This window comes from Eurosta solidaginis, chromosome 2 (assembly GCF_040869045.1).
Source record: "Eurosta solidaginis isolate ZX-2024a chromosome 2, ASM4086904v1, whole genome shotgun sequence".
In the NCBI taxonomy this organism is placed as follows: Eukaryota; Metazoa; Arthropoda; class Insecta; order Diptera; family Tephritidae; genus Eurosta; species Eurosta solidaginis.
Genome location: NC_090320.1, coordinates 69,441,596 through 69,903,820, shown reverse-complemented (window position 1 = coordinate 69,903,820; position 462,225 = coordinate 69,441,596). Strand labels below are relative to the sequence as shown.

Sequence of the window (462,225 nt, the reverse complement as noted above, 5' to 3'; positions counted from 1 at the left end):
GGCTGGCTAATATGTCGCTTCGGCAGAAAGAATTTTCCAGCTTCGGAGCGGAAGTCAGGCCATATGTGTAGTTGTTGTTTTCGCAGGCGGAACCATTGAAGGGCTTTGCCACGCAGTATCTCTGGAAGGGTTGATCTGGCTTAATCAGATAGCATTTTGCCAGATCCTCAATCCTTTCCAGGAATTCGTATAATGTGTCGCCTCCAGCGTAATGTACATCCCAGCGGCGGACTGTATTCATGACCCCCGTGTTACTTATGCCGCTCTGCTCGCGCTGGGGGGATATTGCTTTGATTGTGACGGCCGGCGTGGTGTTTTGCGTAGATGTGACTGGCCTTGCTTCTTCGGCGGCGATCTCCATCTCTACCTCTCTCAAAAGATTTTCCGTTGACTTACGCTTGCGTTGGTCTCAGACGTATGCGCTGAGTGTGTTGCGTAATTCGGCGACGGTCTGTCGTTCGGTGTAGATTCGGTAGCGTTTGCATTCTTCGATTAGCCTCTCTTTCTTCAGCAGGTAAATCCAGCCTAGATAGTTGATGTTGAGCGTGGTGGTGGTGTTTTCGCTTATCTTGTTGTCAATTGTTGGTTGTGTGTTCGGTGAAACCGTTCCTGCAGTGTTGGTGCTCTCGCTTGTTTTGGCACAGTCGCCGGCTGAGGTATGCTCAAGTCAATCCAGAGTCGGATGGAGGTCCCACTTCCCCCACCTAAATAAATACGCAGTAAATTAGTGTTTTGATTTCGAACACACACACACCCGGCGCTCAGGCTAAAATATCCACAACCTCGAATCCAGGAGAGAGAGAGAGAGAGCGATGTTCACTAGGTAGTGTTGCTGACAATATATTATAATCAACGGTGGGCACCACTACATTTACACAGTTACGAAATTAAGAATGTGTTAGTAAACACGAACGCGTAGCGAGCACGAAAGCAAAATCAATTATTTATTTAGTTTGATTTCAATGCTTGAACGCTGAGCACGTGTCACACGTATTCTTTGGTACTCTGTTTTAAGCGCGCGTGCGACACTTCCTTACTGTTGGACCATCGAAATCAAACTAAAAGAGCTGTCGTTGACGAAGTGACCGTTGTGCTCTCGCTTATCGTATACATATATGGTCGCTTAGCAAGTGCTAAGTTCACGCCCACCCCGGATTATAATCCAAGGACGACGGCTCTCCACAGAAAGAGAGAGATGGAGTGCTAGCTAGCGATGGCCGAGATGGCGGAGACGACGGTGGCTTTCGCTAAGGGGTGCTAACGGCGGTAGTAATGACGGCAGTAGTTAGGATCACGCCCGAAGAGAGAGTCCTGAATGACGGTGGCTCTCAGCTATGAGGACGGTGGTGGCTAGACTTCGGGGGGGGGGGGGGGGGGGGGGGAAGTACCATCGGCAGAACTGACCTTGTAACTTTACCCCCCGTCGACCCAAAGGGAGTCCCTGGAATGTATTTATATTGGCTCGGGCAGTCTGACAGGGTAGTGGGGAAATACGCCCCGCCACTGGCGTTGGGACGGGTTTCCTTCCTCCCCGAGAAGGCTGCTCGTTTATTACCTTTCCAGTGAGTAATAAGGGGTGTAAATCCCGTCTTACTCACCGGAAATGTGGGTAAACCGGCAGGGCGTCCGATAAGCAGGGGGGCGTACCATCGGTGGAACCGACCTTGTAACGCACCCTCCTAACCCAAAGATTGTGAAAGGAGTGGACCGCCGATGGCGGCCGACACGCACTTCACTTAAGCGGCAATTACCCACCGACGTGTGCCGTACGTACGAACGTTTGTCGTACGAAACACGTTTGACCGAACTCTCAAGCCCGTAGGAATCAATGTGTGCGTCTGTGTTCATGTACATAACATATTTGTGTGTGTATTGTTTACAGATAAGCACTGTTGCCATTGACCATTTTGCATGCATGCTTATGGAAACATCAACTTTTTCCAATTTAATTTTTGATATTGTAAAAGGCTGGAATTAATATTAAATAAATACAAATATATTACATATTTATAATCTGCACTTTTACATAATTATTTCGAATTATTTTCACAATTTTTCAAACTTTAATTAGGTGTTTTTCATAAAACTGCAAACGGTCAAAAACTAGCGCACAAAAGCTTACTACGCAACTCTGTCTAGTGAGAGAGCGATCAGCTGACACGTTCTTACGGAAAAATTCAAAATTGTTTTGGTTTCTACGTTCCGGGCTACGTACGTACGGCCGTTGCACGGTGGTGAGTTTTCGTTTACATTGCACACTCATAAGATAGGTCGTGTCAGCTGACACGTTTTTGGTACGTACGTTCGTGAGTAACTGCCGCATTACCTACGGCGAAGTGTGCCTGGTGTATTCCGGCCAATCATTTTATTCATCTGTAACTATGAACACATTGGGAATTAAGCTCGCATTGTCGCGCACAGCGCGCCACGAACGAAAATTCCCAAGCATTGAGCGTTCACCATCGCTGGCTTGCCTAGTGCTTACGCGATGGTTGCTGGGCCAGTATGTATGTATATGTATGTCGGTACATACAATACTAGGGGTGGGCAGTAAATGGAAAATATAACGTTAGGGGTGGGCGCTAAATGGGAAATAGATATTGTGGGGTAGCATTTGCTACGTTACACATTATCTAAGTGAGGATAAGCGTTTTTTTTATCCGCAAACGTAGACTTTGTAAAAACACGGCTATTATTTGTAAGATGCAAGAAATCTAAGATAACAAAAATGTATTCACTTCTACTTTTAGAAGTTCTTGCAAAAACTTCTATAGGTAAAGTATTCGAAGTAAGCATTTATTCATGTCTTCGTAAACACCCACTTTTAGTACAATTTCTGGGCTTTAGGTCAAACCCGCATGAAATTTTTACCACAGGTGTCCACTTTTTAAAGAGATCTAGCATTTTAAAGTCAAGCTTTTAGGTAACTCTGCGATAAAAATGTCCTCCGCTGTACTTTGGTAGCAAATTTCTATGGTAGCTCTCATATGTCCGAAAATGTGGCTGATGCAATTTCAAATGAAATATCGCAATCAATTAAATAAACCAAGGTCGAAAATAACATTTTTACATAAGTATTGTTTATTATTGATAATTATTTAACAAGGGCATTCGACAAAACTAGTTAGTGACATGGGAGTGTGCCTAGTGAAACTAGTATGGATATGACAGTTGGAAATACCAAAACAAAAATATTTGAAATCAACTAAAAATAATACAAAACGGTAAAGTGCATTCGCAGAAACTTTCGCGGTTTTAGTATAGATAAGATAGTTTTGAGTAACTAGAGCTACACATTTCTGATTCAGAACTAGACCTCAAGTATTATATAGCCACTAGTATGATAGTAACTAGATGTTCTCTAGTTCAAAAAACGACAGTGAGGGCCTTTATATATATACTTATATTTGATAAATATGCTATTTAAAAAAAGCTAAACCTTAAAGTACTTCCTTAACGTAAACTCCATAGCATATATGAAGGTGAGCAAATTGGCCGGAAAGATGTTTCACCAATGGAATTTTTTGCCATAGATTACATTTATATAACAGTACCTTTCGACAATGACAAGTAACTTATGTTTGTGTCAATTGGTATTAAAACCCCTGAGTCTTTCCGAGCACAATTTTGAGGAATCCAAAACACACACTTGTGAAAGGCTTTCTACGCGGTAATATTTTGTATCGCGTCGCCGATGTTAGACCGAACCAATGCAGATATTTATGGAGTGGCGGAGGAGATAAGATCGTATTAAAACAAATATGTAGAATTTTGGTCTGATTAGGAACCAACGAAATAGTACAAACAAAAGGAATAGATCTGAACTGTAATTTTTTACAATAAAAAATAACTAGTTCTAAAGTGGTAATTTATATCTAGTTCGGAACTACAGTAAAGGTAATGCAGCGGGAACAATTTCCACCGCCTAGGACATCGCCATACTAAATTCGCCAGTTGAAAGCATGTAAAGCAGATAGAGGCAGCGCCGCGGAGTGGGGGAGGGGGGGGGTCAGCCAGGGAAATTGCCCTGAGGCCCGGAAGGTTTTTGGGGGCCCGGCAAGGCAAAGCAGTATTGACAGTACCCTATCTAGGATTTCATAGATAGATACATATTTTGTTGCTACAAAAAATTGTTTTAAAATTGAAAATCACTTAACTAAAATCATAAGCATCCGATCAAATACTGTGGGGCATAGTCATAGTCTAAATAAAATGTGATTTTAAGTTAGATAAACGTTTTTGACACAATTTTATAAGCGCTATCTGTCAAAAATGCTTCAACTAACTTAAAATCACATTTTATTTCAACTTCCCAACGACTTAAGTGGTCGCCATTTCCTTCAAATCATACTCCACTCTACTCTAAAAAAACGGAGAAAAAGTAAACAGTTATTGGCTCGTTTGGAGTGCAACAAAAGAAGCGCTTTTTGTTTTCCATGCCGGCTTTTCAACAAAATTTCCGAAAATACCCGATCAGCTTTGACAAAGTCTTCAGGTTATTCTAAAGGAAAAGGTTGAAAGAGGTTACACGACAAAATTCCTGAACATGAAAATAGTCAAAATCATAAAACTTGCTATATACAGTGGCGCCACTATGAAATGAGAGTTCGAAATGCAAGTTCAGTAGATTTTCTCTTAGCGGAAACCCTTAAAAATGAAGCAGCTCACTGGAGAGAGATACTTCGCAGAATTTTTGATGTTGTTTTATTTCTTGAAGAAAAAGGATTGGCATTTAGAGGGGATAATTCATTGATCGGAAATGCAAAAAATGGAAACTTTCTTGGTATTTTGGAAATTTTTCTGATGGAATACAAAATGAGTTCATAGAAATCTGTCAAATAATTAGAAAGATAGAAGGCGAGAGAAAGTCCGTCAAGTATTACACAGTAATAGTGGATGTAACCCCTGATTCGGCGCATATTGAGTAGACTGTTTTTATATTGCGTTATGTTTTATTAGACAGGGACTCGGCAAAAGGGAAATTCCAAGAACCCTTCTTAAAGTTTGTCGATGTTAACGCAAAAATAGGAGAAGCTATCGCTAAGCTGATTCGCAGCACTCTAAAAAAGCACAATATTCCACTGGATGACTGCCGTGGGCAAGGGTATGGTAATGGCAGTAATATGAGCGGTCACTACAACGGAGCGCAGAGTCATATCCCGAGAGATAACTCCACGGCCATATTTGCCCATTGTGCTTTTCATAGTTTAAATTTATGTGGAGTGCAAGCTGCTGAATGTTGGGCAGAAGTCATCACATTTTTCGGTATTATGCAGAAATTTTATAATATCTTTAGCGCAAACCCTCAGAGATGACAAATTCTCAAGGAAAAAACTGATTTCTCCTTGCACAGCATGTCACAAACACGATGGTCTGCTCGTGTGGATAGTGTGAAACATTTAGCAACTCACATTCCCCAAATATTGAAAGCTATTGATGAACTCAAGCTTTTGAATCTGAGTTCAGAAACAGTAACGGATTTGAAAGGTATTGAAACATATATGTATGGGGAAATTTGAGTGTATCCTCTTAGCCTCCATTTGGCTCAAAGTGTTGACTGAAATTCTGGCAGGGAGTATAGGAGTTGTACCTCGCAGAGAAAAGAAGAAAGACAAGAAAGCGCCAGTTCGATGAATTACCTGGCGAACCACCTGAGTGTGATTCCGAAACTCAATTCAAACAGCAAGTTTTTTACGTTCTTTTGGACTGCTTGATTGGTAACATGACAAGAAGTTTCGAAGTCGTAAATGACATTGCGACTAAATTTAGTTTTTTGTGGAAGTATCATGATCTGACGGAAGAAGAGCTCAGAGAAAAGGCAGCGGCATTCTGCACTTTTTATGGTATCGATATTTCTACGGATACAATAGATGAAATCATCCATCCACTTAGCAAATTTGGGATGTGATTCGGTGCTACCATTTCAACTTCTGAACAAATTTTATGACTTGAAGATAGAAGTATTAGTTCCGAACATCTGCATAGCATTAAGAATATTTTGCACACTTCCAGTCAGTGTGGCTGAAGGGGAGTGTTCTTTTAGTCTATTGTCTTGCGTGAAAAATTTTTTACGTTCTACTATGAGCCAAAATCGCTTGACAAGCCTTGGAACATTGGCGTTGGAGTCCAGCCTTGCTCGCAGCATTAGTTTTGAATCGGTAATTTTCATATTTGCAGACCAAAAAGCACGGAAGGTTTTCCTTGGCTGATTCAAGCTCTTAAAATGTACATATTTAGAAAAAGTTAATGTAAGCAAATCAAACAATTAAATATAACATTTCATTTATGTAAGTGCTCCAGTAAATCTTATTTTATATGAAATAAAACTGACAATGTGAATTGGAAAATTTATTTATGTTATGTTATTTTTTTTACTGGATTGAGTTTATTTTTTAGGGGGGCCCGTAGACGCGAACTATCCCAGGGGCCCGGCTCGGGTCTCTGCGGCCCTGGATAGAGGGCGAACAAGTAGGGGTCCCGAATGCACCAGAAAAAAATCAGTTTTGAACTAGAGATTTTCCCTACAGGGTTGTTACAGGGTTTCGCTTTATCTTGCCAGGTGCACGGATTGCTTATGTATATCCTATGCAACTACGAGAGCACCCTACTGCGGAGTTATAGCATGCATCAGGGACGTGCGTCAAAATATTGGCATAGAAAATATAAATTTTACAGAGGTTAGGCATAACGAGAATTACACGGATTGCATACAATATTTGCGTATATTTCTGTTGTGGCTTTACAATACGTGCAATCCATACATTCCGTGCACCGTTTGCAAGAAAAAGCGAATTTCCCTATTGAAAGTCAATTATAAAAGAATGTTCCGTAAGAGCGGTTCATGGTATAGGAATTAAATATGGGCAGTGTCAGTACGATGTGTTTCAGGAGGCTGTGGCTAACCTGAATTGTGCTAAGGCCCCAAGGCCTATCAGTCATTGTACAAAGGAACTTTATGTGCTTCTTTCAAATGTGTTGGCCTAATGGTCGTGTCACAATGAATCAATGAAGATGTTGCGTTTGTAAATATAAAATGACTTCAGACTTAACAGTTGAAACTTATTTCGGCTTGCCCATTCACATAAAAAATTGTTGGGTAGTAGGAATTCTTTGTTTTTAATTTTGAAAAATGTTAGAAAGTACCAACGAGTGGAAAATAATTTCACTTGCAAGGTCTGAAAGAACTTATAGGCAAAATATATATCAATTCCTTCTCCTTATACTTTGTTTGCGACGAAAGTTGAAAGTTGGCTACTTTTTCATGTCAGATGGCGCTGTTGATAAGCTATTTGTCGCTCCACATGCAAATGCATGCAACCTACTCAACTCTTAGCTGATGCTGCATCAAAAATCTTATATGACGGACCTTTAGAAGTATCCTTACTACAAGTTCATAAAAAACAACTCATAAATGGATGAAAATTATGCTAAAATTGATACGCATTTCCGTGATGTGCTGAGGGATATTAAATTCGAAATATTTTTTTTAGTTTGTAACGTAGCGTACAATTGCATTTTTGCAATTCAGTACTCGCAGGTGAGCCAGCAGGAGTGGTTGTCTTTTTAAAGACAAAATAACCACTTCGGCTAGCTGGCTGAGTGGAAGGGGCGCTGTCATGGCGCGGGTCACCCTCCGCCAGGGTTGGACGACGCGAGTGGTGTCTTCGGACTACTTTTCCCTCCGTCGCCCACCTTGGTGCTTGAGCGGCCCGCTGCCTCAATGACCAAATACCCCCTTCCCCCCTCAACTCGGGCTGCGTGGCAGGGTCGCCGTCATGGCGCGGGTCACCCTCCACCAGGGCTGCACGACGCGAGTGGTGTCTTCGGACTACTTTTCCCTCCGTCGCCCACCTTGGTGCTTGAGCGGCCCGCTGCCTCAATGACCCAAAGCACCCCTCCCCCTCAGCTCTGGTTTAATAGGCTGGCCGGAGCGGTGGGACCACTCCCACTAGTTAGCTAGGGAGAAGAGGGTGCGGCCGTGGCGCGAGTCACCCCTCGCTGCACAGGACGACGAGAGCGGTGTCTTCGGGCTACTTTTCCCTCCGTCGCCCTGGTCCGGTAAGGAATGTCCTGCTGCCCGAACGACCGCACGACCCCTCTCCATAGCTCTGGTTTCAGCCGTGAGCCGATGCGTGCGCACAGGGGCTACCGCTGTGCCGTTAAGGTGCACTTCCCCTCCGCCCACGGGTCGACCCACGGTGTCCCGGCTGGTACAACTCCGCCCCCCTTACGCACCTTCTACTAGTGTGCAAGTAGGGAGGCGGAGGTGTCCAGCGGTGAAACCAGCACAAACGAGTCCTCGCAGTCTCTTCCCCAGGTGACCAACCGGCCTACTATCGATTCTGTCGAAGACTGCCGATCCCGCCGATACCGTCAACCGACCCCGCCCGGAACGAGCCGCCGCTGCCCAGGCAAACACCATCCCCTCTCTCCCCGGCCCAGGTACACGCTCCGTCGCCCACCGCCGCTGCCGTCTCGTCGTCGCCCCTCTGGTGCCGCCGCTGCTTCCATCCCGCCGGTGCTACGCCGACCGTTGGTCCTACCGCCGTTAAGCTGCTGCATCCGTCACGCCGCTGCCGTTACGACAACTGTTGGCCGTCTGCCATCCTACCGCCGTTAAGCCGCTGCTACGACGACCGTTGGTCGTTCGCCGTCCTACCGCCGTTAAGCTGCTACATCCGTCACGGCGCTGCCACGACGACCGATGGCCGTCTGCCATCCTACCGCCGTTAAGCCGCTGCATCCGTCCCGCCGCTGCTACGATGACCGTTGGCCGTTCGGCGTCCTACCGCTGTTAAGCCGCGGCATCCGTCCCGCCGCTGCTACACTAGTCACTGGCCGCTTGCCATCCTACCGCCGTTAAGCCGCTGCTTCCGTACCGCCGTACGAGTCCATCCGTTATCTGACCGTTCAACCGCCCTACCGAACCTCCTCTACTCCAACGACCGTTAGCCGCCGCTCCGCCCTCTCGCCATCGCGCGACGGAAAGCTGCTGTCCGCCTAATATCTCCAGCCGTGTGTGCGTGTGTTCGTAACACCTAAATATCGTGTATTTATTCAATAGGGGTTTGTGGGACCTTTACTCGACTCTGGATTGACTGAGCGTTACCCCAGCCTTAGACAAAACCCACCTTATAGGTAGGTAGGTAGGTTGAACTGGCCGGTCCATGAGGACCTCACATAGACTGATTGAGTCCGTAGTGTTACCAGAAGTTTGTTTTAACGACCAAACTGAAAAACCCTATCAAAAACCAGGACCTATGTTATAAAATAACTCCGTCCTCTTGGCAAATACTAGAAGCTTCCTAGGACTTAAGCCACTTGCTGCTTCTAGATCTGACAGCTGTATCACTCCTAATATCTGGAGTCTTAGCCTGGCAAGTGCAGGGCACGAGCACAGAACGTGCTCGATCGTTTCCTCCTCCAACCCGCACTTCCTACACCTGCTATCACTGACCAAGCCTAATTTAAAGGCATGTGACGCCAGAAGGCAGTGTCCAGTCAGAATACCCGTCATGAGTCTACAGTCCTCTCTTTTTAATGATAGAAGCAACTGTGTTAGTCTAAGGTTGTAAGACCTACACATAATCTTCGACACTTTACAGCCCCGCGCTTGAACCCACGCCTTTTGTGCTTGGTCGATCATGTGCACCTCTCGCATTCGCTTAATATCGCCCAATCTAATTGGGACGTCTACGGAGCAAGCTTCAAGGGATGCGCCCTTTTTAGCTAATTCGTCCGCTTTTTCATTCCCATCTATTCCCATATGCCCTGGGACCCAATATAGATGTATGCTTCTCCCTGTCCCGATTCTCTCCAGAGACTGCTTACACTCTAACACGCATTTAGATGCTGTGCTATGCGAGATTATTGCCTTAATTGCTGCTTGACTGTCAATATAAAAGTTAACACGGTTTCAGCTTAAGCTATTCTCTTCCAGGGTTTCTACTGCTTTGGTTACGGCTAATATTTCCGCTTGGAAAATGCTACAGTAATCCGGCAGCCTGTAGGATCTGCTTAATTCCGGATCAGCGCAGTATACCGCAGACCCTACTCCTTCCACTATTTTGGTACCATCGGTGTACACATGTATCGCCTCGTCCGCCATTTGCGCACCCTTGCGCCAACCGTCCACCTCTATTGTGGCCTTAAGATCTCCCTCAAAGTGCAGGTAGGGAATCATGTAGTCTGTTCGTCTTGTGACTGAGGACGCTATACTACTATGGCCATATGGTCGGCGCTCAAGCTGCCCCGAAGCATCGAGCCTGGTTGCGGTCGTTAACGCTTTGTTCTTTGCTACCAGGTCTACAGGTGGAATGTGCAGAATGGCATACAGTGCAGCCGTCGGGGTTGTTTTCAGCAGGGCTCCCGTAATGCAAAGCATCGATAGTCTGCATACCCCCTCTAATTTTTTGAGGTATGTTGTTTTTTGTGTGGCTTTCCACCAAACAAGAACTCCATAGTATAGAATAGGGCTTACAATCGCTGTAAAAACCCAATGAGAAAGAGAGGGCGATAGGCCCCACGTACACCCCAGCATTCTTTTACATGCATAGGCCTCAACGGCACTTCTTGACCCTCTCCTCCAAGTTGAGCTTCCATGACAGCTTACTGTCTAGGATGATTCCTAGATATTTTGTGCAAGGTTTCTCCTGTAAGGTCACCGCTCCTAACTTAGGCCTGGTCCAATTTGGGACCTTGTACCTCTTTGTAAACAAGACCATATCCGTCTTCTCCGCATTGACTTTCAGCCCGACATTAGATGCCCAGGTATGAATATCCCGAAGCGCCCGATCCATCAAAGAACTAATCGTTGGAAGGCATTTTCCACTCATGACAATTGCAACGTCATCTGCGTAAGCCGTAAGTTTTACGGGTCCCTCATCGAATTGCCTGAGCAGTTGGTTGATGACCAGTGTCCACAGCAGAGGTGATAGCACCCCTCCCTGCGGCGTGCCCCTGTCCACTGATTTCGTGGCCTCGTACAATCCCCATTGTGATGTAATCTTTCTGCAATTTAACATGCAGCCGATCCATCTGATTAAGGCAGGATGTACTTTAATGTAATTAAGACCATCCATAATCGCCCATTTTGCAACATTATTGAAAGCCCCGGCAATGTCCAAGAAGACTCCTAGAGCATACTCCTTATATTCCAGGGATTTCTCTATGCTTATTACCACCCTATGCAATGCGGTGTCTACCGACTTGCCTTTGGTGTACGCATGCTGTGTTGTGGAGAGCAGCTTTTCATCCACGTTGGACTTTATGTACACATCTATCAGCCTCTCAAAGGTTTTGAGCAGAAATGATGTTAAGCTAATGGGTCTATAGTCTTTGGGATACACGTGACCGATCTTCCCCGCCTTTGGTAGAAAAGCTACACGAGCAGTTCTCCAAGAGTGCGGTACATGATTCAGTCTTATGCACCCATCGAATATTATTTTAAGCCATTCCACGACCGCCCTACTTGAGACTTGTAGCATGGCCGGGAATATACCATCTGGGCCCGGCGATTTAAACTTAGAAAACGTCTTCACTGCCCACTCGATCTTGGTATCGGTCACCAAGCCCGGCACCACTAGCTCCGTGATCGAAGTGTGAGTGATGTCTGCTGGTTCTTCTAAACCGTCTCCCGATGGGAAATGTGTATCGAGAAGCACCTCAAGGGATTCCTCACTATCACGTGACCATTCCCCGTTCTCTTTCTTTATTAGTCCCTGGACTATGTTTCCCTTTGCTAGGACTTTTTTCAACCGTGCTGTTTCACTGGAGCACTCTATGTCCGTACAGAAACTTTTCCATGAGTTTCTCTTCGCCCTGGTAATTTCACGCTTGTAGATCCTCAGTAGATCCCTGTACTCGTCCCGACACGCTTCGCTTTCCGCGGTCTTTGCGAGTTTAAACATTTCTTTTACCTGTCTTCTCAGAAGACTCAGCTCATTGCTCCACCATGGCGGCTTTGCTTTTCCTCTGAATCTTCTTAGAGGGCAAGCTTTGTTATACGCAGTCATAAGCGTCCTTGTTAGGAATTCATTCGACTCCTCCAGTTCCTCTACATTAGCAACCTCTTTGGGTTGTCCCAGTTTCGTTTCTACATGTTTCTGGAATTTAGTCCAATTCGTTGCCCTAGGGTTTCTAAAGGTTCCTCCCTTCTCTACCCTCTTTAGTGGGATGCTGAAGCTTATATACGCATGGTCGGAGAAGGATGGTCTATCGAGAACCATCCAATCATACCTTGATATATCACGCTCGGAGCTCAATGTAATATCCAGAATATTGCTGGATGTTGGACCAATGTATGTAGGAACATTTCCCCTGTTGGCTATCTGCAAATTGGTTTGCAGGATGTAACAAAATAGAGATTCGCCTCTCTCGTTCGTATCTGCTCCTCCCCACGCATTGTGGTGCGCATTTGCATCTGCGCCTATGACCAACCGCCCTTTGCGCCCTTCCTCCTGTACTAGCCTTTTGCACTCCATCGGTGGAACCTCCGCAGCATGGGCCATGTAGCAGGACGCCAGGATAAATGCCTGCTTATTCTTTTGCTCAACGGCCACCGCTACGAGATCCTCGGTGGTGTAATTAGGCAGCATATATGAATGCAGCTGTTTCCTTACCATTACTACAGCTCGCACCCGTCCTTCCGTTTGTGCGTAGTAAACGCCAAGCCCGCGCGCGCTAAGTCCAGAAACCTTTCCTCCCGATGAGAGCCACGGCTCCTGGATCAGCGCCACGTCAAACGAACCCTCCTCAAGGGTTAGGAGGAGTTCGATCGACGCCACTTTACTGTGTTGGAGGTTTATCTGTAGGACTCGCAGCACCATTGGGCTGTTTGTCCCCCTCCAGCACCTTCGTCATGACGTCGTCGTCCTCCTCTTGCCCTTTTGGTTTAGAGTATTCGAGGCCCCCTTCAGCCCCTCGTGAATGTTGTGCCGTGTGATCCTCTGTGCGAGTCACAGCACCATTTAGCGGTTGGTCCTCTTCTAGCACGTTCGTGGTGACGTCGGGGACCTCCACCTGTCTTTTTTCCCTTAGGCTTCTGAGGTCCTTTTCGACTTCGCCCACTTCCAGCGTGTTAGGATTTTTATCCTCGGGACTTCTTTTCCTGAGTCGCATGTAAATTTTGCCAGTGCCAAAGGACATTTTGCCAAGCTGCGTGTACAAAATATCCTCCGCCTGCTTGTTTATTTGGAAGATGTAGAACTGACCATCCTCGGTAGGCCGAGATACAGTAAGTACCTTCCAATCCTGTGTCGGTATGTTCGGATTCTGATTCTGCAGAAGTCGCAGTGTATCCTCCGACTTCATCACGCATGGTATCCATACCTTAACTTTTGGTACCGTGGGGATTTGCGCTTTATCCACCACCTCAAACCGCGCGTTCGTGCCTTGCCTTTGGAGGTTTGGAACGACTTCCTCCAGCCACCGCAAGCTCGCGATGTTGTCGCACGCTATCATCTTCACACCATTATACCATCCCCCCGAATCAAAGGTTGGAAGGGGCTTACTTGGTTGTTCCCGCATCATCTTAAGCATTAAGCTAATAAGCTCCCTTTACACAGATCTCCACCTTTCAGTAGTCATTTGTCCGAACGGACTGCTACGATCAACCAGCGCCACAGTCAGTGACTGCTTTGCCACATCACTCATCTTCTCATGAAAAGCAGGAGTCTTAGTGTTATCTCCCTTTGGAACCTCCGAGAACACCGGAGTCTTCGCGTTAACTCCCTTTAGCGCCTCCGAGAAAGCCGGAGTCTTAGCGTTATCTCCCTTTGGCTTATCTCCTACTTCCGTAGTTGGAACTTCCCTCTGACTGGCAGCTTTCGAGGTAGTTGCTACCTCGCTATTGGAACCCATCTGTCTTACAGCTTTGGGCCTACTTGTCTTGTCTATGCGACTGCCCTGCCTCGCGGCTCTAGGACTGGGTCCTTTCTGCCTCTTGAAAGCAGGCTTGTCGCCTTCTGCCGAACGTTGCCTCTTCATTCTGCCATTCGACGCTTCTTCCTCCTCGTACCGGTTGCAGAACCGAGGGTTTCTCGCAGCAAACCTTTATAAGTTTTATACAAAAATTCATCGTTTACCGCCATACATTCATACATATATGGACATACATATATCAGAATCTACGTAATGCTGCATTTCACTTCTAATCTTAATAGAATGTATAAATTATATTCAATTCCAATAAGTATGAACCTACATTGTATGTTTATATTAAAATATTATCATGTTCCGGATCAGTCACGTTAATGATTTTTATTTTATAACATTGTGTTTAACAGCGCTTGACCTCACTTTTATAAATACATAATGAATATAAGGCACGATAACCGCCGAAGAGATTTTAGGCCGATCTTCCCTTCCAATTTGCGTAGTGCTTCTTTTGATTTTTCCTCAGAAATGGCGGGACGGGACCTGCATGGCAGATGAGTTTTCACTGAGAGGCTTTTTGTGGCCAAAACACACACAAATGCCAAATCACTCCTGAAGGGCGACCATGCTTAGAAAAACTTTCATCTTATTGAAAAAACAGGGTCTTCGGTGTGGTTGTCGGAGTACGCTACAACCACGCCACGATGGCCTCACTTTTAGGTGCATAAAATAGCAGCGTATTTTTCTTTATTTTCGAAGAGTCAGGTTTTGGAATTTATCTTATGGCAATTGCACATATGAAATAATTAGTCAAGTTTTCTACATTAAAGCCCTAATCTATATACAAAATACAAATTCTAATTTATTTTGATTGTACTTATAGTTAAGAAGGAAGCGACTGCTTTCCGTTTTAACATTTTTTTGTAAAAACGGAATATTTTTTGGGACAAATGTTGGCTTAATGAAGCAAAAGGTCCTGTATGAAAAGGGAGACTTAATTATTTCATTAAATAGAATTGTGGTTCGATTAAGTTTCTGTGTGAAAACGGTATTACATAAATGATGCCGTGTTTAATAGTGCGCTAATATCAAAATACAAACGTGCAGTGGTATGTAGTATGTGGTTGTTGTTCTTAGTTAACTTTGGGAAGAAAGGGATCCGTCAAGACAGAAAGAAGGGGAGTGTATTAGTGCCGCCTCCTCCTTTTAAGAGAAAGTGGCCTTTGGTCCTACAGTCGGAAAATTTAGATTTACCGTCGCTGCTGACACCATAGGTTTTGGTTAGTGAGCCCGTAAATACAACTGGAGCGATGAAATAGGTGATACCGAAATCCTCGCTAATCAGCCTTTTTAATGTGGCGTATATTCTATCAACGTACTGTGCGAAAGATTGAATGCCAAATTCGAAGAACTCATTGGATCTTATCAGTGCGGCTTCAGATCTGATAAATTTACTACCGACCAGACATTCAGGATGCGGAAATCCAGGAGAAGCCTCAAAATAAAAGAATACGAGCAGAATTTGACCGTGACGACACAATTTATCAAAAGAGCGTACAATTGCTGGCGTATGTAGAAAATATTGATATTGTTAGCCTTAAAAAGCGCGTCGTTAGCTCCGCCTTCTGCAGATCGTTGAAGGATATATATAAACTCGACACTGTGCAGGAGTTCGTCTATATGGAGATCAGCATTAATAGCGTAAGCAATGTCAAAGGGAGAAAACCTCTTGCTTAAAAGTGCTACTTTGGACTGAGTAGGCAGATGAACACTAAAGACCTCTATCGACGAATAGAAATCACGCTCCACAAGTTGCTCATCATACATGTCCTAATCTATGGCTTGGAATCATGGGCGGAGTTGAGAGAAGATGAAATGGCTCTTGGAGTGTTGGAGAAATGGTCGCAGTATGGCCTACAGGTTTAGTCATGTTAATAGTTCCAGAAAAGGTCGGGCTAAGACCCTAATGATGTTACTAGAACGTACCGGATCTATATCCCGCAAAGGACCATCAACATCGATAACACTCACAACACAGTAGATGGAAGAAAATAAAGACGCATATAGTTACTCCCAAATGTGATCGTTTGTAGTACCTGGTTCTAACGCAAATATAAACACCACAATATCTGGTAGCCTAGTGACGTAAAATCACTTTTGATAATGTCGTGTTATATTCGCTCACGCACCAATAGAACGACAAAGATAAGACTCTCTCTATGAGAAACTAGAAAATACATACGATGACTGCCCACGCCCACTTTAACGCCAGGGTGGGCAAGAAGGTGGCCTTTGGTCTTGCAGTCGGAAATTTTAGCATTTACGGTGTAAGATCTCACAACGGGTTGAGACTGACTCACTTCGTGGCGGCTCGAAATAGATATAAACTACCTGGCTGCCTCCTGATGAAAGTATACGAAATCAAATCGATCACCCTATAATCCAACTCAGGCATAGTTCCAGTGTTCTTAAAGTGCGCACTCTACGAGGTATTCCGCCTGTGCACGCTTCCCTAGGTATCAATATCAATTCGGACCACCATTGCCTTAGGTTGCACTGGCCGGTCAATAAAGACCACACATAGACTGAATGTGTCCATAGTGTTACCAGAATTTGTTGGCGACTAACAGAAGAACCCCAATCAGGTACCAGAACTTATTTATATATTATAGAATAACTCCGTCCTATTGGCAAATACTAGAAGTTTTCTAGGACATAGCTTAGTTGCTGACTCGAGATCTGCAACTCTGTCGCCTCTAATAACTGAAGTATTGACCTGGCCAACATAGAACGTGCTCCACCATTTCTTCCTGCAGCTCGCACTTCCTACACCTGCTATTACTGACGAGACCTGGGACCACCTTATAATTATAATAATAATATCTATTCAGCCTAGGATCTTACTCACTAAATATGTACATAGCCAAGTAGCACACATCGTGAAAACACAACATGCACAGGATCAGAAGGTACGTTGTTACAGACAGCTAATAGATATACTTCGATCGCGCACTTGCTCGCTGAGTCCAAATGATTTGAACGGGCTCTAGGTGTACATTTTTAACTCACTTCGCTCTGCCGCTGAGCACACTATAGGGTTCTAGCGAGCACGAAAGAACAGCTTGCACGACGATAATTGTCGTAGCACCTCGGAAAGATACTGACTAAGAAGTAAAGAGAGGGCGGGAGGCGTCAGTGTAAGGAGCTTGCGATGATGACAGGTAAAACCCCGAAAAACTTGACCAGAAAAGCCATTGGATGACATTCGTCTAATTCTTACCACAACCCTTAAGATGGCTGACTTTTGGAGTGTAATGAAATACATAAAAATATGTACGTATTGCAAAGAATTTAAGAAAAGCCCTTGATTTTTCTGCACCTGCTGTTATAGTTCGAATCGCCGAACTGTCGAATAAATAACCCAAATATTAACAAAATGTTCTTTATTTGCAACTCAAGTGTAGTAGTAGTACCTTACAAACACGAACAGTCGCGTACTTCACTTATAGCGTGTTAAAATCAAACTGATTGATTCTCCCTCAGATTGCGCTGCTTTTATACTCTCTGTTGCCTCGTTCGTCTATTTCTCAAAGGGTCTAAACTTTTCACGAACAGCCTTCTCGCAAAGTTGCTTATTTAACGTTTGAGCTCTTATGGGCTCCACTGTTGCCTTCTGTGCACATATGTGTATGTGCACACTCAGAAGGGTGAGTAGTATGCGTCGTTCATTGCTGTATCTGTTATCTCTTTCTTCTTCGCTTTTAGCTTTGGTGTTTACATGTATGTGTGGCTGCGTACGGCGCTGTTGTGGATTTATGTATTTACTTGCAGCATATTGACTTATAGAAACTGCCTATATTCGCCACAATATTTTCAACACCTCATTATGACGAAGTGACAATGGAAATACATATGAATATATAACGGGGCTTCGTAAAAATCGACTCCTTATCGTGCAATATTTTTAGCCTAAAAGAATTTATATCGATACCCAAACTTGTCAGCGCAAAAAGGGGGATACTATTAAGTTGTTTTTCATGTACCTACAAATCAGTTTCCAGTATAACCAACGGAATGATTATAAACAGTCAGGAAGGAAGTCGAAATAGTGAGTGAATTCGGACCATTTGTTATTGGAATTGAAACTTCGTAACATCCCTAATTTGCTTATGTATATAGTACTACATGTACAATATGAATATATAAACAAGTAATACACTACATAGAAAAACGTTCTTAACCCTCAATGTCAATTTTAATCAAAACTGTTTTGTATTGATAAGCGATAACACCCACGACACGCTTAATGTGAGCCTAGAGCATAGGACATACCTCTCAAGGTATATACATATAATCTATATGAAATAAAATATGCAACGCGCAATTAAAATGTGTAAGAAATCAATTAAAACGAACAGTAAAATTGAAAGCAAATATGTGAATGTAAAGCAAAGCAAATAACCATAAAAATATTCATTTTAATTTTTTAATCAAAAGCTAAAGTAAAAACGGGGGTATTGTAATATATCTTATGTATGGACATTTTTCAAAACGGCTAAACTGACTAGGCCATGTTATGCGAGCAGAAAAATTATGTTTCCCCACTCCATTGAAAATACCAAATGAAGAACGATTTAAGTTCTCCTTTCGTTTCCGGTTGGCATATTTCCCTATCTAAATTTTTACACAAGCAATCGTGACTAAAGAAGGACGATAGATGTTCAATGTTTTAACGTTGTTGTTGTTTCTGGTAGGGTAAACATCTCATCACGGAAGTGAATTGTGACGAATCAAACCACCAAGTTATACGAAACAACAGCCCTTTTGTAAACCTTTCGCAGTCGTGGATGTTCCAATCTACCGGCCGGCAAGCAAGTTTGTTACTTATAGTCTGTATTTGAGGCAAAACCAGGGGTGGAAATGACCAGTGCATAGAAATTAATACACTGAAAGATAGAAACTGGTAATATCAACCGAGGTCCGTCAATTTTTATCCATAGCAAATAGCTGTTGAACCAACTTCGCACAAATTATTGATTCTGAATCAGACGTTTTAACTGTTTAATCAACAAATCTAAGGTTGGTCAAATGTAAGACACAGCTTTATGTTGTTTTCCCAGGCCTTGATCCCAGAATTTTCGGTGTGGTTGGCGTAGTACGCTTCCATCACACCACGCTTAACTAATAATTATTAATATCACTTTAGGCTGGGTTTTTCAGTGCGAGTTTAAACTCCAGTTAAAGTTGACTAGAGTTTAACCTTGTCACTTTGTTCGATAACATCAAATTTTGCTGCTCATCTCTTCCTAAGCGGCCGAAGTGGCAGGGTTAAATTCTAGTCAACTTTAACTAGAGTTTAAACTCGCACTAAAAAACCGGGCCTAAAAATACCAATCAAATCTGTTAAAATATAACAGTGGCTGTTGAATTTTATAGAGAAAGGGTAATGGCTTAGGAAAACATGAAAAAGGTGCCAACACAACAAATAACATAAGTATAAGATTACGAGTAATAGTGAGAGCTAGACTTAGTTTAGCAGGAAGAATAAGAGGGTAGAGGAAGAAGGATAAGACAGAGGAGAGGCAGGTGAATAGATAGAACAGGTGAGAACAACACCTGTTGGATTCGATCCTAGGGTTAGGAGTATTTCAAGTTTATCTTAACGTTTCGACAATTAGCCAGAACTCTTTGGATCAAAGATCTGATAAGACACGGTCTTCTTTACTGCCATCAGAAAAATCTGATTTTTTGAATCGCATCGTTCCTGTAAAACCACTACCATTACATATTTTAACACCATCCACCTCTTTCTGCTCAATGAACCTACTTCTTATGGATTGGTTTACATACTATCAATCCCGAGATTTCGTATAACAAGCCTGCCAGATACTCAACCGCAACTTCATGATATCGCCCACAAAAGAAAATACACTTAAAGTTAGGAGGACGAATTCACTTGTCTGGTATTATTGCATTAAACCACATCGAAGATCCTGGGTACAAGTTCCAGGCAAAGAAACATCAAAAACTTAGAAACAAGCTTTTTCAAGGCAAACACTGCGAAAATATTTCTGCTATCAAAAGCTTATCAGTGAAAACTCATTAACTTTGCAGATGCTGTTCGAAGTGTGAAAGCATGTAGGTTTCGTCCCGTCAATTTGTATGAAAAATTAAATTGAGCACAACGCAGATTAGAAGAGAAGCTTGTTCTAAACCTCTTCGGTGTAATATCACGCCTTGTATTTATTATTTATTTATGCACACAAGGTATGTACCGTTGACAAAAAAAATAATTGGCTCGGTAGGCCTCCCAGGAAATAAGACCGGGCTTCTTGTCCAATTTGCGTCGTTCTTATTTTTAATTTTTCCTACAAATTGGGAGGACTGGATCTACTCCGAACGGCATCTGCAAGGCAGATGAATTTTCGTCGAGGAGCTTTTTATGGCAAAGATGCAGTCGGAGTGGTCGCTCCTACTCAAATTAAGCTCGTAAACAACGCTTAAAATAAAATTTTGTATAGGTATTCAGTCAAACTAATATGTTTATTTAAAAAATGTTTACAAATTTAAAGGTCAAAGACTCGTTGCATTTCATTCAGATATTTTCACAGCAAATTGTAATAAAGTTATACATAATTAATGCTTCGATGAAGATGATGATGTTGTGGGTCCCCCATATATATTTGTATGTAGTTCATACAAATATGCAAATACCCTGCAGGTGCTAAAAAGCATATCGGCGATTGATTTCATTATTTATACGGTTCAACAAAAAAATGTTACGGTTTTGTGTTGAGGGTTCCGTCCGAAGAAATAGATACATAAATCTTTAGTTAAACTTTGCACGAGCAGTTTTTTTTTTAATTATGTAGCGGTCACTGTTTCTATTTAATTTCATCTAGGTTAATAAGTGTTGCTTACCCGAGAGGGGAATCAAGCACCTCTCTTAACTGAGTAGAGGCCGCATCTTTTCTCTACTGCCAAGCAGGGGTCGGATGTTTTGGCTTTTATTCGTTGCACCTCCATAAAACTCATACGGCTAATACTTCAACTTCCTTCGTAATACCGAGAAGGAACATACGATTTCCGGGGAACTTTCCTTTCGAATACCCCAAGGGCCAATCCATCTTGTGTGGACACCGTGTATGATTTTAGCTCACTGCTCAGGACAGGTAGAGAAAGACTTGAACGTTGTGATTTTTGTTCATTGAGCGAAGACCTTAGCACTTATTGGCAAGCGTAACTCTACGTTGAACGGTGGTTCCAAGATATACAAAGTCCTTTAATGTTTTAAACTTATATGTGGCTTACGGAGCGGTTGCTAAGGTCATTTATATCGATATAATCAGCATACGGCAGCATTTGCATTCCTTTACTATAGCTTGTACCACTGCAGTTCAATGCTGCTGCGGCAATTACCTTCTGCTGCAGCAGACGACAGGTAGTCGTCTTGTTTAAAGCCTCGTTTGCTTTCCAAGGTGGGCCTTAGTGGATTCACTGAGAGCTTGGCATCACAAACATACTGTGGCGAATATTAGCAACACTAAGGGATACTATCATCTCTAAGCAGATACTAAGCAGTCACTTGTATCTACATAAACAAATCAATCAGTATGTCTACACATATGTACATACAAGCAGCGGAGAGATACGCACAAACACATGCATATATCTGAGATACTCACAAAAGTATGCAATCATAGGTGGAAGTATTACTCACATATACACGCGCATATGGCTATACGAGAGCCTATAAACGTGCATCTGTAGTTTATAGCTAGTAAGTTTATAGCTAGTAACTAAGTAGTAAATTCTAGAAGAAGAAACGCCTAGAAGTATGCGAACGAGACAGCAGAGAGTATAAAAGGAGCGAAAGCTGAGTAAGCAGAATATGTTTTATTTAAGCACGCTATTGGTTGCGAACTATAAGTGTTATTGTGAAGTATTTTCAAAGTAGTCCAATAAAGACCATTTTGCATTATTGAATATTGGAGTCATTTTATTCAACAGTTTAGCGATACGAACGTTAGCAGAAGGTTTGGAATAAGGGGAATTTTCACTAAATTCGTTACAATACCAAAATGATATCATTACCTGGAGAATAATAAGAGGTGACACTATTCTTATAAAATGGTAATTTTCGCAATTGACACAGCCCAGGTGTTTCCTACTAGGTTTTATATGCATTACAGTTGTATATAAACATACAAATATAAACACAAGTGAAATAGTGTGAGGCTGCCGTACGCGCGCAATGGAAATTCGTTTAGCGGGCAATTCTCTTGCGGCTGTGTATTTTCCCAGCAAAAAATAGCGTGAACAATAAAAAAATAAGGACCACGACAGAAACTTTGTAAATATGTATGTATTTATATTCCGTATAGAGTTGTTGTTGCTGTTGTTGTCTTAACAATAAAGACCCTCACTCCCCGAAGGTTTTGAGTCTTACTCTAAATCGTCATATGAGCTAGAGAAATTTGTTTGAAACTGAGGGTAGTTATGAGGAGTGGAGGAGGGGGGGGGGGGGGAGTTGAGGGGGTGTATAAAACCGTAATACAAAATCACAAAACAAAAAACCCGACACGACCAAACCCCGACAGGTTATAGTCCGTCGGGATTATGACATACATAATCGCAACAGAACCAAATCCCGAGCATTCATAGTCACGACATGACCAAATCCCGACAACATGTAAATTGGGTAATCACACATGATGTCATATTTCTCATCTTCGGTATTGTTTTACTATTTTACACATCTCTGCACAACAACATTTACCCGATCCAACACATACCAACCTTATGTGATTATGACTGTCGAATACGGGGCGCCAGTCGCTTCTTCGCGGGGTTAACTGGCGCCAGGTGGTCAGACCAAAGAAATTTTAATCATTTTCCAGCTGGTCCTTCTATCGGAGTGAGGGCCGCCCCTTCCTCTGTTTCCATAGACGGGTTCAGACAAAAATACTTTAACAGCCGGAGGTTGATATTTCATTGACATAAGATGGCCTAGCGAGTGTGTCCGCTGCGGTTTAATTCGCTGGACTATGTTGATGTCTGCGCAAAGCTCGCACAACTCATTATTAAATCTTCTTCGGTACGCGCCATCGCGTAGAGATCCGCAAATCCTTCGAAGAACCTTTCGGACAATCGCAGAGCCGCTTTTTCTGGTGTTGTCATGGTCCATGCTTCTACACCATATAGCAGGACGGGTACGATAAGTAACTTGTAGAGTATGATTTTCGTTTGCCGAGAGTGGTTTACTTTTCAATTGGCTACATAATCCAAAGAAGCTTTTATTGGCAATAGTGGTTCTTCGCTAGGTTTCAAAGCTGATGTTGTTGCTTGTATTAAAGCTCCAACAGTGCCGTGGGCGCAAATATGCTGAGTTTTGCTTGATGACAGCAGGTACTTAAGTTTATCCTTATTCACCATCAAACCCATCTTTTCTGCCACCAAATTTTACTTTGAACTAAGTAGGCTATGAGAAGTGATGCTTCCTATCTGCGAATAAAAACTAAGTTACCGTTCAAATCACTTATCATATCCGTCCTGCTAAATCACCCAAAAGCATGGATATTGAAAAAACAAGATAAATGGATTGACTCTGAGAGTATTTGAGAGAAAAGTTCTGCCAAAGATTAAGGGATGGACCCTTACGAGTTGGCGACGGCGAGTGCCGAATAAGATTCAATGATGAGTTTTATCAATAACTAAGAAAAATCAATTAGCGGCACCCGGAGGAAGAACAGAAAGGACCCCTCGCTTGGAAGGACCTGGGTTAAAAAAATATTGGTAAGTAAGAATTGAGGGGATGTGTGGAATAACGGTATAACTCAAGAATCAACCTTTTGAGAAAAGTGAAAAAAACTTAACAATGCATGTAAAAATAAATTTATAATAATCCTACTTGGTAGGATTTTAGATAGTATGATTCTTTGATAAGAAAAAGTAACAAATTTTATATATACATAATTTTATTAGAAAACTAGCAGACCCGGCAGACGTTGTTCTGCCCTAAATTTGGCATATCTGCATACATTTTAATAAGCTTTTTCCGTCTAACTCTGCCCTACCCCTCTACACTTTTTCCTAATCTTTTTATTCACTCCTCCCTCCGTCTTTTTCGCTTCATCTCCATCTTCGTCTCATTCTATCTCTTTCTCAGTCTACTTCTCTTTTTCTCTTCTCTCAAGTTTTTCTCCTTCTTCTTCATCTCTTATTGCCAGTCCCAGAGGGTGGTATGTATTTTGTTCCAGTCCCAGTCCCACTCCGAGTCTCAGTCTCAGCCCCAGTTCTAGTCCTAATCCCAGTCCGTCTCTGGTATACTTCCCGGAAAAAAGCATCGTAAATACTAATTTAGGCAAATTTATATTCGAAATTTCAGGCAAATCGAATAGGACGTATGTAAATAGGTTTGTGGGTATTATTAATTCTTGTCTTTCAGTTTTGCCAAGTTAATGCGACTAACTCGAATATCACAATGAACTTTAGAGCTCTCAGCAACAGCTTTCATTTGATATCCATAATACACACACATTCTAGGGGTATCCGGGTCCATGTTTTGGCCTATATCTCGAGACCCTAGCCTCCCAGTTGTATGAAAATTATCCTGTACTATAGCACTCATCAACAGTTTTCATTTGATATCCATATTGTATAAACACATTCTAGGGGTACCCGGGTCCACGTTTTGGGCTATATCTCGAGACCCTAGCCTCCCAGTTGTAAGAAAATTATCCAGTACTATAGCACTCATCAACAGCTTTCATTTGATATCCATATTGTATAAACACATTCTAGGGGTACCCGGGTCCACGTTTTGGGCTATATCTCGAGACCCTAGCCTCCCAGTTTTATGAAAATTATCCTGTACTACAGCACTCATCAACAGCTTTCATTTGATATCCATATTGTATAAACACATTCTAGGGGTACCCGGGTCCACGTTTTGGGCTATATCGCGAGACCCTAGCCTCCCAGTTTTATGAAAATTATCCTGTACTACAGCACTCATCAACAGCTTTAATTTGATATCCATATTGTATAAACACATTCTAGGGGTACCCGGGTCCACGTTTTGGGCTATATCTCGAGACCCTAGCCTCCCAGTTTTATGAAAATTATCCTGTACTACAGCACTCATCAACAGCTTTCATTTGATATCCATATTGTATAAACACATTCTAGGGGTACCCGGGTCCACGTTTTGGGCTATATCGCGAGACCCTAGCCTCCCAGTTTTATGAAAATTATCCTGTACTACAGCACTCATCAACAGCTTTAATTTGATATCCATATTGTATAAACACATTCTAGGGGTACCCGGGTCTACGTTTTGATCTCAAGATCCTAGGCACGTAGGGCTGAGCTCAGGCCAAGGGGGTCACTGCTGGCGGAAAGTGAACGGCCTATTAATTAGGTTAGCTGCGAATATCAAATAAGCAGCCCTCGACCAAGAGCGGCTGGTGAGGAGGGTTTGGCTTAAAAGGCCTAAAGCACCCTGATAACCTCCAGTGGCAGGGAAACTAGATGCCGCCCTGAATTAAGCATCCACAGCCTAGTACGGGGTTGCTTCGAGGGAATACCTACCCAAGATAGGGAGGCAACTATACGACATGGGATACACACTCAGGAAGGTAAAGAAGTAAATTATTTGTAAATTTAAGGTGATTGTCACATTAAGACTGAGCCCAGTAAGGTCTTAATTAAGGTATACTGGAATCAACGACTCGGATATGTTTGTTAAGGGCTGGCGAATGTGGCATTCGGAAATCTCAGTACACGGCTTGACACACTGTCGAAATGACTTTCCGGTTAATGTCCCATTCGTCTCCGTCCCGTTAAAACCTTGGCAGGCCTTGCAAAAAGAGCTCCGACAGCAAGGCTCAAACGGGCACACCATTATTAAGTGAGCTAATTAAGCAGGCGCCAGCTGCGTTAAATCAGCAAAACCCCCCTGGAGAAAAAAAGATGACCAAGCTAGGCAAGGCGATTGAGGACTTGATGCAGTTCTTCATAGGGCGTAATAGTATACACGCGGAAATCAAGCGCTTGGCCTCCGTAATAAAAGTGCTGTACATCGAGTCGGCCCTAGAGGTAAAGAATTTAGAACATAAATTGCGTGCAAGCGAATGCGCCAAGGATCCATTACCCCCAGGAAAGCGACCGAGGAATAATTCGTACTCGACCAAGGAGAACAACGTGGTAAAACCCACTACTACACTAAAAGATGTCTTACCAGGGCACGTGGGTGGTCACAAACGACGGCAAGAAACGCAAGAGAAGACGGAGCGGAAAGAGAAAACTGCAGCCCAAAAGACGGGAGAGTGGCAGTTAGCCAAAAAGAAGAGCAAGAAAAAATCACTTAAGGCTAGGCCGGATGCAATCATCATTTCCAAGGCGGGGGATGCGACGTACGCCGACATATTGCGTAGAGTGAGAAGATGCGACGAATTAAAATCCCTGGGTGATGACGTCAAAACGATTAGAAGAACGGCGAAAGGAGAGCTGTTACTAGAGCTGAAAAAATCGTAAGATGGGAAAAGAAGCGCGTGCCAAGCAGAAATTGAAGCGTTACTAAAGGACTCGGCTAAAGTTATAACAAAGTCCCAAATGGTCACGCTACAGTGCAGAGATCTCGATGAGATTACTACGCCCGAGGAGATTTGCAACGCCCTCCACCAGCAATGCAACATCAAACTTCCAGATGTGGCTGCCATAAAAAGCATACGCACAGGGTACAGTGGCACGAAGTCGGCACTTATAAGCCTTACAGCGGATGATGCCAAGGCGGTTATTAATACGCAAAGAATCCGGGTAGGATGGGTTTCCTGCCGAATTAGAGAGCTCAAGCAAGAAAAACGCTGTTATAGGTGCTGGGGCTACGGGTATATAGCTCAGAAATGTAAGGAGACTGTAGAGAGGTCTAGCCTATGCAGGAAATGCGGCCAGGAAGGTCATAAGGCTGCAAGTTGCGAAAATGCACCGAAATGCGCGCTATGTGGGGGACAACATTCAGCAGGCAGTTTTAAATGCCCACAACGAGAGGGCAGCAAAATGACTGTCTCATGAGGGTCTTTCAGCTCAATTTAAACCATTGCGAGGCAGCCCAAGAGCTATTATCCCAAACAGTCTATGAAGGAGGATATGACATGGTGGTACTCTCTGAACAATACAAAAATCGCCAGGAGCAGGGTTGGCTCTCAGATTCAGCAGGGAAAGCCTCAATTTGGGCACCAGGGAAATTTCTCCCACAGGAAATTATGACGCCAACGGTAGCAGGATTCACGTGGGCAAAAATCAACGGTATATACGTCTTCAGTTGCTATGCCCCTCCGAGCATGACCATCGCCGAGTTCGAAGACATGATATACGGGATCACCATTGAAGCACGAGGTAAACACCCGCTTTTAGTGTGTGGAGACTTCAATGCATGGTCATCTGTGTGGGGAAGTAGACGAACCAACGAAAGAGGGAGAGTTCTCCTCGAAAGCCTTACTTCTTTGAGGCTAGAACTCCTAAATAAACCAGGGATATATACCTTCGATACAGGTACCAGACGATCCATTATAGATCTCACCTTCGCTAGCAGCGAAATAGCAAGACGAGCAAAATGGTCCAAAAGCAACGTCTACACACACAGCGAACATAAAGCTATTAGCGTAGAGCTGCTCGAAACTCCACGAACGGTAGCAGCAAGACATCGACAAGGTAGGAAATGGAAACAGCACCTTTTCGACCCACAAATATTTGACATTATCTGGAAGGACGCCATAGTACGAGAATCGCATGCGGAAGACCAGTCGGTTCAAATCACTAAGTTGCTATGTATGGCATGTGATGCTGCCATTCCCAGAAGTCGCGGAAAAGCACAGCGCACTCCGGTATATTGGTGGAATGACGAAATTGCGGAAGAGCGTAGAAAATGCCACAAAGCACGAAGAATAGCGCAGAGGGCACGCTCATCACCACGATACATTATAAATTCTATCACACATTCGACACTATTAGCATGTCCATATTTCATATTTCATATATTTCATATTTGATATCTTTATTAAGTCAAATGGTAACAACCTTACTGACTAGATTACAGGTTAACTTAGTACTAGTTTAACAATTTTAAAGTTAGATTTACTGAGATAAGTAATAGGACTCAATGCGTGCCTTAAACAGATGGATATATATTTCAAACTCAAGTTAGTTTCCATAAGTGCTTTGTAAGGGTCTTTTTGATATTTTTGAAGTTTTTTAATAATGCATTTAAATCGTTTAAATCGTAAGAATGCTTCTTGTTCCAAAGATAACTCATATAACATGATTCGTATTTTAAGCAAACAAAGACAAGGGCTTAAAGTTTGCCATATTAATGCGCAAAGCCTCCGTAATAAAATCGACGAATTCAGATATATTTTCGAAGACTCTAACGTAGACATAATATGTGTGCTGAAAGCAATGATGAATTATTCAACGCAAGCGGGTATAAACTTTTTCGTTTGGATAAAATGGGGTATGGTGGGGGGGTGTGGCAATTTATGTTAGGAGTGGGCTGTCATGCAAGCTCAACTGTGTGTCATCGCCATCAAGTTCGATTGAGTACATTTTTCTAGAGATATTTACCAGGTTTGACAGGCTACTCATTGGCTGCGTTTACAGGCCGCACAAACAAATCGAATACATGGAATTTGTTGATTTCCTTGAAAATTTAATGATAGATTATAACAATATAATTATAGCCGGGGACTTCAACTGTAATATACTTAATGACGTAAGATTTCCACTACTTGTGGGAAATCTAGGCCTTTCCCTTGTCAATTACACCGCACCAACGCACTTTACACGTACTTCGAGCACCCTATTAGATATCTTTCTTGTAAGCGATAAATCGGAAGTACTATTATATGACCAACTACTTTCTCCCAACTTCTCCAAACACGATTTAATTTTTATAGCGTATGATTTTCATTTTGTTTCTGATACCTCAAGTTTTTCATATCGCGATTTCAATCGTATAGACTACGGTAAACTCTGTGCAGGTGTTAATGCTGTAAATTGGAGCTCTATACATAGTATGACTTCTGCCGATGATCAGATAAGTTTTATTCAAAAGAACATAAGTACCCTCTTTGACCAATTTGTTCCGCTTGTAACAAGGTCAGCTGAGACCAAGAGGCATCCATGGTTTAACAATTTTATAAAGCAGCTAATAAGAAAACGCAACAAAGCTTATCTGAGTTGGAAACAAAATCGATCAGATAGAGCTTATAATGGTTACAAGAAACTGAGAAGAGACGTGACTAAAACAATCAAGAGGCAAAAAAGAAAATATTATGAATATCAGTTCAGTACAGCCATTGGCTCACAGAAGACGTGGAAGCAGATCCGCGAAATTGGCATTGGCATTGGGAAAAAAACTACACATATTTCCGAATCGGTTAATGTAGATGAGTTAAACGCAACCTTTGCAAATTCCCCACCTTCTCTGCATAATATCAACTATAATCGTTATAGTTCTGGTCCAAGTGTTACCTTAGCCGGTTTTGCCTTTAAATGCGTCGATGAATGCGATGTGGTCGAGTCCATTCTCTCAATCAAGTCAAACGCCGTTGGCCTTGATGGTGTCCATCCTAAGCTCGTAAAATGCATCCTGCCAAAAATTCTTTCATATATCGTTTACGCTTTCAACTCCATTTTTACTACATCAGTTTATCCTAAATGCTGGAAAAAAGCTAAAATTATTCCTGTCCAGAAACCAAATGGTGACTTTCGACCTATTGCTATTCTGCCTTTTCTTTCTAAGGTTTTCGAACGCGTGATGCATCGACAGATAAATATTTTTGTCCATAACAACTCCCTGATAAGCCCACATCAGTCGGGTTTCAGAACAAGCAGGAGCTGTATCACAACGATATTAAGCGTTTCAGATGACATTAGAAGAAATATGGATATGGACCAAGTAACGTTTCTCACACTTTTGGACCACTCGAAGGCATTTGACTCAGTTGACCATACTTTACTATGCTTAAAACTTAAAACGCTTTTCAACTTCTCAGCTCCAGCCTTGGAGCTAGTAAATACGTATCTTCTTGAAAGATATCAAGCAGTAAGCGTCGGTAGCTCCATGTCAAACTTTCTAAGTGTAGCCAAGGGTGTCCCCCAAGGATCTATACTTGGACCCTTGTTATTCGTTCTATATATAAATGACCTGCCAGAAATTCTTAAATATAGTAAAGTGCACGTTTATGCAGATGACGTTCAAGTATATTTAGGCGGGCCCTCAGCCTCCATTAATAACTGCGTACGAAATTTAAATTCCGATCTATGTCTCATAAATAAATGGGCTAGTGATAACGGGCTAGTCTTAAACCCAAGTAAGTCTAAATGAATCGCTATTTATAAAAAAACTATTAACATAGATCAGTGCCCCAAAATAACACTTAACAATGCTCCGATAAACTTTGTCGACACGGCAAAACATCTTGGTGTCATTTTTAACAGAACATTAACTTGGAATAATCATATCCTTCCTACAATAGGCAAAGTATATGGCAGGTTACGAACACTATGGACCACACAGCACTTCACACCAATTAAAATCAGATTGCTTCTGGCAAAGTCTTACTTGATACCATCATTGCTGTATGGCTGCGAAGTTTTTGCCTATTGTGACAGTGAGTGTATTAAAAAACTTGATGTAATTTACAATAACATAGCCCGCTATATTTATGGTATACGTCCTTATGAACATATTTCCGAATATGCTCATAAGATATACAATATAACTTTCGACAATCTGCTTAAATTTAGATGCATTTCACTCCTTCATAGAATAGTGTTGTTTAAGGAGCCTGCCTATCTATACGAAAGACTTCAGCTAGCACGGTCCGTGCGATCATCTCAACTACTGCACACAAGATTTGGCTCACGAATTTCTTAGCGTCAATTTTTTGTTATAACAGTACGTCTCTGGAATGTTTTGCCTTTGGAGATCAGAAGCATTTCTAACATAATGCACTTCAGAAGGAAACTATTGAGTCATCTTGCTTAGCATGCTGAAATACTTTTCTCTCCTTTCAAATCTTAAATCTTATATTTTTCTCTCTACAATTTTTACATAAACACATTTAATATTATGTTACTTTAACACCAAACACTGTAAATAAAACTTATGGTTGTTGTGTTTGGAATTTATAAAATAAATAAATAAAATAAATATGCAGAGCTGCACAGCACCTATGTCGCACAAAGAAAGGCGCTTAAAAATGCCATAAAAAAGAGCAAGAAGTTATGCTTTAGGGAACTGCTGGATAATGTCGACCTAGATCCTTGGGGATCAGCCTACAGAATTGTGATGGCCAAAGTTAAAGGACCGATATCACAGCAACCTACGTGCCCGATACTGATGAATATTATTGTTGAAACACTTTTCCCGGCGCAAGATCGCTGGACTTATCCAAGCGAGGATCTAGAAAGTACGGAAATTCCGCAAATTACAGAGCAAGAGGTGCTGGACGCTGCAAAAAGAGTTGCTGATAACAAATCCCCAGGACCCGACGAAGTACCAAACATAGCCCTTAAAGCCACGATTACAACTAGGGCTACATTATTTACTGATCTTTTTAATGCCTGTATGCAAGAAGGCGTGTTCCCTCGCCTGTGGAAACGACAAAGACTTGTCCTATTGCTGAAACGTGGTAAACATCCGGACAAACCATCCTCATATAGGCCACTTTGTATGCTGGATTCCCTAGGGAAGATTTTCGAGCGTATAATTAGTGAGCGCCTGCAGCTGACTCTAGAAAGACCAGGTGGCTTATCGAATAGTCAATATGGATTTCGCAAATCAAGATCCACCGTAGATGCAATACAAACAGTCGTCAATATAGCTAGAGAAGTTATCTCTGGAGGCCAAAATAAAAGGAGGTTCTGTGCACTGATTATAACATCGATTCGGACATGTTGGACATCAAGAATGCTTTTAACACTGCGAACTGGATGCAGATAATGGCAGCGCTGCAAAGCTTCGGCACTCCAGCTTACTTACGCAGAATTATAGGTAGCTACCTTAAAGACAGAGTACTTCTTTTTGACACGGATCAAGGAGCAAAAGAGTACAAAATCACAGGAGGCGTCCCACAGGGATCTGTTCTCGGTCCAACGCTTTGGAATGTAATGTATGACGGGGTGCTAAAGATTGATCTACCAGAAAACACGCAAATTGTGGGATATGCTGATGATATTGCAGTGGTAGTAGTGGCCAAGAAACTGGACCTGCTTCAAGCATTATGTAATGACGCCGTAGCAAGAATAAAGGAATGGCTGACCAATACAGGACTGGAGTTGACTAGCCAAAAGACGGAAGTGGTATTAGTAAGCTCCAAACGGTCGGCGAACGAGTTAGTCTTAACTGTCGGGGATCATCAAATCACCTCAAAGGATTCCTTAAAATACTTAGGAGTGCACATTGACTCTAAGTTTACTTTCATAGAGCACTTCAGAGCGGTGGGGGAGAAACTTACCAAAGTTAATGGATCACTTATGCGAATAATGCCTAACATTGGTGGTCCGAGCGAAGCTATACGTCAGCTATTGTCCACAGTAACCAGCTCAATAATACTATACGCAGCACCAGTGTGGTATGGATCTAAACAGACCCATCAAAAATATATATTAGCAGCGTACCGACTTGCTTCTTTAAGAATAGCAAGTGCTTATCGGACGGTGTCCGACGACGCGATCCTGGTTCTATCCCGGAAAATCCCAGTGGACTTACTGGCAAGCGAAATGGCCGATCTGTATAACACTAATATCGAGCGACCATCTGAAGAAGACAAGAAAAGAGCAAGTACACAAACAATAGCTAAGTGGCAAGAACGGTGGGAGGCCTCGAGTAAAGGGCGTTGGACTTTCACACTAGTTTGGAACGTAGCTCAATGGAATGAGCGGAAGCACGGCGAACTGAACTACCATCTCACGCAGATAATGAGTGGACATGGCGGTTTCAAAGAGTATTTATGGAAGCGTAGGATAGAGGAAGATCCTCATTGCCCAATGTGTACCACAGAGTTAGAAAACGCAGAACACGTCATGTTCTACTGCCCCCATTTCCACGAAGAAAGACTCACCTTGCATGGAGTCTTTGGGGAGGAACCTACCACGAGAAATTTAGTTTCATATATGTGCAACAGGAAAGAGTGCTGGGCTGCAGTGAGCAAAATGGCATTTATAGTAATGACACGCCTGATGGATGCTGAGAGGGAGCGCAGAGAAATGCGCATGCGAAGCAGTGGCGATTAAATGGACACTCAGAGCAAATAGCGGGAACCTGGACGCAGGGACAACAGTAGGCTCTTAAAAAATGAGAAATATGGAACGCCACCCTGAAGTAATGCGAAAGTGGTGCCGGGGTGGGCGACGGTTCCAGAACGGGGCTGTTTTTTAGTCTACGGACACACGGTTGCTGCGACGGCAGCAATTATGGTGCATTAGGCATTTTTCAGCCTCCCCGCAAAAAAAAAAAAAAGATCCTAGGCACGTAGCGAAACAAAGGTAGACGTTGGCCGATTCTCAGACCTAGCCAATATGGTCACAAAATTTCATGAGAATCGGTTCAGTAGTTTCGGATGTATGATTTCTGTTTTTTTTTTAGTTATACCGTTATTCCATAGATCGAATATCAATTATTTTGATTGAGATACTTTATTAAACAAAATAGTAGATACATTAATAACCATTGTTAAATACATTATATTCTATTATTTAGATGTGCTTATAACTATTTGTTATTTCCTTTTGATATTTTTAGCAATCTTTTTTTTTACTGTTTTTATCATTTTTAAACTTTTTCTACTTTTAACAATGGAGTTCTCTGTCTGCTTAGTCGTTTTTGAAACCACTTCAATTCTTTTATTTTTCATTATTTTCTGGTCTACGACATTGAATATATTTTCATACCATTTCGATGCTTCACTACTGCAAAATATTATAAGAGAGTTATACCGTTTTTCCATAAATGAAGCTAATATCTTTGTTAAATATCACTATTTATTTCTAAGATTAATATGGTTTGTGTATGTAATCGTGCTCTTTTTATTTAGTTGATTTATGGAAAAACGGTGTAATCCCAGCAACACACAGTTTCTAACGTTAGAGAAATATTATAATTTTATATTAGAATTCTAATGTAGTTCTCTAATGCAATTCGAATCGAAAACTAGGTTAGAGAACTAGGTTAGAATTCGACTGTGAAACGATTCGAATACCACTAGAAATGCGATGTTATGATTATTGTCACAGTTATCGATTATTCGCACGACATGATCACTCATTCTTAGTGTTATACAAACAAAATAAAAATAGTGGAAATATTACAATTTGCGAAATAAGTTTTTTTATTTATAATAATAAATACCCTGCAAAAATTGTTGGATTACGTGTTCCATTTTCTTTATGTTGGAGTACTCTAACAATACTCCTTTGCAATGCGTTTGCGGACCACCATCAGCCGATCATTGCTCGTTTTTTAACGACAGTGATCACGACACGATGACGATCGAACAGAGTTGCCAAAAGTAAAATATTGCATGCAAATAACTAACAATAAAATTTTACTATGGCAATTCTGATAAAATGCAACCGCGTACTGGTTTTATGTATACATACTATAGTATAGAGAAATATTAGTTTCTTTATTCACGCAAATGCTAAATAACATAAGAATATTCGTAGTATAAAATATAAAAGTTGTATTGCCCCTCTTCATTTATTTTCATTTTAAATTGAATTCACTCCGATAATTTTTTCCGATCCAATTCCTCTTTAGTACTTTGGCATATGATCCTCTATGGGTGCTCCATGGAGTACTACGGTGAAAGTACTTTGGAAAGTACTCTCACGTATGTACTCTATGGAATACTCACAAACAAAGCGAGAGTGGGATCACCTACTCCTCTCCTAGGACATCGCAATGTTAATTGGAGCACATTTTTTGTATGAATACAGATTAGATTTGGAGCAGTCCTATAATCCCAAAGGAGTATTCCTTACATTATTTATAGAGTACTCGCGTTTTTTGAAGGGTACTAGTAAGGGAAAATGAATCAAAAAAGGTTAAAAAAGGAAAGCGAGCAGATTATTGAAGTGCTATTTGAATGGCATGAAGAAAACGCTTCCTCATCCGTACCTCAAACCAACGCTGACCTCAATCTTTAGGTACGGTTTTAATTTATTATAATAGAAAAAGCTTTTGAAATATGTTCATAAAATTATAACCAAATAAACGTATTTGATATAATGAAACAATGAAAATTTCGCTGATTTTAAATAATTGAACTTAATTGCGCATCACTTCAAAATTCTCATTAGAAACTCATTAGAATTTGACGTTAGAATTCGATTAGAATTCTAACCCTTTTCCCGATATCGAGAACGAAGTCCCCTTTTTGTCGAGAATGCTATAATTCGCGACAGTTTCGCAAATCGTCCTCTAACCTTCTACCTTAGAGAAATACATTAGAATTCGATTCGTCTTCTAATCGTTTTCTAACCTAAATGTTTGTTGGGACTCGACTTATACCATTATTCCACACATCCCCTCAATTAATACTTCTTTCAATGTTACCTACAGCTTTCAGATCTTGTCTTATAAAGCTTTCGACCAAACTAAATAAGCCTTATATAAGTTGCATATTGTTTTATGGAAGTTTCACTTATACTCATTCACACTTATAGATGCATTTATGTGTATACATTACATTACCGGATATTTATATATGTAAGAATGGACGCACGTATGTGGAACAGAGAACGAAAAGCACACATTGTGTGCATGACTCGTCATTGGACTTTGGAATCAAAAGGCTGGGAATTGCCTAATAATAAAAAAGAAATACTTAAATACGTATGTAAATGAAATAAATAAAGCATGAAGACATGGCAGTGTGAGTGCAGCATAGTCAACGCGTAAACTTACTCGTTAGACAAAAATGCAAATAAAATAAATCAAAAGCATTGCGCAGCGTGTAAAGCACAAACGAAAGTAACACGTAAAATATTTACGTGAACATATCAACATTAGATCGTTTGAGAAAAGGTTTTGAAGATTGAATCTACGATATTGTGTGGTGGAAGTCGTAAGTCGGAAAATGGGAGAGCCTCATATATGTAGGGGGACATATATGAGGCTCATTGTCAACCTCACCTACCCGAGGGGTATCTTGTTAGAAATATGAATATACCCTTCACATATTTAGTAGGCAGGCTCGGGCTAGCCCAAGCTCCTCATAGAACTAGGGCGGAATGGCCAAAAAGAGATAGTGGGCTACTACATTAATAATGCTTTTTACCGGAACGTAGCAAATCAATATCCGGCAAAGGACCATCAACATCGAAAACACTCCTAAAAAACTTCGGAGAGTGTTTTATCGCAACAACAAGCTCATATGTATATATATATGTACATGCGACTTGCCAACTACGAGCGTGGTTCTCGAAAATTAGATAGCACATCTACCGAGCTAAACGCCACCAACACACAAATAAACAAGAACCCCACTGCATAACAGTACTCGCTGCGTTGGAATTATCACAAGCTTTTGATACAGTCAATCACAGCATCTTATTGCATGCCATAGAAGAGTCTTTTAAGCTGGAGACATTGGTGCTTTATCGGTAACCGTATCGGTAACCTTATAACAGCTGATTCGACCAACCTTATGAGAATCAATGCAATCGTTTATTGGTGCCGCTAAGGTCGTAACCGTATCGCAGCCAACTAATTGGGTTTTGGTTTACCGTCGTTACGATAAACAGCTGATTACGTTAGTGATACGACTACAGCGATACTATAAACGGCACCATCCCTGCAAAAATCGTTGGACCATGTGGTCCACTGGAGTACTTACCATTCTACTCCACTGTAATGCAGCGATGGACCAACTCATGTTTCTACACGAACATGTTGTAAGCCGATCATTGCTCGTTTTTAACGATTGTAATCACTACACAATGTTTATTGGACTGTGGGTACTCCATGGATTACTCTGATGTAATGCGGAGCTGGAGTATATGGTCCGGTCCTAGGACATCGTAATGTTAATTTTGGAGCACTCGCTTGGTCCATAGCGAGTACTCCATACATGCATGCATGGAGTACTCGCGATTTTTGCAGGGATTGACCACAGCTTTAGTCATAGTCAGAGCAAAGAGGATAAATATAATAACAGCCGTCACTCGATATTTTTTAGGCATTTACTCGATGTAAACTATGGGGTAGTCGCTACTTTTTTTTTGGGCGAGATGTTTATAAATGTCTTCGATACATTTTCATGGGGTATTTGTGTTTATTTTTCCGACTGTATTTAATTAATTATTTAATTCTCTTTCCAAAAAACACGTTTGCATAAAGTGACAACACCGCATGGATAAATGGAAAGCAATTCAAAAATGTCCATCATAAAATAAAAGTAGCGACTACCTCACAGTTTACATCGAGTAAATGCCTAAAAAATAACGAGTGACGGCTCTTATTATATTTATCCTCTTTGGTCAGAGCTCAAAAGGTGGACCACAAATTATCTATGTTGTCGGCAGGCATCGGTCCAGTTCAGTTAAACTATGATCAAAGAGGTGTTTGGAAAACTTCTAACACAAATCCTACTCTACTTGATGGGGGCTAAAATAAAAATAACTCATATAAACGAGCACAAACTTCACTGCCGACTCTAATCAAGATAGTAAGTATGAGTTGAATGAATTAACATTTGAAAACAAAAATATTTACCTTTTATCTACACTCAACTATTTGCTCGCGCACGTTGAATCTCGGAAGTTACAGGTAATGATAGAACGATACGAGTACTGAGGGAGTTGTATAGATTAATTAAGTAATACGTGGCGCGATTCACCTCCCAGGGGACTTATGCCGATTATCTTTTCCATTTTGCGTCGTGCTATTTGCAGCTACAAAGCATATGAATTTTTACTTAACTTTTCATGGCGGCAATACACTCAGAGTGGTTGCCACACAACTGCCGAGGTCCAACCGCGCATAAAAAACTTTTTCTAATTTAAAAGACATTTTTCTAAATTTCTTATATTGCCTTGCCTGGGACTTGAAGACAGGACTTTCAGTGTGGTAGGCGGAACATGCTTCCACACACCTCAACAGCTAGTATATATACTTTTTCAAAAAATACTCGAGTATTTTGTACTCGATGCCTTTTACGAAGTACATACATACTTTTCCCCGATATCTCTCCAAGTGTTAATGGCGTAGACTCTACCAGCCCATTAACACGTTAGTCTGAGGAACAACTGAGATATCTTCACCAAATTTGGTACACGGGCTTTTCTGAACTCAAGTTTTCGTCGACGATACGGTAAAAGCTGCTTACTCCACTTTTCACTCAAAATGACTTCCACAATTGTGAAATGGGTAAAGACTTCTGCGCATGGTTGTAAACGAAAAGTTCATACATACATATAGATGTAGTATGCCAGTATGCCAAAAATTTTTGAAAACAAAACCTGCCAGCTTCTAAAAATTACGAAAAGCTGCTTACTCCACCACTTTTCAATAAATGTAAATATCTAGAAATGTAGAATTGGCGTTCTCATTCAGTTGAGTTTTTTGTTCTAAGGTGAAATTTGGTTGGCTTTTAGAACATCGTCGACGATATATTGGTATTAATAAATAATAGTTTAAAAAAACTAAAAACACACGCTTTGATAGCAAACCGAACTAAAAAATAGAAAATAATTTTCAATTAAAAAGAGTTTATATAACAGTAGTAGAAGGTCAAACAATCGTTTATAGTTAATCACCTCAAAATAAAATTATAATAAAATTTAAGTTATTAACAGAATAATTTAATTCACAGTAAAAAGCGTGGGGTGCATTTGACTACATTTCATATCTTTCCTCTCAGATAGTTGCCAATAGAATGATTGTAACATTGTTGCGGTCACCCTGTGCGACGGATCGGGACATAAGTCTGGCAACCTCATGTCCGTGTCATGTCAGCAAATGACAAACGTCAGTTGCACGCTTATCGGCGCAATTTCCGCGGCCAACTTCCCTTTTAATCGACAGCAGCGGAGGCGAACACACACGCTCAATACAAGAACGAACAAAACCAGGAAAATTTCTTCCCACCAAAGTTTATCGGGTCACCACTTACGGTTTGGAAGCGACCTAGTGATCGCAAAATAAGTATCACATCGCCCGACTGGCCACTGAGTTTGGCAATTGCTTGGGGGCAGAATCCACCGTCTTCAGCACGGCCTATACGTGTCGGCACTGCAATTTTTTTTGTGCCATCCTGCATAAACACTTACATTTTTGTAGAGTGTGCGACATTCGTCAGCGGCGTTGGAAAGAGCTGCAGTCTGTCCCAGCCGCGCGAAACAGCCGCCGCGTCGCCAGGACGATCGGGCCACGCGGTTGGTGAATCAACCACGGCACCTACGAGTACATTGTTGGGCGAAAAGGCGGGAGGCAAAGGGTCGCCTATTCGGACCGAAATAAGAGCGTAACACCACCGGGCATCTAGGACCATACACAAAAGCGGCACAACCACTTAAGGAAGCCTCAGTAGCATTCGTCTGAGCACAATATAGATGCAGGACTACATCCAATTAATGAAGCAGTACTCTGGTCGGACGGGCTACAGGTTTTCCTAGTTTAAGCATATATTTAGTAACGGGTAGAAACACATATACGTTTGTAGATAGCCATATATTTGGTGGTGAATTTCGGGGAGTGTTTGGTAGCACCGCAAATAACGTAGGTTTGTCCTCGAAATACCCATTCATAATTCAAGTCTGAGTGAATAACCATTATAGGAAGGGGTCCGAGAGAGAGTAATAATTCGCCACCGCGGGGTTATCCAATTACCCTGAGAGTATTCCCTGATACAAGACGTCTTGTAGGACTGGGTGGGAATTTGATCTATTCGTCGGATGTTCTCCTAGAGGAACCTAACCCGTTCCGGTTTCTTCTGCGTTGTGGTTTTTTCTTGGGGAGGGCGAACCGACGTTCGCATGTATTCCTGACAATGTGTGGATATAGCAGTGACTGCACTCAGCAGAAGATCCCTATAACGCCAAATGTTGGTATCACATATATACGTTTGTAAGTTTGTGGATAACCCATATAACCAGAAATGAAAATTGAATTGAATCAAATATAAACAATCGAGAATAAGTACAGGAGCCAGGAATCAAACGTTTATATACTCTTAGGTCGAAGTAGTTGATATGTTAAGCATTTATGTACACCTAAGCTAAACCCGGTTGAACCGGTCGAAGATTTATATAAGCCGAGTAGCTCATAGAATATAATAACAGACTGAACTGAATTAGACCTCAGATTAAATTTATATTGTAGAACGTAAGATTCCGACGAAATAGAGGTGGTGCCTGATGGTAAGGCACCCAAGTGCATGACCTATGTATAAGGTGGAGGGCGTGGGGAATATGTGTCGGTTGCACCAGTTAAGGTGCGTATCAAGACTCGTATAAAGAGCGGCTAGTATTGCCATAGATCCCACATCATACATACCCCAAGTATATATATATATGCACGCATGCATGGTCATGGGCAAGGGATGGGATATTTAGGTACATAATTTTTAAGGTTAATTAGTTGTGAATTTTTGTCTCGCAATCATGGCTACATATGATTGCCTACGTATTTATATAACATATTAATATAATAAACATGAATTGTTAATTTTGCAGATTTGGTGACGATATTCTTTTAGATGTGGGGGAGACGGACGGACATGTGGACAGTAAGGGGGGGTGAATTTTAAGGGGGCAGATACGGGCATTCATATTGGGGTCGGCAGCAATATCATTAGCCATTGCCGACCATGGAAGGGCGGGTTGTGAATGGCTGGCCAATCGCCATCTCTGGCCAAGAGGGGTTGCCCCGGGCAGCGTGGTATCCCTAGAGTGAACATGGAGAGTATCAGGTATGTATTTTTTTTCTTGTATGGTGCGGTTGGTATGGCTCAGAGTCGCAAGAACCACCCCGTAGTCCGGCGAGCTAGCTCGAGCTTAAAGCAAGCATACCTGCGCGACGACTGGGGCATGCAACATGATGGTGAGGCAATCGGGAGAGCATGCGTCCGCCTGGCAAAAATACCGCACGTAACAGAAAATGGCGCCCGAACGTGGGGCCCACAGCCTTGTGGGCTTTAAATAGAGTTTTTTTTGTCGGACACACTCTGGGGGTATACAGGTTTGCCCAAGGGATTTGAATGGGTTTCGCCCCAGGATTTCAGGAATATTTTGGGGGAATTAATAACTACAATTGGTTCAATTTAGATTTTTTTTTATAATGCGATGCATTGGGATCTTGATCAGGCTTGGGTATAGCCGGTCAATAGTGCCAATGTCGGGGGGTATGATGAATGGTGTTCTGTTATCGGGCAGCTTGTCTTGGGCGTTGTAGGTACTGGGCAATAGGGTCAGAGGACAAATACCACTCACCAGGAGTCCCATTCCAGGCAGCTCGTTTTGCCAATCGAGAAGTAGTAGACGAAAGTGTTCGGGCGGGATTTTAATTGGTTTGGGGTGAGCTGATTAGGTATCTCAGTTGGTCATTTAGAAGCCATCTGATTGTGCTAGCAGCCGAGAAAGGGGTTGACAGAGTCACTTTAGGGGGGGACAGACATCAACGGACGACATTAGGGTGGACAGACCCCACATCTACTAGATGAGTCACGATGTTTATTATTATTATTTTTATTTAATCAGTTGCGTTTGATTCATCTAATCGTATGTAGGTGTTACATTTAACCACTTCTATAAACCACGTCTATTTCAATTTTTTTCATATTTTCGACAAGGCCTAACGTCTCGGAAGCAGGAAATTATTTTGAGATTCTGGATTTTTTTTTGTTTTTTAGATTATCCGATTTGATGCCGCGCTAGGCTGAACGCCATTGGGTATACATTTTTTTATCACTCTCGGAAGTGAAGCTTGGCGAATCGTAAACGAATAACGAATTTTTTTGTTACCTTTTTATAAGACATATTTTGACTTACCCGACTGCGAGTCGGTTTGATTAGCATTGGCGTACGCATCGTCAGTATTATCCCTCGACTATCCGAGGATAAGACAGCTAGGAACATAACACCAGTTCACACATTTCATCTAGTGCTTACGCAGCTTACGGGGTGTAGTGATACCTTGGAACGCGCTAGAACCGCGGGTTAATAGAATCGGGTGCGGACGCTCGGAGTTGAGGGTCAGGGATCTTCGAGCGTCAAAGGTTGCGGTCGCAGTTGGATCAACTACGGTCTTCGGTGACACGTTAAGAAGCAATTTCTAACACAGCGCTCGATAGCTAGACGCGCGCGCATCTTCGATAATCAGTTGTAGCAAAACTTGATTTATTCCGGAATCTGTGTAACGCGGTAGATGTCTGAACCACCCAAAAGGCACGGACTTAGAAGCGGAAAGAAGACCGCGGACGGCGAAGACAACGATTCCAATATGTCACCAGGAGAAGGCCACGTTGGCCAGCAGAACGCGGAGTAACAAGCCGCCGACAATGACGACAGACACATTCGCGATGGTGAACGCAACGAAGAGGGAAACGCGAACCTGCACGAACCGCGTAACCATGACCGCGGGAACCATGGCGACGAGAACGACGATAGCGATGACAAAGAGGCGGACGCGCCCCAATCAGGATCGCAGTCACCAGAGGCCGGAACAATTGACGCGCACATTCCCAAAGTAGCGGCAACCAGCGGTCTAAGCGACGATTTCATGGAAAAGTTCGAATTGATGTTTGTGCAACATCAATTAGAGGTAAGCCGCTCCACCACGGAGGCGGTCAAAGGTTTGGTGCGTACGCTGAAAAAGGAAATGAGCAGCCTGGCGGGAAGACTCTCGGTGTTGGAAGACACAGACGCGCACGCGCGCTCAGGGATGCAGCGCGGGGACTGGTTGCTGGACGCGACGCCTGGCGAGAGGAGGCGGAATACGAGCGCAAACGAAATGGATCAGACAAGGAGCGAGCGCAGAGGAAGCGCGAATCACAAATTAGTGTTAGGAGCAGCAGAGCGACGGGGGGAATCGGGCGGCGCGCGGTATGAAAGGGGCGCGACAAAAGCGATACGCGACTGGCATATAAAGTTCGACGGTGGGTCCAAGGCGATTCCAATCGAGCGATTCTTATTCCGTGTGGACACCCTGCGGAGAAAGCATTGTATATCGTCGCAAGATTTGTATGCCAATTTCCACTTACTGCCCGAGGGTCAAGCGCAGGAGTGGTATTGGTTGTATACCGAGGAGCACCCAGACGACTGCGTGGTCGATTTTCAAGCGTTTCGAGCAGCGATGGTAGAGCACTTCCGCCGGGCGGACTGCGACGAAGAGATCCGCCAAGCTATGAACGAACGTAAGCAAGGATATAATGAAAAGTTCGAGGAGTACTACGCTGAAGTCCGAGGTCTAGAGCTTACCATGAGGACGCGGCTTCCGGAGTTGAGTTTAGTGAACCTCATGCGCAGGAATTTAAGACCCCGAATCAAAAATCTAATATTTGGCTGCCAAATTACGTCACTGGAAGAGCTGCGAAAAGAGTGTCGCAGAGCGGAAAAACATCTAGCCGAATTCGAAGTCAAGCCAGGAAGGCGGTGGATGAACTGGAGGGCGATCAAAGTGAAGATCCGCAGGAAACATTAGAGGCTTTCCACCGACCAGCGAGGGATAAGCCGGCGCGAAGGGAATCCATGGGAGACGGGGGCACGAAGCGGGAAGGCCCGACGGTAAGGAAGGGCGACGCGGTTAGCTGTGATGGGCGATTACACAGCATGATATGCTATAAATGTAATCAACCCAGTAGGCAGTTATGTGCAGAATGCCAACCGAAAAACTTAGAGGGTGGCGGGAAAACCGGGGAGCCCTGCCAACGTCAACAGACCCCGGAGAACTAACCAATTTTGACATACCGGATCTAACCAACCAAGACGAACGACATTCTGGCAATCAGTCAAGCCAATTTTTGACAAATAGACAAACGAAGCCAGTGCGCGGACCGATACCACACCTAACGCTGCAGGAGCGGCAAGCCCGATATGACGCGGCGCGGAAAAGAATTTTTGGAGACTCAAAGGATATGGAAGCCAAGAATAGGGAGCTAAGCGCGGCGAAGGCGAATACGGAACGAGGGCCATGTAGGAAGTGGCGGAAGATTGCGGAGTTACGCCGGCGTGCACGGAAGCGGCGAAGTGAAACGCGGTCAATAGAGGAATCGGTTATTCGCGACTCGGTTGATAATCGGCCATACACTCAAGTGGACATCGAGGGAATCCGAATGCAAGGGTTGCTGGATAGCGGCGCGTCGATAAGCTGTCTGGGGTCAGTGGCGCGCGTTTGGGAGGAAAAAATGGGGAATAAGATGCACAAGTTGAATGAGCGATTGAAAACAGCGGATGGGAAAACACAAGCAGTCGTGGGCAAGATTGACGTGACCGTAACGTGGAGAGGCAAAACTAAGGCAATTACGCTCTATTTGGTCCCGAGTCTGAAGCAAGAACTGTATCTGGGTATCGACTTCTGGGACGCCTTCGGAGTGGCACCGATGGTGATCTCAGAACTGGATACCCAGGGACAACTTGAGTTGTCAGTCGACCAATGCCGAGAACTGGAGCGCATCAAAAAGCTTTTCCCATCATTCGCTGAATTAGGACTTGGGAGAACGCACCTCATTGAGCACACGATCGAAGTATCAGATGAAACAATACCGATTAAACAACGCCACTACCCCATGTCGCCAGTTAAACAAAAGTACGCATACGAAGAAATCGACCGTATGCTGGAACTAGATGTAATCGAAGAGAGCAACAGTGCTTGGAGTTCGCCGATTGTTTTAGTGGAAAAGCCTGGGAAAAAGCGCCTGTGCGTGGATATGAGGAAGCTTAATGAACGCACCAAGAAAGACGCATACCCAACTCCACATGTGGAAGGGATCCTAGCACGGCTGCGAGAAACACATTTTATATCGGGGATTGATCTCAAAGACGCCTTCTGGCAGATTCCGCTAGAGCAATCCTCTAGAGAAAAGACCGCGTTCACAGTTCCAGGACGGCCGCTTTACCAATTTAAGGTAATGCCATTCGGCTTGTGCAATGCACCGCAGCGACTATGCAGACTGATGGACAAAGTTATACCGGCGCGCCTAAGGGAAAATGTTTTCGTGTATATCGACGACCTGTTGGTTTGCTCTCCGGATTTTCAGTCTCACATAGTTCACCTGGCGGAAGTGGCAGAGTGTCTCGCTAACGCTGGCTTAACCATAAATCTAAAGAAGTCAAAGTTTTGCCAGAAAGAATTAAAATATCTAGGGTTTGTTGTTGGACAAGGTGAGCTGAAGACCGACCCCGAAAAAGTTCGGTCCATAGTCGAATTCCCAGTACCAGTAACCATAAAACAGCTTCGGAGATTTCTGGGCATGTGCGGGTGGTATAGGCGTTTTATACCAAACTTTTCTACAATTGCGGCACCCATGACTGAGTGCCTACGTAAATCGAAGACGTTCGTCATGTCTGAAGAAGCAACTGCAGCGTTCGACAAGCTGAAAGAAGCCCTCACATCCACCGACGTGCTAGTGAACCCAGATTTTTCTAAGCACTTTTATATACAGTGTGATGCGTCGAGTTAGGGTATCGGGAGCGTCCTATTCCAGCGGGACAACGAAGGAAATGAGCGACCCATTGCATTCATGTCGCAAAAATTAAATTCGGCTCAGCGAAACTATACTATAACGGAATTGGAATGCCTTGCCGCAGTGGTGAGTGTGAAAAAGTATGTAGAAGGGTTACCATTTACCATCATCACAGATCACATGAGTCTAAAGTGGCTCATGGGTCAGAAAGACCTTTCCGGACGTTTGGCCAGATGGAGTTTGAAACTTCAAGCATTCAATTTTGAGGTGGAGCATAGGAAGGGGGCGCAGAATGTCGTTCCCGATACCTTGAGCCGAATGCACATGGCGCAGATTGACGAGCCGGACCGCACAATGGAGGTCAATGTCGCGTCACCAGAGTTTTCAAGCGAACCGTATGAAGCGCTGAAACGACACGTGGAGCAGAATGCTGAACGACTACCTGATTTACGGATGGTGGACGGCGTGGTGTATAAGAGAATCCGCCCGAGGTGCGCAGAAGAGATAGAGGAGTCTGCAGGGAGGATATGGATACCGGAGGGACTTACGTTAGGACTCATCGAAAAGGCACACGACGATCGGTCGGCCGGTCACGGCGGTATAGCAAAAACGTTGCATAGGCTACGCTCCAAATATTTCTGGCCTGGCATGGTGGGGGCAGTCCGTAACTTTGTAGCGCGCTGTGAGGTCTGCAAATGCTCGAAAGCCCCGAATCTATCTCAAAGACCACCTATGGTAAATCGATTTTAGTCCGAAAGACCCTTTCAACGGCTTTACGTGGACTTTTGTGGACCTTATCCACGATCTCAGACTGGAAACACGGTGGTGTTCGTAGTACTCGATCATTTAACTAAGTTTATATTTATTAAGCCAATGCGACAGGCCACGGCGTCGGAGGTGATCAAATATTTAGAAGAAGAGGTTTTTCATGTGTTCGGAGTGCCTGAGACCCTGCATTCCGATAATGGGAGGCAATTTGTCGCCGACTCGTTCGCAGGGTTCCTCAAAACCTACGGTGTAAACCATGTCAAGACGGCCGCATATGCCCCACAGTCGAACGCGTCCGAAAGAGTTAATCGGTCGTTACTGGCCATGATAAGATCATACATCGCGGGAGGCAGTCAGTCCAGATGGGACCAGCACGTTTCCCATGCAGCCTTCGCATTACGAAGCGCCGTACACGAGGCCATCGGTATCGAGCCATACAAGGCGGTTTTTGGCCAGACAATGGTCCAACACGGCCGCACCTACGAAATTCTTCGGCGATTGGGGGCCTTGAGAGAGAGCGATATGGAGATCCTACACAGAGATGATCGTTCATGGCTCATGCGGGAGAGACTGATCCGCAATTTGGAGAAGGCATACAGAAAAGGACAACAGACGTACAACACACGAGCTAGGCCAGTTAAATATCGGGAAGGGGACATTGTGTATAGGAGGAACTTCAAGCTCAGCAACGCGGCGGATGGATTTAATGCTAAGCTGGCTCCAAAGTATCTTCGATCCACGGTGCTAGCAGTCAGGGGGAACGCATTATATGAGCTGGGCGACGTAGCAGGTCATTCCGTAGGGGTTTACCACGCCAAAGACATACGGCGATAAGAGAACGGAGATAAGGCGACCAGCCCTTCGAACGCTTAGCCAAGCGGAGCCGGCAGCAGCGCTCGCCCTGTTGCGGTCACCCTGTGCGACGGATCGGGACATAAGTCTGGCAACCTCATGTCCGTGTCATGTCAGCAAATGACAAACGTCAGTTGCACGCTTATCGGCGCAATTTCCGCGGCCAACTTCCCTTTTAATCGACAGCAGCGGAGGCGAACACACACGCTCAATACAAGAACGAACAAAACCAGGAAAATTTCTTCCCACCAAAGTTTATCGGGTCACCACTTACGGTTTGGAAGCGACCTAGTGATCGCAAAATAAGTATCACATCGCCCGACTGGCCACTGAGTTTGGCAATTGCTTGGGGGCAGAATCCACCGTCTTCAGCACGGCCTATACGTGTCGGCACTGCAATTTTTTTTGTGCCATCCTGCATAAACACTTACATTTTTGTAGAGTGTGCGACATTCGTCAGCGGCGTTGGAAAGAGCTGCAGTCTGTCCCAGCCGCGCGAAACAGCCGCCGTGTCGCCAGGACGATCGGGCCACGCCGTTGGTGAATCAACCACGGCACCTACGAGTACATTGTTGGGCGAAAAGGCGGGAGGCAAAGGGTCGCCTATTCGGACCGAAATAAGAGCGTAACACCACCGGGCATCTAGGGCCATACACAAAAGCGGCACAACCACTTAAGGAAGCCTCAGTAGCATTCGTCTGAGCACAATATAGATGCAGGACTACATCCAATTAATGAAGCAGTACTCTGGTCGGACGGGCTACAGGTTTTCCTAGTTTAAGCATATATTTAGTAACGGGTAGAAACACATATACGTTTGTACATAGCCATATATTTGGTGGTGAATTTCGGGGAGTGTTTGGTAGCACCGCAAATAACGTAGGTTTGTCCTCGAAATACCCATTCATAATTCAAGTCTGAGTGAATAACCATTATAGGAAGGGGTCCAAGAGAGAGTAATAATTCGCCACCGCGGGGTTATCCAATTACCCTGAGAGTATTCCCTGATACAAGACGTCTTGTAGGACTGGGTGGGAATTTGATCTATTCGTCGGATGTTCTCCTAGAGGAACCTAACCCGTTCCTGTTTCTTTTGCGTTGTGGTTTTTTCTTGGGGAGGGCGAACCGACGTTCGCATGTATTCCTGACAATGTGTGGATATAGCAGTGACTGCACTCAGCAGAAGATCCCGATAACGCCAAATGTTGGTATCACATATATACGTTTGTAAGTTTGTGGATAACCCATATAACCAGAAATGAAAATTGAATTGAATCAAATATAAACAATCGAGAATAAGTACAGGAGCCAGGAATCAAACGTTTATATACTCTTAGGTCAAAGTAGTTGATATGTTAAGCATTTATGTACACCTAAGCTAAACCCGGTTGAACCGGTCGAAGATTTATATAAGCCGAGTAGCTCATAGAATATAATAACAGACTGAACTGAATTAGACCTCAGATTAAATTTATATTGTAGAACGTAAGATTCCGACGAAATAGAGGTGGTGCCTGATGGTAAGGCACCCAAGTGCATGACCTATGTATAAGGTGGAGAGCGTGGGGAATATGTGTCGGTTGCACCAGTTAAGGTGCGTATCAAGACTCGTATAAAGAGCGGCTAGTATTGCCATAGATCCCACATCATACATACCCCAAGTATATATATATATGCACGCATGCATGGTCATGGGCAAGGGATGGGATATTTAGGTACATAATTTTTAAGGTTAATTAGTTGTGAATTTTTGTCTCGCAATCATGGCTACATATGATTGCCTACGTATTTATATAACATATTAATATAATAAACATGAATTGTTAATTTTGCAGATTTGGTGACGATATTCTTTTAGATGTGGGGGAGACGGACGGACATGTGGACAGTAAGGGGGGGGGGTGAATTTTAAGGGGGCAGATACGGGCATTCATATTGGGGTCGGCAGCAATATCATTAGCCATTGCCGACCATGGAAGGGCGGGTTGTGAATGGCTGGCCAATCGCCATCTCTGGCCAAGAGGGGTTGCCCCGGGCAGCGTGGTATCCCTAGAGTGAACATGGAGAGTATCAGGTATGTATTTTTTTTCTTGTATGGTGCGGTTGGTATGGCTCAGAGTCGCAAGAACCACCCCGTAGTCCGGCGAGCTAGCTCGAGCTTAAAGCAAGCATACCTGCGCGACGACTGGGGCATGTAACATGATGGTGAGGCAATCGGGAGAGCATGCGTCCGCCTGGCAAAAATACCGCACGTAACAACATTCAATATCAAGCACCCCACGCTTTTTACTGTGAATTAAATTATTCTGTTAATAACTTAATTTTATTATAATTTTATTTTGAGGTGATTAACTATAAACGATTGTTTGACCTTCTACTACTGTTATATAAACTCTTTTTAATTGAAAATTATTTTCTATTTTTTAGTTCGGGTTGCTATAAAAGCGTGTTTTTTTTAGTTTTTTAAACTATTATTTATTTTTAATTTTTTAGTTCAAGTAATTTGAAAAGTTTTAGTCGAGAGTGATGAAACCTCGAAACGCCAGCGGTCCATAGATGAATCCAACCCCACGGCACCGAAAAGGGCCAAGACTCAGGGAGGATGGACGCGGTCTTTCGCCGAAATTTCCAAGGGTCGGCAGATCATTGGCATTATAGATGAGAGCAGCGAAGATGGCAGGATGCCGAAACAACAGTGGAAGTGGATCGAGGCCGCGCTCGCTACGGTGGCCGTTAAGGTTAAAAAGACAACCCTGGTCCGCTGCCATCTTACACCGATGCAGGGTGGTTCCAGGGCAATGTCAAGCTTATTGCCTGTGCCGACGCAAAGTCGGTCAACCTCTATAGGGCTGCCGTCACGCTAATATGGGTGGTATATCCGGGCGCGCGCCTCAAGGTAGTGGAGGCGCGTGATATCCCCTCACGATTAAGGGCTAGAGCCAGGGTTCCAGTGACGCCAACGGACCCAGCTGCTCCAGGAGTACAACCCGCCACAGGTTTGGAAGTCAACCCGGATAAAACCGAGCTTGTTCTTTTCACGAGGAGGTACAAAGTACCAAATCTTACATCGCCAAGAATTGGGGATCCGTTCTTAGCGTTTAGCGATCAAGTCAAGTATTTGGGAGTCATTCTGGATCTATTATGGAGTGACCATATAGTGGAGCAATCCAAGAAGGCAGCAGCAGAGCTGTTCACCTGCAAGAGGGCAAATGGCACCTCCTGGGGATTCTCCCCTAAGGTGACCTACTGTATTTACACAGCAATTGTGCACCCGATTCTTCTTTATGGTGCCTTGGTCTGGTGGCCTGCACTAGCTAAAAGTACCTATCTTAAAATGCTTCAAAAGGTGCAACGGAGTTCCGAGCTCTGCATTACCGGGGCTCTCGGCTCCACTCCAGGTTCCGTTACATACATACATGGATACATAGATACATAGATAGATACAGGCCAAGCTAATAAAAGCGTGTTAAAAAGGGCTCCAGTATGCTCTTTCGCAGATGTGCCATGCATCCACTTCTATCATTAATAAAGGAATGCGTTTTTCGAATTATGTCCAAGGTTTCAATTCTATGGCCATATGTGGTGGTCATAAGTTGAATTGACCTTATGTCCCTTTACTTTATGTCACCCCACCATCACATTATTGCATTGTCATCGAGCCTTGATACGTGTGCGAAGTTTCATTCAAACTTATGGCCATTCAAAGTGGTAATAAGGCCAATTGACCTTATGACCGTTGACCTTATGTCACCACACCATCACATTAATGCATTGTAATCAAGCCTTGATATGTGTGCAAAGTTGCAATCAAACTTATGGCCATTCAAAGTGGTAATAAGGCCAATTGACCTTATGGCCGTTGACCTTATGTCACCACACCATCACATTAATGCATTTTCATCGAGCCTTGATACGTGTGCAAAGTTTTAATCAAACTTATGGCCATTCAAAGTGGTAATAAGACCAATTGGCCTTATGGCATTTGACGTTATGTCACAACACAATCACATTAATGCATTGTCATCGAGCCTTGAGACGTGTGCAAAGTTTTAATCAAACTTATGGCCATTCAAAGTGGTAATAAGGCCAATTGGCCTTATGGCCGTTGACCTTATGTCACCACACCATCACATTAATGCAATGTCATCGAGCCTTGATATGTGTGCAAAGCTTTAATCAAACTTATGGCCATTCAAGGTGGTAATAATGCCAATTGACCCTATGGCCGTTGACCTTATGACACGAAACCATTACATTAATGCATTGTCAGCGGTCCTTGATACGTGTGCAAAGTTTTAATCAAACTTATGGCCATTCAAAGTAGTAATAAGGCCAATTGGCCTTATGGCCTTTGACGTTATGTCACCACACCATCACATTAATGCATTGTCATCGAGCCTTGAGACGTGTGCAAAGTTTTAATCAAACTTATGGCCACTCAAAGTGGTAATAAGGCCAATTGACCTTATGGCCGTTGACCTTATGTCACCACACCATCACATTAATGCAATGTCATCGATCCTTGATATGTGTGCAAAGCTTTAATCAAACTTATGGCCATTCAAAGTGGTAATAATGCCAATTGACCTTATGGCCGTTGACCTTATGACACGAAACCATCACATTAATGCATTGTCAGCGGTCCCTGATTCGTGTGAAAAGTTTCAAATTAATCAGACTTCTAGAAACCGGTGAAAATTAAGCTCAAAGATTCCGTTACATACAGGCCAAGCTAATAAAAGCGTGTTAAAAATGATCGAAATCAGATTATAACCACGACCTCTTTTAAAAATTTCAGAACATAGAAAATGAGGGAGATTACATTAAAAAATACTGATAACACTTGACGAGTGGATACATTTTATCACCGAAAATAGACATTTTCTACGATTCTCATAGTACTATACTTAAAATTTTCAATAGTAAACTTGCATCTGTTGCACCGCGCCATAAAGTTTTCTCCAATTGAGATATTGCCTTGGATTAGCCGTCCTTTCAACCTGGTCCTTCCAAGGGAGTGTGGGCCGCCCTTTTCCTCTGTCATGTTTTATTCGCATAACATGGCATAGCCAGCGTATCCGCTGCGTTTAAATTCACTGGACTATGTTGATGTCTGCGTAAAATTCTAACAGCTCATCATCAGAGCCGCTTCATCTGATGTTATCATGGTCCATACCATATAGCAGGTCAGGTACGATAAGTGACTTATAGAGTGTGATTTTCGTTTGCCGAGAGAAGACTTTACTTTTCAATTGCCTACCTCAAAAGTAGCACTTATTGGCAAGAGGTGCTTCTTCGCTGGATTTCAGAGCTGATGTTGTTGTTAGTGTTAATGCTGGCTCCCAAATAAATGAAGCCTTCTACAATTTTGAAGCTATAGCTCCCAACAGTAGCGTGGTTTCCCAGGCGCATATGCGCTGACTCTTTGCTCGGTGACAGCAGGTACTGCGTTTTGTCCTCATTCACTATCAAACCCATCTTTTCCGCTTCTTTTTTAATAAGCAGATCTTACGGCGCGGGTGTTCAGGCTGATAATATCAGCATACGCTACTAATTGCATGCTTTTATAGAATATTGTTCCATAGCGGTTAAGTTCGACAGCTAGTACAATTTTCTCCAGCATCAAATTAAAGAAATCGCACGATAGAATTCACGACGAGTTCAGACATACCGGCATAAAGCTTCCTCCTTTTGGTGCTGTCGAAGGTGGCTTTAAAATCGACGAAGAGTTGACGCGTGCCAATTTATTTCCCGAGTTTTTTCCAAGATATGGCGCATTGTGAAAATCTGGTCGATGGTTGTCGCAGTTTACACACTTAGATGCCAATCGTTGGGCATGTACTCATCCGACCATATTTTGAAATGGAGGAGATGCATGCGCCTTACCAACTTCTCGCCACCGTATTTGAATAGCTCCGCAGGCAATCCATTCGCGCCTGCGGCCTTGTTGTTTTTTAATCTGGTAATTATCATTTTGACTTCGTCATTAACTTCGGACATTGATTATATCATCATCGATTGCAGAATCGGGTTCATCATCCCTGTACGGACATCGCTGTCTCCATTTAGGAGAGCAGAGAAGTGTTCCCTCCATAATCTAAGTACTCTCTGGGCATCGGTTGCAAGATCGTTCATACAGGAGGTCAACCCCCTCAATCTAAGGAAAGATTGCTTGATTGAAAGAAACCGTTTTTAGGAAGTGATCAGCTCGTCATCAACTTATCTGCTTAAAAATTATTTGTCTCCAGTGTATTAAAAAAATAACCGCATTAGCAGATAAGCTGATAATTGGGATCACGTGAACAATTGTGGAGCAAAAAGTGCAACTTTTTTTGTGGCAATACTCTAGTACAGATATAATATTCGGCTCGTTGTTGTTGTTGTAGCGATAAGGTTGCTCCCCGAAGGCTTTCGGGAGTATTATCGATGTGATGGTCCTTTGCCGGATACATATCCGGTACGCTCCGGTACCACAGCACCATTAAGGTGCTAGCCCGACCCTCTCGGGAATGATTTATGTGGCCACATTAAACCTTCAGGCCATTACCTCCCTCCCCACCCCCAAATTCCATGAAGAGCTTGGGGTCGCCAGAGGCTCGTCTGTTAGTGAAACAGGATTCGCCGCGGATAGGTGAGGTTGACAATTGGGTTTGGAGAAGCTATATATTGCGCTGGCAACCTGAAGGGTTGCACTACACAGCCCCTTGAATCTGGTATTTTAGTCGCATCTTACGACAGGCATACCTACCGTGGGTATATTCTGATCCCCTAACCCGCTGGGGGTATATTCGGCTCGTCCGAAGCTTCCTTTCCACGTATTAGTTCTAGTAAGCCATGATCAGTGAGGTGGGTGGAGCAATAATTTCGATTTGGTTAGGTTATCACAAGTACATAATAAATAATTTTGGTCTTCTGATTAAGATGACGTACAAAAGTGAGCAGGGTGTATACATGCTGGTCATGACTGTCCCTATTAATGATTTGTAACTTAGCGTGTGCACCAATAACACAGATTGTAAATATTAAAATCATGATACTCTCACATGATCATATTCACATCTATAAATATTTCGCGGAAACGTTCATAGTGATTTAAAAATATTTTTAATGGCTTATCTTAACTTAAAACACTTGTGGGCATGCTCTTAATTTTGGGCAAAAATCGCTAACATCAGTTTTTTTCATTGATTTTTAAGTCCCTATTATTCGCAGTGATTGAAATTGTGGAGCCATTCGTCGAGAAGCAATTTCTATCATAAGTGTATGGTCAATGCTAGTACTTAATCAGGGGACAGAGGCGCAGACGGCAATGTCAACTGGCAAATAACATGACATACTGTATTGCTTTTTTTAATAGTACTGGAGGTGTGATGGAGGCAGGTTTAAATTTCTATTACTGACGCCATAGGGCAGTCCCCATTCAGTCATGAGTCTACAGTCCTGTCTTTTTATTGATAGGAGTAACTTTGTACACATGATCTTCGACATTCCAGCTCCACTCCTGCGTCCACGCTTGGTCGATCATGTGCAACTCTCTCCTTCTCTAAATCTCGCCCAATCTATTGGAGACATCTATGGAGCAAGCCTAGAGTTAGCTTCATCGGCTTCTTATCGGTATTAACCGATACCGATAGTTTATTGTTTTACTATCGGGTTTTTATTATTAGCGAATTTTTTTCTTTTCTTATTGGCTTGTTGCCGAATGTGTTTCATCGATTTTCTGTTGTAGTTTTATATGTTTCTGTTTCATAATAAACCGATGAGTTTTCGTTAACAAATCGATATCAATTGGTAACACTCCGATAAGAAATTAGTAAACATCCGATGGCAAATCGATCACACATTTATTCTATATCGATAATTTTTCTATAATAAATCCAAAACCTTTCGATAACCAACGCATAACTCTGCGATTAAATATCGATTTAATTTAATTTAATATAATTGTATTTTATTATATTTATCATAATATTTTTTATTTTATTTCATTATATTCAATTTAATTTTATTTCCTTTTTTATTTTATTTAATACATTTTGTTCATTTAACTAAATTTTATTTTATTTTATTGTATTTAATTAAATGCAATTTTATTTTTTTATTATATTTATTTGATTTTATTAAATTTTTTATTTAATTTAATATATTTTGTTTATTTAATTTAATTTATTTAATTTTTTTCTTTCTTTTGTTTGCACTTAATTGTTTCATATAAATCTGAGCACATAATGTACAAATAAGTTACAACCAACAACTCATTTGCCCATGTTTGCCATTATATCTCTGTATACATCTCTATATACAGTTGCATGCATAAAAACTGTGTATATTCTCAGAGACTTTACTTTATATATAGCAGGTGTGTTCCTTGAGTTGCTTTGCGATTTCGCTCATATCGAATCTGCCACTTACTTTGTTCCCACATTACCCTACAGTGTAATGACAACACTTACGCTTACATTTTCTCTCTCTGTAACGCTGCATACGGTATACTAATACCACACATTACGCCTACGCTTATACATTCTCTACTACTCCATACAGTAGATATACCAATACCCCACACTAAGCCTCCATTGACATTCTACATATATCTCCTATGCATCATATAATTTACAAATGGTAGGCTTATGCTTTCGCTCACCTTTACGCTTACGCCTTTGCATACAATCAGAATTCCCCATGAGCAAAGATGTGTACACATTAAAAATATTATAAAGGCGGCAGAATTTGGCTAAAACGTATTAGATCTATAACGGTTGTGGTTAAGTGGCCTACACTATAAACAACACTCGTGTTAGCTGATGCAAATTGACTCAACGGTGTGAAGTGTCTATTTTTACTTTTATCATGCGAGTTAATGAATCATAATCTATTGTTTTCTGAGACTAAAATATTTATAAATGTTTCGCACATGCAGATAAAGTTATCTCAAAATATCATGGGATGCTGAATTCCAAAATTTGTCCGTCTAGAACATGTGGATGTTAGATATACAATCGTAAGTACCATATACATAATATGTACTTCGATATCGGTAGTAGCCTATCTAGCAGCAGTACTTTTCTCTGACGATAGGGATTTAGAGTATAATCGCGGTAGGCGTGTCGAACGTAAAAGGCGTCCCAAAATCGACGGGTACCCAATCCAGACTAGGATAAGATTACTCAAAGGAAGCAAGCTGCGACGTATTGTAGCCAATGAGTGTTTTTAAGACCAGGCTACCAAACTGGTGACACGCAACACATGAGCGGCCTGCCAAATGCGTGTCGCGTGTTGTGAACAAACCAGAAATATATAGTTATTTATTTCATAAGCCTATTCGTCTACTGAAGGGTCTGTACCTGTTGCCATTATCGGCATAGGAAATGATAGTAACGAAAATGAAGTGGGGATAGGATACCACACTGTCGCAACATCTTTAAAGTCTCTTAAGCTTTGAAGTTTCGGTCCTAAATTGAGCCGACGCTTGACGACCATTTGCGATCCATGTTTTTAGACAGGGGAGAAGGGCGGAAGCTTCTATGTCTTGGAGTAGTGTGCCGTAGTTGACTGCATCAAAATCTTTTGACAAGTCAAGTATGATGGGATTTTTTCTGGTTTAGGCCCAAATTTATTTCGGTGCTTATGGCGTTTAGTTCCATGCATTTTGCGGATGAAATGCTGATGGATGGCTGAGAGAGGATTTGCTTTGAAATGAGGGAGCAGGACGGTTTCCAACGTTGTTGTTGTTGTTTTTGTTGCGATAAAGACCCTTCCCAAAGGTTTTTATTTTTCATTGTTCTGGAATGATAAAGAACTTCCACGACAAGTTGAAAACGTGTGTCAGGTAGCTTACTCCCTCATCACCAAAGTGTTTCAACAATGGCATGGCTATACCGTCTGGGCATATTAAAAAGGGGGGGGGGGGGGTGCTGTCTCTTTAGCCTCTGTGGGGCTGAAGATAATGGCAGATGCTAAGGTGTTGCTGCCATTCAACGCCGTTTTCTAAGCCCTGCGCTGACGATGGAAATATCTTGCGAGCAAAGAGTTGTAATGTCTATTTGCTGTGGTAGCTCCAAGCCTTTGGTGTCGGCTAACAAGCTGAATGCCTGAGATCGTGGTGTGCGTTAAAATCGTCAAGAATAAGATGGTTTTCGTCACTAAGTAGAGCAATGATATCGGGCCGATTGCTGGGTTCAATACTTTCCCGGACCTGGAGGGAATGACGCGGTCCACCCGCAAGATCTGCTTCCAGGATGACAATTGTGGAGGGATGCAACAAATTAAATAAAGCTAAACTGAGATGGCTGCCCTTGGTGGGGAAAAAATCGCAAATTGCTCCGGTGCATAGAACCGGCTTCGCAGGGCTAACTGGTGCTAATTGGTAACACCAAGGAAATTTTAAGCGTTTTCTAGCTGGTTCTTTCAGGCGGTTGGCTTCCCCTGATTTTGGAGGAGTATTTTGGTAGGAATACCTTCCTGGTAGGAACATCATATTTCTTTCGCATAACGTGACCTACCCAGTGTAGTTCCTGTATTTTATATCGCCGTTGACGACGCTAAAAGGACCGTAAACTTTGCGAAGAACTTTTCTTTCGTATACTGCCACAGCCGTTTTCTCTGAAGTTGCCATGATCCATGCTTCTGCACCATATAGCAGGACGGGTACGATAAGTCACTTTTAGAGCACGATTTTCGATCGGGAGAGGACTTAAATTCCTTAAAGAGTACTTAGTCCAAAATAGCATTTGTTGGCAAGAAAGGTTCTTTGCTGGATTTCTGCACTGACGTTGTTTGTTGTGTTAATGATGGTTCTCAAAATAAATGTAGCCATTGGCCATTTCGAAATGATGGCTACAAACATTGAGATGGTTGCCATGATGCAAATGAGCTGAGTCTTTTCTTAATGACAGCAGCCACTTCGTTTGGTCCACACTCACTCATACATCTTTCCGTTTCTCTTTTTTTGTTAAGAGTAAGCAGAACAATGCAGGTGTTCCGGCCGATGATGTCAATGATCTCTGCATACGCCAGTAAATACACGGTCTTATAAAATACTGTTGCAGTTTAAGTTTTGCACTAGAGTAAAATCCGTTTTAAATTTATTTGGTGAGAAATATATTTACTAAAATACAAATGAATACTTTGCCGTTTTACTTCCGAGAAGATTAGGCCGATTCTATGCGACTCCGAACGGCATCTGCAAAGCAGATACATTTTCACTGAAAATCTTTTCATGAGAGAAATACACTCGGTGTGGTTGCTGAAGCGTGACCCAGCTTAGAAAATTTTTTTATAACTGAAAAAACTTTTCTAAATTTTTTAAGGGACTTGCGCCCAGGACCTCGGGTTTGGTGGTGGGAGCACGCTGCAACCACACCACGGCGACCACCGCAAGAATTTATGGCAAGGTAGCTTTCCAGCGATTTAAAAAGGCCCTTAGTATTTATAAATTGTAAACTTATTTTGAACTTTATAAAGACTAATTTAGCAGGGAGCAATTGAAAATCCCAGGGAACTCGCTTTGTTATATTGGCTAGTTGAGGGCACACAAAAGCAGTACAAACATGAGATTTTTCCCACAGGGTATGCTGATTTTACAAATCACAGCACACATACGACATTCACAAATCACACACAGGTGATTTTTGGACGACATTAAAATGTCTCAATACTAAGAACACCGTGTGAAAGTTATGACGTCATAAAATTTTATATTTCGCACAAACATGGCCAAGGCGAATCTATACAAGGTGATGGCAAACGAGTTCAACCGATTCGCCGGGCAGAAGAATGTCAAGTCAAACAAAAATTTCATTGATTTATTCAGGAAGAAGCAATCAGCTGTTCGGATAACAGATGACATAGCGAAATAAGCGCTGATCTTGGAATACGGAATTCAGAAAAATAATGCTAGTTTGATCGATTAAGGCAAAGCAGAAGTAAACATTCACGTCGGGTTAAGTTAAATTGGTCTTTATGTATATATAGTGTTACCATAAGCTAACCAAAAACCATAATTTATGTTATAAAATATCATTGTCCTCTTGGAAATTACTAGACATTTTTTTTTTCAAACTACTTTCCCTGCTGCCTCTAGATCCGAAAGCTGTGCCACTGTGCCACTCTTAATATCTGAAGCCTTAATCTGGCGACCGTTGGACACGAACACAATGTATGCTCAACCGTGTCTCCCTGCAGACCGGACTTCCAAGACCCAATATCTCTCTTTAGGATTATCAATCACTTTCTTAGACTTATACCGTAAAACTTTCCTTGACATGAAGACTCTTGTCTTGACTCTTAGAAAGTTACAATTAAAGTTCAGAATTTTATATTGATGTTCCAAGAATTACGGTCCGCCTGCTGAGTGGAATATCAATCTATATCGGCTGTCGTTTCGAAAACGTCTTATCTGAAAAAACGTTTAAAAAATGTTCTATTTCAGAGTATGTTTGAAAAATATCCTGTCTCAGAATTCGTTTGAAGAACGCTCTATCTCAGATTTTGTTTCCAAAGCACCGTATCTGGGCTCAAATTCAATACATTCCGATTTTAACTGTGGTGTTTATGAACAATATTCTGCGATGAGGCGTTCTACGACCGAATTCTGACATAGTGTGTTTTTGAAACAAATTTTGAAGTAGGGCGTTTTTAAAACGTTTTTTTCTCAGATAGGGCGGTTTCGAAACAGCAGTCAGTTGTAGAATATTTATTTGTAGTTAAGAAAATTTAATTTTCAGTTCCAAAGCTTTCAACGAAAAGTAACTCATACGCCCTATACGGCTTAGGTTATATTAAACAGGGCGGTCAATAAATACCCCACATAGACTGAAGGTGTCCATGGTGTTATTTGAATTTGTTTGACGACCGAACTTTGCAAATTGCTACCTGGAGATTTGGAAACTCTACCATTTGTACATAGTAGCGCGAAGGACACAAACACAACACGTGCTCAAACGTTTCTTCCTGCAGCCCGCACTTCGAACAGCTGCAGTTACTGACGATGCCTAATTTATAAGCATACGACGCCAGAAGAAAGTGTCCAGTTAGTATACACATTTAAGTGTTCTCTGTTTACAGATATATGCAACTTTGTAAATCTATTGTCGTAGGATGATCATAGAAACTTTGCAGCTCCACCCTTCTATCCACGCCTTTCTTGCTTGATGGACTATATGCAACTCCTTTTTGCTTTTGATTTCTCTCAAGCGAATTGAGACGTCTACAGTTCATCGTTTGCAAACTGTCATCGTTATTTTCGTTACCTTCTATTCCTTTATGACAGTTAGAAACATAAAAATATTCTGGGTACTACCTGTTTTACTGAAGTAACATGTATTATTCGTGCGATAGGCGTCATTACGTTACGATCTTGTAAATTGCTGTGTCAGCGCCATAGAACAACGCAAGGCAGTGGCACACGGGACTACACACCTATTGTAGCATATCTCTAAATCATTCCAAGTCTTTATATTCTGACCTTAGCAAAGAGTTGTATATCAAATTGAATATTTTGAGTTTAGATATGGAATTTTGCACCGGCCTAATGTATACTTACATTCGTATGCATTGCAAGCGCTATGTCCTCCGATGATCAATTCATACTACTACTACGTGATAACATGGGTCCAAAGATCGTTTCAATTTCATTTTCTTAAGAGCTGTAACACTAAATGGCGCTAACTAAACGCCAGTGTTTATCTTTGCCGTCAATAATCTGTGTCAGCTGCATGTTGGTCGATGGCGTAGTGCGAGCTGTAGCTTAACCGGAATTAATCATTTAATCAACGCCCATTTGCACGATCTTGTGCCAAGCACACTTGGCGTGTGGTTCGCCTTCCATTCATACAAGATGATCATGTTCATAATCATTCATCGTTAACTGAATGTTGCTTTGCGTTTAATAAAATTCGTTTGAAAATATAAAAGCAAATCAAATGTGTACTTCTAACTTATCAATGGGTTTGTGTTAGTAGGTATAAGTGAGTGTCATTTCTGCTAATTAATTTAAACTTTTTTTTCAGGCATTTGAGCAATTTACTTATTCCTTGAAGTAATTGAATGGCGCGATTCATTTCATATAAAAGGCATTTGCATAGCGTCAAGTATGATGAGAACAATCATAGTTCATCTCTGCCACCCATCGTTATTGTAAGAGATCAATGCAATACACACATATGTACATAGGGGTACACATATACTAAATTATCAGCATCCCTACGAGCATTCCCAGCAAACACAAACAATACTATTCTCTAAAATTTGATAAACGCCCCATTATCGCGTTGAATTTTTAACATTCGTTATCATTTTAGTTATACCGGGCTTCACCAGCTACATGGGATTCAAGGGGTTTATAAGCCCAATACAAAGCTTTATAGCTTCAATGCTTCCCAATTGTCAACCTCACCTAGGCGAGTGGAATCCTGTTACAAATATGAAAGTATCATACACATATCTCGCAGGCGAGGCTCTGGCGACCCCAAGTCCCTCATGGAACTATGGGGGGGGCGCTTTGTTACCGGAACGTACCGGATCTATATCCGGCAAAGGATCATCAACATCGATTACACTCCCCAAATCCTTCGGATAGTGTCTTTATCGTTAATACAACAACAAAAACAGGAGATCTACATTTTTTATGCCGACTTCGAGTGGCAAACGCAGGCAGATAAGTTTTCACTGAGAAGCACTGGTAACTAAAATGGTCCAAAACATATAGATTTAAGTGCTCGTTTGAAAATAAATAAGGGTATTTCTTTCACAATTAAATTTCTACGCAGTTTTCGTACGCGTCTACTACACTGTTTTTGTACCTATGAAATACAACAGTGCCAAATCATTCCAAATAGCATCCACAAGAACCGAACAAGAACAAGCATGTTTATCAGGTGAGCGTGGCTGTGTGTCTGCGTGCTGCTACATATCCTACTTGTAAACCTTTTAGGGCCCATTACTGATACTTAGCATAGACTTGACTTCACTAGAGAACTGTCACTTACAGTTCTGTTAAATGAACATTGCATGTTACTGATTACTCAAAACTTAGCAACACTTAAGGCTCCATTACTGATACTTAGCATAGACTTGACTTGACTCGGCGTAAACTTAGCAACTTAGCCACGATTATACCCCACTTAGCGCATACAATCTGGCATCATAATCAATAAATGTCAATTTGTATGACAAAATGTCAAAATGAAATGGAAACAAACAAATGTCATCTCAAAATATAAAGGTCGTTTAGAACTTACATAGAAAATCAAAATTCAACAGACTTCTAATTATTGATTACTACAGACCCGTCAGACGTTGTTCTGTCCTAAATTTGGTATATCTGCATACATTTTAATAAGCTTTTTCCGTCTAACTCTGCCCTCGCCCCTCTACACTTTTTCTTAATCTTTGTATTCACTCCACCCTCCGTATTTTTCGCTTCATCTATCTCCATCTTCGTCTCATTCTATCTCTTTCTCAGACTCCTTCTCCTTCTCTCTTTTATCTTCTCTCAAATTTTTCTAATTCTTCTTCATATCTTATTGCCAGTCCCAGAGGGGGGTATGTATTTTGTTCCAGTCCCAATCCGAGTCTCAGTATTTGGGAGTCATTCTGGATCTATTATGGAGTGACCATATAGTGGAGCAATCCAAGAAGGCAGCAGCAGAGCTGTTCACCTGCAAGAGGGCAAATGGCACCTCCTGGGGATTCTCCCCTAAGGTGACCTACTGTATTTACACAGCAATTGTGCACCCGATTCTTCTTTATGGTGCCTTGGTCTGGTGGCCTGCACTAGCTAAAAGTACCTATCTTAAAATGCTTCAAAAGGTGCAACGGAGTTCCGAGCTCTGCATTACCGGGGCTCTCGGCTCCACTCCAGGTTCCGTTACATACATACATGGATACATAGATACATAGATAGATACAGGCCAAGCTAATAAAAGCGTGTTAAAAAGGGCTCCAGTATGCTCTTTCGCAGATGTGCCATGCATCCACTTCTATCATTAATAAAGGAATGCGTTTTTCGAATTATGTCCAAGGTTTCAATTCTATGGCCATATGTGGTGGTCATAAGTTGAATTGACCTTATGTCCCTTTACTTTATGTCACCCCACCATCACATTATTGCATTGTCATCGAGCCTTGATACGTGTGCGAAGTTTCATTCAAACTTATGGCCATTCAAAGTGGTAATAAGGCCAATTGACCTTATGACCGTTGACCTTATGTCACCACACCATCACATTAATGCATTGTAATCAAGCCTTGATATGTGTGCAAAGTTGCAATCAAACTTATGGCCATTCAAAGTGGTAATAAGGCCAATTGACCTTATGGCCGTTGACCTTATGTCACCACACCATCACATTAATGCATTTTCATCGAGCCTTGATACGTGTGCAAAGTTTTAATCAAACTTATGGCCATTCAAAGTGGTAATAAGACCAATTGGCCTTATGGCATTTGACGTTATGTCACAACACAATCACATTAATGCATTGTCATCGAGCCTTGAGACGTGTGCAAAGTTTTAATCAAACTTATGGCCATTCAAAGTGGTAATAAGGCCAATTGGCCTTATGGCCGTTGACCTTATGTCACCACACCATCACATTAATTCAATGTCATCGAGCCTTGATATGTGTGCAAAGCTTTAATCAAACTTATGGCCATTCAAGGTGGTAATAATGCCAATTGACCCTATGGCCGTTGACCTTATGACACGAAACCATTACATTAATGCATTGTCAGCGGTCCTTGATACGTGTGCAAAGTTTTAATCAAACTTATGGCCATTCAAAGTAGTAATAAGGCCAATTGGCCTTATGGCCTTTGACGTTATGTCACCACACCATCACATTAATGCATTGTCATCGAGCCTTGAGACGTGTGCAAAGTTTTAATCAAACTTATGGCCACTCAAAGTGGTAATAAGGCCAATTGACCTTATGGCCGTTGACCTTATGTCACCACACCATCACATTAATGCAATGTCATCGATCCTTGATATGTGTGCAAAGCTTTAATCAAACTTATGGCCATTCAAAGTGGTAATAATGCCAATTGACCTTATGGCCGTTGACCTTATGACACGAAACCATCACATTAATGCATTGTCAGCGGTCCCTGATTCGTGTGAAAAGTTTCAAATTAATCAGACTTCTAGAAACCGGTGAAAATTAAGCTCAAAGATTCCGTTACATACAGGCCAAGCTAATAAAAGCGTGTTAAAAATGATCGAAATCAGATTATAACCACGACCTCTTTTAAAAATTTCAGAACATAGAAAATGAGGGAGATTACATTAAAAAATACTGATAACACTTGACGAGTGGATACATTTTATCACCGAAAATAGACATTTTCTACGATTCTCATAGTACTATACTTAAAATTTTCAATAGTAAACTTGCATCTGTTGCACCGCGCCATAAAGTTTTCTCCAATTGAGATATTGCCTTGGATTAGCCGTCCTTTCAACCTGGTCCTTCCAAGGGAGTGTGGGCCGCCCTTTTCCTCTGTCATGTTTTATTCGCATAACATGGCATAGCCAGCGTATCCGCTGCGTTTAAATTCACTGGACTATGTTGATGTCTGCGTAAAATTCTAACAGCTCATCATCAGAGCCGCTTCATCTGATGTTATCATGGTCCATACCATATAGCAGGTCAGGTACGATAAGTGACTTATAGAGTGTGATTTTCGTTTGCCGAGAGAAGACTTTACTTTTCAATTGCCTACCTCAAAAGTAGCACTTATTGGCAAGAGGTGCTTCTTCGCTGGATTTCAGAGCTGATGTTGTTGTTAGTGTTAATGCTGGCTCCCAAATAAATGAAGCCTTCTACAATTTTGAAGCTATAGCTCCCAACAGTAGCGTGGTTTCCCAGGCGCATATGCGCTGACTCTTTGCTCGGTGACAGCAGGTACTGCGTTTTGTCCTCATTCACTATCAAACCCATCTTTTCCGCTTCTTTTTTAATAAGCAGATCTTACGGCGCGGGTGTTCAGGCTGATAATATCAGCATACGCTACTAATTGCATGCTTTTATAGAATATTGTTCCATAGCGGTTAAGTTCGACAGCTAGTACAATTTTCTCCAGCATCAAATTAAAGAAATCGCACGATAGAATTCACGACGAGTTCAGACATACCGGCATAAAGCTTCCTCCTTTTGGTGCTGTCGAAGGTGGCTTTAAAATCGACGAAGAGTTGACGCGTGCCAATTTATTTCCCGAGTTTTTTCCAAGATATGGCGCATTGTGAAAATCTGGTCGATGGTTGTCGCAGTTTACACACTTAGATGCCAATCGTTGGGCATGTACTCATCCGACCATATTTTGAAATGGAGGAGATGCATGCGCCTTACCAACTTCTCGCCACCGTATTTGAATAGCTCCGCAGGCAATCCATTCGCGCCTGCGGCCTTGTTGTTTTTTAATCTGGTAATTATCATTTTGACTTCGTCATTAACTTCGGACATTGATTATATCATCATCGATTGCAGAATCGGGTTCATCATCCCTGTACGGACATCGCTGTCTCCATTTAGGAGAGCAGAGAAGTGTTCCCTCCATAATCTAAGTACTCTCTGGGCATCGGTTGCAAGATCGTTCATACAGGAGGTCAACCCCCTCAATCTAAGGAAAGATTGCTTGATTGAAAGAAACCGTTTTTAGGAAGTGATCAGCTCGTCATCAACTTATCTGCTTAAAAATTATTTGTCTCCAGTGTATTAAAAAAATAACCGCATTAGCAGATAAGCTGATAATTGGGATCACGTGAACAATTGTGGAGCAAAAAGTGCAACTTTTTTTGTGGCAATACTCTAGTACAGATATAATATTCGGCTCGTTGTTGTTGTTGTAGCGATAAGGTTGCTCCCCGAAGGCTTTCGGGAGTATTATCGATGTGATGGTCCTTTGCCGGATACATATCCGGTACGCTCCGGTACCACAGCACCATTAAGGTGCTAGCCCGACCCTCTCGGGAATGATTTATGTGGCCACATTAAACCTTCAGGCCATTACCTCCCTCCCCACCCCCAAATTCCATGAAGAGCTTGGGGTCGCCAGAGGCTCGTCTGTTAGTGAAACAGGATTCGCCGCGGATAGGTGAGGTTGACAATTGGGTTTGGAGAAGCTATATATTGCGCTGGCAACCTGAAGGGTTGCACTACACAGCCCCTTGAATCTGGTATTTTAGTCGCATCTTACGACAGGCATACCTACCGTGGGTATATTCTGATCCCCTAACCCGCTGGGGGTATATTCGGCTCGTCCGAAGCTTCCTTTCCACGTATTAGTTCTAGTAAGCCATGATCAGTGAGGTGGGTGGAGCAATAATTTCGATTTGGTTAGGTTATCACAAGTACATAATAAATAATTTTGGTCTTCTGATTAATATGACGTACAAAAGTGAGCAGGGTGTATACATGCTGGTCATGACTGTCCCTATTAATGATTTGTAACTTAGCGTGTGCACCAATAACACAGATTGTAAATATTAAAATCATGATACTCTCACATGATCATATTCACATCTATAAATATTTCGCGGAAACGTTCATAGTGATTTAAAAATATTTTTAATGGCTTATCTTAACTTAAAACACTTGTGGGCATGCTCTTAATTTTGGGCAAAAATCGCTAACATCAGTTTTTTTCATTGATTTTTAAGTCCCTATTATTCGCAGTGATTGAAATTGTGGAGCCATTCGTCGAGAAGCAATTTCTATCATAAGTGTATGGTCAATGCTAGTACTTAATCAGGGGACAGAGGCGCAGACGGCAATGTCAACTGGCAAATAATATGACATACTGTATTGCTTTTTTTAATAGTACTGGAGGTGTGATGGAGGCAGGTTTAAATTTCTATTACTGACGCCATAGGGCAGTCCCCATTCAGTCATGAGTCTACAGTCCTGTCTTTTTATTGATAGGAGTAACTTTGTACACATGATCTTCGACATTCCAGCTCCACTCCTGCGTCCACGCTTGGTCGATCATGTGCAACTCTCTCCTTCTCTAAATCTCGCCCAATCTATTGGAGACATCTATGGAGCAAGCCTAGAGTTAGCTTCATCGGCTTCTTATCGGTATTAACCGATACCGATAGTTTATTGTTTTACTATCGGGTTTTTATTATTAGCGAATTTTTTTCTTTTCTTATTGGCTTGTTGCCGAATGTGTTTCATCGATTTTCTGTTGTAGTTTTATATGTTTCTGTTTCATAATAAACCGATGAGTTTTCGTTAACAAATCGATATCAATTGGTAACACTCCGATAAGAAATTAGTAAACATCCGATGGCAAATCGATCACACATTTATTCTATATCGATAATTTTTCTATAATAAATCCAAAACCTTTCGATAACCAACGCATAACTCTGCGATTAAATATCGATTTAATTTAATTTAATATAATTGTATTTTATTATATTTATCATAATATTTTTTATTTTATTTCATTATATTCAATTTAATTTTATTTCCTTTTTTATTTTATTTAATACATTTTGTTCATTTAACTAAATTTTATTTTATTTTATTGTATTTAATTAAATGCAATTTTATTTTTTTATTATATTTATTTGATTTTATTAAATTTTTTATTTAATTTAATATATTTTGTTTATTTAATTTAATTTATTTAATTTTTTTCTTTCTTTTGTTTGCACTTAATTGTTTCATATAAATCTGAGCACATAATGTACAAATAAGTTACAACCAACAACTCATTTGCCCATGTTTGCCATTATATCTCTGTATACATCTCTATATACAGTTGCATGCATAAAAACTGTGTATATTCTCAGAGACTTTACTTTATATATAGCAGGTGTGTTCCTTGAGTTGCTTTGCGATTTCGCTCATATCGAATCTGCCACTTACTTTGTTCCCACATTACCCTACAGTGTAATGACAACACTTACGCTTACATTTTCTCTCTCTGTAACGCTGCATACGGTATACTAATACCACACATTACGCCTACGCTTATACATTCTCTACTACTCCATACAGTAGATATACCAATACCCCACACTAAGCCTCCATTGACATTCTACATATATCTCCTATGCATCATATAATTTACAAATGGTAGGCTTATGCTTTCGCTCACCTTTACGCTTACGCCTTTGCATACAATCAGAATTCCCCATGAGCAAAGATGTGTACACATTAAAAATATTATAAAGGCGGCAGAATTTGGCTAAAACGTATTAGATCTATAACGGTTGTGGTTAAGTGGCCTACACTATAAACAACACTCGTGTTAGCTGATGCAAATTGACTCAACGGTGTGAAGTGTCTATTTTTACTTTTATCATGCGAGTTAATGAATCATAATCTATTGTTTTCTGAGACTAAAATATTTATAAATGTTTCGCACATGCAGATAAAGTTATCTCAAAATATCATGGGATGCTGAATTCCAAAATTTGTCCGTCTAGAACATGTGGATGTTAGATATACAATCGTAAGTACCATATACATAATATGTACTTCGATATCGGTAGTAGCCTATCTAGCAGCAGTACTTTTCTCTGACGATAGGGATTTAGAGTATAATCGCGGTAGGCGTGTCGAACGTAAAAGGCGTCCCAAAATCGACGGGTACCCAATCCAGACTAGGATAAGATTACTCAAAGGAAGCAAGCTGCGACGTATTGTAGCCAATGAGTGTTTTTAAGACCAGGCTACCAAACTGGTGACACGCAACACATGAGCGGCCTGCCAAATGCGTGTCGCGTGTTGTGAACAAACCAGAAATATATAGTTATTTATTTCATAAGCCTATTCGTCTACTGAAGGGTCTGTACCTGTTGCCATTATCGGCATAGGAAATGATAGTAACGAAAATGAAGTGGGGATAGGATACCACACTGTCGCAACATCTTTAAAGTCTCTTAAGCTTTGAAGTTTCGGTCCTAAATTGAGCCGACGCTTGACGACCATTTGCGATCCATGTTTTTAGACAGGGGAGAAGGGCGGAAGCTTCTATGTCTTGGAGTAGTGTGCCGTAGTTGACTGCATCAAAATCTTTTGACAAGTCAAGTATGATGGGATTTTTTCTGGTTTAGGCCCAAATTTATTTCGGTGCTTATGGCGTTTAGTTCCATGCATTTTGCGGATGAAATGCTGATGGATGGCTGAGAGAGGATTTGCTTTGAAATGAGGGAGCAGGACGGTTTCCAACGTTGTTGTTGTTGTTTTTGTTGCGATAAAGACCCTTCCCAAAGGTTTTTATTTTTCATTGTTCTGGAATGATAAAGAACTTCCACGACAAGTTGAAAACGTGTGTCAGGTAGCTTACTCCCTCATCACCAAAGTGTTTCAACAATGGCATGGCTATACCGTCTGGGCATATTAAAAAGGGGGGGGGGTGCTGTCTCTTTAGCCTCTGTGGGGCTGAAGATAATGGCAGATGCTAAGGTGTTGCTGCCATTCAACGCCGTTTTCTAAGCCCTGCGCTGACGATGGAAATATCTTGCGAGCAAAGAGTTGTAATGTCTATTTGCTGTGGTAGCTCCAAGCCTTTGGTGTCGGCTAACAAGCTGAATGCCTGAGATCGTGGTGTGCGTTAAAATCGTCAAGAATAAGATGGTTTTCGTCACTAAGTAGAGCAATGATATCGGGCCGATTGCTGGGTTCAATACTTTCCCGGACCTGGAGGGAATGACGCGGTCCACCCGCAAGATCTGCTTCCAGGATGACAATTGTGGAGGGATGCAACAAATTAAATAAAGCTAAACTGAGATGGCTGCCCTTGGTGGGGAAAAAATCGCAAATTGCTCCGGTGCATAGAACCGGCTTCGCAGGGCTAACTGGTGCTAATTGGTAACACCAAGGAAATTTTAAGCGTTTTCTAGCTGGTTCTTTCAGGCGGTTGGCTTCCCCTGATTTTGGAGGAGTATTTTGGTAGGAATACCTTCCTGGTAGGAACATCATATTTCTTTCGCATAACGTGACCTACCCAGTGTAGTTCCTGTATTTTATATCGCCGTTGACGACGCTAAAAGGACCGTAAACTTTGCGAAGAACTTTTCTTTCGTATACTGCCACAGCCGTTTTCTCTGAAGTTGCCATGATCCATGCTTCTGCACCATATAGCAGGACGGGTACGATAAGTCACTTTTAGAGCACGATTTTCGATCGGGAGAGGACTTAAATTCCTTAAAGAGTACTTAGTCCAAAATAGCATTTGTTGGCAAGAAAGGTTCTTTGCTGGATTTCTACACTGACGTTGTTTGTTGTGTTAATGATGGTTCTCAAAATAAATGTAGCCATTGGCCATTTCGAAATGATGGCTACAAACATTGAGATGGTTGCCATGATGCAAATGAGCTGAGTCTTTTCTTAATGACAGCAGCCACTTCGTTTGGTCCACACTCACTCATACATCTTTCCGTTTCTCTTTTTTTGTTAAGAGTAAGCAGAACAATGCAGGTGTTCCGGCCGATGATGTCAATGATCTCTGCATACGCCAGTAAATACACGGTCTTATAAAATACTGTTGCAGTTTAAGTTTTGCACTAGAGTAAAATCCGTTTTAAATTTATTTGGTGAGAAATATATTTACTAAAATACAAATGAATACTTTGCCGTTTTACTTCCGAGAAGATTAGGCCGATTCTATGCGACTCCGAACGGCATCTGCAAAGCAGATACATTTTCACTGAAAATCTTTTCATGAGAGAAATACACTCGGTGTGGTTGCTGAAGCGTGACCCAGCTTAGAAAATTTTTTTATAACTGAAAAAACTTTTCTAAATTTTTTAAGGGACTTGCGCCCAGGACCTCGGGTTTGGTGGTGGGAGCACGCTGCAACCACACCACGGCGACCACCGCAAGAATTTATGGCAAGGTAGCTTTCCAGCGATTTAAAAAGGCCCTTAGTATTTATAAATTGTAAACTTATTTTGAACTTTATAAAGACTAATTTAGCAGGGAGCAATTGAAAATCCCAGGGAACTCGCTTTGTTATATTGGCTAGTTGAGGGCACACAAAAGCAGTACAAACATGAGATTTTTCCCACAGGGTATGCTGATTTTACAAATCACAGCACACATACGACATTCACAAATCACACACAGGTGATTTTTGGACGACATTAAAATGTCTCAATACTAAGAACACCGTGTGAAAGTTATGACGTCATAAAATTTTATATTTCGCACAAACATGGCCAAGGCGAATCTATACAAGGTGATGGCAAACGAGTTCAACCGATTCGCCGGGCAGAAGAATGTCAAGTCAAACAAAAATTTCATTGATTTATTCAGGAAGAAGCAATCAGCTGTTCGGATAACAGATGACATAGCGAAATAAGCGCTGATCTTGGAATACGGAATTCAGAAAAATAATGCTAGTTTGATCGATTAAGGCAAAGCAGAAGTAAACATTCACGTCGGGTTAAGTTAAATTGGTCTTTATGTATATATAGTGTTACCATAAGCTAACCAAAAACCATAATTTATGTTATAAAATATCATTGTCCTCTTGGAAATTACTAGACATTTTTTTTTTCAAACTACTTTCCCTGCTGCCTCTAGATCCGAAAGCTGTGCCACTGTGCCACTCTTAATATCTGAAGCCTTAATCTGGCGACCGTTGGACACGAACACAATGTATGCTCAACCGTGTCTCCCTGCAGACCGGACTTCCAAGACCCAATATCTCTCTTTAGGATTATCAATCACTTTCTTAGACTTATACCGTAAAACTTTCCTTGACATGAAGACTCTTGTCTTGACTCTTAGAAAGTTACAATTAAAGTTCAGAATTTTATATTGATGTTCCAAGAATTACGGTCCGCCTGCTGAGTGGAATATCAATCTATATCGGCTGTCGTTTCGAAAACGTCTTATCTGAAAAAACGTTTAAAAAATGTTCTATTTCAGAGTATGTTTGAAAAATATCCTGTCTCAGAATTCGTTTGAAGAACGCTCTATCTCAGATTTTGTTTCCAAAGCACCGTATCTGGGCTCAAATTCAATACATTCCGATTTTAACTGTGGTGTTTATGAACAATATTCTGCGATGAGGCGTTCTACGACCGAATTCTGACATAGTGTGTTTTTGAAACAAATTTTGAAGTAGGGCGTTTTTAAAACGTTTTTTTCTCAGATAGGGCGGTTTCGAAACAGCAGTCAGTTGTAGAATATTTATTTGTAGTTAAGAAAATTTAATTTTCAGTTCCAAAGCTTTCAACGAAAAGTAACTCATACGCCCTATACGGCTTAGGTTATATTAAACAGGGCGGTCAATAAATACCCCACATAGACTGAAGGTGTCCATGGTGTTATTTGAATTTGTTTGACGACCGAACTTTGCAAATTGCTACCTGGAGATTTGGAAACTCTACCATTTGTACATAGTAGCGCGAAGGGCACAAACACAACACGTGCTCAAACGTTTCTTCCTGCAGCCCGCACTTCGAACAGCTGCAGTTACTGACGATGCCTAATTTATAAGCATACGACGCCAGAAGAAAGTGTCCAGTTAGTATACACATTTAAGTGTTCTCTGTTTACAGATATATGCAACTTTGTAAATCTATTGTCGTAGGATGATCATAGAAACTTTGCAGCTCCACCCTTCTATCCACGCCTTTCTTGCTTGATGGACTATATGCAACTCCTTTTTGCTTTTGATTTCTCTCAAGCGAATTGAGACGTCTACAGTTCATCGTTTGCAAACTGTCATCGTTATTTTCGTTACCTTCTATTCCTTTATGACAGTTAGAAACATAAAAATATTCTGGGTACTACCTGTTTTACTGAAGTAACATGTATTATTCGTGCGATAGGCGTCATTACGTTACGATCTTGTAAATTGCTGTGTCAGCGCCATAGAACAACGCAAGGCAGTGGCACACGGGACTACACACCTATTGTAGCATATCTCTAAATCATTCCAAGTCTTTATATTCTGACCTTAGCAAAGAGTTGTATATCAAATTGAATATTTTGAGTTTAGATATGGAATTTTGCACCGGCCTAATGTATACTTACATTCGTATGCATTGCACGCGCTATGTCCTCCGATGATCAATTCATACTACTACTACGTGATAACATGGGTCCAAAGATCGTTTCAATTTCATTTTCTTAAGAGCTGTAACACTAAATGGCGCTAACTAAACGCCAGTGTTTATCTTTGCCGTCAATAATCTGTGTCAGCTGCATGTTGGTCGATGGCGTAGTGCGAGCTGTAGCTTAACCGGAATTAATCATTTAATCAACGCCCATTTGCACGATCTTGTGCCAAGCACACTTGGCGTGTGGTTCGCCTTCCATTCATACAAGATGATCATGTTCATAATCATTCATCGTTAACTGAATGTTGCTTTGCGTTTAATAAAATTCGTTTGAAAATATAAAAGCAAATCAAATGTGTACTTCTAACTTATCAATGGGTTTGTGTTAGTAGGTATAAGTGAGTGTCATTTCTGCTAATTAATTTAAACTTTTTTTTCAGGCATTTGAGCAATTTACTTATTCCTTGAAGTAATTGAATGGCGCGATTCATTTCATATAAAAGGCATTTGCATAGCGTCAAGTATGATGAGAACAATCATAGTTCATCTCTGCCACCCATCGTTATTGTAAGAGATCAATGCAATACACACATATGTACATAGGGGTACACATATACTAAATTATCAGCATCCCTACGAGCATTCCCAGCAAACACAAACAATACTATTCTCTAAAATTTGATAAACGCCCCATTATCGCGTTGAATTTTTAACATTCGTTATCATTTTAGTTATACCGGGCTTCACCAGCTACATGGGATTCAAGGGGTTTATAAGCCCAATACAAAGCTTTATAGCTTCAATGCTTCCCAATTGTCAACCTCACCTAGGCGAGTGGAATCCTGTTACAAATATGAAAGTATCATACACATATCTCGCAGGCGAGGCTCTGGCGACCCCAAGTCCCTCATGGAACTATGGGGGGGGCGCTTTGTTACCGGAACGTACCGGATCTATATCCGGCAAAGGATCATCAACATCGATTACACTCCCCAAATCCTTCGGATAGTGTCTTTATCGTTAATACAACAACAAAAACAGGAGATCTACATTTTTTATGCCGACTTCGAGTGGCAAACGCAGGCAGATAAGTTTTCACTGAGAAGCACTGGTAACTAAAATGGTCCAAAACATATAGATTTAAGTGCTCGTTTGAAAATAAATAAGGGTATTTCTTTCACAATTAAATTTCTACGCAGTTTTCGTACGCGTCTACTACACTGTTTTTGTACCTATGAAATACAACAGTGCCAAATCATTCCAAATAGCATCCACAAGAACCGAACAAGAACAAGCATGTTTATCAGGTGAGCGTGGCTGTGTGTCTGCGTGCTGCTACATATCCTACTTGTAAACCTTTTAGGGCCCATTACTGATACTTAGCATAGACTTGACTTCACTAGAGAACTGTCACTTACAGTTCTGTTAAATGAACATTGCATGTTACTGATTACTCAAAACTTAGCAACACTTAAGGCTCCATTACTGATACTTAGCATAGACTTGACTTGACTCGGCGTAAACTTAGCAACTTAGCCACGATTATACCCCACTTAGCGCATACAATCTGGCATCATAATCAATAAATGTCAATTTGTATGACAAAATGTCAAAATGAAATGGAAACAAACAAATGTCATCTCAAAATATAAAGGTCGTTTAGAACTTACATAGAAAATCAAAATTCAACAGACTTCTAATTATTGATTACTACAGACCCGTCAGACGTTGTTCTGTCCTAAATTTGGTATATCTGCATACATTTTAATAAGCTTTTTCCGTCTAACTCTGCCCTCGCCCCTCTACACTTTTTCTTAATCTTTGTATTCACTCCACCCTCCGTATTTTTCGCTTCATCTATCTCCATCTTCGTCTCATTCTATCTCTTTCTCAGACTCCTTCTCCTTCTCTCTTTTATCTTCTCTCAAATTTTTCTAATTCTTCTTCATATCTTATTGCCAGTCCCAGAGGGGGGTATGTATTTTGTTCCAGTCCCAATCCGAGTCTCAGTCCCAGTTTTGACAGTTTGATGCGACTAAATCGAATATCACAATGAAAATTACTTGAACACACATATTCTAGGGGTATCCGAGTCCATGTTTTGGCCTATATCTCAAAACCCAAGACACCCAGCGGTATAAAAAATTATCTGCAGTTAAGCACAGATCAACAGCTTCAATTTGATGTAAAAACGCATCCTAGTGTTACCCTGATCCACGTTTTGGCTTATATCTCGAGGCTCTAGTCACCAATAGGTATGAAAACTACCCCGTATAAAAGCACTCAAAACTACCCTGTACTAAAGCACTAATCAGCAGCTTTCATTTGATATCCATATTGTATAAACACATTCTAGGGGTGCCCGGGTCCACGTTTTGGCCTATGTATATCTCGAGACCCTAGTCACTAATATGTATGAAAACTACCCTGTACTAAAGCACTCATCAACAGCTTTCATTTGATATCCATATTGTGTAAACACATTCTAGGGGTGCCCGGGTCCACGTTTTGGTCTGTATCTCGGGACCCTAGTCACCCAGGGGTACGAAAAATACCCAGTGTCGAAGTACTCATAAACAGCTTCCATTTGATACCCATATTGTACAAACACTTCCTGGAGTTACCCGGGTCTATGTTTTGGCATATATCTCGAGACCCTAGTCACCCGGTATCAAAGTACTCATTATACAAACCTTCCCCGTGGAAAAATACATATATACACCAATTTTCATAATAATCGGTCCAGTAGTTTTTGAGTTAATCGATGACATACATACAAACATTCATTTTTATACTCAGTTGAGCAGAGCGGAATCGAGATAGATATAGACTTCCATATATCAAAATTATCAGTATCGAAAAAAAATTTGATTGAGCCATGTCCGTCCGTCTGTCCGTTAACACGATTACTTGAGTAAATTTTGAGGTATCTTGATGAAATTTGGCATGTAGGTTTCTGAGCACTCATCTCAGATCGCTATTTAAAATGAACAATATCGGACTATAACCACGCCCACTTTTTCGATATCGAAAATTTCGAAAAACCGAAAAAGTGCGATAATTCATTACCAAAGACGAATAAAGCTATGAAACCTCGTAGGTGAGTTGAACTTATGACGCAGAATAGAAAATTAGTAAAATTTTGGACAATGGGCGTGGCACCGCCCACTTTTAAAAGAAGGTAATTAAAAAGTTTTACAAGCTGTAATTTGGCAGTCGTTGAAGATATCATGATGAAATTTGGCAGGAACGTTACTCCTTTTACTATATGTATGCTTAATAAAAATTAGCAAAATCAGAGAACGACCACGGCCACTTTTAAAAAAAAATTTTTTTAAAGTCAAATTTTAACAAAAAATTTTATATCTTTACAGTATATAAGTAAATTATGTCAACATTCAACTCCAGTAATGATATGATGAAACAAAATGCAAAAATAAAAGAAAATTTCAAAATGGGCGTGGCTCCGCCCTTTTTCATTTAATTGGTATAGGATACTTTTAATGCCATAAGTCGAACAAAAATTTACCAATTCTTGTGAAATTTGATAGGGGCTTAGATTCTGGGACGATAACTTATTTCTGTGAAAAAGGGCGAAATCGGTTTGAAGCCACGCCCAGTTTTTATACACAGTCGGCCGTCTGTCCTTCCGCTCGGCCTTTAACACGATAACTTGAGCAAAAATCGATATATCTTTACTAAACTCAGTTCACGTACTTATCTGAACTCACTTTGTATTGGTATAAAAATGTCCGAAATCGGACTATGACCACTCCCACTTTTTCGATATCGAAAATTACGAAAAACGAAAAAATGCCATAATTCTATACCAAATACGAAAAAAGGGATGAAACATGGTATTTGGATTTGTTTATTGACACAAAATATAACTTTAGAAAAAGCTTTGTAAAATGGGTGTGACCCTACCATATTAAGTAGAATGAAATGAAAAAGTCCTGCAGGGCGAAATAAAAAACCCTTGAAATCTTGGCAGAAATACTGTTCGTGGTATTATATATGTATATAAATAAATTAGCGGCATCCAACTCCAAAATTCGTTACAATTGGTGTCAGAAGAGGAATTGTTGAATAAATTCCAGAGGACAACAAGGACATGGCAAAGTTCAGTGAATTGAAGATCCAGCAACTAAAGAAGGAGTTGGAGAGCCGTGGATTGAATACAAGCGGCGTTAAACTCGAACTTCAGGCACGGCTACGAGAGGCAATGGAATTAGAAGGAATTGACGTGGAAGAGTATGACTTTCATCTTGATGGCGATGAAACAACAAAAATGGAAGAGACAGTTACGCAGACAGTTACGAGCACAGACTTGAACATGATATTGGCTGTAATAACTGCTCAAACATCGACAGTGACATCCAAGATAGAAGCACAAGAAACGCGTATGTCAGAAATGTCGACACAGATTACATCGCAGATGGAATCCCAAGAGACACGAATAACATCGAAGATTGAAGCACAGGAAACACAAATTTCTACACAGCTCGAAGAACAGAAGACATATATGGCATCCCAACTGGAGTCGCAAGAGACACGTATAACTTCTAAGATGGAAGCACAAGAGGAGCGCTTATCATTGCAGGTGGCGAAAATGTCTTCGCAGTTGGAAGCACAGGATACAAAAATTGTGCAGCTCGAGTACAAAATTGATGCTGAGATAGAAGCTTTGAGACGTCGTATACAGGAGTTGCAATTAAATCGCCCAACAGTTTCAGCGAGTAATCCAAAGGTAAAAACACCATCCTTTGACGGTTCTGTTCCTTTCCAGGTCTTTAAGCTACAATTTGAGAAGACCGCAACAGTGAACAACTGGAATGCTGAAGATAAAGTTGCAGCTCTGTTCGTGGCATTGAAAGGGCCAGCAGCGGAAATCCTACAGACGATTCCCGAAGGAGAGCGGAACAATTATGAAGCATTGATGGCTGCTGTAGAACGACGTTATGGAAGCGAGCATAGAAAATAGATATTCCAAATTGAGTTGCAAAACCGCTACCAAAAAGTAAATGAGACAGGAGTTTGCTTCAGATGTTGAAAGGTTGGCTCATCTCGCAAATGCGGACGCACCCGTGGAATACACCGAGAGGGTAAAAATCCAGAGTTTTATAAATGGCATACGGGACATAGAAACGAAGCGAGCGACATATGCAAACCCAAAACCTACATTCGCAGAAACGGTGTCACAAGCTCTGACTCAAGAAACAGCGTCGCTATTGAGTAGACGAGCATACAAAGCTCATCGTGTGGAAGTGGAAAGACCAGATTGGGTAGACACAATTTTGGAAGCACTGAAGGGATCTCAACAGAAGAATGCCGGAGTTATTAAATGTTTCAAGTGCGGCAACCCAGGTCACATTGCACATCATTGCGATCTTGGTCCTAATAGTTCCAACAATGTGGGTGGCCGTAAACGCAAAGCTGGCAGAAATGAGCAAGAGCGTGTCGAATGTAAAGAACGAAAACTTGTCCCGGCTATTGAATGTGCTGTGATATCTGTGTCGCAAATTGGTAGAAAATCGAGTAGTCTTAACGTCAGAGGGAATGTGGATGGCAAAGAACGTGTACTGACTGTAGATACGGGCGCATCTCATTCCTTGATTCGATCTGATTTGGTCTACAGGAGAGTAAAGTCATTACCTGGAGCAAGGTTGCGTACGGTCACAGGCAAGTATAATCAAGTCCAAGGCGAAGTGGTATGTGAGGTATTAATTGGAAAAGTAATGGTTCTACACAAATTCGTTGTGGCGGAGATCGTTGATGAAGTCATATTGGGAGTGGACTTCTTGGTTGACCATGACATCAGGATCGATATGCGGAGAAAAATTATGCGCTATAAGAACCAGGACATACCACTTAACTTTAGTTTGGAAAAAGGGTTCAGCTGTAATCGGGTACTGGTGTAAAAGACTCGACAAAGACCACGAAAGTCAAAGGCAAAGGTTGATAGATCGAATGGGCCAAATAAATCAAAATCAAAAGTACCTGCGAGAGAAACACTGGCATGGACAAAACCAGCAAAAAAGCAACGAATTTCCGAGAAAGAATGCGAGGGTAGTTTCAAGCCAGAGCGCACTACTGTGGGGAAACGTGGGAACGATACTGATTATGCAAAGCAAATCCGTCCAGCGCATGCTCTACGAAGTAGTTCATCGCCCAAACAACAGAGTGTGAAGGAACGAACCAGGGTATTGAGTGGTACGATGAAACACAGGTACCATGAGAACAATAATTCGAAAGGTTTATTGGCGGGAGATTTGGTACTGTTATACAACCCTCACTGGCGGAAAGGTGTTCCATCCAAATTTCGGTGCAGTTGGGAAGGCCCGTACAAGGTTGTGAAGAAGATCAGTGATACCATCTACCGCATACAAAGCATTGAGAAACCACGGAGTAGAAGAGTGGTACATTTGGCGATGCTAGCAGCGTTTAGATCGAGAGATTTGTCTGATCGGGACGATCAGACTTAGGTGGAGGGCAGTGTTGCGAATATTAACAAAACATAAGGAGTGCTGCCGTCTCTAAGCCGATGCTAAGCAGTGACGTGAATGCACATCAATAATTCAATCATTATGTATCTACATAAACGAAACAATAACTGCGTCTTCATATATGTACCATGTACGTATACGAGCAGCGGAGAGTCAATGCACTAACACATGCATATATCTGAGATACTCCTATAAGTATGCAATGAGAAAAACTATAAAATTGTCCAATTGTAGTTACAGCTGAGAAGTTTGGGAGCTCATGGACAATGCTAGTAAATTCTAGAAAATGCGAACGAGGAAACCAAAGAGTATAAAAGGCGACAGATGTAGAGGCGCTGGAATTCAGTTTGATTTGAGTTGTCAAGCAGTTACGACTAAGACGATATCTAGCGAGAAATAGCAGTATTATTTTGAAAGTCAGTTTCCTTTAAGCTAGCAGTTTGGTTATTAAGCTATTCGTTGCACAGTTTGAGTGTTATTGTGAAGTATTTTAATAAAGGCCATTTTTCCATTATTCAATATTGGGGTTATTTATTCAACAGTTTAGCGATACGAACCTAGCAAAAGGGCAAATAAGAGGGTTTGCAGAAATTTCGTTACAATATTATTATATTTTATATATATTATAATCAATATCAATTTATGATGCCAGATTGTATGCGCTTAGTGGAGTATAGTCGTGGCTAAGTTGCCAAGTTTACGCCAAGTCAAGTCAAGTCTATGCTAAATATCAGTAATGGGCCATTAACAATGGCCCGAGTGTCCACTGTACAGGTTTACAAGTATGATATGTATGAGAAGGAAAGAATTCCTTTCTCTTTCTAACACACTGCCATTTGACACTTCGGTCAGTGTCGAACTAGCGTGGAACCCAGTGGAACATGCGTTTGACACTGAACGAAGTGTCAAAATTACCGGGGTTGCTGTCGTGGAAAGCGACGCAGGGAAACAAAAAAAGGAGCGGAATATCAGATATGGGTTGCTGTGATGGTAAATTTTTTTGAACGAATTTAGTATGAAAATATAGTGCACCTATATGGGTCCAACGGAAAATTATACAAAAGTCTTGAATTGGGGTATCTGAGGACGCGTAGTTATTCCAGCATTAAGAACAAAAAACACGGGTGCTAAGTTTTTCTACCCGTTCAAAAGTTCTCCGCGAAAAACAGTTTGAAACCGAGGTCGACTGCAATAACCCGTCCAAAAATGTGGAAAGAGAAATGAAAAGACGCGTTTTGTCCTTTTATCAATAGTCCAAAGAGAAAAAGCATTCGAATCATTGGAAGCGAGGCAAAAACACGTCTATTAATACCTCACCCGACGGTTTTGGTAGTGTTTTAGCAATCGTCCCCGTTAATAAAGTATCACAATTTGTTAATTAAAATTGTCTAAAAATATGGATTTTAAAAAGAGATGTAATTAAGTGCTCGTTTGAAAGTAAATAAGGATATTTCTTTGTAATATAACAATAAAAATGTTACGCAGTTTTCGTTAGCAGCTACTACAATTTTTTTGGACCTATGCAGCACAACAGTGCCAAATAGCATCCACAAGAAAACGAACAGAACAAGCATTTTATCAGGTGAGCGCAGTGCACGGACTTTACCACTTTATTGGTAGATCTACCAACTTTTTAGCCATTTTCATTTTCTACCACTTCTACCACCAAAGCCCAAAAATCTACCAACATTTGCCTTTGTAAGGAAATTAAGAAACGATTCAATTTCGAAGACGAAAAGTTACACCTTTGGAAAATATTGATAAAAAAAAAAATATTAATTATAGTCAAATGACAATGATTGTTCCCTTACTTAAAGCTTTTCCATTTCACATGGAAATTCTTAACAACGAATGGCGATCATTAATGTTATATGAAAAGGAATTAATACAAAAGATATTTCCCGACGATATTCTTAAAGGATGGATGAAATTGGGAACTGAAAAGAGTATTCTAAAAGAAAATTTGAGTGAATAAATACTCTCCTTAGCAATATTACCTCACAGTAGTGCAGCCCCAGAAAGGTAGTTACTATAATGAACAGCATAAAAACCAAGCGTAATGGATTAAAAATTTCAAGCATTTCCAGTCAAATATTAATAAAAGAGTATTGTATCGGACGGACTTTATTTCAGCCTCCAATTAAATTAATAAGATTTTATAAAAAATTTTACTTTGTAGGGTGATTTTGTTCCTTGTATTTAATAACACCCATATGGAACTAGATTTTTCTTTTGTTTATTTTCTGACAATTTCTTTTTCTTGAAATTCGGTTCTTATTTTGAAAAATTTGTGCACAAATTCAAACAAGAAATAAATTTGTTTATGAAAGAAATGTAGTAAATGAGCTCGCAAATATTTTCCTGCTATATTTTCATCAGTTTTTTTATGAATAATTTTGAACGAAAATAAAAAAAGTTTTAAGTAAACGATAAGATGCCAAAGTCGGTTATTTTGTGGCAGAAAAATACTGGTACATTGGAAAATTGTTGTTGTAATGAGACGTATCGGTAAAGTTTCGTCATTATTTCAAGGTCAAAATACAGGAAAAAAACAAGTATGATATAGGCATTAGCTATATATGTACAAATTTACATGCATTTTTTTGATTTGTTTACATTTTTTTTAAGTGTTATTTCCGTGAAATGTGCTTTATTTGTTTTGTAATAAAATCTGAATTGTTTTGTGCAAATATAAAATGTAGTTATTCTTTTCTTGAAAAAAAAAAAATATACCAACTTCTTCCACTATTTTAATTTTTCGTCTACCAAAATTCTCATTTTAAAAGTCCGTGCACTGGGTGAGCGTGGCTGTGTATGTGCGTGCTGCTACATATCCCACTTGTAGACCTTTACAATGCGAGTAGGGCTGATTATGTTCACGACGGCAGTGTAGCCGCCACATCTGTCATATTATTTTTACACATGTTCTTATGAGTGTCGTTATTTCATTCTTTTGGGCGTCTTTTAAACATAATTAATATTTTTCTCTAAATTTTTTGCTACTGTTCGCTGTAATTTATATTGGTGGCCGCCGCTTTCAAAGTAATCAAGAAGCCAATGCTTGGGTACGGTTGTCGTCAAGCTTTAATTTATTGTGGTTGTGGTCTGTAGCCGCCGTGTTGAATCTAATAAGCCCTAGTGTCGTACTTTAGTAGTCTCTTTATAAATGCATATCAAAGTAATATTGCTCACAATTGTTTTTTGGGTTACCTCATATGCATTGCTTAAACGCTTACGCGATGAACATAGCTTAAAACCAATAAGTAGTGGATTCTGCACATGGTTGCCATTTTGGCCCACATGAGCCAAAAATGGCCATATCTATTTAGGTGAAATCCTTGTTACTATTTCTCCGAAATAGAAAACAATGCAAACAATTTAAAATTTAAACAAAAACAAATTTTCCGCAAATTACAGAAACATTTTTTACTTAATTTTAAAAAAATTTAATATGTGGCTACTTTGTAAAAGCCACCTTATTGGCAACATCTGCCCTGGAAGTTTGGGAATACTGATACTGTACTTATGTACAACTCTTTTAACTACACTCCCACTCCTACAAATAAAAATTTCCAAAGAAACAGAACGTCATAATCCTATTGACCACTAGTGGGCACTGTGAAAAGTAATTTTCTTTTTCCGACGCCAAAGTAAATCCGGCGTTTACAGTTATTATTTTCACATCTTACTCCCAATTAAATAACAATGATCATCATTAATTGGCTTTTAACCAGTTCAAGCCAGCACCAAGGGAGATCTAGTCTCTCTCCTCCGGCCTCGTCCATTCCTACAACATGACCTTGACAATAACGATTTCAAAATAGTCGCGACAAATTCCCGAAATTATCCAACAAGTTTCGAAATAGTACCTAAAACCATCCCGAAAAACTCAGTAATATTTCCGAAATGATTTCAAAATAGTCCCGGAGTGATACCAGCATTACTTTTTATAGCTTTGAAATGGTCGTAAAACTATCTCCGAATAGTCCAGCAATGATTTCAAAATGGTTCTGGAAATAGTCGATACCTGAACCTAAAAATATATTATCAGGAATGAGTATGATTTTTATACTCAGCATGCTTTGCACACAGAGTATATCAACTTTGTATAACGGTTGCTTGTACAGGTATAAAGGAATCGAGATAGATATAGACTTCCATATATCAAAATCATCAGTATCGAAAGAAAATTTAATTGAGCCATGTCCGTCAGTCCGTTAACACGATAACTTGTGTAAATTTTGAGGAATCTTGATGAAATTTGGTACGTAGTTTCCTGGGCACTCATCTCAGATCGCTATTTAAAATGAACGATATCGGAAAAGTGGGATAATTCATTACCAAATACGGATAAAGCGATGAAACTTGATGGGCGGGTCGACCTTATGACGCAAAATGGAAAATTAGTAAAATTTTGGACAATGGGCGTGGCACCGCCCACTTTTAAAAGAAGGTAATTTAAAAGTTTTGCAAGCTGTAATTTGGCAGTCGTTGAAGATATGATAATGAAATTTGGCAGGAACGTTACTCCTATTACTATATATGTGATAAATAAAAAATAGCAAAGTCGGATGAAGAATTTTTTAAATGTCAAATTTTAACAAACAATTTAATCTGTTTTCAGTATATAAGTAAATTATGTCAACATTCAACTCCAGCAATGATATGGTGTAATAAAATACAAAAATAAAAGAAAGTTTCAAAATGGGCATGGCTCCGCCCTTTTTCATTTAATTTGTCTAGAATACTTTTAATGCCATAAGTTGAACAAAAATTTACCAATCCTTGTGAAATTTGGTAGGGGCATAGATTTTATGACGATCAGGCCCAACGGGAGGGGAGGGGGGATTCTCCCCGGGCCCGGGTTGGGGGTCCGCGATTTAGATGTACTAAGATATTTTTTTTTTAATTCAGGAGATCGCCTCTGATCTGGAACCTATGCAAATTATAAAAGTTTGTTTTAATTACATTTAAAATTTTAAAATTTATAGCTTTTATGTATGTATAATGTACAAGATAGTCCTAATCACATTACTAAACGGGGTCGCCCTCGACAGTGGTTTGGAAAACACTCCGAAAAGTTTCTGCCATTAAAAACCTTCTCAGTGAAAATTCATCTGCCTTCCAGGTGCCGTCCCGTATATTTGTAGGAAAAACTAGAAAGGGGCGAAGAGGCAAAATTGAAGAGAAGCTCAGCCTAAATATTTTCTGAGATAAATCGCGCCAAGTATATATTTGTTTTTATTTCTTTTTTATCACGGTTCAGACCTGCTTATTCAGTCGTTTATTTGCCAATTTAGCAATGTCTGGCTCCGTCTTAAAATGCTGTGATAATTATTTCTTGGTGCTAAAAAATCTGAAAACGTGTGTTAAGAGATTGCCCTACTATGAAAAAAGATATACACACATAAAAATAAATATTTGAAATAGTTTTCAAAGGAGCAAAATGTTCTAAAAAGGATGAAATCTCCGCAAAGCGACACAAGGGCAACACTGTATGTATGTACATATGTATTCCAAAAAAGCTCTCTTTGATTACCCGCAAAATAAATAAATATTTTATTTGAAATAGTTTTCAAAGCAGCAAAATGTTCTAAAAAGGAAGAAATCTCCGCAAAGCGACACAAGGGCGACACTGTATGTATGTACATATGTATTCCAAAAAATCTCTCTTTGATTGCCCGCAAACGTTCATGCAAAACCCCATCTGAGAGATAAATTCTAAAAATTCTTACTGAGAGCTAAAAATTTGCATGATAAATCGCGGAATTTTCCCGAATTTTCTAAAAAGTCTTAAGTGTATATTTGGATTGTTGGTGTTATATAATAATACATATTTTTATAAAATATCGAAAATAATGAAGGTCGAAGCAAAACTTAGTAAAAACTGGAAAAATCTGAGTGATGATGACTTTTCTAGATGAGTGTAGATATGTATGTGTGTTTGTATGAAAAATTTTAAGGTTACTTTATCTTACTTAAAAAGTTGACTTAAAACTTTCCCCCAGATATTCAGAACGAGTTTATTGAAATTTGTGCAATGCACGTGAGGGAAACTATATTAGATCAACGCAAAAAAGCCAATTTTTTTGCTATTATCGTGGATGTTTACGTCTGATGCTAGTCACCTTAAACAGACTACGTTCATTTTGCGCTACCTCAATTTCAATTCGAGAGCAACAAATTTTACAATTCAAGAACGGTTTTTGGCTTTCATGGATTGTAACCAAAAAACTGGTAAGGAAATATCTGATTTAATTTGCCATACTCTAGGTAAACATGAAATCCCATTAAAAGATTGTCGTACACAAGGGTACAATAACGACGCGAATATACGCCATCTATTTTCAAAATCTGTATACAATTTTCCCCAAAATTTGTGTTGTTTTATGTATCTTTTGCACTATACCTGTCACTGTAGCTAGTGCAGAACGTTTTTTCAGCGTCCTTGTAAGAATCAAGAACTTTCATAGATCGTGTTCACCTCAAGAGCGACTTACAGGACTTTCCACGCTTTGTGTTGAATCCGTTTTGGCAAGAAAGTTAAATTTTGATATTATTATAAAAAATTTTGCAGCGAAAAAAAGAAGAAAAGCCGCGTTTTGATATCCGAACCTTCTATATTGAATAATTAAAATTTATAATCATCATTATATTTAACAGAAATGTACTATAATGTTACCAAATAACTAGAAAGGATTATTTAAAACAGTACGTGGCTGTTAAAAGAGAAATTTATTTCTACGTTACAATAAAAAATATAAATAGTAAATATTCTGTGTTAATTTTATTTTCAGCTCTTAGTCGAAAAATCATATATGTAGTTGGTGTTGCGAATTTCATATAGTTGGTGTTGCGAATTTGTTTTTTGATGTAATCCATTAATAATTGACGTCATTGATTCAAATTAATCAAATGTATTAGTGGATTTTTTATAGGGGGCCTGTAAATTGTTTAGCCCCGGGCCCGGATTTTCTCTTTACGGCCCTGATGACTATAACTGTTTTCTGTAAAAATGGGCGAAATCAGTTGAAGCCACGCCCAGTTTTTATACACAGTCGACCGTCTGTTCTTTAGCTCGGCCGTTAACACGATAACTTGAGCAAAAATCGATATATCTTTACTAAACTTAGTTGACGTACTTATCTAAACTCACTTTATCTTGGTATAAAAAATGGCCGAAATCCGACTATGACCACGCCCACTTTTTCGATATCGAAAATTGAGAAAAATTAAAAAAATGCCATAGTTCTATGCCAAATACGAAAAAAGGGATGAAACATGGTAATTGGATTGGTTTATTGACGCAAAATATAACTTTAGAGAATACTTTGTAAAATGTGTGTGACACCTACCATATTAAGTAGAAGAAAATGAAAAAAGTTCTGCAGGACCAAATCAAAAGCCCTTGGAATTATGGCAGGAATACTGTTCTTGGTATTACATATATAAATAAATTAGCGGTACCCGACAGATGAATCTGGGTCACCCTGGTCCACATTTTGGTCGATATCTCGAAAACGCCTTCACATATACAACTACCACCACTCCCTTTTAAAACCCTCATTAATACCTTTAATTTGATACCCATATCGTACAAACACATTATATAGTCACCCCTGGTCTACCTTTATGGCGCTATCTGGAAAAGGCGTCCACCTATAGAACTAAGGCCCACTCCCTTTTAAAATACTCATTAATACCTTTCATTTGATACCCATATCGTACAAAAAAATTCTAGAGTCACCCATGGTCCACCTTTATGGCGATATCTCGAAAAGGCGTCCACCTATAGAACTAAGGCCCACTCCCTTTTAAAATACTCATTAACACCTTTCATTTGATACCCATATCGTACAAACAAATTCTAGAGTCACCTTTATGGCGATATCTCGAAAAGGCGTTCACCCATAGAACTAAGGCCCACTCCTTTTTAAAATACTCATTAGCACCTTTCGTTTGATACCCATATTGTACAAACGCATTCTAGAGTCACCCCTGGTCCACCTTTATGGCGATATCTCGAAAAGGCATCCACCCATAGAACTATGGCCCACTCCCTTTTAAAATACTCATTATCACCTTTCGTTTGATACCCATATTGTACAAACGTATTCTAGAGTCACCCCTAGTCCACCCTTATGGCAATATCTCGAAAAGGCGTCCACCTATAGAACTAAGGCCCACTTTCTTTTAAAATACTCTTTAATACATTCCATTGGGTATCAACCATGTCATACAATCACATTCCAGGGTTACCCTAAGTTCATTTTCCTACATAGTGATTTTCCCTTATTTTGTCTCCAAAGCTCTCAGCTGAGTATGTAATGTTCGGTTACACCCGAACTTAGCCTTCCTTACTTGTTCTGCCTAAATTGGAGGAAGAACAACTATTTGTAGTCCCTAATAATAGCTAATGTTAAGTTAACATTAAGTTAATTCTAACAGATCGGACGAGAGATTAACCATTTCCGACCTATTTCGATCACAAAAAAGGCAATAAATCACAATAAACGATCACAATGAGAGTGAGGAAACATTTGAAAATAAAAATGTCAAATGGTCAAAAATAAATATATATCACAAGGAAATCCCTTCTTTGTTCTTGGATATCGATTGTTATCCCTTATAAACCAAACATTTTTTTTTTGGTTAACCATTAAATGGAATCTCTGAATGCATGTACTCAATTATTTTTTCTGATTATGTTAATAGCACTGGTACACAAAAACGAGTGGCCTGTACATGGGACTAAACCCATGGGCCTATATATATTTCGGGGTGTTTAATATAAATAATGGCGAATATTAGCATTTCGAAACATCACTATGCTGCTACTTAAGAAATGCACAACATCAGTAAAGCAAGCAGCTACACATCCATGTAAACAGCCAAGCTAACAGCCAAGAGATGATTTCACATACATTCACGTATGCATCAGCCAAGAGCAGAGTTGTTACTCACACGTACACGCATATAACTATAAGAAAAACGTGAATATCAGATAAATAAAGGAGAAATAAATACAAAGCTGTCCGCGAAAACTCTAGACCTTAGGAGAAATGGGCGAACGAGACAACAGAGAGTATAAAAGCAGCGCGAGCTGAGGAATAATGAATCAGTGAGGTACGCTTGTATTGCAATTGTGAAGTACTACTACTACAGTAGAGTTGTAAATAAAGGAGATATTGCTATCCTGAATATTTGATATATTTAATCGACAGTTCAGGAGTTTCCCTAAATTCGTTACAATTGTTGTCATAAGAGGAATTATTGAATAAATTCCAGATTTTTAGAGGACAGCAAGGACATGGCTAAGTTTTAGTGAATTGAAGATCCAGCAACTTAGAAAGGAATTGGAGAACAAGCACGGCTATAAAATGTTATGGAGTGGGAAGGAATTAAGAGTATGTCTTTCTTCTAGATAGCGACGAAATAACAACAAAAATGGGAGAAAAAATTGAAACACCGTAAACATTGGCGAACAGAGACTTGATATTGGCTGCAATAACTGTAAAAACATCTACAATCGCATCTTAGATGGAAGCAGAGCAGGCACGCATTTCAGATAGAAGCATTAAAGGGCCGAATGCAGGAGTTGCAGCTAAATACCTGTTCCAGCGAGCAATCCGACATTTTCTGACAAAAGTGTAACGCTTTTTGTACGCCGCGAATGTGTTGTAAAAATTTGTGTTCTATTCTAAAAAGCAGGTAACCCCTTTACGGGGTATTTCGTTCTTTTGTGAAAATTGTTGCCTGCTCGCAACGCAAAAGCGTTACACTTTTAACCTGCAGATTATTTAATAGCGTTTTCTTTTCTGGCAAAAGTGTAACGCTTTTTGTACGCCGCGCAAGGGTTTTAAATATTTTTTGTTCTATTCTCAAAAGCAGGTAACGCCTTTACGGGTATTTCGTTCTTTAGGCAACAATTTATTTCAGAAAGGAAACGCTATTATACTTCACAACCAATAGCGTGCTGCTTTTAAACTCTCTGTTGCCTTGTCCGCATATTTCTCCAAATATCTAGAAGTTTCTCCTTCTAGAATCTACAACTTGGTTACCAGCTATATGCATGTGTATTTGTAGTTTATAGCCTCTCGCATAGCCATATGCGTGTGTATATGTGAGTACTATTTCGGCTGATGACTACATGTGTTTGTGCGTATCTCTCCGTTGCCTTGCATGTTTGTGAGGGGATTGATTTGATGTACACAAGAGTGGCAGCTTGCTTTATTGTTGTTGTGCCTTTATTTAATAACCTAAGGGATGTGAGTATCAATTAGTAATGCTAATATTCGTCACACTGCTTTCCATCTAAGTCTGATCGTCCCTATCAGAGAAATTTCTCGCTCTAACCGCTGCCAGTCTCTCCAAATGAACCACCCTTCTATTTCGTGGTTTCCCAATTGTTTGTATGCGGTAGATGACATCACTGATCCTCTTCACAACTCTGTACGGGCCTTTCCAACTGCACCATAATTTGGATGAAAGACCTTTCCGCCGGTGAGAGTTATATAGCAGTACCAAATCTCCCTCGAGGAAACCTTCCAAATTATTGTTCTTGTCGTACCTGTTTTTCATCTGACTACTCATTATCCTGGACCGTTCCCTCACACTCTGTTGTTTGGCCAATGAACTACTTCGCAGAGCTTTATCTTGACGGATTGACTTTGCGTCATCAGTATTGTCTTGACGGTTCACAACAGTAGTGCGCCCTGGCTTGAAATCATCCTTGCATTCTTTCTGCGAAATCCTGTCCTACACTTTAGTTCGTCTATTTCGGTTTGACAAGGCAAGTGGTCTTCTCGTAGGTACCTCGGGTATTGATTTGCGTGTTCCATTCATTCCACTAATCTTTGCCCGGCTTCTGGCTTTGACTTTCGTGGTCTATGTCGAGTCTCCTCCACCAGCACTCGCTTACTGCTGAGCCCTTTATCCAAACTGAAGTTGAGTGGTATATCCTGCTTCTTATAGCGCATATTCCTTCTATACATGTCGATATTTATGTCATGATCAACTAAGAAGTCCACTCCCAATATGACTTCATCAACGATCTCCGCCATAACGAATTTGTGTAGAATCGTGACCTTTCCAATTAAGACCTCACATACCACCTCTCCTTGGACTTGGTTATACTCGCCAGTAACCGTACGCAATCTTGCTCCAGGTAATGGCTTTACTCTCCTTTTGACCAAATCAGATCGGATTAAAGAATGAGATGCGCCCGTATCTACAGTCACTACACGCTGCTTGCCATCCACGTTTTCTCTGACGGTAAGACTGCTCGATTTTCTTCCGATGTGTGATACAGATATCACAGACATTCAATAGTTGGAGCAAGTTCTCGATCTTTACATCTGACTCGCTCTTGCTCATCTCCAGCTTTGCACTTAAGACCACCCATGCTGTTAGAACCACTAGGGTCAAGACCGCAATGACGTGCAATGTGAGCTGGCTTCCCGATATTTGAAGCATTTGATTACTCTATCACTCCGGTTTTGCAATCCTTTCAGCGCCTTCAATATTGCGTTCACCCAGTCTGGCCTTCTAATTCCACACGGCGTGCTTTGAAAACTGGCTTACACAGAAGCAAGCGATGCTGTCTCCTGAGTCAGCGCATGGGATACTGTTTCAGCAAATGTTGGCTTTGGATTTCCGTATGTCGCTCGCTTCGTTTCAACGTCCCGTAGTCCATTAATAAAGCTATGGATTTTTACCCTCTCGGTGTATTCCACGGGTGCGTCTGCAATTGCGAAATGAGCCAATCTTTCAACATCCGACGCAAATTCCTGCAAAGTCTCATTCGCCTTTTGGTAACGGTTTTGCAACTCAATTTGGTATATCTATTTCCTATGCTCGCTTCCGTAACGTCTCTCGGCAGCGGCCATGAATGCTTCATAACTGTTCCGCTCGTACTATGGAATAGTCTGTAAGATTTCCGCTGCAGTGCAGCAACGTTGTCTTCCGCATTCCAGTGGTTCACTGCTGACGTCTTCTCAAATTGAAGCTTGAAAGCCTGGAAAGGAACAGAACCGCCAAAGGATGGTGTTTTTACCTTTGGATTACTCGCTGAAGCTGCTGGGCGATTTAGTTGCAACAGCTCCATACGACCTTTTAAATCATCGACTTCTACCTGAAATTGAGCGATTTTTGCATCCTGCGCTTCCAGCTTTGATGTTACCCTAGCTTCCTGTGCTTCCAACTGCGAAGACATTTGTGCCACCTGCAATGATAAGCGCTCCTCTTTTTCTTCCATCTTGGATATTATACGAGTATCCTGCGATTCCAATTGAGATTTTATACGTGTCTCCTGTGATTCCAGTTGGGATGCCATATATGGGGATATTTGTTATGAAATTTCTGTTATACGTGTTTCTTGTTCTTTCAGTTGAGATGTTTGAGCAGATATTGCAGCCAAATTCATGTTCAAGTCTGTGCTCGTAACTGTCTGCGATGTTTAGTTTTTCTCTTAAATTTTTGTTGTTGTCTCGTCCCCATCAGGATGAAAGACATCATCGTCCACATTAATTCCTTCCGACTTCATTACCTCTGACGTGCTTGAACTTCGATCTTATTGCCGGTTGTATTCAATCCACGGTTCTTCTTTTTCAGTTGACTTGACTTTTTTCAGTCACTTAACTTTGTCATGTCCAAGTTGTATTCGTAATCTTCGGAATTTATTCAACAATTGCTTTTGTAATACCAATTGTAACGAGTTTAGTGAAATTCCCCTTATTCCAAACTTTCTGATAACGTTCGAATCGCTAAACTGTTGAATAAATAACTCCAATATTCAATAATGCAAAATGGTCTTTATTAGACTACTTTGAGGTACTTCACAGTAACACTTAAAGCGTTTTCTTTTCTGGCAAAAGTGTTACGCTTTTTGTACGCCGCGCAGGGGTTGTAAATATATTTTGTTCTGTTCTAAAAATCAAGTACCGCCACTACGAGGTATTTCGCTCTTTTTTGAAAATTGTTGCCTGCTCGCAACGCAAAAGCGTTTTTTTTACCCTGCATAAAATGGCGGTGTGGCAGTGCAACTCTGCTAAACCAGCTGATCTTGACAATTTATTTTCGTAACTTCACATATTTTTAGGCGAAGAAAATTGAAATGAAGGAAATAATTGCTAATGAATTTTTATTATCATTGACAGCGTGTTTGTGAAAATCAGTTAATACACGGGGTAGCCATTTACGTTCTTTGCATGCACTATAAATGTTGAAAATTTTCTCGGGTAGGAGTAACTCTATTAAGGCTTTACCATTTACTTAGGCAACAATTTATTTCAGAAAAGAAAACGCTATTATATCTCACAACCAATAGCGTGCTTAAATCAAACTGATTACTGATTACTCAGCTTGTGTTGCTTTTATACTCTCGGTTGCCTTTCTCCAAATGTCTAGACGGTTCTCCTTTTACAATCTACAACTTGGTTACCATCTATGTGCATGTGTATTTGTAGTTTATAGCCTCTCGAATAGCCATATGCATGTGTATATATATGTGAAGACTATTTCGGCTGATGACTACATGTATTTGTGCGTATCTCTCCGTTGCCTTGCATGCATGTGAGGAAATGATGATTGATTTGATGTACACAAGAGTGGCAGCTTGCTTTATTGTTGTTGGGCCTTTATTTAATAACCTTAGGGATGTGAGTATCAATTAGTTATGCTAATATTCGTCAAAATATTATATCTTTAAATGGACCCACCAATAAGTAAACCGAAATGATCAGGATAACGAGTTGAGTTGATGTGACCCTGTTCGACTGTCTGTCGTACGTATGTTGAACGTAAACTGGTCCTTAAATTTTTGAGATATCTTCATACAATTTGGTGAGCGGTAAACTTTGCAAATTTTCTCCACATCACTTATGATGTAGTAATTGTTTCGTTTTGGTGTGAACATCCACCTATCATGCGTAAAACTTAGATGTTGTTTAGCTGATATAATGAGCTTATACGACTTTTGTTTGAATCAAATTATCAAAAATAGCTCCTATACCTAGCAGCATAAAACTTAAATCTCATAATGATTATTTAATAGGCTTTTACCGTTTGAGCTTCAAATAAATTTCGCCATCACTATGGACCAATTTGGTGTGTGCCCATTCCATTCTGGTGACTTTGGTAATTTTTCTAAAAAGTTTTGGACCAAAATTTTTGTTTTTATTGGCAACCCTGTTGTCGATGATGCTGCGCATCAAGTAACAAACACACAAATTTAAATTAAGCTGTGGGGCACTAATGTCCAACAACTACAAGGGCAACAATCTGAAATATTATTCACTCATAAGAGATCCTAGAGTTTGGACGTGTTTTGTTATAATTTCGAAAAAATATATATACATATAATCGCGAATCCGCTCAAGCAATAAGTGTATAATTCCGTAAACGGCAATAGTGTGCCCAAAATATTATGCATATTGCATATTGATAAAAACATACATAAAATAAAATTGTTATTTTGTTATATTTTAACAAGGTATAAAAGTTATAAAAAAAAACAATTTATGTAAACAAAAAAAAAATTAAAAACAAACAACAACATTTGATTGTGTTGCTTGATGAGAATTCGTGTCTATATTACATTTGTGAATTTTGCAAAAAAAAAGAATAATAATAATTTTTCTACTGAAAATAATTGTAGGTATATACCTACTAACATAAAATTGTGCATGTGATATTCCATTTTGTGCGCGTGCTGAATTTTTTATAACAAAACCACTTTATTTGGTGAGTGGCAGTGTTTTTGGAAAAAATGCCCAAACATTTATTTGAAAATTCCTCATTTCTTACTATTTTATTTCGAGCTAGCTATTAACCGTTACTTCGTATATATGTGTGGAACTTAAAATAAAGTACCTCCTAACTTTAATTTTAATAGAAAATTTGGGATTGTGTTGTTACCACCCTTTTTTGTATTCAACATGAAATCAACAAAAATTTAGACTAATATTACATTTTTTCTGGCCTAAAATGCGTACTTCCAAATGAGTCATTTGAAAGCGTTTCCACTGGCCTCATTCGGATCTCGCTTATGCTGCAGTTACCCATGAACGTACGTACAAAGAACGTGTCAGCTGACACGTCCTATCTTATGAATGTGCAGTGCAATAAGTTGGTTACAAGGTATATGGTGAATTTTAATTTTTGTTCTATCTTTCGCGGCACCCTCCTAAAATATGCCAATAGATCAGAAAGTGATTATTGCGAAGTTCCAGGCCAATCCGATAATGTTAGCACGTGCCTCATTGAGGTCAAAGTTAGGAAAAACAGCGATTTTTCAGAAAAAATTTTAGTGTTTCGTCAGTATATGCCAGGAACTTCACTCGTATACCATTCGATAGGTAATTTTATTTGTATTAATTTTGATATCGATAATATTTTTATAAAATGGTTATTTTTAGCAGTATTTGGCATTTATCCTATCATCTTAATCTTAATGCGGCCACCTTGATCGGATAAATGCCAAAAACTGCTAAAAAACCCGTTTTATAAAAATATTATTAAGATAAAAATTAATACCAATAATTTGTTTACACTAATTTGCTTTCTGAAAAATCGGTGTTTTTCCTAACGTTGACTTCAATGAGACACGTGTTAACATTATCGGATTGTCCTGAAACTTTGCAATAATCATTTTCTGATCTATTGGCATATTTTAGGAGTGTGAACCGAAAGATAGAACAAAAATTAAAATTCACCATATACCTCATATAACTCACCGACGTGCAACGCACGTACGTACGTAGCCCGGAACGTAGAAATGAAAACAATTTTGATTTTTTCCGTAAGAACGTATCAGCTGATCGCTCTCTCACTAGACAGAGTTGCCTAGTAAACTTTTGTGCGCTAATTTTTGACCGTTTGCAGTTTTATGCAAAAACACCTAATTAAAGTTTGAAAAATTGTTAAAATAATTCGAAATAATTATGTAAAAGTGCAGATTATAAATATATAATCTATTTATATTTATTTAATAGTAATTCGGCGGCGGCCGTCAAACAGTGTATTACTTTCATGTTGTAGAAAATACACTGGTTTACAGCCAAAATGCACCAGATACGCCATTATGAAATGCCTATGTAAAATCACCCCCTGATTCCGAAAATCAAGGTTATTTTTAATTCTATGGTAACGTTTTTGAGATATTTACGAATAACCGTTTACAAAAAAAAAAAAAAATAAAAATTGGGTCCACTTAATGATATATATCTCAAGAACGAATTGAGCAATAATAATTAATAAAATTTGCTATAAACTGTGCATACAATACTTCTTGCTAGGCCCTGCAGATTCAAAGATAACGAACAATCATTACGGATTTTTATTATTTTTTTTTTGTAAACATATAAAAAAATTTGTACTTTGCGAGGAAGGATGTCGAAAACTTTTTATTTTTTTGCAGATTTTTTTCTCTCTAAGCTCTGTTTTATTACAAAAAAATTAGCTTTCTTTCATTGATTGGGATCAGGGGGTGATTTTACATAGGAATTTAATAATGGCGTCTCTGGTGCAGAAAAAAATTTGGGATTTGTGATCCAGTGATATTAATTAAAAAAAGTATATCATTGAATTTCAAAAATTCTTTTGAAATTCTATTTAGAAATACGTAATTAAGCGAAAAAGTAAAAAACTAGGAAATTTGAACTAAGTTGAATCGACTAACGGAGTTTTATTTGGAAGCATATCAATTGAGAAAAAGTTTTAACTTGAATTTTTGCCATTGAATGTGCTGGCCTTCTGTGAGTTATACTTCAATTGCTAAAATATAATATTGTTTTTATTTTCTGAGGTATGCTAATTTTAGTAAATATACATTTTTGTGATTTCAATTGAACAGGAATTAGTTTTTCATGTTATAGTGGGATAACGTTAAATTAAGTAAAATTTTTTAAATGTTTTGAATTCATAAGACCAGAGATCTCGTTATCCGCATTTATCCGCTTCAGTTTTTATCTAAACTTGTTTGCTACTCTTCGTATAACTAAAATAGTACAACTTTAGCTGCATGAAAATGCAGGTTTTCATGTAATATTTTGTTTTCGGGAAATTTGGCAATTTCAAAGGACGAACTTTTCGAGATTCGGTTTAAGCAAAATAAGGCAAACGGAAAAAATTACAGCTCAAAGTTATGCAATAAAAAAAAGCCGTTTCAAAATTTGTGAGTGGAAAAGTTGCAGATATATTTTAAAGATGAAGGGATGAACAGTGATATCTTTTTCGGAAGCTAGTCATCAGTCGAAAAGGAAAAAGTTATCACATTTGATAAGAAACTATTAAAAAAAAGAGTTGGCTTTTGCAACTGCTTCTAGCTTGAGGTTATCAGGTCAGCGAGATGCAGCATTAATGGTAGAAGCTATCACCAAAAATGCAGACGTAACTAAAATATAACATGCCCTTACTCGTCCAGGATCAGTGATAGTTAAATATACTCCAGAAGAGGCAGTAGCTCTATACATAAATCGAAACTTTACAGTTAAAACTGATTTAGAAATACGATCTGGAGATAAATAAAGTTATGCTGACATTTACCCAGCATATGAATTCATCAGAAAAGAAAAAATTGCATGCTATCCTCAAAAAGAATCCATGCTTATAACTAATCTGTCAGCGGCAGTCCACCTGCAAGCGTTGGTGGACAAAACCCTTGAAGGAACGGAAAAAAAGATTGTTGAAGAGAAACAAAAAAATATTTAAAGAAGACATGGGGTTATTAGTAGATGTTCCAAAACAAGGCTTTGGGACGACCAATGATGGCAATACAACCAGACGTTTTTCCAACGCCCTTCAAATGTTGCGGAAGTAACGGGAGTTGACGAAAATCTAATTAAGCGATTTGATGTCATACTTCAAACAATGTCATGTGGATTCGCCGTTGACTACAAAAATATTTTTAGATTTATACCCATAGTATTACATGCCATCGAGCATTCACAAAATATTGATTCATGAGGCAGACATTATTAAAGCATTACTCAGAGGAAGTGCTGGAAAAAAGAAATAAAGATTTTAAGAGCTACAGGCAAAACATTATAACAAAGAAGTCTCGTAAATATACAATGGAAGATTTATTCAATATTTGTTTTTTGTCGTCGATCCCCTAATATACCCTACTTGAGAAAAGAACTCGAATAAATTTAAGGCAAATTAGACAAACATACGCACATACGAGCGCTGCCCCCGTCATGATATAAAAGTCGTGCTTGGCGACTTTAACGCCAGGGTGGGCAAAGAAGGTGTTTTTGGCCCTACAGTCGGAAAGTTCAGCCTACACAATGAAACTTCTCCTAACGGACTGAGGCTGATTGACTTTGCCGGTGCTCGAAACATGGTCATATCAAGCACGAGGTTCATGCATAAAAAGATGCATCAAACTACATGGCTGTCTCCTGATCGAAATACTCGCAATCAGATCGATCACGTTGTGATAGACGGACGGCATGCCTCGAGTGTTTTAGATGTGCGAACGATCCGAGGACCTAACATCGATTCGGACCATTATCTCGTTGCAGCCAAAATACGCACCCGCCTCAACGCGGCTAAAAACAAGGAACAAAAAACACAAGGAAAGCTAGACGTCGAAAAGCTTCAATCACAACAGACTGCCAATGATTTCGCAACTCGACTCTCACACCTGCTCTCTGAGGGCACAACTCATCCTGAAGGAATACAGGAGCAGTGGGAGCATATCTCCAAAGCACTTCATACTGCCGCCGAGGAAAAAATTGGTTACCGGCGGCCACGAAAAAACAACTGGTATGATGAAGAATGCCGCGTTGCAACCGAACGAAAAGACGCTGCCTACAGGGCTACGTTAAAAGCGAGCGCGACAAGAGGAGTGTGTGAACGCTATCGTGAGTTGAAAAGGGAAGCGAGACGCCTTTTCAGGAAGAAAAAAGCAGAAGCAGAAAGGCGTGAGTGCGAGGAGCTTGAGCTGCTAGCCACCAGGAATAACGCCCGAAAATTCTACCAAGAAATACGGCGACAGACGGAAGGTTTTAAGACCGGGGCAAACTCCTGTAGGAATGAAAACGGCGACCTTGTAACTGATGTGCAGAGAGTGCTTAGATTACACTTCTCTGCTCTCCTAAATGGAGGCAGCAATTCACCGCGCAGAGATGAAGAACCCGATCCCGCAATCGATGATGATGGAATATATGTCCCCCCGCCCGATTATGACGAAGTTAGAATAGCAATAACCAGATTGAAAAACAACAAGGCCGTGGGCGCTGATGGATTGCCTGCGGAGCTATTCAAGTTCGGCGGCGAGGAGTTGGTAAGGCGCATGCAGCAGCTTCTTAGCAAAATATGGGCGGACGAAAGCATGCCCGACGGTTGGAATCTAAGTGTTCTTTGCCCAGTCCACAAGAAGGGGGATACTGCAAAATGCACCAACTATCGTGGAATCAGCCTTCTTAATATCGCATATAAGGTTCTTTCAAGTGTATTGTGCGAAAGATTGAAGCCCACCGTGAACCGGCTGATTGGACCTTATCAGTGCGGCTTCAGACCTGGTAAATCTACCATCGACCAGATTTTCACAATGCGCCAAATCTTGGAAAAAACCCGTGAAAAGAGAATCGACACACATCACCTCTTCATCGACTTTAAAGCCGCCTTCGACAGCATGAAAAGGAGCTGCCTATATGCCGCTATGTCTGAATTTGGTTTCCCCGCAAAACTTATACGGCTGTGCAAAATGACGCTGAGCAACACCATCAGCTCAGTCAGAATTGGGAAGGACCTCTCCGAGCCGTTCGAAACTAAACGAGGTTTCAGACAGGGTGACCCCCTATCGTGCGATTTCTTTAATTTGATGCTGGAGAAAATTATACTAGCTGCAGAACTTAACCGCACTGGAACAATATACTATAAAAGCGTGCAATTACTGGCATATGCTGATGACATTGATATCATCGGCCTAAACACCCGCGCTGTTAGTTCTGCTTACTCCAAGCTGGAAAAAGAAGCGGTAAAGATGGGTTTGATGGTGAATGAGGACAAAACGAAGTACCTGCTGTCATCGAGCAAAGAGTCAGCGCATATGCGCCTTGGCAACCACGCTACTGTTGGCAGCCATAATTTCGAAATAGTAAAAGACTTCGTTTATTTGGGAACCAGCATCAACATTAGCAACAACATCAACACTGAAATCCAGCGAAGAATCAATCTTGCCAATAAATGCTACTTTGGACTAGGTCGGCAATTGAAAAGTAAAGTCCTCTCTCGGCGAACGAAAATCATACTCTACAAGTCACTTATCGTACCCGTCCTGCTATATGGGGCAGAAGCATGGACCATGACAACAGCAGATGAAGCGGCTTTGGGAGTGTTCGAGAGAAAAGTTCTTCGAAAGATTTATGGACCTCTACGCGTTGGCGATGGCGAGTACCGAAGAAGATTTAATGATGAGCTGTACGAGCTATACGCAGACATCAACATAGTCCAGCGAATTAAAACGCAGCGGCTGCGCTGGCTAGGCCATGTTATGCGAATGAAAGATGATGCTCCGGCCAAGAAAGTGTTTCTATCGGAACCCGCCTATGGAAGCAGAGGTAGAGGGCGGCCCCCACTCCGTTGGAAGGACCAGGTGGAAAACGATTTAAACTCCCTTGGTGTGACCAATTGGCGCCGGTTGGCGGAGCGAAGGAGCGACTGGCGCGCCTTGTTGGACGGCCATAACCGTTTAGACGGTTAAGCGCCAATTAAGTAAGTAAGTAAATTAGACAAAGAAGTACTTTAGCTATTGTCAAACCCAGAAGCAAATTTTGATCAAGGCTCCGACATCTCGGACCTATATGAAGAGTTCGACTTAAGTTTCAGCGATTAACATAACGTTATCGACTTAGATTTTTTTGATTTTGATTACATTTATTTAAGTTTCTTGCAATTACTTATTACTACATACAAAAATATGCTTTTCTTCACCATAATACGTTTTCTCTAATGAATTTTTTTAACTTTGATATAAAGCCTTTTACAGCATCAAAAATTAAAATAGAAAAAGTTGATGGTTCCATAAGCATGCATTCAAACAGGTCAATGGCAAAATTTTTTTCGTTGCCACTACGGGCATACATTTCACTCAAATGTGTGTACGGACTGCATACGTATACGTTCAAAAAATTAAGCAATCAAAATTTAATACTTTTTTAATACAAGTAAATACTGTAAAATAGAGCTACCGTGAAAGTGAGGTTGTGTTGTTGACATCACCTTTATTATTACATCATGGGTAGCGCAATTTGTATGAGGAAATACGCCACATTTGCAATTTTTCATCCAAAATGACGCATTTGGTGCCATGTAAGTGTGACATAAAGTGATTTTGACTTTAAAACTTCATGCTCTAAAAGTTTCCTAAAATTCTAAATAAAAATTTTGATATTTTCATGAAGATTTTTGATAACTTCACATGCTTGAAATTCCATACATCTTTTTCGTTATACAATTCGTTAAAGTTTTTATTTTAATTAACAAAAACAAAATTTTTTTTTGAAATTTGCAAATCGTTTTTGTTGCAATTTTCTTATTTGTTTTATGCATTTGGGTATATATTGTACCATTTCTTCATACACCTGTTTTAGGAATCAAAACGCAGCGATATCGGTGCTTGTACTTACGTAAAATAATGCTTTTTTACATTCCTTATTTATTGGTGATGATCACGCACTGATATCATGCTGAATATTTGGGAGCTGCATGATAACAACGTGATTTCTCAACCCGATACTAAAAACGAAAAAATTGTTGTTCTTCGGTATTTTTCGTTGTTTGTGCTCTATCTAAGCTTATTTCAAGAGTATTAACATTTTATACTCATGTATATATATTTTTATAAGTTAAGTACCAACTGATAATGTGATATATGCAATGTTTTTGAGAGACGCATATGCGAACGAGGTTATACATATATAAATTCGTCAAATACAGCACACGAAGTCCTTGCGCCGATACAAATAATAGATGTTGTTGCAATTTAATGTTGAAATTTTATATTTTATTTTATAAAAAGAGCAGGGTTCGTATTTTAACACACTCACTGAACTCAGTGCTCATACACATGAGCTGTACTTAATTGAAAAAATATTGAGCACACAACTCGTGTGTGTGTGTTAAACGGAATAAAGCGCATGAGCACGAGTGTGCTCTTTGATTCTGAATTTTTATGCACAAGCTAGTGATACATTGGCGCATATAAATGTGACGAGAGCAGTTCAACGGATGCATATGATGAGTATGCTCTGATTGCACCATATATCAAAAAAAGAGTGGCCTGGACATATTTGATTAATATGCTGATCGTGAATACCTTAAGAATGAACCTTGACAAGAGTTGTGATTTTTGCGTTGCACCAATGAAAATACCACGGGATTATTAATTCTACAGAAGTTCAAATTCTGATGAAAAAATGCCAATGAGAAGCTGACTTTAGCACTTTTGGTGCTTCCCCTTCTTTTACCTGGAGTCTAGCCTATTGCCAGGTAAAATTTGTGTGCGTTTTAAATAGAAACTTACGCTCACGGCGTTCACTTTTATGTTTTTATGACTACTGTGTGACAGAAATCTCTGTAATATTGTAACGAACTTTGGGAAATTCTGATTATTTTATACCTTCTGATATCGTCTGAAGTTGTAGTACTTCACAATTACAATACTCTTGTACTTCACTCACGAGTTAAAATCAAACTGATTCCTTATTCCTGAACTCGCACTGCTTTGAAAATCTCGGTTACCTCGGTCACTCATTTCACCTAAGGTTTAGACTTTTCACGAACAGCTGCTTATATATTTCTCCTTTATGTATCTAATGTTTATGTTTCTCTTCTAGTTATATGCGTGTGTATGTGTGAGTAACAACTTCTGCTCTTAGCTGCCGGCAAAAAATGCGATTGGTCTAGCATGAATCCGCGAGTCACAAAGGAGTATGCGACTAATGGCAGTTTTGATCTCTTTGTATGCGTTAGGTTAGGTTGAACTGGCCGGCCCATGAGGACCTCACATAGACCGAGTGAGTCCGTAGTGTTACCAGAAGTTTGTTTTAACGACCAAACTGAAAAACCCTATCAAAACCAGGCCCTATGCTATAAAATAGCTCCGTCCTCTTGGCAAATACTAAAAGCTTCCTAGGACTTAAGCTTGCTGCTTCTAGATCTGACAGCTGTATCACTCCTAATAGCTGGATTCTTAGCTCGGCAAGCGCAGGCCACGAGCACAGAACGTGCTCGATTATTTCCTCCTTCAACCCCCACTTTCTACATTTGCTATCGCTCACCAAGCCCAATTTTAAGGCATGTGACGCCAGAAGGCAGTGTCCAGTCAGAATGCCCGTCATGAGTATACAGTCCTCTGTTTTTAATGATGGAAGCAACTTTGTTAGTCTAAGGCTGTAAGACCTACACATAATCGTTGACAGTTTACAGCCCTGCGCTTGAACCCACACCTTTTCCGCTTGGTCGATCATGTGCACCTCTCGCCTTCGCTTAATCTCGCCTAGTCTAATTGGGACGTCAACGGAGGAAGCTTCAAGTGATTAGCCATTTTTAGCTAGTTCATCTGCTTTTTCATTCCCATCTATTCCCATATGCCCTGGGAGCCGATATACATAGATGTATGCTTCTCCCTATCTCTATTTTCTCCAGAGATTGCTTACACTCTAAAGCGTGTGCATTATATTCGTTGAACTGTTCCCTTTTGTTTAATCATGTCCTATAAAGAGACTAATTGTACCCATTTATACCCGAACCTGAACGATAGGATCATTTTCCTTTTTACCCAAATGGGAACAAATGAAGACTTATCCCTTTTATAACCAAATATTGTTCGTTTTCATATGGTACGGTGTTATGTACATTTTAAATGCAATATTAAAACTTTCAAAATATTGTTAAATACTGTAACGAATTTAGTGTAACTCCGCTTATTTTACACCTTCTGCAAACGCTCGAATCGCTAAATTGTCGAATAAATAACTCCAATATTCAGTAATGCAAAATAGGCTTTATTAAATGACTTTGGGAGTAGTACAATTAAACTTCACTTCGCAACTGTTAGCGCGTTTAAACCAAACTGACTGATTCCTCAGCTTAATATGCTCTTATACTCTCCGTTTTCTTGTTCATCCACATGTCCTAAGGTCTAGTCGTTTCGCCAAACTGTATTCCAGAACAATTGTATCATTTGCTTGGCTATAAGTATTATTGGTTATTAGTTATATACTTGTATGTATACCAATTTGTAGTATATGTGTTTCTCATGGTCATATGCGTGTGAGCACTACTTCGGCTGATGACCACAAGTGTGTGCCCGTAATATCTCTATATCTCTTCGTTGCCTTGTATGTATGTACCTGTACATGTGTGGCTCGCTTCGATGTTTTTTTCTGTTGTTGCGCGATTATTTACTTATTACTTAGTAACAGCTTAGAGATGGTAATATTCGTCACACTGCCCTCCACCTAAGTCTGATGGTCCCGAACAGACAAATTTTCTGATCTAAACGCTGCCAGTCTTTCCAAATGTACCACTTTCATTTTGTTTCGCGGTTTGCAAATGGTTTGTATGCGGTAAACTACATCGTTGATCCGTTTTACAACTTTGTAAGGGCCTTCCCAATTACACTGCAATTTCGGGGACAATCCTTTTTTTCGTTGTGGGTTGCATAGCAGCATCAAATCTCCTTCCCGAAACCCTTTCGAATTAATAGCTTTATCATATCTGGCTTTCAACTTGTCACTCATAATCTTGCTTCGTTGTCTTACAAGATCATATATTTCCCCTATCTCTTCCTCCAAGACAACAGTGGATTTCTTGGCATTTCTCTCCGCATCGGCATTTATCCAAAGCTCCAAATCAGCTGGCAGTCGAAGGTCATTGCCAAAAATTACTTTTGTGGGGGTTTGTCTCATGCACTGCCGATCGGTAAGAATAATGGTATGCGTGTATCCCACTCTTTATGGAACTTGTCCACTACTTTCCTTAACTGCTCCTCCAATTTTCTATTGAATCGTGCCACCATACCATCGGACTGAGGATGCAATGCAGTTGTCCGTGTTTTTCGAATGCCCAATGTTTTACACATTTCTTGGAACACAGCTGATTCAAAATTTCTCCTTTGGTCAAAATGTAACTCCATTCGTACACCATACCTTGCAACCCAATTGTTTATGAACACTTCTGCTACTGTTTCCGCTTCTTGATGTGGGATTGCGTATACCTCTGGCCATTTGCTGAAATAATCCATAACCACCAGTACATATTTGTTTCCACAGTTGCTAGTAGGAAATGGACCTGCGAAATCCATAGCGATCCTTTCAAATGACGTACCTGAGTTATATTGATCCATGTGGCCATGACTTCGGGTTTTGGGCCCTTTCGCTCTGCTGCAAACCTCGCAGTTCGCAATCCACTCAGTGACCGACTGACGGCAACCAACCCAATAGAATCTCCGGTTAATCCTCTCGAACGTCTTCGTGATTCCCAGATGACTTCCACTTGGACCATTATGTAGCTCGTTGAGACCGTCAGGAATCCTTTTCCTGGGGACAACTATCATTTTCCTCTTACATTGACCATCTTCACTCTCCCATACTCGATGCAAGCACCCGGATATCAACTCTAAACTGTTCCACTGTGCCCAATATGACTTCCCAATAGGACTCTCTGCTGTCATCTCCTCTCTATTTGGTCTTTCGTTTCGTTCGAGCCCTTGCATAATATGTATCTTTTAGCTGACACTTCTTTAGTTGTTCCTTGTCCCATTCATCCTTATACTGTTTTCACACAGACGGCTTATTGAATAATAAAGGCAGTTTTCTACATTAAGACGCTTATTGAGCTCAATCTTCCCTACAAAATTCGAATCTATTATTATTTCATTAGTAGCTAATCGAATGCCTAATGAAGTCAAAAGCACAATGCAACTCTGTTGGCAGCGTTCCGCTTCCGTTTCCGCTTCTTAGTTTTCAAAGCAAATGTCATTGTCTGCATGGCGGAACCATACAAGGTAGCCGCATCGAACAGCTGATTATAACCTTTTTTATTTGATTTGATACATCAACTACCGGCGCAGTACGATTTTGACATTTGTCCATCGAATTTACAAGTACGTGGAATTTTTTTTGTTTGTAGGTATGTCACCATGCTCCCACGCTGTATCGTTCCGCCATGATTGTCTGTCTCATCCTTCATACTAATCGAGCAGTTACTTCTGTGTGAAAGCAAAAAATTTACGATTTCATTAGCAGGTGAAATGAGATCATTAAGTTTCTGTGTGAAAACAGTATTACACGTTATATTCATTAGCCGGATCTATAATGTCTTCTTTAGCCTCAGCCTTTGAACAGTGTTTGCATTCCAGATTACATGGTCTTCGTGACATTTCATCAGCATTTCCATGGGTACTACCTTTTCGATGCTCAATGGAAAAATCGTAGCTTTGTAGTCGCTCGATCCACCGTGCCATTTGTCCTTCTGGATTACGGAACTGCAGAAGCCATTTCAACGCTGCGTGATCGATCCTGACGTGGAATCGCTAGCCGTAGAGGTGCTTGTGAAAATGTTTAATGCACTCTACCAATGCCAACAGCTCCCTCCGTGTAACGCAATGGTTCCTCTCTGTTTTTCCAATGGATCGGCTGTAATATGCAACTACCTTCTCCTGTCCATCGACCAGTTGTGATAAAACGGCTCCTATAGCATATCTACTCGCATCTGTATCTAGAATAAATATTGCTCCTGGAATCGGATATGCCAACATTGGGGCAGTGCACAAACGCTATTTCAATGTGTGAAAAGCTACTTCTTGCTCCTTCTTCCATTCAAAAGCTTTATTTTTTCTTGTAAGCTCTTGGAGGCTATGGGCTACACTGGAAAAGTTTGGTACAAATCGGCGGTAATATTTGCATATCCTAAGAAAACTTCTCAATTCATGTAGATTCTGTGGTCTTGGCCAATCCTTTACAGCATCTATCTTTTGATTCGCAGTTCAGATGCCCTATTTCGTTACCTTGTGACCCAAATAACTTACTTCCTTTTTAAACAGCGAACACTTTTTGGGACTTTGTTTAAGACGAGCGCCAGCTATTCTCTGGAAAACTTCCTCTAATTTCTTAAGATGCTCTTCAAAGTTCTTTCCCAATACGCTGATGTCGTCTAGGTACACCAAGTACGTTTTCCAATATAGTCTTTCAGTATCTGATCCATGAGTCTTTCAAAAGTAGCTGGTGTATTACATAGTCCAAAGGGCATTACTGTAAACTGCCAAAGACCATCTCCGACATTGAAGGCTGTTTTCTCCCTGTCTTCCTCCTTCACCTCCACTTGCCAGTATCCACTTTTTAAGTCCAGTGTGGAAAACCATTTTGTACCAGATGGCGAGTCCAGAGTATCGTCAATTCTTGGCAATGGGTAGCTATCCTTTTTCGTAACGTCGCTCAACTGGCGATAATCCACGCAACACCTAATTTTTCCAACCTTCTTTACAAGTACTTCCGGTGAGCTCCATGGACTAGCTGATGGTTCGATGACGCCGCTGTAACTCATTTATTGTATGATTTGACTCACAACTTCCCGCTTCGCCAGTGCAACACTACGTGGAGCTTGACGGATCGGCCTCGCCTCTCCAGTGTCAATTTGATGTTTCATAACGTTGGTGCGGCCTGGTTTGGAGCCATTTTAGTCAAATATGTTCGCGTACTTTAGGATCAGTTGTTTTGCCTTACTCTGATAGTCTTTCTCTAGCCCCTCCGTCTATGCCGTGATGTCATTTGAAAGAGCAGTATTACTAGTTGAAACGTGTTCCTGGAGCTTTTCACAGTTAATAACTACTTCAGCCTCTTGGCATCTTCCCAATATAGCTCCTTTGGTCAGTTTGAGTGTTGACTTGAACTCATTGAGTACTCTTACCGGAATACGTCCATCTTGTTTTGTGATAGCCAAGGTTTTTCCTACAAGTACGCTCGGTGTTGATCTGTTTACTGCTTCGACAACCCACAATTTGTTTGTCCCACAATCTCCATCAACCTTTGCCTAGATGTCTGCTTCTGATTTTGATGGTATTTGGTGACTCTCTTCCACCAGCACTCGTTTACCGCTGTAGCCTCCTTCGTAGCCGAAATTAAGTGGCACATCCATGTTCTTATATCGCATCGTCTTGCTTTGCATATCGATCTTGATGCCTTGGTCGATTAAGAAGTCCACTCCAATTATACTTCTCCAATTACCTGGGTGTCCTCTCCCGTGGCTGTACGTAATATTGCTCCAAGCAATGGTCTTATCTTCTTGTTGACTAAATCTGATCGAATGATGGAATGAGATGCACCCGTACTACAGTCAGTAAACGTTCCTTTCGTTTTTCTGCTGCGTTCCTTTTAATGCTTCCAAAATTGTGTCTACCCAGTCTGACCTTTCCACTTCCACGCGATGAGCATCTTTATGCGGGCTTACTCAAAAGTGACGCTGTTTCCTGAGTCAATGCATGGGATGCCGTTTCAGCAAATGTTAGCTTTGGATTAGTGTATGTCGCTCGCTTCGTTTCAACATCCCGTATTCCATTAATAAAACTCTGAATCTTTACCCTTTCGGTGTATTCCACGGGTGCGTCCGCATTTGCTAGATGGGCCAGCCTTTCGACATCCGACGCAAACTCCTGCAAAGTAGAGCTGCAAAAGTATCGATATTCGGCTTACTCGATATTTTCGATATTTAAGAGGAAGGGTATCGATATATCGGGATATATATCGAATTTTTTTATAGTGAAAAGCGCTTACTCAATTTAAGAGTAATATCAGGTATATATCAGACATTTATGTAAATACAATATGTACATGTATATATATGTAATATTGTCTTCATAACTTCGAAACGATCATAAAACACATTCTGCAAAGCTGTCTGCTATGGCAGCTTATACAGCGAAACGAGGGTATATACAAAGTTACAACACCCTTTGTCATCCACTATGGGGAAAGGTCGAACGTATGCGGTGACTAAACCCTAGTAGGGTGCTGTCAAAAGCATTTTTATGTGATGATGGATCTTCATGTGTTTTCTTCATATAAAAATCAATCTTATTTGGCGAGCTATGTGAATCTAAATTTGCAGTTGTGTGCGATCGTTCTATATGGTGAAACAAATTGGACGTATTACCACTAGTTTTATAACATTTTTTGTAATAGTGGCATATTGCAAAAGTATTACTGATTTTGTCAAAATGGATCCAAATGCTTGGCTTTTTACTTCGTAGCTTTTTGGCAATACAATTTTCGTCTTCCAACTCAATGATGTCTTCTGTTGCGTGCAGGGGCGTAGCCAGAAAAGTGCCTTGGGGCGGGAAGGGGGAACTTCAAAAAAAATTTTTTTTTTTTTTTTTTCAGTTAAATAAATAAAAAAAATGTTGTCTTTAGCTTTAACATTAAAGTACATGTATTTAGAATATGATATGAAAAAGGTTACATTAAAAACTCAAGCGCATGCGTCGGCTTTTCTTTGCCATTTCATCTAAAACTTCATCAACGGTAACAATTTGATCACGGTGGATGCTTAGTGATGCACAGCCATTCAATCGATTTTCACTCATCGTGTTTTTCAAATAGTTTTTAATCAGCCTAAGAGTTGAAAAAGATCTCTCGTTCGTTGCCGTTGTTACTGGAAGCGTACACAAGATTTTCAACAACATGTGAACATTAGGAAAAGCCACAGAATCGCATTCCTGTAATATTAATCATAGACAAATTGATAAAAAAAAACCGAAGTACCTCCTTCAAGAATAAGTAGAATTCATGCTTTTTGAGCCTATGCATGAGATCTAAAGTATACGTATATAAAATTCAAAAGAAAGAAACTGATCGAATAGAAAAAAATTTTATTTAAAAAAGTCATATCTACACGTAAAAAACACTAATGTGTTTTTTACATTTTAAAATGTTGAATAGTAATTCCAAATTCTGAATTGCTGAGTCTAGAAATGGGATAAAAATTTGTATACGGTAGTGATCCTCCGCGTTTTATTGAGCACTTTTTCTAGGCAAAATAAGGGGTTTCATTAGAAGAGCATACTGCTTCAACTGTCTGGTACATATTCTTTTATATGTAGCTTGTCGCCGTGACGTAAGTGCAGAAGAATCATGCAAATATTCAGACGCATGGAGTTTTCATATTTGCCTTTTCATTCCGATGAATGTAATCGCTGTTGAGGCAAACGAGCAAACGAATGAATTGATTATATTCACGCATGCAATAAGTTGGTTGATTATAAATCAATGTCGATTATGTTCATTTAAGGAAGTTGGAGGGGGTGGTTTAAACCCCCAGTACCCCATTGCCGTCGCTACGCCCCTGGTTGCGTGCATATCTACATATACGAATACATGTATATATGTAAAAAATAACGTACCTTTCACATTGAACTTTTGTAAGAATTTATCAATATTCAGAGCCACCAACTTGTTAGGTATTCATATAAAATAAACACAAATCTGACATAATGTATGTAATTTTATTTATTCATGTTTTATTTGTCTTACCAAGGTTTTAGACGCTGGTAATTCTGCCGCTAGAAAAAGGAATAAGAAATGGGAATAAAGTACTCGATATTTAGAAAGAAAAACATCGATAATCGCACCATGAACCTAGTACTCGATGTATCGATATTTATATCGATACTTTTGCAGCTCTACTGCAAAGTCTCATTAGCTTTTTGGCAACGGTTTTGCAATTCTATTTGGTAGATCTTATTCCTGTGTTCGCTTCCGTATCGTCGCACTATGGCGCCTTTTGAGTTTTTTCTTTGCAGAAATCATAACTTTTGAACTAGTGCAGATGTTTTAAAGATTTATACTGCACCTTAATGCTAATTATTTAGACTTTGGGCAATTTATAATTCCTAAAAGTTGAAAAATTGTAGAAAAAAACCGAAAAAAATAAAAAATTTGTTAAAAACTGAGGGACAAACTTTGAAATTCTTTTTACGCGTATGTATTTGAACATGAAATCGGATAAACTTATGATTTGTATGAAGGAGTGTGGCTCTACCCACTTATAATTAAGAGTTTTGTCTTAGTCGCAAGGTTATCAATCTCCACCAAACTTGATGGACGCATTACTTCTTTTAAGATGTTATACTCTTATAATAGTGAAATGTGTACGCTAGGGGATAAGTATATAAACATTGCTTGAAAATTCATTGTATAAATTTACTTACATATTTTTGAAAAATTCAAAAACCAAATATTTTAATTATACTTAACTAAGAAAAATTATTAAAAGCTGTTCAATATTATTGTATTTGAGCCAAAGATGTACACCTAGCACTGCCCACTTATGATAAACAGTCTTATATTAATAACCGCTTTACCAATTTTGTTGATTTCTGTAAAAGTTTATTACTCTTCTGATAGCCAAAGCCTAAACTTTAAAATATGATTATAATTGCTAAATGAAATAACTGTATTACTTATAATAAATAATAAACTTGTATTTATTGATTTCTTTTTTTTTTCAATAAAACAACAAAACTAAGTACTAAATAATTTGTTTGCTGTGATAGAAAAAGGTGGATCATTTATTTAGTTTTAACGTAGTCTTCGTCACTTGAAAATATATCTAACAAGGAAACCATTTCTGAGCTATAGGTGTCTGTAAGATCTTTTTGTGATCTTACATGCCTCATGGATGATATGACCGGGTCAGAAGAGATGGTCCTCGCTTTGTCTAACTCGTGAGATTTTGCAAGCGTTAGTACTTCTATATCTTTTGTAATTTATTTATATTTATTAAAATAATATCGGCCGGCACAATTTAACTGATGACGGCCATGGATTTTTCCAATATTCTGAAGCTTCATCTTTTAAACGGAGGGAACAATAGAAGCCATAAACATATTACCATCTGTAATTGTTCCATCGTCTACATTTATGCTATGTTTATACGCGCTTTGTCCTGATGATCCATCACAGCCCCATTTATTTATCAATGTTAGGCTTTTTGGCAGTGATTTCAACTTTTCTTAAGAAAAACTTTTCAAGAGTCGCATAGACGTATGATCCATTAGGTTTTGGAGCTCAACTTCAGCTGATACTTCTGTTATTTTAGCTCTTGGAGGAACTGCTTCTTTCTTGGTTTGAGTGATTTGTTTGTATCAATAATGACTCACGCAATATATTATATGTATCCTTCGATAACCCGAGATCTATAAACAGCGCCAAAGACTCTTCAGGAGTGTATCCCCTAGGTAGCGCATTTGGGGGTGTGCGAATGCTGTTTTTAATCCCTCTCAGTCGCACTGGACTTGCTAACGCAACTGCTCCCATGATATGAGGCTTGGTGTTTTCTTCGTTCTTTTTATATTTAATAGCCAATGCTTCTGAAAGATGAGTCGTGGCGATAGTTCTAGTATAATCTGAGAGCTTCCTTTTTCTTGTGCAGGTCGAATATTTTTCTATGGGGTTTGTTGGTCTTCCTCTAGTTCGATTGGTAGATGTGCTAGGCATTTCTTCGTCCAAAAATTTTTTACCAGCTAGTCAGCTTTCATGCTTACTTATAAACCTTGAAGTAGAACGGCCGACTGCTTGCCATTTTCTTTGTATTGGAATGTAGAGGAAGCCATTTTTTTCTTTCAAGTCTTCGTTGTTGCATGCTTCATTTGGTAAACCTGTCATAATAGCCTTAACGAACTCCGCTTTTGTCTTTAAAGCTTTGAACACTTCAAACAGTTTCGAGTTTTCTAGAGACATATTAAAATTTGCCATACTCGATGGCATACTAAAAAAATAGAGCTATATTTATGTTTATTTAAATAAACAGAATACTTTATTCTATAGACTCCGAAAAACGACTAATTTTGGGCGTTCTATTAAACATTGCTTTATATACTCAAATTATGGAAATGAGTTCCAGGTTTGTATATTATGCAGCTTGTAATCGAAAAATTGGTTTTATTAACAAGTTCCAACAACAAAAGTGACCGTACTAAATTCGCCTCATTCTTACCTATACCTGCTCAGGCGCGTATTTATACCCAAGGTTGCTTCACTTAATTTGATGTAAAAAGTGAAATCGCAGCTGGACGCAGGTAGACCTTATGAATTCAGGTAACTTAATGTTTAGCAAATAGCTACTGTAAATTTCACGGAGAAGTTTTTTGTCTTTTTTTATTTTGCATCAAATTTCGAAAAAGCTCCTAAAAATAGGCTTTTCCAAAACAAGGTAGATCTGAGAACTTTTATAAAAAAAAGACATTTTATGTTTTGCTTCAACCTAGAATTAATTATCTTTTCGTTGTAATACAAGAAAGCAGTAGCAGGCCGCTTTATTTAGAGACAAAACAATTTTTAATACAACAAAAAAAGAACAAAAGCCACAAATTTTTCTAAGTGTTAAAAATTAATTAACTTTGAGCGGCTCAACCTCCTAAAATATCATTTTCTCTTTAATGAGATTTATATATTCGCAATCCCTGGAAAATTCTCTATTAAATACATGTATTAGGTTTATCGAACGTTTTCATGAAATTTTCGATTTTTGCAGATATGGCAGAGGCGCCATAGTGCGTCGTTCTACAGCAACCATCAATGCTTCATAACTGTTACGTTCGTACTCTGGGATGGTCTGTAAGATCCCAGCAGCTGGTCATCTTAAAGCCACGAACAATGCAGCAACTTTATTTTCGGCATTCCAGTTGTTCGCTGCTGACGTCTTCTCAAATTGGAGCATAAATACGTGGAAAGGAACATAACCATCAAACGTTGGGGATTTTACTTTCCGAGTAGACGTTGAAGTGATTGGATGGTTCAATTGTAACTCGTGAATCCGATCTTTATCTTGTCCTTCACTAAAAAGCTTCAGCTGCTATGAAAATTTTGTTTCCTGGGCCTCCAGCTGTGTTAAGATTCGCTCTTCTTGTGATTCGAGCTGTAATGTTATGCTTGCCTCTTGCTCCTTTAATTGTTCTGCAATTTGTGACGCCTTGTGCGTTTTCTGTTCATCCAATTGGGATGCCACATTGAATGTTAAACGTGCATCGTGTGATTCCAGTTGGGATGATATTTCCAACGACATATCTGAAATGCGTGCCTCCTGTGCTTCCATCTGCGATGACATATTTGTGGATATTTGAAATGAGATTTCGAATATTTGTGACGATATTGCAGCCAATATCATGTTCAGATCTGCGTTCGCCATTGTCTGAGGTGTTTCATTTTTCTCCCCCAATTTTGTTGTCGCATCGCCATCAAGATAAAAGACATACTCTTCCACCTTAATTCCTTTTGATTTCATTGCCTCTCGTATTCGTGCCTCAAGTTCGAGCTTATTGCCGGTTGTATTCAATCCACGGCTCTCCAATTCCTTCAGTTGCTGGATCTTCAATTCACTCAAAAATTATTTTTTTGGGTATGCGTAGTGGAACTTTTTTTCCTGAGCCCAAATCCTATCGAAAAATTGATGGCGCGATTTAGGTTAATAAATCGACCCAGTCTAATGTACATACTTAAATGTTTAAATGTATGTATAAATACAATATTTATTGCCAGTCTCTGATTGGCCATATTGAGCTCAACAAATTTATGAGTGGGCGTTGTTTAATTTATTTCATATTTCTTTCTGTGTTTTGTCTATGCATTAGTATTAATAAGCCGACACTCATGAACAATTATATTGGTACACAGTTCGTAATAAAATTGTTTCCATGTACCCTTGTTTCTTATACTGTTTTCACACAGAAACTTAATGATCTCATTTCACCTGCTAATGAAATCGTAAATTTTTTGCTTTCACACAGAAGTAACTGCTCGATTAGCATGAAGGATGAGACAGACAATCATGGCGGAACGATACAAGGTGGGAGCATGGTGACATACCTACAAACAAAAAAAAATCCATGTACTTGTAAATTCGATGGACAAATGTCAAAATCGTACTGCGCCGGTAGTTGATGTATCAAATCAAATAAAAAAGGGTATAATCAGCTGTTCGATGCGGCCACCTTGTATCGTTCCGCCATGCAGACAATGACATTTGCTTTGACAAATGACATTTTTAAGCACTGAACACACCAAAAACTAAGAAGCGGAAACGGAGGTGGAACGCTGCCAACAGAGTTGCATTGTGCTTTTGACTTCATTAGGCATTCGATTAGCTACTAATGAAATAATAATAGATTCTAATTTTGTAGGGAAGATTGAGCTCAATAAGCGTCTTAATGTAGAAAATTGCCTTTATTATTCAATAAGCCGTCTGTGTGAAAATAGTATTAGGCTGACGGCACGGTGCTCGCAATAAGCTATGGCGAGAAGCAATTTTTATTTTCATATACTTTACAAGCTTGAAACGTTTCTGGCACTATGACAACTTTAACAATTTTCCATAAGAAATCATAACGCTTCTAGTTTCCTCTTTGTCGTGAGCCTTAGGCCGACTTGAAAGCGGAAAATTAAATATCTTTTATACAATTAAATCCGTATTAAAAAGATTTTAAATATTTTGTCGATCAGTAATGCTTGGTTTTCATTTGAGCACAAACTTGGCAGTATCAATGAAAACGGTCTGCCACACAACTTTAAATGCCGTGTTTTGACTACAAAGTGACAATTAAATTGACCAATAAGTGACGTTGCCAACGGTATGGCAAATATGACTCCGAAATTTCATTAGCTTACATGTTGGCAAATTATTTCTATTTTCCAAATGGCGTCCCATCAATGAACAACGCCATAGTGTGTGAAACAACGACTTCGATTCAGTAATGTGGCATAATGGCAATAATGCTTTTGACCCCAACTAACCAGCGCGTCAGCTTTAAATACAGTCGCTTGGCTAAATGAAAACGAAGCATAACTATGCCTAAAGCTTGGTTTTCTTTAGGTCAAAATTACTGATTTCAAAAACTGCCTTTAGCTGACCCGCTGGTTAGTTGGGGTCAAAGGCGTTTCCATTAAGTCATATTACTAACTCGAAGTCGATAAAGCAGTACGTGGCCGAAACCCAAGCTATATTTTTGTGTTTATTTATGTCATTACTTTCCGTTGCTTCACACGCTGTGGCGTTTTTCATTGATGGGACGCCAGCTGGCAAACTTTTTAACTCAGAGTTGACCTGACACCTGACATGAAGGGTAAAACTCTGCAAGTAGGCCTTAGACATGTAAAAATTAAGAACTTCAACGTGTGCACACCCTAATTTATTATCCAATCGCTATTATAAGAAATTGTGGAGAGAAAAATTCAGCCCATAAACAAACTACACAATCAATTACTTTATTTTTGAACAAATAGTACCGCTGCGAGACAAAAATTCCCGATATATTTTCCTATTCATTCTCAAAAATTGAGGGACTAGTTTGCGTTCAAACAGACAGAAAGCAAACGCACATGGCTAAATCAGCTCAGATCGTCATCCTTATCAATTCGGTACCCTAATTGGTGGGTCTGACTCTTCTCTTTCAATTTTGAGACAATTTTGAGAGTGAGGGTGGGAGTGGATGTGAGAATAGGAGTGAGGGCGGGGACTAGAGCAATGGTCACCATTTAGTTGAATAATTATTGGCGCCACTTCACACGTATTATTAGGGGGACTCATGATAGCATATAAACTTATAAGGTGTAAAATTATATCCATTTACACACGCGGTTATATGAACGCACCTAGTAATACTCTTGATAAACTTGATTGTTTTTCAGCTGTATTATTTCCAAAAAAATTTTTTTGATTGTTATACAAATTAAAAAATACCAAGATTAAGTGAAAAATCAAAACTAAAACGCCTTTACTTGCTGATGTTTGATACTTTTGATGAAAATGCCGTCTGTAATGTCTGCAAGGTTGCATTCCTTTGAGTTTATCGCGTTTACACAATGAAATGTGCGCGTAAATTTATACAAATTGTGTAAATGATTTTTCATACAAAATTTGACAGCTCGTGCGTAAACTAGATAAATTTATACGTTTACACACTTTATAAGGCATTTATACGGTTACATGAGTCCCCCTATTATTCTCTTTCGTCTTTATTCGGATTTAGTTGTCGCTGAACAAGCAGAGTAGCAAGGGGGGGTAAAACTATTGTTTATTTGCGCATATATTTACGAATTTAACAAACATGCGTGCATACATCCTACCTCATCAACAACTAAACCACCACCAAAAAGATGATTTTAGTTTTACAATCACAGTTTAAACTTTGGTTATCCCTGGAATAGAGTGAGAGAGGACTTGGAGTGGGAGTGAAAGTGGAAGTGGGAAAGTGACTGGGAGTGGAAATGAGAGTGGGATGGCAATTTTTAGTAGGAATGGGAGTGCGAGTGCGAATGGGAGTTGGAGTGCGAGTGGGAGAGGGAGTAGAAGTGGGAATGCGAGCGGGAGCGAAAGTTGGAGTGGGGGTGAACGTATAAGTGGGAGTGGAAGTTGGAGTAGGAATGGGAGTAAGAGCGCGACTGAGAGTTTGGAAGTGGAACAATCGCGCCAATTTTTTTTATTTTGTTATATGCGTAAAGCTCCTAGTTGGTATACCACCATCTATACTAGCTCTTGACATCACGGACAAGACCATAAATCTTAAACACTCCAATAGCCATCTCAACTTCTCTCGACACCTTTCATGATTCCGAGTCATACATCAGGACAGGTATGATGAGCCCCTTGTAGAGCGTGGTTTTCATTCTTCGAGAAATTCCTACTCAGTCCAAAGCAGCACTTGGTGGGAAGAGTTATTCTCCTACTTTTATGGAAACGGGTGTAGAACTTGCCGCAATCGCTTGTTATCAGATTTAATATATCCCACGACGGGGGATACTCTTGTATGCGCATAAGTCCAAAGTCATGCTCCATATAACTGAGCGAACTGCTGCTTCCTATAAAATATTATTTATACATACATATGTACATAAACGTGCTTCTAAAAAATTCACTCATATTAGTGTCACATAAAGGAATGATAACCGTTAAAATTGTGAATATACAAATGTATACTAGGGTAAGCCATATCCATAAATTTCTTTCTTCTTTTTGGTATAGTGAAAATCGACTACTGAGTGAAATATCACCGCATCTCGGCGTTTTATATTTTTGTTAAAGTTGTAGAAGTGCTCTAACAAAAAGTACCGCAAATGACATGCTCTTATGAGAAATTGAAGGATATGCAAAAAAGTTATATAGGTCTACAAAAAAAGCCTAAGATGATATGCTGCTTAGTTGATTAAGTCTTTTAAAGTTATTCATGGTTACTGTTCAACCTCACATTGTAGGTGACGATTTTCGCAATAATTTCATCTACCTACATACCAAAATAATTGTTCAAAAATCGAAAACATATTTGGGAATAAATTTATCTTATTACTTTAAAAGAGTAAAAATTGTTTGTATATCCGGACCGATCTCGGAAACGGCTTTGCCGATTGGAACGAAATTTGGCAAAGGGGTAGTGTATAATATTCTAAGACTTTCTACCAAAGGTGTTGCCACCGATGGTGTTTTCACAAGCTTGCAAGGCCGCATTTCAATAGAGAAAGTTTTTAATAGGGTTGCCACCTCACCTTATTATTTATATTTCTTTGTATAGCAATTACTTTCGCCGAAACTGCTTAACCCATTTGAATGAAATTTTGACATATATAGTGTATCACATTCTAAGACTTCATTTCTAGACGTTGCCACTGAAGATGGTTTCACAAGGTTGCCAACTATTTTGAATTTAAAAAAATTACATGAGATATGCCAATATGGGTATAAAGCGAAAGTATTTCACTCCGCATAGTAATAGCGAAATAATACTACGTTCTACATTCAAATATTCTATTCAAGCTTTTAACGAGTATATTAAAGGTAAAGATCCAAAAATATAGCTTGTAATTACGCGGTTAATGATCGATATGTTTTTCACATCTATTTTAAAAGAACTCAACACTAATTTAAAATATATGTACCTTAGGGTGGCTCAAATATATTGTTGAAAAGGCACATCTTGTTTCAAATCTATGGGTCATTCTGAGTAATATTGTCCATGGGACCATAGGTCTGAAATAAATTTCGAGCCTCCCTAATTTTGTTAGAAAATGTTATATACCAATCGGAATAGCGGCTCTCACAAATAAAATACATGAAAATAAATGTCAAATTCGGATTCGGATTGGGATATAAAGTTTTCTAACAAAATTAGGGAGGCTCGAAATTCATTTCAGACCTATGGTCCCATGGACAATATTACTCAGTATCATCCATAGATTCAGAAACTGGATGTGCACCTGAAGTTTTTTCCCCATACAATTTGACCCGCCCTAATGTACATATAAAAAAAGTTGACTATTTATAAGGACGACATATAGAACAAAGTATATTATGCGGATACTTGAAGAATACCGAGCAAAGCTCGATCGCCCAGGTGCTAGTTATTACTCTTCGAATTCATAAACTTCATCACGTAGAATAAGAAAGACAAAACTAATTCAAAATAAGTAAGGAAGGCTAAGTTCGGGTGTAACCGAACATTACATACTCAGCTGAGAGCTTTGGAGACAAAATAAGGGAAAATCACCATTTAGCAAAATGAAACTAGGGTAACCCTGGAATGTGTTTGTATGACATGGGTTTCAATTGGAAGGTATTAAAGAATATTTTAAAAGGGAGTGGGACATAGTTCTACAGGTGGACGTCATTTCGTGATATCGCCATAAAGGTGGACCAGGGGTGACTCTAGAGTGTGTTTGTACGATATGAGTATCAAATGAAAAGTGTTAATGAGTATTTTAAAAGGGATTATGCCTTAGTTCTATAGGTGGACGCCTTTTCGAGATATCGCCATAAAGGTGGACCAGGGGTGACTAAAATGCGTTTGTACGATATGGGTATTAAATGAAAGGTGTTAATGAGTATTTTAAAAGGCTAAGTTCTATAGGCATAGTTCTATAGATGGAAGCCTTTTCGAGATATCGCCATAAGGGTGGACCAGGGGTGACTAATGTGTTTGTACGATATGGGTACAAAATAAAGGTATTAATGAGGGTTTTAAAAGGGAGTGACCCTTAGTTGTATATGCGAAGGCGTTTTCGAGATACCGAATAAAATGGGGACCAGCGTGACCAGAACATCGTCTGTCGGGTACCGCTAATTTATTTATATATGTAATACCACGAACAGTATTCCTGCCAAGATTCCAAGGGCTTTTGATTTCGCCCTGCAGAACTTTTTCATTTGCTTCTACTTAATATGGTAGGTGTCACACCCATTTTACAAAGTTTTTTCTAACGTTATATTTTGCGTTAATAAACTAATCCAATTACCATGTTTCATCTCTTTTTTCATATTTGATATAGAATTATGGAATTTTTTTAATTTTTCGTAATTTTCGATATCGAAAAAGTGGGCGTGTCATAGTCGGATTTCGGACATTTTTTATACCAAGATAAAGTGAGTTCAGATAAGTAAGTGCACTAAGTTTAGTAAAGATATATAGGGTTTTACTCAAGTTATCGTGTTAACGGCCGAGCGTGGCTTCAACCGATTTTGTCCATTTTCACAGAAAACGGTTATCGTCATAGAATCTATGCCCCTACCAAATGTCACAAGGATTGGTAAATTTTTGTTCGACTTATGGCATTAAAAGTATTCTAGACGAATTAAATGAAAAAGGGCGGAGCAACGCCCATTTTGAAATTTTCTTTTATTTTTATATTTTGTTGCACCATATCATTACTGGAGTGGAATGTTGACATAATTTACTTATATACTGTAAAGATATTAAATTTTTTGTGAAAATTTGACTTTAAAAAAAATTTTGTTTTAAAGTGAGCGTGTTCGTCATCCGATTTTGCTAATAATTATTTAGCACACATATAGTAGTAGGAGTAACGTTCCTGCCAAATTTCATTACGATATCTTCAACGACTTCCAAATTATAGCTTGCCAAACTTTTAAATTACCTTCTTTTAAAAGTGGGCGGTGCCACGCCCATTGTCCAAAGTTTTACTAGTTTTCTATTTTACGTCATAACCAGGTTTCATCGCTTTATCCGTCTTTGGTAATGAATTATCGCACTTTTTCGGATTTTCGATATCGAAAAATTGGGCGTGGTTGTAGTCTTATTTCGTTCATTTTAAATAGTGATCTGAGATAAGCGCCCAGGAACCTACATACCAAATTTCATCAAGATACCTCAAAATTTACTCAAGTCATCGTGTTTACGGACGGACGGACGGACGGACATGGCTAAATGATCTTTTATCGCCCAGATCATTTCGATATATAGCAGGCTATATCTATCTCGATTAGTTTATGCCGTTACGGATTACCGTTATGCCAACAAAGTTAATATACTCTGTGAGCTCTGCTCAGCTGAGTAAAAAATATTATATTGGATGATTGCGAGTGACTATTTCGTGATAAATGAATATGAATGAAGTATGAGTTCGATCCTTAATCTCGAATAACTTTTAAGAAAATCAACTTAGTAAAAAATTATATAGAATATCTTCACTACACCAAAAAGAATTTTATTCATTACGGCAACCCTAATGTATAGTATATGGTAATTATTTGACTTTCACATTAAACTGTTAATGACATGAAAATTTCACGTCTTATCATTAAAATATTTTCAACTATGAAACAAATTTTTTTGAAATGATAAAGCTGATGAAATACGTTTGTAAATTTCAATGATCTTGCGCGCTTTATCAATTTTGTTACATTCATGTAGCTATTGATCAAAATGTAGCTTTTTTCAACTACTATTATATTTATATTTCGAAAATAAATTAAAATTGCGGGAATAATATTATGAATCGCATTTCTACACTTTTTCATTATACACTAAAGGAAAGAACTGGTAAAATCAACCGAATTGCTTAACAACTATTTCTATAAATTTTCGCACCGAATTAACCGCTTTGCTGCGTTAAAAGCATCTGTATGAAAAACTGCTTATGTGACGGAGCTTTTAGATCGATTGATGATTGAGCAGCAAGCAAAAAGCGTATGAGATTTCTTGGGCGACCAAACTCATCTACTGATCAAAATTAGCGCACGTATGTATAAGTGCGCTACAGACTTCCATTATCGTAGGTCACGCCTCCGATGATCTATCAAATACAAACTATAACCAAGTATGAGTCGTTATAAACAGTTGAAGAAGTATGCGTACTAGCGGTTAGGCGATCGAATGAAATGCGTGCAAGTGATTACTTGCATTTTGTCTGTGCATTCTCATTCGCTCAGTGATCGGTGTACCAATTTGGCCGCCTTTAGTGGTAACTATATGAATGTGGGTTGGAGATGGTATCGAATAATTGTGATGCTAGTGAAAGCGGCTTTACAAGCTCACTGGTGAACAGTCGAAGTGTAAGTATGAAATGTACAGCTTTTTATAAGGAACAGTATTTTCTTCGACACAAGGTTGTAGCTTTTCCATCATATACGAGTTGACCAAACATCTTTTATGACTTCTTAATCTTTAAGTGTAAATAAACGACGATCTCAGACAGCATTGTATAGATATGGTGTATGTTTTTGTGTTCCAAATGCCGTCTAATATTCAAACAAACGGAATTTTTGTGCCTATAGCCATTTAAAATATACAATGTGTATTCTTTTAATATTAACCGTTAAATGAAAACAAATTGTAAACATATGAAATATAAACCGCATTTAAGTGTCTAAACGTGATCTACGAGAGATCAGTGATCAGATAGATCAACTGATAATTTAAATAATGACCGAGCTCATATTTGTGTGGAAGTGTGTACAAAAAAAAATAATATTATCTGTGAGTAAATCAGACGTCGGCAATTAGTGGAACAATTGTGCACACTCAATTCACACGTATTCTTATTCTCGTTAGTTTAGTAGTCGCTGAGCATTTGGCGCAGCAACATCCATTGTGTGCGTGGCTCGCAATGTTGACGAATGTTGTCCATATGTATATTAGGAGTACATAATTTGTAAACAAACAAACGAACAAAATATATATTAGGTCGTTTATTGTGCAAAAAACTGTATCTTAGGATAAACCTTTATTTTACTGAGTAGAATTGGCAAAATCGAAAAAAATCATAACAAACGATTTTGTCTTGTTGCTTGCTACTTAATACGCGAATGAACAATGCAAAACGATGCATCAAGTGATGTGCGCGATCAACCCGCTCTCACTGACACATATGCATTTTCATTTTGCCGACGTCTGGGTTAAATATATTTCCCTTATGCACTGATCTTAAATGAATTTCCATGCCGAAGTTTAGGTAAAGCCCCTTCAAAAAACGCGAGTACTCCATAAATAATGTAAGGAATACTCCTTTGGGAGTATAGGAGTATTCCAAAACTAATCTGTATTCATACAAAAAATGTGCTCCAATTAACATTGCGATGTCCTAGGAGAGGAGTAGGTGATCCCACTCTAAAGAGAAATTGTGTCGGAAAAAAATATCGGAGTGAATTTAATTTAAAATGAAGGTAAATGAAGAGGGGCAATACAACTTTTATATTTTTTACTACGAATATTCTTATGTTATTTAGCATTTGCGTGAATAAAGAAACTAATATTTCTCTATACTATAGTATGTATACATAAAACCAGTTCGCGGTTGCATTTTATCAGAGTTGCCATAGTAAAATTTTATTATCAGTTATTTGTATGCAATATTTTACTTTTGGCAACTCTGTTCGATCGTCATCGTGTCGTGATCACGGTCGTTAAAAAACGAACAATGATCGGCTGATGGTGGTCGGCAAACGCATTGCAAAGGAGTATTATTAGAGTACTCCAACATGAAAAAATTGGAACACGTAATCCAACAATTTTTGCAGGGGCGCTTACTCTTTATATACCAGGCATCGGCAAATTGGAAATGCAGATGTGTTAGTGAGAGCGCAATAATCGCACACATCATTTGATTTCATTCACTTATTAGCAAGCAACAAGACAAGATAGTTTGTTATTATATTTTTAATGCGCAAAATGGGAAGCAAAATGTTTATACAATTAAATACATTGTATTTGCGCAAAAGGGTTGGTTAACATTAAATATGTTTCGCTTGTGCGCATTGAAAAAATTAACAAACGATCTTTGCTTGTTGCTTGCTAATAACATTCGTTAACATTGCGAGCGACGCACACAATCCCTGTTTCTGCGCCAAATGATCAGTGACTACTAAACTAAAGAGAATAAGAATACGAGTGAATCGAGTGTGCACAATTCTGCCACTAAATGCCGATGCCTGTTATATACTTACATACGTATGTACATACTTATATACATATGTATATACCTCCGCTATTTAACAATTGCTTTGGGGTGATAAAAATAGCACAAAAACGTGCGCGGGTATTATTAACGCCACGAATTGCAAATTCTTTCGGGCGATGCAATTAAAACGATTAAGTTTTCCCCCCGTTATACAGTTCAACTGGTAATTTTGCTGACGTATGCATGCATTTTTTTCGTTATACTTTAAATGAGGCATGGAAATCCATTCAACAGGTTGGTTGGCGATTCAAAATTGTCTGCGATCGAGTGGCTGAGGATCGATATACGATTTATTGCATGTAGATATCTACAGTGGCAACGTTTTGTTTTACATGGATACATTCATATCTCTATACCACCAAAAAAAGGTTTGATGTGGTGTGTGTAGAAACCTTGTAAAAAGGTTGTAAGTTTTAGTGTAAAATTAAGTCGTTTGAAGCCTTTAAAAGGTAATAAAATTTACTAAAAACTGTGCATACGACACTTTTTGCTAGGCCCTGCAGATTCAAAGATAACGAACAACCATTACGGATTTTTTAAATTTTTTTGTAAAAATATAAAAAAAATTTTATTTTGCGAGGAAGGATCTCGAAAACTTTTTATTTTTTTTTTCCAGATTTTTTTTTCTCTCTAAGCTCTGTTTTATTACAAAAAAAATAAGCTTTCATTCAAAATCGATGGACTAATACAAAAGTTATAAGAATTCAAGTAAATATATTGTTACGAATATTAGCAACACTAAGGGGTACTGCCATCTCTAGGCCGATACTGGGAGTGATTTGTATGCACATCCATAAATCAATCATTATGTATGTACATAAACGAATCAATCATTATGTCTACACATATATACGTACACGCAGCGGAGAAGAGATGCACAAACACATGCAGATATCTTATCTGAGATGCTCCCAAAAGTATGCAATTGTAATTGCGGAAGTGTCGCTCACAAATTCACGCGCATATGAGAAGCTATACACGTGCATCTGTAGTTATAATTATATGGCAGTAACTAAGTAAATTCTGGAAGCGCCTAGAAGATGCAACGAGGAAATCACAGAGTATAAAAGCACCAACGGTAGAGGCGCGAGAGTCAGTTTTGATTAAGACGCTATCTGGCGAGCAATAGTAGTGTTATTTATTGTGAAGTACTTTAATAAAGGCCATTTTTCCATTTTTCAATATTGGAGTTATTCATTCAACAGTTTAGTGATTCGAACCTTAGCAGAAGATTGCAAATAAGGGGAATTGCAGTAAATTCGTTACAATATCCATTTAATCAGTTAGTTAGCGAATACTAACACATTGTATGTACCAGTAGGGTACTTAAGTATTAAATGGATATATTTACTTGACTGCTTATAACTTTTGTAGTAGTCCATCGATTTTGTTGAATGAAAGCTTATTTTGTTTGTAATAAAACAGAGCTTAGAGAGAGAAAACAAAAATCTGCAAAAAAATAAAAAGTTTTCGAGATCCTTCCTCGCAAATTACAAATTTTTTATATTTTCACAGGAAAAGTTGAAAAAATCCGTAATGATTGTTCGTTATCTTTGAATCTGCAGGGTCTAGAAAAAAGTGTTGTATGCACAGTTTATAGCAAATTTTAAAGGCTTCAAACGACTTAGTTTTACACTAAAACTTACAACCTTTTTACAAGGTTTCTACACACACCACATCAAACCTTTTTTTTACATATCCATGTAAAACAAAACGTTGCCACTGTAGATATCTACATGTAATAAATCGTATATCGATCCACAGCCACACGATCGCAAACAATCTTGAAACGCCAACCAACCTGTTGAATGGATTGCATTTCCATGCCTCATTTAAAGTTTTATTACCTTTTAAAAGATTCAAACCGTTTTGGAATTGCTCAATTCGTTCTTGAGATATATATGATTAAGTGGAGAAAATTTTTTTTTTTGAAAAAACGGTTATTCGTGAATATCTCAAAAACGTTAGCATAGAATTATAAATAACCTTGATTTTCGGAATCAGGGGGTGATTTTACATAGGAATTTCATAATGGCGTCACTGGTGCATTTTGGCTGTAAACCAGTGTTATCATTAGAAAAAAAATTATTGTTCTGGCCTTGAGTTCGAATCGAACCTTGAATCATTTATCAATAGGCCGATAAAAACAAAAACAGTTGTTTATTTTTTTTAATTTTAATCTTTTTGCTTAGAATTTTTTTTTATACTGGGGCGAATGTTGACATGAATAGGCTGTTAGTAAATAATCACACAACAACAAAAACATTAAAGCTAGCAACTCATATGTACAAGGCAACGAAGAGATATCTCACACACACAGATATAGTCATCAGCCGAAGTAGTTACTCACACCCACATACGCACATAGCTATAAGAAATACATAAATTACAAATATACATGCATTTAACTCAACTACCAAGCAGGAGATACAACAGTTCTGGAAGGTGAAACGTGTAGACCTTTGGGAAATATGCGGACTAGGCAAGAAAGAGTATAAAAGCAGCGCAAGCTGAGTAATAATTACTCAGTTTTGATTTAAACACGCTATTGGTTGTGAAGTACTACTCCCAAAGTTAACTAAATAAAGACTAGTTTGGAAAACTGAATATTGGGATGATTTATACAACAGTTTAGCGATTCGAACGTTAGCAGAAGGTGCATAAATATCAGAAATCGCCAGAATTCGTTACAATACGTTAACCTCTTCGTTTTAGAGATATGTAATATAGAACATAATTTATATGGGGCTTTGTTCTTCAAAAGAAAACTTAAAAAAATCGATATACATAAATTTACATTACCCCACGAAGTGTTCTATACACTTTTTGTAGGGATATAAAAGAGCTTTATTTCTAGCAAAAGTAAAAAAAATCGAAACCGGTCTGTAACTCGCGGTTTTGGGTCTCGCACCCGGGGTTTTTTAAAAAATTCTAAAGGTATATTTAAACAGATGTCGCCTTTCCGTCCCGATGTCGCGCTGTTTAAATATTTCCCAAAAAACGTTAGCTAAACTTATTTTATAAATGAGGAGCAAATTTTTTAGTTGGTATCTACATACATTTAGATATACCAATGAGGTTATTTGTCTCTTCCATCTGTCTGTCTGTCAGCACAATTCATTCTGTAAATGTTTGTGGCCAAGACGCTCGCTCGCGTTTGTCGCACTTTCAAGCTGATGCAATTTCATTTATAATTTCATAACGAAAGGTAATCGCTCTCTGCCTGCATGCTTACGTTAAGTTACCATATTATGCATTTTTTATATTTTTTTAAATATACACGTGCAAATACATGAATAAACAAGTAAGGAAGGCTAAGTTCGGGTGTAACCGAACATTACATACTCAGTTGAGAGCTATGGAGACAAAATAAGGAAAATCACCATGTAGGAAATGAACTTAGGGTAACCCTGGAATGTGGTTGTATGGCATGTGTATCAAATGGAAGGTATTAAAGAGTATTTTAAGAGAGAGTAGGCCATAGTTCTATGGATGGACGCCATTTAGGGATATCGCCATAAAGGTGGACCAGGGCTGACTCTAGAATGTGCCTGTACGATATGGGTATCAAATGAAAGGTGATAATGAGTATTTTAAAAGGGAATGGGCTTTAGTTCTATAGGTGAACGCCTTTTCGAGAAATCGCCATAAAGGTGGACCAGGGGTGACTCTAGAATATGTTTGTACGATATGGGTATCAAATGAAAGCTGTTAATGAATATTTTGAAAGGGAGTGATCCTTAGTTCCATAGGTGGACGCCGTTTCGAGATATCGCCATAAAGGTGGACCAGGGGTGTCTCTAGTTGTACGATATGGGAATCAAATGAAAGGTGTTACTGAGCATTTTAAGAGGGAGTGGGCATTAGGTCTATAGGTGGACGCCTTTTCGAAATGTCGCCATTAGGGTGGGCCAGGGGTGACTCTAGAATGTGTTTGTATGATATGGGTATCAAATGAAAGATGGTAATGAGTATTTTAAAAGGGAGTAATCCTTAGTTCTATAGGTGGACGCCTTTTCGAGATATCGCCATAAAGGTGGACCAGGGGTGACTCTAGAATGTTTGTACGATATGGGTAGCAAACGAAAGGTGCTACTGAGCATTTTAAGAGGGAGTGGGCATGATGTCTATAGGTGGACGCCTTTTCGAGATATCGTCATTAGGGTGGGCCAGGGGTGACTCTAGAATGTGTTTGTACGATATGGGTATCAAACGAAAGGTGTTACTGAGCATTTTAAGAGGGAGTGGGCATTAGGTCTATAGGTGGACGCCTTTTCGAGATATCGCCATTAGGGTGGGCCAGGGGTGACTCTAGAATGTTTGTACGATATGGGTATCAAACGAAAGGTGTTACTGAGCATTTTAAGAGGGAGTGGGCATTAGGTCTATAGGTGGACGCCTTTTCGAGATATCGCCATTAGGGTGGGCCAGGGGTGACTCTAGAATGTTTTTGTACGATATGGGTATGAAATGAAAGGTGGTAATGAGTATTTTAAAAGGGAGTAATCCTTAGTTCTATAGGTGGACGCCTTTTCGAGATATCGCCATAAAGGTGGACCAAGGGTGACTCTAGAATGTTTGTACGATATGGGTATCAAACGAAAGGTGTTACTGAGCATTTTAAGAGGGAGTGGGCATTAGGTCTATAGGTGGACGCCTTTTCGAGATATCGCCATTAGGGTGGGCCAGGGCTGACTCTAGAATGTTTGTACGATATGGGTATCAAACGAAAGGTATTACTGAGCATTTTAAGAGGGAGTGGGCATTAGGTCTATAGGTGGACGCCTTTTCGAGATATCGCCATTAGGGTGGGCCAGGGTGACTCTAGAATGTGTTTGTATGATATGGGTATCAAATGAAAGGTGGTAATGAGTATTTTAAAAGGGAGTAATCCTTAGTTCTATAGGTGGACGCCTTTTCGAGATATCGCTATAAAGGTGGACCAAGGGTGACTCTAGAATGTTTGTACGATATGGGTATCAAACGAAAGGTGTTACTGAGCATTTTAAGAGGGAGTGGGCATTAGGTCTATAGGTGGACGCCTTTTCGAGATATCGCCATTAGGGTGGGCCAGGGGTGACTCTAGAATGTTTGTACGATATGGGTAGCAAACGAAAGGTGTTACTGAGCATTTTAAGAGGGAGTGGGCATTAGGTCTATAGGTGGACGCCTTTTCGAGATATCGCCATTAGGGTGGGCCAGGGGTGACTCTAGAATGTTTGTACGATATGGGTATCAAACGAAAGGTGTTACTGAGCATTTTAAGAGGGAGTGTACATTAGGTATATATGTGGACGCCTTTTCGAGATATCGCCATTAGGGTGGACCAGGGGTGACTCTAGAATGTTTGTACGATATGGGTATCAAACGAAAGGTGTTACTGAGCATTTTAAGAGGGAGTGGGCATTAGGTCTATAGGTGGACGCCTTTTCGAGATATCGCCATTAGGGTGGGCCAGGGTGACTCTAGAATGTGTTTGTACGATATGGATATCAAATTAAAAGTATTAATGAGGGTTTTAAAAGCGAGTGACCCTTAGACGTATATGTGAAGGCTTTCTCGCGATATCGACCAAAATGTGGACCAGGTGATCCAGAAAATCATCTGTCGGGTACTGCTAATTTATTTATATATGCAATACCACTAACAGTATTCCTGCCAAGATTCCAAGGGCTGTTGATTTCGCCTTGTAGAACTTTTTCATTTTCTTCTACTTAATATGGTAGGTGTCACACCCATTTTACAAAGTTTTTTCCAAAGTTATATTTTGCGTCAATAAACCAATCCAGTTACCATGTTTCATCCCTTTTTTCGTAGTTGGTATAGAATTATGGCATTTTTTTCATTTTTCGTAATTTTCGATATCGATAAAGTGGGCGTGGTTATGGTCGGATTTCGGCCATTTTTTATACCAAGATAAAGTGAGTTCAGATAAGTACGTGGGCTAAGTTTAGTAAAGATATATCGGTTTTTGTTCAAGTTATTGTGTTAAGGGCCGAGAGGAAGGACAGACGGTGGACTGTGTATAAAAACTGGGCGTGGCTTCCACCTATTTCGCCCATTTTCACAGAGAACAGTTACCGTCACAGAATCTATGCTCCTACCAAATTTGAGAAGGATTGGTAAATTTTTGTTCGACTTATGGCATTATAAGTATTCTAGACAAACTAAATGAAAATGGGCGGAGCCACGCCCATTTTGAAATTTTCTTTTATTTTTGTATTTTGTTGCATGATATCATTACTAGAGTTGAATTTTGACTTAATTTACTTATATACAGTAAAGATATTAAATTTTTTGTTAAAATTTGAATTAAAAAAATTTTTTTTTTAAAAAGTGGGCGTGTTCTTCATCCAATTTTGCTAATTTTTATTTAGCACATATATAGTAATAGTAGTAACGTTCCTGCCAAATTTCATAATGATATCTTCAACGACTGCCAAATTACAGCTTGCAAAACTTTTAAATTACCTTCTTGTAAAAGTGGGCGGTGCCACGCCCATTGTCCAAAATCTTCCTAATTTTCTATTCTGCGTCATAACGTCAACCCATCTACCAAGTTTCATCGCTTTAACCGCCTTAGGCAATGAGATATCGCATTTTTTCTGTTTTTCGAAATTTTCGATATCGAAAAAGTGGGCGTGGTTATAGTCCGATATCGTTCATTTTAAATAGCGATCTGAGATGAGTGCTCAGGAACCTACATACCAAATTTCATCAAGATATCTCAAAATTTACTCAAGTTATCGTGTTAACGGACGGACGGACGGACGGACGGACGGACGGACGGACGGACGGACGGACGGACGGACGGACATGGCTCAATCAAATTTTTTTTCGATCCTGAATATTTTGATATATGGAAGTCTATATCTATCTCGATTCCTTTATATATGTACAACCAACCGTTATCCAATCAAACTTAATATACTCTGTGAGCTCTGCTCAACTGAGTATAAAAATTGTCGGGGAATGTAATGTCTGTTGGAAAAAGTTCCTTTAACGTGATACGGTTTTCAGCACTTCTGTCTGAATTTTAGAAAGATGGTACTTTTTTTTAAGATTTGCCTGTAGCTGTCCCTGAAAAAGGGTTGGAGTTAGCCAAACATGTTGGTGATATTCCTTATCACGTCGTACAATTACGCGATACACCTGAAACAAAATATATTAGCCGCAGTCTTATTCCATTGCATTGGATGAAAGTACATACCGACATGAGCGACACCTCTCAATTTATGGTATGTTTAAGGACTGTTGACGTAACTTTAACATTTCGGAGAATATGTTTTGTTTGTGAGGACTCGAATTAAATGTAACGGGAAGCACAATAAAAACTAAAAGTAAACTATCGTCAGTTTGCACTGATGGTGCTCCCGTAATGATTGGAGCAAAAAACGGCTAGAAGGTCAGTTTATTCGCAATCACCTAAACGTGCCTCACTGCATTTTGCATCAAAAGCAATTAATTGCTAAAAGTTTCATGGTGGAATATGCTATGGAAATCACCGTCAAAATTATTAAAAAAAAAAAATACGTGGTGGACATAATGCACTTACGCACCGAAAGTTCCACCTATTTCTGGAAGCAATTGAGGCAGAATGCGGTGATGTCTTATTTCACACTGAAGTAAGATGGCTAAGCAGAGGTAAATGTTTAGAGCGCCGCTTAAATTTGAGGGAAGAAGTTATATGCTTCTGCGCTGAGGATCCGTCTACTGAAACACAGGAATTGATAGGCAAATTAAAAGATCCACATTTTTTTGCTAAGCCTTGCCCTTTTGGGTGATGTGTCAATTTTATTTTCGCAATTAAATATAAATACTCAAGGAAATAACAAATTTATTTTTGACTATATCGCAGCTCTAGAAATATTCGAAAAGCGACTTGTAATACTAGAATATCAGCTCCGTGAAGGAATTTTAAAATTATTAGGGATGTATGCGACCGATTTCAAATACAAGACAAGATCTCTCAATATTTAACGTCATTTGAAGATCTCAAAAATTGTTACCAACAAAGATTTCATGATTTTAATAAAATTTAACCATTGCTACATTTATACGAAAACCAATGAAGACATGATATGAAACTTCTCGCTCTCTGAGAGCGCGTGAAAATGTGCATTTTTTATAACATTGACCATAGATGCCATCATCCTCAAAATCAAATTTGGGCATTTCGGAATAACTTTGGGGTATTTTACTTGGTAAAGGTTTAATTTATGATTTTCACCGAAAACTTACTCAAGATTGTCAAATGGGATATCAAAAAACTCGAATTTTTTCAGGATCACAAATACAAAAAAAAGCTTATTTTACCCGTTAAAAATTTTTCCGTGACAACATGTGAAATTTAATTTTTTGATAGCTAAGATAAAATGTACTTATCTCTTTTCGTGCGTTAATATAACAGCTCATTTAATTCTGTTATTTCTTGTACCTTTTTTACAAATTTTTGATCCGCTTATGTAGTTGAATACACTTGAAATGAAAAATAATGAAAACGCACCGATTTTCTTGGAATTTTTTTTGCGCGGTTTACGCAACTCTGCTCTTCAAGACCCATTCTTGGAAACGAATGAAGTTTGTTTACAATCGAATGAACCAATGTTTACAATTGAATGAACTTTAAGACCCATTCCTGGAAACGAATTGAGAGAGAATGAATGTTTCGTATCATGTCATCATTGACGAAAACCTTCTGCTGTGTGCAATAGAAGATATGGAACTGCGGCTGCAAGAAGAGATAAAATTACTTCATAATGATTTCACCTTGCCTATCCCTTTGTTGAAAGCTGAAATTTTTAAGTTGTGCTCGATGTTTGGAGCAACTCATATATGTGAATCAGTGCTTTCATCTATGGCTTTTATTAAAAAACTCGTACAGAAGCAAACTCACTGATGAGCATTAGGAAGATCTGCTCAGAATTAAAGTTTCGAATTTCGTTTTAAATTACGATGATTTAATTAAATACATTTCTTCGTAGTTTTTCTATTTTAAGTTATAAAATGAAGTTGAGCTTTAATTAACTTTTTTATAATTTTGTTATTCATTATTATTTTATAAAGAATTGTCTCCCTATGTTTTCTGTTTTTAACAAAAATAACTTCTATGGCGGAATCACATGGTGAAGTAAATAAAAAAAGACGTATTTTCAACGGTCAGAAGAGGGAAAATGTATACCCTATTTGAAAAATAGGAGTACAAAAATGAGTACCTTGCCACGAAAGCCATTAGAGAAACTGGTTTTTTCAGTATATCAGTACCATCTAACGCCAATGGAAAAGGGGATACAGGACAATTGCGCGCTTATAATACTTTTGGTATCGAATAAAAATAAAAAACTTAAACTCTAATCAGCAGTAAAATACCGTCGATATTCTCCTACTGGTGAATGTGATAAAAAATTAAACTACCATATTTTACTCCTGAAAAATGTAAAAAACCAACACTTTTTCGGGGACAACATTGGTGAAAAGTTTTCAGATGGCCGAATGACAGAACAAAGAAGAATTTAGAGAGATAAAATTGACGGCTTACTTCACCTGTAGTGGAATTCACTAACTTATAACGATGCGATTTGTCGAGATTTTAATTAACGGTTTTGTCGATTGCCTTATCGATTGTACTATTCACTAACTTAGTTTTAACGACTCGAATTAATTAACATTTAAATTTCGTTTTAATAGTAGAAACGTGGCAGCACAGCTTAAACAAACCTTAAAAAATGCGAAAAGAACAAAGGAATGCCAAAAACAATTAAAAAAATTCCTTATACTAACTGCTTTTAAAAGTCATTATTGTGCAACATTTTACCTATTTTAACAAAAGGTAAGCAAGTGCGGTATCAATTTCATATTTCTCGACATAGCCAATTTCTCATATTAAAATTGGATCAACAAGTAATAGCACTCAAAGGAGAAGCCGTACCACAGCAGAGCAGCTAATTCAGATGGTGGACTATTTGATGGAAACTCGAGGATTAGCGGGTTTTTAAAGCTGCGTGGAAAAGCCGAATGCGACAAAAGCGAAATGTTCATCTTGTGATAAAACGTACGCCAAGTACTCAAATGCCATTTGATTTATAAATAAAGGAGCTTTTCGTGTTTGAAAGTATTTAATTAAAGTTCCGATTTCCTTTTTTAACTAAAATTGCTAGAAATATTAATTTCGTAATTTTTAACGCAGCCAATTTACTTTCCGCTTATTTAACAACACAGCTGATTGTCGATAAACAAATATCGATACAAAATAGTTACTGAATAACGAAATCGTTATAGGTATGATATGAACTTCAACCCAAGCTGAAAATTTTTCATTCATATGAACGTATTTTTCGACCGATCTGTGTGGTAACAGTACGCGCGTCACTTCCTTATTATACGGACGTCGAAATCAAACTAAATGTGTTTGGTCGTTGATTTTGACGAAGCAGTAATTTTTCTTTCGCTCGTCGTATACGTATATGGCCGCTTAGCAGGTGCTAAGCTCATTCCCACCCATGACTCATAATCTTTTCATTTTTGTTCGAGATCGGTTGTAAACTTTCCTGCGGGGATTGTGTATGAAGGTAGCTTACAGCCAAATTGTTATCATATTAAGTTAGTTTGTGCCTTTGAATACTTTGCCGGCATTGACGAAGAAAAGGTACGTAGCAGGGGTGAGGTGATGTGCTTACAATATAGTGCTTTAGCTATTGCAGTAACGCCGCTGCTCTTGGTGCTACTGTCACTCATGCATTCTGGAGTTTATTAATAAAACCAGTGCGTTCGCTATTTTAACACATTCATAAAATGTGTAGTAAGGTGACAACACGCATGACGCGGTGTCTATTCATATAAAACTGCATTCTATACGAATTAAGAAGTCAATTTATATATAAAAAAAAGTACAGAGTGATTTAAACGGCCATAAGCATTTGCATTTGAAAAATGTATTAACAGCTATACAAATTACATCGATGTGTATTATTGAAATTTAAAAAAGGTATTAATTATAATAAAAAAAACGTACATAAGAAAAAAATAATTTTTTTTGTTTGAGCAAACGTATGCAAAAAAAAAGTGTTGAGTACTTGCAAAGCAAAAAAAAAAAAAAATAACTAGCCAATTTCTTCCATATTCAAATTGAATGCTCCAAATAATTTATAGAAACGATTAAATAAATGAGCACTACTTGCTTAAACTTTAAACTTACACTAAAATTGATTCGCATTGGACTTATTCGTTTCGAATCGATCAAACCAATGTCAAAAAGTACAAAAAGAGTTTGATAAAATCAAGTGCGTCATTAAAAACTCTTTAAAGAAAATACGGCAAAGAATGGCAAACTTAAGTAAAATTGCAACAGTTGGTTATACTCTGTATGTTGACGGGATCTCGTCAGCAGGTATAAAAACAGCCAAATTAGTTCTACATATTAGCAAAAGTATTTATAAATTTAGGATTTTCAAAATTCTTTTTTGCTATAAATGTACACTTAGTCCGATTGAATAAAGGAAAGAAAAAATACTGGAATCAGCCAAACAGTTTTTGTATACTATTAGCTATCAATATAAAAAACTCTTTTCAACTGAAGCGCAACTTAAATGATATCACAATTGCCGCAGATGAAATCCTAGTATCTTTTGACTTGGTATCCCTCTTTACTAATATACCAATTCATCTAGCGATAAATACGATCATGAAACAGTGGGGTAACCTAGAAATGCGGACAACATTATCGAAGAAACAATTTCAAGCCTGTCTCGAATTCTGCTTGAGGGATAACAACTATTTCACCTATGATGGTACGTTCTACCAACAGGTGTATGGCATGCCTATGGGGAATCCTCTATCGCCCACTGTATCTGATGTAGTCTTAGACAAAATAATTGACGACAGCATTGCTGAGCTTAAATTAAAAGACATATATATCAAACACATAAACAAATATGTAGATGATATATTCGCTATAATTAAAACTAAGGACGTGGAAGAAATACTTAAAACACTTAATAACTAACATACCAAAATAAAATTTTCAGCAGAGAAAGAGAAAAACGACAAGTTGCCCTTCCTAGATATCAAAGTTATAAAATCGAACCAAACCCTAAAAACTAATTGGTATGCTCAAGCCGTATCATCATCTAGAATAATAAACTACCATTCAAATCACCTATGGATGCAAAAAAAGAACACGGCCATAAGCTTTATAAAGAAAATCTACAATTGAAGTGAACAGGAGTTCATGACCACAAATTAAAAAAAAATTAAAAATATTTTTTATAAGAATGGCTACCCTAATACATTAATAGACGCATGGATAAAAACAACAATTAGTCAAACCAACTGCGCGCAAAGAATCACTGAACAAAAGAATATAAAAGAAAAGCAAATATATGCAGGCGTCAATTACATACCAGGATTAACGGACAACAAAACATTGTATAGCATCACACGCAACAAAAATATAAAATTTGCGCATAAACCAAATCGAACTTTGAACACAATCTTTACACAAACAAAAGACAAAATCGACAAAGACCAACAACATAATGTCGTATACGAAATAAAATGTAATGGGAGCGCAGGAGAAACTTGCAATCAAATATATATTGGAACGACGAAGCGATTGCTAAGTGTACGAATAAACGAATATAGACTAGACGCCAAAAATAGAAAAACAGCAACAGCACTATGCGAACATTTGACCAGGCATGCTTAACCAACGAACCGATATCATTTATTAACGTTAAGAACGTCAAATTAACGTTAATCGGTTCGTTGGTTAAGCATGCCTGCATTTGACCAACAAAGGACACACAGCGGACTTCGAAAACGCGAAAATATTAGATGTTGAGGGGAAAGAACGAACACGAATGACGCTGGAAGCTCTACGAATACAACAAAAAATCAATACTGCAATGAATTTCAAAGACGTCAACAATATAAACTGCGCTTATATGACGGCATTATCAGCCAATGGACGAAGCAGGAAACATGAATGGAGGCAGTAAATTAAATTTAAAGTTTTGTTTATTTATGTGTTAGATGTTGAAAGTTTCAATGTTATAAATTGAATGCAAGTATTATGTTAACAACAGAGTGATGTAAATTGTGTAATTCTAACTAATGTGTTAATGTTTGTTTTGTTTTATGTCATATTTTATGATAAATATACAGTCTCCCTAATGAAGATGAAAAAATTTCATCGAAACGCGTAGGAGGAAAAGAGAAACCTTGTGTTTTGTCTTTATTTTATCGGCCGAAAATCTCCAAATAATTACAATTGTAACAAAAAATTGTTTTTTAAACAAATTAAATTATCCCTGAATCAGATCGAAAATAACAGAGAACAAATTAATAAAATCGGTATAGCCGTTTTTCAGCTTTGAACGTACTAACACACACAAATTCTTCTTTATGTATATAGATTCTTTAAAAAATTAAGAAACCAAGCATGTTTTATAAATCATGTAGGTGTTCTTGAGATTTTTTGTTAAATCTCCGAGCCATGTTTGATATAACATAAGCAAATGATAGAGAATAAAATTGCTAGACGAAATCGTTTTGAGGCGAATCATTCGTCTGAGCTATCGTTCGTAATACAAAATAAAGTCCATATTTTTGTTACCAAATCGAAACAATGCAAATTAGTATTAATAGTTCTTAATTTTTTCTTCTTTCTTTTCAGTTTTAAACCAGTAACACATAACAACTTCTAAAAACGCAGTGATTTAAGCGAAAAAGTGGTAGTCTTAAGTGCATTTGAAAGTTTTTTAATGAGATTGCTCTAAAAGAACTTATCAACTTTAAACGAGAGAAAAGCTAACTAAAAATCTCAAAAGAAAAATTTGAATCTATGTTTTTAAAACAACTACGGACTAACGTTGGCTTTTTAATGCTACCAAAAAGATAGTAGAAATAAAGTGAAAAATAAGCAAAAATTAAAAGTTAAAAAAAAAAAAACAAACAGTAATTTATTTTAAATAATAAATTTTAATCCTTTAAAACTTCAAAATGGCCAAATACGCCATATACCTCATTTTGATTGCCATTGTGGCGCTCAATCATTGTATAATCTATGGCCGCCAACACAGTCACGCGCAGCAAACGGCAAGTCATGTCATACAAAACACCAGGCATTACGTACGTCCACAATATAACAATCAAAGATTTCTTCATGCGCAAACATCGATGCATTCAAACAAACGTACGCAACAAAATAAAAGTTATCGACAGAGCGCGGATAAGACACGTCATATACGACAAACCTCGTGGCAAGAGAATGTACCACCCGACGCTATGACTCATGCCGAAGAAAAAAGAGAACGTGAAGAGGCTGCAGCGGCTTTACGTCGCTATATTCATATGGAACGTCATATAGCACGACAACAAGAGCATTTGCTTCATCACCCAGAAGAATATCACCGAACTGTTGAGCAGACAGAAATCGGAGCGGTAGAAGAGATACAAGCACAAAAGCAAGTGCAATCGATGCACAACACACCGCTCGATATGCGCATGCCAAGAATTTGGCAGCATCTCGGCGGTGGCACTGATGATTTGATGCTCGCAGATGCACCGTTAGATGGAAGCGCTGAGTCAAAGCATATATCGATACCGCTAGAACAACAAGAAATTAACGAAACTGATGAGCTTGACGATTTATTGCCACACGCACAAGAGGCTGATAGTAATTTACTGGAAGATGAAGTTAAGGAGCATAAGACAGCCACATCTGGTTGCCCGAAATGTGAAAGTAGTAGAAGTGTACAGCATATAAGTGAGGAAGAGTTGACGCAATTACGTATTGAGTATGTGAAACAACAAATTTTAGAGAAACTACGACTGAAAGCGCCACCGAATGTTTCAGCGGTAGCCTTGCCTAAGCCCATCTATGAAGGCACAACTATTGAAGAGGAGCGAGATGATAGTGCGAAAAATAAAGATCTAGATGATTATTATGCTCGTACAAGCAAAAAATTTATCTTTCTACAAAGAGGTAGGTAGGTCTCTAATAAAAGCTCTCTATCATTAACTGCTTTTCTATTATGACTATCCGAACATTTCTTATAACAGCAAAATTTAATAACGCCATTTTTTTTTTTTAGAAAAACTTGAGTGTCAGCGTCTGGGCACGAATTCCTCCATGTGTTTCTCATTTAAAATTGATGATGCTGATGCGGATGGTTTTGATGTGAGTACTGCTGTTCTGTGGCTTTACAAAAGCAGGACAAAGCGATGGCATAGATATAATAGTACAAGAGAGGTTCCACAGACAATTGTTGTGTCAGAAGTACAGGAGAATACGGACCCAGAATACATGCCCATCGTGAAAACGATTGCGATACAGTCTATTGATGCAGAAGGTAAGCTGAAACATATTTTTTACAATGTATCTAAACTTACACCATTCCGTTTTCGCGCCCTTTCGTGCCCCATAAAAGTGGAATGTTTAAGAGATAAGGACCGACTGTTTCTAAAATAGTTTCTTATATATATCACTATTGAGTCAAAGATACGATATTGTAACGAATTTACTGCAAATCCTCTTATTTGCAACTTTCTGCTAAGTTCGAATCACTAAACTGTTGAATAAATAACTCCAATATGTAATAATGCAAAATGGCCTTTATTAAAGTACTTACTATAAATAACTCTACTATTGCCCGACAGATTGCGTGTTTAATCAAAACTGTATGTAGATACATAATGATTGATTTATGGATGTGCAAACAAGGCGCTGCTTAGCATCGTCTGAGAGATGGCAGTACCCCTTAATGTTGCTAATATTCGTAACAATATTTTAGCAGATGTTCCTCAAAGTGTATTTAAATCCCAAGAAATGTCCGGCCAATATGTAGGAAACATTAAGAGGAGCACGACACAAATCGGAATAGAAGCTCGACTTCAAATTTCTTCAGAGGTTATCGCACCTTTTTTGTTTTTATGTATAAATATACCTTGTATTCAGATAAAATCGTTGGTCTCAGGGAGAACGTCGTGGCGGACTATCAGCTCGTTATTTCGGGGAAGACAAACACATTTCGCTTGTCATTTAAGCGAATTATGAATAAAAGATCAAAGCAATAAAAAAATAACCGAATTTATGAAATCGTTAATTTGCACAATACAATAAAATATGTTTTGATTGGAGAACAAGTAATAACGAACCGTGATTACCGGAAATACTACATATTTATTAGCAAAAAAAAAAAAAATGATATGATATGAGACTTGATGCTTCTGAAAGAATTGCGTTCCTACTTTTTAATTCAATTTAATTAAATGAGTTTAGCATCCGTTGAACTAATTAAAAATTACGCATTTAAATATACATTATATTAAAAATGTGTATGTATGTATGTGAACAAACTATTGGTGGGTTGAAGGGAGAATGAGAGCTGATGTGGCATTTCGAGGTAGGTTTAGCTATAGCTAATCTCAAATTCCTAAGCTTTTGACCATAAATTCTTTAATAAATGCTTTTGCTAGAGCGCTTCCGAACTAACCAAATGATTTAAGGGTTTTCCAGCGCAATTTAAAGCTCTCCAATACAATTGTCAACATTACCTACCCGTGACGAATCCTGTTTCTTTAGCAGCCGAGGATCTGGCGACGTCATTTCATGGAACTAGGGGATGGGAAGAGGGATGGCCTAGAAGGTTCATTGTGGTCATATTAAATCGTTTCCGAGATGGTGGGGCTTGTAACTTAATGGTGCTTGTTACCGGAAGGTACCGGATCTATATCCAGAAAAGGACCATCAAACAACGATAACACTCGCCAAAATTTCGGACAGTGTCTTTATCGCTACAACATGTTCTTTTGAGAATACTTCCTAAACTCTGTTGTTCTATATTTATACTAATACATAGCTGATTTAAGCGATTCTGATCTCAAATCACGTGCCAACTTTTTTTTAAATTTCGATTATAAATAAAATACGTAAATATATTTCTCGCATCAATTATATAAATAGGCAAGATTACATTTTCGCGCTCCTTTTGCACCCAAACTATAATTCTAAGGTATAAACAAGGAAAAGTACAAGCTTAAAAAAAAACAAAAAGGCTAAATAATGTAATTTAGGGCGCGAGACGGGCCCTTCCTGTTTTATGCCGAATCCGAACGACATGTAAGGCAGACGAGTTTTCACTGAGAGCTTTTCATTGCAGGAATACACTCAGAGTGCTTGCCAAACACTGCCGAGGGGCGACCCCGCTTAGAAAAATTTCCTTCTAATTGAAAAACCTTATTTCTAAAATTTTGATGTTGCTTTGCTCAGGGTGTGAACCCAGGATCTTCGGTGTGGTAGGCGGAGCACGCTACCATCACACCACGGCGGCCGCCAAGCTAAATAAAGCGCTAAATAAGCGATAAATATCAGTCTAAAAATCAAACTTACGCATAAGCAAAACACGTGTTTAATCTATGACGCTGTTGTCACGCGCACTACAGACGCTGCGTGTGTTGAGAAAACCAGCAGCCCTCATGCAAAAGACCTCAGATTTGATCACGCGAGTTAATATGTGAGTAGTGTGTACATAGTAGTTTTTTTGGAAGTATAGCTGGAGAGTCAGCAAATATGTGTAAAAGTGATGCTGATAATCAAAGTATTTATAAAAACAAAAAAGAATATTTGTTGTAATAGTTACTCGTTTTGCTGGTTGCAACAATGTTGTGTACTACTTGTTAATATGTAATAAAATATAAAATGGTTGGTGGGTTTGTTGGAGTGGCGAGTCCCAATTGACTCCAATTAGCGCTCGTACGCCGTTTTGATACCACAACTCGTGAGTTAACCAATGAAAGGTTGTTGTAAGAAGACTTATAAGAGTTTTCAAGCGCCTCAGGGATACCCGTCCGCCTATATCCATCCCCTGGAGTTTATAAATTTGAGAAGCTCTCCCGGCCAAACTTCCTTGAGTTCTGGGAGGCTTTCGAAGAAGGGATTTCCAAGAAACCTTATTCTGCTTCGAGAGCGTGCTGCGTATTCGTACAGCAGATGCTCAACCGTTTCCTCCGCCTCCGGACGCTTGCAGCTGCGCCAAGAGGTATTGTGTTCCAGTCCCATCCCTGCCGCATGTACCCCAATTATCCAATGCCCGGTGAGCACCGCAACTACTCTGGATATATCCCTTCTGTTCATCTTAAGGACAGCTATATATCGTTTTTCGTTATATAATGGCTACATGCTGTTGGAAACTCTACAGGACCGCAACCTCTTCCACCTATTTTTGGCCTCGCTCAATCATCGACTTGATGAGTCCCAGCTATGCAAGGACCTCCTTCGCTCCTGAGACATCAAGAGCCGCTCCACGCCATGCCAGCTCATCCGCCATCTCATTACTCTGTATGTTTCGATGCCCCGGCACCCATATCAGAGTAACGATCTGCCGGCTCGCCAGAATCATGGCGCTCTCCCTACACTGCCCAACCAGGTTTGATGTTATTGTCGCTGACTCGAATAAAACAAAGGATAGAAATAAAATAAAATTTAATAAAATATTATGAAAAAAATTAAGTAAAATAAAAAAAATAATAATAACAAATTAAATAAAGTATAATAATAAAAAATATGTATAAACATATGTAGTAAAGTAAAACTATATACAAAAGGGCAAGTTAAAAATTGTGTGCTCCATTTACGGCAAAACTATAATTCTATGCTTTAAAAAAATTTAAATATGTAAATATATTTTCAAAAAATAAAATAAAATAAAAAATAGAATAATAAAAAATTAAATTAAATTAAGTAAAAAAATGTCAAATAAAGTAAAAAAAATAATAAACTAACATGAAATAAAGTTAACTTAAATAATAAAAATTAAATACAATAAAACAAAATTAGCCGATATAAAATTAAATGAAATAAAATGAATTAAAATAATATTAACGAAAGGAAAGAAAAATTAAAGGAAAGGGAAGAGAAGAAATAGAAAAGCAGGAATGAAATGGAATGAAAAAAGAATGCGGGTTTGAATCGAGCTCAAGGCCTAACAATAATTATTTTAAAATTATTATTGTTATGATAAATTTTTTCTTAATTGTAAAAATTATTAAATTAGAATAGAAGAAAGAAACAATTTAGACAACTGCCAAAGCTCGTTGTATGAATCCATTTCGGGAACTGCTAAATTCCTTCATCGGCAACGTTTAGGCGCCGCTGCTATAACCATTCAGCCATCACAGCGGTTTTTTGTTTGTCTTCATTAATCCTTCTATTCTGGTTCTTGCCAATTGATATTCACAACACTGCGACATCTGTTGCAGAATGAATGTGAAAATTGGACTTGTTTGATGGCAATGCTGCCATAGTGTCATATTTTATTAACATTTTTTTCCCCGTGCTCTGGGATGTATTAACAATTTTTGTTGTTATATCGGCCTACTGATTTGTAAGATCGCGGGTTCGATTCGAGCTCAAGGCCTATGAATAATTGTTTTATCATTATTATTGTTATGATAAATTTTTTCTTAATTGAAAAAATTATTAAATTAGAATAGAAGAAAGAAACAATTTAGACAACTGCCAAAGCTCGTTGTATGGATCTATTTCGGGAACTGCTAAATTCCTTCATCGGCAACGTTTAGGCGCCGCTGCTATAACCATTCAGCCATCACAGCGGTTTTATGTTTGTCTTCATTAATCCTACTTCTACTATCAATTGATATTCACAACACTGCGACATCTGTTGCAGAAATTAAAGGGAATGAGAAGAAAGTAAGGGAAATTAAGAGAAAGGAAAGGAAATCATAGAAAAGAAAAGAGAAAAACTCAAGTGCTAGTTAAAAGGCTCAAAATAGATTCTATATATGCTGACTCACAAAGCGTTTTTTAAAACTACAACACCGGCAGTCCGAATCTAAACGTCGCTAAAGATAAATCGCCGTTGCCATGAATCGCTTAATGCATTTTAGCGAATTTTTCGATTCTAGTGAAAGACAATCTCCCAAAATCTCCATTTTTGGTTAATTTTTTTGGCACATTGAGCGATGAATAAATGAATGAACGATGAGTTAGAAAAGAATTAGATAACGCAATCAGATGTTTTTCAAAAGAGTAATGTAGGTATACAACTATTTTGGTATACAAATATTTTGTGGAGTATAAATGAGTAAAATTAAGAAACAAGGTAGACATTTGAAACAGAACACCGCTATGACTACGATATAATTTGATAAACTTTTCTTTCCGAAAAGTTAACCAACAGCTATCCTATTCTAAAATAAAAATAAAATAAAAAAAATTTAAGGAACTTCCTTTATATAAAGACATATTCTTGCTAAACTTTGATTTTTAAATTTTGACATAGAAATTGCAAAAATATTTATGAGAAGTAAAAATATAAAAGTGGAGCGCACATTACTTGGATTGGAAAGTTGGTAGGAACGAAGATATTATTAGTCAATCAATTGCACTCCACCTTTATATTTTTACTTCACATAAATATTTTTGCAATTTCTATGTCAAAATTTAAAAATCAAAATTTAGCAAGAATATGTCTTTAAATAAGGAAACATTTTTCGCTGATTTTTGTCCATTTATATAAAGGAAGTGCTTAAAATGTTTTTATTTTATTTTTATTTTCTCCTTTTTTTACATTTTCTCGGTGTCTTAACCTATCTGTTAAGTTTTGCGCTTGTAGCTCAATGAGAACTTACATAAAAATCAATCCCAAAATTCCCTCCGTTTTGATTTTTCTAAATATCTCGATCCGTGCGCCCCCTAGCGAAACTTTTTGTATTGTGTCATCGGCTGTCGTCGACCTCTGAATTAAGCTCTAAATTTTTAGCCTCTAGCTCATTGAGAAGTTACTTAAAACCTGGTTTCAAATTTCCAAATTATTATCTAATTTTTTCGATTCGAGCGCCACCTAACGGAATTTTTTTCTCCTTTTGTTGCTTTGTCACGGTGTCTTAACCAGTTTTGGGGGTTTCATGTTTGTAGCTCAATGATAAGTTACTTTAAAATCGATCTCAAAACACCAAATTTCCAAATTCTTATCTAAATATTTCGATCCGTGCGCCACCAAATGGAATTTTTTTCTCCGTTTCTTAAATTTTCTCGACGTCTTATCCTATCTGTGAAGTTTTACAGTTGTAGCTCAATGAGAACTTACAAAAATCAATTCCAAAATTCCCCCGGTTTGTACGATTTTTTCTAAATATCTCGTCCCGTGCGCCCCCTAGCGAATCTGTTTGTATCGTGTCATTGACCTATGAATTAAGTTTGAAATTTCAAGTCTCTAGCTCATCGAAAAGTTACTTAAAAGCTGGTTAGAAAATTATCAAATTCTTATCTTATTACTTAGCTCCGTGCACTACCTAACGGATTTTTTTCCTTTTGTTGCATTGTCACGGTGTTCTAACCTATGTGTAAAGTTTCACGTTTGTAGCTCAATGAGAAATTACTTAAAAATCGATTGCAAGATTTGTATGAAAAGCGGACAAACATTCAACCGACTTAATATAAACGAAGTAAAATGTGATTGATGATGGAATTTGCTTGAAATTAGGCTAGTATTTGATTAACTTTTCTTTCCGGGATCGACACAAGATAATAAGCTTTTATATTCGGAAAGTGAACCCTGTCCTATTCTAAAATATCTTATTTATGGTGTGATTTGTTTGAAATTTGGTAATTAGGTAGCCTTCCGAATAGGTAAATATTTGTCATACTTTTTGTTCAGCACAGTCGAACAGGAACCGGCCTACTCAAAAAATTGTATACGAAAAATAATAGGAGAGGGGGAGATGAGGTAGACGGTGAATGGAGAGAGCGAAATCGATCGGTAGAGGAAGAGGTACAAGAATAAAGTGAGAAAGAGATATGAAGTGGAAGTAGTCGCGTTTCGATATAAATAAACCAAAGACAGAAATAAAAAAAATAGCCCAGGATCGATTGGGGTGGGATACATAATATTTCCACGCGGAACTTCATGCTGTATTTGCATATTTTAAGGGGCTCTGTGAAAAATATATCCGGACACGGAACACTTTTCTGCTTAGGTGTGTGTCTGTACAACAAATTCATGAAAAGTCCAAGAACTACATGAAAATTTGCCACTGCTTTTTACAAATATCTATTGACAGAAGTAAAATTTTAATTTTTCGCTTAGGGGTTATTGATACCGAGGCCATGACGAATCTTTTGCTACTCCTCCCCACATTTGTGGATGTGCTGTAGCAGTCGACCTCTTATATAAATTTTTACCCTTTGGTAACATAACACTCGTAATTTAAAAATTGATAATCTTTAAATTCGTGAGCATAATATTTAATAATAATTAAAATTCATTAAGTAATGGGCTATTTGTTTTACTAGTTATCACTTTTACTTATTTCGCGTATTTTAAGTTTTATAAATTCAAATATTGTGCGCTGAAAAACTGCCAAATCCAGCAATAACTCGCACAATCTGGAAATTTGTGATTTTGCCAATAAATCCAATTTTGACAGCTTTTTATGGTCCGCTAGCGCCCCACTTGTTAACAGATAACGTAATTAAAAAATCGCAAATTGGCGAAGCCTCCCAAAATTTTGAAAGGTCATTTGCTTTGCATATTTTAGTATTAAGGCGATGGCGATTACCGGAGTCCGACTGCGGATGTCTTAATTTCTGAAAACTGAAACTAGTTCCCTGACGCTGATAACTAAAAAATGTATGAATGGAAAACTTTAGTTTGCATAACAACACAAACAGTGATAGCTCTTTATTTTGGCGGGTTGAAGAAATGGTATATGTACGAGGTGTGTTCATAAAATAAATGGAATTTTCGTTTTTTGAAAAGGATATTTATTTATTCATCTATATTAAGGTTGTCGCCTTCAAAATAGTCTGCATTAGATATTATGCACTTGTGCCAGCGCTTCTTCTAATCCTCGAAACACTTCTCAAACTCAATGAAGTGTGAGCAGGTGCATTATCGTGGTGCAAAAACCATGAAAAGCCGCACTTGTCGAGCCCCTTCCGGTCTTGGCGATCCCGAATGTCTCCACTGTTTTACTCACTCACCGTAGGCCTTTTTTAACATTTCGCACACCTTGTTACACTTTATTTCATTCTTTACGCAAAATTTGATACAAATCCTCTGAACCATTTTTTTTAACAAACGAAAATCGCCGACCTCATAAAAACACGTCTAACCTTAGCAGCTGTCACTGACAAAGTAAACAATGAATTCAGCTGATTATTTTATCATACTTCAGAGACAAGTGTATCAACATTATAAAAAAAATTAATGAAAAATAAATGACAACCGGACACTCCAAACCCGCGAAATTAAAAAGTTTCTGTTATTTTCTGAACACACCTCGTACACATATGAAGGTCACATGGTTGGAAGCTTCGCTCTTTTTTTATTATTTCTTCTATAAGGACTGTTCCGAAAAGAAGGTGCACAGTTTTATTAAACTTTTTCTTCAAATGTAGTTGTCGGATCCTTTTTTGTAAAGCAATGTTAAAGAGTGAGATCCATTCTGATGGTGTAAAATAAGCGGAGTTTCCCTAAATTTGTTACAGTATAATAAACCTTTCTAGATGAAAATTATCGGCTTAACCTTTCGGTGCACCAACGTACACAGGTCAAAGAACGTTTGAGCTGCGCCCAGGAATCGCTTTCCTTGGTACCATTTGATGATATGAGTAGACTCACCAGCATGTTGGAGAGGTTGAAAGCCAATCTAAGGGTCATGGCAGCCAGTTGCAATGCAACTCCAAAAAGCAAGTGAGCAGAAATGGAGAAAGCTCCGTGGGCTATCTGATTTCCGCGGTACCAACTTTAAAGTCATTGATCAGACTTTCATAGCCGAAGCTACTACCGGTTGAGAATCCACCTGATCCGGACCGGTGGCCTAGAAATAAATAAATTTTAAAAAAGTTAAGTAGAAAAATGAGTTGGGGTTAGAAACCCCCAAGCGCCCTTAACAATTTGAGCACTAATTACCACCCTCTGTCTTCTCCGTCTGAACACGACCAAATCATACTTGTTTAATAAAGAGAGAGTAAAGAGAACCCCACCAACTTCGAACCAATTTACGCCAACAATTATTATTAAATCCCTAATGTACGAGTACTCCGTACACGCACACAACACATGAACCCAACTTTACCCAACACCCCCCACACAGACCTCCTGCAAAAGGCATTAAAAGAACCATGAGCTGTTAGCAGAAAACGTATACTCCGATTATCTAAATCTGAAGTCAAGATTTTCTGCTGAAAGGTCACCCCACCCTTACTTCAAATTTCCCAACGTTTTTGCTAAAAATAAAAAACAAAACCCTCCGATTTCCTCTTACTAACGAAATCTCTCCATATCATTGTCTACAAACCGAGGTGAATGAGGCAGGCACGGCATACACAAACACCGTCTCAGCCTGAAGCAGATAGCAAGCTGTACCACCACCAAGTCAAGAGGGCGTTCGCCCATTAATACTTTTATCGCATCTAGCGATACAGTACAAGATACCGGCAAACATGCCAACAACATACATCTTTTTCTATTGAGTACATAACTGTGATTCTGAGCAATCGTAACCGTTCGATAACATGAGAGAGGGATCAAGATATGTATTTAGAGAAGCCATGCAGAGCATGTAGAATCTTGTGATTGATTGCGAAGGCCCACTTGCAGGTGTACGGCTTAAAGTAGCGCACAAAATTGGAGATTGGGGCCATAATTTTTCGTTTACAACATAGCAATTTTTGGGCTGGTGGTAAAATATCGAAAATGCTCACTTTAATTAGAACGTTGACATAGATATTCATTTGCTGGATAATTGAACTAATGGTCTAACCTTTCAAATATCCGCTACCGCATTTTTGTTCTCTAAGAGATTCCAATGTTTAAAACCCATATACTGCTTCTGATTTCATTTTGTTTTAAAAAATAATTTATGTTTTTATTTTTTATTTCATTGCAGATGAATGGATGAAAATTGATATTGAATGGCCGATTAAGCGTTGGTTCGGCAATCACGATCTCAGTCATCTTATACAAGTAACTTGTCGCACATGTGATATGGCTAAAATGGAGAGAATGATATCCTTAAATAAGGACTATCGTCCATTCATTATGGTCGATACGCAAAATCGACGACGTGCATCACGCCGTAAACGTAGCATCAATTGTACTGATGGTGTTACGGAATGTTGCCGCGAGAAGCTATACATCTCATTCGATGACATTGGTTGGGGTGATTGGATAATACAACCACGCGGCTATGATGCGTACTTTTGTCGTGGCTCGTGTGGTAGTGTGGCGAGTGTAACACAATCAGCGACACATCATAGTGCTTTCTTACAGAAAGTCGCTTTGTCACGCCGAAATCATGGCAGCAAGCCACTGGAGCTGATACCTTGCTGTACCGCCAAACAGTATTCTTCACTGCAGCTCGTCTTTATGGATAGTAATAATACGGCGACGCAAAAGACCTTTCCGAATATGGTTATAGAATCGTGCGGTTGTAGATAGTCGCGTTGCTAACGTAGGCTTTAAGGCGTTTCTGGTGCCGAAAGTACAACATATGTATGTAATATGTACATATGTAGTAGTGCACCTCAATGTATTATCAAGATCGTAGTTATTAAGCTCTTCCGTCTCAAATATCTCGCAAATAATGAAAATCAACTGACATATCATGCCGCGTATAGACTGCTTAATTTTTGGGCGATGTTTTTTTCTCTGCGCTAATCAAAAAGTAACTTCTGCATATATGAAATACTCTCCTATATTGCTACAAAAGGCTAGGTACATTCCCAAACATCAGAGTGCCGATATATTGCTGTTTACACGTTTTTGTTCTTGTATTCAATAATCGAATGTACCTAAATTTAAATTTTTTCTTGTCACACTTATGCTGCTACAATCACACAAATTTTGTAGGCTGTCTTCTTTTGATTTCGAATTCAAAACTCATTACGGGCATTTTGTATTAGCAATATAGGAGTATTACATATATGAACTTCTGCATAAATTTTAAAGGTTTGTCGTACCGCGAAAAATAATATATAGGTTATTCAATTAAAAAAAGGTTTTCCCAAATCAATAACACGGCTTCTGGTATAAAATATGCTAGTATGAAATATGAGTGCTTAAGATCTCGAGTTCAATACTCAGCTCCCGAGAAGCTAGCTGATGACGAAGTGAAATTCAGAAACATGTCTTAGTAACCATCGCCGTTTGTAACGCAATTCTATCAGTTTTTACCTAGCTTTTGTTAGCTTGGGCAATACATATGTATAAAACAGAATATTTCAGCATAATTTTCCTAATTTCCAGAAGTTTCATTAATCACCGATGACAATGCAATAATTTCCTGGTCAAGTGACATGAAGTCCACGGTCATAAGGTTAACTGAAACTTTGCACACGTATCAGGGGCCGATCAAAATGCAATACCTCAGCGGTTTAGGGGACTTAGAATATACCCGCGGCAGGTAAGCCTGAGGCAACTAAAATACCAATTGAATCAAGGGGTTTCCAGCGCAATATACAGTTTCTCCAACCCAATTGTCAACCTCACCTACCCGTGGTGTAACATCCGAGGCTTTGGCGACCTCAAGTTCCTCATGGATCTAGGGGGTGGGAGGGTGATATGGCCTTGAATGTTTCATGTGGTTATACTAAATCGTTCCCGAGATGGTCGGGCTAGTACCTTAATGGTGCTTGTTACCGGAACGTGGAGCATCTGCATGTGGCAAAGGACCATCAACATCGATAACACCCCCCAAGGCCTTAGGGGAATGTCCTTATTGCTACAACAACAACAACAACATGAAAATGAAATAATTTGATGGTAAGGTGACATAATGTCAACGGGCATAAGTTCAAATGATCTTATGACCACTTCAAATGGTCATAAGTTTAACAGGAACTTTGAACACCTATCAAGGACCGATGATAATGCAATAGTTTGATGGTGAGGTGATATTATGTTAAGGGATATAAAGTCAGTTAACTTTACGACGGCCGCCGTGGTGTGATGGTAGCGTGCTCCGCCTACCACACCGAAGATCCTGGGTTCACGCAACATCAAAATTTTATAACCAAGGGTTTTCAATTAGAATAAAATTTGTCTAAGCGGGGTCGCCACATGGCAGTGTTTGGCAAGCAATCTGAGTGTATTTCTGCCATGAAAAGCTCTCAGTGAAAAATCATCTGCCTTGCAGATTCCGTTCGGAATCGGCATAAAACAAGTAGGTCCCGTCCCGCCAAGTTGTTGGAAAAATTAAAAAGAGCACGACGTAAATCGGCCTAAATCTCTTCGAAACTAAATACTTGTTCTTAAGGGGTGTCTTATGACGTCTTTAGTTTTTCATACAAGTCATATGGGGAATCACATACAATTTTAAGTTGAATTTTAACCTCGAGTAATTACTAAACACAATTTGGCAAAAAATCTCGATTGACCTTTTCTGTAGGTCGTTCAATTTACTGGAAGAATATGCATAGCTAGTGAAGCGTTAAAGTTTTTGCACACATTTTTTTAAAAACTGAAAAATCTTACGATTCGTATAGAAAAACTTAAGTAACGATGAGTCACCTTTTTTCGGTTCACCCCTTACATATTTAGCTTAACCTAACCTTCGTAGGATCAAAAACAAATTCATAATAAATACCTTTCGAAAATTTAAAAATAACTATGTTTTTATGTGCAAAAAGTTAAAAGAACAAAAAGAAAATAATATTTTTATTTAATTAGGTCCATCAGTCAGTATACAGAAGTCATCAGAATTAGAGCAGAGTTGATTTAGGCATGATTGTCTGTTTCAAAGCCAAATAGTCCTTCAGCTATAGAGTTATCTGTCGTAGCATTTGTGGGAGAGGTAGAAGTAGTGTAGGGAAAAGATACAGCTAGAGGAAGAGATGGATGCAGAAGTAGAAGTGGAAGTAGGGGTGGACCTAGAAGTAGAGATGGAGATGGAGGTTGAAATGGAGACGAATGTTGAAGGAAGAGGAAAGGCAGATATAGATTTACAGGTAGACGTAGCTGTGGAGGTAGAGGTGTGGGGGTTTATGCAGTAGAAGAATGCGAGATTGAATAGATATTAACTTTGGGAGGGATGAAGGTAGAGGTAGAGGTTTAGAAGGAGGTAAAAGTAGAGGCAGAAAATTAGTGGAGGAAGGTGCAAAGATATAGCTAGATATAGATCCATATTTTATCTCGGAAAATCCCAGTAGATCTACTGTCAAGTTAAATGGCCGATCTGTATGGCATTTGAATTGGCCGATCATCTGAAGATGCCAAGAAAACGCAAGGTCACGAATAATAGTTAGGTGGAAAGAACTGTGGGAAGGATCGAGGAAAGGCTGTTTGACCTTCATGTTAGTTCGGAATATAGTAGAATGGTATGAGCGAAAACATGGACAACTAAATTACCACCTCACGCAGATATTGAGTGTGCCTGGTGGTTTAAAAGAGTATCTACATAGCCCCAGGATAGAGGAGGAGCCTTTATGTCGACAATATCCCAAGTGGAAATGCAAAACACGAATGGTTTCATTGTCCTCGTTTCCGCGGCGAAAGACTCTCTGTACACAGAGTTTTTGGAGAAGAGCCTTCCATTAGGGATTTAGTTCCTCTAATGTGCAGAGACATACATACATTATAGGACTGCTGTGAGTAAAATGGCAATTCTAGTGATGTCGCGATTTATGCATGCCGAAAGGGAGCACAATGAAATACGCATGCGAAGCAGTGGCGACTAATCGTGAAGTCAGCAGTACAACAACAAAAATTTTACGGCCCTTATAATCCGTTCATGAATTTTAAAGAAGGGGGGGGGGGGGAGGGAGGGAAAATGTTTGCTACTTTTTTACTACCTTGGTAACGTTTTTTGCGGAAAACGCCAAACTCGAAATATCTCCACATTGGAACAGGAACATTAAAGAAAAGGGAAGAAAAAAGGGCGGAAGTTGGAGGAAGTAATGAGATCGAGAGGAAGGGGATAATGAGAGTCAAAGTAAGAATAAGGGTAATGGTTTGAGACTAATAGTAAAAAGAGATTAACAGGAAGAGTAAGAATGACATAAATATAAGATTAAGAGTAAAAGTGAAAGTTAGACTTGGACAAGAGCGAGTGCGAGAAGAGTATGAAAAAAATGGGGAAGATTCACGGGCGAATGAAAAAGATAGGGGAATTGAAAGAGCCGGTTCGGATAAACTAGAAAATGCAGAGGGGAGATGAATTAAAGAAAAAAAATAGGGCTAGCCAGAGATGAGGCAGTTGGATAGATTGAGAAATAGAGAACAATGTCGGATATGATCATTGGGCTGGGAGTATTTCATGTTTGTCTAAACGTTTCCAGGGTTAGTCAGAGCTGTTTAAAATTAAGTACTGATAAACCACCAATTTATTTTTTTTCATCAGGCGAATCCGGTTTTTTTTTGGCATCGTCGCTATATATTTTTACACCAACCACCTCGTTCTGCACAATGGGCCTACCTCTTAACGCATGGTTTACATAGATAAATCTTGGGTATTGGCACTGTATACCGTCAATACCGAGTCTGCCAGATACTCATCCGCAAGTTCATGATATTGTCCAGATAGTCAATCATCTATCTCATCCGCAAGTTCATGATATTGTACCAGATATCTTATTAAGGTCGCACATTCTTTAGTTGTGGACAATGTGATACTCTGAAGATCCAGGCACTGAGTTCCGTTCACTAAGGCTTTTCCATTGCGTCTCAAGAAAAGGATATAACACCCTCACATAAAAGGAAATACAGAACACGGGCGTTATTTCGCTGCACGTTACTTCATATTTCAGAAAGACATTAACGTAGTACTGAAGAAGTTAATGCTGCGGATAAGTCAATAAGGGCGAGTATTGTCAAATGCAATGCCATCTTCTAATATTGACTTCACCTGTCTGCTTTATTGCATCATGGCTTTCGGTGAGCACGAAAGAAAGCATCGCCAAAAAATCAAGCACCCTAATATACAGTTAGATATATTCATCAAATGTAAATAAGTACGTCATTAACCAATTGCGAACTCATTGGTTTGTCATCGTATTTCCTGTTAAATAAATTAGTTTTTGCATATGCTTGTACAATTAAAAAATAAAACGCTGCCATAAAATATTTATTTTTTAAATATATGTAAATATCTATTTATGTTAAGTTAGATTTTCCTAAATATTTTGCAACGGTTCTTTTGTAATCAAGCTGAGAAACAACTTTCTAAAGAATCGATAAATTAAGAGGCATTGAACCAAGCCGATATGGAAAGGGATTCGAGGCAGTTAATGGGAAATCAGTAAATACGAACTCCTTAAAGTTTATAAATACAATACAGCAAAGGAAAAATATCGCATGTAGGACTACCATTTTTTCGCGCCTCGTCTACAAAAGAATACAGCTTATGTATAACAATTAAATACTACTCAGTACTTAAGCTCTCTCTAAGAGAAATTAGTTACTATTAGCTTATAGTTTTTGTTTCTTTATAGTTGATTACCAAAAATAATTTAAGTATTTAGTCAATCTGGAATTGTAAATATATACAGTTTTAGGTCAATTTATGTATGAATACATAAATAATAGATTATTTACGTTTTATATATATCTAAGTTTTTCCTTATACATGAACGTTTTGCTATATTAAAGTTATTTAAAAACACAAAAGCAATAATAAAAATATAATATAAAATGGTAAAAATAAGAATGGAAAAACTAAATAGAACCAGAAGAAAACTATAAGTTAATGAAATGAATGCTATTTTGTATTTAATATTGCAACAAATTTTGGGAAATTGTGATTGTTTTGCACCCTCTGTTATCGTTCGAATCGCTGAACTGTCGCATAAATAATATTCAATATAGCAATATCTCCTTTATTTCCAACTTCACTGTATTATTAGTACTTTATAATTACAATACTCGCGTACTTCACTAATAGCGTGCTAAAATCAAACTGATCTATTATCGGTTGCACCGCGCTGCTTTTATACTTACTGTCGTTGTGTTTATTTACTAACAGCATAGCGATGTTAATAATGCTAATATTCGTCACAATATTGTATGGGTTTGGGTCTGCAATATAAAATTCGACACCGCCGCGTTTAGGGTGTTAAACTTTCTAGTCTTCTTCGGCGCTGACCCGTTTACGCATATAGTGTAGTTTAAGAATCCTGCCAAGCTATTGCCAATGCAGGTTGCTTTGAACCTTACACAGTCTTAACTGGGGTTAATATAACTCCGCCCTTTTGGCAAATACTAGAAGCTTCTAGAATCTGCCCTTATTGTTGCTGGAAGCATTCACATATATGTGTTGCACCTATCCGAAAACTAAATTTGGCGAGGGCGAGGACCGAACACAGAACTTGCTTAACCATTTCTCTTTCAGTGACGAGGCTGAATTCATAGGAATGTGACAGAGACCCAGTGGCGGGTTTACCATATAGGCAATATAGGCTAGAGCCTAGGGCGGAAAAACTGGGGCGGCAAAATTCGACTCAATTAATTTTTGAAAAAACAAAAAAAAATTGCATTCGGATTAAAATAGTACTTTGTATTATAATAAATAATGCATTCTTTTTTATGAATTTCGAAATTTCAATGGAGCTGTAAATTATTTTTCCGCATAGCAGTCGCAAAAATTTGCATAAAACTTCTAACTCACTTCAACTGGAACTTTTGGAGACTGCATTCATGCAAGGTTTATGGAGCTCCTTAACTATTAACGTCATTTAATGTGGTGAGCAAAAAATAACAAAATGTGAATACGACTATTTCCGAAGTGATCATTTTGTTCAACGGACTCATCAAAGTTGTTTCTGATACTCGTGAAGAATTCGATCTGTATGAAGAGAAAGCTCGATTCAGGACTACAAAACACTGAGGATGCGTAGAAGAAATCCAAATGGTGAAGATGGGAACATGGGTGACATGGTGAAAATGGGCATCTGGTATTCAATTGAGTGGCCGTGAAAACTTTCGTGTTAACACGTTCAACGCTATCTTGGATCGTTCTTTGGCAGAATTGACACGAAGACGTGAGGAATATCAAAAAACATATTCTAAATTTTCTCTTATCACTGATATGAAACACCTAAACAACGAAGAATTACGTAAGAAATCCACTATATTGAACAACTACTACACCCAAGATCTTGAGGAAACTTTGGAAAATTAAATGGTCTTTTCCAAGGCGTCCTACATCGAAAAGAATATTTCAAATTATTCTCCGATGGACCTGTTGAAAGTGCTAAGACGGGATAAATTGCAGGACTCTTACTCTAATGTTGACATTGCGTTGCGAATGTTTGTTTCAATTCCTATTGCAAATTGTAGCGCAAAAGATCTTTTTATACTCAGTTGAGCAGAGCTCACAGAGTATATTAAGTTTGATTGGATAACGGTTGGTTGTACAGGTATAAAGGAATCGAGATAGATATAGACTTCCATATATCAAAATCTTCAGGATCGAAAAAAAATTTGATTGAGCCATGTCCGTCCGTCCGTCCGTCCGTCCGTTAACACGATAACTTGATGAAATTTGGTATGTAGGTTTCTGAGCACTCATCTCAGATCGCGTTTTAAAATGAACGATATCGGACTATAACCACGCCCACTTTTTCGATATCGAAAATTTCGAAAAACCGAAAAAGTGCAATAATTCATTACCAAAGACAGAAAAAGCGATGAAACTTGGTAGGTGAGTTGAACTTATGACGCAGAATAGAAAATTAGTAAAATTTTGGACAATGGGCGTGGCACCGCCCACTTTTAAAAGAAGGTAATTTAAAATTTTGCAAGCTGTAATTTGGCAGTCGTTGAAGATATCATGATGAAATTTGGCAGGAACGTTACTCCTATTACTCCTATATTAATAAAAATTAGCAAAATCGGAGTAGGATCACGCGCACTTTTAAAAAAAAATTTTTTTTAAGTAAAATTTTAACAAAAAATTTAATATCTTTACAGTATATAAGTAAATTATGTCAACATTCAACTCCAGTAATGATATGGTGCAACAAAATACAAAAATAAAAGAAAATTTCAAAATGGGCGTGGCTCCGCCTTTTTTCATTTAATTTGTCTAGATACTTTTAATGCCATAAGTCGAACAAAAATTTACCAATCCTTTTGAAATTTGGTAGGGGCATAGATTTTATGACGCTAACTGTTTTCTGTGAAAATGGGCAAAATCGGTTGAAGCCGCGCCCAGTTTTTATACACGGTTGTCCGTCTGTCCTTCCGCATGGCCGTTAACACGATAACTTGAGCAGAAATCGACATATATTTACTGAACTTAGTTCACGTACTTATCTGAACGCACTTTATCTTGGTATAAAAAATGAACGAAATCCGACTATGACCACGCCCACTTTTTCGATATCGAAAATTACGAAAAATGAAAAAATGCCATAATTCTATACCAAATACGAAAAAAGGGATGAAACATGGTAATTGGATTGGTTTATTGACGCGAAATATAACTTTAGAAAAAACTCTGTAAAATGGTTGTGACACCTACCATATTAAGTAGAAGAAAATGAAAATGTTCTGCAGGGCGAAAAAAAACCCTTGAAATCTTGGCAGGTATTACATATATAAATAAATTAGCGGTATCCAACAGATGATGTTCTGGGTCACCCTAGTCCATATTTTGGTCGATATCTGGAACACACCTTCACATATACCTCTACCACCACTCCCTTTTAAAACTCTCATTAATACCTTTAATTTTATACTAATATCGTACAAACAGGTTCTAGAGTCACCCCTGTATTTTTTCCGAAAAGTACATTTAAAAACAAATTTAACAAGTAAGGAAGGTTAAGTTCGGGTGTAACCGAACATTACATACTCAGTTGAGAGCTATGGTGACAACATAAGGGAAAATAACCATGTAGGAAAATGAACCGAAGGAAACCGTGGAATGTGTTTGGATGACATATGTATCAAATGAAAGACATTAAAGAGTATTTTATGAGGGAGTGGGCCATAGTTCTATAGGTGGACGCCATTTAGGGATATCGCCATAAAGGTGGACCAGGGGTGATCCTAGAATTTGTTTGTACAATATGGGTATCAAAAGAAAGATGTTAATGATTATTTTAAAAGGGAGTAATCCTTAGTTCCATAGGTGGACGCCGTTTCGAGATATGGCCATAAAGGTGGACCAGGGGTGACCCTAGAATTTGTTTGTACAATATGGGTATCAAAAGAAAGGTGTTAATGAGTATTTTAAAAGGGAGTAATCCTTAGTTCCATAGGTGGACGCCGTTTCGAGATATCGCCATAAAGGTGGACCAGGGGTGACCCTAGAATTTGTTTGTACAATATGGGTATCAAAAGAAAGGTGTTAATGAGTATTTTAAAAGGGAGTAATCCTTAGTTCCATAGGTGGACGCCGTTTCGAGATATCGCCATAAAGGTGGACCAGGGGTGACCCTAGAATTTGTTTGTACAATATGGGTATCAAAAGAAAGGTGTTAATGAGTATTTTAAAAGGGAGTAATCCTTAGTTCCATAGGTGGACGCCGTTTCGAGATATCGCCATAAAGGTGGACCAGGGGTGACCCTAGAATTTGTTTGTACAATATGGGTATCAAAAGAAAGGTGTTAATGAGTATTTTAAAAGGGAGTAATCCTTAGTTCCATAGGTGGACGCCGTTTCGAGATATCGCCATAAAGGTGGACCAGGGGTGACCCTAGAATTTGTTTGTACAATATGGGTATCAAAAGAAAGGTGTTAATGAGTATTTTAAAAGGGAGTAATCCTTAGTTCCATAGGTGGACGCCGTTTCGAGATATCGCCATAAAGGTGGACCAGGGGTGACCCTAGAATTTGTTTGTACAATATGGGTATCAAAAGAAAGGTGTTAATGAGTATTTTAAAAGGGAGTAATCCTTAGTTCCATAGGTGGACGCCGTTTCGAGATATCGCCATAAAGGTGGACCAGGGGTGACCCTAGAATTTGTTTGTACAATATGGGTATCAAAAGAAAGGTGTTAATGAGTATTTTAAAAGGGAGTAATCCTTAGTTCCATAGGTGGACGCCGTTTCGAGATATCGCCATAAAGGTGGACCAGGGGTGACCCTAGAATTTGTTTGTACAATATGGGTATCAAAAGAAAGGTGTTAATGAGTATTTTAAAAGGGAGTAATCCTTAGTTCCATAGGTGGACGCCGTTTCGAGATATCGCCATAAAGGTGGACCAGGGGTGATCCTAGAATTTGTTTGTACAATATGGGTATCAAAAGAAAGATGTTAATGATTATTTTAAAAGGGAGTAATCCTTAGTTCCATAGGTGGACGCCGTTTCGAGATATGGCCATAAAGGTGGACCAGGGGTGACCCTAGAATTTGTTTGTACAATATGGGTATCAAAAGAAAGGTGTTAATGAGTATTTTAAAAGGGAGTAATCCTTAGTTCCATAGGTGGACGCCGTTTCGAGATATCGCCATAAAGGTGGACCAGGGGTGACCCTAGAATTTGTTTGTACAATATGGGTATCAAAAGAAAGGTGCTAATGAGTATTTTAAAAGGGAGTAATCCTTAGTTCCATAGGTGGACGCCGTTTCGAGATATCGCCATAAAGGTGGACCAGGGGTGACCCTAGAATTTGTTTGTACAATATGGGTATCAAAAGAAAGGTGTTAATGAGTATTTTAAAAGGGAGTAATCCTTAGTTCCATAGGTGGATGCCGTTTCGAGATATCGCCATAAAGGTGGACCAGGGGTGACCCTAGAATTTGTTTGTACAATATGGGTATCAAAAGAAAGGTGTTAATGAGTATTTTAAAAGGGAGTAATCCTTAGTTCCATAGGTGGACGCCGTTTCGAGATATCGCCATAAAGGTGGACCAGGGGTGACCCTAGAATTTGTTTGTACAATATGGGTATCAAAAGAAAGGTGTTAATGAGTATTTTAAAAGGGAGTAATCCTTAGTTCCATAGGTGGACGCCGTTTCGAGATATCGCCATAAAGGTGGACCAGGGGTGACCCTAGAATTTGTTTGTACAATATGGGTATCAAAAGAAAGGTGTTAATGAGTATTTTAAAAGGGAGTAATCCTTAGTTCCATATGTGGACGCCGTTTCGAGATATCGCCATAAAGGTGGACCAGGGGTGACCCTAGAATTTGTTTGTACAATATGGGTATCAAAAGAAAGGTGTTAATGAGTATTTTAAAAGGGAGTAATCCTTAGTTCCATAGGTGGACGCCGTTTCGAGATATCGCCATAAAGGTGGACCAGGGGTGACTCTAGAATGTGTTTGTACGATATGGGTATCAAAAGAAAGGTGTTAATGAGTATTTTAAAAGGGAGTAATCCTTAGTTCCATAGGTGGACGCCGTTTCGAGATATCGCCATAAAGGTGGACCAGGGGTGACCCTAGAATTTGTTTGTACAATATGGGTATCAAAAGAAAGGGGTTAATGATTATTTTAAAAGGGAGTAATCCTTAGTTCCATAGGTGGACGCCGTTTCGAGATATCGCCATAAAGGTGGACCAGGGGTGACCCTAGAATTTGTTTGTACAATATGGGTATCAAAAGAAAGGTGTTAATGAGTATTTTAAAAGGGAGTAATCCTTAGTTCCATAGGTGGACGCCGTTTCGAGATATCGCCATAAAGGTGGACCAGGGGTGACCCTAGAATTTGTTTGTACAATATGGGTATCAAAAGAAAGGTGTTAATGAGTATTTTAAAAGGTAGTAATCCTTAGTTCCATAGGTGGACGCCGTTTCGAGATATCGCCATAAAGGTGGACCAGGGGTGACCCTAGAATTTGTTTGTACAATAAGGGTATCAAAAGAAAGGTGTTAATGAGTATTTTAAAAGGGAGTAATCCTTAGTTCCATAGGTGGACGCCGTTTCGAGATATCGCCATAAAGGTGGACCAGGGGTGACCCTAGAATTTGTTTGTACAATATGGGTATCAAAAGAAAGGTGTTAATGAGTATTTTAAAAGGGAGTAATCCTTAGTTCAATAGGTGGACGCCGTTTCGAGATATCGCCATAAAGGTGGACCAGGGGTGACCCTAGAATTTGTTTGTACAATATGGGTATCAAAAAAAAGGTGTTAATGATTATTTTAAAAGGGAGTAATCCTTAGTTCCATAGGTAGACGCCGTTTCGAGATATCGCCATAAAGGTGGACCAGGGGTGACCCTAGAATTTGGTTGTACAATATGGGCATCAAACGAAAGGTGTTAATGAGTATTTTAAAAGGGAGTGGGCCTTAGTTCTATAGGTGGACGCCGTTTCGAAATATAGCCATAAAGGTGGATCAGGGGTGACTCTAGAATGTGTTTGTATGATATGGGTATCAAATTAAATGTATTAATTAGGGTTTTAAAAGGGAGTGGTGGTTGTTGTATAGGTGGTCGCATTTTCGAGATATCGCCATAAAGGTGGACCAGGGGTGACCCTAGAATTTCTTTGTACAATATGGGTACCAAAAGAAAGGTGTTAATGAGTATTTTAAAAGGGAGTAATCCTTAGTTCCATAGGTGGACGCCGTTTCGAGATATCGCCATAAAGGTGGAGCAGGGGTGACCCTAGAATTTGTTTGTACAATATGGGTATCAAAAGAAAGGTGTTAATGAGTGTTTTAAAAGGGAGTAATCCTTAGTTCCATAGGTGGACGCCGTTTCGAGATACCGCCATAAAGGTGGACCAGGGGTGCTCTAGACTTTGTTTGTACGATATGGGTATCAAATGAAAGGTGTTAATGAGTATTTTTAAGAGGGAGTGGCCTTCGTTCTATAGGTGTTCGCCTTTTCGAGATATCGCCATAAAGGTGGACCAGGGGTGACTCTAGGCTTTGTTTGTACGATATGGGTATCAAATGAAAGGTGCTAATGAGTATTTTTAAAAGGGAGGGGGCCTTAGTTCTATAGGTGTTCGCCTTTTCGAGATATCGCCATAAAGGTGGACCAGGGGTGACTCTAGACTTTGTTTGTACGATATGGGTATCAAATGAAAGGTGTTAATGAGTATTTTTAAGAGGGAGTGGCCTTCGTTCTATAGGTGTTCGCCTTTTCGAGATACCGCCATAAAGGTGGACCAGGGGTGACTCTAGAATTCGTTTGTGCAATATGGGTATCAAAAGAAAGGTGTTAATGAGTATTTTTAAAAGGGAGGGGGCCTTAGTTCTATAGGTGTTCGCCTTTTCGAGATATCGCCATAAAGGTGGACCAGGGGTGACTTTAGACTTTGTTTGTACGATATGGGTATCAAATGAAAGGTGTTAATGAGTATTTTTAAGAGGGAGTGGCCTTCGTTCTATAGGTGTTCGCCTTTTCGAGATATCGCCATAAAGGTGGACCAGGGGTGACTCTAAACTTTGTTTGTACGATATGGGTATCAAATGAAAGGTGCTAATGAGTATTTTTAAAAGGGAGTGGGCCTTCGTTCTATAGGTGTTCGCCTTTTCGAGATATCGCCATAAAGGTGGACCAGGGGTGACTCTAGAATGTGTTTGTACGATATGGGTATCAAATTAAAGGTATTAATGAGAGTTTTAAAAGGGAGTGGTGGTAGTTGTTTATGTGAAGGCGTTTTCCAGATATCGACCAAAATGTGGACCAGGGTGACCCAGAATATCATCTGTTGGATACCGCTAATTTATTTATATATATAATACCTGCCACGATTTTATGGGTTTTTTATTTCGCCCTGCAGAACTTTTTCATTTTCTTCTACTTAATATGGTAGGTGTCACAACCATTTTATAAAGTTTTTTCTAAAGTTATATTTCGCGTCAATAAACCAATCCAATTACCTCACTATGTTTCATCCCTTTTTTCGTATTTGGTAAAGAATTATGGAATTTTTTAATTTTTCGTAATTTTCGATATCGAAAAAGTGGGCGTGGTCATTGTCGGATTTCGTTCATTTTTCATACCAAGATAAAGTGAGTTCAAGTAAGTACGTGAACAAAGTTCATTAAAGATATGTCGATTTTTGCTCAAGTTATCGTGTTAACGGCCATGCGGAAGGACAGACAAACGACTGTGTATAAAAACTGGGCGTGGCATCAACCGATTTCGCCCGTTTTCACAGAAAACAGTTAACATCATAAAATCTATGCACCTACCAAATTTCAAATGGATTGGTTAATTTTTGTTCGACTTATGGCGTTAAAAGTATCCTAGACAAATTAAATGAAAAAGGGCGGAGCCACGCCCATTTTGAAATTTTCTTTTATTTTTGTATTTTGTTGCCCCATATCATTACTGGAGTTGAATGTTGACATAATTTACTTATATACTGTGAAGATACTAAATTTTTTGTTAAAATTTTACTTTAAAAAAATTTTTTTTTTTAAAGTAGGCGTGGTCCTTCTCCGATTTTGCTAATTTTTATTAGGCGTACATATAGTAATAGGAGTAACGTCCCTGCCAAATTTCATCATGATATCTTCAACGACTGACAAATTACAGCTTGCAAAACTTCTAAATTACCTTCTTTTAAAAGTGGGCGGTGCCATGCCCATTGTCCAAAATTTTACTAGTTTTCTATTCTGCGTCATAAATTCAACTCATCTGCTAAGTTTCGTCGCTTTATCTGTCTTTGGTAATGAATTATCGCACTTTTTCGGTTTTTCGAAATTTTCGATATCGAAAAAGTGGGCGTGGTTATAGTCCGATATCGTTCATTTTAAATAGCGATCTGAGATGAGTACTCAGGAACCTACATACCAAATGTCATCAAGATACCTCAAAATTTACTCAAGTTATCGAGTTAACGGACGGACGGACATGGCTCAATCAAATTTTTTTTCGATCCTGATTATTTTGATATATGGAAGTCTATATCTATCTCGATTCCTTTATATATGTACAACCAACCGTTATCCAATCAAACTTAATATACTCTGTGAGCTCTGCTCAACTGAGTAAAAAAAAAAAGAGATCCCAAACGGTCAATTTTTGAGAAAGTTATAGCATTTTGAAAACAAAAACGGTGTCCAACTCAAAATAAGTTATGAATTTAAAAAAAAACGGTGTTTTTTGGGTCGGATGAAAAAATTTGAAAAAATTCTGAAAAACGTCTTTCGTAAGCTAGAAAAAGAAGAAAAACTTTCAGCCAATTCTAAAGGGGTCGGGTTCAAAATTGGTCGAAATGGGATGGAATACCCCATATATATGGATATTTTTCCTACAGAGTGATCTCTAGAAGCGCAAAAATTTAGTTTGCCGCTTAAAGTGTGCATCCCTTATAAATGATGCCAATTTGGGGCGACGTTTGACCGTACGGACTAACTACGGTGAAATATGTAAACTTCCTTTCGAATGAATAAACAAAAAACTGTTTTTTTTTAATATTTTTTAAATATTTAATCAATTTATTTATTTTATTAATCATCTTCACCCTTATCATTCAACGACATTTTCACCTGTGTGTTTATTCATTGTTTATGGTTTTGTAATATCTTTATCGCCCCCTTCTCTTGTGTATGACTTAATTGTATACATGTATTTGTAATAATTACGTTAAATAATCAATAATTTTTTAATGATTTTTTTTTTACTTTTTTGATGTTTGTTGTGTTTCTTTTTCAGTTTCAAAAATTGTATTTAGTTGTAATTAGCTTGAACTTTTTATTACTATAATTATGTATAAATAATTATTTGTTTTATGCTAATAGTTAAATTTAAATGAACTTTTTTTTATCAGTTAATAATGAACTTTATGAGTTTTTTCTGTTTTTTGTTTTTTTGTAGGTTTTTTATAGATATTAACACTTTTTTTATTTTCTGATTTTCTATAAAGTGGGGATTTCCTATAACCTCGTTTTATATATGTAAGAATAAAGATCGGCTGAAGTATGGTATTTGTGTGTGTGTGTGTTGTTTTTATTTTGTTGTAAATGTTTTAGAATGTGGGTTAGTTTTTGTAAAATTGTGGGTTAGTGTAAAATTTTGTGGTACTGTGTATGTTTGCTCCCCTGCAAAATTTGCTAACGGCATCTGAGTGGGGATTTCGGGTGGTGTTATGTGTTTTTGTTTCTTTATGAGTTATCATAAATACATAGGTAGGAGTTTTTTAATTTGACTACACATAATTTCTGTGTGGGATTTTGTTTTATTTGCTACATTAATTTTAATGCAGCGATGCTTTGTTTTGCGTGTTTTACTCAAATGCGACAGGAAATTTAATTTGGCATTTTGGCATATTTATATTCCATAATTTTTGAATGCCTTGAAATTGGTTTCCTATTAAAAGAATATATTAAAAAAACAAATACTTAGTGCAGATAACAGTCGTTTGGTTTGGAAAACTCCATCATTTGCCAATAAAACATGCCATAAAAAAAACCAAATTTTGGTTGAATATTTGCATTTTCTATACTTCTATACTCAGCTTTGAATATACACAGAGTGCCTGAAAATGCTCTGGATGAGAAGAGATTACATGAAATGTACGTATCTGTTTGTAAAAATGATAAACTCGGGCGTGTTCGAGCCGCCAAATAAAACAGCAGCATTGTTCCGCTTCCCACGACAGCCGGTTCTATGTACGGGAGCGCCTCGGAATATTTTTTTCCCGGCCAACCATCTCTTCAATTGCAATGTGGAGCCTATAACAGCAAAAACCCTATGGCCCAACCCTGTTGAAACTGTTAGTTTCATTGGACTCTCTTTAGAGGACTTTGATGACAATGTATGAGTGATCGGCTAAATACCAGGATTAACAGTGACTGTTTTTCTGAGTTTTTATCTTGTTAAAAGTATTCTCTTTAACTTAAGTGCATTGCAATTCTAACATATTGTTTTTAAAAAATTTTCTTCTGAGGCATTGCTGAATCTGACTATCGTGTCTTGCAGGGAAGTGACGGTAATTCCTACGGAACGAAATTACTTGCTGCTACTATTTTTCATACAGGAAATATATACGAAATTTTTCTTGAGCGTTTTTTATTAAGATGTGGAAACCGCGCTTTACGATCTTTGTATTAGGATGGGTCGATATATAGGTAGAATAAAATCATAGCGTAAGATTTTTTTTTTTTGGCAAAATTAAATATGCTTGTACTTTTTTTATTCAAATATCCGATTGAGTTTACTTCTTATGAATGCATATTTCATTTCATTTATTAAGAGAATATACATTAGTACAGTAAGACAAATTGTCTTTTGAAGTTCAACAAACATAATTCATAACGAATAAAGGGAATCATATTACAAAAACTTAATTTAACGTAAAGTAAATCAGAATATTTAGGTACATGTTACTGATATGGAAAAAATAAATAAATATATGAATTAAAGTATGTATGATTAAATAAATATGTATGTTTGTATATAAATAAATAAATAAAAGATGCTAGATAACAAGCATATCAAAACAATACTACAAAACTTTAAATTTTTAATTTTTAAAATTTTAAATTTTGGTTAAATTAGATTAAGATAAAATAAAAATAAAATAAATGCCAGTTTAAGTTTGTTGACTAGAAAAATATCTGAAAAAAATATGTTTGTAGTTGCTTTGGTTTACATTATTCCTAATTGCAGCTGGGATAGAGTTCCAAATACGTACGGTGTTAACGAAAAAGAGCCTTGTCGAGGCAACGAAGTTAAAGTTAGGCATAACTAGATTACTTGTCCTGGGAGACCTGGTGAATGTCAATTTATCGAAAAGATATGCTGGTGATTTTGTGACAATCAAGCGGTACAAAAAATCACACTTCTAGCTTTTGGGTAGTCAAATATGTTACATCCTCCTAGTTTGGACCTCCAAGCTGAAATATGATCGAACTTTCGTAACCCGAAAACGTAACAAGTTACGTAATTAAAGGCGCCCTCAACTTTGTGTGCAGAATATGAGTCCAACTTGTTATAAACGAGCTCTGAATAGTTTATTATTGGCAAAAGAAGCTGTAGGGCCAGTTTCCTTCTAACATGCGGAAGTCTGAAAGGTGCAGATTGCCTAAGATTGCGCAAAGTGGTATACACTTTGCCCATGACTGTATTGATATGGTCTTCACAAGTTAGATTAGAGTTGATAACGAAACCCAAATTTGTAATTCTAGAAACAATTTAAAAAGCCGTTTTACCAATGCATATTGGTGAGGCAAGGGCATCAACGGACCTATTCTTCGGACGATTTAGTTGCATTAAGGCAGAGACCATTATTATTGGCCCAGCTCTGTACTGACAATAAATCATTATTTACTTTAAGACGGAGGTTGACTACGTCCGTGAAATTACCAGACAAATATAATTGTATGTCATCTGCATATGCGTGCATTTTCACAAACCCAAAAAATATCGTTTACGAAAATACTGAAAAACAAAGGCCCAAGAATGGAACCCTGCGGAACACCTCGGGGAAGGTGCTTGATCTCCGATATTTCGCAACCAGTATTAACAAATTGTGATCTTCCTGTTAAGTAACTCTCCATTACGATCAAAGCACTGTTAGCATATCCAAAATATGTTTTAAGTTTATAAGAAAGTAACGCATGGTCAACAGAATCAAAAGCTTTAGAAAAATCTAATAGACAAAGCAGAGTTAGTTGGTTTTTATCAAAAGGTGTGCGTATGTCATCAAGAATTTTAAGTAGTGCCGTTGTACAACTATGCTTGGCTCTAAAGCCCGATTGGTACGGTGATAAGAGGTTATATCTAGAAATGTGCAAAATTATTTGTTCTGCTAGCAGCCTTTCAAAAACTTTCGACAGCGCGGGCAATATGCTAATGGGTCAATAATCACAGGCCGAACAAAATCTAAACGTGTTATTTCCTTTTCCTGGTTTGGGGTTACATTTTTGGATTTTACATTTGTTTGACATAATTTAACAGCAAAATAAATTATTATTAGTGGAAAGATAATGCAGTAGATGCATGCACGCTTAATATAAAGTTTTGTTTACATTATTTTTTATTTATTTAATAATTTTTCGAGTAGATGAAGCTTAAAATTTCTCATTTAATAGATAGCGGAGAGTGCCAATTTTTGTATTTCTTAAATATTTTTTGGTTTTTTGATTTAAGAGTAATATACTAGCGATGAATTTCTATGTTTGTATGTATAACTGTACTATGATGTATGATGATGCAGCTTTATATGAAACGCATGAAAGGTGTGTCATTTGGAGGATGTATATTTTTTGTTTGCTACAATTTCAAAAAGTTGCATTTATTTTTAATTTCGTATTAATCCATTTCAATAAAAACAACTCTGTATCAAACATTTGCACAAAATCCTTAAAAAACTTTTTTTTTTGTGTTTATAACTTTGCAAAATTCTATCTCGCATACATACATACATTTTTTTTTTTTGTTTTTTACAACTTTTTTAGGGCCTCTGAACAATAATTGCTCCATTTTTGTATTCCGCTTAATTATTTTACATATTTCAAAACTTTCTATAGTTCATAAGATATTCCTCAACTAATTATGAGTATATGAATTTCGTCATTTGCTTGTGACACATGTTATGACAAATGCTCGACTATGTATGTATGTTTGCATGTAAATTTCCACACAATTATCTATGTATGTACGTATGTCTAGTATTTACCAGGTATATGATTTTGTTTTTTTGTCTTGTATATAAGAAATTGCTTAATTTAAAAATTCGCTTTACATCCTTTAACCAGAAAACTGCATTCATTGAAAATTGTTTAACATTTTTTTATTTATAGGTACCACATACAAACTTTTTCACAAAAAAGTAATTCAAACAATTGGGATCGCCTCATTCATTTGTTTATTTACTTATTTTTAATAATCACTCAAATCAAACTCATTCACATTCATACATACTAATTACATAATTGAAGGTAATCACGCAACATTCATTTTTAAGCTTTTACGCATTTCAGTTAAATCCTCCCCGGACTCTTTCACCTGTTGTAAGAAACAACTTTTTACCGTTTATTTGCTATCATTTGTAATAAACGAGCGCTCCAACATTTTCATTGATTAGAAGTATTCCCTTAGACCTTGTACCTGTTGTTGTTGTTCAAAGTCGTAAAAACATGTCAAGTCCTTCTTGTCAAACGGACAATTTGATTCGAGCTATTTAATAAATCAGTTTTATGAATATTTCGATTACCAAACCCAAACTGGGGCCGAAGGTAAACTGAAATAATTTTAAAGAGCAAAACCAGAAACGAGACCAAAACACTTTACGATACCGAAACCGCGACCGAGGAGAAATCAGAGTCATTTTGCAAAACCAAAATCGACATAGATTAATATAACGAGGCCAAACCCGAAACACTTTGCAAAAGCGAAACAGTGGCCGGAGAAAATCCGAAATAACCTTAGAGCCATTTTCACCATCTTCGGTTAACGAAGAATGGCACTTTATTTGACAGAAATTCTTCGGTGTTCTGCTAAATAAACTACCAATAAGCATTAAGCGAGGAGGGAAAAAGGGCCCTTAAAAAGCAAGGTCAACAACCAGACCAAACACAAAACAATAAAGGAACAAAAGCAACAAATACACAAAAAAGGTTAAACGAGCAAAATTACTGCATTTTACCTGCCGCAGCTAACCACTCAAACTGATAAGTGAACAACGAAACTTAAACCGCTACCGAAATAAACTCGGAGACCAATACCAAATCCGAAACCTAAATAATTTGAAGAAACGAAAGCCGAAACCCTATATAATGGCGAAACAGAAAGAACTTTGAAGAACGAAACCAAAAAATTTTGCAAAACCGAAACAAAAGAAAGTTTTAAGGATGAAAACAAAACCGAAATTGAAATAATTATGCTGTATGAACTCAGAACCGGTACCGAAAAACTTTAAAAAATCGAAATCGATATAGTTTTGAAGAACAAAACCAAAAACGATTGAAATACAAAACTCAAGCCGAAACATTTGCACAACAGAACCGAAAAAAATTTGGCGAACGGAACCAAAACCAAACCCAAGCGCTACGGTTAATCGATTTTATGAACTGCTTTAAGTCTTCTTCATTTTTGCAACAAGGGGAGTTTGTCTGCAATACTGCGACACAATACTTCTCTAAAGCAAAATCCTAGCAACTACAAACAAATGTGAAAATTGAGAATATTTTTTAAATTATGCTCATAACAGAGGAGTGGAATAATACCTTTTCTCGGCCGCGACATGTAGCGACACGTTCCGACAAAATATTCGCGGCATTTTTGCTTAGTTGGTCAACTTGGTCGTGTCGTGTCGTGCGACTGTCGCTAAATATGCATGGCTCCTTAAGAATACATGCAAAGCTCCCCACGGGGCTACTTTTAAAACAAACGCAACAAGAAAAATGTGTGAAGGCTACCGCGAGTTGAAACGCGTAGCGAGACGCCTTTACAGGAAGAAACAAGCAGAAGCAGAAAGCGTGACAAAAAACCCGGGGACAGACAGAAAGTTTTAGGTTCGGGGCAAAACCCTGTTAAAACGAAAACGGCGACCTTGTAACCGATGTCCAGAGGTTGCTTAGATTATGGAGGAAACACTTCTTTGTGCTCCTAAATGGACAGATAAAGCGAAGAAAAGCCCAGGGAAGATGATGAGCTCGACATCGAAACGATGGAATAAATGTCGCCTAACCGACTCTGACGAAGTAAGAATAAATATAACCGGATTAAAAAACAAAAATGCCGCCGGCACAGATGGATTGGTCGAACGAAAGTATTCCCGAATCTAAGTGTTCTTTTCCCAGTCCACAAGGAGGGGGACATCGCGACTTCGCCAACGGTAGCGGGATTAGCCTTTTAAATATCGCAGATAAGGTCCTGTCAAGCGTATTGTGCGAAAGACTGAAGCCCGTCGTACTGGAAATATATTGTGGCGAAAGTTGACATCACTATGTTGTTAGTAATTTATGTAATCACAACAACAAAAACCGCAAGCAGTCCCACTTATGTATACGGAAACGAAGAATATTCCACACACATAACCAGCAGCTCGAAGTGAAGAGATATCTCACATACATATATGTAGTCATCAGCTAAGAGCAGAAGTTGTTACTCACACTTACACACGCATATAACTAAATAACCAAGTATGCCATAAAACTGTTCCATGTTCGTCAAAAGCTTAGACCTTAGAAGAAATATGGAACGATGCAGCAGAGAGTATAAAAGCTGCGCAAGCTGAGGAATAACTAATCAGTTTGATTTAAAAACGCTATTAGTTGTGAAGTATAATTGTGAAGTACTACTCCCAAAGCAGTCTAAATAAACAACATTTTACAATACTGAATATTGGAGTTATTTATTCGACAGTTCAGCGATTCGAATATTAGCAGAAGGTTTAAAATAGCGGAATTTCCCAAAATTCGTTACAATATCCTATAATATTGTGCAATTATTGGCGTTTGCTGACGACATTGACATCATCGGCCTAAACACCTGCCACGTAAGTTCTGCTTACCCCAAACTGGAAAAAGAAAGAGTAAAGGTGCGTTTGATGGTGAATGAGGACAAACCGAAGCACATGTAATCATCACGGAAAGATTAAGTGTATTTTCACATTGGCAACTATGTTACTGTTGGCAGCCATAATTTCAAAATTGTAAAGGACTTATTTTATTTGAAAACCAGCATTAACACCAAACCAACGTCAGTCTACAAATCCAGCGAAGAGTGCCAACAAATTCTACTTTGGACTTAATAGGCAACTGAAAATTAAAGTTCTCTTTTGGCAAACGAAGATCATGCTCTACAAGTCCCTCATCGTACTCGACCTGCTATATGGTAGAGAATCATGGACCCTGACAACATCAGATGAGGCGGCTGTGGGAGATTTCGATAGAAAAGTTCTTCGAAAGGTTTATGGACCTCTACGCGTCGGCAACGTCGACTACCGAATAAGATTTAATGATGAGCTGTACGAGCTTTATGCAGACACCAACGTAGTCAAGGGAATTAAAATGCAACTGCTATGCTGGCTACGCCATATTATGCGAATGAAAGATGACGCTCCGGCTAAGGATGCGCTTATGGAAGCAGGGGAAGAGGGCGGTCCCCATTCCGCTGGAAGGACCGGGTGGAAAACGATTTAAATTCCCTTGGTTTGATCAATTGCCGCCAGTTTGCCCAATAAAGAAGAAGTGCCGTTTAAACGGTTAAACGCCAATTGAGTAAGTAAAATATTTTTACTTGAAATCGTGTGTTTGCGAAAATAATTCCGAGATAGAGTGTATTCCCACCGAATACTGAAATAAGAAAATAAGAGGGTTGTCCTTAGATACATTTTTAATCTAGCGGCCAGTTTTCGTGACTAAGAGTATACAAGAGTTTAGTTGGATTTGAGTTATACTTGTCATACTGCCATTACGGGTATCGGCCGCCAGCAAAGGAATCAGCGGCGTATTGCTTATAATGGCAGCTGGCTCCGGATACAGTACAAATGTTGCATTTTTTTTGTTATTTATGTATATATCTTTTTGTTTATGAGTATGAATGCCTAGTTTATAGTTTCACATAAATACATGCGCACTTTTTAACGTACCTATAATTCCAGCTTAATTATAAACTTAAGTAATTTTTATTTATGTACAACAATACAATACATTCAAAAGTGTTTACAAATGCCTTGCATAGTATTCAGAATTTTCTTAATAATTGTATTTTTTATTATTATTAACTGTTAATAAGTATTTGTTTGTTGTAATATATTTTTGTGAGTGTGTGTGTTAATGTTGAAGCAAGACTTGTTTGTATGAGTTTGAATGCTTATGCAAGTATTTTTTTTAATAACTGATAGTTAATTAATGCGTTTCTTAATTTGGTAATTAGTTTTAATTTTTTTGTTTAGTATTAATTAATGGAAGACATTCTTTTATACAAGTTTAAGACACAGAAAATGTTTTGTGTGTTTATCTTTATTTTTAACGCCTCAATGTTGCTTCTCAACCTTCTCATATGTACTTAATACGAGGGTGCGACTTTTTATTAATTTCTCAACCAATATTTTTTGCTTACTATTTTTACATTTTTCGTCACAAGTATAGCGTAGTATTTTGTTTTTTTGTTGATTTTCGTTTTTTTTCATATTTGATTTGAAACAAATTAAAAACGTATATGAAAGTGTTAAGTGAAAAAAGATAAAAGTTTTAAATTTGGAATATTATTGTACAATATAAATGCCCAAAAACACAATTTGATTATGAAATAGACGATATGTATAATTTTTATTATTATCTTAAATTTTTTTATTTTTTCAAATTGAATTTTTGCCAAAATTTATGTTGCACTTTTTTAGTGAATGGTATTCCATTGTAGTTAAGAATTATGATTTTGATATTTTTGCCAATTTTAATAGTAGTCGAAAAGTTGTTTAAGATTAAGCTTTTGTGTGTCTATTTTGATGGTTATTTTTTTTTTAATTACTACTATTTTACTATTATACTCCACTAATTACAAATAAAAAAGGACATTAAATTTATGTATTGTTTACATTTTTTTTAAATATTGAATTTAATTTTTTTTTGTTTTTTTTGGCCATTTGTAAAAAGTTCTTATATAAAATAAATCGTTTGAGTAAAAATATCAACAAAACAAATGTCTTTTATTTTCTCATGTCCTAAAAATTTTTATTATTTTTTAGTATAATTCGTTTATTATTGCTATACCGTTTTGTTTACCTTACATTGTGGGCGCTCACTTTTTATTGCGTCAATTTCCTACTAGTTTTATTTTTAGGTTTTTCATGTTGATATTATTATTATTTTTTCTTTTTTTGTTGCTAAGAAAATCATCAATAATGCATTGTATATTCAATATTTGCACACACACATTCAGATTTATATATTAAACTGATATGGCTTCAAGTAATTGCATTAAGTCTTTTTTTATGTAAATTTGCTCAAACTCCTTCTCATATGTAGTTTTTTTTTTGTTTTTTTAAATTTCTTATGCTAAATTATTTAGTGACATAATATGCGCATTTTGCATGCTTGGAAAAAGGAAATGGAAAATTGCAGTGAATATTTGTGCGCTTTTGTAGTTAGTGCAGGAATTTTTCTTATTATATTGTTGGAAGCTGTGATAATAAAAAAAAAATTTATTTTATATGTAAAACCAGTTTTAGTTTTTGCTAAAAATATATATGTTTAAAAAATGACTCCTTCACACCAAAAATACATGTTAAGTTCATAATTTCAAGTGGTTGCTAGGTGCAATGCATATCTTTGTAGTTAAAAAAAAATACTGCTCGCGATACACCTCCGAGGAGTCGTAAGCTGATCCTCTCTTCCAATTTGCGTCGTGCTACTCTTAAAGTTTTTCTACAAATTACGTTAGGAGTGTCCGTCAAACCCCTATAGAGGGGTGGCAACGATAGAAAATCGTTTTTCTTATTAAAAAAAACGTTTATTCATCCGTGACTTTAAGCTGTTATAAATATTGTGACGAATCCCTGCAAAAAATGCGATTTGTCTAGGATGAATTCGGGGTGAGTCGCAAAGGAGTATGCGACCAATGCCAGTTTTGATCTCCTTGTATGAGTTGAACTGTTCCCTTTTGTTTGAGCATGTACTATGAAGAGACTAATTGTACCCATTTATACACGAAGGGATCAATAGGACCGATTCCCTTTGTACCCATATGGAGACATAAGAAGACTAGCCCCTTTTCGTTTCTATAAGGTCTCGAATAGGGCCCAGTCGCATTTTTTATGGCAGAAACACAATCGAAGGGTTTGCCAAGCCACAAAATCTATTGTTTGTTTTGGATAGGAGATTCTCAAAAACAGCATCAAAACGAATTAAGCTAGGAGGTCACCTCAAGAAATTCAATTTTTAACAACCAACATGAACTTCAGGAAACAAATTTAATGAACCTTTCCGTAAATTTTCCAAAAAGAGGATTGCACTGCGATCGTTTAACCAGTATGCTTTATTTTCTTTGCATTAATTGCAATACTTTCTCAGGAACAAGAATATTCAATATGTGGAGCTGCTGCCCTTCCTGCTCATTACCTATTCCGTTTTTATGGCCAGGTACACCTGAGCGCAGACAATCAATGGCTGTTATAGTTTGAAAAGCGACAGCCTTACCAAAAACAGAAAATAACTCCAAAGTATTTTACTTCAAGTGCAGTGCTCAGCATACTTTCCAGGCTAATGGTCTCATTACTGTAAGGTTCCTGTTACTGTAAGTAATGGTAGTAATGTTGGCCGATTCCGTGATTTTTGAGGAACAACGTTATACGTGATTGTGACCTCTCAGTCACAGCGGTTTTTAGTCGTGACTGTGACTGAAACAAAACAAAAACAACAAAGGAAAATGAATTTATATTTTTCCCTACGGATTGTGTTGCGAATAAGTAGCAGATGTAGCAGATGTCGCAGAAAAACTCTAAGGAACAGCCTAAACTAATGCACTCACTAGTAGCATATATATACATACATAACATTACTATTACTGCGACCATCGATTTAACTGTGGGTATATTCTGGTGGTGTTTCCTTATCATTTTCTGGGGCATGTACTGTTATTCAGTCGCAGCTTAAATAATACGCTCATTGTATTGGTTCATAGCATATAGCATAGAAGCGATTTGTTCCTGTGATCATATCATTATTTTAGTCTATGATTGAGTTTGTTGGTAAGCGATAACGGGAAATAAATGCTGTCACAGGCAATCTGTCACGGTTATTCCTTCTATGCTATCGCTGAAATGTACTGTGATATTTCAGTAGCTGTGATAAAATCACAGGTACAATGATATTTGCCAACTCTAAATGGTAGTAGTATTGGTTAGGCTTATGCTTAGTCTCACATTTATTTATTTATTTATTCTTACAGCTTATACTAAGCCTAGCTTATATCTGTTATGTATTTATACATTACATAAATTCTTATTTATATTATACTTCATACATATATCATAGTACCGAAATATCTAACTATACAACACTAATGTAATACGCATCACTAAGTAGCATAATATGTACTTTAACGTTATGTATGTACTTGGTATGCATAAAAAGAGTGTTACTTAAATATTTGCATAGATGTAACTTCTCACTTCGAATAGAGCGACATAAGAATAAAGAGCTAAATTAAAACGCGCGTTCGTCTTGCATTTCGACTCAAGGTCATATTATTTTTGGCGACGAAAAAAATTGGAAGTGAAAAAAAATTTTTTAACAAATTAAAACAGTGAAAGTTAAGTACTTAAAGTACATTAATAATTTTTAATAAAAGAAATTAAAAATCGTAATAGTAAATGTCGGAAGACGAAGTCGCAAATAATACGCAAGTCAAACCTGTTATAATAAGAACAACAGAAATGATTGGCCACATGGATCCTTACGTAATGGGAAACGACTTTGCAGAGTACGAGATGAGGCTTCAACAATTTTTCATCGTAAATGACGTGGAAAGTACAAAGAAACTGGCGTTTTTCATCACTTACATCGGAGAAGATGCTTATTCCGTACTAAGAAAATTGTTTTCCCAGGAAGATCCCAGCAGTAAAACATATGAGCAGCTCGTGTATGCGCTAAAAAAGTACTTGGAGCCTCCTGTAAATGAAATAGCGGAATCGTACAAGTTTTACAAAGCGGAACAAGGGTCAAAAGCTATAAGAGAATTCATAGTAGAACTGAAACATATGGCGGAAAAATGTAAGTTTGAAGGCTTCCTCGATAGGGCATTACGTGACAAATTTGTATGTGGTATAAAAGACAATCAACTACGATCAAGGCTTCTGAAGGGATCTGGCTTAACATTTAAAAAAGCCTGCGAAATTTCTTTAAATTGGGAAATAGCTGAAGGGAAGACCAAGCAAATGAGCACCAAAGAAGGGCAGTTTAATAAGACGTGTGCAGTACGTCAAGGTCGTAGTAGGTCACGCGGTCGTAGCGAAGGGCATTCAGCAGAAAATTCAAACACGAAAAGCAAGGTATGTAGTCGATGCGGTAAAACAGGACACAATGCCGAAAAATGTATTTGCAAAAATTGGGTGTGTTTTAAGTGCAACAAAGAAGGGCACATTGCAAATCGCTGCTTATCAAAGCGGACGGGCGGAAAGAAGAAAAATACTCACCTAAAAAGTGTGAATGAAATTGTAGAAGCTGCAAGTATTATAAGCATTTCCAATGAGGAAAATGGCCCAGAGTGCGTAAAGCTGATAGTTGGTGGTAAAAATATGGAATTGGAAGTCGACACTGGCGCTTGTGTTACTATTATATCGGAAGCTAAGTATTTAGAAAATTATAATAAATTCGAGTGTAAAGTAGTGTCAAATAGATTTGTCTCAGTAACAGGTAGCTATCTCAAATGTTCTGGAAAAATTGAAGTAAATGTAAGCAAGCCACACTGTAGTGAACAGAAATTGGTAGAAATTGGTTAAATATTTTATACCCAAAATGGAGACATAGTTTCAATTCTATTAATGTCATTGTGAATAGAAGCGAGTCTTATGTTTTAAAAGAAATAAAACAAAAATTTCCTCGTGTATTTAATAATATGCCTAATGAATGCATTGATCATTTTAGTACGGAAATTGTTCTTAAACCCGAATCAAAACCTATATTCAGGAAAGCGTATGATGTGCCGTATAAACTTAGGGACCAAGTGAAAGAGGAATTATCTTGATTATGTAGTGAAGGCATATTAATTCCCGTAACTTTTAGTGAATATGCCTCACCAATAGTAATTGCCTCGAAGCCAGGGAAGAATATAAGAATTTGTATTGACTGTAAAGTAACGATTAATAGGTTTGTTGAGACCCAACATTATCCTCTACCGAGAATCGATGATATTTTTGCTAAGTTGGCAAATTGTAAATATTTTTGCGTCATTGATTTATCAGGAGCATATCAACAGTTAAAAGCTCGGAAAGTTCAAAGAAATATGTAGGGTTTGTATCAATATACAAGATTACCTTTTGGCGTGGCGAGTGCGCCATCAATTTTTCAATCCGTAATGGATCAAGTTCTTTTATGTATACCGGGAACTTCGTGTTATTTAGACGATATTCAAATCAGAGGATCTACGTTTGAAGAATGCTAAATTCGGCTTTTGCAAGTACTTGAAAAACTTAATCAATTCAATATAAAGATAAATTTGGAAAAATGTTCATTTTTTAAGAAAGAAATTAATTATTTGGGTCACACAATTTCTGAAAATGGATTGGAGCCTAATAACGAGAAAGTGGAAGCAAAAGTTCAAGCGCCAAGTCCAAAAAATTTAACAGAGCTGCAATCGTATTTAGGAATGTTAAATTATTATAGCAGTTTTATTCCAAACTTATCAAGCGAATTGAAGGAGCTTTATGGTCTGTTACGCAAAGACGTAAAGTTTAGTTGGAGTAAAAATATAGAAAACTGTTTTATAAGGTCAAAAAAATTACTTTTGAGCAATAAGCTGTTGGAATTATATGATCCTCAAAAACCAATTATTGTATCGTGTGATGCTAGTCCATATGGCGTAGGGGCAGTATTGGCTCATCTTGTAAATGGTGTAGAAAACCCTGTTTTATTTGCTTCAAGTACCTTAAGTCCGTCTGAGCGTAATTATTCACAAATACATAGAGTGGCTCTTGCTGTTATGTTTGGATTAAGAAAATTTGATAAATATATATATGGGCACAGATTCACGTTGTGTAGTGACAACGAAGCTTTAAAACAAATTTTTAATCCAAATAAAGACACGTCAAGTATTACGGCATCTAGACTTCAACGATGGGCGGTTATGTTTATCAATATATGATTATGAATTTAAGTACCGTCCTGCTAAACATAATACACCAGCAGATGCTATGTCACGTCTACCATTGAATCAGTGCATAATTTGTCAGACGCAATAGATTTGCCCATTAGTGTAGATAAGATACAAAATTACACTAATTACGACAAAGTTTTATCAAAAGTTATAAGTTATGTAAAAGGTAATTGGCCGGTAAATATTACGCCAGATCTCAAAAGATGGTTCAATATACGCAAAAGTTTATCTAGTGATAATTATTGTTTATATACCGGGATAGAGTAGTAATACCTGAAAAATTACAAAACGAGGTACTTAAGATTCTACATGAAAGTCATGATGGAATCGTTAGAATGAAAATGTATGCAAGAAGTTCAGTTTGGTGGCCAAAAATATATAGTAGCATAGAAAGCCACGTAAAAAGTTGTTTTGTTTGCCAGTCTACGCAATAAATTCCAAAAGAAATTGTCAAAAGTAAATGGCCCGAATGTAACGAAACTTTTGAAAGAGTTCATTTAGATTTTTTTTATTTGCAATTTAAAACATTTTACATTTTTATTGATTCTTTTAGCAAACATATTGCTGTAAAATACTTGCCAAAAACAGATGCAATTAGTTTATCTAACAGTTTGCAATCAGTTTTTAGAATTTTCGGTTACCCAAAAGTTTTAGTTACGGACAATGGTCCACCATTCTCTTCTTATCAATTTGAACAGTTTGCCACAAAATTAAACATTAAATTAATGAAATCGCCGGCATATCATCCGCAAAGTAATGGGTTAGCGGAACGAGGTGTTCAAACAGTTAAAAATAGTTCACAAAAGTACTTAACCGACGGAAGTTTAAAGTCTTTATCGATTCAAGCAAAAATAAGCGTACAACAACAAATAAAAGTCCATCAAGCCTTGTTTTTTCATATGTACCTAGGACATTATTAAATTCCTTACAAAAGAAAGTTACATTTAACACAAAAGAAAATAAAGTTATAACTTATCAAAATAAGGATCACTCTAGCAAATCTAAATTATGTGAAATCAAATTTAAAAAAGGGGAAAAAAATACTATATAAAAACCATTTTAAAAGTTTTGTTAAATGGATTCCAGCCACTATACATAAGCAAATAAGCTACAATACTTATAAAATTAATGTTGAAAATTCTATAAGATTTGTACACAAAAATCAGTTACGATATTCTACATTAAAATACAAATATTACCCCTTGTTACCGGACAAATTAACCTCAAGAGGTTGAGTCTGAAAAATATGATTCTGTAATATAAAAAAAGGAAAAATATATAAATATACGTCGTAGAGCTACTAACCTTCGCAGATCTACGCGTAAAAGACAAAAACCCAACAAACTTTGTTATGATAGAAAATAGAAACTAAATTTAACTGAAATGTATAATAAGTTTAAGTGAATCAAATTGGAAAATATTAAATTAGCATATCTATGAAATATCTTAACAATATACATTGTAAAATTACTGAGCATTGAAATTAATGAAATTACAATTTGTATATTAATGAAAACATAAAAAAGGGGAAAATGTTATGTATTTATACATTACATAAATTCTTATTTATATTATACTTCATACATATATCATAGTACCGAAATATCTAACTATACAACACTAATGTACTATGCATCACTAAGTAGCATAATATGTACTTTAACGTTATGTATGTACTTGGTATGCATAAAAATAGTGTTACTTAAATATTTGCAAAGATGTAACTTCTCACTTCGAATAGAGCGACATAAGAATAAAGAGCTAAATTAAAACGCGGGTTCGACTCATTGTATGATATATTAGTATCTGCTTAATGCTTAGACAATGTAGAGCGGCGAGCATATCTCTGATAGGCGTTTTCTAAGAACAAATCGCATAGCTCGGTTCTGTTGCTTTTGCAGTTCGTAAATTCGGCTATCTCTCATAATGAAGAATAATGTTGGACAATATATGAAGTGAGGTTCGATTATCGATCTGTAAACCATTACCTTGTACCGTGTACTTAAATACTTGCAGGTTCTTTGCATGAAATATATCTTTTTGGTTATTTTCCCAACCGTGTAATCGATGTGCTCACTAAAGTTGGGTTTATCGATTTGTGATTCCTAAATACTTGAAAGTACTGACTTTGTCAATAGTTTATATTTAGAAGTGGTAACTCATTGTTTTGAAAATTCCTTCTTGATATAACCATAAATTTTGTTTTGCTTATATTCAGTTTGATTCTATACGAGCATAACCAATCATACTCTGTTTAAATCTTCTTGTAATTTTATATATATTCCAGTGATATTGTCTCCACTAAGCTACAACAATGTATCGTCAGCAAAGAGTTTAATATCACAGTACTTTAGAGAATTGGTTATATCATTAATATAAATATTAAACAGTATAGGTGCCAGGACAGACCCATGCGGAAGTCCAACAAGCACCTCTCGTTTTTCTGACATGGATGATACAATTACAGTTCGTCGACTTCTCTTCATAATAAAGTCTTGGAACCATTTTAGCTCCGTTTCAGTAACACCTATGCTATAAAGTTTTTTTAGCAACAAATTTTGATCGATAGTCTCAAAAGCACGTTTTAAGCCTAGGAATACAGCTATTATATGTTTATTTCTGCTCAGATCTTCTTTCCAGTTAGCTAAAACAAGGTTCAAGGCACTTTCAAAAGAATGTTTTTTCCGAAAACCTGATTGCTGCGGTGTAATAATTTTATTATCATCTAGGTACTTCACTAGCTGGTTTTTAACTACAGTTTCCAGTATCATTTTATCACACGCTAGCGTATTATTGGCCTTATCTCATCAGCTCTCACAGTATTCTTAACTTTCTCTATTGGTACCACAATTGAAGTTTTCCATAGGTTAGGAACTACCCCTTTGTCTAGACTTTCATTTACAATTTGAGTATAAAAGTATCCCGTGTATGTTATAGAGTCCCTTATGACTCCTTCAGTTATAAGTTTTTTACCTCCCATTTTATTTTTGAAATTACTAACTATTTCTAGTATATCGCTTGTAGATACGTTCTGAAATTTTAAAGTAAGAGTGCGATTTTGAACAGCCGAAAATGCTACGCTATTGTATTTAACTGGAATATCCGAGCTGATTTCGACTATACTGTCGATGAAGCGACTGGGCTATTTCATTTTCATGAGTATAAAGTTGGTCGTTCATCAATATTTTATTTATTCTATTATTTTCTTTGGACATACATATGCTTTTCTTCAAATGCTTCCACATTGCTTTAATATCCCCAACATTATGTGTGATTCTTTGTTCGAAATACTTGGCCTTTTTAACAGGGGCTGAAGCTGTTATTCTTTTTATAATATAATTCCTTGAAAAACTATTAATTTTGGACTTTAAATATATTTGGATCAAGATAAAAGTTAAATCCGGACTTTTATTTTTTAAAGCCAAAATAAAAGTCCCGCTTATCCGAATAAAAAAATTTTTTACTTTTATTTCATAAATAGTTCTATCGGACCCAAAAAATAAAAATACAGATTTTACTTTTATATATGGACTTTTATGCAAAAAGTTCGAAAAATAAAAAAGATGCATGATTCGACATGATATTGCTATAGGGATACCTGGGAACTCAAACAATTTCAACTAGGACAATTTTTTGACCACGACTTTTTCGACTCCGAAAAAAAAAATTATTATTTTCCGTCCCTGCGTTTTAATCTTTATTAGACGTTTATACCTGCGCTTAGAAAGGTTGTATTCGTTCCATTCACCTGTTCTTTGTTATACATAATCCTTTCGTCCAACAGATTTCTCCTTAATATCATTTGCTAAGCGCTGAAATTAGATTGCTCTATACGAGACCTCAGGCGTTAGATTATATCCACTTGGGGATGGGCTTATCAATTCCTCTTCTCCTTCAGGTTTTTAGTTTCTTAACGATACCAAATCTACCAACATTGTTAAAATTATTCCAGTGGTAACTCTGTGAAAAGCCTATGAACTATGAAACGATGCATTGTTGCAGAAAAACTATTACCTAGCAAATGCAGACCTGGAAAATGTTGTATAGACTAATCGAAAACTTCCTGACTAACATAGCAGTAGAACCATGAGTTGTCATCCTTGATACCTTAGATGTAAGAAACTCTTTCGGGAGAGCAGACATTTGATCAACTTAAATCAGCTATTACGCAGTCCATCTACTACTCATTATCAAAAGTTTTGTTAGAGCTCCATCCTTATATACTCAACCTAATCGGGCCCACAGACAATTAAAGCCACATACGGATAGGTACAGTGATACGATGAGATTTTCAATCTTGAAATACTTGATAATTATTCTTAGGGTACGTTAGGTTTGTAGCGTCGATGCTGGCTGTAAGTGGAGCTTCGAAAATTATACAGTTAGAGCCCGCATATTATATTTTGTAGTCCATCTGAATGTAAATAATGGTCCAGATAGAACCAAATTTGTGTAAGCACGGATCACTAGAAGCTTCGCCAAGGTAAGCGTCTATATTATACAAATGCTGTATGAGCACTGTATAGAGAATAAAATTAAAGAAAAAAAACTTTTTTAAAAATAAGCTTTTATTATTGGTTAATAAAATTAACTAAAAAGTAAACAATAAATTGACTCTAAAGAAATATAACACTTTATAAGTTCATTGTAAGCTTTAACGATAATTAGGCTTTTTCGTCTGCGACAAAAGAATTCTATATTGTACATAATTATATATTTTTAACATTAAAACTTTACACCTAAATTATTAAACCGTATAGTTTATATCACAGTTCTAATTGTTCTAATAAAAAACGTGTTGAATTTTGATGGTATAATTAAGAACATTTAGGATCTCCTTTTCGTGCTATCGCAATGTAACACGCTTTTATTAGAACAATTAGGACTGTGATATAAACTGTAAGGTTTAATAACTCAGGTGTAAAGTTTTAATGTTAAAAATATATAATTACTAGCCTTTACCCGCGGCCCTGTCCGCAAGGAGACATTTAAATATATGGGCTATTCGCGTTAGCCTGCTTATCAAGTTATCTGTTTAAAATTTTGTTTTCTGTCTAATGCATTTTATTTTTGTAATTGAGTAAAAAAAAGAACTAAATGAGCTGATAACCTGATAGGATCCCATTTGATCCCGAAATTATCCAGAAAAAGCTACGAAATGACCCCCAGGCTATCGCGGACTGATCCCGAAAACCATCCAGAAATGCCCCGAAAGGGTCTCCAAAAGTTCCCGGAATAGTCCCAAAAAAACCCGAAATGACAAGGACACGATTCCAGACGTATCCAGAGAACAACACAGAAATGATCCCTGAAGGTGTTCCAAAATGATCCCGAAAAGGTTCCGAAATGACCCTGACGGGCTCCCGGGCGGATATCAAAAACCATCCAGAAAATATTCAGGAAGGGTCCCTAAATTATCCCGACATACTCCAGAAAAAGTTCCGAAATGGCTCCGAGGGGATCCACGAAGGATCGCGAAAACCATACAGAAATGGTTCCGGAAGGGTCCCAAAATGATCCCGAAATAGTCCGGAAATGACCCAGATGGGATCCCGCACAGATCCAGAAATGATCCCGGCAGGGTCCAAAAACTATCCCGGAAAAGTAACAAAAAATCCCGAAATGGCTCCTACGGCATCCCGGACGGATCCAGAAATGATCTCGGAAGGGTCCCGAAATGATCCCAAAATGGTCCCGAAATGACCCTGATGGATCCGGCAAACCATCAAGAAATTATGCCGGAAGGGTCCCCAAATGATCCCGAAATGCAACAGAAAAAGTCACGAAACGACCGCTAGAGGATCCCCAAATGATCCCGTATTAGCCCCGAAAAGGTCCCGAAATAACCCCGACGGGATCCCGGACAAATCCCGAAAACCATCAAGAAATCATGCCGGAAGGGATCCCAAATGATTCCGAAAAAGTCCCGCAATGATTCCGACGGGATCTTGAACGGATACCGAAAACCATCCAGAAGTGATGCCGGAAAGGTCCTCAAATGATCACCTAATAGTACCGAAATGACCCTTAAGGGATCCTGGACGGATCCCGTAAACCATCCAGAAATGATCCGGATATAGTCCCGAAATGACCCTGACGGGATCTCGAACTCATCCCTAAATGACCCTGACGGGATCCCGGACGAATCCCAAAAACCATCCAGAAATGATGCCGGAGGGGTCCCCAAATGATCCTGAGTCCCGCAATTATTCTGACGGGATCCTGAACGGATACCGAAAACCATGCAGGAGTGATGCCGGAAAGGTCCTGAAATGATCACCAATAGTCCCAAAATGACCCTGACGGCATCCCGGACAGATCCCGATATCCATCCAGAAATGATCTTGGGAGGGTCCCAAAATGATCCCGAAATAGTCTCGGAAAAGTCCAGAAATTACTCTGACGGGATCCCGGACGAATCCTGAAGACCAATCTTAAATTTTGCCGAAAAAGTGCCGAATTGACCCTGATGAGACCCCGAAAGGATCCCCAAAAATATCCAGAAATGATGCCGGAAAGGTCCTCAAATGATCTCCTAATAGTTCCGAAAAGACCCTGACGGGATCCCGAACGGATCCCGACAACTATCCAGAAATGATGCCGAAAGGGTCCGCAAATGATCCCGTATTAGTCGAGAAAAAGTCACGAAAAGACCCCGACGGGATGCCGGACGAATCCCAAAAACCATCCAGAAATGATGCCGGAAGGGACCCCAAATGATCCCGAAAAATATCCAGAAATGATGCCGGAAAGGTCTTCAAATGATCTCCTAATAGTCCCAAAATGACCCTGACGGGATACCGAACGGATCCCGACAACTACCTAGAAATGATGCCGAAAGGGCCCGCAAATGATCGCGTATTAGTCGAGAAAAAGTCCCGAAATGACCCCGACGGGATGCCGGACGAATCCCAAAAACCATCCAGAAATGATGCCGGAAGGTCCCAAAATGATCCCGAAATAGTCTCGGAAAAGTCCAAAAATTACCCTGACGGGTTCCCGGACGAATCCTGAAAGCCATCCTTAAATGACCCCGAGAGCCATCCAGAAATGATGCCGGAAGGGATCCCAAATGATTCCGAAAAAGTCCCGCAACGATTTCGACGGGATCCTGAACGGATACCGAAAACCATCCAGAAGTGATGCCGGAAAGGTCCTCAAATGATCACCTAATAGTCCCAAAATGACCCTGACGGCATCCCGGACAAATCCCGAAATCCATCCAGAAATGATCTTGGGAAGGTCCCAAAATGATCCCGAAATAGTCTCGGAAAAGGCCAGACGAATCCTGAAAGCCATCCTTAAATGATCCCGAAAAAGCCCCGAAATGACCCTGACGGGATCCCGAAAGGATTCCGAAAACTATCCAGAAATGATGCCGGAAAGGTCCTCAAATGATCCCTTAATAGTCCCGAAATGATCGTGACAGGATCCCGAACGGATCCCGAAAACCATACAGAAATGATGCCGGAAGAGCCCCCAAATGATCCCGAAAAAGTCCCCAAATGACCCCGACATAATCCAGAAAAAGTTCCGAAATGGCTCCGAGGGAATCAACGACGGATCGCGAAAACCATACACAAATCATTCCGGAAGGATCCCATAATGATCCCGAAATAGTCCGGAAATGACCCAGATGGGATCCCGCACAGATCCAGAAATGATCCCGGAAGGGTCCAAAAACTATCCCGGAAAAGTAACAAAAAATCCCGAAATGGTTCCTACGGCATCCCGGACGGATCCAGAAATGATCTCGGAAGGGTCCCCAAATGATCCCAAAATGGTCCCGAAATGACCCTGGTGGATCCGGCAAACCATCAAGAAATTATAAAACAGAAAAAGTCACGAAACGACCCCTAGAGGATCCCCAAATGATCCCGTATTAGCCCCGAAAAAGTCCCAAAATGACCCTGACGTGATCCCGAAAGGATTCCGAAAACAATCCAGAAATGATGCCGGAAAGGTCCTCAAAGGATCCCCTAATAGTCCCGAAATTACCGTGACGGGATCCCGACAACTATCCAGAAATGATGCCGAAAGGGTTCCCAAATGATCCCGTATTAGTCGCGAAAAAGTCCCGAAATGACCCCGACGGGATCCCGGACGGATAAAGAAAACCATCCAGAAATGATGCCGAGAGGGTTCCCAAATGATCCCGTATTAGTCGCGAAAAAGTCCCGAAATGACCCCGACGGGATCCCGGACGGATCCCGAAAACCATCCAGAAATAATGCCGGAAGAGCCCCAAAATGATCCCGAAAAAGACCCCAAGTGACCCCGACGAGATCCCGGACGGATCCCGAAAACCATCCAGAAATGATGCCGGAAGAGCCCCCAGATGATCCCGAAAAAGTCCCCAAATGACCCCGACGAGATCCCGGACGGATCCCGAAAACCATCCAGAAATGATGCGGGAAGAGCCCCCAAATGATCCCGAAAAAGTCCCCAAATGGCCCCGACGAGATCAAGGACGGATCCCGAAAACCATCCAGAAATGATGCCGGAAGAGCCCCCAAATGATCCCGAAAAAGTCCCCAAATGACCCCGACGAGATCCTGGACGGATCCCGAAAACCATCCAGAAATGATGCCGAATGATCCCGTATTAGTCGCGAAAAAGTCCCGAAATGACCCCGACGGGATGCCGGACAAATCCCGAGGACCATCCAGAAATAATGCCGGAAGAGCCCCAAAATGATCCCGAAAAAGTCCCCAGGTGACCCCGACGAGATCCCGGACGGATCCCGAAAACCATCCAGAAATGATGCCGGAAGAGCCCCCAGATGATCCCGAAAAAGTCCCCAAATGACCCCGACGAGATCCCGGACGGATCCCGAAAACCATCCAGAAATGATGCGGGAAGAGCCCCCAAATGATCCCGAAAAAGTCCCCAAATGGCCCCGACGAGATCAAGGACGGATCCCGAAAACCATCCAGAAATAATGCCGGAAGAGCCCCAAAATGATCCCGAAAAAGTCGCCAAGTGACCCCGACGAGATCCCGGACGGATCCCGAAAACCATCCAGAAATGATGCCGGAAGAGCCCCCAAATGACCCAGACGAGATCCCGGACGGATCCCGAAAACCATCCAGAAATGATGCCGGAAGAGCCCCCAGATGATCCCGAAAAAGTCCCCAAATGACCCCGACGAGATCCCGAAAACCATCCAGAAATGATGCGGGAAGAGCCCCCAAATGATCCCGAAAAAGTCCCCAAATGGCCCCGACGAGATCAAGGACGGATCCCGAAAACCATCCAGAAATGATGCCGGAAGAGCCCCCAAATGATCCCGAAAAAGTCCCCAAATGACCCCGACGAGATCCCGGACGGATCCCGAAAACCATCCAGAAATGATGCCGAATGATCCCGTATTAGTCGCGAAAAAGTCCCGAAATGACCCCGACGGGATGCCGGACGAATCCCGAGGACCATCCAGAAATGATGCCCAAAATAACCCCGAAAAAGTCCCGTAATGATCCCGGAAACCATCAAGAATTTATCTCTCGAAGGTATGCAAATGATCCCGAAAGTACCCCGACGGGATCCCGAAAACCATCCAGAAATGATGCCGGAAGGATCCCCAAATGATCGCGAAATAGTCCCGAAATGATTCCGGAATAGTCCCGAAAATGTCCCAAAATAACCCCGACGGGATCCCGGACGGATCCCGAAAACTATACAGAAATGATCCCGAAAGGGTCCCAAAATGATCCCGAAATACTCCTGAAAAAGTCCCGAAATTACCCCGGCGTAATCCCGGACCGATCCCGAAAACCATCCAGAAATGATCCCGGAAGGGTCTCGATATGACCCTTACGGGATTACAAATAAGGTTAAGCTAATTATAAAACCATGTTAATAAGGCAGCAGGCGCATTGGAGCGAATAAAAAGTTACATAGAAACATACAGGTAAAGCTAATAAAAGCGTGCTAATAAAAACAATTGTTGGATGGCGGATGGCGGGAGTAGAGGAGAGGACCACTGATCGTTCCTCCAAAATTGTCTAGATCTCGTTCTGTATGTACCAGATACCAAAAACTATTGATTTAGGAGAAAATTTAGATTGAGTTATAACAATTTATGGATTTTACACCAGAGGGGGAGATAAAGGGGGGCGGGCGGAGGGTGTCACTGCTTACTTTGTAAGCCCTCGACTTATTTGACCCCTTGAGTCTGTGATATTGGTGAAGGCCAGTATACGTAAAGTTATAATGTGTAAAAATTATGAAAAATAATTTCTCGAAGGGGTCGTGGGACCCCCACCCCTCTTTCCATGTTCGAAAAAAATTTCGCTAGTAGACTACTGTCTGTGTCCCAAATTTCATCAAAATCCGTGTAGCCATTCTGGCGTGATTCAGTCGCAAAGACGAAAAAATATAATAATTAAATATAACTGTTCCTAGGGGGCGGGGACCACGCCCCTTTTGAAAAATATATAGCTAGTAGATCCTTCTAGACTATTGGCTATATGTGTGCAAAATTTCATCCAAATCGGTCCAGCCGTTCTTGCGTTATTGAGTCACAAAGACAAACGTCTGGACAAACATCCAAACATCCAAACATCCAAACATCTAAACATCCAAACATCCAAACATCTTAACATCCAAACTTTCCCATTTATAATATATATTAGATTAGATTAGATTAGATTAGATGTACAATATAGAATTCTTTTGTCGCAGACGAAAAAGCCTAATTATCGTTAAAGCTTACAATGAACTTATAAAGTGTTATATTTCTTTAGAGTCAATTTATTGTTTACTTTTTAGTTAATTTTATTAACCAATAATAAAAGCTTATTTTTAAAAAAGTTTTTTTTTTCTTTAATTTTATTTTTTACTTTTTAGTTCGTTTTATTAACAAGTAATAGAAGCTTGTTCTTAGAAAAGCCTTTTTCTTAAATTTAATTTAAATAGGAATTTTTTAAAATTTTTAGTAGGGTAAAATATTGTTTAAATTAGTTACGTAATCTTTACTTAGTTATTTGTAACGTTTCTCATTCTATCCATTTCTTTTAATGCATCAACTTACTTTTTAGTTAATTTTATTAACCAATAATAAAAGCTTATTTTTAAAAAAGTTTTTTTTCTTTAATTTTATTTTTTTCTTTAATTTTATTATATCATAATCCGAATATATTGGGGCATATTCATAATCGAAATAAAATGTGACTAAGTTAGTTAATTTTTTTTTTTTTTTTTGTTTAAGTTAGTTGAGGCATTTTGGACAGAGAGCACATATAAAATTGTGTCAAACAGGGTTAAATAACTTAACTTTGCCTATGCCGCGTTCTGTTTACAACTACTTATTGCAGATCTCTCATCTGTGGGTTAAATCTGTTTTAAAATAAAATTCCTACTTTCGCTTAGCTAAAATTCCATCGCCAAAAATCTGTAAAACAAAATCAAATGCGCACAAAAGTATGCAACATTTACCGATAACAGCCTAACGGCGTTAGCGTTCGTTGTATCACAGAATTTTTACACTTTGAAAATGACGGCTGTTGTTTGCAAGGTTGCATTCCTTTGAGTCTTCGTTTTCACCATCTGGATTAACAAAGTCATGAGCCTGGACATTCGTGCAATTTTAGTGATGTAAATTGCATGGCGCCAGCGCCAATGCGGTGCCAGCTCAATGGTAGCTCATTGACGAAATGACTCCAATCGAATTTTTGACGCTACTTAGTAGTGAGTGCGTAGTACATTTCACTTGCACTATTGAGTGAAACGAATTTTGTGTGTCAGGCACGAGTTTGGTGTATTGGCGCTACTGACAATGATGACACTGAGCTGATGGCAGTAGCGCTGGTAGTTCAGCTTTTGAATCAGAGAAAGAATTGATGACCCGTGCAAATTATTATGGCTTTAGCCGTGCAAATTATTATGTTGTATTTGCACCAAATAAATGCTGCGGACATAACAACCGGAGTCATTTTTGAGTTGTATATTCTTAATTTAATGCAAATTAATATGGGTATGTTTGAGCGGCCAAATAATAACAGTAGTATTGCTAAAGTGCTGCTAAGTTGATGGAATGTCGCTAATTTCCTAGCGATGATCAATAGATTGTCAATATTTCGTTCAACGGACACGCGAAATTGCCACATCTGCTCAAATTTTCCAAGTTTTTCCGTTCTTGATTTAACTTAAGCTGTTATGCCAATATTTTTCAGCCAGCTTTTTTCAAATAGGTAATTTTTCCAAAAGCAAAATAAATTACAGAAAAGATTACAGAGTTAAACAGCCTTAAAATTTCAGCTATGTTGGTTATACACAGAAATACAACAGAGGGTTGTGTCTCCGCTTTTCACAAGCGTTGAGATTCACCACGCGTGATTCACCACGTCCAAATATCACAATCCACGAATAGGTACCGGCGGGTTTTTATGGGACTTAGGCTGTTATTCCAAAGTAAATACAAATCTTTACCGATAACTGTGTTATCGATTAATTTATCGAATTCTAACAAAGTAATATTGCATTGTCATCGGAGTTATACATGTGTGCAAAATTTCAGCTCAATCGGACACCGGGAAGTGTATCAAATTTAACTTGCAAGATTCCATTACAGACAAAAAAAGTGAAACTAAATAAAAGCTTATAAAAAGATTAAAAGGGTTGATGAGCGCAATACAAAGCATTATAACTTCATAGATTCCGCAAACCAACTGTAAACCTCCGCTACCCTAGGGGAATATTTTTGTTACAAATATGGGAGGGCAATTTGGCCTACAAGGTTCAATGTGGTCACTTAAATTGGTCCGGACATGGTTCATGGTAGGGTTTGTCCCTTTAAGATGCTTGTTATCCTAACGTATCGGATCTATATAGGCAAAGAACCATCAACATCGATAACACTCCACAAGAAGTTCGGGGAGTATCGCTGCAGCAACAACACCAACAACAATGAAATGTTTTAACGGCGAAACAGATGATGAAGAGGTTGAACATGCTGGAGATGGAACCAGAACTGAGAAACGTTCGAGCAAATGGTTGGCCAAATCAAACGATGATGGTGAAGCCAGTTACGCAGAAACTTAAAAAGCGGGATTTGTATGCAGGGACAACAGATAGCTATTAAAAAATAAGAAATATGAAACACCACCGTGAAGCAAAGTGAAAGCGGCCCATAGAAGGAAGGTTGCAAAAACAGTGATTTTTTAGTTCAAGGACAAAGGGTTGCAGCAAGTTTGATGCATAAAGATAGGAGTGGCAATTATTTATGCCTACTAACTAAAATCATCCGGCCACCGTGGTGTGGTGTGATGGTAGCGTGCTCCGCCTACCACACCGTATCCCCTGGGTTCACACCCCGGGCAAGCAACATAAAATTTTAGAAATAAGGTTTTTCAATTAGGCAGGGTCGCCCCTCGGCAGTGTTTGGCAAGCGCTCCGGGTGTATTTCTGCCATGAAAAGCTGTCAGTGAAAACTCATCTGCCTTGCAGATGCCGTTCGGAGTCGGCATAAAACACGTAGGTCCCATCCGGTCAATTTGTAGGGAAAACCAAGAGGAGCACGACGCAAATTGGAAGAGAAGCTCGGCCTTAGATCTCTTCGGAGGTTATCGCGCCTTACATTTATTTTCTTTTTTTTAACTAAAATCATCAACTTTCCATGTACTTCCGGGTTTAAGGGATAATATATACGTAAGTCATAAGAACTGAAGTTGTTTCCCCAATGTACGATGTAATACTTTTGCAACTTTAGTTTTTTGTTTGTAGGGAATGACACACTTAGATTTTAAAAATTAAAAAAGTATTTTGCATGGCATTACTATTTCTTTGCATTAAAAACATCAAAATTTTTTAATTGCATTATTTTTGTAATCGAATTTTCACTCCAAAACAATACTTTTAACACACAACAGTTTTGCCATTCTGATATTTGTATTATTTTTTTCAGTTATAATTTTTAATATTTTTTACGTCAATAAGTAATTTAATTACATACACATCAAATTTATGTACATATATATGATATTGGTAATTGTAATGAAAATATATTTTTAAATACTTTTTAGCAATCTAAACTTTATAAATTTGCCTTTTCGTTTTACATACTTACATACCATACAAAATGTATAGGAAATTTGTTCAGCCACATACCCGAGACCTTCAATTACATGCATTACTTAATTAGTTTCAGATCTGCTGCCCTCGGCATGAATGCACATGCAATTTAATACATTTCATGCATACTTAGAAAAAAAATTAACTAATAAAATTTATATTCTATAAAATTTACTTTATATTCATTTCTAAATTTTATACCAACAATTCAATATTTATATGAAAACGATTATTTTATCTTTATATATCAACTACTTTACCGTTATTCCATTCATATGTGTATGAACAAGTACATACATTACGGGTCAATAGGTAATTGTTTACAGTTTACAATTTGAATTGTATGTCTTACTGTACTAATAAATATATTTTTACTACTCTTTATACTAATTTATATTTACGTTTAATCATCGTTAATTAATTTTTTATTTTTGCGCTAATTTACATAAATTACTAAAAGTGATTACTTCGCATTAAGTGAATTTTACTTAAGAGTTTTAATGTAACTAATTGGAATTAAATTTGTTTGGAATTTAGAAGTTAGTTAACTTAAACATTTATTGTCTACAAAATGATCGTTTTTGTTTTTTTAATTTTGAATTTAAGTACTACTTATCGCTTATAGGAGGCATCTAAAGACCTAATTTCATTTCGTATTTAGTAAAACTTTATTTGACAAAAATTCATGTTAATTAAATTTGAATACTTATAAACTTTCACTATATTTTCATTTCGAAAACAAATAATAATAAAAGTTTAAATTTGTAGTCCAAGCTATGAAATGAAATGCATGCTTACTAGAAGAGCCGTCTAGAAGAATGTTTGCCTTGCTTACATCGGAAGAAATGAAGCTAGTAAAATCAACAAATAAGGTTTGTTGTTCTGGAATTGACAGATATTCCGTAAAATGGCCAATTGGAAGTAGAAAAAGTGTTGGTCTCAAGTTAACTACGTACTACGCCTACCCTACCAAAAATCCTTTTCAAGGCAGGTAAAAAGCAACGTTAAAATCTTTAAAAACAAGTTGTTTTAACTATACAATATGAAAAAATTCCTAAGTAGGTCGCCCCGAAAATATTGTGTATATTATTTTTTTTTAACAGAGCAATGGACCAAATTTGAAGAACTTTTATTTTTGTTGATTTGGCAGTGGAAGCACTCAATTCAAAATCTACAATTTCTGCGAAGTTGATTTAACAGCTATTTGCATTGGATAAAATAAGATATAAATATCGGTTCAATAGACCAAGCAATATCAGTTCATTTGATCTGTTTTTGCTTGACGCTTGACATTTTTCGCCTCTGCAGTTAAGTTTTCAACATTGTACGATATACAATGTATACATAATTAAAGGGTATATTCCAAAGGTAGCAGCCGGGCACCATGGTCTCAGACCTGCAAAATGTGATTCCCAGGGTTTTTATAGCGCAACCCTTTCAACGGCTTAGCGAATTCTCTTTACTTATCAGGCAGGGCATGGGCCGACCCCAAACTCTTCAGGGAGAATTGATGATCTAGAAGGTTCAAAGTGGTCAGTGGTGTTATTTTCTCGAACGTACCGAACAAAAATTCGGCAAATGATCATCAATATCGATAAAATTCCTCGAAAACCTTTTGGAGTCTCCTTTTAGCTTTAAAAACAAAAACCTGTATAATCAAAAATTGAAGACGTCCTTAACAGCATAAAAGTGACACAGTAAGGTAACACCAAATCCAGTGGAGTTATTCTCCCTGCAACCATAAATGTGAGAAACGTTTTTTAGAGCATGGTACGAGCACGATTCTAAAGCCCTAAAATTAAATGCAATAAATCGCTTAACTTAACTTTATTTTATTTTATATAATTATTTTGATAAATTTAATATTCCTGAATTTCATTCGTGATAAAGCCTTAATTAAGCGAGCTATAACAAGCAGTCAAAGATCTCGCATCCCGAATACTCAACCTTAGTCTTGATAACTGCTCCTATATCGCTTAATTTATTCAAATTTGTTATACAATCTTCAGGTGATCAGAATTGGAAATATTCAGTTTACTAACAAGAATTAATCTTATGTTCGATATTTTGGCGTGTAAGAAGATCTTAAACATTCCGGACAAGGACCAATAAGAGTAGCAATAATTGAAGTCTGCAAAAAGACCCTGGGCTATTGCTAAAAATATGGGATTCTGACGTCCACACTTCATGACAGGATTACCAGAAAAGTTTTTGAAGCTACTGTAAAATAAGGGAATGAAAAAAATTTGTCATATTATAAGTTGTGTGCAAATGTGGTTATCCATTAAAAACAAAAAGCCTTTTGAAAACAGTCAAAAATTGTATCGAATGACACTAAGGCTACGTTAACACATACTCTAATCTACAACAAATCATCAATAGATAATCTACGCGTTTACATATGTTCCATCCCTAGGAACTAGATTATTTTCTGTCAAATTTTAACGTTTCTTTTTTAATTGTGCTTCCAAATAGAGATTACACCCTAGAGGTGAAACCTTTTCTATGAAAAATAATCCCCATCTCTAATATTTGATCACTAGCTAACCCGTGCGCATCTTGCGCAACAAAATACAAAAGTCTCATATCAAATATCAAAGGAAATGTGCTGTTCTATCAATCAATAATCTATCAATAAAAACTTATATGCGCTTGCCCTGCCATCTGGTGAATGTTAGCAACTGCCGGTAATGCAGTGTTATTTCTAATCAAATATTCACAATAGTGCGATAGTACAAATGGATTTCTTTGTGTGCTCACAATCGTTTATTTTTAACAAATTATTTTAATAAAATGTAGCTAAACAAAATCACTACCACCAATAATACCCAAAGCTCGCTAATAGCACGAATCTCCACCTTTACAACCAAAACTTTATTTATAGATTTGGATTCCAAATAAGAGCCAAAAAGGGACCTTCACATAAAAACAGCAATTAGAAATAATACATAAGATAATTACCGATTATCAAAGGGAAAATTTATATGCCAAATCTAGTTATATAATTAACGATTAGGAGTACGATAATGAAGATAAACTCGTTATATGTAAACTAGGTCTAAGATCAAATCATGTATGTTGAAGTTGATGGTAACCGACTGGTTAGAGGCGTTTGCAATTAAAAATGGCTATCATGTTGTTACATAGGATCGAATCCCAGTAGCCTAAAAGGATCTGAATAGAGATCATCGGTTAGTCCAGGAACATATATGTAAATCTCGTGTCGCTGTGTTTGAGAGTTTGCAACTTTATCTAAAATTTCAATAAAAATCAACTTTGGCATAAAAAAGCTGCACTAATCTAATAATGAAAAGTATTGCTTATACGAGAATTTTGCATTTTCGCGGGTTACGTATTGTTACGAATTTACTGCAAATCCTCTTATTTGCAACCCTCTGCTAAGTTCGTATCGCTAAACTGTTGAATAAATAACTCCAATATTGAATAATTGAAAAATGGCCTTTATTACAGTACTTCACAATAACACTTATACTTTGCAACGAATAGCAAGCTTAATAACCAAACTGATTGATAGCTCAAATGAAACTCTACTATTCAAAATAATTCTGCTATAGCTCGCTAGATAGCGCTTAATCGAAACCTCAAATCAAACTGAATTACTTCTTACTCGCCTGCCCCGCTTTTATAGTTTACGCTGCATACTTCTAGGCTCTTCGATTTCCAGAAGTTACTAGTTAGTTTCGGCTACAAAATCGCCAGCCACAACTACGTGCACAAATTATTGCTCTCTTTTGTGACAACTCAGATAAGATATATGCAGGTGCCTGCGCATCGCCGCTCCGCCGCTCGCACACGTACACATGTGTAGACGCAACTATTCATTCGTTTATGTAAATACATAATGATTGAATCACCGATGTGAACGTCTGCAGTTTACAGTCTCTCGCGCATACATAGGCGTATAAGTAAATGCATCTGTGTGTGACATCTTTCGGCTGCCTTATATATGTGTATACATGATTTGATTATTGACGTAAATACTGCTTATCGTGGCCTTGGAATCGCCCTAGTGATGGTATAACTTAGTGATGTTAATATCCGTGACAGTATATTCGAATTCCGATTTTTTTGTGACGTTATGTTGGTACTCATGTCTCTCACTTATGCAGACAAGCTCCGTCATTTTGAATGTTCACTTAACTGTTGACAGCTGCTTTGCTTGCACGTGTTTTGGCTCGTCTTCGATTAAAAAAAAAAATTGATCAAAGAACCTGTATCAAATTTTGTGTGAAAAACGAAATTAAGTGCGCGGGTGCATTCCGAATGTTGACTGTGGCATACGGATAAGCTACCTTGGACCGAAGCAACGTTTATCGGTGGTAAAAAATGTTCTCAGAAGGCCGAGAAGATATGAACTGACGCCCGAGCACTTCAACAACAGACGAAAAATTGATGAAGTGAAGAAAATGGTATTGGCCAATCCTCGAATCACCGCTAAAGAAGTTGCTGAGGACCTAGACATACCGATTGGATCGTGCCATTCGATTTTTATCAATGATTTGGACATGAGACGGGTAACCGGGAAATTAATACCAAAATTGCTCAATTTCGACGCGACTTTTTGGCCAAAAACAACACACTAATGATTCCGCATCCACCGTCTTCTCCAGATCTGGACCCCTGTGACTTTTCCTTGTTCCCTAAACTGAAGAGGCCCATGAAAGGATGACGCTACGCTACGATTGACGAGATAAAGACGGCATCGAAGGAGGAACTGAACAAGATAAAAAAAATGATTTTGAAGTGCTTCGTAGATTGGAAAAACCGTTGGCACAAGTGTATAGTATCTCATGGGGATTACTTTGAAGGGGACAAAATAGATATTCATGAATAAATAAATAATTTTTGAAAAAACACAAAATTAGAGCTTACGATTTCTTCTCGAACACAAGCGAGATTTTCGAGACCCTAGAAATCGAGAACTCGAATTCTCGCGAGATTCTCGTGTCTCGAAGTACTCGTAAATCTCGCCTGCTTTTCGATATTCTTATTTAATCGCTGTATAGACAGTATTTATACACTTGGTTCCTTTTTACTTGTGACTTTTTTGTTGATTATATTGCTTCAATGACATTTAACTCAAAACATATTTATTATACATATAATTTTGTTCGCAATATTTTATTTTTCAACGAGACATCAAGAACACGTCTTCTCGCGAGATTCTCGAATTACTCATAAGGCTCGCGAGACTCTCGAATCTCGTAATACTCGCGATCTTCTCGACTTTCAATTCAGTCACTGCATTGGCTATATTCTATACATTTCGGGGGTTTTTACTTGTGGTTTTGGGGACATTTTGGCTTGTGCTCCAGAAGAAATCGTAAGCTCTATATAAAACAGCCAATGAATCGATTAAGTGGAATGTCGAGAAGCTCGCGAGCCTTACGAGTAATTCGAGATTCGAGAATCTCGCGAGTCTTACGAGGAATTCGAAACTCGATCTCTTCTCGAACATGTTCGAGAAATCGAAAGCTCTACACAAAATTCGCGATACTTTTTGAACACAACCCGTTTGATTTGAGAAACTGGTTACTTATTTTAAAACTGGCATCTGTCCAACAACTCGAAAATAGGTTTTAGAAAAAAACCGTTATCCAGTGCAAGTTTATACAGCATCTAATGGTGACTGGTGTTTAACTGCCGCTTTTGATGTTTACGCAAGCTCCGAGCTCATTTTATCATTTCATAGGGTTTTACTGTTCATTTTTGTTTCAGAGTCCAAAGGCGGGGTTAAGCTCTAGTCAACTTAGGCCCGCCCACTTGCAGAATGGCAAGTTATATTTAGTTTTAAAATTTGTTAAAAATGTAACCCCTCCTTAGAAGCTAACTCTGAGTTGAAAAGATAAGTTGCCGTTCTGCAGGTGCGCTTTGACGCCTATGTATTGATTGGCCTGTCAAGTATAAATTAATAACGCAGATGACGAAAAGTGAAAATGCCTTTCTCGAAAAAGCGTATTACAAGTAAATTTACATATCTTTCTTTCATAGCAATAACAAACACAAAAACAACAAAAAGTAAAAAACAGCACTTAAGTGAATCTCTTAATTAACTAAGCTACATACATAAGTAATTATCTTCTTTAAAAGGATATTTCTTAAATATACTTCTGTATAATAACTAATTATGCTGCATTTTTAGTGGGTTTGTTGTTGTAGATTTTATTGGCATTACTATTGTTGGTTGTTTGTTGCGTTGTTTTATGTTGTTGTTCTATCTTGTTGTCTTGTATAATTAAAAGTTAGCTCCACTATTCGCTGCTCCAGTTTGATGTTTGCTTTTGTGTTTTTTGTTTGCTGCGTTTTGGTTTGCTTTTCTAATCCATAACTTATAATTTGACATTTTTACTGAATCTAGTATCACGCATTTGTCAGAGAGAATGTTACGACCAACATTAACAGGTGCGCTATAATATGCGATATGGGCGTCTGCAATAGTGATGTGGCACGTCCACATTGTTGTATTTCTATTTCTTCAGGATGATAGTTGATGCATTTTTTAGGTCGCCGGCGTTTTGCACTTTCCTGCGATTGACGGCGCGCGCTACATGCTCCTATAATTTTTATAAAAAATATCATTAAAAGTTTAAGAAAATATACTTAAAAAAACATCTGTTTATACCTACCGATAGTCCCCGACTCCTCAAGCGGCTCTATATCCAACTGTTTTGAGCCGCAAGGGCATAGTGTATCCACCACCAACAATATAAGATTACTGTGCGGTATTTTCTGTACACTAAAGGGTCGTTCACATCCTGACACATGACAATTCGTCAGTTTGCCCTGAAAAAAAGTTTATCGCCGCATGACGTTTTGAAATTTTAATATTATTTTTGCATTTACATACCTTGAGTGGATTATTTTGACCGCCTTGAATTAGACGTTCTGGTTGTAGCATATAAAGATCTGTGCGCATATCACAACGGCGTGCATGTTGTGGGTCTGGCGATGCGCGTGGGCCGGTATGTGGTTTATGTTGCTTTGGCGGTGGTGTTGTGTATTCCTTGTTATGAAAAAGTAAAAAATCTATATACATATATAAAAATTAATGCCAAAATAGGCCAAAACGTGGACCCGGGTAACCTAGGATGTGTTTGTACAATAACCCGTTTGAAAAAAACCCGTGAAAAGAGAATCGACACACATCACCTCTTCGTCGACTTTAAAGCCGCCTTCGACAGCACGAAAAGGAGCTGCCTATATGCCGCTATGTCTGAATTTGGTTTCCCCGCAAAACTTATACGGCTGTGCAAAATGACGTTGAGCAACACCATCAGCTCAGTCAGAATTGGGAAGGACCTCTCCGAGCCGTTCGAAACTAAACGAGGTTTCAGACAGGGTGACCCCCTATCATGCGATTTCTTTAATTTGATGCTGGAGAAAATTATACTAGCTGCAGAACTTAACCGCACTGGAACAATATACTATAAAAGCGTGCAATTACTGGCATATGCTGATGACATTGATATCATCGGCCTAAACACCCGAGCTGTTAGTTCTGCTTACTCCAAGCTGGAAAAAGAAGCGGTAAAGATGGGTTTGATGGTGAATGAGGACAAAACGAAGTACCTGCTGTCATCGAGCAAAGAGTCAGCGCATATGCGCCTTGGAAACCACGCTACTGTTGGCAGCCATAATTTCGAAATAGTAAAAGACTTCGTTTATTTGGGAGCCAGCATCAACACTAGCAACAACATCAGCACTGAAATCCAGCGAAGACTCAATCTTGCCAATAAATGCTACTTTGGACTAGGTAGGCAATTGAAAAGTAAAGTCCTCTCTCGGCGAACGAAAATCATACTCTACAAGTCACTTATCGTACCCGTCCTGCTATATGGGGCAGAAGCATGGACCATGACAACAGCAGATGAAGCGGCTTTGGGAGTGTTCGAGAGAAAAGTTCTTCGAAAGATTTATGGACCTCTACGCGTTGGCGATGGCGAGTACCGAAGAAGATTTAATGATGAGCTGTACGAGCTATACGCAGACATCAACGCAGCGGCTGCGCTGGCTAGGCCATGTTATGCGAATGAAAGATGATGCTCCGGCCAAGAAAGTGTTTCTATCGGAACCCGCCTATGGAAGCAGAGGTAGAGGGCGGCCCCCACTCCGTTGGAAGGACCAGGTGGAAAACGATTTAAACTCCCTTGGTGTGACCAATTGGCGCCGGTTGGCGGAGCGAAGGAGCGACTGGCGCGCCTTGTTGGACGGCCATAACCGTTTAGACGGTTAAGCGCCAATTAAGTAAGTAAGTAAGTTTGTACAATATGGGTATCAAATGGAAGCTGTTGATGAATGCTATAGTATAGATTATTTTTCATGCCGCTCCGTGACTAGGGTCTCGAGATATAGATCAAAACGTGGACCCGGATAACTTTAGGATGTGTTTGTACAATATGGGTAGCAAATGGGAGCTGTTGATGATTGCTATAGTATAGATTATTTTTCATGGCCCTCCCTGACTAGGGTATCGAGATGTAGACAAAATCGTGGACCGGATAACTTTAGGATGTGTTTGTACAATATGGGTCGCAAATGGGAGCTGTTGATGATTGCTATAGTATAGATTATTTTTCGTGCCCCTCCGTGACTAGGGTCTCGAGATATAGACCAAAACGTGGACCCGTATATCTTTAGGATGTGTTTGTACAATATGGGTAGCAAATGGGAGCTGTTGATGATTGCTATAGTATAGATTATTTTCCATGCCCCTCCGTGACTAGGGTCTCGAGATACAGACCAAAACGAGGACCCGGATAACCAAGGATGTGTTTGAACCACATGGGTATTCATTGTAAATTGTTGGTAAATGCTAATGAAAGAGGGCTTTTCTTTTCGCTGGGTAACTAAGGACTCGAGATATAGACCAATTGGGAACTCGCCTTCAGGTTAAGAGATTGCATTCTTATGTACTACAACCAGTTAAAATGGTATATTGAATCACATAACAATATAATATTTTTACCTGAAGGCGCTGAAAAGCGCTCAATGTATGGTGAAATTATTTTGAAAAACACACCAAAAACCCATTTGTTTGGTCAGATTCATCCCACTTAGCCAGCAGATTATACGTTTTCATATTAACATGCATACATCTTGAGATGTGGTAAACTATATCATCAGTACATCGTTGATAGGTATGCCAAAATAGAAACAGAACGTCTTAATTTTATTCGTTTCAACTAAGCAAAATTAAGATCTGAACAATACATTCATTTGCAAGATGCGATAGCGAATGATGCTAATATTAATGACATCGGACGTTTAACTATATTGCCATCTTCGTATATTGGTAGCTCACGGAATATGAACGAATATGAACGAATATGCACAAGACGCAATGTGTTATGTATGAAAATACGGTCGACCGGATCTGTTCCTTACGTTAACATGTAATCCGCAGTGGGATGATATCAAAAGCAATTTATTTGCAGGACAGTCGACAGTCGACAACCGGTCGTAATATCATGACGCGTTTTTCGGCAAAAATGTAAAGCACTTATGGATTTAATTGTGAAATTATATGTATTTGGGGAGGTGCGTTGCCATATGTACTCCATCGAATGGCAGAAAAGGGGATTGCCGCACGCACATATACTAATTTGGCTGGTACATAAAATAACTCCGGATTAAATCGATAACCTTATATCAGCTGAAATTCCTGATAACACTGCTGATCCTGAGTTATTTCAAGTTGTCGTTCAAAATATGATACATGGACCGTGCGGTGAACTAAATGTGAATTCACCATGTATGATTGATGAAAAGTGTTCGGAACGATACCCAAGGCAAATTACTACAGACACAATAACGGGAAATGACGGATATTCGTTATATCGACGTAGATCACCTAATGATAATGGCAAAGCGGCAACCATTAGAATGCATAACCAGGAAGTTGAAGTTGATAATCGTTGGGTGGTTCCAGTGGTTCCATATTGTCCATTATTATCGAAAATATTCAATGCTCATATAAATGTGGAATATTGTAATTCTGCCAAATCCATTAAATATATTTGCAAGTATGTAAACAAACGGATCGATATGGCAATTTTCGGTGTTGCTGGTGATAATACAAATGATGAAATTACTCAGTATCAAATGGGTGCTATATTAGTAGCAGGCGCGGATCTACGGGGGAGAGGGGGGGGGGGGGATATGGGACATTGACGCATGCCAACTTTTGAATTTGTTGGAGGATGATGCACATTGGGATTCAACACTTCATGATGCATCTAGTTCGGCTCATCCTCAACAAATACGAATGCTATTTGCCATTATATTATCAACATGTATGCCATCAAATCCACTTGAATTATGGAACAAATATAAACATTATATTGCAGAAGATATTTTAATTCGTATGCGTCATCATGCAAGAAATCCTGATTTGTTGGTAACTTTGGAAATGTACAACGAAACTTTGTTAATAATTGAAAATATTAGTACAATTGGGTATGATCGCACCAAATCGTGAGATGCATGATCTGTTTGATCGTGAATTGCAACGTGAGCAGGAATTCAATTGTAATGATTTGCGTTTATTTGTACAATCGAATATAACCAAAATGAATATTCAGCAAAAACATATATATGACACAATCATGCAAGCCATTTTCAATAATGCAGGTGGATTACATTTCTTGGATGCACCTGGTGGTACAGCTAAAATGTTCGTTATATCACTGATTTTAGCGACTATTCGATCGGAACGGAAAATTGCACTGGCACTTGCATCTTCGGGAATTGCTGCTACATTATTAGAAGGTGGTCGGACAGCACACTCTGCATTAAAATTGCCATTGTATGTACTGGTGATTGAAACTCCAACTTGCAATATTTCAAGAAATTCTGTTATGGCAAAAGATCTGCGATTAACGTCAATTATTTTATGGGATGAGTGTACAAAGGAGAATAAAAAATTACTAGAAGTATTTAATAGAACAATGCAATATTTACGTGGTAATCAACAGCCTTTTATTACTGTCAGGGGATTTTCAACAAACATTGCCTGTCATTCCTCGATCAAATCCTGCTGATGAAATAAATGCCTGTTTGAAGTCATCAGTTCTTTGGAGATATGTACAAAAATTGACACTGAACATTAACATGCATATTCACCTACAAAATGATCCAGCTGCCCATTAGTTTCAAGACAATTGTTAGAAATTGGTGATGGCAAAATGAAAATCGACAGAACCAACGGATTGATCACTGTACCGAACAATTTTTGTACAATTACGAAATCGATAGATGAATTGATTGAATGTGTTTTTCCAAATATTCTTCAGAATTACAGAAATCATGATTGGTTGAGAGAACGGGCCATTTTAGCACCGAAGAACAGTCATATCAATGCCATTAATTTTCAAATTCAAGCAAAACTCCCAGGTGTAGTCACCACATATAAATCAATTGCCAGTGCTATGAGTCAAGATGAGGCAATGAATTATCCAATTGAATTTTTAAATTCATTAGAACCGGCTGGTATGCCACCGCATTGTTTGAATCTGAAAGTGGGTTCTTTGATTATATTATTGCGAAATATTAATCCACCAAAACTGTGTAATGGCACCAGATTGGCAGTGAAAAATTTATTGCCAAATTTGATTGAAGCTACGATCTTAACTGGTAAATCAAAAGGAGAAGTTTGTTTAATACCGCGTGTCCCTATGATTCCAACTGATATGCCATTTGAATTCAAACGATTACAATATCCTGCGCGTTTATCATTTGCGATGTCCATCAACAAAGCCCAAGGGCAAACACTTAACGTTTGTGGTGTGAGTTTGGAGGAACCATGTTTTTCACATAGCCAACTTTATGTTGCCTGTTCCAGAATCGGTACCCCAGCCGTTTGTTTATTCATGCTCCTCAAAATGGAAAAACAAAAAATATTGTTTATCCAAATGTCTTGGATTAAGTTTTAAAATAGCTAGCAAATAATAAAATACCTTTGTTTTTGTAATAAATGAGTTTGATTTAATATTTCACTTTATACGTAACGCAGCACGTACCGGGCCGCTAGTACAGTATATAATATTACGTGTTTGAAAATTCTTCGGAATTTGGAACTTCGCTACAATTTGTCGCCGATCCCTTGGAAGACCAAATGGCCAATTATACTTGCATAGTATAGCAGGAAAAAGCAACATTGCTTTCCAAACAATAATTTTAATTGAATTTTGAGTAGATATAATTAATTTCGTTGTTTTATAGCTTTTAAACGTTTAAACGGCCATAAAAGGTTAAGCGCCTATTAAGTAAGTAAGTAAGTAAGTAGTAGCGAACCGCGGAGGCATTGTTAAATAAAATTGGGGCAGAAATTACGAAAATTACCAAAATGTACCCTGTTTAATTAGACTACGAAGTGCATTGCATGGAAATCTGCTGAGTGGGGAACGTCGTGTTAGCCTTCCATGGGAATTTAAAGCGTGGTAGTCTTCCATGCGATCGACGACATTGAGTTCAGAAGCTAATATATAAACGTGAAGTCGACATTAAGTTAAAAACAGATTGATATCGGACTGATACCAGCAACCTGTTTTGAGTTTAATTTAGTTTATACAGTGCCACTCGCAAGCACCCCACATTCAATATAGTGAAGTGCAGTCCCCTCAAGAGGTTACCAGCGCAAGTCATAACTTCTCCAGCCCAATTTTAAACCTCACCTACACGTGACGAATGCTGTTTGAATAGCAGGTAAAGCCCAAGTTCCTCAAAGAAGGATAGGGTTGGATGACCTGAAAGGTTCAATGTGGTCATATAAAATGGTTCCCCAGAAAGTCGGGCTACACCTTAATGCTGGTATTTTCCGGAACCTAAGGACTAATAGCATTATCATTACAAGAAGAAGATCACCCATTTCAGCAGCCAATACTGTTCTTTAGAGCCTTAGCATAACGAAGTTCCATGGGCAAAGCTAGCATTACGGAACGTATGCTTGGTAGGTATCGTAGGTCAAACACCGCAGAAAGAGTCCTTATATACATTAAGAAATAATATGTAATTCTGTTTTGATTCGCTCGTTTCAGAGCGCAGAAGAGTTCTGACTGGTCTTATACTATCCCTTAATAAGTAGCCCTAATGAATAGCAATAGGCAAAACAACAAATCGATCATCGGAAGAGTGCGGGTTCAAATTCCACTCCCGGCACAAACCGGTTTGAAGTGATTTACAAAGTGTAATCGAAACAGCTGTCGAGGTTTCATTGTCATATATTCATCCAAGAATACTAAATTGGTAATATTTCTAAAAAACGAGAATATTTTACTATCGAAAAGAACCCATTTTCAGTGTCACGAGCCCAAGCAACGAGCGTAAAATGTTTTTGACTTTTTAAAGTTTAATGTAGAGGATAAATCTCAAAACGCCACAGTCGAATTGTACTGCTGTGAGGGCCTTTGTTATACCTCGTACTTTATTCATTACTAGGGCACTAGCTGCGTTTTAATGGTCAAGGCGATTACCTTCTTAAACGCATCTGTTCTGGTGCAGCGACTAGCCACTGCTTTCACTATTAGTAAGGAGAAAACAGTGCTACGATTGGCTTAAGCTGGAGTTAGCGGGTTCCTAAGTACAATGCCTAGCTTGCATTACCAAGCTTTTGATATGCTAATGCTTAGCTTGCATGTAACCGAGTCTTTGGAAGGTTTATCTAGGATCGACGTCTATCGTAATTATGGTTATATACCAAATCAGAATGAATATTTTTTTATAACGATAGCCTAACGTACTTTGCTCGGAGTCGACAAAAAATTCGTCAGTTGGACTAAAAAATTTAAGTAACTCATCTAAGGTTGGAGTGCAGAGCTTTTAATGTGGCCAACACCTGACCAATTTGAACTTTTTATCAACTTTTGACTCACCACATCAGTTGTTGTGAAAAACTCATCCATTTCCTCATCAATTGGTGAGTTGTAATCCTCGAACGGTTCATAATCGTCAGTGTAGGAAGGTTCCTCAAATACATCCTCATTATAAGTGTAATCATCTTGTGGCCAAGCATGCAATGGTGCCGGTAGAAAAGCTAACCACGTAGCACTCAACGATATAAAATACTTCATTAACCAAGCAGAAGCACGATTAGGACGCAATGATGTACTCGCAGCTGTGTAGGGATTATCCGAATCGGAACAAACGCCTTGGTAATCATTAACAGTGACTCGTTTATAAATACGATCTTGCACCAACGAATCCATTATAGTGCCATCAATTTGTCCGAAAAATTTGCCAGAATGTTCAACCTGCTCGGAGATAATGACAAATCCATTATTGTCCAGAACATAACAATCGAGATCATCTGAGGCGCATGTTCGGCGACAACCCGTCATTCCGGTGCACTAGAAATACAAATTTTATTTTTGGTCAAATAGACTGTGTTGAAACAAAATTGCATAACTTACAGTAGAGGTTATGTTTATGAAATGCTTTGATAAAGAGTCCAATTGAAACTGTAAGCCCACGACAGCGGCAATTGCCTTGTGGCCACGATGTTCGACGAATATTGCATGCGATGCTGTTACAAGCGTTGTATTCATTTTTGGCGCATAACCCGTGGCGAAGGGTACGCTATAGACAAAGCTATCCTGTTCGACTGTATGCTGGTCTACGGCACGTTTGTACCAGGTCATATCCATCGCGCGGGCGTTATCCTCACTAAAATGGCTATTGGAAAATTTTAAGGGGTTTTGTAGGTAATTTGTAATCGGAACTACATCTCGAATTTGCAGAACTTACGGTTCCGGTGAGTCCTCAGGCCTTTTGATGTGGTCAATCCAACGTAGAAGACCAGAACGTGTGGCGACAAAAGATGTGGCAACTAAGAATTTTTGATAGCCTTGTCTGAAAATATAGGCAAACGTTACATTAATAACGTGGATATATAAAAAATCAACACGCCACTCATTTATGTAATTTTGAGCAATTTTTTTCAGCTCTTGCATATCTGGCCACAGCCGAAGACAGTCTAGTAACGCAAATCAATGCTAATTTTCTTCGGCAATCTACGACGCTAGCTGTGTACGAGCCGTATATGTAGTTTTCGTTTATAGGTGGATTCCAGAAAAACGTACATGGACTAAACGATTTCGGTACAAAACTTATTTAAACAAAGGGAAGCTTTCAACTTAGAATAAATCCCAAATGAAAGGCGGTACGAGAGGATTTAATATATGGTGACTTTCTTATTGGATAAATACTTGGATCTATCCTGTAGATCGGTATGTGGGCCAAACTTTTTTAAGGAAAAGGGAGGTAGAAAGTGTGGCAGAGAGAAGGAGAAGCAGAGGAGGGATTTAAAGGTGAAGGTAAACGTGGAAGATGACATCAAAAAAGAGGTAGAGGTAGATGGGACAAGATGAGACAAGATGAAGGCGAAAGGAAAGAAGAAAGAATGGGAAAAAGGAGAAGCAATAGAGGAGCTAGTGGTAGATATGTGGGTAGAGGTAAAGGTGGATGTGGATGAGGCAAACAGAAGAGGTAAAGGTGGAGAGGGAGATTTAAAGATAATAAGAGGAGTGTAGGAAGTGTAATAGTAGAGATATATTTAAAAACGAAGGACGACGTAGAGGAAGGAATCAAAGAAGAGGTAGGAGCAGATAGGAGTGGGATATATAGTGATAGTGAAAGGGAGAAGACGGAAGGGTGGTGCTAAGCATGAGAGAGCCAAGAGAAGAAGTAAAAGAGGAGATCGTGGTATAGATATATTTAACGGTGAAGAAGGACGTGGAGGAAATCAGAGAAGATATAGAGGCAGATGAGAGTAATAGAGATAGTGAGAGGGAGAAGGCGAAAGTGAGATAGAGATGGAAAAGGATAGCGGGACAAAGGGGGAGGTTCTATCGGAAAGGGGGAAGAGGCCGATGAAGCGATAGAAGCCGAGGGATAGGGACAGCTATGGGGATAGTTAGAGCGGGGGATGAGTGTGAGAAAAATGGAAGATAGGGGGGAACAAGAAAGGAAGTGGAGAGGGGAGTGGAGGAGGGATAGAAAGAAAAATCTTGAAATTTTTTTAAGTTGATACGGTTGGTACAAAACAACGCCTGCTGGGGCTGAAGGCGCAAATATAAAAAAGAATGAGAAATGAACCTCTTCCAAAGATGCGAAAACAATACGAGTGTTTTAACTATATTATAAGGGGATGGAAAAATAGCAGCCAAAAACTGCATTCTCATTTTGTTAATGTCTTTGCGAAACTTCCTATTGACCCATGGAAGTCCATGCGATTTTATACTCGATATTTAAACTGGCCCATTGTTTTTAAAAATGTTAATAAATAAATATGAGATAAATCAATATCACATTTTCTTTGTTTGAGAGTCCAGCAACTGTAGGTGGTTTCGTAAAAGCATTGAGGACATAAACACAAAAGCGTCTGCAATCTGACCAAAACCTAAAGAATTTAGCTTGCATAGCTTACAAATCGAAAGCAGTTAGGCAGTTTAGCAATAAAATCGTTGATTTTTTGAAAACTTTTTTTAATCAAATTTACCTCTTTAAGATTGCCATTAATGTGGCGATTGGACTAAAGTTATTTTGTTAATATTTATATTGTATATATTGATTGGGTGAATATTATGATTGCATAGTAAAATTATTGTTATTGAACAAAAAAATTGTATGTGATAGGCATATAAACAATTCAGAGAGTAAACGAAAAACATTCATAAGGAAAAAGAGTTGGAATATAAAAAAATAAAAGAAATGTGTGCTTTAGTGCTTAGAACTTTTTTTTAAATATGTTTAAATTAAAATATATGTAAGATGAAGTTTTTTTTTACGTAATAAAAGAAGATTTTTAGTGCATACAAATGTGCTTTAATATAATAAAATAAAAAATTATAAATAAATGAACTAAGATTACTTAAAATGTACTCTGCACAAATCAGCAACATCTAAATCAACTATCTTGCGGCATTAGACAGCGTCGGTTACTGTACAGAAAAAACTTTTTTGTGAAAGTCAGCCTCTAAATTTGAAGGTTATGTTGAGTGGGTTTTGGAAACATTTTTAAATCAATTTTTATCCTGCAAAATGTAGCCGAAATAGTTATTTTTATTGTCACTTTCTTATTTGACGTCCGATTTTTATAATGGATACATCATTATTTTGCCTTCGAAAGCTGCATACTTGGCTTTAATGTCCTTTTTCCTACACTTACGGTCCAAAAAAAAAAAAAAGCCGACACTAAATCTGTTCCCTGTTACGTTCATTCCTTCTCCCATATTTGATCCCTGTCTCACCTCTTCTCCCTTATACAATCTCAATTTTTCTCTCTTCTACTCCCACAAGTATTCTTTGCCAAAGATGTACCCCTGTACAGAATTTCAGGCGAATCTCTCTATTAATAAAATTTTTTGGAATAGTTCGGTCCCTGATTCACTTCCCGGTCGGCCCCTCGTTCTCTTCCGGTATGAAAAGTTTCCCAAATATTATCTCTGTTAAAGAGGTACTCCCGTGCCGAATTTCAAGCGAATAGCACTAGAAATAATAGTATTTGGAACGGCCCCTGATCAATTTCCCAACCCTTTTGTGAATCTAAAGCATTCTGAATCCCCCTTGAACTCGATGAAATTTTTTGTAAAATCTTCTTGAAAAAAAAAATCGACTATCACTAGTTTTTTTCTTTTCTTATTACAATCTTTCCCTGCCTCAAACTTTCCGTGAATTAATAAAACCTCGTCCTTCAACTATCTCATTGTCGGAGGCTACTTTGTGCACAGTGCATAAACAAAAACCATAAAACAGAAAATGTAATATAGTTCATGCTTGCGGAAATTGTGTCCTTGAGAGACACATACTGTTTATCCTCTTTGCCATTTGAAGTTACAGTTGAATTTCGATCTAAGCCATCTGTTACCATAGCATCGCGCACTAAACTCTGTACCAAGGTTCGATCGCAATAATATGGTTCAGCCTTGCGAGATCCTTGCACGTTATTCAAATGTTGACCGAAATGGCCGACAGGTGTCGCACCGTGCATGGCATGGTGTGGTTGCGGTGGTTTAGGACGCACCTATAGAGAAAATAAATGAAAAAGTGTTGAAAATATTGATCTAGTAAAAACTACTTAATATGTCAATTGATTAGCTTGCTTACCGACATCCACTTCCAGCCTGGACGACCTGCACGTCCCAAGAAATGTATTACCTGCTCTTCTGGAGAGCTGAAACTTAATTCTTGTTCACGTGAGGCTGAGAGATATTCGCCAGAGCTTTCACGCTCTTTCTCTAAATCACTAACGCTGTTGTACTCACAATACACCCAATCGGGATGTACGCGCCAATTATCTCCCTTGAAATACTCGGTCACTGTGCGATAGTGAAGAATAGAGTAGAAAGATATGAAAATTTATCTATTAAAAGGATTTTTTTTCGTATTTACCATTTCTGCGCGAGTGTCGTATTTCCTGTTGGGAGACGAGTTCATGGCTGCCATATTTTTCAGGCAGTACAACAGCTAAGGTGAAGGGCGTATCTTCAATAGGTCCATAAAAATACCTTAAAAAGAACAGTTTGTTGAGATAAGTTGACAGTCGGCGTACTAAAAAAAGTCTTACCTGTGCGTACGCGCCGTTACACGCTTCATGCCATCAAAGTGATTGAATACCGTGAATTCAGTTTCACCCTCCTTGGGCATAAGCATATCATTGCGCATCTGTTGAAATAATAAATTTATCAACAAAATTTCACTAACTATTATATCTTCCTTTCTATACTCACATCATACATAAGATTCTTATTCATTTCCACAATTTCATGTTCGTTAACCACTTCGGTTTCCGGCAGTTCCAACTCCGTTATGTCGACTGACGTGTACCGTGGTCTTAATTGATCTATGTATTGATTACCATCACTCAACGGCCGCAAGTCTGGATGATACAGTACACGCCCATTATTATCAACGATAAACGAATATCCATTCGGTCCCAATTTATGTTGCGGTATCATTTTACGTATCTCCTCGATGGGCACATCGGTGCCAACAACACCGAGTAAATTAGCCACACGCACCGAATGGTTTCGTCTATCGAAGACCGGAGTTGAAACTGTCGTCACCAGACGACGCTGATAATCGGAATCACGCGCCAATCCACTTGATTTGCCTGCAACAAAAACTGGACTCCAGTGCACAGGATGATCGGCTTGATACATAATCATGGGGCGTGCCATTACCAAAGCGTAATCGATAACTTTTTTACGTGCATCATCCATATCATTTATTTGTACAAAAAATCCTTTATTGGAACAAGCCATTTCATGCAGATTACTACGACTACTCGAATCTGAGCCGATAAGATATGTAAAGATTCTTACAGGCATATGAGGCCAATTGTATTGTTTGATGACGTCACTATGAGTTTCGGAAGTACTTTCGGTGATTAGCATAATTGCTTGATTGCATTGACTGCCCTCACCAGATTGGTTGTACTGAAAAGATAGAAATTTAGAACAAGTTTATTTTTGATCTAAAAAGAAATCGCAATGCATCAAGACCTAATAATAAGGAGACCGTTCGACGGCTACTATCCAAGAATCTCAGGTCTGTTGCAATTTACTCCGACAGTCAAGCAGTGACCAAAGCTCCTCAGTGCAGTGGTACTTTCTCAAAACTTGTAATAGATTTGCAGGCAGTCGCTAAACAAACTAGTCTACAGGTGCACCGCAATGATGATAAGGGTCACGCGAGCATGGTGGTGTACTTGGGAACTGTGTTGCTGATGAGCTAGCGGAAACGCTACTAAACAAACCGAGCTAGTTGTGTACACTCTTCGTCACGTCTGCATTTTCCGCGTAAGTCAAAACAGCACTGGAACCCATTAGTGAGGTGTCTCGACAATCCTTACTTCGCATAAATGAGAACGGGACTTGGTCCCTTATCAATCTAATCCATCTCCCCTTCAGTCCATTAATCAGGTTATAAATGGGAAACTGTCTGATGCGAATCGCACCAAATGACCTCTATCGAAGTTGTAGGAATGAGAAGGAGATAGAAAGTATTGAGCATTTTTTTTTGCAGATGCCTGGATCTAGCTATTAAGTCATATCAAACAGGGCAAACTGCGGCGTTCCGACAGTTTCAAACGAGAGTTGCCGCGGATAAGGATTAGGTGGATGGGATATTATGGGGCTACTATGGGTAGATAAATTAACTTTTACTATTAGATTCGGTCTGGGAGCGCATGAACTAGCTCCTGATTGTATCAAACTATTTTAGGATGTTAGGATAATCTGGTTCCCAGGTCCTAGAGGTATACCGAGCCGACAAATTTACAACTGAGCTGAACATAAATGGCTGTACAAAATTTGAAGTTTCGCTGTCTTCGGGTGGGCTGCTCTTATACCTGACAGGCGTCGGACCAATTAAGAAAACTTTAGACAAGAACTACCTCTTGTAGGGTGACAAAATCCTTCTGATCTGAGGCGGATGGAGATAGTCTGTTTCACAAAGGCTCATCTATCAGTGGAAAAATTATCATCAAAGTCCTCTTATGAGAGTCCAAAGAAACTGGCAGTTTCAGTTTTGGGCGAACGAAAGGGAGATTGGTATAAGGAGCGTAGGTTTCACATTATAAATATGCTTACATTGGGAAAATATATCATGCAGCCGAAGAATGCCCTCAGGGAGTAGAAGACTGTTAGGAAGGGACAATTGTTCTTCGAGACATGTTGCTGCAAGCGTAACCGTATCCAAACAGGTTTAAACGATAAGTGGAGAGGTAAGGACTGAAATCATTTCTTTTTCAGTGTTCGAAATGGAGACGTGAAATTTGGGGCCATGGGTTTATGGTTGTTCGTTAGGACGTGCGCACAGGGATAAAACTTCGGACTTCCTATGGGATCTTAAAAAATTAAGGGTTAAGCGGTGTTTTCTAGGCATGCCTGAGTTTTTACCTTTTTTAATAGGACTGCAAAAATTGTTCATTTGCTCTTTAAGGGCCACCCTAATACATACCTTGTGTAGTAGACTGAATGCATACTCCAGCCCAGCAGTGAAATTAGCTGTATCTTGAAGTTTAATTGCTTTCACTGCAGATTTGATCTCTTGCACATTATCTGGTGTAGCGCGTACCATACGATCTTTAAAGCATGGAACTGGTGATTTAACGTCCTCTGCAAATGTAATCAGGTTAACAAAATCATCTTCACCCAGAGTATCCAGTATATTAAACGCTGTTGCTGTAGCAAGTGCAAATGACTTTTCAGACATGCTCGAAGAAGAGTCCAGCAATATCATCTAAAGTTCGAAAATGAAAAACCAAATCAAAGTCTGTGTTTGCAACTACAATTAGTTTAAAAAATTACAATATCCTTAGGGGATGATGCTGCCTGAACGAACCAATTTTGAGCACGAAAATCATGTATTTGCTTGCTACCCTTCGAGCCCTCTGGTGGCCAAGCAGTGCCGGGAAAACGGCGTAAGAAGCCAGTCGATGAACCAAAATATTGCCAAGATAATGCTGGATCACGCTCGATGTTATTTTGAAAGAGTGGATCGAGGTGTGCGCTCCATTGTAGTGCTGTTTTCACGTCACCATCATCTAGTGAGACACCATTCGGAACTAAAATTGAGCTGAGACTTAAATTCACAGGTAAACGTTCAAATCGGCGCATGAAACGTATATCCATATGACGTGCACCATCTGCCAGTTTGCCATCTGAATTATATTCGTTAATACGGCGCGCATCATAATGTTGATTATTTGTCGTCGCCGAAGTACTGTGTGAGTTTTGAGAGTCCAACTCGGAGAGAGCGGCCTGCTCGGCGGAGTCCATGATGCGCTATATAAAATGAAAGGAGAGTAAAATGACTTAAGTACAAAATTTAATATAAATTACTACTAACAGTTAACAGTTAGAGAAATGAGTTTAGGCAAAATATAGTTTAGATTGGGCTTAACGGCGCGCCTTGAGCTTTCATGCCCTTCACACTTGCTAAAATGTCGTGTTGTTAATGCGTCAATAGTATTACGTAAACAAATCTTAGACATGATATTTGCATTTACGCTGCTAAGTGATTGTCCATTGACATTGGCTACATGTTACTGTGCCCTTTGACTTTTGAATTTGTAACAAACTGGCTGAGCTTATTCGCCCTTATATCGCATTAATACATCATGTTATAGCGTATTTATATTGGGGGGTATTATGTGCATTTCCTACATCTTTCAAAACAGCCTGCAATGAGCTAGGACGTAAATCAGATATTGAGTATCACTGTATTTTCTCTGCTCAGATCTACATAGGTTAGGTTAGGTTGAACTAGCTGATCCGTGGTTTCTTAACGACGAAACTGAGAAACCCTATCAGAAACCTGGACCTATATTATAAAACAACTCCGTCCTCTTGATAAGAACTAGAATCGGTTTACAACCTATGCTACTTGCTGATTCTAGATCTGATAGCTGTGCCACTCCTAAAATAGCTAGAGTCTTAGCTTTAGCACAAAACATTCTCGATCATTTCCTCCTCTTACCCGCACTTCCTACATCTGCTTTTCCTTTATTTAATGTATTGTCAAGGCTCTTATAAAATCTCAACTTTCTGGCTTAGCGAAAAGTTGATTAATACTCCATTTTAAGATTCTACATTTTGGAAGAACTTTCTAATTATCTCGACCCTGCCCCACCAAGGGAAATTTTTTTCACAATTTCTTGAATAGTCTCGCTTATCCGAACTAAGTGTAACGTTTATGCATGGTGCTGAAACTACTGCACTTCAGGTGATAAGAGCATAGGAATTGGGGATGAGTTGGCATGGCAGGGCGAAATCCTTGAAGGGTGAGTAAAAAAGGAGGCAAGAGTTGCTGTTAATGGCGCAAGAAGGTGTGGATCCAAATGCTGAGCGGCCTTGTGTCAACTATTTAGGGACTATAGAGTTACATATGTTGAGCTTTCTTACGGAGGACTGCCTATACTGACACCCCGCATATTTAAATTAAGTCTCTTTGGTGCCAGAAGATGTAGGATGAGACGGTTTATCATATTATGTGTTGTTGTTTAAACCACAAAAGCCTCTTCGAAGTCCTGATAAGTATTGCAGGACTGTTATAGATAGTCATTTGCCGAATCCAGTACGACACGCTTCGGTATCGACACCATTTGGTACCAGAGCGTCTGTTTCGGTAACGATTTTTTTAGCCTCCCAAACTTTCAGGTCTGTGAAGTTTTGCTTAGAATCAGCCCAGTTATAAGATAATCTAGAAACAGAAAATATGATAGATCCTATGAAATCTAAATATTTGCCAAGTTGGGATTGGGCTTGTATAAAACCGATAGACAAATGGAAGGGATGACTGCATAGGGAATTGATTTACTTCTACTTGTGGGATATTGTAACATTATGCGTCATGCCCACCTATGCAATAAATTTGCGGCATTACGCACCATGAACTTCTATGCCAATACATTTTAGTAATAGCATAATCATATTACAATATTATGCGACATACATTATATTGACTTAGCACAGCGGTTCGCTAACATCAATGGAATGCCGAATATGAAACCTTTGTCAGTTCACACCTAACAAATTCTGCCTAGTCACACACTCCGGTCAATACACTGCCGATCGTCAATATTAGTTTGTCACCAAAATATTTACATATGACCACTAATGTGAATTAACCAAATATTCACATACAAACATTTTACATGAATATCAATCTGCTGACTTTGCATACAAATCTACATGTATGCATAGTAATACAAATGTACATATTTTTAGTTTGTTAGTATTAGGTTATTATGAATGTGTAGGTTAAGAAATTAGCTATAAAAGAGAAAGAATTTCTTTAATAAATTCAATTATTATCAGACTTCCAAAAGTCAAACATTCTTTTTATTTACTTCGAATACTTCAATATGGCATGGACACGTTGACTCTAAGTTAACTTTCAAATAGCACTTCAGAGCCGTGGGAGATAAACTTACCAAAGTTAATAGGAGAACTTACGCGAATAATGCCTAACATTGGTGGTCCGAGCGGAGCTAACAGTCAGCTATTGTCCACAGCAACACGCTCGATAATACTATACGCAGCACCAGTGTCAAAAAGATATATAGTAGCATACCGACTTGCAGCTATAAGAATAGCAAGTGCTTATCGGACGGTGTCCGACGACGCGATCCTGGTCCTAACCCTGAAAAACCCAGTGGACTTACTGGCAAGCGAAATGGCCGATCAGTACAACACCAATATCGAGCGACCATCTGAATAAGCCAAGAAAAGAGCTAGCACACAAACAATAGCTAAGTGGCAAGAACGGTGGAAGGCCTCGAGTAAAGGGCGTTCGACCTTCATGCTAGTTTGCGACGTAGCTCAATGGAATGAACTGAATCACGGCGAACTGAACTACCATCTCACGCAGATACTAAGTGGACGTGGCGGTTTCAAAGAGTATTTATGGAATCGTAGGATAGAGGAAGATCCTCTTTGCCCAATGTGTACCAAGGAGTTAGAAAACACAGAAAACGACATGTAGCACTGCCCCCGTTTTCACTCACCTTGCATAGAGTTTTTGAGGTGGAACCAACCACGAGAAATTTAGTACCACAAATGTGTAACAGGAAGGATTGCTAGACTGCAGTGAGAAAAATGGCATTTGTAGTCATTACACGCCTGATGGATGAGAGAGAGGGCAGAGAATGCGCAGGCGAAGCAGTGGCGATTAAATCGACACTCAGTGCAAATAGCGGGAACTTGGACGCAGGGACAACAGTACGCTCTTAAAAAATGAGAAATATGGAACGCCACCCTAAAGTAATGCGACAGCGGTACCGGGGTGGGCAACGGTTCAAAACGGGGCTGTTTTTTGTATTCAAAGAGACATTTAAAATTTATAAACGTCTAATGCAAGGGCAACTAAGATGAGTTGATGCTTAGCTTGAAAGAATCTGCAGAAGCACCTGATTGTGCGTCAGTGGAGTACGATGTTATTGGTACGCGAATCGCGAGACAAAATGTATTGAAATCTTACTAAGGTTCTCTGAGTTTTCTTGAAAAAGGCTGACTATTGTCAAGGCGTCCTTTTGATATGTATTAAGGCACCTTCTCAAACGCAAGATGTGCTCTTTCAGACGTCCAAACATACATTTCGTAAGCAAATTTTCTTTTGGTTTTGAATTTCTTAAAATTCAATGTTGATAAAATAGTATGGAAATTTGCCAAGAATATTTAAAATAGTATTCTCTAGTGCACACATCAAAACTTTTAATAGTAGTATGTGTGTGTGGTTAGCGCCGTAGCGCCATTTTGCAAGTAAAACATCTTGTTGAAAATCCGTACGCAAATAACAATTATGTATGATCAGAATCCTTTTTGCCACCAACACTACGACATAACACAAAATGCGATAGTTTCTGCTTCTACGCTTCTTTTTTTATAATAATAACTGAAAAATGTATGTTTCTATGTTTTTGAAACTAACAAAGGCGCCGCCAACACACAGCAACACACACCCACCTCAAACCGCGCCTGTCTTATAACGAGCAAGAACTTTAAAACCGATGTATTGCGACTGAGCGAGTGCATTTTAATGTTGGCAACATGCGTTGCCCAGCTGTCGACATGTCGTGTGCTGACAGATGTTGCAGCAGCAGCAACAACAACAAAACTAAGTGCAGCAGTGCCAACAGTGTGTAAGTACGTAGTTAAAGCAAACAATTAAGGAGGGTTAAGTTCGGGTGTAACCGAACATTACATACTCAGTTGAGAGCTCTGGTGACAACATAAGGGAAAATAACCATGTAGGAAAATGAACCGAGGGTAACCCTGGAACGTGTTTGTATGACATGTGTATCAAACGAAAGGTATTAAAGAGTATTTTATGAGGGAGTGGGCCATAGTTATATAGGTGGACGCCATTTAGGGATATCGCCATAAAGGTGGGCCAGGGCTGACTCTAGAATTTGTTTGTACGGTATGGGTATCAAATGAAAGATGTTAATGAGAATTTTAAAAGGCGTGGGCTTAGTTCTATAGGTGGACGCCTTTCCGAGATATCGCACATAAAGGTGGACCAGGGCTGACTCTAGAATTTGCTTGTACGATATGGGTATCAAATGAAAGATGTTAATGAGAATTTTAAAAGGCGTGGGCTTAGTTCTATAGGTGGACGGCTTTTCGAGATATCGCCATAAAGGTGGACCAGGGGTGACTCTAGAATTTGTTTGTACGATCAAATGAAAGGGGTTATGAGTACTTTAAAAGGGAGTGGTGGTAGTTGTATATGTGAAGCCGTTTTTGAGATATCGACCAAAATGTGGGCCAGGGTGACCCAGAACATCATCTGTCGGGTACCGCTAATTTATTTGTATATGTAATACCACGAACAATATTCCTGCAAAGATTCCAAGGACTTTTGGTTTCGCCCTGCAGAACTTTTTCATTTTCTTCTACTTAATATGGTAGGTGTCACACCCATTTTGCAAAGTTTTTTGCTAAAGTTATATTTTGCGTCAATAAACCAATCCAATTACCATGTTTCATATCTTTTTTCATATTTGGTACAGAATTATAGCATTTTTTTTTTTTTCGTAATTTTCGATATCGAAAAATGGGCGTGGTCATAGTCGGATTTCAGCAATTTTTTACACCAATACAAAATGAGTTCAGATAAGTACGTGAACGGAGTTTAGTAGATATATCGATTTTTGCTCAAGTTATCGTGTTAACGGCCGAGCGGAAGGACAGACGGTCGACTGTGTATAAAAACTGGGCGTGGCTTCAACCGATTTCGCCCTTTTTCACAGAAATAAGTTATCGTCCTAGAGTCTAAGCCCCTACCAAATTTCACAAGGATTGGTAAATTTTTGTTCGACTTATGGTATTAAAAGTATCCTAGACAAATTATATGGAAAAGGGCGGAGCCACGCCCATTTCGAAATTTTCTTTTATTTTTGTATTTTGTTGTACCATATCATTACTGGAGTTAAATGTTGACGTAGTTTACTTATATACTGTAAAGATATTACATTGTTTGTTAAAATTTTACTTTAAAAAAATTTTTTTTTAAGTGGGCGTGGTCGTTCTCCTATTTGAATAAATTTTATTAAGCATACATACAGTAATAGGGGTAACGTTTCTGCTAAATTTCATCATGATATCTTCAACGACTGACAAATAATATCTTGCAAAACTTTTAAATTACCTTCTTTTAAAAGTGGGCGGTGCCACGCCCATTGTCCAACATTTTACTAATTTTCTATTCTGCGTCATAAGATCAACTCACCTACCAAGTTTCATCGCTTTATCCGTCTTTAGTAATGAATTATCGCACTTTTTCGGTTTTTCGAAATTTTCGATATCGAAAAATTGGGCGTGGTTATGGTCCGATATCGTTCATTTCAAATAGCGATCTGAGATGAATGCTCAGGAACCTACATACCAAATTTCATCAAGATACCTCAAAATTTACTCAAGTTATCGTGTTAACGGACGGACGGACGGACATGGCTCAATCCAATTTTTTTTCGATCCTGATGATTTTGATATATGGAAGTCTATATCTATCTCAATTCCTTTATACCTGTACAACCAACCGTTATCCAATCAAAGTTAATATACTCTGTGTGTAAAGCACGCTGAGTATAAACAATGACAGCAATAGTAGCCAGCTTTTGTTGGTTGGCCAAGTCAATGCGAATGGGAGAAGTGAGGAGGCTGTGCTGGTGGGCGTTTTTATGCAATCGTCTTGCAAATGTCATTGTTGTTGTAACAACTATGTGTAAATAGTCAAAGCGTAGACTTAACGAAGAAAAAATCACATGTCGAGCAAATAACAACAACAATAGAAATAGCGCTTGGGTTGACGCCTTCATAATTCAAAAGGTACACCCAGGCGTATGATAAGTGTGAACGAATGCGAATTCTTACTTATGTTTACTTGCACATTTACTTAGCTTTGCTTGCATAAGTGTTTATGTGTACAAGTACGCTTGTGTATGTGTGTGTGTGTATATATTTCCTTTGACTCCGCTACTCTTTGTGTTATTTCTAGCTTCGCACGTTATGCCTCGAGGCGTCTACGATGGTGGAGAGCGCGCACTTTTCAAATTGTCTGTCTGACTGCTGAGTTTATTTGTAACTTTTTCTCTTGCTGATCTGTCTGCTTGGCAGTTCATTGCTGTTTTAGCCGGACCGACCATATGGCCTTCTGTGGCGTAGAATTGAACAAACAAAAAAAAATCAACTAGCGACCAACAACTGCAACTTTATCATTGCTTAGCTGTTTTACTTCCGACATCTACCCCTTGTAGTTTTTGCTTCTAATCCCTTGAGTTCAGCTGTTTTGCTGCCACTGTCTGCAAGTTAATTTGGTCGGCTTTTGCTGTGCGCTTTTTCAGTTGTTTGTTTGTTCGCATATTTTTATTTGCTTAACAAACTGCCGACTTTGTCCTTTTTTGAACTGCATGTGTATTGAGTGCATTTTTAGCAGCTAAGCTGGCCAGCAGTTTGTCTGCGCTTTTTCCCAATTTTCTTTAAGTTTCCTTCTCTTATCTTCCTTCGTTCACTCTTATAGCTTACACTTTCAAGGTTTAATAAAACTATTCGCAAATTTATTATACAGTCGTTCTTCCCAAACAGCCTCTAACCATTGTTTAAACCTATTGGTATAAGGACACAATATTTATAACTTCTCACTTAAAGCAAATGATATAATAATCGATTGACATGCAACCACTGCAAGAACTCCAATTATCTTAACTACCAGCTGAGCAATTACGTTTGGCTTAATTGAGTTCTCATAACACTCTTATTTTTTTTAGGGTTCCAAATTGAACCAGGCCTAAGCTAGGATGGGTAACCGTGCAGGAGAAATCTTGCACAAATTATCTAGGAATCCTTCCAGACAGTAAGTTATCGTGGTCGCTCAACACGGAGAAGAGAGTGAAGAAGGCCTCGACGGCACTTGATGCGTGTAAAAGAAAGCTGGGGTGTACGTGGGGTTTATTGACCCCTCTCTCTTATTGGGTATTTACAGCGATTGTATAGTCTATACCAGAGGTAACCAAATGGCGGACCGTGGTCCTGTTTTATGCGGATCTTGTATCAGCAATTTATTTTGAAGTTATGTAACTGACAGCCGGTTCCACGAAAGAAATTTAAGTGAAAAATTATTTTTGTCCATGAGTTTTATATATCTGACGACGCAAAATATTGTAACGAATTTACTTGCAAATCCTCCTATTTGCAATCCTCTGCTAAGTTCGAATCACTAAACTGTTGAATAAATAACTCCAATATTGAATAATGGAAAAATGGCCTTTATTAAAGTACTTCACAATAACACTTATACTTTGCTACTCGCTGGCTTAATAACCAAACTGACTGATAACTCAAATGCAACTCTACTATTGGCCGCCAGATCGCGTGCTTAATCAAACTGATTGATTGCTCAACTCAAACTGAATTACTTCTTACTCGCCTGCCACGCTTTTATAGTTTACGCTGCATACTTCTAGGCTCTTCCATTTCCAGAACTTACCAACTATATTCGTGTGTATATGGTTCTCATATAGTTTCTACTTATTTACAATTGTCTACTTTTTAGCGCTTCTCAGATGTACATATGTGAGTTTGTAGTTTACAGTCTCCCGCACACACATAAGCGTATAAGTAAATTCATCTGTGTGTGACATCTCATCTCTCGCTGTCTTGTATGTAAATGTTGCTCGTCGGAATGTGTACATATGTGTAGACGCAATTATTGATTCGTTTATGTAGATACATAATGATGTGATTTCACGTCACTGCTTAGCATCGGCCTGGAGATGGCAGCACTCCTTAGTTTTGCTAATATTCGTAACACTGCCCTCCACCTAAGTCTGATCGTCCCGATCAGACAAATCTCCCAATCTAAACGCCGCTAGCATCTCCAAATGTACCACCCTTCTAATCCGTGGTTTCCCAGTGGTTTGTATGCGGTAGATGGTATCACTGATCTTCTTCACAACTTTGTACAGGCCTTCCCAACTGCACCGAAATTGGGCTGGAACACCTTTCCGCCGGTGAGGGTTGCTTAACAGTACCATATCTCCATTCCGAAAACCTTCCGAATTATTTTCCCTGTCGTACCTGTGTTCCATCTTACTACTCATTATTCTGGATCGGCCCCCGTGGTGTGATGGTAGCGTGCTCCGCCTATCACCCCGTATGCCCTGGGTTCAACTCCCGTGCAAAAAACATCAAAATTTTAGAAATAAGATTTTTCAATTAGAAGAAAATTTTTCTAAGCGGGGTCGCCCCTCGGCAGTGTCTGGCAAGCGCTCCGATTGTATTTCTGCCATGAAAAGCTCTCAGAGAAAACTCATCTGCCTTGCAGATGCCGTTCGGAGTCGGCATAAAACATGTAGGTCCCGTCCGGCCAATTTGTAGGGAAAAATCAAGAGGAGCACGACGCAAATTGGAAGAGAAGCTCGGCCTTAGATCTCTTCGGAGGTTATCGCGCCTTACATTTATATTTTTTTTATTTTTTATTCTGGATCGTTCTCTCGCACTCTGTTGCTTGGCCAATGAAGAACTACTTTGTAGAGCTTGTTCTTGACGGATTGGCTTCACATACTCAGTATCGTTCCGACGTTTCCCAACAAAAGTGCGCGCTGGCTTGAAACCATCCTTGCATTCTTTCTGAAAAATTCTTTCAGTCAATTTAGTGCGTCCATTGGGGTTTGTTGATGCCGGTCTTTTTCTCGCAGGTACTTTTAATTTCGCTTTATTTGGCACATTCGATCCATCAACCTTTGCTCGATCTACTTTCCTTGACTTTCGTGGTCTCTGTCGAATCTCCTCCACCAGCACTCGCTTACTGCTGAACCCTTTTTCCAAACTGAAGTTAAGTGGCACATCTTGGTTCTCGTAATGCATCACCCTTCTCTGCATATCGATCTTGATGTCATGGTCAACCAAGAAATCCACTCCCAATATAACTTCATCAACGATCTCCGCCACAACGAATTTGCGTAGAACCATGACCTTCCCAATTAGGACTTCACATATTACTTCTCCCTGGACTTGGTTATATTCGCCTGTGACCGTACGCAACCTCGCTCCAGGTAATGACTTTACTCTCTTGTAGACCAAATCAGATCGAATCAAGGAATGAGATGCGCCCGTATCTACAGTCAGTACACGCTCCTTGCCATCGACATTCCCTCTGACGGTAAGACTGCTCGATTTTCTACCAATTTGCAACACAGATATCACAGGGCATTCAATAGCTGGATCTAGCTCTCGATCTCTACCTCTTACTCGCTCTTGCTCATCTCCTCCAGCTTTGCGTTTACGGCCACCCACATTGTTGGAACTATTAGGACCAAGATCGCAGTGACGTGCAATGTTACCGGAATTCCCGCATTTGAAGCATTTGATAACTTTTTCACTCCGCTTTTGCGATCCTTTCAGCGCCTCCAATATTGCGTCTACCCACTCTGGCCTTTCTACTTCCACACGGCGTGCTTTGAAAACTGGCTTACACAGAAGCGAAGCTGTTTCCTGAATCAGGGCTTGTGACACCGTTTCTGCGAATGTTGGCTTTGGGTTTGCGTATGTAGCTCGCTTTGTTTCGGCGTCCCGTATGCCATTTATAAAGCTCTGAATTTTTACCCTTTCAGTGTATTCCACGGGTGCGTCCGCATTTGCAAGATGAGCCAATCTTTCAATATCTGAAGCAAACTCCTGCAATGTCTCATTTGCTTTTTGGTAGCGGTTTTGCAACTCAATTTGGAATATCTGTTTCCTATGCTGGCTTCCATAACGTCGTTCTACAGCAGCCATCAATGTTTCATAACTGTTCCGTTCGTACTCTGGAATCGTCTGTAAGATTTCCGCTGCAGGCCCTTTCAATGCCACGAACAGTGCAGCAACTTTATCTTCCGCATTCCAGTTGTTCACTGCTGCGGTCTTCTCAAACTGCAGCTTGAAGACCTGGAAAGGAACAGAACCGTCAAATGATGGTGTCTTTACCTTTGGATTGCTTGCTGAAACAGCTGGGCGGGTTTAGTTGTAACTGCTCCATACGACCTTTTAACGCTTCTATTTCGGCATCAATTTTGTCCTCGAGTTGTAAAATTTTTGCATCCTGCTCTTCCAGTTTCACAAAGAGCTGCGATGATACCTGTTCCGAAATTTGTGCCGACATTTCAGATATACGTGCCTCTTGCGTTTCCAGTTGAGATACCAAATATGTCTTCTGTTCTTCCAAATGTGTTTCCATCTTAGATGTTATCTGTGTCGACATTTCTGACATACGCATTTCTTGTGCCTCAATCTTCGATGTTATACGGTTCTCCTGTGATTCTAGTTGTTTTTCCATCTTGGATGTTATGCGTGTCTCCTGCGATTCCAGTTGAGATGTTATATCTGTCTTTTGTGATTCCAGTTGAGAAGCCACTGTCGATGTTTGAGCAGATATTGCAGCCAAAATCATGTTCAAGTCTGTGTTCGCCATTCTCTGCGGTGTTTCTTCCATTTTTGTTATTTCCTCGCCATCAAGATGAAAGTCATACTCTTCCACATCAATTCCTTCTGCTTCCATTGCCTCTCGTAGCCGTGCCTGAAGTTCAAGTTTAACGCCGCTTGTATTCAATCCACGGCTCTCCAACTCCTTCTTTAGTTGCTGGATCTTCAATTCACTGAACTTTGCCATGTCCTTGTTGTCCTCTGGAATTTATTCAACAATTCCTCTTCTGACACCAATTGTAACGAATTTACTTGCAAATCCTCCTATTTGCAATCCTCTGCTAAGATCGAATCACTAAACTGTTGAATAAATAACTCCAATATTGAATAATGGAAAAATGTCCTTTATTAAAGTACTTCACAATAACACTTATACTTTGCTACTCGCTGGCTTAATAACCAAACTGACTGATAACTCAAATGAAACTCTACTATTGGCCGCCAGATCGCGTGCTTAATCAAACTGATTGATTGCTCAACTCAAACTGAATTACTTCTTACTCGCCTGCCCCGCTTTTATAGTTTACGCTGCATACTTCTAGGCTCTTCCATTTCCAGAACTTACCAACTATATTCGTGTTTATATAGTTCTCATATAGTTTCTACTTGTTTACAATTGTCTACTTTTTAGCGCTTCTCAGATGTACATATGTGAGTTTGTAGTTTACAGTCTCCCGCACACACATAAGCGTATAAGTAAATTCATCTGTGTGTGACATCTCATCTCTCGCTGCCTTGTATGTAAATGGTGCTCGTCGGAATGTGTACATATGTGTAGACGCAATTATTGATTCGTTTATGTAGATACATAATGATTGAATTATTGATGTGATTTCACGTCACTGCTTAGCATCGGCCTGGAGATGGCAGCACTCCTTAGTTTTGCTAATATTCGTAACAATATTAATTTTTCGTTTAAATTGTTTGGTGAAATTAGCTATGAGCCGTTAGATTACAATGTAGCAAATGTCAGGAATGTCCAAATGGATTAAAATGAATAGTCTCACCACGTTTATAAAAGTAATACATGTATTTGTTTATTTAATTAACAAAAGGTTTAGGTTAAATTATAATTCAAATGTTAAGGAAATTGATTGTACCACGAATTGACTACCGTTCTGCTTCACAGTCAACCAGCGAATGCCCCTCAATGCTCTCACACGCAAACTGTCGGTGACAACTCGGTCTTTCCTGACATTTCGTCCTGCATGGACGAATCATCGTCGTCGTCGATACCATCAAGTTCAGGAATCAATGCACACCACGGTTTTATGTGATCCACACTACATATGTTGCAATAACGTCTTTGTGTATGTGTTGAGTCTGGTAGATCTTCGATAATATATCTGTCGTAGTTAAGTACTTTCGTAACAATATATGGTCCTTTAAATGCGGGATCCAGCTTATGGGAGAGACCTGTTGCATTTGGAACATGATCAATGACCACTAAGTCGCCAACATCATATTTCTTTGGAGTTTGGTGTCTTTTGTCATAACGCTCTTTCCACTTATGTCTCTCTGCCATTATATTGTTTGCTGCTTCATCACGTTTCACCTCGATATCTGGATTACCCTTATCATCATCGTTTATAGCTTGTATCATTCGGTTGTATGTTACATCTCTGGGATTGAAATAAAACACAAGTTCATTAGGCGTGTATTTTGTTACCTCATTACGTTGGGAATTAATCGTCCATTGAATGTTTGGAAGCATTTTATCCCATGTTTTGGCCGTTTCGCTCATACATTTCAAAGCGTTGATAACTGTTTTATTTACGCGTTCGGCCTGTCCGTTAGCTCCCGGTGTTCGTACTGCAGTTTTGTTGTGTTGAATACCATGATTGGAAATGAATTCTTCAAATTGCCTCGAAGTGAACGCCGTACCTCGATCTGATGTTATTTTAAGTGGTTGACCAAAAATGGCCATGATTTCTTCTAGTGCTTTTACGACTGGTTCAGTTTTCGTAGTTCTGACTGCCTTTAGGATTACGTACTTACTGAATCCGCATACAACTACTAATATGTACGAAAACCCTGATTTGCTGCGTTGGAATGGACCCACATGATCAATAAAAATGTGCCTAAATGGGATCGGCAACACATCGCTTACGTGCAATTGGCTTTGCGGTTTACCTCCCGTCATTTTATTTAAGCAACACTCTTCACAAGCTGCTATGTATGATTTGACATACCTCCTCATGCGTGGAAACCAAAAATGTTTGCATAGTCGCTGTAATGTTTTTTCTAAAGAAAAATGTCCAGAGTCATCATGACATGACTTAACAACTCGCCATCTTACTGCCTTTGGTACTGCTAATTTCATTTCGCCCTTAGCTTTTCTAAATAATCGACTGTTATGCATCGTATAATCGGTTTTCATTTGCTTAATTGTAGCTTCATCTGCCGTTTCTTTCCCTGTAATTATATCGCTTATTCGTTTTAAATTTTCATCTTGGAGTTGCATTGAGTAAATCCAATCATCCATCGTATTGCCTCGGTTAAGTTTCAATACCTTTTCTGCAACAGTGTTTGTACCTTTCGATATTTCAACAGGCGCTCGACTAAGTGAGTCTGCGTGCTGCATTTTAGACCCAGGTCGATATGTACATGTAAAATCAAATTCTTGTAGTTTTAGCCACCATCTGGCAATGCGCGGCTTCAATGCTGTAGTGGACTTAGTTGTTGCAATTGCATTGCAGTCCGTTCGTACAACAAATGGAGTACCGACTAAATAAACTCGTAATCGTTCAAGCGTCTCTACGATCGCCAATACTTCTAATTCATGTGATGGATACGTAGACTCAGCTGCATTACATCGTCTGCTGTAATAGTGTACCGGCTTCCAATCCTCGCCTTCTAGCTGCAACAACACTCCAGATAGTCCTATGGAACTAGCGTCGGTGTGTACTTCGTGGCTCTTTGTTACGTCAAACAAAACTAACACCGGCTGAGTGCAAAGTGCATGTTTTAATTTTTCAAAAGCTATGGCATGTTCGTCTGTCCACACGAATGTTTGTGCTTTCTTTAGTAACGTTGTTAGCGGCATAGCGGTACTACCATAATCTGGTATAAACTTCCTGAAAAACCCTGTTAAGCCAAGGAATCGACGGACTTCACTTACATTAGTGGGTTGAGGAAAAGCTTTAATTGATTTTGTTTTCTCTTCACCAGGCTTAATACCATCTTGGCTTACGACATGGCCTAAGAATTTAACATTTCTTGACATAAAAGTACATTTACTTGGTTTTAGCGTGAGACCAGCATTTCGTACTGCATCCAAAAACTCGGCTAGGACATCAATACCTTCACTAACATTCTTTGTTGCAATTATAACCTCATCAACGTAGCTTATAATTTTATCTCGGTTTCTCAAACCACGTACAAGTTGAATAATCATCTCCTGAAAGACCATTGGTGCATTTCGCAGTCCAAATGGCATTACATTATACTCATATAATCCCTCAGGCGTCAAAAACGCTGTGAACTTCTTGCTCTCCTCATGTAATGGAATTTGATAATATGCTGCAGTCATATCAAGGGTGGTAAAAAACGTATTACCCCCAAGCTTTGACAACTGCTCTTCTACTATTGGCATTGGGAATTGTTTTTTTATGGTGACCGCATTAAGTGCCCTAAAGTCAACGCACATTCTATCTTCCCCGTTTGACTTCTTCACTATTACAACTGGAGCTGCGTAAGGTGATGAACTCTGACGAATTATATTGTGCTTAAGCAATTCGTCAATTATCGTGGAAAGTACAGGTCTTTGGATAAAAGGTACCTGGTACTGCCTACCTGTAATTGGTTTCTCGGTGCTGACAACGATTTCCATAGTTGTTGTTTTACAACGTCCAAGCTTTCCTAAATCTTCTGCAAAACAATCATCGTATTTTTCTAGTAAGTGAAGTACTTCATGCATTTCATCTTTGCTTAATGATACATTAACATTAAAACCCTTTGCCGTATTTTTCTGTATTTGCATATTTCCCGACTGTATAACCAGTGAACAATCTTTTCGACATAAAACATCTCGTCCAATGAACAGATCGTATGGCATAAACTCGTCGGGTACTACATGCAATTTCGTATTAAGTGCGCTGCCTTCTATAACTAATTCTACTTCAATCTCTTCTTTGCTTTCAACGCTTGCACCCCCAAATCCCTCTAACTTTCTAGCACATACTTTCTTTTCCACATTGGTTGGTACTTTGGATTCGGATATGATTGATGTGTCGCTGCCAGTATCGATAAACGCCGAATACTGGTCACCATTCAGCAAGACACTTGACATTAAAGGTGGATATAAATTTTCACTAACTACCTTTGCAACCGTTGATTTTTCATAGCGGCAAGACTTAGAATCGTGTCCCACCTTGTTACATTTTGCGCATCTTTCCTTTCTTGCAGGCTTTGGACATTTTGCTGCAATGTGTCCATACTCGTTGCAATTAAAACATTTTGTATATTTTTTCTCTGTAGTAACATTTCGTGTTACCTCGTTTACATTTCTATTACCACTATCTGTACCTTTGAACGCACAATATACATTTGCTAAACTATCAAGAGATCGCAATAAATCGTTACATGTTGATAATTTCATTGCCATAAGGGTTCGTGTTAAATTACTGTCATTTAACCCCCCAATAATATATGTATTGATTGATTCTTCATCAACCTTACCTCGCCTACCAATATTTAACATAGCGTAATAGTATTGACTATACGTTTCATTTGTTCGCCTCTTTCTTCGTGATAATTCCGTATGCACTTCTGCCGTACACATTGTGAAAGGAAAATCTGTTTGAAATGCTGATACAAAAGCTGACCATCGTTGAAATACGGTTTGTGCATCGAGCCATTCTTTGGCCACCCCTTTCAACTTTGATTGACCGGCTAACAAAATTTCTTGCTCAGACCATCCGTATGCTTCTCGTAGCTGTATAACTTTATCAACAAACTGTTTCGATGTTAAACTCCCTTTTAATGGATCAAAATCCGGTAATATTGCGATGATGTCGTGTACTGCACTTCTTTTCCATTCACGTTGCGTCATTGGGACTAACAATGGACGAACTGCTATTGGTGTACCATTAAAATCATGTTCCGATGAACTCCTTGGTATTTCAGCGTGAACCTCTGTTGTGGCAGTTGAATGGTTGTCGTGGCAACTTGCTTCTGCTGGAATCGTTGTGGCGTTCGACGGTGTTAACGTTTGCCTTGTCTGTACTGTCACCAAATCGTTTACAGACTTAGCTAGCCCCGCAATAATGCCACGCATTTCTTCCATTTGCTTCTGCATAGCTGTAACTTCGCTGCTTACCTCCAACTCTTCAGCATCAACTTCATCAACGCCGTAAATTTCTGTCAATTTAATAATTTTTGTTGCTTTATTGCCCATTACCGTCGCACCTTGGTTTTGTAGCAATTTGTTGATTTGATCAACCTTTAAAGTGTTTAATTTGATCATTTTTCCCATATTATAGTGCAATTAACTTTTCTGCATGCAATTGTCATCCACAATATGCAAAAAAATTGTCTTGCCTCTTTTTTTCCAGTTCTGCCGAAATTCACTTGTAATCACGTTGGTTTTTCTTGAACGTCTCGCCGTTGTTCAGCCCGTATGGCACACAATAATTCTCCTCAATAGAATTCCAGAACGTTCTTTAATATTGCAGCTATAAACACCACTGCCCCTTTTACGTTGCTCTTAAGCCGTTGCAAAAACACAAAACAAAAAAAATCTACTCTTGCTTTTGTCTTGTTTTTGTTGTTGCGTTCTCGTCGTTTTATTTGTATCGAAGTCGTTGCAAACACACAAACTAACCTTCTGCTTGTGTTCATACATTCGTTACTTCGATTGTTGATTCTTTTGCGTTTACCTTTTGTTGTGTACGTATACAAAGTCACTCGCCGTTATAATTTTTCGATTGTAACTGTTGCAAATGATCTCTTAAATATGTTAAGAGACGTTTGAAGCAATTTCGTTTGCTCTTTTACTTTTTAAACTTATTCGTTGATTCGCTTACTGGTGGTATTTTTCCCCTCGCTTGTGTCGTTGATTGAAAATTCAATTCGTATGTAGGAATGGATGTAAAATATGTTCATATCACTTCTGAGATGTCAGGAATGTCCAAATGGATTAAAATGAATAGTCTCACCACGTTTATAAAAGTAATACATGTATTTGTTTATTTAATTAACAAAAGGTTTAGGTTAAATTATAATTCAAATGTTAAGGAAATTGATTGTACCACGAATTGACTACCGTTCTGCTTCACAGTCAACCAGCGAATGCCCCTCAATGCTCTCACACGCAAACTGTCGGTGACACAAATAAATAATTATAGCTTTACTTATGGCTCATGACAGAACTGCACGGTTATGCTTTTCACACCTTCGCTATGTGTGAACATTTTAAATTGCGTAGTGTCAATGCAAGTGCAAGTTTGATTATCGTACAAACACAACTCGTTTTTTATTCGGCGGTGGCACTGGTGCTTTTCCTACTCCACTTTTATTTTTGTAAGAATGAACGCTGTCATGCAGCGCTTTAGCTAAAAAGATAATCAACCCTGTAAAATGCGGCTCTGTGGTTGTAATTTGAATTAAAACGTCAGTAAAACTTAGAAGAAATGCTTTTGTCAAATATTTAGTTTGAAACTCAAATTTTCTCTGTCCAACTATATTAATAAATACATATTGTTAATTACAAAAATTTTACAAACAGCGTTATTTCATTTAGTGTTCATTTTGCTTTAACGGTTATATTATTTTTGACAATAATAAAAAAAATGAAGGTTGAAGTGGAAAATAGACAGTTTTTACCAGAATGGACGGATATGTATTGTATCACGCTGCCGAATCGTCCTGGAGCAGTTCCGATGTGTTTAATTTGTCAACAAACAGTTGCGTTAATTAAAAGCTCGAATATAAAACGACATTATCAGGCCAAACACAAGCCATTCGCAGATAATTTTCCGCTTGACAGTAATCTGCGCACGTCTAAAATTGCAAGTTTATTGTCAAGCTATGCATATTCGACTCAAGTTATACACTCAGAGAAAAACGCCTTTATAAAATCCAGCACCATCGGACTCAATTCAAGCTTTTCATGTTCTTACTTTTTTGTTCTTGAAAAACGAACGACCTGTTCTCAAAACAACAACCTTGTTCTTGAACTGACAACCATCTTCTTGAAAAGGGAACGGCTGGTCTTAAACTATGAACAAATGTTCTATAAATGAGAACAATGTTCTTAAATTAAGAACAATGTTCTTAAACTAAGTTCAAGAAAAAAGAAACGGTATATTTCGCGTGTACTACAATGTTAAATACAACATTTGGCACAAGCCGTCAAGCAGTTGTAGGTGCCCAGCGGCTATGATGTTGCGGTTGAGACCATGTGGCGCAAGTTCGATCACCGTCAAACTCTGAATGTTTTTAAAACAATTTGTTTATATTCAATTTTTTTAACTCTTATTTTTCATTGAGTTCCATTTACATATGCACAGGTACTTCTCAAACTTTTTATGAAATGTTTTAAGTATATATGCAGGTTACCCCTCACTAGGGTAGGCACCTTGTCGTTGGTGTGAGGGCTTAGCCGAACTCCATAGCGCCCGACTATGAGGCGGAGCTGTTTAGGACTGACATCTACGCCGTTTCGCCTCATAGGAGGGCGGCGGGATGTCGGTGACCAAGAACTGCCAACCCCCTAATCCAGGGTGTTATGCGGACCGTGCCTATTGGACGATTTGCAGCCAGGGGATAAATTCGGCTGTATTCGAACGGAGCCTTCCCGATACCGGGCCATCTCGGGAAGTAGTTATGGCCTTACCGCATAAGGGGCGCTGCTGTGGCGGACGGTTCTTTCCCCGTATATAATACTGGACCGCTGAGCCCGCCTTGTCGGGCAGGTGGTCGTACGACCAAGATGAACAACTCATTACCTGAATGTAATAAGGAGGATGTAAAGAGGAGGACTGAGTCGCAATCCAAGGACGACAAATACGAAGTAAGCGATGCGTCGGACTCGGGGAGCGAGAGTAGTGCTGATTCAATGAACTCCGTGTTGGAGAAGCACATAAATGAAAACGGAGTAGAAGAGTGGAGAAGGGTACGGAGCAGAGGAAGTAAAAGAGCTCTCTCGCAGTACCGTGCAGCACTAAGAATTGTACAACGCTTGGGAGCAGTGGTCGACCCAACAGAAGTGGAGATCGAGCGCTTGGAATGGGCCCATGAAGCGGTAGAAGTAGGTCGAAGGCAGTTCAAAAGGTTTGCTGCGAGAAACCCTCGGTTCTGCAACCGGTACGAGGAGGAAAAAGCGTCGAATGGCAGAATGAAGAGGCAACGTTCGGCAGAAGGCGACAAGCCTGCTTTCAAGAGGCAGAAAGCACCCAGTCCTAGAGCCGCGAGGCAGGGCAGTCGCATAGACAAGACAAGTAGGCCCAAAGCTGTAAGACAGATGGGTTCCAATAGCGAGGTAGCAACTACCTCGAAAGCTGCCAGTCAGAGGGAAGTTCCAACTACGGAAGTAGGAGATAAGCCAAAGGGAGATAACGCTAAGACTCCGGCTTTCTCGGAGGCGCTAAAGGGAGTTAACGCGAAGACTCCGGTGTTCTCGGAGGTTCCAAAGGGAGATAACACTAAGACTCCTGCTTTTCCCGAGAAGATGAGTGATGTGGCAAAGCAGTCACTGACTGTGGCGCTGGTTGATCGTAGCAGTCCGTTCGGACAAATGACTACTGAAAGGTGGAGATCTGTGGAAAGGGAGCTTATTAGCTTAATGCTTAAGATGATGCGGGAACAACCAAGTAAGCCCATTCCAAACTTTGATTCGGGGGGATGGTATAATGGTGTGAAGATGATAGCGTGCGACAACATCGCGAGCTTGCGGTGGCTGGAGGAAGTCGTTCCAAACCTCCAAAGACAAGGCACGAACGCGCGGTTTGAGGTGGTGGATAAAGCGCAAATCCCCACGGTACCAAAAGTTAAGGTATGGATACCATGCGTGATGAAGTCGGAGGATACACTGCGACTTCTGCTGAACCAGAATCCGAACATACCGACACAGGATTGGAAGGTACTTACTGTATCTCGGCCTACCGAGGATGGTCAGTTCTACATCTTCCAAATAAACAAGCAGGCGGAGGATATTTTGTGCACGCAGCTTGGCAAAATGTCCTTTGGCACTGGCAAAATTTACATGCGACTCAGGAAAAGAAGTCCCGAGGATAAAAATCCTAACACGCTGGAAGTGGGCGAAGTCGAAAAGGACCTCAGAAGCCTAAGGGAAAAAAGACTGGTGGAGGTCCCCGACGTCACCACGAACGTGCTAGAAGAGGACCAACCGCTAAATGGTGCTGTGACTCGCACAGAGGAACACACGGCACAACATTCACGAGGGGCTGAAGGGGGCCTCGAATACTCTAAACCAAAAGGGCAAGAGGAGGACGACGACGTCAAGACGAAGGTGCTGGAGGGGGACAAACAGCCCAATGGTGCTGCGAGTCCTACAGATAAACCTCCAACACAGTAAAGTGGCGTCGAGCGAACTCCTCCTAACCCTTGAGGAGGGTTCGTTTGACGTGGCGCTGATCCAGGAGCCGTGGCTCTCATCGGGAGGAAAGGTTTCTGGACTTAGCGCGCGTGGGTTTGGCGTTTACTACGCACAAACGGAAGGACGGGTGCGAGCTGTAGTAATGGTAAGGAAACAGCTGCATTCATATATGCTGCCTAATTACACCACCGAGGATCTCGTAGCGGTGGCCGTTGAGCAAAAGAATAAGCAGGCATTTATCCTGGCGTCCTGCTACATGGCCCATGCTGCGGAGGTTCCACCGATGGAGTGCAAAAGGCTAGTACAGGAGGAAGGGCGCAAAGGGCGGTTGGTCATAGGCGCAGATGCAAATGCGCACCACAATGCGTGGGGAGGAGCAGATACGAACGAGAGAGGCGAATCTCTATTTTGTTACATCCTGCAAACCAATTTGCAGATAGCCAACAGGGGAAATGTTCCTACATACATTGGTCCAACATCCAGCAATGTTCTGGATATTACATTGAGCTCCGAGCGTGATATATCAAGGTATGATTGGATGGTTCTCGATAGGCCATCCTTCTCCGACCATGCGTATATAAGCTTCAGCGTCCCACTAAAGAGGGTAGAGAAGGGAGGAACCTTTAGAAACCCTAGGGCAACGAATTGGACTAAATTCCAGAAACATGTAGAAACGAAACTGGGACAACCCAAAGAGGTTGCTAATGTAGAGGAACTGGAGGAGTCGAATGAATTCCTAACAAGGACGCTTATGACTTCGTATAACAAAGCTTGCCCTCTAAGAAGATTCAGAGGAAAAGCAAAGCCGCCATGGTGGAGCAATGAGCTGAGTCTTCTAAGAAGACAGGTAAAAGAAATGTTTAAACTCGCAAAGACCGCGGAAAGCGAAGCGTGTCGGGACGAGTACAGGGATCTACTGAGGATCTACAAGCGTGAAATTACCAGGGCGAAGAGAAACTCATGGAAAAGTTTCTGTACGGACATAGAGTGCTCCAGTGAAACAGCACGGTTGAAAAAAGCCCTAGCAAAGGGAAACATAGTTCAGGGACTAATAAAGAAAGAGAACGGGGAATGGTCACGTGATAGTGAGGAATCCCTTGAGGTGCTTCTCGATACACATTTCCCATCGGGAGACGGTTTAAAAGAACCAGCAGACATCACTCACACTTCGATCACGGAGCTAGTGGTGCCGGGCTTGGTGACCGATACCAAGATCGAGTGGGCAGTGAAGACGTTTTCTAAGTTTAAATCGCCGGGCCCAGATGGTATATTCCCGGCCATGCTACAAGTCTCAAGTAGGGCGGTCGTGGAATGGCTTAAAATAATATTCGATGGGTGCATAAGACTGAATCATGTACCGCACTCTTGGAGAACTGCTCGTGTAGCTTTTCTACCAAAGGCGGGGAAGATCGGTCACGTGTATCCCAAAGACTATAGACCCATTAGCTTAACATCATTTCTGCTCAAAACCTTTGAGAGGCTGATAGATGTGTACATAAAGTCCAACGTGGATGAAAAGCTGCTCTCCACAACACAGCATGCGTACACCAAAGGCAAGTCGGTAGACACCGCATTGCATAGGGTGGTAATAAGCATAGAGAAATCCCTGGAATATAAGGAGTATGCTCTAGGAGTCTTCTTGGATATTGCCGGGGCTTTCAATAATGTTGCAAAATGGGCGATTATGGATGGTCTTAATTACATTAAAGTACATCCTGCCTTAATCAGATGGATCGGCTGCATGTTAAATTGCAGAAAGATTACATCACAATGGAGATTGTACGAGGCCACGAAATCAGTGGACAGGGGCACGCCGCAGGGAGGGGTGCTATCACCTCTGCTGTGGACACTGGTCATCAACCAACTGCTCAGGCAATTCGATGAGGGACCCGTAAAACTTACGGCTTACGCAGATGACGTTGCAATTGTCATAAGTGGAAAATGCCTTCCAACGATTAGTTCTTTGATGGATCGGGCGCTTCGGGATATTCATACCTGGGCATCTAATGTCTGGCTGAAAGTCAATGCGGAGAAGACGGATATGGTCTTGTTTACAAAGAGGTACAAGGTCCCAAATTGGACCAGGCCTAAGTTAGGAGCGGTGACCTTACAGGGGAAACCTTGCACAAAATATCTAGGAATCATCCTAGACAGTAAGCTGTCATGGAAGCTCAACTTGGAGGAGAGGGTCAAGAAGGCCTCAACGGCACTCTATGCATGTAAAAGAATGCTGGGGTGTACGTGGGGCCTATCGCCCTCTCTTTCTCATTGGGTTTTTACAGCGATTGTAAGCCCTATTCTATACTATGGAGTTCTTGTTTGGTGGAAAGCCACACAAAAAACAACATACCTCAAAAAATTAGAGGGGGTATGCAGACTATCGATGCTTTGCATTACGGGAGCCCTGAAAACAACCCCGACGGCTGCACTGTATGCCATTCTGCACATTCCACCTGTAGACCTGGTAGCAAAGAACAAAGCGTTAACGACCGCAACCAGGCTCGATGCTTCGGGGCAGCTTGAGCGCCGACCATATGGCCATAGTAGTATAGCGTCCTCAGTCACAAGACGAACAGACTACATGATTCCCTACCTGCACTTTGAGGGAGATCTTAAGGCCACAATAGAGGTGGACGGTTGGCGCAAGGGTGCGCAAATGGCGGACGAGGCGATACATGTGTACACCGATGGTTCCAAAATAGTGGAAGGAGTAGGGTCTGCGGTATACTGCGCTGATCCGGAATTAAGCAGATCCTACAGGCTGCCGGATTACTGTAGCGTTTTCCAAGCGGAAATATTAGCCGTAACCAAAGCAGTAGAAACCCTGGAAGAGAATAGCTTAAGCTGCAACCGTGTTAACTTTTATATTGACAGTCAAGCAGCAATTAAGGCAATAATCTCGCATAGCACAGCATCTAAATGCGTGTTAGAGTGTAAGCAGTCTCTGGAGAGAATCGGGACAGGGAGAAGCATACATCTATATTGGGTCCCAGGGCATATGGGAATAGATGGGAATGAAAAAGCGGACGAATTAGCTAAAAAGGGCGCATCCCTTGAAGCTTGCTCCGTAGACGTCCCAATTAGATTGGGCGAGATTAAGCGAATACGAGAGGTGCTCATGATCGACCAAGCAGAAAAGGCGTGGGTTCAAGCGCGGGGCTGTAAAGTGTCGAAGATTATGTGTAGGTCTTACAACCTTAGACTAACACAGTTGCTTCTATCATTAAAAAGAGAGGACTGTAGACTCATGACGGGTATTCTGACTGGACACTGCCTTCTGGCGTCACATGCCTTTAAATTAGGCTTGGTCAGTGATAGCAGGTGTAGGAAGTGCGGGTTGGAGGAGGAAACGATCGAGCACGTTCTGTGCTCATGCCCTGCACTTGCCAGGCTAAGACTCCAGCTATTAGGAGTGATACAGCTGTCAGATCTAGAAGCAGCAAGTGGCTTAAGTCCTAGGAAGCTTCTAGTATTTGCCAAGAGGACGGAGTTATTTTATCGCATAGATCCTGGTTTTTGATAGGGTTTTTCAGTTTGGTCGTTAAAACAAACTTCTGGTAACACTACGGACTCAATCAGTCTATGTGAGGTCCTCATGGACCGGCCAGTTCAACTTACCTACCTATGCAGGTTACGTTTTCAAATAACAATAACTTCTCAATAAGAGAAATGTATGAAAAAATGCATATTATGCATTTTTTCTTAATCTTTTGAATTTTGATAAACATTTTTTTGTTATAAATATTTTTTATTTATGACAAAAATATTATTCTTAATAAAAAATAAATGGGTACCTATTGAAAAAAATACTTTCCCCTCCCACCAAATATCAAGCACGAATGAATTGAGACCGAAAAATGTTAAATCGACCCCAAATCGTTCTCGAAGCGCGAGAACGAAAAATCTTAAATCAAGCCCAAGTAGTGCTTGAAATGAGCACAGAAGGTTCACACATCAATACCAAAGTCGTCATAAAATACGAACGGTATCCTTGGAAAAACTGTTCTTAAAACAAGCCCATCAGTCACGAGTTAAGAAAAAACGTACTTAACACACTTTTGTCAACGAATGTTCTTAATTTGGAACTTATTTCGTTCGTTTTAGAACGATTTTTTCTCTGAGTGTAGGTCGCTCCGTTACTGAACAGGAGAAATGTGGTGAAGCTTCTTTACGTATTTCTTGGACTCTTGCTAAACATATGAAACCATTCACCGATGCTGATATAGTTAAGGAATGTATGCTAGAGGCAGGCAATGTTTTGTTTGAGAGCGAAAAAATGTTGTTGAAAGTATTCGACGGATTCCGTTATCTGCGAGTATTAATACAAGAAGCACACACGTTTTGGCCGAAGAAAATTATTGTGATGTGAAACGGCTATTAAATAATTCCGACTTTTATGTCTTGGCTTTGGATGAATCCTGTGACATCACTGATAAAGCCCAATTGGTTATTTTTGTTCATTTCTTCGAGAAACGTTTGTTGCGGAGCTATTAACAATTTTACCATTAAGAGGAAGAACCCGAGGAGAAGACATGATGGAGACGGTGATGGATTTTTTTTTTTTTTAAATGAGTTTGACTTAAACAAGCTTTTAGCAGTAACTACCGATTATGCACCAGCGATGGTTGGGGCTGAAAAAGGACTAGTTCACCTATTGAGAACTAATTCAAAATGTAACGAAAATTTTATTTCCAACCATTGTATCATTCATCAAACTGTGCTTTGCTGCAAGCTAAATGCCAATCTTGAGAAAATAATGCAAGAAGTATTTATATTGCATTTATTTAATCACATTAGTACATTAAGATAATGAAATATTTTAAGAGTACAACTACCAGGTATTACAATTTAATCATAAATTTGTATATGAAGCAAAATATGCCTAAACGTTAATTTAAGTTACATAAATGAACAGATCAAAAAATATAAAAGTGATGAAAATAATTAATTTTCTTCGAGCAAAATCTGCACTGAAACATCGTGAATTGAAATTATTTCTTGACGAAGTAGATGCTCAATATGATGATTTGTTGTTGCATAATAATGTGAGGTGGTTAAGCGAAGGCTGCGTTTTACAACGATTCTTCACCATTTTAGAAGACTTGAAAACATATCTTTTCAACAGTGAGCAGAAATCAGCAAAGCCCTACTTAATTTTATTAGCGATAAAGAAAGCGTAACTTCGATTGCTTTCTTACCAGATGTGTTCTGCACATCAATGATCTGATTCTTAAACTCCAAGGCAAAGGAAAGCTTGTTTGGGAGCTTTTGACAGAAGTAAATATTTTCTTGCGGGAACTCGACCTTTTCATTATCGACCTTGATAATGAATGTCTGCACTTCCCTAATTAAAAAAAAAAACTGTAGTAGCGAGCTTGATGTCGTATAATATAAGACGTTCATTGAAGATCTTAAATCGGAATTTGGAAAGAGATTCACAGATTTTAAGAAAATTGAAAATGTCATTGGCATCCTTAGTAACATATATTCTCTGAATCCGCTTGGCGAATGGGGTAATGAAGCTGAATATATTTTCGGGAGTAATAAATCTGCTCTTCAGATGGAAGTTATCGATTTTCAAGAAAACACAGTTTTAAAACAACAAAATCAGGAAGTTTCTTGTCAAGAGTTTTATATAATATTTGTTTGTGCTACCAAATACCCAGAATTGAAAAAAATTGCCTTCAAACTCCTCACTTTCTTTGGGTCAACATATGTTTGTGAAGCAGCATTTTCATGCAGGTTCTACATGCTTAGCATTACGGGAGTCCTGAAAACAACCCCGATGACTGCATTGTATGTCATTCTGCACATTTCACTTGTAGACCTGGTGGAAAAGGACATAACTTTAACAGCTGTGACGAGGCTCACTGCTTTGTGGCAGCTTGAGCGCAGATCATAAGGCCATAAAAGTATAGTGTCATCAATTACAGAAGGAACAGAGTAACGCATATACGGGCTAGAGGTTTACGCCAATCACTTTATCGGCGGCGGCGGCGTAGGCTCTATTATATACCGGCGGTGGCGGGGTGAACGGTGCGCCGGCGTACGCCCGTGTTCTTACTTTAAAAAGCTTGATTTTTCTATTTAAAAAAAATAATAATATTTAGGAAAGTTTGTTTGTATGTATTTAAGGAAATCAACGTGTTGGCCATTTCGGAAAGATCCGGGGTTTTTGCCTCAAGATCTCGTAGACCGTTCAAACATTTTCAGGAGTAGCTCCTTGTGGAGGGATTGTCCCTCCTTCGCATCCTCCAGAGAGGCTTCGAACCTAACCCCGGTCTTTGGAATTGGTACTGGTGCGTCTGCTGAAAAGAAATAGAGATACATAAAATAGTCACACTTTCGTCTGTATATCTCGTGCAAAGCGTAGTTTCACCTAAGGATAACTCCTAACAATCGTCGCACACAAAATTTCTTTAAATCATTTGTGGTTCCTTGGCGGTCACGCACAAAGACGACCCACGGTTGCTAGTAATGGTCTATTAATACTCATGACTCTCGTGGCACAGGGCGCCTCCAGTTTTTCGGCTGTTTTCAAGAGCTACAATTCACGATGTGAGAACAGTATCAATCCCGACCACCAGTCGCTACCACGCCTCCTGACCCTCACACCATATGCCAGCACAGAAGCTATAGGACTGCGACTTCGAACTCATGCTTCGAACTATGCTGCCGAGCTACACCAGATAAAAACCTTGAAACGTTAGGGAGTGACTATTCGGCCAAGGATGCCGCCCTCGAAATCATAAGCAGTCTAAGTGGATGTCATTGCGTAATGGGTGAAAATCGTATAATCCTCGGCGGATCTACATAATTAAAATTTTACAAGGACCCTGGATAAAATATTTAAAATGTAGACCAAAGTTTGCAGACGTTTGGGTTCACAACATTGATTTCAATAGTCTTCGTTATATCAAAACGATATTTTAGAATGAAAGTCTACCGATTTTAAGTTGAAAGGTGTTAACTGATGTTTTCCGGCCTTATGATATAAGAGCTCATTATGGATGACCGCGTAGCTTCAGTTTTCAGACTAGTTCGACTGTCCACTACGTTAGAGTAGTAGCACACACGGTCATTAGTTCGACTGTCTTGGGAAAGCTTTTGCTTCACCAATTTGAGTGTTCTTGCGAAAGATGAAGCCTCACATGGTAAATATATGTGCCTACGTATTCATATTGGTAAAAGGGGCCGTAAAGTGTAGGCGATGTTTAAACTTGGTTGATAGGCTATAATCAATGTGATTCACTCCAAGGGACTAGTTTTGGATAGGGCCGCCAACTTTAGGAAATGTCAAAGCGGGAGACTTGGGTGTTGAAGGATAAAGTTTGTAAATCAAAACTAACGTTTCAGACGTTTATAGTTTCGCAAATAAACAACCGATGTTTGAATGTAAGCCCAAGTAATTTTTCAAACCCTTCTCATACGTACGTACATACATCCTCAACTTAAGTATGAGGTAGGAGTGTTTTTGCCCCTAGAACCTACTAAAGGATTTTGCATCACTGATTTCGCTTATTCTTTCAGGCAATCGCAATATAAAATTTTTTAAAAAATCGTCACCTTTTTTGGGTATTAGCTTTTTTTTAACAACTTGAGGACAATTTGAAAACATGTTCGCCTTGTGTCATTTTATTTGAATGCATTGTTTATTATTAATTTTTTGAAAAAATATGCAAAATGAGCATATACATACATTTATTATATAAGTTTTCTTTTAGTATTTTATTTTAATAATTTGGTGAATTGAGTGATGCAAAGTCCGTGTTAAGCTGACATCGAAAACGCCTGTTTTTAAATAACTTTTGAACACTTAGAAAGAGTTAAATTCCGTAATTAGTTTCTTATAACTGGCAGTGATGCGCACCCGTTGATACCACTTTCGACCATATCCGACCAATTTTCGACATGAACAATAAATGGCTTAAACAGTCTTAAACGAGTAGAAAAGTATAGTAGTGACATTCGGCGGCGGCGTGCGAAAAACGACCAAAATCGGCGGCGACGGCGGTGTTTATCGGCGGCGTATATCCCTAATACGGGCGCTTCGAAGAGGCTTTTAGAGCTATAAGGGCGATACACGTGAATACCGATGGTTCCAATGTAGTGCAAGGAATAGTTTAAACTGCATCTGTGTCAACTTTTATATTGACAACAATTATGCCAATAAACTCGAATAACACAGCATCTAAAAGTGTGTTAGAGTGTAAGCAATTCCTCGAAGCTTGCTCTGTAGACATACCCAATTATATTGGGTGATATTAAGAGAAGATGAGAGGTGCACATGTAAAGAGAGGACTGTAGACTCATGACGGGCATTCTGACTGGACACTGCCTTCTGGGATAACATGCTTTTAAATTAGGCTTGTTCAGTGGTAACAGATGTACAAAGTGCGTATTGGAGGAGAAAACGATCGAGCACGTCTTGTGCTCGTGCCCTGCGCTTATCAGGCTAAGACTCCAGCCATTAGGAGTTATATAGGTATCAGATGAAGAAGCAGCAGGTGGCATAGGTCCTAAGAAGCTTCTAGTATTTGACAAGAGGACGTCGTTATTTTATCGCATAGATCCTGGTTTTTGATAAGGTTTTACAGTTTTGTCGGTAAACAAACTTTTGGTAACCGTACATAATTATTCAGTCTATATGAAGTCCTTATGCACCGGCCAGTTCTAACCTTATTGTTTGGTTCCGTAATTTACGTTTTGGAGCGACCAGTGTCGAAGCCGTAACTTTTGCTCTTCAGTTGTAAATAGATTGTGGCGAATATTAGCATTTCTAACATCGCTATGCTGTTAATAAATAGCCAGTAAGCCATTTGCACACACATATAAGGTAACGAAGAATATTCCACACACATAACCAGCAGCCTGAAGCGAAGAGATTATTTCACATACACATATGTAGCCAGCAGATAAGAGCGAAGACGAAACAGCAACAATCACACATCAAAGAAAAACAGAAACTATAGATATATATGTATATAACTAAATAACCAAGTATGAGACACAACTGTTCCATGTTTGAAAAGTCTAGACCTTAGGAGAAATAGAGGTGAACGAGACTAATGAAAGTATAAAAGCAGCGCAATGCAAGCGATAAGGAATCAGTTTGATTTAGACACGCTATCAGTGAAGTGCGCGATAATTGTAATTGTGAAGTAGAGTTGTAAATAAAGACCATTTTGCCATACTGAATATTGGAGTTATTTATTCGACAGTTCAGCGATTCAAACGTTAACAGAAGGTACATAATAATAATAATTCCCCAAAAATTTGTTACAATATGCTACTATATGTTTATCAAAATAACCAGCATCAGAAGGGAATTCTCCTAGGTTTGATGATATGTTTTAATATAAATACCAAAAATATGGCCGATGTACATATTGTGTTCCATTCTACAAATTGAATTTGTTTCTCCCTACATGACTTGTTGTGCCCTAAAAGATCTTTCGACTGTGATGGTCTGTGTAGCAATGCCTGCTTTATAAACGATAAAGTGAAGAGTTTCCAATACCAAGGTCTAAATTGGTCGTCACACATATCCCTCTTGAAGACATATTTGGGATCAATATTTCGTTACTTCTATAACATATATATACATATAATAAATTATAAACTTTCCGACAAAATATGGATAAAAAAAAACGAAAATTCGTCAATAAAAATCGAAGTTTATAGCACTTCAACAACAAATCTATACCATAACTCGTCGAAAACACACCGATAATTCGTCCAAATCCCGTCGATAGCAAATCGATAACTCAACAAACCGCTAACACTTCGATAAAAAATTGATAAAACGGACAAAAATCCAAAAAACAGGTAAGGACGGGACTTTCTTCAGCTTTTCCGAAGACCTCATATCTTTCATGGATGGAACTGAGCAATAATGTCATCCGATTTGTAGCATAGGAACAATCATGTGTATAGTATATGTAATAATAGAGAACAAATATATTGTCACGGATATTACCATCCCTAAGTTATCCCATCACTATGGCGATGCTAAGGCCATGCCAAGCAGTATTTACGTTAATAATCAAATCAAGTATACACATATATAAGGCAGCCTAGAGAGATGTCACACACAGATCCATTTACTTATACGCCTATGTGCGCGCGAGAGACTGTAAACTACAAACATTCACATCAATAATTCAATCTTTATGTATCTACATAAACGAAGAAATAATTGCGTCTACACATATGTACCATGTACGAATACGAGCAGCGGAGAGTCAATGCGCAAACACATGCATATAGCCGAGAAGTTTGAGAGCACATGGACAATGCTAGTAAGTTCTGGAAATCGAAGAGCCTAGAAGTATGCAGCGTAAACTATAAAAGCGGGGCAGGCGAGTAAGAAGTAATTCAGTTTGAGTTGATCAATCAATCAGTTATTGATTAAGCACGCGATCTGGCGGCCAATAGTAGAGTTAATTTGAGTTATCCATCAGTTTGGTTATTAAGCCAGCGAGTAGCAAAGTATAAGTGTTATTGTGAAGTACTTTAATAAAGGCCATTTTTCCATTATTCAATATTGGAGTTATTTATTCAACAGTTCAGTGATTCGAACTTAGCAGAGGATTGCAAATAAGAGGATTTGCAAGTAAATTCGTTACAATATAATGAATCGGTAGTCCTCACGTTTTTGTTTCTTACTTTAAATAGTTATGGCGATGAATTCCCTATTTGAACAATACGAGGTGTGTTCAAAAAGTATCGCGAATTTTGTGTGTTTTCAAAAATTATTTATTTATTCATGAATATCTATTTTATCCCCTGCAAAGTAATCCCCTTAAAATATTATACACTCGTGCCAACGGTTTTTCCAATCATCGAAGCACTTCAAAAAATCATTTTTTTTATCTTGTTCAGTTCCTCCTTCGATGCCGTCTTTATCTCCTCAATCGTAGCATAGCGTCGTCCTTTCATGGACCTCTTCAGTTTAGGGAACAAGAAAATGTCGCATGGGCCAGATCTGACACGAGCCAATCGATATGTCTAGGTCCTCAGCAACTTCTCTAACGGTGATTCGACGATTGGCCAATTCCATTTTCTTCACTTCATCATTTTTCGTCTGTCTCTTGTTGAAGTGCTTGGCGGGTTGTGTTTTTCAAACCTCTAACCGCTATTGGTAGATTATTCCAAAGGCGAACTGTGACAACAAAAAACTGTCGCTCGGTAACCAAGCAAGTATATTTCATGCTACAGATGGCGAGTGATCGAGAGGATCTCATGAAACTAAAACGCTCCTTCAAATAATCTGGCTCATGTGTAACTATGATTTTATGTAACAATGTTAAGCATCTGAGTTTTAAGATATTTTCAAATGAGATGGAAAATATATTTAGAGCAAAAATTGAGATGCGACATAACGTTTAACAGTGTAAATATACCTAGCCACGTTGTTGTAGAGGATATTAAGTTTCCTCCTACCCATGCTATCACAACCGGCATATAGTTCACAGCCATATAGCAATTTCGGTATAAGATACGCTTTAGCTAGAAGTAGGCGAATTTTAGGAAATAAGTAAGTACCAACATAACGAAAAATCGAAATTCGAATATATGTATGTAACCCGCGAAAATTCAAAATTCGCGATACTTTTGGAACACACCTCGTAGATTGTATGGGATATATACAATCGATCTATACGATTTTTTCAAACAATATATGCCGTATATCTGATAAAATCAGAAAGATATCACAAATAAAATAATTTAAAAAAATTATTTTAAACTAAACCGTTTACATGAAATAATCTAATATATAAAATTCTTCTGTCACGGTTTTAGAGGCTGAACTCCTCCGAAATCAAATGAAAGCTGTTGACGAGTGCTATAGTACAGGATAATTTACATACACCTGGGAGGCTAGGGTCTCGAGATATAGCCCAAAACGTGGACCCGGGTACCCCTAGAATGTGTTTATACAATATGGATATCAACTGAAAGCTGTTGATGAGTTATTTAGTACAGCGTAGTTTTCATACCTATTGGTGACTAGGGTCTCGAGATATAGCCCAAACCGTGGACCCGGGTACCCCTAGAATGTGTTTATACAATATGGATGTCAAATGAAAGCTGTTGATAAGTGCTATAGTACAGGATAATTTTCATACAACTGGGAGGCTAGGGTCTCGAGATATAGCCCAAAACGTGGACCCGGGTACCCCTAGAATGTGTTTATACAATATGGATATCAACTGAAAGCTGTTGATGAGTTATTTAGTACAGCGTAGTTTTCATACCTATTGGTGACTAGGGTCTCGAGATATAGCCCAAACCGTGGACCCGGGTACCCCTAGAATGTGTTTATACAATATGGATGTCAAATGAAAGCTGTTGATAAGTGCTATAGTACAGGATAATTTACATACAACTGGGAGGCTAGGGTCTCGAGATATAGCCCAAAACGTGGACCCGGGTACCCCTAGAATGTGTTTATACAATATGGATATCAACTGAAAGCTGTTGATGAGTTATTTAGTACAGCGTAGTTTTCATACCTATTGGTGACTAGGGTCTCGAGATATAGCCCAAACCGTGGACCCGGGTACCCCTAGAATGTGTTTATACAATATGGATGTCAAATGAAAGCTGTTGATAAGTGCTATAGTACAGGATAATTTTCATACAACTGGGAGGCTAGGGTCTCGAGATATAGCCCAAAATGTGGACCCGGGTACCCCTAGAATGTGTTTATACAATATGGATGTCAAATGAAAGCTGTTGATAAGTGCTATAGTACAGGATAATTTTCATACAACTGGGAGGCTAGGGTCTCGAGATATAGCCCAATACGTGGACCCGGGTACCCCTAGAATGTGTTTATACAATATGGATGTCAAATGAACGCTGTTGATAAGTGCTATAGTACAGGATAATTTTCATACAACTGGGAGGCTATGGTCTCGAGATATAGCCCAAAACGTGGACCCGGATACACCTAGAATGTGTTTTTATATTATGGGTATCAAATTGAAGCTGTTGATGTGTGCTATAATACAGATACCGGATACCCCTAGAATGTGTGTGTATTATGGATATCAATTGAAAGCTGTTGCTGAGAGCTCTAAAGTTCATTGTGATATTCGATTTAGTCGCATCAACCTGGTAAAACTGATAAATATGCATGCGAAGCCGAAATAAAGACAAGAATTAATAATACCCACATACCTATTTACATACGTCCTATTCGATTTGCCTGTAATTTCGTATATAAATTTGCCTATATTTGTATTTACGATGCTTTTTTCCGGGAAGTATACCAGAGACGGCCTGGGACTGGGATTAGGACTAGGACTGGAACTGAGACTGAGACTCGGAGTGGGACTTGAACAAAATACATACCACCCTCTGGGATTGGCAATAAGAGATGAAGAAGAAGGAGAAAAACTTGAGAGAAGAGAAAAGAGAGAAGGACACTGAGAAAGAGATAGAATGAGATGAAGATGGAGATGAAGCGAAAAAGACGGAGGGAGGAGCGAATAAAAGGATTAGGAAAAAGTGTAGAAGGGTAGGGCAGAGTTAGACGGAAAAAGCTTATTTAAATTTATGCAGATAGGCCAAATTTAGGGCAGAACAACGTCTGCCGGGTCTGCTAGTCTAATATATAAAATTCTTCTGTCACGGTTTTAGAGGCTGAACTCCTCCGAAACGGCTGAACCGATTCACATGAAATTTTGTGAGCATATTTGGTAGGTCTGAGAATCGGCCAACGTCCACTTTTTTCGCTACGTGTCTAGGGTCTTGAGATCAAAACGTGGACCCGGGTACCCCTAGAATTAGCTTATACAATATGGATATTAAATGAAAGCTGTTGATGAGTGCTATAGTACAGGATAATTTTTATACCCTTGGGTAACTAGGGTCTCGAGATATAGGCCAAAACGTGGACCCGGGTACCCCTAGAATGTGTTTATACAATATGGATATCAAATGAAAATTGTTGATGAGTGCTATAGTACAGGATAATTTTCATACAACTGGGTGGATAAGGTCTCGAGATATAGCCCAAAACGTGGACACGGGTACCCCTAGAATGTGTTTATACAATATGGATATCAAATGAAAGCTGTTGATGAGTGCTATAGTACAGGATAATTTTCATACAACTGGGAGGCTAGGGTCTCGAGATATAGTCTAAAACATGGACCCGGGTACCCCTAGAATGTGTTTATACAATATGGATATCAAATGAAAGCTGTTGATGAGTGCTATAGTACAGGATAATTTTCATACAACTGGAAGGATAGGGTCTCGAGATGTAGCCCAAAACGTGGACCCGGATACACCTAGAATGTGTTTTTACATTATGGGTATCAAATTGAAGCTGTTAATGTATGCTTTAGTACAGAGTAAGTTTTACACCGCTGGGTGACTAGGGTCTCGAAATATAGGCCAAAACATGGACCCGGGTACCCCTAGAATGTGTTTCTACAATATGGATATCAAATGAAAGCTGTTGATGAGTGCTATAGTACAGGATAATTTTCATACAACTGGAAGGATAGGGTCTCGAGATATAGCCCAAAACGTGGACCCGGATACACCTAGAATGTGTTTTTACATTATGGGTATCAAATTGAAGCTGTTGATGTGTGCTATAATACAGATACCGGATACCCCTAGAATGTGTGTGTATTATGGATAGCAAATGAAAGCTGTTGCTGAGAGCTCTGAAGTTCATTGCGATATTCGATTTCGTCGCATCAACCTGGCAAAACTGATAAATATGCATGCGAAGCCGAAATAAAGACGTGAATTAATAATACTCACATACTTATTGCATACGTCCTATTCGATTTGCCCGAAATTTCGTATATAAATTTGCCTATATTAGTATTTACGATGCTTTTTTCCGGGTAGTATAATAGAGACGGACTGGGACTGAGATTAGGACTAGGACTGGGACTGAGACTAAGACTCGGCGTGGGACTGGAACAAAATACATACCACCCTCTGGGACTACAATAAGAGATGAAGAAGAAGGAGAAAAACTTGAGAGAAAAGAAAAGAGAGAAGGAGACTGAGAAAGAGATAGAATGAGATGAAGATGGAGATGAAGCGAAAAAGACGGAGGGAGGAGTGAATAAAAGATTAGGAAAAAGTGTATAGAGGTAGGGCAGAGTTAGACGGAAAAGTGTTATTAAAATGTATGCAGATAGGCCAAATTTAGGGCAGAACAACGTCTGCCGGGTCTGCTAGTCTAATATATAAAATTCTTCTGTCACAGTGTTAGAGGCTTAACTCCTCCGAAAGGGCTGAACCGATTCTCATGAAATTTTGTGAGCATTTTGGGTATGTCTGAGAATCGGCCAACGTCTACCTTTTTTTCGCTACGTGCCTAGGGTCTTGAGATCAAAACCTGGACCCGGGTACCCCTAGAATGTGTTTATACAATATGGATATCAAATGAAAGCTGTTGATGAGTGCTATAGTACAGGATAATTTTCATACAACTGGGAGGCTAGGGTCTCGAGATATAGCCCAAAACGTGGACCCGGGTACCCCTAGAATGTGTTTATACAATATGTATATCAAATGAAAGCTGTTGATGAGTGCTATAGTACAGGATAATTTTCATACAACTGGGAGGCTAGGGTCTCGATATATAGCCCAAAACGTAGACCCGGATACCCCTAGAATGTGTTTATACAATATGGATATCAAATGAAAGCTGCTGATGAGTGCTATAGTACAGGATAATTTTCATAAAACTGGGAGGCTAAGGTCTCGAGATATAGCCCAAAACGTGGACCCAGGTACCTCTAGAATGTGTTTATACAATATGGATATCAAATGAAAGCTGTTGATGAGTGCTATAGTACAGGATAATTTTCATAAAACTGGGATGCTAAGGTCTCGAGATATAGCCCAAAACGTGGACCCGGATACCCCTAGAATGTGTTTATACAATATGGATATCAAATGAAAGCTGTTGATGAGTGCTATAGTACAGGTTAATTTTCATACAACTGGGAAGCTTACTTACTTACTTACTTAATTGGCGCCTAACCGTCTAAATGGTTACGGCCGTCCAACAAGGCGCGCCAGTCGCTCCTTCGCTCCGCCAACCGGCTCCAATTGGTCACACCAATGGAGTTTAAATCGTTTTCCACCTGGTCCTTCCAACGGAGTGGGGGCCGCCCTCTACCTTTGCTTCCATAGGCGGGTTCCGATAGAAACACTTTCTTGGCCGGAGCATCATCTTTCATTCGCATACCATGGCCTAGCCAGCGCAGCCACTGCGTTTTAATTCGCTGAACTAAGTTGATGTCTGCGTATAGCTCGTACAGCTCATCATTAAATCTTCTTCGGTACTCGCCATCGCCAACGCGTAGAGGTCCATAAATCTTTCGAAGAACTTTTCCCTCGAACACTCCCAAAGCCGCTTCATCTGCTGTTGTCATGGTCCATGCTTCTGCCCCATATAACAGGACGGGTACGATAAGCGACTTGTAGAGTATGATTTTCGTTCGCCGAGAGAGGACTTTACTTTTCAATTGCCTACCTAGTCCAAAGTAGCATTTATTGGCAAGATTGTTTCTTCGCTGGATTTCAGTGCTGATGTTGTTGCTAGTGTTGATGCTGATTCCCAAATAAACGAAGTCTTTTACTATTTTGAAATTATGGCTGCCAACAGTAACGTGGTTGCCAAGGCGCGTATGCGCTGATACTTTGCTGGATGACAGCAGGTACTTCGTTTTGTCCTCATTCACCATCAAACCCATCTTTACCGCTTCTTTTCCAGTTTGGAGTAAGCAAAGCTAACAGCGCGGGTGTTTAGGCCGATGATATCAATGTCATCAGCATATGCCAGTAATTGCACGCTTTTATAGTATATTGTTCCAGTGCGGTTAAGTTCTGCAGCTAGTATAATTTTCCCCAGCATCAAATTAAATAAATCGCACGATAGGGGGTCACCCTATCTGAAACCTCGTTTAGTTTCGAACGGCTCGGAGAGGTCCTCCCAATTCTGACTGAGCTGATGGTGTTGCTCAACGTCATTTTGCACAGCCGTATAACTTTTGCGGGGAAACCAAATTCAGACATAGGGGCATATAGGCAGCTCCTTTTCGTGCTGTCGAAGGCGGCTTTAAAGTCGACGAAGAGGTGATGTGTGTCGATTCTCTTTTCACGGGGTTTTTCCATGATTTGGCGCGTTGTGAAAATCTGGTCGATGGTAGATTTACAAGGTCTGAAGCCGCACTGATAAGGTCCAATCAGCCGGTTCACGATGGGCTTCAATCTTTCGCACAATACACTTGAGAGGACCTTATATGCGATATTAAGAAGGCTGATTCCACGATAGTTGGTGCATTTTGCAGTATCCCCCTTCTTGTGGACTGGGCAAAGAACACATAGATTCCAACCGTCGGGCATGCACTCGTCCGCCCATATTTTGCTAAGAAGCTGCTGCATGCGCCTTACCAACTCCTCGCCGCCGTACTTGAAAAGCTCCGCGGGCAATACATCAGCGCCCACGCCTTGTGGTTTTTCAATCTGGTTATTGCTATTCTAACTTCGTCATAATCGGGCGGGGGGACATATATTCCATCATCATCGATTGCGGGATCGGGTTCTTCATCTTTGCGCGGTGAATTGCTGCCTCCTTTTATGAGAGCAGAGAAGTATTCCCTCCATAATCTAAGCACTCTCTGGACATCGGTTACAAGGTCGCCATTTTCATTCCTACAGGAGTTTGCCCCGGTCTTAAAACCTTCCGTCTGTCGCCGTATTTTTTGGTAGAATTTTCGGGCGTTATTCCTGGTGGCTAGCAGCTCAAGCTCTTCGCCTTTCTGCTTCTGCTTTTTTCTTCCTGAAAAGGCGTCTCGCTTCCCTTACCAACTCACGATAGCGTTCACACACTCCTCTTGTCGCTTTCGCTTTTAACGTAGCCCTGTAGGCAGTGTCTTTTCTTTCGGTTGCAACGCGGCATTCTTCATCGTACCAGTTGTATTTCGTGGCCGCCGGTAACCAATTTTTTCCTCGGCGGCAGTACGAAATGCTTTGGAGATATGCTCCCACTGCTCCTGTATTCCTTCCGGATGAGTTGTGCTCTAAGAGAGCAGGTGTGAGAGTCGAGTTGCGAAATCATTGGCAGTCTGTTGTGATTGAAGCTTTTCGACGTCTAGCTTTCCTTGTGTTTTTTGTTCCTTGGTTTTAGCCGCGTTGAGGCGGGTGCGTATTTTGGCCGCAACGAGATAATGGTCCGAGTCGATGTTAGGTCCTCGGATCGTGCGCACTTCTAAAACACTGGAGGCATGCCGTCCGTCTATCACAACGTGATCGATCTGATTGTGAGTATTTCGGTCAGGAGACAGCCATGTAGCTTGATGTATATTTTTATGCATGAACCTCGTGCTGGATATGACCATGTTTCGAGCACCGGCAAAGTCAATCAGCCTCAGTCCGTTAGGAGAAGTTTCATTGTGTAGGCTGAACTTTCCGACTGTAGGGCCAAAAACACCTTCTTTGCCCACCCTGGCGTTAAAGTAGCCAAGCACGACTTTTATATCATGACGGGGGCAGCGCTCGTATGTGCGTTCTAATTGTTCATAAAAAGTGTCTTTCATCTCCTCGTATTTCTCCTCTGTCGGCGCGTGGGCGCAGATGAATGATATATTAAAAAATTTTGCTTTTATTCGGATAGCGGCGAGACGCTCGTCAACAGGCGTGAGCGCCAGCACTTGGCGACAAAACCTCTCTCCGACCACGAATCCGACGCCGAAACTGCGCTTATTCGTATGGTCACTCCAATAGATGTCACAATTTTTGATCTTTTTTCTTCCTTGATTCGTCCAACGCATTTCTCGGATGGCGGTGATGTCAGATTTTTCTTTGACGAGGACATCAACCAGGCGGGCATCTGCACCAATCCCATTCAGGGTGCATGCCCTCAATTCATTGTCCTTCAAACGTTTTCCATGATCGTCATCAATAGAGAGTGTATTTATCCGAGGCTTGTTGTTATATTTCATTGGAGTATGGTTTTACGTGGCGGGTCCCAAGCCCAGCGCACAACCCGCTCAGCGGGTGTGTAAATATTACTTTCACGTTTATATAGCGAGCCGCTTGCTCCAAGACAGAAGCCCGCTTGCAGCCGCACCTAGAGGTGTACAGACGCTGCCGATGAGATCTCCCCCGGCTAGCCCTTAAACCGATTATGTCAGAGTGGCCTAGCCAGGTTGTCGCGTTCTCACATTAGCTCACCGCTAAACGGATGTTTAGCGGCTACCCAGAGGATACTTGGCGGCAAGCGACCGGCAGTATTGAGCTGCTTGAACCGCATGCAAAAGAATCGCTCTGGCCATTCCCAGGTGAATGGCGGTCAGAAGCTTTCCCCACTTTCGTGGACTTCTACACACGGCTCCACCCTCCACCCTCTGGGAGGCTAGGGTCTCGAGATATAGCTCAAAACGTGGGCCCGTATATACCTAGAATGTGTTTTTACATTATGGGTATCATATTGAAGCTGTTGATGTATGCTTTAGTTCAGAATAAGCTTTACACCGCTGGGTGACTACGGTCTCGAGATATAGGCCAAAACATGGACCCGGATACACCTAGAATGTGCGTGTATTATGGATATCAAATGAAAGCTGTTGCTGAGAGCTCTAAAGTTCATTGTGATATTCGATTTAGTCGCATCAACCTGGCAAAACTGATAAATATGCATGCGAAGCCGAAATAAAGAAAAGAATTAATAATACCCACATACCTATTTACCTACGTCCTATTCGATTTGCCTGAAATTTCGTATATAAATTTACCTATATTAGTATTTACGATGTTTTTTCCGGGAAGTATATCAGAGACGGACTGGGACTGGGATTAGGACTAGGACTGGGACTGAGACTGAGACTCGGAGTGGGACTGGGACTGAGACTCGGAATGGGACTGGAACAAAATACATACCACCTTCTGGAACTGGCAATAAGAGATGAAGAAGAAGGAGAAAAACTTGAGAGAAGAGAAAAGAGAGAAGGAGACTGAGAAAGAGGTAGAATGAGACGAAGATGGAGATGCAGCGAAAAAGACGGAGGGAGGAGTGAATAAAAGATTAGGAAAAAGTGTATAGAGGTAGGGCAGAGTTAGACGGAAAAGTGTTATTAAAATGTATGCAGATAGGCCAAATTTAGGGCAGAACAACGTCTACCGGACTGCTAGTAATAATAATAAAAGCTAGAAAATAATTAGGTAGGTCCTAGGTACTAGCAACCACACTCCTCATCAATCTAGAGCGTTGATCAGACAATTAAATAAAAGCGTTGGGCGCGTGAAATTTCTAAAAATGTGAGGCGTATCATAACCTGATTAAGGTTCAGTTGGTCTTACTTATGACTATCAATAGGAATTTTACGCGTCCAACGCTTTTATTTAATTGTCTGATCAACGCTCTAGATTGATGAGCAGTGTGATAACTAGTACCTAGGACCTACCTAATTATTTTCTAGCTTTTAGTATTATTATTATTTCATGTAAATCTTGTTTTCAATAAAACCGTTTAAGATCGCGGGTTTGATTCAAAAATTGTTAAAACCGTTTAACTTAAAATTTTTTTTTTAATTATTTTATTTTCAAGTTTTTAGTCTTTATTTAATTGCCTATTATTTCTCATTCTATTCGGTTCATTTAGTGACTCATTATTACAAAGACTCTTTCCTGACAATTTGTTACAATCTAAGTCCTCAATACATAATCCTTCCAAAGACTTTACTCGACTCTGCGCCACGTATGCTTGTCCCTCCTCCAACTCCAAAATATTTTTATGTCACTTCTACCGGACTGTGTGTAATATTTGTTCCAAATATGGACCAAATCGGACCACAAATGCGATTTTTGTGAATATATCGATCCTTGCGCCACCTAGCGGCGATTTTTTGCATAGGTCGCCATCTATTCCTGTATGTATTATGTGTTCCAAATATGAGCCAAATCGGACCATAAATACAATTTTTGTGAATATCTCGATAATTGCGCCACCTAGCGGCGATTTTTTTCATTTCTATTCTTGTATGTATTGTAACGAATTTACTTGCAAATCCTCTTATTTGCAATCCTCTGCTAAGTTCGAATCACTAAACTGTTGAATAAATAACTCCAATTTGTAGTAATGCAAAATGGCCTTTATTAAAGTACTTCACAATAACACTCAAACTGTGCAATGAATAGCTTGCTTAATAACCACACTGATAGATAGCTCAATGAAACTCTGCTATTCAAAATAATACTGCTATTGCTCGCTAGATATCGTCTTAATCGGAACTGCTTGACAACTCAAATCAAACTGAATTACTTCTTACTCGCTTGCCCCGCTTTTATAGTTTACGCTGCATACTTCTAGGCTCTTCGATTTCCAGAACTTACTAGTTGTTTCGGCTACAAAATCGCCAGCCACAACTACGTGCACAAATTATTGCTCTCTCTTGTGACAACTCAGATAAGATATATGCATGTGTTTGTAGTTTACAGTCTCCCGCACACACATAAGCGTATAAGTAAATTCATCGGTGTGTGACATCTCATCTCTCGCTGCCTTGTATGTAAATGTTGCTCGTCGGAATGTGTACATATGTGTAGACGCAATTATTGATTCGTTTATGTAGATACATAATGATTGAATTATTGATGTGAATTCACGTCACTGCTTAGCATCGGCCTGGAGATGGCAGCACTCCTCAGTTTTGCTAATATTCGTAACAGTATTATAAGTTCCAAATATGAGCCAAATCGGACCACAAATACGATTTTTGTGAATATCTCGATCCTTCCTCCACCTAGCGACGATTTTTTTTCGTATTATTGCATTGTCATCGGGTTCTGAACTATATTCTAAGTTTCAAGCTTGTAGCTTATCGGAAAGCTACTTAAATTTTAATTACAAAATTCGTTCGCAACGGCCATGCATGCGGCCGTGCGGCCTGCCTGTCAAGTCAACATAAATAAAACTGTTTAAAAAACATTTTTTCTGAAAATCAGTTATAAAGGGGATGTATGCTAAAGTGGTCCGATACGGTCGGTTCCAAGAAATGACTGTTCGGACACCAAAATATACCCGCTGACCAAGCTTCATCAAGATATCTCAAAAGTTTGCGTTCAAACAGACAGACGGACATACGGCCATGGCTAAATCAACTCAGATCGTCATCCTGCTCCTTTTGGTATATTTACGTATTGGTGGGTCTGTTTCTTTTTTGTAAGGCCTTAAAATTTTTAGATTCGTGCCAAACTTAATATACCATTTCATTTTCATGAAAGATTTAAAAATGGAGGTTTAGGTAGACGATAATGATATATAGGGAGACCACGGGATGTAAGCATACAAATTTTCGGGCAGGACTTACACTATGCACAAACACACACCAAATTGGCACCATTGGTACCATTTGGGCAATAAATTGCTAATATAAAAAGAAAAAATGCGTAATAAATTGTTTCAAACTGCAAATGCAACTTTGTAAAGTGTGTTTATAGAGTAGATTTAAACTCCAGTTACGCATGGCTCAACTATATGGTTGGCCCATTTCATCAGCTGATTTTATTTTTTTTTCATTTCACTGGAGTACGGATTGTCAAAATAAGATGACAAGCTCAAAATGAAACCAAAACATTGAACACATTTTCTTAGAACACACAAACATTTCAAAGTTTTATGTTTTCATTCCATTCCATTCGCCTAATACCAACACGCACATTTTGACAGTCTGAACAAAGGTATATTGTTGCTGTAGAGATAAGGCAACCAGCTATCAAATTACTATTGTGTAAGCTAAATTGAGTTGTATGAATACCGCTCAACTTAAATCCAAATTGCCTTAATTTAGTTTTCTGTTTGAACAGAGTATAAGTCTGCCTAGTATACTAGTTTCTTATTAAAATGGATAAACATGTCTTATTCTGTTGTTATTCTTGTTGTTGTAGCAGTGCTTCGCCTCCATCCAATGCGTGCGTTCACTCACAAATTGTTATCAATATCCTCCAACGGGAGTCCGTGGAAGCTTGTTGCTTCAACAGAGGGATAAGGGGTTTTACAGTCGTTGGCTCCACATTGCAAATAAAAATAAGAATTGTGTCATGTGGGGAGAACTCCATGTTTTATTTTGATAATACTTAGTATAAAATACATGAAACAAAGTAAGTTCTCAGCTGAGTATATACTCTTCTGTCACACTCGAACTTAGGCACCTTTACTTGTTTTGTTTGCAATTGCATAAAAGCTTATTTTTACCATCAGATCTTACATAAGCACGACAAATAGTATGTACCTTGAGCCATTGCTTGTAAGTATTTGTGCTCAACAGAAAAACTATGCAAACATTCTGAAATTGTTGAAAAAGTGCATGTAAACAAGTCAGTCAAGACATAATTTTCACATTTTTCACATTGCACATGGGAATCAATGTGTCTGTGTTTGTTTTAGTTTTTGTATCCCTCGGTTGCCATATTTGCATGTTAAGTTGTAGGAAATAATTTTCTTGGTGATAATTACGGTGACTTGTGAAGACGCAACATTAAAAGTTTGTATTTGCTCCATTTAATTTATATGTAATTTTTTGTTCGTCATAGAAAGAAGGAGTGGTGCTACTCATACGAAGACTGCGTTCGTATGTAAGAGGATTTAAACTGTTCAAGATTTTTGTTTTGTATCCAAATGCATTTGTCAGTTTCACATTTAAGTTAAATTTTTTTTCCAGTATTACTTTTATGAAAATGCGTGCTGAGAGATTTAAAAAGTTTTCTTTGTGTTTAAATAAAAAAATTCATGAAATTTGTGTAACAGAGATGAAGTGATTGCTGTGCAGAAGAGTTCTCAAAAACTATATTATACCTCGGGCTTTTCAACTGAGGCTGTGCTGCATGAAGAGGTTCACAAGGTGGAGCAATCTCTGAGAGTTAATAATTAAGCCCATCTGCATTCTTGGATGTAGAGGGAGCCGTCAATTATGTTTTATTATACATTTAAAAAAGAGTTATATAACGCCGGGTAAGGGGCTTAAAATACCACTAAAATACTACTAAAATACCAAATTGATTCAAGGGGCTGTAGCGCAACCCTTTTAAGGTGTTGCGAGCCAAAATATAGCTTCTCCAACCCAATTTGCAACCTTACCTACCCGTGGCATTTCTGGCGTCCTGTTACTTTAACAGCCCATGCCATGGCGACCCCAAGTTCCTCACGGATCGAGGGCGTGGGAGGGGGGGGGGGGGGGTTGGCCATGAAGATTTCATGTGGCCATACTAAATCGTTCCCGAGATGGTCTTATGTTGCTTGTTACCGGAACGTGCCGGATCTGCATCCGGCAAAAGACCAGCAACATCGATAACACTCCCAAAGGCCTTCGTGCAGTGTCCTTATCGCTACAAAAACAACAACATAAGGTCGACTTTGCGGTTCAGAATGCTTAGCACTAAGCTAAGGGCTAATGATGTTAGAGGCTTTTTATTGCGGTAGAGTAAACGGGGTAGTGTACTCTCATGGCTGCTTTGGCTTTGCGTTTCAGGCAACGTTCACCGTTAACTTACTAGAAATGGCATTAAAATTGTAACCTAAACGAAAGAGGTAATGATATTCGTATCGGGTCTGCCTTCTTACGTTATCAGCAGGACCATTCGGAGTGCAAAAATCCCACCATAGAAGAGAACTCGTACAGCTACACTTATCAAACGCTTTTGATACAGTCAACCACGGCACGTTACTGCAAGACTTAGGAGGGTCCTCCCTGTCACCATCGTATCATACGTCGATGACTGCACAACAATGGATACAGGTCACGGAAATGTAAACAAATAAACAACTATCTTCCTGATCTTTCTAGTTTTTTCGCCTCGCAAAACCTGACATTGTCACCGACCAAATCATCGGCGACCTTATTTACAACATCGACACGGCAAATGTTGACCATTTTGCACATCCACGTCGAAGCCATTAAGCTACCGATTGCCTTCGCCCCAAAAATACTGGGCGCGACGTTCGCTCAGGATCTACATTTTGGCGAGCAGGAAGCTGCAATTGTGCCTAAAATCCAGAGCAGTAATAGGATCCTCAAATCACTTACCGGCAGCACCTGGGGTAAAGACAAAGATAAACTCATTACAAAGGAATTTCCATCATGATTAATGTATGTCCTGCTTGCAACATGTCCCCACATGACCCTAACCATCTTTTTAATTGCAATGTGGAACCAACGCCTCTAATATCACTCTCACTCTGGCCCCCTTGTTGAAACTGCAAGTTCCCTTCGGACTCCCGTTAGATGATATTGATGACCTTGTAAGTTGTCGCACCTATTGGATGGGGCGAGGCACTGCTACAACAAAACAACAACAACACTCAACAACTCTCAGCACTGCCTTGATCTAGTAGCAGATGGAAGCTTTTTGAGTCCTATAGAGATTGCGGGAGTACGTGCCCATCATACAGCGAAATTCGATACTCATACTTCAAAGAAAGGGTATATTCAAAATAGATGCGGTACTTAGACAATTGGAGCTGTTGCGGCACGGAATACGACACTTCATATCGCAGTGGCAATCTTGAAGAGGTGGAGGAAAATATGGACCACCTACTTGTCGACTGTTCAGTATAATTAAGTTTTTGGGAAAGCGCTTGTTCTGGAACCTCCAAAAACATAACGATTTTAAGCGCACAATATTTTTCATTTCTTAATTCACGGTATGTCGAATCAGGACGGTGCATTAGGCTGAAAGCTTAGTTTCAAGGTGATTTTGATACAGCGATATCTTCAAAGAAAAGACCGTAACTGAGCGAAGGTGTCTCGTTGGTAAACGCTTACCGATCGTAATCACAGACTCAAAAACATTCGTCACAGGAAAAGTTATCTGAGATAATATGAGCCGATGATCCTACGATTTGGGTTGCGACTAAACGCCCACGATCGCAACTTACTGTGCCATGTACTGCTATTTGATGGCAAGGCAAGTCATTTATTCTTATTGGCGCAGATAATTGCTGTGCTGTAACGAGCGACGTAACTTATGCTGTGTTGATATCACATTCACGGATAAAAATCGCAGCGACTGTGGAATCACACCGTCAAATCACACTTTACTTCAAAAAACGCTGCATCTGCGAAGCTTTTATTTACTTATGGGACTGCATGGCTTGAAGCTATGATCTTACAATTAATTTTCCAAAATTTATGCTCATGAGAGGCGTTACATCATTAGGAGTGATTTTTCGATGGCATTTCCATGCATAGGAAGCTGTTTGGTGAATCAGTGAGAGGTTTGGCACATTTTTTAATTGTTTCAATATAAATCTGCATAGTTTATCTACAGCTAAGAAGGCTTTGGACTCCTCAATGATGTTCTCAACCTGCCAGCACTTAAAAATGATTTTGGTATAATTAAAATTATTAAAATATTTGAAAATCCGTAGCAATACTCTTGATAGGCATATGCAAAGTTACATATCTCTATAAACATTTTGCAAAAAGAGGTGAGCTAATAAATAAATACATAAAAATGCTACAGAAGCTCAGCATTACAAAGACATTTCAGTCATTGACTTGCTGCCAACGAACTACCCGAAACACACGACCAACTGACTGAGTTAATGAATTGCATATCCTTCCCTTGCCACAAGTTTATCCTACTTTGTACACAACACTTCTTTTTTTTTAATTTTTTCTGTTTGCTTTGCTTGAAATCATCATGAGGTGTTATTCTGCCTCGTCGTTAGCAGGTGGCATGCATATTGGGCTGCGTTGCATTGACCCGATTCGCCGCAATCATATCATAGCTCCGCACTCCGAACTCGCCCGTATACAGACGCATTACTCAAATATATCTCATATTCGGCGCATTGTTTTGCCTGTCCGTTCGTCAGACTGTATGTCCATTTTCTCATTCGGGTGTCTGCGAGAGCTCGGTTTGCTTGCAGGTAAACAATTTTCACTAGTGTCACAATTGTCCACCTGCCAACTCGAAGCATGCTCTGCATCTTATTCATCCTGTTGGCCTGCCAGCTCGCGTCGCCAACAATATTCACACTACTGTGATATTTGGTTTATTTGCTTATTTGTTTTTGCTTGAGCACGAATATGATGCGAAAATGCAACATGTTATAGGTTGCACAATATGAGCTCCTGTTTCAGACAGTTTTACAACTCAGTGCTGCTCCCCCGCTAGCTGTTAATGCGTATCGAGTGTATAAGAGGAGTTACTTCCTTCCTCGTCATCTCTCCGCCTACGCTAGAAAGTTTTTTCATTATTTCCATGTTTAACACGAGTGCAAATTACCAATGCGGCATCTGTGGCTATCGAGTGTTGTACAGAAATTGGGGAAAAAAATATTATTAATATTATTAATATTAAGGGTAGGAAAGGTAAAGAAGAATAGCTTATTGGGGGCAGCAGCGATGCGGTTGTGCCTGTGTGGTGGTGTGATAGACTTGGCTGTTGTTATTGTTGATATTTTTGATGGTGGCGCGACACGTGCAAAAATCCACAACAGCACCAATAACAACAACAACAACAGCAACTACAAAACGAAAAAACAATTTGGCTGTTGCAGTCATGAAGGACCCATTCATTGCAATAATCGAATCGGTGATTGCCATGGTCATCATCCAATGTCTGGCTTAACCTCACACAATCACAATCGTTCTTGCACAGTTCACACATTACTCATACAACAACTATTTGACTACATAGTCAACGCAATCCGCTAAACCTTCCAAACGTTGGTGGTCGAAGTATTGCCATTTCTGCCAAATATCAATTGTGCGGGTAATAACCAAACCGAGCGCCAATTGCTTTGGTAAATGGATCGATGCTCAAATAAACTACGGAACATTTTACTTACACTATGAGGTTTTTATATTTCAGGTAATTTTTTTGATTGCGGCTGCACAGATTGATATTCCAGACAAATAACACACAAAATAAAGAAAATATAATACAATTTCGTGAGGTCTGGTTCTTATCTTCGCATACGTTTTGAGGTCGAAATAGTTTCGTTCAGTCTCAATATAGATAGAACATTCCAGCATAGATATATCTACCATGCTAACATTTCCCGAAACCTTTGAGGATTTGTAACAAAAATGAGGTATAATCACGCCTTTGGTAATTTCTCCACTTGGCATCTCCCGTCAGACGCTGGCTGATAGAAATAATGCCCGAAAATTCTACCATGGGGGATGACGGAAAATTTCAAGACCCTGGAGTGTGCTTAAGTTGTGAGGGGAAAACTTTTCCTCATTGCCGGCCAGCGAGGAAGATGACTAGCCCGATATCCTATTAGGGCATGAGGGAAAACATGTGGATTATGAGTGAGAAAGGCAATATGCCGACTAAAGAATAACAAAAAGTCGGGTAAAAAAGGGACTATCCCACGAGCTATTCAAACAGGGAGATAAAGAGTTGATAGCTTTGTTGGAACGCATGCCTCCACATTGAAATTTAAGTGGGATAATCCACAAGAAATGCGCTCCCGCAAACTACGCCAATTACTACGGAGTCAACCAGCTTAATATCGCGCATATCTATATATCTAACTGTGCGAAAAACTGACGACCATAGTCAACACACTGCTTGGACATTATCAATGTGGCTTCAGACCTGGTAAATCCACTATCGACTAGAACTTCACGATGGGCGAGATCCTGGAGAAGACTCACGATAAGAGAATCGGACTGATCATCTTTTTGTTGACTCTAAAGCAGACTTTGACGACGCGCAAACGAGTTGCTTTTATGCTGGCATCTCTGGATATAATATCCCTGCAAAGTTGATAAGGCTCCGTTAAATGACGTCGAGCAACAGCGCCAGCTCTGACGACTGCCTTTAGAACGATTTTATCCATCCAACGCTGAATAAGATAATTCTAGCAGCAGACCTAAACCATGATGGCACAATGCAACAAGAGCGTAAATTACTGGTGTAAGCTGATGATATTAAGATTATTGATCTTAAAAAATGCGTGGAGATCACGTTCTCTTTATAAGAAAATAAATAAATGTAAGGTGCGATAACCTCCGAAGAGATTTCAGGTCGAGCTTCTCTTCCACCTTGCGTTGTGCTTCTTTTAATTTTTCATAAAAATTGGCGGGACGGGACCTACTTGTTTTATGCCGACTCCGAACGGCATCTGCAAGGCAGGTGAGTTTTCACTTATAGCTTTTCACGGCAGAAATACACACGGAGTGCTTGCCAAACACTGCCAAGGGGCGACAGTGCTTAGACAAATTTTCTTCTAATTTAAAAACTTGTTTCTAAAATTTTGAGGTTTCTTTGCACGGGGCGTGAACCCAGGATCTTCGGTGTGATAGGCGGAACACGATACCATCACACCACGGCGGCCGCCAGGGATTCGGGATTACTTTTGGAATAATTTCTATAATTTCGATTTTGTTGTCATTTGGAAACTATCTTTGGATAATTTCGAACCTGTCTCTAGAAATTTCGAAATTGTTTTCCTCGACGATTTGGAAACATTTCTCGACTCTCTCTGAATCATTTCGAAATAATGTTCGAAACATTTAAGCATCTTATCAGTTATTATATTTTGTCTATTTCTCTACAATTTGGGGTTTGTTTTTGGTATAATTTCAAGTTTTTAAGAAGTAAAGGCCATATTTCGGGGTCGTTACGCCCTAGCGAGTGGGGAGAGTTTTTATACCCAGCGTGGACTTGTACGCAAGGATATAATAACTTTAATTGGATAACGGTAGTACGATTCCTTGTGCCAATAGAGATAAATATGGACTTACTTATATCAAGATTATCAGCATCGACAAAGATTTAGATCGAGCCACGTCTGTCCGTCTGTCCGTTAACACGATAACTTTTGTAAAATTTGAAAAATCTTTACGAAATCCTTTTAACGAATTATCTGGACCCAGAATATACCTATATTGAAAATCTAACGATAACCACGCTCATTTTATCGATATCGAAAATTTCATACAATGGCAAAAATGCGATAATTTGTGCAATTTTATATCCGGTTTGACTTTATAACAAAAATAGTTTGATAAAATTTTGAAAATTGGGCGTGAACCGACCATGCTCAGAAGAAAAAAATATTAAAATTTTTCACGTCGAACATCAAAATCTGTCAAAAACTTGAAATTTTGGATAAAGGCTGCCGATAACGGCCACTTAAAAAAATCGATATAGAAATTTCGAAAAATTAAAAGCGAATGCGAAAATGCATTACGAAAGACCAATTAAGTGATGCAATTTGATATGTGGGTTGGCTTAATGACGTCAAGTTGAAATTTGGTAAAATTTTTAAAAATGGCTGGGGTGCCGCTCACAGAAGGAAACTAAAAAGTTTTTAAGCCGGTTAAGATATTATGTTGAAATTTGGCATAAAGATTGTATTTGATATTATACAAATATACATATTACAAAATTGTGTTATTGTAACAAAAACAATAAATTCAACACCTTTGTGGAATATAACTAAATTACGCTGATATTTCGCATTAGCAGTGATATGATGTAGCGGGAATGTACGGGAATCTATGGTTCGCAAGAGTCACTCTAAATATAAATACCCGTTGGCCGATTATGAAAATACCTATTGACGACGGAAATGCTCTATGAAGATTCAGATTTCTCTTTGAATTTTGATTTGATGCCAGTTATCTTAGTACTATGTACCAGCAATAAAAAAAGAAGTAATAAGTGTTTCACATAAAATCTTTACAGAGTAAGTTTAATATCAGATCTTACTTATTATAAACTTTCGTATAATTATAATACCTTCATGAAACTACTTTATTTTGTTTTGAATTTCAAGCTAAAAAAACTGACGAAACTTTATCGGAGCTTCAAAATACAAAAACAATTTTTACCATGAGAAAGCGAGACCGCTATTCCCCCCAAATTAGTGAGTTTTTGTTATTATATTTTTTAGACCAAGGGAATTGTTGAGTTTATTTATTTATAAGAGCTTTTTTGGTCGTTCAGTTTAAAGCAAAAACATTAGTGTTTCTTTTTTCTCCGACGCGTTTCAACACGTTATTGTGTCTTCTTCAGGGAGACTATGTATTTTGACAAGAAAACATAATTAGTAAATATTTTCTAAATTATAGTACATACATACATAATATGATATGTTTGTACTATAATTTAGGAAATATTTTCTAATTATGTAATTGATATTAGAGAAAAATTGTAAGTTTACAAACGGCGATGGTTACTAGGACATGTTTCTGAATTTCACTTCTTCATCAGCTAGCTTTTCGGGAGCTGAGCGTTGAACTCGAATCTCCATCATTCATATCAGTGCAAGCCTTTAGCTGCTAAGCCATATGAATGTCCCGTTGTTCGCTGTACAATTGGTCTCTAAGAGTTGCCTTTTTTTTATATTCGTTTTGATCACCATGTAGGCACATACACTCTGTATGTAGTTTATTCCTAATGGTGTGGATATGATTTTTAGGCGCGCTTTTGAAAGCTTAGTAACATTTGTTCGGATTTTTACAGTATTTATTTTTAATACTTCTGCTGTTACTATTATATCAATATGATCATACGTATTTAATTAGCGAGCTTTGCTCATATTGCTTTATACAATGGTATGTCTTAGCAGCTAAAGGCTTGCACTGATATGAATGTTGGAGATTCGAGTTCAACGCTCAGCTCCCGAAAAGCTAGCTGATGAAGAAATGAAATTCAGAAACATGTCCTAGTAACCATCGCCGTTTGTAAACTTACAATTTTTCTCTAATATCAATTACATAATTAGAAAATATTTCCTAAATTATAGTACATACATATCATATTATATATGTATGTACTATAATTTAGAAAATATTTACTAATTATGTTTTCTTGTCAAAATACATAGTCTCCTTGAAGAAGACCCAATAACGTGTTGAAACGCGTCGGAGAAAAAAGAAACACTAATATTTTTGCTTTAAACTGAATGACCAAAATAGCTCTTATAAATAAATAAACTCAACAATTCTCTTGGTCTAAAAAATATAATAACAAAAACTCACTAATTTGGGGGGAATAGCGGTCTCGCTTTCTCATGGTAAAAATTATTTTTGTATTTTGAAACTCCGATAAAGGTTCGTCAGTTTTTTTAGCTTGAAATCCAAGACAAAATAAAGTAGTTTCATAAAGGTATTATAATTATACGAAAGTTTATAATAAGTAAGATCTGATATTAAACTTACTCTGTAAAGATTTTATGTGAAACGCTTATTACTTCTTTTTTTATTGCTGGTACATAGTACTAATTGAAGATGACGTACTCTTTTACTCTTCTTGGAAGAAGCTGAAACAACGTCAGCTTTAAAATCAAACAGAGAATAACTCTTGATACAAGTGCTAATTTGGACTGATTCTCTCGAATAGCAAAAATCATGCTTTACAAGTCCAAGTCTTATCATTAATTTCCTAGTGTATGGCTCAGAATCATGGACGGTGTCGATGAAAGATGAAAAGGCTCTTGGCATGTTTGAGAGAAAAGTTCGGCGAAGATTTATGGTCCTGTCCGTAAAGCCGATAGAGGTTATCACAAAAAATCATTTGGTAAAATGGAGTATACCGCTTTGCTACCGAAAGAACGAACGCTCTCTACATGGCCACGTACCAATCGAATGTAACGCGAAAAGTAAATTGACTTACCGTAAATTGAAAAAGAAAGCAAGCCACCACGCAACAAACTCGTTAATACGAAGAGCGCCGGTTTTACCAAAGTACTTCGTAAAATACCGAAGGCTTCAAATCTATGTTGAATTACTGTAGATTTTGAAGGGAACACTGCTTTGCCCTCTTGGACGGAAGCAGCGATGAAGCACCCATAGAAGCTGCTAATATTCTCTCATACCACTATGATGGGGTAAGAAGACAAATATCGAAAAAACAATTGACGGATTGCCTCAGAGCTATTCAACTATGGCTGTGATAAGTTCGTAAAACGCACGCATCAACCTCTAAGCAAAATAAAATCCGACGAGTGAATGTCTGTCGGTTGAAATTTAATGGAGTGCAATGAAATCTATGTCGTAAGTTTGTGTGTTCCTTTTACCAGATATTTCCCAATAAATTTTCACAAGTTCTGCCTTTTTGTAGAGCGCCAAGTGCGTAGTTCAAAAGTAAGAACTTAGGAGTGCAACTTGGGGAAAACATTTTTTCCAGAAAAAAAATATCATGAGTACCCTTTTCCCAATCTTTAAAAACGTAGATTTTGCAAACTACCCTAAATATCGCGGAACCAGCCTTCTCAGTAGCGCATATAAGGTCCTATCAAGCATATTGTACGAATAAATGAAGCCGCTGTGGAGAAAACCCATGAAAGAGAAATAACACAGATTACCTCTCCACGATCTTAAAACTGCTATCGAATAGCATCAGAAGGAGCTACTTATGTGGCATTGTGATTGAATATTTGTTCCCGAAAAACTAATACGGCTATGCGAAATGACGTTGTACAATACCACCAGTTCAGTCATAACTGGTAAGGAGGAGAAAGCGAGGTTTAACAAAAGATTTTTAATGAATCTTACTTAGTTAGTGGACGTTTAAATGAGCTTGGCTGTCCGACGACTCGCTCGAGTAGCTTTCTGACGCCAATTGAAGGCACCAAGGAATGGAAATCGTTTTCTACCTTATCCTTTCAGCGGAGTGGTGGCCGCTTCCTTCCTTTGCTTGCATTGACAGCCTCCTATAAGTACAACTTCTGGGCCGGACTATTATAATACATTCGCCTTATATGGCCTAGCGCTGTTTTAATGCGCTGAACTATGTTAAAGCTCGTACAAAGCCCATCATTAAATCTACTTCGGTGCTCTCCCGGTCTTTCGAAGAAAATTTTTATCGCCATCACTTCCAGAGCCGCCCCATTTGACGTTGTCAGCGTCCATGCTTCTGCAAAATATAACAGGACAAGTACGATAAGTGATTTGTGAGGGATTTATGAGCTCGTGTGGCGGTAGAAATATGTCGAAGACAATAAGATGAAAGCAGCAGCGAATAACTCTAAATACATCAGGTTCAAAAAGGAAGAGGCCACAGAGGGATAACAGGTGCAGCGATCGGCGGAGGGCTGAGTTCACGATATGGAAAAGGTATGAAAGACGATCATGGCTAATTGTTGCGAGTCGCTGCCACCTGTAGTGTATGGCTGGAGTGGCTGGACTGAGACTGGGAGGAGGTCGTTAAAGCAATCAGATTGATTGCGATGATAAGGATCAAGCAGTCGCACATAACCAACCAAGTAGAAAAAACGTGATAATGTGGAGCTATTGCTACCATCATACTAAGACAGTTACCACTTTCACTGAAAAAAAAAAAATTAACTGTAATATACATAGACAAAATCTCTTCAGTGATGGCAGTTGCATAAAGTGCAGTTGGTAACATTCTGTTTTCGAATTTTCCAGATTAGGACTTCAGTTACTAGGAGCGCCACGGCCATCAGACTTCGAAGCATGAATCAGGATAGCTCATATAAAGCTCTTAGTATTTAGTAAGAGCCCGGGGGTATCTTATAACAAAAATCCTGATTATTGATAGGATTTTTCATGGTGGTTTTCGAAAAAGCTCCAAGGAACACATTGAATGCATTCAGTCTATGTGAGGCCTTTACAGACAATCAATCTTTTCTGTCTTTAACCGTGGTATAGCCGTGGGATCATACTGGAAAAAATAGTTTTTTGTTATAATTAAATGCAGCGAGTTGCACCTTAAACGGATTGAGCGATAATACCAAATCTTCCGAGTACGCTAGTCAAATATATGTCTAACCAAATTTCGTACGAAAACATCCACTGTGTGCAAAAATGCTACTTGTCGGTGTGTCTGCGGATCGATTGGTTACCTATGGGTTTGTATATTTATCTTGCTGATTGCCAGGAAAATAGTTGCTGAATTCACAAAAGTAACAATAACAATAACAAGCAAATATATTTAATTGGTTACATCATCTTGCTGTCTGCGGCATAACTTCCACTTTTGGTGAACGCAGGCATTACTCAGCGAATGCATTAAAGTTTGCTTGGCATTATTGAATAAATGGTTTTAAAATGTTTGATGAACCAGCTCCTTAGGTCTTGATAAATGGTCTGGGTTAGTGATGCGCTCTACACATAAGTGGCATATTCAAAAAAAAATATTAAGAGAAATATCGTCAAGTGGAGTACAGTTAAAACTCAGTTTAGTCTAGTGCAACTTTAATAAAGTTTTGACCAGAGGTGTTGATTGGAGTTTAATGTTGCGTTGGTTTCTGTTCGTTTCTTCTTAAAAGCGCAAGTACTTTCCGAAGGCTTTGGGGAGTATTGTTGTTGTGACAATGTTTCAGTATGAATATATTCACCCCCACCTCACGGCGACTGATATTCCTCTTTGTGGCAATGCTTGTTCCCAGATAAACGAAGTCGTTTTTTACTTCGGCTCACCCTGTATACAACCTCGTTTAATTTCGAACTTCTTTAAATGGTATTTTCCAATTTTGACTGAGCTGGTGGTGTAAGGCACATCATTTTGTGCAACATTATAAGCTTTTGCACGGATATCAAGATACGGATATCGGAGAGCGTGAGGTATATTTTTTCATGGTTTTTTGCCTCGTAATAAAAGTCTGGTCGGCACTGGATTTTCTAGTTCTGAAGCCACATTGAAAATATCCAATCAGTTCGCCCGTGGTAGGATTTCATTCTTTTGCATAAGATGCTGCGCAAGGATTTATATAAATAAATAAAGGCAAGGTGCGATAACCTCCGAAGAGATTTTGGGCGGAGCTTCTAATTTGCACCGTTCTCCTTTTAGTTTTTCCCACAAATTGGCCGAACGGGACTTACATGTGTTACCCCGACTCCAAACGGCATCAAGGCAAGGCAGATAAGTTTTCACTGAGAAGCTTTTAATGCCAGAAATACATTCGGAGTGTGTACCAAATCACTGCCGAGGAGCGACCCCATCTAGAAAGACTTTTTTCTTATTGAAAAAAACTTGTTTCTTTTTTCCCGAGCATAGCAACAGCCCGGGAATCGAACCCAGGATCTCCGCTGTGTTAAGCGAATCGCGCTACCACCATACCATGGCGGCAAGGCTAATTTGTGCCAATTTATCATTGTTTGCCCCGTATTTGGGGTAATTCCGCAGATAATTTGTCATCAGATTGTGGGCTAGGGACCAGCATACCCACTGGGTATTTTAATGTTGCCTTTTTTCAAGATTGCAGAATTGTTTTCTCCACAATATGAGCCCTTTCTAGACATGAGCTACCAGATCGCCTTTTCTGTAGGAATGAAGCCTTCGACTGAAAACTTACGTCTTTCGGCGAATATTTTAGTAAAATCTGACGATATTCCTGTGGCAAGTAACTCAAGATCTTCATATTTATCGCTCCAATTAAAATTTTTTTCCTCGTTGGCGGCACGAAGTCCGCTCTTACTTCTTATGCATAAAGCTGGAGACATTGGTGCTTTATCGGTAACCGTATCGGTAACCTTTTAACAGCTGATTCGACCAACCTTATGAGAATGAATGCAATCGATTATGGTGCCGCTAAAGTCGTAACCGTATCGTAGCCAACCAATTGGGTTTTGGTTTACCGTCGTAACGATAAACAGCTGATTACGTTAGGGATACGGATACAGCGATACGACATACGGCACCAATGACTCCAGCTTAATGCTCTTACTGCTTATGCATTCCGCATGGTTGAGTTGTGCTCTTAGAGAGCAAGTGAGATGGAATTGTGGCTGCGGCGATAAAGTGATCTGACTCGATGTTGCTAACTTGAATCGTGCGCAAGCGTTTATCGCAACATGGTCGTTCCAGGTCAAAGTCGGATATGATATTTTTTCGGCAATCGACGAAGTCAAACAGCCTCACCTTACTAGTAAATATTTGAGATTCCTGTTTTTATATGTATGAAGTTTGAAATAATTTTATAAAAAACAAATTGCAATGAGCAGCTACTATTTTAGTGAACACAACTGTGGGCTGGGTGAACAATGTTTCGCCCGAACTTATACTTCCTTACTGGTTTTGTTTGCTTTACTAAACTAGCATGCCCGACAGACTTTATCCTGCCCGAAGACTGGATTAATAATAATAATAGATTGGCGCAATATTCCTTCGCGATGAGTTAGGTCGAGCTTATTCAAAGAAATTGCATCTACCTAACTTCTGATGTCCCTATATTTTTTCTTGTTTATCTTCCTATATCTCTAAATCTTGTCTTTAAACTTAGGCTAAAAACCGTTTCCGATCCCTAAAAACTACTGTTAGAGTTTGCAAATAAACCACGATACGTCCGATCAATTCACTACATTTTTAATGGAAGTAAAAGTAAGATAAAGTATAGAGTCATTACTCGTTAATACGTACATAAGTACATGTATGTGTATTAGCCCGTGTCGATTTGTGGGGAGGCAAAAAAATCGCCCATTGCTCTGTCAAAATCATATTATCGGGATCAAAATAAGAAACTTTGCCGAAGGAACCATACCTCTAAGACGAAGAGCGAGTCGAAACGCAACTCCACCAACAAATTACGGTGAAATGCGCCTTCTTTGGCCCTTGACACATGGCTACATATTCTGCCTCCATCGTGCTCAAAGAAACCATATGTTGCTTTTGGCTTCCCATGCAATCAAACCCCCACTGCAGAATAGCGCGTAGGCACTCATTGATTTACGGTCCACCTGATCTGAGCCCCAATCGGAATCTGTAAAACAAACCAAGTTTTGGTTATTTGGCATATACGTCAACATACCCTTCGGCTTCAATTTAAGGTAGCGTAGTATACGTTTCGCTGCTACAAAATGTTGTTGATGAGGATGACTGTGATATTGCGATAGCCTAGAGACCGCGTACGCAATATCCGGTCTGGACGTAATGGCCAAATATGTTAGCCCCCCTATAAGCAACTGATATTTCTTCACATTAGCACCGCTACAACCATTCTTGACATATTTTTCCAGAACGGTACCTTACGTGTACGGTGTTGAATCACCCTTAGAATCTTGTATATTCCATTTTTTGAGCAATTCGATAGTGCACTTTTCTTGATGTATGGTGATAGAACCGCATTCTCCTTCTCGATCAATTTGCATTCCCAGATGATAACTGATTGGCCCACGGCCTTTGGCTTCAATCTTAGCATTTAACTTTGCAATAATGTCTTTCATTGTAATTTTTGATGTCATCAACGTAGATGTAAGGCGCGATAACCTCCGAAGAGATCTAAGGCCGAGCTTCTCTTCCAATTTGCGTCGTGCTCCTCTTGATTTTCCCTACAAATTGGCCGGATGGGACCTACATGATTTTATGCCGACTCCGAACGGCATCTGCAAGGCAGATGAGTTTTCACTGAGAGCTTTTCATGGCAGAAATACACCCGGAGCGCTTGCCAAACACTGCCGAGGGGCGACCCCGCTTAGAAAAATTTTCTTCTAATTGAAAAACCTTATTTCTAAAAATTTTGGTGTTGCTTTGCCCGGGGTTTGAACCCAGGTCATCCGGTGTGGTAGGCGGAGCACGCTACCATCACACCACGTTGGCCGCCACGTAGATAACGATTATATTTATTTCAGCTTCGTTGCGCTTAATATACACGCAATTATCAGATTTGCACCGAAAAGAAAATCTATTTTATGGTTCCAATCTCGACCCGCTTGCTTCAATCCATATACAAATTTTTTCAATTTGCGTACTTTATTTGGATAATCTTTGCTGATAAAATTCTCAGGTTGCCGCATGTACACTTCTTCTTCTAACACCGTGTAAGTATGCTGATCTATGTGGTTTACGAACAACTTATATTTAGCAGAAAGTGCCAGTCATTGTCGATTGTCTCGCAACAGGAGCATATGTTTCATTGAAATCTTCGCCATAAATCTGGGAACAACCCTGCGCAACTAACCGTTCTCTAAATTTCTCCACTGTGCCATCTTGATTAAATTTGGTTGAAAACCCCCACCTTGAGCCGATTACATTTTTGCCTTTCGGGTAGTCCACCAATTCCCACGTATAATTTTTTAATAATGAATATCATCCGCCTGCATAGCAGCCTTCCATTGCTCGCTGTTTTCCGAGTTTAACGCACTCGTCACTGATATTGGATTGGAAGATACTAAGTTGAGAGTGTCTGCTGCTTTCATAATGAACTTTTTTCGTGGTCGTCCCACACCACCGCTTCTAATTATTGTCGGTCTTCCTCTTTTCCGCTTTCCCAAAACAACTTTACCTTCATCTTCACAACTATTTTCGCTCATTTTGTTTTGCTCAATATTGTTTTCTTCCCTATTCGGTATTAATGCTTCTTCTTGATCGGGCTCTTCGTTTTGGTCAATATTGTATGTTTACTTGTTAGGTATTAATGCTTGTTCTTGATCGTGCTTTGCGTTAGTTGTTCGGCTGAACTTTGAATTGTATGGGATGTTAAAGGTTCTTCGAATTCAACAAAATTATAAAAATCAGCACTTGGCGTTTCATTTTCTTTGGCGCATGGATTATTTCAAAAATTATCACATCTCGTGCAATCGCTATTGATCGGTTTACTGATATATACAGTCTGTAGCCTTTATTTAAATCAGCATAACCAACAAACGTCAACTTCGTACCTTTTGGTTGAAACTTCGACCTATCTAACCGATTACACAGCACCACTGCTTATCAGCCAAAACTTGAAAATGGGATACCGATGGTTTTCTACATATCCAACGTTCATATGGTGTATTTTCTTTTATTAATTTTGCAGGCGACCGATTTCTGATATTTGTGGCAGTATTAACAGTTTCTGACCACAGACTTTGAGGCAGTTTGGATGCCTCTAACTTACAACGCGACATTTCGACAAGTGTATGATTTCCACGTTCAGTAACACCGTTTTGTTGCGGAGTATAGCTAACCGTGGTTTGATGCCATGTACCATGTTTCTTTTCAAAACTGTTAAAATTTGCATTTATGTATTCGCGGCCATTGTCACTACGCACACATTTCAATTTACGCCCGGTCTGCTTTTCAGCCTCAACCATGAACTCTTTAAACGCCTCGAACGCATTCGATTTCTGTCGCAAAAATCGGGTTACAATAAATCTTGAGTAATCGTCTATGAAAGTAATAAAGTAACTCAAGTTCATCTTTCGTATATATTTGCGAAAGTACCTTAAATGGTTTTTTATTAATTTTACATACTGCACAAGTTGAGCAATCAAAATTTGAAGGCATATTAACGTTTAACCCGTACACAATATTCTTTTTCGATAACTCGCACATGTCTTTTACATTAAAATGTTCAAATCGTTTGTGCCAAATTTTAATGTTTGAATTTCTTTCATTTACCGCGGCTTTTACGCACTCACGTTTATCGAAACTAGCATAAAACCCACCATTCTCTACTTTTGCTGAAAAAACTGTTTCGTTATTTCCAGATTTCACTTCGGCTAACATTTTATTAAAATATACCGAGTAGCCGTGTTCCAGCATTTTAGTCACTGAGACAAAATTCCCATTTAAGCTTGGAACATATAATACATTAGTCAATTTAATATCGCAGGCTCTAGTTATACTCAGTTGAGCAGAGCTCACAGAGTATATTAACTTTGATTGGATAACGGTTGGTTGTACAGGTATAAAGGAATCGAGATAGATATAGACTTCCATATATCAAAATCATCAGTATCGAAAAAAAATTTGATTGAGCCATGTCCGTCCGTCCGTCCGTCTGCCTGTTAACACGATAACTTGAGTAAATTTTGAGGTATCTTAATGAAAGTTGGTATGTAGATTCCTGGACACTCATCTCAGATCGCTATTTAAAATGAACGATATCGGACTATAACCACGCCCACTTTTTCGATATCGAAAATTTCGAAAAACCGAAAAAATGCGATAATTCATTGCCAAAGGCGGTTAAAGCGATGAAACTTGGTAGATGGGTTGACGTTATGACGCAGAATAGAAAATTAGTAAAAGATTGGACAATGGGCGTGGCGCCGCCCACTTTTACAAGAAGGTAATTTAAAAGTTTTGCAAGCTGTAATTTGGCAGTCGTTGAAGATATCATGATGAAATTTGGCAGGAACGTTACTACTATTACTATATATGTGCTAAATAAAAATTAGCAAAATTGGACGAAGAACACGGCCACTTTTTAAAAAAAAATTTTTTTAAATTCAAATTTTAACATAAAATTTAATATCTTTACTGTATATAAGTAAACTAAGTCAAAATTCAACTCCAGTAATGATATGATGCAACAAAATACAAAAATAAAAGAAAATTTCAAAATGGGCGTGGCTCCGCCCTTTTTCATTTAATTTGTCTAGGATAATTTTAATGTCATAAGTCGAACAAAAATTTACCAATCCTTGTGAAATTTGGTAGAGACTTAGATTCTAGGACGATGAATGTTTTCTGTGAAAAAGGGCGAAATCGGTTGAAGCCACGCCCAGTTTTTATACACAGTCGACCGTCTGTCCTTCCGCTCGGCCGTTAACACAATAACTTGAGCAAAAACCGATATATCTTTATTAAACTTAGCCCACGTACTTATCTGAACTCACCTTATCTTGGTATAAACAATGGCCGAAATCCGACCATAACCACGCCCACTTTATCGATATCGAAAATTGCGAAAAATGAAAAAAATGCCATAATTCTATACCAAATACGAAAAAAGGGATGAAACATGGTAAATGGATTGGTTTATTGACGCAAAATATAACTTTGGAAAAAACTTTGTAAAATGGGTGTGACACCTACCATATTAAGTAGAAGAAAATGAAAAAGTTCTAGAAGGCGAAATCAACAGCCCTTGGAATCTTGGCAGGAATACTGTTAGTGGTATTGCATATATAAATAAATTAGCAGTACCCGACAGATGATTTTCTGGATCACCTGGTTCACATTTTGGTCGATATCGCGAGAACGCCTTCACATATACATCTAAGGGCCACTCGCTTTTAAAACCCTCATTAATACCTTTAATTTGATATCCATATCGTACAAACACATTCTAGAGTCACCCCTGGCCCACCCTAATGGCGATATCTCGAAAAGGCATCCACCTATAGACCTAATGCCCACTCCCTCTTAAAATGCTCAGTAACACCTTTCGTTTGATACCCATATCGTATAAACATTCTAGAGTCACCACTGGCCCACCCTAATGGCGATATCCCGAAAAGGCGTCCACCTATAGACCTAATGTCCACTCCCTCTTAAAATGCTCATATCGTACAAACATTCTAGAGTCACCCCTGGCCCACCCTAATGGCGATATCTCGAAAAGGCACCACCTATAGACCTAATGCCCACTCCCTCTTAAAATGCTCAGTAACACCTTTCGTTTGATACCCATATCGTACAAACAATCTAGAGTCACCCCTGGCCCACCCTAATGGCGATATCTCGAAAAGGCGTCCACCAATACACCTAATGCCCACTCCCTCTTAAAATGCTCAGTAACACCTTTCGTTTGATACCCATATCGTACAAACATTCTAGAGTCACCCTTGGTCCACCTTTATGGCGACATCTCGAAAAGGCGTCCACCTATAGAACCAAGGATTACTCCCTTTTAAAATACTCATTACCACCTTTCATTTGATACCCAAATCGTACAAACACATTCTAGAGTCACCCTGGCCCATCCTAATGGCGATATCTCGAAAAGGCGTCCACCTATAGACCTAATGCCCACTCCCTCTTAAAATGCTCAGTAACACCTTTTGTTTGATACCCATATCGTACAAACATTCTAAAGTCGCCCTTGGTCCACCTTTATGGCGATATCTCGAAAAGGCGTCCACCTATGGAACTAAGGATTACTCCCTTTTAAAATACTCATTACCACCTTTCATTTGATACCCATATCGTACAAACACATTCTAGAGTCACCCCTGGCCCACCCTAATGGCGATATCTCGAAAAGGCGTCCACCTATAGACCTAATGCCCACTCCCTCTTAAAATGCTCAGTAACACCTTTCGTTTGATACCCATATCGTACAAACACATTCTAGAGTCACCCCTGGCCCACCCTAATGACGATATCTCGAAAAGGCGTCCACCTATAGACCTCATGCCCACTCCCTCTTAAAATGCTCAGTAACACCTTTCGTTTGATACCCATATCGTACCAACATTCTAGAGTCACCCTTGGTCCACTTTTATGGCGATATCTCGAAACGGCGCCCACCTATGGAACTAAGGATTACTCCCTTTTAAAATACTCATTAACACCTTTCTTTTGATACCCATATTGTACAAACAAATTCTAGGGTCACCCCTGGTCCACCTTTATGGCGATATCTCGAAACGGCGTCCACCTATGGAACTAAGGATTACTCCCTTTTAAAATACTCATTAACACCTTTCTTTTGATACCCATATTATACAAACAAATTCTAGGGTCACCCCTGGTCCACCTTTATGGCGATATCTCGAAACGGCGTCCACCTATGGAACTAAGGATTACTCCCTTTTAAAATAATCATTAACACCTTTCTTTTGATACCCATATTGTACAAGCAAATTCTAGGGTCACCCCTGGTCCACCTTTATGGCGATATCTCGAAACGGCGTCCACCTATGGAACTAAGGATTACTCCCTTTTAAAATACTCATTAACACCTTTCTTTTGATACCCATATCGTACAAACACATTCTAGAGTCACCCCTGGTCCACCTTTATGGCGATATTTCGAAACGGCGTCCACCTGTAGAACTAAGGCCCACTCCCTTTTAAAATACTCATTAACACCTTTCATTTGATACCCATATCGTACAAACAAATTCTAGAGTCAGCGCTGGTCCACCTTTATGGCGATATCCCTAAATGGCGGCCATCCATAGAACTATGGCCTACTCTCTCTTAAAATACTCTTTAATACCTTCCATTTGATACACATGTCATACAACCACATTCCAGGGTTACCCTAGGTTCATTTTCCTACATGGTGATTTTCCTTATTTTGTCTCCATAGCTCTCAACTGAGTATGTAATGTTCGGTTACACCCGAACTTAGCCTTCCTTACTTGTTTTTACATTAACACTGCCTAAACCTTTAGCAACAACGAAATCACCTGAGGCTAGTGTAACCGTTTGTTCGACTTTATTAATAGTTGACAAAAGTTTTACATCGTTACACATATGAGAGGACGCACCGCTGTCCAATACCCATATGTTGCTGCCCTTTGTATTTTTATGTACACTTATGTTCATTACCGCCTCTTTCTTTGTTGCTTTGCACTGTGACTCTATATGCCCTCTTTTACCGCAACATTTAACAACGCTCCAATCACGCGATTTTGTTTTCTGCTAATCCGCTGCTTTGCTACGTTCTGTCGCTGCCTTTTCCTTTGCACCTTTTCGCCACCTGCTGGAATTCGCCAAAAATACGCTCTCATTATTATTGCCAAATTTTTCGTTTCTCCGCTTTTCTTCTTCCAAAACTTTGACCTTAATTGCTCCAATGTCGGCAAGGTGTCTCTGCTTTCAATCGCAACAACAAAACTATCCATTTCATCGGGTAGGCTGCACAACAATAAAATGGACAGCAAGTCATCCGTCATATCAACGCCAATAGATTTGAGGTTATCCACAATAGTGCAAAAATCGTTCATTTGCGTAGTAGCCATTTTTCAGCCTGCATTAAATCGGAATTGCACAATTCTTTTAAATAAATTTACCTTTCGCGCCGGTTGTTGTTGTTGTTGTTGTTGTAGCGATAAAGTTGCTCCCCGAAGGCTTTGGGGAGTGTCATCGATGTGATGGTCCTTTGCCGGATACAAATCCGGTACGCTCCGGTACCATAGCACCATTAAGGTACTAGCCCGACCATCTCGGGAACGATTTATGTGGCCACATTAAACCTTCAGGCCATTCCCTCCCTCCCTACCCCCAAGTTCCATGAGGAGCTTGGGGTCGCCAGAGCCTTGTCTGTTAGTGAAACAGGATTCGCCGCGGATAGGTGAGGTTGACAATTGGGTTTGGAGAAGCCATATATTGCGCTGGCAACCTGAAGGGTTGCGCTACACAGCCCCTTGAATCTGGTATTTTAGTCGCCTCTTACGACAGGCATACCTACCGCGGATATATTCTGATCCCCTAACCGCGCCGGTCCATCAGCGCTATACAAATCACTTAAAACTGCCCATGCGTCTGTTGCGGTTTTACAATTTTTAATATGAATCAGTTCTGACGGTTTTACGCACAAATTTATGTAGGCCAGCGCCTTTCTCCTCCCGCCTAGCTTTCTCCTCTGCTTCCGCATCGACGGCACACTTGACCTCCACGACTTCCCAAAACTCCAGCGTAATTAGCAGACTCTTCATCTGCACCGCCCATGTGCTGTAATTATCGGCACCGAGTTTCTCAATTTGCGCTACAGTACTCATCACAAAAAAGTATTAATTATAACCGGTCGACCAACGATTATATATTTAAAAAACTTATGATCTCGACAAACGCAAATAAGAATTTCTTTCTTATTTTCTTAAAACAGTAAATTACATGATAGGTCTGGGCCCATAACCATTTGTTAGAGTTTGCAAATAAAACACGATACGTCCGATCAATTCTGTACATTTAATGGAAGTAAAAGTAAAATATAAGTAGGATAAAGTATAGAGTCATTACTCGTTAATACGTACATAAGTACATGTATGTGTATGTGTATGTGTATGTATTCAATTATCGCAGTTGGGATGTTAGGTGACTATATAAAAATATTATTAAATCATTCAACTACTACAAGGCTTATTGCCTCGCGACATCTTGAGTGCAGGCCTTATCCTTATGGCCATAACGATTATAGCGCTATCTAATATAGGTTGGACTACATGATCTCGTGCCTGAGCTGAAAGACAGGACAGGCTGCCAGATTACTGCAGTGTCTTTCGGGCGAAAATTGTAGCCGTGCAGAAAGCAGCAGAAATTCCGGGGGAAGCGTGCTTAAGCTGCAGTCGCGTCAATATATATATTGATAGTCAGTCAATAATCCCACACAGAACTTCATCAAAAAGTGTCCTCGAATGCAATGAAGCATTAGAGAGAATTCTGTCCGACCAGACCATACACCTATACTGGGTCCCCGGCCATACAGGGATAGAAGGTAATGAAAAGACCGGTGATTTGGCAAAGGGCGATGCAGCACTTGATGAGTCGACTGTAGATGTACCAATCCGTTTGCATATAATCAATCAAGCAGCAGAGGCGTGGACTGAAGAGCGGCCTGCAAAATTTCTAAGAGCATGTGCAAATCCTACGATGTTAGGCTGATAAAGTTTGCTTATATATCTAAAGAGAGAACAGTTAAGGCTAACGATGGACAAATTAACTGGAGACTGCCTTCTGGCGTCTCATGCTTATAAGTTAAGCCATGTTAGTAAGGGCAGATGAAGGAAGTGTGCCATATCTCGAGTAGCTTTCAAGCTAGGTGCAAGAAAACTTTTAGTATTTCCCAAGGGGACGGAGTTATAACATATGTATGATACCTAGTTGAGGTTTTTAATGTTTGACCGTCAAACAAATTCTGGTATTACTATCGACATATTTTATTGACCGGCCACCACCTTCGCTTTACTTTCAGTTTTTTTTTTATTGAGGAACATATAGTCCCATCATCATTAAAAGCATCTTTGAAATATCGACTATCTTTCAGAGATCTTGCCAAAACTAATGCCGCATTGTTGAGGTCTAATCAGCGCATTAGTGGGCGTCCTCTGTATTTCGCACTATTAACTGCGATTTTAAAAAAACTGAATCTGCGATTGATGGGGTTTGCCATTTTATAGATAGCAAAATGTGTGTAAATTCTAATAAGTGGACGTGCACTGGTGCGACAATATTAGGGAGATACGTTTTGTCTTGCAGACGGTGCACAAATTGCACGGATTGTAAAGTCACAACAACAAAATGCACAGAAAAAAAATTATATGTAATCCGTGCAATTCATGTTACGCTCAAACCCATGTCTATATAATGGTAGAAAATGAAAATCAACCCTGCTTCAGCAGTATTCCTCTCATTTCTCTCATTTCGCTCACGAAAACTTCGATATTTTTTCGTCGCTTCGTACTGTTGCTGGTTATAATTTCGCTTCGTTGTCCTCTTAGGGCTTCATTCTGTATATTTGCATATTTTGTCGTAAGATATATATAATTCGTGCAATCCATGCACCTTGCAACTTTTTTATACCAACTATAAATGGGCACCAGAAAATTATTAGACATTCAAAATACGCTTTTTAATGTGAAATTGAGCTTATAGTTATTCTCTGCGCTGTACGTTATATTATCTATCTGGATATATAAAGATGTAGCAACCATCCTTTCACACTTGGTTTACGTTTTGATAGGTGTTTTAACGAAAACGACACTTTAATCCCTGTTAGAAGGGAGTTAGATGTGAAATGGATATGCGGGAAGCGATTTTTGGCTACGTATTTGTGAGCGCTTTTGTAAGTGTGTAAGTAAGACCGAAGAAAAAAAGAAATACTAACTGTTGTTTTATATGCCAATGTGCTGAACAGTGAATTTGTTATAAAGAAACGAAAATTTATTGTAGTTCAACGTTTACATGAGTAAACAAGTAAGGAAGGTTAAGTTCGGGTGTAACCGAACATTACATACTCCGTTGAGAGCTATGGTGACAACATAAGGGAAAATAACCATGTAGGAAAATGAACCGAGTGAAACCCTGGAATGTGTTTGTATGACATGTGTATCAAATGAAAGACATTAAAGAGTATTTTATGAGGGAGTGGGCCATAGTTCTATAGGTGGACGCCATTTAGGGATATCGCCATAAAGGTGGATCAGGGTTGACTCTAGAATACGTTTGTACAATATGGGTATCAAACGAAAGGTGTTAATGAGTATTTTAACAGGGAGTGGGGCTTAGTTCTATAGGTGGACGTCGTTTCGAGATATCGCCATAAAGGTGGCCAGGGGTGACTCTAGAATACGTTTGCACAATATGGGTATCAAACGAAAGGTGTTAATGAGTATTTTAAAAGGGAGTGGGCCTTAGTTCTATAGGTGGACGCCGTTTCGAAATATCGCCATAAAGGTGGACCAGGGGTGACTCTAGGATGTGTTTGTACGATATGGGTATCAAATTAAAGGTATTAATGAGGGTTTTAAAAGGGAGTGGTGGTAGTTGTATAGGTGGTCGCTTTTTCGAGATATCGCCATAGAGGTGGACCAGGGGTGAATTTAGAATGCGTTTGTACAATATGGGTATCAAAGGAAAGGTGTTAATGAGTATTTTAAAAAGGAGTGGGCCTTAGTTCTATAGGTGGAGGCCGTTTCGAAATATCGCCATAAAGGTGGACCAGGGGTGACTCTAGGATGTGTTTGTACGATATGGGTATCAAATTAAAGGTATTAATGATGGTTTTAAAAGGGAGTGGTGGTAGTTGTATAGGTGGTCGCCTTTTCGAGATATCGCCATAAAGGTGGACCAGGGGTGACTCTAGAATACGTTTGTACAATATGGGTATCAAACGAAAGGTGTTAATGAGTATTTTAAAAGGGAGTGGGCCTTAGATCTATAGGTGGACGCCTTTTCGAGATATCGCCATAAAGGTGGACCAGGGGTGACTCTAGAATATGTTTGTACGATATGGGTATCAAATGAAAGGTGTTAATGAGTATTTTAAAAGGGCGTGGGGCTTAGTTCTACAGGTGGACGCCTTTTCGAGATATCGCCATAAAGGTGGACCAGGGGTGACTCTAGAATGTGTTTGTACAATATTGGTATCAAATTAAAGGTATTAATGAGAGTTTTAAAAGGGAGTGGTGGTAGTTGTATATGTGAAGGCGTTTTCCAGATATCGACCAAAATGTGGACTAGGGTGACCCAGAACATCATCTGTTGGATACCGCTAATTTATTTATATATATAATACCTGCAAAGATTTCAAGGGTTTTTTATTTCGCCCTGCAGAACATTTTCATTTTCTTCTACTTAATATGGTAGGTGTCACAACCATTTTACAAAGTTTTTTCCAAAGTTATATTTCGCGTCAATAAACCAATCCAATTACCATGTTTCATCCCTTTTTTCGTATTTGGTATAGAATTATGGCATTTTTTTCATTTTTCGGAATTTTCGATATCGAAAAAGTGGGCGTGGTCATAGTCGGATCTCGTTCATTTTTTACACCAAGAAAAAGCGCGTTCAGATAAGTACGTGAACTAAGTTCAGTAAAGATATGTCGATTTTTGCTGTAGTTATCGTGTTAACGGTTATGCGGAAGGACAGACGGACAACCGTGTATAAAAACTGGGCGTGGCTTCAACCGATTGCGCCCATTTTCACAGAAAACAGTTAGCGTCATAAAATCTAATCCCCTACCAAATTTCAAAAGGATTGGTAAATTTTTGTTCGACTTATGGCATTAAAAGTATCCTAGACAAATTAAATGAAAAAGAGCGGAGCCACGCCCATTTTGAAATTTTCTTTTATTTTTGTATTTTGTTGCACCATATCATTACTGGAGTTGAATGTTGACATAATTTACTTATATACTGTAAAGATATTAAATTTTTTGTTAAAATTTTACTTTAAAAAAATTTTTTTTTAAAGTGGGCGTGGTCCTTCTCCGATTTTACAAATTTTTATTGAGCGTACATATAGTAATAGGAGTAACGTTCCTGCCAAATTTCATTATGATACCTTCAACGACTGCCAAATTACAGCTTGCAAAAATTTTAAATTACCTTCTTTTAAAAGTGGGCGGTGCCACGCCCATTGTCAAAAATTTTACAAATTTTCAATTCTGCGTCATAAGTTCAACTCACCTACCAAATTTCATCGCTTTATCTGTCTTTGGTAATGAATTATTGCACTTTTTCGGTTTTTAGAAATTTTCGATATCGAAAAAGTGGGCGTGGTTATAGTCCGATATCGTTCATTTTAAATAGCGATCTGAGATGAGTACTCAGGAACCTACATACCAAATTTCATCAAGATACCTCAAAATTTACTCAAGTTATCGTGTTAACGGACGGACGGACGGACATGGCTAAATCAAATTTTTTTTCGATCCTGATGATTTTGATATATGGAAGTCTATATCTATCTCGATTCCATTATGCCTGTACAACCAACCGTTATGCAATCAAACTTAATATACTCTGTGAGCTCTGCTCAACTGAGTATAAAAAAGGTGTATCATCTCGATTTTATTGTATCAGCATTATAGTTACATAGGTACATAAGTGAGAAATATGTGGGCCTTTGGAATACTGAACTACAGAGCAGAGGAATGCAAACTAAAAAGTTTTACACAAAGGCCCGTGATCATAGTCGCTGACTAAAATACTCTTTAGTTAAAATCCTGCCTAAATTAAAAATGGGATATAAAATTTTGGTCTGTCATAAACATATTAAACACAGTTTTCAGCTAAACTAAGCATGGACAGGGTATCCGCATGAAAAAAGGCATTAATTGGCACTATGAAGAAATTTTTTAGAAGTTTTAAAAGTTCACCCTGTTCCTTACTTGACTCCACGTATAAAAAATGGTAATTTTTTACTTGACAAAAACCCTTCCAATACTACAAGAATTGTCAAAGGAGTACCTGAAAAGGCGTTTTGATCATAATCCGTTGGCGGATAATTATCATTCAATTCTATGTAAAAGTTATTAGCAAACGTGTTTTGTAAAAATGCGATGTTTTTTTATCAGCCGTCAATTTAAAATTGAGTGCACAATCTTTTAATTGAACATGAACATACTTATTTAAAGAAAATTTACTTAATTTCATTCTTAAAATATTATTTAAATCTCACATAAACGAATAGGTAGTTAAAGCGGATTTGGGCTCTTTAAGGCAAAGGAAGCAACAAGGCTATTCACCCATACACTCGTATTCATGTTGAATAGTTTATATAGTTTGTAAGAATGTTGTAAAGAAAAGTTGTTTGCATTAAGACAAATGACGGCCAAAATGATGCAAACCTTAAATGTTAGGTGGCCCTAACCGTTAAAGCCGTTTATTTCAATAGACCCGAATAGGCATATGTCCAACCTCGATACTAATAAGTATGCAGGACATTCAATGATAATCAGGTTAAATCAAATTTGGGTTTGTTTTCGCAAAATCAGCATAAATAAAGGGAGTTTAGTATAGTTTTCCTTAGGAAAGAAGTGACCTAAAATGTTGAGCCATTGTACATGGACCTGCAAAGTGTAAGTCCCTTTTACATTAGAAAATAATTGAACTTACGTCGATCAGGACATAGACTAAGAGGGTGATAAACGAGGGAACTAGTACAACAGCGCCCGTATCAAGCAGTCCTTAACATTTTTATACTCAGTTGAGCAGAGCTCACAGAGTATATTAAGTTTGATTGGATAACGGTTGGTTGTACAGGTATAAAGGAATCGAGATAGATATAGACTTCCATATATCAAAATCATCAGGATCGAAAAAAAATTTGGTTGAGCCATGTCCGTCCGCCCGTTAACACGATAACTTGAGTAAATTTTGAGGTCCCAGATCGCTATTTAAAATGAACGATATCGGACTATAACCACGCCCACTTTTTCGATATCGAAAATTTCGAAAAACCGTAAAAGTGCAATAATTCATTACCAAAGACAGATAAAGCGATGAAACTTGGTGGGTGAGTTGAACTTATGACGCAGAATAGAAAATTAGTAAAAGCTTGGACAATGGGCGTGGCACCGCCCACTTTTAAAAGAAAGTAATTTAGAAGTTTTGCAAGCTGTAATTTGGCAGTCGTTGTAGATATCATGATGAAATTTGGCAGGAACGTTAGTCCTATTACTATATGTACGCTTAATAAAAATTAGCAAAATCGGAGAAGGACCACGCCCACTTTAAAAAAAAAATTTGTTTAAAGTAAAATTTTAACAAAAAATTTAATATCTTTACAGTATATAAGTAAATTATGTCAACATTCAACTCCAGTAATGATATGGTGCAACAAAATACAAAAATAAAAGAAAATTTCAAAATGGGCGTGGCTCCGCCCTTTTTCATTTAATTTGTCTAGATACTTTTAATGCCATAAGTCGAACAAAAATTTACCAATCCTTTTGAAATTTGGTAGGGGCATATGACGCTAACTGTTTTCTGTGAAAATGGGCGAAATCGGTTGAAGCCACGCCCAGTTTTAATACACAGTCGTCCGTCTGTCCTTCCGCATGGCCGTTAACACGATAACTTGAGCAGAAATCGACATATCTTTACTGAACTTAGTTCACGTACTTATCTGAACTCACTTTATCTTGGTATAAAAAATCAACGAAATCCGACTATGACCACGCCCACTTTTTCTATATCGAAAATTACGAAAAATGAAAAAAATGCCATAATTCTATACCAAATACGAAAAAAGGGATGAAACATGGTAATTGGATTGGTTTATTGATGCGAAATATAACTTTAGAAAAAACTCTGTAAAATGGTTGTGACACCTACCATATTAAGTAGAAGAAAATGAAAAAGTTCTGCAGGGCGAAATAAAAAGCCCTTGAAATCTTGGCAGGTATTACATATATAAATAAATTAGCGGTATCCAACAGACGATGTTCTGGGTCACCCTGGTCCACATTTTGGTCGATATCTGGAAAACGCCTTCACATATACAACTACCACCACTCCCTTTTAAATCTCTCATTAATACCTTTAATTTGATACCAATATCGTACAAACACATTCTAGAGTCACCCCTGGTCCACCTTTATGGCGATATCTCGAAAAGGCGTCCACCTATAGAACTAAGCCCCACGCCCTTTTTAAATACTCATTAACACCTTTCATATCGCACAAACATATTCTAGAGTCACCCCTATTCCACCTTTATGGCGATATCTCGAAAAGGCGACCACCTATACAACTACCACCACTCCCTTTTAAAACCCTTGTCAGGATGTTCCAAATAAATTTATGTAGATTAAATATATAAAGTCTTTATTTCTTCAAGGTTTATACAAGACTGACTTCTTAGTTAAATGCGTTAACGGTGTAGCAATTTGCGCATAGTTTGGAACAAATTTCCGGAAAAATCCGGTAAGCCCTAGAAATCGTCGAATCTCCGTAGCATTTGTAGGCACAGGATAGTTCTGTATTGAAGAAGTTTTAACGCGACCTGGGGTTATACCCATCTCGTTTAATTCATGACCTAAGAATGTTACGCTGTTCTGCATGACCGCGCATTTTGACAATCGAAGCGTTAAACCCTCTCGACGAATAATATCCAAAAACTCTTCAAGGTTCTGAATGCCTTCTTCAAATGTGTCCGACGCAATGATGACCTCATCAAAGTAGCTTACAGCCTTCGATTTAATAGGCTCGGTAAGATGCATCATCACTTTCTGGAATGTGCTCGGTGCATTACGCAACCCAAATGGCATTCGGTTAAACTGATAATGCCCGTTGTGTGTTATAAATGCTGTTAAACCCTTTGACTCTTCATCAATCTCAATCTGGTAGTACCCAGACATCATGCCTAAAGTGGTAAAATACTTCTTACCTGCCAAAATGGATAATGTCCCCTCGACTGTTTTCATAGGCCATGGCTGTTTTTGTGTGATTGCATTCAGCTCCCTGTAGTCAACACAAAGTCGGTGGCTAATGGGGAGCTTAGCTTTAGGCACTAGCACTACTGGAGATGCATACATCGAACTAGATGGACGAATAATATTTAAACTGAGTAGCTCACTAATGATATTTTCTACTATTTTCTGTTTTGGAATAGGTATTGGATATGGGTTACGCACTACCGGTTTGGATGAAGTCAATGAAATTTTCATTTTAGATACACTACATTTACCAATTTCTCGCAGTTCTTCCCCAAAACAATTTGAGTACTTATTCAAAACTCTTTTTAACTCTAACTGTTCCTCAACTAAAAGTTTATTATTTACATTAATTTTATTTTCATCAATTGTCCCGATATAACATTGTCCATTCTCAATAACAACACGACTTTTAGATAAAATATCTGTCCCGATTATGGCATCATACGCCATTAGTTCATTGTCAATAATTAAAAGTTCAGATTCAAAATTTTTGTTATCAATCTTAACTGATGCATTTATTAATTCACGACACTGAAACTCACCCCCGGCAAAACCGTGTAACGTTTTATCGCATAGCATTATTTTATTCTTACTATTGTTATCGCATGACATTTCTGTGTGTTGACACTTTTCAGCAACACTGCGTCGAACAAGAGATTTGCAACTGCCTGAGTCAATCAAAGCTTCACACTCAACACCGCTTATTGAAATAATTTTAGTCAAATTTTGTTTGGGTTGCACACTGTCTTTAATTGCATTAATTTTCTCTTCATGGTTACTCACACTTTCAGCCATTTCACTATCGTCTGCTATTGCATTGACTCGCGACTGATTTCGTTTAGGGCAATTCTTTGTTTCATGAGTGACCTCGGCACAATTTTCACATCGTAATTTCTTTCGCGGTTGCTGACAATTTCGTGAAATATGTCCTCGATCACCACAATTATAACATAATGGGCACTCTTTCACATTTACATTCATATCTCTTTTGCTCGAATTATAATAATAATGATTGGTTGAATTAAATGTCGACGCCTTCGTGGAATACTCTCTCCTCGCACTCATGACCGTATTATTCAAAGCTTCTAACAAATCAGAACACTTAACAAAATGAATGGCTGTTAGTGTTTCCGTAAGCCATCATCACTTAAACCATTGATTATATACCGCATTATCGCATTATCTTATAGGTTTCCCCGACGTCCTAGAGCTAACATTTTAAAATAAAATTCAGTTACCGATTCTGTTTTGTTCATACGTGTGTTCATAAGTTGTATGTGAATGTCTGCACTATTCACTCTGCACGGAAAATCATTTAAGAACGAATTAACAAATTGTTGCCACTGTCTAAATACAGGCTGTGAATCGACCCACAATTTCACAACACCTTTAAATTTATTTTGTATTGCAAAAAGTAATACACTGTCATCCCAATGATAAGCGTATTTTAATTGTTCAACGCGTTCTACAAATTGCACAGATGTCATATCTTCTTTACATGGATCAAAGTCTGGTAAAATGTCAATTATTTCGCGAACAATACTTCTTCGATATTCATATCTGTCATTATCATTTATTCCTCCTCTACCATTTGTTATTTCACCACGAATTATTTGAATATTTTCAACGTTCGAACCATGTTGAAAACTGTCTACCCGTGGCGACGATGCTGTCGGCGACAGAGCAGCGTTTGTTGTTGTAACTGTCGTTGTGAAGTTCGTATCTCTAATGCTACTTGCTGTACATACAGACAAACTATATGTATTTCAGGCATGCTTAACCAACGAACCGATATTATTTCGTTACGATAATTAACGTTAATAAACGAAACAAAGTCATTTCGTTTCGTTTATTAACGTTAAGAACGTCAAATTAACGAAATGATGTCGTTTCGTTTTCTGCCATATCAAAACGAAATCAAATCGTTTATGTTGATTATTAATTTCAAACTATGCTGGCAAAGCTGATTGATGGCGGAGTCATTAAAGGTGAAAGCATTAGCCAAGCTGATTGCAATTTTTCTCATGAATTTTGACAGTACGAACATTTCTCAGAGTATTTTTGACATTACCACCAACGAATTACACAAACAAATTACATGGAGTTTGTGTGTGTATGTGCGCTCGTTGTTACCACCTTACGGCTTCACCATGGCTATAGCATTGCCAGCACAATTCAAACATAAAGTATCACGTTTTTGTTAACGTTTTTAACGTTAACGAAAGCTTTTCGTTTCGGTTAAAAACGAGATACAATTTACCTTGATAATTTCTTTATCGATAATATTTCGAAGTGTTTCAACGGAAACGGTGGAAATTTTTTGATAAACGATTAGCTTAACGTTAAGGTGCATCCCTGCCAGACATGCTTAACCAACGAACCGATATCATTTCGTTACGATAATTAACGTTAATAAACGAAACAAAGACATTTCGTTTCGTTTATTAACGTTAAGAACGTCAAATTAACGAAATGATTTTGTTTCGTTTTCTGCCATATCAAAACGAAATCAAATCGTTTATGTTGATTATTAATTTCAAACTATGCTGGCAAAGCTGATTGATGGCGGAGTCATTAAAGGTGAAAGCATCAGGCAAGCTGATTGCAACTTTTCTCATGAATTTTGACAGTACGAACATTTCTCAGAGTATTTTTGATATTACCACCAATGAATTACACAAACATAAAGTATCACGTTTTTGTTAAAGTTTTTAACGATAACGAAAGCTTTTTGTTTCGGCTAAAATCGAGATACAATTTATCTTGATAATTTCTTTATCGATAATATTTCGAAGTGTTTCAACGGAAACGGTGGAAATTTTTTGATAAACGATTAGCTTAACGTTAAGGTGCATCACTGATGTATTTGATGCTCCACTCATGTACGTTAAGGGTGGATTTTCGTTTTGTGCCACAAAATTATGTGTTTGTGCACATGCTTGCGCTTGCGTTGGCGAAACTAAATTCTGCGAAAAAGAACTTTCTGGAGCTATACTCTGCAACGCCGTCGTGTGACTTACCAGCGTCGTAGCGTCTAACACTGCTTGAAATTGACGAGATAACGCTTCCATTGTACGTTGAAGCCCACTTACCTCGCTGCGCAATTTCATCATCTCAGTGTCCTTGTGCGCTCCTGGCTCAGTCACTGCGTTTACATTTTCCTCACTCGAATTGGCCATGGTTAGTGCTATTTTCCCTACACTATCTACATATGTCCTATAACTGATATTGTTGCAGCCGTGCAACTAGCTCCACTTTGTTGCTTGTCGTTTTTTCGCCAAATTTCCGTAATTGCTCTTTTAATTCTGCTATCGTAAATTTGTGTACGTTCATACCCGAAATTTACTTTTACGTTTTAAAATAAACTTATTAGAATTATAATACCGCGTTTTAATTAAACTGCACATACATATGGGTTTTATTATCCCCTTCTGAACTCTGTCAGGATGCTCCAAATAAATTAATATAGATTAAATATATAAAGTCTTTATTTCTGCAAGGTTTATACAAGACTGACTGTGGTTAATAAAAATGTAAAAGCAATTCATATCCATAGTGAAAAGAAACATATTGTTACGAATTTACTGCAAATCCTCTTATTTGCAACCCTCTGCTAAGTTCGTATCGCTAAACTGTTGAATAAATAACTCCAATATTGAATAATTGAAAAATGGCCTTTATTACAGTACTTCACAATAACACTTATACTTTGCAACGAATAGCAAGCTTAATAACCAAACTGATTGATAGCTCAATTGAAACTCTACTATTCAAAATAATTCTGCTATAGCTCGCTAGATAGCGCTTAATCGAAATCTCAAATCAAACTGAATTCTTCTTACTCGCCTGCCCCGCTTTTATAGTTTACGCTGCATACTTCTAGGCTCTTCGATTTCCAGAAGTTACTAGTTAGTTCGGCTACAAAATCGCCAGCCACAACTACGTGCACAAATTATTGCTCTCTCTTGTGACAACTCAGATAAGATATATGCATGTATTTGTGCATTGCCGCTCCGATGTTCGTATACGTACATATGTGTAGACGCAATTATTTATTCGTTTATGTAGATACATAATGATTGAATTATTGATGGGCATTCACGTCGCGGGTTACCATCGGCTTAGAGACGATAGCATCGCTCAGTGCTGCTAACATTCGTTACAATATAAAGCAAAATGTCAAATATTTAGAGATGCCACAGTGCAAAAGTAAAATGAAATAAAATGCAACTCAAACTAAGGTGATACCTTTAATTTGATACCCATATCGTACAAACGCATTCTAGAGTCACCCCAGGTCCACCTTTATGGCGATATTTTGAAACGGCGTCCACCTATAGAACTAAGGCCCACTCCCTTTTAAAATACTCATTAACACTTTTCGTTTGATACCCATATTGTACAAACGCATTCTAGACTCACCCCTGGTCCACCTTCATGGCGATATCTCGAAAAGGCGACCACCTATACAACTACCACCACTCCTTTTTAAAACCCTCATTAATACCTTTAATTTGATACCCATATCGTACAAACAAATTCTAGGGTCACCCCTGGTCCACCTTTATGGCGATATCTCGAAACGGCGTCCACCTATGGAACTAAGGATCACTCCCTTTTAAAATACTCATTAACACCTTTCTTTTGATACCCATATTGTACAAATAAATTCTAGGGTCACCCCTGGTCTACCTTTAAGGAGATATCTCGAAACGGCGTCCACCTATGGAACTAAGGATTACTCCCTTTTAAAATAGTCACTAACACCTTTCATTTGATACCGATATCGTACAAACAAATTCTAGAGTCAACCCTGATCCACCTTTATGGCGATATCGCTAAATGGCGTCCACCTATAGAACTATGGCCCACTCCCTCATAAAATACTCCTTATTGCCTTTAATTTGATACACATGTCATACAAACACATTCCAGCTTTACCCTCGGTTCATTTTCCTACATGGTTATTTTCCCTTATGTTGTCACCATAGCTTTCAACTGAGTATGTAATGTTCGGTTACACCCGAACTTAACCTTCCTTACTTGTTATTTCACGCTTTCATTTAAGAGGAATTGGTAAATGTAAACGGGAATAGAAACACAAAAGGAAATGCCAGCAGAATTGAATTCAATAATTCTGTAATGCAATTCAATAATTAGAAGGCGAAAATAAGAAATCGTTCTTTTATTAATAGATATTCACAAAAAACCGATTAATTACCCTCAAACGGTTGCGAAATTGGTGAAAATTGTATCAGCGCAAAACGCCTTTTTAGTTAATTCTTTTCTGTGTACCAAAATTACATCAACCACATGAAAGTCTTAAACTTTTTTTGCAAAAATATCTTGACAGAGTAAAAGAATTACATTGGCGTCTTCGGATTATTGCTTCCAAAATTAAAACGCGTCATTTGACACCTCTTCCGAAATTTTTTGACATGTATTAAAAATCGATGCCTGTGATAAATGAATTTCTTTTTTCGTCCAGATCATTTTGATATATAGAGGTCTATATTTATCTTGATTCGTTTATGCTGTTACGGATTACCGTTGTGCGAACAAATTTAATATACTCTGTGAGCTCTGCTCAGCTGAGTATAAAAATTAAAATCGCGCTTATATGTCATTCTAAATTTAAAATACTTTTTTACAGATAAAATAGTGTTTAAGTGGACTATAACAGACTTAAAATGATAATTAATTTAGAACCATGTTTAAACCAATAAAACTCTATTTTATTTCGACTATGACTACGGGCCAAAGTTTTTGCTTATAAAATACGAATTCAACTGTGACAGAGGCTGTGGGGGCGGCATTTGTATGTTTGTGATGTTGCTGGGCAGTGAGGGCAAAATGCTTCGATTTTACATCAAGCCTCTCCTCATTGCATCATGTTTACAAAATATTTTAAAGAGTTCAGGTGCTAAAAAGGGTAAAAGTTGAACAAAATTTAGATGTTGTTGTTGCATTGAAATTACATTTACCATATAAAGGAGGGAGCAAATTATTATACTTAGCTGGTCACGTTGATTTTAAATATTCTTTTTATACTCAGTTGAGCAGAGCTCACAGAGTATATAAACTTTGATTACATAACGGTTAGTTGTACAGGTATAAAGGAATCGAGATAGATATAGACTTCCATATATCAAAATCATCAGTATCGAAAAAAAATTCGATTGAGCCATGTCCGTCCGTCCGTCTGTCCGTTAACACGATAACTTGAGTAAATTTTGAGGTATCTTGATGAAATTTGGTATGTAGATTCCTGGGCACTCATCTCAGATCGCTATTTAAAATGAACGATATCGGACAATAACCACGCCCACTTTTTCGATATCGAAAATTTCGAAAAATCGAAAAAGTGCGATAATTCATTACCAAATACGCATTAAGCGATGAAACTTGGTGGGTGAGTTGAGCTCATGACGCAGAATAGAAAACTAGTAAAATTTTGGACAATGGGCGTGGCACCGCCCACTTTTAAATGAAGGTAATTTAGAAGTTTTGCAAGCTGTAATTTGGCACTCGTTGAAGATATCATGATGAAATTTGGCAGGAACGTTACTCTTATTACTTTATGTCTGCTTAATAAAAATTAGCAAAATCGGAAACGACCACGCCCACTTTTAAAAAAATTTTTTTTAAATTCAAATTTTAAAAGAAAAGTTAATATCTTTACAGCATATAAGTAAATTATGCTAACATTCAACTTCAGTAATGATATGGTGCAACAAAATACAAAAATAAAAGAAAATTTCAAAATGGGCGCGGCTCCGCCCTTTTTCATTTAATTTGTCTAGGATGCTTTTAAACCCATAAGTCGAACAAAAATTAACCAATCCTTGTGAAATTTGGTAGAGGCTTAGCCTCTAGGACGATAACTGTTTTCTGTGAAAAAGGGCGAAATCGGTTGAAGCCACGCCCAGTTTTTATACATATTCGACCGTCTGTCCTTCCGCTCGGCCGTTAACACGATAACTTGAGCAAAAATCGATATATCTTTACTAAACTCAGTTCAGGTACTTATCTGAACTCACTTTGTATTGGTGTAAAAAATGGCCGAAATCCGACTATGACCACGCCCACTTTTTCGATATCGAAAATTACGAAAAATGAAAAAATGCCATAATTATATACCAGATACGAAAAAAGGGATGAAACATGGTAATTGTATTGGTCTATTGACGCAAAATATAACTTTAGCAAAAAACTTGGTAAAATGGGTGTGACACGTACCATATTAAGTAGAAGAAAATGAAAAAGTTTTGCAGGGCGAAATCAAAAGCCCTTGGAATCTTGGAAGGAATACTGTACGTGGTATTACATATATAAATAAATTAGCGGTACCCGACAGATGATGTTCTGGATCACCCTGGTCCACATTTTGGTAGATATCTCGAAAACGCCTTCACATATACAACTAAGGGCCACTCCCTTTTAAAACCGTCATTAATACCTTTAATTTGATACCCATATCGTACAAACACATTCTAGAGTCACCCCTGGTCCACGTTTATGGCGATATCTCGAAAAGGCGCCCGAATTTTTTCTTATATATTTCTTGTTCCTACATACCGCATCGGTCAGATATGTACGTTTATGAGTGCCATAAAGCAGTTATCCACAGCCTTCATTCTCGTTTGCGTGATAACGATCGCCTAGTGGTTCTTGGGGACTTTAATTTACCATACGTTAGTTGGATTGGCAACGATGATTCAAACTTTTTGACTCCTGTTACTCAGCATGATTTCATTGGTTCGCTTATGGAATTGCCGCTAGTTCAGATTAATAACGTGGTGAACTCTAAAAATAAGTTGTTAGATTTAGTTTTTGGTGATAGTTCAATAGGTACTGGTCTCAGTCGAATCCTTGCCTTATCCCTGCCTGAAGATCCCTTGCACCCTACACTTGAGGTTACACTGGACAATCTACTGCCTACGATTAATTTCATGGAAGTGTTATGTCGTTCTCGTTCGAGATGTTTTAAAAAGGCTAACTTTGATTTGCTTAATCAACTGTTAGCTTCCCACGATTGGTCTGACCTTTATGCTTGTACTGATGTTGAGACTGCCACGTCTATTTTTTATAGTTACCTTAGTGACTTTATTAATCGTTGCGTTCCGGTTCATTTTGTTAAGGCTAAGAGTAGTAAACCACCTTGGTTCTCGAGGCAACTTGCTAACCTGAACAATATTAAATCGAGGCTCTATAAGCGTTTTAAAAGATCTGGTTCTTCTGAAGATTTTTCTAAATATTTAGTTGCCCGCTCCAATTTCCAACGCCTGAATCAAAACTGCTACAAGTCGTATTTAACAAGATGCAAAATTGAGTTTTTTAAAAATCCTAAAAAATTTTACGGGTTTGTTAATTCAAAGCGCAGATCTTCGGGATTTCCATCATCTTTGTCTTTGGGTGGTGAGAATGCTAGCCTTGACCATGATATTGCCGACTTATTCGCAGACTTTTTCAAATCGACCTATTCTTCAACCTGTACCCAAACCGGTAGTTATCCGTTCGAGATAGTTAGATCTAACTGTATTCTCAATCCAGTTATTGATAGTGCCACTGTACTTCAGAGTTTTTTAGCTCTGAAACCGATTTTTTCTCCAGGGCCCGATGGTATTCCTGGCTGTATGCTTAAGTTCTGTGCTGTGAACTTAACAGAACCGATCGTAAAATTGTTCAATTTATCTTTGCAATCAGCGTCATTTCCATCAATTTGGAAACAGTCGTTTATCATACCTCTGCACAAGAAGGGTAGTAGATCTAATATTGAGAATTATAGGGGAATTGCTAAGCTTTCAGCTATTCCTAAAACCTTTGAACAAATAATTACCTGTCAGCTTCAACATTCGTGTACTTCCATATTATCACCCTTTCAGCATGGGTTTGTGAGATGTAGGTCAACCACCACAAACCTACTTGAGTTTACCTCTTTAGTTCGGGATGGTTTTTTGGTTTGCAAGAAAACTGATGTGATTTATACGGATTTTAGTAAAGCTTTTGATTCAGTGAATCATGAACTTCTGATTCTGAAGCTTGATTTACTGGGCTTTCCTAAGAGTCTGATTGCATGGCTCTCAAGCTATCTTTCTAATAGAACCCAAAAGGTGCTTTATAAAAATATTATTTCAAAATCAATTCATGTTACCTCTGGTGTACCTCAGGGCAGTCATTTAGGCCCATTGCTTTTTACTCTTTTTATAAATGATCTGCCACAGATTTTGAATCATTCACGAGCTCTAATGTATGCCGATGATGTAAAAATTTGCTATACATGCTTGCCTTCGGAGTTAACTCGCTCAAATCTACTTCAGGTTGATTTGGACTCATTTCAACGCTGGTGTACAATTAATGCATTAGTTCTAAACTGTTCCAAATGTAAGTTCATGACATTTCATCGCGTGAAGCCTGTCCTGTCGTCTTATGCACTTTATGGCACTCTTATGGAGCGTATATCTTCGATTAACGATTTAGGGGTTCTGTTTGACTCGAAACTGAGCTTCAACTCACATATTTCTGCTATTACTAATAAAGCAATCGGTACCCTTGGTTTTGTGAAACGCTGGGCTAAGGAGTTCAAGGATCCGTATCTGACCAAAGTCCTCTACACTTCGCTGGTCCGCCCAATACTTGAGTATTGCTCGTGTGTTTGGTGTCCATTATATATTACTCATATAAAGCGTATTGAGTCTGTGCAGAAACAATTTTTAATTTTTGCTCTACGGGCCTTTAACTGGGACTCAAATCTTCATCTTCCGTCTTATAGAAGTAGACTTTTTCTCATTAATTTGCCAACTCTGGAAAATCGTAGAATATTACTCGGGGTAATGTTCCTGCATAAGCTAATTCTAGGTGAGGTTGACTCCTCTGAGCTGCTAAGTCGATTGAGCTTTGCAGTTCCTGCTAGGACGTCCAGACACTACGTGCCCTTCCATTTACCCCTGTGTCGTAGAAATTTTGACAAAAATGATCCTATACGTGTTTGGTGCTCGTACTATAACGACTTGTATAATTGCATTAGTATCGAATGTTCGTTTGTTGCCTTACGCAATGGTATACTTTTCAGTCTCAACTGATATCTTAAAGTTTATTTGTTTAATTTGTAATGATAGTTTAATTTTAGTTCTTGTTCAATGTTAAAATAAATTGTAAATTTTTAATTTATTCCATTTTTAATTCTATACTTGTATATATTTTTACGCTATCTTTTTTTTTATGTTACTTTCCTTTGTATTTTGTTAGTCGACCACTCTTGTTAGTTGACTTTAAATAATTAAATAAATAAATAAATAAATAAAAATATAGAACTAAGGCCCACTCTTTTTAAAATACTCATTAACACATTTCATTTGATACCCATATCGTACAAAAAAATTCTAGAGTCACCCCTGGCCCACCTTTATGGCGATATCTCGAAAAGGCATCCACCTATAGAACTAAGGCCCATTCCCTTGTAAAATACTCTTTATCACCCTTCATTTGATACCCATATCGTATAAACAAATTCTAGAGTCACCCCTGGTCCACCTTTATGTCGATATCTCGAAAGGACGTCCACCTATAGAACTAAGGCCCGCGCCCTTTTAAAATACTTATTAACACCTTTCATTTGATACCCATATCGTACAAACAAATTCTAGAGTCACCCCTGGTCCACCTTTATGGCGATATCTCGAAAAGGCGTCCACCTATAGAACTAAGGCCCATTCCCTTTTAAAATACTTATTAACACCTTTCATTTGATACCCATATCGTACAAACGCATTCTAGAGTCACCCCTGGCCCACCTTTATGGCGATATCTCGAAAAGGCATCCACCTATAGAACTAAGGCCCACTCCCTTTTAAAATACTCTTTATCATCTTTCATTTGATACCCATATCGTATAAACAAATTCTAGAGTCACCCCTGGTCCACCTTTATGTCGATATCTCGAAAGGACGTCCACCTATAGAACTAAGGCCCGCGCCCTTTTAAAACACTCATTAACACCTTTCATTTGATACCCATATCGTACAAACAAATTCTAGAGTCACCCCTGGTCCACCTTTATGGCGATATCTCGAAAAGGCGTCCACCTATAGAACTAAGACCCACGCCCTTCTAAAATACTCATTATCGACTTTCATTTGATACCCATATCGTACAAACAAATTCTAGAGTCACCCCTGGTCCACTTTATGGCGATATCTCGAAAAGGCGTCCACCTATAGAACTAAGACCCACGCCCTTCTAAAATACTCATTAACGACTTTCATTTGCTACCCATATCGTACAAACAAATTCTCGAGTCAGGCCTGGCCCACCTTTATGGCGATATCCCTAAATGTCGTCCATCTATAGATCTATGGCCCACTTCCTCTTAAAATACTCTTTAATACCTTCCATTTGATACACATGTCATACAAACAAATTCCAGGGTTACCCTAGGTTGCTTTTACAACATGGTGATTTCCCTTACTTTGTCTCCACAGCTCTCAACTGAGTATGTAATGTTCGGTTACACCCGAACTTAGCCTTCCTTACTTTTTCATCTTGTTTTACCGTTTGGCGCAACTACTTATTTATTCAGTGCTGCAAAGTACTGTATTATTTTAAATTGATTTAAGTTATACGTTTATATAAAAATGTGGATGTATGTTTTGAGACGAGAGGCAGAATAAGAAGTTACAAAAGAAAACTTGAACATTTCAATTTCCCACGGAAGACTGGCACGTTTCGTAATTTGCGTGGAAGACTATTAAAACGTATTAGCCTTCCTTGGAACCGCCAAAATAATGTTGCGGTATTTTGCAACGGTAACTGCCAATATCGTAAGGAAATTATGTATTATCATAACCTTCTCCTAGATTTGAATACATCTAATCAAATAATTTTCCTTTTGGAATTTACCCAGCAAACACAGTTTCTAACGCTAGATAGCCTATACATATGTACGTGGCACGCTAGATAACTAGTGTAATCTCGACTCGAGAAATTTGTTAGAAAACACCACTAGTAATCGAGTCGGAAATTGTAAGAGAACTATTGCAAATTCAACTCACATTAGGATCCAATTAGACAAATTCATTAGATTTCAATTGGAGAACTAAACATAACCCTTTTCGATTGGATAATAAGGTACACCTTGGTTTCAGAATGCTAGTTATCTATACTTTCTTGAAACTGCATCCAACTTCAATGTTTGTGGGTATACGTACTACCATCATTCGTTATTCATTTGGCTGAAACTACACCAGTCATTCCTGCTTCACGATAACAAAGGGCAATAGGGGTCACCGAGTGAGATTAAGTATTCTTTCACCTGTCCCTCCCAACTCAGAGACGATCTCCGCCTTCCGTTAGACTAGGATATTCAAACCATCTTACATATTATATTATACTTGTGGCTCAATCATGTCATATAGCTGCACAGATGGCATTTGGCATCTAAACAGACAATTTTCTGAAAGGATTTGCTTGAAGTAGGTTTTTGGAAATTGGGGAAGGGTTTTAAAGTCCACTGGCTACTCCTAATAACTTTTTAACCGTTTTTGTGAAGAAATCCAGCCAGAACGTCTGACAAAGGTCGACTGTTAATAGTCCTAATGAGAATTGTTAATCATTTTAAGTATGTATGTGTCACATAAATCGAGGTCTAAGACATTTCTAAGAAAGTCCGCAGTTAATTATTTCGCAACTGTATGCGTATAACTTGCTATTGCTGTTGTATTAACGATAAACACACTCCCCGAATGTTTTGGGTCTTCATGGTCCTTTGCCGAATATAGATTCGGTATGCTCCGGTAACAAATTACCATTAAGGTATTAGCCCGACCACCTCTGGAACGATTAACACATTAAACTTTCTAGGCCATACCGCCTAGTTCCATGAGAAACTTGGGGTCGCCAGAGCTTCGCTTGCTAAATATATGTATGATAAATTCATATTTGTAACAGGATTCCCCTCGCATATGTGAGGTTGACAATTGGGTTGCGGAAGCTTTGAAGCTATAAAGGTTGGTATTTCGCTTATCAACCCCTTGAATACGTATACCTTTGGGACTGTTTTCGGGATCATTCCAGATAATTTTGGGATTAAAAAATAAATAAATAAATGTAAGGCGCGATAACCTCCGAAGAGATCTAAGGCCGAGCTTCTCTTCCAATTTGCGTAGTACTCATATTTTTTCCTACAAATTTACGCCGACTCCGAACGGCATCTGCAAGGCAGCTAATTTCCACTGAGAGCTTTTCGTGGCAGAAATACACACGGAGTGCTTGCCAAACACTGCCAAGGGGCGATAGTGCTGAGACAAATTTTCTTCTAATTTAAAAACTTGTTTCTAAAATTTTGAGGTTTCTTTGCACGGGGCGTGAACCCAGGATCTTCGGTGTGATAGGCGGAACACGCTACCATCACACCACGGCGGCCGCCAGGGATTCGGGATTACTTTTGGAATAATTTCGATAATTTCGATTTTGTTGTCATTTGGAAACTATCTTTGGATAATTTCGAACCTGTCTCTAGAAATTTCGAAATTGTTTTCGTCGACGATTTGGAATCATTTCTCCACTCTCTGTGAATCATTTCGAAATAATCTTCGAAACATTTAAGCATCTTATCAGTTATTATATTTTGTCTATTTCGCTATAATTTGGGGTTTGTTTTTGGTATAATTTCAAGTTTTTAAGAAGTAAAGGCCATATTCTGGGGTCATTACGCCCTACCGAGTGGGGAGAGTTTTTATACCCAGCGTGCACTTGTACGCAAGGGTATAATAACTTTAATTGGATAACGGTAGTACGATTCCTTGTGCCAATAGAGATAAATATGGACTTTCCTATATCAAGATTATCAGCATCGACAAAGATTTAGATGGAGCCATGTCCGCCCGTCTGACCGTTAACACGCTAACTTTTGTAAAATTTTAAAAATCTTTACGAAATTTTGTGAACAAATTATCTGGACACAGAATATACCTGTATTGAAAATCTAAAGATAACCACGCCCATTTTATCGATATCGAAAATTTCATACAATAGCAAAATTGCGATAATTTATGCAATTTTATATCCGGTTTGACTTTATAACAAAAACAATTTGATAAAATTTGAAAATTGGGCGTGGAACCGACCTTGTTCAGAAGAACAAAATATTAAAATTTGTCACGTCGAACATCAAAATCTGACAAAGACTTGAAATTTTGCATAAAGGCTGCCGATATCGGTCACTTAAAAAAATCGATATCGAAATTTCGAAAAATTAAAAGCGAATGCGAAAATGCATTACGAAAGACCAATTAAGTGATGAAATTTGATATGTGGGTTGGCTTAATGACGTCAAATTGAAATTTGGTAAAATTTTGAAAAATGGGTAGGACGCCGCTCACAGAAGAAAACTAAAAAGTTTTTAAGCCGGTTAAGATATTGTAATGAATTTACTGCAATTCCCCTTATTTCTTGTGCCTTGATTCTCCGCTGCGTGTACGTACATATGTGTAGACATAATGATTGAATTATTGCTGTGCATCAAGTCACTGCTTAGCATCGGCTTAGGGATGATAGTATCCCTTAGTACTGCTAATATTCGTTACTGTTGCTCTACTGTTGCTGCCTTTTATAGTGTTTGGTTTCCTCGTTGACATTTCTAGGCGGTTCTGTTCTAGCATCTACTACATGGTTATCTGCTTTAAGTTTCTGAGCTATAACTACAGATGCACAATTTTTATAGCTTCTCTCACAGCTCATGCGCTTGTGTTTGTGCGTTGCTTCTCCGCTGCGTGTACGTAAATATGTGTAGACATAATGATTGAATTATTGATGTGCATACCCGTCGCTGCTTAGCATCGGCTTAGAGATGACAGTACCCCATAGTGTTGCTAATATTCGTTACAATACTGTTACGAATATTAGCAACACTAAGGAGTACTGTCATCCCTAAGCCGATGCTAAGTGACTTGTATGCACATCAGTAATTCAATCATTATGTCTACACATATGTACGTACACGCAGTGGAGAAGCAACGCACAAGCACATGCAGATATCTTATTTGAGATGCTCCCAAAAGTATGCAATTATAATTGTGGAAGTGTCGCTTACAAATACACGCGCATATGAGAGCTACACACGTGCATCTGTAGTTATAATTATATACCAGTAACTAAGTAAATTCTGGAAGCGCCTAGAAGATGCAACGAGGAAATCACACAGTATAAAAGCAGCAACAGTAGAGGCGCGACAATCAGTTTTGATTTTAGACGCATCTGGCGAGCAATAGTAGTATTATTGTGAAGAACTTTAATAAAGGTCATTTTGCATTATCGAATAGTGGTGTTATTTATTCAACAGTTTAGTGATTCGAACGTTAGTAGAAGATTTGGAAGAAACGGAATTTCAGTAAATTCGTTACAATTGGTGTCAGAAGAGGAATTGTTGAATAAATTCCGAAGATTGCGAATACAACTTGGACATGGAAAAGCTGATTGAATTGAGAATCCAGCAACTGAAGAAGGAGTTGGAGAGCCGTGGATTGAACACAACCGGCAATAAGATCAAACTTCAAGCACGGCTACGAGAGGTAATGGAATTGGAAGGAATTAATGTGGACGAGTATGTCTTTTATCCTGATGTGGAAGAGCCAGCGACTAAATTGGAGGAGAAGATAGAGACTCCGAATCTATTGGCGAGTGTAGACACTAACGCGATGCTAGCAGTGCTGAAGCAAATGTCGTCACAAATATCAACCGATATGTCAACACAGCTCGAAGTACAAAAGACAGATATAACATCTCAACTGGCAGAACAGAAGACATATATGGAATCACAGGAGACACGCATAACATCAAAGACTGAAGTACAGGAAACACAAATTTCATCACAACTGGAAGAACAGGAGACGTATATGGTATCCCAACTGGAATCGCAGGAAACCCGTATAACATCACAACTGGAAGAACAGAAGACATATTTGGCGTCTCAACTGGAAGCGCAAGAGGCACGTATATCTGAAATATCGGCACAAATTTTGGAACAGGTATCATCGCAGCTCTTTGTGAAACTGGAAGAGCAGGATGCAAAAATTTTGCAACTCGAGGACAAAATTGATGCCGAGATAGAAGCGTTAAAAGGTCGTATGGAGCATTTACAACTAAACCGCCTAGCTGTTTCAGCGAGTAATCCAAAGGTAAAAACACCTTCCTTTGACGGTTCTGTTCCTTTCCGGGTGTTTAAGCTACAATTTGAGAAGACCACAACAACTGGAATGCCGAAGATAAAGTTGTTGCACTTTTCGTAGCATTGAAAGGACCAGCTGCAGAAATCTTACAGAGTATTCCAGAGTACGAACGGAACAGTTATGACGCATTGATGGCTGCTGTAGACCGAAGGTACGGAAGCGAGCATAGGAGACCGATATACCAAATGGAGTTACTGAACCGCTTCTAGAGGCCTGGTGAAACATTGCCAGAGTTTGCGTCGGATGGTGAAAGGCTAGCACATTTAGCGAATGCGGACGCACCCGTGTAATACACTGAAAGGGTAAAGATTCAGAGCTTTATAAATGGCATGCGGGACGTCGAAACAAAGCTAGCTACAACCCGCAAACCCAACGCCAACATTCGCAGAAACGGTATCACATGCTCAGATTCAGGAAACAGCGCCGCTTCTGTGTAAGCCAGCTTTCAAAGCACGCCGTGTGGAAGTAGAAAGGCCAGAGTGGATAGACGCAATATTGGAGGCGCTGAAAGGATCGCAAAAGCGGAGTGAAAGAGTTATCAAATGCTGCAAATGCGGAGAGCCTGGTCACATTGCACGTCATTGCGACCTTGGTCCTGGTAGTTCCAACTTGGGTGGCCTTAAACGCAAAGCTGGAGGAGATGAGCAAGAGCGTGCCAGATGTAAAGATCGAGAGCTAGCTCCAGCTGTTGAATATCCTGTGATAACTATCTTGCAAATTGGAAGAAAATCGAGCAGTCTTGCCGTCAAAGGAAAACTGGATGGCAAGGAGCGTGTACTGACTGTAGATACGGGCGCATCTTACTCGTTAATCCGATCTGATTTGGTCAATGGGAGAGTAAAGCCATTACCTGGAGCAACGATGCGTACGGACACATGCGAATATAACCAAGTCCAGGGAGAAGTAATATGTGAAGTCTTAATTGGGAAGGTCATCGTTCTACACAAATTCGTTGTGGCGGAGATTGTTGATGAAGTCATATTGGGAGTCGACTTCTTAGTTGACCATGATATCAAGATCGATATGCAGAGAAGTTTTATGCGTTATGAGAACCAGGATGTACCCCTTAACTTTAGTTTGGAGGAAGGGTTCAGCAATAATCGAGTACTGGTGGAGAACACTCGACAAAGACCACGGAAGACAACGGTAAAGGTTGATGGATCGAATGGGCCAAATAAAGCGAAATCAAAAGTGCCTGCGAGAGAAACACTGGCATTGACAAAACCAAATGGACGCACAAAAACGAAGAAACGAATTTCGCAGAAAGAATGCGAGGGTAGTTTCAAGCAGGAGCGCACTACTGTTGTGAAAGGTGGGAACGATACTGATGATACAAAGTCAATCCGTCAAGATCAAGCTCTGTGAAGTAGTTCTTCATTGGCCAAAGAACAGAGTGCGAGGGAACGGCCCAGAGTAATGAGTAGTAAGATGAAATACTGGCATGACAAGAAGTTTAATTCGGAAGGTTTCTTGGAGGGAGATTTGGTACTGTTAAACAACCATCACCGGCGGAAAGGTGTTCCATCCAATTATCGGTGCAGTTGGGAAGGTCCGTACAGAGTTGTGAAGAGGATCAGTGATGTCATCTACCGCATACAAGCAATTGGGAAACCACGAAATAGAAGGGTGGTTCATTTGGAGAGGCTAGCAACGTTTAGATCGAGCGATTTGTCTGATCGGGACGATCAGACTTAGGTGGAGGGCGGTGCTACTAATATTAGCAACATTAAGGGGTACTGTCATCTCTAAGCCGATGCTAAGCAGTGACTTGCATGCACATCAATAATTCAATCATTATGTCTACACATATGTACGTACACGCAGCGGAGAAGCAACGCACAAACACATGCAGATATCTTATCTGAGATGCTCCCAAAAGTATGCAATTATAATTGTGGAAGTGTCGCTCACAAACACACGCGCATATGAGAGCTACAAACGTGCATCTGTAGTTATAATTATATACCAGTAACGAAGTAAATTCTGGAAGCGCCTAGAAGATGCAACGAGGAAATCACACAGTATAAAAGCAGCAACAGTAGAAGCGCGACAATCAGTTTTGATTTAAGATGCATCTGGCGAGTAGTAGTAGTATTATTGTGAAGAACTTTAATAAGGGCCATTTTGCATTATCGAATAGTGGTGTTATTTATTCAACAGTTTAGTGATTCGAACGTTAGTAGAAGATTTGGAAGAAGCAGAATATCAGTAAATTATTTACAATACCTTTATGATACTACTTTATTTTGTCTTGGATTTCAAACTAACAAAAACTGACGAAACTTTATCGGAGCTTCAAAATACAAAAACAATTTTACCATGAGAAAGCGAGACCGCTATTCCCCCCAAATTAGAAATTAGTTAGAAGGAGGGAATTGTTGAGTTTATTTATTTATAAGAGCTTTTTGGTCGTTCAATTTAAAGCAAAAACATTAGTTTTTCGTTTTTTCCGACGCGTTTGGACACGTTATTGTGCCTTCTTCAGGGAGACTATGTGTTTTAACAAGAAAACATAATTAGTAAATATTTTCGAAATTATAGTACATACATACATAATATGATAAGAATGTTTTTACTTTACATTGAACGATCAAAAAAGCACTTATAAATAAATAAAGTGAGTTTTTTATGCTTTACATTTTTTTTTAAATATTTTTAACAATAAAAACAGTGCAAATAACAAGGGAAAATTTTTTCACAAGAAAGTTGATTTTAGTTGTGTTTTATGCACAAAATTTTCAAACTAAAATGAATTTGTATTTTTCTTACATTTCGTTAGTTAGAAATATAGTTTACACAGTTACATCAGTACTAAAACCGTATTAGGAGGGAGGGCGACAAAAAATATAAGGCAAAATAAATTAGTGTCATATAGGTATAAGCTAAAAAATTAGCCTGTAGTGCTTAGTTTGAATATATACATATTTTCCCTCCTCTACACAGCTGGTCACCATTCGCGCTAAAATCTTAAACCCTTTTATTGATTTATGCAAAAGCTCTAAGATATTTTAGGCACTCCCTGCTCAAAATATATAGCCAGGAATTTATAAACGCGTTTGCAGCATTTCAATTCCAATTCTATTTCCAAAAAAACAGCTCACGGATATCAACAAAATTATAATTTTTATACACTTCGATGGGTTCGATAGCAGCTCTATCATAATATTATATTAGGGGTGGTCACTTAGCTATGGTAAAATCGAATGTCATATCCAATGTTTTTATTTTAGTATTTGTTCACAACTTTGTGGTGAATGTTATCAAATTCGGAATAAAAAGCTGTATTGTGAACGAAGTTAAGTTGAATATTTTGTTGTAGAATGCGATTGACGAATAACACAAAGATATGTCGAAGATATGTAGGCAGCGTAGAATGTGAATTATTTTATTTAAAGGTACAGTGAATTTGTATAAATGTGACTAAAATGTAACTGTAATATTAAGGGTCGTTTTTGATTAGCTTTATAGTAATGGAGCTTAAGAGTACGTGATCGTGGAGTTTTACACCTCTCACAAGTACTTAGTATGAAAAAAAGTTTGTTGAATAAATACCTAGATATTAAATGAAGGGCTAGGTTGAAAGTACTAAACATCTAACAAAAAATTGTAACTAATATATATTTATAATCACTAGATTATATGATAATAGTGGTCAGCACTACTAATGCGTATGATTTTCATTGTGACGTTGAAGATACAAAAGCGAAGATCTGGAAAAGTGAGAGAAAACAAATATATTGCGTTGAGGGGATGAAAAATTAATATTGGCTGTATTGCATCTGATGATATGCCAATTGGAAGAGCAGAGAGCGTACATCGTATTTAAAATTGTAACACAAGATACACGAATAAAATCGACATAGAAATTACAGTGGGAACGTCTATATGCACGAAACGCATGCCTTCACGGTTGAATACAGACTATCCGAGCAAAAATAACTCAGTCGCACATGCCTTAAAAACTATTCAGAAATTTAAATGCCCATGATCCATGAGTTGTCCAGATGCAAGGAACATGCGGATAAATGTTACTTTGAAAGACGTAAAATGGCGGCTCTGTTGTGTTTGATTCCGATAGTTTATAAGTTAACAAGTTTCTAAATATTCCAATACTATACGGCAAACGACCGCCCATATTCGTTGCATCCCCAAAACCTAGGGAGTATTTTGGTTTACAACAAAAAAAGATTATGTTATAACTGTTTATAATTAGATTGTGTGTAAATTTAAATTGAAGATGTATGTGAACTTCGAATCCCATTCCAGGGAGAAAAGGCTTTAAAGAGATTTACAAAGCATAATTGAAACTGCTGTTGCCTTGTCCGTTCTGATGTCACGTTGTTTATGGTTTTCCAAAATTATTAAATAGATTGGACTTAGAATTTTGTTACTTCAATCGATAGATATTTATATCAATAGTTTTTCTTTAAGCTAAGAAAACTAATAATGCAAAGCTATCGAAAACTTGACACCCCTAATACACACTTTCAACGCCTTTGCCTACTTTTAGGCATTGCATGGACATTTTGCTGGCTGTGTACGCCGACACGACACATTTCTTATTAATAACAGCGACAATATTAAGATAGAGATGTTGCAGGCGCAAACTTTGGTGCAACGCAGCGGAGCGTAACAAAATTCTAGTAGGTCACTTCCACCACACCAAAAGCTTTAACACAATGTTTAACATAATTTAAGCACACAAATACACTGGTTGGAGTTTTAGAGAGTAAAAGTTAAAATTCTGAACACATTAGTTGAATAAAAAGTGTACAAATAATTGTTAATTAACAAATACAGACAGTGGTAATTTAACCAAAGAGGATAAATATAATAAGAGCCACCAGTCTGCTACGAGTGGCGAGTAACTCGCTGGAAATTAAAAAAATTGATGCCTAATGTTTTCCATGAGGGACATTTTCAATCGTCCATGTCGTGTATGCACCTTATGTAAATGTGATTTTTGGAAAGAGGATTAATTAATTAATTAAATACAGTCGGAAAAATAAACACAAATACCCCAAGAAAAGGTATAAGGACATTTATGCACATCTCGCCCAAAAAAATCCTGCGAGTACCCTAACGAATAACATTACGCAAAGTAACGAGTGAAGTCTCCTACTATATTTATCCTCTTTGGTTTAACAAATTCTGCTGTGGTAAGTGGTGAATGTGATCTACTAGAATTTTGTGAAGCTTGCTTTCCTGCAACATCTCTATTCTTAATATTGTCTCTGTTAATAATGCCTTCCAAGCATTTCTTTCGATCATCTTTGGCTTAAACATGTGCTTCACTAGCTCGTTCGTTCCGAGCAGCGCCTGTTTCAGTATTTGGCGCTTCCGTCTGCCATTAGTTTGGCATTGGCGTTCGCTATACTATGCTAGTTTTGAGCGTTTATATACATAGCTATACTCACATCTGCACATAAAAATTATGAATTGGTATACGAATTCGTAGCATAGTAAACTTACCATTACTGCATTTCGTTTGAAATCCATGAAATTCTTCACTTCAGCTGCCAATTCACGCAGCAATATGATGCCATCCTTACGCTTCACTTCGATGTCATTGTCCTTAAAACGCTGTGAGGAGGAAAGTGTAAAATAAAAGCAAAAAGTCAGTGAAAATTTGACTTTTATGAATTTACAAGGATATTAATATTTTGAGTTTATTTGGAAGAACATTAAAACCAACAATAACAAATGGATTGATCCTTGGCACGAAAGCTATGCAAAAATATTATGAGGCTTGACTTTAAAGATTCTTTAAAAATTGCAGTTCATTGAATAATTACAGTAAAAACTTGGCGCGATTTGATCTTAGAAGATTCAGTTTGAGCTTTCTTCGAAAGGCGTCTGCGATGAAGATGAATTTTTGCTGAAAGCTTTTCATAGATGGAATATACCCCGCTACCTGGTAACCGAACGCTACCTCACCTACCCACGGCAATTGATGTTTATTTAGCAAGCGAGACTTTGGTAATTCCAAGTTTCACATGGAACTAGGTGGTCGTGGGGCGGGATGGCCTAGACGGTTCAATGTGGTCGTATTAAACCGTTTCTGAGATGATCGGGCTTGCACCTTAAATGGCTTGTTACCGGTACCTTTGGGATCTATATCCGGCAAAGGACCATCAACATCGATAATACTCCCCAAAACATTCGGGGACTGTCTTTATCACTGTAACGAAGTTGGACAAATGCTTTTCCTAGCAAAACTACGGATCTCGAAGCCGGTGCTGCATAGGCCTAGAATTATTTTTTTAATAGCAAAGGACCACTCTGAGATAACGAAATTGTTCTTAAGCGAAAAAATTTTTTTCGCACTTAAGTATATAAAACAACTGAACACTTAAGCGAACATCACTCCAAAAAAAATGTAACTCTAATTTTAGGACTATTAAGTTTAAAAGGTAAAATACTCTATGTAGAGACAAATCATTTCTAACTTTATATGTAAGCTAAAATAAACAACTCAATCGAGTTGGTCAAATTTTAGAGGAGTGAAGTAGGCAGACAAGGAAAGTTAGTTCTATAGATAAACGTGTTATGAAGTCGTAATGTAACTTATTAACGTAATTGTTCAATGCAAGGCGGGATTTGTAGGGCTCATGGCTGAAACGATGTTCAACTTCAAATTAGTGCTTCGTATATGTATATGTCATCAGCTGCCTCTTACTCGCTTACATAGAATTGCTTATTACACATATCATGACCATGGTTGCCAGTCGGTTTTCAATTTGGTCCTTTCTAACAAACTAACTGCAACATTATAAAGCAAGGCTGTTAGAAAAGTATGCTAAAATCAAATTCTTCTTGAAAAAAACTTTAAGCCCACTTTAAGAACGACACGTTATTTTCTTGCTCAGAGTTAATATAAAAAGTTTTTTTTTAAAGTATCTGAGTTTAAACCCTCATGGCAAATTAACTCTGAGTTAAATAGATAAATTGCCATTCTGCAAGTGAGCCTAAAAATAACACAAATTTATGTCAATAAATTTTAAACCTTGAGCTTCATTTTTGGCCCGTTTTTAATTTGATATTTAAACCAAAAAAAAGTGTGGCATGGCAACCACATACAACCACATACATATTGCCTTACATTAACACAATCATTTATCTGATAATTTTCTATTTCCATAATAATATACACAACTTTTCATTCACAGCTTCATGTAATGCGTAAACTCTTTTGGTGGCAGTTGAGAAAAGTTTTCTAATTAATTTGAATGCAAATTCCAGATTCGTGTTAAACATGTTGATGTCGATATGTATATATGTAACTATACTTATCTATTTAAAAATTAAGTATCTATTGTATGCAATTTTTGCGTGTTTGTTCGTAATCCAGTACTCATGCTGTAATAAAATCAGCAACTTCCGTAACTGTAAGATTCTATGTCAGTATGTATCCAAAGCAGATAGTGCTTCTACGAGTAAACTTCTAGTTTGATTCATACATCAGTAATAATTAAATGAGTAATTACTAGCTAAATAAAGGAAGAGGGAGAGTGAGGAGTGTAATATGCTGGTAAATGTCTCAAGAGACATTATTTTGCGTTCTCTATAAAAGATTTGGGTTTTTAATCGCTCGGTAAATCAATTTTGCCAGCTATGATTTCTATAGCTAGTTGTGACAGGGATATAACAACTTGTTTGAATGAATTAATTATTTCTTCAATCGCCCTAGCATGATTTGTAACGGCATGAGTGGTTCCAGCCCTCAAATTTATCAAGATTATAAAGTAATCAGGAAATAAATGTATTACACTTGAACCAGAGCTGCCTAACCCTTAAAATTTGTGAGGTATATCATTTGACCCTTTTAGCTATTTCAACCGGCGCTCTTGAAATATATGTATATATAAGGAATCGAAAGAGGCGTTCAGAAGAAACAAGGGAGTAATCAGTCTCGAAGTAAGTATTTCCTTAGTTGTAGCCAAGTAAACAATTTGAAATCTCAGTATGGTTTGTGTTGTATCATGAGTCATGTAGCCCGACTTTAATGAGACAACTGAAAGGGGTCCTCTGAATAGATATGTTGTGCAAAATCTGTAAAAGTGGTCCTTGTCTGAGGGACTGTTAAGCATTGTCTATATAAATGTCCTGTTCTTACTTTAACACAGCTTGGATCTTTGGGATGTCTTTTTTCGGAAAGTTTGACTTTCTGAAATAGGGATTGCAAATTTTAATGCTGATTCTAATAAAAACTCTGGCTAGTTTAAGTACATATCTGATCTTACATTCGGAAAGTGCACACGAGTTTTATGACATTTACATATATAAACAAGCTGGATTAAAGCCAATATACCTTCGTGCATAGTATATTACTGGAGTTCTAGCCAATGCTTTGTTTGAAAAGTGGTTGACAAGATGTCGGATGAGCTTGATGACTTCATATGACATGACAAGAGGTGTCTTAGAACCTTCTTCACTTGCGAGAAATACATAGCGTTTGTTGGAATTAAATCTTGGCTAGACAATTATCTTCTTGGAAAGAAAATGAGAGACAGGCGCACAAAGCTAAAATTCTCCACTTAGAGGTTTAATAAGTACTTCCGAACTGCTGCTATTTGGATGCGTGGCTGCTAAACGGATCCTCTGAGTGAGTGTTAGTTCTTAGTTTTCGCCCTAGATTGTTCGATGTTTTGAATGCTGTGTTAATGTTTTATTTTTTAAAGAAGTTTGTCAATTTATATGTTGCTTTTCTAGTATATGTCATAGTCGTCCACCTATTATTTTCCTTTGCATTATTTCTTTTTGGTTCTCCATTTGTCCTTCTGAGCTTATCTACTAGTGCTTTTTATATCCGTTGTTTGCAGCGATATTATATATGACCTCAAGTTCTCTCTTATATGCCTCTTGTGTAAGAGGTGTTCTTTCAAGTCTATGCACCAAGTGCCTTAATGCTGCATTTTTATGCTGTTGGGGGTGATTTGAGCTATTATGCATTATTGTGTCGGTGGCCGTTGGCTTTCTATATATGTCATAGTTAAATCTTTTGGCTTCTTTATCAATATTTATCGTGATGTTTAGATAGTTGATTCCTTCGTCTCTTTCGGTTTCCATTTCAAATTTTATATTTCCGTGCTGCTTGTTGAGGTACTCCAGTACAAGCTCTTCGTTATTAGTAGTTAAAACGCATAATATTTTTTTATCCACGTATCTAGCATAAAATGATTCTTCTGAATGAACACACAGCACATACACATAACTAAATATACAGAAGCATCAATTTTGACAATACCTGCTCATGTACCTACGAACTATAAATACAGGACAAACGAAAACAACAGATCAGAACGTAAATCGACACTGATGATGGCACTACGCCCGGTTTCGGCGTAAAAACCAAATTTGACAAGGGATGACGGAAAATCGTTCCAATATATCATTTATCTACCTTGTCGGAAAATCAACAAAAAAAGAAAAATCACAGTTGAAAGCAACGCGTATCGATAGCTTAGTGCGATAGTTCTGCCCTTGTTCCGAACTAGGGCGATTCACTGCAGGGCTATTACAAAATTAAGATGCCAGAGTATCAAAAATCTGCTTTGATGGGTCTGCTATGCATGATGATTATACTCCGATTACAGCATTCGCTGCATAATAGTTGATGAGAACATTTTTTCTCATGGATATAATAAGGGAGTCCACAACCGCTATTTTCTTATATGTCGCCAGCAGCATTCCTTTCTACTTTCTCCAAGTACTACCGACAAGTGAGTTGACAATTCTGTGGCATCCGTGGCTTCATTTAAAGCTGAGATAGCAATAACGTTCAGGAAGATTAGTATTGAGAAGTTGCACTTAAGATTTAAAGTTGCTCACTGCCGATAAATTGCGGCAAATCTGTTAAGTATCGCTGAAAGAGAAGAAATTTGTATAACTATCTGGTTACAAAAGGAGCTTTGTTGTACAGCTCTATATTTCGGAAACAATAAATATAACGATGACAGGTTGAAAGTTTTTATAGCTTACTTTTTTAAGGTTTGGCATAGGTATGACGATGGTATCTATATTTTCTGAAGTCGCTATGAGAAGAGCTTCATCTTTTCCTTATTTGGCGTGCATTGTTCGGCTATCATCCAAAGGATGAAAGACGAATTTTCATGTGAATGACGCTAGTGCATCCTTTCTTGGCTAATTCTGACAACAGCCAAATACAAATGACTTCATAATTGGTCATAATTTCCAACAACAACTGTGGAAAAATTCGATATGTTTTTGGATATCTACCAATCTGTGAACTTTGTCGATGACTGAATAAGCCATTTTCTATTTTGACTTACTTACATACTTATTTGGCGCTTAATCGTCTAAACGCGCGCCGGTCTTTCTTGGGCTAACTAGCAATTGGCGCAACGCAAGTGAATTTAAATCATTTTCCACCTGGTCCTTCCAGCGGCGTGGGGGCCGGCCTCTTCTTCTACTTCCATAGGCGGGGTATGATATAAATACTTTTGTAGCCGGAGCGTCATCTTTCATTCGCATAACATGGCCTAGTCAGCGCAGCCACTGCATTTTTATTCGCTGGGCTATGTTGATGTCTGCAAAACTTGTACAGCTCATTAATAAATCTTCTTCGGTACGAGCCAACGTATAGAGGTCTGTAAATCTTTCGAAGAACTGTTTTTTCGAACACTCCCAGAGCCCCTTCGTCTGACGGGACGGATACGATAAGTGGCTTGTAGAGCAGGGTCCCGCTGAATCTTATTGTCTACTCTCCTTTTTTATTCCTCATCAGGTTGGAAATTGGAGCGTATGTCTGATGTATATCAGCCGTACGTTTTATGGAAGGAGCGAAGGGACTCTCAGTAATTTACAAAAAGCCCAGTCAGACGCCGCGATACGAGCGATGCTCCACTTTCCATAACTTTTCATAACGACTTATTGATATTGATGGAAAAGGATACGATTCTTGCATACAGTGGTGAAAGAAATTTTGATTTTATGTTCAGAATAGTAAAAAGCTACTAAATAAAAATAAAACCTGCTAACTTCTTACATTTTCAATGCAGTTCGAATTTTTCAATGTTGAGTGACATTTCATTCAATTGAGTTTTTGTTGTACTGTGAAATTTTGTTGGAGAGAGTTTGCAATGTAACTAAAAATGTTGGGTTTTGACTCCTTAATTTCATCATTTTAATCATAGTGAAAAGCAATTTTAATTACATGACCCTCATTAACTTAACATATCAAAGTTATTCATTTAAACATTTTTAAGTTATTTCTTTAGCCCGTGTTAAAACACGTCAAGTTTTATTACTGGAACTCATAGCTGTCGGAAGAGTGGGTTACGAGGGAAGGGGACAAGCACCGAGTTGATTGTGCTATGCATCTTGCTTTGTGTTGTCCCTCTTCTGTTTTCATACTTTTACTATTATAATTAGGCGTCGATGCGATAAGATCTATTGTGCTTGACCTTTCAGCCTATTGTCTTTGCCCTGGACATTCAATCCAGTCCCGTCTAAGCTGCTTTGTTTCCAAGTAACTTATGGCTTTCTAGAGTGTTCCTTTGTGAATCCACAGGAGAGTTCTAGACAAGGGAATGCTGCTAAAGTACCCTGCTTGGTTGTTAGTTTGTTCATTACCTACGAGTTCCTGATACCCATCGTAACAAAACATTATTTTTGACTTTCGGATCATTTAGGACTCATATGTATTAGTGTACTAGCGTAAAAGTAACTGTGTAAGACTGCAAGGCACGTGTGGCTGCCTGGCTGTTTGACATACTGCATGGGAGAGCATCAAATTGGTATCGGATTCTTTAAGTTTGGCCCAAAGAAGCCAGCTGTTATTTTTTCGTCATCAAATTTTGATAAATCCGTGACCCAGACCTCTGAATCAGGGTCATTATATGGATTTCTTGTTTCCCATAAAGTTTTGTACACAATGGCCACCTCGAAATTCCGTGAGACTCTGAGCTTAGGGGCTATTGTATCACACAGTTGTAATGCGGGTTTTAAATATTTGCTTCAAGTATGCTCTTTTTGGCCTAGATATCGTCGAAGGTATATTGGATTAAGTATGCATAATTAATTCTTTTTTTTTTTAATAATTCCACCTTGTACACATAAACATAATTATTTAGTGTGCACTTATATATTGAAAGCCAAGCAATCATTGAGGCAATAATATCGCATAGCACGGCATCTAAAAGTGTGTTAGAGTGTAAGCAGTCTCTGCAAATAATCGGGACAGGGAGAAGCATACATCTATATTGGGTCCCAGGCATATGGAAGTATATGGGAATGAAAAAGCAGATAAATTAGTTAAAAAAGGCGCATGCCTTGAAGCTTGCTCCGTAGACCTCCTAATTACATTGGGCGAGAGTAAGAGAAGGCGAGATGTGCACATGATCCATAAAGCGGGAAAGGCGTGGGTTCAAGCGCGGGGCTGCAAAGTGTCCAAAATTATGTGTAGGTCTTACAACCTTAGATTAACAAAGTTGTTTCTATCATTAAAAAGAGAGGACTGTAGACTCATGACGGCTATTCTGACTGGACACTGCCATCTGGCGTCACATGCCTTTAAATAAGGCTTGGTCAGTGATAGCAGATGTAGGATGGGTGGGTTGGAGGAGGAAACGATCGAGCACGTATTGTCCTTGTGCCTTGCGCTTGCCAGGCTATGGCTCCGGCCGTTAGGAGGTATACAGCTATCAGATCTAGAGTAGCAAGTGGCATAAGTCCTAGAAAGCTTCCAGTATTTGCCAAGAGGACGGAGTTATTTTATAACATAGGTACTGGTTTTTGGGATAGGGTTTTTCTGTTTGGTCGTTAAAATAAACTTCTGTGGTAACATTACGAATTTATTCAGCCTATGTGAGGTCCTCATGGAACGGCCAATTCAACCTAGCCTATCTTAGCATGCACTTTCGCATATGTGTTTGAGGCAATGATGAATATAAGCAGTCTAATGTTACGTATACGGCACGTAGGCCTATCGGAAATTCCATAATCAACTCGCCGGCTAAAAAGATTTTGTCTTCGTTTAGCGCCCTTGTATGCAATACGGTATCGAAAATCGATTAAACATTTTCATGTAAATTGTTTATTTGAATAAAGGTTGATTTGCACTGCTTTAGCTTTCTAAAACATATTCAAAAATGCAAAAGCCGGAGACAACATATTGGGCATTAGACTGGTGGTAAAAGGTTGCTTAGTCAGACGATCATCTAGGGCGCGACATTATTTTTTGGATGAAAACTCATTGCGAGGAGTCAAGTGGAAGTAGTAGCCGTTACCAAAGTAGTATAAAGATTGGAAAAAAATAGCTTAAACTGTAGCCGCGTCAGCAATTAAGGCAATAATCTCGCATAGCAAAAAATCTAAAAGTGTGTTAGAGCGTAAGAAGTCGCTGAGCATGTTTTGTGACTAGTTTCGATAGTCAATACAGAGATAACCACCATAAAAGTTTTTCCCCCTATGTCATATACAAGTTTTTTCAAAAGCAAAGCTTATACCAGTAAATTATTTTAGCTGCTTTTTCTGCAGGGTGTCTTTGCTAAAATAATAAAAAAAATATTAAAACAGAATCTTAAACAGGTATCTTTTATTCTAAACCATTTGTAGTATCCTCAATTTTAAATTTCAGCAAATAAGGATCATGCTAATGTAAATACATACAAACATTGTTGTGTATACAATTGCACTTTAGTGTCAGCAGAATTTCTCCACGCAGTTCTCTTCTAATTTATCTCGTCCACCATTTCAATATATTTTTTGGCATACGCTGGAAGCAGGTTTGATGTGAAAACTTTTCCTGCATACCACTTTTTTATGATTTTTATACCCAGCTTGTACACATGGATTGATTGGATGACGGTTGGTTGTACAGGTATAAAGGAATAGAGATAGATATAGACTTCCATATATAAAAATCATCAGATCGAAAAAAAATTTGATTCAGCCATGTCCGCCCGTCCGTCCGTCCATCTTTCCGATAACACGATAACTTGAGTAAATATTGAGATATCTTCTCCAAATTTGGCACACAAGCTTACATGGACCCAGAATATATTGGTATTGAAACTGAGCGAAATCGGATCATAACCACGCCCAATTTTTATATATATAACATTTTGGAAAACTCAAAAAACCAGATAATTTAGTAAATAATACACCTAGAATGTTGAAATTTGACGTGTGGGATAATATTGAGACTCTTGATAAAAATTTGGTAAAAAATTTTAAAATGGGAGTGACAAAGCCTACTTGTGATAAAATCAATTTTACAAATATTATTAATCATAAATCAAAAATCGTTAAACCTATCGTAACAAAATTCGGCAGAAAGGTTTCCTTTAATATAAGGAATGCTTTGAAGAAAAATTAACGAAATCTGTTAAGGACCACGCCCACTTTTATCTAAAAGATTTTTAAAAGGGTCATGAACGAATAAAATAAGCTATATCTTTGCAGAAAAGAGCTTTATATCAATCGAATTACATTTCCCAAGTGGATTTATAACAGTAAATAGGAAAAACTTCAAATTTAAAAAAATGGGCGTGGCACCGGCCTTTTTAGGACTAAGCAATTTTCTATGTTTCGGGAGCCATAACTCGAAGAAAAATTTTATGTTTAACAGGAAATGTTTTCAGTAAAAATGGACTAAATCGGTTAAATCGCCTTCTTTTACTTATATAAAAGGTTTTGTAAAAGTGCGTAGATGCAGGTAATAAGCTATTTCTAGTAAAAGCTGGAAAATTTCGTTAACAGCCCTGCCCTTTTTTGTAATAACGCTTTTTAGTACAATGGCGCTTGTGTGTTTATGTTTATTGTTATACTCAGCTGAGCAGAGCTCACAGAGTATATTAACTTGGTTCGCATAACGGTAATCCGTAACGGCATAAACAAATGGAGATAGATATAGACTTCTATATATCAAAGTGATCTGGGTGAAAAAAGAAATTCATTTAACCTTGTCCGTCCGTCCGTCCGCCTGTAAACACTATAACTTGAGTAAATTTTTAGGTATCTTGATGAAATTTGGTATGTAAGTTCCTGGGCGCTCAGTTCAGATCGCTATTTAAAATGAACGAAATCGGACTACAACCACGCCCACTTTTTCGATATCGAAAATTTCGAAAAACCGAAAAAGTGCGATAATTCATCACCAAAGACGGATAAAGCGATGAAACTTGGTAGGTGCGTTGACCTTATGACGCAAAATAGAAAATTAGAAAAATTTTGGACAATGGACGTGGCACCGCCCACTTTTAAAAGAAGGTAATTTAAAAGTTTTGCAAGCTGTAATTTGGCAGTCGTTGAAGATATCATGATGAAATTTGGTAGGCACGTTACTCCTATTACTATATGTGTGCTAAATAAAAATTAGCGAAATCGGATGACGAACACGCCCACTTTTGAAAAAAAAAATTTTTTAAAGTCAAATTGTAACAGAAAATTTAATATCTTTACAGTATAAAAGTAAATTATGTCAACATTCAACTCCAGTAATGATATGGTGCAACAAAATACAAAAATAAAAGAAAATTTCAAAATGGGCGTAACTCCGCCCTTTTTCATTTAATTCGTCTAGAATACTTTTAATGCCATAAGTCGAACAAAAATTTACCAATCCTTTTGAAATTTGGTACGGACATAGATTCTATGACGATAAAAGTTTTCTGTGAAAACGGGCGAAATCGGTTGAAGCCACACCCAGTTTTTATACACAGTCGACCGTCTGTCCTTCCGCTCGGCCGTTAACACAATAACTTGAGCAAAAACAGATATATCTTTACTAAACTTAGTTCACGACTTATCTGAAGTCACTTTATCTTCGTATAAAATATGGCCGAAATCCGACTATGACCACGCCCACTTTTCCGATATCGAAAATTACGAAAACTGAAAAAATGCCATAATTCTGTACCAAATATGAAAAAAGAGATGAAACATGGTAATTGGATTCGTTTTTTGACGCAAAATATAACTTTAGAAAAAACTATGTAAAATGGGTGTGACACCTACCATATTAAGTAGAAGAAAATGAAAAAGGTCTGGAGGGCCAAATCACATCCCTTGGAATCTTGGCAGGAATACTGTTCGTGGTATGACATATATAAATAAATTAGTGGTACCCGACAGAAGATGTTCTGGGTCACGCTGATCCACATTTTGGTCGATATCTCGAAAACGCCTTCACATATACAACTAAGGGCTACTGCCTTTTAAAACCTTCATTAATACTTTTAATTTGATACCCATATCGTACAAACACATTCTAGAGTTACCCTGGTCCACCCTTATTGCGATATCTCGAAAAGGCGTCCATCTATAGAACTGAGGCCCATTACGTTTTAAATAATCATTAACACCTTTCATTTGATACACATGTCTTACAAACACATTCCAGGGTTACCCTAGGTTCAGTTTGCTAAATGGTGATTTTCCCTTATTTTGTCTCCAAAGCTCTCAGCTGAGTATGTAATGTTCGGTTACGCCCCAACTTAGCTTTCCTTACTTGTTCTATTATATCTTCATTTTAAAATAAGCAGTAGGGAAATATCTGCGTTATCTGCAGGAAAACTGCATTATTACCCGCTCAAGGTTATTGGTGTTAGCCTCTGCATCATTTTTGCTTCTTTTAAGTGAAAAATAATTCAGAATAGAACAATATGTATAAGTATTATTGAGCAGCTTTGTAACGCTATTAAGAACACAAAACAAACAACAACAGCATTTCCAGTGTAAGCTGGGTATGTAATGTTCAGTTTCACCCGAACCTAGATATCCTTAATTGTTTTTTATAAATTTAAGTTCTTGAAATAATGTCAAAGGAAAACAGTAGCAAAGCAAACAAATATAAAATGGGTAGCGAATGAAAAGTGAAAGAGGTGAGAGTTGGGCTCTAATTCCGTGCTGACAAAATTTTAAACAAGTTTAGAACCAGAAGCGGTGTCAAGGCCGTTCTCTGAATCGAAATACCATCCAAACAACCGATTTTTTTAATTTGGCCCAGGGCTTCGATATATTGATAGATAAACATATGAAAAGCCATATTTGGTAGCTTTCACCCGCAATTCTTACACAAAGGCTCTTACTTACTTACTTAATTGGCGCTTAACCATTTAAACGGTTATGGCCGTCCAACAAGGCGCACCAGTCGCTTCTTCTCTCTGTCAACCGGCGCCAATTAGTTACACAAAGGCAGTTTAAATCGTTATCCACCTGGTCTTTCCAGCGGAGTGGAGCCGCCCTCTACCTCTGCTTCCATAAACGGGCGCAGCCGCTGCGTTTTAATTCGCTGGACTATGTTGATGTCTGCGTAGAGCTCGTACAGCTCATCGTTAAATCTTCTTCGGTACGCGCCATCGTCAACGCGTAGAGGTTCACAAATCTTTCGAAGAACTTTTCTCTCGAATACTACCAAAGCCACTTTATCTGATGTTGTCATGGTCCATGCTTCTGCACCATACGGGTATAGCAGGACGGGTACGATGATTGACTTGTAGAGCGTGATTTTGGTTTTCATACCTAGCCCAAAGTAGCATTTATTGGCAAAAGGGATTTTTCGCTAGATTTCAGAACGAATGTTGTTGTTAGGGTTGATGCTGGTTCCCAAATAAACGAAGTATTTTACTATTTCAAAATTATGGCTGCCAACAGTAGCGTGGCTGGCAAGGGGCATATGCCCTGTCTCTTTGCTCGATGACAGCAGGTACTTCGTTTTGTCCTCATTCACCATCAAACCCATCTTTATCGCTTCTTTTTCCAGTTTGTAGTAAGCATAAAGAACGGCGCGGGTATGACTTAGTTCCTCAAATTCGACCGGATTGTTGTATACTTTTCTGCGTGCTTGATTCTGTTTTAGATATTTTTGGTGATGGAGTTTTAGTGTTAGCGAAGGTTGGAATTCCGTGGCTGATGTCTGAAAGGCGGACCAGCAGAAAAGTAAACCAGCATTCTCAAGAGGATTGGTTGCACTTTTAGACAGGTAAGATTTACTCTCTTGTAATGGGATGTTTTCATTACGACATCTAGACGATCTAACGTCATTTTTGCAGCCTTAGGCACGACAGGCAGAAACAATGTAGAAAGTCTGGCTTATGATTCGGGTTCAGCGTGTGAAAGCTTTTTTTGGCCTGTGTTTTAAAATACGTGCGGTGTCTATGTGCGCCACAGCGCCTTTCGTTTCTTAACGCCGCTAAACGAATTTGAAGCATACGAAAGAAAACTGATGAGGTGCTGGCGACGCCAACTTCCCTATGGCTTTAGGCTCTGGGAAGGCAATATGGCCTGAAAGGTTTCATGTGTTCATATTAAATCGATCTCGAGATGGTAACTGTGCTTGTTACCGGAAATTACCGGTTCTATATCCAACAAGGGACTATCAACATCGATAACACTCCTAAAATCTTCGGGGCGTATCCCTATCGCTACAACAACAACAAAAAGCTGATGGGAGGAAAATATTCCCATTATAGCACCCTTATTCTATGTTTCCACGAGATAACTGACGCCAATAAGGAGCACCCATGGATGGGTCTTTTATTAAGACTTTTTATCTATTTTAGGGAAAGCGGAACCTCCTGAACTGATAGTATAAAAGCAGCGCTTGCTGAGGAATAATGAGTCAGTTTTATTTTAACACGCTATAAGTGAAGTACGCGAGTATTGTAATTGTGCGATTCAAACGATAGCAGAAGCTGAAAAATAATCAGAATTTTCCAAAACTCGTTACAATATGTATTCGTGTGTACGTATGTCAAAGCGTCGCTAATGTATGGTTTTTTTCTCCTGTTATACACTTTATATTTTGAAACTGGACCAGGGATCGATCTATCTGGAAAAGTCTTATTTCCGTTCCAATTTAATTGAAATTTGGTGGAGGTAGAGGGTGAGGAACTGAGATAAAGAGGCAAGGTAGACAGAGATGAAGAGAGAGCGGGAAAGCATGGACTAGATCAATTTAAGAACAGAGCGAGGGAAATGGAGAGATAGGATAAGAGGGAGAAAACAAGAATAAAAAGGCAAAGCCGAAAAAGGTAAACTTTTGAAGAAAAAAAATTGTGATAGAAACTTCCTTAAAATATTTTAAAATCATGCAACTGAATGAAAGAGTGGGCAGACCAAAGGAAGTACATATATGTGCGTGTGAACGTGCTTAACCAAATATACATTGATTCTTCTCGTGCTCGTATGTCTTAAATAACTGCATAAGGAAATAGCATATTTTATGGAAAAGTGGCTGCCTAGCATTACGTTTCCAAGTTGACTTTAAGCCGACAACCATGCCAGTAAAAATGCAGGAGAAAAAGGCCAAAGTGATTGAAATAAAAATTATCTTTAAATACACATACTAAAATGAGCGCTTCTTGACATTAAGTGTAGAAGTGTGAGAACACCAAAATCATTAACAACAAAAGCCAAAGCACTAACATAAGTGAAATAAAAAAAAGTACAGCTTTAACTTCAAAAACTTCCAGGGCCAGGCACAACTAAACGCAACGAACCACAAAAAAAAAAGAAGGCAAATGCTCAAATCAGACAAATGCACGCAGGAAAGAAATGCCTGCCATCAGCCAGCTCCTCAACTCCTTAACTTGCAAGTGTTATTTCCTTTTCCAAAGATGGAAGCTGTCACTCACATATCGGTACCCTTCGTCAATGCATTGCACTGCTAGTGGTAAATATGGAAAGTTTTCTATTTCGTGGTTGGTACCGCAGAGCGTTTTGTTGGGAAAAGGCGAAAGTGGCTGGTGAAATTAATGTTACTTGGATGAGAAGAAGCGAGGTGAAGTCGCAACAGAAGACGACATGCCACAACCGCAAGCGAAAAACTCGCGCACACGCTATGCGCATGATATTCAGCTGTAGTTGTTGTTGTTGGCATATACCTACGCATTAGGCAAAACACCCAGCAAACAATTATGCTACAACTCTATAGATAGAGCTACTCTCTACAATTCTCTTGAGGTCACAATCTGGCATCAATTATTCCGAAATACATACATTTTAGGTTCTTTTGGGCTTTAATTAGCATTTAGGTATGTGAATAGGTACTTGCACCAGAGAAGGTATGTTAAGGTAGGGAGCGACTGCATGGGAAATTTTACTATACTTTGTTTTAGAAGGTATTTTGTCTATTGTGAATGCCCTCGGTAAGTGACATTCGTCCAACCAAATAGTTCCTAATATACCAAAAAAAAAAAAAACATTGGCTTTACCTTAAAACCGTATTAAGGGGCGAATAACGCACCTTCCCTGCCACCGCAATGTTGTCAATAAACCGTGCGCCCAGAAATATGAGTCATCTTGTTTGCAGTGCTGGGCAAGGCCAGATAGATAAATATGTTCGACCCCTCTCCCTCATAGCCCTGACAGAAAGCTTTTCTGTATTTGCATGCGGAACCTTGAAGAGGAACCTTGTTCATTTCGTATCTAAACATTTCCATGAGGACTTTTAGACCTTAATATTATCCCAGTTGGTCAAAAGATATATCTATGCCTTCATAGTTTATTCTTTCACATAAATAGCTTTGTGGTGGTCGTACAAAGCTGAGTGCCTCATTTATATCAATTTCAGCCGTCTAACTGACCACACCATTATCAAATTTATTCCCTTTAATAATATATTGATTCTTGGAGCAACGCAGAGGGAGACATGAATATGTCTATGGACTGTCGCCGATTGCCGACTGATTCGCACGATATTCCTTTCAATAAAGTTCGATTCTAATACCTCTAAGGCAGCCTTGATGTCAACAAGATATCGTTACTTAGAGGACTTTGGTTTCTGAGACTGCAATATTTTAGTTTTTCTTTCTATAGCATAGACCTACGTCTGAAAGACACTACCAAAGTCGGGAGTCCCACAAGACTGACTAAACCTCAGATGCTTCGAGTAGAGCTCAGCAACAGTTCCCTTTTACATTTTTCATCCGTCGGTGTAGGTTTCCCTACCATTTTCTAAGCTCTCCTGACATTCCTTCTTCGAAAGACACCTTGTGTTCTGTACCTGGATGTCAGCAAATGCCGTAATATAGTCCGTGCCGGGGTACATGCTCTTTCCATGTACTCTAGTATCATAGCGTTGTTGTTATTGTAGCAGTGCTTCGCCCCATCCAATAGGTGCGACCAATCACAATTGTCATCAATATCCTCTAACGGGGGTCCAATGCAACTTGCTGTTTCAACAGGGAGGACCATAATGAGAGGGGTGTTAGAGGCGTTGGTTCCACAATACAGTTGAAGAGTTGGTTGTTGTCATGTGGGGATACGTTACAAGCAGGACATATGGTTTGTATGTCGGGGTTGATTCTGGATGTGTAAGAGTTTAACCTGTTACAGTATCCGATCGAAGTTGAGCTAGACTGACTCGCGTTTCCCTAGGGATGGTGCGTTCCTCTTCTGAAAGTTTTGGGTATTGTTCTTTGAGTAGTATCATAGCGTGCCCGTGGTCAGTTGATTTCCACTTGCTAGCTCCTTTCGCAGCTACTAGGTGAACACATAAAAAGGGACCAAGTGGAGAATGGAATTTACCCTTTCATCTCATAGATATTCTCAGGCGTGCTAGAACTCTGCACCTTCGCAGCGTTCTGTTGCATGCTATTTTTGTCTACCGACTTCCACCAGGCTAGAGCATCATGCCTAGAATTTAAATAATCCTTTCGTAAGATGTATTTTTTTCTTGTGAGTCGGATCTTTCGAGTTTGTGTGATTGTAATTCTGGCATCTACTCTTGGTATTGGTGGTTGTAGTGGTAATGTCAGTAGCAGCACAAAATATAATAAAATTTAAATCCAGAAAATATACCAACAACAAAGATAAGAGCAACAGCAACACATTCGAAGTCCTAAGTAGATACATACAGTTGTACATATGTATATACTTAATATTAGCGAAGTTTTAACGCTCCTTCCAGTGTAAATAAACTGAAAGTGGAGCAAGGACATACAATATTGGTGCGGCACTTGCGGAATGTAGCACTACACGTTTGTATGTATGTACGTGTACAAGTTGTATGCTCGCACATATATGTATGCCGCTGCTTTTATATAAATACAGAACTCGTGACTATCTATTTGAAGAATAAAATTATATTTTGATTATATGTGAGCGGTTTAACTTACGCCCACTTAAGTTACTCATACGCACCCGCATGCACCTATAATTATATTTCAAGACTATCCAAGTGGATTCGGTTGATGTGGCGCTGATCCAGGAGCCATGGTATTCATCGGGGGGAAAGGTTGTTGAGCTCAAAACGCGCGGATTTCGCGTATTCTACGCGTAATCGGAAGGAAGGGTGCGAGGTACAGTCATGGTAGGTGAACAGCTACACTCATATATGCTGCCAAATTACACTACTGAAGACCTCGCAGTGGTGGCCGCCGAGCAGATGAATAAGCAGGCATTTATTACTGGCATTATATTAGGGCCCACCGGTGGAGTGCCAGAGGCTGGATAGGCGAATCTATATTTTGTTACATACTGAAATTTGCAGAGAGCCAACAGGGGAAGTATTCCTACATATGTTGGTCCAACATCCAGCAATGTTCTTGATATAACATTGAGCTTTGGACGTGATTTATCAAGGTATAATTGAATGTTCCTTGCTAGACCATCGTTCTCCGACCATGCGTATAACAGCTTCTGCGTCCCTTTAAAGAGGGTAGAGAAGGGAGGAACCTTTGGATGCCCTAGGTCAACGAACTGGACCTCCATGTTGTCCTAGTAAGCTTCCCCTACCACGGCAGCTACCACCTAACCTAAGGCAAACAAAGAGTGCGCGACACATTTAAAATTAGCTCCCACTGAAACAAAGTGCAAAAAAAAAATTACTAAAATGTAAACAAAAATGTGTGCGAACAAGAACGATGGTCGCATCTTTAGGACCGCAAAAATTATATTCCTCATAAACACAAATTTTTTTCATAGAATATTTGTTGTATCGGACAACACTTAGGTCATTGGCCTGCACACTGACACCATATCTCAGCGTCAGTAGTTTAACTAAGGACTTAATGCCCCTTGTTCTTTCTGGCATATTAATCCCCAGGAATTAGTCTGTACGTTAACTATTTCTTATTCTGTGTATTTCCCTGCCAATGTAGTATTAACTCCCTGACACATACAATTAACATTTAATTTTTGTTCTCTAACCTCAATTCGTCTATATATTTAGCTCTCTTTTGCCTTGTATATATACATCTGGTAGATAGTAACCATCGATAAGTATCCAAAAGATCTTGCACTTGTCTATTCATCTACACATGCGTTTCCAATTTTCATTCAAGCCACCAACAATCAGATAGCAAATCAACCACTTAACACGACAGGTATTAGCAAATTGCTATCAACCGTCTGCTAACTAAGCGGGACAAAGGGTTGCCGTATGGTAAATAGATTTAAACAGTCCTATAACTTTTACTTCATTTTATCCGAAAAATTGCTTACAACTCCACTTTGAGAAGCACCTGCATGGATTGGGCAAAGTTGTTCAATAGTACGAAGTAAGTTTGCTTCAATTAACAGCGCATACCCATACATAAATATAACTCTGAGTGGTTTGTTGTCAAGTACTATATAGCTACTCAAATGTCATTGTTGTTAACCGTTAGGAATCTCGGTTGCAGCATTTATACTCCTGCACATTGCAATATACTCAAGTTTCTCGATGGCTTCGCTGTAAGTTGCTGGTAACTGCACTAAATCTCTCTTAGCTATGCACTCTGGCTTTCTTCCTCTCACTTTTTTTACTGTCACTTGCTTGCTGCCATTTCCTTTTACCTGAAACACGGGCACTCTTAAATAGTTTCAACTCTTTAACAACCAAACATAATTAAATTGTATTTGCTCTACACCCTTGCAAACCTCTATATATATGTATGCATTTGTGACTACGTTACGAGCTAGTGATGCATAGAATCCAGTATTTGGAAAAGGACGAGTAGGTACGTAAGTATTTTAAACATTAACTCAAGGAATTCAAGAACCGGAAATAGATATTAATAAGCTTCAAAGACACGAAAACCGGTCTAAGTGACACGGAACTCGATTGGTAACAAAACATCGAATAAGTGCTTCTAATATATTGTGTTGAGTAACTCACAGAAGATCGTTTTATTTGGTTTCTATACTTGCATATTTTTATGGTCACAAGCAATTACAGCCTAAGTCAAGTTAGGAAAGAATTTTGAATTTTTTTAGTCGACTAAGGCTATTACGCTTGCGAGCAGCACATATTTTATAGACTTTTTAGCAGTCCAATCTCTGAAACTCCTCCGCTATCACCGACGTTTTCGTCTCTCCGGCTCCGTTACTGGTAGCTTTAAAAGTGATTTCCTAAACCGTTAATATCTATTTGACCATTTCTGCACCAATAAAAAAAAAAGTAAACCAGTTGGACGTGGCGGCCGCCGTGGTGTGATGGTAGCATGCTGCGCCTACCACACCGAAGACCCTGGGTTCACGCCCCGGAAAAGGCAACATCAAAAACTTCAGAAACAAGTTTTTTCAATTAGAAGAAAATTTTTCTAAGCGGGGTCGCCCCTCGGCAGTGTTTGGCAAGCACTACGAGTGTATTTCTGCCATGAAAAGCTCTCAGTGAACAGGCATAAAACAAGCAGGTCCCGTCCCGCCAATTTGTAGGAAAAATTAAAAGGAGCACGACGCAAATTGGAAGAGAAGCTCGGCCTTAAATTTCTTCGGAGGTTATCGTGCATTTCATTTATTTATTTAATTGGACGAGGAACACAGCAGTTTTTGGCCTTGATGAAGGCAAAAATATAAGGTTGAAACGTAAACGGAAAAAAGTGTTTTTTTCTTTTCTTTGGGTATTAAACAGAAAGTAAGCACACTGAAAGAAAAAGACTGATAAAATCAACCGAAATACGGGTCAATACAACCGAAATTTCTGTCAATTTTTATCCATCGCAACAAGATGTTAACTCAACTGCGCACAAATCTTTGATTCGTAATTGACCGTTTTAGTAGTCAAATGAAAAAAAAAAGTTGTTGCGACAGCTTTGTGTGAAAGTACCTATGTTGCGGCATTTGCAAAGCAGATGAGTTTTCACTGAGATCTTTTCATGGCAGGAATACACGCGGAGTGCTTGCCGAACAGTGCCGAGGGGCGACCCGGCTTAGAAATTTTTCTTCTAATTTAAAAACCTTATATCTAAAATTTTTAATTTGCTTTGCCCGGGGTGTGAACCCAGGGTCTTCGGTGTGGTAGGCGGAGCACGCTACCACAAGACCACGGCGGCCGCCATATACATACGTAAATATGTGCATACATATAGTACACAGCATATATAAGTACAAAGTAAAAAGCGCAGTGAGCGTAAAATTCTCTTTGAAATTTGCTCATGTATTAACTGTTGATCGCTGTGGAAATGACCAGTGAAATTGTATTGAAATATACAACAAAATCGTTTGAAGTACTGAAATCATGAAAATGTTATAGTTCCGACACTCTTCGCTACCGTAACGGGCATTGTCGGCCCGATATAATAACGCTCCCCAAACTATGTTCTACTCTTGCCTTATCGATACCCCAATTTTACTACGACCATAAATAAAACAGGTTACGAATTTAATGAACTCACGTCTTCGGCGACCTTATATACGCCACCGACTGCGGGGCACCAAAAAATAATGAGTGTGAAGTTTGTTAGTTACCTGCATTTTGGCAAGCATGCACCTACGATTGATCCTAGAGTTCAGAGTTGAAAAAAAAATTCTTAAGTCCGTCGCTGGCAGCACTCTTCAATGTGGCTCCTGAGCTTAAAAGAAACACATTGGAAGAGCTGCAGGCCTGTCAAAATACCGCTCTCAGAAAAGCTACAGGATGTCTCCTTATGTGGCCTGAACATCATCTACATAGTAAAGCGGGAATACTCCCCAAAAACCTGGGCATCGTAGCACAGAACTGATTGATGAGACCCCGCGCAGCGTTCTGCTACAAATTCGATCTGAACACTGTAATAGGATCAATTCTGATTTATCCATTCAACCCGGATAAAGGCAATGTATGACATGCATGTAATGAGTCTGGAAGTTTCCTTGGACTCCCATTAGAAAATATCGATGACAATTGAACAACGAGAAAATGCACCTGTTCGAGAGAATAGTTCTTCGGAAGATTTATGGCCTTTCCGTGATGCTGACGGCGGGTATCGAAGGAGGTAAAATGGTCGCCGTGGTGTGGTGGTAGCGTGTTCCGCTTACCATCCGAAGATCTTGGGTTCAATTTCCGGGCAAAGCAACATCTAAAATTTACAAAAAAGTTTTTTCTATTAGACAAAAATTTTTCTATGCGCGGCCAACACTCGGCAATGATTTGGCAAACACTCCGCGTGTATTTGAATGAAAATGAAAAGCTTCTCAGTGGAAGCTCATCTACCTTGCAGATGCCGTCTGGAGGCACAGTAAAACATGTAGGTTCCGTTCCGATGCTTTGTAGGAAAATTTAAAAAAAGCACGATGCAAGCTAGAAGTGAAGCTCGTGCTAAAATACCTTCGGAGATAATCACGCCTTGTATTTATTTTATTTATAATGATAAGCTGTATGGGACTTACACAGGTATCCCAGCGAATAAAAGCCCAAAGGCTTCACTGGCTAGGTCATGTTATGCGCATGGACAAACAGGCTCTGGCCAAAGAAGTGTTTCAATCCACAACGCAGTTTGGAAGCAGAGGAAGGTGAAGACCTTCACTGGGTTGGGAGAGTCAGTGGAGGAAAACTTGACCTCCTTGGTGCTCTGAATTGGCGTCAGTTACGCAGAAACTCCGCTTAAATTAGATTCAGTTCTATTTTCAATGAAGTGTATGAACGAGTTCAACTTAGTTATTGAAGATAATGAGACTTACTTACATAAATAGAGACAGCATGCTTGCTATTGCATTTATCGCCGGTTTAGGGTGGGTTTCCTCCCGGAAGGGAGCGCACTTGATAGAACCGATTATTTAAATACCCGCATCCTGCAGCACTACTTCAAATATACCCTTGCAAACTACATATATATGTATTTGTATCGTAACGGTAGTTTCAAAATGAAGATGCAATGTGCTAATTAGATTGGAGTGGAGATATGAATGCATTTTCAAGAAAATTAAGATTTTACACAGGTACACCATCGTTCTTTGCTTTCAAGAGCTACGAGTAGCGTCAAAACGAGTAACAATCATTGCAATAACTAAAATGTTTAAGGCTAAAAGGACGCACTCAAGTGACAGTCACATAGAAAGTTCGTGACGGAGTTGCTCTTCATAATTTGGATAAAAAATACGTACAACAGAGGAACGTTTGAAATGGCGTAATTATGGATAATGAATAGCAATGGGTTGACAGTTAATTTTTATGCTCAGACACGGTAAAAATCATTGATAAATACTTAGGAGTGTGCGCGTGCATGTGTGTGTAATATTGTATTTTGCTCTGCATCAATCAAAAATCACATATTACATAAGTTTCTCATAATCGTAAAAGAAAATGTGAAACATTTAAATAAAAACCGTACGTTGTAAGTAGAGAAAATAGAAAGAAAGAGAGAACCTAAAATTAGACAAAATGTTAAGATGTGTTATTAAATTAACAAATTTATTGACAAAGTAGAGAGGGGGAGAACCTCACCAACATACATGCAATTCGCTATTTATTAAGTTTCAAGAACTATAACTAGAAGTCATAGTATGAATGTATCCAAAAATGAACGACTGTGTAAATCGACTATGGACAATAGGGCACTTAACGTTGGTATATTTGCTTGGCTATAAAAGCTTCGTCAACTAGAGGTATTGTGCTGGGCTACCACACCGAAGGTAGCTGACTTAAGTCCCAGATGTAAGTAACATCAAAAACCCTTCGAATCAAAAATCACCGGGCTTAGTTTCAGCTTTCCGTGCTCTTGGCTTTTTGTTCTTGAAAAACGACCAATTATTCTTGAATCCATACCACCCGTTCTTACAACAACGACTTTGCGCCCGTGTTTTTATATCTTGGAAATGAAGGGGTACATAAAGTTTGTTACGAATCACAAAATTGTAAGTTCTTAAAGAGGAAGAGGTAGACCCACCAAAAGGTATATTAAAATGGTCAGGATGACGAGCTTATTAGATTTAACCATCTCGGTCTGTTTGTTTGAACGCAAAATAGTCCCTCAACTTTTGAGATATCTTGATGAAATTTGATGGGCAGGTATATTCTGGTGTCCGATAAGACATTTGTCGGAAACGACTAGATGTGACCACTATAGCATACTTTTTTTCAGAAAAGAGAATTTTTGTAATATCTTCCTCAATTTATCAGATTGAAGCTGAAAAAATATTATAGATCGGTCGTATATATAGCATGTATCCCATGCAACCGAAGAAACCTTTCATAATTTTGACAACTAGAAGCATAAAATGTCACCAAATTTTTGTGTATATAGTATATATTATTGAATGAAAAAATTGTAGAGATTGATTACATGTCTAATGCAACATTATTGCCGCCATGAGTCCGTGAACTGCAAAAAACAAACTTTTGGAACCCTCGCCCAACACAAGATCACGATATTTCTCTTTTTTAAGAGTCTTCCGTTGTCCCTGCACCCAATATCTGTATTTTTGGCCTGATACCGTTCGGTATATTATTGGGATGCAAAATGTAGTAAAATGTTTATCATTATTTTTAGTTTAGTATAAAAAAATGCAAGGCGCCACAACCTTTGCAGAGTTTTTAGGCCGTTCTTCTTCAGCACAGAATTACTGAATATTTGGCTTATTTTGTGAGAGATGAAGTGTAAAGTCGCTGATCTTATTAGTGTGGCTTCAGACCTGGTAAATTTACTATCCAACAGTCCTTCAAGAGCCTTGAAGAGACTCACTTTAGGAGGTTCGGTATACATTTGTCAACTTTAAAGCAGCTTTTGGCAGCACTTTGTTGCTTGTGTGCTGCTTTGTCTCAATTTGAGTACCCAGCCAAATCACGCTCAGCAATACCAGCAGTTCAATAAGGGGTGGAACGAGCCACTCTGAGCGATTAAAAAAACGTGACTTCAGACAAGGCAACTCCCTATCATGCGAACTCTATAGTCTAAAGAAACTAAGTCTCGCAGTAGATCTAAGCTAGCAGTTTCAATAAGGTTGGACCATAGGGAAGTTGGTGTTAGAGGCGTAGGCTGCACATTACTATTGAAAAGAGGGTTGGTGTCTAGTGGGGAGGTTGATTCTAGATAAGTACGAGTTTAGCCTATTACAGTATCCGGAATGGCCACGATTAATCGTCTGTCCCTTGTAAGTATGCTTTCTTCTTCTGCAAGGATTGGATAGTGGATAATGTGTATTGATAATGGGGCTTTGTAATAAAGGCGTTTACCGATTCGGTGTGAACTTTGCCTAGGGCCTTATTATGCTTGTCTGTATCAAATGACTGTGGAGGAAAATGCCGGAAATGTTCCCTTATCACTCTTGCAAGTGGAGCTCACTATGTAGATGGTGTTCAGGGGTCATAAGAGAGCGTCCTTGTGTGTTTTTAAGAGTGCGTGACTAAACTGGTAACGGGTAGCAATGAACGACCCGCCAATAGCTTTGTACGTGGCTAGCAACGTTTCTTTATGTTTCCCCCTAGTCCTCTTGGCAATCGACTTGAGGACTCTGTTGCGGCTTTGTACTTTAGTTACAATTTCGGTGGCATGCACCTTGAAGGTGGGAGTGTTTCCGAACATACCTCTAAGATGTTTCGGTGTCTTACAGTCGGTCGCGTAACACCATCGACGTGAACGTCCAGTATGGCTTCATTTGTTTCCTCCATGTCGTAAACAGAGTGGCCGTGGCTTTGGTCGGTGATAGTATATGCGTCAAGTAGCACATTCCCTTAGTGACAAGGTATTTTGGCATTGACATGGCTATTCCGTCTGGGCCTATTGATTTAGAGGGCTTAGCATTTTTAATGGTTTCTTCAACCACTATGGTGGTAACGATAATTGGGGGCATGTCGTGTTTCCTTTATGTGCCTATCTGTTTGCACTACGTATAGCCTTGTCTACTGAATAATACATCACAAATTGCCGGCAAAAAGCGCTCGCGCATTTTTCGGAGTCCGACAGTGTTTTATGTTGTTGTTGTTGTAGCAGTGCTTCGCCCCATCCAATATGTGCGACCGATCACTAATTGTCAGCAATATCCTCCAACGGGAGTCCAAGGAAACTTGCTGTTTCAACAGGGGTGGACCATATCGAGAGGGGTATTAGAGGCGTTGGTTCCACATTACAATTAAAGAGATTGTTGGTGTCATATAGGGACACATTGCAAGCGGGGCATACATTTTGTATATCGGGGGGACAGTGTTTTATCGCCAAAAGCGATGGATATTTTATCCCACACGGCAGGTATGCCTGTAATAAGAGGCCACTAAAATACTAAATTGATTCAAGGGCACAACCTTTAAATATATATCTTCTCCAACCCGATTGTCAACCTCACCTACCCGTTGCGAATCCTGTTTCTTCAATAGTCGAGGCTCTGGCTACCCTAAATTTCATATGGATCTAGGGAGTAGGAGATCTATATGGCCTAAAAGGTTTCATGTGATCATACCAAATCGTTCCCGAGATGGTCGGGGTAGTGCCTTATTGGTGCTTGTTACCGGAATGTGCCGGATCTGCAACCGGCAAAGGGCCATCAACATCCATAACACTGCCCAAGCTTTAGGGAAGTGTCCTTATCTCTGCAACAACAAAAACAACAACAACATGGATATTTTATCATTGTGTTGTGTCGAGTTAGACGAGTCTGACGGTTAACCACAATTTCATAGATCGGATATCAGTTCATTTTAAAAAGAAATTTTGCCTTTATTGGAAAAATAAATATTTTGCTTCGTGACCTTCATAATATAAGCTGAAATTTAGGACGGTTTTTAGCAAGTTTATTTGACCAGGCCTTATGTGAATCCTTTTTGATTTTTCCTAATAATCGGCGGCAGATGGCCTACATGCTTTATGTCGACTCCGAGCGGCATCTGAAAGGCGAATGAATTTTCACTGAAACACTTTTCTTGGCAGAAATACATTCAGAGTGTTTGGCAAATCACTGCCGAGGGGCGATCACGCTTAGAAAAACTGTTTTCTGATTAAAAAAAACTCCTTTCCTCTGGACAACACACGCATTTCCAAAACATTAGAACATAAAAATCGGTTATTTTCTCTATATAGTCTCAAACTGCAACACTATACAGGTTCAAAGCTGTGAATATGAAGAGCACAGAACGTGTTAAGAGATAAAGACAGCACTCCACCCACTATTTCAGGGCACTCGTCTTAACTGTTGGGGATCATCAAATCCCCTCAAAGGATTCTCTAAAATTCTTAGGAGTGCACGTTGACTCTTAGTTAACTTTCAAAGAGCACTTCAGAACGGTGGGAGAGAAAATTACCAAAGTTAAGGGAGCACTTGTGCGAATAATGCCTTCCATTGGTGGTCCGAGCGAAGCTACCCGTCAGCGTTAAGAATAGCAAGTGCTTACGCGATCCTGGTCCTAACCCGGAAAATCCCAGTGGACTTACTGGCAAGTGGAATGGCAGATCTGTATAACACTAATATCGAGCCATCTGAAGACGCCAAGAAAAGAGCAAGAACGATGGGAGGGTGTTGGGTCTTCACGTTAGTTTGGGATGCAGCTCAATGGATTGATCGAAATCACGACGAACTGAACTACCATCTCACGCAGATACTGAGTAGGCATGGCGGTTTCAACAAGTATTTATGGAAGCGTAGGATACGGGAAGATCCTCTTTGCCCAAGGTGTATCACGGAGTTAGAAAACGCCGAACAAATCATGTTCCACTGCCCCCGTTTTCAAGAGAAAAGACTCGTCTTGCATATAGTTTTTTGGGAGGAACCTACCACAAGCAATTTAGTATCACAAATATGCAACAGGAAGGAATGATGTACTGGAGTCAGCAAAATGGCATTCATAATCATGGCAGGCCTGATGGATGCTGAGAGAGAAATTCGCAGGCGAAGCAGTGGCGATAAATCGACCCTCAGACCAAATAGCGGGAACCTGGACGCAGGACCAACAGCAGGAAGTAATGCGAAAGTGGTACCGGGGTGGGCGACGGTTCCAAAACTGGGGATGTGTTTTAGTCTACGGACACACGGTTGTTGCGACGGCAGCAATTATGGTGCATAAGCCATTTTCAGCCTTCTGGCAAAAAAAAAAAAAAAACAAGTAAGGAAAGCTAAGTTCGGGTGTAACCGAACATTACATACTCAGCTGAGAACTTTGGAGACAAAATAAGGGGAAATCACCATTTATGAAAATGAACTTAGGGTAACCCTGGAATGTGCTTGTATGACATGGGTATCAAATGGAAAGTATTTAAGAGTGTATTAAAAGGGAGTGGGCCATAGTTCTATAGGTGCACGCCTTTTCGAGATATCGCCATAATGGTCGACCGGGGATGGCTCTGGAATGCGTTTGTACTATATGGATATCAAATTAAAGGTATTAATTAGGGTTTTAAAACGGAGTGGCCCCTAGTTGAATATGTGAAGGCGTTTTCGAATTATCGACCAAAATGTGGACCAGAGTGACCCAGAACATCATCTGTGGGCTACCGCTAATTTATTTATATATATATGTTATACTACGAAGAGTATTCCTGCCAAGATTCCAAGGGCTTTTGATTTAGCCCTGCAGAACTTTTTCATTTTCTTCTACTTAATATGGTGGGAGTCACACCCATTTTACAAAGTTTTCTCTAAAGTTATATTTTCCGTCAATAAACAAATCCAATTACCATTTTTCATCCCTTTTTTCGTATTTGGTATAGAATTATGGCATTTTTTTCTTTTTCGTAATTTTCGAAATTTCATAGTCGGATTTTTGTCATTTTTTATACCAAGATAAAGTGAGTTCAGGTAAGTACGTCATCTAAGTTTAGTAAAGATATATCGATTTTTGCTCAAGTTATCGTGTTAACGGCCGAGCGGTAGAACAGGCGGTCGACTGTGTATAAAAACTGGGCGTGGCTTCAACCAATTTCGCCCTTTTTCATAGAAATAAGTTATCGTCCTAGAATCTAAGCCCCTATCAAATTTCACAAGGAGTGGTAAATTTTTGTTCGACTTATGGCTTTAAAAGTATTCTAGACAAAGTAAATGAACAAGGGCGGAGCCACGCCCATTTTGAAATTTTCTTTTATTTTTGTATTTTGTTGCACCATATCATTACTGGAGTCGAATGTTGACATCATTTATCTATATACTGTAAAGATATTAAATTTTTTGTTAAAATTTGAATTAAAAAAAAATTTTTTTAAAGTGGGCGTGTTATTTATCCGATTTTGTTAATTTTTATTTAGTACATATATAGTAATAGTAGTAACGCTCCTGCCAAATTTCATCATGATATCTTCAACTACTGCCAAATTACAGCTTGCAAAACTTTTAAATTACCTTCTTTTAAAAGTGGGCGGTGCCACGCCCATTGTCCAAAATTTTACTAATTTTATATTCTGCGTCATAAGGTCAACCCACCTACGAAGTTTCATGGCCTTATCCGTCTGTGGTAATGAATTATCTAATTTTTTCGGTTTTTCGAAATTTCCGATATCAGAAAAGTGGGCGTGGTTATAGTCCGATAACGTTCATTTTAAATAGCGATCTGGGATAAGTGCTCAGGAACCTACATACTAAATTTCATCAAGATACCTCAAAATTTACTCAAGTTATCGTGTTAACGGACAGACGGGCGGGCGGACGGACGGACGAACATGGCTCAATCAAATTTTTTTCGATACTGATGATTTTGATATATGGAAGTCTATATCTATCTCGATTCCTTTATACCTGTACAACCAACCGTTATCCAATCAAATTAATAAACTCTATGTGCAAAGCACGCTGAGTATAAAAACAAAGGGCACTTGCCACAGCAGAGGGGAAAAAACTGTGAAAAAGTTTGAGTTTTGTCACTATGATGATGCCAAAATAGCCACTGGCCCCCGGACTACATATGTACATATATATGTATGTGTTTATTCTATAAAAATGAGAGCGTAAGCTTCTGCCTATATTTCTAAGAGCACTTTTGTGACTTTTCCAAGCACCGAAGGTCATGTCCTTACTGCTTTAATATACCCTATGTAAATGTTTTTTTATAAAACAGTGTCAACTGAGAAGTGCGGATGTGTGATAAACATATAACCCTTTACACATAATAACTAAGTCCTTATGTACATATATACATATGTATGTATCGTGTATCGTGTAGAAGCGCGTGTGTCACAAGCTATTCATTTACCATTTGTTTTACATTTTATTACTTTTAATTTTTTCCCACTTTTTTTTCGAAATCATCTTTCAGTTTTCATCTATGGAATTTTTTTCAACAAACACATAAAGTATTTTCCCTTCCTTTCTATATTTTTTTAGGACTTGCTATGTTCCTATTCGGCATATGTGTGCGAATGTATTTGTATGTATGTATGTTTGTGTATGGGTGTTGTAGTTGTTAGTGGCACATCCGCTCGATACTGGGTCTAATAAATTGAAGGACAACCAACTGTCAAATGAAAAATTGCGACCATGTTAAATTGTTGAGCTATTGAATGAACAAAAAATAAGAAAACCAAAAGGGAATGGTACAAGCGGAAACGGTAAAGTTGTACATAGAAGAAGAAATTAAATGAAAATTAAAACGAACCGTTCTATTTCTTGTATTCTAAGCTCATGATGACTCGCTTTCGACATGCATTAATAAGTGGGGAAGTGGGTCTGGCGCTAAAAGGATTTGCCTGCATGTTGCTTTGTTGAATGTGAGTTCCGGCAAATTCGCCACAGCTTTGCCAAATAACGCAGATTATCCCCATCGGCCATGTTAGGATTTCCAAGGGCCTGTAAAACCCTTGCGAAACCAAACAGGACTTCAAACATGACGAACTTGTATCTGGCGATTTCTTTAAAATTGTGCTGTTGTTGTTGTAGCGATAAGGATACTCCCCGAAGGGAGTGTTATCGATGTTGATGTTCCTTTGCTGGATATAGATCCGGTACGTTTCCGTAACAAAGCACCATTAAGGTACTAGCCCGACCATCTCGGGAAACGATTAATATGGCCACATTAAACCTTCTAGGCCATACCGCCCTTCCCTCGCCCTAGATCCATGAGGAACTTGGGGTTGCTAGAGCCTCGCCTGCTAAATATGTGGATGATACCTTCGTATTTGTAAGAGGCTCCCCTCGCGTAGCTGAGATTGACAATTGGGTTGCAGAAGGTTTGAAGCTATAAAGCTTTGTATTGCGCTTATCCACCCCTTGAATCCCAAAACATGGTGCTATCGAAGATAGTTCTTGCAGCAGATGTGAACTGAAATGGTAAACTTGCAGAAACTGGATAACGCGATGAACTTGTGCAAGACGAAGTACGTAACTCATAAAAAAAAGATTCGGCACACTCACGAATTGGACGCTACTTAATTGGTTACACATATAAAATCGAAACTGCAACGGACATCAACTGTCTGGCAACAAAAATTAAAACCATAGTCAGCCTAGAAATCCCACGGGCAATACACTTGGTGAGTGCTACTTTGGGCGGACTAAGTAATTGAAAAGTAAGTCCTCTCTTGATGAACAAAAGTTATGACCTTCAAGTGTTTTTTTAATACGAAGCACATTCGGAATCATGTAATTGTCAATCCGAATCATTCACAGAAGATGAGGTCGTCCTTGGAGTGCTCGAGGGAATGAAGTATTGTACTTTCCGTGATGTTAATGACTAGTATCGAAGGATATGTACAGTGTTGCCAGAAAAAAAATTCTTTGGAGCTAGAATCTAGAAAAAAGGGCTAGAAAGAGCTATTTTCTTCAATAAAATCCAAAACCCGTTGCAAAAAGAGCTAAAAGTATATGTATGTATTTTTTTCAATGTAAGTTTTAACATTAATTTCAAATCAAACTAAACCAACAAAAAAAATAAGGTAGAAGAGAAGTACATAAATAACACTGTTTTTATAGTTCATTTTATTTTTTTTAATAACAAAAATACGTTTTTTCTTAACTTTTGTTTTCCTTTTGGCGGTATGGTATCGTTAAAAGGTTAGAAGTATTTTTCACACTACTACAATGACGGCACGGCTATAGGTTCGCCAAAAATACGACTTGCCAAAATGTTGGCCGATGAAAATTTATTTAAATTTTTTCTAATTTTTTATTTAATTTTTAACGTCCTACGGGTGTACTAATCACCATTAAAATACACGTCTGCGATATTCAAGTTTAAGTTAGGATGAGATATGTTTGAAGGGCCTTAGACTTCAAAATCTATGATTTCGTCCTCAGAAGATGAATTATTATTTTTGCTACACTCATAAATATTTTTTGTGTTCATTAATTTTAAGAGATCGTTGTTTATTTCAAAGTCATGACAGTATTTATTCAGCCGTTTAAGACCACTTCTTATTGTCAGAAGCGAATTCAACAAAACTAAACTCATTTTCTGTCTGTGTTTGCTTTTAATCAAACTCATGTTTAAAACGTTCTTGCAACTTCAGAATTACTTAGTGGCAGCACCAAATCGACAAGCTTTGGAATTATACTATTTAACATCAAACCAAAAACTTAATGTTGAAGTCACATTTTACCAATTTTTGAGATAGATATTTTTCCACTGCATTTGTAACCTAATCTCGTTATTTCATCAGTGCTATACTTGTTTTTCTCATTTGTGAAATATGAAAACCTTTGAGGTTTTACAATTCTCAATGTGTTTTCAACCGAAAAGAAATCTATTTTGCTAAGCGTTTCTATATTGTGCGGAAAGCGTTGCCTTCATTGCGTTATTAATTTAATTATGAAGTCGCGACATATATTACGTATCTTTAAACAAAAAAAATGTAAGGCGCGATAACCTCCGAAGAGATCTAAGGTCGAGCTTCTCTTCCAATTAGCGTCGTGCTCCTCTTGATTTTCCCTACAAATTGGCCGTACGCGACCTACATGTTTTATGCCGACTCCGAACGGCATCTGCAAGGCAGATGAGTTTTCATTGAGAGCTTTTCATGGCAGAAATACACCGGGAGCGCTCGCCAAACAGTGCCGAGGGGCGACCCCGCTTAGAAAAATTTTCTTCTAATTAAAAAACATTATTTCCAAAATTTTGATGTTGCTTTTCCCGGGGTGTGAACCCAGGGCATACGGTGTGGTAGGCGGAGCACGCTACCATCACACCACGGTGGCCGCCTATCGTATCTTTATTTCTATGAATTCGTCTATAAATTTATCTTATTTTTTAATTCGTATATATTCTTCAAAGGTATAATGAAAGTAAGGTACGGGAGACAAAAATTTATTATAATCTGAAGTTAAAGGGTCGAAATTCTTAGAAGCTGACACTATGCACTTGCATAAGCTGCAAAGTAAATATACAACCTCATGACACAGTTTATCAATTAAAGTTTTTGTTATCAGCTGAGCACCGAGTTGCCACATTATACATAACGAAACAAATAAAATAAAACTTCGACACACATAAAATACATTACAAATTTCACAATACGTATTGCCGAAATAGATTTGGAGCCAAAAAGGGGCAAACATTTTAAAAAGGGCCAAAATAGAGGTAGGGGCTAAACCAGAATTTTTGAAGCTAAACGCAAAAAAAGTACCAGATCTGGCTCCATAAGCACCAAAATCGCAACACTGGATATGTATATGGTATTTGGTAGCAAAGCAATGCACCCCTCAAAAGGGATCATTTTCTTAGGCTGAACGCTCCTAGGCGTTTAAGCACCAAATAAATGTTGATAATGGTGATAGATTACCGTAGATATTTTATAACTTGTTTTTAAAGCGAATTGAATTTTCTTCCATAAAAAAAATTGCGTTTTGGGGATTCAATTGCATATCCTTCACAGCACTTCATACAGGCCTACGGGTCTCAGTAAATCGATTATTTTCATCAAAATAAGATAGTTTATGTGCTTTTATGCTCTGTCTATGGTTAGCTTGATGCTTTCATCTTTTCCGAGCGTTTACATTGCATAAAACGGATAGCGTCCACCCTATGGGATATCCACTCTGCGCGATCTATTTGCGTCCGCTGTTCTCTTTATATGGGCATGGTATATATGGGTGTGATCTCTCAACTCACTTTATGGCAGTGTGATGTTAACCTATACACTTTCGTATTATATCCTCTTAATATATACTTTGACCATGGTTCTGTGGATCTTGCGCTGATGCAACTTTTTGAGTTCCCTTTATTCTTCCGCATACCATGAACTTATTGCAAGGATTGGTTCAGTTTCGATGGACTTTGTAGCCGCAACTTTTTTCTTAGAGTATCACTCTCCTCACTGTTATCTAAAGCTCTATGCTCTGGTACCCAGGCTAGTAGGCAAATGTAGCCGGCTGATAGTCTATTCAGCTCTTCCGCGTATTCTAGAACTAGTGCAGCTTAATTGTTGCTTGGAATTGTGATTATTTTACTTAGCAGACATCTACGCGTTGGCAGCGGTGAGTACTGAAGAAGATTTAGTGATGAGCTGCAAGTGGCTTACGCAAACAGCAACATAGTCCAGCGAATTAACACGCAGCGGCTACGATGACTAGGCCATATTATGCGAATGAAAGTTGATGCTATGGCCAAGTATTTTTATCAGAGCCTGTCCATGGAAGCAAAGTAAGAGCGCGGCCTCTACCCCGCTGGAAGCACCAGGTGGAAAAGGATTTAAACTCACTTTGTGTGATCAATTGGTGCAAGTTATTCCAACGAAGAAGTAAATGGCGTGTCTTGTTGGTCGGCCATAATCATTTAAACACATATTAAGTAAGTTAGTCAGCCATAATGCAGGTATAGCTCTGCGTAATTACTGATGGCGCTTATCCGGGCTTGAAATATATTGGGAAACGCCGCAGAGGAACACATTTTTTGTAGCTTGAACGCAAATCCCTCTTCGATGCCCTCCGGTGTTGTTTAAATTCATCAGTGTACCACATTGAACGCGTTTCTCAACATTTATTACATTGTAACTGCCATCCCTGAGGGAATGTTTGAGAGCTTGTCTCTATATTTTCAAACCTCTCCATTAAAAAACATTGATCATGGAACTACCTCACAAAAATCGGAAACATACCTTTCGTTACATTAAGACCGAAATTACCATAAAATTTCGAGCCCGAGAAGTTTCTTACACTGAAAGAAAAAACTAGTAAAATCAGTCGAAAAACGGGTCAATTCAACCGAAATTTCTGTCAATTTTTATTGATCGCAACAAAATGTTGAATCAACTGCAATCGTTGATTCGTAATTGACCGTTTTAGTAGTCAAATGAATAAAAAAAGTTGTTGCGACAGCTTTGTATGAAAGTACCTATGTTGCCATATAAATAAATAAATGTAAGTCGCGATAACCTCCGAAAAGATTTTAGGATTCTCTTCCAACATACATATGAATATAGAAATGAAAATAGTAGTCACAAAAACTGATTCCCTTGCAGCTCAGCTCATTCTCAAATTCTTCTCTCGCATGAAGTTGCCACACTTGATTGTTTCGAACGAAACTTGTAGTATAAATGTTTGACGTAACATTTTAAAAAGAGAACTTGTAAGTTATAGAAAAGTAAAGAATCAAATCGCACTAGAGTAACTTTGCATGTAATTCGTCAAGTTTAATTTTCGTAATACTTTAATTTGAAATGATTCCAAAACAACTGAAACTTGTATTTTGTCGGAAACAACAATAAAAAAAATAATGTTTTTATTATCTTATTAGATTCGTTCGCGTGAGTGAAAATTCATAAAAACTTGAACAAAATGTTACTAACTTTGGAAAAATCCTGTTTGCAACAAGAGGTGCGCCCTCTTTTTTTGCATTTCGCTTGGACGAGAAGTTGCAAAATTGTACCCGATAAATAGGTGTCCCGGTATCTCATAATTTTTTGCACAGTAAATTCAAAAAAAGGGTTTTTTCGTTTTGTATTGATAACTGAAAAACTAGTTTTTTATTGTTTTCCCATTTTATGTGTTTTTTTCGATTTCATGGTTTTCTTATTTTGGTGTTTTTTTTAACAAGTGGGACCATTGTCATAAGTACAAAGTAGAGAGCACAGTGAGCGTAAAATTCTCTTTGGAATTTGCTCATCTATTGACAGTTGATCGCCGTTGAAATGACCTGTAACATCAGTTGTGTTAACAGAAAAATCAGTTAGATTGATTAGGAATCTGTCAATTTTACAAAAGTTTCTTAACTTAAGAGCGACAATTTCTCTACTGTTGAAATGACTAAACTAATTTGTTCGCTTGACAAAGAACTCGGCCGAACTAACCATAATTCGATCAATTTCACCGAATCTCCGTTAAGTCAAGAACAACAGAACCGATTTGTTGATTTTACTAGCACCATTTATTTCAGTGTAAATATATGTTTCATGCTTTTAAGTACCACGCGGCGTATGAATTACATTAAATGCATTTTAACTGCATTTCAATTCATTTAAATTTACATTTTACATGGCATGGTCCATCGAAGGGCAGAGATACGGCTGTTCCAGTTTTCACTTTCAGAATATAGAGCTCGTTCCCATGTGTGAAATGAGCGGATAGAAAAAAAATTGTACTAAAATTTATTGAGCTACAAAACTGCATAACAAACAAATTAAGAGAAGCTCAAATAAAATTTTAGAAATTTTAATACAATTTTTAAGAACTTTTTTTTTATTTTTTCGAAAACGCTTTTGAGGTTGGTTTTCAAAGTTTCAGTTACAAAATTTATGAAATTTTGCTTAAATTATTGAAAATGAGAGAAGAAACTAAATGATGAAATTTTATAAAAACTGTCACTGCTATTTTCATGTTCGCTACTGTATACATATGTTAGTAACATAATACCACACAGGCATGCTTAACCAACGAACCGATATCATTTCGTTACGATAATTAACGTTAATAAACGAAACAAAGTCATTTCGTTTCGTTTATTAACGTTAAGAACGTCAAATTAACGAAATGATTTCGTTTCGTTTTCTGCCATATCAAAACGAAATCAAATCGTTTATGTTGATTATTAATTTCAAACTATGCTGGCAAAGCTGATTGATGGCGGAGTCATTAAAGGTGAAAGCATTAGCCAAGCTGATTGCAACTTTTCTCATGAATTTTGACAGTACGAACATTTCTCAGAGTATTTTTGACATTACCACCAACGAATTACACAAACAAATTATATGGAGTATGTGTGTGTATGTCCGCTCGATGTTACCACCTTACGGCTTCACCATGGCTATAGCATTGCCATCACAATTCAAACATAAAGTATCACGTTTCTGTTAACGTTTTTAACGTTAACGAAAGCTTTTCGTTTCGGTTAAAAACGAGATACAATTTATCTTGATAATTTCTTTATCGATAAAATTTCGAAGTGTTTCAACGGAAACGGTGGAAATTTTTTGATAAACGATTAGCTTAACGTTAAGGTGCATCCCTGATACCACAGGTTAATATTCAATTCAAGCTAAGCTCATAGTATGGTTGTAGGTACCGGTAATAGTAAATATATGGCAGAGTTGCACATAAACTTAAGCGACTAAGTACCAGTCAGACTAATTAAAATTCTCCACCCACCAAAATTTAATTAATAAAATAATAAAATTAAGTCAACGCACACAAAATTACTTACAAATAAAAAGTTAGAACCGACAATGAGAAACGGTCGTTTGGCGAAGCGGCATTATTTAGTAGAACGCAAACAACCAGTAAGCTCATGCTCATCCTTAGCGCCCAATAAGACTATAAAAGATATCAACGTTTTAAATTTGTATCTCATTAGAACCCTGCAGGAAACACAGTAGTCTTAGTCCAATTCATCACAGTACATTATTTTGCTGCTCGTCCTGCAGTTTAGGACTGCAACATTTTCCAGCGGGATAGGGGCTTAGAATATACTCGCGACAGGTATGCCTATCGTAAAAGGCGACTAAAATACCAAAATGATTCAAGGGGTTGTGTAGCGCAATTTATAGCCTCTGCAACATAATTTTCAACCTCACCTACTCGTGGCGAGTCCTGTTTCTTTAACAGCCGATGCTCTGGCGACCCCAAGTTTCTCATGGGCGGGATGGCCTAGAAGGTTGCATGTGGTCATACTAAATCGTTCCCGAGATTGTCGAGCTAGTACCTCAATGGTGCTTGTTACCGGAGCGTGCCTGATCTGCATCCGGCAAAGAACTTTCAACATCGATAACACTCCCAAAACCCTTGGGGGAGTGCCCTTATCGCTACAACAACAACAACTGCAACATTTTGCGGTTGGTTTGAAATTTTACATCAAGTTAGAAGTATGTACGTAGCTACATATATATCTATGTACAAAAGATTATAGTGGCTTTTGGTGTGCGTTACTAGTTAAATGACAATGCCAGTCGTAAACATTTGCATAATCAGACACACGGCCTTACGCCGCGCTATTAAACGATGATGCGACCAATGAGCGTTAGAGCGACGCGAAAGCCAACTTAGTAGAGAAACAACCAAACAGTCAGTGTCATAGGCAAGTGAGGCAAATAGCTTCATAAGTTAGTTAATGTAGCATTAGCTAGAAAACTAAAATTTTGCCACGCGATCAATTTTAAGAGTCACTGTATTTTAGAATGGTTTAAAAAAAATTTGATGGAAATGGGTTGTAAGGCAGCATCCATTCATATACATACATCCGATTGTAGGTGTAGTCTGAAATGTTCGTAAATTTATTTGCTTGTTGTCATTGTACCACAACCATGCCACACAAAACTCCATCGGTCTTACTCTCAATGCAGTGCCCTTTTGTTAATTCGTTAATCCACCCGCCATTACAAAATTTGTGTGGCTTTGATTTATGGTGACTCCTAACAACGTGTATGCTCTCACGTGTATAATGTAAAATATGTTTGTGTGTGCGTGTTAAGGATGTCCTTATTGATGTACAATTACCTGAGAAACCTTTGTTGGATATAAACCGAAATATGGGGTAGGGCTAGCAATACTATGTGTTTCAACGCTATACGTAGATGTGAAGCGAAAAGACTTAACTGGGAGTCGCGATTGGGATGCTTTCTATTTCAGTTCTCATTTGGTTTCAGAGCTATGGACCTTATAACAATTTGACTTTTAAATTAACTCAATACGTGGCGTAGATCGGATATAAAGAGCATAGACTTGATTTTCTGCCATGAAAAGCGGTTCGGACTCGGCAATGAATATTTAGCTTATCCAACGTATAAGAAAAATTAAAAAGCAGCTTACCACATGGTATAACAATGAGGAACTGTTTTCGAAAACTACTTGCTGCGACTAGCTGTTCTGCGTTACTAGTTAAATTACCTTTCATCTCCTTTGTAAACCAAAGTGGGAACTGCCTTGCGACCAGGCAAAAAGTGCACTCAATTCGGTACAATCTCAACTTTAGCACGTTCAACAAGAAAAGGCAAACCCTTCAAAGATATATAAGCAAACGACTAGGGAGAATGATGGTCGGAAAGCGAGAAAGATAGACACCAAGAAGCGGCTGACGATATTGAGAAAGTGATAGGGCAAAAAGGGAGGAGTGGAAAAGAAAGATGAAATAAGAAATAATCGAAGATTTAAAAGACAAAAAGACTAGGATAGGGAGAGGGTAAGATAGTGGGTTGGGAATATCGAATAGAATTAGGGAAAATATAAAGCAAGAAGAAGAGTAAGAAAAGAGTGATAACTAGCAACCGTTGAGGGACTATACTAAGTTAATTTATTGGCGCTTAACAGTTCAAAAGGTTATGGCCATCCAACAAGGCCCGCCAGTCACTCTTTCTCTGGCTTAACAGGCGCCAATTTGGTCACATCAAGGACTTTAAGTAATTCGCATAACATGGCCTAGCTAGCGTTACCGCAGTGTCTGTCTTAATTCGACTATATTGACGTCTGCGTAAAGTTCATCAATCAATCTTCTTCGGTACTCGCCGTCGTCAACGCTTAGAGGGCCGTAAATCTTTCGATGAACTTTTCTCTCGAACACTCCCAGAGCCTTCCAATCTGATGTTGTCATGGTTCACGCTTCTGCACAATATAGCTTGTAGACCATGATTTTCATTTGCCTAGAGACTACTTTATTTTCCAAATTAGCATTTAGTTTGGAAAAAGTGACGCTTCGCTGAATCTCAGAGCTGATGTTGTGTTATTGCTGTCATTCTAAATGTTTCCCAAATAAACGAAGTCTGAAGGACTATAAGCTGAATCGAAAAGCAAAGGTTAAAGGAAAAGGAGGAGCGCTCGAAAAGCTGAAATAGGAGAAGCGGAACAGAAGATAACAGAAAGGAGAAGATAAAAAGGAAAATCAGACAAAGAAAAAAAAGAGAGAAGAAAAAGAGAAAAGGCGAAAGAAAATGCAAACCTAAAAAGAGGAGAAGAGGCATGAAAAATTAAGTAAAATAAATACATTGAAATTAAGGGAAATAAAGGCAATTTAAAAGCGAGAAGGGTAAGAGAAACCGAAAGTTGGGGGAGTGAAGTCTATGGAAAGGAAAAGGGAGAGAAAAAACGAGAACCGGACAACAAAAAAAAGGAAAAAAATGTTTGAACCAAAGAATCTCCAAGGAGGTTCTGGACGAGCTTCCCATTTGCACCGTGCCCATTCGAAATTTTTCCCACAAACTGGCGGGTAGATTTATGCCGACTCCGAACTGCGTCTGCAAGGTAGATAAATTTGCACTGAGAAGCTTATCGGGACATTCTACATTTCCACATTTTTTATGTTGTTTTGCCCGGGGATTCGAACGCAGGACCTACGGTGTGATAACCGGAGCACGCTACCACCCACGATTGCTAAATTCTGCTTCAAGCTGTGGCTCCCGAAATTTGCTCGCAGAAAATGATTGATCAAAAAGAAGGTGATAATAACTTAAACGGTTGTTTATTTGTTACCAATATTATGTGAACATTTGATTTCGTTCGGTTGTGTATTTGCCTTTTTTGAAATTTTCGATGTTCGAAATGTGGGCGTGGTTAATACTTACTATGTATAAAGGCTTAGTTGTAAAGTTTTGGTACATCCCTAACCCTATGTTAAATGTATACATATATTTTGATTTATACACTAACATTTATGCTCCAGTATAATTGGATATATTTACGAGTACATGCATACATACTTAGATAACTAAATGTCACCAAGTATGCGGACAATTCGCTGTTGTCTGGCAACTTCGCGGCGTCGTTTGTTTTTCAGAATATTTTAAGCGGCGCTGCCTTTCAGTTTAGCAGATATTAATTTGGAAAACTATTTATGTTGTAAGCGTTACTTTTATTTGTATATACGAGTTTGCCTATGTGATAGTTAATGTCACATCAACCAGCTGTTTTGAGGTATCATTAAGTATTAAATAAAATAATTAAAAAAAAAAATTAAGTTAAACGGGTTTACTGAAAACAATACTTACATAAAGTAATAATAATACTAAAAGCTAGAAAATAATTAGATAGGTCCTAGGTACTAGTCATCACATTCCTCATCAATCTAGGGCGTTGATCAGACAATTAAATAAAAACGTTGGACGCGTAAAATTTCTATTGATAGTCATAAGTAAGACCAACTGAACCTTAATCAGGTTATGCTATGCCTTACCTATCAGGACGAGTCTTATTTATCCATTGTTTGTGGTTTTACGACACACTCGCCATATTTTGTTATTCTTCATTTTGCCCACTTTGGGGCTGGATATTTTGTTTTTGCTTCATGTCTACTGTGCGGTTCTTGTCTGTTGCTGTGATTTTTTAATTGCCTGAGTATTTATATGGATTTTGTGTCCATTAAAGTTTAAACAAGATATTTAAAGCAAGAAATAAAAGAGAAACCATTATTTCAATGCTAAAAGAACGAAATCGAAAACGTTTCATGCTTCGGTGGCTTGTGCAGAATGGCATAGAGGGCAGCCGTCGAGGTTGTTTTCAAAGCCAGAACGTTGAGTTTTGAAAAATACGATTTCGATAAAGAAGCTGGAAGTTTTTTGTTGAATTTTCGCAGGTATTTTCGATTCGGAATTTGTTCGATGCCTAAAGTTTGTATTTCCTAAAACTAGTTTTGATCTTACTTACGTTTTTTATTTCGTTCATTTTCGTAAATTGCCTTCCGAATTCCCAAAGATCGACCCCAAATTTGAGCGCCCAATTTCGTACTCTGAAAGAAAGAAATTTTTTTATATAAGGCAACAAAATTACTTGCTAGATTTGTTCTTAAAATTATTATTTTTTAATGCACTGCTGGTTAAAGTTGTAACAAAAGAAGAAGAAGATAACTGTTAGCGTTAAATTGCGGGTTGCGGGTTGTAAGTTTTACTTACGTGAGGATTATAGCCGATTATAAAAAACACTTGCACTTGTTTTTCTTTGTTTAAATACATTAAGAATAATCGGAAGTAGCCATTGACAGCTGACAGTCAGTGCTGCCAATGCCACTAATTGACGTTTGATATGATTACATATAGAGATGCCAATTAGGCGCAAACATGCCGGCCGACTTGAACGACCGTTCAAAATTAGAAAAAGGTACAAAGTATTTAAAGTTTACATCAATAAAATTCAAAGTGAAAAAATGTCTGTTTTTGTTGGTAATAATGATAGCTTCGCAATAGGTCTTAGCAGCTCTCCTTCCGATGTTCGTAGGTTGGCAATTCGTACGCGATCATCTCAGCCGGTATAGCTGTCGAGAACTCGACCAAGTTTCCATTTAGTGGGCGGAGCGTTGTTGTCGTGTATAACTACGACATCATATCGTTGTAGGTTTTGCGTTCGACGAACCCACTTCGATCGTCGCTGAAGATTCGCGAGATATTCGTCTCGCCATCGCTTCCAGAAGTGCTGCCTTATTGCTGTGATTGCTTGCCACCGCTGATGAAGGTTGCCCTTGAAAGGTTCTGTGTCAAGCTCCGGTAACCCCTTTATTGGTTCGCCGATAATAAAGTGCCCAGGTGTTAGCACTTCGAAGTATTGTATGTCAGAAGGTATCCAGCAGAGTGGTCGAGAATTGACGCATGCTTCCACCTCGGTTAGGACTGTTGAAAACTCTTCGTAAGATAGTAACGCGGGGTCTAGTACGCGTCTTAAATGATGCTTTATGCGCTTAATTCCAGCCTCCCAAAGCCGCCCATGTGTGGAGCGCTTGGAGGGTTAAAATGCCAGGTGACTTGGGTGTTGGCGAAGTAAGATGCCAACTTGTCGTCGTTCACGCACCTTTCAAACGCGGCACGTAGCTCCCTTTCGGCACCGACATAGTTCGTGCCATTGTCGGAGAACATATGCTGACAATGTCCTCTTCGGTTGGTGAAACGTTTGAATGCGGCGATAAAGCTTGCAGACGTGAGGTCTCCGGCCAATTCTAGTTGCATGGCGCCTGTGCTCATACATATAAATGAGCAAATGTACGCTTTTGTTGATTTCGCGCCTCTACCATGAGTAAATTTTACGTTATATGGGCCGGCAAAATCGACCGCACCTTTAAGGAAGCATCGCGTACTCGTAACGCGACTAGGTGGTAGATTGGACATCTGCTGCTGTAGCGGTTTGCGGTTCAAGCGTTTGCATCGTACGCAATGGCGGTATGTACCCCGAACTAAATTGCGAATTCCAGGGATCCAAAATTTACGTTGTATAGCAGCTTGCATCATTTGCGGGCCAGCGTGCAACATACCGATGTGAGTTTCAGCGGCTATTGCTTTAGCGAGTGGTGAATTTTTAGGCAAAATAATCGGATGTTTTATATCGTTCGTGCACGATGCGTTCTTAATTCGACCTCCTACTCGTAAAATGCCTGCGTCGTCTAAAAACGGCTGATGACGAACGAGGCTACTACGTATCGGTATTGGCTTCCCTGACCTGCAATTAGAAATTTCTTGTTGGAAAACGTTAGCTTGGGAATAACTTACCAAAGATAATTCGGCTTTGCGGATTTCAGAACATGTTAACGGTCCGGACAGCCGTTCGTGTGCACTCGACTTCTGAGCAGATATGCGAGCGTTGTTTATGAAGCTAAGCATATGCGCGGTCACACGTTTGAGTTTATTGCAAGAGTGAAATTTCGTTAGTAAATCCCATTCTTCGTGCGTTTGCGTTACATGAGAACTAGCTTTGATTGATTTCAGTCCCAAATTCGTAGTATGCTTCGTTATGTGCTGCGTCCAAAAACGATTGGTTTCGGATAACCAGTGTGGCCCCTGCCACCATAAGCGGTGATCGAGGAGCTGTGCAGGTGTGAGACCCCGAGAAGCGCAATCCGCAGGGTTATGCTCTGAGATGACGTATCTCCAATGCGATGACGGCAAGACTTCTTGTACATCAGCGATTTGGATTTGATTGCAGCCATGCCAACGTTATCGTTGAGTCCGACCACGCGTACAGCTTTTCAAGTTTGTGACCAAAACTTTGTTGAATTAGGCGGACGAGTTTAGCGCCTAGATGGGCTGCGCAGAGTTCCAGACGAGGTAACGGAGTTGTTTTTAGCGGAGCTACTTTAGTTTTCGCAGCAATGAGCACGACGTTTATCTCGTCGTCCGATGACTGATTGCGGCAGTAGATAGCGGCTGCGCAGGCAGCCTCTGATGCGTCAGTGAAAACATGGAACTCTGTGTCGGCGTTTGGACTAGTACCAAGCCAGCGATTTAGCTTCAGCGATGAAAGCATGGCCAACTCTTTTCTATGCGTTAACCAATCTGTAGCTATCTCAGGCGGAACTAACTCATCCCAATCGACATTACAACGCTAAATTCTTTGCAACCAAATTTTTGAGCGAATGGTGCATGGAGATATGAGGCCGAGAGGGTCGAAAATCTTGCTGGTATCGGAGAGAAAAATGCGTTTTGTTAATTCGCACTGGAGTGGCTCTATATTGAAGGCTATCGCAAGAGAGTCGGTATCCGTGTGCCAAATACATCCTAGAGTTCGGATATCGCTTCCATCAGCCAAGAGATGGGACACCTGTGTAGACGCATGCGGCATCTTTTGTCTCAATGGCTTGCAATTTATTTCCCACTTCCGGAGCTCGAATCCACACTGAGATAAGACGTGTGATATGTTACGTTGAAGCGCTGTCAGTTCTTGGAAAGAGTCGGAGCCGGAGAGCAAGTCATCCATGTAAAAATCTGACGTAACGATATCTGCGATATTTTGATATAACGCGCCAGCTTACTGTGCCGCGCGATGCAACGATTTGACAGCGAGATGAGAAGCGGATGCTACCCCATAGGTAACCCTTAATAGACGATAGTCGCGTATTGGCTGCGATGAATGCTCACGCCATACAATGCGTTGATAGTCGACGTCCCGTTTATCGACGTAGACTTGTCGATACATTTTCTCGATGTCCTCAATTATACCATAGCGATGGGTGCGGAAGCGGACTAAAATCAGGAAGAGATCTTGTTGGAGCTGAGGACCAACCATTAGCGCGTCGTTTAACGAGTGCCCTGACGACGTCTTCATTAACGCATTGAATACGACCCTAAGCTTAGTAGTGGAACTTGTTTCTTTTACCACGGCGTGATGTAGCATATAGTATGCGGTTTGCGTTGTTGGAGTAGCTAGTTCCATATGGCCCAAGTCAAGAATCTCCTTCATAAATTTGCAGTACTCTTCGTGAAGGTCTTTGTTGGTGGCGAACCTGCTTTCCATTCGCAACAATGTCCGAACGGCTGCGTTACGCGACTCACCAATCAACACCTCGGGTTTCAGCGGTAAACGTACAATAAATCGGCCGTCAGTTGCGCGCTGTGTTGTATAGTCGAATAACTTCTCACAATATAACTCTTCCGGCGTGTAAAACTTTCTAGGTGGTAGCTCTTCCAACTCCCAAAACATAGCGAGGAGCTCAGTTAGTTGCGTATTACAATAATGCGTTGAGATTACCCGGTTTTTTTTTTTGTGAGGAAGTCGCGTTCCCAAACAGCACCCACCCAAACACGGTGTTCTATGCCATCGGATTGCCATTTTCACCCTTTTTTAGGCCGTCGAGTAAAAACTTGTCCATTTCGTCCATGCCCATCAAGACATCTATCGGACCAGGTTTGAAATAGTTAGGGTCAGCAAGCAGTAAGCCACTGACATGTGGCCACCGTGATTCGGACAAGGCATTTGTTGGTAGGTCGTTAGTAATTTTAGATAAAATAAGCGTACTCACGTGAAATTTAGAGTTTAGTGACTTTGGCGTTATGGATAACTTGACCTCACCCTTTGTGCGACCTCCTTGTACGGATCCAATAACCGTGACGCAAGCTGATGACGTATTTCGTGGTAAACGAAGTCTTTGAACGCAGGGCTCCGTGATGAACGAAGCATGTGAGCCGTTGTCGAACAGTGCCCTGGCTGGCTGCCAGCGGCCGGAGTTATCTTGCAATAAAATGTCAGCAGTAGCTAGTAATACTACGCGTTCAGCATCGGCGTAGTGCGACGTTACGTTGTTTTGGACGTCATTTTGCATAGCAGGAGCTGCCTCGTTTTTATTGAGGCCAGCATGAAGAAGCGTGTGGGGTGGCGGCGTTGGCATATGCGGCACGATGACGAGCTGCGGCAGTTAGCGAAAACATGTCCTTTACTAAGGCAGTTTAGACATGCACCATCTGATTTGATTGTGGATAGCTTTGCTCTCGCGTCGAGTTCGTTGAATTTTTCGCAAGTGTAGATTCGATGCTCACCTTTGCAGTATGTACACGATATGGTTTTAGCGGTTTTTGATGATGGATGATTTTTTGGTACTAATTGGTTGCATGTTATATGCAAAACGTTCTTTGCAGTTGTACGTGCGTTTGCGGCAGCGGGCACCATCTCCAAAGAGCGGGCTCGCGTTTCCAAAAAATCTCGAAGCGATGTAAACGATGGCACATCGTCGGCTACAAGCGATAATTCCTACTGTTTTCGCGTTTCATAGGCTAATTACGAAACAGTCAAATGGACAAGCCAGTCGTCCCAAAATTCAACCGGGCGTTTGAGGGCACGTAACGCACCAACGTGCTGCAATGTTAAATTTAAAACGTGTTTAATTGCTTTTGCGGAGTCTTTCGATGCCTTTTCGATCGATGGTAATGCTTTTATATGGCTGTCCACTATGATACACATAACTTTATAGCGTGCTGTCAGCATATCCCAAGCTTCACTGTAATTGCTGTCGCTTACAGCCAAACTACTAACTAATTCCAATGCTTCACCATTTAAACAATTGCGCAAATATTGCAACTTCTGTCCGTCCGACAAACTTGCATTGGAATTCACTAGTTAACAGAGTGCGTCATGAAAAGTGATCCATTTTGTTGGATCGCCACTAAAGGATGGTAACTGCAGCTTCGGTAGCGGCATGCGTGCAGGTGCAGTCGGAGTTACTCTAGGAGTTGGTTGCTTTTGTGGCGCAAGAATGCGCTTAAAATTTGATTTAGCGATCAAATACCATTCCTCACCTTGAATTCGTGCCTGCTCTTCTACTGCTGTGTTTCCGTCGCCACACGACACCTCCACTTCTTCTTGTGCTTTGCAGAAACGCTCCCACTGCTCCTCTAGCAATTGCAAATATGTAGTTGCAGCCTCTACATCGACTGCAAGCGAATCGGCTTTGCTCGATTGCAAATGCCGCTTTAATGCATTTAAAGCAGAATCGCGACCTTCAACGAAGACATTTTTTATTTGCGGGTTTTTATGAAATTTATAAAATTAAAGCGATTTGGACTGTATTTTGCGGAAATATTGCGCGATCGGGGTCGATGGACCAAAATGTTAGCGTTAAATTGCGGGTTGCGGGTTGTAAGTTTTACTTACGCGAGGATTATAGCCGATTATAAAAAACACTTGCACTTGTTTTTCTTTGTTTAAATACATTAAGAATAATCGGAAGTAGCCATTGACAGCTGACAGTCAGTGCTGCCAATGCCACTAATTGACGTTTGATATGATTACATATAGAGATGCCAATTAGGCGCAAACAATAACAATTTGATTTTTTCTTGCCTCAGCTTCGGAAATTCGGGAAAAAAATAAGATCTTGTTCGTATAACATAACATTTTTACGACGGAGTTCTTGAGAGAATCAGTTTCATGTTTATTTCCAATAAACAGGAACATAAATTTTAGCTATGCTTCTAAAAAAACCCGAAACTGTTTTTGTGTGTAGTTTAAGTGGTTATTTCGCATTCAGTTTGAGGGGGAGGTATGGGGGGGTTACTACAGGAAAAAAATCGGTAGCCTGAATCGCAATAGGTTTTAAGTTATGTTAGGTTAATTTGAACTGGCCGGTCAATGAAGACCTCACATAGACTGAATGTGTTCATAGGGTTACAAAAGAACCCAAATCAGGTGCCTTGACTAATGTTATAGACTATTAGAAGTTTTCTAGGACCTGGATTAATTACTGCCTAAGAGATCTGGCAACTCTGCCGCCCCCAATAGTTGTAGCCTGGACCTGGAAAGCGCAGGACACGAACACAGAACGTGCTCAACCGTTTTTTCCTGCCGCTCGCACTTCCTACAACTACTATTACTGAAGGCAGTGTCCTTAGGTCTTCTCTCTTTGGAGATATGACCCACTTTGTGAGTCTAACATCATAGGCTTAACATATGATCTTGGAAATTTTACAGCCCCACGCTTCTGTCAACGTCTTTCCTGCTTGATGGATCATATGCAACTCATGTCTGTTTTTGATTTCTCGCAAACGGTTTGGGACGTCTACCATCAATTCAGCGATTGCTGCTCCCACTTTTGCCAACTTAACAGCCTTTTCGTTACCTTCTATCCCTTTATGACCGGGAACCCGTTATAGATGTATGGTCGGGTTTGAGGGCAGGTTTTCCAACGTTTGTTTGCATTCTGGAACACTTCTTGATGACTGTAACGCTTCCTCCAAAATTGCTGCTGCTTTTTTCACGGCAATAATTTCCGCCTGAGAGGTGTTGCAGTAATCTGGCAGCCTATAGGATTTTCTTATTTGTGGATCGACACAGTAAACAGAACACCCGACACCTTCCGTTAATTAAAAAACAACTTTTGGTTTTAGGTTAGCATTGCTCTCATAGTATGTCCATACGTCAGCCTCTCCTCCAGTTCCCCTATAACAGCACCCCTCCCCCGTGGATCCTCCGCTGTTATATGTGTATATAACTTTGGTACAAGCCAATCGTCACTATAAGGCGTCGCATTAAGAAACGGACTACTGCAATACTGATTCCTGTCACGAAAATTCACCAAACATATTTACCTTGGTAATACATTTCTGTCAACTTATTTACATCACTATTATTATTAAATATGATTAATTCTTATAAAGAAACATTAACAAACCAACCGTAAGCAACTTTAACGCAGAATCTCTTTAAGGCAATACCGTTTAAACTAATATTAATGACTTTCCTCTATCCATTTTTTCAAAGCAATCATAATTTTCCATAAAGTAGTTTGTCATATTTCGGTTTCATCAAAATATCGACACGCCCATATCTTTTAGTACGTATCTACATACATACATACATACACGTGTAATCACACCAACTCATTAGCCAAATGCGAAAAATATCAACGGATATGCGTATCAAAAAACTTCCATTAAGGATCAACCAAGGCAATATATTTTCATTAGATTGGCTTTCGCTAGAATAAACTCCATTGTATACAGATAAACAAGCGTTCGCATGCAGATGTACATGTGTAGGTGGGCAACCAGCAAAAAATGCTGTAAGTAGCAAAAGTGATGGTATGGTGAAGATGTTAGGCATAAAAATTATTACAGTAATTAAATGGAGAGCAGTTTTTGTGAAAATTGCGTAGTTTAAATCACCTAGACGAACATAATTAATACCGATTCCACACAGAGCCATTATCGAATCACAATTTGGTTTAATGAAATAATTAAGTTTTCCTTTTCTTACAGAGCCACTTGCTTCATTCAGCGAACATATGTCATCAGCCCCAAAAAATACGGTAATTCTTTACTTTAGCTCACAACTGCTAAAACTCTTCCAAAAATATCCGAAGAGGTGTCAAAAGACACGTTATGAACCCAGGATCACGAACTCGAAACCGGAAATTGGATATTTTATTTCCTTTTGGAGATATTTGCAAACAAAATTGCAAATTTTCATGTGGTTGTGGTAAATTTGATGATTATGTGTACCCACAAGAAAAAATGTGGGTAAAAGTGTTTTGCGCGCATATAGTTTTGGTCTCCAAACCGGTGTTGGACCCACCCAGGATAATTTTTTATAAGTGCGGCCGAAGGCCGCCAGTGCCGGAAGGTATTCTGCGCAAAAATACTATGGATCTCACCCCCGGTTTTGGACCGCTCCGGGGCCATTTTTCGGTTTTTTGGAAATATCTCTTGACAGAAACAAATTTTTTAATTTTCCGGATTCGTGGTCCTACCTCCCTAACTATTAAAACAATCAAAATAAAATGCATGCGCAACTACTCATAGATGTTGTGTAACCAACAAAAAGTAAAGTTTACAGTAGAAAGTTTTTTGTAATTATCTTCTGACAAAAAATAGCTACCATCATGAAATTTGGTGTGTATGAAATATTTCTTGAGCCTAAAATTAAGACTTCGGTTTCTGTCCACACTGTACCGAAAGTCCTGTTATCTGTACTTACGTTTTTTTGCTGTCATGTTGGCTCACTTTCCAAACAATATTTTGTTGGTTACCTTAAATTTTAAGTTATTCAATTATATTTTTCAGATTACATAGGACCGCATTAAAGACGTATTTATTGTAATTTTTTAGTACATACATACATTTGAAATTAAAGGAAACTTATACAATTCCAAATTTGAACACAATATATTAAACAGTAATGTTGTAAACAAAATAATTCAGTAATCTTCGTCTGTCTCAGGCAATGTATCTATTATCTTTCCAGTATGGGATAAGCTAATATATTCATAGTGAAATTGTTTTGGTATGATATTCTTTTCGTAAAGAGCTTTAAGGACGTTATATTTTGAAGATGAAATGTGTAAGAAGTGATCACACAAGGTAACAGGACCTTTACTAAGTATGAGAGAATTTCGTCTTGACCGCACAATTGTACTGAGATCGTATACCTTTTTTTCGCTATCGTGAAAATAGCCATAGGGTAGTTTAACCAATGGAGAATTTTTTTCGAAGATAGCGTAACGCAAAGACGTAAATGATATTTTAACTGAAGCTGAAAGCAAAGATTGAGAAAAGGCTTTCCAATCTTTAACATCCGAATTATGATTTGAAATGCTAGTATAATTTTCTGGTATAGTTCTTGCGTTCGAAATAATTGTATACCATTCACTTGGAGCCTAAACATTTCTATCGCGAATAAAAGACTTAATAGTGCTATGCATGGAGTCCACGGGCATCATGGTATGCCCATGTTTTATGTTAGCAGCCTTCTCTAAGAAACATATTATCATTGCTTGCATAGCTCTGTTCCTGTTCTGCCCAAAACAACTATCACAATATAGACTTACATCAGAATGAGTTCCCCTTTCATCCACGATATTTAAGTATTGGAAAATTGCACTGGAAATTTCGCTACATCCACGTTTTCCATCCGATTCACCCCATAAAAATCAATAACCGTTTCTTGTTCCGTTTTCGTAAACGCTTTCATTATAAAAAGCATATTTTCTTGAATAGAAAAGGTTTACGCTTTTTCCGTGTGGTGTATTCAATACTTTCTGAAGGTCGAAGCTGGCGCAGATATACGTCCCATTCCCTTTGATTTTTCTTTGGTCCTCTAAGAAAATTTCTTTTGATTTATCTCTGTCCCGTATGTGCATTTTATGTTCCTCAGTTTGTTGTTATACTTTTCACAAATAATGCATTTGTCCTTTTGGCAAAGGAAGCCTATATGGTATTCATTTTTGAAAATGGTACGAAAAACTCTTAGGGATAACTTAGCTTGCTCCTGATTTGTATTTATCAAGTGCTGCGTGTAACACCTATACAAAGTTGGCACGTTTCGAAAGTACTGTGGAAGATATAACTTAGTGCTTTTGCTCCTACAATAGTGGGAAGGAACTGCTGGTAGGTGTTCAATGAATGATTTCAAAAGAGCGAAAGTTATTTCGTCAGACTTATTATGGAGAGGAGTTCTTTTTTTGGTCAGGCAAGAGATATTTGCAGAGTTATTTTTTTTTCTAACACATATTAGCGTGTTTTGGGAAATATTAAGTGTTTTCTTTAAAAACTGCTGACAAACTTTAAAACGCTTTTCGTTATATGCAATGAAATATGCATAGCTCCACTGTTTTTTAAGGCTATCTGATGTTCTCCTTTGAACGCATTTCCGGGTCTTATACGATAGAAGCCAATCTCTTTGTCGTATCTTGTTGCCTTAGCCCCAAAAGTGTTCATTTAGCACCAACCGATCTTGCTCACTAAGCTTTTCACAACACTTGTTTCCACACTTTTTACCTACGCAGGGATTTGGTTTAACTTCATACAGCTTTCGTTTTTTACCCCGAAGTCTTTTAGGAAGTTTTCGTTTCTTCTTGTACACTCTTGTTCCAACGCAAATCTCGTTTTCTAATTTCCCAGAATATGTCTTTTCAGACCCAGTATCGCTCTGTGGCACCAGTGAGTTATTATTGATAGTTCATTGGTATAAAAACACAGTTTTGTTATTTTATTTTAAAGATAATCTCTACATATAATAAAATTGTAACAGGTTGATGTCTGTACATTGAAGATATTCAAGAAAAACTGAGAGGGGAGGTCGTTATTGGACCAACGGAACCCAAATCTACAATTTTTTGAATTTTTGTCTGTCTGTCTGTCTCTCTGTATGATTGTCCGGGCATAACGTAAAAACTACTAGTTAGAATTGCATGAAACTTCACCATTCTATTACATGACATCTAACTTAAAACTTAGGATAACCTACATTTGGATATCTCACCCAGTTCCCGATTAATTGCCCAAAATGTGGACCCAGGGTGACCAAAAATGTCGTTTTTTACCATTATGCCCACCACACACAAAAACGACTCCAATGAATTGAATGAAACCTTAAGTATTATATTACTAGACGTCTATTCTAAAATTTAAGACTTCTTTCATCAGGATATCTTATCCGGTTCCAGAGTTATTGACCCAAATATGACCAAAAATTAGTTTTTCCAACATGGGTGTCAAACGAAAGGTAGAAATGATTACTACATTGTGATGTGAGATCTATTTCAATATCTCAAATTATTTCGGAGATTTCACACAAAATGTGAAGAGGGGCAATCGTAAAATTCGTTTATAAAATATGCCTATCAAACGCACGGTACTGGGACTGGGACTAAGACTGAGACAGAGACTCGGAGTGGGACTGGGACTGAGACTCGGAATGGGACTGGAACAAAATACATACCACCCTCTGGGACTGTCAATAAGATATGAAGAAGAATGAGAAAAACTTGAGAGAAGAGAAAAGAGAGGAGACTGAGAAAGAGGTAGAATGAGAGGAAGATGGAAATAGATGAAGCGAAAAATACGGAGGGAGGTGTGAAGACAAAGATTGGGAAAAAGTAGAGGGGCGAGGGCAGAGTTAGACGGAATAAGCTTATTAAAACGTATGCAGATAGACCAAATTTAGAGCAGAACAATGTCTGCCTGGTCTGCTAGTATAAAATAATTAATCACCTTATTTTGTAAAAGCCCCATATTAAAATAATAAAACAATTTTATTGGATTTCACAAACTTACTCAGAAATGGTTTGTATCAAACTAAAATATATATTTTCGTTTTCAGCCATATTTTTTTCTTTTTGCAAAATGGTTGCTTAAATCATGCATATACATAATTGCAACAAGTCCTTTTGCGAACAATATAAATATACACGATAAAAGTGAAACCCCAGCGGGTTAGGGGATCAGAATATACCCGCGGTAGGTATGCCTGTCGTAAGAGGCGACTAAAATACCCGATTCAAGGGCTGTGTAGCGCAACCTTTCAGGTTGCCAGCGCAATATATAGCTTATCCAAACCCAATTGTCAACCTCACCTATCCGCGGCGATTCCTGTTTCACTAACAGACGAGGCTCTGGCGAGCCCAAGCTCCTCATGGAACTTGAGGGTAGGGAGGGAGGGAATGGCCTGAAGGTTTAATGTGGCCACATAAATCGTTCCCGATATGGTCGGGCTAGCACCTTAATGGTGCTATGGTACCGGAGCGTACCGTATTTGTATCCGGCAAAGGACCATCACATCGATAACACTCCCCAAAGCCTTCGGGGAGCAACCTTATCGCTACAACAACAACAACAACATAAAAGTGAAAATAAACATTACTCGTAAGATACCACAGAGAAGCACTTTTGAGGTAAGTAGCAATTTTCGGTCACAAAAAAAGTAAGCAAACCTCAAAACTCACTTACACTAAAATTTCTTTTTGATTTAGCTTGATAACGGTACTATTCCCTATTATAAGAATTTGTGAGATGATTCAGATCATGCAAAACTATCGGTTTTCAGCAAAAAACTTATATCTGTATTTTTGTTGGTTACACTTAAATTGCGGGAAGGGCTCGATATTTTGTTTGCAAATACAGCAAAAATAAAACTTTGCATTTTTTTTGGAGTCTCTCTCTTTTTTGTAAATTATTGACAACTGTATACATAGAATACATCTAGCAAATTTGTGGGTTTTTTAAAGTACTTCATAATTAATACAACTTATAAACTTGGTGGGCGTGAATTCATCAGTGTTGAAGATCCGTGATTGACTTCCTTTTCAAGCGCGTGGAACTAGTTGGTCTTGCTGACAGGACTAGAATGAATGGGTTGGGGTGAGTTAGAAGCCTCGTGTTGTATGAAATAGCATACTTTTTGATTTCTTCAGCTATAGTTGGAACCTTTAGATCCCGGTGTAGCTGGTTGTTAGTCACATAATAGGGTGCGTTTACAATCATTCTAAGGTTTTTCGATTGGAATATTTGGAGAATTTCTATGTTTGAGTTTGCTGCAGTTCCACATTCCATATGTCCAAATGGGTGTTATGATGGCTGAGTAAAGCTGGACTGTGTTATCAACTGATAATTGTGAATTTCGGTTCATAAGCCAATACCGATTTCTTATTTTGATAACAAGGGCTTTTCTTTAGTTGAATATGTGGGTCGTCCGTGTTAATTTTCTGTCGAGGTGCATACCAAGGTACTTTGTTTCATCGCTTTGTGGTATGTTAATATCGTTGAGTTTAACGGGTGGGCAAGTGTTGCGTTTGGTAGTAAACGTCAATTGAACGGATTTTGATTCATTGGATTTAATCCTCCATTCTTTCAGCCAATGGATAATTTTATTTAATCTTCCTTGGAGCTTGAGTGAAGCCACGCTAGGGTTGTTGTTGTTTGACATTTGTTACATTGACAATGAAATCTAACCCATCAAGCAAAACGTATTGGAGTTTTGACTTTATTAGACATTCAATAAAGTAATAATAAGATAATTAGGATTTTGTATTTTGTAAGGAAAATTGAGTTCAATGAGGGTTTTAATGAAGAAAAATTTACCAATTATTTCATTAACCCTTTGTGTTAAATTTGCAAAAGATTGGAAATAATTCACCCCGTAGCACGCGAATTCGTTCGCAATATAATTGAACTATTACACTTTGAATGTGTATACCGATGGCTCCCAATTAACGAAAGGGGTCGGGTCTGCTGTGCACTGTTCCGACCTGTTTACTAAGTATATTTTACAAGCTGCCATATCACTGCAGTGCCCTTCAGGGGGAAACTGTAGCCGTGGAGAAAGCAGCAGAAGTATATTTGTATATATATTGACAGTCAGGCGGCGATCAAGGCAATTGACTTTATCAAAAAGTGTTCTGGACTAAAAAGAACCATTAGAGAGACTTCGCTTAGGCCAGACAATACACCTATACTGGGATCCCGGCCACAAAAGGATAGAAGGAACCAAAAAGGATGATGAGCTGGTAAAGGAGGCTGCAGCACTCGATGAATCGACAATAGATACCCCAATCCATTTGGGAGAAATTAAAAGGAGACAGGAGTTACATATGTTCCGTCATGTAGGATAAGCATTGACAGAAGAACGGGGCTGCAAAATGTCTAAGATCATGTGCAAATAACAAAGTTGCTGATATCTATTACGTGAGAAAACCTAAGTGCTACGATGGGCATAATAACTGCATACTACCTTCTGGGGTCACATGCTTTTATGTATATTAGGCCACGTCAGTAACAACAGATGTAAGAAGTGCGTGCCGCAGGAAGGGACGGTTGAACACTTCATGTGTTAATTTTCTGCGACTGCCAGGTCACCGCTCCAGCTATGCGGGGCGGCAGAGTTGACAGATCTTGAGGTAGTAATTTAGCTGGGTCCTAGAAAACTTCTAATATTTTGCAAGAGGATGAAGTTATTCTGTTTTGACACCTATTTGGGGATTTTCCGTTTTCTCGTCAAAAAAATTCTGGTAGTACTTCGAAAATGCTAAGACGTATATATATTCGATGTCTGCTTTTGACATATATGCCTTACAAAATCACAATAATAATATAGGGTGCCCATTTTTGGTAGGTATCTACCTACAAAAATTAACTTATTTGCACAAATACTACGTAAACAAATTAGCTAATTTAACATCCGATGCGTTAGTTTTAAGCAATCCTCAGCCCAATAAGAGCCAAAAAGGAAAACATGAACGCTATTAGGGACCCACAATGGGCACATTGCAAGGCATCAAAATTTAAATTTTCAAAATTGAATGCAGCAAATCAACGGTGAAATAAGATTTTTTTATTTTGACCCTAGTTTTCCTGCTGCATTGTAAATTTTTTCAGGAAAAACAAATAAAAATTTGAAAATAATTTCTAACCCTGAATACAATATTTTGCAAGTTGATGAGGGCAGCTTGGGGGCTGTGGGTAGGATTTAGGCTTAGAATTATCCAGGACCGGAAATAATACTATTTTTACAACTTGTTTTGCAATTATTATTGTTGCGATAATTATTTTTCTTATTTGAAAACATTTTTGAATTATATTAGAAGAAAGAACATCGTTACAGACAACTGACATAGCTGGTTATATAGATCGATTTCGACAGTTGATTAACGATCATCATCAGTAACTTTTAGGAGCGGCAACCCTAACCATTCGCCCATTCCAGCTGTAATAGTAAGTAGTCAAACCCATGATCTATTACATTTTATTTAAAGGTTGTAGACTAGTCAAGGTTCCGTTTTTCGAAGTTAGCCTCCAAAAATAGATATCGGCTTTCGAAGTTCGAAAGTCTACATTTCGAAATTTTATTTTTATACCTTTCATGAAAATGAAATAGTATATTAACTTTGGCACGAATCTCAAAATTGTAAGACCTTAAAGGAAAATAGGGTCTATCATTAAGTATACCGAAATAATCAGGATGAAGAACTGAGTTGATTTAGCCATGTCCGTTTGTCCGTCTGTCTGTTTGTATGCAAACTAGTCCCTCAATTTTTGAGATATCTTGATAAAATTTGGTGAGTGGGTGTATTTAGGTGTCCGATTAGACATTTGTCGGAAACGGCCGGATCGGGCCACTATAGCATATATTCTCCATACAACCGATTTTTCAGAAAAAGAGAATTTTTGTCATATCCTCCTCAATTTATCAATTTATCAGATTGAAGTTTCAAACTTCACCATATACTTTCGTATATTGCACATATTGTTTTCTGAAAAAATTGATGAGATCGGTCGTATATATAGTATATATCCCCCACAACCGATTGTTCAGATAAGAAACTTTTCGTAATTACTGCCCTATTTTAAGAGCTAGAGGCTTCAAATTTCAACGAATGCTTACGTATATAGCATATGTTGTTGTCTGAAAAAATCATAAAGATCGGTGGTATATATAGTATATATATATTTTTTCGCAATTTCAGCCCCATTTTAACGGCTAGAAGCTTAAAATTTCATCAAATTTCATCAAATACTTACGTTTACGTCAAATATTGTTGAAATACGTAATTCGTAGTCACAAGTTTAACATGCAGACCACAAAAAACGTTAAACTTTCCATCCTCACACAAAGTACCTACCTATTTTTAAACGGGTTTATTTAGGTTAACTTGACGGGCTGCACGGACGTTGTGAACGAATTTTGTAATTAAAATTTAAGTAACTTCCCGATAAGCTACAAGCTTGAAACTTGGAACATAGTTCACAACCCGATGACAAGGCAATAATAAGAAAAAATCGTCGCTAGGTGCCGCAATGATCGAGATATTCACAAAAATCGTATGTGTGGTCCGATTTGGTCCATATTTGGAACACATAATACATACATGAATAGAAAGCGACCTAATATGTCCGATTTGGCTCATATTTGGAACAAATATTACACACATTCCGGTAGAAGTGACATCAAAATATTTTGGAGTTGGAGGAGGGACAGGCATACGTGGCGCAGAGTCGAGTGAAGTCTTTGGAAGAATTAAGTATTGATTACTTAGATTGTAACAAATTGTCAGGAAAGAGTTCTTGTAATAATGAGTCACTAAATGAACTAAATAGAATGACAAATAATAGGCAATTAAATAAATACTAAAAATTTTTAAATAAAATAATTTTAAAAAAATTTTAAGCTAAACGGTTTTACTGAAAACAATACTTACATTAAGTAATAATAATACTAAAAGCTAGAAAATAATTAGGTAGGTCCTAGGTACTAGTCATCACACTGCTCATCAATCTAGGGTGTTGATCAGACAATTAAATAAAATCGTTGGACGCGTCAAATTTCTATTGATAGTCATAAGTAAGACCAACTGAACCTTAATCAGGTTAAGCTACGCCTCAAATTTTTGGAAATATCACGCGCCCAACGCTTTTATTTAATTGTCTGATTAACGCCCTAGATTGATGAGTGGTGTGATGACTACTACCTAGCCGTCACTTAACGTTTAACTTAAATTTTTTTTAAATTATATTATTTATTTTATATTTATCTTAAAAATCGTTTAGGTATGTACATCTGTTCACTATATATTTCTTATCTTATACATCCGATTATTTGGAGATTATGAACGGGATAAGATTATTGTTCAGCCCCATTCATGAAAGGTATGAACTCTTCGGCACAGTCGAAGACAGTCCCGTCCTTACTTGTTTTTGTTAACGCAAATTAAAAAAGTAAAGATGTGGTCGTGGTCCGCTCTTTTCCCTTATTTGAAGGGCTGAACTCTTTTTTTTTGAGAAATTTAGTATAACAGCTATTATACGAGGTGAAAAGTCGGATAGTCCCATGATAGTGGCTACTACTTTCATGTCTGCACATACTCCCACTGGAATTGCTCGTACTGTAATTTTTCAAATAAAAGAAAAAGGCAGACCAAGACCACATTTTTACGTTTTTAATTTACTGAACGCGTTAATCATCATCATCCTTTTTTTTGAAAGATTCCGATTTGGACATAAGTGAGGTAGACAGCTCCATCCGAGCACCACTGAGTTATCTCCTAGGAATAGGACAACGTAATTGCTTTGGACGAAAAGAGTTGACTGCGAATTCTCAAGGTCCTTATGGCCATGCTTGGTCATTGTGCTATCGCACGAATGCTCCAACGGTGGCAAATACCAACAAGCTCCCTCTACAGAAGCTGTCACGATGAGGAGGAAGAGAAGTCGATCTACCACTTTCTCTGCCGATATCTGGCGCTTCAAAGAAGAAGGCTCAGATTTCTGGGCTCACGGTTCTTCGACACCTAGCAGAGGTTGGGAAGGTGGACGTCTCAGGTCTTCTTGGGTTCATCAGGGAAAGTAAGTGGTTCGTTGATGACCACTAGGATGTAATGTGGTTAAATGAATGTGCCGACACCCTGCACTTGCTGATGGTACTCACAATGGACAAAAATGTCTCCCAGTGAAAGTGTGGGTAATACCCACGCACGTCCTCTTAACCTAACCTAACCTTATTAGGACGGCACAATTATGCTAGCTTAATACGTTTCACCAATTTCAGGTGGCTACAAAGCTTGAAGCCTCCACGGTAGCTGGTACAGAAGTGTTAGGGATCGTTCGGGCATCACAGATTGGGTGAGATAAAAAGTAGGTAAGAACGGATTTTTGATAAAGAAAGGCGGGGAGTTGCAAATGGTAGAAGATCATGTGCAAGTCCTCTAATTTAACTATCAAATGTGTGGTCAGTAACAACACGTGTAAGAAGTGCGGTTTGCAGGAGAATACAGTTGATTATATATTTCGTGTCCTCCGATCGCTAGATTATTATGATATTTGCACTGCACCCAATGCGACACCTTAGGTGAAAAATTCCAAATCAACATATTTACTTATACAAATTTATCGCATTTCATTACATTTGGCCTGCAACTGCGAACCATATATTCGATCTGCACACGCTTTTGACATTTTTTTACTAAAAAATACCCGGCAATATAAAAATGATTAAAAGACATATCATAACCTTGTTGCTGTACCAGAATTATAAATAGCAGTTTGCACTTTTTTTCAAGGCCAAACTGAAAATTCTACCAGAAACTTCTATTGTATTTGTATTTCTTTTATGAATCATACTATTTTTTTTTTAGTCAACTTCATTCAGTGCATTTTCTTGCGATGAAATGATGATGTCCTCGTAGTCGAGTCTTGCAAGGAAGGTTAAGCCACATGCGACACATTTGGGGGCCAGTGAAAATGTAATATAAGGCTACATCTATTAAGACCGCGCTAGCTATCGGATCTCGAAGCAGTAAATAGAGATGTTTCCAAAAATGTCTGGTATTTGGCAAAAAATTACATTGATAGAATTTTCAGTTCGTTCGTCGAAGAAGTATAGGGTAACATTTTGAGCGCTGTCAATGTATGCAAAGTCCTTTCGAATCAGCCAGCTCCACTTAGTCTATCACATAGCTCAACTAGGTTGTCAGAATTCGCCATAATTTTTTAAGGTTCATTATTCCTAACTTTTCTTTAACTATCTTTTAACTTGTAATAAACACAATCCTATAAGGATACATTTGTGAATATCTTATAAACTGGACCCCAGTATTAAACAAAGGTTAGGCTATAGTGGCCACCGGTGCGAGCACCAGTGCACTTAGGCCCATAAAGGTATCATTGTGATACCACGTGGATCTCTCCCCTCCTCAAATCAACAGGTCGATTCAGGAAATCTTAGGAATTTCGTAGGCTCCAAATTATCCAGATAACAAAGATTATCAAAGAAGAGAGATCCCAGAAATTTCTTACTCTTGTGCCAAGGCGAAAGACAATCCCACAGGAAGTGCTTATCAGCTCTTGCAGTAGTCATTATAGGGAGCACCAAGCCAATGGTCATGCCTCTCGATTGCTATGTTATTGCCGGTTATCAGTCCCACCACCAGAAGATTTCCCCCCCAGTTCAAGAAGAACCAGACTTCACGTGCGTTTCACATCCCATTCAGTTCACACGAACTTAGTGTGATAGCAGTATTCAAGCTTCCTCCATCTCACACCCACCTCCTTAAGGAAAATCCGTTTCGTAATGAGCTTGCAGGTAGCGAGTTGTATGCTCAATACCTTTCAGCACGACCAAAGTGACATGAATGTGCCCCATCTTGTAAGTTCGTCAACCGTATCGTTGGCCGATATATCCAAGTGTCCAGACACTCATAACAGACTAATGGAAATTTGTTCAGAAATCTCGTTAAGAGATTTTCTGGACTTCTCTACTATTCTAGACCTACAGGTGACCTTCTCAAGTGTATTTAGTCTAGTAATGAACATAGAAATCTTTTATTTTATATATGGGTATCGGGTGAGTCAAAGTCAACATAAGAAAAATGGAAACTCGGTGTTGGGCACGCGATTTATTCTCTTGCGCACTTTTTGCTTTTGTTCTTTTATACGCAAATTCAACTTGTTTGCATAGGAGGGTGTTGATTGCGATATTTTCACATGAGCTGCGCAGAAAAAATGAAGGAAAGTGAAAAAACTGCTAACATTTAAACAAAGCGAGGTACCCTCACTCACTTGTAGCTCAATTTCCCTTCTTTACCACTATGTGGCACATATATAGATTTTATTGTTTGTGGGGGAATGAGTGAAGTGCACACTCCCATATTCGTATCTGAGGTACATGCACAACAAGCAGCAGCAAATTCCCAAGCAAATTTTTTTACCCCTAAGCGCTTAACAAATTCAGCAAATCGCAAGCTAATTCTGCAGTGCAATTCATTCCCTAATAGTCAGAGTGGAGACGATAGAATCAAAAATCCATAAGCTGAACAACCAATCATTAACGCAGATTTCTCTAAACGCGCACTTAATGTTTACCTGAGATCATTGATATAGGTTAAAGAAATCGCTAAAGTTGATTAGCTATGCACAGTGAAGGATTATGAAAAAAACAACTACGAATAGGGTGTCTCAGTTCAAGTATAACTGTATTTCATATAATTATCTTCTAACGTACAATTGAATTACTCTCAGTTTTTTTTAATAAATACTAGGAAAATTAGGCGTGTTTATTAAACAGTGATAGTGCGTAGTCGTTAAGCAATATCTTTCATTTTTATGAATAACATTTGGGGTTAAAAGGGAACTTTATCCGACAAATGATTCATCAATTCGTCTTCAAGTTATGGCTCCTGAAATGCTTGATCTGTTATTATTACAATTTTTTTTTTTTTTGTTCTAAATCCAGTTTAAAACTTACAAATTCAAACGAAGAAATATAGTAGAGAACGGTACGGAGCAGAGGGTGTAAAATACCTCTCTCGCAGTACCGTGCAGCACTAAGGATTATCCAACGCTTAGAAGCGGCGGTCGACGCAGACAGAGGTAGTGCTGGGATTGATGACTAATACCAAGGTCGAATGGGCAGTGACGACTTTTTCATTTAAATCGCCGGGCATGATAGTATATTCACTGCCAGCTAGAAATCTCGATTAAATTGATCGTGGAATGGCTTAAAACAATATTGCCGGATGCATAAGACTGAATCATATACCCAATTCTGAAAGAACTGCTCAAGTCGTTTTTCTACCAAATGCGTGAAAGATTAGCCATATGTATCCCAAACACTACAAACCTGTTAGTTTAACATCATTTCTCCTCAATACTTTCGACATGTATGAAAATCTGGGTGGTTATGAGCATAGAGAAAGGCTTGGTATATAAAGAGTACTACATAGGTGTCTTATAGGACATTGCCTGGACTTTCAACAAAGCCCTAGACAAGCTCACAAGGAGGGTCTTAAGTATATTGAAGGATACCCAGCCGTGATTAGATGAATCGGTCGCATACTTAGTTGCAAGAAGATTACTTTACAGTGGGGTATATATGCCTTTGTCACGCTATTGTTAATAAATAAATATCTATTACTTTTAACCTCCGTATATACCAGGCACACATATGTTCGTTAAAAAAAGTAACGAAATCTGAAAATGAAATATATATCCCGGGAAATCATTATACGTTTCGATCCACCCAACGGGGTTCACCGGCATTTGTTGGCATAGTAATTTACGAATTTTTTTGAATGTCTCTATGAGCCTGTAGAACATGATTTCTTAAGCTCCTACGAGGCGAGGCCTCTGCAATCAGTTGTCTGCTGTGCTACCCAGGTTCCTAAGATTCAGGAGAAACTTCTTGCTCAGCATTTCACGTCTTTCTCTCCTTTATGGGGAGTATTTTCGCCTTATTATATAGATGATGTCCTAGAGACAAAAGAAGACATTCCATGGTGGATTGTATAGCATGTGTTTCTTTCAGGGTTGGCTATGAGCGCGGAAGGGGGTTTGGGAACCTCCTCCTCTCAACGCTCCCTGTGTTTTTTCTTTCACTTGCTGGATATTCTCCTCTACTACTCCCACTTAAAACCCCTTTTTCCAAACTCCTTCTATTTTTATACCCAGAGTGCTTTGCACACAGAGTATATTAACTTTGATTGGGTAACGGTTGGTTGTACAGGTATAAAGGAATCGAGATAGATATAGACATCCATATAGCAAAATCATCAGTACCGAAAAAAATTTCATTGAGCCATGTCCGTCCTTCTGTCCGTTTGCCCGTTAACATGATAACTTGAGTAAATATTGAGATATCTTCACCAAATTTGGTACACGAGCTTACCTTGATCCAGAATAGATTGGTATTGAAACTGAGCGAAATCGGATGATAACCACGCCCACTTTTTATATATATAACATTTTGGAAAACTTAAAAAACCAGATAATTTAGTAAATAATACACCTAGAATGTTGCAATTTGACGTGTGGACTGATATTGAGACTCTTGAAAAAAATTTGGAAACATTTTTTAAAATGGGCCTGGCACCGCCCACTTGTGATAAAAAATTTTACAAATGTTATTAATCATAAATCAAAAACCGTTAAATCCATCGTAACAAAATTCGGCATAGAGGTTGCCTTTACTATACGTGATTTGAAGAAAAATTAACTAAATCGGTTACTGACCACGCCCACTTCGTGGACGAATAAAATAAGCTATATCTTTGCAAAAAGAGTTTTGAATCAATTATATTTCACTTATCAAGCTTTATTGTAGAGGAAATGGGAAGACATTTTTTTTAATGGGCGGTGCCACGTGTTATGTAGAAAAGTAATTTAGCTGAAATGAAATGTAAAATTGAAGCTCACGCTGAGTATATAATGTTCGGCTACACCCGAACCTTTACTTGTTCTTCATCTCTAGGTTCCTCTTTTTTCTATTTTCTACTAACACTTTCCCCACTTTCATCCGATCTTGAGTTATAAAGTAACTAACATATTATTCATTCTTACTTGTTTACTTACTTAATTGGTGCTTAGCCGTTTAAACGGTTATGGCCGTCCAACAAGGCGCGCCAGTCGCTCCTTCGCTCCGCCAACCGACGCCAATTGGTCACACCAAGGGAGTTTAAATCGTTTTCCACCTGGCCCTTCCAACGAAGTGGGGGCCACCCTCTATCTCTGCTTCCATTGGCGGGTTCCGATAGGAAAACTTTCTTGGCCGGAGCATAATCTTTCATTCGCATAACATGGCCTAGCCAGCGCAGCCGCTGTGTTTTAATTCGCTGGACTATGTTGGTGTCTGCGTATAGCTCGTACAGCTCATCGTTAAATCTTCTTCGGAACTCGCCATAAACCTTTCGAAGAACTTTTCACTAGAACAATCCCAGAGCCGCTTCAACTGCTGTTGTCATGGTCCATGCTTCTGTCACATATAGCAGGACGGGTACGATAAGTGACTTGTAGAGTATGATTTTCGTTTGCCGAGAGAGGACTTTACTTTTCAATTGCCTACCAAGTCCAAAGTAGCACTTATTGGTAAGAGTGATTCTTCGCTAGATTTTAGAGCTGATGTTTTGCTAGTGTTGATGCTGGTTCCCAAATAAACGAAGTCTTTTACTATTTCGAAATTATGGCTGCCAACAGTAGCGTGGTTGCCAAGGCGCATATGCGCTGACTCCTTGCTCGATGACAGCAGGTACTTCGTTTTGTCCTCATTCACCATCAAACCCAACTTTGCCGCTTCTTTTTCCAGTTTGGAGTAAGAAGAACTAACGGAGCGGGTATTGAGGCCGATGATATCAGCATACGCCAGTAATTGCACGCTTTTATAGGATATTATTTCAGACCGGCTAAGTTCTGCGGCCAGTATAATTTTCTCCAGCATCAAATTAAAGGAATCGCACTATAGCGGGTCACCCTGCCTGAGACCTCGTTTAGTTCCGAACGGCTCGGAGATGACCTTCCCAATTCTGACTGAGCTGATGGTGTTGCTCAACGTCATTTTGCACAGCCGTATAAGTTTTGCGGGGAAACCAAATTCAGACATAGCAGCATATAGGCAAGTCCTTTTCGTGCTGTCCTTTCGGCTTTAAAACCGACGCAGATTTGGCGCATTGTGAAAATCTGGTCGATGGTAGATTTACCAGGTCTGAAGCCGCACCGATAAGGTCCAATCAGCCAATTCACGATGGGCTTCAATCCTCCGCACAATACACTTGACAGCACCTTATATGCGATATTAAGACGGCTGATTCCGCGATAGTTGGTGCAGTTTGTAGTATCCCCCTTCTAGTGGACTGGGCAAAGAACACTTAGATTTCAATCGTCGGGCATACACTCGGTAGCCCATACTTTGCGAAGAAGCTGATGCATACGCCTTACCAACTCCTCGCCGCCGTATTTGAATAGCTCCGCAGGCAATCCATCAGCGCCCGCGGCCTTGTTGTTTTTGAATCTAGTCATTGCTTCGTCATAATCAGATGGGGGCATTTATTCCATCATTATCGATTGCGGGATCGGGTTCTTCATCTTTGCGCGGTGAATTGCTGCCTCCATTTATGAGAGCAGAGAAGTGTTCCCTCCATAATCTAAGTACGCTCTGGACATCAGTTATAAGGTCTCGGATTTCGTTCTTACAGGAGTTTGCCCCAGTCTTAAAACCTTCCGTCTGTCGCCGAATTTTTTGGTAAAAATTTCGGGCGTTTTCCGGATAGCTAGCAGCTCAAGCCACTCGCACTCACGCCTTTCTGCCTCTGCTTTTTTCTTCCTGAAAAGGCGTCTCGCTTCCCTTTTTGCCGCGGTATCGTTCAAACACTCTTCTTGTTGCGCTCGCTTTTAACGTAGCCCTGTAGGCAGCGTCTTTTCTTTCGGTTGCAACACGGTATTCTACATCGTATCAGTTGTTTTTCCGTGGCCGCCGGTAACCAATTTTTTCTCGGCGGCAGTACGAATATCTTGTAGATATACTCCCACTGCTCCCGTATTCCTTCAGGCTGAGTTGTGCTCTCAGAGAGCAGGTGAGAAAGTCGAGTTGCGAAATCATTGGCAGTCTTTTGCAATTGCAGCCTTTCGACGTCTAGCTTTCCTTGTGTTTTTGTTCCTTGGTTCGCGCTGAGGCGGGTGCATATCTTGGCTGCGACGGGATAAAGGGCCGAGTCGATGTTAGGTCCTCGGATCGTGCGCACATCTAAAACACTGGAGGCATGCCGTCCGTCTATCACAACGTGATCGATCTGATTGCGAGTATTTAGATCGGGGGACAGCCATGTGTCTTGATGTATCTTCTTACGCATACTCCTCGTGCTGGAAATTACTATGTTTCGAGCACCGGCAAAGTCACTCAGCCTCAGTCCATTAGGATAATTATGTAGGCTGAACTTTCCGACTGTAGGGCCAAAAACACCTTCTTTGCCCACCCTGGCAAAATGATATATTAATGATATATGATGAATGATATTGTGACGAATATGAGTGACACTAAGTGATGCTCACACTCCTAATCTGATGCTAAGTAAATGACAGTCACTTGTATTTACATAAACGAAGAAAACATTAAGTTTACACATATGTACGTACACGCAGCAGAGAAGAGATGCACAAACACATGCAGATATCTTATCTGAGATGCTCCCAAAAGTATGCAATTGTAATTGTTGAAGTGTCGCTCACAAATACGCGCATGTGAGAAGCTATACACGTGCATCTGTAGTTATAATTATATGGCGGCAACTAAGTAAATTATGGAAGCGCCTAGAAGATGCCACGAGGAAATCACAGAGTACTGTCGGGCAATAGTAGAGTTTCATTTAAGCTATCAGTCAGTTTGGTTATTAAGCAAGCTAGTTGCAAAGTACAAGTGTTATTGTGAAGTACTTTAATAAAGGCCATTTTTCCATTATTCAATATTGGAGTTATTTATTCAACAGTTTAGTGATTCGAACTTAGCGGAGGGTTGCAAATAAGAGGATTTGCAGTAAATTCGTTACAATTGCTATCAGAAGAGGAATTGTTGAATAAATTCCGAAGATTGGGAATACAACTTGGACATGGCAAAGTTGAGTGAATTGGGGATCCAGCAACTGAAAAAGGAGTTGGAGAACCGTGGATTGAATACAACCGGCAATAAGATCGAACTTCAAGCACGGCTACGAGAGGTAATGGAGTCGCAAGGAATTGATGTGGACGAGTATATCTTTAATCCTGATGGAGACGAAACAACACAAAAATTGAAGAGAAAAACGAAACATCGCAGACAGTTACGAGCACAGACTTGAACATGATCTTGGCTGCAATATCTGCACAAACATCGACAGTAACATCAATGTCGTCGCAAATGTCAGAAATGTCGACACAGATTACATCCAAGATGGAAACTCAGCTGGAATTGCAGGAGAACCGTATAACAGCGAAGATTGAAGCACAAGAAACGCGTATGTCAGAAATGTCGACACAGATTACATCCAAGATGGAAACTCAACTGGAAGAACAGAAAACATATATGGCATCCCAACTGGAAGAGCAAAAGACATATATAACATCTCAGTTGGCTGATCAGTTGAAAGCACAGGAGGCCCGCATTTCCTCGCACCTGGAGGCACAGGAGATAAGGGTAACATCGAAGCTGGAGGCCCAGGATACAAAAATTTTACAGTTTGAGGAAAAAATCGAGGCCGAGGTGGATGCTTTGAGAGGACGTAACGAGCAGTTGCAACAAAATCGCCCAGCAGTTCCAACAAGTAATCCAAAGGTAAAAACACCATCCTTTGACGGTTCTGTTCCTTTCCAGGTCCTTAAGAAACAGTTTGAGAAGACCGCAGCAGTGAACAACTGAAATGCTGAAGATAAAGTGGCAGCTCTATTCGTAGCATTGAAGGGGCGAGCAGCCGAAATCCTACAGACGATTCCCGAAGGAGAGCGGAACAGATATGAAGCATTGATGGCCGCTGTCGAGAGACATTATGGAAGCGAGCATAGAAAACAGATATTCTAAATTGAGTTGCAAAACCGTCACCAAAGAGCAAATGAGACTTTGCAGGAGTTTGCCTCGGATGTTGAAAGATTGGCTCATCTCGCAAATGCGGACGCACCCGTGGAATACCTCTCGGTGTAAAAATCCAGAGTTTTATAAATGGCATACGGGACGTGGAACGAAGCGAGCTACATACGCGAAACCAAAGCTGACATTTGCTGAAACTGTATCACATGCATTGACTCAGGAAATTGCCTTCTTATTGAGTAAACCAGCATATAAGGCTCATCGTGTGGAAGTAGAAAGGCCAGAGTGGGTAGACACAATTTTGGAAGCATTGAAAGGTACGCAGCAGAAGAATAATGATGCAGTCAAATGCTTTAAGTGTGGAAAGCCAGGGCACATTGCAACACCAAGCCTAACAGTTCCAACAATGTGGGTGGTCGTAAACGCAGAGCTGAAAGAGATGAGCAGATCTCCAAGACCAATTAATTGTTAAACTAAAGCGGGTCAGTCGCAAGGGGCGACAGCTGGCTCCCTCAATTGAATGCCCCATAATCTCTATCTCACAAATTGGAAGAAGGTCTAGCAATCTTACTGTCGGAGGACATGTGGATGGAAAGGAACTTTTACTGACTGTAGATACGGGTGCATCTCATTCCATCATTCGAGCAGATTTAGTCAACAAGAAGATAAGACCATTGCATGGAGCAAGATTGTGTACAGCCACTGGAGAAGACAGCACGGTTCTAGGAGAAGTATCATGTGAAGTCGCAATTGGGAACGTCACGGTAGTACACAATTTTATAGTGGCAGAGATTGTTGATGAAATCATAATTGGAGTAGACTTCTTAATCGACCAGGGCATCAAGATCGACATGCACAGCAAGACGATGCGATATAAGAACATGGATGTACCACTTAATTTCGGCTACGAGAGAGGCTACAGCATCGGAGATGGTCTTTGGTAATTTACAGTAATGCCTTTTGAACATTGTAATGCACCAGCTACTTTTGAGAGACTCATGGATCAGGTATTGAAAGGACTGCACTGGAAAACATGCTTGATATACCTGGACGATATCATCGTATTGGGCAAGAACTTCGATGAACATCTTGAAAACTTGGAGGAAGTTTTCCAGAGAATAGCTGGCGCTGGTCTGAAACTAAGTCTCAAAAAGTGTGCGCTGTTTAAAAAGGAAGTAAATTATTTTGGTCACAAAGTAACGACAGAGGGCATCTGCACTGCGAACGAAAAAATAGAGGCTGTAAAGGATTGGCCAAGACCACATAACTTGCATGAATTAAGAAGTTTCCTTGGGCTGTGCACATATTACCGGCGATTTGTACCAAACTTTTCCAGCCTAGCCCATAACCTCCATGAGCTTACAAGAAAAAATAAAGCTTTTGAATGGAAAAAGGAGCAAGAAGTGACTTTCCAAACATTGAAAGAGCGTTTGTGCACTGCCCCAATGTTGGCATATCCGATTCCAGGAGCAACCTTTATTCTAGATACAGATGCGAGTGGATATGCTATAGGAGGCGTTTTATCACAATTGGTCCATGGACAGGAGAAGGTAGTTGCATTCTGCAGCCGTTCGATTGGAAAACCAGAGAGGAACTATTGCGTTACGCGGAGAGAGCTGTTGGCATTGGTAGAGTGCATTACACATTTTCACAAATATCTCTCAAATGCCGCCAATGCAGAAAAGTATTTTGCGCAAAAATACTATGGATCCCATCCTCGGTTTCGGAGCACTCCGGGGTAATTTTTCGGTTTTCGGATGATTGTTGTCGAGGTCAATACGAGTCTTTTGACACCTCTCTCGGTATTTTTGGACGCGTATTACCAGTGTCATATTTTCGTATAGGATGACCATATTTTTTTGCGTTCTAACATTAATATTATGATATTTTATCCAAAACCGAATTTTTTATTGGGGGAAATACCCAGAAAATAAGAAGTCTCAATTGTCAACCGCATTCTAGAATTTTCAAATCAAGAATTGTATTGTGGTTTCCCGAAAAAGGAAGCATCAGGCCACGATCCTCTTCTGAGGAATTTTCTTCAACTAATTGTTTAGAAATGTATGAGCGTCTGCGCGACGGGAAGAAAAACCCGACTTACCGCCAAGGTTTACGGAAGAGATACATATCTACTAATAATAACAATTTGGTGTGATATATATCTGAAGAGATTAAGGTCTAGCTTTCCATCTAATTCGAAGGCTACTTATCCTGTATTCGTTTTTCTACGAACTGACTCACCTAAATACATGTTTTATGCCTACCCAAAAATGGATCTGCTAATTCGGACGAAGTTTTGGTGCCAGGGTAATGCCGATGGACAATCAATACCATTTATACAAATTTTCTTAAATATTTTTGATGGATGGGTCAACACACTAGCTCTACACCACGGCGGCAGACTTTGACCGTTCAGCCGGTAAATTCAGCCTCCACGAACTATAATACTCCAACTGGACGATGATGTTTAGCTAAGCTGCGCAGAGCTACAGCGTTTTTGCTGGCGTGGGGAAGTTATGGGAAGATCTTCACTGGGCTCGGAGAAGTAGGTGGGGGAAGACTTTGATCTCTCTTGGTGCCCCCTGTTGGCGTCAGTTATCGCGAAACAGGGTTAACTGGAGCGACTTGTTACGCAACGACCAGCATCTCCTAAACGGTTAAATGCCAATTAAAAACTGTATCTTCCAACCGCGAGGAAAAGGACCAAAACAAATCAAAGAATATCTTCAAGATTATTTTTTTCCGCAGTAGCGAAGACACTTGAGGCTGGTGATCTCTTATAAACTGAAGTTTCAACATATTTAAGGGTTAAAGACGTATCAACCAAGTGAAGAAGGATGAATGTAAAATCGGTAGGGGTGGTGTCCATCATGCGCTTCTTAATTAGAAGAGGTTGAGAAGTAAGGGTTGTTCTTTTGTCCCTTTGCAAAAATAGCACGTGTTGAGGCATCCATTATATTGGTAATTAATTTTTTTAAAAGCGATTTCAAAACTTCGAAATATTTTTTCACTTATTTCATAAGCATTTTATTTTTTTTTTTTGGCATTAAAAAAAAATGAAAAAGTCAAACCAACAATTTTTTTTCGTTTACTTTGGTTTGGCATTTCCACAAAGTTTAAAAGAGTGATTTTAAAATTTTTTTAAAAATCAAAAAACCCATAAGCAAATGAGCCAAGATCCCGCATTCCGGAATTGTTGTATTTGTAATAGAATTTGAAAAAAAAGTTTGGTGAGCTAGCGTTTTTGAAGTTTTTCGTTTTTTCCTTTTTGAAAGCGGGCGAACAACTAGCATCAAATTGATTTGGTGGCTTGGCTAATCCTTCGATTATGTTTTTACCATGAAATGTTTCTTAGGAAAAAAGTTATCTGCCTTATCAGGTGCACATGGAGTCGGTTTCAAGACCGGGGCAAATTTCTGTAGGAACAATAATGGTGACATGATAACTGATGTACAGAGTGTGGGGGAAGACGAACCCGATACCCCAATCGCCGATGATGAAAAATACGCTCCGACACCCGACAATGGTGAAGTGAGAATAACAATATCACGGGTAAAAAATCACAAGGTGCCAAGTAATGACGGGATACCCGCCGGGCTGCTCAAACATGGAGAGTTGGTATAAAATAAAGAAGCAAAAAAAATGGGTCTTGCAGTAAATGTGGACAAGACGAAGTACTTGCTGTCATCGTGGCCTTGTAGTCACGACACTGTTGACGAATATAAATTCGAGACTGTGAAGGATTTCGTCTATTTGGGAAGCAGCATTAAAAGCAAAAACAATGTCGGCCTAGAAATCGAATGGAGAATAACTTCTGCCAACAAGTGCTTATTTAGGCAATTGAAAAGTAAAGTCATTTCTCGACGAACAAAATTCGTGCTCTACAAGTCACCCATCATACCTGTCCTGATATATGGCCCGGAATCATGAAAGGTGTGGAGAGAAGATGAGATGGCTCTTGGAGTATTGGAGAGAAAGGTTCTCCGGAATATTTATAATCCTATCCGTGATGTCGACGGCGGGTATCGAAGGAGGTATAATGATGAGCTATATGAGCTTTTCGCAGATATGACGATAGTGCAGCGAATAAAAACAGAAAGTTGGCTAGCTAGGTCATGTTATGCGGATGAACTAATACGCTCCGGCAGTTTGTAAATAGAGGAAAGGGAAGATCTTTACTGACTTAGGACAGACAGTTGGAGGAAGATTTGACTTCGCTTGGTGCTCCCAATTGTTATCGCAAAAGAGGATTAGCTGATCTTACTGACTCAACGTACATCATTTTTATATAAAATTTCACGAAGTGCTGTATGTTGAATTTTTGCAGGATTTACAGATCGCTTCCGGACACATTTTTTGCTTACATTTTACTCTTTCTATTATCATTCCGTAGAAAAAAGTACAAAAATTGTGAGTAAAATTTGAACAAACATGTCTTAAGACACGAACAATAAATTCCAACGTATTAGTAGTATACTATTTAGGTAGTGATACTATTTCGTTTTCTACTCGACCCAAATAAACCTTTGTGATAAAAAATGTAGTAGGAGGTATAAGCGGAGCAAAATACTCCGATTGGAATAAAGTCTGAACACTGCGTTAGCAATGAAACATGTTGTCAAAAGCGTGACGTCACGCCGATAAAATTTATTTCCCAGCTAACTATGATTTTTTGCTCTCTCATTTTTTAATGCGAGATCTGTTTATTGGTTCATGCAAAAAACCATTTTGACCGCCAAGAAGAGTAAATGGTTTTACCTGGTAATATTTATACCATGGTATTATGTGGAAACTCTGCTTTCAAAATTTCCATGGTTTCATCAAAGAGTTGCAAATGCAATGCTTAACTTGCATTTCCTCCCAGCCAATCACAAGCCTCGACATTACCGTAAACAACTACTTCCCAACTCACATAAGAGAACATCTCAGGGATCGCAATGATTGAATCCGGCAACAAATAACCAATCCGTTGGAGGCAGATGCGGTCCGTGAACCTAATGGCTTCATAGCCGGGAAGCTCTTTTGATAGCTCAAGCTCGGAGGTAACCGTTTTTAGGAACAAGGTACCACTTAAAGGCGACCTTCATAGGAAGATACTCTAACTTAACTTGTATCTTGATAAAATTTTTATTTAATTAGCTGAACGCGAGTAACAATGTGTCCAACCCGTTTAAATCTGATACTTTTCACGCCTATTTGTTAGAGAATTTTCTTGAGTACTATCTGAGTCGTTAAGTTCATTAGCTATAGCGAAGGCCTCCACATGATATTATTTGTATAATAAAGATCCCTATCATTTTTATTGAAAATAAAATCTAAATGCAATCAAAATGACTGTTTATAAAATTTAATACCATTTTCACACAATGAAATAATTAAGTTTCCCTTTTAATACAGGGCTTTTTGCGTCATTAAGCGAACATCTGTCAGCAGCCCTAAAAAATATTTAATTTTTACAAAAAATAGTTAAAATGGAAAGCAGACGTTGCCTTCTTCAAAATAATATGCATGCGTAACTACGCACAGAAGTTGCACCTAACCAAATATGTGCCTATTTTGGAAAAGCCATATTATCTTTTGCAGCAAATGTAGCGAAAATTAAATTTTTAAATTTTTTCGTTGTTTTGTATATTAAAAATTATTTATTTTTGATTGTCATTTGTTACATTGACAATAAAACTCGAAGCACCAAGCAAAACCGACTTGATTTTTGTAGTTTGTATGGAAGATTGAGTTCAATTAGGACTTTAATGTAGAAAACTTGACTAATTATTTCATTAAGACTCTGTGTGAAATTGGCATAAGTCTGTTTTGTAATCGGGTTAATATATTAGATTGTTTTTATTGTTGTCTTGTTAATTAGTGCATTCGCTTTCGTTTTACTGCAGGGTAGCTACATACAAACGCGAGAGCTTAAATTCATTCTTACACACTCAGCCCTCATCAGCGGATTTGCATAAGGGATAAGCGCAAGCACTTGATGCTCTTACCTTGTTTCATCGTAACGACAACGTGCCGCGAGTATAATTGGAATCCTGAAAATACATTAAATGGCACTCAAAGCTCAACTGGCTGGGATAACAATGCAGACATGTTTGTAGTTTTTGAAAATATCACCTTTGATGAATTAAGAAAATCATTACATTAGAATTCTAATGTAGTTCTCTAATGCAATTCGAATCGAAAACTAGGTTAGAGAACTAGGTTAGAATTCGACTGTGAAACGATTCGAATAACACTAGAAATGCGATGTTATGATTATTGTCACAGTTATCGATTATTTGCACGACATGATCACTCATTCTTAGTGTCATACAAACAAAATAAAAATAGTGGAAATATTACAAGTTGCGAAAAAAGTTTTTTTATTTATAATAATAAATACCCAACAAACATTTAGGTTAGAAAACGATTAGAACACGAATCGAATTCTAATGTATTTCTCTAAGGTAGAAGGTTATAGGACGATTTGCGAAATTGTCGCGAATTATAGCATTCTCGGCAAAAATGGGCCTTCCTTCTCGATATCGAGAAAAGGGTTAGAATTCTAATCGAATTCTAACGTCAAATTCTAATGAGTTTCTAATGAGAATTTTGAAGTGATGCGCAATTAAGTTCAATTATTTAAAATCAGCAAAATTTTCATTGTTTCATTATATCAAATACGTTTATTTGGTTATAATCTTATGTATTAAGAATAACACATTTCAAAGGCTTTTTCTATTATAATAAATTAAAAACGTACTTAAAGATTGAACTCAGCGTTGGTTTGAGGTACGGATGAGGAAGCGTTTTTTTCATGCCATTCAAATAGCACTTCAATAATCTGCTCCATTTAATATTATTTTCCAATCGTTTTCTAACCTAAATGTTTCGTTCGAGAACGAAGCCCCTTTTTTGTCGAGAATGCTATAATTCGCGACAGTTTCGCAAATCGTCCTCTAACCTTCTACCTTAGAGAAATACATTAGAATTCGATTCGTCTTCTAATCGTTTTCTAACCTAATTGTTTGTTGGGAATAAGCAAGTCAGAAAAATTTGTTTGAGGTCTATACTATTCATAAAAAAGTATGACTATGTACAGGGCGTGCGGTCGCAGTCCCGTCGTCGTCATTAATCTCGACTTCTACACTTCATTCGTGCACTCTAGACCACGTGAGCAAGCCCAATGTAAGAATACCAACCCTTTACTAATACTCTAGCAGGGTTGTGCGCTGGCTTTAAATTTGTGCTGGAAATGATCTGAATCAAAACCCGGTTATTCAACATAACGGATTAGGGACTAGTTCTATAATATACTATAATAAATGAACGAGCGCTACCTCAGCAAGTTGATCAAAATCTTGCTTGACGACTTTCATTCCGTTGTTGACAGGGAAGGAGTCCTTGAAGTTCAGTCGTGAAATTCAACTTCCGCAATTTAACAGCTCCTAGCTTCAGGCTAATCGATGAAAGGAGAAACGCCACGCATAATCATTAAATGGCGCTTAACCGCTTAGGTGATTTTGACCCTTGCGTCACAAGTTCCGCCATTTACCTTGATTCACCATAACTGACGTAAATAGGGAGCACCAAAGGAGATCAAGTCTTCCTCCACCTTCCCTTCCCAACATAGTGGCATTTATGTAGCAATAAAGACACTTCCCGAAGGATTTGGGGAGTTTTATCGATGTTGATGGTTCTATGGCGGATATACATAGATCTGGTACATTCCCGCAACGAACACCATTAAGTTACTAACCCGACCATCTCGGGAACGATATGACCACAATGAACCTTCTAAGCCTTCTGCCGGCGGGCGACCGCGCTTAGAAAATTTTTTTTGTAATTGAAAAAACTTTCTAAATTTTTTGATGCTGCCCGTGTCTAGAACCCAGGACCTTCGGTGTGGTAGGCGGAGCACGCTACCACCACATCACAGCGGCCGATATAATGCCTTGTGAACACCAAGACACGTAGGCGACAAAGCTTTCGGCTTGCCAATTCTGATATACATTCATCAATAGTTTAACTTGAAAGCGCAACGATTAAGCATTCAGAAGTTATGGGTAAAACAACTAAATTTTGGTCCGGATCTCCTTGCCGACTCTCTTTTGGATAATGCGACGCGTTTGATAAGACTAGTAATATGTATATCATCAACTATAAACAAATAATTGGCGTGATTTACCTCCAAAGAGATGTAGGCGTGTAACGTGCCCCTGTTAGTTTTTGCTGCAGATTAGTGGAACAGAACCTACATTATCTATGCCGATTCCGAATGACAGCTGTAAGGCAGATGAATTTTCACTGAGATGCTTTTCATGGCAGAAAACACTCGGAGTGTTTGACGAACCACTGCCGTGGAGCGACCTTATTTAAAACTTGTTTCCAATCGAGTTTCTTTCTTTTTAAATTTAATGTTGCCTTGCCCGGGACTTGAAACTGTGATCTTCGGTGTTGCATACTACCACAACACAACAGCGGTTGCCGGCAGTCATATGCCCTTAAAATAGTTTGCACCAGATTTGCTTCAGTATTAAGTAAAATCGCACGTGGAGTCGTCTTTTCTGAAGCCTCGTTTGGTATTAATGCTCTATAAGCTTTGTAGTTCACAAAGTTCACATGATCTGGCATAGAAATCTGGTCGATGGTAGGTTTACCAGATCTGAAGCCATGCTGGCAAGGTCAAATCAGCTTATCGACTTTGGGCTTCGGTTTTTCGCGCACTGCGTATATAACTCAGACGCGATATGTAGCAGACTGATTCCTCGATAGATATCGTGATTTGCCGAATCGCCGTCGAAGTAGATTGCTCGCACCACACTGTTGTTGTTGTTTTAGTAACCAAGAACTTCCCTGAAAGTTTTGGGGAATACTATCGATGTTGATGATCCTATCACGGATATATATATACGGTACGATGTGGTAACAACCACCATTAACGTAATAGCCCGACCATCTCGGAAACGATCCCAAATGACCACATTGAACCTTTTAGGCTTTTACCCCACCCACCCCAGAGCTTCGATTGCTAAAGATGCAGTATTCACCATGGGCTGATGAGATCGACAATTGGGTTGGTGGAGCTATAAATTGTGCTCGAAGACACTTGAGTCCAGGGGGAAGACACATACAATTCAATCATGAGACGCACCATATTTCGCCTAAAGAGATGCCACTATGCAGCATAATTTAAGAGTTTCTCAACCTTATACAAGTACGCCCTATTCCGTCCAGCGACAATAAAAGAACCACAAGAATGGGAACCGAAGCGTTGGAGCCACTAGAAACCAATGAAACTTCCAGAGAGGCTCATGCACTTCTTTTTGACTTCTCTAACCCAATTATGGTTAAAGTAAGTATAGTGGCTAATGGAGATCGCGAAATTTTCTCTTTTCAACTTTCGGAATCACTTTTGACGATGGAATCATTCCGCATGTAATTTCACCTCCAATGAGTACTTTTATTGACAACAGCTTACGACGTCATATCATATTCCGTGGGTGGTGAAAATTCATCTGATCCTACTTTTGCTATCATTTAAGCTGACAGGTCTATTAAAATAATTAGAGAAAAATTTCCGAGAAGATATCGGAGTCACTATCCAAGCGAACTTTTGTCAGTATCCTTATTTGCACAAGCAGATATATCGGTCAGTTCAACAATTCCTTAGTTTTTTATACAACCAATATTGTTATTGGCCGTTGCATCGGCCATAAAATAAAGTTCATTTTCTTAAGTCACGTTCGATGAAGTGCCAAGGAGAAAAAGAATTTATGAATGCAAGTAAGTGAACAGAACAAAATTTGGTTGCACAAATTAAAAATCTTAAAGTGGCACAAAGCTCAATCGCCAATTTGTGCTACAACCTCTTACCTCCACTTCCCCGCCATCGGCATCATTTTTTGCTTGGTTGTTTCTTTTGTAACTTTGTTTGTTGCCTTCGTTACCAACTTTAATACGTGTTGAAACTTAAATTGAAAAAAAATTATATATAAAACAAGTAAGGAAGGTTAAGTTCGGGTGTAACCGAACATTACAAACTCAGTTGAGAGCTATGGTGACAACATACGGGAAAATAACCATGTGGGAAAATGAACCGAGGGAAACCCTGGAATGTGTTTGTATGACATGTGTATCAAATTAAAGGCATTAAAGAGTATTTTATGAGGGAGTGGGCCATAGTTCTATAGGTGGACGCCGTTTCGAGATATCGCCATAAAGGTGGACCAGGGGTGACCCTAGAATTTGTTTGTACAATATGCGTATCAAAAGAAAGGTGTTAATGAGCATTTTAAAAGGGAGTAATACTTAGTTCCATAGGTGGACGCCGTTGCGAGATATCGCCATAAAGGTGGACCAGGGGTGACCCTAGAATTTGTTTGCACAATATGGGCATCAAACGAAAGGTGTTAATGAGTACTTTAAAAGGGATTGGGCCTTAGTTCTATAGGTGGACGCCGTTTCGAAATATCGCCATAAAGGTGGACCAGGGGTGACTCTAGAATGTGTTTGTACGATATGGGTATCAAATTAAAGGTATTAATGAGGGTTTTAAAAGGGAGTGGTAGTTGTTGTATAGGTGGTCGCATTTTCGAGAAATCGCCATAAAGGTGGACCAGGGGTGACCCTAGAATTTGTTTGTACAATATGGGTATCAAAAGAAATGTGTTAATGAGTATTTTAAAAGGGAGTAATCCTTAGTTCCATAGGTGGACGCCGTTTCGATATATCGCCATAAAGGTGGAGCAGGGGTGACCCTAGAATTTGTTTGTACAATATGGGTATCAAAAGAAAGGTGTTAATGAGTATTTTAAAAGGGAGTAATCCTTAGTTCCATAGGTGGACGCCGTTTCGAGATATCGCCATAAAGGTGGGCCAGGGGTGACTCTACAATTCGTTTGTGCAATATGGGTATCAAACGAAAGGAATTAATGAGTATTTTAAAAGGGAGTGGGCCTTAGTTCTATAGGTGGACGCCTTTTCGAGGTATCGCAATAAAGGTGGACCAGGGGTGACTCTAGACTTTGTTTGTACGATATGGGTATCAAATGAAAGGTGTTAATGAGTATTTTAAAAGGGCGTGGGGCTTAGTTCTATAGGTGGACGCAGTTTCGAGATATCGCCATAAAGGTGGACCAGGGGTGACTCTAGAATGAGTTTGTACGATATGGGTATCAAATTAAAGGTATTAATGAGAGTTTCAAGTGTATTGTGCGAAAGATTGAAGCCCAACGTGAACCGGCTGATTGGACCTTATCAGTGCGGCTTCAGACCTGGTAAATCTACCATCGACTAGATTTTCACAATGCGCCAAATCTTGGAAAAAACCCGTGAAAAGAGAATCGACACACATCACCTCTTCGTCGACTTTAAAGCCGCCTTCGACAGCACGAAAAGGAGCTGCCTATATGCCGCTATGTCTGAATTTGGTTTCCCCGCAAAACTTATACGGCTGTGCAAAATGACGTTGAGCAACACCATCAGCTCAGTCAGAATTGGGAAGGACCTCTCCGAGCCGTTCGAAACTAAACGAGGTTTCAGACAGGGTGACCCCCTATCGTGCGATTTCTTTAATTTGATGCTGGAGAAAATTATACTAGCTGCAGAACTTAACCGCACTGGAACAATATACTATAAAAGCGTGCAATTACTGGCATATGCTGACGACATTGATATCATCGGCCTAAACACCCGCGCTGTTAGTTCTGCTTACTCCAAGCTGGAAAAAGAAGCGGTAAAGATGGGTTTGATGGTGAATGAGGACAAAACGAAGTACCTGCTGTCATCGAGCAAAGAGTCAGCGCATATGCGCCTTGGCAACCACGCTACTGTTGGCAGCCATAATTTCGAAATAGTAAAAGACTTCGTTTATTTGGGAACCAGCATCAACACTAGCAACAACATCAGCACTGAAATCCTGCGAAGAATCAATCTTGCCAATAAATGCTACTTTGGACTAGGTAGGCAATTGAAAAGTAAAGTCCTCTCTCGGCGAACGAAAATCATACTCTACAAGTCACTTATCGTACCCGTCCTGCTATATGGGGCAGAAGCATGGACCATGACAACAGCAGATGAAGCGGCTTTGGGAGTGTTCGAGAGAAAAGTTCTTCGAAAGATTTATGGACCTCTACGCGTTGGCGATGGCGAGTACCGAAGAAGATTTAATGATGAGCTGTACGAGCTATACGCAGACATCAACATAGTCCAGCGAATTAAAACGCAGCGGCTGCGCTGGCTAGGCCATGTTATGCGAATGAAAGATGATGCTCCGGCCAAGAAAGTGTATCTATCGGAACCCGCCTATGGAAGCAGAGGTAGAGGGCGGCCCCCACTCCGTTGGAAGGACCAGGTGGAAAACGATTTAAACTCCCTTGGTGTGACCAATTGGCGCCGGTTGGCGGAGCGAAGGAGCGACTGGCGCGCCTTGTTGGACGGCCATAACCGTTTAGACGGTTAAGCGCCAATTAAGTAAGTAAGTAAGTAAGTAATGAGAGTTTTAAAAGGGAGTGGTTGTAGTTGTATATGTGAAGGCGTTTTCCAGATATCGACCATAATGTGGACCAGGGTAACCCTGAACATCATCTGTTGGATACCGCTAATTTATTTATATATGTAATACCTGCCAAGATTTTAAGGATTTTTTATTTCGCCCTGCAGAACTTTTCATTTTCTTCTACTTAATATGGTAGGTGTCACAACCATTTTATAAAGTTTTTTCTAAAGTTATATTTAGCGTCAATAAAACAATCCAATTACCAAATTCATTCCTTTTTTCGTATTTGGTATAGAATTATGGCATTTTTTTCATTTTTCGTAATTTTCGATATCGAAAAAGTGGGCGTGGTCATAGTCGGATTTCGTTCATTTTCCATACCAAGATAAAGTGAGTTCAACTAAGCACGTGAACTAAGTTCATTAAAGATATGTCGATTTTTGCTCAAGTTATCGTGTTAACGGCCATGCGGAAGGACAGACGGGCGACTGTGTATAAAAACTGGGCGTGGCATCAACCGATTTCGCCCATTTTCACAGAGAACAGTTAACGTCATAAAATCTATGCCCCTGCCAAATTTCAGAAGGATTGGTTAATTTTTGTTCGACTTATGGCGTTAAAAGTATCCTAGACAAATTAAATGAAAAAGGGCGGAGCCACGCCCATTTTGAAATTTTCTTTTATTTTTATATTTTGTTGCACAATATCATTACTGGAGTTGAATTTTGACATAATTTACTTATATACTGTAGAGATATTAAATTTTTTGTAAAAATTTTACTTTAAAAAAAATTTTTTTTAAAAGTCGGCGTGGTCCTTCTCCGATTTTGCTAATTTTTATTAAGCGTACATACAGTAATAGGAGTAACGTTCCTGCCAAATTTCATCATGATATCTTCAACGACTGCCAAAGTACAGCTTGCAAAACTTTTAAATTACCTTCTTTTAAAAGTGGGCGGTGCCACGTCCATTGCCCAAAATTTTGCTCATATTCTATTCTGCGTCATAAGTTCAACTCATCTACCAAGTTTCGTCGCTTTATCGGTCTTTTGTAATGAATTATCGCACTTTTTCGGTTTTTCGAAACTTTCGATATCGAAAAAGTTGGCGTGGTTATAGTCCGATATCGTTCATTTTAAATAGCGACCTGAGATGAGTGCTCAGGAACCTACATACCAAATTTCATCAAGATACCTCAAAATTTACTCAAGTTATCGTGTTAACGGACGGACGGACGGACGAACGGACGGACGGACATGGCTCAATCAAATTTTTTTTCGATCCTGATTATTTTGATATATGGAAGTCTATATCTATCTCGATTCCTTTATATATGTACAACCAACCGTTATCCAATCAAACTTAATATACTCTGTGAGCTCTGCTCAACTGAGTATAATAAAATAACAAAAAATTATTGGGGTCATCAAAGGACAGATGCAACAAGCAACGTTGAATATCGCAAGTTCGGCTGCGAGTAATTGAATCAGGGCGGCACACGCGGATAAAAAGAAGAGAAATATCATTAAAGGCACCAAAAAACGATTTTTGTGAGCATCGTGAATCGTGTTTGCGGGTGGTTTAGAGCAGTTTTTCCAGAGTGTATTGTTTGCGCAGTTTTATGATTTTTTGCCATTTAATGTTGACTGAAATGTAAACTTTAACGGATTTTAGCGGATAAATTTCACAGTTTTTCAAAATGAATGATGGATGAGCGATAGGCAATGGTTATGTGGGAGTGACGCGTCACATGAAAATTGGTTACGTGCGCAGATATTTACATAGGTATGTACTGGATTTAAAATGTCAGCCTTAGGCCCGGTTTTTCAGTACAAGTTCAACTGAGTCTGTCAGTTAAACTACGCTTAAACATACTGTGACGAATATTAGTGACACTAAGTGATACTCACATTACTAGTCTGATGCTAAGTAAATGAAGCCACAACAACAATAAAGCAGGCAGCCACTTGTATCTACATAAACGAATCAATCATTATGTCTACACATATGTACGTACACGCAGCGGAGAAGAGAAGCACAAACACATGCATATATCTTATCTGAGATGCTCCCAAAAGTAGGCAATTATAATTGTGGAAGTGTCACTCACATATAAACGCGCATATGAGAAGCTATACACATGCATCTGTAGTTATAATTTTATAGCAGTAACCATGGCGCAACGATACAAGGTGGCAGCATGGGACAGGTGATTTTAAGCTTTTTTTATTTGATTTGACACATCAAAATACGGTGCAGTACGATTTTAACATTTGTCCATCGAATTTACAAAAACAAAGTACATGAAATTTTTATTTATGTTTGTAGGTATGTCACCATGCTGCCACCTTGTATCGTTCCGCTATGGCAGTAACTAAGTAAATTCTCGAAGCGTATGCGAACGAGAAATCACAGAGTATAAAAGGCAGCAACAGAAGAGGCACGACAATAATTTTGATTTAAGCAAGCTATTGGTTGTGAAGTAATTTAATAAAGGCCATTTTGCATTATTGAATAGTGGAGTTATTTATTCAACAGTTTAGTGATTCGAACGTTAGCAGAAGATTTGGAATAAGCGGAATTTCAGTAAATTCGTTACAATATTCTGCCGATCTGGCAGGGTTAAACTTTAGTTAAACTATCAGTTATTTGCGTTCGTTCGAAATTGCGTCGAATATATCCAACAAGCATTTGAGCTTGAGTACCATTAGAGCTCATCTTGATAACTAGCATACTTCTAAAATCTCAAGAGTTGTTTCGAAACAGTGGCTTAACTCGAGAATCATAGCGTACTCAGCAAAAGAGGAAATTTTCTATAAAGCACAAAATGCTATTAATTAAGTTGAAGAAATTTAATTCACAACTTTTGGTTCTCTAACTGAACTCAAATGTCAAAGACTCCATACTACAGCGTTTTCACGAAAATAAAATCTTTGTTTATAAAAATCAAATTCTGTGTGCGTGTTCCCTATGGATACGTATTTCCCACACTTCAATCATCACCATCATTCAGAACCAAAAATTTTAAATTTAAATTTATTTTTTATACCTTTCATGAACATGAAATGGTATATTAACTTTGGTCCGATGTTTGTAACGTTGAGAAATATAGAAGATAGACTCACAATTAAGTATACCGAATTGATCAGGGCGACGAACTGAGTTGATATAGCCATGTCCGTCTGTCCGTCCGTCTGTCTGTTTGAACGCAAACTAGTCTAGTCCCTCAAGTTTTGAGATATCTCAATGAAATTTGGCACAGGGATGTATTTTTGTATTATATTAGACATTTGATGGATCCGGTTGGATCGGACCACTATAACATATATCTCCCATACAACCGATCGTTCAGATAAGACGATTTTGGTCATTCCTGCCGCAATTTAGAAAGTATAAACGTGAAACTCGGTGATATATATTCTAATATACCGTAGAAGATATCCTAAAAAAATCACTATGATCGGAGCTATATATAGTTATATCCCATACAACCGATCGTTCAGATAGCAAGATTTTTGGCCAATTCTCCCTTAATTTAGAAAGTATAAACGTGAAATTCGGTGATATATATTTTAATATATCATAGAAGATTTTCTGAAAAAATCACTTTGATCGGAGCTATATAGTTATATCCCATACATCCGATCGTTCAGATAGAAACATTTTTGGTAATTTCTCCCTTAATTTCCAATATAAAAACGTTAAACTTTGGTGGTATTTATTCTAATATATCATAGAAGATTTCATGAAAAAATCATTTCGATCGGAGTATATATAATATATATCCCATACAACCGATCGTTCAGATAAGGGGGTTTTTTGCCATTTTTTATTTTATATTTATCTTAAAAATCGTTTAGGTATGTACATCTGTTCACTATATATTTCTTATCTTATACATCCGATTATTTGGAGATTATATACGGGATAAGATTATTGCTTAGCCCCATTCATGAAAGGTATGAAGTATTCGGCACAGCCGAAGCCAGTCCCGTCCTTACTTGTTTTTTTTTTTTAATTTGGTTTTTTTTTCTCCTGGCTTTTGAAAATATCCTTTTTTCCAAGACAAATCGCAAACAATTTTTCAAAATTAGAATAGAACTGATTTATACCACTTTACAAAAAAACCTCATGATATATGTACGAAATTGTGTTCTGTTTCCAAAAATTATGAATTTTTGGTAATACGTCTCTACGAATCTTATTTTATCACTTTATTCGGCGGCCACCGTGGTGTGGTGGTAGCGTGCTCCGCCTACCACACCGTATGCCCTGGGTTCGCTCCCCGGAAAAAGCAACATCAAAATTTTAGAAATAAGGTTTTTCTATTAGAAGAACATTTTTCTAAGCGGGGTCGCCCCTCGGCAGTGTTTGGCAAGCGCTCCGGGTGTATTTCTGCCATGAAAAGCTCTCAGTGATAACTCATCTGCCTTGCAGATACCGTTCGAAGTCGGGATAAAACATGTAGGTCCCGTCCGGCAAATTTGTAGGGAAAATCAAGAGGAGCACGACGCAATTTTGAAGAGAAGCTCGGCCTTAGATCTCTTCGGAGGTTATCGCGCCTTACATTTATTTTATTTATTTAATCTTAGCTGATCATGTTACATAAATCAATGATCGCATTCAAAACCAAATTCCTGGTGAAGTGACGAAATATAAATCGATCGACATAGTTACAGATGGCGATCGAGTTGTGAATCATCCAATTGGATTTAGAACCATCTGAAATGCCTGCGCATATACTAACTTTGAAAATTGGCTCACCAGTCATGCTTCTTCGGAATTTAGACCCACCAAAGGTGTGCAATGGAACTAGACTTTGCGTTAAAAAATTAATGCCGAATGTAATTGAAGCAACAATCATCAGCGGTAAAAGCAAAGATAAAGATGTGCTCATATCACGGATCCCAATGATTCCTACAGATTTGCCAATCAATTTTAACCGCTTACAGTTTCCTGTACGCCTTGCTTTTTCAATTACAATCAACAGAGCACAAGGGCAATCGCTTACTGTTGCAGGATTAAATTTAGATAGTTCGCGCTTTTCCCATGGCCAGCTATATGTTGCTTGCTCTAGCGTTGGAATACCAAAATATTTGTTTATCTTTGCAGCGAACGAAAAACTCAAAAATATTGTGTACCCACTTGCACGACAATAAGATACAATAGTAAAATGTTTTAAACGAAAATTTCACCAAATATGCGAACAAAATTCTATTCAATTTACAGAACAACAAAATAAATTATCAACAAAACAGCGTTACAACGTACGCCGTGTAAAGCAAGTAATATACATATATACAGGACCGTAGAGAGAAAATCCGGGCCACCAATAAAAAATCCACTAATACATTTCATTAATTTGAAGTAATGACGTCAATTATTAATGGATTACATCAAAAAACAAATTCGCAACACCAACTACATATATGATTTTTCGACTAAGAGCTAAAAATAAAATTAACACAGAATATTTACTATTTATATTTTTTTATTGTAACGTAGAAATAAAATTTTCTTTTAACAGCCACATATTGTTTCAAATAATCTTTTCTAGTTATTTGGTAACATTTTAATACATTTCTGATAAATTCGATGATGATTATAAATTTTAATTATTCAATATAGAAGATTCGGATATCAAAGCTTTTCTTGCTTTTTTCGCTGCAAATTTTTTTATAATAATATCAAAATTTAACTGTCTTGCCAAAACGGATTCAACACAAATCGTGGCAAGTCCTGAAACTCGCTCTTGGGATGAACACCATCTATGAATGTTTTTGATTCTTGAGGATCAAATTTTTGTTTTATTTTATTAGTATAAAATACGAAATTTTAGGTTGTTTTCATATGAAATTTTACTAAACATAGTGAAGACTTTCCTTTAATTCAAGCTGAACAAACAAATATATGTGCAAGCAACCAAAAATGGTACTATATTTTGACATAGGATAAGTCTATGTCTTTCACCAACCAAACATTGTGAACCTAGTTTTGGTCACAAAGCTCTTGGTTCTAGCATTATGTTGTTGATTGCAATGAAATAAATGTATAGTGTAGTTAGGTTTTAGTAAGAAACGGTTCAAAATTTGCGTTCTGGTGTTACCGAACTATGTATGTGGAAAACTCAGTAAATCGTAAATGAAACTAGGCAATTTTGTTTTTGATATTTTTATAGATGCATACCTTTTCCCTTAACGTTTAAACTCCATATCAGAGCCTAGATTCAGTAAATGTGAGTTTTGATCCCAGGCCTCAGGGGTTCTGCTAGCACCTACGGGAGTAATTTTATACAAAACATTTCTTCCGAAATCAAATCTCTTTTGCATTTGCTTCCTTCTGTCTTCGAGTTAAAATATTTCTTGTGCCAAGATACTTAGTTTTCAATTACCTTGGGTGGCTTAACACCACAATAGTCCTGGAATTCTTTGAACTGTTGTTGTTGTTGTAGTGATAAGGTTGCTCCCCGAAGGCTTTTGGGAGTGTTATCGATGTGATGGTCCTTTGCCAGATACAGATCCGGTGCGCTCCGGTAACACAGCACCATTAAGGTGCTAGCCCGACCATCTCGGGAACGATTTATATGGCCACATTAAACCTTCAGGCCATCATCCCTCCCTCCCCACTCCCAAGTTCCATGAGGAGCTTGGGTCGTCAGAGCCTCGTCTGTTAGTGAAACAGGATTCGCCGCGGATAGGTGAGGTTGACAATTGGGTTTGGAGAAGCTGTATATTGCGCTGGCAACCTGAAGGGTTGCGCTACACAGCCCCTTGAATCTGATATTTTAGTCGCCTCTTACGACAGGCATACCTACCGCGGGTATATTCTGACCCCCTAACCCGCTGGGGTGCTGGGTGAGAAACATTTAAATATCAACGTTCCAAACGAGAAGTAATGCATAGAATTTCTTTGTATAAGTTTTGAAAGTGTTAGGCTCACGGCAGAGTCCTCGCTATAAGCTATGCTAGGCGAGAAGCAATTTTTATTTTCATATATTTTACATAGTGTTGTATAACCGATCGAAATATCTAGCCGTTATTAATATTATTATAAAAAAGAGTTTTTTGATTAGTCGGTTATTTCATCAACAATTAACGACAATGTGTTTGCCAACACTTTTCTTTTTAATGCCTGGCATAAATTATATATTAGGTGAAATGTTATTGTTTTGGTACATTTTATTGACTGAGCAATTTTTTATGGTGAGAGTTCCATTGAAGTAAATTCAAAATTATATGGGGGCTAACGAAAGTGTGGCGAATTTTTGGGCAATATTGTGAATTTTTACCTGAGTGAAAAGAAAGAAAAGTACCAATCGTGGCTACTGCCTAAAAGGACTAAAATTGAAGACCAGCGGACCAAACGGGGTTGAAAGGACCATTTTTGGTCCAAATGGTCCAAAGTGGCAACCGTGAAAGCGAAGAAAACTACCTTTCAAATTTCACCACAGACACTGGTGAGTTTTTCGGTTTTGACAGCGTTACCACTTTGGCCAGAATCGCGGATAAAGGAACTGGTAACGATATTCGGTTACATAATGTTCTAGGTACTATTTTACCGGTAACGCTGAGAATCGAAGCGTAAGTATCGGATCACAACGGCTTATGAGATCTTAGATGCCCAAAAAATGTCCACTGTTTCGTTCACCAAGATATATAATTTCGCCTTTGAAAGCTAGGCCTATTTCACCCAAAAATAAATTAGTGTCCAAAATTCTATAAAAATTTCTTTCCACTTCTGAGTTTCAGTGATTAGCTGTTCATTGGTAAATGTATCAATTGTGGCCTCCTTTTGAATTAGATTTTGTAAAGATCGCCATTGAATATAACATTTACGCCCCGATTCTAGTGTGGTAACAACATTCTTCACCACGGTAACGAAATCATGTGGCAACATTTACACCCTTTTGGTATTCTACCCGCGAAAGTATTCGGATAATTTTTTACCCACAAAAGTAGGTGGTTACATCGAAATAACCACACAACAGCTGTAGTTTAGAAAAAGGCAAAACTGAAAAATAAAGAATTGTAAGCGCAAATAAGTAAAGATAATAGTAAATAAAATTAAAGAAAAAAAACTTTTTTAAAAATAAGCTTTTATTATTGGTTAATAAAATTAACTAAAAAGTAAACAATAAATTGACTCTAAAGAAATATAACACTTTATAAGTTCATTGTAAGCTTTAACGATAATTAGGCTTTTTCGTCTGCGACAAAAGAATTCTATATTGTACATAATTATATATTTTTAACATTAAAACTTTACACCTAAATTATTAAACCTTACAGTTTATATCACAGTTCTAATTGTTCTAATAAAAAACGTGTTGAATTTTGATGGTATAATTAAGAACATTTAGGATCTCCTTTTCTTGCTATCGCAATGTAACACGCTTTTATTAGAACAATTAGGACTGTGATATAAACTGTAAGGTTTAATAATTTAGGTGTAAAGTTTTAATGTTAAAAATATATAATTATGTACAATATAGAATTCTTTTGTCGCAGACGAAAAAGCCTAATTATCGTTAAAGCTTACAATGAACTTATAAAGTGTTATATTTCTTTAGAGTCAATTTATTGTTTACTTTTTAGTTAATTTTATTAACCAATAATAAAAGCTTATTTTTAAAAAAGTTTTTTTTTTCTTTAATTTTATTTTTTACTTTTTAGTTCGTTTTATTAACAAGTAATAGAAGCTTGTTCTTAGAAAAGCCTTTTTCTTTAATTTAATTTAAATAGGAATTTTTTTAAATGTTTAGTAGGGTAAAATATTGTTTAAATTAGTTACGTAATCTTTACTTAGTTATTTGTAACGTTTCTCATTCTATCCATTTCTTTTAATGCACCAACTTACTTTTTAGTTTATTTTATTAGCCAATAATAAAAGCTTATTTTTAAAAAAGTTTTTTTTCTTTAATTTTATTTTTTTCTTTAATTTTATTATATCATAATCCGAATATATTGGGGCATATTCATAATCGAAATACAATGTGACTAAGTTAGTTGAAGCATTTTTGACAGAGAGCACATATAAAATTATGTCAAACAGTGTTAAATAACTTAACTCTGCCTATGCCGCGTTCAGTTTACAACTACTTATTGCAGATCTCTCATCTGTGGGTTAAATCTGTTTTAAAATAAAATTCTACTTTCGCTTAGCTAAAATTCCATCGCCAAAAATCTGTAAAACAAAATCAAGTGCGCAGAAAAGTATGCAACACTTACCGATAACAGCCTAACGGCGTTAGCGTACGTTATATCACAGAATTTTTACACTTTGAAAATGGCGGCTGTTGTTTGCAAGGTTGCATTCCTTTGAGTCTTCGTTTTCACCATCTGGATTAACAAAGTCATGAGCCTGGACATTCGTGCAATTTTAGTGATGTAAATTGTATGGCGCCAGCGCCAATGCGGTGTCAGCTCAATGGCATAGTGTACCTATACAAGTGTGTTCACTAAGCGATAAACGTCAAAACTACAACAGCTCACCTGATGGAAATCTCAGGTCTAGAGTCGCATTTTTGGTCTCAACGACAACATTTTTGAATACCAATCGTATCGACTTTTTTCAATTTTTCAATCATTCGGCGCACTCGGTAATGGTATCCATTTTGAATTCGCTGTCATTCCGAATCCAGCGAGTGCCTGTCAGAATGCTTGACAGATAAGTCAACACACTTGTACTTGTACACTATGCTCAATGGTAGCTCATTGACGAAATGACTCCAATCGAATATTTGACGTTACTTAGTAGTGAGTGCGTAGTACATTTCACTTGCGCTATTGAGTGAAACGACTTTTGTGTGTCAGGCACGAGTTTGGTGTTATTGGCGCTACTGGCAATGATGACACTGAGCTGATGGCGGTAGCGCTGGTAGTTCAGCTTTTGAATCAGAGAAAGAATTGATGACCCGTGCAAATTATTATGGCTTTGGCCGTGTAAATTATTATATTGTATTTGCACCAAATAAATGCTGCGGACATAACAACCGGAGTCATTTTTGAGTTGCATATTTTAAATTTAATGCACAATTAATATGGGTGTGTTTGAGCGGCCAAATAATAACAGTAGTATTGCTAAAGTGCTGCTAAGTTGATGGAATGTCGCTAATTTCCTAGCGATTATCAATAGATTGTCAATATTTCGTTCAACGGGCACGCGTAATTGCCACATCTGCTCAAATTTTCCAAGTTTTTCCATTCTTGATTTAACTTAAGCTGTTATGCCAATATTTTTCTGCCAGTTTTTTTCAAATAGGTAATTTTTCCAAAAGCAAAATAAATTACAGAAAAGATTACAGAGTTAAACAGCCTTAAAAATTCAGCTATGTTGGTTATACACAGAAATACAACAGAGGGTTGTGTCTCCGCTTTTCGCAAGCGTTGAGATTCACCACGCGTGACACGCGTGATTCACCACGTCCAAATATCACAATCCACGGATAGGTACAGGCGGGTTTGTATGGGACTTAGGCTGTTATGCCAAAGTAAATACAAATCATTACCGATAACTGTGTTATCGATTAATTTATCGAATTCTAACAAAGTAGTATTGCATTGTCATCGGAGTTATACATATGTGCAAAATTTCAGCTCAATCGGACACCGGGAAGTGTATCAAATTTAACTTGCAAGATTCCATTACAGACAACAAAAGTGAAACTAAATAAAAGCTTATAAAAAGTGTTGCCTTTTGCTATACATATTTGTTTACATTATGTACTTTCACAGAATAAATTACAATATACCTATGTACAAACTTATCATGCATAATATGCATATACACATCGTCCCGTTTATTCGTTAACCTCGTATCTACAAGTGACACATTTTCGGTAAAGCGAACACGGTTGCCACACAGTGTTTTCATTTGGAACCAAAATTAATCGAAAAAGGGCCAAATTTTTGTTTTATTTTATTAGTATAAAATACAAAATTTTAGGATGTTTCCATATTAAATTTTACTAAGCATAGTGAAGACTTTCCTTTAATTCAAGCTGAACAAACAAATATATGTGCATGCAACCAAAAATGATACTATATTTTGACATAGGATAAGTCTATGTCTTTCACCAACCAAACTTTGTGAACCTAGTTTTGGTCACAAAGCTCTTGGTTCTAGCATTATGTTGTTGTAGCATTGAAACGGTTCAAAATTTGCGTTCTGGTGTTGCCGACTATGTATGTGGAAAACTTAGTAAATCATAAATGAAACTAGGCAATTTAGTTATTTAGTGCTATTTTTTAGACGCCTACTTTTTCCCTTAACGCTTAAACTTCATATCAGAGCCTAGATTCAGTAAGTTTGAGTTTTGATCCCAGGCCTCAGGGGTTCTGCTAGCACCTACGGGAGTAATTTTATACAAAACATTTCTTCCGAAATCAAATCTCTTTTGCATTTGCTTCCTTCTGTCTTCGAGTTAAAATATTTCTTCTGCTAAGGTACTTAGTTTTCAATTACCTTGCGTGGCTTAACACCACAATAGCCCTGAAATTCCTTGAACTCATTGGGCTGGGTGAGATAGATTTAAATATCAACATGCCAATTGAGAAATAATGCATAGAATTTCTTTGAATAAGGTTTGAAATTGTTAGGCTCACGGCAGAGTGCTCGCCATAAGCTATGCTATGCGAGAAGCAATTTTTATTTTCATATATTTTACATAGTGTTGTATAACCGATCGAAATATCTAGCCGTTATTAATAGCCGTGTTTTTTTTTTACACGCGTATACGTTCGTTTGCGCGTGAAAAAAACATCTATCCTCGCTTAGATAATGCTTAGGAGATCCATCTAGCGGCAGTGGTTAAACAACTAGCTACAGCACAGGGTGTACCGAAAAGCAAGAACACAACCCTCTGTTGTATTTCTGTGTATAACATATAGCTGAATCAGTTGCGATGAATTGTGGACACACATAGAATACATAAAATTAGTGTAGAGGGTGAAACGAAGACACATATTTCAGTTACATCTGAGTATAATGCGTATTGAAATTTAGTAGGACAAAATTTATACGCAGCAATTTCAGAGGTGTATTTATAGTTTGTCGCTTAGCAGTCAATATAAAGTTTAAGCATAAACGGATATACGCGTGTTAAAAAACACGGCTATTATTATAAAACAAGAGTTTTTTTTTATTAGTCGGTTATTTCATCAACAATTAACGACAATGTGTTTGCCAACAATTTTCTTTTTAATGTCTGGCATAAATTATATCCTAAGTGAAATGTTATTGTTCTGGTACATTGTATTGACTGAGCAATTTTTTATGGTGAGAGTTCCATTGAAGTAAATTCAAAATTATATGGGGGCTAACGAAAGTGTGGCGAATTTTTGGGCAATATTGTGAATTTTTACCTTAGTGAAAAAGAAAGAAAAGTACCAGTCGTGGCTACTGCCTAAAAAGGACCAAAATTGAAGAAGAGGGACCAGCGGACCAAATGGGGTTGGAAGGGACCATTTTTCGTCCAAATGGACCAAAGTGGCAACCGTGAAAACGAAGAAAACTACCTTTCAAGTTTCTCCACAGACACTGGTGAGTTTTTCTGTGATGACAGCGTTACCACTTGGGCCAGAATCGCGGATAAAGGAACTGGTAACGATATTCGGTTACATAATGTTCTGGGTACTATTTTACCGGTAACGCTCAGAATTGGGGCGTTAATGTGATCTTGAGTATTTTCGTGTGATGGCAGTTTATCGTATAGCTTCTTCCATACATGGAATTTCGAATATACGCCAGGACAACAAATTTTAGGTCGATTTAAAGTATTGGTGCTTAACAGACGGCATGGTAGGCAATAAAAAGCATTGCTACTGGCACTCCACACTAACCAGTCAAGCTCCACTTTCTCTCCATTTGGAAAGATTCTGTTAAACAAGTTAAACAACGAGGTAGGAAATGCCTCGTCATAACAATCACGTGGAAAAATAACAGGACACTTTTGATGACCCGACGAACTATTTCGTTGACTTCTTCAGATCGCAAAAACTAATTATTCACGGTACCGATGTCGAAGTCGTTTAAATAATCTGGACTTTGATACAGAGTTGGTGGTATTGTTGGAAGACTTTTTGAAGATGAACTTTCATCAGTGTCAACACGAAAACTTTACCATTTCGGATTCATGTAAACCTGCATTTTTGTTTGATGTTTTTATTGTCTCCTCACTGCTCGAAGGCCCAGGCAAAAAATCATTATCAATATTCGTTGCTTTTGAAATTCGGCTTAAAATTTGCACATGGAACAACTAAAGACTCTCCTGAATTAAAAAAAAAAATGTCTTAGTACCTCTAAATCGCGGGCCCCCTGAGAAACCCCGCGCCCGGGGGGATTCCCCCATTCCCCCACCCCTCTCGTCGGGCCTGCATATATATTATTTATTTCTGATTAATTGTGCTTCATTACTGCTATCAACCAGGTGTTTATTTCTTACAAAAAACAGCTGCTGCTTTTGATAGTCAATGAATATTTTCCAGAAATCAGTTATAACAAAAATACAAATTATCCAAGAAGTTCTGTTTCGCGGACCATTTGGCGCCCCCTGTGAGTAGCTCCCGGTGCAATATGTCCCCCTCTTTTCCCCCCCTCACTACGCCACTGATCTCAAGATAAGAAAATATTATATTATGCAAATTAACAAGTAAGGAAAGCTAAGTTCGGGTGTAACCAAGTTAGCAAATTACAGCTTGCAAAAGTTTTAAATTACCTTCTTTTTAAAGTGGGCGCTGCCACGCTCAATGTCCAAAATTTAACTAATTTTCGATTCTGCGTAATATGGTCAAACCACCTACCAAGTTTCTTGGCTTTATCCGTCTTTGGTATTGAATTATCGCACTTTTACGGTTTTTCGAAAATTTCGGAATCGAAAAAGGGGGCGTGGCTATAGCGATCTGAGATGAGTGCCCATGAACTTACATACCAAATTTCATTAAGATACCTCAAATTTTACTCAAGTTATCGTGTTAACGGGCAGACGGACGGACGGACGAGCATGGCTAAATGAATTTCTTTTTTGGCCCAGATCATTTTGATATAGAGAAGTCTATATCTATCTCGATTAGTTTATGCCGTTACGGGGTACTGTTATGCGAACAAAATTAATATACACTGTGAGCTCTGCTCAGCTGAGTATAAAAATCGGATGTCGAATGAGTATAAAAACAATTTAAGCTTTATAGGCATGGGTATACATTTTTTTTTAATTTTTTCGGAACCCTCGCAACAAAGCTTCCTAGTAGGGGACCGTATACCTACTAAGAGAATCGCGATCTCAACCTTAGATAAATCCCCCAGAGATCGAAGCGAGTTTCGATGGGCAATCAAGAATAAAGTGACTCGATGATTCCTCCTATTGCTGTTGTTGTACCGATAAGGGAACGTACCCAAACTACGTGACCCATTTTCTACATATAATTATAAGTTAATAATATTAAGAAGAAAAAATGTATTTTAAGATATATTCGACTAACAACTTAATTTATAAAGTATTTTTCTTTCTACTCAGAGTGCTTTGCACACAGAGTATATTAACTTTGATTGGGTAACGGTTGGTTGTACAGGTATAAAGAAATCGAGATAGATATAGACATCCATATACCAAAATCATCAGTATCGAAAAAAAATTTGATTGAGCCATGTCCGTCCGTCCGTCTGTCCGTTAATACGATAACTTGAGTAAATATTGAGATATCTTCACCCAATTTGGTACATGAGCTTATCTTGACCCAGAATAGATTGGTTTTGAAAATGAGCGAAATCGGATGATAACCACGCCCAATTTTTATATATATAACACAAAAAACCTGATTATTTAGTAAATAATACATCTAGAATGTTGAAATTTGACGTGTGGACTGATATTGAGACTCTTGATAAAAATTTGAAAAAAAATTTTAAAATGGGCGTGTCACCGCCCACTTGTGACAAAATCAATTTTACAAATATTATTAATCATAAATCAAAAATCGCTAAACCTACCGTAACAAAATTCGGCAGAGAGGTTGCCTTTACTATACGGAATGCTTTGAAGAAAAATTAACGAAATCGTTTAAGGATCACGCCCACTTTTATTTTTGAAAGGGTCGTGGACGAATAAAATAAGCTATATCTTTACAAATAAGAGCTTTATATCAATGGTATTTCATTTCCTAAGTGTATTTGTAATAATAAATACGAAAGAAAATTTAAAAAAAGGGCGTGGCACCGCCCCTTTTATGACTAAGTAATTTCCCATATTTCGGGAGCCATAACTCGAAGAAAAATTAACGGATCGTAACGAAATTTGGAACACAAGTTTTCCCCATAGCACAAAATATTTCTAGAAAAAGCTTTCCATCAATAGAATTTTTACTTTATAAATTGAATTATAACATTAAATGGGAAAATACTAAAATTTTTGAAAATGGGCGTGGCACTGCCCCTTTTATGAATAAGCAATTTTCTATATTTCGGGCGCCATAACTCGAAGAAAAATTAACACATCGTAATGAAATTGTGTACACATATTTTCCTTATAGCGGAAAATATTTTTAGTAAAAATGGACGGGATCGGTTAAAGACCACAGCAACTTAGATATAAAACAAGTTTAAAAGGGTCGTAGACTAGAATAATAAGCTATAACTTAGCAACAAATAGTTTTGAATCTTTGATATTTCACTTATCAAGCTTTATTGTAAGAGGAAATGGGGGACGTTTTTTTTAAACGGGCGGTGCCACGTGTTATGTAGAAAAGTAATTTGACTAAAATGAAGTGTGCAATTGAAGCTCACGATGAGTATATAATGTTCGGTTACACCCGAACTTAGGGCGTTTTACTTGGTTTTATTTCTTTTCATCTAATTCAAACGAATACGTTTCCAGCATCAAGCCACTGGGATACATCGTAGATTATGGGAGCAGTAGCATCAGGAGTTTCCTCAGACGTGATTATTTTTTCCTCGTCGACAGCCTCGATCTCTATCCACTCCGCGCTTTGCTCCACGATACATAAGGTCTCTTTTGGTCTCCTGGAGAGGACCTGCAGAGGTCGCACGCGAGACACGTCGTCCACTGCATTACCGTGTACGTTTTTCTGATGATTTTTCATGGAAATAAATTCCATAAAAAAGTTGCAAGATTTTCTAGAGAATATTGAATACGCGACAAAAGTCTCAATCCCTCCCAATGACCAAGTGTAATACCTAAAGAAACCCCCCTCCCCCCTAAAGGGGTCACGTAATTTGGGTACGTTCCCTAAGGACATTTCCCGATGGCCTTGGGGAGTGTTATCGATGTTGATGGTCCCTTGCCGGTTAAAGACCCGGTACGTTCCAGTAACAAGCAACATTAAAGAACTAGCCCGACCATCTTGGGAACGATTTGGTATGACCACATGAAACCTTCTAGGCCATATCGCCCTCCCACCCCCCAGATCCATGAGGAACTTGAGGTCGCCAGAGCCTCGGCTATTAAAGAAACAGGATTCGCCAAGGGTAGGTGAGCTTGGCAATTGGGTTGTAGAAGCTATATTTGCGCTGGCAACACCTTGAGAGGGTTGGGCTACACAACCTCTTGAATAATTTGGGTATTTTATTCGCCTTTTACGACAGGCATACCTACCACGGGTATATTTTAATCCCCCTAACCCGCTGGGGAAAATAATGATGGTGATTCCACCTCATCATTCTCCATACAGCTGCGGCAAAATGGGGTTGTCAATATATTGAGACGTACCGCTTGGATTCGCATTGGACATTGCCCTATCAAAACCCAAATAACCTTTGATAGATGAGCATTGGTGAACATATCCATTTCGGCAGACATCTTGCCATCAACTTGCGGTCAGAAGAGGCTCATCTATGCAGGAGTAGACCTAAGGTGGCCAGCGGAGTCCCGAAATCCCTCACCTTCATCTGGTTCAATTGTACCGATGCGGGCTAAGAGATCCGCTTAACAGTCGCCCAGGATATCACTATAGTCCGGAACCCAGATAATCTTAATCATAAAATAGTTCGATGCAATCGCAAGCGAGGCCAGGAACTCGCAGACCAGTCTTGATTGCACTATACTTGAACTCAAGACCTTCATAACTGCTTGGCTATTAGAGTAGATGTGGTTTATATCCTATGACGTGTATTTATTTTTGAAACTAAAAGGTACTAGTGATTTTGGGCTCATATATATTTATGACTTCCGTAGCTAGAGGCCTTTTAACAAACTAAAATTTTTTGGCCATTAAGCCATGGTAAAGAAATTCATAATTTTGAGCAGAATACCTTGCTCAACAATCTTATTGACCAATTTCCAATTTTTTCAAACGTCTGTAAATGCAATATCCTGGTATAAGCATGTTTCGGAATTTTGTCTTTATGTCAAATTTGACCCCCTGTAAACAAATTATAATTTTTTTCTTTGTGCAGTATTCCTTGCCTTACAATGGAGTTGAGGAATTTCCGTTTTTAAACGGTTTTATTTAGCTTGACTTGACAGGGTGGCTGGCACGAATTTTGTAATTAAAATTTAAGTAAATTCCATATAAGCTACAAGCTTGAAACTTGGTTGAGAAATCGGGTTCTGACAATGCAATAATAAGAAAAAACTCTGATAGGTGGCGCATGGATCAAAATATTTCAAAAAATCGTATTTGTGCTCCGATTAGGCTCATATTTGGAACTGATATTACACACAGTCCTGTAGAAGTAACATCAAAATACTTTGGAGTTCGAGGAGGGACAAGCATACGGGGCGCAGCGTAGAGTAAAGTCTTTGGAAGGATTATGTATTGAGGACTTAGATTGTAACAAATTGTTAGGAAAGAGTCCTTGTAATAATGAGTCACTAAATGAACTAAATAGAATGAGAAATAATAGGCAATTAAATAAAGACTAAAAACATGAAAATAAAATAATTAAAAAACAATACTCACATGAAGTAATAATAATACTAAAAGCTAGAAAATAATTAGGTAGGTCCTAGGTACTAGTCATCACACTCCTCATCAATCTAGGGCGTTGATCAGACAATTAAATGAAAGCGTTAGAGGCGTGAAATTTCTAAAAATGTGAGGCGTAGCATAACCTTATTAAGGTTCAGTTGGTCTTACTTATAACTAAAATAAATAAATGTAAGGCGCGATAACCTCCGAAGTGATCTAAGGCCGAGCTTCTCTTCCAATTTGCGTCGTGCTCCTCTTGATTTTCCCTACAAATTGGCCGGACGGGACCTACATGTTTTATGCCGACTCCAAACGGCATCTGCAAGGCAGATGAGTTTTCACTGAGAGCTTTTCATGGCAGAAATACACCCGGAGCGCTTGCCAAACACTGCCGAGCGGCGACCCCGCTTAGAAAAATTTTCTTCTAATTGAAAAACCTTATTTCTAAAATTTTGATGTTGCTTTGCCCGGGGTGCGAACCCAGGGCATACGGTGTAATATGCGGAGCACGCTACCAACACACCACGGTTAGTTACTTATAAATATCAATAGAAATTTCGCGCATTTTCGCGCTTTTATTTAATTGTCTGATCAACGCCCTAGATTGATGAGGGGTGAAATGACTAGTACCTAGGACCTACTTAATTAATTTCTAGCTTTTAGTATTATTATTACTTCACGTAAGTATTGTTTCCAATAAAACCGTTTAACTTAAACATTTTTTTTTATTATTTTATTTAATTTCTTTAGAAAACATTCAAGTGTTTTAAGCTAGCTTATGTATAGCATACATTTAATAATGGGATTTATTTTGACGCGAAGCCTTCGATGCCGTCAATTTTGAAGAACTTATGAAAGTAAAATATATGCATTTTATCAGGTTGTCCACCTAGAAATTCATTACCCACTCGTACCTCGAGATACAATAAGCCTTTGAGAAGGCCCTTGGTAAGATTATCGTTATAGGTAACACTTTTATGGCCATATTAAAACAACTTTTGGAGAAGCGAAAATGAGGCGCGTGTTGAGATTCATCAAGATTAGGAAGGAGGAGGTTAAGATAAGAAAGCGCTCTAGTTTACAATTTTTCACTGTAACGCTGGACAAGATAACTCGAGCAATCCATTACAATAGCGTTCAATTGCGCTTGACTTTATTAGATGCTTTCCGCTTGCTTGATAAAGAGGAAAATATATAGCGGGTTATACCTTCGGAGCGACTTACCGCAAACCGCTCTTCCGAATTAATATCGAAAAAATATATTTCTTAGCCCTAATCTGGCTATATTAGCAACTAACCACCATTCATACATACAACTAAATCGCATTAAAACTGAATTTAAGGGCGGCGGCACAACCTAATTAGCACAAGAAAGTGATGGCAATGAATTCAGGGAGAGAAATAAATAAGCTTTTGTTTTCACAAGTATATGTACAAACAAACTTACGTAAGTCTAAATGTAAATATGTACCGGTGTAAAAGATAAAAATTGCACAAGCCTACTCATTTAGTCATTCTTCGTCACGGTGGAAAAAATTGCTATACTTTGAAAATATCTATCAAGTAAAAGGATGCACTAATAAGTCATTTGTTAGCTTCGCCAATAAAGAAAAAGATAAAAACTGCAAACAAAAAACACATGTTGAACAAACATACCTAAATATGTGAGTATATTGTGCTTATAATCTCACAGCAGCCTTAATACTCCTTTTCACTAATTATGATTATATTTCAGAGACAGTGACAGCTCGAAGCGCCAAATTCCCATCTCTATTAATATACGAGAAGTACAAATTCATACTATTTGGCTCGTCCGTAGCAATTTTCTCAAATCCCCTTTCACTACTGATGCTCATCATATTATCACTTTCTCTGTCATCTTAGCAATTTTTCTAACTCATTTTTTTTATATTTATTCTTTTGTGTCTTTTGTCTCTTATAAGAGGTTTGTCACATACTAAAAGTCGAGAGTCAACCTTAATACTCGCGTCTCTTTGTATCTTTTATTTACTTTTGTATGTATGTGATGTACATTTATGTTCATTTCTACTTTTTGGGCTATTGAACTGGTAGACTAAAGTCAACGTGTGACATCTGATCTATATATGTATATATATTTTTAAATACATACATACACATGTTATTATGAACGAAACGCTAGTTCATTGTGAATACCCTGCAGGACATCATAAACGAAATAAACAGCTAAACCATAAAATAGCGGGAAATCATATTCATATCACTAAAGACAAAGGAACTGATTTCTCTGCTCTATTCTAGCCCAAGACGCTAAGTAATATCAAAAAAGGAAGAAATATTTTTCTGAATGTGTCGAGCTTTATAGCATACATTTAGTAAGCCACCCGTGTAGATATTCACCATAAAAGCTTGTCAGAATAAGTCCTTCCAAATGCCACACCCGTGTTATGCGCTGGGCTTGGAACTCACCACGTCAAAACATCACTGCCATACAGGAAGCACGATGGTCGAGGCAAGGCAGAAGAGCGAATTGGTCCTGCGACAGTGGCTATATCAACACAAGCCCCATCTGAAGCAAATGTGTGGGTTTTGTGGTAATAAAGAAACTTCGCGTCTCTCATTAAGAACCGCCGCTACGGACACCATAGGCTTCCAGTGAGCCCACAAAAACAACTAGTACGACGGGGAATGTCACGCAGCGCCGAAAAAAAGGATGCCTTTAAGACGTGAACTGACGCGAAGAAAAAATAAATACTTGACGCGATATTCCTCCGACCCTTTTTTAATTTTCCCTACAAATTGGTGAGATGTGACTTACATGCTTTATGCCGACTCAGAAAGGCCATGGCAAGGCGGATGGATTTTCGGCATAAATACACTCGGTGAGTTTACCCCCCCCCCCCCTTTTTTTCAAATTTAAAATCTTATTTTTCCCGAGACTTGGACCTTCGGTGTGATAGGTGGAACACGCTACCATCATACCACGGCGGCCACCTATTTAGAAATAAAAAGGCGTTAGGCAGAACGGCGGGAGTGCAATAAGTTTGATATACTGGTTGATAGAAATAATTTCCAAAAATTCTATCAAAACAACCGGCAGATATCGGAAGGATTGATGACCAGGCTAGATTCCTGCAGGAACTATAATGGCGGTCCCAATGTTTGTACCGCTTTCATAGACCATGTGGAGGGAACTTGAGATTTCCCTCGGAGTACCCTTGAAAAAAGTTCTCCGAAAGGCATATTGGTCCCGTCCCCGATGCCGATGCTTGTAGCGAAAGAGGTATAATGATGAGCTGTATTAGCTTAACGCAAATACAAAGATAGTACAACGAATAAAAACTCAAAAGCTTCACCGGCTAGGCATGTCAAGCTATTGAACGGACACGCTCTGGCCAAAAAAAAAAATATTTCTATCGCGAGTTTGTCTTAGGTTTTATCTCGCTGGCATGGCTTTCCCGTGCAAAGTAATAAATGCATGTGTGTGTATATGTAAGTACACATTTACATGTTTACTCGTCCTGCATTAGCTACGTTCATGTATTTAGATGAGACTGCCAAAATATGTGCTTATAAATATAACAATTATTCGCATCACTGCATTCTGGTTCAAAATTCATGTTAGCAAAACAATAAAAGAACGTCATTGCATTGTCTGTTGAGTTAAGCTGACAGCGAATACGTACGAATTAAGAGTATATAGTATACTAGCAGACCCGGCAGACGTTGTTCTGCCCTAAATTTGGCCTATCTGCATACATTTAATAAGCTTTTTCCGTCTAACTCTGCCCTACCCCTCTACACTTTTTTCTAGTCTTTTTATTGACTCCTCCCTCCTTCTTTTTCGCTTCATCTCCATCTTCGTCTCATTCTATCTCTTTCTCAGTCTCCTCTCCTTTCTCTTCTCTCAAGTTTTTCTCCTTCTTCTTCATCTCTTATTGCCAGTCCCAGAGGGGGGTATGTATTTTGTTCCAGTCCCATTCCGAGTCTCAGTCCCAGTCCCACTCCGAGTCTCTGTCTCAGTCCCAGTCCTAGTCCTAATCCCAGTCCCAGTCCGTCTCTGGTATACTTCCCGGAAAAAAAACCTCGTAAATACTAATATAGGCAAATTTATATAAGAAATTTCAGGCAAATCGAATAGGACGTATGTAAATAGGTATGTGGGCATTATTAATTCTTGTTTTTATTTCGGCTTCGTATGCATATTTATCAGTTTTGCCAGGTTGATGCGATTAAATCGAATATGTCAATGAAGTTTAGAGCTCTCAGCAACAGCTTTCATTTGATATTCATAACACACACACATTCTAGGGGTATCCGGGTCCATGTTTTGACCTATATCTCGAAACCCTAGTCACTCAGCGGTGTAAAACTTACTTTGTATTATATCACACATCAACAGCTTCAATTGAATACCCATAATATAAAAACACATTTTAGGTGTATCCGGGTTCACGTTTTGGGCTATATCTCAAGACCCTAGCCTCTCAGTTGTATCAAAATTATCCTGTACTATAGCACTCATCAACAGCTTTCATCTGATATCCATATTGTATAAACACATTCTAGGGGTACCCTTTTCCACGTTTTGGGCTATATCTCGAGACCCTAGCCTCCCAGTTGTATGAAACTGATCCTGTACTATAGCACTCATTAACAGCTTTCATTTGATATCCATATTGTATAAGCACATTCTAGGGGTACCCGGGTCCACGTTTTGGGCTATATCTCGAGACCCTAGACTCCCAATTAAATGAAAATTATCCTGTGCTACAGCACACATCAACAGTTTTCATCTGAAATCCATATTGTATAAACACATTCTAGGGGTACCCTTTTCCACGTTTTGGGCTATATCTCGAACCCTCTCCTCCAAGTTGTATGAAAATTATCCTGTACTATAGCACTCATCAACAGCTTTCATTTGATATCCATATTGTATAAACACATTCTAGGGGTACCCGGGTCCACGTTTTGGGCTATATATTGAGACCCTAGCCTCCCAGTTGTATGAAAATTATCCTGTACTATAGCACTCATCAACAGCTTTCATTTGATATCCATATTGTATATACACATTCTAGGGGTACCCGGGTCCACGTTTTGGGCTATATCTCGAACCCTATCCTCCAAGTTGTATGAAAATTATCCTGTACTATAGCACTCATCAACAGCTTTCGTTTGATATCCATATTGTATAAGCGCATTCTAGGGGTACCCGGGTCCACGTTTTGGGCTATATCTCGAGACCCTAGCCTCCAAGTTGTATGAAAATTATCCTGTACTATAGCACTCATCAACAGCTTTCATATGATATCCATGTTGTATAAGCGCATTCTAGGGTACCCGGTCCACGTTTTGGACTATATATCGAGACCCTATCCTCCCAGTTGAATGAAAATTATCCTGTACTATAGCACACATCAACAGTTTTCATTTGATATCCATATTGTATAAACACATTCTAGGGGTACCCGGGTCCAAGTTTTGGGCTATATATTGAGACCCTAGCCTCCCAGTTGTATGAAAATTATCCTGTACTATAGCACTCATCAACAGCTTTCATTTGATATCCATATTGTATAAACACATTCTAGGGGTACCCGGGTCCACGTTTTGGGCTATATATTAAGACCCTAGCCTCCCAGTTGTATGAAAATTATCCTGTACTATAGCACTCATCAACAGCTTTCATTTGATATCCATATTGTATATACACATTCTAGGGGTACCCGGGTCCACGTTTTGGGCTATATCTCGAACCCTAGCCTCCCAGTTGTATGAAAATTATCCTGTACTATAGCACTCATCAACAGCTTTCATTTGATATCCATATTGTATATACACATTCTAGGGGTACCCGGGTCCACGTTTTGGGCTATATCTCGAACCCTAGCCTCCCAGTTGTATGAAAATTATCCTGTACTATAGCACTCATCAACAGCTTTCATTTGATATCCATATTGTATAAACAAATTCTAGGGGTACCCGGTTCCACGTTTTGGGCTATATATTGAGACCCTAGCCTCCCAGTTGTATGAAAATTATCCTGTACTATAGCACTTATCAACAGCTTTCATTTGATATCCATATTGTATATACACATTCTAGGGGTACCCGCGTCCACGTTTTGGGCTATATCTCGAACCCTAGCCTCCCAGTTGTATGAAAATTATCCTGTACTATAGCACTCATCAACAGCTTTCATTTGATATCCATATTGTATATACACATTCTAGGGGTACCCGGGTCCACGTTTTGGGCTATATCTCGAACCCTAGCCTCCCAGTTGTATGAAAATTATCCTGTACTATAGCACTCATCAACAGCTTTCATTTGATATCCATATTGTATATACACATTCTAGGGGTACCCGGGTCCACGTTTTGGGCTATATCTCGAACCCTAGCCTCCCAGTTGTATGAAAATTATCCTGTACTATAGCACTCATCAACAGCTTTCATTTGATATCCATATTGTATATACACATTCTAGGGGTACCCGCGTCCACGTTTTGGGCTATATCTCGAACCCTAGCCTCCCAGTTGTATGAAAATTATCCTGTACTATAGCACTCATCAACAGCTTTCATTTGATATCCATATTGTATATACACATTCTAGGGGTACCCGGGTCCACGTTTTGGGCTATATCTCGAACCCTAGCCTCCCAGTTGTATGAAAATTATCCTGTACTATAGCACTCATCAACAGCTTTCATTTGATATCCATATTGTATATACACATTCTAGGGGTACCCGCGTCCACGTTTTGGGCTATATCTCGAACCCTAGCCTCCCAGTTGTATGAAAATTATCCTGTACTATAGCACTCATCAACAGCTTTCATTTGATATCCATATTGTATATACACATTCTAGGGGTACCCGCGTCCACGTTTTGGGCTATATCTCGAACCCTAGCCTCCCAGTTGTATGAAAATTATCCTGTACTATAGCACTCATCAACAGCTTTCATTTGATATCCATATTGTATAAACAAATTCTAGGGGTACCCGGTTCCACGTTTTGGGCTATATATTGAGACCCTAGCCTCCCAGTTGTATGAAAATTATCCTGTACTATAGCACTCATCAACAGCTTTCATTTGATATCCATATTGTATATACACATTCTAGGGGTACCCGCGTCCACGTTTTGGGCTATATCTCGAACCCTAGCCTCCCAGTTGTATGAAAATTATCCTGTACTATAGCACTCATCAACAGCTTTCATTTGATATCCATATTGTATATACACATTCTAGGGGTACCCGGGTCCACGTTTTGGGCTATATCTCGAACCCTAGCCTCCCAGTTGTATGAAAATTATCCTGTACTATAGCACTCATCAACAGCTTTCATTTGATATCCATATTGTATATACACATTCTAGGGGTACCCGGGTCCACGTTTTGGGCTATATCTCGAACCCTAGTCTCCCAGTTGTATGAAAATTATCCTGTACTATAGCACTCATCAACAGCTTTCATTTGATATCCATATTGTATAAACAAATTCTAGGGGTACCCGGTTCCACGTTTTGGGCTATATATTGAGACCCTAGCCTCCCAGTTGTATGAAAATTATCCTGTACTATAGCACTCATCAACAGCTTTCATTTGATATCCATATTGTATAAGCACATTCTAGGGTACCCGGTCCACGTTTTGGACTATATATCGAGACCCTATCCTCCCAGTTGAATGAAAATTATCCTGTACTATAGCACACATCAACAGTTTTCATTTGATATCCATATTGTATAAACACATTCTAGGGGTACCCGGGTCCAAGTTTTGGGCTATATTTCGAGACCCTAGCCTCCCAGTTGTATGAAGATTATCCTGTACTATAGCACTCATGAACAGCTTTCATTTGATATCCATATTGTATAAGCACATTCTAGGGGTACCCGGGTCCACTATATCTCGAGACCCTAGCTTCCCAATTGAATGAAAATTAACCTGTACTATAGCACTCATCAACAGCTTAAATTTGATATCCATATCGTATAAACACATTCTAGGGGTACCCGGGTCCACGTTTTGGGCTATATCTCGAGACCCTAGCCTCCAAGTTGTATGAAAATTATCCTGTACTATAGCACTCATCAACAGCTTTCATTTGATATCCATATTGTATAAACAAATTCTAGGGGTACCCGGTTCCACGTTTTGGGCTATATATTGAGACCCTAGCCTCCCAGTTGTATGAAAATTATCCTGTACTATAGCACACATCAACAGTTTTCATTTGATATCCATATTGTATAAACACATTCTAGGGGTACCCGGGTCCAAGTTTTGGGCTATATTTCGAGACCCTAGCCTCCCAGTTGTATGAAAATTATCCTGTACTATAGCACTCATCAACAGCTTTCATTTGATATCCATATTGTATATACACATTCTAGGGGTACCCGGGTCCACGTTTTGGGCTATATCTCGAACCCTAGCCTCCCAGTTGTATGAAAATTATCCTGTACTATAGCACTCATCAACAGCTTTCATTTGATATCCATATTGTATATACACATTCTAGGGGTACCCGGGTCCACGTTTTGGGCTATATCTCGAACCCTAGTCTCCCAGTTGTATGAAAATTATCCTGTACTATAGCACTCATCAACAGCTTTCATTTGATATCCATATTGTATAAACAAATTCTAGGGGTACCCGGTTCCACGTTTTGGGCTATATATTGAGACCCTAGCCTCCCAGTTGTATGAAAATTATCCTGTACTATAGCACTCATCAACAGCTTTCATTTGATATCCATATTGTATAAGCACATTCTAGGGTACCCGGTCCACGTTTTGGACTATATATCGAGACCCTATCCTCCCAGTTGAATGAAAATTATCCTGTACTATAGCACACATCAACAGTTTTCATTTGATATCCATATTGTATAAACACATTCTAGGGGTACCCGGGTCCAAGTTTTGGGCTATATTTCGAGACCCTAGCCTCCCAGTTGTATGAAAATTATCCTGTACTATAGCACTCATGAACAGCTTTCATTTGATATCCATATTGTATAAGCACATTCTAGGGGTACCCGGGTCCACTATATCTCGAGACCCTAGCTTCCCAATTGAATGAAAATTAACCTGTACTATAGCACTCATCAACAGCTTAAATTTGATATCCATATCGTATAAACACATTCTAGGGGTACCCGGGTCCACGTTTTGGGCTATATCTCGAGACCCTAGCCTCCAAGTTGTATGAAAATTATCCTGTACTATAGCACTCATCAACAGCTTTCATTTGATATCCATATTGTATAAGCGCATTCTAGGGTACCCGGTCCACGTTTTGGACTATATATCGAGACCCTATCCTCCCAGTTGAATGAAAATTATCCTGTACTATAGCACACATCAACAGTTTTCATTTGATATCCATATTGTATAAACACATTCTAAGGGTACCCGGGTCCAAGTTTTGGGCTATATTTCGAGACCCTAGCCTCCCAGTTGTATGAAAATTATCCTGTACTATAGCACTCATGAACAGCTTTTATTTGATATCCATATTGTATAAGCACATTCTAGGGGTACCCGGGTCCAGTATATCTCGAGACCCTAGCTTCCCAATTGAATGAAAATTAACCTGTACTATAGCACTCATCAACAGCTTAAATTTGATATCCATATCGTATAAACACATTCTAGGGGTACCCGGGTCCACGTTTTGGGCTATATCTAGAGACGCTAGCTTCCCAGTTGTATGAAGATTATTCTGTACTATAGCACTCATCAACAGCTTTCATTTGATATCCATATTGTATAAACACATTCTAGGGGTACCCGGGTCCACGTTTTGATCTCAAGACCCTAGGCACGTAGCGAAAAAAGGTAGACGTTGGCCGATTCTCAGACCTACCCAATATGCTCAAAAATTTTATGAGAATCGGTTCAGCCGTTTCGGAGGAGTTAAGCCTCTAAAACCGTGACAGAAGAATTTTATATATTAGATATATACGAGTAGCACTTGAAAAAAAATGGCGTATGTGGAAGGATAGTTTTTAGGGAGAGAGTGGGACCCTTTTTTCTTATCCTTTTAACTTCTGCTATCACCTGTCTTTCTCCTTGTCCATCCCTTATTCCCAATCTAAGTAGCCAGTCCCAGTACAAATCCCAGTCCAGTCCCCCTCTCAGTCCTAGTTCCAGTCGCAGTTCCCAAAGTTAAATAACGCTAGGGAATGCTGGCTTTTTTCACCATTCTATCTAATTCAACATGTATGTATGTATGTGCCATTGTCTCACTCCGAGCAAGTTTGCTGGCACAGTTCACAGCGAACAAACACACATACTGCATTTTTTGAAAAAAAATTTACTTTTGTTTAAACAATTGTGCTCATGTTAGTTATAGCTGTGTAAACAAATTTTTTTATGATTTTTACTATGTTTTACCAATTTGCCACGCCCCTGTAATATATACCTTTAAAATAAAATGTCCATCTCACATAGCTAGGCTTTAAAATACAAAAAACCGCTTTAAAATCGGAGCATTCTGTGTGAAGTTATGGACGTACAACGACTAGTGACTATATTTTATAAGATTTATAGATAGATTTAGAGTATAGATAGATAGAGAAATATAGATATAGATACAGCTAGCAATACCGTTTCTAATGTTAACTCGATCTTATGAAAGCTTATTATATAGATATAAAAAATATATATTTTTAAATTATGCTCTAAATCTATTTTACTTGGCCTTCAAATAATTGGTTTATTCACTTGACCCTGCTTATCAGCTTATCTGCTTCTGTGGTTTTATTTCTTACACAGTTTACGAAAACCAAATACACTGGAGACAAACAATTTTTAAGCAGAGAAGTTGATAACGATCTGACGTGAATGCCCTGAGTGAAATACGCTATATTTGTAACCTCGAATGGCTTATCCGATTCTCATAAATTTTTTTTTTAAATACAACACAACGAAATGGTCCTTTATACGCTCTGAGATTCAATCAATTTCACGACAGACCAGGCACAATTGCTATTTCTTTGTAAGCTATCTTGGGGGTGTTTATTTTCTGTTTCTCTCTTCCGCAACTTAACTAATACATTTGTAACATTTCAATAAAGTCATCGCGTGCTTACAATACCAAAGGTCATAGGTTCAAGTAACTGGACAAGTGACTACTGAGTTTGACGTGGCGTATGAGTAACTTTGTTGATGCAACATGGAAAAATTTCATATCCTGGTGATATTATTTATACAAATTAAGCCGCACAAGGTAGGCGTTATGGTCATAGCAGTATAGCACTATCTAATATCGGGCAAACGCAATATAGTGTGCCGGAGGGTTGGTGCCAGTGTGCAGAAATGGCAGTACATACTATACATGTGTATACGGATAGTTCCAAATTTATGGAATGTATCGAATGTGTTTACTGTGTCGATCCAGAAATATGTAGATGATACATGCTACCAGATTACTGCAGCGTTTTTCAAGCGGAAATTAAAGCCGTGAAGAAAGCAGCAGGAATTCTGGAGAAAGCGTGCTTAAGCTGTAGTCACGTCAATTGTGACGGTGATAGGGGCAATAATCTGTTCTGGAATGCAAAGAAGCATTGGAAAAACTTCGCTCTGGTCGGACCATACTTCTATACTGGGTTCCTGGTCATAAAGGGATAGAAGGTAACAAAAAGGCCGATAAATTGACAAAGGAGCGTGCAGCACTCGCTGAAACGACAATAGACGTTTCAATCTGTTTGGAAGAAATTAAAAGGAGATAGGAATTGTAGTCCCTCAAGCAGGAAATGCGTGGAAAAAAGCGCGTGGCTGCAAAATTTCTAAGCTCATTTGCAAAGCCTACGATATAAGACTAACAAAGTGGCCCATATCTCTCAAGAGAGAATTTTTACTTTCCAAGGATTTGACTGAGATTCAAGGGACTTGAATGATATGAAATAAAAGGAATTGCAATATTTAGAATAACCGCTCAAAAGGCAAAGAAACATATATGAAGAATTGCAAACCAAAACGCAATAAGTGCAGCCTTTACTTTCTAAAACCCATGTAATACTCTTTATGATAAGTGAAACACAAATAATTTAGCCATTCCGGGACATTCCAAAAAAAACCTTCCGGATCAAAATGCAATAATTTCATACAACTTTTACATTTTTTGATTTAAAAATTGTGTTATATTTGTAGGAATAAGGACAAATTGTGTAGCACTGGTATACACCCTTTGAGGACTGTTTGAATATTGCTTTAGGAGTGTTTAAGGAGCATACGAGCACTCCACAAGTGATTCTTATACATAAACAAATATAGTCAAATTTACATTCCTAGGCTAGCATCACCTACTTCAGCACAGAATTCTACTTCAGAGTACTCCAAGGAAGCAGTACTGGCGAAAACTTTACAAAAAGTCCCAAAAAATTACTCAATTGGTCCTTCACAGGCAAAGTTGCAGCTGGTCTATGTACTTCAAATTGGAGTACTAATATTACAAAAATGGTACACATTACCCAATTACTTCTTCCAGTGTTCCAGAAGTAATGGCACCAGCCCTTTGCTTAAACGGTTTTATTTAGCTTGACTCTGTGTAGTGTGGTTTACGAATTTTGTAATGGAAATTTAAGTAACTTACCGATAAGCTACAAGCTTGAAACTTGGAATATAGTTCAGAGCCAGATGACAATCCAACAAAAACAAAAAACTCCGCTAGGTGGCGAATGGATCGAGATATTAAAAAAAATCATATTTGTGGTCCGATTTGGCTCATATTTGGAACATATATTATATACATGAATAAAAAATAACTAAAAAATTCAAAATAAGTTCAAATGCGAAATTTAAGTAAATAAAATAATAAAAAAATTGTTTTTGTTTTTATCGGCCTATTGATAAATCATTCAAGGTTCGAATCGAGCTCAAGGCCAGAACAATAATTTTTTTCTAATGATAATTATTGTTATTTTTTAATTTTTCTAAATTTGAAAAATTGTATTTTGTTTTTGGAATAGTAAGTAGAAAATTTTTCAGACAACCTGCCATAGCTGCGCAGATAGATCCATTTCGAAGGGTGCTAAGCCTTCATCATCAGTACGCTTTAGGCATGCTGAGCTAACCATTTAGCAATACAGCGGTGGTTTGTTTGACTGGCAAATTTGCTACTTCCATTCCTTTTTACCAACTATATTTATTCAGTGTTGCGCCATCTGGCGCAAATCACTGATAATGCTGGATTTTTGTTTATTGTCAATTACTTTGTTTGACATTCCCAAGTGCTCATGGTTTATTAACAATTAATTTAAATAATTAAAAATTTTTTTTTTAGTTAAACGGTTTTATTGAAAACAATATTTACATTAAGGAATAATAATACTTAAAGCTAGAAAATAATTACGTAGGTCCTAGGTACTAGTCATCATACTCCTCATCAATCTAGGGCGTTGATCAGAAAAATTAATAAAAGCTTGGGCCACGCCTAATGTCTACTGATAGTCAACCGCTCATATCTTTATAAACGATATTTTCATATATGCTACGCCTCATATTTTTACGCCCATCGTTTTTATTTATTTTTCTGATCAACGCCTTAGATTGATGAGGAGTGTGATTACTAGTATCTAGGACCAACCTAATTATTTTCTAGCTGAATTTTATTTCAATTATTTTATTCCATAAATACCTAGATCAAAAGGCAATCATTAGAAACAACTATCTGTCCTAACATACAATTTAGTTGTCCGATATATGTGATTTTTAGGCTTATATGTGTTCTTACATAACTGTTATAATACCATACATATAATTTGAAAATGTGCTTCCATTTAAAGCCAGGCACTTCTTCTTACTCATTAAGGAACTTGTTAGGAGTCACTTAGTACGTACAAGGAGTCACCCTGCATAAAGATATAAATAAAAAAAATTCGTATCAATTATTACCAAAAATAAACCAATTGCATTAATCAAGTTCTGTTGAACGAGCCTAAAAATATTCCCCAGAATTTGGATTCAAATTATAAATTATATATATAAACCTAATTGTGTTTTTAAATGGAATAGTAACAAAAGGCAATACTTAGAGACAAAAAACAGAGCATAGAGCGGGGCATTTTTATGACTGAATGTTGGAGATTTCGAGTTCAAAAGCTAGGCGATGAAAAAGTAAAATTCAAAAAAACGTCCTAGTTACCATCGCCGTGTGCAAATTTTATTACTTTTCGCTAATATCAATAAAGAAAAGTCTCGCTAGTTAAATATATTCACAAATAAATTTAAGTGAATTATCACAAATGTGTCATCTTTATCTATATCTATAAATCTTATAAAATAAAGTCGCTAAATATCGCTGTATGCCCATCACTTCACACAGAATGCTCCGATTTTAAAAAGGTTTTTTGCATTTGAAAGCTGATCTACGTGAGATGGATATTTTCAATATAGTATGAAGGCGTATGTTATGGGGCGTGAAAAGTTGCCAAAATTTAGTAAAAAATCATAAACTCAAAACGGATGAATCGATTTTAAGCTTTGAAATATTTACTTTCGTTCTGCATAAAATAAATACATGGCTCATCTCTAATATGAGCAAAATTGTTTAAAAAGAAGTAGCATTTTTTCCGAAAAAGGCAGTGCGCGTGTTTGTTCGTTGTGAGCTGTGCGAGAAAACTTGCTTTGAGTGGGACAAAGGCACATACATACATGTTGAATTAGATCGAATGGTGAAAAAATCAGCATTCGCTGGCGTTATTTAGCTTTGGAAACTGCGAATGGACCTGGGACTGGGAGCGGGATTGGGACTAGGACCAGCACTTGGATTTTGTTGGAACTGTAACTTGAACGGGAATTAAAGGTATGTATGAATTTATGTATGTATGAATTTTCATTTCATATCAGCTTGACATATATATTTACATTTTTATGCGTGTTGCAAGGTTAATGCAACAGAAGGGGTTAGTAATGCATACTGTGACGAATATTAGCAGCACTAAGGGATATTATCATCTCTAAGCCGATACTAAGCAGTCACTTGTATCTACATAAACGAATCAATCATTATGTCTACACATATGTACGTACACGCAACGGAGAGAAACGCACAAACATGCATATATCTTATCTGAGATGCTCACAAAAGTAGGCAATCATTTGTGCAAGTATCACTCACATATGCACACGGATACGAGAAGCTATAATGTGCCTCTGTAGTTATAGCTGGTAACTAAGTCAAATGCCTAGAAGTATGCGAACGAGGAAATCGAAGAGTATAAAAGAGCGCAAGTTGAGAAATCGTGGAATCAATTTGATTTAAGCACGCTATTTGTTGAGAAGTGGAAGTGTTATTGTGAAAGTAGTCTAATAAAGACCATTTTGCATTACTGAATATTGGAGTTATTTATGCAACAGTTTAGTGATTCGAACGTTAGCAGAAGGTTGCAAATAAGCAGAAATACCATAAATTCTTTACAATACATTTCTTTAAAAATACTCTTTCGTTCAAAATTTTTAATATTTCGTAAAAATTCTTAAACAAAAGTTCTATTTTTTAGTATGTTTGTAATAACATGCTAATGTTTGTGCACTACGGCAAGATGCACACGAGGCGTAGCTTCATAGACGCGTACATGATATGACATGTAGCTACGATTTTCCCTACGCCTTAAGATCTGCACCCGAAGCTACTTTCGAGCGACGCTACAAAAAGCACACAATTATTGAAAAAAAAAAAATGAAATTAAATATCTTCAGGTATATCCGTCCCGAAATCAAAGGAAAATAGGTATGATGTTTGAATCCCCGTGCGTTTGTAAATTATGAAAGGCAACCTTACACCACCGCGGACTAGAGAAAAAAGTGATTTCTAATTTCCAACGCTTTTCAGCGTTTTAATCGCTTCAACAATATCTTACAAAGCTTTTATGGTGTTGAATACTTTTTATACTCATTTGAGCAGAGCTCACAAAGTATATTAACTTTGATTGGATAACGGTTGGTTGTCCGTCTGTCTGTCCGTTAACATGATAACTTGAGTAAATTTTGAGATATCTTGATGAAATTTGGTACGTAGGTTTCTGGGCACTCATCTCAGATCGCTATTTAAAATGAACGATATCGGACTATAACCACGCCCACTTTTTCGATATCGAAAATTTCGAAAAACCGAAAAAGTGCCATAATTCATTACCAAAGACGGATAACTTGGTAGGTGAGTTGAACTTATGACGCAAAACAGAAAATTATTAAAATTTTGGACAATGGGCGTGGCACCGCCAACTTTTAAAAGCAGGTAATTTAAAAGTTTTGCCAAGCTGTAATTTGGCAGTCGTTGAAGATATCATGATGAAATTTGGCAGGAACGTTACTCCTACTACTATATGCATGCTTAATAAAAATTAGCAAAATCGGAGAACGACCACGCCCACTTTAAAAAAAATTTTTTTTAAGTCAAATTTTAACAAAAAATTTAATATCTTTACAGTATATAAGTAAATTATGTCAACATTCGACTCCAGTAATGATATGGTGCAATAAAATACAAAAATTAAAGAAAATTTCAAAATGGGCGTGGCTCCGCCCTTTTTCATTTAATTTGTCTAGGATACTTTTAATTCCATAAGTCGAAATTTGGTAGGGGCTTAGATTCGAGGACGATAACTGTTTTTTGTGAAAAAGGAGGAATCAGTTGAAGCCACGCCCAGTTTTTATACACAGTCGACCGTCTGCCCCTCTGCTCGGCCGTTAACATGATAACTTGAGCAAAAATTGATATATCTTTACTAAACTCAATTCACGTCCTTATCTGAACTCACTTTATGTTTGTGTAAAAAATGGCCGAAATCCGACTATGACCACGCCCACTTTTTCGATTTCGAAAATTACAAAAAATGAAAAAAATGCCATAATTCTATACCAAATACGAAAAAAGGGATGAAACATGGTAATTGGATTGGTTTATTGACGCAAAATATAACTTCGGAAAAAAGATTTGCAAAATGGGTGTGACACCTACCATATTAAGTAGAAGAAAATGAAAAAGTTCTGCAGGGCTAAATCAAAAGTTCTTGGAATCTTTGCAGGAATATTGTTCGTGGTATTACATATACAAATAAACTAGCGGTACCCGACAGATGATGTTCTGGGTCACCCTGGTCCACATTTTGGTCGATATCTCAAAAACGCCTTCACATATACAACTACCACCACTCCTTTTTAAAATACTCAAAAAGACCTTTCATGTGATACCAATATCATACAAACAAATTCTAGAGTCGCCGCGATATCTCGAAAAGGCGTCCACCTATAGAACTAAGGCCCACGCCCTTTTAAAATACACATTAACACCTTTCATTTGATACCCATATCGTACAAACAAATTCTAAAGTCACCCTTGGTCCACGTTTATGTCGATATCTCGAAAAGACGCCCACCTATAGAACTAAGGCCCACGCCCTTTTAAAATACTCATTAACTCCTTTAATTTGATACCCATATCGAACAAACAAATTCTAGAGTCACGCTGGTCCACCTTTATGGCGATATCCCTAAATGGCGTCCACCTATATAACTATGGCCCACTCCCTCATAAAATACTCTTTAATACCTTTCATTTGATACACATGTCATACAAACACATTCCAGGGTTACCCTAGGTTCATTTTCCTACATGGTGATTTTCCCTTATTTTGTCTCCAAAGCTCTCAGCTGAGTATGTAATGTTCGGTCACACCCGAACTTAGCCTTCCTTACTTGTTTTGTATGCAATACGTTTGTACGATTTGGGTATCAAATGAAAAGTGTTAATGGGTATTTTAAAAGGGAGTGGGCCTTAGTTCTATAGGTGGACGCCTTTTCGATATATCGCCATAAAGGTGGGCCAGCGTGACTCTAGAATGTATTTTTACGATATGGGTATCAAATTAAAGGTATTAATGAGGGTTTTAAACGGGAGTGACCCTGAGTTGTGTATGTGAAGGAGCTTTCGAGATATTGACCAAAATGTGGACCAGGTTGACCCAGAACATCATCTGTCGGGTACTGCTAATTTATTTATATATGTCATACCACGAACAGTTTTCCTGCCAAGATTCCAAGGGCTTTTGATTTCGCCCTCCAGAACTTTTTCATTTTCTTCTACTTAATATGGTAGATGTCACTCCCATTTTACAAAGTTTTTTGTAAAGTTATATTTTGCGTCAATAAACCAATCCAATTACCATGTTTCATCTCTTTTTTCATATTTGGTACAGAATTATGGCTTTTTTTCATTTTCGTAATTTTCGATATCGAAAAGTGGGCGTGGTCATAGTCGGATTTCGGCCATTTTTTATACCAATACAAAGTGAGTTCAGATAAGTACGTGAACTAAGTTTAGTAAAGATATATCGATTTTTGCTCAAGTTATCGTGTTAAAGGCCGAGCGGAAGGACAGGCGGTCGCCTGTGTATTAAAGCTGGGCGTGGCTTCAACCGATTTCGCCAATTTTCACAGAAAGCAGTTACCGGCATAAAAGCTATGCCCTTACCAAATTTCACAAGGATTGGTAAATTTTTGTTCGACTTATGGCATTAAAAGTATTCTAGACAAATTAAATGAAAAAGGCGGAGCCACGCCCATTTTTGAATTTTCTTTTATTTTTGTATTTTGTTACACCATATCATTACTGGAGTTGAATGTTGACATAATTCACTTATATACTGTAAAATTTTTTTTTAAAAGTGGGCGTGTTCGTCATCCGATTTTGCTAATTTTTATTTAGCGCACATATAGTAATAGGGGGAACGTGCCTGCCAAATTTCATCATGATATCTTCAACGACTGCGAAATTACAGCTTGCAAAACTTTTAAATTACCTTCTTTTCGAACATACCAAATTTCATCAAGATACCCCAAAATTTACTCAAGTTATCGTGTTTACGGACCGACGGACGGACAGACGGACATGGCTAAATGAATTTCTTTTTTCACCCAGATCACTTTGATATATAGAAGTCTATATCTATCTCGATTAGTTTATGCCGTTACGGATTACCGTTATGGGAACAAAGTTAATATACTCTGTGAGCTCTGCTCAGCTGAGTATAAAAATGTAAACAAACATCTTGTTATTCGTTTTTTTCAAGCGTACGTACGCTCAGCGACCAGCATTGCTGTTTTGTCACTTTCATGCAGCTAACGCCTCGTGTGCAGCTCTCCACTCAAGTATATGTGTTCGACATCAAAGCGTACAGATTTCGACAGCAGCGTCTAATATGCGTCTATGACGCGTAGCATCGCGTGAACCTTGCCTAAGGAGATTTAATCTATCTATTTCTATATATATTAGGAAGGATGTATGGTTGTATGCTACTCATGAACTCTGAAACTACTGCGCGGGTTTTATTCAAATTTGCACTGGTAGTGGGAAGGCAACTGGGACTGGGTCTGGAGTTAGGACTGGGACTGGGCCTTGGTTTCGGTTAGGACTGTAACTAGAACTGGAACTGGGACTGGGTATAAGGAATGGGGAAGAATAAGAAGAGCTAAAGAGATGAACAAAGACGGAAGGAGAGAGAGATTGAGAAAGAGTTATAATTAGATGAAAATAGAGAGATAGGGTAGATAGAGAGTAGAAGAGGGGGAGTAAGAGTAAAAATAAAAAATAAATATATGTAAGGTGCGATAACCTGCGAGGAGATTTAAGGCCGAGCTACTCTTCCAATTTGCGTCATGCTCCTTTTAGTTTTTCCTACAAATTGGCGGGACAGGACCTACTTGTTTTATACCGACTCCGAACGGCATCCGCAATGCAGATGAATTTTAACTGAGAGCTTTTCATGGAAGAAATACACTCGGAGTGCTTACCAAATACTGCCGAGGGGCGAACCAGTTTAGAAAGTTTTTCTTCTAATTTAAAAATCTTGTTTGTAAAATTTTTGATGTTGCTTTGCCAGGGGCGTGTACCCAGGATCCTCGGTGTGGTTGGCGGAGCACGCTACCATCAACCCACGGCGGCCGCCGGCTGGAGTGAGTTTAAGAGGTAAACAATTTTTAAAACCTATGCAGATAGGCCAAAGTTAGGGCAGAACAATATCTGATGGATCTACTGGTTTACCATATATATCAGAATATCAAAGCCCTTTTACATATCTGCTTTGAAATCAAAAAATGTTCGTACAAATTGGTCGCTCTCATTGTGAAAGAAGGATCTCTTTAGTTCAACTTCTTTCCTATTACCCTTTTACACAATATTAATACTTGGGAAAGTTGTCGATAATTGACGAAACGTCATTTTTAGCTTTAAAATTATTAAAAAACTACCTGTCATGATTTTTTCTGTTTATTGATAAAAATAATGCTGTTTTTCATTTCTTTACCTTTGCATAATTTTCATATATAATTAACTTTTTGACAGAAATATAATTAGCATTAATTTATATCATTATTATATTCAGTTTTTTTTTGTTTATTTGAACGGATTGAGGTAAATTAACCGTGAAAAACTAGTAAATTAATAAATATTTGTTATGCAATGATTTGCATATACATAACTACAAACAAACTTACTCATTATGTGGTATATCCTCATCCTGATCGGCCACAACAGCAAAAACATTTAGTTTAAATATTAAAACAAACAAACAAAGCGCTAAAGCGCCAATGCATTTGCGTTCCATGCTGAATTAGCGTCGCTTGGAGAGATTCCCGATAAAGTACGCGCGTGTGTGTGTGTGTGGGTGCGTAAAATTCCAAGTATGTCGTTTTGTCCTTCTAACACCGTTTTGGCAATACGAAAATATATATATTTTATATGCACTACACTGAAATATGTTTAAGTGCTTTTTTTTCTAGCAGAAGCGTTACGCACTTTTTTTATAGTTTTAGCAAATTGCTTTTGGCGCTTAATTTACGATCTTTTGTTTGTTGTATTGTATAGACATTATACACTTTATTGTTGTTTTGAAAACAAGCGTGTTAGTGTCGGCAATGATTCGTTTGTGTGTTTCACTCTGTTTTTTTTAAGCTTTCAATTTATTGCTGCTTTTGTTTTATGTTGTTGTGTTTTCTTTGTTTGTTTGTTTTCTTGTATTGTTTTGTTGACTTTTTATGGCATTTTTATTGACTTTTCTTCTTTTTATATTTTTTTTTATGATTGCTATTTTTTGTGTTTTTTATTATCTACCTTTGTGTCATTTTACACGCACGCACGGACCCCGACCCTTACGTTTTTATGTATGTCCGACGCTCACCGGTGCGTATACGCAATGTTAAATGTGTGCAAACTTTGTGCAGAGCGTTCAGACAATGCAAACCAGCGAAAAATGTGAACGAGTGAACTGTGAAATTTTCGTATTTATTTACTTGCGCAGCGAGTGTTGTTTGCGGTTGGTGTTTTGTTGCACTTGTGCGGTTTAATTATATATATATACATACATGTGCACTTTACATGGTGTTTGTGTGTGTATATGTTTGAAGGTAAATGTTTTTGTATGTTAATACCATAAATGTTTGGGATGCGAGTAGTTTAGTATTTATTTAGTTCTATTCTTATTATTGGTTATTCATTTACCGATTTTGTATTTAATTTGGAACTTTTTTTGTGCATTCTTTGCCAACAAACAATAATTCACGCACACCTGCTTGCTTTGCTATAACCTCCGTAGCATCGCTCCCTATTAGATGTGTGCACTTGGCATACTTGCAGCCTTGCCATATTTTTCAATATTTGCTTGCAAAAAATTTCATAAAGTTTGCTTCTCGAACGTTCAGCTATTTCGTTTTTAAATATTTCTTAAGTTTTTATATCTTATTTTTAGTTTTTTTTTTCCCGTACACCGATTTGTGGTTGTCACAGTTTTTCTTAGATTGTTTTATGCGTTTATTGACAGTTTCACGTAATTTATGATATGTTACACACACACATATTGCTCGTTGCATGCCACACTTGGCCGTTGTGCTAAGAAAGAAAATAAGAGCAATGAAATAAATTTTAATTAAATTAAAACGTCTTATATAAAATCATGCATACATAGCTACATATTTGTATATATATTAGGATGGACCTTTTAAATCAGACAGGCATCTCTGCTACCGTCTTCGCTTGTGAGTGAATGCATTAAAGTCCTAAGTTATCTACGAGCCAAAAACAAGGTTTTGTTAGGATAATTCCTGGGCACCAGAAACATGAAGGAAATGAACAAGTAGATTACCTAGCAAAATATGGTACTATAGCAGCATTATATGGTCAAGAGCACTTCTGTGGACTCACAATGGCACATTCTATAAGTAACTGGGAAACAATGAAATTTAGACAAAACTGGATTGAATGCCCAGAGCAAAGACAAGCCAAATAGCTTATACTACCTTCATCGAGAGTGTCAGCCAAAATCATTATTTTAAGCAAAGAGGACCTGCGAACTCTCACTGGGTAATATTCAGAACCCTTGTAGTCTACGATATCACCTAAAACATATATATCCAAAGGCATAAATCTATCCAGTACACAAATCTTTCGCTTTTTCGAGCTGGAGGATAGAACTTCAGTTTCTCTGTGAATGTGTCGATCTGACAAAGCAGAAACTTCCCTTTCTAGGTGGCGCGACTCTTAATTCCTACGTGATATGAAGTAAAAATCCTGAAGACGTACTTCAATACATTAAAAGCCTTCACATAGAGCAATAGGCAAAAAGGTCTAGCAGAATAGATCTAAATAAAGGTTGCAGTGCATTGAGGCCTAATAATAATAATACTAATAACAATAATATAAATGGAATAAACGCCTTTTCCGGTTTCGCCCTATGACCGATGATTGCGGATAAGTACGAGCTTAAACCATTAAAGTATCCATGCCGAAGTTGTGCCCGAGTAATGCACGTCTCCCTTGGAAGGTTGCTTTCCTCAACTGCAAGTTTTAGGTATTGGGCTCTGGGAACGGGCATTTGTCCAAATAGGACATTGCCGACTCATCGTAGATGAGGCTGAGGGCTTCTTTATTCTTTTCAGTTTCAAACCGCTGAGTTTTTAAGCACTGGCTTTCTTCATATGGCTTACTGAAATGACTCCTTATATTCCCGGGAGGCGAGGCCCCTTCCATCAGAAATCGTTTGTTTTCATCGTGAGGAATATTTCTGCCTTACTGCGTAGATGATATTCTGGCGGTAGTTCTGACCGCGGTATTTTTACAGGCCTGCAGCATCTTTCATTGTATTCCTGTAAGCTCGGCGACAACATCGGAGACGCTTAGCACACAAACGACTGACCAATTGCTTTATAGGTAGTTACGAGCGTTTTTTGCCTTTCTCCTTTGCTACAAGTGCTGCCAATGCTAGCTTTAGGTAAAAATGCGGCTGCCTGCTGCGAATTGAACATCACACCAACAGTCTTTACCGAAATCTCATTTATATGGATGTTGAAACTAAGTCCAATGGTAGAATTTTTGCAGTAATGTGCTGTAATTGACTGTGGCAAAAGCTATTGATGCGTATAGCGCTACGAGTTCTGTTTTCGGTTTTTGATTTGATTAGCATTTTGTTTTGGCATTGATAACGTTTAGTGAGGGGGTGCTGCCAACGTTTTGTAAGCATCGGCATAGCAGTCCCGCCCGGGTCTACTACTTTAGGTGGTTTAGCAGATTTGTTGGCTTCCTCAGCCTGGTTTCGGTAACGGTCGTGGGAGACGCACTGTGTTTACGTTTATGTGCGTATCTGTCGGACTGCTGGATGCATTGCATATTAGACTGCACTTAATCATCGAAAGCGATAGATATTTTGTCATTTTACTTTGTCGAATATGAGAGCGACTTTAAGCTTGATCATAGCTTACCAACACGGGCAGAGAGGTTACAGATTTTTAGCTGTTCGTTTCCATTCCGCCCGTTTTTATTTATCCACAAGATTTACACAAGAATTTACACGAACTACCGAAGAAACTCAAAAGTTTTAGTAAACTAATAAATTGTTTGTAATTAACAACAACCCCTTTATAGATATCTGGACACGATCGTGTTTAAAAATGACCATCACACATCGCTAAACTCTAAAATGCGAAAGATTGTCTTCAAATATGAGCTCTTTGTAGGGAGTTATTACATTTAATACATATTTGCGGATCGACCTGCCGAAGCGACAGATGGGATAGGGTTAGCATATATGTGCGACATATACTTATCGGCAAATGAGAAGATGCATGTTGTTGTTTTATTAACGGTAAAGAAACTCTCCGAAGGTTTTGAGGAGTGTGATCGATGTTGATGGTTCTTTGCCGCATATAGATCCCGTGCGTTCCGATAAAAAGCACCATTGAGGTACTAGACCGATCATCTCGTGAACGATTAACATGGCCTAATTCCATGGGGAACTTGTCGTTGCCAGATCCTCGCTGGCTAAATATATGTATGATACATTCATATTTGAAACAGGAGTCCCTCACGTATGTGAGGTTGACAGTTGGGTTGCGGAAGCGCTAAAGCTATAAAACTTTATATTGCGTTTATCAACCTCTTAAATCCCTGAAGATGGATGCCTAACTCATTAGCTTGAAAATAGCCATAGAGCTGACGTAGTGCGCAACCATACCCGAAGTAATGCAAAACGATGTCCCATGTACGGGGAATTGCGCGACCTGTGGAAGTTAGGTTATAGTGGGTAGCCCTTCATGGAAGAAGGGAGTACTATACTCGAAGTCCTACACTCAACGAAACTACAAAAAAAAAACAAATAAGCGGCTTTATTTTATAAAATACATAGAATTGTGTTTATTGTTGAAGAAAGCAAAAAAGCGTTCCTATTTTTCTCGTTCTCAAGCAAGCCGAATTTCTACAAGGTGATAGCAGAGCAAATTTAACCAAATTCACCATGCACTAGAATGTCACATCAAAAAAAATATAAAAAGAAGAAGCAATCAGCTGATGGGATAAAACCACCTGGTACTGAATTTGACTTGTTCTAAGGAAATTTTTTTTGAAAAATGGTTGCACAAAAGTTTTAAATTTTTCTATAAATATTCTTAATGGCATCGTAATGTTTACTAAAAACAAACTAAAGCTATCCGAATTATGTAAATTGTTTACAGTTTTCATAAAGAAATATGAGTAAAAGATCTCGATTATTCAACATAAAAAAACTATAAAACAACAAATTGTTAGTAAACAAAAAATCTTGAAATCTAAGTCCTTTAGGAAAATGAAATTACAACAATAAAGATATCACACAACCCAAAAGAAAACAAAACCAAAACTTAAAAAAAGGATTCATATATTTCCTTTAAATCTATTGACAACGAGATGTTTGGGTATAAAGAAAATCCCAAGTAGCTCAAGTAGCTAACAACCAAAAAAAACCAACCAACCAGACCAACCTCAACAGACCTCAGACCACCTTAAGTACTTCACTATACCCTACAGCAGTCTTGGGAGCAATCCTCGCTTTGGATACTAGTTACAGTACTAGTTCTAGAAATTGAAGTAAAATATTTATTTCATTTATTTAATTCAAATTCCAAAGCAACCAAAGTCTCACATTAAAGGGAAACCGCGGGCAAAGGTAATTATTTTTGAGCTGGTTATTGGGCGTAATATGTAACACAAGTTACTCAATTAAATCCTAACCGCAAAAAACTTCGAGAAACAGTAGTACAGTACTAGTATCATCCGCTGTAGGTTAGCTATGTGTGTGTGTGTGTGTGTGTATATATCTATAGCTCACAGATTCTATTCAGTTGCTTGGGGAAATTTAAGTTTTAATTGAAATACAAATAACAAAAACAACTACGAGTAAGTATATGACAATAACAACAATAACAGCGACAAAACTTTTATATAAAATTTGTATGATTGTTGCTATTCTTATCATTGGTATACTCTAAACATTGTTGTATTTGTTGTTGTTGTTGCTACAGATACTGCAACGTACTGTTCATTGTACTACGAAGGACACTCTCGAAGGAGCATAGCACAGTTACAAAATTACGAGAAGGAAAAGTAGCATACACACACATGTGTATAAATAACAATACCCTGCAAAAAATTCGATTAGTTTAGGAAGAATCCGAGATGAGCCGCATAGCAGTATGCGACCAATGCCAGTTTTGATTTCTTTGTTCCCTTTTGTTTGATCATGGCCTATGAAGAGACGAATTGTTCCCATTTATACCCGAAAAGGGGTCGATAGGACCAATCCCTTTTATACCCATATGGGAACGTATGAAGACTAATCTCTTATCTCATCTAAAAGCGTTAGTTTTCATACGGTATGTATGTAAAACATTATTAAGTCGCCAACTCATTCCAAGAGATATGGGTCGACGATAATGGAACATATGTTCCCAGTCTATAGCTTTAATGGAACATAGGTTCGGTATAGAGCACCGCACTTTTCTTTAATAATTCTAATCAATCACCTATCATCTTTTTTATTTAACTTACTTCGTTGCCGCTAGTTTTGTTTTTTATGAATCTTAAAATAGGCTACATAGATTTCAACCTGACTAATCCCAACTGTACCCAAAAGGGACTAAAGGGGATTAATTATGCCCCAATGTAGACAATAGAGATCAATTGGAGACCGCTCTCTTTAGGCATTAGTCGCACTATTTTTTGTAGGGTACTAACAGAACGAATCAGAGAAGTAAAACATTTGCAGGCTCCAAAAAGAATACATAAAATTATGCACCACAGCGAGGAGTATAAATTTAAAATGAATAAACTAAAAACGAAAATTTTAAGGAAAGTTACTTGCGGAGAAATATGTAGAGAGAAAAAAGTAAGTAAAATAAAGAAAATTTGTTTTGAAATTGATATATACACGCATGTATGTGTATAACAGGTTTAAGTTCCGGAATATCTTTGAGTCTGCTTAATATGAAATATTTACTCCTTCTTGTATAGCAATATTTAAACGAAACTTTCAGAGTGAAACTGCTGTAACCCCAGACTAAAATAAATGGTTAATTCCGCCTTTACTACTCTTAGTTCATCACTGTCCTACTATATCCCCAGGAAAATATTATACGTAATAATTGTTTTTGTTTATTACCAGAACAATAATTTTTTTCTAATGATAATTATTGTTATTTTTTATTTCTTATTTTTTATTATTTTACTTTTACATTAAGTCCCCTTCATGTTTGTCCCCTCATTTCCATACGAATTATTGACTCACGGAAAAGCCTTTTTCGGTAACTTCCCGTTAAGCTAGACACTTGATACTTAGAACATTGTTCAGATCTGGGAGACGTTACAATGCAAGTGAAAAAAAGATCCGCTGGGTGGCGCACGGATTGAGATATATAGAAAATTAATTTTAAAATGGAAATTTTGCGATCGACTTTTAAGTAACTTCTCTGTGATCCAGAGACTTGAAACTTAGCACATAGTTTGCGAGTCGATGGAACTACAATTCGTGGAAAACAAAATGCAGCCAGGTGGTAGACGAATCGAGATAAAAGAAAATCCTGAAAAAACACAGGGAATCTTGCGATCGATTTTTAAGTAACTTCCCGGTGAGCAGGAGATATGAAACTTGAGACGTAAGTCAGAACCCGATGAGGATGGAATATTTTATCAAAAAAATTCCCCTAGGTGACGCATGGATCTGGATATCAGGAACATTAATTTTAATTTTGGAATCTTTCAATCCATTTTTAACCAACTTTTCGGTTACCTAGAGACTTGTAACTTAGCACATAGTTCGAGACCCGGTGGCAATACAATTTATAGAAATTAAGTTCCGCTACGTGGCGTGCTAATTGAGATAACTACAAGTCCCTGTAAAAGGGGGGGGGGGGGCATCTTGCGATCGATTTTCGAGTAACTTCCCGTTGTGAGAACCGGGAGTGAGAACCCGGTGACAATTCAATATTTTATCAAAAAAATTCCTCTAGGTGGCGCATGGATAGAGATATTGAGAAACCAAATTTTAAATTGGGAATCTTGCAATCGATTTTTCACTAACTTCCTGGATATCTAGAAACTTTAAACCTGAAATATAGTTTAAAACTCGCTAACAATGCAATGTTTGATCAAAACATTTGAATTACGTGACGCACAAGTCGAACTATTTAGAAGATTAGGCCATACCTTCATGGCTAGTCTACTGAGTGTTGTAGGCGTTCTGGAATTCCACCTCGTTGAAGGCCCAACTCATTGCACGTTCTTGCATACTTTTAGGCGTATGCGAATTTCACTACAAATTAAGTACGTCACAAACGAGGTGGAATTTTCTTGTTATGATGCGAGGTGGAATTCTGTAGTTTTCGCCAGTGTTGTCAGCGAAAATTCCTCTAATTCTCTTAAATCTTGCATTTTGAACAAATAAATAAAGATACGAATTATCACTTAGGAATTACTTAAACTATTAATCAAAGTTACAATTATCTTTTTGTAGGCAGTACTAAAAAATTGAAAATAAAAAGATGATAAAAAATTTTAAGGACCTCCTTTATATAAATGGACCAAAAAATAGAAGGCAATTTTTCCTTTAATACGGACATAGTCTTGTTGAATTTTGACTAAAAAGCCTTAACAATAGTTCTTGTAAAAGCATTTTGGGATCTAAAATTATAAAGGTAGAGCGCGTGTTTAGATTTTAAATAATCAATTAGTTAGTCCCAAATACATGGTTTGCCTTAAATTGAAAGATTGCGCTCCACCTTTATAGTTTTAAATCTCAAAATTATTTTACAAGGGCTTTGTTAAAGCTTTTTAGTCAAAATTCAACAAGACTATGTCTGCATTAAAGGAAAAATTGCCTTCTATTTTTTTGTCCATTTATATAAAGGTAGTCCTTAAAATTTTTTTATCATCTTGTTTTTCTTTTTATTTTATATTTATCTTAAAAATCGTTTAGGTATGTACATCTGTTCACTATATATTTCTTATTTTATACAGTCGATTATTTGGAGATTACGAATGGGATAAAATTATTGTTCAGCCCCATTCATGAAAGGTATGAAGTCTTCGGCACAGCCGAAGAAAGTCCCGTCCTTACTTGTTTTTTTTATACCACGAGCTGGATTACTGCACTATATTACAGGGAGTTTGAAGGGGTTGGCAGCATTTGCCCTTGAATTATAATGATAATAAATGTGAGTTACGCTATATTTGATCTGATAGCTTCAAACAGATATAACTATATGCGTGCGACATTGTCAAACAAAGTTATTCGAAACATGAAAGTAATTACTATTAGTAATTACTCAAAATAACCTATCTAATCAAAAGGAAGAAAGAAGCCTTCACACACGCACATTTTTTGGAGCATATCGAGGGAATCTCATAAAACAAATCTGAAAGGAGGAAGGAGTCATACAACAAATCTGAAATTACATAGAATCCTTAACACAACGGTTTCATTCAATCTATGAGAGGCCCTCATGGACCTAAGAAATTCTAGCGTTTAATCATTTTTCTACTTCCCTTATTTGAAGTCCGTTTCATTTTTATCTGCAAATTAATATACAAAATTGGGAAACTTTGCAATTCATTTTAATGTAAATTTCCATGTTGTTAAAGCCTTGTAACTTGTAACATGCTTCAAAACCCGATAACAATGCCACCTGAGTGAAAAAAAAATTAAACTAGGTGGCGTAGGGATCGTGATATTTAAAAACTCTTTAGAAATTTTGAAATTTTGCAATGGAGTTATAACTTCCTGGTGAGCTAGAGGCTTGAACCTTTATATTTAGAGGTCTTAAGGAAATCCCAAAAGAGCTAGTATAATCTTGAGTTCGATTTCTAAGCAACTTCTCATTGATCAATAAACCTGAAAGCTTGCACTCAGTTCAAGGCACCGTGGCAATGTAGTAAAAGCAGAAAAAAGTTCGGCAAGATGGCACAAAGGTGGAGATATTAAGAAATTTCTTATGAGAATTGGAATCTTGGGATTGTGTTTTAACTTACTTCACCGTGAACTAGAGGCTTGAAATTCAAAATGTGGTTTATTGAAACGGAAAATTCTTCATATTCCCTGGGTGCTTCATTGTTTCCTTGGTCCAAGAAGACAGAATGTGTTTCCTCTATAAAGGGTTATCAGGTTGTTTTTGTTGTTGTAGCGATAAGCACATTCCTCGAAGGCCTTGGGGAGTGTTATCGATGTTGATGGTCCTTTGCCGGATGCAGACCCGGTACGTTCTGGTAACAAACACCATAAAGGTACTAGCCCGACCATCTCGGGAACGATTTGGTATGACCACGTGAGACCCTCTATGCCATAGCCTCCCACCCCCTAGATCTATCAGGAGTTCGGGGTCGGCAGAGCCTCGTCTGTTAATAAGACAGGATTCGCCACGGTTAGGTGAGGTTGACAATTGGGTTGGAGAAGCCATATATTGCAGTGACAGCCCATTGAATCAATTTAGTATTTTAGTCGCCTCTTACGACAGGGTCATCAGATCACCGTTTTCTATGGCACATAATTTTTTTGTTCAAAACTCAAACTGAAATCTTTATAATTATTAAGATAGAAAAAAACACTACCACCACACCACAGCAATCGGAAATTTAGCATGAAGAATCTTCTTCCGTAATATCTACCATTTGTTTCTTTCCCTATAGTAAGGACATGTTCGTGAGGTCGAGGGCGAATATCGAAGGAGGTTTCAAGGTGAGCTGCATGTGCTTTACGCAGATATGAAGAGAGTGCAGCTGAGTTGGAAGTTCAGGTGGATGAAGGATTGATACAATTGGTATTCCCAATTTCTGCCAGCTATCGAGATGCTGGTATAGTTGGAGAGACTTGTTAAGAAACGGACAAACTCGCTTAGGCAGTTGAGTGCCAATTAATGATAATATAGTAAGTAAAGCATGAGGCCGAACGATATGTATATGGTTTTGGTAGAAAATTCCGCGACTAGCAGATGCTTATAAGACCTGTGACTTTTACTGCAGGAACTCTATGGCGGCCTGCTTACCAAGGAACCACGTGATTAACCTTATATCCAGAATGCAGATGATACATATTTGAGAATCAATCATTTCGTGCAATGCAGTATTGTATTCGATAAAGTTCTAAAGCTTCTCAGAATATTTTAAAAATAAAGTGGATGAAAAAACTCCTTCCATAAGGAGAAACAAGAACTTCGAAATGATTTCATCAGCGCTTTAAAATACTACATAGAAATATAAACAAGTGTGAAAAAAACAAGTACGGAAGGCTAAGTTCGGGTGTAACCGAACATTACATACCCAGCTTCCAAATTACAGCTTGCAAAACTTTTAAATTACCTTCTTTTAAAAGTGGGCGGTGACACGCCCATTGTCCAAAATTTTACTTATTTTCTATTCTGCGTCATAAAGTCTACCCACCTACCAAGTTTCATCGCTATCCGTCTTTGGTAATGAATTATCGCACTTTTTCGGTTTTTCGAAATTTTCGATATCGAAAAAGTGGGCGTGGTTTTAGTCCGATTTTGTTCATTTTAAATAGCGATCTGAGATGAAACTTACATACCAAATTTCATTAAGATACTTCAAAATTTACTAAAGTTATCGTGTTTACGGACAGACGGACGGACAGACGGGCGGACAGACGGGCGGACGTACGGACATGGCTAAATGAATTTCTTTTCCAGATCATTTTGATATATAGAAGTCTATATCTATCTCGATTAGTTTCTGCCGTTACGGTGTACCGTTATGCGAACAAAATTAATATACTCTGTGAGCTCTGCTCAGCTGAGTATAAAAATATTTGAGATAAACAGCGGTTGACTTATGAATTAGGTTTTATGTGTTTAGGTGTCGGAGGACATATGTGCATGTACATATGTGTGTGTGTATATATGTTTGTCGAACATTCAAATAAATTATAACTGTCATGTTAGAATTATATCGCCTACTACATACACATACACACACATAGACCTACACACGAACAACAGTCATATTCATTTGTTCATCCATCTTTCATCTTTCAGGTCGTTGCTATTATCAAAAAGTTTTACGAGTATTTTTTAAATACAGCAAAAGCAGCAGCACCATTTTTCGCAGATGAATACTACGTTAAACTGTTATTGTAACATAATACATAACGGTAGTTGTCCTCGGACGCCTATCTTTAGCTATGTAGTAGTGATAGTAATAATAATAGACGTGTTGTTGTATTTGTATTAGTAGTAGTATATATTCGAAATGGCGCATATGACTATAAATGCGTAACTGTAAATGTGCTAGTATTGGGCGATAGTATTGTTATTGTTGTTAGCACGTACATATAACAGACGTAGTATTTTTCACTACTACAATTGCAAATACGACAAACACTAACACTCATACACACACTGTGAACACAATCGATGCTAATGCAATTAGTATTGTTGGTCTAATAACTTTTTCAATAGGCACATAGTTGGACCTTCAAATGGACAGTTAATGCCTTTTGTTTTGTATGCATGTACATTGGTAGGAGGGTGGACATGAATGTGTCTGTAAGCGTGTCACTTCTGTTAACTGATACGCATATGAATGTGCATGTGTATACACATATAAATATCTCTAAATCTAACGGTTCACAAAAAAAGCATAAACTTGTCAGCCGCCTTGGTGAGGGAGTCACATCCGTTCGCATGCACACACATACTTACATATACATATGTAATACATATAACAGGAATTGTGTGTTACACCATTATGATTTTCATGTCACGACCTTGCTTTGCTTGTGTGTATATATGCGCCACAAAGTGTAACGGTATTCTATTTTTCTGTATGTACTTATATGCACGGCCGCTAAATTAATATTCTTCACCACACTTGGACATAATTTTTCTCAGTCTTTGTTTAATTTGACACATTTCGTACGCTTCGTTTTTGCACCTTTTGTTACTTTCCGTGGAGTAACAATCTGAACGCCATTAAAATAAAAAATAAATTTATTTGATTTCACAATTTAATACCAAGCAATGGAGCAGAAGAAGTACAAAGGTACAAACCAATGTACAACAACAAATGCATTGCATTTCAAGTCACATTTATTATGCATTAATTTACATAAGTATTTAGTGTTAAAATATTATTAATTCAGATTTTGCTACTCCTTTCTTTAAGCCTTGAAATGTCAAAGCATGAAATCAATTATAATGCAACTCTCGTTCAGAAATTTTGGTATTGAGCTTGGCCGAAACTCGCGCGCCTTTACTCACACATTCCTTTTTGCACATGCATTCCATATTCAATCATACTCCAAAATGCGCACTCTCAAATTTCCACGCTTGCAACTCTCTCGCTCTCCGAGGGCGCTGCTTCACAAGAATTCTGTCAACTGACAGAAACGTTAAGGCTACTTTCTGTCCATATTTGCCTTTGTTTTTTTGATTCAGTGCTCGGACTTTATTATTTCCTTTTTGCAAAACACCCGTTAAAAAATTGCCCTAACTTCAGGAAAAAAATTATATAATGTATATATGAATTTAAAAATGCCAACAGCAAATAACTCAGGTCGGAAAATTGTAGACCAAGAAAGAACCCAATACTGTTCTTAAGTCCTTTGTTGCGTTGAATTTGAATCCTGTGTCGGAATTTTTATTTTCGTTCGAGTTTTCGAGATATTTGCACCTGCACGTACTTTCAGAACTTTTTCTACGCTTTTTCGCCTCTAAATCTTTTCTTTTACTAAAAAAACAACATATAAAATGTTAAAGTTCAACTATTTTCTTTGAAAATGTTGTTTTAACTACTTTTTAAATGGCTGCCTTTGGGAGTTGAGATATTGTTCTGTAAACTATGTTGCGATATTTTCCCCATATACAATTGTTTAACAAATTTAAAGCCTACTTTTAGGTGCGTTAGCTTTTAGCGATTAAGCTGCGCCAAAATGAAGTTTGCTCAATTTACCTACTTAATTGGCGCTTAACCGTTTAAACGGTTATGGCCGTCCAACAAAGCGCGCCAGTCGTTTCTCACCAAGAAGTTTAAACCGTTTTCCACCTGGTCCTTCCAGCGGAGTGGGGGCCGTCCTCTACCTCTGCTTCAGTCAAATTTGAACTGCTTTAAACTACAGAGCAGTTTCACAATTACAGTTTAAGGCCGCCTATGGAGTACGCTTTTTTGTACAAAAATATTGACTTTTCATTATCTAGATAAATTATAGATAGAATAGAAAAAATATTTCTCCAGCCTTCGAGTTATTACTGAAGTTGATATTCAACATTGATCTCTAATTATTCTCAAACCTCATAGTTCTCAAATTCTTATTTAAATTCGTTCTCAAACCACTATCCAGCCTTTGAGAATTTTTGTAAAATTTATAGTTGAATTGACCTTCAAAACATCATTCTCAAATTTTCTTCATCTTTGGAGAGATTCTGAAAATTTTAAAGTTCTCTAATTTGTATACAGCACATTTCTCCAGTTGATATCCTGCATGAACATCGCGTTGAGGTGGAGTTGAGAAAAATCTTCTCCAGGGTGCACAACAAAAGCCAAAAGCTATTAGCTTTGAGAAATAAGCAAGTGCTTCGTAGCATTAATGAAGCGTTATAAATTAAATATATATTTTACATGTTTTTATTTATTTTCATGAAAATACTGCAGCATTACATTGGAGTATAATTAAAGAATAACACTAGAGTAAGTTTAGAACTATCTGTTTCTCAACTTGAGTGGCAGCATTTTTTGTTTTATTAACAAAAATCCCTCTTTGTTGAGAACGCTGTGATTGAGATTTTAGAAGTATGCTTGTTATCAACATGAGCTCTAATGGTATTCAAACCCAAATGCTTATTGGGTACATATTCGACGCCATTGCTGAGAGAAAAAACGCTGTGATCAAATAAGTCGAAAATAAAAATTATAAAGCTATGATCACTTTCATCAGAGGAAATATAAATTTTTTATGTATCATACGTCGATAATGAAAAGGTCGTAACTTAAACGTTTTGTTAACAAGAACGTATCTCAGGCATTCTGTTAATAAGGTAGTATTACAGCGAAGTAATTAATAAAGTCGTACCTCAGGAGACTGTTAAAAAGGTTGTAGCTTGTTTTAAAAAACTGAGCCTTAATAACTGCATGTAAGTGTATTCAGCAAACCATCCTCCAGCTCAATAAAGTGATAGATTTGTGTATTCGAAATCAACATTACTTTTCTCGCCAAAATAACGTATTGAATCCAGTCGAACAACGTGTGTTTTTGGTACTGTTATAAAAGGGGATAAATATAATAAGAGACGTCACTCGTTACTTTGTATAATGTTTTCGTTATGGAAGTCGTACGTTTTTTTTATGCAAGATGTGCATAAATGTCTTATATACATTTTCCAATTGTATTTAATTAATTATTTTTTTTTTTCTTTATTCATTGGATATACGTATACAATAATACATATGCATTCTCATAAAAATTAAATTTTTGTGTGAGAATTTAGCTCAGATAATTAACAATTTCTACGCATACCGTCATGCAGTTGCTATTCAATTATATGTAGAGAAAAAAATAAAAATCAAAATAAAAGATATTTAATGGTATATAAAAATGCAACACAAATTGATAAATACAGTAGAGTTAGTATACAATATAAGGTTTTGGTTTCTTTTAATGTTTGATTAAAAGATAAAAGAGAAAGAAAGGATTTTTCAGCATAGTTAATTAAATGCATTGTATCATGAATATTGGTCGATACTGAAATCGTGTCTTTGAAGTAACAACAGAATCACTTCACGTTTAAAAGTGATAATGTTGTAAGATGTTTTAACATACTCTGGTATTTTGTTGAACAGTTTCACACCATAATTGCGTAATGAATTTGCACTTTTTCCTGTTCGAAAGAACGTGGTTCTGATACTCGTTACCTGACGCAGACTATATACTGAACGATCTATTGTATTGAGCTTAAGGTTATGCTTTATAAGATTATTTTTGATCTTGAAAACCACTAATAGTGTTTGCAGAATACATATTTGTTTAATATCAAGCCTATTTTCATACAGACTTGTAGTGGAAGTTCGTATTGGAAGCGAGAGAATATTCTTTATTACTTTATTTTGCAAACGCTGAAGTTCATTTGTTTTATGTTCTGCACACCGACTCCAAATTGGATTTAAATAACTGATCTTGGACATAAAATATGCATTATATAAGAGCCACAATTGCTTACGTGGAATGATGCCCCTATTTCTGTATAGAGCAAAATTAAAAGGAATCAATTTCAGTTTAATGTTATTTATTTGTTCGCTCCAATTTAAATTGGAGTCGAACCAGATACCTAAGTACTTTAATTTTTCTACTCTAGAAATCTTTACATTATTAAACATTATTCCAGAAAACTCATTAATGTCCGGAAGAGGTTTGTAATTTTTGAAAACAATAAAATTGGTCTTCGAAAGGTTAATTTTCAGCATGTTTTTGTCAAACCACTGACTAATTTTTTCCAAGTCTAGTTTTATGTTTGTAATTAAATTTTCGAATTAATTCTCGTTCTAATAAAAAGATGATAAAAAATTTTTAAGGACTACCGTTATATAAAAGGACCAAAAAATAGAAGGCAATTTTTCCTTTAATACATAGTCTTGTTGAATTTTGACTACAAAACTTTAACAATAGCTCTTGTAAAAGAATTTTGGGAATTTTTGGACTATAAAGGTGGAGCGCAATCTTTCAATTTAAGGCAAACCATGTACTCGGGATTAAATAATTGATTATTTAAAATCTAAACACGCGCTCTACCTTTATAATTTTAGATCCCAAAAGTCTTTTACAAGAGCTATTGTTAAATTTTTTTAGTAAAAATTCAACAAGACTATGTCTGTATTAAAGGAAAATTTGCCTTCTATTTTTTGGTCCATTTATATAACGGTAGTCCTTAAAATTTTTTTATCACCTTTTCATTTTCAATTTTTTAGGACTGCCTACAAAGAGGCAATTGCAATTTTCATTAGTAATTTAAGTAACTCCTAAGTGAAAATTCCTATCTTTATTTATTTGATTTAAGAGAATTGGTGGAATTTTCGCTGACAACACTGGCGAAAACAACAGAATTTCACCTCGCATGATAACAAGAGAATTCCACCTCGTTTGTCAGCTACTTAATTTGCACAGCTGAAAACCGTGGTGAAATTCGTATACGCCTGAGTCTAAAAGAATCGTGGTGAAAGTCGCGTACGCTTAAAGGTATGCAAGGACGTGCATTGAGTTGGGCCTTCAACGAGGTGGAATTCCACAACGCCTGCAACACTCAGGAGTCTAGCCATGAAGGTATGGCCTAATCTTCTAAACAGTTCGACTTGTGCGTTACGTAAGTCAAATTTTTTGATCAAACATTGCACTTTCACCGAGTTTTAAACTATATTTCAGGTTTCAGGTCTCTAGATATCCAGGAAGTTAATTAAAAATCGATTACAAGATTCCCAATTTAAAATTATTTTTCTCAATATCTCGATCCATGCGCCACCTAGCCGAATTGTTTTGATAAAATATTGCATTGTGGCCGGGTTCAGACTTACGGCCAAAATTTCATGTATCTAGCTCATCGGGAAGTTAGTCGAAAATCAATCGCAAGACTCCCCCCTTTTTAAAGGATTTGCAGTTATCTTTACTAGAGCGCCACCTAGCGGAACTTTGTTTTCTATAAGTTGTATTGTCACCGGGTCTCGAACTATTTGCCAAGTTTCAAGTCTCTAGGTAACCGGGAAGTTAGTTAAAAATGGATTGAAAGATTCCCAAATTAAAATTTGTTTTATTACTATCTCGATCCGCGTGCCACCCAGCTGATTTTTTTGATCAAATGTTGCATTGCCACCGGATTCTAACTCACGGCCCAAACTTCAAGTCTCTAGCTCACCGGTAAGTTACTCAAAAATCGATCTCAAGATTCCCCTAGTTTTTCAGGGATTTGTAGTTATCTCAATTAGCACGCCACCTAGCGGAACTTTGTTTTCTGCAAATTGTATTGTCACCAGGTCTAGAATTATGTGCTAAGTCTCTAGGTAACCGGGAAGTTAGTTAAAAACGGATTGAAAGATTCCCAATTAAAATTAATTTTCCTAATATCTCGATCCATGCGCCACCTAGCGGAATTTTTTTGATAAAATATTGCATTGTCGCCGGGTTCTAACCCACGGCCCAAGTTTCAAGTCTCTATCTCACCGGGAAGTTACTCAAAAATCGATTGCAATATTCCCCTCGTTTTTCAAGGATTTGTAGTTATCTCACTTAGCGCGCCACCTAGCGGAACTTTGATTTCCATAAATTATATTGTCACCAGGTCTCGAACTATGTGCTAAGTTACAAGTCTCTAGGGAACCGGGAAGTTAGTTAAAAATGGATTGAAAGATTCCCAATTAAAATTAATTTTCCTAATATCTCGATGCATGCGTCACCTAGCGGAAAATATTGAATTGTCATCGGATTCTGACTTACGGCTCAAGTTTCATATCTCCAGCTCACCGGGAAGTTACTTAAAAATCGATCACAAGATTCCCTGCGTTTTTTCAGGGATTTTCGTTTATCTCGATTCGTCTGCCACCTGGCGGCATTTTGTTTTGCACGAATTGTAGTTCCATCGACTCGCAAACTATGTACTAAGTTTCAAATCTCTGAATCACCGAGAAGTTAGTTAAAACTCGATCGCAAAATTTCCATTTAAAATTTATTTTCTGTATATCTCGATTCGTGTGCCACTTAGCGGATTTTTTTCACTTGCATTGTAATGTCTCTCAGATCTAAACTATGCTCTAAGTATCAAGTGTCTAGCTCAACGGGAAGTTACCGAAAAAGAATTTTCCGTGAGTCAAAAATGTCTATGGAAATGAGGGGACAAACATGAAAGCGACTTAATATAAAGGTAATAATAATAAAAATAAAAATAAAAAAATTAAAATAAAAAAAAATCACATTTGCATAAGGTGCGTACACGGCATGGATAATTGCGAGACAATTGAAAATGTCCCTCTTGGAAAACATTAGGCATCAATTTTTTTAATTTCCAGCGAGATACTCGCCACTCGTAGCAGACTGGTGGCTCTTATTATATTTATCCTCTTTTCTGTTATGTAGGAATACCTCGAAAATAAAAACCAAAAGAAAAATCTGAGTCAGTATTCAGATTTAGCGAACTGAAGGCCTTTCATTTTAGGTTCAGGACTTTTTTTATATTTTGCTGGCCTGTGTCTTCAAATTACAATAAAAAAATCCACAAATTTTCCAAATTTCGGCTATTGAAATTTTAGAGACACACGACGTATGCGGAATGAAATACGAACACTATGAATTTCATATGAAAGTGCAAAGAAAAAGCACTTCCATATGAAGCCAAGACACTTCGGTATGATACTCAAGTTTACACTAACAAATTGACAACAAAAAATTGTTCAAAAATAATTTAGCACGAAGAAGAAGCACAAGAAGTCCTAATTGGGATCGTTTACGCTCATTATGAGCTCCATTATGAGTGCATAATAAGGGTATTTCCCTTCTTGCAATGGTTGTTCGGTATGAGCCGTTTTTCATACTGTTTGATCAGACTCCCATTACGCTCATAAATACCTCTTTTTTTGCTTCTTATACATATAAGTCTTTTCATTTATGTGCTTTATAGGATTAGGATTGCTCAGATCAGGATGGACTTTGAATGCATGGCATTAAGAACGGGAAAGCATATCCGCAATATTGGTTGGGAAACAGGAGCTCCGAAGGAAGCCCAAAAAAGGGTTAGGGCATACCGACGTCAGCTATAGTCAAATACAAAGAGGGCTCGATAGACCAACCAGGGAAAACCAAGGAGGCAGTTTTGTGGCTACAATGATACAGCGCGCAATGGAGATGATTGGAGAAAAGCGTACATGCTAATTTAAATTGAGAACAGCAAGACGAGCTATAAACTATGATTTTATTCAAATTGAATATGAAAGAAAATTGTTCAAAATAAAATATGAATATTTGTTCAAAAGTTGCCTTGTTGTTGTTGTCTGGGTAAAAAGCTCTTAATTTTATTTATTTATTTATTTGGAAGGAATTACTGTGGACGAGTATGTCTTTTATCCCGATGTGGAAGAGTCAGCGACTAAAATGGAGGAGAAGCCTAAGTAAATGGTAAAGCCTTAATAGAGCTACTCCTACCCCAGAAAATTGTCAACATTTATAGTGCATGCAAAGAACATAAATGGCTACCCCGTGTATCAGCTGATTTTCACAAACTCGCTGTCAATGATAATAAAAATTCATTAGCAATTATTTCCTTCATTTCAATTTTCTTCGCTAAAAATTTGTGAAGTGAAGAAATAAAATTGTCACGATCAGCTGGTTTAGCAGAGTTGCACTGCCACACCGCCATTTTATGCAGGGTAAAAGTGTAACGCTTTTGCGTTGCCAGCAGGCAACAATTTTCACGAAAGAACGAAATACCCCGTATAGGCGTTACTTGCTTTTTAGAAAAGCACAAAATATATTTACAATCCTTGCGCGACAAAGAGCGTAACACTTTTTTCCAGAAAAGAAAACGCTATAAGGCTCATATTTTTCACATATTTCGGACTTATATCCTAAATTATGAGCACTCAGGAATGTGTGAGGGTCCTTTTTTTCAATATAAAAAAATGTCAGTGTACATATTGTGACGAATATTACCATCTCTAAGGTTATTAAATAAAGGCACAATAACATTTAAGCAAGCTACATAAACACATTAATCATCATGTACACACACATACATACAAGCAGCAGAGAGATACTCACAAACGTATGCCATCATCAGCGAAGTAGTACTCACGTATACACACGCATATGGTTACACACTACAAATACATACCCGCGTATGGCTGGTGACCAGGTAGAGGATTCTAGAAGAAGAAACGTCTAGACATTTGGGCACAGAGTATAAAAGCAGCACAAGCTGAGTGGTCCTTATTCAGTTTGATTTAAGCACGCTATTGGTTGTGAAGTTAAGTGTTATTGTGAAGTACTTTCAAAGTAGTCTAATAAAGACCATTTTTGCATTATTGAATATTGGAGTTATTTATTCAACAGTTTAGCGATTCGAAAGTTAGCAGAAGATTTGGAATAAATGGAATTTCACTAAATTCGTTACAATATGTATAATTTTGTATATGATTTGTGATTTGCACTTTGATATAAAAAAATTTGAACAGCTCTGATCAAAAGAATGGCAAAACTATTTTTCGGCCGAATTTGGTGTCTCCTACCTAAAGCAATATTAACTTCATATTAAAAATTTAATATTGATATTGTACCATTATTGCATAATCCTTCAAATGTTCCTCAGATAAAGTCAATCGGACATTTTATGTAAATATTAAAAATAAAGTGCTGGAAATGGATTTAAGCCCAAGAATTGATTCCTTAAGTTTGAAAATTCCAAAGGAATATCCACACAATAGGCATGAAATAAGCAATGCTCAACGCTTGGCAAAATTTAAGGAAAGCTAATCGCTTTGAGTCCCTTTTTTTTAACAAATAAGCCAAAGGCTTGGTCGTCAACATAAATGAAAATCATACTGTTACAAGAACTTTGATACCGCACACGTTGCAGTCTATTGTACTTGTCATTCATTTAGCCATGGACGTCCGTCCGTCTGTCCGTAAACACGATAACTTGAATAAATTTTGAGGTATCATAATGAAATTTGGTATGTGAGTTCTTGGACATTCATCTTAGATCGCTGTTTAAAATGAACGAAATCGGAGTATAACCACGCGCACTTTTTCGATATCGAAAATTTCGAAAATCCGGAAAAGTGCGATAATTCATTACCAAAGACAGATGAAGCGATGAAACCTGGTAGGTGAGTTGACCTTATGATGCAGAATAGAAAATTAGCAAAAATTTTGGACAATGGGCGTGCACCTCCCACTTTTAAAAGAACGTAATTTAAAAATTTTGCATGCTGTAATTTAGCAGCTGATTATGTAATGTTCGGGTACACCCGAACTTAGCCTTCCTAGCTTGTTTTTCTTTCCTTTTATTCACTGTTTTCCATTTATTGAATTGCAATACTGAAAGGAAAGCAATCATTCGCATTCGCAAATAACTGTTGAATCAACTTTGTACAAATTTTGATTTTCACTTAACCGTTTTAAAAGTTCATCAAATGTAAGCCAATGGTCTGTAAAAAAATGCAAATGAAGAACTTTTTCTAGAGATTTTGATGCTTGTTTTTCCAGGCATTGATCCCCGGATTTTCGGTATGTGTTATTCGTTGAAGGGGGATTCCAAAAACTGCATTCTTGAATGATTGTATTCCTTAACAAATTTGCCTGCTACATAGATTTCCCGCTTTAAATTCTACATATTTTTGATACCTACTGTAAAAATGTCCGCGATTGAAAAACAAATATTTCAAGTAAAATGTTTTGACTGTGTAATAAAAACGGACGAAAAACTCTTTCGACATGGTATAACAAACCGTTTCCACTGATATGGCCAAGTTTGTGAACAAATTTGACCCAGTGAAAACCAAGAACTAGTCTCCAGCGCGATTATTAAAACGTCGAGGGAGACCTAAAACCAGACTCCGTGTTTCCCAACTTCGACTTATTACTGAACCACATCCAAAAATGTTGGGAGTGGTATCAAAAGACTCATTCTGATCTTATTTATAATAGTCCGAAAGCGAAAATCAAAACAGTTTTGATTATAATACATTTTGCACGAGAGTCATGTGAGCCGTTACATATCAAAGGTGCCTAGTACTAGTAGACCAAATCAACTCTTTAAAATAAACAAAACCCCAAATAACATATTGTGACGAATATTACCAACACTAAGGCATACTATCATCTCTACGCCGATACTAAGCAGTCATTTGTATCTACATAAACAAATCAATCATTATGTCTACACATATGTACATACAAGAAGCGGAGAGATATGCACAAACACATGCATATATCTGAGATACTCACAAAAGTACGCAATCATCGGTGAAAGTATCACTCACATATACGCGCGCATATGGCTATGCGAGAAGCTATAAACGTGCATCTGTAGTTTATAGCTGGTGAGTAAATTCTAGAAGAAGATACGCCTAGAATTTTGCGAACGACACAGCAAAGAGTATAAAAGGAGCAAAAGCCGAGTAAGCAGAGTCAGTTTGATTTAAGCTCGCTATCAGTGCGAAGTATAAGTGTTATTGTGAAGTATTTTCAAAGTAGTCTAATAAAGACCATTTTGCATTATTGAATATTGGAGTTATTTATTCAACAGTTTAGCGATACCAACATTTGTAGACGGTTACAAGTAAGCGGAGTTTCCCTAAATGCATTGCAATTGGTATCAGAAGAGGAATTGTTGAATAAATTCTGAAGATTTCGAAGACAACTTGGACAGGGCAAAGTTAAGCGAATTAAGGATCCAGCAACTGAAAAAGGAGTTGGAGAACCGTGGATTGAATTCAACCGGCAATAACTTCAGCTACTTCGGCTACGAGATGGAATTGGAGTTGGAAGGACTGGATGTGGACGAGTATGTCTTTTATCCTGATGTGGAAGAGCCAGCGACTAAAATGGAGGAGAAGATAGAGACTCCGAATCCATTGGCAAGTGTTGACATTAACGCGATACTAGCAGTTTTGAAACAAATATCAACCGAAATGTCATCTCAACTGGAAGAACAAAAGACAAATATAACATCTCAACTGGCAGAAGAGAAGACAAGTATACCATCCTAACTAGTATCCCAGGAGAAGCGTATAAGATCTAAATGGAAACTCAACTGGAAGAATTGAAGACATATGTGACATCTCAGTTGGCTGAGCAACTGAAAGCACAAGAGGCCCGCATATCCTCGCAGCTGGAGGCACAGCAAGCAAGGGTATCGTCAAAACTTGAATCGCAGAAACGGTATCACATGCTCTGATTCAGGAAACAGCATCGCTTCTGTGTAAGCCAGCGTTCAAAGCACGCCGTGTGGAGGTAGAAAGGCCAGACTGGTTGAACACAATATTGGAAGCGCTGAAAGGATCGCAAAAGCGGAGTGAAAGAGTTATCAAATGCAATGCGGGAAGCCCGGTCACATTGCACGTCATTACGATCTTGATCCTAGTAGTTTCAACAGCGTGGGTGGTCTTAATAACAAAGCTGGAGGGGATGAGCAAGAGCGAGTAAGATGTAGAGATCGAGAGCTAGCTCCAGCTATTGAATGACCTGTTATATATGTGTCGCAAATTGGAAGGAAATCATGCAGTCTTACCGTCAGAGGGAATGTGGATGGCAAAGAACGGGTACTGACTGTAGATACGGGCGCATCTCATTTCTTGATCCGATCTGATTTGGTCAACAGGAGAGTAAAGCCATTACCTGGGGCAAGGTAGCGTACGGTCGCTGGCGAGTATAACCAAGTCAGGGGAGAAGTAATCTGTGAAGTCTTAATTGGGAAGGTCATGGTTCTACACAAATTCGTTGTGGCGGAGATTGTTGATGAAGTCATATTGGGAGTGGACTTCTTAGTTGACCATGCCGAGAAGGGGTATGCGTTATAAGAACCAGGCTGTACCACTCAATTTCAGTTTTGAGAAAGGGTTCAGCAGTAAGCGAGTGCTGGTGGAGGCGATTGGACAAAGACCACCAAAGTCAAAAGCAGTAGATCGGGCAAAAGTTGATGGATCGAATGGGCCAAATAAAGCGAAATCAAAAGTACCTGCGAGAGAAACACTCGCATTGACGAAACCAAATGGACACACAAGAACGAAGAAAATAATTTCCCAGAAAGAATGCGAGGTAAGTTTCAAGCCAGGGCGCAATACTCTTGTGAAACGTTGGAACGAGTAAGCAGAGTAATTTTGATTTAAGCGCGCTATCAGTTGCGAAGTATAAGTGTTATTGTGAAGTATTTTCAAAGTAGTCTAAAAAGACCATTTTGCATTATTGAATATTGGAGTTATTTATTCAACAGTTTAGCGATACGAACGTTAGTAGAAGGTTACAAATAAGCGGAGTTTCCCTAATATATTAAGTTAGAAACGCGGATTTGATCTTTACTATATTTTCAACTAAGTCATACTGTATGTTTAGACCAAAATTCAAAGTTCATTCAATCGAATCGAATTGCGCTCTGCTTCTGCAGAAAAATCTAGTAAAATTTATCAAAGCTATGGTATAAGAAAGAAGGTAATTCCATTGTCATTATGTGGTTGTCACTTTTGAACTTTTAACTTTGGGGAGTTAGAAATTCGTGCGATGTTTATATTTATTAGTACAGTTCCAGGCCTTTGCTGTATATTGAGAAAAAGGAATATCCTTTCGCATTTGAAAAAAATTGTATTTAATTTGAAAGGTTTGGAATAGTCTTTACTTTTGCATCGCGGCTCAAAATATTGGTCCAGCTTTGTTCCAATAAGACACCCGTTTCAAAAATCCTAGTACTCAACTTTTGAGGCACATCAAAAGGCACACGTATAAATCTAGAAGATTTTGCTTGGAGGATAGTTTTAGCAGGCTTGAAGCACGCTTGCTAAGTCCTAGCTACACCCTTTTCCTTCTTCATGTAGGAGGTTTTCAAATTTCCATCCAATAGGTGCGATCACTCTCAAATCGTCAACGAAATCCTCTAACGTGAGTTCTAGCAAACTTACAGTTTCAATAGAGAGTTAGAGGTGTTGGTGCCATAAAAACTATCTGTTTAGCAATTTGTTACTATCCTCTATGGGGGAGTACTCCCATCTCATGGTGTAGATGATGTGCTGCTGTTATAAGAAGACTTCTCGTGAGAGTTATGGGCGTGGTATTTTGACAGGCCTTCAGCTACCTAGAGTGTATTTCTTTCAAGCGACCGTATGGTAGAAAAATAGTACACCACCGGCTGGCCAACCGCTTTTTCACTAGCTAGGAGCGTTTCTTTGCCTTTGCCCCAACTGCTGCCAGGCGGAAAGTGAGGAATATGTTACGGCTCTAAACATTAGGTGCCATTGGGGCTGCATGCTCGCAAAAATGGAAGCCGTTATCCAACGTCACTCCCAATATTTTTGGGTGTCAGATAGTCGTTAGCGTAATGTCATCGACGTGGATGTTCAACATATATTTGACATGGCTATATAATCAGGTCCTAAAGCTTCGGAGGTTCCCGATCACTAGTGCCCTCCAATCGTAGTATATATGCCCTATTTCTCGTCAATATTCCCGAAATTTTAAGCACTCATAAAATGAAATATAGTTTATTCGATTGATGCCTATAAGTTTATTCGGCCCTACAGTTGGAAAACTCAGGCTCAATAACATAGCACCCGCCAATGTGATCGATGTGAAGTAAATTTCTGTTATATCGGGCTTCAGTGTAAAAACATCTACCGAGCTACGTTATCATAAATAGCCAAACCAAATCAAAAACATTACAGAGTAAGCCACAGCCCAAAAGTCCTGGATATGGACACAGTTACTATAAATCAAGAGCGAAGCCCCTCAATGGGTAACGGAGCTTACAATATAGCCGCTGCAGGTATGCCTGTCGTAAGAGGTGACTAAAATCCCCAATTGATTCAAGTGGTTATCTAGGGAATGCCAGCGCAATTTATAGGTTATCCAACTCAATTGTCAAATTAACCTATCTGTGCGAATCCTGGTTCTTTCTCAGCCGAGACTCTGGGAGTGTCTTTATCGCTTCAACAACAACAGGAGAAACATCAAGAGGAAATTTCAGAAAGCGCTACTCATTAAGAGCAGCTATATTTTCGAACTGATAGGGATAATACTTGAAAATTCTGTGGAGGGTTTACGCACCCGCGGGAATTTCTCCTGGAATAAAAATGACGAAATGTGAACAGAAAGCTAGAACTATGGAAACTTGCGCTAAGTACCACCCTTACATTAAAAAGGGCGGAAAAAGGAAGGGAATTTTTCTTTTTCATAAAATACGAGCACTGTTATGTTTTTCAGTTTTTTTTTTTTTTAGTTGTTGTTTTTTTGCATCTCTCTTCACGTGCTACTGCGCATCCATCCAAGAGTGTGTACTCACAAGAGTGTGTACTCACCGAATACTTATTGCAGTCGGCACATTTGGATTCTCAAATCGCTCGCTGTTTTACTTTATTTTACCGTTGCTTTTCGAAGAGCATTCGACATATTCGAAAATCCGCATGCCCAAACAGACCATTTCTGCTATCTCAGAATTTTTTTTAGCTTTTGAAGACTTTTAAGTTCGAATGTTTTTCCATTCAACGTGTATTATTCGCACTTTTTTCTTATTCTTCCCACCTGCCAATTAGTTTGTTTTTATTCATTAAGGGTGAAAATTGACACCCCTCTTTGGCATCACATTACAACTCATGTGTTTATATGTATAGGTACGAGTGTGTTTATTTCTCTGTCGACATATTGTGCCGCGCCTCTGCCCTTAATACCAACACGAGCCCCTTCATTCATGCGACACCACCACCGCCACGAATACTACTTACACCAAAAACAACTACCAAAATGAATAACAGCACAAAATTGGCGGAAAAAGCGCAAAGCAAGAATTTTGTAAAGACGAAAGCGAGTATTTCCATCGCCCGTTCAGTCCTCTCCCTGCTCAAACATCCTTCCGCGTTGTCCTTTACCTACCCGAGCGCTTAAAGCTGGTCGCCTGACATACAAGAAATTGTGGTGTACAGAGATTTTCTCACTCGGAATTGTGGGGCAACGGCGCTACTGAAGCCAGCAGCAGCCGAATAAAATAAATGAAACGAATAAATATATGATATCTATATGAAACGAAGACTTACAACTCAATGCTCCGCAAATTTCGGCATATAAATTTTTATATGTATTCACATTACTGCCGAAAGATATTTATTTCGAAAATTTATGGGATTTTTTCATGCTTATCATATTCACAGTTTTTCGTTTTCTTTTCGCCCTTTTCTTTCAATTTTTTAGTTTGGAAAGTACGTTGAACTAATTCTCTTCAAATGAAGTTTTTCACAAATTTTAGTTCACTTTTTCATATAACATTTCCTTTTGAGGGATACCCTTATATTTCCTCACCGAAATTTTTACTTTTGCAGCATGGGCCAACTTCAAAAAAAACTTCCAGCGTTTTCACAAAAATATCTATCCACTTTTCGCACGTTCCCGTGCTTAAATTCTTTCGCTCACAATGTAGCACACTTTATTTGGGCATAAATGTATTCAATTTCAATTAAATTTTTATTCAACTAAAATTATTTTTCTTTTTGACCACAAAAAAAAATATATTTTTGTCCTGTGTGATGGTATGCTAAGTGATTAGGTGACACGTTCGCTGTATTTGACCAGCGCTTTAGTTCGAAAAGGCATCCATTCGCGAGGGGTTTACGCACCGTACTAAATGAGAAATGCTTCGCGTTGTTCTGTAGTTAGTATTCACATTTAATGCATTCGAAGTTCGCATTATTCGCTCATTTTGGCCCTAACACAATCAAAATGGGTGTACGCGAATTCACCGTTATTCGAATGCCATCACTAAAACTGCTGCCGCCGTAACCGCCTCGTATTATTCAATTTAAGGGTGTATGGCACTCCTTTGGTAAGTACGAAATTTTGAGTTGGAAACTAAATCGAAAAATGCAACCCTGAATTTCGCATCTGGTTTGTAGAAACACTATTTAAATACCAAAGTGATAAATAGTCTCTTTTGTGAGTTTTGAGCCCGGTTTTTCAGTACAAGTTCAACTCTGTTTGTCAGTTAAACTACGCTTAAACTTACTCTGCAGTTTTTCAGTCTACTTTAACTGAAGTTTAAGCTGAGCTTAAGCGGCCCATCTGGCAGGATTAAACCCTAGTTAATCTGTCGGTGATTTGCGTTCGCTCGAAATGGCGTCGAATATACCCAACAAGCATTTGGGCTTGATTGCCATTAGAGCGCATGTTGATAACTAGCAAACCTCTAAAATCTCAATAGTTGTTACGAAACACTGGCTCAACTTGAGAATCATAAGCCATCATCCCGTCGCAAAGATCCTGAGCCAGATAAATAATTTTGCATGTAAATGCCACAACAACGATTTGAGCCAGATAAATCCAAATAAAAGTCTGGTTCAATTTGTGAGCCAGATAATTTGATAATTACCGTCATCCAAGAGTTTTACAACTCCGGCTCACACTCAATTCTCACGGGAATGGTCTGGATCATTGAGAGACTTGAGAAGCAGATGTCGGGATATTTTCGCACACGTGAAATGTGATAGGCAGATGTCGCCGCTGTTTTTCATTTAACTCATACGGCGAAAGGCTAAGCAACGACATCTATTTTTGAAAAAGGAGGTTTGTTAAAGGCAGCGTTGCCAAACTAAAGACAAGTAATTAACAAATTATCTGGCTCACAAAATCTGGATATATCTGGCTCAAATCGTTGTTGTTGCATTTTCATGCAAAATTATTTATCTGGCTCAGGCTTTTGCCACCGGATGATGGCTAATTTCTAGTTTGGCAAAGCTGCCTGTCATAAACCTACTTTTTCGAAAATAGATGTCGCTGCTTAGCCTAATGAAACACAGCGGCGACATCTGCCTCAAACAACTCATGTGTATAAAAATATCACGACCTCTGCTTCTCAAGCCTCTCAATGATCCAGACCATTCCAGTTAGAATTGAGCGTGACACGGAGCTAAAAAACTCACTTGATGATAGCTATAGTGTACTCAGCAAAAGAGGGCATTTTTTATAAAGCGAAAAATGCGATTACTTAAGTTGAAAATTAACAGTTCCCAACTTGCCGTTCTTTGACTGGACTCAAGTGTAAGATTCCAATACTACAGTATTTTCGTGAAAATAAAATAAAATATATACGATTTATTTTTGATAAATTATGCTTCAATACTGCTATGAAACAGGTGTTTATTTCTCACAATAAATAGCTGTTTGCTTTGTACATTTTAAAAAATGTCTCAAAGGTTGGATGATAATAACGTTGCAGATCAACTCGGGAACTCTAAATTTTACAAAATTTCTCAAAGTTTGGATAATGATTTGAGAATGAAGTTGGATATCAACGCGAGAACTATTAAGAAAAATTAAATAATGATGTGGGATATCCTCTGGCACTAGATATATATTTCCCTGGTGAAATATTTGTTCCATGTTTTTGGGTAAACCAGCTATTGCCGTATCTACAAATTATCTAGATAATAAAAAACCAATGTTTCTGTACAAAAGGATACCCCAAAGGCTGCCTTAAACGGTGACAGAAAAAGTCAGTAGTTCAACTGGAGGTTAAATTTAAGCAAAGTTTGGGTTTAAGCAAACTTAGTTTAAGCTTAACTTAACCAAATACTGAAAAACAGGGCTTAAGAAACAGTTGATTGTGGCCCGCCCACAAGCATTAGCTACATAATTTACATTCTGGAATTCCCTCTACCATAGTAAAGATGCTTGCTTATTTAAATAAAACGAGTAGTCACCCTGTACGTGTGGTGATACTCGAGGCGTGTGGAACCTGAAAATTAGCGCATGATTAACTGCACTACCATCGTGTAGTGGTTTCCGGTTGTTGTATTAGCTGGATAGTCGGCAATGTAGTTAAGCGGATAATGAAAATTTGTAGCCACATGCAGATACAGATACATACATTAACAGGTTTCACATCCAGCGTTGCCATTGCATCTTCTAAACTGATTTATTTAGTTGTTTGTAGTCAGAAATCTTCTAATATGGCATTTCTTTAATTAAAAAGAGATATATAACTTTGTTATATGTAATTTTATTAACATATTCCTCCTGGCAGAACAATTTGAAAAAAAGTTTAACAGTGTCTATCGCGTATATTATATTTAGATATTCTTATAATTAAATATTCTCAACTAAACAAAAGGCAAAGAGACGAAAAATAGAAGTAGAGAATAATTATATTGCGAAAAAAGAGAAAAAAAAACAAAACACAATATTTTGAGAAAAAAAAATCGTATTTGGACCTCTAAATTCACATGTTCTTATCTGCTAATCGAGTTGTGTCTCCGTAAATTGTGCTTCTAAAAAGTAAGGGAAACAAAAGCAAAAAGAAAGGATCGGAAACAAAATAAATAACATAAGCTTAGTTTTATCGTCCCTATATCGAGGTCAGAGAAAGAAAAACTTAAGAGTTTGGTAAGTACACTAATGTCAATAAAATCAGCATAAATACATACTCTAGCAGCTGCAAGTTCTTTTAAGTAATTGTACTAAGGCAGTTAGGAACTGCTACAAAAATGAATTCATCGAAAATGACGTCATTGAAATCGTCCGATCGCTTCAATAGTCGCTTTGTCTGCGGAATGTTCAGAGGAAGAAGAAGAGGGGAAGTTAGGAGCCTGGACCGGGATAGGTAGAAGAATGTAGAGGGAAGGGAAAATATTTAGAGGCTGGGGAGGGACAGGGGCCCGAAAGGGTACAGGGAAAGGCAGATGGAAATGGAGGGAGATACAGAAGGAGAGGAAAGGAATAGGGAGAGACAGAAGAGGTAAAATTAAAGGAATGGAAAGGTAGAGGGAAATGTAGAGGGAAAGGTAGAGGGAAAGGAAAATATTCAGTGGCGGGGAAGGGACCCACCTATTCTAAAGATCTACGAAAGGGGACTGGGAAAAGCAGATGGAGAGGGAGGGAGCGCCAGAAGGAGAGGAAGGAAATAGAGAGAGACGAATGCCGATGGAGAGGTCATAGGGAGAGAGAGAGAGAGGTTTAGGCATAAAATGATGCATAAAGGGGAGAAGAAGAAACATTGAAAAAAAGAGGAGTGGGAAAAGACGAGTAGGATAGAAGTACTAAGCTTTATTTAATTAAAAATTATGAGATATTAGTTTTTCTGCAACAAGTACGCACCAAGTATTCCCTAACTAGTCTCAAAAAATGGTTTAAGCCAATTTTTATACTCAGCTGAGCAGAGCTCACAGAGTATATTAATTTTGTTCTCTTAACGGTACCCTTTAATGGCATAAACTAATCGAGATAGACATAGACTTCAATATATCAAAATGATCTGGGCGAAAAAAGAAATTCATTTAACCATGTCCGTCCGTCCGTCAGTAAACACGATAACTTGAGTAAATTTTGAGGTATATTGATGAAATTTGATACGTAAGTTCCTGGGCACTCATCTCAGATCGCTCTTTAAAATGAACTAAATCGGACTATAACCACGCCCACTTTTTCGATATCGAAAATTTCGAAAAACCGAAAAAGTTCAATAATTCATTACCAAAAACGGATAAAGCGATGAAACTTGGTAGGTGGGTTGACCTTATGACGCAAAATAGAAAATTGACAATTTTGGACAATGGGCGTGGCAACGCCGACTTTTAAAAGAAGGCAATTTAAAAGTTTTGCAAGCTGTCATTTTGTAGTCGTTGAATATATCATGATGAAATTTGGCAGGAAACTTACTCCTATTAATGTATGTGTGCTAAATAAAAAATTTCAAAATCGGATGACGAACACATTGACAAATTGAATATCTTTAACGATAACTGTTTTCTGTGAAAATTGGCGAAATTGGCTGAAGCCACGCGCATTTTTTATACACAGTGACCGTCTGTCCTTCCGCTCGGCCTTTAACACGATAACTTGAGCAAAAATCAATATATTAAAAATGGGCGAAATTCGACTATGACCACGCCCACTTTTTGATTCCGAAAATTACGAAAAATGAAAAAAAAAATCCATTATTCTATACCAAATACGAAAAAAGGGATGAAATATGATGATTTGATTGGTTTTTGACGCAAAATATAACTTAAATAAAAACTTTGTAAAATGGGTGTAACACCTACCATATTAAGAAGAAGAAAATGAAAAAGTTCTGCAGGGCGAAATCAAAAGCCCTTGGAATCATGGCAGGAATACCTTTCGTGGTATTACGTATATAAATAAATTAGCGGACCCGACTGATGATATTCTGGGGCACCCAGGTCCACAGTTTGGTCGATATCTCGAGAACGACTTCACATATACAACTAAGGGCCACTCCCTTTTAAAACCATCATTAATAACTTTAATTTGATACCCGTATTGTACAAAGACATTCCAGGGTTACCCTAGGTTCATTCTCCTACATGGTGATTTCCCTTATTTTGCCTCCAATGCTCTCAGCTGAGTATGTAATGTTTGGTTACACCCGAACTTAGCCTTCCTTACTTGTTTTGTTTATATTCATTTATAATTTATTTGGTCGATATTTCGACTTCAATCTGAAGTAATCATCAAGGACATATGGATTTCGATCTTTTATAAGTGAATATAAACCAAAAAATAAGTTTTATTCATTATGTGAAGCCTTCTAGCTCAACAAACCTAACAATTTACAATATTCAAGGCTATTAACTTTTACTAAAAAAAAGTAAATTTTCAATAATATCTTCTTTTTCGAATAAAAAAATTTGTTATTTACTTGTTTTGAATGACAAAAAATCAATATTTGAGTTTTCTTTTTGCGTTTGATTCGGCAGGAAAACTTTTAACATGCGTTGTTGTAAAGTGACGCCAGCGCCAAAACGCCAACTTAAATTAAACGCAATTTCTGCACACGGTTATAAAAGGAAAGTGTGTGTTTAATGCAGAATCGTTTAAAACTTTTAAAAATAAAATTTGCTACCTCCATATACATACATATTTTCAAAACTCTTTGAAATTTCAACATTTCCATTCAATTGAGTTTTTTCGTTGTATCGGAAAAATTTTGCAAAGTGGAGTTAGCAACTTTGTCGGCGATAATAATGAAACTTAAGAGAGTACCAGTGAGTCTTCACTATATACTTAAATTAAATATATGTTGTTGTTGTCGACACTTCCCGAAGGCTTAGGGGAGTGCTATCGATGTTGATGGTCCTTTGCCGGATGCAGATCCGGTACGTTCCGGTACCAAGTATGACCACATGCGTCCTTCTAGGCCATACCACCCTCCCAACCCCTACATCAATGAGGAGTTCGGGGTCGCCAGAGCTTCGGCTGTTAATGAAACAGAATTCGCCACGGATAGGTGAGGTTGGCAATTACACAACCCCTTGAATCTATTTGGTATTTTAGTCGACTCTACGACAGGCATACCTACCGCGGGTATATTCTAACCCCCTAACCCGCTGGGGGAGTATGTATGTATGTAATGTGTATACTGTATGTATTGTAGTGTCTGCTAATAAATTGCTCTACGACATCGAATTCCTTTGCTTCAAAAGGTTCAGTACTTTGTTCCTTTTAGTTAATCCAAGATAATTTAATTGCAACATGTGTGACTAGAACTCAATTAATTTACATGAAAAAATACAAAAACGACCATGCATTTGTGCAATAAACAGACCGAAGTGATTAGCAAAGCGATGTGGTAGGTATGACATCGTCGTCCTCATATCCCCCATTTAAGTTTAACTAGAAAAAGCTAGGCTTTATTTTTTTTTAATTTTTCGCTAAACGTTCGAAAAAATTCCTTTAACAGCAACATCGTAATGTGTATGGAGTAGAACACTCACCTCGCATTGTTGTTTTTGTATGCATAATAGTCATACCTGTAGATGTACACCATAATGAGCTGAGCAATATGGATGATGAAAAGCCGTTGCACTAAAGGTCAAATGCAATAAATTATGCCACATAAGTACACACATTTAGAAAAGCAGCAGCGGAAGAGATGCAAAGGGGGATTTTACAACATCGAGATACGACGCGCACATCCATGCAGATACATTTAAATTAGGTACTATGAAAATGAAATGAACAAGTGAGTGTGCAAAAGTGTGTAAATTGTGTTAGGGTAATATGCCTTGTGTCAGATATTCTTATTGGGTGGCATTAATTAGCAGGGGAGGCGGACGTATTAAGTTTGGGGATAAGGGCAAGTGTAAAAAGGTGAACAGTGGCAAACTGAATATTGCATATGCATTACAATGTAGTCTGCTCGGGATCATTATTCA

General features: G+C 38.5%; 2 protein-coding genes across 7 annotated transcripts; one reads left to right on the top strand and one right to left on the bottom strand.

Annotated features, from left to right (window-relative positions):
• The first annotated feature begins 94,024 nt into the window (after window positions 1-94,024).
• On the top strand, window positions 94,025-152,716 carry daw (dawdle). Of its 4 annotated transcripts, none has more exons than XM_067765627.1 (4): window positions 94,025-94,209; window positions 137,631-138,941; window positions 139,051-139,308; window positions 148,871-152,716. In XM_067765627.1, exons 2-4 carry the CDS (start codon window positions 137,957-137,959, stop codon window positions 149,419-149,421), a joined length of 1,794 nt encoding a protein of 597 aa, XP_067621728.1. In that variant the 5' UTR covers window positions 94,025-94,209; window positions 137,631-137,956; the 3' UTR covers window positions 149,422-152,716. The 4 variants fall into 4 exon arrangements, with proteins under 4 accessions (XP_067621728.1, XP_067621727.1, XP_067621726.1 ...); XM_067765626.1 differs by having other exon boundaries at window positions 94,025-94,370; XM_067765625.1 differs by having other exon boundaries at window positions 94,025-94,460.
• Window positions 152,717-197,985: 45,269 nt separating this feature from the next.
• On the bottom strand, window positions 197,986-455,655 carry stol (stolid). 3 transcript variants are annotated; one of them, XM_067765622.1, is made up of 18 exons: window positions 455,098-455,655; window positions 428,028-429,417; window positions 350,502-350,583; window positions 309,924-310,034; window positions 213,992-214,468; window positions 213,642-213,923; window positions 211,409-212,116; window positions 211,246-211,343; window positions 211,071-211,186; window positions 210,786-210,997; window positions 210,488-210,702; window positions 209,179-209,211; window positions 207,426-207,530; window positions 207,092-207,353; window positions 206,555-207,028; window positions 199,534-199,689; window positions 199,313-199,469; window positions 197,986-199,240 (listed from the first exon to the last, which is right to left on the bottom strand). In XM_067765622.1, exons 2-18 carry the CDS (start codon window positions 428,135-428,137, stop codon window positions 199,047-199,049), a joined length of 3,792 nt encoding a protein of 1,263 aa, XP_067621723.1. In that variant the 5' UTR covers window positions 428,138-429,417; window positions 455,098-455,655; the 3' UTR covers window positions 197,986-199,046. The 3 variants fall into 3 exon arrangements, with proteins under 3 accessions (XP_067621723.1, XP_067621724.1, XP_067621725.1); XM_067765623.1 differs by having other exon boundaries at window positions 207,092-207,344; XM_067765624.1 differs by lacking the exon at window positions 209,179-209,211.
• Between the last annotated feature and the right edge of the window lie 6,570 nt (window positions 455,656-462,225).

Bases quoted from the DNA above. Each gene is read 5' to 3' on its own strand.
- daw (XM_067765627.1), top strand. From the start codon at position 137,957: ATGGCCAAATACGCCATATACCTCATTTTGATTGCCATTGTGGCGCTC. The intron at 138,942-139,050 runs GTAGGTAGGTCT...TTTTTTTTTTAG, and splicing joins ATTTATCTTTCTACAAAGAG to AAAAACTTGAGTGTCAGCGT. The intron at 139,309-148,870 runs GTAAGCTGAAAC...ATTTCATTGCAG, and splicing joins ACAGTCTATTGATGCAGAAG to ATGAATGGATGAAAATTGAT.
- stol (XM_067765622.1), bottom strand. From the start codon at position 428,137: ATGGAACGCAAATGCATTGGCGCTTTAGCGCTTTGTTTGTTTGTTTTA. The intron at 207,029-207,091 runs GTAAGTTATGCA...TTGTATTTCTAG, and splicing joins TCATAAACATAACCTCTACT to TGCACCGGAATGACGGGTTG. The intron at 199,470-199,533 runs GTATGTAAATGC...ACTTTTTTTCAG, and splicing joins GTCAAAATAATCCACTCAAG to GGCAAACTGACGAATTGTCA.